The 563,809-nt window shown below is 38.3% G+C and overlaps 11 protein-coding genes across 47 annotated transcripts; 6 read left to right on the top strand and 5 right to left on the bottom strand.

Annotated features, from left to right (window-relative positions):
* Positions 1-8,756: 8,756 nt before the first annotated feature.
* sox3 (SRY-box transcription factor 3) lies at positions 8,757-11,572 on the bottom strand. The gene has a single exon (XM_057849951.1). It carries the CDS (start codon positions 11,394-11,396, stop codon positions 10,446-10,448), a length of 951 nt encoding a protein of 316 aa, XP_057705934.1. The 5' UTR covers positions 11,397-11,572; the 3' UTR covers positions 8,757-10,445.
* Positions 11,573-58,222: 46,650 nt separating this feature from the next.
* On the bottom strand, positions 58,223-61,834 carry p2ry4 (pyrimidinergic receptor P2Y4). The gene is made up of 2 exons (XM_057849950.1): positions 61,180-61,834; positions 58,223-61,088 (listed from the first exon to the last, which is right to left on the bottom strand). Exon 2 carries the CDS (start codon positions 61,079-61,081, stop codon positions 60,044-60,046), a length of 1,038 nt encoding a protein of 345 aa, XP_057705933.1. The 5' UTR covers positions 61,082-61,088; positions 61,180-61,834; the 3' UTR covers positions 58,223-60,043.
* A 266-nt stretch (positions 61,835-62,100) lies between these two features.
* On the bottom strand, positions 62,101-113,256 carry inppl1b (inositol polyphosphate phosphatase-like 1b). Of its 2 annotated transcripts, none has more exons than XM_057849947.1 (27): positions 112,094-113,256; positions 105,685-105,748; positions 100,375-100,513; positions 100,129-100,249; positions 99,884-100,024; positions 97,372-97,459; positions 97,218-97,295; positions 97,010-97,144; positions 93,072-93,186; positions 92,909-93,009; positions 92,694-92,796; positions 90,114-90,310; positions 89,121-89,238; positions 88,930-89,026; positions 85,552-85,690; positions 85,366-85,465; positions 85,193-85,281; positions 80,911-80,992; positions 80,665-80,754; positions 80,455-80,568; positions 78,615-78,703; positions 78,455-78,542; positions 78,238-78,390; positions 77,681-77,762; positions 74,141-74,891; positions 69,884-69,999; positions 62,101-68,519 (listed from the first exon to the last, which is right to left on the bottom strand). In XM_057849947.1, the coding sequence occupies exons 1-27, from the start codon at positions 112,228-112,230 to the stop codon at positions 68,426-68,428; spliced, it is 3,621 nt and encodes a 1,206-aa protein (XP_057705930.1). In that variant the 5' UTR covers positions 112,231-113,256; the 3' UTR covers positions 62,101-68,425. The 2 variants fall into 2 exon arrangements, with proteins under 2 accessions (XP_057705930.1, XP_057705929.1); XM_057849946.1 differs by having other exon boundaries at positions 99,884-100,045.
* A 6,397-nt stretch (positions 113,257-119,653) lies between these two features.
* On the top strand, positions 119,654-129,707 carry arr3b (arrestin 3b, retinal (X-arrestin)). Of its 2 annotated transcripts, XM_057849948.1 has the most exons (17): positions 119,654-119,896; positions 119,987-120,013; positions 120,572-120,602; positions 121,027-121,087; positions 122,509-122,553; positions 122,624-122,817; positions 122,891-122,950; positions 123,831-123,907; positions 123,980-124,115; positions 124,190-124,274; positions 125,531-125,603; positions 125,676-125,813; positions 125,964-126,041; positions 127,930-127,953; positions 128,450-128,600; positions 128,695-128,724; positions 129,323-129,707. In XM_057849948.1, the coding sequence occupies exons 2-17, from the start codon at positions 120,006-120,008 to the stop codon at positions 129,449-129,451; spliced, it is 1,320 nt and encodes a 439-aa protein (XP_057705931.1). In that variant the 5' UTR covers positions 119,654-119,896; positions 119,987-120,005; the 3' UTR covers positions 129,452-129,707. The 2 variants fall into 2 exon arrangements, with proteins under 2 accessions (XP_057705931.1, XP_057705932.1); XM_057849949.1 differs by lacking the exon at positions 127,930-127,953.
* A 5,322-nt stretch (positions 129,708-135,029) lies between these two features.
* Positions 135,030-159,995, top strand: rab41 (RAB41, member RAS oncogene family). Of its 5 annotated transcripts, XR_009064779.1 has the most exons (9): positions 135,031-135,350; positions 141,952-142,010; positions 145,164-145,217; positions 149,134-149,239; positions 150,976-151,087; positions 153,713-153,806; positions 154,070-154,163; positions 154,355-154,421; positions 157,600-157,679. XR_009064779.1 is itself a non-coding variant. In XM_057849795.1 (8 exons), the coding sequence occupies exons 1-8, from the start codon at positions 135,272-135,274 to the stop codon at positions 157,662-157,664; spliced, it is 636 nt and encodes a 211-aa protein (XP_057705778.1). In that variant the 5' UTR covers positions 135,030-135,271; the 3' UTR covers positions 157,665-159,995. The 5 variants fall into 5 exon arrangements, 4 of the variants coding, with proteins under 4 accessions (XP_057705778.1, XP_057705777.1, XP_057705776.1 ...); XM_057849795.1 differs by lacking the exons at positions 149,134-149,239; positions 154,070-154,163 and adding an exon at positions 145,473-145,578 and having other exon boundaries at positions 135,030-135,350; positions 157,600-159,995; XM_057849794.1 differs by lacking the exons at positions 149,134-149,239; positions 153,713-153,806 and adding an exon at positions 145,473-145,578 and having other exon boundaries at positions 135,033-135,350; positions 157,600-159,995.
* A 2,220-nt stretch (positions 159,996-162,215) lies between these two features.
* On the top strand, positions 162,216-171,813 carry stard14 (START domain containing 14). The gene is made up of 6 exons (XM_057849791.1): positions 162,216-162,528; positions 163,825-163,972; positions 164,119-164,222; positions 164,314-164,431; positions 167,096-167,148; positions 170,884-171,813. The coding sequence occupies exons 1-6, from the start codon at positions 162,361-162,363 to the stop codon at positions 171,079-171,081; spliced, it is 789 nt and encodes a 262-aa protein (XP_057705774.1). The 5' UTR covers positions 162,216-162,360; the 3' UTR covers positions 171,082-171,813.
* Positions 171,814-172,245: 432 nt separating this feature from the next.
* On the bottom strand, positions 172,246-178,504 carry pdzd11 (PDZ domain containing 11). The gene is made up of 6 exons (XM_057849796.1): positions 178,430-178,504; positions 177,848-177,945; positions 177,639-177,779; positions 174,595-174,693; positions 173,086-173,146; positions 172,246-172,986 (listed from the first exon to the last, which is right to left on the bottom strand). The coding sequence occupies exons 2-6, from the start codon at positions 177,938-177,940 to the stop codon at positions 172,952-172,954; spliced, it is 429 nt and encodes a 142-aa protein (XP_057705779.1). The 5' UTR covers positions 177,941-177,945; positions 178,430-178,504; the 3' UTR covers positions 172,246-172,951.
* On the top strand, positions 175,052-198,757 carry gdpd2 (glycerophosphodiester phosphodiesterase domain containing 2). Of its 10 annotated transcripts, none has more exons than XM_057849788.1 (17): positions 176,746-176,900; positions 182,613-182,720; positions 183,124-183,282; positions 184,292-184,395; positions 184,462-184,555; positions 184,650-184,709; positions 187,315-187,413; positions 187,470-187,563; positions 188,904-189,049; positions 189,240-189,322; positions 189,536-189,695; positions 190,846-191,052; positions 191,236-191,384; positions 192,209-192,356; positions 196,913-196,995; positions 197,097-197,122; positions 198,019-198,749. In XM_057849788.1, exons 3-17 carry the CDS (start codon positions 183,205-183,207, stop codon positions 198,090-198,092), a joined length of 1,605 nt encoding a protein of 534 aa, XP_057705771.1. In that variant the 5' UTR covers positions 176,746-176,900; positions 182,613-182,720; positions 183,124-183,204; the 3' UTR covers positions 198,093-198,749. The 10 variants fall into 10 exon arrangements, 9 of the variants coding, with proteins under 9 accessions (XP_057705766.1, XP_057705764.1, XP_057705771.1 ...); XM_057849785.1 differs by having other exon boundaries at positions 182,613-182,678; XM_057849786.1 differs by lacking the exon at positions 176,746-176,900 and adding an exon at positions 177,005-177,180 and having other exon boundaries at positions 182,613-182,678.
* Positions 198,758-199,049: 292 nt separating this feature from the next.
* Positions 199,050-387,165, top strand: dlg3 (discs, large homolog 3 (Drosophila)). 17 transcript variants are annotated; one of them, XM_057849769.1, is made up of 24 exons: positions 199,050-199,586; positions 203,544-203,675; positions 222,120-222,205; positions 229,192-229,320; positions 279,244-279,297; positions 279,733-279,783; positions 282,696-282,820; positions 283,932-284,101; positions 292,759-292,895; positions 293,571-293,715; positions 296,378-296,540; positions 334,387-334,543; positions 334,623-334,725; positions 356,549-356,663; positions 362,783-362,959; positions 363,058-363,133; positions 365,171-365,273; positions 368,338-368,379; positions 368,545-368,595; positions 371,255-371,356; positions 371,437-371,609; positions 371,680-371,792; positions 371,855-371,946; positions 380,941-387,165. In XM_057849769.1, the coding sequence occupies exons 1-24, from the start codon at positions 199,571-199,573 to the stop codon at positions 381,045-381,047; spliced, it is 2,619 nt and encodes an 872-aa protein (XP_057705752.1). In that variant the 5' UTR covers positions 199,050-199,570; the 3' UTR covers positions 381,048-387,165. The 17 variants fall into 17 exon arrangements, with proteins under 17 accessions (XP_057705752.1, XP_057705760.1, XP_057705747.1 ...); XM_057849777.1 differs by lacking the exons at positions 199,050-199,586; positions 203,544-203,675; positions 222,120-222,205; positions 229,192-229,320 and adding exons at positions 240,018-241,171; positions 306,837-306,965 and having other exon boundaries at positions 365,174-365,273; positions 371,683-371,792; XM_057849764.1 differs by lacking the exons at positions 199,050-199,586; positions 203,544-203,675; positions 222,120-222,205; positions 229,192-229,320 and adding an exon at positions 240,019-241,171 and having other exon boundaries at positions 371,683-371,792.
* Positions 387,166-391,239: 4,074 nt separating this feature from the next.
* Positions 391,240-425,182, bottom strand: tex11 (testis expressed 11). Of its 5 annotated transcripts, none has more exons than XM_057849758.1 (29): positions 424,976-425,182; positions 422,302-422,414; positions 422,156-422,240; positions 422,007-422,086; positions 421,846-421,926; positions 415,303-415,422; positions 414,999-415,079; positions 414,828-414,913; positions 414,466-414,523; positions 410,516-410,611; positions 410,351-410,432; positions 410,176-410,257; positions 409,950-410,101; positions 409,786-409,875; positions 407,547-407,680; positions 407,407-407,467; positions 407,183-407,292; positions 406,793-406,878; positions 406,588-406,641; positions 403,642-403,682; positions 403,492-403,569; positions 403,344-403,414; positions 403,150-403,263; positions 403,005-403,077; positions 402,789-402,938; positions 399,910-400,018; positions 399,725-399,842; positions 395,172-395,339; positions 391,240-391,495 (listed from the first exon to the last, which is right to left on the bottom strand). In XM_057849758.1, the coding sequence occupies exons 1-29, from the start codon at positions 425,001-425,003 to the stop codon at positions 391,421-391,423; spliced, it is 2,676 nt and encodes an 891-aa protein (XP_057705741.1). In that variant the 5' UTR covers positions 425,004-425,182; the 3' UTR covers positions 391,240-391,420. The 5 variants fall into 5 exon arrangements, with proteins under 5 accessions (XP_057705741.1, XP_057705740.1, XP_057705744.1 ...); XM_057849757.1 differs by having other exon boundaries at positions 407,365-407,467; positions 424,976-425,180; XM_057849761.1 differs by lacking the exon at positions 410,516-410,611 and having other exon boundaries at positions 407,365-407,467; positions 410,351-410,399.
* Positions 425,183-432,040: 6,858 nt separating this feature from the next.
* kdrl (kinase insert domain receptor like) lies at positions 432,041-538,715 on the top strand. 2 transcript variants are annotated; one of them, XM_057850340.1, is made up of 30 exons: positions 432,041-432,485; positions 448,872-448,962; positions 452,020-452,231; positions 457,251-457,378; positions 460,985-461,138; positions 461,233-461,369; positions 461,440-461,611; positions 464,165-464,285; positions 464,358-464,527; positions 469,659-469,815; positions 480,340-480,451; positions 485,426-485,534; positions 488,978-489,262; positions 489,352-489,498; positions 491,735-491,863; positions 495,203-495,309; positions 496,056-496,188; positions 496,254-496,358; positions 500,834-500,947; positions 501,026-501,114; positions 501,188-501,344; positions 507,646-507,743; positions 512,787-512,909; positions 512,984-513,095; positions 522,914-523,013; positions 532,853-532,958; positions 534,746-534,870; positions 537,710-537,788; positions 537,871-537,974; positions 538,105-538,715. In XM_057850340.1, the coding sequence occupies exons 1-30, from the start codon at positions 432,422-432,424 to the stop codon at positions 538,271-538,273; spliced, it is 3,909 nt and encodes a 1,302-aa protein (XP_057706323.1). In that variant the 5' UTR covers positions 432,041-432,421; the 3' UTR covers positions 538,274-538,715. The 2 variants fall into 2 exon arrangements, with proteins under 2 accessions (XP_057706323.1, XP_057706324.1); XM_057850341.1 differs by having other exon boundaries at positions 496,059-496,188.
* The last annotated feature ends 25,094 nt before the right edge of the window (positions 538,716-563,809 follow it).

Raw genomic sequence — 563,809 nt, forward strand, 5'->3', positions numbered from 1 at the left:
GTGTCTACCGTGCGCAATGTCATCAATAGGTGCAAAGCCCATGGCACTGTGGCTAATCTCCCTAGATGTGGACAGAAAGGAAAATTTGACGAGAGATTTCAACAGAAGATTGTACGGATGGTGGATAAAGAACCTCGACTAACATCCAAACAAGTTCAAGCTGTCCTGCAGTCCGAAGGTAAAACAGTGTCAACCCGTACTATCAGTCGGCGTCTGAATTAAAAGGGACTCTATGGTAGGATACCCAGGAAGACCCCACTTCTGACCCAAATGCCAGGTTGGAGTTTTCTAAAATTGACCTGAGAAAGCCAAAAACGTTTTGCAAGAATATTCTCTGGTCAGATGAGACAAAAGTAGAGCTTTTTGGGAAAAGGCATCAACATAGAGTTTACACGGGAAAAAAACAAGGCCTTTAAAGAAAAGAACACAGTCCCCACAGTCAAACATGGCGGAGGTTCCCTGATGTTTTGGGGTTGCTTTGCTGCCTCTGGCACTGGACTGTTTGACCGTGTGCATGGCATTATTACATGAATCCCATAGAACACCTGTGGAGAGATCTGAAAATGGCAGTTTGGAGAAAAGCACCTTTCAAATCTCAGAGATCTGGAGCAATTGGCCAAAGAAGAAGGGTCTAAAATTCCAGCAAAGCATTGTAAGAAACTTATTGATGGATACCGGAAGCGGTTGTTTGCAGATTTTTTGTCTAAAGGTTGTGCTACCAAGTATTAGGCTAAGGGTGCCAATATTTTTGCCCGGCCCATTTCTGGAGTTTTGTGTAAAATAATAATGTTTTTTTTTTCCATTCTCTTTTGTGTTTTTTTCATTGCAAGCAAAATAAATGAAGATATTACTACCTAAGCATTTGTAATTCATTTTCTGGGAGAAGTTGAGCATCATCCGACAGAATTGCAGGGGTGCCAATACTTTTGGCCAGCAGTGTAGGATGCCGGACCCAGGACTGAACCCACAATCCCAAAGGTGGACATGCTAACTAACCTCTGTGCCACCGTCATAATGTAAATTATTTTTTAACAACAATAACGTAGAAAAATGCTTGTCTTTATTAAATGCTTCATTGAGTGAGTCCACTCAAATTCACTCACGTTTTGACGCTCAAGCTGCCTAGAACAGCCTCTCACTTACACGATGAATGTGTCAGGACTTGACTCAAGGCAGGACTCAAATAGTTTTCTTGGTTTCCAAAATGTACCGTAATTTCCCCAATAAAAGGTGCACCCGTGTATAACGCGCACCCCAAATTTCAGCACCAATAAATTGAAGAATACAAGAAAACAGAACTCGTGTACAGATACAGATATGTCATTTTACTGACTGGTGAAACACAGCACAAGCATAGCACATTGGTAGTTCAAAACATTACCGTAAACTGACAATATGTATGGTAATAATATGATTTGACAACTTCTCAAACTTACCAGAATCCAGAACAAAACAAAACAGATGTGGCTTTTCTTTTAAAGGCTGCTCTATAACGTGCTAGTTTCATCATGATGAATAAATGTTTCTTCCATGGATAGATACGGTAAAATAAAAGTGAGGCTAGAAGTCGGCAAACCGAAAGCGCGCATCGCTGTAGACTAACAAGAGAAACTATTGTTATTTGGGATTGAGTTTCCCGAGCAACAGATATAGTTGACGGACACAGAAAGTCTGCGTTGTGTTACATTTGTTACGGTCCGAGTTGCGGAGCTGCAATAACGTTGAGTCAAATGAGTTCAAGAAACCAAATTCCGTGCTTTATGAAGAGTGAAAAAAGCAGAGTTTAACACAGACGAAATCATTCGACCAATCAGAGTGAAGTATTACCGTGTAACGAGTTATAACAGAATTCACCGGCGGAACCTATGTTAGCACGTTGTATAATTCCCGGGGGGGGGGGGGGGGGGGGATAATTTGTCGAGGGAACAGCCGGAGAGATAGTTATATTCCGCGGGTTGCATGTGAGACAAACATTGCTACCGTATTTTGTTGCAGCCTAAATGTCAATAAAGCAACACGGATTAGCTCCGTTGTTTGATACTCCCCCTCCGACTCCTTCCCTAGCTCGCCACGACCGAAACAAAATGGTGATGTCAAGTACCGTAATGGTCGGCAACGGATCGCCGCATACGTTTCTTCAACAGAACATGGCCGTGTCAATTAAAAAAAATCGGTCTTTATATATATATATATATATATATACATATATAACATATTTATATTTTTGTCTCCATCCGTGTACCCGTTTATAATACGCACCTTGATTTTACAAGTTGATTTGGGGGGGAAAAAAGTGTGCAGTATATTCGGAAAATTACGGTATTTATTTCACAATAAAAATCAACAAAAATTCACTCCACCGTGGAGGGCAAAAATGTTATCATAAACACAAAGTAGCGAACAAACTCAAAAATGCTTACGAATGATTCAGGATCAGATTTTCTTCTATGGCTGTAGACAAAAAGCGAGCTAGGTGACACGTCGGCGGACTATATATGCACAGAAGGTAATGGGGAACAGGTGGAACCAATTGGTGATTAGGGAGGACATGACGAAAGGGCAAGTGCTTTGAAACAAGGACGGAAAGTCCTATAAAATAAAGCAGGAAACAACCACGACACGACAAACCTCACCACAGTGTGACAGAATGAGTTGCCACAGACTGGGCTACCGCTAGTGTGTCGCCAGCTAAACGATGATTAAAACATTTGTGCCTTTGATAGTAGAGCTACCGAGCCTTGTCTCACTGGATCAAAGCTACAAATCTGTCAATCATCCTTAGCCTTAAGTACCAAAGAACAGCTGCACTGGTAACTAAGAAAAACAGTTTAGTCACACTGCTTTTATTTATTTCTTTTATTTATTTTTTCTCTCTTCAGGCATGACAAATCCAAACAAACATACAGCATTTATATGTGTTTACAATTAATTCAACCCGAAAAGAAAAGGGCTGACGGGAGAAGCCGAAGCTTATTGAAACCCGTCCCCAGTATACCATAAAGGACGCAGAAAATATCAAATATCAAATTTTTGACATTCAGATTTCGTAATGATCACGTTTTTTTTTTTTTTTTTTTTTTTTAATAATAACCATCCCCTCTGATTGTTCATTTTCCCAATAGTCCATGGTCGATCGATGTGCTCGTTATGTTGATTAGATCCAGTAGACTAGTTCATAATTTAGTACTTAGTTTATTCAGTTGATTCGATCCAGAAGATAGGGAATAGCTGAGGACCGATGGTAGGCCGTGTCCGCCACACTCCTTTTGTTGACCTAATCCTCGTCACAGTTTTTGTTCCTTGCTGACTCCCGACGAACATTCATCTCAAGGTTGCGCAGCTTCGTAGTAGGTTGAATCGCCATTTCGGTTGTGGACTCATGGCCTGGGGAACTGGCGTCGCTAGGTCCTTCAGAAGGACCGTCCCAGCGATCACTGTCCCACCTGGCACAATCAGAAGCTGCCAGCAGCGCACCATAAGGAAACATCCTCGATATCGTTCCTCTTCGAGTGTGGTCAGACACAGCGGCCGCCATCTACCCCAGCTATCCTCCACAATATCCAGACGTAAAAATGTTTTCCAGGCAGGTGCGTTGTCCAGGTTCTGGCAGGACAGTGGCCAATCGACCAGTCCCATGTCGTTACAAATTTGAAGAATTTGAAGTCAGTTGTCTTCAAATTCTAAGCAGGATGGAGCTGTGAGAGGCTGTGGCTCTGTACGAGCAGAAAAAGTTTGCGTGTTCAAAAGACTGTATATCGCACATCCTTGCTATGCGAGTATTGCGCATTTGCGGCAAAGTCCAAACAATACATCGTTCAGGCCTAATAGAAAGTGCCCTGTAATGCCCCAAAACAAGCAAGAAGTCACTTCCAGTTTGACCAAAAACCAACAGGAATGGACCCAAAATCAAAGGAAGTGACCTACAATTACCCCAAAATCAACAGGAAGTGACCTGGAGTGGCCATAAAATAAATAGAAAGTGACCTGAATTGCCCCAAAACAACAGGAAGTGACACAAAATCTGCTGAAAGTGACCTAGAATTACCCCCAATTTAACAGAAAGTGACCAATAAGCAAAAGGAAGAAAACTGGAATTACTCCAAAGTCACCAGGATGTGGCCTGATTTGCACCAAAACCAACAGAGAGGGACCCAAAATCATTAGGATATTAATTTCTTTACATTCTATGGAATCCTTCAATCACTGTATGTTTTTATTAACTCACTGTTAATTTTTTGAATAGACGTCCAATCCATTTGAATTTGGAGTAGCTGAAAGTGAATTATTATTTTTTTTTAAATTAGTTTATCACAAGTAGACGTCCGATCCATTTGAATTGGGAAGTCTGGCGGTGAATGAGTTAAGAGTGGAAAAATTTGAGAAGATAACGGAGTGCAGCAGAGGGAATCTGCTGAATCTGTCATCTGGTCGGGCTATAATTAGGTTATTTTTGGGACAGAGGGGGTTAAACAAACAGGGCCTGTGAGGTCATAGTCAGATGGAAGTGGGATATGCCTGCACTTGCTGAGTGGGCACCCAGAGGGAGAGAAAGAGAGAGAGTGAGAGCGAGAGAGGCCCTCTGGGTACTTAGTAGGGGGACGGCAAGGGAGGGCCCCAACTTGATTGGCCTCGGTAGCAGAAAATTCAGTCAACTGTCCGACTTCACACTCACGCACGCGCGCACACACCTTGCTCATATTTCCTCTCCCCGAAAAAAAAATAATTACAAATAATGATAGAAAATGAGTCATCATTACCTCCGCCAGGGAAAAAGTTCCCATCAGCGTGCCTTCGCATGAAGTGTTTTTTGTTATTGTTTGGAACTCGGTTGACTCAAGGGCTGTTGATTTGCGGCTTTGGTGTGGTGGACAGATTTATTTATATTGGACGGCATCCAAATGGATCAAGATCTGAAAAAAAAGAAGAAAAAATGCAAAAATTGCGATTTGATTGGGATTTTTTCTGTTTATTTCTGACAATAATCGTACCTGAAACTTCAGTGAGTGTTGTTGAATTTTTTTAACAGTACAACTTCATCCCTCAGTTTTTAAATGTTTTGAAATATATTCCAATTTATTTTTGGAGATGATCCACATAATCAAAATGTTGTGTTTTTAATCCTAGCTCGGCAAAAAAATCAAAGTGTTGCCGTAAATATGTGTCTAGTTTGTAGTAAAAAAAAAAAAAAAAATACAAATATAGCTCAACACAGCTAAAACAAACAACAACACACCTTTATTTGTTCTATTGGAAGATTTTCTTAAAAACTTTTCATAAGCAAAAAACTAGTTTGAAAAAAAAAGACCTACCAAAAAAATGTTGTTTTTTTCACAATCATAAACGTCATATCTATAATGGACTGTTTCAAACTTCTAAATATCGGTAGAGAAATCAATCAAAATGTACAGGAAGTAACCCTGGAACGCCCCAAAATGTGCAGGAAGTGACAGTAACAGTAAATGGCACGTAAGTACGCTAAAATTAACAAGGACCCAAACTGAATCTTACCTGCCTTTGACAACAATAGATCTCCAATTCATTTAACATGGTAGGACTGGCTGTTAATGCACAACGTTAAGTGCGCTAGACGTCCAATCCAGTTTGACTGGGAAAGGGCGAATTAACGAACGTCATTTTGTGTGGCCCACGAAAGTAAATCATATGCTTCTGTAGTCCTCAAATCAGATATTTCTTTCCCCTGTTTCAAAATAAATGAATAACTATATATAAGGCGGAAAACACTCAGGTAACTTGAAGTTCCGCTCTGAGACCCCAATTTGGCCAAAATGTCAAAACTGTCCGATATGCATGTGTGATACATCATTGGAAAGGTTAAAATCTCAATTTTCTGGGGGAAGAAAAATTTTGGACAGGAGTGCATTTTTACAAAAAACTAAAAAAAAAGAAAAAATATTTTTTAAACAGCAAAACCCTATCTGGAGGTGAGAGCACGCGAGAGCAGAATTACAGACGCCACGACTTTAACAAGATATTATCGAGTACTTACGTTGTTTTGATCCAAAAACTCAATCTCGCATGTATCACTTAGTGTCGAGACATAGCTGTGAATGGTCAGCGCTGGATTTATTGGGGATTTTATGGGTGAAACATGGTAATATAACAAGGGTTGCGATGCAGAAATCGCAGACATCAAGGAGTGGTCGAAATTTACTTTTTCATATATTTACCCTTTTAACCCTAAAAGTATTTTTCACTTTATAATCTAACATATCGGGGAAAATGCGACAGTAACAAAAAAATACTATTTAGCGATAGTTATGAGGTAGATATCGGTGACTTTTTTACAGACGCCATTTTTTTTCATTGTGACGTAATTTGTTTAAAAGTTTAAAATATGCGAGTGAATTATTTTTTTAAGTCGTTTTTATGTTTGTTTGTTTTTTTAAACAAAATATTAGACATCAATTGATGATTCCAAGCTAAAATTGACATTTCGAATAATAAATATAATTACTTACCTTGTTTTAATGGCTGGGTTGAAACAAAAACGGTTGCGCGACATCAGTAAACAGGGGTTTCCAGGGTAAAACGAGCAAATTAAAAATAGTTCGGGGGGCTTTATGCGCCATGAATCTGCTATGGCAGCATATGGACATATTGTTCTATTAAACACAACAGTTGTTTTGGATTAAAATACAGCAGTTTCTTTTAAAGAGGAGTGCAAGAGCAGAAACTGCTTTTTCAGTTTTGTATGTGTTTTCCGCCAAAAACTATACATTTTTAAACATTTTCAAATAAAAAAAATTAAAATGAAATGGAAACAGCACGTGTTGAAAAAGAATCCACAAATTATGGATAAGCATTTTTAAATGAATGAAAAATAAGTTCATGAACAAATTTGATTTGGTTATAGATTTATTGTTCACCCCTCCCATTCTACATAAATTGGACACCTAGCACTGTCAATGGGAGGCAATGAGATGAATGAGTGCTCTATAAATGGTTAACAATTTTTAATCTTTTTTTTTTTAAATCATACTTTTTTATTACTGTCTAATACCAAAACGGACCTCCTTTGACCTATCAACATATCCACATGGAATCCAAAATGTCCCATTAAATGCACGAAATGCTCATGACTGTACATTGTAAGGCAAAAGATGAGACAAGCTCCTTAGCTAGAAAAAAAATCAGTCAAGAGAGTGCGATTAGGTGGTCCACTGGAGTGACTTAAGACTGGCCGCGCTGAATACAGGGAGGTCCGGATAATCTTCCCCTCCACAGCAGTGCGCGGGGGCTAATCCGGGCTGCTGTGCTCAACTTGTGGATCAAATCTTGCTATTAAAGGAGAGTGTGGGAAGATTTAACTCAGATTTCTGGCCAAAATTTGAGTTTTTTTTCTTACTGCTAGTTTACTTTCAAAATACGGAACTGGTGTGTACAGTGTTTATGCTTTGAAATAAAAGAAAGTTTGATTTGATTCCCCCAAAATTTCTAAATTGACTCTGGACTGGGGAAAAATGTCAATTAAAAATTAGTAAAAATAAATTTAAAACACGTTTCTAAAAATTTGAAAATAAGCTTTTACCTTACCGAAATCTTCCCAAGATGGCCACCACGTGTCCAATCATGTGGTGTCCAATCACACTTCTGTTGTGAGTTTTAATGAGTTCATCACTAGTTAGTGTAGGGGGCCGTCCCACTTGAAATTGATTGGACATCTAGCTCTGTCAATGGCAGACTTTTCTTTCTTTTTTTAAATAGTGGTATCAGTACAGTATCGGCATCAGCTGGGTGTCAGACTCAGTATCAGGAGTCAAAGAATGGTAATTTCAATTCAGTTTAACCCTTTTAGGGACAAAGGTTACTATAGTGGACAGCTAAATGAGAATTTCTGATCCTCCCTACATAGTTCTAGAACACTTAAGAATCCTGATTGAGGTTATCATTTGTGCATGAAAAGGTTTAAAATGATGCCATGAAACGGGTCTTTTTTTTTCCTCCTGTTACATGACTTTATATGATTCTAAACAAATTTTGATAGCCGATTTCAACTCTACCATCAGTTTTTTTTCTGTCTGCGTTAGTTTTCATGCAATTTCTTATTGTTATGCTATACAGATTCTTCTGAGTGTTCCAGAAGCTTTGAGCGCGTTACATGTTGTCATATCTGCTGAACTAAGAATAGTAAAATCAAACTGGTAAAATTTAAATGCTAAATTCAGTTTTTTTTTTTGCTACGCCATTTTTTTCCTCTTCAGATTATGGCATTCATAATCTGAAATGTGAAAAAAATGACAAAAATTAGAAATGAATTAAATTCCCTTTTAACTATTCATTTTTTTTAAATTCTATATATACTCTGATTTTAAGATTTTCTAATTTATAGCTGTTTTTTTAAACTTCATTCCCTGATTTTTTTTTTAAATAGTATTTTTCATGTACTAACATATTCCTCAATTTGCTTATATTTGTCAACTCTTTGGCTGCCATTGACGACTCTCGGCGTCTAATCCATTTGGAATGGGAGGTCTGGCAGGGAATGAATGAAAGTTCTTTTGCCACAGCCCTCCCAGTTCAAAGAGATTGAACGTCTATCCGCGATAAACTAGTGACACTCATTTCAAGTCACAGCAGAAGGACTGGACACATGATCTGACGTCTAGCATCGTCAATGGCACAAAATTATGAAGAGGCACCAGAAAGGAAGTCCATATTGAGAAGGCATGGTAAACTCTTGAAGGATGAGCATTTACACCTTCTTTCAAGTGGAACCCACATGTCGATCAGAAGTCAGTATATAGGGAAGTTCTGCTTCCAACGGCAACTTTTGCGTGTCTTATAAAAGTACTTCACGATGCCTTACAAGCTACAGTTAGTCCAACAGTTGCTCCCTGAATTTTGTGCCAAACACATGTTGAAGAAATGTCCATCTTTCAGTAATTCCAATAGAAAGATGCAAAATGCTTTAACTGAATCTGAAAAAGAAAAATACAAAAAAAAAATTCAATTTAGCTTTAAAGTGGTACCAATTTCATTGTATTTTCACCCAAAACCAGTAAAACTTTTCAGTCCTTTCCATATGAATTGTCAACATCAATATGTCATGGTTTCCGGATTATCACATATTGGAGCATTTTGGCAAGACGTCACATTGACTACTGTTTATCTCATGGTATAACAGGTATTATTTTGCTAAAGTTATTTTTAAGTGCCATATATCTACTTTGCTAAAACAACCACTTTGCAATAATATTGCACAAAAAATATCTAGATCTTACAGGAATTATAATTTGGATTCAGCACCCCAAAATGACAAAAACAAGAGATTGCATCAATGCGAATTTTTTTCTGTGGACTGATTCTATTGTTTTTTTGTGGCATTTGAGGGTTTAACATGTCAGTTAAAATCTAAATTTATGAGTTGATATTCAACATAAAAACCAAGAGTCGCACATTTGTGTTTCATACAAATTTATTCGGCAGTTAAGAATAGAGGATGGTGTTTAAATAAAAAACCTTTGTCACGCCGAGAAATGTGTGAACTCGACGTTGCCAAAACAAAAAATAAAAACACAAAAATGCAAACCACAGAAATATACAAATTGTGAATTTTTCCACAAGCTAAGAAAAAGGGGAACTATAAATAAAACGTGCGCTTGCGACCAGCACAGTCTTAAAATTTCATTTGAAGCTAAAAAAAGAAACAAAAAAAGGGGGGGATGAGAAAAAAGTACACATTTGGACAGTTGATATTCTACAAATGAAGTGTAAACATTTGTTTTTTGTGAAAAAAAAAAAGATTCTGGCCTTTTCACGCAGATAAAAATCTGCTGTCATTTAATATACACAAGTCCCATTCATCTACATTTTGATTGCTTAACTCATTCCTAGCCATTGACATTGATGATGTCCAATCCATTGAAACTGGGAGGATTGCCTATGAATGCTCATGTTTCAGTAACATTGACGGCGCTAGATGCTCAAGCCACTTTGACAGTCTCAGCCAAAATTGGATTGGACGTCTATCGCCGTCAATGGCAGTCTGTTTAAAATATTACAGCCGTTTGAACAGTAGGAAGGTTGTTGATGTGCTTCCTAGGTTTTAGCAACGTAAGTGTTAATATTCCAAAGTTACAGTATAGTCAATGTATAAACGGTTCATTTTTAAAGCAACTCTGGTTCGTCTATGGCATTCAATGAGTTCAACTAGTCAGGAAGGAAAAACAGTTTGTTGATTTTTACCCTCCACAATTTCTTCTGCTGGTCTTGGCCGAAGCCCAAAAACCCAACGAGATGAAAATATTGTGTTCTTTTTTTAAATCTTAAAATGGAGATATGCTAAAAAGGGATTAGCAAAAATTCCACTTTGCTGGTGCGGGCCGGACGCGGCCCCGCGCCGTGAGTTTGACACCACCACAAAGTTCAAGTATCCTCCAAGTACTTTGTTTGAGGGTGCGGGATGGAAATAAAGTCTCCCGCTTTTAGATGTGCGTGAGCGGCAGGGTCCCGTTGACGCCTGCGGCGGCGCTCTGGTAGTGCGGGTGCACGCCGTGCAAGCGGCCCCCCTGCAGGGCCGAGTGGTCGGCGCAAGCGCCGTCGCCGCCGGGCGGCAGGTACATGCTGATCATGTCCCTCAGATCCCCCAGGCAGGCCCGCTGGGAGTGCGACGTGATGGCGGGAGGCGGAGAACTGGGCTCGCTCTTGCACATGGAGCCCAAACCCACCACGGTCGCCGGGTTTGGGTTACCCGGGGCGGCTCCGGGGGCGCCCGCCTGCTGCGTGCCGTAGGCCGCCGCCGCTGCCATGCTGTAGGTGGAGGCCGCGTTCATATAGCTCTGCGCTGAGGTCATCATTGGGTACTGCAGCGAGGCCATGTCGTATCGATGCATCTGCTGGATCTGCGGCCCGCTCATGCCGTGGTGCTGCGGGTAGGCCTGCAGCTGCTCCTGCATCAGCGAGTAGGCGCTGTTGCTCCAGCCGTTCACGTGCGCGTAGCCGTCCATCCGTTGGCCCACCTGCACCGGGCTGGCCACCGCGGGGCCCCCCGGCGATAGGAGCCCGCCGGGCAACGAGTATTTGTCTTTCTTCAGGAGAGTTTTAGTCTTCCGCCGCGGTCGGTACTTGTAGTCCGGGTGCTCCTTCATATGCATGGCGCGCAGACGCTTGGCCTCGTCGATGAACGGACGCTTCTCGGCGTCCGTCAGTAGCTTCCAGTCGGCGCCCAAGCGCTTGCTGATCTCGGAGTTGTGCATTTTGGGGTTCTCCTGGGCCATCTTTCGACGCTGGCCCCGCGACCATACCATGAAGGCGTTCATGGGCCGCTTTACACGCTCCTGCTCGCTCGCTCCTCCACCGCCGCCGCCGCCCTTGGAACCCGAGTTGGGCTGAGGGGGCAGCGGGGACTTAATCTCCGTCTCCATCATGTTATACATGTCTGACCGCCCTCAAGCCGGGAAAGCGAACCCCCCCCCGCCCCGGAAAAAAACAAACAAAAAAGTTGAGCGGAACGCGCTGAAAAGTCAAGAAGTTTTCAAGTCTCTGGGAAAGAGGAGGGGAAAGTCGCTGCGCAGGTGCTCCTCGGTGATCGAAACAAGTCTGCAAACTTGTTGGCCAAGCCTCGTGTGTTATCAGGCCCGGGCCGCGACCAATCACAGCCGGCCTCTCGGCGTCTGCCCGACAGCCAATCAGAAAGCGAGGCGGACTAAACGTCAATTTGCTGCTCATCACAACGCCCAAAAAGTTTCGAATTGGGAACATTTTGCAGCTTTGGGGATGAAAGCAGAAAATATTCAGTATTGCTTACCCATTAACTGCCATTGACTGCGCTAAACGTCCAATCCAGTTGAAGCGGCAGGGGATGTCGCCCTCCCACTACAAATGGATTGGATGTCTACTAGTGATAAACTTTGGCTCCCATTGACTGCAATAGACGTCCAATTCATTTGAAGTGGGAGTGTTGACAGCGAATGAATAAATGAATGGCATACTCATTTAAATTTACAGCAAAAGGATGATTGGACGCTACATAATCACCAGTAGCACTGAAAGCATTAATTGTCACTGACAGCCATAGACGTCCAATCCATATTGACTGGATTCACCAGGAATTGATCAAAAGTTAACGGGAATTAATGTGGAAATGCATCAACATTTTCAGAAAGTAGCCAGGAAAAGCCTCAAAATCGATAGGAAGTAACCCAAAATCAAATATAATTGACTTGATTTAACATCTGTTGACCAGATATTAACAGAAATTAATGTGGAAATACCCCAAATTGACACAAAGTAGCCAGGAAATGCCCCATAATCCACAGGAAGTGATCTGATTTAACAATAATTAAAATGCTACAGCATCAACAGGAAGTGACCTGATAATTGCTCAGAATCAACAGAAAGTGTCCAAAAAAATCAAGAGGAAGTGGCCAAGGATTTAACAGTAAGTGACATAAAATGCCCCAAAACCAACCAAGTGACCTAAAATCATTCGGGAAGTGACCGAAAATCTACATGAAATGACATTCTTTACATTATATTGATTCTTGCAGATTCTGTATATTTTTAATTACCTATTGGCTGCCATTGACCACCATATACGTCTAATCCATTTTGACTGGATTCATCAAGAATTGACCAAAAATTAAAAGGAAGTAACATGGAAATACTCCAAAATCAACCAAGTGACCTAAAATCATTCAGAAAGTGACCTAAAGTCTACATGAATTGACTTTCTTTACACTATATTGAGTCACGCAGTTACAGTATATTTTTAATTACTTATCGGCTGCCATTGACCACCATAGACATCCAATCCATTTAGACTGGATTCATCAAGAATTGACCAAAAATTAACAGAAAGTAACATGGAAATACTCCAAAATCAACAGGAAGTGACTCAAAATCCTCTGGAAGTAGCCTGTAATACTCTGAAAAAAAATGTTCGGCATTTTTACGGCACACTTTCCTATGTAGGTTACATAAAAGACAAAAAAAAAAAAAAACTGTAGAACTTGAAAAAGTTGAACATCTTTTAAAACATTTAACGGCAATGCGGATGTACCTGTATGATATATTTTATCACTGCCAGCCCTCCCAGTCAAAAGGAATCGAACGGCTATCGCTGTCAATGGCAGCAAATGTTATTTTTGAGATAAAATTACCGCCGTTTTAACAGTAGGAAGTTTGTTGATATCCTGCTTCATAAATTTCAGGGTTGTAATATATGCCAACGTTACAGTAACGTCAATGTAAAAACAATAACTTTTTAAGCAACTCTAGTTCAGTGGTTCTTAACCTTGCTAAACGTACCGAGCCCCACAAGTGGATTCACCGAACCCTTTGGAATTACATAATAAAGAATATTTTTTTTCAAATTCAAAACCAAGCTAGCAAGCTAATAATTTAGCAAATTCCTGTTCAAAATTCTTCTCATTTTGACAGCAGGTTTTATAAACAGGTCAAAATTTGAGACCATGTGTCCCATTGGGCTGTTGTATTCTCTCATACCCAGTGCGAGTCACCCTTCCACTGAGCAAACCAGTTCCTCATCCCATCAGATTGTGGACGAGCAGTTAAAAGAAATGGATTAAGCATGTAAATTGGGAGCAAACCAGTCCATAACCCGGTCTAAAAAGCCACTTTGCCTTGATTTGATCAGCATACAAAAATAGGGGTCTGCGTTTCTTACCTTCGCCGAACCCCTTAGACTTACTCACCGAACCCCTGGGGTTCAATCGAACCCAGGTTAAGAACCACCAGTCTATAGCAGTCAATGAGTTCAACTAGTAAAGAAGGAAACAATGATTTTGTTCACTTTTACCCTCCACAATTCAATTTCCCCCTTTCCAGTCAAAATACAGTAAATTGGACATCTATCGTTAAAAAGTTAAGAAGCAATTTAAGAAGCAAATTTTCAATGAAGGTTTTAGCTATGCAAGTAGTGTATATATACACACACACATATATATAATTTTAATTACACTTCAACTAGAATTTCATATATTTTGTAGGCATTTGGGGACAATTTCATGTAATCTTTTATGCACAACATTTTTTTAATTTAATCAGTACATCGGTCAACAATAAAAGTTTTTTTTTTTTCTTTTGGACATTATTTACAAAAAAAAAATAGTTTGAATTTATTCCTTTTTTTTTTACATCGAGCATTGGCAATGGCAGTGAATTATTTTGCTCCATTATCATTTCTCGTCAACAATTGAAACTTGTACACAATTGTCGAAAAAATTTTGAGTAGAAAATCATTACAATTAAAAAAAACATAACAAATCATAAAAATCCTGAACTTAATCACCTTCAGGGCCTTCAGGGTCACTCTGACAAAAACGCAGCGCTTGCCTGCTTGTTTTTCAAAGTGAGCTCAACTTGCTTGAAGACTCGTAATACATCAACGACCTCTTGTGGAGGGGAGCGGCCATCTCGCCCTTTCTACCCCTACCCCCTAAAATAACCCCCTCGGCTACTGTGCGTACGTGTTAATGGTTATTCAAATGAATGGGGGGTGACATTAAATGCATCTTTTTTCCCAAAACAAGCCGAAACCCCAAAACGTTCACACTTGTTAATGATTGGAACGTCGAGAAAACAAAGCCATTAACACCTACCGTTCTGGTTCGGACTCGTTGCTTGTAAACAAACGCTAAAGTCTCTTTAAAATCTTTTTCAAAAGCAAGTAGCAGTCAAGGTTGAATATAATTGTTCATAGCAAGATATTAAAAGGTCAGTTTTTGGTCAAAACAGTTTTTGGACAAAAAAGGCCATTCTTTGAACAAAACAATGGTTAGTCAAAATACTGTATATGCCTGATTTTTGGTTAAAATGTTTTTTTTTTTTTTTTCCTATAATTCACATGAAAAATTAATGGAAAGAATGTGAAGCTGCAATTGGAAATGAATGTTATGTTGACAAATAAAATACATAAAAATAAATAAATAAATGTGTTTTGGGGCGAACTGTGAAGTTTTGACATATAATAAACAACACTGCTTCTTGTAAATTTTGTGAACCTTTCAATACAAAACAGTTTGGGTTAATTTTGGTCAATATTTTTTTTAAAGGCACTTAAGAAAATGACAAAAAAAAAACATTTGGTCAAAATATAGGCAAGGCAAAGCAAATTTATTTGTTTAGCACAATTCAAAACAGTTATTCAATGTGTTTTGAATCAAATTAAACCCAAAAGCCAAATAAAGTAATACATACAGTCACATTAAAGCACCAAGACAGTTAAAAACAAAAACAATTGAAACAGGAAAGAGAAATAAAACACAAAAAAAATGAATGAAAAGCTAAAGTCATATAACTTGAAATTTGAGATATATACGTAGTTCTGAATACGCTAGAGCATTTTTAGCACAGATTAATGATGAATTTATTTTTATTTTATTTTTTTTTGGGGGGGGGGGGGTTCTGCAAATGTTTAATTGTTCCTAAAAAAGAAAACGTGAACAATGGAATATTTTCAAACAAGAATAATGTAATTTAAACGAAAAACAAATGGAAAGAGTGTGACAATATGTGCCATTGAAAATGAATAGCTTGTCCGCACCCCCCATACTATACGAAGTTCGTCACTTTTTTTTTATTCCCGACTGCCACCTCCGGCCAAAAAAAGATTTTGGGGGTAACCGTAAAGTTTTGGCCAAAAATAATTACAATCCTACATCATGTAAATTTCATTGAAGCCCTTTGAGATATTTCTCATGATTAAGCACTATATAAATAAATGTGACTTGACTTGTCAATATTCAAATGAGGGGGTTTAATGCTTTTTTAAAAAGTTTTTTATCAAAAGTGGTTAATTTTGGCAAAAAGTTTTTATTAGGTTAAAAAAAATTGTTGATAAAAAATTGTTGATAAAAATTATGGTAAAAAGTGATAATAATAACAATTGGGTTTTTTTTTTCTAAAATGGTTAATTTTTTCCAAAAATGTATAACTTGGAGTAGAAGAAAATATTGAAACCTAGTGGCCTAAAGTAATGTAAATCCTGCATTGTGTGAAATTTGTTATCATTTCCATAAGGGAGTTGAATGGTTTTTGATCAAAAGTGGTTAATTTTTGGTCAAAACAGTTCCCCCAAACTTTCAGCTCCCAATTTTTTTTTTTTTTTTTTTTAACCAAAAATGCTTAATATTTGGTCAAAACATGATTCACAGTTCACCTAAGAATGCTGTCTTAAAAAAAAAGAGTATAAATGGTTAATTTAGGCAAAAAATATATACTTTAAGTCTAAAATGGTTGTAACCCAGAGGTTTTGGCCTGAAATAAATACCATATTGCATCATGTGAATTTTGTGATCATTTCAATTAGGAAATGCAATGAGAAGTTTTTGAAGAAAATTGGTCAATTTTTGGTCAAAACAGTTTCCCAAAAAATGTAGCTCCCCCAATTTTTTTGACCCAAAATGTTTCAAATTTGCTAAAAAAAAAAAAAAAAAAAAAAAAAATCTCAAAATTATTCATAGAATAGACTAGAATTGTAAATTTCTGCCAAAAACGAATCCATCCGATACGAACCCTTAAATTTTTGCCAAAAATAAATACAATCCTGGATTATGTGAATTTTGTTAACATTTCAATACGTGGATGATGTGAAAAGGATGAAGCATCTCAAAATTACATAAAAAATATATTTAATTTCTTCTTCCTCCATTCACTGTTAGTCACATATTGAAGACATTAAAAGAACATTTTTAGTTTTTTGGTATTTCACTGTTGCTATTTTATAGTATTCAACCCCCACCCTTTTTATGGGGAGAAATGAACCATCTAATTTGTCTGTTCAATGAGGCGAGCCAACCAATAAAAAGCAACGTTAGCAATTAGCGGCCACGTCATTCTTGTTGATCACGTCAATAATGATCCGCTTGTAATCTCCTTACGCGGGGAGAACTATAATGAGGGGCCTCTCGCTGGCTAATTTCCTCTTTGAGGGGCACGCCGGACCACCAGCATGGTGGGCCCGACTCGCACCTCGCCCTCGGAATAAAAAGGAAATTTGGGATTATTTGGGATGAAAGGATGTCTAGAGCAATCAATCAGTAATCCCACAATTGCAAAACATTGAGTTTGTTTAAAAGAGTTTTGATGTAATCCAAAAAAGCAAAAATAGCACATGTTGAAAAAGAATCCAGAAATTATGGATAAACATTTTTACAAATTTGAGATATTTTATTGAACAGATTATTGGTGCGTTGTTTTTAACCCTTTTATAGGCCACTCATCGTCTGCCATTGACAGCACCAGACGTCCATTCAATTTAGACTGGGAGGGAAAAGATTAGCATTCACAAACAAATAATAACTTGCCTGATAAAGGGTTGAATCTAATAAAAATGTGATATTTCAAATAAGTTGATTCTATTTACTTATTAAATATAATTTTTTTAAATTTTTGTAAAGAAAAAATATCAAAAAATTTTTGAGCGTTTTTAAAATTATACTTTCTTTTTTGTATTTTATATACTGTATACTGTATACATCATTTTTTTAGGTCACCAATTCCTACAATAAATCTACATTAACTATATATTGAGGGATAATATAAAATAAAACTAACTATTAGTTACTATTATGTGAAAAAAATAAAAACATGTAATGATAATGATAAATATGTTTTTGGGTGCTATTAGATTAAAATGATCACAGTTTTATGTCATTTTCACATTCAGAGAAATCATTTCAAAGGAGGCGTGTATGTTAAGATGTTTATGTAATTTGTTGGTTTATGTATCATTTAAATAAATAAAAAATCACTTATATTCATAAAACAAACAGTTAGGTAATCCAACAGGATTATGATTCCAATTTATTGCTGTCATATTATTGAAAACATTATTATGTATTTTTTGTTTATTTATTTATTTTGGGGGGGCTGGGCAGTGGTTACCAACTTTAATCATGATTAGTCGCGTGAGATGAATTGTGAATAATTGCATTCTGTGCAATTTTGAACTTGAAAGTAGCAGTTACTACAGTTTTATTTGAAATGCACTGTCATATTAATGAAATATTAATCTATATTGACTCAAAATGTGAGAGCTGTGTGTTAGTGTATGACAGTGGAGTTGTATGCATCTACATTAATTTACAATCACTAAATGTGTTCACTTTCCCAGCCTTATTTATATTTACTGGATATAAAACTTTACTAAATAAATCAAAACACACAAATAATCTTCTTGATTACATTTTAGTGCTACACTGAAGCTTACATTTCTTCTATTTGCTACCAAATCGAATTTTGACATCTTTGTATGTATTTAAACAACCTCAATTTTTAATCTGTACAGCCATATTTTTAGTTAAATTTCCTTATTTATTTGTTTGTTGAACATGCTTTATTTAACACACACACACATACTCAAGTTTTGTATTGCTTGCAAAAAAAAATAAAATAATTAATGAAAAATAAATAAATCATTAAGCAATCAACAACAACAGCATGATTTTTTTTCTTTCTTTTTGGTTTTTTTTTGCAATTTCCAGGACGCTCTGCTGTTCGTTTTATGCATGTTAAAGAAAAGCGGTGACCGCTCAAGGTAGGTAAAATCCCATTCACGGCTCATTTAGATGCAGAAAAGCTCTTCACGTCATCCCTAAGCAACTGCTGCGTGCAAGTCTTTATTTTCTTCCCTCATTTATTAGAAAGCAAATGTTGCCGAAAACCACTAAAAAGGCGTTTAACATTTGCTACATAAATATAGCCAAATGTAAATGAATGCAAATGGAAATTTAGTCATATTTGGAGGTGAAAAAAATGGAATTTGGTTATACTTGAGCTGCAGGACGATGCCAATTGTCTAATGAAGCTCAAAAGCACACGGGAGGACATCAGCGAGGGCGTTCGTCATGATTATTTTTGCTCCTTTCCCAGACAATTGGCCAGATTGAATAGGAGGCTTTTTCTCCTAAACATTTGCTACATTACGCGTTAAATGGAAAAATAAGATATGGAATGAGAAATTTCCTTCTGAGCCACTGAGTTGCACTCTTGTTTATCATCCGGTTGGCATTTTTTGTGTGAGGACTCAAGTATCATTCTGCGATAAATAACAAGCTCAAAACTTCCTTCGGAGCTGAGGTTTACTTGGGTTTGATTTGAATAACAATTTGTTAACATGACAACAAAAGAATTTGGTTAAGGTGGGAATCTAGAAAAGTGAAATTGTACATGACATAAATGTGTGATGCAACACAGCAAAAAAACAAGACAATACATGCGAAACTGTTACAGCATCTAAATGACCTTTGACAGTGATCGACGTCCAATCCATTTGAACTGAACTGAATCCCCCAGTTCAAATGGATTGGACGTCATCTAGACATGAACTAATTTTTACTTACAGAAGGATGATTGGACGCCACATGACTGTCTATCATCGTCAATGGCACTGAAAGAGTTCATCAGTTCAAAAAACAAAACAAAAAACTAGACACCTGCCATTGTTGACAATAGACACGTTCATTGAATCTCAACACTAATTAACAATTGCCCCTAAATCAACAGGAAGCAACCAAATTTCACAAGGAAATGACCCGGAATCAAAAGGAAGTGACTTGAATTGCCTGAAAAACAACAGGAAGTGACCAAAATTAAAACGGCATAACTTGAAATCACACCAAAGTCAACAAGAAGTAAGACCAAAACCAACGACAAAGTGACACACAATGGAAATGTTCTAAAATAAATAGGAAGCGACCCAAAATAAACAGTGACTTGGAATTGCCCAAAATCAAAAGGAGGTGAACTAAAATCAACAGAATGCGGCCCACACAAAGCAGAAGTGACCTGGAATTGTGTGAAAATCAATATAGGAAGTGATCAAATTCAATGAGACATGATCTGGAATCGCACAAAAAGTCACCCAAAATTAACAAAAAAATAACCCAAAATAAAAAGGTAAGTGATGTTGAATTGCCCTAAAACTAACAGAAAGTGACTTGGAATTGCCCCAAAATCAACAAGAAGTGGACAAAATCAACAACTGCCACAAATTAGATAGAAAGTGACCCAAAATCGACAGAAAGTGAGTTGGACTCAACACAAAGGCAACAGGAAGAGACCAAAATCAACAAGAGGAATTCAATAGGATGTGAAATGTATAGACGTGAGTCACGTGACCAAAAAATAAACAGAAAGTCAAGTCACATTTACTTACATAGCCCTTAATCACACACACACACGCACAAAAAAAAAGTCTATAAGTGCTACCCAGGCCCCCATTTGACAAACAATTAAAACATCCTCTGATTGGAACTGAAAATGGCCTGGAATCTCTCCGAAATCATTCGGAAGTGACCCAAAATTAACAGAAAGTGAACCAAAAGGAACAGGAACTGACCTTGAATTACCCCAAAATAATCATGAAGTGACTTTGAATTGCCGCCAAATGAACAAGAAGAGACCCAAAATCAACAGGACATGGCTTGGAATTGCCCCAAAATAAACAGGACGTTACCTGGAGTCGTTCAAAAATTAACAGGAAGTAAACCTACATCAACATTTAGTAAACTGGGACGGCTGCAGGGACTATACGAAGTTCGTCACTTTTTTATTCCCGACTGCCACCTCCGGCCAAAAGAGCAACTGATGCCCGTGCATGACGCGCATGCTTGTACGAGCACAAACAAAAAGCAACGTGCGTTTGGCCCATCAAATCAGCATCAGAAATGTGAAAACAGTTTGTTGCAAGTTGAATAGAAAAGTGGGTTAGAAAAGTGTTTTTGCAAGCTGCGACTATGCGGAGGTTCAGAGACGCACGTGGATGTGCACAGGCTCGTGTTCGCCAAGAGTGGTCGACCCGAACCCTCTCTTTTGAAGGTAAGAAAAAAGGCTTTTTGGGGTGGTCTCCGTTAAAATGTCAGGGCTCTGTGAACTCATCAGGGCAATGGTGGAGAATGCATGGAGTAGTAAAACATTTCAAATTAACTCTAAAAATCCCATACAGTCTCTTTAACAGAAAGTCACCAAAAATCAGCAGCAAGTGACCTTCTTTACATTCTATTTATTCAAGCAATTACTGTTTTTACTAAGCCATAGTCTGCCATTAACTGTGATTACAACCTAACTCAGTCAAAATTGATTCAGTCAATACCAAATTCAAATATTTAATACAACTTTATGAGGATCATGTTGGCCTCGGAGTTTGTTTTTCACATGATGCAGCAGATGCAATTTGGGAGGTTTTTTTTTTGTTTTTTTAAGAAAACGGTGAGCGCGAAAGCGCCTGAGTGACACTATCGACAGCAATCACGCCAATCAAAAGCATTCCGGGCTAATTACTCCTCTCATTATTTGCGGTGTATCTCCTCAATCGTGGCCATGTTCACTTTCTCCGCAAAAACAAAAGGAACTTTTGCCGCTTTTTGTATTTCGTCTTGTTTGGAAGAAAGTGCAGAGTCGTCACTTTGTCTTTGCACAGCAGCCCTCCTTTGTTTTAGTTCATAATTGAGATCCCACTAATCTAGCCTCATTTATATATATATATATATATAAAAAAAGAGTCTTTGTCAAATTCATTAGCTGAAGATAATATTGTCAAAATTTACAATTAATGTGCAGTGCAACTTTAAATCATTAATTAAGCACGCCCATTTTCTGTCATGATTAATGCCACTCGGTTATCTGCTCTCCTTTTAAAATAATGTGATTTCTTTGGGGTAAGCTAGTTAATTTGAGGGGTTCATTTATGCCCCCCCCCCCCAAAAGGAAAACAAACACGCCTAAATTGCTTTATAAATCACATTGTGCCGTGTCGTGTAATGGAGCTTCAATTTAGTAGGAAAATGACAAATTCTCGATGAAGCGGGTAGCGCTCATTGGTTTGCCCCTCCCCCGTCAAGGTCTTATTAAAATGGAGGCCTAATTTAATTAAGAGTTAGCCATCGCCCTCTAAATGTATTAATTACCTTGAGCGCAAGCAGATGAGTGCGACGATTATGGTGCGTTTCATTAGACGGGGGCTGGCTTGACAAGATAATGGAGGCCATGGAAATTGCTCACCTTGCGCCACGCGAGGTCAACTGGAGGACGACACGGGTCTGCTCTTGTTTTAGTGCCATTGACGGTGAGAGACGTCGCATCCATTTGGACTCGAATGTCTATCGTCGTCAATGGCGGGCAGTGATTTAAACAAAAATTTTGTTAATAATATTTTCACAATTTATATCAATTTTTATGTATGGTACTGTGTATTTATTTAATTTCTGAACATCAGAACTAATGGACAATTTTAGTTGACATTTTATTTGCACCAGAAAAAAGATTTTTAGAGCTGTTTGAAAAATTATGATAGATGTATGTCTATAAGTCTCTATATATATGTATATATACATAGATATGATGAATTATGCTAAAATAAATAATAGGAGTGCACGATATCCATTTTTTGAAACCGATACCGATATCGATAACTTCCTGCTCCTCCAGGCCGATCCCGATACGATAACCGAAAATATATATATCATTTTTCAATGTATATTCACCTGAGTTTTTGAACACCTGTATGTCAAAAATACTAGTGGTTGATTCAGCTTAGATTTGCCTTTGACTGAACCAGAATTTTAATGATGACATGAACATTATTATAATGAACAAAACAAAGACAGTAACAAAACTTTGCATACTGGAAAAACAGGAGTGGAAACAAACGCACAAATCCCAATCCGACACCGTTCCAAAAATATTATTAATAGGGCCGATAATATATTATATTATCGGATTTATTGGGATGACGTCATAATTCCTAATATCGGACCGATAATTATCGGACTGATAATTTATCAAATGAATTTATTCTATCATTTAATTAAAAATTAAATATCACTTTAAAAAAATACATTTGCTTTTTTAATTGAAAACAATTAAGTGATTTTAAAAAGGAATATTCAGTAATTCCTTTATTCAGACACATTTTTTTTTTTTTTTTTTTTTTTGCTTTTAAGATTCTTATTTTTTAATTATGTTGAAGAATTAATTAAAAAATAGGACTTTTTTAAGGAATTAAAAATGAATATTTTTGGGGGTGTTATTTCATTGACAATATAGCTTGGAAAAATATAATCATTAAAAAAAAAACAATTAATCAAACAAATAAAATAGAGGATTTGTTTTACTTTAGATTTTTTATTTTGTTTGAAATAATAATAATAACAATTAAAAGTATTAAAAATATTGAAAATATTCAAATACAAATAGAATTTTTTTTTCATTTCTTTTTTGTTTTTTATTTGAAATAGATTTTGTATTTTGAAAAATAGTCATTAAAAGAATACTTAATTTTTAAATATTTTTTGTGCTTTTTATTTTCTTCCTGAATGTTTTAAAATAAAAAAAAGTTTTAAAGCAAAATAATGATTATTTACTCATTTATTTTGCATTCATTTAAAATACATTTGTCAAAATATTTTTTTTAAAAAGGGGAAAAATATAAACACATAAAATACAGAGTTTATACTTTATTTTCTTAAAATATATTTCAAGCTTATACAACAGACAGAGGGTTGGCAGTGAAATGTGATCATTCAATGGCAGCCATCCCAGTCGAAATGATTTGATGTCTAGCACTGCAGTGACAGACTTAATTGCTCACTTTCAATCGCAATATTTGCAGCACCACCCCTACTATATATATAGGAGAGAGAGAGAGAGAGAGAGAGAAGAGAGAGAGAGAGAGAGAGAGAGAGAGAGAGAGAGAGAGAGAGAGAGAGAGAGAGAGAGACCTCGTCGTAACCTAATTAACTCATTCACTGCCATTGGCAGTGACAAACATCAAAATAATTGGCAACCAATGAGAATTGAGAGCCCTGCAACACACACACACACACACACATATATATATATATATATATATATATTAGGACTGTCAAACGATTAAAAAATTTTAATCAAGTTAATTACAGCTTAAAAATTTATTAATCGTAATTAATCGCAATTAATCGCAATTCAAACTATCTATAAAATATGCCATATTTTTCTGTAAATTATATATATATTCTGTAAAATAAATTGTTGGAATGGAAAGATAAGACACAAGATGGATATATACATTCAACATACGGTACATAAGGACTGTAGTTGGCATTTCACTCCACTGTCATTTAAATCTGTCTATGCTGTCCTCACTCCGAAGCGTCTACTTTTTCCAAAGCTAGACAGCTAGTGAACGACGCCTTAATAATCAGACTTCTTCTTTTTTCATCTGATTTATTAATAAAATGGCCTCAAACCATTGTCCTCTTTAGACCGTCGTAAAACTACAAAAAAAGGTACACAAGCATTGCATTAGCAACAACGTTAGCTTAACACGCTATACAGGTTCACTAAACATAAACAAAAAGCGTCTCATACAAAAAATATAACATTTCGCTTACTAACATAATATGTACATTCTTTACAACAACCATACTTACGGACAAATCTTGTCCAAGGATCATATAAGCACAACATTACAATGTAGGCGTCAGCCCGAGACGTCATGCAGCCATATTGAACTGGCAAGAAAACAATAAACCATGTCGCTAAGCGACCACAAGAGTTCGCTGTTAGACAGCACAAAAAGCCTTGCTGTAAAACTTACCAAAAGGCAGAATACTGTCTGAGCGGGACATGTGCGTTAATTGCATCAAATATTTTAACGTGATTAATTTTAAAAAATAATTACCGCCCGTTAACGCGATAATTTTGACAGCCCTAAAATATATATATATATATATTCTGTTCTATTCACAAATAACATAAAAAGCTTTTATCATTGTCATTGTGGCAACTCCCAACTCCTAATGTTTTAATTGGCTTTGTTCCTTTATTTGAGATATATTCACGTTTACATCTAGTGTAATTTTGCTTTTAGTTTCCACTAACAGTTGTCATGATAGTGTTTCCTTCCTTTCAGCAATGTAAGCAAGACCAAGCCCCTAAACAGCGAGCACCCCTCCCTTTTTTTCTTCGCCTCCCCCTCTGACTAGAGAAGTAAAAGTACTCACCAAGCAGCGACTGATCGCCCTACGGCTGCCATTCAGACGCACCTTCCGGCGCTCGGCATCCAAAATCCGAGCGAGCCGGGTCGGGCTGGGGCTGTGCCTATACGTCCGCCCATCCGAGCGGGTCCGCAGGGAGAAAAAGAGAAGAGGCAGCTGAGCCCTCGCCGCGGCTCTGGGAGCCATCTCATTCAGTCCAGATTGCTTCATACAAAAGTTGACAATGCACCAGTCAAGGCCATTGTTGATATTCAACATTTTTTAAATAGCCTAGCAGAATAGACAACATGGCAGCCTGCAAAACTTGGCCAGGGAAACTGACCCGGAGCCTCGCGGGCTTTGCTACACTGCATGTCTGCAAAAAGCGCTTTTGTGTTACACCCCAAAAAGTCCATAAAAACGTGTGAAAGAGCTCCAAAAACAAGGCTATCTGCATGTGCATATTTCATATCAATGATAGCCAGTTTACGACTGGCTGTGAATGATCAAATTGCTCCAAAAGCAACAGGAAGTGATCCAAAAGCAACAGGAAGTGACCTGGAAATGCCACCAAATGAATAGGAAGTGATCTAAAAGCAACAAGGAGCGATTGGGAAATGCCACAGAATCGGCAGCAAGTGAAGTTGATCCAAAATAAACAGGGAGCAATGTGGAATTCCTCCAAAATTAGCAAGACATAACTTGGGATTGCCACAAAATCAAAAGAAGGAGACCCAAAAGCAACGAGAAGTGTCCTGGAATTGCCCCCAAATCTGCAGTAAGTAGCCTAAAATCCAAGTGCGGAGGTTTGGTCTCATCATTGGTAGGGATGATATAACAGCATAACCTGCATGTACACTCTTTGCTGGAGACGGGACATTATTAAGACAAAACCTGTTGAGTGAATGGGGGTCAAGGCCACATTTCTCACAATTATGAACCTAATTAATTTAATTTTGCGGCCGTGGCGCAGTTGGTAGCTTGGCAGCTTGAGTTGTCCTGGGACCGAAGGGGTCAGCGGTTCAATTCCCAGCTACGACTGCCCACTGTCGAAGTGCCCTTGGCACTGAACCCTTACTTGCCCCCAATGGGTTGGAAGCGCCTTGCATGGCAGCAGCACCATTGGTGTGTGAATGTGCGCGTGAAAGAGTAAATGTGTGCTAATGTAAAGCGCTTTAGGCATTGTAGCAATGTAGATAAAGCGCTATATAAGTACTCTCCATTTACCATTTATAGGCAAATAGATCAAAGCAAAATAAATCCTTATGGACTTATACTACCTTTTATGTGAATTGGTTCACATGATACAACGTTCAATTCAAACCATTGTTTTCAAAAACTACTAAAGAAACATTTTGAAGTGCAAGTCTCTTTATTAAAAAAAATGGGGAGCTATCCATGAATGGGTCCACTTCTGGGGGATACTGGAGCACCCCTCGACTCAATTCATGAAAAAAAATCTGAGATATCCAGGGAGCGATCTACATCTGAGACATTCTATACTTCCAAAAGATTCGAACCAAAGTACTCTCATGAAATTCTGATGTGTGATTTCATTCGACAGATTTTTTTTTTTCATGTCAGTTCATCTTCATGTCAGTGTCCCTCGAAAGTGGACTCATTCTTGGGACTTGCACTCTGAAGCCACCGCGTTGTATCACAGTAATGCACATAATGCAAACAATGATCCAAATGAGGGACGGAGCAGCTTGACTTCATTGTTCCTTGTGGAGGCTGGCTTGACCACAGTTGTTTTACAAACTAGCAAGTTCACACAGATTAATGCTATGCTAACTCTGATGCAGGTCGGACTTTTAGGAGCAAAATTAGTGGTGTTTCCCCCACCTCCCAAACATTGATGTCTTTTTAAATTACTTTCAGTGGCTTGTGCTGGCCGAAAAAGACTTCTCATATGCGGCATGTTGTATTTCTGTCGGCGGGGGGTTGGGGTGAAGTCATCAGCCCATCAAACGTGCGTTTGAGGGGGAAAAAATGGACCGGCACATTCAGCAACTGAAAAGGGATAAAAGGGATAAATGTAAGTCTGAACATTAATGAAAATAATTCACTTTGTAATGGTAGGGTCAATTCTATCCTTACAACATATGGGAAGACAATCTAAATTACCCACATAACTGAGCTCATTATATAATGCAAATAAAGTGGCTTAAAAGTTGGTGGGGACAATTTGAGCATCCTGAAAAGTTGCTAGTGCTATGTCCCTACCATCCCAATGCAAACCTGCGCCCTTGCTAAAATCAGTAGAAAACTAAAGATTGAAAAAAATGATAAGAGCAATATTTTAAAATTAAGATTGCTTTTTCAAAAATACTCACTACATTAAAAAAAAAAAAAAAAAAAAAAAAAAAAAGCACATTTTGTTGTATCAAATCATTGTTTTTGGTTAAAATAAATGCTTGCTCATAAAAGCAGTATGAACCAAGCCTAAACTACTGTGAAGTACAATCAGGAGTTAATTTGTGCCGGATTCTGCTGGAACAAGATCCAGCACCTCTTGATTTTGGCCTCCCTGTGTTCCGGGACTTATTTGGGCAGATCCGGCACCTCTCGTGTATAGAAAACGTTGTTTTTTTTTTTTAAATATATAAAATAAAATAATAATATGTATAAATTAATTTACAGAACAAATCCCAAGAATTGCATGTTGTTTATAAAAAGTTAGCATCATTTGAAAGAGTCGGAGATTTGTTGATGCACTGAAAAGCTAGACCAAAAAATCACGCCAGACATTAAAAAAAAAAAAAAAAAAAAAACTTCGGAAATTTGCGCTATCTGGGGAGAAAGCAGCCAGGATCAAACGGTATTTCAACACGCCAAAAAGACAGTTGCATTTACTGTCTTTTTTTCGAAAAGAAGAAAGATGGTCCAAAACAAGTCAGAAAAGCAACAACCAGCGATGAGGGCAGCCTGCAGTGATCATGCTAACGGGCTGGACCGGGTGCAGCAGGAGGCTAGCGCCGCAGCAGCTAGCCAAGTCCACGGACAGCCAGCCAAGCCGGGGCAGGAGGCTGGTCAGGTTCACCGCCACCCAGAGTGGGGGCCAGCTACAGCGCCGGCAGTCAGCCAGGTGGACCACCAACAGCCAGAGCAACAGACCAGTACCCTTATGGGAAAATCAGGTTTGGGCTGCACTATTTGTAAGGCGGTGGGAACTTTGGAGCCAGAAAAGACAGGAGGGACGAAACTTGCAAAAGAATGGGTTTGTGTTATTTATTGTAATCTCTGATTTTTTTTTATTTTATTTTTTTTAATGTTTTACAAGTTAGACCTGTTGAAAAACTGATTGCTGACTGTGTACTCTACGTCCCACTTGTGGTTATGTGGGCAATTGGTCGTGCTGTGCAGAGCATAGCCTAAATAATTGTAAATTGTTGTCATAACATTTATACCATGGATATTATCTGAAATTGAGGCTTGTAAGTCCCACAACATAGCAAGTGGGCATTTGCGCGTTGTTTTCAGGACCATTTTCTGCCTATGTTCCGAGACATGTGCCCGTCTCATCATACCTGCGCTTTCATATGTGCTTTGCATTCCGCCACCTTATGAATTACAAATTAAGCACTGGGTACATTTCAGTACTGTTTGTGCGACAAACAAAAAAGAGAGACAAAATGGTGGATAAGACAAAATGGCGGACGAGACGCCGGCGTTGTAAAGTCGAAATCGCGTTAAGTCGAGTACGTCGTAAACCGGGGACTACCTGTAACCAGAACTTCAAAGATGCAGTAGAATTTTTTTTTTTTTTAATTTACAGCACTATATGTTACATTTTAATTTGAAAATACTGCTTTTGGCATTGAAATTGTTTTACCTAACCTTTTAAAGCTTGATTTGATTTGATTTTCTAGGCCGCCTACACATACAAAGGTTTGATCCATGGAAAATATCCACGTCTTCCTCTCTGTGACTCTTCGTCTCTCCCGCAGCCAGAAAACGACCCACCATTTTCAGTTCATCCTGAAATTCCCCTCAATCACCCCAAATGTTTTTGTGAGAACTCATTTCCAACAATGTGCGGAGCATTTTTTCGTTAACCACCCGATTTGAATGCGACTCTTAGCGCTAATTAAGTGCTAATGCGCCTCCCTCCTACGGAGAATGCTAATTAATGTTCCATTCTTGCGCCCACTCCATGCCGGCCTAATGAGCGGGAGCCAGGTACGTCTTCTCCTGGGGTGGGTTAATAAGTGGGCCACACAGAAAGGGGTAAGGGTGGGGGAAGGGCTTCCTGTTCCCTAATCTGAAGAGACCCCCCTCAGAACACTGACAATGGGCCAGGGAGCTCGTGAAAAGGTTGGTGCCTGAAACTTGGAAATTTAAAAAAGGGGGATGCCACCAAGGAAGTGCTCAGGTGTTCATTAGCGAGCTTGACAAGTGAACATGTTGGGGGGTGAAATCGTACACTAACAAGAATATAGCCAATATGGCCAAAATTCATCCTCTTTAAAACCAATCACTAGAAATGGTTGGACTGAATAACTGGGGTCAAAAGTGTGCTCTTGCGTTCCCAGAATTTTTATTATGTTTTGTACTTACAAGCTGTTGAGAAGAAAAGTGGTTTTTCATTTACGTATATTCGGTCATGATTTTCACAAGTCTGCTTGTTTTATGTAGAGAAATGAAAAACATAGCCACTGTTGACATTCGTCTATCATTGTCAATGGCACGTACAGTTGTGGTCAAAAGTTTACATACACTTGTGAAGAACATAATCTCATGGCTCTCTTGAGTTTCCAGTTATTTCTACAACTCTGATTTTTCTCCGATAGAGTGATTGGAACAGATATTTCTTTGTCACAAAAAACATTCATGAAGTTTGGTTCTTTTATGACTTTATTATGGGTTAACAGAAAAAGCGATCAAATCTGCTGGGTCAAAAATATACATACAGCAACACGAATTAGCAATTTCTTGTGAGTGATTATTGCCGTGAACAATCATTGACTTGAACAAGTCAGGAAAGTCACTTTCAAAGCAGCTGCAGGTCCCAAGAGCAACAGTGCAAACAATTGTTTGTAAGTATAAAGTGCATGGCACTGTTTTGTCACTGCCACGATCAGGAAGAAAACGCAAGCTATCACCTGCTGCTGAGAGAAAATTGGTCAGGAGGGTGAAGATTCAACCGAGAATCACCAAAAAGCAGATCTGTCAAGAATTAGAAGCTGCTGGAACACAGGTGTCAGTGTCCACAGTCAAGCATGTTTTGCATCTCCATGGACTGAGAGGCTGCTGTGCAAGAAGGAAGCCCTTGCTCCAAAAGCGGCACCTTAAGGCTCGACTGAAGTTTGCTGCTGATCACATGGACGAAGATAAGACCTTCTGGAGGAAAGTTCTGTGGTCAGATGAAACAAAAATCGAGCTGTTTGGCCACAATGCCCAGCAATATGTTTGGAGGAGAAAAGGTGAGGCCTTTAACCCCAAGTACACCATGCCTACCATCAAGCACGGTGGTGGTAGTAATATGCTGTGGGGCTGTTTTGCTGCCAATGGAACTGGTGCTTTACAGAGAGTAAATGGGATAATGAAGAAGGAGGATGACCTTCAAATTCTTCAAGATAACCTAACGTCATCAGCCCGAAGATTGGGTCTTGGGCGCAGTTGGGTGTTCCAACAGGACAATGACCCCAAACACACATCAAAAGTGGTAATGGAATGGCTCGAATGGCCTTCCCAAAGTCCTGACTTAAACTCCATTGAGAACTTGTGGACAATGCTGAAGAAACAAGTCCATGTCAGAAAGCCATCAAATTTAACTGAACTGCACCAATTCTGTCATGAGGAGTGGTCAAAGATTCAACCAGAAGCTTGCCAGAAGCTTGTGGATGGCTACCAAAAGCGCCTAATTGAAGTGAAAATGGCCAAGGGACATGTTACCAAATATTAGCGCTGCTGTATGTATATTTTTGACCCAGCAGATTTGATCACTTTTTTCTGTTCACCCATAATAAAGTCATAAAAGAACCAAACTTCATGAATGTTTTTTGTGACAAAGAAGTATCTGTTCCAATTACTCTATCAGAGAAAAATCAGAGTTGTAGAAATAACTGCAAACTCAAGAGAGCCATGACATTATGTTCTTCACAAGTGTATGTAAACTTTTGACCACAACTGTAAACATGTTAATTCCCTGCCAGTCCTCCAAGTTCAAATGGACTGGATGTCCATCACCATCAATGGCAGTGTATGATTTAACTTTGGAACTGCTGAGCAATAGACAAGTTTGCTGAGCAAAATATGGGCGGCGCCATCATGTAAAATTTCTGCTTCGAACTTCCGGTTTAGAAAAAAAACTCATGAGTTGTCCCTTAGCAAAGCAAAATTGAAGATGAGATCTTGTTTATGTCTCATTTACATCTCTGAGAAATGAATCAGCAATAATCGAGACCAGGGTGGTTTTCTCAGTTTTCTCAAATTTGTCTCATGAGAAATAAGTCTCTTAGTGAGCATACTTCTATTGACACGATTTTTCAATAAAGTCTCACAGTTGTCTCCTTTCAAGATCTCACCAAGAGACAACTAAGAGTACTTGTGTCGATCTCAAATGCGTCTCAATTTTATCTCCTTACTTGGAGTCACAATCTCAGTAATGTCTCAGTAAAAGACATGGATGAGCAAAGTATTTTATTTCTTAAACTTGCCTCAGCTGCCTCTTTTACTGATCTCGCCAAGCAACCCTATATTGTGTCAGTCACAAATATTTCTCAATTTGATAACCTTCCAGTCTGCAATTGCTCATTTTGGGTTTTCAAGATTCTTTCATCGTAACAATGAGTAGTGTCTGCTCTGACATGTCCAATAACATCTTAATTCATATGATGCCGAAATCCAAGAAAATATTATAATTGGTCAAATAATTAAATAACATCTGATTCATTTGGTTCATCTTGTTCAATGTAAAAATTAAAACTACTGATTGACAGGCAACATGTCTGCCATTTGGATTTTATTATTATTATTTTTTAATATCAAAGAAATATATAAATTATTACATGAACTAAAACATCATCACTGCTACACGCTCTTTCCGAAGTTGCTTTCCATTGATGTGCCGCGTCACATCGAGCACAGTGCATCTGAGCCCGTGCGTGGCTCAGTGGTAGAGAAGTTGTTCCCCAACTCAGAGGTTGTGAGTTCAACTCTCTGTCCTGATGAATTCATCTAAATACCCTTGAGCAAGACACTGAACCCCACATTGCTGCAGCAGGTAGATGAGGATATAGTCTCAAAGCGCTTTGAGTGCCTGAAAGGTGCTTTACAAGTAAAACTACATTTTCAATTAAGAGAATTTCTCTTCTCAAATATTGCTCAAATCTGGTTTTCTCAAATCAATCTCCTTTTTCTCAATGATGTCTTTGCTCATTTTGAATCATCAGTTGCTCCTAAGGGTACCCTTAGGAGCACAAACTCAGAAACAAATAAGCAAAGAATGAGATAAATTTGAGATGATCAAATTCGTCTCACGAGATGAGATTAAGCACAGATGAGTAGCTAATTTTTGCTATGGGGTGGTTGAAGTTAGCAGTGTGTTGACAAAGTTAAAACTGCAAAATCAAGTCAGAGGAACCCACGAAATCTCCAAAAATGGATTCAGCACGACATAGATGAAATTGTATGATTGTTATTATCACTTTGTTGATCATTCATTGAAGAAATTATGACAACCACAACCATGTATGACATACATCCATTTTGATCATTCAATGTACCTCGTTTATTAGGATAAAAGCAGCGAACAGGAAGGGGCTATGGAAAAGAAAAGAGGGGAGACGCAACACAAAAAACACAACAATAAGAAATACATTAAACGTCTACTCTAACTAACTATGAATATGTTGGTGCTATCGTTAGCTAATTGTATTTCCGGTTGACACCTTGTGGGGAGCCTAATAACCAAGGAAAAGAGGGGGGGGGCTGAGAGATAAGTGATTGGGTGGGGTGCAGTGTACCTAAATCAGCCATGTGGTCTAGAACCCAGTATTTCTGTGAATCCCTTGTGAGTGTGAGTATGGTTGGCATCCTATTCTATGCTGTCTCATCACTAATCCTGACACCAAAGTTTTCTTCTTGAGTGTGTCTAATTTCACCTAGTCATGCGTGAGTTCCATCTAACATGTGATAGTCCTGCAGACGATTGGAGATGCCACGTGGGTGCCATCCCAGGGCCCTGGCCCTTCCCCAGCCAGTCCCGGCCACCCAACCCTCATAAATTGATACATTTTAAATAAATGCAAGTCATCATCATTAGCCAATCAAACATGCATTTAAGGGGAAAAAAATGGACCGGCACATTCAGCAAGTGAAAAGTGGTAAATGTAAGTCTGAACATAATGAAAATAATTCACATAATAACGGTAGGGTCAATTCTATCCTTACAACATATGGGAACTGAATATATATATAATACTAAACTCATTATATAATGCAAATAAGGTTGTTTAAAAGTTGGTGGGGACAATTTGAGCATCCTGAAAAGTAGTGCTGCAGCGATTAATCGATTAACTCGAGTATTCGATTAGAAAAAAATATTCAAATTAAATTTTGCTGCTACGAGTATTCGTTTAATTAAAGTGACATTTTAATGTTTTTTTTTTTTAAGTGTTTGCATTTAGTTTTATTGATTTGGGTGGATACACTTCCTTCTACTCTGCCTCAATTAACAGGGCTGAATCTAGGTGCTCTCTGTTAAGACCAACATAAGCTAAATTTTGTTTGAGCTAATGTTTTTTTATGCATTCGTAATTTAGTTTATAGGTATATTTAGCCTATTTTGTGGGAATATGTGTCTCAACCATTTGTTAAGAGCATTGTAAAAAATTTAGCATTTTATAGCATTTAAAGTAGTGGACTTTTGCGATGCAAGTTAGCCAATTTGGTCTTTTGTTGTACATAGAGCCTCATTAATTTTTTTATACTGTTTGAGGCTCAGCTCAGGTAATTTAATTTTTCATATTCCTTAGCCGATTATTCGAAGTAATGGCTTATCGATTAATCGACTACTAAAATAATCAATAGCTGCAGCCCTACTGAAAGGTTGGTAGTGTTATGTTCCTATAGTCCCTATGCAAACCTTGCTTGTTACATTCGCCTGGAAAAAGCAAAGGAGAAAGACTTGGACGGGAGAAAGATGACTTCTTTGGAAACAACGCAATAGAACAACAAGTTCAATAACATGAGAAATTAATCATAAAAAAAATACTGTCGTATGTCGTTTCCAAGTAAGTCATCCTTCTCCCAACTAAGTCCGTCTGATGCGATCTCGTTTGCCTTTTCCGGGTGAATGTAAACAAGTAATCTAAACAAAACGGCGAGCTCAGGGTTGCTCGCTCAGAATTGAGGCACAAATATAACACTGTACATTTCCAGGTTACTTCCTATGATTTTGGGGCAATTCCACATAAGAGTTGAAAATCTATGAGCATAATCATTCACTGCCAGCCTCCCGTTTGAAATTAATTGGACATCGATTATCATCAGTGGCACTGGAAAATGATCCTTCACTGCCAGCCCTTTCCGGTTCTAACGCAGTGGCGTAATGGACGCATATCACCATCGACGGCAGCCGTTAACAGTCACACTCAATAAAGAAAAAAACAAATAAATAGCGGTGAAACTGTTTATTTATTGGTGTGCTTTTATTTTGAAGGCTGTTACGCTGGTGTTGCCACATGGTATGTTTCCTATAGAAATATAGTTTTAGAGTAACAGATTGATCACCAAAACAGATGTTCGAGAAGGAGACCATGTTGTAGAAATGTCATTAGATGGTGTCAAAAGAACATCTTAACAGCTTCCCCACCTGGAAAAACGCTGATGTCCCTCATGGACAAACTTATTTTAAGTAGTTTCTCGAAAAGTAAATAAATACATCATCCCTTTGAATGAAGAATCCGATGGAAAGATGTGCAAGAATGAAAAAGCCGGCCACGTAAACACAAATCCGGGCTGCTGGCGGAATTACCTGAGTGAGATAATGGCAGCGCATTAGATTAACTTTCAGCCCTTAAATGCAACGCATTTAGGCAATCTTGTCGCCCCCCTACCCCCGCCTAAAAAACATGTCGCCGTGTGAAAAGGCCTCCTTCTTCCTATCGGGCGGCGGCGGCCCCCCGCGCACAAATGCAGCTGGCGAGGCTGTCAAGATGGAGCTGGAAAATAATTGAATTTTCATATCAGAGGGGAGCAGAGTCCCGCCAGACAAAAGGACTGCTGAGTCCTCTGTGATATTGGCTCGGGCCCTTTGCCACGTGCGTCAAATCACTATGTTAATGTTCCCGCCTTTTTTTTTTTTTTCTTTTTCTTTAAGGCCACTTGTGCCTCGCCAATATACAAGCGATGCCGTTTCAAAAAAAAAAAAAAAAATGCAACTATTGATAAGTAGGCAGTCCCCCGCCTCTCCTCCCTTTGCCATTATTAAAATAGTAATTTATTTTTTCCAAATCAGAATGGCAGCACGCTTTCTTTTCTCCTCAGTTTTAATTACTTTTCTAACTTGGCTGACCCTGCCGAAAAAAAAAAAAAAAATCAGGACCACCAACAAAGGCTTGTCGTTGTATTCAGGATGCGAAAATGTATCAAACTGGGTTTTTTTCAAAGATTTTTGACTCCTTTTTAGTTGACGTTTGGGCCAAACAACTCACTTGTCGGCCATTTTAAAACCATAGATGTCCAATTGATTTAAACTAGGAGGATAGGCTGTAAATATTCCCGTTTTAGTGCCATTGACAGCGCTAGACGTCAAATTTATTTTGACTGGGTGGGGCGCATGAGCATTTGATTGAAGGTCAAAGTTAAAAGAAACTTTTGGCAAATCCAAAATTAGTCAAAATCAACTAGAAGAGATCCAAGTCCAACAGGGCGTTACCGAGAAGTGACCCAGAACAATCAAGAAGATGGATTTGCTCCAAAATCTAAAGAACGTGACATGAAAGTGACTTTAAACTCTGGCCTGCAATAACGTACTGCACGAATGCTACTTTTAGACCATGATGTCACCATCGTAACCCGGAAGTGGGTCGACATAGACACGCCCTCGCATACAACTCATGTTATTACCACATGTTTTTTTGCCAGTAATCTTTCAAAAAAGAACATGCCAAGTAACCACTGCTGCTATGGAACTTGTAGAAACAACTCTAAACATTACGACATATGAAGGATGTTTTCTTCATACGGTTCCTGAAGCCAAAAAAAAAAGAGGAAAAAATGTGAAAAAAGACCAGCTTAACGCCAGCAAGGTGAAGCCATTCACCTTCATATGCAGTAAACATTTCGTTGGGGGCCATCGTCCTACAGAGGACAAAGAGGTAAGCCATTTTGATATTTCTACTTATTTTTTAGCGAGGCGTTTTGCCGTGTTGCTTTCGTCTGACAATGGATGACCTGAAAAAATTTAAATGGTATCTGACTGCCACTGTTGTAACGTTTTCTGTTGTAAAACAAAAACAACTTTAGTAAGGGGGAAGTGTAAATAATAGAATTAAGATTTGTTATTAATGAAAAAATGAAAAGTGTTCGTTGGCTGTCACTGAGTAGCATTGGCGATCGCTCCACAAAAATAGCAATGTAAATAATCACCAAGAACGAACAGAGACGTAAGACAACCAGATGATATAATATATAAGAAAGACAGGGCATATGGTGGTAAAGGATAGATTGTTGAAACAGGAGAATGTTATTGCCAGTGGCGTAAGGCAAAGCACACAAGAAAAAGGTGTCGTTAAAAAAGCTACCTCTGGATCAGGTCTTTTTCAGCCCTCGACACCCAAGCCACCTCTTGAATTGAAGCTTTGTATGTTCTTCCACATCTTTACCAGTGAATCTGGCACCAGGGACCTCATTTTCGGACAGAATTGGTAGGTTTAGCTCAGTAAACATCTCGTTCGTACACTATTTACATACATTTAGCATTGACACAAACGCGAGCTTGACCCGCCTAGCAACAGTTGCTAACGTCATGAACATTATTGAGCAAAAGTGATGTGTTGCGTCCGGTATGCCATTTCTCCAAATTTAACAGGAAGTGACACAAAATCAACAGGAAGTTAGCTGTAAATACACAGAAATCATCAGGAAGTGACCCAAAATTTATAGAAAGTGACCACGAATTGACCCAAAATCAATAAGACCTGTAGTTGCCCCGTAATCAACAGGAAGTGTCCAAAAATATTCAGGACCCGACCTGAGAGTGACCCAAAACCAGTGTAGTAACGTAGTAACACGTTACTGTAATCTGATTACTTTTTTTCAGTAACGAGTAATCTAACGCGTTCATTTTCCAAACCAGTCATCTGATTAAAGTTAGTTTCCTTAGTGTCTGGCTGTCACTATTTTGTTATTGCCTCATAATGTATGTAGAATGAAGAATATTGAAGTCATGTACGACAAGCACTTTGAATAGAAAATGCTAGAAAGATTCCCAGTACGTGTTCGTTTCCATGTTAACCAATCGCAGCTACTTCCTGTTTGTGTCTCGAGTCACGCGCGCTAAGTGTTTTGGGACTGAGAAAGGCGTTGGCCGAGCGTTGAGATGTGCAAGGGAATGTTGATCTCTGTACATCCAAGAATGAGTGTGAGTATTTCCCTACATTCTCGAGGGTATCAGCATTGGACCCCCCACATGTGCGGCTGTTTTATAACTTTCCATTGCAACAACGGGCCGTCATCGCTGTTGGCAAGTTTTGTTTACATCATATTCGTGTTGCACATTTAAGCCGTGAAGTGACGTGTTCGTTTAGCATCTTTAGGATGTGTTGTAAATCCGATTGAGTGTAAAGGGCTTGGTTGTTTGTGGCCAAATTGATCTTGTGTGTGTATGGCGTACTTCCGGGTTGTGCTCGCGGATTCGCGCCCACCCCCACTTTGTGTTTATTGCACTGTGCAATTCATTTGTATATTGTTGGTTTTTGTGCACTCAGTTTGCACTGTTTACATTGGTACTGATATGCTGTTAACCATAACCTGAAATTCAGAATTTTTTACATTAGGCTTAATCTTCGAGTTAGTGTGATTTAATTAGTCGGTGGAATTGATTTCAACAAATTTCATGCAGTTTGTCAGTTATTTGTTAGTTTCAGGGCTCCAGAGTGGCTAAGCTAGTGCCAGTCAATGGTGGTTAAAATCAACTCCATCAACTAATTAAACCTCCACTAACTCGAAGATTAAGTCTTATTTGAAAAATTCTGATCTTCCCCTTTAAATTAAATTATCGGAAAGTCAATTACATACGATGACATTTTTCTGTTGTCATTCTTATGTTGAGGCGGCAATGGGAGAAAAATCCTTAAAAAGTAACTGATAAATTACTTTTAAAGTAATTTAGTTGCTTTGATAATCAAGTAATCGGTAAAGTAACTAAATTACTTTTTTGAGGCGGAATCAGTAATCAGTAATTAAATTACTTTTTCAAGTAATCTGTGACAACACTGCCCAAAACCAACAGCGAGGTCACTGGACCTTCCCAAACATCATTAGGAAGTGACTCGAAATCAACTGGAATTGACCATAAATTGCACCGAAATCCATATGAAGTGACTCAAAATTAACAGGAAGCGTAACAAGGGTGCGAAAATAAAGTTATTGACATTCTAATGAATCCTGCCATAACTGTGATTTTTTTTTTTGTAACTCACTAACTGGGATTCACTGCTAACCTTCCCAGTCAAGTTTGAATTGACGTCTATTGCCGTCAATGGCAGTGAAAAAAAAAAAAAAAGATCCACTACTGGCCGTTTCACAGCAGTATGGCTGATTTGATTCTAACTTTCTTGAGTAATTGTTTGTAAAACACGGACCACTTTTGCCCAGAATTCTCCCAGAAGCCACTCAGGCGGCGGCGCAAACTGTCATGGGCCATTTTTTTCCACGTCAATCTGTTGGCTGGCTCGCTAATATGTTGTAATCCGCCTCTATCACGCTCACCTCGTCGCAGGCTGCACTTTTGGGGTAGGGGGGCGCCAAAAAACAGGGCCAGCGTTGCTCTTTTGCTGACTGCCTGATAATTGAATGAGCGATTATCCGTCCCATTAATAGACAATGATACACAGAGCGCGGCCATATGTGGGGAATATTAATGAGAGGCTGCGCGGGCCTTGATAAGATGTGCGCCGCGCGGTCGCTGTAATAGGGGTTACAACAATATGCCCCCCACACACACACCCACATGCATTGCTGTGACACCAAACAACCCCCCCGTAGCCGCTCGGCTCGCGCTTCTGCAACGACCGCAAGGCCGAGGCGCCATTGTGTGGCTTCACGGCAGAATGACACACTAATGATGTGGAACACTGCTGTCTTGTGTACAATATACACTATTGGCCTCCTACACTTAATGGCGCTTGATTGTTAATGCAAGTGAGTAAGGATTTTATTTTTATTTAGTTTTGAGCCTGCACCGTAGTACTGTGTTGTGCCACAACATACCTCGTAGAACTGAGACGGACTAGACATGCAACATACTTAAACACTGGAAGAAGAGGCTCTAGCTAAACTTGCTCCCACTGAGGAAATTAAATAAATTTTTCCTGTTATAATACACATTTCATGACCATTCCCAATACTTTTGTAAAAAATTGTCTATGGACCGACAACTCAAAAATGTTTTTTTTAACGTGCAGTGACTGATCAGATTTCTGTGATACCAACGGCAATAGATGTCAAATTCATTGGAATTCGAAGGGTGTGGCAGTGAGTGATGACTCTCATTAACGGTCAACTCTTACAATGAATTGCCCCAGAAACAAATCACAATCAAAACTAGGCTTGCAAGCAGGACAGAACGGGCCCTTGTAGTTTTGCGCAACTCTGACGTCACACAAACCCGGACGGCACGCAGTTGGGGTTGTGGCAGATCGTCCCCCTCTCATCCTCTCATGATAACCTAACTGCTTGAGACTCGTCTCTTTTTTGGGGGGATTAAAAATTCAATCACACACTTTGGAGAAAAAAACCCAATTGAAGAGGGTCCTCCAAAAAAATGAGGCACTACTGAGCTGTGCAGCCATGCCCTTATGCAAAACCAAAATGTATTCACTCTGCGTTGAAAAAAATCTAATAGGAGAGGCCTTTTTGAAAAATTCAAAAGGGCGCCACTGAGCCATTTTGTTAAGTTTTTTTGAGAGGTAGCAAAATTATCAAAATGTGTGCCAAGCTGCATGTATGTGCAAATTTTGGTGAGTTTTCCAGCTTGTTAAAGCCTCAAATTCAGGTCAGGCCCGTGAATGAAAACTCACCATTTTGAAAACTTAAGATCTCATATGTCTCCTGAATAGTCTGACCAATTTTGAAGACGATCCAACTATTTCCCTCGGCGACAAGGTCTCAAATAAGAATAATCGATAAGAATTTCACATTTGATCCAAAATTTCCGACTTCCTGTTGGGTTTGGAATATGGGTGCAAGAGACCTTTTGGAGCAGTTTTGCACAATGTATCGACTGCCCAAATTTCATCGCTCTACGTTGAAAAAACCTAATAGGAGAGGCCTTTTTGAAAATTTCAAGGGGGCGCCACTAAGCCATTTTGTTACATTTTTTTCATAGATTCAAAATGTATGCAAAGTTGCATGTATGTGCAAATTTTGGCGAGTTTCCGTGCATGTTCAAGCCTCCAAATGTAAACTCCTAGTGTAAACCGATAAAAATTTCACATTCCATCAATAAATACCCGATTTCCTTTTGGATTTGGAATATTGGTGCAAGAGGGTTTTTGGAGCAGTTAGGCATAAGGTATCTACTCCCCAAATTTCATTGCTCTCCGTTTAAAACCTAGAGGCCTTATTGAAAATTTTAAGGGTCAAGGGGGCGCCACTGAGCCATTTTGTTACATTTTTTTCGTTACGTCGGAAGATTATCGAATTTTACACAAATCCGCATATATGTGCAAATTTTGGTGAGTTTTCGTGCATGTTCAGGCCTCCAAATTGGCCATTTCCATTTGTCCTGAAAAAAGAATGATAATAATCCTTTGCATTTTAATAGGGCTCTCGCACACTTAGTGCTCGGTCCCTAATAAGCAGCAAGTGTGACCCATAAAGGAAAAGACCCTAAATGAATAGGAAGTGACATAGAATTGCCCCCAAATCAACCAAATGGGACCTAAAGTCAATACAAAGAGACCCAAAATCAACAGGGTGTGACCCAAAGTCAATAGGAAATGACACAAAATCAACAGGAAGTGGCACAAAATCTTTAGGAAAAGATGAAAAATGAATAGGACGTGATGTAGGATTGCCCCCAAATCAATATAAAATAACCTAAAGTCAATACAAAGTGACCCAAAACAACAAAAAGTGACCCAAAATAAATAGGAATTGATGTAGAATTGCCCCTAAATCAGCAGGACGTGACCTAAGGTCAATAGAAAGTGACCAAAAAAATCAAAACCATATGTTAGAGTTTTCTCAATTGTTTTGGTACATTTCTCAGATCAGAATTGAAATTCTCAAAACTACTTGTTCAAGCCTCACAACATGTCGCACAAGTATAAAAACAACATAGATTGCCTGCAAATGCCAGTTTTCTGTGCAAAATACTTTGTCTATCGCTCAGAATTAAATTTCTGTGTCAATGAACATGTCAGTGCTGTCAGAATGATAAGTCCTTGTTTCATTGTGTAAAGACAAGACAGTCAAATTGCTTAGTCATGCTCTCAATTGAACAGTTACTCTGGCAGAAGGCTCTGATGATGAAGATGGTGTAGGTAAATTTTGATGAAAATTGCAAGTTACACCTTTGTGTGTGGGAGATACAGTGGGGCAAATAAGTATTTAGTTAAGTTCTCCCACTTGAAAATATTAGAGAGGCCTGTAATTGTCAACATGGTTAAACCTCAACCATGAGAGACAGAATGTGGGAAAAAATACAGAAAATCACATTGTTTGATTTTTAAAGAATGTATTTGCAAATCATGGTGGAAAATAAGTATTTGGTCAATACCAAAAGTTCATCTCAATACTTTGATGTGTACCCTTTGTTGGCAATAATGGAGGCCAAACGTTTTCTGTAACTCTTCACAAGCTTTTCACACACTGTTGCTGGTATTTTGGCCCATTCCTCCATACAGATCTCCTCCAGAGCAGTGATGTTTTGGGGCTGTCGTTGGGCAACACAGACTTTCAACTCCCTCCGCAGATTTTCTATGCGGTTGAGACCTGGAGACTGGCTAGGCCACTCCAGGACCTTGAAATGCTTCTTACGAAGCCACTCCTTTGTTGCCCTGGCTGTGTGTTTGGGATCATTGTCATGCTGAAAGACCCAGCCACGTCTCATCTTCAATGCCCTAGCTGATGGAAGGAGATTTTCACTCAAAATCTCTCGATACATGGCCCCATTCATTCTTTCCTTTACCCAGATCAGTCGTCCTGGTCCCTTTGCAGTAAAACAACCCCAAAGCATGATGTGTCCACCCCCATGCTTCACAGTGGGTATGGTGCAATTCAGTATCCGTTTTCCTCCAAACAAGAGAACCTGTGTTTTTACCAAAAAGTTCTATTTTGGTTTTATCTGACCATAACACATTCTCCCAGTCCTCTTCTGGATCATCCAAATGCTCTCTAGCGAACCGCAGACGGGCCTGGACGTGTACTTTCTTCAGCAGGGGGACACGTCTGGCAGTGCAGGATTTGAGTCCCTGGCGGCGCATTGTGTTACTGATAGTAGCCTTTGTCACTGTGGTCCCAGCTCTCCGTAGGTCATGCACTAGGTCCCCCTGTGTGGTTCTGGGATTTTTGCTCCCCGTTCTTGTTATCATTTTGACGCCACGGGGTGAGGAGGGAGTTGAATGTCCGTGTTGCCCAACGACAGCCCTAAAAGATCATTGCTCTAGAGGAGATCTGCATGGAGGTATGGGCCAAAATACCAGCAACAGTGTGTGAAAAGCTTGTGAAGAGTTACAGAAAACGTTTGGCCTCCGTTATTGCCATCAAAGGGTACATAACAAAGTATTGAGATGAACTATTGGTATAGACCAAATACTTATTTTCCACCATGATTTGCAAATAAATAATTTAAAAATCAAACAATGTGATTTTCTGGGGGGGGTTCCACATTATGTCTCTCATGGTTGAGGTTTAGCCATTTTGACAATTACAGGCCTCTCTAATATTTTCAAGTGGGAGAACTTGCACAATTAGTGGTTGACTAAATATTTATTTGCCCCACTGTAGATTGCAAGAGACTGGACAAGATACCATTTACACTCTTTGTGTTTTTACGAACTTTACAGACCATGTCATTGCAATACAGAAAGCAAAAGAAAAGAAATATAACATAAAAGCAACAAAAAAAAATTCAACATAAGACAATCAGCACAACTAAACTTCAAATGCTTTCAGGATTATTCAACCATTCTTTCTACACATCTTGACGTTCCTCTGTTTGGCCACAAATTTTCATCCACATCACAACGGATGTTCTCTCTTGCTATACAGTGTGGAGAGAATCTTCATGAATGCCTTACCCAACGTCTGCAGGCATCTGCTGTGATGTCATTGCACGCTGCATTCATGGCATCCAAGAAAGTGATCTGATTGTGAGGCTGGTGATCATACACTTGCCATGTCCATGTGGAGAAAAATTCTTCTATGGGATTGAGGAATAGGGAGTGTAGTTGTAGGAACTTCATTACCGTTCTGTAATGGGTCGCAAACCATTCCCTGATTATGTTGGCGTGGGGGAAAATTGTCCCAAACCATTACAAAATTTTGTTACATGTAAAGGCTTATGCGATAAAGTAATGACTAGATATTGTGGGTGGTGAGACTATTAAAGAGAGACCCATGATAATCCATTTTGCCCATCATGGCAGATGCAACTGATGGAAGGGTGCCTTCTCCAAACTGCCATTCTCAGATCTCTCCACAGGTGTTCTATGGGATTCAGGTCTGGACTCATTGCTGGCCACTTTAGAAGTCTCCAGTGCTTTCTCTCAAACCATTTCCTAGTGCTTTTTGAAGTGCGTTTTGGGTCATTGTCCTACTGGAAGACCCATGACCTCTGAGGGAGACTCAACTTTCTCACACTGGGTCCAACATTATGCTGCAAAATTTGTTGGTAGTCTGCAGGCTTCATAATGCCATGCACACGGTCAAGCAGTCCAGTGCCAGAGGCAGCAAAGCACCCCCAAAACATCATGGAACCTCCGCCATGTTTGACTGTGGGGACCGTGTTCTTGTCTTTAAAGGCCTCGTTTATTTTCCTAGAAACTCTATGTTGATGCCTTTTCCCCAAAAGCTCTACTTTTGTCTCATCTGACCAGAGAACATTCTTCCAAAACGTTTTTGGCTTTCTCAGGTAAGTTTTTGCAAACTCCAGCCTGGCTGTTTATGTGTCTGGGTCAGAAGTGGGGTCTTCCTGAGTATCCTACCATAAAGTCCCTTTTCATTCAGACGCTGACGGATAATACAGTTTGACACTGTTGTAGCCCCGAACTGCAGGACCGCTTGAACTTGTTTGGATGTTAGCCGAGGTTCTTTATCCACCATCCGCACAATCTTTCGTTGAAATCTCTTGTTCATTTTTCTTTTCCTTCCACATCTAGGGAGGTTAGCCACAATTAAATCCTCCATCTCCAAAACTAAAATTTGGAGATGGGGGTTGGGGGTACTGCTGTTTTTGTCAACTGTTATTTCGCAAATCACTGAAAAAAATACAATTTTGAATGAAAATCAGTTTCTCGTGTATGCTTTGTAATAGTATAGTAATGCAGTAGCTTAATGTATGTGCAAAACCATTTTTTTGTGCATATGTATTATAGGTATAACTGCCAAAAACATTTTTATCTGCATTTCACTGGTTTAGGAGACTTACAGTATATCCCGCTAAATTCCTGTGAAATGTGATGTGGGATTTACCTGTGTCATGGCTTTCAGACATGGGGAGATGTACTGGGAATTACCCGGGTCCGACTCATTCAGACTTGTGCCATGTTGGTGACTCGGTGCTTTCTGTGCAGGGAGGGCGGGGATGGGAGTTTATAATTCTGACATTACGCTAATTTTGGTCGGCATCAGCAACAAAATAAACCAAAAGATTCCAAAGATGGACGATGGACTGTCTCTTCCTCAGCTCTAAGATCCAGTAGCAATCTAATTCCATTATGTTTTCAGTTTAATTTTGCTGCAGTATCTTTAAGTTTTCCATGTTGATAATTGCAATGTTTGTTTATCGCTTTTCGTCTGACTGCGAAGAAAGAGGAAATGACAATTGGCCCGCCATGATATTTACGTCATCAGCCTTTGCGTTGTGACCCAGGAATTAAACAGCTGCTTCCATACATGCCACGTCCCAGTTAAATCCCGGACATTATACTCGGACGTGACCCAGTTAATGTTCGTGTCAGTCGACCCGGGTTAAAATGGTGGACGAGACTCCGATTTCGTAAAGTCTAAATCACGTTAGTCTGGTACAGCCGAACCCGGGACTACCTGTATTATTGATTCAGCAGCCCAACCCGAGTGTAGCAGTGAATTCTCTCTCTCTTGCTCTAATCACTTGCATGCACGCATAGCCTCACGATACACACAAACAAGGACCCAAACGGGACTGCTCAACGCTGTCGGCAAAAATCGTATCAAATTCATTGGCAACAAATTTATTAATCGATTTTAAGCGAATTAGTCGATTAGTTGTTGCACCCTTACATAAAGTGACTCAAAAATTAACAGGACATGCCCTAGAACCAACAGAAGTGACCCGAAATCAATAGGAGGTGACAAAGGAGTGCTCCAAAATCAACAGGAAATGATCTAGAACAGGGGTGCTTTCTTGTCAATTTTAGTGTACTTGCACATCACTTCAGGTTGATTTTGGGTCACTTCCAATACATTTTGGAGCATTCCGGGGTCACTTCCGCTATATTCTAGATCAGGGGTGCCCAAGTCCAGTCCTCAAGAGCCCCTATCCAGCTTGTTTTCCATTTCTCCCTCCTCCAACACACCAGACTCAAATAATCAGGATCATTATCAGGCTCCTGCAGAGCTTGCTGAAGAGCTGATCATTTGATTCAGGTGTGTTTTAGGAGGGAGACATGGAAAACAAGCTGGATAGGGGCTCTCGAGGACCGGACTTAGGCACCCCTGATCTTGAATCAGGCGGGAGTGACCCCGGAATGCTCCAAAATGTATTGGAAGTGACCCAAAATCAACCTGAAGTGATGTGCAAGTACACTAAAATTGACAAGAAAGTGACCCAAAATTAACTCATTGCCTGACATTGACAACGACATAAATCCGATCTATTCATTAAACGGGGGACTGTGGCTGTGGATGATCAACTTCTAGTGCCATTGACGGTGTTAGAAGTCCAATTCATTTGGACTGGGAGTGGCCAATGAGCAAAAGTTCATTTGGGGAGTGCCAAAAAACTGGGCCCACATTGCTCTTTTGAACGTTCGTTTATTCGCCCCTCCCAGTCTAAAAGAACTGGACGTCTAGCGCTGTCAATGCAGCCAATGAGTTAACAAGTCTGTAGACATTCACACTTCTGTCAGGGTCACTATCTTTCTGACTACTTCTTTACTTTGGCGTTTCCTCAGTGATAAAGCAATCCCACTCAGGCTCACACAAGTAGTTTGAAGCCGAAGCGAAGAGATTCAAGAGTGGCAGCTGTCAGTGTATAACAACAGCCTCTTTGCGTGCATCGCGTCCCACGAAGGTTACTCGGAGTCGCGGGGAGGGGGGCGAGACTTTCTTAAGAAGAGGCCACGCCAATCAATCCCCAACATCTGTTCTCAATGGGAAGCAATATTTCCCCTTTTACCTGGCGATAATTGCGCTTAATACCATGAAGTACCTTATCGCCGGCCCGACGGCAAAAGACGGGCCCGTTGCTGTGGCGACGGCCAAATCCATCGGTTTCCTTTTCAGCCGGATAATGAACTTCCCTCCTCGTCGCGTCGCTCCTTGCACTCGGCTCTCGGACGCCGCCGCATTCAGCCGCAGTCCTTCAGATGCTTCGGGAAGGAGAAATAAATACATTTTGAAAAAGCGAGAAAAATGTCAATGAACTGCATCACTTAAGGTCAAGGTGTGCTTTTCACTCACTTCACAATGTTTTTTTTTTTTCATATAAATACTGCTGTGCAATTAACTTATTGGCTGACATTGACAAAGATAAAGGTTCAATTCAGTTGAACTGGAAGGGCTGACAGTGAGTGATCATACTCAGCGACTATCAACTCAAACCTGCAATAGACTCAAAATTAATGAGAAGTGACTCGAAATCAATCGGATGTGCCCCAGAATCAACAGGATATGACATGGAATTGCCACGAAAGGGCATAGGTTTGCATAGGAACGGTAGGGACATAACACTACCAACTTTTCAGGATGCTTACATTGTCCCCACCAACTTCTAAGCAACCTTATTTGCATTATATAAAGACTTCAGTTATATTGGTCATTTAGATTGTCTTCCCATATGTTGTAAGGATAAAATAGACCCTACAATTATTGAGAGAATTGTTTTCATTATGTTCAGATTTACATTGACCCCTTTTCACTTGATGAATGTGCCGGTCCATTTTTTCCCTCAAACACATGTTTGATTGATTGACTTGACCCCCACTCCCCCCATTACAATATGTCACCTCCTCAGCCCCCTTTGGAGACGAGGGACACTAGAATTTTTTTTTACGCTAGCAGCAGCCACTGTAAGTAATGTAAAAAGACGTCGTCAATGTTGTGGAGGTGGGGAACACACCACTAATTTTGCTACTGAAAATCTGACCTGCATCAGAGTTAGCATAACATTAATCTGTGTGAATTTCTCGAACTCGAAGAGGAAGCTGCTTTGAGAGAAATATCCTCCTGTACTTTTTTTACTGTTAACGTTAATTAAACTGTAAGAAATGTTGTGAACCGAGGTCTGCCCCCTTCTCCGCAGTTTTCATTTTCTTTATGTTGTCTTAAAGCAGCCCAAAGGACCTTTCATTTATTGTTGAGTTATGCTGTGCTTGTGGCCGAAAGCAGTTGTGTTTTACCTGAAGGAAGGCTCAATTTTTATTTATTTATTTTTTATTCCGACTTAGACGCTTTTTTGTGATATTTAATTTATTTAGACAGACAACTTTGAGTGCTCCTAAGGCAAATGTTTATTTATTTATTTATTTATTTATTTTTTGCATTCCCGGATAGTTAAGAGATGATTAACAAGTTTGTATTTCTTGTGTATGTTAATGTGTGTTCAAATATTGCAATTTAAAATTTGCTAATAAAATCCAGACAAGTCAATACAGATTTATTTTGCAATAATTATTTAGCCCATCAAATAATCCACATTGGTAAGAAATGTAGCCCTAACCCCCGTTCACCCAATCTGTTTGGTCTTAATATCCTGTCCCAAACAAAAAGTGTACATGCAGGTCATGCTGTTATATCGTCCCTACCAATATTTAGACCAAACCTACGCCCTTGCCCGAAAGAAATAGGAAGAGACATAAAATCAAGCAGTGTTGTTTTTGTCAACAATGACAACGAAAATATTTAGTCAATGAATGTTTTTTTATTTTTTTTCATAACGATGAAGAGACGACAACAAGCTAAAAATGCGTTTTGGGAGACTAAAACATAAAGAGACTAATGCAAATTTTCGTCTGACAAGACGAGAACGAGACGAAAACGCGCAATAGTTTCCGTCACATGTTCACAGTGTGTGACATTTTATCATAGGCGGAGTTTGACTTTTGGGGCAAAGGGGGCACAACATGTTGATGACCCCGAAATGCAGTGTCAACAATAAAATTAACTTACAAGAATATTTATAATAGTAAGTTGAAAATAAGCGTTTTTTTGTTTCCCATCATTCTTGAGGGGAATTCTAAATCGGGCTGCTTAGGACAGCTATACTTTTCGCCAAGATCATCATCCATTGAATATGGTATGCCTGCCGGTGTCGTGCCAATGTAGTTAGCCCCGTTTTGGTAATGCAGTTATCAGCGCGGTTTTAAAACATGGCCCCATCCATCTGTCGTATAACGTAACATATGTACTAAACGTAAAAAAAGGCAATGTTTTACTGTTTTTCTCGTAGGATGACCTATAACTGTTATTATTGTAATTCAAGTACTGTATAGAGTTTCTCCAGTTATAAATAATAAACCTCGATGTCCAAAATATATAACTGTGGTTCTTTTCTGGCTTCAATTAATTGTTTAAATCGACGTAACTCATAAATAATGTGTATGTGTGCGCTCTTTTGGCCAGGTGGGTACAATTTTTGACGGGGGTACCTACATTGGCAAGACACCGGTGGTGGCTCTGTTGTACAATTAGCGTCTTTAGTGGGGCAAATTGAAACTCCGCCCACTATTTTGATGGTGATCTCTGGCATTTCGTGGTCCACATTTTCAGTCCTTGGTTCTTGCTCAATAGTTGTTATCGCTTTTGAAAGCATAAGGTTTGAAAAAATTATGTAAATCCATCTTACCTGTTCGGTCCTCTGGTGGTTTTGGTTAAGCAAAGCAAATCACCATCTAAGGTGCTAGTCACATGATCCTTTCGAAAAATAATTTTGACCCATTGTAAAAATAACTTTTTTGTTCATTCCATTTATTTTTGTTGTTTGTTTTATTGCTTTACAGCTTTTATAGACAATATTTTACTGGAAATCTCTTAATTTTAAACTCATATATAGAAAAGTCAATTACATGCAATGACATTTTTCGGCCACTCCGCGTATGCATTTGATGTGTCATTAGCCTGCATCGTAGCGTTTTCTTTTTGTGTGACTCGTGACGTGCTGCACCCAAGCCCCCACACTTCCCTACTCACCAGTGTCTCGTCTCCAGTCTCCATGCAGGTTTGCACACACGGTAAAATTTGTTTTCTTGGCCAGAGAGAATATGCAATGTTGCTTTAGCCTTTAAAGGTCTGTGCAGAGAGATTATCACACACTAAATTTAACTCTTAGCGTTAGCATAGCAGTCGCATTAGCATAATGCTAACTACGAGCTGCTCGTGGCATCCAGGAGGGTATACAATGGGGCAAATAAGTATTTAGTCAACCCCTAAATGTGCAAGTTCTCCCACTTGAAAATATTAGAGAGGCCTGTAATTGTCAACATGGGTAAACCTCAACCATGAGAGACACAATATGGGGTGGGGGTGGGGCAGAAAATCACATTGTTTGATTTTTAAAGAATTTATTTGCAAATCATGGTGTAGAATAAGTATTTGGTCAATACCAAAAGTTCATCTCAATACTTTGTTATGTACCCTTTGTTGGCAATAACGGAGGCCAAACGTTTTCTGTAACTCTTCACAAGCTTTTCACACACTGTTGCGGGTATTTTGGCCCATTCCTCCATGCAGATCTCCTCTACAGCAATGATGTTTTGGGGCTGTCGTTGGGCAACACGGACTTTCAACTCCCTCCACAGATTTTCTATGGGGTTGAGATCTGGAGACTGGCTAGGCCGCTCCAGGACCTTGAAATGCTTCTTACGAAGCCGCTCCTTTGTTTCCCTGGCTGTGTGTTTGGGATCATTGTCATGCTGAAAGACCCAGCCACGTCTCATCTTCAATGCCCTTCCTGATGGAAGGAGATTGTCACTCAAAATCTCTCGATACATGGCCCCGTTCATTCTTTCCTTTACACAGATCAGTCATCCTTGTCCCTTTGCAGAAAAACAGCCCCAAAGCATGATGTTTCCACCCCCATGCTTCACAGTGGGTATGGTGTTCTTTGGATGCAATTCAGTATCCTTTCTCCTCCAAACACGAGAACCTGTGTTTCTACCAAAAAGTTATATTTTGGTTTCATCTGACATAACATATTCTCCCAGTCCTCTTCTGGATCATCCAAATGGTCTCTAGTGAACCGCAGACGGGCCTGGACGTGTACTTTCTTCAGCAGGGGAACACGTCTGGCAGTGCAGGATTTTAGTCCCTGGCGGCGCATTGTGTTACTGATAGTAGCCTTTGTTACTGTGGTCCCAGCTCTCTGTAGGTTATTCACTAGGTCCCCCCCTGTGGTTCTGGGATTTTTGCTCACTGTTCTTGTTATCATTTTGACGCCACGGGGTGAGATCTTGCATGGAGCCCCAGATCGAGGGAGATTATCTGTGGTCTTGTATGTATTCCATTTTCTAATATTTGCTCCCACAGTTGATTTTTTTACACCAAGCATTTTACCTATTGCAGATTCAGTCTTCCCAGCCTGGTGCAGGTCTACAATTTTATCTCTGGTGTCCTTCGACAGCTCTTTGGTCTTGGCCATAGTGGAGTTTGGAGTGTGACTGACTGACTGAGGTTGTGGACAGGTGTCTTTTATACCGATAATGAGTTAAAGCAGGTGCCATTAATACAGGTAACGAGTGGAGCCTCGTTAGACCTCGTTAGAAGAAGTTAGACCTCTTTGACAGCCAGAAATCTTACTTGTTTGTAGGTGACCAAATACTTATTTTCCACTCTAATTTGGAAATAAATTCTTTAAAAATAAAAAAATGTGATTTTATGTTTTTTTTTTTCCACATTGAACATTTAATGTTATTTTTATTTACTCTTTCGGTGTTTCTCAACTTCAAGTAGAAGTGACCTTTAGCCCGAGGGATGCAGCATTTGGATTTGCAACAGTCCATCTCAGCTCATCCAAACAAACGCCAAGTAATTTTGATCCGAAGGTCCTTCGACTAAATGGACTGGAAGCTGATGAAAACGTATTTTACGGTGAATACGGCAGTGCCGCGGCGAGGTTGTTCTCGTTGAAAAGACGTGACGCATCCTCCACACAGCCAATTTATTTTCCCCTACTTGTAAAAGCACACTAAAAGAAAACATGTTTTTTTTTTCTCCCGTAAATGTCACGAATCAACTTTTGGATCATAATAGTACTTCGTGTCCTTGACTGCAGAAATCTGAGAAAATCACACCCTTTTCTCTGTGCCGCGTGCAGCATAATAAAATACTGATGCTCGAAATAAAAACCAAAGTGAGCCAAAAGGGAGCCTTGTGAGAAACGCTAATTAGAGAGCATTTATTTCATTTAGTTCGGGTTTATTCGTTCATGCGAAAATCTATGACAGGTCCCAGCAATGTCAAGCCACCATGAATGGATTTGAATTCATGAGTCTATTAATTACACGTGGCATAACACCAATAAATCTCATAACATACATAAATATGTAAATGCAGAAGTAGTCTGAAGTCATTTAACTCCCTGATGCCAGAATAAACATAAAACGACTCAAAAAGCATTGGAGTAATACAGAACATTAAAATAATAATGAGAAAAAAAAATACGACAGAGTGAAGAGCAGACGTATTTGCACCCCTTGTGATTTTGCAAGTTCACCCACTTAGAAAATAGGTAGAGGTCTGAAATTTCAGTCATAGATGCATTTCCACTTATAAAGAAAAATTCTGGAACTCACATTGTATGATTTTTCAATAATTTATTTGTAATTTACTGAGGTTCATAAGTATTTGTACCTCTGAGAAAATCAGTGCTAATCTAAGCATTTGTTTGCAATTACAGAAGTCAGACGCATTCTGTAGTTCTTCACCATGTTTTCACATATGGAAACAGTGATTTTTGGCCCATTCCTCCACACAAATCTACTCTAGATCTGTCAAGTTTTTGGGCTGTCGTTGAGACACACAAAGTTTCAGGTCCATCCAGAGATGTTCTATTGGATTGAGGTCTGGAGACTAGCTAGGGAGCTAGGGCACTCCAGAACCTTGATATGCTTTTTACTTGGTCAGCTTGGCTGTGTGCTTCGGATCATTCTCATGTTGGAAGATCCAGCCACGACTCATCTTCAAGTCTCTGACTGAGGGAAGGAGGTTGTAGCTCAAAATCTGACGATACATTTCACCATTCATCTTCTGTTTTATAAAGTACAGTCGTCCTGTCCCCTTTGCCGAAAAGCAGCCCCAAAGCACGAGGTTTCCACCCCCATACTTCAAAGTGTGGATGGTGTTCTTGGGATTGAATAAAGTTTGCACCAAAAAGTTCTACTTTGGTCTCATCTGACCACATGACTTTCTCCCATGACTCCTCTGCATCATTCAGATGGTCCCTTGCAAACTTCAGACGGGCCTTCACATGTACTGGCTACAACGGGGAAACCTTCTGAGCAATGCATGATTTTAAACCATTGCAGCATAGTGTTCTACTGACAGTGGCCTTTGAAAGTGTGCATCCAGCTCTCTTCAGGTCATTGACCAGCTCCTGCTGTGTAGTTCTAGGCTGAGCCCTCACTTTTCTCATCATGAGTGATGCCCCACGAAGAGAGATTTTACATGGAGCCCCAGTCCGAGGTAGTTTATCAGTCATACTTAGCCTTTTCCGTTTTCTAACAATTACTGCAACTGCTTTCCAATTGTCCTATAGCCTTTCCAAGCTTTGTGGAGCTCAATATTGTTTTTTCTGGTGCCTTTCAAAAGCTCTCTGGTCTTGCCCATGGTAGCAGTTGGATTATTACTGACTGTGGAATGCACAGGTGACAATAATGAGCTCAAACAGTTGGTGGGCGGGTTGTTACTCATGGGCAGGGGCGGACTGGGACTAAAAAGCAGCCCTGGACTTTGACTCAGCCCAGCCCATAAGAATCGCTATACGAAGGGAAACACAGACCCCATAGGGGGGTCCGGGAACATGCCCCTCCCGGGAGAATTTTTTTTTTTTTTTTACATTTTATTGTAAAATGCACCAATTTCGTGCACTTTGAGAGAAAAATGAAGAAAATGTGTCTAGACTGTGACTGTCTGACTACGGGCGCTCAAAGTACTGCAAGGCTGAACTGGAGTTGGATTCATTTTCTGTACTAGCTCTATGATCAACCTGAATAAACAAATGAAAGAATTTATTTTTCAAAGCAAGTTTTACGTATCCAATTGATTATAATATATCTCTATAGATCTCTGTCTATAAAATGACTTCATTGTTTATGCCATAATTCAGTGGTCTCCAAACTATTCCACATAGGGCTGCGGCGGGCGCAGGATTTCATTCCAACAAAACAAGACAAAACCTCTGCACCAATCTGGTGTCTTACAAGTGTAATCAGTTGATTGCAGTCAGGTGCTGCTTGTTTTAGCAGAAACTTCATTGGTTAAACTGTCGGTACTCGATCGGTTAAAACAAAAACCAGGCCCCACAGCGGCCCTTGAGGACCGGTTTGGAGACCCCTGCCATAATTAATCTTGCCATACAAATAATAAATTTCAATGAAAATACAATACACATTTCAAGACAAATCCTGTATACATAAACTTCATTGGAAAGTATTAACCAGAAAACAAAACGATATATAAATGATTAATAATGTATATAACATCAATTTAACTACCTAAACTTTAAAGTAAAACCATTCATTTTATTAATATTTTGTTATATTTCTTCTGAATTAATATTGCTATGCTGCGTGTGCATACATTGTTTTACGGCTAAAATATTTTTTCTTAGGAGAGGGATAGTAGGACTAGCATACTGTAACTTGACACGATTGCAAACGGGTACATCGACTAGCTGGCACGAACCCTTTAATTGTCATTTATTTGATTTAAAATGTAGCTACCTGATGGATAACAATTGCCAGTTTACAGAGCAAGTAACCCTCTTCATCCCAATTTACTTGCCCTGCGCTTGTCTGGGGAACTTCCAACAGTTTATCGTTGCCCCCTCCCTCTTCTTTTCTCTCTCCCAGCACCGTCTGCACGTCAGAGCGGCTGCAGCTCCCTCTCACCATCGCCGGGAGCTGAGCTGTTGTTACCCGACGTGGCCGTTGCAGCCAGACTGCTGCTTGCGAAAATATTTGTCGATTTATGACATTTTAATGCTTCACTCTCCAGTTTCTTTAATTTTTTCTCTCTAACCTTCTCTGCGCCACCCTGCTCTTTTCAGTTTTTTTGCCACCACCATCCATATTGTGCATTAACACTCGTCGCTATTTTGCTTCCACAAGGAAGGAACCAATGAAGGCTACTCTGTGCTTTCGTCGTTCCTAGTCTATCAGATTGGCGGTGAAAAACCAGGCGCATTGCTGCCACCTGTCGGATTGGATGCGAACTGTAGATAATCAGAGGATAGGGGGGATAAAAACATTGATGCATAATGAATGGCGGCCGCCGGCCGTCCACGGCACCGGCCGTTCTGTGATCCTCCAGAACCCACAGATTACCAGTCCGCCCCTGCTCATGGGGTAAATGTGGACCTTTTTTTCTATCACTGTTTGAGTGTCATAATTATTGCTGATTTTCAGGGGTACAAATACTTATGGACCCCAGTAAATTACAAATAAATTATTTTTTTAAATCATACAATGTGATTTCTGGATTTTTATTTTTTTTTTAAGATTATGTCTCTACGAGCGGATATGCATCTATGATTGAAATTTCAGACCTCTACCTATTTTCTACGTGGGTGAACTTGCAAAATCATGCGGGGTGCAAAACTACTCCTCACTGTAGATAGCTATAAGGAGGAATTTTCTATTTATTTTATAAATTTTACTCCCCCACCCTCCAAAATAAAAACTGTTTTAATTTTTAAATAAAACTTTTATTGTAATCTATTACTGCATCTATATTTACTTTTGTCTTATTATTTTTGTTGTATTTTTATGTTTTCTTTTTCCAATTTAGGGGCCGCTTGTTTATAAAATATTTTTGTCAGTGTAAAAAAATAAATATTCAATATTAGATAGTTGAGTCAGTCTAATAGTATAATTGACCAACTGTGAAATGGAAGAAAAAAAAACATGCAAACACATTTAATATTTATATGACTAAGGCAGATTGTGTTTTTGAACAGTTCTGATTGGTTTAAGAGCAAAGCAGTAAAACAGGATGATGCAGCAGTGTTGGAAGCGTAAATATTGTGCATAAATCTCACTTTGGATTATACAGTATATGATTTAGGCAAGCATCCTACTTAGCTAACAAGATGTATGATCTTTTTATTTATGAAACTATGTAAATACACAAACAAATACACATAAATCTCAATTTGGTTTATACAGTATATGATTTAGGCAATTATCTTACTTAGCTAACGAGATGTATTATCTTTTTATTCATAAAACTGTTTGTAAATACACCGCATTTCTCTGTTTGACCGCTAGAAGGTACTGCGCGCTCGGTTTGCAATTGAGCCTTTAAAAAAAAGTCCGCAAAACGTTTTAAGTTTAGGAATGCATAAACCGCTCACAAATATAAACCAACTGACTTTCTGTCAAACTTATGAAATCATTGGCTGCCATTGACGTCTACTAGTGAGAAACACATTTAAATTCACAGCAGTAAGATGAAAAGAACCACATTATTTGAAGTCCATCATTGTCATAGGCACTGAAAGAGTTAAAAAGGTATGCAGCATTTCCTCTTCCATGCAAATCTGCGACTTAAACGTGACCAAACTGAGACATGGAGGTTTTTAGAAACGAGTTTCATGTAAGAACATGTTTGTAGGTCCCAAAGCTTGGCGGGGAATTGTGTGGGAGGTTTGGGAGAGCAATTGAACAGATGTCAAAGCAACAGACGAAAACAGCTGGCAGCTGTTTGTGTTGAGTGCATGTTAACTCTTTGGTTGCCACTGGCGGCGATGGACGTCCAATCTTTTGGAACTGGGAAATTTAGCAATGCCATCTTAATGGACTGGACTTTTATCACTTGCAATGGCAGTGAATAAAAATTAACTGTTGATTTCGGAACAATTCCAGGGAGGGGGCATATACCCCCCCCCCCCCCCCCCCGGTGGCCGAAAATGTCATTGCATATAATTGACTTTTCCTATATATGAATTTAAAATTAAGACTTTGCCGGTAAAATGTTGTCTATAAATGTTTAAAGCAACAAAACAAACAACAAAAATTAATGAAATGAACAAAAAAATCAAAAAATATATATATAATGCGTCAGAATTATTTTTGGAACACATCATGTGACTATCACTTTAGAGACGGCCATTTGCTTTGCTTAGCCAAAACCACCAAAGGACAGATTCTGGCAGGAATATTCAGTCAAAAAGGATGCAGCGTCTACTTCTCCACGAGGTAAGACAGAAAAACGCACGCGCTCACACACGCACGCAGACCCGCACACAGCTGGGATGCCAGTATGTACGATCATGGGCTAAACTACTATCCAAGCATATATCTTGTAAGTTAATTTTATTGCTGAAACTGCTTTTTGGCTTCACCGACATGTTTTGCCCCCCTGCCACAAAAGTCAAACTCCACCTATGTTTCCCAGTTAAAGAGATTGGATGTCTATCACCGCCAATGGAACCAAATGAGTTAACCTCTATTATTTGCAAATTATCCCCACAATTACAAAAAAAATACTGTATTTAGTTTTGGGGGGGTAGAAAAATTCTGAACTGCCACAAAAGCATTTCATTTCTGTCAGTAGGAGCATTTCAACTCTTACTGTTTTTCAACTATGACCAGCAAAAACACTTCATTGGTGGTTACTATATATATATATATATATATATATTAGGGCTGTCAAAATTATCGCGTTAACGGGCGTTAATTAATTTTTTAAAATGTTGGATGCAATTAACGCAGATGCCCCGCTCAGACAGATTTAAATGACGGTACAGTGAAGCGCTCACTTGTTAATTGTGTTTTATGGAGTTTTGCCGCCCTCTGCTGGCGCTTGGGTGCAACTGATTTTATAGGCTTCAGCACCCATGAGCATGTAAGTAATTATTGACATCAACAATGGCGGGCTACTAGTTTATTTTTTGATTGAAAATTTTACGAATTTTATAAAAACGAAAACATTAAGAGGGGTTTTAATATAAAATTTCTATAACTTGTACTAACATAACAAGTCTTTCTATCCATGGATCGCTTTAACAGAATGTTAATAATGTTAATGCCATCTTGTTGATTTATTGTTATAATAAACAAATACAGTCCTTATGTACCGTATGTTGACTGTATACATCCATCTTGTGTCTTATCTTTCCATTCCAACAATAATTTACAGAAAAATATGGCATATTTTATAGATGGTTTGAATTGCGATTAATTGCGATTAATTACGATTAATTAATTTTTAAGCTGTAATTAACTCGATTAAAAATTTTAATCGTTTGACAGCCCTAATATATATATATATATATATATATATATACCCAAATTTTCCAAAAATTAGTACCATATTGGCCCGAATATAAGACGGCGCTGATTACAAGGCGACCCCCTCTTTTTCATGACTGAAGTTTGAAAAAAAAGACTTTTTGAACACCAAATTAATTTTTATACAGAAAATAATTACAGTACATCTGAAACATGATTGTAACAATATATTTGCGAGAAAAAGCCTGTTATTTTTGCATCATTCAAATCTTAATATCTGAACATTTAAATATGTAAACTAAAGTGCAATCACATTCGTAAATGAATGGCTTCTGGTTTTGAAATATAAATAAACCAATCTATAATGATAAAACAACAAAATTGCAATAACTGCATTAACCATCAAAGTGAAGTCTAACTGTAACTGTAGTCTTGAAACAAATCTGAATAAGGAAAAACATTGCAATAAAATAATGCAGACTGGTTCAACTTGAGTAGCTGAGATCTGTCATGACTGAACATCACTTCAATGATATCTGGCGCCGTCTAGCGTCGTGAATGGGTATAATGTCTAGACCGCGAATATAAGATGACGCCCACTTTTTCAGTCGTATTTCAAAAGTCGTATTTCAATACAAAAAACAACGTCTTATATTCGGGCCAATACGGTAGTGAGTGACCCAAATTTTATAGGAAGTGACCAGGGAATTCTCCAAAATTATCAGAATGTGGGCCAAAATCAACAGAAAGTGAGTTGTAAGTGCCCCCCAAAAAAGTAAACCGAAATCAACAGGAAAAGACCAAGAAATGCCCCAAAATCAAAAGGAAGTGGCCAACGAATAAGAGCATCCTAGAATTTTTTCTACAATCAACAGGAAATGATCCAAAATGTACAGGCAGTGATCCATTAGTACCCTAACAGGAAGTTAACTGGTTAAACTTGAGTAGCTGAGATCTGTCATGACAGAACATCGCTTCAATGATATCGGGCGCCATCTAGCGTCGTGAATCGGTATAATGCCTAGACCGCCAATATAAGACGACCCCCACTTTTTCAGTCTTATTTCAATGCAAAAAAACACCGTCTTATATTCGGGCCAATACGGTGGCATACAAGTGACCCAAATTGAATAGGAAGTGACCAGGGAATTCTCCAAAATCAACAGAAAGTGAGCTGTAAGTGCCCCCCAAAAAAGGAAGTAAACTGAAATCAACAGGAAGAGACCAAGAAATGCCCCAAAATCAAAAGAAAGTGGCCAACGAATAAAAGCGTCCTAGAAATTTTTCTAAAATCAACAGGAAATGATCCAAAATGTACAGGAAGTGACACGGTAATGCCCGATAATGTACACCCATTAGTACCCTAACAGGAAGTGACTCACAATTAATTCATTGCCTCCCACTGATGAAAATAGACTCCCAATTCATTTAAATTGGGAGGACTGGCTCTTTCTGTGCCATTGATGGCGCTAGATGTCCAAATGGATGGGACGTATAGTGTTGTCAATGCCAATGAGGAAGTGATGTAAATTGTAAAGCAATTCCTCCAAATGCAATTTCTTATGAAATGTATTTTCTAGTATGTCTCTTTGGTTTTGTTCAAGTTAACTATTGAAAAAAATAAAGGGATTAACAACACATTTGAAGAATATATTCCTAATATGAAACGGAAGAGGTAAATTTTGGGTTCACGATGTCAAAGGTCACAGTGGTCAGAAAAGCAATTTTGCTTGAACTTAATAACTACATAACAGATTATCCTAGTCAACTCAAATATGCAGGCCAACAAGGTCAAAGAGGTAGAAAATGACAAAATATAGTGGTGCTTTGAATTTGTCTGGTCGGGCAGAATTGCTAAAACTATTTTGACATTTTTGTAAGACTGGTTTTGAGTAAATGGCTTATAATAACACATAGTAGTCTCACTTTCAAAATTCCTGTCAACTTAACATTTTTATTTATTTTTCAAAAACTGTGGGAGGCCACTTGTGGGCTCCTCTACCACCAAGTTTTTTGGAGGACACCCTGAAACAAGGATGTTTTTTTTTCTTCTTCAGTTTCCTACAAATTTGTCCCCTGTCCGTCGACCTGAGCGTCCAAGGTCTTGTATACCAGTGCGATACTTGCATTCTTGTCAACTGGGCCCCGGTCGGGCACTCGCCCAGCTTCGTTCCGCCTCCTCCCAGTCAGAGCATAAAGCATCTGGGCTCGATAGCGGTCCCCGGCCAACAAGTACAAGACTGGGTCGATGCAGCTATTGAGGCTAGCTAGCGGCCTGGTGATCTTGTATGTGAAGTTGACCACGTTAAGCGTTTGGCAGTCCAGCTTGAGGACGCGGGCAGTGTAGTAGATGGTCCTGGTGATGTGAAAGGGCACGAAACTGACTGCAAAGACGATCAGCACCACCGCAATGAGCTTGACGGACTTCCCCCGCGAAGCTAGGTTAGCGGACGAGCGCAAGGTCCGTGCCATCAGGCAGTAGCACACCACGATGACCAGGAAGGGAAGCCCGAAGAGAAGTACCATTACGGCCGAGCTGTAGTCCACGTAGTGCCTGAAGGCGTCGCGGCTAGTGGTGTCATGGCACAACGTGTCGTTGTCCCTCTTGGATGTGGTGACGAACACCAACTTGGGTACTAGGCACACCGCTACCACCATCCACACGGCGGCGCACGTTAGGTGGGCGTGACGGGCTTTTAGTAGGGTCAGTGCTTTGATAGGGTGGCAGATACCCATGTAGCGGTGCACGCTAATACAGGTGAGCAACAAAATGCTACAGTAGAGGTTAGCGTAAAACAGGAAGCGGACGATTTTGCACGCCACCACGCCGAAGGGCCAGTGGCTGCGGTTTGCGTAGTAGTAGATGAGCGTGGGGAGTGAAAGCACGTATAGGAAGTCAGACAGTGCCAAGTGGAACATGAAGACTGCGCTGGCGTTCCACGGGCGCATTTTGGCAAAGGTCCACAGAGCAGCTGCGTTGAGCGCCAGGCCTGCTGCGAAAACCAGCGAATAACAGACGGGCAGAAGGATGTATTTGAATTCTTCATTGAAGCGGCAGCTTTGGTTCAGTGTGGACGACACCGGGGTGACCGTTTCCATGGGGAAGCTGAGGGTGTACAGAAATGACAAGAAGCTGAACTGAAGCTGGCGTGGTTTCTCCAGATGTGCCGACAAAAACAAGGATAATCATGTCATACCTGCACAAATCTGAGTCCTCTCCCTCAAGATCCACCTCGAGGTCCCCTTCAGGTACACCCACGGCGTTCCTTACATTCGATCTGTGTGCAAAGTCACTGAAGTCCAGAGGCCTTTCTGGAGCGCATCTGACACGCTGCTAAGTTATTTGGAGGCGTGGGTGGAAGTGGGAGGAACAAGTGGGCTGGGGCTGGCTAAGGGGGAGTGGAGTGCGTTAATGCAAGATCCAAGGGGCGGAGGCACAGGGGAGTTGTAATGTGCACCGTTGGGTGAAGCACAACCACATGATGGGATGTAATCATGTAAAATTTAAGAGAACTAAGTTGAAAAACTGGTAACATGAACATCTAACAGCATGTCTATATTTGAAAAATGTCTAAGAAGTACTATAAATGTCTTGAGGTTGCTCCCCAAATGTATGGATGAATATTTGAACAGCTGCACCATATCAGATTTCTTTTTGGATGGTTTGTATGGTCACATGCTTTGATACACTTCAGAGTCATGAAATAGTAATGCAGCATCATAAAGACATGACATTTTAAAGTGCAAGAAGACTTGCCCCCAAATCACCAGAAAGTTACCTGGAAATACCCAGAATCAACAGAACGTTACCTGGCATGCTAAAAAAATCAACAGTGACCCAAATTTCTCCCCAAACAACCAGGAAGTTACCCAAAATGCCCCCAAATCAAAAGCAGTGTTGGGCATGTTACTTTAAAAAAGTAATTAGTATAGTTACTCACTACTACTTCCAAAAAGTAACTGAGTTAGTAACTGAATTACTCTATAGTAAAAGTAACTAGTTACCAGGGAAAGTAACTATTTCCGTTACTTTAAAAAAGAAGTTGTTGTATGTCAAAGAATTTGAAAATTTCTGAGCAGTATTCCAGTCAGTTGAATAGAGAAGAACAGACAGGTAGTTGTGTTATAGAACCTTGTAATATTTATTGCACCTCACCAGCAACAGATTTATCCTACACTTGAAGTGCAACAAAATAAACAGATTTGAATTGCTTACCACAATTGTCGACAAAAGCTTTGCCCCGGGACATAAATTACACTTTACATGCACGTTCTTTCCTTTAATTTCGACCAACTTGAAATAGTGTTTATATCTCCACCTCGTAAAGGACAAATTTTCCTCTGAATGCTCTGCCATCATATCCCTCTGCATCTGTTTTGCATGTGTGTGTTTGCCGCACGCGCTGTTCCGGTTTGTGTGTGAAAACACTGGCTCTGAAGTATGTGCGCTATTAGGCTCGAGCGTTTACGTCACAGAATGGGGATCACGTGAGATGTGACAACAACGCAGCCATATTGGAAGCAGGTCTGGCTCACGGGATATCAAACTTTAACTTGCCAGTTCAATAAAGAGACAAACTCATTACTAAGGCAAAGAACAGATTAAACTTAAGGATATGAACAATGTTGACCCTTACGAGCAAGCCGAAGACAAATGGAGTAAAAATGTCGACGGGCTTCCACAATTACGCGAAATGGACATTCTGCTGTATTTATTGTTTGGTATATGTTACTAAACTCATCAGCAATTTCGAAATTACAAATTGCTACGAACAGTTTTGCTGCGGATGGGTGCAGGACCTGCACATTATGACTGTATCAGACGGCAACTCCATCGTTCTTGCAAAGGTAGGCTATGTGTGTTTACTATTTTCATTGCCATTAACCTGAATGTCTTGGATGACATGTAAACAGAGCAGAGAAGACTCGCTATGGCTGGTAGTTTCTTCAATTTATTCAAAGTAACGCACTACTTTTGACCGTCAGTAACGGTAACGGCGTTGTAACAGCAGAAAAAATAATTAGATTACCCCGTTACTGAAAAAATAACGCCGTTATGTAACGCTGTTATTCCCAACACTGATCTTTAATGTCCCAAAAATCAATAGGAAATTACCCAAAATCAATAGGAAGTGACCTGAAAACTCACCATAATCAGCAAGAAATGACCTGGAATTGCCCCAAAATCAACAGGAAGTGTCCTGTGAATGCTTTCATATCAACAGGAGGTTACCGAAAATCAACAGGAAGCAATCTAAATTACCCCAAAATAAACAGGAAGCGACCTGACAATACAACTGAATCAACAGGAAGTGACCGGAAATAGCACCAAAATAGAACATGACCTGTAAATGCCCCATAATCAACAGGGAATGACCCTAACTGCCCCAAAATCAACAAGAACTGACCCGAAACTTCCTCAAAAACAATCAAATTTGACTTTTACATTGTATTGAATCATGCAATCACAGTATGTTTTTTTTTTTAACTCATTGGCTATCAGTGAATGATTATTCCATTGACTTTGAACTCTTACCTGGAATTATCCCGAAATCAACAGGAATGGACTTTCTTTACATTATATTGACTCATGCAATGATTGTGTTTTAATTAACTCATTGGCTGCCAGTGACTGTAATGGATCATCGTTCAGCACCGTTGACGGCAAAAGATGTCCAATCCACTGGTGACACTGTTGCAAAAGCGATGACGATGATGATGACAGTTGACTCAAAGCGCTACCATAGCATTAGTGTTCTAGTTAGCATTAGCATTTAGCGTGGAGAGCGTCATCTTAAATTGTCAGTCAACTTTTTTTTTTCTTTTTTTTTTACATACAGTTTAGGGCATCCAGGTGAGTACAAATAATTGAAAATAATGTTTTTTCCTGCTGAGTGTGCATTGTCACCGAGTTAGCGTTGCTTTGTAGAGGCTACAATATAACAACAATATATATCTGTTTTTATATAGCATTCTATAGCAGTAGCATTCTATGATGCTTTCATCTACCAAGTAACTTGCAATAGCGTACCACACGAATGCTATTTTTAGACCGTGACGTCGCCATCGTACCGCCCTATTATACACACGCCCTCGCATACAATCCATTATATTTCTGCTCGTTTTCTCCGGTAATCTTTCAAAAAATAAACATGCCGATCAAACATTGCTGATATGGAACTTGTAGAAGCGACTCTAGACATTATGGCATATGAAGAATGTTTTCTTCATACGTTTCCCGAAACATAAAACTCGGAGGAAAAATGTGAAGAATGGATCAACTTGCGTGGACGTCCAAAAGACCAGTTTAACGCCAGCAAGGTGAAGCCATTCACATTTCATATGCAGTAAACACTTTGTTTGGGGCCATGGTCCTTCAGAGGACGAAGAGATAAGCCATTTTGATATTTTTACTTACTTATTCGCGTGGCGTTTTGCCGTGCTGCTTTTGTCTGACAATGAATGACCTGAAAAAAATTAAAATGCTATGTGACTGCCACTGTTTACTTTTCTGTTTTGAAAAAACAACTTTAGTAAGGGCGAAGTGTAAATAAATTATAGAATTAAGATTTGTTATTACTGAAAAAATTAAAAGTGTTCGTTGGCTGTCACCCAGTAGCATTTGCGATCGCTACACAAGAATGGCAATGTAAATTCCCCCCAAGAATAGTTAGAGACGTAAGACAACCAGAGCAAGGACGTAGGTTTGGCCTCAACATTGGGAGAGACAATATAACAGCATAAACGGCATGTACACTTTTTGCTGCGGACGGGACATTTAAAAGACCAAACACTGGGTGAACGGGGGTCAGGGCTACATTTCTCACCAATATGAGCCTAAATGATCAATGAAAAATAAATCTGGTATTGACTACGACTAACTTTCATTTTGTTTTCAAAAACTACTAAAGAAATAGTTTGAAAACTCCCAGAATAAATGTCTGGAATTTATTAGCAAATTTAAATTGCAATATCTGAACACAAATTATAGTAACATACACAAGAAATACAAACTTGTTAATCATTAATTAATTATCTATAAGGGGATAATCCTTAGTTCACTACATTTTTTAGTTTTAACGTTAATAGTAGAAAACATACAGGAGGGTATTTCTCTCAATGCAACTTCCTCCTCGAGTTCGAGAAATTCACACAGATTAATGTTATACTAAGTCTGATGTAGGTCGGACTTTCAGTAGTAAAATTGATGGTGTGTTCCCCACCTCCACAACATTGACGGCATTTCAGATTACTTACAGTGGCTGCTGCTGGCGGAAAAAAACTTCTAATATCCCTCGTCTTCGAAGGGGGCGGAGGAGGCGGCATGTTGTATTTCTGTCGGGCTGTCAATGCGAGTGTGTGTGTGTGTGTGTGTGTGTTAAGTCATCAGCCAATCAAACGTGCGTTTGAGGGAAAAAATGGACTGGCACATTCAGTAAGTGAAAAGAGGTGAATGTAAGTCTGAACATAATGAAAGTACTGTAATTAACTTAATAATGGTCGGGTCAATGGTGTACCGCACGCAGGCTATTTTTAGACCGTGACGTCGCATCGTAAAGCGGAAGTAAAGCCGAAGTGGGACATTATAGACCCACCCTCCCATAGACCCAACGTAAAAAGTGCTACTTTTCTCCGGTAATCTTTCAAAAACGAACATGCCGATCACGCATTGCTTTTTTGGAACTTGTAGAAACGACTCTAGACATTACGACACATGAAGGATTATTCTTCATACGTTTCCGGAAACCAAAAACTCGAGAGGAAAAAATGTGAAGACCGAATCAACTTTTTAACACCAGCTCGGCGAATCCATTCACGTTTCATATGCAGTAAACATTATGTTGGGTTGGCATGGTCTTTCAGAGGACAAAGAGGTAAGCCATTTTTATATTTTTAACTTTTTTTTTTTTTTTGCGTAACGTGCCGTACTGCTTCTGTCTGACAATGAATGACCTGAAAGAATTACAATGGTATCTGACTGCCACTGTTACCGTTTCTGTTATATATATATATATATATATATATATATATATATATATATAAAAAAACAACTTTAGTAAGGGGGAAGTGTAAATAAATTATAGGATTAAGATGTGTTATCAATGAAAAAATTAAAAGTGTTCGTTGGCTGTCACTGAGTAGCATTTGCGATCGCTACACAAAGCTAACTAAATTACCCCCAAGAACGGTAAGAGACGTAGGACAACCAGAGGACATATAAGAAAGACAGGGCTGATGGTAAAGGATAGCTTGTTGAAACAGGAGAATGTCATTGTCAGTCGCGTCGATAAAAAAGCTAAAGCTATGCTTAGGTCGGCTCGTTTTTTTTGTCTTTTTCAGCTTTCGACACTAAAGCCATCTCTTTAACTGAACATTTTTATGTTCTTCCACATCTTTGCCAGTGAATTTGGCACCAGGCACATAATTTTCGGAGAGAATCGGTAGGTTTAAATCTCCTTCGTACACGATTTCCAGTCATTTCCTATTAGGGACAAACGGTGGCTTGTCCTTACTTAGCAACAGTAGCTAATGCCATGAATATTAATGAGCGGAACTGACGTGTTGCTTGCGGTACGCCATTGTACCCTTACAACATATGGGAAGACAATCAAATGACCTATATAACTGAAGTCATTATATAATGCAAATAAGGTTGCTTAAAAGTTGGTGGGGACAATTTGAGCATCCTGAAAAGTTGGTAGTGTTATGTTCCTACCATCCCAATGCAAAGCTACGCCCTTGAACCAGAGAATATAATATATAAGGAAGACAGGGCATATGGTGGTCAAAGATTGTTCAAACAGGAGAATGTCATTGTGGCGTAAGAAAAAGGTGTCGATAAAAGGTTAAGCTTAGGTCGGCGCGGCTCTTTTTCCCGTCATTTTCATCTCTTGACACTAAAGCCATTACTTTAACTGAACACTTGTATGTTCTTCCACCTGTTTACCAGTGAATTTGGCACAGGGACATCGTTTTTGGACAGAATTGATAGGTTTAGCTCAGTAAACATCTCGTTCGTACACTATATCCATTTATTTACTATTAGGGACAAACGGGACAGATTTGGTAGGTTTAGTTCAGTAAACATCTCGTTCGTACACAATATCCATTTATTCACTATTAGGGACAAACGGGAGTTTTACCCGCCTAGCCACAATTGCTAACATCATGAATATTAATGAGCAAAAGTGACGTGTTGCTTGTGGTACGCCATTGTAGCCATTTTTTTCCTGTTGTTCCACTGTATTAAAAAATAGACTGAAGCTATTATCAGTCTTTGTTACGTGTTTGTGAAGTTTTGCGCCTGTACGCTATGTTCATTTACATCCTGTGCATCTCCTGGGGGCTAAGCACTCCATGTTCTTAAAACCTAGTGACACCCCTGCTCCAATCCATTTTGACTGGCTAATGATTGCATGTCTAATTGCTATCGGTGCCAGGGAATGACTTGATAAAATACCACAAACCTGGTTTAATTTAGTCAAAACTGAGCATTTTTATCTTTTTAAAGCCAGAGAGTCCTGTTCCACACTTACGGTACAGGTCCCCGAAAACAGGGCCGGGAAGATTTCCTTTTTGTATAAGCTGCCAAAAAATGGTGTGTTGGTGATGACATCATGGATAAACCAGCTCTTGAGGTCAGTAAACAGACAAGGTTTGTTTGGACGTGCCTTAATCAGTAACTACTGAAGCACACTGTCATTGTCGTTTGGGATTGTGCCAAACGGTTTTGTTATAAACAATAGCGGCGAGGTTTCATTTCGCAGCCAAAAAATGACAATAAACAGACAATCTTGTCAAATTGAGATGTTGCTCAGTGCTGTGCGATTGTGAGTGTCGCTCAGTCAATTGGAAGAAATATCTTGCTGAAGGTCAACTAACGCACTTTACTTGTGGACAGACGGTCAACACCAAGCGCTGATTAAGTGACCTGATAGAGTATGAGAAGGTAAACAGAGCTGAATGGACATGACGACATATGTACAATATGGATTTCATACCACTCTATAGGTTTGTTTGGGGGCCTTTTACAAGCTCGGATGGAGGCTCAATATTAGTGGAAAGTACACGCAGTGAGGAGAAAGTGGAGGGATAGTCAACATTTGCAATCAGATAATGTAGATAGTTGGAGGAATAAGTTTGAGTTTTTTGACTGCTGAAGGATACACCACTGAAAAAGTGATGAAAAAAAGTAACTCAGTCATGTCCACGTGAAGCAAAGAAAACAAGCAGATGGGCTTCAAGAAAAACTGAATTGGAAGCAGATGTATTTTTCTTGGCTTTTTGCTATTTCTTGTACCTCAAACACTCTTTTTTGGACGGATGCATTGAGACAAAATCCCTGAAAAGTTCAAGTTTGCTCAACAATTGCCACACGGAGATGTACTTCTGCCCAAAAAAATGTTTTGTTACTGTCCTTTTTTTGTTTTGTTTTAAAGTACTTTAGTTCCAGTTACGAGGCAGGTTCTCCAAAATCCTGCGACGGTGCGATGAGTTGGTAACTCCCGCAGCGCGCAGATCATCTTCTGTGATGCCACTGCGGAGTGAAAAAAATGGCAATTTAAAAAAAAAGAAACTATCAAAAAAAAAAAAAAAAAATCATATGTATAAATAAATTATAAAAATATAATAAAGAATAATGTTACTGTAAAACAATGACAGTCAATAAAAATATTTTAAAAATAAATGTAAAAATTGATATATTAATAAAAACAATGAAAAAACAAGTATAAATAATTATAAGTACAAATAAAATAAAAAGAATTTTTTTTGTACTGTATGTATTATATTTTAATACATACAGTATAAAATAATATATAATAATAATAAAAACCATAAAATAAACAAAATGAATAGTTAAAAATAATACAATAATTTCAAATAAATACTTTAGCATAATAAGTACACTATACACTGTACACTATATAATAGCCATGTACCGGTATGAGATTCTGACTGTGTTATAACCTTAGGTAAGAATATCACTGTTTCACAGAATTGCAATTAGAGCTCTAAAATGTGTTACTTTGAGATATCTCTGTTTAGAAAAAAAAAAAAAACTTTTCTCCATTGAACTGGATTTTTATTTTTCAAAGCATATTCGCAAATTGGAACATAAGTATAATGTTAGAAAAAATTAAAAATAGTAATAATAACTGAAATATTCTAAATAAATGCAGTCCTTTAGGGGAGCGTAAACCCACAGCCACAGCTCAACATTATTACCATAAGAACATAAATAATTGAATTATTTTCCATCAAAAACGTGTGTATGACTATTATGTTTACATTATACATACACTCTCTTTCTCAACACAGACAGCTGCCACAGAGGAAAAAAAAACACATTTTACTACCGCTAGACACACTAAACACGCTGGAGTTAACTCCTTTACCTGGTGGGAAAAGTTCATGACAGTGTTTACTGAACTTTAATTTTGTATAAATGCGAAATCATATTGGCGGTATTGCCTCCTCAGCAGCCATCCTCCGCAAACATGTTTTACATGTCGGTTGGCCCTCCACGTCTAAGCCGTGGCCGCCTGTAACTTTTCTGTAGCCGAAATATTCCCATACCAGCGATTTCTTTTTCTTAGATGGGGGGAAAAAGTTCAGGAGTTTCACCTCCTCCAGCCATCATGTAGGACAGCTGACTCAATGACACTGACCAACAACTGGTGGGGGGGGGTTTGAAACAGTGACGTTTTCATACTATGGTATACCTTGAAAACAGTAATCGGCACATGCCCACTATATAATAAATTACAATAATGAATAAAATAAAAATTTGTAAAAGAAAAGTCATAATTCAAATGATGATTCAAAAAAATAAAATTAAATGAATAAATAGAAGTGGTTGGAAAACATGGCTTCATGTGTGAAAGTAAACGTCAGCATTACCTGAAGTAATCCAGATCATCCCAGCCATTAAGACTGAGCCCCAAGGTGTATTTTTGGAGTCCTAGTGCACTGAGAAGCTCACAAACGGTCTCTGGAGCACCTTGGAGCACAGATACCTGTATTGATGCAACACAGACACCATTTTTTTAAATTCATTTTGATGTTCCCTTGACTGTGTACATATCATTCGGGTCAAAGTTAACAGAAATAAAAATACGTTGCAACCACGCATGTCATAACACAGAGGAGGCCAGCGCCTCAGGTAAAGACGACACGGCACAAAAATATGTGCATTCTTGACAGAATGAATGATCATAGCAGAGTGCGCCACAGTACAGACAGCTTTCTTTCTTCCTACATAGCACAAGCACTTGATTGTTTTATGACAGAAGTCCTCACACAAGAGGAGCATCAGGATCGAAACGCTACTTAACTCAATGGCTGCCATTAACGTATGGGGTTATATTGCTGACACTATTCTGAACGAATGTACGATTGCTCGCTTAAAATCTTTAACTGCTCGCTCAATATATTTTTTTGTGCTCGAAATCTAGGTTATTTTTGCTCAATTTCCATTATTGCTTGTTCAGAATATTTTCTATATAGTGTCATATAGAACACTGTATAGTAATATAGTGCTATATTGCTGACACTATTCCGAGCAAGCAAAAATGGAAATTGAGCAAAAATAACCTAGATTTTGAGCACAAAAAAATATATTGAGCGAGCAATTAAAGATTTTAAGCGAGCAATCGTACATTTTGAGCACAGAAAATAATACTGAGCAAAAAAAAAATCTACTCTGAGCACAAAAAAATATATTGAGCGAGCAGTTAAGGATTTTAAGCGAGCAATCGTACATTTTGAGCACAGAAAATAATATTGAGCAAAAAAAAAATCTACTCTGAGCACAAAAAAATATATTGAGCGAGTGGTTAAAGATTTTAAGCGAGCAATCGTACATTTTGAGCACAGAAAATAATATTGAGCAAAAAAAAAATCTACTCTGTGCCGCTCAATTCCCCCCTCCTGCTCTCGCTCTGTATCTCGACTCCTCTGCTCGTCGGTAGGGATGGGCGGATCGATACCAAAATATTGATATTTCGATCCAGTGCATTTTTTGTGCTCGAAATCTAGGTTATTTTTGCTCAATTTCCATTATTGCTCGTTCAGAATAGTGTCAGCAATATAACCCCATATTAACGGTGCTAGACGTCCAATCCATTTGAAGTGCGTTTCGTTCATTCGCTGCCCTCCCAGTTCAAATGAATTGGACGTCTACGAGTGATGAACTCATTTAAATTCACAGCAGAGGGATGACTGGATGCCACGATTGAACATCTGTTGTTTTTTAAACGGTTTGATTCATATTTATTTGTTGTTTGCAGTAAATTTACCGCATCTCTGACATCTATGAAAAACAAAGTCAGTTAAAAATAGAGCATTTTTATAGCTACTTTACTGCAAAACCCAAAATGTTTTTTGGCCTACAGAACTGACCAGAATGGAGTCAGATGAGCCTGACAACTCTGGATAGCTAGAAATGAATAGGAATTTAAATAGAAAATTTAAAAAAGTAATATATTTCAACTAGGGTATCAACTAAGGAACTCTTATGAATGCGAATAACTAATAAATACATCAACTCTCACAATAGATATCTGTTTAGGGCCAAATGACCCTTCTCTGGATTCAATAGGTATATGTACCAATTGATCCATCCTTGGTAATTCTATTAAAGTACACGCTCCATTGACTCGAATGTTATGTTTATCGAATGGCAGTGACGCAAAATGGCCAACAAGTGCTAACTGCCATCCTGATTGACTCACACAGGGCATTATGCATCTAGTGCTATATACACATGCATATGCTAGTATACCGTATACAGTTAGGAGCAGAAGTATTTGCACCCCTTGTGATTTTGCAAGTTCATCCACTTAGAAAATAGGTAGAGGTCTGAAACTTCAATCATAGATGCATTTCCACTTATAGGGACATAATCCAAAAACATCCAGAAATCACATTGTATGATTTTTAAAAATAATTTATTTGTCATTTACTGGGGTTCATAAGAATTTGTACCCCTGAGAATCAGCAATAATTATGACACTCAGAGAGTTGTCAGTCTACTTTAAAAAAAAAGTCCACCTTTACCCCATGAGTAACCACCAACCCACCACCTGTTTGAGCTCTTTATTGTCACCTGTGCACCCCACAGTCAATCATAATCCAACTGCTACCATGGGCAAGACCAGAGAGCCTTCCATAGACACCAGAGGGGGAAAAAAATTGTTGAGCTCCACAAAGCTGGAAAAAGCTACTGGACAGTTGGAAAGCAGCTTGGTGAGAATAAATCAACAGTTTCAGCAATTGTTAGAAAACGGAAAGGCTAATAATCACTGATAATCTACCTCAGACTGGGGCTGCATGTAAAATCTCTCCTTGTCGGGCATAACTCATGGTGAGAAAAGGGAGAACTAAGCTTACAACTACACAGCAGGAGCTGGTCAATGACCTGAAGAGAGCTGGATGCACAGCTTCAAAGGCCACTGTCAGTAGAACACTATGGTGCGATGGTTTAAAATCATGCATTGCTCAGGTTTCCCCGTTGAAGCCGGTACATGTGAAGGCCCGTCTGAAGTTTGCCAGGGACCATCTGAATGATGCAGAGGGGTCAAGGTAGAAAGTCATGTGGTCAAATGACACCAAAGTAGAACTTTTTTGTCCAAACTGTACTCGTCGTGTGTGGAGGAAAAAGAAGGATGAGTACAATCCCAAGAATACCATCCCCACTGTGAAGTATGGGGGTGGAAACATTGTGCTTTGGGGAAGCTTTTCGGCAAAGGGGACAAGACGACTGTAACTTATAAAGCAGAAGATGAATGGTGAAATGTATCGTCAGATTTTGAGCCAAAATGTATCATCAGATTTTGAGCCACAACCCCCTTACCCCAGTAAATTACAAATAATTGAAAAATTATACAATATGAGTTCCATTTTTTTTTTTTTTTTTTTTTAATTAGATAATGTCACTATAAATGGAAATACATCTATAATTGAAATTTCAGACCTCTACCTGTTTTCTAAGTGGGTGAACTTGCAAAATCCCAAGGGGTGCAAATACTTCTGCTCCTCACTGTATGTAATGTCTATTATAATGTTTGTATGTAACCTTAACCAAAACCACGCTGTCTTGCATAAATTTAAACAAATGAAAATTGAATTGAAAAATACAACTAAAAATGGGGAAATATTAATTAAATAAATAAATAACCCCAAAACAAATTATGCATGAAAATAAATTCCTTTTTAAATTTTTTTTATACTTTTTATTTATATTTAATTTCAATTAATTTTCTATTAGGGCTGTCAAACGATTAAAATTTTTAATCGAGTTAATTACAGCTTAAAAATTAATTAATCGTAATTAATCACAATTAATCGCAATTCAAACCATCTATAAAATATGCCATATTTTTCTGTAAATTATATATATATTCTGTAAAATAAATTGTTGGAATGGAAAGATAAGACACAAGATGGATATATATACATTCAACATACGGTACATAAGAACTGTAGTGGGCATTTCACTCTACTGTCATTTAAATCTGTCTATGCTGTCCTCACTCCGAAGCGTCTACTTTTTCCAAAGCTAGACAGCTAATGAACGACGCCTTAATAATTAGACTTCTTCCTTTTTCATCTGATTTATTAATAAAATGGCCTCAAACCATTGTCCTCTTTAGACCGTCGTAAAACTACAAAAAAAAAGTACACAAGCATTGCATTAGCAACAACGTTAGCTTAGCACGCTATACAGGTTCACTAAACATAAACAAAAAGCGTCTCATACAAAAAATAGAACATTTCGCTTACTAACATAATATGTACATTCTTTACAACAACCATACTTACGGACAAATCTTGTCCAAGGATCATATAAGCACAACATTATCAGCCCGAGACGTCGTGCAGCCATAATGAACTGGCAAGAAAACAATAAACCATGTCGCAAAGCGACCACAAGAGTTCGCTGTTGGACAGCACAAAAAGCCTTGCTGTAAAACATTTTAACGTGATTAATTTAAAAAATTAATTACCGTGCGTTAACGCGATAATTTTGACAGCCCTATTTTCTATATTTACTTTTATTTCTTAGTTCACGGCCCTTCTTGCATCACTGCTAGACAACGCCTCACTTTGCGGATTGCAGACCGATACAATTCAAAATAATTGGCAGCCGATCAGTACCTCATTCTCCCAGCTGTGGCGCCGCTCCGTGTTCAAGACAGGACCGTTCCCATAGCCTGACCTCAAGCTGGGATAGGACGGTTTTGAAGGGAAGAAGTCAACCTCACTGAGTGATTTGGCAATCTGTAGAGCAGTGAGAGAGTTGTCTCCCAATGGTCCAGGGGGCTGCCGCCACTGCTGCTGTTCTGCCACCCAAGGGGTGGGCCGGCAGTGTTCTAAAGGAGCAGGAATGGGGGTGAATTGGAAAACCGGCGGGGCCTTAGTTTTCCTGAGAGGATCGGTCCTCTCTTGCAGATCCCTCTTGGTTTTTTGCCGCATAATTGCTGATTGATTCATGTACAGGTTCCTCAGGTTCTTATCTGGTAAAATAGAGTTTTTCGGCTGGTATTTAGACTCCTGACGCTGCGAGACACTTTTGCTAGAAGGTGGAGAAATGGGAGAAGGCTTCTTGGCTGGAAAAAGCTCATAAGAGGAGTCGGGTTGAGGCGCTTGAAGAGGAGCGGATGAGTACTGCGGAAGGACGGCGGGAATTTCGATCTCGGTGAAGTCCGAGCGACGTCTGGCGTTGAAGACGCGCCGTCCCGAGATCTTGGGGAGCTGCAGAGCTTCGTTTCCGGCCCAGATCACCTGAGGGTCCCGTCGCTGGGGCAGAAGCTCTTCCGTACCACGGACCACCGACACGTCCTCCAAGATGAAGTAGGCCGGATTGGTGTAGCTGCTAGGGCTCGGCTTGGGAGGAGCTGACAAACACCTGCAACACATTAGTTTAAAGAAACTATGTTTAAAACAACTATGTTTAAAACTATATTTTTAAAGAAACATTTTATTTTAAAGGAACAAAAGCCGTATTCTTGTATTGTTTATATATTTTTTTATTTTTGAAAAATTATTTTTTTAAATAAAAAACGAAAAAGCTGTAAATATTCCTTATTTTGATTTAAAAAAAAGAATTATTTTGATTTAACTGAAAACATTTTAAATAAAACAAAAAGGGGAAAACACTTATTCTAATTTTTAATTATTAAGAATAATGATTTTTCCTAAAAGGGAAAAAAACAGTACATTGCCTACTCGTGCCTGGTTTATATTTATTAACATTTTAAACAAAATCAGATTCATTGAAAAAAAATTAAAACAAAAAGAAAATAAACAGTAAATATTCATTCATTGAATTTCTGTATCAAAATTTAAAAACATGCTTGATACAAAAAACAATAGGACGAAAAAAATCTTTTGTATTCTCGTTTTAAGGCAGCTGTGAATGGCCACAGCTGGATTTTGGGGGGGATTTTATGGGTAAAACATGGTAATATAACAAGGGTCGCGATGCAGAAATCATAGACATCAAGGAGTGGTCGAGATTTTCTTTTTCATATACTAGTCCTAAAAAAATTTGCATATTGTGATAAAGTTCATTATTTTCTGTAATGTACTGATAAACATTAGACTTTGATATATTTTAGATTCATTACTCACAACTGAAGTAGTTCAAGCCTTTTACTGTTTTAATATTGATGATTTTGGCAAAAAAAAGTCAAGAAAAAACAAAAATCCCTATATTAAAAAAATTAGCATATTTCATCCGACCAATCCAAAAAAAATGTTTAATACAAAAAAGTCAACCTTCAATTAATTATATCAGCTATGCACTCAATACTTGGTCGGGAATCCTTTTGCAGAAATGACTGCTTCAATGCGGCGTGGCATGGAGGCAATCAGCCTGTGGCACTGCTGAGGTGTTATGGAGGCCCAGGATGCTTCGATAGCAGCCTTAAGCTCATCCACAGTGTTGGGTCTTGTGTCTCTCAACTTCCTCTTTACAATATCCCACAGATTCTCTATGGGGTTCAGGTCAGGAGAGTTGGTAGGCCAATTGACCACAGTAATGCCATGCTCAGTAAACCATTTACCAGTGGTTTTGGCACTGTGAGCAGGTGCCAGGTCGTGCTGAAAAATGAAATCTTCATCTCCATAAAGCTTTTCAGCAGATGGAAGCAGGAAGTGCTCCAAAATCTCCTGATAGCCAGCTGCATTGACCCTCCCCTTGATAAAACACGGTAGACCAACACCAGCAGCTGACATGGCACCCCAGACCATCATTGACTGTGGGTACTTGACACTGGACTTCAGGCATTTTGGCATTTCCTTCTCCCCAGACTTCCTCCAAACTTTGGCACCTTGATTTCCGAATGACATGCAAAATTTGCTTTCATCTGAAAAAAGTACTTTGGAACACTGAGCAACAGTCCAGTGCTGCTTCTCTGTAGCCCAGGTCAGGCGCTTCTGCCATTTCCCAGCACACGCCTGTGCACAGTGGCTGTGGATGTTTCTACTCCAGACTCCTGTGTACGGTGGCTCTGGATGTTTCTACTCCAGACTCAGTCCACTGTTTCTTCAGGTCCCCCAAGGTCTGGAAATCGGCCCTCCTCCACAATCTTTCTCGGGGTGCGGTCCCCTCTTCTGATTGTGCGGCGTTTCCTGCCACACATTTTCCTTCCCACAGACTTCCCACTGAGGTGCCTTGATACAGCACTCTGGGAACAGCCTATTCGCTCAAAAATTTCTTTCTGTGTCTTAGCCTCTTGCCTTCTGGACAGCAGTCAGTTTGGCAGTCTTGTCCATGATTGCAGTTTTGAGTAATGAACCAGGCTGGAAGTTTTTAAAAGCCTCAGGAATCTTTCGCAGGGGTTTTGAGTTAATTTGTTGATTCAGATGATTAGGTTAGTAGCTTCTTTAGAGTACCTTTTCATGATAAGCAAATTTTTTGAGATGGGGATTTTTGGTTTTTCTTGACTTTTTTGCCAAAATCGTCAATATTAAAACAATAAAAGGCTTGAACTACTTCAGTTGTGTGTAATGAATCTAAAACATATGAAAGTCTAATGTTTATCAGTACATTACAGAAAATAATGAACTTTATCACATATGCTAATTTTTTGAGAAGGACTAGTATTTACCCTGTAAAACTTTTTTTTTTCATTTTCTCTTTGTTTGGATCGATTATTTATCACGTAACATATCGGAGAAAATGCGAAAGTAACAAAAAAAAAAAAATACAACAAAGCGACGTAGATATCCGTGACTTTTTTACTTTTTTTTTCGTGATGATGTGATTTTTTTTAAAATTTAAAATATGCGAGTGAATAATTTTTTCAAGTTTTTTTTTTTTTTTTAATGAAACATGAGACATCAATTAATTGTTCTAAGCTAAAAACGACAGACATTTTGAATAATAAATATAATTACCTTCGTTTTATGGCTGGGTTGAAACAAAAGCGGTTACACGACGTCTGTAAACGGGGGTTTTCCGAGTAAAACGGACAAATTAAAAATAGTTCGGGGGCTTAATGCGCCATGAATCTGCTACGGCAGCATATGGACATATTGTTCTATCAAACAACAGTTGTTTTGGCTTAAAATACAGCAGTTTCTTTTAAGGAGGAGTGCAACTGCTTTTTCAGTTTTGTCTGTGTTTTCCGCCATATATATAGATAAATATATATATATATATATATATATATATTTTTTTTTTTTACTCACCTGTTTATTTGTACTCGAGGAGAAGCGTGACACACGTGTCCCTTGCTGGGAGCTTTCTCATCTTTTTCAAACCGGAACCAATCTGGAAAAGCCCAAAGTAGGTGAAAAAAATCAAACATTGCCTTTCGAAATGTTTTTTTTCGATGTGAGTTTGTCAGCATTAAAACAGTAGAAGGCACCTTCAAGTCATTGGCTGCCATTGATGGCACTAGACGTCCAATTCATTTTGAGTTCGCCCATCCTACTCATAATGAATTGGACGTCTAGCGACGTCAATGGCAGCCAATGACTTCAAAATGTAATGTCCACGTATGTAAAGGGTTAAAGCACAGCGGAGTAAAAGTGTGCTGACCTGGTGCCCTGTTTGACCGCTTCAGGAAGCATCTGCTCAGAGCCAGTCAATCGGAAGCCAAAAGAGGAAGCGTAAGTGCAAAGCCAGGAACCAAACAGAGGAAGCAACGCGAGACTGAAACCAGGACTGGCTGCCAGTGGAGGTGAAAGCTAAGAAGGAAGAAAGAACGCAGAGGGAGCGGAAGAGTTGCGTCCGACTGACCTACCGTACGTCTTCTCGCGACTTCCTCGTCGGTCCTTGGGCACGTGAATGCGGACCCGGCCTCTGACGGATCCGATTTCCTCCCCTCGGTGGCTCAGGAAGGTCTCAAACTGCTCAGACGCGCCCACAAGAGAGCGCAGAGCAACACAGCACTCGCCTGGAAGAACAAAATATCCGCTCACACAGAAAATTCAATTTCCCGTGACGGAAGTCGATGTTACCGTATGACTCGAAACCATCGCATGACTTGACAGATAACAGCAGGTGCTGATCTTGGAGGTAATCCATGTCAGACCGATGTGGAAGCAGCTAAGACAAAATGAGCAGGAGTTAGTTAACGGTTACATTTGAACCACGCTAATGTATGTGAGCGTTGCTAACCTTTGGTAGCTGTTTAAAGGACCAGCCCAGTTTGAGAAAGCCTGGAACGTCGCAGCTTTGAGAATCATTTTCACTTGAGCGACGAGTTTCTGTTAAGTGATACAGAATGGGAACTCAATGGCAACCATTCGTTTATTTTGGCCCCTCCAGAGTAGATAATGACTTTTTAACCAATAATCGATATCCCAATATTTTCCAACTCCAAAAATCCAATACCGATATATGCGGTCGTAGATTTGTCATATTATGGCTAATTGTGTTGTGATTCTCCACTGATTGCTTTAATAATGATAAATGTGGCAACTTCAAGGTTTTCCAAATAAACATTCTTTGAGAAGGAGAAGCTGTTCTAAGCCGTGAAAAGCCCTTGTACAAACGAAGATGGAAAGAATGCTTCTACATTCACTTTGAAGGCAAAATGCATACTGGCGCAAAACCAGTAATGAAAAACCGATGTCGATATTATCCGATATCATTTTCAAATGCTTTAATCGGCTACCCGATAATATCAGGGAATTTTACTCCAGAGTATTATTAAAAAATTATATATATACACATTTTAACCTAATTTTAACTGCATCTGGTGATAGCTTTGAAACGGCAATTGTGACATCTTGTGGTGGACATGTGAACAAACCTGTCCTAGCTCTCTGCCATTGCACTGAATTGCATTGTATATTTGTTTGTAAAAACTCAATTTCAAGACTACTTCTTGTAAGACTCTGCATTTTTAATATTGATTGGCATTGACGATGATATAATTTTGAATAAGAAGGCTGACAGCAATCATTTGATTATTAAAAAATAATTCAAAAGAAAAAACATCTACATAGATAAATATATACCATATATACTGTATATAAAATTAAAAAATAAGTTTTATTTTAAAAGTAATATTAAAAATTAACAACCCCAATTTTATATATATATACATTTTTTTTAAAGAATGTAATATGACAATATTTACTGCCGTTTTCATTTTTTGTTATTTTAATTTGATCATTTTTTAAAATTGAATCGCTAATATTTACTGTTTTTTTATCATTAAAATCATTCACTCATTTTAAAAAATAAAAAATGAGAAAGACAATACTATTAACTTTATTTGCCCCTCCAAGTCAAAATGGATTGGTAGTCTAGCGCTGTCAATGGCAGCCAGTGAGTTAATAAATGGCTTATAACAACACTTAATAGTCACAATTTTAAATTTCCTGTCAACTTAACATTTCTATATTTATTTTTCCAAAAACATGGTGGGCTTGTCTAACGCCAGTTTTCTAGGGGGAAACCATGGACATCTATCACTGTCAATGGCACAAGGGCTGCCAAAATTACGGGAATCGACAAGTATTTTGATAGTTCACGAATTTATTTGGAGACATTTTTGACACAAAAATGGTCTAACATACTGTATATACATTTATATATATATTAAATGTATATGTTAATAAGAACAATTGCTGACTTATCAAAAATATTTAACATAAAAAAATTAATTCTTTGACTCAAAGTATTTTTAAATCTATATTTAAATTAAAAATTAAAGGATAAAAAATTATTTTTAATTTTATATTTTCATGTTTTTGTAAGTGATTATTATTATTAATAAACAAATGAAATTTTGTATTGTCTGAGTTCTGTAGTCCTCAATGAAAGCAAATGATCATTGTAATGAAAATCATATTTGCTTTGGATACAATGGTACAACATATCAGTAAATCATTTGATATATATATATATATATATATATATATATATATATATATATATATATATATATATATATATATATATATATATATATATATATATATATATATACGTTTTCGTTACGCCGTACCTTCTAGACAAGATGAGGAAAAGTCAATCAAGAACTTTTCTTTGCTAGCTGTTTTGACAATGGCCTCGATGCCTTCTAGCTCAACCCATGCCCTCTCCACACCGGAACCTGGATCTGTTTGGCACGAAAGACAAAACTGTTCACGTGATGAGGAGAGCTGCTGGTGCTGCTGCTATTCCAAGCGGGTATAAATAGTCCTCAAAAGCACACCTGCTTTGGAGCTAAAATGATTCGTCACGCCAACTTGGAAGGTGGCGAAAACAGGAGAGTGGTCACTGGTGAAAATGTCATCTGTGCAACCTGAAAATAAATCATAGAAAGCACTTCGCTATGAAATCATTTTCAATCAGAAGTGCCAAATAAAGAAATACACAATTGGTTAAAAAAAAATGGCAGGCAATGCTTTAATTGTGTATGTTTTATATTTATTTTTTTAAATAATCCTCTCATTCTCACCATATGCTGTGCACATGAGGTGTGTGTCTGGGTATGACTTCCACAAAATCCTGTCACACCATGAGGGAACATTGACTCGCACCTGAAGGGGAAAAAAACAACAACTAAATAATGCTGCCTTCATGTGGTGTCTTAAGTATGCTAATTACCACTTGTAGAGTCCCAAATTGCACGTGAACACCCGTTTAAGTCGTATTTACTATTGGAGAACTGGAATTTTATAATGATCCCCAGAGGTGGGTAGTAATGCGTTACATTTACTCAGTTACATTTACTTGAGCAACTTTTTGAGATAAATGTACTTCTAAGACTAGTTTTACTAAGCCATACTTTTTACTTTTACCTGAGTAGATTTGTGAGGAAGAAACGTTACTCTTACTCCGCAACTTTGGGCTACACTAGACGTAGGACATTCTTCCAAAATGTTTTTGGCTTTCTCAGGTAAGTTTTGGCCAACTCCAGCCTGGCTTTTTTATATCTCTGGGTCAGAAGTGGGGTCTTCCTGGGTATCCTACCATAGAGTCCCTTTTCATTCAGACACCAACGGATAGTATGGGTTGACACTGTTGTACCCTCGGACTGCAGGACAGCTTGAACTTGTTTGGATGTTAGTTGAGGTTCTTTAGCCACCATCCGCACACTCTTTCGTGGAAATCTCTCGTCAATTTTTCTCGTTTGGATGTTAGTTGAGGTTCTTTAGCCACCATCCGCACACTCTTTCTTGGAAATCTCTCGTCAATTTTTCTTTCCCGTCCACATCGAGGGAGGTTAGCCACAGTGGCATGGGCTTTACACTTATTGATGACACTGCGCACTGTAGACACAGGAACATTCAGGTCTTTGGAGATGGACTTGTAACCTTGAGATTGCCCATGCTTCCTCACAATTTTGCTTCTCAAGTCCTCAGACAGTTCTTTGGTCTTCTTTCTTTTCTCCATGCTCAATGTGGTACACACAAGGACACAGGACAGAGGTTGAGTCAACTTTAATCCATTATAACTGGCTGCAAGTGTGATTAGGTGCTGTTAATTAAACAAATTAGAGAAGCATCACATGATTTTTCAAAGGGTGCCAATACTTTTGTCGGGCTCATTTTGAGGGTTTTGTGTAAAATAATAATGATTTTTAAAAATTTCTCATTCTCTTTTGTTTTTTCATTACAAGCAAAATCAATGAAAATATTACTACCAAAGCATTTGTAATTGCAATCACTTTCTGGGAGAAATTCAGCATTATTTGACAGAATTGCAGGGGTGCCAATACTTTTGGCCATCTAGTGTTTGGCCGCAATTATTAGGTTGTTTGCACACCAATAGCAGCCCAGCGCCAGTCAATATACAGTAATGTTAGCTGCTGTTGGCCGTGTGCTGCGGGAGGCGACGTCTTTGGACAGCATGTGAGGTGTAGAACCCAGTATTTGTGTGAATCCCTTGTGAGTGTGAGCATGCTAGCATCCTATTCTATGCTATCCAATCGCTAATCCTGACACAGAGTTTTACTACTTGAGTGTGTCTAATTGCACCCAGTGAATCCCAACTTCTTCAGGTGGACCAGAGCCTTCCTTCATTACTCTCAACACAGGTTGGTGTATAAAAAAGGGTCATCACAACCTGCGTCATTTTTTGTGAATCAGTGAAAATGGATAGCCTGAAAAGAATTCATACTTGAAGCCGCATACTAGCCCTGTCTATTTCAAAGGCCAATGACAAAAATAAGAACTGTGAAGTGAAACTCCATGTTCATGTGAATATCTTGTTGGTTTATAATTAAGTCTCATTAATTAAGATAATTAGAAGCGAAAACCCAGGAGAGGGCTGTAAAATAAAATAAAAAATAACATGACGAGACAGGATTCAAAAACAACTGTAACAATTACTATTACTAAGGCAATTATTTCATCATGCCTTAGCACCCACCAGCACACCCTGCTGACAGATTTCCATCACTACGATGGAGAACTTTAATCCATGTATCGTATTTTCCGCACTATAAGGCCCATCTAAAAGCCTTAAATTTTCACAAAAGCCGACTGCGCCTTATAATCTGGTGCGCCTTATATATAAATCAATATTGAGCCGCAAGTTTTGTTTTTTTTTTTTCATTTATATTTCAAAGATAAAATTGTTCACAATGGCCTGGTTTGGTTCCTTTTTCAGGACACCTTGAACTTTATGTTCAAACTGTTGTTTTCTTCACTGACCAATTATAAATCAACATTTTGGGACCAAAAAGACAAAAAATTCCCCCCAAAATTTGAAAAAATAGTTTTCAATTTGATCATTCAAAATAAGTAGCAGGTATAGTGATGGGCGTTTTTGGCCTTTACACATGCACCGGTCAAATACAATGAATACATTGCAAAACAGTGGAAAAATTATGACCCATCTAACACAAAAAGGGTGACGGTGGAAAAGAAAAAAGTTCCCCTGTACTATGTGATATACAGTGGGGCAAATAAGTATTTAGTCAATCACCAACTGTGCAAGTTCTTCTACTTGAAAAGATTACAGAGTCCTGTAATTGTCAACATGGGTAAACCTCAACCATAAGAGACAGAATGTGGAAAAAAACAAAAAAACAGAAAATCACATTGTTTGATTTTTAAATAATTTATTTGCAAATCATGGTGGAAAGTAAGTATTTGGTCAATACCAAAATTTAATTTCAATACTTTGTTATGTAGCTTTTGTTGGCAATAATGGAGGCCAAACGTTTTCTGTAACTCTTCACAAGCTTTTCACACACTGTTGCTGGTATTTTGGCCCATTCCTCTTTGCAGATCTCCTCTAGAGCAGTGATGTTTTGGGGCTGTCGTTGGGCAGCACGGACTTTCAACTGCCTCTGCAGATTTTCTATGGGGTTGAGACCTGGAGACTGGCTAGGCCACTCCAGGACCTTGAAATGCTTCTTACGAAGCCACTCCTTTGTTGCCCTGGCTGTGTGTTTGGGATCATTGTCATGCTGAAAGACCCAGCCACGTCTCATCTTGAATGGCCGTGCAGATGGAAGTAGTTTTTTACTCAAAATATCTCGATACATGGCCCCATTCATTCTTTCCTTTACACAGATCAGTCGTCCTGGTCCCTTTGCAGAAAAACAGCCCCAAAGCATGATGTTTCCACCCCCATGCTTCACAGTGGGTATGGTGTTCTTCGGATACAATTCAGTATTCTTTCTCCTCCAAACATGACAACCTGTGTTTCTACCAAAAAGTTTTAGTTTGGTTTCATCTGACCATAACACATTCTCCCAGTCCTCTTCTGAACCATCCAAATGCTCTCTAGCGAACTGCAGACGGGCCTGGACGTGTACTGGCTTAAGCAGGGGGACACGTCTGGCAGTGCAGGATTTGAGTCCCTGGCGGCGCATTGTGTTACTGATAGTAGTCTTTGTTACTGTGGTCCCAGCTCTCTGTAGGTCATTCACTAGGTCCCCCCGTGTGGTTCTGGGATTTTTGCTCACCGTTCTTGTTATCATTTTGACACCACGGAGTGAGATCTTGCATAGAGCCCCAGATAAAGGGAGATTATCAGTGGTATTGTATGTCTTCCATTTTCTAATATTTGCTCCAACAGTTGATTTTTTTACACCAAGCGTTTTACCTATTGCAGATTCAGTCTTCCCAGCCTGGTGCAGGTCTACAATTTTATCTCTGGTGTCCATCGACAGCTTTTTGGTCTTGGCCATAGTGGAGTTTGGAGTGTGGACAGATGTCTTTTATACCGATAATGAGTTAAAACAGGTGCCATTAATACAGGTAACGAGTGGAGCCTCGTTAGACCTCGTTAGAAGAAGTTAGACGTCTTTGACAGCCAGAAATCTTGCTTGTTTGTAGGTGACCAAATACTTATTTTCCACTCTAATATGGAAATAAATTCTTTAAAAATCAAACAATGTGATTTTCGTTTTTTTTTTTTTTTTTTTCACACATTCTCTCTCTCATGGTTGAGGTTTACCCATTTTGACAATTACAGGCCTCTCTAATCATTTCAAGTAGAAGAACTTGCACAATTGGTGATTGACTAAATACTTATTTGCCCCACTGTATATGGAAAAAGTTTTAAAATATGTAATTCATTGAAGGTGCGCCTTATAATCCGGTGCGCCTTATAGTGCAGAAAATATGGTACTCGTACAGTGGGGAGAACAAGTATTTGATACACAGTCAATGAGAAAACCCATTGGCAGTGTATCAAATACATCTTTCCCAGAGCATGTAAAGGGAGCATAAGCGTGATTCCAATTTAAGCGGCCTATTTCTTGCCAAATGTGACTTTCTCACCCCTGAAGTCTTGTACTTTTGCCACAGGTAGCAGTCTCTCGATCCTCTTTCGTACCGGTAGGTTGGCGGAAAGGAAATCTTCTCTTCCTCTTAAAAAGCAATGATAAATGTAGAAAAATATTATTTTAGTACAGTAATGCCACTAAAAATAGCACATTTTGTGCATCACTCACTAAAATAGAGAAAGCCTTTCCTCTTGTGCCGTTCTCGGGTCAACTGGTCCGCACACATGAGTTCCTCAAACTCTCTTTTCGATACATGCTTCAGAATGTCCTGCAGGAGAGACCAAACAGTGAAAAAATTACTGCACGCTAATATTTATCAATATGAGAATGAGGTCAGAGGAAAATCAGCACCACCTGAACGTCCAGGTCCAGTCGGTAGTTGAGGTCTCCGCACCAGAAGAGGTGAGTGAAGCGCAAGCTGATGTCGAAGGCGCCAAGGTGCTTGTCACCTAATGAAAGTAGCCGAAGGATGTCCACAAAGTTCTGATTCCTCCTAAAAGATCATTATGCTGCTTTATTCGCAAAGCAGCTTTGAGGTGTTTGAGTGAAATCTCACTAAAAACCTTAAAGTACAATGAAACCCATTCAGATCAACTTCATTTCATCTTCTTATTAAAGTCAAATGCATAATGTTTATGTTAAGGGAAATCCAGGTCACTTCCAGTACAATTGTGTGCACACTTTTGTGAAATATTAGTCAAGTGTATTTACAGTGTATCACAAAAGTGAGTACACCCCTCGCGTTTCTGCAGATATTTAAGTATATCTTTTCATGGGACAACACTGACAAAATACACTTTGACACAAGGAAAAGTAGTCTGTGTGCAGCTTATATAATAGAGCTACTTTATTTTCCCCTCAAAATAACTCAAATATAGCCATTAATATCTAAAGCCCTGGCAACAAAAGTGAGTGCACCGCATGGGAACTACGTACATCCCTAAATGTCCAAATTGAGTACTGCTTGTCATTTTCCCTCCAAAATGTCATGTGACTCGTTACAGGAGTGCTGTCAGCATTGCTGCAGAGATTGAAGAGGTGGAAACAATGCCAAGGCAAAGCGCATTAATCGGAAAATAATGAAATAAAATAATAAAAAATAAATAAATAAATAAATAAATAATTCTATCCATGTGTATTTTTCGGGCTTTGAGTTTTTGTTTTTTCGGCCGAATACCTCCAATATTCGGTTTTCAGTTTTGGCCAAGAACTTTGCTTTTGGTACATCCCTAATTCTTGTTTTAATTGATATTATGATAGTAAATACATAAATGCGTTACATTAAAAGTGTGTGTAATAATTTAAAATCATTTAATCATACTTAATCATTTTCAAATATATAAAGAAATATACAAATGACAAATATATACGAATGATTATTTTAAAAAATGTCACAAATAACAAATAATATATAAAAAGTATTTTTTTTAAAATAATATTTTGTCATTTAAAAAATTTTCACTTTTATTGGCTGCCATTGACTGAGCTAGACGTCCAATCCATTTTCACTGGAAGGCAGCGAATGAACATTCATTCATTCGCCCACTCAAATCCATATTGACTAGGAGTGGGCGAATATCAGTCAAAATGGATTGGACGTCTAATGCCGTCAATGGCACTGAAACATGAGCATTCGCTGCCAGATCTCCAAGTTTAAATGAATTGTACGACTGTTGTTGTCAATGGCAGCCAAAGAGCTAATAATAACAATAATAATAATAAATCAAAGGAGGCATGGTGGAAGCGTAGTTAGCACGTCTGCATCACGGAGATTCATTGTTCAATCTCAGCTCCGGCTTCTCTGTGTGCAGTTTGCATGTTTTTCTCCGTGCCTGCGTGGGTTTTGTCCGGGTGCTCCGGTCTCCTCCCATATCCCCAAAACATGGGCTGGTAGGCTGATTAAACATTCCTAACTGTCCGTAGGGGTGCGTGTGTGCATGAATGGTTGTTTGTCTCAATGTGCCCTGAAAATGGCTGGCAACCAATTCAGGGTGTACTCTGCCCCCTGCCCGTAGTTAGCTGAGATAGGCTCCAGCACCCCCGCGGCCCTCGTGAGAGTAAGCGGTTAGAAAGATGAATGAATGAATAATAATTAGTGCTGTCAAATTTATCGCGTTAACGGGCAGTAATTCATTTTTTTAATTAATTGCATTAAAATATTTGACGCAATTCCCATCATGCATTTGGGCGGAACAATTAAGTCGCTGCAGTATCATTTAGTGAAAGCACAACAAATATAAGAATTCTCTCTCTCACATGGAACTATCTTTTTCTTAACACGCTAAATTTAACACAATGCAGAACATACTGTATACCATTTGCAGCCACCACTGACAGTCATGGTTGCCCAACTTCCCGTCATGCATTTGGGCGGAACATTTATACCCCTTTCCCACTGGCCAAAAAACCCGTGTCAACCCACTAACAATCGGCTTTTGGTGGTAGTGGGAAAGGTGCAGCGACCCGCCTCGACCCGTGTCAATCAACCCGCCAAGCGACCCGTGTTAAAATCACCTCGGCTCTGATCATCATGCAGTGTGAAAGCAAAACCCCGGGTCAACAGTCAACACCCTAATCTACGTGGTGACGTAGGCTAGTACGTGATGCGTCATAACAAAAAACAAAAACCATGTGCTCTAGCCCAGATCCACATACGGCGAACAGTCGGTGTAGCAGCATTAGCAATAGCCATAAAAGATGAAACAAAGGCTCTTCTCCTCCTTCTGTGACGTACACAACTCCTTTCAATTTCAAACCAAAATTCACGTCGCCTACGTTGCCTCAGCACAATCAGAGTGTAGATCCTTTGCTGCATTTCGATCATTTTGAGGGCAGTAAAAAGCATGAAAACAGAGAACACAAACGGAAAGGAGGCTTCCATGTTGCTTTGCATTGTTTACTTCCTTGAACTGAATGAATTCGGTCGCACTTGTCGAAGCGCATCTTGGCGTGGTGACGTCACGAACCTTACGCACGGCTGAGGAGGGGCGGGGGGTTAGACGGGTGGAAAAAAAAAAAAAGACACAGCTTTTTTTGTCAATGGGAAAGGTGCCAAATGCCAATTGCTAGTGGGTTGCATCGGCTTAGAAAAAATGTGCGTTGACCCACTAGTTTCAGTGGGAAAGGGGCATTAGAGACAATCTTTTTCTTAACACGCCTAATTGAACACAACGCAGAACATACCGTATACCATTTGCAGCCACCACTGGCAGTCATGGTTGCCCAACTTCCCATCATGCATTTGGGCAGGACTATTAAGTCGCTACAGTATCATTTAGTGAAAGCACAGCAAAAATAATATTCCTATCTCTCAAAAAAAATAATGTTCACAAAAAGAAAAGCGCTCAATGCAAAGAGAACTGGCATTTCCAATCAAAATAGTTATGCAAAATACACATAAAACTTACTCAGACTTTGCCTTGGATAGATTTCTAATTAATTTAAGAATTTAACAAAAAGAATGTTAATAATGTTAATGCTATCTTGTGGATTTATTGTTATAATTAACAAATACTGTACTTATGTACAGTATGTTGAATGTTTATGCCCGTCTCGTGTCTTTCCATTCCAACAAAAATTTACAGAAAAATATGGAAAAATATTTTAGAGATGGTTTGAATTGCGATTAATTACGATTAATTAATTTTTAAGCTGTGATTAACTCGATTAAAATTTTTAATCGTTTGACAGCCTAATAATAATACAGTAATAGGTACATATACACTAATATACCTTAGAACTTTCTCACTTCCTGAGGTCAGGTGGCAGTTAACAAAGCCAAAAGATGTTCCATTGAAGTTGAATGACACACCGACCGCTCCTTTGTTCCCTACACAACAACAAAAAATGTTTCCATACATATCTTTACTTTGGAATGATTCCTATGTGAATTGTAAATGTGAAAGTGTCAATCACGATCCTACCTAGAGTGTTGCCCAGGCCAGTCTTGACGCTTGCGGTGCTCACGTGGTTTATTCGGCGCTCATGCTCTGGTTTGACAAACACAGCCAGGCGCATGTTCCAGAGGGACTGCACTGCCACCTACAGGATAAATCTGTATCATACAACCAGTGGCAATATTGACGAAAAAAGAGTGGTGTCAAACTTCTTGTCATGGGCCACATCAGAGGTTTCCTTCGGATGGCCGTAAAGGAATCGACAACTACTGTATTTGATAGTTTATTCGTTTTTAGAGGCAGAAAACCTGTCTGAATCCTCTTTTTTGAGCCTCGCAATCTAAATATTCTCTTACATAATTTTCTTGATTTTTTTTTTTTTTAAATAAACAAGAATAACATTTTTTTTTACATTTATAATGAGTAAAAGAAAAAGTAAAACAGTAAATATCTTTTTAAATTAATTTTTATTGAATAAAATAGTAAACATTATATTTTAAAGAAATTAATTAAAAATCTTAAAATATTATCTTCTGAACTTTTGATGAATAAATATACTTAGATTTATAATTAAATAAAACAAAAAAGGAAAAAACAAATATTTTCTATTTAATTTATTTTTTATTATCTACATTTTTTAACTAAAAAACAGAAAAGGGAAAATAGAAAAAAGCCTTTTTTTTTAATAAAACAGTAAATATTCTCTATGTTTTAAAATAAAATTTTTAAAAAACAGTACATAATATTTGACTTCTTTAGTTCTCGATCCTCGATTAATTGATAACTACAGAAATTTTAATTATTTTTCAATTTGGTTAAAAAAAAAAAAAAAAAAAAAAAAAAAAAAAGAAAGAAAGAAAAGCATGATGCACATGGTTTCTTTTTGCAGGCCACACAGAATGAAGTGGAGCACCATAACTGGCCCGCGGGTCACCAGTTTGACAACTTGGACTAGACCTACTTGAAATTTTGCTACAAACAAAACTAACAGCTTGTCGAGTGTTACTGTCGATGATCTACCTGTTTGAAGTCAATGTGGGTGTGGCTCCGCAGGGTGGCTTTAACATGCTCCGCCCACTCCCTCTCGCCCTGAGGGTTTTCCTGCGTGCCCAAGGCATAGATGTCATGAGGCAGCAACGCCGTGGACTCGTCGGGCGTGTGCCCCAAGCCGCAGCAGGTCACCCACGACTGAAGGCTGCGAGGCGGAGGGGAACCTCCTGAGGATGCAGAACAGCAATAGCGCTTGCAGTCGCCAGTGATAATGTTTCTAAAATAGTGGCTGTCATCAGCCGCCATTGACGGGAATAGAGCAATACATTTGAACTGGGAAAGTAGGAATTGTTTCAATGCCATTGACAGTGATAGACAGTCAGTCCATTTTAACATAAGAGGGCGACTCTATTGTCTATCGCCGTCAATGGTAGCCAGGGGGTTTAAACTTGAGCTCCTTTCACAAATGCCGAAACATTGGGAAAATCACAGGATTTAACCGGGCAACCCTTGTATGTGAACGCAATTTCCCGACTGACACGGAGATTACGTGGACATTCCGCAGGTCACATCTTAGTATCATTTCCGGGACAAGGCTTATGTGAAAGCAAGCATTTTAAATTCCCAGGTCACAGCACAATGGCTGATGCCGTAAATATCATGGCAGGCCTGTGAAAGTGTCCAACCCGCGTGATTCCCGGGATATATCTACATGCATGAAAGCAATGACGCGAGTAAATCCCGCATCACAATACATGGAAATTTACCGGAATATGTGTGTGGAAGAGGTTTTGGAGTTAGTGCATGAATCAATAGAATGTAAAGAAAGTCTTTTCATGTTGACTCATTTTGGCTTATAAATAAATTTGACTTGGCTTAACTTCCTGTTAATTTGAAAGCTTTTCCAGGTCACTTGCTGTGGATTTTGGCTCACATCCTGTTAACTTGGGGGCAATTCCAGGTCACTTCCAGTTGACTTCTAGAGCAATACCAAGTGACTTACTGTTGATTTTGGGTCACTTTCTACTGATTTGGTGGAAATTCCAATCACTTCCTTTTCATTTTGTGGGTTCTCCAGGTCAAAGTTGAGTAGGGTTACTGTCAAACAATAGCGGTTATGTCAGATGAGCCCTCACAGTCAAAATAGATTAGATATCTACAGTCGCATTGCAGTCAAATGCAGGCATTGCTAATCTATCAAATGAAATAAAAGCTATCAAAACAGTAGGTATGTGTCTGTTTACTTAGTTTTGGTGATGTAAGTGCTCATATGCCAGGGTTACTGTGTCGTACCGTATTTTTCGGACTGTAAGTCACAGTTTTTTTATCATAGTTTGGCTGAATGCGACTTATACTCAGGAGCAACTTATGTGTGAAATTATAAACACATTATTATATCATTTCACATGTTATTTTGGTGTTTTGGAGTGACACTGATGGTTTGGTAAACTTGTTAGCATGTTCTTTATGCTATAGGTATCTGAATAACTCTTAATAGCTATGTTACGTTATAATACCGGCCACGTTCGCGTTCTGCCGTTGGCAATGTGTGTTCAATTGTATTATTGACTTTTTAACAGTATATTGAAATGCATGCATTTAGTTTGTGGCACTTTCACACCCAAGTGGGGGTGCACTCGCACTTGTTTACGCCAAGAAGACGGACAGCTATGCAGCATCTGAGCGAGTGGGCGAGAGAGTGAGTGAGAGAGAGAGAGAGAGAGAGAGAGAGAGAGAGAGAGAGAGAGAGAGAGAGAGAGAGAGAGAGAGAGAGAGAGAGAGAGAGAGAGAGAGAGAGAGAGAGAGAGAGAGAGAGAGAGAGAGAAAAACACGGCTGCGAACCTACATTCATTGTTTATGCTTGTAAAATATCTCTACAGAGGCAACACCTGTGTGTATCATCTTTTCTGTTGTTGTTGTGTGTTTTCCACCCGCGATCGGACACTTAGAGCCAGTTGTGTGGTTGTTTGAATGATGTGCTAATGCTAGCGAACGCATGCTAACCGTTTGTGTCATTGCTGTAATAGCAGCTAAATATCATTTATTTACGTTGATGCGAACCTCTATTTTTTTAGTTTCACTCTTCAAATGATGGTGTCATAACGATGACCAAAATAAAGTCAGCAAAGTGAACGGACGTCCAGCATCGTCATTTGGGAGTTTAGCACGCTGTATAGCCAAGACCAAGCCGTAGCGTCCTGGTGAGGACAGTACATTCGCATTTTATTGTTCAAGCATCATGCAACATTATCATACTGTACACTTATTCAGCATGTTGTTCTTTATTGAAAGGTGGAAAAGCGTTATGTTCTATTTTAAATTACCTTTCAAGATGACATATCTGTTCTAAGTGTGGGATTTTATCAAGTAAATTTCCCCCCAAAATGCGACTTATATATGTTTTTTTCCCCTTCGTTGGCTATTTTATGGCTGGTGCAACTTATACTAAGGTGCGACTTATAGTCCGAAAAATATGGTCCATATATGTCCAAACAGTTTTTTTTTTTTTTTTTTTTTTTTTGTCTATCACCGTCACTTCTAGCCAGTGAATTAACCTTAATGACAATGTTTCTAAAATGGTTGCTGTATTTAGAAAGAATTCAGGTTTACCCATGTTCCAGGTGCCCACAAAAACAGAGATGACATCAGGTTCGCTCAGCTTGGAATGCTTTGTTTTCATCAGCTGGATGAGTTGGCAGAAAGCATCACCCTTCTAAAAGCGGTTTCAAATTCAGATTTCAAGATAATTCAGGTTCAAAATGCAAGTAGGAAAGTTATAAGAAAAATATAATATAATGTAGCATAATATTTGAGTGAATATTTACCCGTGTGCTCTCAAATATCATCTCCCGTGGTGCATTATGGTGGCTGTCAATCACCATGCGTACCTTGGCATGACTACTCTGGTACTTGACAACCTGAAGGACTGACGCACAAAATAATACATAACATTCTGTCTAATAGCACCTGATAACAGTCATCGGGTACCTCTGTCATGCGAGACCCGCTCTACGTCCATCGAGTTGGCCTTCCTGTCAAAGAGAAGGACGCCTGCATCCACGTCAACAGAGATAGTCTGCCTGCCGTAGCGTAGCATTTTCACCTGGAAACGCAAAGACTTTGAATATTTGTGTTTTGGATTTTTGTGTACTTGAGGTAAAGTTAAAAACATTTGATTTGGTTGCACTTTGACAAACAGTCTTTCTTCAAAACTCATTTGTACAATTTACAACTTTCAGAGTACATACGTGAAACAAAAACTACAGTATATGCCGATATCTGACATTATTACTGACATTGCATGGCATTGACCCTCCTCAACTCTGATCCGGAACTTCCCCAAACAGGAAGTGGCCCAAAATCAACAAGAATTCGCCCAAAATCAACAGTAAGTGACCTGAAATTGGCCCCAAAATCAATAGCAATTGACCTTGAATTGGCCCAATGTCAAAAGGAAATCTCCAAAAATCAACATGATGTGACTTAAAATCAACAAGAATTGACTTGGAATTACCCTCAACTCAGCAGGAAGTGACCCAAAATCAACAAGAACTGACTTGATAATGCCCCAAGAGCAACAGGAATTGACTCAAAATCAACAGTAAGTGACCTGAAAATGTCCCCAAAATCAACAGCTATTGACCTTGAATTGGCCCAATGTCAAAAGGAAAACACCCAAAATCAACATCAAGAAATGACTTGGAATTGCGCTTAACTCAGCAGGAAGTGACCCAAAATTTACAAGAAGTGACTTGAAAATGCCCCTAGAGCAGGGTTCACTAAATCCGGACCTCGGTTCCACTTTTCCTGTCGTGTTTTCCATGTCTCCCTCCTCCAACACACCTGAATCAAAATAATCAGGATCCTTATCAGGCTTCTGGAGAGGTTGCTGATGACATAATCATTTGATTCAGGTGTGTTAGGGGAGAGAGACGTGGAAAACACGACAGGAAAAGTGGCACCGAGGGCCGGATTTAGTGAACCCTGCCCTGGAGCAACAGGAATTGACCCAAAATCAACAGTAAGTGACCTGAAATTGACCCCAAAATCAACAGCAATTGACCCTGAATTGGCCCAATGTCAAAAGGAAATCACCCAAAATAAACATGATGAGACTTAAAATCAACAAGAAATGACTATGGATTGCGCTAACTCAGCAGGAAGTGACCTAAAACAAATAGGAAGTCACCTAAAGTTCTCCGAATTCCTCAGGATGTGAAGAATTGACTCAAAATCAACAAGAAATGATCTGAGTATGCCCAAAGTCTGTTCTTCCTATCCCTGCATTTTCATGTGTCCGGTGCTCAAAAATTACTAAAATCTTGCGCATAAAACGACTTGTTGCCACGATGATGATTGCAATTATGATGATCTTTAATATAATTTACCACAACTACTGTACAGTGGGGCAAATAAGTATTTAGTCAACCACCAATTGTGCAAGTTCTCCCACTTGAAAACATTAGAAAGGCCTGTAATTATTAGAAAACGGAGGACATACAAGACCACTGATAATCTCCCTCGATCTGGGGCTCCATGCAAGATCTCACCCCGTGGCGTCAAAATAATAACATGAACGGTGAGCAAAAATCCCACAACCATATGGGGGGACCTAGTGAATGACCTACAGAGAGGTGGGACCACAGTAACAAAGGCTACTATCAGTAACACAATGCACCACCAGGGACTCAAATCCTGCACTGCCAGACTTGTCCCCCTGCTGAAAAAAGTACATGTCCAGGCCCGTCTGCGGCTTGCTAGAGAGCATTTGGATGATCCAGAAGAGGACTGGGAGAACGTGTTATGGTCAGATGAAACCAAAATAGAACATTTTGTAGAAACACAGGCTCTCGTGTTTGGAAGAGAAAGAATACTGAATTGTATCCGAAGAACACCATACCCAATGTGAAGCATGGGGGTGGAAACATCATGATTTGGGGCTGTTTTTCTGCAAAGGGGGCCAGGACGACTGATCTGTGTAAAGGAAAGAATGAATGGGGCCATGTATCGAGAGATTTCGAGTGAAAATCTCCTTCCATCAGCAAGGGCGTTGAAGATGAGACGTGGCTGGGTCTTTCAGCATGACAATGATCCCAAACACACAGCAAGGGCAACAAAGGAGTGGCTTCGTAAGAAGCATTTCAAGGTCCTGGAGTGGCTTAGCCAGTCTCCAGATCTCAACCCCATAGAAAATCTGTGGAGGGAGTTGAAAGTCCGTTGAAAGTTGCCCAACGACAGCTTCAAAACATCACTGCTCTAGAGGAGATCTGCATGGAGGAATGGGCCAAAATACCAGCAACAGTGTGTGAAAAGCTTGTGAAGAGTTACAGAAAACGTTTGGCCTCCGTTATTGCCAACAAAGGGTACATAACAAAGTATTGAGATGAACTTATGGTATTGACAAAATACTTATTTTCCACCATGATTTGCAAATAAATTATTTAAAAATCAAACAATGTGATTTTCTGTTTTTTTTCCACATTCAGTCTCTCATGGTTGAGGTTTACCCATGTTGACAATTACAGGCCTAATATTTTCAAGCGGGAGAACTTGCACAATTAGTGGTTGACTAAATACTTATTTGCCCCACTGTATGTGCAGCTAGCCTGTTGCTAATCAGTACGTGTAGATGGCACAATTATGTCAACGCATAATTCAAGTGTTACATGTCAAGTTTTTTGTCCGTTTGTTTAAAGGTGGAAAACGCTTTTAGCCAAGGGAAGATAAGTTAATGTGCCTCACAGCAACACTTACTGTACATATACTGTACACTACCTTTCAAAAGTTTGATACTGTACGGTTAAAAAGTTTGGGATCGCTTAGACCCCAAACTTTTGAACGGTACTGTATCAAGACTGTTGTCCCACCCGGGGAGCGGCCGACAGGCTGGGGCTGGAGGTGGTGGCTCGCCTCGCGGCAGACAGTCAGCTCGATCCCAAGATCCAACTACGAGCTTTTTAACTGCAGCGATTTTAAGATACGCTATTGGAGATGAAATTACCAAGCACAGCGGGAGGAAGGCCGTTTGGAGGCCGCCGCCGAGGGTCTGCGTAATGTCGGGTCAAAGTTTGACGAGTCTCTCAAACTGCTCTGGAGCTCTGCTGTCTGACATCACATTCTTGTATGTTTTTTTTTTTTTTTTTTTTTTAAATAATTTTATAAATTCAGATTTATTGACCTCTTTTGCACATGCACAAATCGTTTTAATTAAAAAGAGAAATTGAATAATGTTGTCCAAATGTTTTATTGCGATCAATATCTGCAATAAAAAAGAATGACATACTTTTTTTGTTTATGTGTGATGTATATGTTTTTATATTCCTTGTAACAACAAAATCGGTGTCAGCCCTTCTGCATTCGGCAAATGTAATATAATTTGTAATTTCAACTCATTTTGGTCACTCAATTGGCCGGCGTATCAATCTATACCTCATGTCAACACAGACTGACAGGTTGTTATAATTTTGTCCACAAATCATCAACGAAGTGATAAAAACAATCATACAATCTCATCTACGTGTCATCTACGTCATGCTGAATCCATTTTTGGAGATTCCGTGGGTTCCTCTGGCTTGATTTTGCGGTTTTTACTTTGTCAACACGCTGCTAACTTCATCCGTAAGGCATGAGGTTTTTTTCTAAACTGAAAGTTCAGAGCAGAAATTTTCCAAGATGGCGCCGCCCATATTTCACTCAGGAAAATTGTCTATTGCTTTGTGCAATTATTGCATGTTTTAGGAACTCATTGGCTGCCATTGATAACGGTCCGATCTATCAACATCAATGGCATGTGGCGAGTTAATACAGCCAAGTGAATGTTAGACATGCATCGTCTGCTTATTTTGACCGAGATTCGTGGAAATAAAAATTAAAAAATAAAAAAGTTTTACTAGTGCCACTTTTGACTTAAAACTTTAGCAACTTACCTGAAACGAATGCACTGGCATCTGCCGACGTCCTTGGTTCTTGGCAGTAATGTTGGGCGTCGGGTCGAGAGGAGGTGGGTTAGGTTGTACTGCCAGATTGTGATTGGTTACCGCGTCTTGGAGAGCCATGAGTACCTTCAAGTTCAGATTTTGTTATATCAGCGTCAGCAAAAAAAATTGTGTTATCAAAAATATGCCATAAGCAAACCTTTTTCTCTAGAGAAGAAAGGAGACTGACCAATGCAGAAATCTTACACAGCAAGGCATCCATCTCCATTTCAGGACCCTTGTTATACGCAAACATTGCACTTAGAAAATGTCTCCAAATGGAACAAATTAATATTCAGGGTGTGTCATCATACCTGCGAATTGGCTTTCGACAAGGAGCAGTTGGGGTGGTCGAAAACCTTTGCCAGGGTTTCCAGACTGGAGAGAGTCAAGTCGATCTCGCTGCGAATCAAGAATTTTAGTATATTAAAACGTTGTTAAATGATCATGTTTCAGAGACTTTGACAAATTAGCAAAATTAGCATTGGCAATTAGTTTTAAAAATACATTTTGTTGGAAGGCTGTTGAATGAGGAATGTCAGTTTGAACATGTGAGAGATTAAATTAGATTAGACTACGTTAGAGATTTAAGATTTGCCTTCAAATCAACAGGATGTGATCAAAATAATAATTTTTTTTTTTTTTTTTTAAAGCAAAATCATTTAGTGTTTCCTGGAATTTACCCCAAATCAGAATAAACAGGACTTTCTTCACATTTTAGTGGCTCATGAAATTATTTAATCAATTCCTATAGATTAAAACAGACAGTGATTGCATAGTCCAAACTAATGTAAAGGTAGTCACTCAGTGTTTTTATTTTTTTATTCACTTGCGGTGGATTTTTGGGCAATTCCAGCTAGCGTCTGGTTTATAATGTGTTATTTTCTTTTGATTTTTCTACCCTACCACTTTTTAGTGAATTATTTTAATATGTTCTAACTTACATTTCCCCCTTTTCACTTCTGAATGCACCGGTCCATTTCCTCCCCCACCCTCAAAGGCACGTTTGATTGGCTGATGACTTAACATACACCCGACACACACACACGCTCACACTCACTCAGCCCCGACAGAAATACATGTTGACAACATGCTGCCTCCCCGTTCCCTTCGAAGAGGGATATGAGAATTTTTTCGGGCAGTAGTAGCCACTGTAAGTAATTTTAAAAGACGCCAATGTTGTGGAGGTGGGAAACACACCACTAATTTTGCTATTGTAACCTGCATCAGAGTTAGCATAACATTAACTCATTTGCTCCTAAAAACGTATATACTGGACTGTCTCAGAAAATTAGAATACACAATATTCTAATTTTTTGAGACAGTCCTGTGTATATATACAGGACTGTCTCAGGAAATTAGAATACACAATATTCTAATTTCCTGACTGTCTCAGGAAATTAGAATATTGTGTACTGTCTCAGGAAATTAGAATACACAATATTCTAATTTCCTGACTGTCTCAGGAAAATATTCTAATTTCCTGAGACAGTCCTGTATATATACACAGGACTGTCTCAAAAAATTAGAATATTGTGTATTCTAATTTTCTGAGACAGTCCAGTATACATTCTATTTTTAATTGTTTCAGTGTCCCAAAGACTTATTAGTATGTCTTTTATGTTTTTTTTTCATAAGTGACATCTCTGGGTTCTGATTCAACTGAGCTCCAAAGCACAAAGCTGAAAATCCATTTTAAAGCAATAAAACTGGCCACTGGAGGGCAGTAGCGCATTTGGTAACACCCGCAACCCGATTCAACGGCAACGAACGGCCGGGCAGCACGGCCGGGGCGCCGGCGGAAGGATACCAGGCGGCGGACGTCCGAGCAGAACAACCGAGAGGACGCCCGGGATGCCAGGCGCTGGACGACCGAGCAGAAAGACCGGGACCACCAGTGCAGCGGACGATGTCGTTGAGTCCGTGCTGCTCTCCGAGCAGACCCCGCAGAGACTCAAAACAATCCATCTTTACGAGTCAGGCTTCGATGAGGGAAAAGTTTACGTGGCTGTCGCGGACACAACAGTGTCATCTCTCAGTTATGTGTAAATAAATTGTTACTTTGCTATCAAAAGCTGTATTTGTCTTGTTGTTTATGTTATTTTGTAAAAGGAAAACATTATTCAGATGTTTGGAATGTAACTAAAGCAAAAAATAGCTGTAATAAAGTCAAAGTTATTTTTGAAATGTATGCTTCTTCAAAAAGCTCAATTTCAGTTTTTTTCATCAGATATTGCAAAATTGCTCAAACTAAGCTATTTTCTAATGCTGATTTCGAAAGAATGGAAAAAGATATGAACTTTTTTTTTTCCTGCTGAAAGAAGAGAGTCTAATCGTTATTTTGGTGGGTTCCATGTTTATATAGCAATAGAACAGAATTTTCTGTGGGCCTTGCAAAATTCAAAAAGTTTGGGGTCTAAACCCCAAACCCAAACTTTTGAACGGCACTGTAATTCCAAACGTTTGAATCGTATGGGATTTTTCATTATGTACACTATGGTTCAAAAGTTTGGGGTCACATAGACCCCAAACTTTTGAACGGTACTGTAATTCGTTGCTTTTGACGGCAGTAGTTCTCCAAACCATTTGACCTCGGAGGAACTGGCAGTGAATGATCATATGGGGCCACTTTGACCCCAAACTTTTGAACGGTAGTGTAGCTTAAAAAATAATTTTAAAAAATCAACACATACTATTGTCGGAAGATTGAATGTGGAAAAAGACAACTTGAACGTGTGAAAAGGTGAACAGTAAAGGCACTGTATTGCATTTCAGGTGAGTGTGTTTTCCTGCCGTCACGTCTTTATTTTTCTAACAAACGCTGACCTGTTCAGGCCCTGGCAGGCGACACTTAAAGTCCGCTTGAGGTGGCAAAGGGACGTGGCCCCTTTGTGCACATTCTCAATGTCCAGGGGCAGCTCGCTGAAGAGGTAGTCATTCAGCAGTCCGATCACGTCACTGGCAGTACTGCAAAAGACAGCAGGGTTTCTATAGGGTTTGTAAGAGTTGAACAAAAAAAGATGTGTCACCTCATACTACATGACATTACTAAATTATCATGAATTCCATACCTTGACGTGTTGAGTTCCTGCAATTTATCCAGGAATAAAGCATGAGTGTCTGGTTTTGCTGGAGGTGTAGTAAAAGTAACCGAGCTGATGGGGGCTGAACTTTGGGGGGTCTTCTCATCATCTGGAAAAGACAAAATTACAGCACTTGACATCATTTAACTCTTTGGATGCAATGGATTGGACGTCCATTGCCGTCAACTGCAGTTGAAGAGTTAATGCCAGTGTTTCCAAATCCGGCGGGCCCACCTGAGCTTTCGTCTCCCGTGTCAGCATCACGGGGGACCGGGTATAGCAAAGGGGTGACCAAGCCTTTGTGCGGGTGTTGGTATCCAATAACCAGGTCTTCCAATGTCCGGAAACAATTGACCTGCACTCCCTGTGTGGTCTGCTGACACAAGTTGCACAAATATATAGATAATTCATTCATTGAAACCATGATAAAGAACAATTTTCCCCTTTCAAGTTGGTCTGAGTGGTCAGTAGGGATGGAAATTGATAAGATTTTTACGATTCCAATAACATTATCGATATTGCTTAACGATTCGATTCTTTATTGATTCTCTAATCCACAGGTGTCAAACCGATTCCAGAAAGAGCCTAGTGGGTGCTGGATTTTGTTCCAACCGATAACGCGCAGAGAGTTTAACCAATGAACTTCCTGCTGAAACAAGCAGCACCTGACAAAGTTTAACTGATTACACATGTAAAAGATCTAATTGGTGAAAAGGTGTCCTCTTCATTGGTTGGAAAGCAAACCTGCACCCACTAGGCCCTTTCTGGCATCGGTTTGACACCTGTGCTCTAATCGATTCTAATTTGGACTAATGGACTGTATGAGGTTCTGGGTTCAATAGGTTTTATGGTTCATTCCCCTCAGAGTGTCGGTTAGAACACAAGGAGCGGAGAGTGAAGTTGGTCTTTGGGACTTTTAATCCAACTTGGCAACAGACACAACTATATACAGGCAATGGCACTTGATATGAGAATCACTCAATGAGCAGATGAGAGCATGCGTGGAAAGATGTTGATGTATTTGTATGTGTGTGGAAGAAGACTGGAATGTGTGGGTATATGTGTGGTTCTGTAAGGAAAGAAAATTGCATCATATTAGTGCTGATCCAATAAACAATGAAAATTGACTGTAAAGCAGTCAATAACACACATACATGACTCGCACAGTGTAATGAACACAAAGGTGGGGGTGGGCGAGTGCACGCGCACAACCCGGAAGCACGCTGCGTGCACGTGCGTCATCTTGGCCATAAATGTGGTGAAAACTAAGCACTTTACACTCATATGGATGTACAACATCATTTTAAGATGCTAAACTAACACATTCCCTCTTAACACAAATGTGCGACGCGAATATAATGTAAACAACGCTGTCCTCGACGCAGCGAAGATGAGCGGGAGCAACCAGCCGACGTAACAGTAAAAACACAAAACTGTCACGCTGATAATGGCTCTTAACATATCATAAGAACTTTATGGAATGAAGAGGAAATACTTACATTCGCTCATGGACGCACACAGGTGGCCACACTCTGCTTGAAATGCGCACCTTACGCCTATTCTCGGTCCCAGAATATGCAGCGCTTGTGATATAGGACAATAACAGGAAGTAACTGACTGGTTGCTATGGGAACGAACGCATACCTAAGGAACTTTTGTAACAGGAGTATTGAAATTGCTAACAAAATCATTTAGGATTATATTGGATCCATATATGTTACATTATTCTTATAGAGTATTCGATGAGGAATACGATGGACCCATTAATAGACTTTTTTTGAAAAAAATCACCATTTCTTTCAGTAGTCCCATGAATAATGACTTGGCTTGTGAAAAGAAATGCATAAATACTAGGCGACGACTCCTCAGATTTTACTTAGTGAGTTGTTCCTCTTTGAGTAACTACAGGACTGTCTCAAAAAATTAGAATATTGTGTATTCTAATTTTCTGAGACAGTCCAGTATATATTTTGGTTTCTTTTTGCAATGCCATTATATTTCTGGATTATTTTGTTACTTTTTAGCCCTTAAAAAGATTTATACAGCGATCCCTCGTTTTTCGCGGTTAATGGGAACCAGAACCTGCCGCGATACGTGAAAAAGAGCAAAGTAGCGCCCCCCCCACCCAAAAAAAAAAAAAATTGCTTTGTTCTTTTTTTTTTTCTTTTTTTTTTTGTGGGTTCAATGCATTTATTGAGATTTAGCATTGTCAAGAAATACATATAAGTAGGGTTGTTCCGATCATGTTTTTTTGCTCCCGATCCGATCCCGATCGTTTTGAGTATCTGCCGATCCCGATATTTCCCGATCCGATTGCTTTTTTTTCCCTCCCGATTCAATTCCAATCATTCCCGATAATTTTTCCCGATCATATACATTTTGGCAATGCATTAAGAAAAAAATGAATAAAACTCGGACGAATATATGCATTCAACACACAGTACATTCAATATACAGTACTGTATTTGTTTATTATGACAATAAATCCTCAAGATGGCATTTACATTATTAACATTCTTTCTGTGAGAGGGATCCACGGATAGAAACACTTGTGACTTTGTATATTGTGACTAAATATTGCCACCTAGTGTATTTGTTGAGCTTTCAGTAAATGATACTGTAGGCATGCCCAAATGCATGATGGGAAGTGGAACCATGACTGTGCGTAGTGCTACCAATGGATATATCTTCTCTGCGTAGGGAAATAACATAAGGTGTTAAGAAAAAGATCAATTGCTACCTTGCTTCCCCACATTGCTTCCCACGATATTTCCAATCGTAGGGAGAGGGATTGTAAGGCTCTAGCCAATTAAAAAAAGGCTCCAATGGCTGCCAAAATTCACTCAACTCTTTTTACGCTGCCTTTTATCTCACTATATAGGTAAAACGGCGCCATTACAGGTTGAGTGCGCCAATGCGTGAGTGGGTCATGCAGCGCATGCATTAATTACGTTAAATTTATTATCGTGATACTTTTTTTTTTTAATTAATTACCGCCATTATCGGGATAAATTTCATAACCCTACCTTAAGCCTAAACTAAAGACTATGGATGAGTGAAACATATTATGTCTATAACGTTAAATACAATTAGAAAACGATTTAATTAAAATATATATATATATTTAAAAAAGGCATGGCCGATATTTTTTTGCCGATTCCGATACTTTGAAAATGACGTGATCGACCCGATCGATCGGGACATCTCTACATATAAGACACGTTTTTTCACCTGTTTTTCCCCAAAGTATAGTTTAAAAAAAACAAACAACTTATGGATATGTTTATTTTAATAAATGTTTTTAAGCACTTCAAATGTAATAAGTTTTAAACATGTTACTGTGCCACTGAATTATTTTTAAACACGAATAAAGTATAAAAATGCTTGTCTTTATTAAATGCTTTATTGAGTGGGTCCACTCAACTCCGCTCCATCTCTTCACTTATCCACAATGAGTTGCCACAGCAACTGTTTAACCAATTAAATGATGATTGACGCATGCGGCGCTTTAATGCTGAGGCTTCCAGGGATCTGTAGCAAGATCAAACAGAAGATGTTTATCAATCATCGTTAACTTTAAAAAAAAAAAAAAAAAACAACTCCAGTGCATTGCCTGAACAAAAAATAGCAGGGAGATGGAGGCATGGAGGGAAGGAGAGTGAGACTACGCGATCGGCTCGGGACAGCTCATCTGTATTTTTTAATCTTTTTTTAATTGAAAAAAAATCCTCGATGAACTGAGGGCGCAAAGTTTGAAGCGCGAAGTAGCGGGGGATCATCATAATACATTTTTAAATTAAAATCGATCGGTCAGATTTCCGATCACGTGATCAAATCGAGGAAATCCCTAAAAGCTGATTTATGCTTCTGCGTAGTGATGACAGCGGACCTACGCCGTTAACGCAGACCTGATTTACGACCCTACGCCATAGCCTGACGTGCACCTCCAAAAAAATCGCGTCAACGTGAACGTAGAAGGACAGTGATTGGTCCGCTCAGAACGTTGTTTCCGGTTCAGCACAACAACACACCTCTTCTGTGTCACCTACGCTTCAACATTTGTATTAACAACATTTGTCGTTCAGTATTTATTTGCTGCAGCTACAAACACACACGTTCCATCTCCATTGCCATTGCTGTCAATGACCGGAGGGAAAAGTAAAGGAATTCTACAAGAGTCCTAGAAAACCATACAGAGATAAAGCCACACCCCTCTAGTGGCATGGCGGTGAATTACAGCGCAACGTGTTCCCCTGACGCAGAACTTCGAATGCGTAATGACACAGTCGCTCCGCCGTCACCCGAACGCAGCTGCATAAATCAGCCTTAATATGGTACGTTTTATACTGATGACCAACTTTATTCTTTATTTATGTAAAACACAATATTTGAATGTAATTTATTTGCAACCTTATTTTGTGCTGTACAACTGACATGCAAAAAAAAAAAAAAAAAAAAAAAGAATTCGTGAATTTTCTTTTTGCTTTGTTGTAAACACTGCTGTATTAATAACCTTTTTACATGGCTATAATGTTGGGATAGCGTTGTTCAAATTTGGAAGCACTTGAAACACAATGAAACCCATTCCAAATGTAATACGAGACCGAGCCCAAAATAGTCACTTGGAAAAATGAAGAGAAAAAAAAAAAGCAAAGAGAGTTACAGGAGCAAAATCAAGGAGGGGAAAATGCATCTTAGAGCGTCGCATCGATGGAAAAACTGAAAGAGCAAGAGTTTTGGGGTTGTTGCTGCCAGGGATTTTCTTCAAAGTATTTAAAAACAATGGCCTTTAAGTTTATCGGTCAACAAAATGGACTCATTATGTGGTTTGTGCACACAGTTCTTTATGATGATAACAATACACAGCCACTAGTCATCGCGTGGGGGTAGAATGTGTGACACATGAAAACAAGTCTTGACTGAGCTCATCCTACAAGCACGCGTTGAAACAACTCAGCTACTGCGAGGCCACACAAAGAGGAGACAAATGTCGTCCTGTTCTCCTAACAATAGGCAGAATAAAGCGTTGTTTTAGGTAGAAGTTTAAAAAAAAATTGTTTTTAATTTTTAAAAAAGGCCATACAATAACTTGTTTTATGAGTTTACCACTACTTTTTCACGAGTAGACGTCCAACCCATTTAAGCTGGTTGGGTGGCCACGAATGAACGTTCATTCATTTACTGCTAACCCTCCCACTTAAAATTAACTGGACGGCTAGTGGAGTCAATGGCAGCCAATGAGTTCATTTAAATGCTGAGCATAAGAGACAGTTAGCGACCTATTTCTAAGTTTTAGTTGTAAAGCAGAGGATGGAACTGGTTGAACATCAAAAGAGACAAGTATATGTGTTCATGGCCAAAATCTGGCTGGCTTGCCAGGCTAACCGGGATTGACCTAATGTTTTTTTTGTTTTTTTTTTTAATCCTTGAGCTTCAATCTTAAATTTTCCCAGCCTTGGTTTTAGGAGATAACTTCTATAGTATTTGTGAACTAATTTTGACAGCGAGGACAATGCTTTTTCTCTGATCTAGAGAGTCATTCACCTGGACTGCGAGGAGGCCGTCTCCATCTGGGAGGATGCGATACGTATGGACGTGGCGTTGAAATCTAGGCAAGAACAAAACTGCTGCTGAACAGTCATGATTTTGGATGTCATGTAAATGAAAACCTTTATCCAATTTACTGATAAAATGAATAATACAATAATCGATTCTAAAAAATATTCTAGTGACAGCCTTAAGATCGTCTGAATACATATACTAGTCCTTCTCAAAAAATTTGCATATTGTGATAAAGTTCATTATTTTCTGTAATGTACTGATAAACATTAGACTTTCATATATTTCATATTCATTACACACAACTGAAGTAGTTCACGTCTTTTATTGTTTTATTATTGATGATTTTGGCAAAAAAGTCAAGAAAATCCCAAAATCCCGATCTCAAAAAATCATGATTGCTGAGGCTTTTAAAAACTCGCAGTCTGGTTCATTACTCAAAACCGCAATCATGGGCAAGACTGCTGACCTGACTGCTGTCCAGAAGGCCATCAATAGCCACGTTTACATGCTGACTTTTATTCATACCGATTCAAATCATTCCGAATGGAAATTTCACATCAGCTGTTTAAATGTCCCTTCATCTATTCCGATCCAGCATCTACATGTGACTGCCTTTATTCCGAAAGGACGTTTGACAACTGCCGTCTGACATGCGCAGATTAATCAAAACAAAGCGTCACGTTGCAAAACATGGAGATCGATCGTCAGATCAGCTGCTGTTTTAACTTTTCGAGTGGAAACAAAACTTCAGAATGATACGCCGTTCATTTAAAAAGTTGTGTGGGTGCGCTGTGCGTGTGCTTGGAAGCCATGTTGCAAGTGACGTTACTTACATCACCAAGTGACGTCACCACGTCAGTACGGAGCATGCGCAGAAAGAACGCAACCAGACACCATTCCGCTTCCCTGTTTACATGATATAATTTTACGATCTAATCGGTTTGGGAAAAGGAATATTCCACCCCTGTGAATCGGAATGAAATTCCATTCGGTTTGGGCCTGTTCATTCCGAATGAGGTGTTTATATGGAACACATTTATTCGGTTTGAACAAATATTCCGATTGTAATTGGAATATTTGGCTCCATGTAAACGTGGCAATTGACACCCTCAAGCAAGAGGCTAAGACAGAGAAAGAAATTTCTGAGCGAATAGGCTGTTCCCAGAGTGCTGTATGAAGGAACCTCAGTGGGAAGTCTGTGGGAAGGAAAAGGTGTGGCAGGAAACGCTACACAACCAAAAGAGGTGACCGCACCCTGAGAAAGATTGTGGAGAAGGACCGATTCCAGACCTTGGGGGACCTGCAGAAAAAGTGGACTGAGTCTGGAGTAGAAACATCCAGAGCCATCGTGCACAGGCGTGTGCTGGAAATGGGCTACAGGTGCTGCATTCCCCAGGTCAAGTCACTTTTGAACCTGATACAGCGGCAGAAGTGCCTGACCTGGGCTACAGAGAAGCAGCACTGGACTGTTGCTCAGTGGTCCAAAGTACTTTTTTCAGATGAAAGCAAATTTTGCATGTCATTCGGAAATCAAGGTGCCAGAGTTTGGAGGAAGACTGGGAAGAAGGAAATGCCAAAATGCCTGAAGTCCAGTGTCAAGTACCCACAGTCAGTGATGGTCTGGGGTGCCATGTCAGCTGCTGGTGTTGGTCTACTGTGTTTTATCAAGGGCAGGTTCAATGCAGCTAGCTATCAGGAGATTTTGGAGCACTTCATGCTTCCATCTGCTGAAAAGCTTTATGGAGATGAAGATTTCATTTTTCAGCACGACCTGGCACCTGCTCACAGTGCCAAAACCACTGGTAAATGGTTTACTGACCATGGCATTACTGTGCTCAATTGGCCTGCCAACTCTCCTGGCCTGAACCCCATAGAGAATCTGTGGGATATTGTGAAGAGGAAGTTGAGAGACACCAGACCCAACACTGTGAATGAGCATAAGGCCGCTATCGAGGCATCCTGGGCCACCATAACACCTCAGCAGTGCCACAGGCTGATTGTCTCCATGCTACGCCGCATTTCTGCAAAAGGATTCCCGACCAAGTATTGAGTGCATAGCTGATATAATTAATTGAAGGTTGACTTTTTTTTGTATTGGTTGGATGAAATATGCAATTTTTTTGAATAGGGATTTTTGGTTTTTCTTGACTTTTTTGCCAAAATCATCAATATTTAAACAATAAAAGGCTTGAATTACTTTAGTTGTCTGTAATGAATCTAAAATATATGAAAGTCTAATGTTTATCAGTACATTACAGAAAATAATGAACTTTATCACAATATGCTAATATTTTTGAGAAGGACTATATATATATCCAAAATGGTTGACCCCATTCTTAATGCCCATATTTCGGAAACTACTAGATGGGTCTACAATATGAGCGCCGCCTGTGACTCTGCACATGTCAAGTCGGTATTCGAACTCGTGCCAAACTCGCTGAAATTTCATGAAATTTTTGGTGCCAACTCCTAATTTGTTTTGTAGTTGGTGCCTTCTTTGCAAAATTTATGAGGAAGGCACGCTGCATTGTCTTCGGTGACTGAGTCCGAGCATACTGTAACACGCTAAATGCCTTTTCTTTTGAAGTTAACGGCATTTCGAAACCTGAAAAGATAGAAATGCCAAACGTCACACACAAAAACTTGAAACGTTTCTACACAAGCTGTGAAAATTTGAGGTAATTCCAACGAAAATTGTCAAAATTATTGACCAACAAAATGGGGTCAAACATTTTGGACCACCCTGTATATACATATGTATATATATATATATATATATATATATATATATATATATATATATATATATATATATATATATATATATATATATATACATATACATATATATATATACACATATATATTTGGATATATACCCTCAATATCTCCTTTTGATTCATTATAAAGATAAACATCTGCTCTTATCAAGGACCACAGAAATAGAATGTTAGCGGTTTTCGTTTTTTTTTTTTTTTTTTTTTTTTTTTTTAAGAAATTACTAAATTAAATTAAAAAAATAAATAAAAACAACATGTAAGTTGTATTATTAAAAAATATTTTTAAAAACAATTAAATACGTTATTAAATAATTTTCAGAAAAGGACAGTTTTTTTTTTTTCATTTTTAAGAAAAATGACATGACCCAAAATGTACAGGCTCTTCCTGTACAAAATAAACAGGATGTAACATATAAGTACTTTAAAATTAGAAAGGTAGTGACCCTGCCATGTCATGGTGGGCCATGGCATGTCATTTCCTGTTTTATTCTGTAAACTTCATCCTCCCCATGTCTGTGCACTTGCCCTTCCTCTTGTCAGGCGGACTCCACTGCAGAATTCAGGCAAAAGCAAAGGTTTTTCCGCTTCGATGCGGGAATGAGGAAAAAAATCAAACACAAAGCACTCCAAATGGAGGAAAAAACCAAGATGACAGTGAAAAACCAGGAAACAAGACCGACGTGAACAACATTGGTGGGAAAACACTTAGGCACAAGACAAGGGAGACGCAGACTATTTATTCAAAAGAGGTAATGGGGAACAGGTGGAAACAATGGGCAATTAAGTGACAAGTGGAAGGGCAAGTGCACAGACATGAGGAGGATGAAGCCTTCAAAATAAAACAGGAAATGACATGACACGCCCCACCATGACATGACGGACCCAAAATTCACAGGAGGTGACCCGGGATTGTTCCAAAATCATCAGGAAGTGACCAATGAATCCGAAATGCTTTAAAATCAGCAGGAAATTACGTATACAAAATGTATACCCCATAATGTGCAGAAAATTACCCAGAATTTTCCATTGACAACCATAGACAGCTATTTTTTTCATAATTGGAGGATGGGCTGTGAATGTTCATCTTTCAGCACCATTGATGGAGCTATACGTCCAATCCATTTTGATTGGGAGGGGAGAATTGCCCAATCAAAATGGATTTGACGTCTAGCACCGTCAATGGCATCCAATACGGTCATAGGGAATCGTCTCGCACCCACAGGAAAGGGAAGCATCTCAACGCAATATTTCCAGAAATCCTCGTTTTTCAATGCTGTTTTATGAAATATGTCTCACGTAACTTAGTGACATAAGTGTTCTAAATATTTAACCTTAGAGTTCAATGTTGTCTGTTTTTTTTCTTCCAGAGAAATCGTTAAGCCTACTATTTTGCATTTTTTCTGGGTGATTCAATGGCTCAAATTAGCTAGATGAGAGAATACAAGGGAAAAGTGGGGGTGACGAGGGAGCGGCGCGGGTGGACCAGCTCAGTTTTCAGGAATGCGTCTGGCGCAGGCTGAAGACCAGTCAGCATAGTGTGGTCACTGGAGCTCCCGCCCTCCTCTAGTGAGGCCCCGGGGAAGAAAGAGGCAGTGTGATGGGAAAAGGGGAATCTTTTGCCAGGTTTCAGTGTCATTGGCGGCGATAGTGACTGAAACAATTAATTGTCTATTTGACAAGTCATTGATTATAAAATGAATTGACAACTATTTTTCGGTGCCGATTGTTTGGGGACATTGTTAACCTGAAACCTGTCCAAATCCTATTTTTCCTTTTCATCTGAAATGTTCTGTTATTTATTTAGTTTGCACAGGCCACTCAGGTTGTTGTTGTTCTTGTGGACCTACTCATTTTTCATCGTCCTGTAATGATTGATTTTTGGAGCCTGATCTTTTTTTTTTTTTTTTTTTTTTTTTTTTTAATCGCGGCTGATTAATTAATCCTTTCAGGGACAGTGGTCACTACAGTGGAAGGCTATTCAAAAGTTGGCAGTCAGGACCTTTAACCTTTTACCGAGAAAGTAACTATTTTTGGTCATTTAAAGAAATATATTCAAATGTATATATATATATATATATATATATATATATATATATATATATATATATATATATATATATATATATATATATATATATATATACATATGTATATATATATATATATATATATATATGTATGTATGTATGTATGTATGTATATATATATGTATATATATACATATATACAGTATATACTTACACACTATAGATTGTGTTGATAAAAACTAAATTAATTAAATTAAACTGAACAAAAAATACACACTGGTTATGGCCACAAGTAGCACTAAAGTTTTTTCATAGTATTTAACTCATTGTTTGCCATTAATAGCAATAGTGCCATTGAATTGTTTAGTGCCGCTAGTAGCAGTCAATTAGTTAAATGAGTGCCCTGCAAGGCTTTAAAAAAAAAAAAAAAAAGTCAAAATTTGTGAATGAAAGGGTTACAAAAAAGACTTTTTATTTATTTTTATTCATTTTCTAAATTTAAAAAAATAAATCACCAGAACAAAGAAAAAACAAAATATTATCTGATTTCTGTAGTCCTTAATGAAAGTAGATGATTTTATAATTGATTCAAATGAGATTTTTGCAAGCATCTGCTTTTGCGTTGGAGAACTATGACAGTTATGTCGTTATACAATAGTCACAATCTACGATGGACTATCAGGGCCACACCAAGACAGAAAGAAAATAAATAAACCCACGAGAATAAAGTAATATGACCGTTTTAATCTTGTAATATAACATGAATAATGTCATACATTGTAATATTACGGGATTAAAATGGGATATGGGATAAAGTAATATTACAGGATTAATGTTGTAATATTACGAATTTACGAGATTGAATTCATATGTTGTAATACTAAGAGAAAAAAGTGGCAATATTATAAGATTAAAGTCGTAATTTTACGAGAGAGAAAAATCGTTAATTTCATGTAATATTAAGAGAAAAATATGGTAATATTACGAGAATAAAGTGATCATTTTCGTAACTTTTCATAATATGTATGGATGCAGTATCAGCAATTTAGCTAAATTAGCAACGACATAGCACTTCACTTCCTCCGTTAAAACGAACAATATTGACAGTATCAGCTAATATTGCTAAATTAGCAACGACATAGCGCTTCACTGCCTCCGTTAAAATGAACAATATTGAGAGCATCTCGTGAGTGACTCATGATATTACGAAGAACAATATTACAAATGTAATGTAATGTACAAATTTACATAAAATTACTTAACATTACTTTTTCTCATAACATTACAAAAAATTTCAAGTAATATTACAATTCATGACTTTTTCTGATAGTATCACAACATACTACTTCGGTCTCGTAAGATCATGACTTTATTGTTGTAGTCCTATTTTATTCTTTATGTGGTCCTAATAGTCTATCATAATAATCCAATTTTTCAGATTTAAAAAAAAAACAAAAAAAACATACATTTGTCATCATTCTTGGTCTGCCTTTAGGAATGATAAGTTTGATTGTGAGGTATTTCATTGCACTTTAACGCTATTGAATCATGCATTCAGATGATTAACAGCGTTTCACTACTCACAATAAGCACAGAGCGTAGGCTTCAGGCACAGATTCACTATCCCTGACCAGGAAGCTTCCATCCCTCCCGGCTCGCGCCAGCAAGTCCTCTGCGTGCACGCGGCTGATGTCGCGGTGATACCACGCTGCCGTCGCCATGGCGACCGATGTTTACCAACAGTCTAATTAAGGTAATCCACATGGGGAGGGCGTAACGGTATTACCGCCTCCAATCCAACTTCACTTCCTGGATCTTTAAAAGAAAACGGAAACATCCAACCAAAAACGGATGTTCAAACGGCAATTCGGTCGTCCCTGCCTGTTCAACCACAAACAAATATTCCTGCAAAACAAATAGAAAAAAATCCAAACCGAGCGCCGAGAATGGCAAAACAAATAGAAAAGCGTAGCAGATGCGAGTGGTGTCAGCGCTAATAGCAGACAGGCAGGCACGCGAGAAGAACCCGTTCCAGTTCGAATGACTTCCCATCTCTGTTGCCATATAAGGGAAAAGGAACAGCCTCCAAAATGTTCATCTGATGACTGTACTCTTCTTTTCCAGAGCCAGATTCCATTTCCAGGCAGTCCGGTCAGATGTGGCCGAGCTCTCCGAGGTCTAGCCCGCTCTAGCAAAGCGCGACAGTAGTCAGGAGAATTCCCAACTTCAGCAGTGTGTGAAATAGCAGATGACTTCCTCTGCCTGAGGCCCTGCCCAGTTTCTTTCCTGACATTCACAAAGAAAAATGACTTTGCAGATGTGCTGCCTGGCAAAGCTTGACTTTTATTCACTGCTTATTCCATTCAAGGATTTGTCCTTCCTTTCAGATTCTGTTTTTCAATTCTCCCCAAAATTTTCCTGTCCCACTTTGCTTTTCACTTCAGCATATGGTTATGATCAAGCCTGACGTGGAGCGTTCAGCCCTCCTCCTTCCCTGCTAGCTAGAGTGCACAACTCAGTTGGACACTGCTCGGCTTCATGTTTGCGCTGTGCTCAGCAGAAATGCGGCGAACAAAATAGACATTGTAACTTGGGTTTGAATGTGCTGTAGTGTTGCAATTCTCCAGACTGGGCTCCAAACCAGATTTTGAAGGTCTCAGGTCTTGTCCTGGTCTTAACTCCTAAAAGTTTCAGTCTTATTTTAGTCTCGAAGGCAAGCTTGGGATTTTTTTTTTTTGTCAAGACCAGCAAGTAATTTTAACTAACGACTGTTTTGATAGTTGAATCGTTGACTCATTGCTGAAATTTAAATTGTCCAAATCCTCTTTTTTGAGCCGCTTAAAGCAACACCAGGTAACTTTTTAACCTTGATAAAATATTTTCATGACATTTGTGATAATATGTTGACTGAAAACTAGTTGAATGACGCATCTTTTATATCTTGAGGGTGTCTATATCGCTTTCACCTGCGCTAGTTAACTTTTTTTTGGTAAACTGTTTATTGGTCACATGAGTCTCATGACATAATGAGGCATAGACTTCATGGTGTAATTGACGGGGCACGGGGCCGCGGGGCCGATAAATAGGGGGCCTACATTGTTGGCGTCAAAGCTGACCGAATGAAATCACAGACAAAGAGCCTTTTTCGTTGAAAATTATTGTGAATAAACACTAAAATCCCTGAATTCTTTATAAATATGGACGGAAAACAGTCTCGATTCTTGTTTAAAAGCAAAATAAACCGTGCAGGTAGCATTTATTTTACTTAAATATGTCGAATGTGCGGCTTGTCTTTAAGTTCACTGTGGCGCCGCCTTACCACAAGTCCACAACAAAGAGCTTTTTACGTTGAAATTCTTGTGGATAAATGCTTAAATCCCTGAATTCTTTATGGATATGGATGTAAAACAGTCTCGGTTCGTGGTTAAAAGCAAAAGAAACCTTGCAAATAGCATTTATTTTGTGTAAATATGTTGAATGTGCGGCTTGTCTTTGAGATGACTGTGGCGTCGCCTTACCACAACAAAGAGCTTTTTACGTTGAAATTCTTATAAATAAATGCTTATATCCCTGAATTCTTTATAGATATGGATGTAAAACAGTCTCGATTTGTGGTTAAAAACAAAAAAAGGTGCAGGTAGCATTTATTTTATAAATAAATATTGCGAACTATGATGCCAATGCCTTAGCGGCTAATTTCTCCATTTTTTTCACAATGTTTCAAAATGCATGCATGGTACGAAAAATATAATAAATACGTTGAATCCTCGAACAAATCACTCCTGAGACAATCCTTCCTGTTTGTATACGGTACAGCTTTCGTACTTTTTTGAACTGAAATCCACCATTAGTCCGCTGCGTGCGTGTATTTGTGAATAACTCCTCTTAATGTGGCGGCCCCCTGCTTGAAGGAGTTGTGCAGTGTATGGCCGAGCTGACCAGTCAATAATGATGACGTCTATGAATGAGGTGACAACATTAAAGCATTTTTTCCCCTTTTCTAACATACCAAAACAAAAAACAACCAAACTAAATGAACGAAAAAACTCCCGTCGAAAGCAAAAAACCTCAGCCCCCCCAATTTCCACGCCACATATTTATTTTTTTAAAAACTATGATTAGTGTTTCCCTTTGAAAGGGAAAAGGGCACCAATCAAGAAAAACTATATAGATATATACTTTGTGATTTCCCAGGACAAGTTCAAACATCCACACAAAGACGGCATTCTGTGCTTCCAACATATAACAAAAAAGGGTTCCTGACGTCCTTAAAGGACCCAGCTGATTCACAGAGCACCAATGTATTTTTTTCCTGTTTGAGAAAATATAACATCTCTTTGATCCAATAGGCTTGCGTAAAGAATTAGCCTCCTAGCCAGCAAGGTTGAAAATGCCATAAGGTCCCCCTTCCGAGTAGGTAGAAAACATGCTGCTGGAAACACACCATACATAGCAGTCAAGGCATTTGGAGCGCACTAATTAACTTTGAGGAGGGTGGCAGTAACCCTACCACACAAAAAAAACTACAAATGTGCTGACTGCTTTACGGAATAGGTCACTCCACTCTTTCCCCATTCATTATAAAGATGGAAGTCAATGTGAACGCTTTCACGAGAATTCTGCAAAGATGGCAGAGCAACAAGAGACAAAAAGTTTTGTCCGAGAAGGAAAAAAAGGGTGTCTAGGAATTTCAGAATAAACATTGGCTCGGCTTTCACTCGCTGGCATTAGGCCCCTATCACCCTCCCCCCAACAGAACTCGTCAACGCTGACGAGTTCGGGTTCCGTGGGGGGGTTAGCCACACAAAAACACATGGTTGATAACCGTCATACTCTATTGTTTAGCTACAACTGGATTCATTACCTTATCCTGCAAACAGCCGCTGGAAACAGAAATGTTGTTTATTAAATCTGCAGGTGACCGGGAGATTGATTTTTGATTGAATGATGATTTTACGACGCTGTGTGATTGTTTAGCGATCCTCATGGGAAACGCAGTTTTCCTACCACTTTTGTCCACAGGCGTCGCTAAAATCGACCAAAACTGAAAAGTTACCAAGTGTGCTTTAAACTTTTTTTTGTTTGTTTTCAATTAAAAACAATGTTTACTTAAAAAGATTTTAATAAAAAAAACAAAAACAAAAAACAACAGTAAATATTTTATACAGTGTATAGTACTGTAGATCACAGGTGTCAAACTGGTGGCTCAGGTGCCAGACCTAGCCAGTCACTCTATTTTGTGTGGCCGGCCAAAGTAAATCACCAACCTGTAGCAACTTTTTTTCCCCCTGCTCCAATGAAATTTAAACAAGAGGACTACAAAAATCAGAGAATAGTGAATAAAAGAATTGAATATATTTTTTTTTACCTTTAAAGAATGGTTTCAAATGAATCAAAATAAAATACAGAATATTTATATATTTATAAAAAATAACTTGTGGAAAAAAAAATTAAAAAGATAATTATCCTTTTTATCTTTTTATTGAAAACCCCCCCAAAAAATAAAAGAATATTTACTGTACTTGTTATATGAATTGAAAAAAATGAATGAAAAAGGTAATAATTATTTTTCTCTTTTTTTGTGTGTTTTTTTTTTTTTTAAATTAAAAATGGAAATAAGCTAAACTAAATAAGCAATTTAAACACATTGATACCAAGCAGAGGCATATTAAACATTATTTACATAGTAGCCTACTGCATATAGAGACAAAAATAAAAAGTATTTAAAACAACACTCAATACTACTCACTGTCACCGTTTGCCGTTATCTATCTGCAATTTTCACGTGATTTGAAAGCTCTTGCATTCCCCCTTAAAAAAAATTTAAAAAGCGTTTTGGTGGATAGATGGCTGTTATGTAAAGGGTTATGTTTTGCTCTAATTTGTTTTCCCTAGTTGTGCCTGTGTGAGGTCACATATAGTATGGTGTTGTCCCTTAATCCCCTTATGGTTAAGCCGGTTCTGTTTTAGGCTCACACTTAATATAGACACTCAACTTTGCTGGGTGTTCCCAACAGCCTTGTGAAATCACCTTGTCTTAGTTAACACGGACTTAGGTGAGTGAAACTTAGCTTGTGTAACTACAACAGTAACAAATTCTTTTGTTTAGATAAGTCAAAAAAAAAATCTGTTCGGGACTTGAGCATCTACTGGACTGTCTCAGGAAATTAGAATACACAATATTCTAATTTTTTGAGACAGTCCTGTGTATATATAATTTCCTGTCTCAGGAAATTAGAATATTGTGTATTCTAATTTCCTGAGACAGTCCTGTATATATACACAGGACCGTCTCAAAAAATTAGAATATTGTGTATTCTAATTTCCTGAGACAGTCCAGTATTCAAGTCTAGACTCAGAAGTCTTTTCTATTTGCGTAATGTAACACCATGAAGATGGTGTGGTAAAACAATGCCTGATGGAAACCACAGAATTGTTGGTTCCACCGGTGCAGTCTTTCCCACGCTTTCGCAGCGCAAAAACAAAATTAGAAATCGTGAGCTAGACCACAATATACATGATGTATTCACTCAACATCCACATACGTCTGAATCTGAATGTTCATTCGCCTCCTCCTAGTCAAAATGGATTGGACCTCTAGCGCCATCAATGGCAGCCGTTTTTTTAAATGAGTGCACTAGGGGTTAACTATGCGGGTCTCTGAGCACAAGGCTATTGTAACAGCTCTGATTTAGGATGTCATTAGATTGTATACCTAAATAGGTTTATAATGATGCCAGGCTCATGTAGTGTATCATGGGTATTAACCCTGACTTAGGGTCAGGACCAACATTTACCTCTTGTGATCCTCCAGCGCTTTGGCACAAGGCCACGAAAGGGTGAATCTGTGGGTGGATCGATGCCGGATTTTCACACATCTTCAGCCAAGACTAAAGGATTGATTAATGAGTAGGTGGATTTTGTGGAAGATTTGGACACCTTGACAGTGGAGGTAGTGAAAATGTTGATCTCCGTTCAGCTGAGGGACAGCGGCGAGGTTTTAGCACAGTGGTTCTTAATCTCGCTAAAGGTACCGAACACTACGAGTTTCACAGGTGCACTCACCAAATCCTTCGGAATTTCACAATAAAGCAAGCAAGCCATCATCTATGTGAATATCTGTTCAAATTTCCTCCAGATTTTGAATTTACTACAACTAACTTAGCCTTTTGCTGTTGATTTTCACGTTGGAAAATGAAACTCTTATCATTTCACACTGTTCCTTTTTTTGTTTTCATGTCTACGTTCTCATTTTGTTGTTGCATCCTTGTATGAAATTCTGTTTTCATGGCATAAAATGAAGCAAATGGGTTTTATTCGTGTTTGTTTTTTAATTATCTACACAGTTCACGTTGTATGTACAGTAGGTCTGTAATACTTCCTCATTCCAAGTGCTAATCAACCTTCCACTGAGCAAACCGATTTCTCCTCCCATTGGATAGAGTGGCAGCAGTTGAAAGAAATGGAATAGAGCCTGTAAATTGAGGGCAAACCAGTCCAAATCCTGGTTTAAAACGCCACTTTGACTAGATTTAGTCAGTGTATAAAATAGGTCTCTGCATTTCTTAACCTTCACCAAACCCCTGAGGCGTACTCACCGAACCCCAGTTAAGAATCACTGCTTTAGCATATCACAAAGACACAATAGGCAGTTTGATTTAGTTTATTGTGAATGTGTAGACTTAAGGCAGGGTTTGTCAAGCACATTTTTGATGAACAAATGTTCAATTACCCCTCCTAGTCCAAATGGATTGAACATCTAGTGCCCCCAGTGGCACTGAAAGAGTCACAGTCGATCCTCCCACTTTAAATGAAATGGACCTCAATCTTTGTCAATAGCAGCCAATGAATTAATTTTGGGTCACATCCTGTAGATTATGGGGCTTTTACAGGTCAATTCCTGTTCATATTGGGTCATTTTTCCCCACATTCAAAAATAAATGGGGCCATCTAAAATCAATGGGGCTGTCAAATATTGGTGGAACCAACATTTTTTGCAAAAACAGTACACATTGATCCCTTACTACTTCGCGCCCTATGTCCATTGCGGATTTTTTTCAATTACCAAATAAATAAATAAATACAGATGAGCTCTCCTGATCCGATCACGTAGTCTCCCTCTCCCTCCTGCTGCTTTTCTTGGTCTGGCAGTGCACTTGAGTTGCTTATTAAAGTTAACAATGATTGACAGACGTCAAGGTTTGATCTGATATGCTTGGAAGCCAAAACTTCAAAGCAACATGGGTCAATCATCGTTTAGCTTGTTAAACAGTTGCTGTGGCAACTCGCTTTGTGTAAGTGAGCAGCGTGAGTGGATTTGAGTGGACTCACTCAATGAAGCATTTAAGACCAGCATTTTTCTACTTTATTATTGTTTAAAAATAATTAGGTGGGACAGTAACATGCTTAAAAAGTGTTGTAATTATTACATTTTATGTGCTTAAAAACCATTTAATAATATATCTATATACATAAAAGTATTTTTTTCAAGTGGAAAAAAAACATGTCTTATATGTATCTTCTTTCAAATGCAAAATCTGAATGGATACATTGAACACCCACCCCGCTCCCAATTTTTAAAAATGCGAGGGGGGGGCTACTTTGCGGTTTTTCACTTATCGCAGTGGGTTCTGGTCCCCATTAACCGCGAAAAACAAGGGATCACTGTACAAGTTTAGTGCGCCATGATTTCCTGTTTTTTTTTTTGTGTGTAAATTATGTCAATTAGATTTGAAAAAAGAATAGGATGAAATACATTTTAAAATTTGAAATGTGGGCAGGAAAAAATACAAATCTTATATGTGCAAAAACGGTTAATCTACTTTTACTTTGAAAATAATGCCTCAGTTATATATTGGTAGCTACACAAAATAACGGCATTTTATTTTCATTTCCGGTAACACTTGGCTTTAGTAAAACCCATAAATTCACGTAAAAAGGTTGCAATCTAAACCATACGATTCACAGAACTGAATCTCACAGTTATTTCTTTCAATATGTGCACTAAAAGTTAATGGCTTGATCAAGGAGCCATCTGTCGCCTTAATAACAAACAAATCCTACTAATACCATCCTAACTGGTATAATTCAAGGCATAAAATTGCGTGACCAGGTCACTAACATGGTTTAATAAAAACGCGCTCTCTCGTCTTTTTCTTTGGAGGTCATATAACTGTTTCCTTATTTTTACACCCTGTGAGTACCAAAACTGCAGTGTTGTAATCAATTAATCAGATTTATCTCAAACAACCTTCTTTGAGACACACTTTAAGCTGAAGAGAGGGATGTGGAGGTCAGAGGTCACACTATAAAGGCGTCGGTGAGGGAGGGAAGCGCACTCGTACACCGTCGACAGACGCGATCGTTACACAGGAGAGACTGACACAGGTGAGTGAGGTGCTTCTGGATGGAAAAAATGTTCGTTGGATGCACAAAAGGCTAATATTTGACTTGTATTTTTATGTTCCAACTGTGCAGATTTGTTCATTTTGCCATCATGTCAAAGTAAGTGTTTGAAAAATGTCATTGTCTGTACAATAGGGCTGCCACAAATGTGAACATTCCTTCATTTGTTCATCCTTCCGCTTTGATTTTAAAATCTTTTTTTTTGCTAGCACAAGTATTAGTTACTAGTTTTTTACTTGTAAACGTCCAATCCATTTGAAGTGGGAGGGCTGCCAATGACAGTCAATGAGTCCATTATAAACCATTATGGAAAAGAAAAGCACGTGACAAACATCCATGAGTATCAAATGGGTAATTTGGTGTTCTAGTATTAATACTGATTAATCAGATTGTGGCAATTTGATCAAGCTAATCGGCCATGTTTACAATACAACAAGACAAGATTTAACTAGATTACTAAACACATAACATACGAGAAGACCACGATGGATTAAGTGTTCGCTTCAACCTTTACGCGATAAGCACAAGGGTTTATTTTACAAGGTTATGTCATACTCAATGATGAGGAATCAATGGTAGTTTATAAATTACGATAAAACTGCATAACAGACCAAATTTGTGTTGATTTTGATAAAATTGTGTTTCCTTCTTATCCAGAGTTTTCAAGAAGACCAGCGGCAATGGACATGTAAGTAGCCTTCTGGGTAACTTTAATGCTGGGGTCTTAAACATGCAGGCCAGGGGCCAATTGAGGCCAACGTGACAAAAATTTGTGGCCCCCTACTTGACATCAAAGAGTAGTCTGAGTGTGGCCCACATGTATTTTGTCATGGGCATAAAAAACAAAACAAAACATATGAATAATTAAATAAAAAATGAATTAATTGAAAATAAATATATATATTTTTTTAATTCCTAAATTCCATTTACAAAAATTCACAATTAAAAAGAAAAACGTGTGATTTGCGTGTATTTTTCCATAGAATTTTGAAGTAAAAAAACAAAACAAAACGTAATTATGTTTGTTAAAAAATAATAATAGCTTCAGTGAGGTAATATCTTAACAAACTATAACAAACTTTTCTACATGCTTGCATTTCTGTTTCCATCAGATTGCCTTGTACTTGGGCAAAAGAGACTTTGTGGACAACGTGGATTCAGTGGAAGTGGTTGGTGGGTATCAAAGTTTTAGCCTGGCAAGCCAGCCTAACTTTTGCCATGTACAAGACATATGACAAGTTAGTCTGGTCTCCTACGGTTTCCATTGGATTTCCATTCCTGTTTAATATCAACAGTCAGATTACAGCACGCGTGATGGAGTGGAGCGACGGGAAATGTTTTTTTACATTCCTGGGAGTTTTGGAAGGTGATGGGCGGGGTTTTTTTTGTTTGTTTGTTTTTTGCTCGTTTATAGGACAAAAGACTGCCTTTTTTCAACGTACAATCTAAAGTCTCATTCGATACGCGAGTGAACATCACACTTTTCACGCACTGACTTGCTGTCAGACTGAGTCAAAGGCAGACCTAACTTGAATCGCAAATCTTTTGAACTGACTGTTAGCATTTGTTGTCTTTTCCAAATAAGTACTGTACATGACGATACACTATATTTTTCCCACAAATACGGCACAGCTCATCGACTACAACCATCAGCGAAAGTTGCATTAAGTTGTATTTTGTACATGGCCACAGTCAGCCTGCCTTGCCAGGCTCCTTTTATATCTCTGTGTGCATATAGATTTCCCCAAACAAGTCGGTTGTGTACACGCAGAAAACACCACTTTTGTCTTTTTGCTTCAGCTCATTGTCATGTGAAAATGGCCTAAGTTTGTCCCATAATGGTGTTCAACCAGTTCAGCCCTTTGCTTCCCAACTAAAACTCATAAATAAGCCATTCAATTGCTACGTTTACATGAACACATTTATTTAGATTAAAAACCGGAACGGACTAAAATTACTTCATTTACAGACTAAATTTGGATTGTTATGACCAGACCAAATCTATTCCTATCGAAATTTTATTTCGAACCAGAGGCGTGGTTTATAACGATTTAAAATCCAATAAGTGTACATTCATTTCAAAATTTCGGAACAAATCGTCTGCAATGTCAATGTATTTTGTTCTTCCCAGATACAAATAGAAGCAAATGAAGCGAAAGACATGCTTGGTGAAAGACTGTCTGTATCCGGGACAAACATGTTGCTGAAAATTTTAAAAGATCTTAAATTTGTTGAAAGACTTGACGATAGAAAAACAGGAATAATATGTGAAATAACACTACATTTAAAGTACAAATGACGGTGCGATATTTTGTTGGTATGAAAGTCACTGCAGCTTCTTCTTTTACTAGTATTAGATCAATCTGTATATGTCCCGAAAATTTGTTCCAACCGAAACTGTGTTGCATGAAGACGACAATCCTAATTGGATCACTAGTTTTAGTGTGAATCCGATCGTAATTTTAATCTGAACTCTGATCGGATAAATAAAATTTTGTCCATGTAAACATAGCTATTGACAGCGATAGACGGCGAATCCGTTCGAATTGGAAGAATGGCAAAGAATGAACGAAGAGTTTTTTCTTTCTTCGTAGATGGAGTTGTTAAAGTGGACCCTTCCGGACTCGATGGCAGAAAAGGTATTTGATTATCACTGTTCAAATGTTCGCCAGAACTTGAAATTTTAATGATCACATTTCTGTTTTGTAGTCTTCGTATACCTGGCGTGTGCCTTTCGCTACGGAAGTGAAGATTTGGACGTGATCGGACTGTCCTGCAGGAAAGATATCTGGATAAATCGCGTTCAGGTGTACCCGCCCACTGACGGAAATGCGACCAAATCGCCGATGCAGGAATCCCTCCTGAAGAAAGTCGGAGAGCAAGGGTGTCCCTTTTCCTTTCAGGTGATATCTTTTGCCGACAATCGTGACTCATTTCTTCGCCATCTAGGTGAATAGCTTGTTCTTCTGTTTTCAGATGCCACCAAATCTCCCCTGCTCAGTTTCCTTACAGCCTGGACCCAATGATTCCGGCAAGGTATTGATATTTTCTTAAATAATCAATTTTAAACCTTTATAGGCCATGTAACTATTTTTTTGTCATTTAAAAAACGGCTATATTAAGACCAGGCGCCCACATACTTGGATATCACATTTTGGCTCATGCAGTATTGACATTTAATCGATCTTTGTAGTATAAGTGTGGCCTAAATGAGCCAAAATGTGTGGCCACATATTTAGACAACAGGCATCAATCATAATTGTATATATAGATTTTATTATTATTATTATTAATGATTTTTTAATATTGTTTTCGGTATAAATATAACTATAGATACATACAATGTTAATATAAACAAAATTAAATTGGATAAAAATAGAAATACATTCTGATTATGGCCCTCAACATGTCAATAAATTATAAATAAGATAGCAAAAATAAAGACTAACAAACATTAAAGAACATAAAAGAAATTAATATAAATACTACAATATTTAGTTTTTAATTATATTGGGGTTTTTTTTTTCATTTAGAAAAACTTTAAAAAAAGGAAACTACCCTAAGTTTGATTTTTTAAAAACTAAATTAGAGAACTTATTGATGCAGACCATACATCAAAGTTTTGTATGTATGCTGGAAACTGTTCCTATTTTTACTCAAATATTATGCAAACTGCTTTGTAATTTCTGCAACTCATTTAATGAAAATGTTTTGAGGGGAAAAAGTAGTCCATTTTCTCTGAGACGAAAAGGCTGCCTTTTAACAGTCCTCTATAAGCATGACTGGTTGCCATTCGTTCACTCGCTCTCCCAGTTAAAAAAATTGATTTTATGTTTAGCGCCATCATTGACAGCCATTGAGTTAAATGAGTGCTCTATAAAGGCTTAAACTTCACTCCGACATCTTTCCTTTGCAGGCTTGCGGAGTGGACTTTGAGGTCAAAGCGTACCTTGCCAATGAAGCAAATAGCGCTACCGAAACCATTGAGAAAAAGTATGTAAGCGGTGTTTCTTTGTCGAGACAGTTTTGGGATTCAGAGCAGTCTAAAGAAAATGTCTTCCTTAGGGACACTTGCCGCCTGATGATTCGAAAAATCCAGTTCGCGCCAACAAAAAACAGTGCCGGACCCAAGGCTGAAATCACCAAGCAGTTCATGATGTCAGACAAACCCGTTCACATGGAAGCCGCTCTCGACAAAGAGGTGTCTGAAAGTTGTTTTAGCATCCCATCAGTGTGATAAAATGATGTACTTGAATCGAATCATGTATTTTTCAGGTCTATTGCCATGGTGACCCCATCACCGTCAGTGTAAAAATCAACAATGAAACCACTAAAATTGTGAAGAAAATACAAATCATAGGTGAGGATATGGAATTTCCAAGTTTTAGATTTAGTTTATTTTTCTTAAACCCTTAAACAATTTAGTTTTTTTTTCTTCAACCGTCTATATACAGTGATACCTCGACATACAATCGCTTCAACATATGATCTTTTCAACACCCGACGCAAAATTTGACTCGCCATTTGTTTCTACACCCGACGAGATGCTCGAAATACCACGATTTATGCCAGTGCCACAGTTTCTTTGTTTTCTGACGGACGCATGGCGGATTTTCTTGTGAGAGAAATCAACATGGGTTTCAAGATTGTTAGAATAAGAGGTAAAAAAAAGGAAAAATGTGAGGCTTACCATTGAAATGAAGATGAAAAAGGTAGAAAAATATGAGCGTAGTGTGCGCGTTCGTGAACTGGCTCGACAATATGGCCGTCTACAATCTCGACGGTCCTCCTCCGACCTCCATTCGCCAGTCTTTATAAGTTAAGGTGACAATTATTACGATTGTAACATCGCCAAAAAAAAAACGCCAGCTTCGTAAGGTTTTTAATAATTTATTTCAGAACTTGTGCAACACAACATGCTTACTGTCTGCCACAGGTGAACATGAAAAGTGAAAGTAAAAAGTCTTCTCTCACTCTGTCCCGTCAGCCACACATTTGTCAGATTAGAATCCAAGGATTTAGTGTAGGTTTTCGGGCTGTGGAACGAATTAATGGAATTATAATGTATTCCTAAGGGAAAATCCTGCTTGACATACAAACATTTCGACTTAGAAACAAGGTCCTGGAACAAATTAACTTTGTATGTAGAGGTACCACTGAAATATAGGTTTATATAGAGTTTAAGAATGTTCTAAAATTAGAGGTGCAAATTGATGACAACAAAAGTGGAGAAGTCAGTTGGTTTGGAGAAAAACTTATTGGGGAGAAAATTTAGGGGAAGAAAATAGCCATTTTAAAGAAAACTTTGAAGGCGGGTCATCTATTTTTCATGAAAAAGTTTTGGAGAAAAAAATGCTCATAAATATGATAATTTAACACAAGAGATTTTGTTTAAATCAGCCGTTCTTTACAAAAAAAAAGGGGGGGGGGGGTATAATCCGATTTTTATTAAAGAAATTCTGGAAAAAATACCCATTTTTAAGAAAACTTTACGGAAAAAAATAATAGTTCTACACACCTGTGAGACCAACTTTGAACTATATGTGTAAGCAACATTTCCACAAATAATAGACCTAAAAATATCTTTGGGTAAAGCCTTTTACTCCTCATTTTTAGTCGAGCAGCTGACAAACGTGGTCCTGTATTCTTCTGACACTTATACCAAGACTGTCCTCACGGAGGAGTTTGGGTAAATCTTATTCATGTATCCCATCGGGCCTGTCAATGAAAATGGGGTTTCACCAGTATTTTTGCCACACAGGGAAACAATTAATGCCAACTCCACGTTTGAGAAGACCTTCCAAGTGACCCCACTGCTTGCCAATAACAAAGAGAAGAGAGGACTTTCCGTGGATGGTCGGCTAAAAGACGAAGACACGCACCTGGCATCCACTACTTTGTAAGCCACAGCTTAGGCTGAGCCCATGATGTTTTTTTCATCCGCTTAGTAGGTGGCATTGATACAGTGCTACGTTGTGTCATCCACTTATCGGGTTTTAAGAGCAAATCCTCAAGCTGTGAAAGGTCAACTATTCCTGTCTTCCCGCAGGAGTCAAGATAATAAGGAGATGCAAGGAATTATAGTGTCCTACAAAGTCAAAGTCAACCTAATGGTGTCTGGAGGAGGGTAAGTGCATACAACAGGATAAAAAAGTCTTAGATAGCATTATTATGTGAATTGAAATCATATTTTGAGACAATTCAACTATATACAACTATTTGGCAAAGCGCAGATGACGAGAAATTAGTCTTTTAATTTGCCGTTTAGCCACGCCTACCATTATAGGGCTCTAGCGTCCCCAACAGGAGGATGACGTCGGCAGGGTTATGGTTTCATCTGATTTACAATTCAACCCATTAAGGGGGAATTATTCAGAACGAGGAAAATGCGACAAAGAGAGCAGTAAAATGTCATTGTTTCAATCTCTCTACTCCAATATTTTTACAGGACATTCTTTTTATCCAAGTATTTTTCCCCAATTGCTAAATAAATGGTATGGTCATGACAAAAAACAGTCTTGTGCTAAATGGAATATGAAATATCAAAAATTTATTCAGTACTACATGGCAAAATTACTCCATAATGGTCAAAACTGTCGACTTCACCTTTACTGTCGCACCTCCCGAACTATATTTTAGGCCACCGTAGTTAGTCTGGCTTTTGTCATTTCCATGCCCAGGCTTCGGAGAATGTAAACAAACCAAGAGGCGTGACAGCTAGCCGACATGCTAACCCGAACCGAGTGATGTCTCAAAGTCTTATTTTCGCTTTTCAAAGCGAAAAAACTAGCTCGGCTCACGTCACAAGGCGGCGGGGTTGTCGATTGTCTTCGCCGATCGGCAACCCACCCCGCGGCAAGCAAGTTAGAGCTCGTCGTTCCCCTGCTGCGGGCAGAGGACACGTTTGCGGGGAAGCAGCTGGACAACGACAGCCGGAATAATCGGCCAACGTCGGAGGAGCGCATAGCTGCCACATGGTCAACACGAATATGGCGGAAAATAATGCTTTACTACACGGCGACGACGTAAATAGTGAGAGAGTCATACGAGAGCGACGTGCAGTTGTTGTGGAGCTAACATGGCAGGATGTGTCTGAGAAGAACTTTTCTACATGTCCGTCCATGATCAAACGCAAGTAAATAGTCCTTTATTTAAAGAAAGTTAGTAGTGTTTACTTTGTAATCGCTGTATTTGCGGTGATTTTTAACACAATGTTGCAATTTCTGATGGGGTTGAAATTTGACAGAATACCAGGCACACAAAGAGGGCAATAAGCCGAGTATAGAGGGGGGTTGTGCGACAAGCTGCCGGTCGTCTGCCGAGTGGCATTCTCGGTGGACAATCAGCCACAAAATGCAAGCCACCTCCGTATTAAAACGTGTGCCATGACATGATCCCAGTATTTGACATCATACCAAATACAATGTTTACTCACTTCCTCGTAAGTCCAATGGTCCCACAGTAGTAGGGCTTGTTTTGGCCAATACCAATAAATGGGAACCTTTTGAAACCCAAAAAGGCTCCCACACCTCTCCATGCTGCAGCAACAATTTTCTGCAGCACATTGATTAGAAATAAAATCAAATGTTTCATTCTTAAATACCGGGTAATTATTATTTTTAAAATGTATATTTTTTACTAAATTCCTCCTTTTTATTTATTCATTGTATGTAAAAAAAAAAAATCTTTAATATCTGAAATGCTATCTTAAGTATTTTTTTCTATTTTATATATATTCTATATGTTATACATTTTTTAATCTTTTTTTTATTTAGGATTTTCCTATTTCTTTTAGTAGTTACGTTTTTCAATTGAATTTTCTACAATTCTACATGTTATCATTATTGTTATTATGATTTTCAAGTACTTATGTATTCCCCCAATGCTTTTCAATGTAAATTTGTTCAATATAAATTATGACATCAAAGTTAAAAATGGATGGATAATTTTTTTGATCAAAGTTGTGCCGTAATGTGAAAACTAAGAGATTATTTTATTGTTTTCCTCCCATAAAGCCTGCTAGGTGGCCTGACATCGAGGTAAGTAGATCTGAACTTCATGTCACATTTTGGTAGATTACAAGTGTGACCTCCATGACCCAAAATGTGATGTCCACATGATGTCTAGGGTTGCCAACAGTCCCGGATTCCGTGGGACATCCCATAGATCATTATTTTCACTTTTTCTTTGTTTGTTTGTTTGTTTGTTTGTTTGTTTGTTTGTTTGTTTGTTTGTTTGTTTGTTTGTTTGATTGATTTTTTGGACACTTTTCACATCTCTAAACAATACGATTTTGGCTAACGAATGTATATATATATATATATATATATATATATATATATATATATATATACATACACTATTAAATCATTGCCTTTCATTGGCAATGATAGAAGTCCCATTCGTTTAAACTTGACTATGAACGCTCACGTGTCAACAGCGCTAGACATCCAATCCATGGACGTCCAAAATGGATTGGACGCCTAGTGCTGTCAATGGAAGCCAAAGAGTTAATATACATGACTTATTTTCCAGTGATGTCACAGTGGAGCTCCCTTTGACACTGATGTCCCCGAAGCCAGCCGGTAAGCTCAGATCTTTTTCTAACATTTTCTCATCCCAATGTGTATTTCACGACTTATTTAATTGGCTGTTTGTCCTCTCCGCTGCGGCGCATGGCAGAAGTGTAAGTTAACCCTAAACGCATCCATGTGGTATTGATGCTGGCAATGTGTTGATACCTTTTTCTTTTCTGTGTTTGTGTATTTTATGAACTACAGCAATTTGGACTAAAGGCCTCTGTAGTTCAGGTGAGGTCATATCAGATGCAGCATTTTCTGCTAGAGCGCTAATGTTCCGTTTCCTAGTTTCTAGCCTTCTTTTTGGACATACAAGTGTGAAAATATGTTGGCTGTCAACTGTAATTTCCTCTATTTCTCAATCTTTCTAGCTATGAGCTAAGATATTTAACTAATTCTATGCTTTGACGGCAAAACACGACCATTCCATTTGAACTGAGAGAGGCTGGTTATAAATGAACGCCACAATTAATTGACTAATAGAAAACTAATCAATCATTAAATTTATTGACTATTATTTTCAAGAAAAGTCACTTGGCCCACCAAGCTTATAAAGTACTGGCAAAAACCCTGGTTTATTGTTTTACATGACACGTGTCATTATCGCCATAAATAGACCTGTTCCTGCATTGCGCATTTTGAACAGCAGATGGCGATTGATTTCCGTATACTTGCTACACTGAAGGGATTGCATAGTAGTATATCCAGGCATATTGATATTGTAACATTAAGGGGCCCATATCGTGATCGAAAAGAATCAGTTATTAGTCCACTATCGAAAAAATTGTGGCAGCCCTTGATACCTCAACCTTCCTATGTGTGATTGCAGAACGGACATCACCATCGAAACCATGGACGACTAAGACGTCACGTCGCCCTTATTACAGTCAGCAGAACAAGGGAACTTAACGACAGTGACGGACAAAGGTCACTGCGCCCTCACTTATGTATTTCTTAGAGGAATTTCTGCATCACCGAGTCTAAACTTTGTGTGAAATTTGAAAGTTTTGTATAGAAAAAAAAAAAAACAGACACAACGTTGTTTTGACTTTGGAAATGTCTCGTAGGATAGAACGTGAATATTTCTGTCAAATTGTTTGACTTCAAAGATGCTCTTTAGCACTAATAGAAACAAATGATGAGTGAATGTTCATGACATGGCAACCAATGCAGCTCTTCATGACTGAGTGTTTTTTTTTTTTTTTCAAATGATAGTAGGGATTAATAAAAAAAAAAAAAAATTCCTATCAAATATTTACCTGTCCATTTTCTTTTGTCTACCTAGCGAATGTTCATAACCCTTTTGGGGCAATCATTGGCTGCCCTCCCAACTCTAATAGTTTGGATGTCTATCACTTTCAATGGCAGCCAATGAGTTAATATTGTGGCCTACATGACTCAAAATGTAATGCCCAAATATGTGGACACCAGTTTATTTGTTTGTTTTAAATACAAAAAAGTAGTCGCTTGCCCTAAAAAGGTTTACTCATTTGCTGCCGTTGACAGCGATAGATGTCAAATCCATTTGAACTTGGGTGGCTGGCATTTAATGATCACGTTTCAGCAGGAGCGCTGGAAGTCGCTCACAGCAAGGGGTGCTGAGGTTACTTTTTCCCATCCAAAAACAGCAGTTTCGGTCCAAATTTATCATGGTCGCGCGTTTTCTCCATATAGGCCTTCAGAGTATCTGCGGGATCTTTAGATATAATTTTTTTTTCAAGTCTTGAATCCAATCATTTGAATTTACGGCCTTAAAATGTCTGAAATACTCGTAAAATCAAATCTTGGAAATCATCAGTCAGAACGAACCAAATTTACGTGTGGAGTCCCTCAAGGGTCCATTCTTGGACCACTCCTATTTAACATCCATATGCTTCCCCTAGCTCAGAATATGGGCCAGTCTGACATCTCCTGTCACACCTATGCAGATGACACACAACTCTATATTTCTGTGTATGATTATAGTCCCATAGTCTCCATGAGTAAATGCATTCATCAAATCAATGAATGGATGTGCCAGAATTTTCTCCAGCTAAATGTGGAGAAGACATAAGTGATCATTTTTGGGCCAAAAAAGGAAAGGTCAAAGATGAGCAGGCACCTAAGCACAATGTCACTTACAGCTACAAATCAAGTCAGAAATCTTGGTGTGATTATTGACTCAGACCTAAAATTTGATAGCCATCTAAAGTCAGTCACTAAATCTGCTTATTACCACCTAAAAATATAGCCAAAATTAAGGGTCTTCTGACTCAACAAGACATAGAAAAACTTACGCATGCATTCATTTTCAGTAGACTGGACTATTGCAATGGTATATTTCCAGGTCTTGATAAAAAATCAGTCAGGAAGCTGCAGCTAGTACAGAATGCTGCAGCCAGAGTCCTCACAAATTCAAGGAACCTGCACCACATTACACCAGTTTTGAAATCGTTACACTGGCTTCCAGTGAGTCAAAGGATAGACTATAAAATACTACTGCTCGTCTACAAAACACTTAATGGCCGTGGACCAAAATACATGCTTGATTTCTTAGATTCCTATGAAATGTCTAGACCCCTAAGGTCGTCTGGAACCGGTCTTGCCTTGCCTTCCCTAAAATCTCATAAAAGGTCTTCATTACAATTTTGAAAGGTCTTAAAAATATTGACATGACTTTACTAATTCACTACTACTACTTCTAGTAGTACTTCATGGTCATTTATATCACAGTGTGAAAGAGTTGGGAATAAATTCATATACTTTGCAAGTAATTCCGAGCCTCCAATTTTCCCCTCAAGTCTTTTGGATGTTTTTTTACCGGTATCGAGGTGAAATGGGTCTTAAATCTTATTCGTTATGGTCTTTAAAAAGTCTTAAGTCTTAAATTTGGCTTGTTGAAGCTTGCAGAGACCCTGCATACAAGATGCTCACAATGGCACTACACACGTATGCTGGATAGTTTACGTACTACTACTAGGCTACTACAAAGACAGAATTCTCTTTCATCTACAGTGTGTGTTGAGTTTTTGTAGTGAAAATTAAAGCGTCTGTGAATTATAATGCAATTCCCCGCAGCCAGATGGCGCAATGACACACAAACACATTTGAAAACTAAAAGGTCCAATACTATCTTATTAAAAATAAAACAAACAACAACAACATATATATTTAATCCCCAAAGTTAAATACGCTACCGTTTCAATGTTTTTATTTATTTATTCTTACAAAAAAATTGCATGTGTCATTGCATGTAACTGACTTTCCCATACAGTATATGTTTTTAAAATTAAGAATTTTCCGGTAAAATATACAATATTTGATGACCCCAAAATGTAGTGTCAGCAATAAAATTAACTTACAAGAATATTTGTGGCCAAAAAGTGTCATTGCATGTAATTGACTTTCCTATATATATTAAAATGGTAAAGCAATAAAACTGCAACAAAAATGAATGAAATGAACAAAAAAATATATATTTTTATAATGGGTCAAAATTATTTTTTGAACAGATCATGTGACTAGCACCTTAGACGGTAATTTGTTTTGCATATAATTTTCATTAAAAATATATATATATATATATATATATATATATATATATATATATATATTAGGGGAGGGCAATTTTATTTTTCAATTTTTTTTTTTCTTTGATTGGAAATATTTTTTATATATAAATTTATATTTTATTTATATATACTTTTTGAGGGATTGAATGATTGAGACACAAATGTCCTACCCTTTATATGGCCCAAACACAAAAAGGATTGCTTCAATCAAAGAAGACTTTTTCAATGAAAAATTAAGTGTTCAAATGCAAATTTTTCAAATATTTTTTCGTATTCAAAAGCTTTTTCTACGATTGAAATTTTTCTTTTTTTGATTAAAGTGATTTTTCTTTTTAAACATATACATTTTTAAGCAACTTATTTTTTTGATTGAATAATAAAGACAAAAATTTCCTAGCCAAAATGTGGCCAAAACACAAATCAATTGTACTTCAGTCAAAAATGTTGCTTCAATCAAAAAAAAAAAAAAAAAAAGAAAAATAGCTGCCACAGGCATTTTTTTTTTGTTTAAAATTTATTTTTACATTCATACACATTTTTTAAAATATTTTGATTGAAGCAACTTTTTTTTGAATGAATAATAAAGACACAAATCTACCTCCAAACGGCTCCGCCCAGAGGATACAATTTTTGACTGCGGTAACTACATTGGCACGACACCAGTGGGCCTACCATATTCATTGGATGACGATATTGGCGAAAACTATTGCCTAAGCAGCCTGAATTCCCCTCAAGCATGATGGGATCAACTTATTATTATAAATATTCTTGTAAGTTAATTTTATTGCTGACACTGCGTTTCGGGGTTATCAACATGTTGTGCCCCCTCTGCCCCAAAAGTCAAACTCCGCCTATGCCCCCCTTCCCTAAAAGTCAAATGATGTAGATGCAACATATGCTGTTATATCGTCCCTATCAATGTTGAGACCAAACATACGCCCTTCAAATCAACATAAAAAAAGGAAAAAGAAAGTGGGACTTGATGATATCCAAATGAGTCCAGTGGGGCCGGATGTATGGGGGCGCCAGGGTGGGCATGGCCCACCCAGACGTGAGTCATGCCCACCCAATCAAAATGTCGGGAATATCTATTGTAGCATCGCACTGGATATAGACAACACACGGAGAGTTGGTCTCACCAACTTTTTTATTGCAGGATTAACAGTTACTGTTGGCCGCAACCACGCCAAACAAGCAATCACCAAAACAAGTTGTTTTTCCAACCTCGTTTGTTATCCGCGCGCTTCCTCTCTCTCCTCCAGACAGTAGATAGATGAATGAAACAAAAAACAAATAAACCCCCAAAAAATTAATGCAGCCTCAATGGGACACAAGGGACTTGCGCCGGTGTTGTGCCGAAAAATAGCCGCCCCGCGTGAAATGTCCCCCCTGACGGGAACGCTTATTTATAACACTTTATTGAGCGCTTATTTTATTTATTTGTTTATTTATTTTATTATTGGGCGCGCACACGTCACTCGTACAAACAGCTTTTTCTTACCAACCGATGGACATGGAAACGATTTTCTCGTACCGTGAATGTGTATTATTTTACTCAGCTTGAACTAATAAATGTCATACCTGTGTGATTGTCATTGGGATATGGTCGTGAAAACCTGTAGACCAGGGGTGTCCAAACCTTTTGCAAAGGGGGCCAGATTTGGCTTGGTAAAAATGTGGGGGGCCGACCTTAGCTGACGTCCTTTACGTAGAACAATATATTTAAGCAAAATTTAGCTAGCCATTCAGTGTGTCACATTTGCTTTATTATTTTTTATAATGAATAATTTCAACATTCCCGCAACTAGCCCTTGCGGCGTTCTCTTTTGACTCTCAGGCTCTTGCGAAATACTACTGCTGTGAAATTAAACTAGCTTCAAGTTGCTTCAATTTCTCGCTGCTCCCTGTAATCTTGTCGTACATGTCAGCGTGTCTTGTTTGGTAATATCGCCTCACATTGAAATCTTTAAAAACAGCGACTGTCTCTTTGCAAATGAGGCAAGACACAGTTGTTGCGTATTTTAGTGAAGAAATAGTCCAATTTCCACCTATCCATGAAGCGTCGGCCGTCACAGTCAACTTTTTTTTTGTTGATTGTCGCCATTTTAGAAAATTGGAAGTAGAGGGTCACACAGAGTAATGTTGCTTAGCCCTTAAATACCTGCAATATGAAGCAATTATCAGAGAATCCCAAAATTTGAAAAATAGGTCCTAATGAAACCTTTTTTTCAAATTTGTGAAAAGAAAATTCAAAATGAATATGTGTAATTTTTTTTCTTATGGAACCTGCAGATGCATGTGTTGACTTGCATCCATCATTTTTTTTTTCCAAAAAGAAATGTCAAAATTCTAAATTAGTCTGAAAATCATGAAATTTTAAGTGTATCAAATGTGATACATTTGGCAATAAGGGGTTAAAATGCTGCTGCCTTTTAGTGGGTAAATGAGGAGCAGCATTTCGTGTGTAAGCTACTTCATATGCTGGTTGCAGTACTGCTGACCAATTTATTAAGTCTGTGTGCGGGCCAGATGTTATTGATTTTATGACAGAGACTGGGGGCCGGATGAAATTTGACCACGGGCCGCATTTGGCCCCCGGGCCGGACTTTGGACATGTCTGCTGTAGACTAATACATTTCTGTTCAAAGATGGTTATGTGTCCCAGTCCACGATGTGTTTCTAAAATACAGTACGAGTATTTTGTGTAATTTATTTATTTAAAACTGATTTTACAGTCGTAAATCCATTACTGTAATGCGTCCATGTTTTCACCTCAATAAAGCGTTATAAATAAGCGTTCCCGTCAGGGGGGACATTTCACGCGGGGCGGCTATTTTTCAGCACAACACCGGGCCCAAGCCCGGAGAAATGCAGAGGGTAAAAAAAAAAGCCTGCATTGGGGGTGCCCCCTCAAGATTTCTTAGTGCCCACTCTGGTGGGTAAACCTAGATCCGGGCCTGGAGTCCAGTCAAATCGTTTAGTCGAGCGCTGGTGTCAGGAAAATTAGGAAAATGCTGTCTATTCTCCTCCAACGCCTCGCGGTAGCGCTGTTTCACTTCTGTTCGTATGGAGGAGTTCAAAAAACAGAAGTGGAGGCTTTTAGTGCTAGTGAGGGGATGGTGATCCACTGCTGTGCTGTGACTGCTCTCCTCTTTCCAGTCTAGACATCACATCACTCCCCAAAGCCCGACTAATTCGGTGGCTTTCCTTATTTTGCTCGGCCCAAAATGTCTACCACAACCGGCGGCGGGGAGTTCGGCAATCCTCTACGCAAGTTTAAACTGGTCTTCCTGGGCGAACAGAGCGGTGAGTTTGGACGCCGTTTGCTAACTGGATGTGGAGGAGAGACATTTTAGCAGCATGCTAACTAGCTCATCCTGTTAGCTTGCGGCTACTTAGCAAGCTAAAGCCTTCAAAGGAAAACGATTGAGTCGTCATACATGAGAATATTTCCATATGTGTTCAGGTTAAATGTTTAAGAAGAGACAGCAATGTGGACATTTTCCGGTTGCAATTGATGTGATGATGTCATCGGACACTAAGCTAAATAGTCCTCTTCGTCACACCGCTTGGAGCAAAACCTTAATATCAAAAATGACATAAATAACAGTGGTATTAATTTTGTAAATTTTGTCCTACTTTTACATTAGTGAAGAGATATTGCGTCGTGTTTTTTTTTTTTTTTTTTTTTTTTTAAGAGTCATTTCCTCCTTGACGTCAATGAAAGTAAATGGTTAGCCTAGTAGCTGTTCACTTTCCACTGTGTAGTTACAACATGAATTAGTTTATTGACTGTTAAGATGCTCAATTTAAAATTGGTACATGAACGTCACACTATCGGATAATATTGTGTCGTGGTTAAAATAAAAACCCCGGCTGGACATTACTAGCCACGTCGGCTAGTAAAGGCTAGAACCAGCCGGCCGGTTGGCCTTCCTCGACGATATTTAACACCGGCACATTTGAGAATATTTTGTTATCTTGATCATTGATCATACTTTGTGTTTATTTACCTGGTGCAAACACATAACCGTCTGACTATACAAGAATCAGAAGACGATTTTTGGACGATTATTTTTTGTGACTCCACCCATATTGCCAGCTCAGCGTGTGGGCTAGCCAGTTCACAACAGTGGATAACGTCACGCTGCTTGAGCATTTATTCCACATCATTGTTGAGATTCAGCAGAAGGTTCATGTACTTTAGTTATAGGGAACAAGTTAAAAAAAACACGCTAATCTTTTGAAAACAGATTCCACGGGATTCAAACAAACACAACAACAGCACAATATTTCCTCCTTTCAGAAATGCAACATCTCCATTTTGTCTTCAATCCAATTGGCATGGGGTTATTATTTACCTGCAAACCTTTGGGGATTTTTTTTTTATGGGTTAGGATGCTGGAGTTTATATTCCCGTGCAAATTTAAAGCGAAAATTCTGCCAAAAATGTAATTTGCCAAACACAGACATCGTTTATTCATGCTAGTCCTGTGCGAATCTGAATCACAGTGTTTGTTATAGTAATTGTGCACTGTTGTGTTTCTTTTCACCAGGCATGATTTTCTCTTTCAATTCCTTGCAATCATGTACCTTTCTGTTTTCATCCAGGGTAATGGATGCCGCTAGGAAAATTTGTATTAGCAGTCTTGACAGATTTTCAGCGGCAAATTATACACTACCGTTCAAAAGTTTGGGGTCGCTTAAAAATTTCCTCAATTTTGAAAGAAAAGCCCTACTTTTTTCAATGAAGATAACATTAAACTAATCAGAAAGACACTTACTACATTATTAATGTGGTAAATAAACATTATAGCTGCAAATGTCCAGTTTTTAATGCAATATCTACATAGTTGTGTAAAGGCCATTTCCAGCAAACATCACTCCAGTGTTTTAACTCATTTGCTCCCAAAAACGTATAAATATGTTTTATTTTTAATTGTTTCAGTGTTCCAAAAACATATTCATACGTCTTTTACGTTTTTTGTTTTGTTTTTACAAGAGGCATCTCTAGGTTCTGTTGAACCTAAAGTGCAATGCACAATGCTCAAAACTCATTTTAAAGCAATAAAACTGTCCACTGGAGGACAATAGCGCATTTTGTAAGAACTCATCTCGGACCCAAGAAAGGAGTGAAGAAAAATTGTCAGGAAACGGAAGTTAGAAGGATCTTGTGAAGACGCGTGAGAATTTGAGAAAAATGTGGAGAACGATCAGGGGGAAAAAAGGCAAACGACACTGGAAGAGTGTTTAGAAAAGAAAACAAAACCATTGTCAAAGAAAGATTTTTTAAAATCTATCTTGATGAGACAGACGGTGACGGCCACAACAGTGTCAGGTTCCACACGCGTTCTGCGGAGCTCACATTACGTTACTCCTGAGCCCGAGGTTGAAACCAACGATGAAGATGATGAAAAAAGTGAGACCGATCTTGAACCGGACTCATCAAATTACTGGGAGCCACCACATTCAACCGGGAGCAGCCGAGAGCCTTCCCCGATGTTATGTGTGCAAATAGTTCAACAGTTCAATAGTTTGGTTATGTGTAAATAAATTGTTACTTTGCGATCAGAAGCTCTATTTGTCTTGTTGTTTGTTATTTTGTAGAACGAAAACATTTATCAGATGTTTGGGATGTCACAAAAGCGAAAAATAGCTGTGTTAAAGTCAAAGTTATGTTTGAAATGTATGCTTTTACAAAAAGCTAAATTTCTCTGTTTTTTCATCAGAAATTGGAAAATTGCTCAAACTAAGCTATTTTCTAATGCTGATTTCTAAAGAATGGAAAAAGATATGAACAAACCTTTTGTTCTACTGAAAGAAGAGAGTAATCTTTCTTTTGGTGGGTTCCATGTTTATATAGCAATAGAACAGAATTTCTGTGGGCCTTGCAAAATCAGTCAAATTCCAGTAAAACGGCCGGGAGCGAAGGGCCTTGCTCCGGTGAAAATGGCTGGGAGTGAGTGAGTTAATGGTACAGTGTGTTTGCTAATTGCGTTAAAAGCATAATAGATGATTAGAAAACCCTTGTGCAATTACGTTGGCACCACTGAAAACAGTTTAGCTGGTTAGAGAAACTGTAAAACTGACCATCCTTTGAGCTAATTGAGTATCTGGAGCATCACATTAGTGGGTTCAACCGTTCAATTAAACTCTCAAAATGGCCCGAAAAAGAGAACTTTCATGCGAAACCCAACAGTCTAGAAATGAAGGCTATTCCATAAGAGAAATTCCCAAGAAATGGATGATTTCCTACAAACAGGCTCTAACCAGAGTAGGAAGACAAGTGGGAGGCCCCGCTGCACAACTGAGCAAGAAGACAAGTACATTAGAGTTTCCAGTTTGAGAAATAGACGCCTCACAGGTCCTCATCTGGCAGCTTCATTAAATAGTATCCGCGAAACGCAAGTGTGAAAGTCTACAGTGAAGAGACGACTCCAGGATGCTGGCCTTCAGGGCAGAGTGGCAAAGAAAATGCCATATCTGAGACTGGCAAATCATAATATGGGCAAAGAAACGCAGACATTGCATAGAGGGAGATTTAGAAAAACTTATGGACAGACAAATTGAAATTTGAGGTGTTTGGATCACAGAGAAGAACATTTGTGAGACAGAGAACAACTGAAAAGATGCTGGAAGAGTGCCTGACGCAATCTGTTAAGGATGGTGGAGGTAATGTGATGGTCTGTGGTTGCTTTGATGCAGGTAGTGTATCCAACAAAAAAGGATTTTAAATTAGGAAGCCTATCAATCCATTTTTTCAACCCCATCCCATAGCCTGTGGACAGTGCTTGATTGGAGCAAATTTCATCCTACAACAGGACAATGACCCAAAGCACACCTCCATATTATGCAAGAAGTATTTAGGGAAGAAGCAGGTAGCTGGTATTCAATCTGAAATGTAGTGGCCAACAGAGTCACCGGATCTCAACCCCATTGAGCTGTTGTGGGAGCAGCTTAAACCATATGGTACGCAAGAAGTGCCCATCAAGCCAATCCAACTTGTAGGAGGTTCGTCTGGAAGCGTGGAGTGATATTTCTCCAGATGACCTCAACGAATTAACTGCTAGGATGCCAAGGTTCTGCAACGATGTAATTGTTGCAAATGGAGGATTCTTTGATGAAAGCAAAGTTTGAAGGATTTCTTTCCTTTCCCAATGTCTTGACTTTATTTTCCATTCATTTTGCAACTTATTTGAAAAGTAAAACTGACTTTTCAGGGGAAACACAAAATTGTCTGGGTGGCCCCAAACTTTTGAACGGTAGTGTAATTCGGCCTTATATTGGACTGAATGGAAATACTCCGCAGCACCATCTTACGGAGCCCCTAAAGGGAGATCGACAGAAATAAAATTTAATTTAAGCAATCTGGTGCACACCAGAAAGTTTCTGGTGAAACAATCTGGTAAACATTAGCATTATATTGCATTTAAGCTAGCAGACTTTTACTATGCAAGTTAGCCAATTCATGTAAACATTAGCATTAGATAACATTTAAGCGAGCGGACTAATTTTCCCCAGATAGTTTTTGGTGCGCAGTAGAAACAAACTGGTACGCACCAGATTGCTTAAATTTATTTTATTTCTGTCGATGTGCCCTATGGGGCTCTGTATTATCTTCGACCTGCAGGTGGAGCTTAGCTGAATCCCCCAAAAAAGGGAAATAATTATCGGCCGATAATGGCAATTATGATGTCACACAGATAATCCAGATAAAGCGAAATTCAACCGATAATGCAATAATAACATTTATATAGTATATAATTATATACTTGATTTAGCCTCCAAATGTGCGCAATCAACAGTTTTGTCCAATTCTGCTAGTTTTAAGGTGTTTTTGCAGTGTAGTAATGTGATATACAGTGCCTTGCAAAAGTATTCGGCCCCCTTGAATCTTGCAATCTTTCGCCACATTTCAGGCTTCAAACATAAAGATATGAAATTTAATTTTTTTGTCAAGAATCAACAACAAGTGGGACACAATCGTGAAGTGGAACAACATTTATTGGATAATTTAAACTTTTTTAACAAATAAAAAACTGGAAAGTGGGGCGTGCAATATTATTCGGCCCCTTTACTTTCAGTGCAGCAAACTCACTCCAGAAGTTCAGTGAGGATCTCTGAATGATCCAATGTTGTCCTAAATGACCGATGATGATAAATAGAATCCACCTGTGTGTAATCAAGTCTCCGTATAAATGCACCTGCTCTGTGATAGTCTCAGGGTTCTGTTTAAAGTGCAGAGAGCATTATGAAAACCAAGGAAAACACCAGCCAGGTCCGAGATACTGTTGTGGAGAAGTTTAAAGCCGGATTTGGATACAAAAAGATTTCTCAAGCTTTAAACATCTCAAGGAGCTCTGTGCAAGCCATCATATTGAAATGGAAGGAGCATCAGACCACTGCAAATCTACCAAGACCCGGCCGTCCTTCCAAACTTTCTTCTCAAACAAGGAGAAAACTGATCAGAGATGCAGCCAAGAGGCCCATGATCACTCTGGATGAACTGCAGAGATCTACAGCTGAGGTGGGAGAGTCTGTCCATAGGACAACAATCAGTCGTACACTGCACAAATCTGGCCTTTATGGAAGAGTGGCAAGAAGAAAGCCATTTCTCAAAGATATCCATAAAAAGTCTCGTTTAAAGTTTGCCACAAGCCACCTGGGAGACACACCAAACATGTGGAAGAAGGTGCTCTGGTCAGATGAAACCAAAATTGAACTTTTTGGCCACAATGCAAAACGATATGTTTGGCGTAAAAGCAACACAGCTCATCACCCTGAACACACCATCCCCACTGTCAAACATGGTGGTGGCAGCATCATGGTTTGGGCCTGCTTTTCTTCAGCAGGGACAGGGAAGATGGTTAAAATTGACGGGAAGATGAATGCAGCCAAATACAGGAACATTCTGGAAGAAAACCTGTTGGTATCTGCACAAGACCTGAGACTGGGACGGAGATTTATCTTCCAACAGGACAATGATCCGAAACATAAAGCCAAATCTACAATGGAATGGTTAAAAAATAAACGTATCCAGGTGTTAGAATGGCCAAGTCAAAGTCCAGACCTGAATCCAATCGAGAATCTGTGGAAAGAGCTGAAGACTGCTGTTCACAAACACTCTCCATCCAACCTCACTGAGCTCGAGCTGTTTTGCAAGGACGAATGGGCAAGAATGTCAGTCTCTCGATGTGCAAAACTGATAGAAACATACCCCAAGCGACTTGCAGCTGTAATTGGAGCAAAAGGTGGCGCTACAAAGTATTAACGCAAGGGGGCCGAATAATATTGCAAGCCCCACTTTTCAGTTTTTTATTTGTTAAAAAAGTTTAAATTATCCAATAAATTTTGTTCCACTTCACGATTGTGTCCCACTTGTTGTTGATTCTTGACAAAAAATTAAAATTTTATATCTTTATGTTTGAAGCCTGAAATGTGGCGAAAGGTTGCAAGGTTCAAGGGGGCCGAATACTTTTGCAAGGCACTGTATGTTAGGAATGGCTTACTTTTAAAGGCATTTTTGTGCAACTTGGGTGTTTGCTCTCTAAGTAATTGTTGCCAAAAGCTTACCATTACACAACGTCATTGCCATTGTTTAGTTGTTGGAATTTACAACTTGTTCACATTTGATGTGGAAAAAAATAGCACTAAATTACATTTTTGCACAGTAACATTTGATCTTTGTTTACTTTAAAATTTTACATACATGTTTGAATAGAATTATCGGCGTCACATTATCGGTTATCGGGTGGAAGGGGCAGGAAATGATCGGTTATCGATATCGGTTGGAAAATGTATTATCGTGCATCACTAGTTTGCAATGCCTTTTTATTCTGAAAGTGCCATAAAATTTGTGTTTCTTCATAATTGCAGTCAAACCTAAACCGTATTATCTTTCTTACAGTGGGAAAGACATCCCTCATCACCAGGTTTATGTATGACAGTTTTGACAACACCTATCAGGTAAATACAATATCTCATTGAAAAAAATCAGTTTCAAGTGAATTGCAATTATGAAATGAAGTAACTTCCTGTCTCGTCTTGTCACATTCTGCTAGTCTTAACACCTCGTGCTGGTACTCAGGAACACTTTTTGCAGCGTCTCACAAACACACACAATTTAGTTAAAATATTTGTCACACAGTGACACTGGTGGCAATAATTGGTGTAATTGTGTGCTGTTGACACATGGCATAGATGCATAAAAAGCTCTATAATGGGGTCTCCTGGAGCTGAGCTAAAGAAAAAGTGCTGCTGAATTTATCCTCTGCCACAACTAATCTGTTACATAAGTGACGGACTGAATCTAACATAAAAATATATATTTTTAATAGTGGTACCTCTACTTATGAACATCTCTACAAATTATATTTTCAGGTTACGACATGCCTAAAAAGGGGGGGGGGGATGCCTCTTGTTACGAGTGAAATTTCAGGTTTGGAAATGCAAAAATAATGCATAGTTTGGGGTGCTGCATGTATGGGCAACTACTCCCAGAGTTTACTAAAAGTGATGTACTCATATATGAGCTCTGCCATTGGCTATTGCCGAGCATCTTCCTGGCATCCAAATGGCTAACACTGTAAAATGTAAGTGTATGTGGCATCCACTTCATTAGCACTTCTGGCTGTAAGGACTCTCTGCAGCCATTCATGAGCATACGTATTAACTAGAGCTGAAACGAATACTCGAGCAACTCGAGTTTAAAAACTGATCCGAGTAATTTTATTCACCTCGAGGAATCGTTTAATTTTGCCAGCTCGAAGCATCCCGTTTTGCCCGGACTACTTTTAATGCAGGGCAACGCGCTGACGTCACGTGCGTAGAGGAAGAAGCAATAAAAAAAAAAAAAAACTTACCGCAGCCGACAGCCGCTACAAACTACGCCGACGTTGCTAAAAACTACGCCCGCATGATGCTAGTTTGGTAGCCGGTAGTTTCCGATGCGTCTCATAGATATCGCATGCATTTAGGACTAGATGCGAAATGACAGAATCTGCCGCGTCTGGGCAGCATTAGTAAACAGCCGCCATCTTTAAGCAGTAGACTTCTCATCGCTAATAAATATAACGTTACTGTCACATGCTCACATAACGTTAGCCCTTCGGAGGGCTAGGTTTCTATTGATTATGACCACTGTCGATGCGTGGCTAACGTGTCTTACATACAGGCTTTATTTAATCTGTAAAAACACAGCGCTGTAGAGTGATGAGGGTGTAAAATTAAAACATAATAAAGCTAACTGTCAGTTTTAGCTCAGTAGTCATTGCTGAATAAATGTGCTCCAGTACAGCAGGTATCATACATTTATTTTGAACACTGCAAAAACTCAAAATCCTACCAGTACTTACAGTTTAGACTAACTTAAAACTTAGCTTAAAAATAGCTTGAGACAAATGGAAACTAAATTGAAACACGTGGGAAAAACACGTAGCTCTCAAGTGATGTGTTATCAAACGTAATTACATTTTTAGGTAAGAAATATGTTTTTTATATAAGATCTAGAATTTTTTGGGGGTGAAAGCAGTGAATTTTTTTTCCTAGTCACATCTTAGATGCAATTGTTGGCTGTTTTCAACAATGTACATCGAAAATAAAGACATTGATTGACTGAAAATGGTTCAATACTGGATTAAATGTCTTTTTTTGTCATGTACAGTATATGTATAATTGCTCTTTACCTAAAAAAAAAATGTTTTATCCGATTACTCGATTAATCGATAGAATTTTCAGTCGATTACTCGATTACTAAAATATTCGATAGCTGCAGCCCTAGTATTAACTTTTACTCACTATAGCCCCCAAGAAAGTGATGGTAAAAAGAGAAATAGAAAAGAAGAAAGGTATTTTGTCGATACAAACAAAGCAAGAGATAATAGAAAAGTATGAAAAAGTGGTACGCTTGGTTTATATCGCCAAAGAATATGGCCGAAACACATTAACAATCAGCACCGGGAGTTTACAGCATCGTGTGGATGGTTCAAGACGTTCAAAAACCGGAATTATTTCTATTGTTCGGCATGGTGAGCCAAGTAGCGCTGACAAATTTGTGCAAAAATTCAAACAATAGGTGATTGATGAGGACCGCAGTTAAAATGTAAATGACCATCATTTTTATTCTTTATTTTTTGTTTTTCACATGATGCACAACTCTCATTTTGTTTATTGTGCAATAATCGTAACATGAATTTATTACATGTTTTGATGCCTTTTTAAGACACTTGTGTCTGAATTTTGGGCCGCTTGGAACTGATTAGAGCATTTACATGGAAAACGCATCTCTACTTACAGAATTTGCAAGTTAAGAAACTACGTCCAGAACCAATTAATTTCGTAAGTAGAGCCATAGACTTCATAATATTATTCATTATATTATGAAGTCTATGGTAGAGGTACCACTGTAATTGAATTTGAGGCTCAGATTTAAGGAATTTTAAAAACGGCTAAAATTCGCATTGAAAAACCTGGTTTGGGTTTGTTTTTGTATAAGTTAATTATTTAAAAGATATAAATAATACACTTTCTTTTAAGTAAGACTAGTTTTGATTTGAGTAGAATTGTGTAAGATTTTTTTCTGTCAAAAAATCAGTCTCAAAATGCAGTCCAGTTATTATAACATCTAGATAACCACAGAATTTTTGCGACTGAATTTGGGGTTTTTTGCAACCAATTTTTTTGCAATTGTTTTTTGTGACTAAAAATTTTTGGGGCTTGATTTTTTTTCCCACAAAATTTTTTAACTGAATTACGATGCTGGCACAAATTCACTGCCATACTCCTGCAAATACTGCCAATTTGAAGAAAGACATCATAATTTCTTGTGTATCATTTTTTACAAAAAATAAAAAATAAATAATAATAATAATAATAATAAGTGTATATTAAACATGAGTAGAGCCAAAATGAAGAAATGTGGACAAACTGTATTGACGTTAAACAAAACCTTGGTCTCTGAAAAAGGTACTTTTTTTCCAGCGTGATAGTGTCCATTTAAAATTTGACTCTTTAAGAAATTACTATGTGGATAATACTTTTAAAAAATGCACAAATCTAGTACTTTTAATGTTTCAGCTATTGTAGTCATGTTCGTGTTTTAACACCGTGATTGTTTTGCAGGCAACGATTGGAATTGACTTTTTATCAAAAACTATGTATCTAGAAGATCGCACGGTAAGCCACTTTCTCCCCCATTTTTTGTCATTTCCACAATACAATTTTTGAGCATGCTTTGGCTTATTAGCAACAACACCCAACCTTTTCCATATTCTCATCCACTCTTTCACATTTATGACCCTATCGTCCAATCTCATCTTTCATTTTGTCAGACATGATCATCTTATCAGTTCCCTTTTATTTTTTTTTGTTGTCCTTCCATCCTCTGTCTGGGTCATGAAATATGCGCAAATGTGTGGCGGGCGGCCAAAGATTCGGCTGCAGCTCTGGGACACAGCGGGACAGGAGCGTTTCCGCAGCCTCATCCCGAGTTACATCCGAGACTCAGCCGCTGCAGTTGTGGTTTATGACATAGCCAGTAGGTATCATGGCCTTGCCTCACCTCCTTGTCCTTTGCTTGTACATTAGGGCTCCCACCATCTACCGACAACTAACCGATTATCAAATTACTTGAATTTTGATAGTCTATTAATCGCCTAGGGACGTCCAAATTTTCTTTTTTGAACTTCTAAACTCATTCACTCCTCATTCTCAAGCCCTGATGGATTTGACAACTATTAATGTCAAATGGCAGCAATAGATTGATAGAAAATGATGAAGATATTTATTGATTTATTTATTGATGTTTTCAAATTTATTAATAAAATTTCGCCAACAGTTTCTGTTATCAGGATGATGCAAATGCTTTTTTTTTTTTTTTGCGGCAAAATTTTTGTGACTGAATTTTGATGTTGAAGAAATTGTTCGAAATTCATGTTCAAACTCCGATGGCACAAATTTACTTCAATAGAAGTAGTCCTATCATACATTACCACGTGCAAGGGCATCCAATTCAAGAGCGTTTTGTGGTGTGGAATCTAGAGGGGTTCCAAAAAATCAATTATTACATGCATCGCGATTCGACACGTGACTATTCGATTACGGTTCAAAAAGGTTAAAAAAACGATGATTTTCCCGCATAGCTTTATGACAGCCCCTCGTAGCGGAACAAAATTCAAGACACATCTGCCGCCCGGACACCTTTAACGGACGCACGCACAACGTTATTATGGATGCTGATTTACTCCTTTTCAAAAGACTGGAAAATAAATTTGTGTATGAGACAGGCAGGCAAAGAAGCGTGACCCAAGCACGACCGCACTGTTATTTTTTAGAGCAAGAGGGGAAGAGAGTTCGTTGCTCATCGTCTTTCAGATGTCCAGCTGTAGTTTCAAGTCATTTCGATTGAAAACTGTCCTGAGTGTGTTGCTAAGACCCGTGTGCGTCTATAAGAGGTGAGTACACAAACCCTCTTGTACTCTTTAGTTAGGGTGTAACGGTACATGTAATAGTATTGAACCATTTCGGTACGTGGTAGTCGGTTCAGAAAGGACGCGTACCGAACGAGTTTCTGACATAAAATAACCCTTACTTTTCGAGGCTGTGAGTCAATTGGGTTACAGTTTCTTTGTGTAGATTATATTTACTCCGTCTTCTCTACCATAATGAGGACCAACACAGTAGGACAGTCCAGAAACGTCAACGACGCGACCACGTGGCCACTGCGAGAACGCAGTGAAATGCGGGCGTCAGAGTCAATCAGCCAATGCACACCAGTCGCAGTGCGGCCGCGTGTTGGATGCGTCCCAGAAGCGGCTCGACGCGACCCACGCGAAAAGAACGGCAGAGTTTATTATTTGACGCGAGACGCGGCCCTCCTGCATCAATACTACTACCGATAGCTAGGATCGGGCCGGAAGTCACTTGTGTAATAATACGGTGGATCCGGTTGATTTTCAAACTAATATGCAATCGTAACCTACTTCTTGAGTCCATCAGATCTCATGAGTGGTAGATCGGGGCACAGTTGACTTGTCTTTGTTGATTTACTACGGTCTTCTCTGCTATAATAATAACCAACACGACCCCGTGTTCAATACAAAACCCTCGTACCACAACAAAACAAGTAGGAACTAATATTCACATAGGAACTAAAGTTATACAACATAAAATATACGATATAAATGAATACTACATCACATTTGTAAAATATAAACACATAATAAAATAATAGCCCATTTTAATAAAATAAATTGAAATAAGCTAAAACACCTGTAATTAAATAATAAGAATAATACACACATCCCGCTTACACAATTAAATGTATTAATTTCTGTTTGGCGCTTTAACTTGAAAAAATCAACCATTAAAGCTTTTGAAAACTGTTCATAAGAAAAAAAAATGTTTCATTGAGGCATTTCATTTGTAAAGTACATGTTAAAATTACATGTTAAAATCTTTGTCATTGAGATTGCTTTTCTCTTTAGCACAGGACTTCTTTTTTCTTCTTTCTTCCAGAAAGAAAGCTGACCAATACGCGGGGTCTGAAAGGCAAATTGTTGTTGGATTATCTTTAAATACCCGCTACTTTTTGAGCAGAATTCTAGCTTTGTATAGGCTAATGTTCCTATTGTTGAAAGCACAAAAGTGTGTAATAAACAACTAGCACATTTATATTTTGCATTTTGTTTTCTTACTGTGCCGAAAATGAACCGAACCGTGACCTCAAAACCGAAGTACGTACCGAACCGAGATTTTTGTGTACCGTTACACCCCTACTGTTTAGCCTTTATTGTTGTTCTTTTTGATGTGTTAATATTTAGCGCCGAGCGCTAAGCTTATTAGCTAATTCGCTAACGTGTATTTCATATGCAGAACGTGTAAAACCATGATTAAGTACAGCGGTAACACTACAAACATGCGAAATAGTACAGAAATCTGTGAAAACAAAGTATATTGGTTAAAAGAAGTCTTATTTCTAAAGACACTTTATTTCCAGAAAATGTGGAATTCATTCCACCTGTGTAAATTTTATTGTATTGTTGAGAGAAATAAGTACTGCCTTTAAAATGGTTAGTGTTTTTGCACTTTCTTGTAAAAATAAATTGAAAAGCAGCTTAAGGGCAGCTTTTTGTTGTATGTTCCATCATTCCTGTTGAATCATTAGGATATATATAAATAATGGACAAAAAATTATTTTTGTACTTTATTAATTAGTAATGTACGATGCATCGATAATTGCGATAACAGTGATCATCGTCAATACCGTGATCATCGTTCAAGAATCGAATCGTAGCCCCCTGAATCGTAATCGAATCGAATCGAATCGAATCGTGGGGTGCCTAAGATGGCACACCCTTAGTGGAATCCCGGCTTTAATCTACTGCTGTCATGATACTAAAATTTTCAACCTATATCAATACTAAAAACATACTTTATACTATTTTTGATACTACATAAATAAAACTCAATTTTTTAATGAGAAATTTCAGTGCCATTGACGATGATAGACGTCCAGTCATGTGGCTCTTTAACACTAAGTTAAAACTTTCTAAATGAGTTTATCACTACTAGATGTTAGGAAAATGCAAAAATCTATTAGTATCAAGAGTAGTGCAAAAGGAAATTTCCCTGAGGACAGCAAGTTTCTGGTTACACGTAGTCATGTAAAAACAATGAATTGAGTATCGATACTTTTGCAGTCAACTATCATATCCGGCTACAACATTTCTGTATAAATACTTTTTGATACTTTCGACAGCCATACTTTACACCACATTTAGAGAGTGCACAGAGGGGTCTCTACACTTTCGTTGATTAGCGGCTGTATTGTACAGATAGAGGCTGATGGAATGAATCACCTAACATTTCTTCCGATGTCTCCTTGTGGGCAGTGATAGACTATAACTAAAGAATGAATCAGCAGGGCCTTTCTGTTCCTCCTTATCCTTCTCCTGCATTCAGCTCCTCACCTCCACTTCATTATTTCAACCATTCTTTCATCAAAAAAATGGCTTGGCTTGCATTTTTCTATTTCTAGCTCTACTTTCTGCTTTCCCCCCTCTTTATCTGCACTCTCCGTTCCAAATTGCAGGTCAGACTGCAGCTTTGGGACACTGCTGGACAGGAGCGCTTTCGTAGCCTAATTCCCAGCTACATCCGCGACTCTACCATTGCTGTGGTTGTATATGACATCACCAGTGAGTCAGATATAATATTGTCGGTTGAACTGAATTTTCTGAATTGGGGAACCAAAACATTGAAATTAGGCTACGTTAACACTGCGGGTCAATTGTTTTCTTTTCTCATATGCAATCCTACTGTTGCCATTATACAAAAATTTTCAAGTCCATATCAATACTGAAATAATTACTCGATACTATATAAAAAGAACACAAAATTAAATGTTTTTTTTTTTAATTGAGTATTTCTCTCCGGTTGTGGTCGTTCTCTTTGACAAAAAAAAAAAATGTTGAAATGCCCCAAAATTAACATTAAGTGACTCATAAGAGTCACAAATCCAACACAAAGTAATCCAAAATCAACAAGATGTGAAATGTAAGTACTCTAAAATTAACATGGAAGCAGCCCAAAACTTAAAACGACAAAAAAAATAAAAAACTGGGGTGACTGGCTGTGAATCTTTCAGTGCCATTGACGATATTAGACGTCCAATTCATTTTTACAGGGAAGGCCAAATGAACGGTTCGTTCATTCACCCCTCCCGATCAAAATGAATTGGAAATCTTGCCCTGTCAATGGTAGACAATGAGTTAACAAGGAAAATGCAAAAATATCCTCGATTACCACCAAGAATAGAGAAAAATATAATTTTCCCGCATCACAACAAATTTCTGTTGACCTGTGGTAATGCAAAGACAGACAATTCAATACTTTTGCAATCAGAGATGGTGTGCGAATGCATTCTTTCAGTGTAGATGCTTTGATACTTTTGACAACGCTACGCGATACGGATCTGATTTTTCCATGCAGTGTGAACAATCCAATTCAGATTTTTTTTTCGAGCCGACCTGAGCTCATTCGTACGTGGATACAAATCAGATATCGTTCCGACGCCTCACTATGAACCCAAATCCGTATGAATGCGACTTAGATTTCAGAGCGTCATCACCGAAAGTTTAGTTACGAAAAATGTTCAGCCTAATATGTATTTTTGAAGCAATTTTAAGACTTGTAGTTGAAACACAGATCAAACAGAATGTTATTGTATATCCTTCAAAATAGAGATGCACCATAATATCGGTCACCGATACTTATCGGCCGATAATGGCAATTATGAAGTCACACAGATAATCCAGATAAAACGAAATTCAACCGATAATGCAATCCGATAATTACAGTATATACTTGATTTAGCCTCCAAATGTGCACAATCAACAGTTTTGTCCAATTCTGCTAGTTTTAAGGAGGTGTTTTTGCAGTGTAGTAATGTGATATGTTAGGAATGGCTTACTTTTAAAGGCATTTTTGTGCAACTTGGGTGTTTACTCTCTAAGTAATTGTTGCCAAAAGCTTACCATTACACAATGTCATTGCCATTGTTTAGATGTTGGAATTTACTACTTGTTCTCATCTGATGTGGGGAAAAAATAGCACTAAATTAGATTTTTGCACAGTAACATTTTATCTTTGTATACTTTAAAATTTTACATACACATTTGAATAGAATTATCAGCGTGACATTATCGGTTATCGGGTGGAAGGGGCAGGAAATTATCGGCTATCAATATCGGTTGAAAAATGTATTATCGTGCATCACTACTTCAAAATTATAGGAACAAGCTCCCAATTTCCAATTTCCATGCCTTGATACATTTGACTTACTAACACAAGTACTTTAGAATCTGACATGTGGGAATCTAGTAGCATCTTGTAAATGTTTGTGTGCGCTGATTTTATTTTCTTTTATTTGCAGATCTAAACTCTTTCCAACAAACCTCAAAGTGGATCGACGACGTTCGAACGGAGAGAGGAAGTGATGTCATTATCATGCTTGTTGGCAACAAAACAGACCTTGCAGACAAAAGGTATGTCGTCTGTTGACGCAACAGTCTCCATCTGTTGAGGTTCTGTTGTACTTCAGTCTTGTAGAAACCAAAGTCAAGCCCAGGTATCCCAAATTTCCCCTCGAAAGTGAACCCCATTCATTTTTGTCTGTTTGTTATAATTTGCCCCTTTGATTCAGACTCAGTTTTTTTTCTTTTTACAGTGAACCCCAGCAGTTGCATGGTTAATCTTTTATACCCCACTATGTGTGACCCAGCACAGCAAAATTTTAAAAGTGTGGTTTAGGTATAATTTAAAAAAAAAGGGGGGGGGGGGGGGGGGTTCAGCACGTCACGAGTGACACAACCAGACACTGCTACGATGCAGGCTAACTACACATAAAATGTCACACATTGTGAACACGTAACAGAAACTATGGCACATTTTCGTCTCGTAAGACAAAAAAAATCGCATTCATCTTGTTATATTTTTGTCAAGCAAAACACGTTTTTAGCTCATTATCGTCTCGTCAGCGCCATGAAAAAAAATAGTTTGTTGACAAAATATTATAGTCATCGTTGACGAAAACAACACTGCCTCTTAATCGATCTGTATCATTTACCTTTAGAATCTTGAAATGTCTTGTGTCTTTGAGTCAAAAGTCTTTGTGAAAAGAGTATTGAAGTAAAGCCGTGCCATCTGTTTGAATACGAATTTATAATACTGAATTAAAAATTTAAATAGTTTGAAAATTGTGCCACAAAAATTCGATTGTCAAAGATTTGGTCACGAAAAAAATGGGAAAACTTGATCTCATTATGTTCATTCAGGGGGAAAAAAATGGTTGCAAAACATTCGGCCAAAAACAATTTTGGTCACAAAAAAATAGTAGCAAAACATTCAGTTGTTAAAAAAAAAAAATCCAGTCACAGAAAATTTTGAGAAGGGTCCAGCTGCAGCCCGGTGTACTCGCCAAACGCACCCCCTACTTTCAACGACCAATCAGATCAAGCGTTCGCAAGCATCTGAATTCCGATGCCGAACAAATTCAGTTAGAAATTCATATTTAAACTCCAATGGCACAGTTTTGCTGCCATAAGTCACACACCGTGTTTAACGACCACAGACTCAATATCCCACAATGCACGGAGGGGTGAAAAGAGAGTTAATCGAAGTCAGTTTTTTTCAGAGAGCAACAAGCTATGCTAGAATCAATCTGAGTGTTAATTCCTTATGGATTCCCAGAAAATCTTTAAGTTATAACGCCCTAGCATTATAAAAAATAGTTATGAAATGAGCAAAAGTGATCCTTAATCTCATCTTTCTTATTTAGGAAATTCTTGTGAGGATATTTACAAAATCTGTAAAGATATGGGCAGTTGTTTTTGCCGTCATTTCTGACGACTTGGTGGAGTATCTTAACTAATTTACTCCAAGCCATTTTCACCGGAGCAAGGCCCTTCGCTCCTGGCCGTTTTACTGGATTTTGACTGATTTTGCAAGGACCACAGAAAATTCTGTTCTATTGCTATATAAACATGGAACCCACCATGATTAGACTCTCTTCTTTCAGCAGGAAAAAAAGTTAATATCTTTTTCCATTCATTAGAAATCAGCATTAGAAAATAGCTTAGTATGAGCAATTTTCCCAATTTTTGATGAAAAAGAAGAAATTGAGCTTTTTGTGAAAGCATACATTTCAAACATAACTTTGACTTACCCACAGCAATTTTTTGCTTTAGTTACATCCCAAACATCTGAATAATGTTTTCCTTTTACAAAATATAAACAACAAGACAAATAGAGCTTTTGATAGCAAAGTAACAATTTATTTACATATAACTAACTGAGAGATGACGCTGTTGTTGCCGCGGCAGCCGGGTAAACTTTTCCCTCATCGCTGCCTGTCTCATAAAGATGGATTTTTTGAGTCTCTGCGGGGTACGGACTCAACAGCATCTTCCGCTGCACTGGTGGTCCCGGTCGTTCTGCTCGGTTGTCCAGTGCCTGGCATCCCGGGCGTCCTTTAGGTTGTTCTGCTCGGTCGTCCCCCGCCTGGCATTCTTCTGCCAGCGCTCCGACCGTGCGGCCCGCCCGTTCGTTGCCGTTGAATCGGGTTGCGGGTCTTACCAAATGCGCTACTGCCCTCCAGTGGCCAGTTTTATTGCTTTATAATGGATTTTCAGCTTTGTGTTTTGGAGCTTAGTTGAATCAGAACCCATAGATGTCTCTTACGAAAAAAAACGTAAAAGATGTATTTGGGACTCTGAAACAATTACAAATAGAACGTATTTATATGTTTTTGGGAGCAAATGAGTTAAAATTGTGATGCATAGAACGTATTTATGTTTTTGGGAGCAAATGAGTTAAAATTCTGATGCTGATGTTGGAACTTTGAACTAATAAAAGAGGCGTCTATGGAACATTTAATAAGAAATGTTTCTGTGAGACTTGCGACAGCTTTTGCTATGCTAGGTCACCACTGTTATTTCAGTCTTTTTCTTTGCCTCAGATTTATGTTATTTCCCCTTGTTTCATTCTGCCATTTTGATATGATTTCATTTCTGTTTGTTTGCATGTGTTGTGTGTTTTTTGGGATTTTCCACCTTGTCTTCTCCCCACCTACCCAACACCTTTCTCCACCCCCTCACCCGGAACGTTGGCAGACAAGTTTCTGTCGAGGCGGCAGAGAGGAAAGCGCGAGAGCTCAATGTGATGTACATAGAGACCAGTGCCAAGGCTGGTTATAACGTCAAACAGGTTGGTGGTGGCTAGGCTAGGCCAGGCGAAGCAGCCATTTTGCGACACCTCCGCATAGGCCTGCATTGCAACTTGACTGTTTAATCAATACAATGAGTCATTTTCTCTCCTCTGGCTTTCTTTCTGTGTTCTAACCAAACTAACCTCTCTTGTATTTCAAACCGAAACTCAGCAAGCGTTCTTTTCTCTCCTCCCTTCTCCTTTTGGGCCTGTCCTCTTTGCAACGTCTGTCCTTATGCGTGCCGCTCGGTCCGCTCGAGCAGACAGATCACCACGGAGGAGGGCGAGCAGAGAGCTAAGGAGCTCAATGTCATGTTCATTGAAACCAGCGCAAAGACTGGCTACAATGTCAAACAGGTAGAGACTTGGCACTAACCATGTGGAACTTCCTACTTTCCTCTTTTCGTCGTCTTTTCAATAAATCTGCCTGTAATTTACACGAATTTCACATCTGTTGGCTTTATTATCTAAGTAAAAACAAAGTCGAGTTGTCTACATGTTGACGAAATATTGAGTAATTTATGTGTTGTTGTTTTTTTTCTTTGCAGCTTTTCCGTCGTGTTGCGGCTGCATTGCCAGGAATGGACAGTGCAGCGGAGAAAAGCAAAGAAGACAGTATCCTTCCAAAAATTACCATTTTCATAACAAACTGCTACCCAAATTTTGGTCTTCAAAATAAATGCCTTTTTTTATTTTCCTCAAATAGTGCACACTCACAATAATGGAGGACCAGAATGCCAAAATCAAATAAATATATACAGTGCCCTCCATAATCATTGGCACCCCTGAAAAAGATGTGTTTTTTAGCTTCAAATATTTTTTTTTCATTCAAATAATATGGGACCTTAATGGAAAAAAAGAGAAAAATCCAACCTTCAATACAAGTGCATTCATTCAGTGGGGAAAAAATCCCACAAAGAAAAAATTATTTGACATCAAATAATGTGTGTCACAATTATTAGCACCCCTGGTGTTAATACTTTGTACAACCCCCCTTTGCCAACAAAACAAGGTCTGGGGACTGAGCTGGCCATGGGAGGAGCTTGATTTTGTGTCTGGTGAAACATTTCTGTGTAGATTTGGCCATATGTTTTGGGTCATTGTCTTGCTGAAAGACCCAGTGACGACCCATCTTCAGCTTTCGGGCAGAGGGCAACAGATTTTGATTTAAAATGTCCATGTATTTCAAAGCATTCATGATGCCATGCACCCTAACAAGGTTCCCAGGGCCTTTGGAAGCAAAACAGCCCCACAGCATCACTGACCCACCCCCATACTTCACAGTGGGTATGAGGTGCTTTTCAGCATGCGCATCTTTCGTGGCACGCCAGACCCACTTAGAATGTTTGTTGCCAAAAAGCTCAATCTTGGTCTCATCTGAACAAAGCACACGGTCCCAGTTGAATCCTGGGACCGTGTGTATTTTTGTGTGACACCAAGATTGAGCTTTTTGGCAACAAACTCTAAGTGGGTCTGGCGTGCCAAGAAAGATGCGCATGCTGAAAAGCACCTCATACCCACTGTGAAGTATGGGGGTGGGTCAGTGATGCTGTGGGGCTGTTTCGCTTCCAAAGGCCCTGGGAACCTTCTTAGGGTGCATGGCATCATGAATGGTTTGAAATACCAGGACATTTTAAATCAAAATCTGTTGCCCTCTGCCCGAAAGCTGAAGATGGGTCGTCAATGGGTCTTTCAGCAAGACAATGACCCTAAACATATGGCCAAATCTACACAGAAATGGTTCACCAGACACAAAATCAAGCTCCTCCCATGGCCATCTCAGTCCCCAGACCTTGTTTTGTTGGCAAAAGGGGGTTGTACAAAGTACAAAGTATTAACACTAGGGGTGCTAATAATTGTGACACACATTATTTGATGTCAAATAATTTTTTCTTTATGTGGGATGTTTTCCCCACTGAATGAATGCACTTGTATTGAAGGTTGGATTTTTCTCCTTTTTTTTAATTAAAAAAATATATATTAGAAGCTAAAAAACACATCTTTTTCAGGGGTGCCAATAATTATGGAGGGCACTGTACATTGTTAAATGTGTTTTTGAAAATTGTTTACAGTGATCCCTCGTTTCTCGCAATAAGTGAAAAACCGCAAAGTAGCCCCCCCTTAAATTTTTTTTTAATTAAAAAAAAAAAATTGTGTTCAACGTATTTATTCTGATTTAACATTGAAAAGATACATATAAGACATGTTATTTCACTTTTGTTGTTTCCCAAGTTAAAATGTTTTTTAATTACTTCAAGTGTAAAAATTATAAGTTTTAAACATGTTACTGTCCACCAAATTATTTTTAAAAAGAATAAATTAGAAAAATGCTTGTCTTTATTAAATGCTTCAATGAGTGAGTACACTCAAATCCGCTCAAGCTGCTCACTTACAATGAGTAGCCACAGAAACTGTTTAACAAGTTAAACAATGATTGACGCATACGGCGCTTTGAAGTTTCAACTTCCAAGCGTCTCCGGAAAGATCGAACCTTAACATGTGTCAATTATCATTAACTTTAAAAAGCAACTCTAGTCCACAGCCTTACAAAGAAAAGCAGCAGGAGCGAGAGACTACGTGATTGGATCGGGACAGCTTTACAAAATATTGCATTTGTTTATTTTTTAATTGGAAAAAAAAATCTGCGATGGACTGAGGGCGCGAAGTAGCGAGGAATCACTGTACAGTATTTTTTTGTATGCATTTCTATATTTCTATTTATTTCAATGAATAACTATTTCGAAATGCATTTACTTTTTAAGTGAAAACAAGTGCCCAAATAAAAAGAAATGCCAAAAACCGGAATTAAAAAAAAAAAAAATCTTGCGAAAGTTAGTGCTGCAACGATTGATCGATTAACTTGAGTATTCGATTAGAAAAAAAGATTTGAATTAAATTTTGCTGCTTTGAGTGTTCGTTTAATTAAAGTGGCATTGTAGTGGTTTATTTTGAAAGTGTTTGCATTTAGTTTTATTGATTTGGGCGGATACACTGCCCTCTGGTCTGCCTCATTTCACATGGCTGAATCCAGCTGCTCCGTGTTAAGACCAACATAAGCTAAGTTTTTGTTTGAGCTAATTTTTTTTTTTTTTTTTTAATCCATTCGTAATTTAGTTCATAGGTATATTTTGCCGTTTTTGTGGGAATATGTGTCTGAATCATTTATTAAGAGCATTGTTAAAAAAAATTGTTTTAATAGCTTTAAAGCTAGTGGACTTTTGCTATGTAAGTTAGCCAATTGTTCTTTTATCGTGCATAGATCCTTATTAATTTATTTATACCGTTCGAGGCTCAGCTCAGGTATTTTCATTTTTGATGTTCCTTATCCGATTACTCAATTATTCGAACTAACTAGTCCATCGATTAAACGACTACTAAAATAATCGATAGCTGCAGCCCTACTTGAAATCATTGAAAACAATGTTGAAAAAAAATATAACAACTTTGAAATAAAGATTTAATGACTTAATGATTTATTTATCCACATATTGGCTGCTATTGAAATTGATAGACATCCAATCATGTGGTGTCCAGTCACCCTTCTGCTGTGAATTGAAATGAGTTTATCAATAGAAGACGTCCGATCCATTTGAAGTGGGAGGGTTGGCAGCAGATGAAAATTCCTTCATTCGCTGCTAACCCTCCCATTTCAAATGGATTGGACGTCTAGCACCCCTGAAGGCAGCCAATGAGTTAATTTCCTCCATTTTGGCACTTTTGAACCTCCACACACAAGGTTGAAGTTGTTTTGCAAACTACTGAGCGACATTGCTTTAACTCCAACTACCCTCAGTGATCGACATCAAACTGGAGAAGCAGCCAGAGATGACAGTCACCGAGAGCAGCTGCTCATGCTAGTATCGGACAACCGCATCTCAGCCCGACACCCCCACTCCCACCACCGCCAACAGCTCGTCTCTCAGTGGCCACCAAGGGAACAAACAGAATCCACATTGAAATCAAAGGGACGTGCGTTTATCACTTCCATCCACTTGCATGGCATTCAAGTATATCCGAGCGCAGACTGACTTAGCTGACCGCTTATTTGGTTATCGCACAAGTTCCGAGTCTTTGTGCTGTGACTCTTTTTGTCATTGTTTTCACGTTTAAAAAAACAAAACGCCTCAAAAAAAAAAACTTCACCAGGTTGTGTTCCCAAGATTTGTTTTTGATTATTTAAAAAAAAAAAAAAAAATTTTTTAATAGTTTGTCAACCCAATCTGCTTATTTCTTAACACGTGTGATGTGTTTTATTAACCATCGCTGATGGAAAAAGAAAGGCAAACTGTCTTAACCCTTTATAAGGCATTCATTTAAACACAATTAAAAATTTTTAAGAATAACTGCAGAGAGTAATTTGGGGTCATATACAGGGTTTCTAAACGTAAATGCCCCAAAATTAATAAGTGGTCACCTGAAAATGCTCTAAAGTCAACAGGAAGTGATCTGAATATCCCCAAAAATCAATACAAAGGGACCCACAAATGCCCCAAAGCCAACAGGAAGTGAACAGGAAATTACCCAGGAATGCCCTGGAATCAACAGGAAATTACCCATAATTGCCCTAATGACCTGAGGGAATATACTGACCAGCAGGGCAAAGCGTCGCATTTTCTTATAAATTCAGTTTTTATTTACATTTTACTAATTTATAAATGGACTTATTAACTCTTTCACTGCCATTGAACAAGACAGACGTCCAATCATGTGGTGTCCAACCATCCTCATGCTGTGAATTTAGAGTTTATCACTAGTAGACACACGTCAAATGGATTGGACGTCTATTGCTGTCAATAGCAGACAATGAGTTAATAAAAATACAATGATAACACATTTTGTAATATAAAAAAAAAATCACCAATAAGTCACTTGCCCTATAAAGGGTTAATAAACTTCATTAGTTGGAGCAAAGCACCCACACTTCGTCCATACGGTCTGTCCTCACAACACTCCAATGCTAACCGCAGCTTACAAGGAAGAACTGGCAGTTAATGATCATGTTTCAGTGCCATTGACAGTGATAGATGTCCAAATCATTCGATGGATTACACATCTATCGCCGTCAATGACGGTCAAAACACGTTCCCGGATTTCTACGGATGATGACACAGATGCCTTGCTTGTTTTGTTCACTGACTCAAGCCACAAATATTGTAAAAATAGAGAAAAAGGGAAGCCGGCTGATCGGTGATTGGTGGCTTCAACTCGTCGTTTTCTAGAGCTGGAAGACGTAACTTACTAACACCCTCGCTGTAAAAAGCCGCATTTGTCGCAAGATCCTTAGCTGTATTGCTATTATTGCTTGTGTAAGACCGTTGTTTTTATGTGATTATTTATTGAGTAACTCGGACATATACATAAAAATTTGTTCGCTTGACCAAAAGTGCAAATGTTGAAGCGCATGTCGAAAAGCCATTTTATTTATTTGGGTGTCTGCTTGGGATTGGCACTCTATTGAAAGCCCGATTGGAACGGGATTAGTATTACCAGTGAACCTTAGGCGATTTGCCACATAACAAAGGCCGTGAAATGTACAGAAACTGACTCATGAGTACCTTATAAATAACAAGCAAGTGATCACTCACTTGCCACTGACAACGATCGAAATCCAATTTATTTAAACCGGGAGGACTGGTTGAGTTTGGATTTTTTTGATGTCGAAATGGATTGGATATCTAGCGCTGTCAATGGCAGGCAAGGAGTTGACAAGTAAGTGACCCGAAAAATTGCTTAAAATTAATAGGAAGTGACCAAAAATCAGTCAGAACTAGTCTCGTGCCAATCGGGCTAGAGGCTCTGTACAGCTAAAAGGACAGGTGTCTTGTCGTAAAACTGTTTACAGTCCGTAAAGGCCAAACACTCACAAATAGGGACCACACTTATTTAGCCATGGCTTAACACACTAGTCCTTCTTGGTTGTCTCTGGTTTTAAAAAATATATACCAACATTTTAGGAAAATAATGGATTTGAAGCTCTTTTATGACTTGCCACAACTTACTACTCAGCTTTGTGCTCTTCGGAATTGTGTCTGTCCACTTGAACTATGCTGTCTACTAGTGTTTAGCAATGTTGTGTGAATACTATTACTATCTGATGTGTAAAAAGGAGACTTAATGGCACACAAGTGTAGGCCGATCACATGGAAAACAATAAAGATTATTTCACCAAAGACAAGTTTCGTTTTTTTGGACATCAGAAGTCATCAAAAAGTCATTGTTATAATCTGGACATCAAATATAATTTCAAAATTCTGCAAAATGTTTTCCTAAATTTAGCAATGTATGCTTCTGTCCAAGCCCTGGAGTAGCAAAGCAGCCCCAAAACATGATATTCCCAAAATGTCTTGTATAAACTACCTGTAATCTTTTACATCTATTACATCCTTACTTATCTGCTTTAAGCTAAGACTTTTTATTTATGTTAAATGAAAAGACAACAGCTTTTCATTTTTTTCAAGACTTAGAATATTGTTTTTTTCATGTTTTGATATATCTAAAAATAGACTGTTTAAAATATTTTTTTCATTTGAAGTATTTTTCAATTAAATGGAAAGCAATACTGTTTTTTATTATAAATATTTTTTAAAATATTTTTTTCCTCGTTTTCCACTGAAAAAATATAAAGACAAAATATTTACAACACTGAACAAAAAAATACAGCAAAATAGAGCTGGGATATGTTTTTTCACATATTGACCTTAAAATGTCGACACCAAAACCATAAGCGGATTTTAAGCCCACCCCCTCCCGGTGGCCGAAAAGTGTCATTGCATGTAATTGACTTTTCTATATAAGATTTTAGAGTTTTCCTTTAAAATATTGTCTATAAAAGTTGTAACGCATTAACACAACTAAAATGAATTAAATGAACAAAAAAGGTTTTTATAATGGGTCAAAATTTGAGCCATATTCCTGATTTGTTGTTGTAGTTTTACTCCTTGCCACTAGGGGCTGTCAAACGTTTCTTACCACAGACTTGGAGTCAGCCCCGGTACACTCAAATTGACAACTAATCACGACACGGGTTTGTAGTTAGGAGGGCAGAACAGTTTTTGACTGTAGCTAAGTGCATTGTGCTCGAAAGGAATGTACTAATTTATTTTGTTCCGTTGTGAATACGTTTTTGAGTCTTTTGGTTTGTTACTTGGATAAAGAGCATTTGAGTCAAGACACAATGTTACAAGACACCACCAAAATAAACTTGGATAAGAGAAATGGGCTCGCTGTGTAAACATCGCTTCTTTAACTGCACTGGGCGCACACCATCACAAAATTATTTTTCAAATGGATCATGTGACTAGCGCCTCAGACGGTCATTTGCTTTGCTTAGCCAAAACCACCTGAGGACTAAAAAGGCAAGATGGATGTACGTAATTTTTTTAAACCTAAGCTTTCAAAAGCGACGACAACTACTGAGCAAGAACCAAGGATTGGACCATGAAACGCCAGAGCACTGCCAAAATGGTGAGCGGAGTTTCAATTTGCCCTACTAAAGACGTTAATTGTACAACAGAGCTACCACCGGTGTCTTGCCAATGGAGTTACCCCCGTCAAAAATTGCATGCCTTGGCGGCAGGAGCGCGCACACACACACATTAGTTATGAGTTATGTCGACTTAAACAATTAATTGAAGCCAGGAAAGAACCACAGTTATATATTTTGGACATCAATGTTTATTAAACTGGAGAAACTCCATACAGGACTTGAATTATAGTAATAACAGTTATAGGTCACCCTACGAGTAAAACAGTAACAGTTGCCTTTTTTACATTCAGTACTTATGTTACATTATACGACAGATTTTTTTTTTTTTTTTTTTTTTTTTTTTGATGGATGGGCCATGTTTTAAAACCTCATAGATACATCACCTAAACATGGAAGTCAAGCAAATCAGTGCAGCGCAGTGACTCCGCCCAGGGGGTACAAATTTTTGACGAGGGTAACTACATTGGCAAGCCACCAGCGGGCGTACCATATTCAATGGATGACGATCTTCGCGAAAAGTATAGCTGTCCTAAGCATACTATTATCAATATTCTTGTAAGTTAATTTTATTGCTGATACTGCGTTTCGGGGTCATCAACATGTTGTGGCCCCCCCTGTCCAAAAAGTCAAAATCCGCCTATGACCGAAACTATTGTATAGTGAAAGCACTAGATAATACCTGTTACGACATTAAGGTGAGGCTCCAGTGACTAAGCAGAAATAAGTGGCGGCAAAAGTACTTGTACTCTGTTTATACAGAAAAGTACATATTTGTACTACTTTTTACCTAGAGTACATTAGTCTTGAGTCACCTGTGGGTGGGCGGTCAACTATACAATCCCCCCAACAACCCACCTGTATGGGCTCCAACGTCACTGGAGATGTGTTGAAGTTCCCGTGAGTAAGTAAAGGCATGGCTTAGGAATTCGGCCACAAGAATCCGGCCGGCTCAACCGGATCTGCGAGCACGCTCTCTTTATATTCCTACAGCAACACCTGAAAAGCTGACTCGGCTTCAAAGAACGATCAGGAACACATTAGCGATTTCTCCTTTCGCGCTCGTATAACATGTCTTTTAAAAGCATAATACCGGACAGTGAAGCGTTTGATGATTTTAGGAGTCAATGTTTGTCGACTGAAAATTGGCAGGAACGGTATAACAAAGGAAGCATGCAGGTGTGGATGGAGGTTTCCAAGAAAAAAGGGGAAGGAGGGCCTAAAGTGCACAAGATCAAGGTGAGTCACACACAAAAACGTATATTTTATAAAATAAGGACAATGTTCCTAATACTGTGGCTTTCAATTATATTGTATGTGCTTTGGAAGAGAACATTTGCGTGATATTTGATGAAAGTAGGGAATTGTGGATCAATACAAAGCAAACATCCACATGGTAAAACTTCCTGTCATTAAGAAACATTGCTGTTGGTACTATAGTTTCCTTTGTGGAAGTAACTGTCTATGGAGGACCAAATGTACCAAAATCAAATAACTATAGCATAAGATCGATAACTACCAGTAAATTTAGTTTTATATGTATTTTGATATATTTATTTGTATCAACATTATTTCAATTTTTACTTGAGTTTCAATAGTTATTAAATTTTCATTTACTTTTAAGATTTTAATGTATTTACAGATATTTCATCAATTATCATTGACTTCATTATTTTCATTTCATTATTTTCCTTTTCGATATTTTGTCATTCATTTTGTATTTATTCAACATTTATTTGAATTTGTATTCATTTTTTTTTTTTACAATTATTTTGTCTTTATATATATATATATATATATATCTTTTTATGAATGTATATCTTTTTATATTTGCATATATACATACTGTTGAAAAATACAAACATTAATAATTTAACAATTTTAATCAAATTACATGAAAATCAAACTAAAATTTGGGTAAAATTTTATCTGATAAATATTTGTGTGTGTAACTGGCGTGGCTCAGTAGTGGAGTAGTTGTCCCCCAACCCAGAGGTTGTGGGTTCGATTCTCCACCCTGATGAACTCGCCTAAGTATCCTTGAGCAAGATACTGAACCCCGCATTACTCCTGGTGCTGTGTCACCAGTAGGTAGATGGCAATGTAGTGTAAAGCGCTTTGAGTACCTTGAGAGGTAGAAAAGCGCTATACAAGTATAACACTATACTGGACTGTCTCAGGAAATTAGAATACACAATATTCTAATTTTTTGAGACAGTCCTGTGTATATATACAGAACTGTCTCAGGAAATTAGAATACACAATATTCTAATTTCCTGACTGTCTCAAGAAATTAGAATATTGTGTATTCTAATTTCCTGAGACAGTCCTGTATATATACACAGGACTGTCTCAAAAAATTAGAATATTGTGTATTCTAATTTTCTGAGACAGTCCAGTACAAGTATAAAACTAAACAATTGCCTTTAGAAATAAATACTGGATTTACCTACCACTGTACGTGTGATGTTTAAAAAAATATTCCATACTAAGAAGTGCAAGTCCAATCAATGTGACCTTTTTGTGTGTTTTTAGTGTAAAAACACAATAAAAGATGTCTCAGCGGAAACCATGTATGACGTCATCCATGACAGCAAGTACCGTAAGACATGGGATAAAGTCATGCTTAAGAGTCAGGACATCGCCAAAGTCTCTGCATGCGCCGACATCGGCTACTACGCGTGTGAGTGAACCTGCTACCGTAGTGTTCTTAAACCATCTCAAGTCAGGAGTCCTGTCCACTGTTTGTTATCACAACAAGACCAGCGAGAAAAAAAACTTCTCCAATTTCTCTAATTTCTCACGTTCCGTCCGGTTTGTCCCATGAAGGGAATTGTCCGAAACCCATCAAGAATCGAGACGTGGTGACCCTGCGCACGTGGCGAGTAACAGACGACGATTACTCGGTCATCAACTTCTCCGTCAAACATCCGGTACATCACAATCATTAGACAAACCCTTTTAACTTTAGAGAAGGCAAACTCGTTTCAAGAAAGAGCTGTAAGTGTAATTTGTCACTTCCAGGAATATCCTCCCATAAAAGAAGCGGTGAGAGCCGTTTCCATCCTGACCGGCTATTATATCAAGCCTACTGGGCCCAACAGCTGCATTTTCATATATCTCTCGCAAGCTGACCCAAGAGGTAAGTTGAACTTGAACGCAAAATGTTCACAACCATGAAAAAACTTCATCTAAGTACCTCATCACAAAAAAAAATTGGGACTGCAAATGAATTGGGGATACAGTAATCTCTTGTTACTTTGCAGTTCACGTTTTGCAGATTCAGTTCACCACGAGGTTTTAAAAAGTACAGTGGTACCTCGACATACGATCGCTTCAACACACGATCTTTTCGACATCCGACGTAAAATTTGATTGGCCATTTGTTTCTACATCCGACGACATGCTCAAAATACGACGATTTATGACAGCGCCGCAGTTCCTTTGTTTTCCCGAAGAAGAACGGCGGATTTTCTTGTGAGAGAAATCGACACAGATTCCAAGAATGTTAGTGCACGTGTTGAAAAAAGGAAAAAGTTGAGGCTTAACATTGAAATGAAGATGGAAATGATAGAAAAATATGAGCAAGGTGCGCGCGTCCGTGAACTGGCTCAATAATACGGTCGTAGAATGTCGACGATCTCCACGGTCCTCCTCTGACCTCCATTCGGCAGTCTTTATAAGTTAAGGTGACTATTATTATTGTGGTAACATTGCCAAAGAAATCACCAGCTTTGTCAGGTTTCATTTCTTGCATATCATTTATTTCAGAACTTGTGCAACACAACACACCTACTGTCTGCCACAGTTGACGGTGTTCTCAACAAAACATTAAAAGAGAAAGCAATATCTCAACCTCTCTCCCTCTCTCGGTTACGTCAGCGACACGGTGCGTTCAGGTACAGCACGCAAAAAATTATTAAAACATTATTACAGGAATTATTACCATAATTTTCAGACTATAAGCCGCTACTTTTTTTCCTTCATTTTGAATCCTGCGGCTTATAGTCCAGTGCGGCTTATTTGTTGATTTATTAGGGTTAAAAGGTAACATTTTATTCGATAGCGTCGTCATAAGACAGTCAGAATTATGATGTGATACTATCATGGGCATTACTGAATGCTTATGACAAATCATGTCATTAAATGTCATCCAGCAAATTATGTCACTAACTCCATTTATGTCCAGCTCAGATCTTTTACATCCATTCAAAAGTGAGATAATTTGCCGAATAACACTAAATGACATCTGCTATAAGCATTCATTCATGCTCATGACAGTGTCATGTCATAATTATGATTGTCTAATGACAGTCTTATGGTGCCACTGTCAAATAAAGTGTTGCCAAATGCCATAACTAGCAATTAATGAAATAACTGGAACAGTAACTAAAGAAATGATTAGCACAGAACATTAACTTTGATTGTTATTTACATCTGTAGCGCCGCAATGCATTCTAGGAGACATGTTGGACAACAACAGTGTAGACAGCAGGTGGCAGCAGAGGTTTACTGTCTCCCCTAATGGAGCAGTGATGGCCAAATGAAGTTTCTTGAAGCAATGAAGGCTTCATGGTGGTTCATATGGTCTTATGACAGCCGTATGATGCCGCTATCAAATAAAGTGTTACTAGTTAATATCTTTTGGTGTAAATATACCATTATACAGTGATGACAGCTGCGTCTTATAGTCTAGTGCGGCTTATCGATGAACAAATTTCGTTTTCATGTCAAATTTGGTGGGTGGCGGCTTATAGTCAGGTGCGCCTTATAGTGCGAAAATTACGTTAATATTATTTTTCCGGTTTTTATTAATACTTTATTTGTTTTGCTATGTGTAAATGCCATTTGTAATAGTACCAGCAGTATTTATTAAGGATTTAGTGCAGGTTTTCGGGCTGTGGAACGAATTAATGGAATTATAATGTATTCTAATGGGAAAATCCTGCTCGACATACAACCATTTCGACTTGCAAACACGGTCCTGGAACGAATTAACTTCGTATGCAGAGGTACCACTGTGTATATATCATTTCCACCATCCCCCACTATTTTGCACTGTTGGTCTACTGTATCCAACCTGTTTTGGCCATAGTACAGTATGTGTAAAGGCCAAAAACGCCTATGACCATACCTGCTGTTTCTGTGGAATTATCAAATATAAAACTATTCAGTCTCATTTTTTCTGTTGAATGTTTATATCACAAGTTAAATGTTATCATGCTTGAAAATGTTTTGTTGAGCATGTTTGGTTGTCAATAGGACATCAATATGACACATTTTTACAAAAAAGTGGGGATTTTTTTTTTTGTTTTTTTGGTCCAAAATGTTGATTATAATTGGTCAGTGAAGAAAACAACAAAAAAGGGACCCAACCAGGCCATTGAGAAGTTTTTTTTTTTTTTTTTTTTTGAAATATAAAGGCAACATCAAAGGCATGCAAATTCGTACAAAATAGGCCCGTGTGTTAAAGGGTTAAATACTGTAATTTTTAGCTTAAAATAAGTCTGTTAAGCTTATTTTCAGCTAGCTATTTTTCTCATTACAAGAAATCTAAGTGAGTAAATTTACTTGAAGTACTGGCAGATCATTTCACTTCTAGTAGATTTACACTGAAAACAAGGGAATTTAACAAGTTCTATGGAACTTGTGTTTTTGCTGTGTGGGGAATTTTCTTACATGTTTGTGGACAGTTAAACATTTCTGAATGGTCAAATGCAGCCGTGTTCACTTGTGCCAGTGCATCGAAATATGCACATCTCCACATTATCAACGATCAATCAACTTGCCATATTTTTCTTGACAGGTTCTCTTCCAAAGTGGCTAGTAAAGAAAGTTTCTGAAGTAATGGCGCCATCGGTGAGTCGTCACACAAGTTGTTTTTTTTTCCCCACACGATACAGCCCATCCTTAAATTTAAATTGGTCCTGATATGCCAGCATTTTGTGGTTATGAAAAGTGTGTGATTAACTACTTTGTACAGAAGACCCACCGGTAAAAAAATGTGATTTCAGAGAGATATGTACCTCTGCCAGTAGGTGAAACCTACCCAACCTCGAAAGGCGGAGGTTATGTATTTGGGTTCCATATGTCTGTCGGTGTTCAAGAGAACTCAAGAGCGAATTATAAAATTAAATTAGATTGTTAAATTTATAGGATGTTAGTTTGTAATATGAATTGAAAGAAGTGGTTAAGATTTGGGGTCATGAGGTCAAAGGGGCAAATTGAATTTGTATATGACTTTCTTACTTTTTTGTGACTTTCAACTCACGAACAAATTGTTACCAAACTTGCACCGTATGTCGGATAATGAAACGAAAGAGGTGATTAACTCATTCACTCCCAGCCATTTTCACCGACGCAAGGCCCTTCGCTCCCGGCCATTTTACTGGATTTTGACCAATTTTGCAAGGCCCACAGAAAATTCTGTTCTATTGCTATATAAACATGGAACCCACCAGAAGAAAGATTACTCTCTCTTCTTTCAGCAGAAAAAAAAGTTAGTTCATATCTTTTTCCATTCTTTAGAATTCAGCATTAGAAAATAGCTTAGTTTGAGCAATTTTCCAATTTCTGATGAAAAAAATGGAGAAATTGAGCTTTTTGTGAAAGCAAACATTTCAAATATAACTTTAACACAGCTTTTTTTGTTGTTGCTTTAGTTACATCCCAAACATCTGAATAATGTTTTCCTTTTACAAAATAAGATCAACAAGACAAATAGAGCTTTTGATAGCAAAGTAACAATTTATTTACACATAACTAACTGAAAGATGACGCTGTTCCAGCCGCGACAGCCGGTTAAACTTTTCCCTCATCGCCGTCTGTCTCATAAAGATGGATTTTTTTTTTAGCCTCTGCAGGCTCTGCTCGCGAGCAGCACGGACTCAAAAGCATCGTCCGCTGCACTAGTGTTTCCGGTCGTTCTGCTTGGTCGTCCAGCACCTGGCATCCTGGACGTCCTACCGGTTGTTCGTCTGGGTCGTCCCCGCCTGGCATCCATTCGGTCGTCTTCCGCCGGCTCCCCAGCCGTGCGGCTTGGCCGTTCGTTGCCATTGAATCGGGTTGCGGGTCTTACCAAATGCACTACTGCCCTCCAGTGACCAGTTTTATTGCTTTGAAATGGATATTCAGCTTGCTTTGGAGCAAAATTGAATCAGAACCCAGTAATGTCTTTTTTGAGAAAAAAAAAAAAAAAGTAAAAGACGTATAAATATGTCTTTGGGACACTAAAACAATTAAAAATAGAACATATTTATATGTTTTTGGGAGCAAATGAGATAACTAATTGACCTGCCATTGACAACGAAAGAGATCCCATTAATTTAAACTAGGAATGATCCTCTTTCAGTGCCATTGACAGCGCTAGACGTCCAGTCTTTCTTGACTGGGAGGGGCAAATGAAAGAATGTCAAAGGTCACAGGGGTCAAATTGAATTTGTATGTTAATGTTCAAGATAACTGGAGAAAAAATAGAGGGATTATGAAATTTGCAGGATAGAGCTAATATGGAACGGAAGAAATGATTCAATTTGGGGGCGTGAAGTCAAAGGGCCAAATTGGTTTTGGCTGCTAAGGCGGAGGTCTGCACTCTCAGAGTGCTCCTCTAGTTATTGTTTTAAAATATTGTATTAACTCGATGGAAGGCCATAGAGTCAAACTTGAATCGTGGCAGACTTTGTAAAAATGGCAAGTATCCTATTGTTGTACTAAGACTCGATACTGTATCGTCAAGGAATTGGTGATTTAAACCCCTGAATTTAGGTGTTTCGAATATTATGCCATTTCGAATTTGAAAGTCCAAGTATTCACTTGTAAATTTAACAATCTACTTCTCATCTTTCATGTTATCAATAATCCTCCTGTTTGATGTTACGCTGGAATTCTTTTGAAGATTGTGTTGCAGCTACGTTATAGACAAAATGCAGCTTAGTGCGTGTGTACGCAAGTGTGCATTTAAAAAAAAAAGAAAAAAAAAAACACAAACGTTTTCTGTGTCACAAAAGACAATGGCTACCATAGAAACTGGTTCTAAGGCTGGTTCTACTGAGGTTGCTGACAAAAAAAAAAAAAGCTGTTGACATCGCAGCCGGCACAACTCGTTCAGCCGGTTTCATGCGAGCTGCGGTCGCAATACTCTTTTCCTGGAAACGTGTGTGTGTAGATGTTTGTGCATGTCGACGTGTTTCTATGTGTGTCAACATTCAAGAGTTTTTTGTTTTTTTTAATAGACAATATTTTCTGTTCTCGTCCTAATTAAAAAGTTTGATGAAATATCACAACAAAAACAACAAAAATCTACCTTTTTAATTTTTAGTTTTTAGAAATTTTAAATACAAAACACAAGAAGAATATTTACCTTTGCTTAAATTCTACATCTTTCTCCTTTGTTTTAAAGATTAAAAAAAGTCCCAAAATATTACAGTGGTACCTCTACATACGATCACTTCGACACACGATCTTTTCGACATCCGACGTAAAATTTGAGCCGCCATTTGTTTCTACATCCGACGAATTGCTCGAAATACGACGACATGACAGCACTGCAAACGAACGCACGGTGGATTTTCTTGTGTGAGAAATCAACACAGTTTTCAAAAAAAGTTGATACAGTTGGAGAAACAAGGAAAAAAGTGATGCTTACCTTTGAAATGAAGATGCAAGTTATAGATAAATATGAGCTTGGGGTGCGCGTCCCTGAACTGGCTCAACAATACAGCTCCATGGTCCTCTTCCGACCACCGTTCGCCACTATTTATAAGTTAAGGTGACAATTATTATTGTGGTAACATTGCCAAGGAAATCGCCAGCTTCGTCACGTTTTTATCATTTATTTAAGAACTTATCCAACACAAAACGCCCATTGTCTTAAGCAGTTGATTGCTCTCAAGAAAACGAAAGTATTATCTCTACCGCACCGGACCTATCTCACTGAGACGTCAGCTTCGCGGTGCGTTCAGGGACAGTAAAAAGTGTCCGCCATATTAGAATCCGATTCGTTACATTATTTACAGGAATAATTATTAATTATTCTTCTTATTATTATATTATTCTGAATGATTTATTTATAACTTATTTGTTTTTCTATGTTTAATTGCCATTTGTAACAGTGCCAGCAGTATTTATTAAGAATTTAGTGTATGTTTTTAGGCTTTGGAACAAATTAATGGAATTATAATGTATTCCTATGGGAAAATCCTGCTCGACATACGACCATTTCGACTTACAAACAAGGTCCTGGAACGAATTAAATTCGTATGTAGAGGTACCACTGTATATTGTTTATTATCATATACTACTTTATGTGCTTGATTTATATAATAATAATAATAATAATAATGATACTCAAATATTGATAAACAATGAATTATGAAAATATGAACGCAATGTTTATTTATACATTTATGTTTTGATGATTGTAGTTGGGTGCAATTAGTAACAACATGCTAAGAAATAGGTACACTGTGGAGAAAAATCTGATTGCAATGTTAGAGCTAACTTTAACTCAACTAATTCTCATTTCAAATTGTTCCCCAGTTTAATCTCTCTAATCGATCTATGAGACCATTGTAATGATTTTTCATCCACATCCAGGTGCTGAAGGATGTGCATAAGGCAGGTCAACGGTATCCCAGTTGGAAAGCTGAAAACTGCCCGGAGTACAAGCCCTGGCGGAACCCCACGCAGTGCACCTTGCCCATGATTGACCCGTCCATACTGGCCATCCAGCGGTGCGACTCACTGGAGAACGTAGATGAGAGCGGCGCGCAGGAACAAAACGCAGAAAGTTAGGAATGACGCGTTTACGCATTTTCAAATCACCTCATGGTATGCTGAAATAAGTTTCACCTGTTGGGCGTTGTTGCTGCACTACATTTTTTTTACAGGTTTTTTTTTTTCTTTGTCATGAAGCGATTGTTTGAAGAAAATTATGTGGTTTTACTTTCAATGGCACACTTCTTTGTAGTGCTGTACGATATGATGATACAGTATATATCGCCAAAACAATACACAACTTACAACTTTTTACATCATCTTTTTTGCCTGAAGTAGACCTGTTCCTGCAATGCACAATTAAGCCATCAAATAGGGCCCAATTTGCGCTGACTTGCTATATTGATGGGATTCCATGCACCGTAGTACTACCACCGATCTGCCTCAAGAAGTCCCTATGTCCACTCAATAGTTTGCCCATTGGCTAACCCTGCCAACTATACATGAGTAACGCATGTAAGAGAAATGAAAATAGTAACACATACAGGGTATAATGCACACAGACAACAAAATTTGTTCCAATATAAATATTAATTTTAAATTGATGATAATCTGCGAATTTTATTTCCAGCAGTCTTAAGTCAGAACCACTAGTCACAAGTATCAGTAAATGATTGGATATCTTTCCATTTGAACTAAAATATGTTACTGTGCTCCTTCTGTTTACACTGGATAGTTTTAGTTTGCAGCACTACTTGATGCATTTAATATTTGTGCCAGGCCTAATGCCAATTCAAAAATAAACTCAGTTGGGGGGGGGCAGGGGGCTTTCATAATTGTATAATTTTTCACTAGATAAAAAGATGTATTACATCGTTGCATTCAATATTGTGATAGAAAATGCCCTATGTTGTGATAGATTTTTTTTTACATATCGCACAGCACTACTACTTTGACATGCAATATTGCAAGATACAATTAAGTTACTGTAAATAGTATTTTTCTTTTTTTTTGGACAGTGTTGTGTGATTCTCTTACCTGGTTGATAGAAATAATGTGTTGTATTTATATGACTTGAATAATTAAGGGAATGAGTCTGAAATGAAGCTTAATAGATGTGTTTTTTCTGATGATGATGATGCTGAGCTAATGTCTGCCTGCCAACATTTAAGGAGAAAAACAACTAACGGAGCAATGATGACTTGTTTTATTTTGATAATGTGTTTTTCATTAAAACAGTCATTACCATTCAAAATTTTAATGTGTTGAAAATATTTGACAACAAATCCATTTTCAGGATCAAGCAAATCACACATGATACGTCACAAATATTGGCAAAAATGTAGTAAGGCTGTCATCTGCTTAAAATTAGGTATGGGCTAAGTACGCAAAATCAACTTTTTTTTTTTTTTTTTGCTTTTTGGCTGTACATATTTTAACACATTCGCTGCCATTCACTGTGCTCGACGACCAATCCATTTTGACTGGAAGGAGCGAATGAACGAATTCATTTGCTCCTTCCAGTCGACATAGATTGGATGTCGAGCATCTTCCATTCCATTGGTTATCACGACAGTTTCGCTCACGATTATCATACCTTCAGAATCTGTTATCAGCCCATGCCTACTTAGAAAACTTTAAAACTGCATGCAGAGCAATGCATTGCTATACTGGCTTAGTTCACTTTCACAGAAAGGTCCCGCTGTGCAACTTACCTTCATATTTACATTTCCCACAGACTAATTTTTCCATATAAGATCATATATTTTCTCAGATATTAATTCATAATTGCAAACTGAAAAATGAATATTTGCATTGATATAGTTGTTTGACTGCAAGAGCTACATTAAGTCATTGACTGCGATAAACGTCCGATCCGTTTGATCCGGGATTGGATGTCTATCACCGTCAATGGCACGAAAACATGATAGTGTCTCTCTGCCGCCACCTAGTGGACGGTCCTCTCCTTCTGCCTCTGGTAATCTAAACAGAACACAAAGTTGCAGATGCTTTTGGTTTGTTTTTACATGATATTGATTCCGGTTTTTTTTTGTTTGTTTGTTTTTGTTTTTAAAAACTTACTGTAAGGGAAGAAGCGGACCCTCATCAGGATTTCTCGCGCAGTTTTGAGAATCTCCACTGCCTGAAAACGAACATCAAGTCAATACGTATTCAATAAACTTGAGAACAATAAACCGATACGACCGGATATCCAGTTTTACAGGTGAGAGATACAGCTGTATCAATAGTAAAGTTACCATTCGACAGTAATTAGCCATTAAATATTCAATGAACCGATAGTAGAGATAAAATTCGGCTATCGTGAGCACAAGAATCGGCTTCTAATGCTTAGTCCATTGCATTGCTTAATATGTTCATTTAGCTTTTACCTCACATGCTGCCCTTGTGTCATTCACCACACAGCGCACTTTGTGATTGTGACCGCCGTCGTGGTTGCCTCAACTTCCCATTCATTTCGGAAGAACGGCTAGTAGTCGCAGTAATTACCCGATCGTCACGGGCGTGTTATAACAACGCGAGAGCTAACAAAACGAATGTAACGCACGCTCCATAGCGTTTTCTTCACAGCCTAAAACGAAACTAGTAGTGGTAACGAAGCAACATGCTAAAACAATGGACAGTTTGCGCACCATGCCAGCTACGTGCAGCGATTGATTTTCAACGCACCCAGGATAACAAAAGTTGGACTTTGAAGTGACGAAGGCAGCCAGATCTGTTCGCATGGGACAGAGCTAGTGTGAAGCGGTACAGAGATGGTGAGTTTTTAATCCTAAAAATTAACCCACTACAATGGTGGAAAGGACGGCATATTGTTTCCATGAAACGCAGTCTACCTAAACATGAACATGTGGATCAGTTGATCTTCCTCAAGAAAAATCTGCCCTTCAAAAAAGATGGACAGTGATGAGGAATAAAAAAATGTGGAAGCACAGGCATAAGTGATTGACTTTGCTGTGTATAAGGTTAAAGTAATGATTATAGACCTGTCCATCTAAAATGCCATGTTTTTATTCCCCCAGTTATACCAGTTATTTATGATAACACTAGCAGGTTTTTTTTTCTAGAGCTGCTGCATATAATTAATATTTTTTGCTTGTAAGATGTTTATGTTGAAAGTTTGCACTTAAATTACTTACCTATTGTGTTCAAAACACCAGGAAATACAGTAATTAAATGACTGCACTTTATTGTTGTCTGTCACTGGAGTTATATTTTATTATCAATCCCATCCGACAAAATGACGGTCATATAGTAAGCTTTATTTTTTTTTTCATAAAAAAATAAAACATAACATTGGTATGAAATTTTGTTGTTTAATCTTTAATCTTTTTTTATATGTTTAAAATACTGTACGAACACACAAAACAAATGTTTACTATCATGTCGTTTTCAGTCTGTATCGAACCGTATCGTTCTTAAACTGTATCGAATCGTATCAAATCGCTCGGCCTTAAAAATATCGTTTTTTTAATCGAATCGTAACCTGTGATCTAGATACATATCGAATCGGCTTCATGCCAGAGATTCCCAACACTAGTATTCAAAACAGACAGTCAATTACTGACTTACTCGGGAATGTTCTATGTCTTGAAAGTCCACCTCGTTGACGGAAAGAACTTGGTCTCCTTCCTGCAGTCCCGCTCGGTGGGCGTCAGAGTCCGGGACCACCTTCAAACACAAAACAAAAATACTATTGTTAATGTCTTAATTTAACTCACTGCATGTCATTGACAAGGCTAGACATCAGATGCATTTACATTGGGAGAAGTCGCTGTGAATGGTGGTGAATAGTGTCATTGCAACTAAATGACCAATTCATTTTAACTGGGAGGGGCGAATGAACAAAATGGCATTGGATGCCAATTGAGTTCAAATTGATTTGATTTTTAAACTCAAATAAATTTGATTTGATTTTGAAATTCCATTTTCACAGGCAGAACATCACAAGAAAGACAACAACAAAAAAAACATTTTACATCAAAGACAAAGACAGCATAGCATGACAGTGACATTTTCAATATATTGGCAGCAAGGGTGGGATTGGTCAGCGAGACCTGCTGTTAAGAGCAGCTATAGCTGCAGGCATCTAGTTTATCCTGAGGCAGGCCTTCCTGAATCTTATTGATCTCCAAGCTCTCCTGATTGCAGCGGGATGATGTGTTAGTGTAGTGGGTGAGTGGTGTCCTGGACTCATGTGTTTGCCAATCGAATGATGGACCTTTTTTTTTTTTTTTATATGACCTATTTTAGCTGCTGTATTTGTAATGCGCATTAGATTAGTCCGCTTGGTGACAGAGCATAGTGAAGTCACATGCGGAACAGTACAGGAGAATGCGTTGAACAATACTTTGATACATTAATAACAGGAGGTAGTAGGGGTGTAACGGTACACAAAAATCTCGGTTCGGTACGTACCTCGGTTTTGAGGTCACAGTTTGGTTCATTTTCGGTACAGTAAGAAAACAAAATGCAAAATATAAATGTGCTAGTTTTTTATTACACACTTTTGTGCTTTCAACAATAGGAACTTTAGCCTATACAAAGCTAGAATTCTGCTCAAAAAGTAGCGGGTATTTAAAGATAATCCAAAACAATTTGCCTTTCAGACCCCGCGTATTGGTCAGCTTTCTTTCTGAAAGAAAGAAGAAAAAAGAAGTCTTGTGCTAAAGAGAAAAGCAATCTCAATGACAAAGATTTTAACATGTAATTTTAACATGTATTTTACAAATGAAATGCCTCAATGAGTTTTTTTTTTTCTTATTTTTCAAAAGCTTTATTGGTGGATTTTCTCAAGTTAAAGCGCCACACAAAAATTAATTTAATTGTGTAAGCAGGATCTGTATTATTCTTATTATTTAATTACAGGTGTTTTAGCTCATTTCAATTTATTTTATTTAAATGGGCTATTATTTATTTTATTATGTGTTTATATTTTACAAATGTGATATAGTATTCATTTATATTGTATATTTTATGTTGTATAACTTTAGTTCCTATGTGAATATTAGTTCCTACTTGTTTTGTTTTGGTAGGAGGGTCTTGTATTGAACACAGGGCCGTGTTGGTTATTATTATAGCAGAGAAGACAGCAGTAAATCAACAAAGACAAGTCAACTGTGCCCCGATCTACCACTCAAGAGATCTGATGGACTCAAAAAGTGGGTTACGATTGCATATTAGTTTGAAAATCTACCGGATCCACCGTATTTTTACACAAGTGACTTCTGGTCTGCCCGATCCTAGCAACCAGTAGTAGTATTGACGCAGGAGGGTCGCGTCTCGCATCAAATAATAAACTCTGCCGTTCTTTTCGCATGCGTCGTGTTGAGCCGCTTCTGGGACGCATCTAACACGTGGCCCGCACTGCGACTGGTGGGCATTGGCTGATTGACTTTAACGCCCGCAGTTTACTGCCACGTTGTCGCGCCGTTGACGTTTCTGGGTTGTTCTGTCGTACCGTCTTGGTCTTCATTATAGTAGAGAAGATGGAGTAAATATAATTTACACAAAGAAACTGTAACCCGATCGATTCACAGCCTCGAAAAGTAAGGGTTACATAATGTCAGAATCTCGTTCGGTACACCTCCGTTCCAAACCGAGCACCACGTACCGAAACGGTTCACTACAAATACATGTACCGTTACACCCTTACAAGAAAGCCAACAAAAAAACATCTTACATTAAAGACAAAGACAGCATAGCATGACAATGACATTCTCAATATAGTGGCAGCAAGGGTGGGATTGGTCAGTGGGACCTGCTGTTTAGAACAGCTATAGCTGCAGGCATCTGGTTTATCATGAGGCAGGCCTGCCTGAATCTTATAGATCTCCAAGTTCTCCTGAGTGTAGCGGGATGATGTGTTGGTGTAGTGGGTGAGTGGTGTCCTGGACTACTGTATTTGCCAATCAAATGATAGACCTGTTTTTATAGGACCTATTTTAGCTGTTGTATTTGTATTGCGCGTTAGATTAGTCCGCTTGGTGACAGGGAGCATAGTGAAGTCACATGCGGAACAGTGCAGGAGAATGCGTTGAACAATACTTTGATACATTAATAACAGGAAGTAGGGTGCAAGATATAGTCCTTTGACTTTACGGCCAACTGACAGCGTTTGTTGACCATTTTTTAATGGCTGTGGTGTTCTGATCAAAGGTAAGTATATTGTCCAAGGTTACTCTCAAGTATTTGAAAACATGTACTTTGTCATCTGCATGCGATTCTGATGATAGGTGTTGGGGTGAGGGCAGGTCGAACATATTTCTTTTGTTTGAGTGACATTGATGTCAAGGCTATGCACGCAGTGAAATGTTTGTGTTAAAGTAGTGCTGGATGGATTGAATATCAGAGACAAGTGCAAGAATGAGTGCTATATAAAGGGTTAATGCTTTATAAATAGAAAACATATACTGTATATTTAGGCTTTTTAAAAATGTTTCGCACATTTTACAGAAAAAAAAAACAACTTTCATTTTACTGTCGAATATCAAAAAGGACCTCAAAAAGGGTTGGACGTCTAGCACCCAATGGCAGCCAAGTTGTTAAATGAGTGCCCAACAAAGGTTTGATGTCAGCTATCTCAACATGACACACACACATTGACAGCTGTCCACCTTGGATATGAAGATTCCCAGTTGCGAGGCTTTGCCACCACGGATGTTGAAGCCGAGTTGCGCTCCAGGGGGTTTCTTCAAGACCACTGTGCGGGGCAGGAACTGGGTCAGCTCGTTGTTGTAGTCAGGGTGGCGAATTCGCTAAAATGAAACAACAGTAAATATGACGCAAAATGGTGTGATTTATTCAAAAATACACAATGGCTTGCCTCTTGAGGAGGAATCCATGCTGGTGGGTTCTCGTAAGAGGGCAGGAAGACCACCGGGAGCTGGTAGTCGTCATAGGGAATCTTCTGATCCATTGAGGCTGCACAAGTGATGAAAAAACATGAAAACACAAGAACATAAAAGTAGAATGTCTTCAGCACCAAGAGGCAACATTTTCTTCCTCTTTAGTTAACAAATTATTAATTATTGTGTTCATAATTGCCCCACACATTTTTGCGTTAAACGTGTAAACGATTAAAACACACGAATCCGAGTTTCACTTCGCAATGTCAGCGACGGTAAATGACAGGTCAACTCAAAAGTTGCCATTTTATAGCTCTGTTGTTTAAGTGAAACGCGAAGGAAACTAAATATCCTTGTCTGTTCGTTTGTAAACAAAATGACAGCTAGTGCTAAAGTTAGCTTTGCGACTGGGAAGGAAGATAAAAATACACGTCTGTATTGAGTTTATAGAAAATTTAACTCGAAATAATTAGTTCCTATATACATGATAATGTACATAGTATGCGTATTGTAATTGTTAATGTATACAAAAAAGCCATAAATTTCATATTTATACCCACCCACTAGCACTGACTAGCGACAAAGGGGGCGGTTGCTTTTTCTTCTTGTGCTATAAACTAACATCATTCTTCTTATCGCTCTCTGTCGGTTGGAAAGAGAACTGCGTCCACTTCACCTGCACTTGAAATGTTCGTCCTTTTTTGTACTTTATATTTTCTTCCTTAAGCCATTTTCCTTTCAAAACGATTTAATACCATGCTCCAGACTGATTAATTGAACAATAGAAGTGAAAAATAACTAATAAATCAACATTAAAGATCTTCATCACCTGCAGAACATTGTTTGTTTGTAACTTTAACATGTTTAGCTTCAAATCAGAGAGAAAAATTTAGGGGTGGAAAAAAATCTGCCATTTTTTTATGGTGGGGTAAAGTGAAAAAAAGAAGAAGAAGAAGAAGAAAAAACGCTGTCCTAAATGTTTCATAATTCGTGCATGAAACGGATAATAAAATGAGTTGTGCTAACTTAAATTATCAATTTACACAATGAAAACAGAAACCAAAAAAATTGCTTGTACATCCTGTAACTGACAGTTTAAAAAAGGGGGGGGGGGGCACATTGTCTTTCACTTATTGTGATGACAAGTATTTGCATATATAGTGTTGTAATAATTGCATGGCTGCCAAATACTGGCCCATTAAACTTGTACTCCTGCCTCCCTCCGTTGAAGCTGTGTTCCACCCTCTCAGAGTTGCACCATTTCATCAGAGACTTTATATTCAGTTCACGAGTGCGTGCACAGACGCAACACACAGACTGTCTGAGACACTTCGGCTTCTGAGGGTAACAACATAGTGGGATTTGTGGTGAGTACGCGTCGTGCTCAAGTCGGAAATTTTACAGGTCTGGGGCCATGTGGGCATGTATTATAAAATTACTAAAGGAATTTATCATTAATTTAAGTACTTTTTTCATGTATTGTAGAATATTTGGATATTGTTTACACTGTGATATTTAATGCTAACTCAGTGAAAACACCACAAGAAATACTTTTTTTTTTAATTGTTTCCAAAGATTTGAGCACTTTTATATGGAATATGATGGCAATTCGACAACAGAATAACCTGAATCTTGACTTTTATCCAATAAATGCCCCAAAACACAAGATTGTTTTGCTTTTTACATGCTTTTCATTGGATAGCAAAGATGTATCTGCTTCTTTAAAAGGATTATTTAAGATATTTTTTTTGTTGAAAAGGAAATAGTTAAAAATAAAACATAATAAACACAAAAAATTAATGGGAAAATGAAACAAAATGTCATTTATACATTTTTTTCCCCTCTCGTTCTTCATTGGACTTCATAAAATTCTTTAATCTGAAATCCTAGAACTGACAAGTACCTCTTCTGATAAAATGGTAAAAAAAATATTAATAACAAAATGAAATAACTACAGGAAATACATGACAAAAATGCAACAAAAAATGTGTAAAAAATTTTTTACATTCTCTTACATTCTCATCGGAGCACAAAAATTTCAATTTTTTTCTAGTTCTAATCTGAAATGAAAGAAAGCATTCATCAAGAAACAACAATAAGGGGAAAAATGAAAAAAAAATGCAACGAAAATGTTTTTTTTTTTTCTAGCATGCTTCTAACAGACAAGAAATAAAACAGTTACAAATACAATGGAATAATTAGATCGTTAAATACGGCTGCCAGATCTCCCAGTTCAAATGTATTATCCAATATCTTGCAGGCCAATCTTGAACTTAGTTAGACAATAGCAGCCTGAAATGAACCCAAACAAGTGAGTTCAGATCTCACTCACATGAAAAGGTGTACACCCAGTCAACGATCACCCTCCGCCCCCAATACCCTGTCGGGCTTGTTTTGAAAACAAGCCTAGCTCCCGTGGAGTTGCTATTATAATTTCAGTCAGTGGCTCTATTGATTCCATGGATTTCCTTACCCTAATCCATGTATTAATAGCTCCTGATCACATCCATTTGACATTTCCTAGTATTGTTACTGCTTTCATCGTGACATTGTTGATACAGCTGTTGTGCAACCCAATTGTTTCATCCTTTGATCTTGACTTTGTCAGCCATTGGAACAAAGCACCTGAGACACATCGTCTTCCCACTGAACGTCTTTGAGGTTTTCCCTTAAAGGGATCCACAGATGGACTCTTAGTTCTTAAAAGTTACATGTTATTATGAATTAAAATAATTAGGGCCCGAGCACTAGGCGTGCGAAGGCCCTATTGTAATTTGGTATTGAAACCCCTCTTGATGTTTTCGTTTTTATACAATTTGTCAAATTAGTTTAACAAGTAGGTCGCATTGTTGTTGACGTCGCAGGGCGATGACGTCACATGGTTACGCTGCCGGGCTTCCAGAGTAGACTCTAGCGACATAAACATGCCATCTGTTCAACCCTTTCAATTTTAACCCAAGAGGAACATTAATGAGCATAACAGAACTGTCGATATTTTACAAAAACAACAGCAAACGCAAAATGAACAGGAAAGACGGGATGAGACGAGACGAGAGTAGGGGAAATAAAACGGTGTTCTGCCAAAATGTGTTACACCAGCGAAACCTTCTACAAGAGGCGAATTTGACACCCAAAGTAGTGCCCTTCGAAGGCACTGAACCTTAATTTGCTCCCAAGGAGTTGGCAGCGCCTTGCATGGCAGCAGCACCATTGGCGTGTGAATTTGTGCATGAACGGGCAAATGTGTGCTAATGTAAAGCGCTTTGGACATGGTAACCATGTAGATCAATGCGCTATATACAGGGCCGGCGCTAGCTATTTTGGTGCCCTAGGCATAAATGCTTTGTGGTGCCCCCCCACCAATACAAGACAAAACAATCAGGGATTATACGGTGAAATATTGTTTTGAACCATGGTACAAACATTTTCTAAATTAATTATAGTATTATGCAGGCCCATATTTAAAACACAGATACATGAAAACTTTAATATTATACCTTTATAGACATGGACTGATAGGGCACTATATAAACATTCTGGACATAATGTGGAAACAATGAATATGAAAGGGGAAATCTACATAGCTTTAAGATTGTTTTTTTTTTCTAATTAGTTTCACCAGTAGATGTCCCTCTTGGCCTCTGAACCTCTCGAAAATGACTACGGCTTCTTACTAATGGAAAATTTTCGGTATCAACATAGTCGTTGCATAAAACCACTACCGGTATGTCTCGTAACATTTCATTTAATTTTCATTGTGCAATGAATTTGCAAGTCACATCATTTCCACCACAGCGTTTTGGAGTGTTTTTTTTTGGGGTTGTGTAAACTAATAAACCGATCATAACCCAATTTCTGGAGTTACCAGATTATTCAAGTGGTTATGTAAAGAGCATGATCCGCTATCCTTTATCTGATAAACACTGCTATTTTACATCTCTGAGCATGTGTACAAATGGAAAAACGGATGTTGCTAGAGATGTCGCCAAACTGATTCGCTTTCAGCCTATGGGCCTACTCTGCAGTTAGCGAGCTTGTGTAACGCAATCGCCACACTCACATTTGAAGAGGTTCAGTGGGACAACTTCAAGCAAGCATGGGTTTTTGGTAAACATGGAGGAAGGCCTATGCTGAAACCAAGAGTTTTACGTCATGTACTTGGAAAGAAATTGAACTATTGACTTAACATGTAAACCAATTTTTTCCTGATTATCACATCACTGAAGTGCACGTAAATGCGTCAAATCTCATTATTGTCATTACCTGGTTATTCCCAGTTATCAGATTATTGTAGTCATGTAAACGTAGCTGATAATAAATAAACAATTATTTAAAAAATGTTTTTTTTTTAAATTCTTACCTGCAAGTGATGCGCGGACATCATCTCGCTGCTTTTTCCTCTTCCTTTTTTCCGCCCCCGACTCTTGTTGTCTGTTCGATGACATTTCCTTTCAAGAATAAACTTCTGCCAAATTTGCGACTGAAGCATAATGGAGCAAACCACTAGGGAATTGGGGGGGGGGGGGGGGGGGCACCAAAGGTAGACTGACGAGAGGGCCGCACAGGAGATTCTTTTTTTGTGTAAATAATGAGCCTATGTTACTTATATTTGTATTACTTGCATTTATCAGGCTTTACAAAGTTTTATTTTAAATACTATATATTGTTGTTATTATTACAATTACTATTTTTTAGGATTTTTTACAAACTTGATTTTTTTTTTTTTTTTGTGTGCTCCTTCAGGCAGAGTTGGTGCCCTACGCGCAGTGCGTGTTATGCATATGGGGAGCGCCGTGTCTGGCTATATAAGTACTGTCCATTACCATTTTCTGATGATTTTGGGCATATTCTGTGAGCAATTCCTCTACATTTTGGGTTACTTCTTATTCATTTTGGGGCAGTTTTTTTTGGGGGGGGGGTAAAAATTCGTGATGACTAATGGAGAAGTTGAAAGTTAATATTTAAGTTTTTGAAAATGTGATGGAGTATTCTTTTTAGAAAATTTTAGTAAAGTGACAACAGTACTGCTCATGATAGCGTCGAGGCCAGTAAAGGAGGTCTCCCAGGCCTCCGTTCGTGCCATGACATCATTGTGCACTCACAAAGCTCCAGTGGAGTTTCTATTGTCATTTGTAGCCATTGGCTCTCACCCAAGCTCGACTCTATTGACGGCCTTATTGAGGAGGGATTGCTCTAATACCTCTCAAATCCTCATTGGCTAACCCCCTTTTTTTCTCCCGCTTACTCCTGATAGGTCGGCGGTGCGATCGGGGGCTCAGTTCTCCCTTCTCAATAGCCAGTGAAGGCGCCACTGGTGAATGAAGACGACGGAGACATGTCACCATTCACTGCTTGTTGCCGAGGCTTGTACAGCTGCCGCTGGAAACGTTCGAGGAAAGGCGGTGAAAGTCAAGTAAAGATGCTTTTATGTTGGGTTTTGTTGTTTTGGTGTTGGTTTACACTGTAAAAGCAGAATTGGGGGTTAGCAAGTTTGTAATTATTTTATCATTTCTAAGGTCTGATAGTATTTCTATGGTACTTTGCATTATGTGGGCAGTACGTCATTCCGAACAGGTACTTAAAAATACTTAACTCATTGGCTCTCATTGAAATCAATAGACTTTAAACTGAGAGGGCTGGCTCCGATTGCTCATCTTTGAGTGCCGTTACCGGCTCTAGATGTCCAATCCATTTTGACAGGGAAGACTGGCAGGGATCATTCGATTTTTCGATCATTCGATTTTTTTCCCCACCACAGCAGTAGTTTAAAATCCATGAGAAGACAGATTAACATTCCATCTTGTCCAGTTCACTCATGGAGTACAAGTGGTCAAAGAGCTCCTTTGCACGATAAAGCCTCGTTTCTTCAGAAGAGACTTGTTAAATGCAAAATAATACTACATCGCGCTAACGAATGATAACGTTGTAGATTGATTTTGCACGTTTGTATAAAAGAAAATCCTACAAACGTGTTTTCGAACAGTTAAACATAACATATTTAGCACAAACAATAACTTACAGCATTAGTAGAAATTAAAACATTACTATAGCAAAACCATTACACAAATCCATATAGGGAGTCACCTTTGTTAACTTCAAAATATACAAAAGATTTTTTTAAACTGAAAATGAAAATAGAAAAAAAAATGAATGTTGACATTCATCATACTGTGATTAACAATACAACTATGCACATTTTTTTTTTTTAGTTAGTTGCTGAACAGTTAACATATAACCCTTTTAACGCAAATATTGTTGATTTTACAGTATACCTTTTGCTGTTTCCCCTTTTTTTTTCCTCACAGTAAATTTGACACAATCTTTGTTAACAGTGTAGAAAGAGGCCACAATACTAATGGTTGAGATTGCAATCGATTTACTGACCTCATGTTCAAATTTCAAACTCCCCACCCTCATTGTAGTATGCATGCTGCTGGTTCTCAGTCCTCAGTGTTGTCACAGTGCTGTCTGTGTCCTGGATGTACATCTGCGTGGTGACTTCAAACGACCGAGAGGATGTCAACTGGTAGATAAAATCACCAACACAAAGTTGAATTTGCAGTTGCTTTTGGCTCATGTGCTGTTGTTTCAGGAAGGGCTTTGTTAAACTGAAGCGTTGGGTCAACTGGTTCATGGTACTGATCATCGCCTCGGCCTTGTTAACCAGCTACTGTGTGCTGTTGCTGGTGAGAATTGCTTGATTGGAAATTAAGAGTTGCCAGGAAGGATCCTTGTGATACTCCAACGCGCTACATGATAGAATTAAATTTCCCTCTCCAGCTTTTTGCCTTGTTCCAAGTTGCCTTGAGAGAACCACTTCACTTACATTGGCTGCATAAGGTGAGATGATTTTTATGAATTTTTCAGAATACTATGTTATTTTTCTGGTCACTAAATTTAGACTTATCACTGTCCACATTTGACTGCAGATTTACACAACTCCAACTCTAAAATATTCCAAAATTCACACAATGGAGTAGGTAAAAAAATTCAAGGTTTCTCCTAGAACTATGGAGAGAAAAAAAGGTCCATTATTCACAATGGTACATTCCGTTCAATAAATTGACATTGCTCATTCAAGTCACATTGTACTGATTAACACCCCAAAAATGTCTCCATCCTCTTCAACTGACTTTCAACTTGATTCCATGAAAATTCCCCATTGGTGGACCCCCACAAAAATAAATAAATTTCAATGTACATTTAGCAAATATATATAAAGCATTGGAGGAATACATAAGTACATAAAAATAGTATTGATTAAAAAAAATACTATTGAAAATAAAATTGAAATATAAAACAAAAATGAGAAAATAAAAAAATAATGAAAAGTAAACATAAATATATGATGTAATTTAAAATCATAATATAATTTCAATAAATAATATTTTTCAAAAATAAAAAAGGTGGAACCCATTAATAGTTTCGCTCTTTTTATTTTGTATATCTTAAAAATAAAATATTTTCTTTCTTTTTTAATATCTTTTTATGTATCTTATTTAAATGTAAGGTTTTCCCATTTATATTTGTATTTTACAAATTGATTTCCCATTTTAAAATTATTATTATTAAAATTTATATTTAATTTTAAAATGAATATAATTAATTTTAATTTTATTAATTAATTTAATTTTTAAAAATTATATATATATATGGCGGAAAACACTCTGACTTGAAGTTCCGCTCTGAGACCCCCAATTAGGCCAAATTTCAAAATTGTCCAATATGCATGTTTGATACATCACTGGAAAGCTTAAAATCTCAATTTTCTGGGGGAAGAAAAATTTGAACAGGAGGGCATTTTTTTTGTTTAAAAAAAACATTTTTTTTAAACAGCAAAACCTAACTGGAGGCAAGAGCACGCGAGAGCAGAATTACAGACGCTATGATTTAAACGAATTATTATCGCGTACTTACCTTGTTTCGATCCAAAAACTCCATGTAGCATGTATCGCCGAGTGTCAAGACACAGCTGTGAATGGCCACAGCCGGATTGATGGGGGATTTTATGGGTGAAACATGGTAATTTAACAAGAGCCGCGATGCAGAAATCACAGACATCAAAGAGTGGTCGAAATGTTCTTTTTCATATACTGTATTTACCCTTATAAAGGTTTTTTTTTTTCTTTTGTTTGGATCGATTATGATTGAATGAATGAGAATGCTTTATTTTGGACATGAGAAAATAATTTATTTATCATCTAACATATCGGGGAAATTGCGAAAGTAACAATAAAAATACAATTAATCAATAGTTATGAGGCAGATATCCGTGACTTTTTTACAGACACCAATTTTTTCATTCTGACGTAATTTGTTTAAAAGTTTAAAATATGCGAGTGAATAATTTCTTAAAGTCGTTTTAAAAAAAAAAAAACGAAATATTGGACATCGAATAATGATTCTAAGCTAAAAATGACAGACATTTTCAATAATAAATATTATTACTTACCTTCTTTTTCTGGCTAGGTTGAAACAAAAGCGGTTGCACGACATCTGTAAATGGGGGTTTCCAGGCTAAAAGGGACAAATTAAAAATAGTTCGGGGGCTGAATGGGCCATGAATCTGCTATTGCAGCATATAGACATATTGTTCTATCAAACACAACAGTTCTTTTGGTTTAAAATACAGCAGTTTATTTTATAGAGGGTTGCAAGAGCAGAAACTGCTTTTTCAGTCTTGTCTGTGTTTTCCGCCATATATATATATATATATATATATATATATATTCTAATAATAATGGCTGCCATCAGTGCCAGTTTCCAGTCAAATTGGCGCATATTGCCATTAAGGGCATGGTTACTCAATGCCAGCTATTACAGTTTAAATAGATTTGAGAGAGGATATTGTTTGATTGCTGCCAGTCAAAAATTGGATTGCACATCTGTCACTGTCAATGGCAGTGAATGAGTTAAATGTACATTTAGATATCAATAGGTCAAAATCTTATTGACATTCAGAGACACAAAAAACATCTGATGGCCAATTTTAACTGTTCTAACTTCAAACTGTTGAGCTCACGCCTCTTGAAATGAGAATTTGGAAAACAAATTTCACCACCACCCAAAACAAAAAATAATAATAATTCAAAAAAGTACAAAATTGACCCTTTGAAGTAATTTGTCTCAGGGGTCAATGTTCTTTGACCCACAAAAAACAACAACTCCCCATTTGATTCCAATCAAATTGAATTCCAACCAACCAACAAACAAATCTCATTGGCTGCTACCATTAAACTTGGACCCACAAAACAAAAACTCAATAGCTCCCACTAACATTAAATTTAGACATACAAAAAATGAACAAGAAGTGACATGGAAATACCGCACAGTTAACAAGACGTGCTCCAGATCCGATAAGCACGAACGCGTTCCATTCTCTAATTTTTCCAACTTCTGTTTTGTTTTTTAGACCTCCTATCATTTTGTCTCTCTTGCCCTACAGTGCCTCCTGTTTCTCGGTTTGAGTTTCATCACCCTCGGAATCGTGGGTATAAGTCTCCAGTGGAAGCGAGAGTGGCCCACGGTTCTTCTCTCGCTTCAGGTATTTAACGGAATTCACAAGATCAATAGCCAGATGCTAACCCTATGTTTTGGCAGGCGACTGCTCCATTCCTGCAATTTGGTGCAGTTGGAGGCCTGGTTCTGCTCAGCCCATTTGTCTTCAATGGTTTCCACACAGCCAAATCAAAATGTAAGTATGCTATCCAGTTCATGCAGTTATCACATTGCACAAAATAATTATTCATTAATGTGTCTGAGGAGACTCCCAAAAATTTTCGAGCCAAGAATGAGCATCTTTTATTTATTATAGTACGTCCTTTAAATTAGCACTTTGCCATTTTTCAAATAAAAAAAAAATTAAACATTAATTATGAAAAAAGAATACTGCTTATTAATGAAAAAATATATAAATGTAAAGCTATTGTAAAATGACAAAATATAGGAAATTAATATGAATATTTACTGGTTTTCATAGTTTGTTTTAAATTTTAAAAAATGATTTTTTTTTGTTTTTTAATATAAATGAAATATAAAATATTCATTAATCTTATGAACCGCATTTAAAAAAAATACAAAATATATGATAAAATAATATTTTGTTTCTCCATTTTTTTATTTTAAATATATGCAGTTGTTCTTCTGTTTTATTAATTTTTTTAAAAGGCTCAAAAAAAGATTTGGACAATTTTTCGGTTAACGATGTCTATAAACGATTCATTGATCATCAAAATAGTTGTCGATTAATCTAATAATCAATTCTATATCAGTTATTAAAAATAAATAAACAATAAGAAAAACTGAGATTTACTTTATTTTTCAATTTTAAAAAGGCAAACACAAATAAATTGAAAAAAACATTTTGGGGGGGGAGCTTGGAGCCTTATTTCCATTTATTTTATTTTATTTCTCTATTTTTTGCCTCAAGGCTGATTAATTACATTACTTGCGGACTTGTTGCCTGTAGATATCGAGTTAGCCAGCGTCATTTTTTGAACTTGTTCAGCTAAAAAGACATTTAAACATGTAAATTAAATGTAAAACCTTACGTTTATGAGAAGAGAACCTTTACAGGTTTTCCGTTTTGCATTTAAAATGTTAAAGAGAATAGTTACTTTTTTGTTTTCTAATCAAAACAGTATTTAAAATAAAAATATTAAAATGTCTCTAAACAGTAAATCGACTGTCAAAATTGTTGTTGATTAATTTGATCTTCTATTACTTGTCAGTTCGTTGATTCATTGTAGCAGCCCTAATGGAATGTTAACCTGTTTGTCAGTAGGGATGAACATGTTAACGAAGTGGCTGTCATTGACGGCAAGAGACACCCAATCATGTGGCTCTTTTCAGTCTTCTACTGTGAATTGAAATGAGTTTGTCACTAGTAGACGTCCAATCCATTTGAAATGGGAGGGCAGGCACTAACGTTGATTCGCTGCCACCCTCCCATTTCAAATGGATTGGAAGTCTAACGCCATCAATGGCAGCCAAAGAGTTAACAGCAATGAGAATGGAAATCCATCTCCCCGCCAGGTTCTCACTTCCTAATGGCATCCGTGTACACTGCAGTGTCAGCATCCATCCTACTGTGTCCTTTACTCATCAGCTCACCTTGTCTGATGGATTACGCCGACCTGCCTCAAAAGCCAAAACTGCTCGGCCACCGAGGCGCGCCCATGGTGAGCCTGGCAGCCATTATATTCTCTTTGCGTGTCCGCGGCACTTGAACTCATTCACTGCCATTGCCAGCCTTAGACAAAATAGTAAATCGGCTAAGTTAATGTAAAAGCAGTTAATTTTTGGAGCAACTCTGGTTCATCTATCACTGTCAATGTCCGCCAATGAGTTAACATTTTGGTGTGTGTCCAGCTGGCCCCCGAGAACACCTTGATGTCATTCGAGAGGAGCCTCCGATGCGGCGTTGCGGCTTTCGAAACAGACGTGCAAATCAGGTACACACCACCGATGCATGATGGGTAGAACTCATGAGCTGCCATTGATGACGCCAGACGTCCAATCCATTTGAACTGGAAGGGCTTGCAGAAAAACTCATTTAAAATTCAAAGCAGAAGGATGAAAAGAGCTGCATGATTGGACGTCTATTGCCTTCACTCAGTTAAGGGTAACGGATGCTATGAAGTAATATATTGGTAATTGTCATTTAGTAAAGACAGAGTTCCATTCTTGATGCACGACCAACATTCGGGTTTCTTGAGGAGAACCACCGACGTCAAAGACAAGTTTCCGGACAAAGATTTCAACGTGAGCACAGAGTTGACCTGGACGGACTTGCAGAGTTTGAATGCGGGGGAATGGTTCCTACGGGTGAGCGCTCAGCTTCAAATGTCTGCACAACCAGTGGATGGTTGAGGATTTTCAGATGTTTCGACACAGGAATGAAAATTTGACTTATTTGATGAATTTACTGATTTTTTTTTTCCCAAAATTTTGTTTGCCGATGGAGGGGTTTTGATCAGGAAATGTCCTCATTTCCCTGGGCTTAGTGGCTCCCACGCGGCATTTCCACTCGTCTGCAGGACTATCAAATATCTGATGGGATTCACGCATGATTAGGTGCAATTAGACACACTCAAGTAGAGAAACTAGGTGTCATGATTAGCGATCAGGCAGCATAGAATAGGATGCCAACATATCCACAATCACAAGGGTTTCACAAAAATATTGAGTTCTACACCTCACATGGCTGATTTGTGTACACTTCACCCCTCCAAATCACTTATCTGACTCTTCCACCCTCCCCCTACTCTTTGTCCTTGGTGTTCAGGCTCCCCACATGGTGTCAACCGGAAATACAACTAGCTAACGATAGCACCCACAAATTGATAGTTAGCGTAGGCGTTCAATGTGTTTCTTGTTGTTTGTGCGTCTTCCGTACTATAAACGGTTCAGAAGATGAATGAACGCATGAATATTTATATATGTTTTTTTATTGCCCCACGCAAAACACATGTGTTCAACCCTAACATTGCATTTGGATGTCAAGCGGGGGCCACAAAATATTGTCCTATATGGGCTGTAAGTATTGAGACGCCTATCCTATTTAAACGTAAACATTTAAGAGGAAAAAAAAAAATCATAATTCATTCATCAAAGGGTTAATGTCAATTGTATGTCCGTGAAGCACGTTGGGATGATTTCATAATTATGATTGATGATTTAAGGCTAAAGATATACATTTGACTTAATTTTGAGAAAACTGTCATCAGGTGAATGCAATTAAAAAGTCACAAAGTCAAACTGTTACAATAAGAAATTAATAATTTTTAGAGAAATGACTTTGTAATTTTACAAAAATAATTATTTACAAGGAAAAATGAATATGTAGAGCTAAAAATCTAATCAAAATATTCTGTTGTTTAATGAGGGGGTTGTAATTACCTAAAATTGCCACAAGATAGCAGTGAAGCACTTTTGCATCTGACTAAATGAAGCTCCTGACTTCGCTGTTTTCCAGACGGACCCGTTCCACTCATTGTCGCAACTCTCTGCGGAGGATAAAGAAGAAGCTCGGAATCAGAGCATCCCGTCGTTATTACAGCTTCTGGGCCTTGCCAAGCGCCACAACGTCTCCGTCATTTTTGACCTTTACAGTCCTGACCAGGAAAGAGACACGGTGGATGTGGTCCGAACAATCCTCATGTCCGGTGTGGACCCCAGCCTGGTAGGCCTCGCCAAGCATTTTTTAAAATATATGTAATTTAAATATTTTTAAATAAATGATATTAAATAAATAACATTTAAAATTTGTCTTTTTAATTAAAAAAATTAAAAAATACATTTTAGCCAACTAACCCTGATGGTGGAAATGAGAGTTATTCTTGAATAGATCTGTTTGTGTGTGTAGATTCTATGGCTTCCTCCTTCTGAACGAGCTTACGTAAAAACAGCCGCTCCAGGCCTGACCCACGTCTACAACGATGTAGACAACATGTTCAAAGATGAAGGCAACCATCTAAATATACAGTACAGCAAATTGAGTGCGGCACAAATTAGGTAAGGATGACCTTCACTTTGCATGTTTACATACTCATGTTGAGGCCAACAAGTTAGCCATTATCCGTTTGAGTTTACCTGATTTTGTAATCCTGCAAAATCTAGAGTGAAAGTAAGACATGCAGGAAAAAAAAAAAAGCTGACGACAGAATTGAAATGAGCAACCAAAAATAGTCTGGAATCACAACAAAAAAAAAAACACAAAAAAAAAACAAAAACAAACAAAAAAATGCTGGTCATGCAATTTTTGATGGGAAAATGTTTTTTAAAAAATATTCATGCAAACTCATGCAAATTTTCTCCACAAAACAACAATGGTGCAGTCATTTTCTTGAAAAAATATGACTATAACTGCAGATATGACATCCTTTTATTTTGAAATGTTTACCAAAAGTGCACATGCTGAGTCTCTAATTGTAAGCATTACACTTGATAAAAAAGAAGCTTTACACTTGATAAAAGAGCATTTGCCATCTTTTCAGGTAATGCAAAAGCTACATTTTAAACTTTAAAAGAGAAAAGAAAAGAATCAACTTAGGAGTGTTATTGGTGGCCATTATCAGAGTTAATTTCTATTTGGATTCATTTTATTAAAAATTGTCATTAAATGCCATTGACTTTTAACTACAGTCCAGAAATAAATTGTCGTTTTGACGTATTTCAACTTCTCAGTCCTACCCAAAAAATAAAACAAAATAAAAAATAAAAAAATCTCTGGCGGAATTCCTCAAAAGCCTCCATGAGAATGTTTCATTTTGTGTTCCGATTGTCAAAATGAATTGGACTATCACCGTCAAATGACATTCATTTACTACATATGACAGGGAACTGGTGGGAAAAAATGTGACGGTGAACCTTTGGGTGGTCAACGAGTCGTGGCTTTTCTCACTTCTGTGGTGCGCGGGGGTCAGCTCGGTCACCACCAACGCCTGCCACCTGCTCAGGGACATGGAACGCCCAAATTGGGTGATGGTAATGAGCGCTTTCTTATCAGTGACTCCTCCCCCGTCCATCTGTACCAGAACGATATAAAACTTTCTATCAGCATTTTGCATATCAATTGTCACGTTGGGAATAAATAGACCTGTTTCTGCAGTGCACATTTTGGCCAGCAGATAGGGCCCAATTTGCGCTGACTACATTGATAGTACAGAGGCCTCGCTCTCATATTATGAGAGCTTGTGCACTTTTTGAGAAAAGCATGAAATTTCTACCATATCTTGTACACACCATAAGATTTATTTTCAGATGTGGAGGTATTTCTGATTTGACTCCTGAGGCCCGGGAGAGGTCAAATTCAAAATGGCGGCCAGTCCAGCGTGTCTAATGTTCAAACACACATCATTTTGGAACCAAACAGAGTAGGAAAACACTTAAGGTGTCATTTCCAACAAAGTTAAGGATGCCCATTCATTTGGGGATACTTTTGAGATTGAATGAATTTAAGAAAATCATTTAGGTCAAGGTCAGGGTCAGATTATGTTGAAATTCTGTGAGAAATCATAGCTGACTTCAGGCAGGTCTACAGCTAAAAATATAACGTGCCCAGATTAACAGAACACATTGTAGGACTCAGCAGAGTCATCTGAACATTTTAAGATATAAAGAGGTGTATGAACTGTTAAAATTGTAGGCATGACAGCAGTTTAAAAAAACGTGTTCAAATGGTGAAATGAACTGCTGCAAATTGAAAGTTGAATTTCAGCAGGTTAGGTGATTGGCCCAAGTTGCTACGGGTGGATCATTCTTTGTCTGAACTCTACCCTTTGACCTGTTCAGCTTCGTAGAACGTGCCAGGAGTACTAGCCTTCCACCGACATGGCTCTAGGGGTCATGGAGACACACAAACCGCCCCACCGCGGTAAGGTGATGATCCATCGGGGAGGTGATTTTATTTATTTATTTTTTTAAATCACACAGAAACACAGAGAAGTGACTGGCACAGGGACTGGGAGAAGCTAATAATTATCATACTAACGACTTAGAAAGCTTAACAGTCTCCGGAACAAAAGCACAGATCCGTGCAATTATGTGCTGCTTTGGCACACTTACATCGTCCAGTCCACCCTTTAACACAGCGACAGCGGATCAATTCATAGCATGATTTTGATGCTTCAGGGAGAGTGGTCCAGAGTGGCTGCCACTCAGTTCTTTCCTTTGTCCAACCCCAGTCAGATGGGTCTGGCATCACTGGATCCAGGACCAGTGCCTGGTTCCAACAATTGGCCTGGAAGCAAGTGCGCTTGATGTGCTCTCTGAGGGCTGCCTGGGTTGGAGGAATATTCTCTAAAGTTCTGGACTTCTGTGTAAAGAGCTGTTTCCTGGCATCATTCACCTCTGTGTTCTCGTTGGTTCGGTCATACTTCAGCACTACAAATCGTTCGAGCAGTAACCTTGATTCTTCACTGACCTCACTTAGCATAGACAGGAGTTCAAGGAAAGCATCATTGACCTCTGGGAAAGACTTCCAAGTCTCCCAGGCAGTCCTCTTTCCTCGGCCAGCGAATTCAGAGACAGTGTGAAAGCATGAAAGACTGGAAGAGCTAGGCACTGTGTGGGATTCATTTTGGCAACAATTTGGTGAACAGCTATGTACGGGAAGCTTGACCCAGCACCAAGGGCAACCCACAGTTCATCAGGAACTATTTTGTTGAATGAAGCCACAGCCAGTACGATCACATCAATATCAACATTATTTATGGTCACCTTCTTACAACCCTTCTGCACAGAATCTGCCACATGCAGAAGTAGGCGAGTGTCAGCCTCCTCTTGCGAACATGGGGCAAAGCAGGCCAAGTATGACTCAGCGGGAGAACAGAGTACTCCAGTTCCATCTGTTGCATACAGTTCCTTTCCCTGTGTGAAAGGTAGACGAACAGCTTTGCATGACAGGAAAGAAAACAACTCAGTTTTGTTCTCATCGCATCAAAGGAAGTCCTTCCAGTTCTTGGGCATCACAGTAGCAGGAGCTACCCTTTTCCTGGTGCCCTTTCCCCTCTTCTGTCTGGTTGAGGCTTTCAGGCACTCAACCAGAGGCAGTGACTAAACACAATGCAACCACAAATTTAAAAACTGCTGTCAAACTTACAATTTTAACAGGACATACACATGAAATACATCAAACTGTTAACACAATTCTGCTGATTCTTACACTTTCTGTGTGATTTATAGTTTTTGTGCTGTAGCATTTTGTTTGAACACTGTGCCTCACATTCAAACCAGTGGAGCTTTCAGTTAATTTTCCTGTTTGAACTCGTTTTAAACTAACGTCATGCCTACAATTTTAACAGTTCATACACATCTGTATATCTTAAAATGTTCAGATGACTCTGCTGAGTCCTACAATGTGTTCTGTTAATCTGGGCAAGTTATATTTTTAGCTGTAGACCTGCCTGAAGTCAGCTATGATTTCTCACAGAATTTCAACATAATCTGACCCTGACCTTGACCTAAATGCATTTTCTTGAATTCTTACGATCTCAAAAGTATACCCAAATGAATGGGCATCCCTAACTTTGTGGAAAATGACACCTTTAGTGTCTTTCTACTCTGTTTGGTTCCAAAATGATGTGTGTTTGAACAATAGGACTGGCCGCCATTTTGAATTTGACCTCTCCCGGGCCTCAGGGGTCAAATCAGAAATACCTCCACATCTGAAAATAAATCTTATGGTGTGTACTAGCTATGGTAGAAATTTCATGATTTTCTCAAAAAGTGCACAGCCGTTATGCGAAGCTGCTCCACTATGATGGGATTCTGTATGCCATAGTACATGGGTCGGGAACCTTTTTGGCTGAGAGAGCCATGAACACCACATACTAGTATTTTTAAATGTAATTCCGTAAGAGCCATACAGTATGTTTAAAACTAAAAATACAAGTAATGTGTGCATTTTTTTAAAATTACAACACTTTTAAAGTACAAGAAGTCACTGAATTCTTTTAAAAAGCATAGTTATGCTGTTGCTAGTCAATGATGAGTATTTCTTAGCATTAATGCGACCTCTGGTGCTGCATGGTTTTGCTGATGGCTTTGTAGTCTGGTTGATACTTGGATATTTATGCACGGAGCACCATCAGTGCACACCGAATCAAGTTTATCCAATGGGAGATTTTTTTTCTTTAGAGAAGTCAGTGAAGGACTTGAATAAATCCCCCCTCTTGTTGCCCCTGTCATAGTCAAAACCTTCCAATCACGCTGAACTGTGATACATAGCTTACGTCTGTTGACTCATCCAAATCGAGAGAAAATACATTTACTGTATGTCCTTATGTCCTGCTGAAAAGTACGATAAATCCTCGTCTTTTTTTTCTTTTTGCCATCGTCTGGAGAAGGGTTTTTTTTTTTTTACAATTAGATGACAACGCGGAAAACGAAACTGAAAACGAGTTTACTTCCTAATCTCACGCACACGCGCACTTAGGCCACTATTTTCAACAGCAAAATACGGTAACCCCACTTGAACAGTGTCTTTGGTTCATTTGTGTTGCCTTCGTGATTAAAAGATAGATAAATAGATAGATAGACACAATGACATGTATGTTTGCCACTTTCCCGCTAAAATTACTGCGAACCGACTTTCTAGTTGCCGGTTGTAGTATATGGACTACATGTCCCATGATCACACTGGGCTCACGCAGCCAGTGGCATGGGATCTAACGTAGCACATCTAGGTTAGTATTTGATGATGTCTAGTGTGAAGTGTGGGAATGTTGTCGGTGCATTAAAAAGTTAACATATGCCACAAAAGTCATGTCTGCTCATTACTGCACAACACCAGCCTATGACCGGTGACTGTTGCCGTTTCGCGCAATGGACTATAACAAAACTTTTTTTTTTTTTTTTTTTTTAATAATTAAAGATTTGGCTGCGAACCAGATGCAACCGTCAAAAGAGCCAGATCTGGCTCGCGAGCAATAGGTTCCCGACCCCTGCCATAGTTGCAAGTACCACCAACATACACTCAACATGTCCCTACCTCTACTCAATAGTGAGCCAGTTGGGTCCCCCTGCCTACTGTATTTGAGTAATGCATGCAAGATGATTGAAAATAGCAACACGTACAGTATAAAACACAGACAACAGTCCATTCCAATATCAATAATAATTCATTTGTTTTTAATGATATTAAGATAATTTAATATGCAGCACCCTTAAAAGTCAAAACTACCAGTCAAGCATTCGTGGACAAGTAGATATCTTTAAATTTGAGGAAAAATATGCATGCTACTGTGTACTGTGCTGCTTCTGTTTACCCCAGATAATTTTAGGTTGCAGCACTACTTGATACATTTAACATCTGTGGCAGGTCAGTGGAATGTCAAGGAATATTTGAAAATAAAGTGTGGGGGAAAATGTCATAGTTTTTGCAAAATTTTCCACCAAATATATAATGTATTATATCCTGGCATATTGATATTGTGATATTAAATGGCCTTATCATGGTGGGAGATTTTTTTTTCATATCGCACAGCACTACAAGCAGCACAGTAATGCGCTCATTTGTAATCCTAATCTGTGCCTTTTAGCCCCATCGGACATACACAATTGTATGGATTACGGTTGACGTGGCATCGATTGCTCTAATAATTGGATTGTTTGTCATCCATCGGTAAGACATTATTTGATATTATGGAAAACAATGCAAAATTAAAAAAAAAAAAAAAAACATTTGAAAATATGATTCATTGTGTTATGTTGTTCCTTTCACAGGAAAAGTCATTGCTGCCAAAGAAAAGGTGATTAAGGCATTTTGTTTTTTAATTCATTGCCTGCCATTGACAAGGATAGACATCCAACTCATTTAAACTAGGAGGATTGACTTAATGTTCATGTTTCACTGACAATGACGGCACTAGACGTCCAATCCATTTGCGTCTATGGCAGCCAATGAGTTAAGGATGTAACACGTTCATTTTTTGTTAATCTGCTTGAGCATAAAAAAAAAACCAAACAAACAAAACTGATACAATTCCTTAATTTTACATCAAATTTTAATTTTAATATTATTATTTAATTATATTATTAATATAATTAATGAAGAATTATTGATTATTATATTATTAATTATTCATTATTATTATTATATTATTATTAATTATTATTTATTAATTAATGGTATTATTATCATTATTTAATATTTTAGATTCTTTTTCTTCCAATTTTTGAAAATATTCCTAAATATTATTACTCATAAGAGAAAATAATTTGCCAATGAACTTTATTTTTAATATTACAATTTTTATTTTGGAACTAAATGATACTATTTTTTATTTTACGATACATTATGATGCACTACAAATAGGAATAAAATAGAAAATTACGAAAAACAACGCGTAAACAGTTACACTGAACAGACACATTGAAGATTATTTAAATAGAATTTTATGATTTGAAACAAATAAACATTTTATCTTTGAAATTTGAAGTGATAGATATTAAAGGAACGAATGACACAAAATAATGACAAAAAAATTACACAATTTTGCAGACTGTCACAATCACATTATCACTCATATATCTACCCTTTATATAACAATTTTCTTGGGGGTTGAGTGTGTATTTTAGAAAATATTAGTTACACAAATTAACATTCAAAAAGTCTAATAATTTCTTTCTACTTCTCTCCCCCCAGTGTCAAAGAAAGAAAGGACAAACTTGTCGGCTTGGAATGAGAAGGAGAGGTCGCCCTTTTTACCAGCAGTATAGTACTGATAATACTAGTCGTACTAGTGCCTATCATCACGTAAAACATAGCTAGAATTAAAGGGCTTGTGTCAAAACAAGACATGGAAAAACTCATCAATGCATTCATTTTTAGCAGATTAGATTATTGCAATGGTTTATTTACAGATTTTAACAAAAATATCAATCAGGATGCTGCAGCTAATACAGAATGCTGCTGCCAGAGTCCTCACAAATACAAGGAAAATGGACCATATAACAAAATCACTACACTGACTTCTGGTGAGTCAAATGATAGACTATAAATTCTTACTTCTGGTCTACAAAACAGTTAATGCCCTTGGACCAAAATACATGCTGGATTTGCATGATCCATATGAAGCATTAAGGCACTTTAGATCATCTGGAACTGATTTGTTGAGAAAGAAAGGTGAGGCAGAAAATGGAATTAAATTACCTAAATATCCTTGAAATTAGGGCTAAAAACAGTGCTGTTTAGTATAGAATATACACAACTGTCCTTCCTAATTAAAATTTGCAATGTATACTCAGTGTCGTTTCCTATCTGAATTGTGTAACTGTGTCTTGCTTGTGAATTTAGTGAATCGGACAAAACCTGTAGGTTTTTGAAAATTGGAATTATTATGTTTTTGCCATTAGAAACATGGAAGGGTGCCAAAAAAAAAAAAAAAAAAACGTGTTCTTGACACAAACCTGTAAGAGTCGAAATCAAAAGAAACTGTGAATTTTTGGAACAGTATGAATCGGTCCAAGCGCGTGGGATGTGCTGCGTGCCGTGCAAGTGGCCTATTACAAAAAAAAACCAAACATAAAAAAGAATTTTATATATGGGAGCTTTTGTTCGCTAATCACTCGTCCCCACAGTTAACCAAATTGCGCACAAAAAACTCACTTTCCATTAAAACATGCATTTGTCCTTTGCCAACTCGCCGCCAGAGGGCGCCAAAGTCACTAATCTCTCTACCTCCAGCATTGAGGAAGATTGCGGTAGCGAGGAGGGGAAAAAAGCCAACATTAGCCCAGAAAAGAGAAGAAAATCCAACGTCAGTGCTCAGCAGCATGCCATAAAAGACATCATCTTCGCGGCCTGCTAACGACGACTTGCCGGCCCGAGGCTCCAACAGAAGCGGGCTGCTGCTATCGAAGGTGCGGACCCTCTTATCAGGACCGGGCAGGGCTGAAATCCTCTTCCCACGGAGGCGCGGCATGACGAGGGGGAGGAAGAAGAGTTTGAGGGGGAGGAACTCTGCCGCACAACAACTCCCAAGCTCCTCTTTGCACTCAAACTTGGGAAAAAAGTTGACATGAGCTTAACTCCGCTCACATGTTGAAAGTAAAACGACGGTTGAACCGACATCGAGTCACGTTTTTTTAAGGCGGGAGGAAGAAAGCTTGCTAGTGTCTTGAGTGCCTGAGCTAACGACCGTTATTGACTAATTCTTCGCATTTCACGCTTGTGGATTCATGAAGTTTGGGACGTTATGGTTCACAAATACGGTGAGTTGCGTTTAAGCACTTTAACGACTTGTCAACAAGTTTGCGATTTTTTTGTGCTCTAAATTTAAAAAAAAAGACTAACATAGGATGGTGGCGGTGGAGCGTTCAGGTGTGCCCAGTGAAAATGAGACCAGGTGAGGCAGAAAAGTGTCCTCGGGACGCCACAAGCAATTGTTTCGACTACTCAACGATTATTTCGACAATTAATCGACCGATCGGGTAGTAGAAATCACGTAATTTACTGTTATGTTAAGATGGGTTGCACATTTTGGCTGTAAATTGGATTGCATGAAGGGAATGGGGGAGAGCTTTCTAAAACCTTGACCGTCATGTACACCAGAGTACACTGGCTGCCAATGACAGCGCTAGACGTCCAATCCATTTTGACTGAGAGGAAAGAATGTTTATTCGCTCCTTCCCAGTCCCAATGAATTTGACGTCTTATGCTGTCAAGGCCTTGAAAGATGAGCATTCACAGCCAGTCCTCACAGTTTAAATCAGTGGTTCCCAACCACCGGGCTGCGGACCGGTGCCGGTCCCTGCCATTTGCTACCGGTGTTGTGCCGAAAAATAGCCGCCCCGCGGTGAAATGTCCCCCCTGACGGGAATGCTTATTTATAACGCTTTATTGATGTGAAAACATCACGTTTTAATGGACGCATTACAGTAAGGGATTTACGACTGTAAAATCAGTTTAAAATGATTAAATTAGACAAAATACTAGTACTTTATTTTAGTAACAAATCGTGGACTGGGCCACATAACCATCTTTGAACAGAAATGTATTAGTCTACAGGTTTTCACGACCATATCTCAATGACAATCACACAGGTATGACATTAGTTCAAGCAGAGTAAAATAATACATATATTCACGGTACAAGAAAACCGTTTCCATGTACTTCAATTGGTAAGAAAAAGCTGTACGAGTGACGTGTGGGCGCTCAATAATAAAATAAATAAACGCTCAATAAAGCAATATGAATAAGCATTCCCGTAAGGGGGGACATTTCACGCGGGGCGGCTATTTTTCGGCACAACACCGGGCCACAGAGAAATAAGTAATTTATTAACGATGGCAATCTGGCCTGTGGCTATCAACACATCAATATCCCTGTCTACTCTATAGACTAATCTGAGTAAACATTTGTATAGGTCGACATCTAATGGTTGGCTGCAATCAAGGGCGGAGGTTTGCATAGGATGGTAGGGACATAACACTACCAACTTTTCAGGATGCTCAAATTGTCCCCACCAACTTTTAAGCAAACTTATATGCATTATGTAATGGGTTCAGTTATAAAGGTAGTTTAGATTGTCATTCCATATGTTGCAAGAAAAGAATTGACCCTGCCATTATTAAGTGAATTATTTTCATTATGTTAAAACTTACATTTACCTCTTTTCACTTGCTGAATGCGCTAGTCCATTTTTCCCATAAAACACGTTTGATTGGCTGATGATTTCACCCCCAAAGACCCCCCCCCCCCCCCCCCCCCCCGACACCCATGCACGCTTGCACTCGCATAGCCCCTATGTCGACAACATGCCGCCTCCTCCGCCCCCTTCGAAGGGGAGGGAAATTAGAAGTTTTTTTTTTTTCCGGCTAGCAGCAACCACTGTTAGTACTTTCAGAAGATGCCAATGTTGTGAAGGTGGGAAACACCACTATTTTGTGCTACTGAAAGTGCAACCTGCATCAGAGTTAGCATAACATTAAACTGTATGAACTTGCTAACCTGCAAAACTTGAGTAGGAAGCTGCTTAGAGAGAAGTGTCCTTCTGTTTGGTTTTCTACTGTTAACGTTAATTAAACTGTGAAAAATGTAACGAACTCTGCTGGAAACTATAGAACCAGAAAAACTTGAGCAAGAAGCTGAGCAAGACGCTGCTTAGAGAGAGAGGGGTGCTGCATGAACTCATATGCAACATACACACAACATAATCATAATTAACTATGTTCATTAAAAAATAAAAATGAAATGTTGGGATGTCGCGAGCTACCCACACTAGCGTGGCGATCGACTTGTCGATCGTGATTGACGTAATGAGCCCCCGTGATTTAGCCCATCAATTAATTAGGTGCATATTCGTGAGAAATGTAGCCCTGACCCCCATTCACCCAATCTGTTTGGTCTTATTTATGTCCCATCCTGAGTAAAAAGTGTACATGCAGGTTATGCTGTTACATCATCACTACCAATGTTGGGAGTCACCTACGCCCTTGGCCGCAATTACTTGGGTGTTTGCACAGCTATAGCAGCCCAGCGCCAGTCAATGTAAACAGTAACTTTAGCTGCTGTCTGCTGTGGGCGGCGACGTCTTTGGACAGCTTTTTCACGGGGAAAAGGCCACCTGATGACCCAGAAGAGGAGCTTACAACCAAGTCCATTCTGCATAATATGTGGCTGAAAGCTAGCAAATGAGGCTACAAAAGCGAATGCACCGAGAGCATCACACCTCATGGCGAGCCGTATTGCTAAAGCTAAGAAATCTTTCCCGATTGGAGAAGCTTGCGACCACGGATATTTGCTGACAAGTTTTAGGAGTGGGCGCTGTTAAAAAAAGGTTTTTTCAGTAAATGATGAGTGACATTTTCCCTGCACTTAATATTAGTTTTTAGCCTCGACGTGTTATTTTATATTTACTGTCATTTGCTGCCACACATTGCCTTTCCGTGAAAAAAAGGTCCACATTACACTGGTCAGTGGTGCAAAAAAGGTTGGGGACCACTGGTTTAAATGACTTGGACGTTTATCGTTGTCAGTGACAGGCAATGAGTTAATAATTTGAAACGATCCATTATTTTTTTCCAAACCTAAAGGAGATGTTTGGGAATATCTAATTACCAAATGGATTACAGTGCTCTGTTTTCATTGAAAACGACAGAAATAAGAATATCTACTGTGTTCCCCTTTAACTAATTCATATTCAGTACATTTTAACTGGAGGGGCCGAATAAATGATTAAGTATAAGGCCCTGTTCTTATATATACTGTATATAGGCTATAAACATTTTTATTCTTGAGTTGCTTGCTTTCAATTAGGGCTGCAGCTATGGAATATTTTACTAATGGAGTAATTGACTGAAAATTCTATCGATTAATCGAGTAATCGGATAAAATATTATATTTTTAGGTAAAGAGCAATTATAAACATACATGAGAAAAAAGATATTTAATCCAATATTGAACCATTTTCAGTCAATCAATGTCTTTATTTTCGATGTACATTGTTGAAAACAGCCAACAATTGCATCTCAGATGTGACGAGAAAAAAAAATTCACTGATTTCACTCAAAAAACTTCTAGATCTTATAAAAAACCCAAACATATTTCTTACCTAAAAATGTAATTACGCTTGATGACACGCATCACTTGTTTTTCCCACGTGTTTCAATTGAATTTCCATTTGTGTCAAGCTATTTTTAAGTTCTAGTTCAGTTTTAAGTTAGTCTAAACTGTAAGTACTGATAGGATTTTGAGTTTTTGCAGTGTTCAAAATAAATGTACGTTACTTGCTGTATTGGACCATAATAGCCACCAGTGCTACTTGGCGTTTTATTCAGCAATGACTACTGAGCTAAAACTGACAGTTATCTTTATTATTTTTTAATTTTACACCCTCATCACTCTCCAACGCTGTGTTTTTACAGATTAAATAAAGCATGTATGTAAGACACGTTAGCCACGCATCGACAGTGGTCATAATAAATAGAAACCTAGCCTTCCGCAGGGCTAACGTTACGTGAGCGAGTGACAGTAATGTTATATTTATTAGCTCCGAGAAATCTACTGCTTAAAGATGGCGGCTGTTTACCAACGCTGGCCAGATTTTTTGTATCACTGTACTACTTTTATTAGTGTATGTATTCTTCCAGTGTTTTATCTAATTTTGTGAACTGTAAATTCAGGCGTTAAGGAGTGAAAATTTGTGTTCTTTTGTCATACTATGGTAGACACTGAGCGAGCAGCGGTTCTGCTTCGCCGATACCAGGACAGCCTGACCAGTCCGGATGAACAGGCCTTGAAGAACAGTGTGGGGAAAGTGTCCGCCATTCTCGGCAGTCAACTCTTCCAAGCTCTTCTTGGTAAGGAGAAAAAAACAACAAATCAGATTTAAACCATTATCGGGCACTCATTGAACTCTTTGGCTGCCATTGGTGGAGCAAGATGTCCAATCCATTTTGACTGGCAGGACGAATGAATGCGCCGTCAATGGCGTCTAAAGAGTTTACAATACATTTTTTATCAATTTATTATTATTTTTTTGTTAAAAAACATAAATATGATCTTTTGTTGTAGATTTTTTTTAACAAAAAAGGAAAAAAAACAAAAAATATTATTATATAATATTATGTGAAGAGTAACTACAAAATAAAAAAGTAAATGGGATCTTTTTTTTTTTTTACTTTAAAACAGGGTTAATGCGGGTCATTAAAAAGCATTAAAAGTCATTACATTGATTTTGGGGTCAAAATTCAGGCCTTAAAAAGCATTAAAATAAGTGTTTGAGGCATTAAAAATTATGTTAACTTGACGATTTAGAAAAAATCTTTTTTTTTTTTTTTTAAATTACATTATTTGAGTTGTCTGATATCAGGTAGCCGTGATAAGAGAACTTAGGATCATTACGGGATAAGAGAGCCGATACTGTTGGCTACCCGATAATATCGGCATTAACGCATAAACACATTTTTAAATAATGATATCGGGTAATAACGACATCAGTTTTTCCATGAACTGTTTTGGGTCAATATGCATGTTGCCTTCAAAGTGGATATAAGGCCTTCTGCATTTGTACAAGGACAGGTCAAAGCTTAGCACAGCAGTTATTAATTAAATTACCATTAAATAATTGAAAAATAATGAATTATAAATTCATTACATATCTCATTCACTGTACTGAGGCTGTGTGCCTTTGTTGTTATGTTGAGCCAACAGCACTAGGTGAGCCATATGTGATATGGCAGTGCCTTATTGGCACGTTGCCCTTGAACGTGATCCAAAAAACTGACGTTTGCGCTATTTTGATTTCAACAAAAATTACAGTGATACAATGGAGGCACTTTTTCCATAACTTCAGTTGTTCTCTTATTTTTCACAGAATGCTGATTGGAAAACCTTGTTGTTGGTACCTTTATCATTAGTAAAGTATACAGTGGGGCACAACAATACAATTAGCCGTAATATGTTAAGGTCACAATCGCATATATCGGTATCTGTTTTATATCTGTTTCGGATTTTTGGAGTTGGACAATGTCGGGAAATTGGTTATGGGTAAAAAAGGTATTATTGGACAACTCTACTTACAATTTGTGTGTGTGAAACTATCTTTGGTTGGGTTTGGTTATGGGCATTAAATTAATTTTAAGTAGAAATAAAGGGACATTAAAAAGCATTACATGAGATTTGCTAACACCGGTAGAAACCTGAAAAAAAAACAAAAAAATTAACTTAATTTTTTTTTTTAAATTTGTAATTAATATAATAAATAGCTAAATTGGATGTGATCTTTTCTGTTACTTTATTTTTATTTCATACTTATTTTTTTAACGTAATTTTAAAAATAAGATGAAACCTGATCATTTGTAGCCAGTCTTCCCAGTTGAAATTAATTGGACATCTATCGTTGCCAATGGCAGGCGATGATTTAACTACTCACTGCAGAGTATTATTGGGAGTCATAACCAGGGTGTATTTGTTTTTAATCATTTTAATTGTATTTGTTTTTATTGACATTTTATTAATAAATAATTTCACTTATTCAATATAAAATATATAAATAAAATCCAAAAATACAATAATCATTAAAACTAATTATTGATAACAATACAATTATAATGGAGAACTGGTGTCCATATATGTGGACATGAGCTTTTTGGTCATTTAGGCCATACTTGTATACTAGACAGTAGGGGATTAACGGTACACAAAAATCTCGGTTCGGTACGTACCTCGGTTTTGAGTTCACGGTTCGGTTCGTTTTCGGTACAGTAAGAAAACAAAATGCAAAATATAAATGTGCTAGTTGTTTATTACACACCTTTGTGCTTTCAACAATAGGAACATTAGCCTATACAAAGCTAGAATTCTGCTCAAAAAGTAGCAAGTTTAAAGATAATCCAACAACAATTTGCCTTTCAGACCCCGCGTATTGGTCAGCTTTCCTTCTGAAAGAAAGAAGAAAAAAGAAATCCTGTGCTAAAGAGAAAAGCAATCCTAATGACAAAGATTTGAACATGTATTTTACAAATGAAATGCCCCAATGAATCTTTTTTTTTTTTTCTTATGAACGGTTTTCAAAAGCTTTATTGGTGGATTTTCTCAAGTTAAAGCGCCACACCGAAATTAATAAATTTAATTGTGTTAGCAGGATCTGTGTATTATTCTTATTATATAATTACAGGTGTTTTAGCTCATTTCAATTTATTTTATTTAAATGGGCTATTATTTATTTTATTATTATAGCAGAGAAGACAGCAGTAAATGAACAAAGACAAGTCAACTGTTCCCCGATCTACCACTCAAGAGATCTGATGGACTCAAAAAGTAGGTTCCGATTGCATATTAGTTTGAAAATCGACCGGATCCACCGTATATTTACACAAGTGACTTCTGGTCTGCCCGATCCTAGCTACCGGTAGTAGTATTGACGCAGGAGGGTCGCGTCTCGCGTCAAATAGTAAACTCTGCTGTTCTTTTCGCGTGCGTCGTGTTGAGCCGTTTCTGGGACGCGTCTAACACGCGGCCGCACTGCGACTGGTGTGCATTAGCTGATTGACTTTAACGCCCGTGTTTCACTGCATTCTCGCGGCGGCCACGTTGTCGCGCCGTTGACGTTTCTGGGTTATACTGTCGTACCGTCTTTGTCCTCATTATAGTAGAGAAGATGGAGTAAATATAATCTACACAAGGAAACTGTAAACCGATCGACTCACAGCCTCGAAAAGTAAGGGTTACATTACGTCAGAAACTTGTTCGGTACGCCTCCGTTCCGAACCGAGCACCACGTACCGAAACGGTTCAATACAAGTACATGTACCGTTACACCCTTACTATATAGGAGTAGGAACCTCTTGGTACCTCACGATACGATACGATTCACAATATAAAAGCTCACGATAACGATGATCTGACGATATGGCGATACAACGATTATCGATACATTTGTAGAATATCCTGGAATGATTTTCTGACCAACAACTAATAAACAGAAAAACAAACTTCTGCTGTGAATTGGAATGAGTTTATCACTAGTAGACGTCCAATCCATTTGAAATGGATGGCAGCGAATGATCATTCGCTGCCATCCCTCTCACTTCAAATGGATTGAACGTCTATGACCGTCATTGGCAGCAAATGCTAGGCAATGAGGTAATTTTGGGCCATTTAAGGTCATTTACCTGTTGATGTTCAGTTACTTCCTGTTAATATTGGGGTATTTTATGGATCACTTCCTGTTGATTTTGAGTTACAGAACAGGACGTGACCTGGGAATCACCCAAATGAATAGGCAGTGCCTCAAATTCAACAGGAAATGACCTATAAATGCCCTAAAATGAACCGCAAGTGACCTGTAAATGCCCTGAAAACTCCCAGTCTAAATGGATTGGGCGTCATGCACTGTCACTGCAGCCTTAGAGTTAACTGAGACACTATTATGGTGGAAGATTTTGGTAGCAACTTGTAGGTTCCTTTTTATTTTATTTTTTTAGGCATTGACACCTTTTTAAAACAATATCTCGATTCTTGACAGGAGCATATCGATAACCTTTTGGGATACAAAGTATCACGATATATCACCATTTCGATATTTTGTCACACCCCTAATACTAGATGTTTATATTGTGGCCTGCATGACCAAAAATACGATGTATGTATTTGGACGCCTGGTACAATATATCGTTTGAACATCGCTATATGCGCTTGCGCAATAGTCCCATCACAGGACGTGCAATTGTCCTTTTTTTTTTTTTCTAAATGTAAACTTTCTTCATAAAAGCAGCAATTTTGCAGAGACATAGCTGTCTGGATCCCTTTTACATACACCCATCTTCATTATTCACAGATAAACTCCCTTAGCCTGGATTAAACGGAATTATATGAATACTAGGGATGTCCTGATCGCATATTTTCCCACCCGAGTTAGTCAGCTGATTATGAGAATCTGCTGATAGAGTCCCGAACCGATTTATTCTTTTATACGCTCACGCTGCCAAGAAGAGCCTCTCACTTACACAATGAATGGGTTGCCACAGCACACTTCAGACTGTGTACCAAGCGTAACGATGATTAAGACATTTGTGCCTTTAATCGTAGAGCTGCCGAGGCGTCTCCAGCCAGACAAAGCCACAAACCTGTCAATCATTGTGAACTTTAAGTACCAACTGCCAGCTGCACTGGTGACCAAGAAAAACAGTTTGGTCCCCCTGTTTTTCAGGAGGGAGCATGAGAGGCTGTACTAGCATGAAGAAGAACAAAAGAAATATATAGATTTTCAATTAAAAACCTCAAATGGGTCATCTCTAATGAATAAAATGTGGACATAGTGAGTCAACCAAAGTCTTCTCAAACAGAGCTATTCAAGTCTGGTGAAAATTCTTCTAGTTTTAATATCGCAATATATATCGCAAACCCTCCAAAAATTGCAATATCAGTTTTTTCCAATATCGTTTAGCCCTAGTGGACGCCAGGTCTTTATGAGGTTAAATGTTTTAAAATTTTCCAAAATACTCAATTGCCTTTTAAAGGGTTAAACTTACTAGTGATTTTTTACAACTTTGACGCTTGCGTCTGCCACACATGCCGGTGATAAACGGCTGCAATATGTCCAAGCTGAAGGCGCGCTTCCTTATTATGGCCAGTCACAGGATATCAATGGCGGGTTACAAAAAGTTAGTCTCTGCATCTTAATGGTTATGAAAGAGAGCATTCACTTGAGCATACAAAGCACATGTGTGCACCCCTTGTGCGACATGGGCGCAGTGTAATGAAAGCCAGTCAACACACACGGTCTCAGTCTATCTATAGAATAATTAGATCAGACTTCTCAAGTCATGATATTTTTTCCATTTCCTGGATTGGGTAGTGGACAACAACAATTGCTCTCCTTCGTACAGTTGACTCACCAACTTCCAGAAAGTACGAGTCATCCTTTTGAATGAAAGTGACAAATCCAATGGCAATGTTCTACTGTATCTATGATAAGCAATAATATTTATTTACTGCAAGAAGGGGAAAAAAGGTTGTTTAACCTTTTATTGGCCACTCATTTAACGCACTGGCTGCCATTGAAAACGCTGGACGTCCAATCCATTTTGTCTGTCCATATTTAAGTTTTCTGACCCGACATAATTATTGAAAATAATGATTTGCACATAGCCCACAGCTATTGATGAGCATTTGGATTGAAAACGAGTCGACGCGTCATTTTCTGAACAATCCCTTCATTGTGTTCCTGTTCGTCGTAATTCAATTGTATGCGACTTTGGGATTGTAGAATCTGTTTTGGATGTTCTACTGAAAATTACAAAACAGAAAAAGGTAGAAAAATGATCTGCAGTAGGGCATCCACGATGACTCAACTAGTTAAGAATTTATTTATTGCCTAATTAATTGAAAACTATTTTGGTGGTCTAATAATATTTGGAAACATTGTCGACCTAAAACCTGTCAAAATTCTATTTTTTAAGCCTCTTAATCGTGGATATTCTCTTAAGTATAAAATGTATCTATGGCTTTTATTTTATTTTTTTGTCTTTTCACATTTTATTTTACCTTAAAAAAGGCGAAAAATCTATTCTTTATTTTGTTTTATTTATTTAAAATTCTAAATAAAGTAACTTTTCCCAATTTAATTTGAATATATTTCAAATAAAAAAATGAAACCGTAAATATTCTCTTTTTTAAATAGAATTTCAATTTGCATTCATTTATAGAAATATAAAAAGAAGAAGGATTGAAAAACTATATATGTTTGCAAACATCTGTTTGTGATTTCCAGTTAAAATTTCAAGTCCAGAGCTGAATAACGGTAAATAACATCTTTCCTATAAGAGCCGATTTGTCGACTATCAAAATCATCGTTTTTGGGAAGCCCTAGTCAAATGTTTATTTTTGTATTTTGTATGACACTTACTGTATATCCTAATAGAATAGAATGGCATCTTTAAGACGGAGCAAAGATTGGCTATCCCGTCGAGGATTCCGAGCATTCCTAACAAAGAATGTTCCTTTAGAGACCGGCCCGAAGCAGATAAAAAAAAAATAATAAAAAAATAAGCTTACTTTTGGCAGCCATGCTCAAGCCAGTGCTAGGATTTTGGTTCTATGTGAGACGACCTAGTGGTAGCTAGATTCACTGAGCTTGGGCCTTTTATGGGACATGTGGTTTGCATCACCGCATAAAAACGTTACCCAGCCGCCTTCTACTCTACTTGCCTTCACATGCTCTTGTGGGTGGCTTTGTTTAAAGCTCTTCTTGTCTTCTTGGACAGCTTAAAAAAATACTAATCATTTATCCTTAAATGTAATGTTGAAAATGGGATGATAGTGTTTAGGGGTTTTGGTTTGTGATATCTTAATGCAAGATTCCCCTACTTTTACATTGTAAACTTGAGTGGGAGAACAATAGGAACTGAATTTTCATTATTGAGCTTTTATTTATATTTTTGTTTATCCATATTTATGTATTACATTTGAGGGGTTTCATAGCTAAACTGTTTATAGGGCAGTCATTATTATTACCTTGCGTTGAATTGAGCTGTACAAATAAACTTTCCTTGCCTCTTTTAACTAATAGACAAGTTTCCAAGGTACTTCCTCTTTACTACCGCATTTCTGCTCGCCACTTCCGTTTTACAATTCCTACATCCAAAGCAACAGTGGAACTGGAGTAACGTTACTCATCAAAATCCCTTAAAAAAGACAATTTGGAAATATCGCATCCATCTGCCATCATCAAGACATGGGAGGACAACATGTTCATGAAGGCAGATGTGGAACCAAGCTCGTGCCACCACAAAGACCGGGTGTTTTTGTAGCCATGTTGCTGCTGTATTATGGAAGGTATGTTCTTCCTAACCCTGCATTTCCATGTGTCCGGTGCTCAAAAAATACTAAAGCTAAAATCTTTTGCATTAAACGACTTGTTGCCTTTGATATTGTTACTACGATGATGATTGTAATTATGATGATCTTTAATATTATTTACTACAACTACTGCGGTTGCAACATATGCTATCTGCAGCTAGCCTGTTGCTAATCAGTACGTGTAGTATGACAACAATTGTGTCAACTCATAAATGCAAGTTTTTTTGTTCGTTTGTTTACAGATGGAAAACGCTATTAGGCAAGGGAAGACAGGTTGATGTGCTTCACAACAACACATGATGAACATATATCGAGACTACATGCGTACTACCCTGGGGTGGCCGAGAGGCTGGGGCTGGGAGAGCTTGCAGCGGACCTTGCGGCGGACCGTCTGCTCTATCCCAAGATCCAACTACTAGCTTTTTAAATGCAGGAACTTGAAGATACGCTATTGAAGCTGGAATTACCGAGGACAGCGCCCGTCTGGAGGCCACCCAGGGTCTCCGTAATGTCGGGGGAAAGTTTGGTGAGGTAAAGCCGCTCCGGAGCTCTGCTGTCAGATATTACATTCTAGTATGCTCCACCTTCGTTAATGTTTTTGTAATAATTTTATAAATTATGATTTATTGACCTATTTTGCACATGCACCAATCCTTTTAAATAAAACAAGAAATGGAATCATGTTGTCCAAATATTTTATTTTGATCAATATCTGCAATGAAAAAGAATTACACACTATTTTCATTTTATATGTATATGCCTTGTAGTATTTCCTTGTAACAACAAAATCCATGTCAGCCCTTCTGCATTCGGCAAATGTAATATCATTTGTAATTTCACCTAATTTTGTCCACTGAAGTTGCCGGCGTATCAGTCTACACCTCACGTAAACACAGGCTGGCAGGTTGTTATAATTTTGTCCAAAAATGATCAACAAAGTTATAAGAACAATCATAAAATCTTTTAGGTGTATCCTTAGGTTTAAATCGCATCCTCAACTTCTCGTCTGCAGCTGGTTTCGATTTAAGGCGTACGGCGAGGTAAATACACACTGGTGCTTTAAAGCTGGGCGCTGTTCAAAACATTCCACTTCAAACCATATATAAAGGCGCTTCCAGGAGTTCACGCACAGCACAGAAAGTCGCGGAGTCTCATCCATGTCGTGCTAAATTCATCTTTGGAGATTCCGTGGGTTCCTCTGGTTTGATTTTGCAATTTTAACTTTGTCAACACACTGCTTACTTGATCCGCAATACATGTTGTTGTCTCTAAACCGGAAGTTCGGAGCAGAAATTTTCCAAGATGGCGCCACCCATGTTTTGCTGAGGAAACTTGTCTATAAGCTGCCATTGACAATGCTAGACGTCCAATCCGTTTTGACCAGGAGGGTTGACAGTGATCATCCCACCAGTCCATTTTTCAAAATTGGATTTAAAAAGATTTCTTAAATAAAAATAAAAAAGGCCTTACATTAAATGGCACTCCCTGTAAAAATAGATTGTACGTCTAGCGCAGTCGAAGGCACAGGAACATATCCATCACTGTCAATGGTAGGCATTACAGTAAGTTAAATATTATGGAAGTAAAAGAATGAGAAATGTTACTGTTATTGGGGACGATCACCAGTCATTATCAATTTTAATTGTATTAATTTGGAGGGATGTCCCCAATCAGATCAAGTGATCGGAAATGGGGAGAATTTTTCAGAGGACCGGAATTGGGTGAATAGGATCGTGTTTTTTAATTAAAAAAAATATATATATATGTTTTGTTTTTATTTTTTAAGGGCCAAAAAAATAACAAAATAATCCAGAAATACAATGGCATTCCCAAAAGAAACAAAAATATATACCTTTTATACTCTGCAACAATACAGTACAGTATTGTAACATATTTGGAACTTTTGTGAAGACATTGTTTTAAGTCATTTTGTTTTATTTCATTTGAACATTTTGTATTATCATAACTTCCTAGTTCTATAACTTTCATATTTGAAATATACAGTATATATATATATATATATATATATATGTATATACAGTATAGATATACAGTGCCTTGCAAAAGTATTCGGCCCCCTTGAACCTTGCAACCTTTTGCCACATTTCAGGCTTCAAACATAAAGATATAAAATTTTAATTTTTTGTCAAGAATCAACAACAAGTGGGACACAATCGTGAAGTGGAACAAAATTTATTGGATAATTTAAACTTTTTTAACAAATAAAAAACTGAAAAGTGGGGCGTGCAATATTATTCGGCCCCCTTGCGTTAATACTTTGTAGCGCCACCTTTTGCTCCAATTACAGCTGCAAGTCGCTTGGGGTATGTTTCTATCAGTTTTGCACATCGAGAGACTGACATTCTTGCCCATTCTTCCTTGCAAAACAGCTCGAGCTCAGTGAGGTTGGATGGAGAGTGTTTGTGAACAGCAGTCTTCGGCTCTTTCCACAGATTCTCGATTGGATTCAGGTCTGGACTTTGACTTGGCCATTCTAACACCTGGATACGTTTATTTTTTAACCATTCCATTGTAGATTTGGCTTTATGTTTTGGATCATTGTCCTGTTGGAAGATAAATCTCCGTCCCAGTCTCAGGTCTTGTGCAGATACCAACAGGTTTTCTTCCAGAATGTTCCTGTATTTGGCTGCATCCATCTTCCCGTCAATTTTAACCATCTTCCCTGTCCCTGCTGAAGAAAAGCAGGCCCAAACCATGATGCTGCCACCACCATGTTTGACAGTGGGGATGGTGTGTTCAGGGTGATGAGCTGTGTTGCTTTTACGCCAAACATATCGTTTTGCATTGTGGCCAAAAAGTTCAATTTTGGTTTCATCTGACCTTCTTCCACATGTTTGGTGTGTCTCCCAGGTGGCTTGTGGCAAACTTTAAACGAGACTTTTTATGGAGATCTTTGAGAAATGTCTTTCTTCTTGCCACTCTTCCATAAAGGCCAGATTTGTGCAGTGTACGACTGATTGTTGTCCTATGGACAGACTCTCCCACCTCAGCTGTAGATCTCTGCAGTTCATCCAGAGTGATCATGGGCCTCTTGGCTGCATCTCTGATCAGTTTTCTCCTTGTTTGAGAAGAAAGTTTGGAAGGACGGCCGGGTCTTGGTAGATTTGCAGTGGTCTGATGCTCCTTCCATTTCAATATGATGGCTTGCACAGTGCTCCTTGAGATGTTTAAAGCTTGGGAAATCTTTTTGTATCCAAATCCGGCTTTAAACTTCTCCACAACAGTATCTCGGACCTGGCTGGTGTGTTCCTTGGTTTTCATAATGCTCTCTGCACTTTAAACAGAACCCTGAGACTATCACAGAGCAGGTGCGTTTATAAGGAGACTTGATTACACACAGGTGGATTCTATTTATCATCATCGGTCATTTCGGACAACATTGGATCATTCAGAGATCCTCACTGAACTTCTGGAGTGAGTTTGCTGCACTGAACGTAAAGGGGCAGAATAATATTGCACGCCCCACTTTTCAGTTTTTTATTTGTTAAAAAAGTTTAAATTATCCAATAAATGTTGTTCCACTTCACGATTGTGTCCCACTTGTTGTTGATTCTTGACAAAAAAAACTAAATTTCATATCTTTATGTTTGAAGCCTGAAATGTGGCGAAAGGTTGCAAGATTCAAGGGGGCCGAATACTTTTGCAAGGCACTGTAGTTTAATTTGGATTTAAAATTTTTATAGAAGTGTTGGGTTTTTTTTTTTTTTTTTTTTTTGTATTACATATTTGTTTTCATGGCATTCACACATTTAATACAGTATATTTCTCTCAATTCCGAGGTTTTTGTTCATTTCCTTTATGTTGTGAAACATGTGTGCTTGCCCACTTGTTGCACGGTTGCCCTGTCAGGAACAAAAGCTGCCTTAACTGTGCATCCAATCTTTTGTTGCAGCAAATGTTAGGGGGAGTGACGCTTGCTTTGGGCTGGGGGATCCCCACTTTCAATTACCCTCAAATGTCCATGGAATATTTGATTGGCCCGGCTTGTAAATGTGACCTACTTTTCTTTTGACTCTTATACTCCACTAAGCTCCATTCCGTAGCAGATCGAGGTCACATTCTTGTTTTTTACTCTCCTAAACAGGCAGAAGGGAAGTTGATTCCAGTTGAATAGATGTATGACAAAAACGGAGGCTCAGTATGTACAAACACCTGTAATCCTCCATGTATCGACTCCCTGTCAGCTAGAAAATGCAATTTCTGGAGAAAATTTATTGGAATGATTTGCTCTCCCATTGCTTCCTTGTACACTGACTGGCTACCATTGATGGTGCTAGACCTCGAATCCATTCTCCCCTCCCAGTCCAAATGAATTGGACGTTTAGCCCCGTCAACGGCACTGAAAGATGAGCATTCGCAGCCAGAATTGGATGTCTATCGTAGTCAATAGCAGGTAATGAGTTAATTTGGGGTCACTTGCTTGTTAATTTTAGGGTAGGTTAGGGCATTTTCAGGTCACTTCTTATTCATTGAGCAGATCCTGTTTGTTTTGGGGCACTTACAGGTCATTTCCTGTACATTTTGGGGCATTCCCGAGTAACTTTCTGTATCATTTGTCGAGATGTCCCCGATCCGATCACATGATCGAAAATTGGGCCGATCAGGCAATCTTTCAGAGGCTCGGAATTGGGTGAAAAGGATCGGGTTTAAATGTTTTATTTTTTCATTTTATTTTTAAGGGCTAAAGAGTAACAAAATAATCCAGAAATACAATGGCATTGCCAAAGGAAACAAAAATATATACGCTTTATACTCCCCAATACTCCCGGAAAAGTCGTAAGAACAAGTACTGTGAACAGTACAGTACTCTAACATGTTTGGAACTTTTGTTAAAGAAATCGGGACATCCCTAATAATATGGATTGCTTCCTGTCAATTGTTAATCAATCAAGGAAGTTTTTTTGGGGGGGGTAAAAAATCAATAAGAGTGAATGGAAATGTTTTTGTGGGAGTTGAATGTGCAATAGAAATGAATGGGAACGGTGAAAATCTATATGGAGTTTTTTGTGAAATTTTGCCAAAAGCTGGATGTTAACTTTATTGTGCCTTGATTTTCTGACATTTTTAATGTGTGAATTATGTGAATGGGACAAAAAGGACACTGGGCGCAGGGCCGATTCAAATAGCCCACACACACCCCCCACACACACAATGGGCTTTCCAACAAGATTCTTAGTTAAAAGCAAAAAAAAACGGGCAATTATCATTCGTTTTACGTAAATATTTCGAAGTATAACGCTAGAGAGAAATCTAATATGGTATTCACGTTTCAAAATGCATGCATGGTGCGAAAAATATAATAATTACCATGAATCGTCGACCAAATCACTCTTGAGACAGTCGTGCCTACTTGTAGGCTTAAGTTTCGTCCTGTTCTAACCGAAATCCGGTGTTGGAACGCAGAGTGTGTTTGAGAATTGCTCTCCCTGCCAGGGCCCCGGGCTGGTGTGGGGTGGGCTGGCCCCCTACCTGAAGGCGTGACGCAGGGTCTGCTGGAAATGTTATGTCATTATATCACGAAGTCTCTGCTGTAGGACAAGTTACAATTTGAAATGTTCTTTACCAGTGGAAATTGTCAATAAAAAACATAAAAAAAACAGTTTTTGCCACAACTGTGAACTTTATTGGCAAATTTGAAAAAGAGCCTGCGTTGTGTGAATTTTCAGAACGTTTGGAAGTTTGAATGGTGTGAATCGGCCAAAGGGTGTGGACTGTGTGCCGTACCAAAAAGAGTGGACAGAAAGAAAAAAAAATGTTTTGTGGGGAACTCTGCTTTGTAAAGCATCCCCAAAATGACTTTGCATGAACTTTTCACCAGTCCTTGCCTTAACATCAAAAGGTCTTCTGGCTAAGATGATGATGTTATTCCCCTGCATGGAAGGAACGCATGTGGTTTGTTAGGCTTGGAAGGCTTCCCGTTTATTTTGGAAAATCTGTACACAGCCTGATGTGAGAGGTGGCAAACGTACCCCAATGTTTTTTCAGGAGTAGAACAAAGTACATGCTTTCTTCCAGAAAACAAGCAAAGCCTGGTGGTAGAGAAGGAGAAACCATGGCTTTTTGACAAAAAGTCCCATTTGTTTCAAATGGTTAAAAACATAAAATCTTAAATCTTGAAAATGCTATTAAAAAAGTTTGACAAAAAAACTTACTGAAATTTCCCCAAAACAAACAGGAAGTGAACAGGAAATGCCCCTAAATTAACAGGAAGTGGTCTGGAAATGCTGAAAAATAAACAGGAAATAATCCAAAATCTACTGGAAGTGACCCTGGGCCTGGAAGAACCCCAAAATGTACAAATGCACCCACGAAGGCACCCAAAATTAACAAAGAATAGATTCCAAATTAACTCAAAGATAGACATTCAACTTAATTTATTTAGGCCTTGGCTGTGAATGCTCAACTGTCAGTACCAGTGACGGTGCAAGACGTCCAATTTGGACTGGGAAGGGTCTAAATGTGGTCAATGGCATCCAATGAGTTAAGAAGGAAGTGACCTGAAAAGGCCCAAAAATGAATAGGAAGTGACTGGACATCTACAAAAAGTGACCAATGGGAGAGCAAAGTATCTTCATGCAATTTCTCCAGAAATGGCCTCTTTCTAGTATTTATTTAAAATACTAGAATGTAGAGTCTTAAAATGGCAATATTTAAATATAGTTTTAACAAACAAACAAAAATACAACTACTCATGAGTCGTCATGGCCAAGAAAAGCTCAGCAGGCATAAACAGCACTGGGGGAAATAAGTAAAAAGTAGGGTTGTGTAATTTTAAGATCGAGATCATGGAGCGAAAAAAAATGTTCGAGTTCAGTGATCAGTTTCATATTTTGAAAATTTCGAACAGTCCCTCAAAACGAATCCAATGTAAATGGCTTCCAAGACATTTATCACGCTTTAGTTGACGTAAACTGGGACACTATACACTAGAAGTGGGAATCTTGAGGTACCTAACGATTCGATTACGATTCAGAGGCTATGATTTGATTATAATTCGATTATTTATGCTCCCCGAGGCTTTTAATGTTTCGTACAATGGTTCCAAAATTGTTCAAAAATCCTCTCAGGCTGAAACAAAGTACTATTTCAGTATCAAGTTCACAGTTCAAAACAGTAAATAAAATACTCAAATCCCCATTCTGTAACTGTATGTAGCTTTAAACTTCAGTACATTCAATTAATTTAATGTTGTGAATCAACTGTTAAAGTTGTTAAAATTGCTCCCGTTATTCCATAATTTCCCTTATGTCTACTTTCGACATTTGAGTTCAAGTTTTAAAACTGTCTCATCATTTAAAGATAGATTCAAGTCAAGATTTTGCCGATTTAGGAGTATTTTGGAAAAGAAGTTAATTAGGTTCACTACAACAAAGCCTTCTGTGCGCAAGTCCCTCGTCCCGCCCATCGCTGATTGGTCCACTCCGCTGTCTCCGCCCTGGAAATTTTATCCGCTTAATGGTGGCCAGACTCAATACCTGGAACAGCGGTGAGTCTGGAGTACCAGGCTAATTTTACCCTTATTATAAAATGTAATGTTTTCAGTTAGGCTTGGAACGATACAGGCGATTTACATGTAAAACATGGTTCCTTATATGAAACAAAAAAAAAAAAAACATAATTCAAAAGCCACTCCATAACGGATTAATTTTGTATCTTGAGGAACCACTGTACCTTGACTAATGTAAAAATACCAGTGCTGATCTGAGAAATGCTACCTCCCAGTAACCCAGGTGCATATTTTTAAAAAAAATAGATTTATTGCAATTTTGAGGACTTTTATTTTTCAAAGATTTGTTTTAATTTATAGATAATTTGTTATAATTGAATGTATCTGATAATATAATGTAAACTGCCAATCACTAATATACAACTAAAACTACTACAAATGTGTACTTCCTAAAAAATACATTTTTAAACAGTTATTTTTATACATTCCTTCAATGTCGAACAATGTATTCATTCCAGTTTGCTACAGATTTTGGTGTTTTTTTCAAGAGGCAGAATATTCAGTGCTGCTAATTTAAATTCATATGTGAATGAAATATTTAACAATGCTCAAGTTCCTTATTTTAAGTTAAAAAAAAATAATAATATGAGAAAAAAAATTGCGATATTTTTTGGGCCTACCCTGAAGTACAGATACAATATTTGTTTTCAACTGTTGTAAAAGAGTGGTACTGAGTAAGTTTTTTTCCATCTTTCGTCTACAGAGCAGATGGATGGGCCAAAGCCAGGTGTTAGTTGTGTCTAAAAGGGGAAACTTAAGGTGCAAATATCCCATCACGTTCCACCACATTAGCTACAGTTGTATTCAATTTGTAAAGTTACACATGCTTTTGTAATCAATATTTTTTGGACTGTAAACTGCAACTTTTTTCCTCATATTCGAACCCTAAAATGATAATCCCGTTATGCTTGAACTCACATTTATCTCTTTCGGTGCCATTGATGATGCTAGACCTCCAAATAGCTTTCTGCTGTGAATTTCAATAAGTTTGTCCAATCCGTTTGAAGTTGGAGGGGGGCGAACGTTCAGTCGTTGCCGGGCCCCCCACTTCAAATTGATTGGATGTCTAGTGCCGCCAATGGTAGTGAATGAGTTAACAAATATATATAAAGCATTGCAAGAAGACGTAAGTACTACAAAAAATGGTATTGATGAAAAAAATACGGAATATAGAAATTTAAATTGCAATATACAGCTAAGAAATGGGAAAAAAACAGATATATAAAATCATATAGAATAATAAGAAAAGAAAAAAAAATATGGCGGAAAACACTCAGGTGTCTTGAAGTTCCGCTCTGAGACCCCCAATTTGGCCAAATTTCAAAATTGTCCGATATGCACGTGTGATACATCATTGGAATGCTTAAAATCTCAATTTTCTGGGGGAAGAAAAATTTTGAACAGGAGGGCATTTTTAACCCCCCCCCCCCCCCCCCCCCCCCCCCACAAAAAAGTTTTTTTAGCAGCAAAACCCTATCTCACAGGTGTCAAACCGATTCCAGAAAGGGCCAAGTGGGTGCTGGATTTTGTTCCAACCGATACCGTGCAGAGAGTTTAACCAATGAACTTCCTACTGAAACATGCAGCACCTGACAAAGTTTAACTGATTACACATGTAAAAGATCTGATTGGTGAAAAGGTGTCCTCTTCATTGGTTGGAAAGCAAACCTGCACCCACTTGGCCCTTTCTGGAATCGGTTTGACACCTGTGCCCTATCTGGAGGCGTGAGCACGTGAGAGCAGAATTACAGACGCCATGAATTTAATGAGATATTATTGTGTTCTTACCTTGTTTCGATCCAAAAATTCCATGTAGCATGTATCACTGAGTGTCAAGACACAGCCGTGAATGGCCACAGCTGGATTTTTGGGGGATTTTATGGGTGAAACCTGGTAATATAACAAGGGTTGCGATGCAGAAATCGCAGACATCAAGGAGTGGTCGAGATTTTGTTTTTGGTATATTTACCCTTTTAAATGTTTTTTTTTCCCCAATTTTCTTTGTTTGGATCGATTATTTATCATCTAACATATCGGAGAAAATGAGACAGTAACAAAAATAAATAAAATTATGGGATAGTTATGAGGTAAATATCCATGACTTTTTTACAGACACCATTTTTTTCATTGTGATGTCATAAGTTTAAAAGTTTAAAATATGCGAGTGAATAATTTTTTAAAGTTTGTTTTTTTTTTAAACGAAATATTAAACATCAATTAATTCTAAGCTAAAAATGACACATTTTGAATAATAAATATAATTAATTACTTTAGTTTTATGGCTGGGTTGAAACAAAAGTGGTTGCGCGACGTCTGTAAACGGGGGTTTCCAGGCTAAAACGGGCAAATTAAAAAGTTTGGGGGCTTCATGCGCCATGAATCTGCTGTGGCAGCATATAGACACTATGTTCTATCAAACACATCAGTTGTTTTGGCTTAAAATGCAGCAGTTTCTTTTAAAGAGGAGTGCAAGAGCAGAAACTGCTTTTTCAGTCTTTTCTGTGTTTTCCGCCATATGCAAAAATAAGAAAATAAGGAGGAATTGAGTTAATAAATTCCTCCTTTTTATTCCCCATGCCCAAAAAACATTTCTTAACATGTTTTAAATCTTCTTCTTTTTCAATTTCATTTTCAATATTTTCATTCATTCTAAATCCTTTTTAAAAATGCTCTTAACTTTGGATTTGTCATTTTTACGTATTTTTCAATATTGTTTTTAGATGCAGCTTGTAGCTAGTGTCAATATTATCTTCTCAACTTTTTTTATGTATGTTTGTTAAACATAAATTTAAGCATCACTGGGTTAAAAAGGAAGCAATTTAGTTATGCATTTTCATGGGCTAGCTCCCATCCTGCTACCTTGTTTCTTTCATTTGTTTTGCTCGTGGCCTGGAGTTTCCCAGTGAAGTTGATTCTTGAACAATTTGCGCGAATGTTCCATTACCCAATAATACATCAAGTTACCAACTCTATCAGCAAGCTCGATCGCATTTTTAGGATTCGTGAGGCCACGTTTTTGAAAGGGCAGTTTATTTACAGATACTGTACATGCTGACTTGTTGTCTAGAGTCAATTCTTCGTACTACTACCGAGGCTGGTCGTGGCTGATTAAATAATTTTATTAGAACAGATATGCACAATTTGCTGCGACAAGGCTATTATGCTCTCGTCGTGTTCCTCGTGCACTGACACGATGATGAAGGCTCCGTCCAAGTTAAGACGGATACACATTGCTAGGGCTAGCTCAAACAGCAGTTAGTCTCAAGTTATTATTTGGATATTAGGGGTATGCTGCAAACTATAAAGTAAAGGTAAAGTGGATTTTATTTTTCGTAATTTTAGCACTGATATTTGTATATTACCTTATTGATTGCCGCAGCCAATGATTTTAAGTTGCGAGTTTTGTCAGCCACAGAACAGTGGGCTTCTGGTAGTGTTATCAAAGCGCATTGCCCTGAAGTTGAACTTTTGGAAAAAGTTGACGCGGTTTCCCGCTAACCTCTTTATGTCAGCGCCGTAACGGCTCCCGTGTGTGACATCAGCAAAATTGTCCAAGCGCATTCATATCAAAGGCCTGCCACTCACCGGGCCAGCCGAGCTGCTCATTGAGCCAAGAGCTAATGTGCTCCCAGTGCCTAAGAAAAGATGGAAAAGTGTAGGGAAAAACAACATTTAAATGACGCCAATGTTGCTGTCCTTAAAAAAAGTAATATATTGATGTATATATTATAGTATAAAAATATAGTGAGTAATGGGTTAAGCCACTCAGCTTGATGTCTGACAGCATAGCAGCTTTGTCCTAGCAAACTGTGGATATTCTTTTTTTTTTATTTTATTTTATTTTAAACCACCCAATGTTAGCATTAATTTGTTCTAACTTGAGTTAAAAGTTATTTTTTGTCTCTTCTCATAGATATTCAAGAGTGTTATGAGGTGACCTTGCAGCAGAATACACAAGTGGGTGTCCTGAAAGAAGAAGGCGAGAAGGAAGCGTGGGAGGTACATTTCCCGCCCCTTAGGAGCAAAACAGACTTCAATGTTTACATCTGCTGCTACACGCGCTGCCATACCTGCATTGCTCGCTCACTTATTCCTACGAGCTGAACAGGAAGGCGGAGTCAGAGACGCTCAGAAGCTGTGTGGTCCATTTGCTTGTCTCAAGATGTACACACACAGAGGCTTGTATTTAACTAATGTCGGACCATTGATGGTGTGAGAAGAACCATAGTTGCTCTAGAAATGAACTGTTTTGACAGTGACATAATTCTAACACGAATGCTATGGTGACGCTACAAATTACTCTTAGTGTGTGATAATCACTTAGCACAGACCTTTAAAAGCTAAAGCAACATTGCTAATTCTCTCTTGCTACAATAGGAAAACAAATCTTACCATGTTTTTCACAACAAGCAAGCCTGGAGCGCAGCCTAGCTTGAGGCACGTGGTACACACTGGCGTGGGGGTGGGGGGGTTAGGCGTACAGTAAGAAAATGTCACGCATTGTGAACATGTGACAGAAACTCGCATTTTCGTCTCGTTGTTGTTCTCATCAGACGAAAACTGGCATTCGTCTCATTATGTTTTAGTCTCCCAAGACACGTTTTTAGCTCGTCATCGTCACGTCGTCATGAAAAATTTGCTGGTCGACAAACTATTTTCGTTTTCGTAATGCTTAAAATACAAAAAATGTGATGTAGAAATGCCTCCAAATCTACAGGAAGTTGCTCAAATCAATAGGGAGTGACCTTGAAAGGCCCACAAATGAACAAGAAGTGACCCAAATCAATAGGTGTTCCTGAAATGCCTGAAAATCAACACAGGAAGGAACTTAGAAATGCCTCTAGTCTAAATCATCGGAAAAACTACAACAAGTGACCCAAATCAGTAACAAGTGACTTCAAATTTTATTTAATTTATTAAGGGAACAAAAGTTATTTTTCATAATTAATGTACAGTGTATATATGTAGAATACGTATTTTGAATCCCAATAATAGAAAATGTTATTTTTTAATTTATTTTATTTTGTTTTATCTTTTTACTTTTTTCAAATTAAAAAAATACCTAAAAAAGTAACAATAAATAAATCAATATCCACTCCTGCTAATCAAAATGGATTAGATGTCTATCTTGGTCAGTGGCACAAAAATACTGCTGTAATAAGGGAGTTTTATCTTTTATTCTGATTAAAGCAGTACTCTGCTGTATGGATGCAACAAACGATGTTGGCTCTTTAATTTCTTTGGGAAAAAAATAGGATGAATTCAAAAATGAAATATTGACTTTCTTTTTCATAGTTAAAGCAAATATCAAATAAGTAGGACAATAATTTATATTTTGTATTTAGAGGCACTTTAGAGAATTTGGACAATTTTCAGGATGAAATGAAATGAATTGAGGAGTTTCATAATGACAAATATATTCCTATGCCATCATTTAGTGGCATCTTGGTGACAGGGCGCTATGTTGCAATGAATTGAGAAGCTTCATGTTGACCAAAGCTTTTTCGCCAGTTTTTTTATCATGCATTAGCATATTCAGGATTACAGCCTTGTTTTTATTCCTCATTTAAAAACAAAAAACAATTTAAACAACTCATTTTTTTCTCAGTCCGAATAAAGCTTTTAGGTTGATCACGTAAAGGTGACTGGGAGCGGTGTGTAGAGCAAAAGATCAAACTTCAATCTGACATAATTCTTCCATGCTTGCCTCCTCCCTTAAATCAATCGCTTAATGGCAATATGTTTTTTACTTTCATGTGATAAATCTCTCCTGGATTATGCCATTTTTCATTTATTTTGGTCAAACCGTTTTACGCGCTTGGCTTGCGTTGTGCTTTTTTTTTTTTTTTTTTTTAAACTCATTGGCTGCTATTGACCACGAGAAACGTCTAATTCATTTGAAGTGAGGAAGTGAGAGGGGCTGGTCATTCGCTTTCAGACCTCTTACTTTAAATGGATTGGACGTCTCTCACCGTCAATTGCACTGAAACATAATTATAAATTAAAAAATAAATTACAGATAAAAAATAAATACATTTTATTTTTTCTTTTTCATGTTAAAACAATAGTTAATGATGTTTAAAAAAAATGGGCTATAATCAGTACTAGAAGGCTGATTTTTTTTTTTTTAACTCCCCAAATATTTTTCTCAAAAGCTGTTGACCCCACGCAAGTTTTTTTCCCCCCAAAATGCCATATTGTTTCACCCAAACGGATGATTTTTCTTGCCCAAAATTTTATTTCAAACAACTTATTTTTCCCAAAATGTTTCTTAAAATATGGGTATTATTTTTCTCCTATAAAAGTTTGCTCAAAAATAAATTTTTAACCCGAAAGTTTTCCCCCAAAAAGCTTGTTTTTCCAGGCAGCCATTTTACCCTATTTTTTTCTGGGGGAAAAAAAAAAAAAAAATGGCCAGTTTTATTCCGAAGAAATCGTTCTCAAAAAACACTCACATTTTTTCCAAAATTCTCAATGATTGCAGATGTTTTTTTTTCTTCCCAAATTTTTCTCTGGTTTGATGCCCAAGAAGATGAAGGTAAACTAATACCAACACATTTTCTGCTTGTAAGGAATATCTCTAAAGTTGTGTAAGTATTTATTCTTCACATTAATTGTTCAAATAGTCAGTCATTTGAATTTTACTCTGCATGATATCAATATGCTATTAACTCATTCACAGCTATTGATGGCAATAGACGTCCAATCTGATTGGACTGGGAAGGCTGAATGAACAAATGTTCATTTGCCCCTCCCAGTAAAAATGGATTAGACATCTATTGCCGTCAAAGGCAGTCAATGAGTTAAAAGCCTGAGGATGATAAGAAGGGATGCGGCAGTTCTAGTGGGATGTCGGCGATAGAGAGCGAGTGGGATGCTTTAATGGGCACCCGGCTCGGAACTCATCAGTATTCGGGCCTTGTTGTCACCTGGGTGGTGGATGGGAGGGAAAGCAAATGAGTCTGCACATTCCTTCATGTGCTACAAAGGGAGGCAAATTGCGCTTGCTTTTAAATGCAACATCAGGCATTTTCCTCAGGCAGAGGCGCCATGAGGCTTGCAAAGGGACTTTATGGATATTATTCTTTTTTATGAATGGCAACAGGTAGACACAATTGTAGCTTCTGCCATCTAGTGGAACTGCCGTTCATTGAGTGTTGTAAAAAATGGCTCCATGGATAAACAGCTCAAAATCTGCAAATTATGCCAACAGTTTATATACATATATATATTTACTATACTGTTATTGCCAATTATTGTCAGAAGATGGCGGTAAATGGCTATCTTCATTTCAACCCTACATAGCACACCTAATTATAAACTGCACCACTGTAATATCACAATATTTAAGAAAAAATACATTTACAAACCGCACTTGACTAAACCACAGGTGTCAGTGTTTTAATATAAGATATTTCCTGCGATTTATCAATGTTAATCAAAACTCTTTTTATTTTGAGGATGCTATGCAGGGTGAAGCACCCCCCCACACACACGTATATACAGTTTACAGTAAATACACTGCAAAAAAAATAAATAAATAAAGGGAACACTAACATAACACGTTGTAGATCTGAATGAATGAACTATCTTTATTAAATACTTTGTTCTTTACATAGTTGAATGTGCTGACAACAAAGTCACACAAAAATTATCCATGAAAGATCTATTAACCCTTATAAGGCTGATCCAACTTTGATGTAGTTAAATGATGTATATATGATATTTGATGTAGTTGGATTGTAGTTACTTTAAACAAGTCAAAATGAGGCTCAGTAGTGTGTAGTAGCCTCCACGTGCCTGTATGACCTCCTTACAATGCCTTGGCATGCTCCTGATGAGGTGGCGGATGTTCTCCTGAGGGATCTCCTCCCAGATCTTGACCATAGCATCACTGAGCCCTTGGACAGTGAGGAGCAACCTGGCGGCCTGTTGGAGATTCCTGGAGATAAGCAGTTACTTCAGGAGAGCTGGACAAGGTTGTGGAAGGTCCTTAAACCCTTAGCAGGGACCCACTCCTTTGTTCAGGGAGGAACAGGATGATCACTGTCAGAGCCCTACAAAATGACCTCCAGCAGGCCACTGGTGTGAATGTTTCTACCAAACAATCAGAAACGGGCTCCGTAAGGATAGCCGGAGGGCCGACGTTCTGTAGTGAGCCCTGTTCTCACTGCCAATCACCGTAGAGCTCAATTGGCATTTGCCATGGACCACCAGAATCTGCAACTACGCCACTGGCTTTGTGCTCTTCACAGTTGAAAGTAGGTTCAACCTGAGCACATGCGAGAGAGGTGAAAGGGTCCGGAGATGTCGTGGAGAATGTTTTGCTGCCTGCAACATTATTCATCATGACCAGTGTGGCGGTGGGTCAGTGATGGTCAGGGTAGGAAATTAGGAATATCCCTGGAAGGACACACATACCTCTACAGGCTAGATAATGGCACCCTAACTACTATTAGGTATCGGGATGAAATCCTTGGACCCATTGTCATAAGCTACTAGCCTGGAACGCCAGACTCACCGCTGTTCCAGCTATCGAGTCTGGCGACTGTTCAGCGGATCAAATTTCCAGGGTGGAGAAAGCCACAGCAAACAGACAGTGGAGTGGACCAGTCAGCTACGGGGGGACGTGACGTTGGTAAAGTGACAAAAAACTCTAGCGCGAGGACATAAACATACGAGGAGAGCGGAGAGCGGAAAAGTTAATTCAAATGGCTAACACGAGACAGACAATTGGTTTCAGCGACTCACTGTGTTTTTGGTAATTTAAAACTGAATTTACCGCGGATAGCAACATATCTCTCTCCCGCTCTCCCGTTCGCCATCTGTGTTGTTGTGGAGACTTCCGACGCGCAAGAGGGACGTTGCTCGTTAAGAACACGTCGTAAATAGTGTAGGAACGAGATGTCTACTGTGCAAAAGCTACTAAATCTGTCCGAAAATAATGTCCCTGGTGCCAAATTCACTGGTAAAGATGTGGAAGAACATACTAATGTTCAGTTGAAGAGATGGCTTGAGCGCAGAGGGCTGAAAAAGAGCCTCCCTGATCCAGAGGTAGCTTTTTATGGACACCATTTTTTTGTGGTTTTCTTTCTAACATTCCCTTACGCCACTGACATTGACATTCTCCTGTTTCAAAGAGCTATCCTTTACCACGATATTCCCTACAAATGTACCGTACTTGATAGATTTGAATTTAAGTGGACTAGACAAGGAGTTAGCTTGAAATATGCTCTGTTCTTATTATAACGGCATATTTCAAGTTAATTCCTTATCTAGTCCACTTAATGCGAATGAAATATGCTTTATTCACTGAAGTTTTATGTATAACTTCAGGGCCATAACATTTGTGATTATTGAAACATACAACGCTTCATTACACCTTATTCTGATGTTATTAAACATGAGGTTGTTGTAAAGTGTATATCAAGAGGGCCAATTTATTAATACTCCCAATTTGTTGTTTGATAAGAAAAAATATTCAAACATCAAAATAGTGTAATGTCGCTTCCTGTAATATACTGTATGTCACAATCAGATTTACACTACATCATCAAACAATATTTTTGAATACTTTTATTTTCGTCTGTGTCAGCAACATCGAGAGCTGACATCATATAGAGATCCAACAAGATGTTTGCAGCGACAAGACCAGTACTTGCCTAGTCCATCACTTTGCTTTTTGACGTTGGAGTGTTTGCTAATGGCCGTGGTGTTGGTGCTTTTCTCTTACGCCTGACAATACGTTCAATCTACAACAATAAACCAGTTTTTTTTAACAAAACTTTACAAAAATTCTGTAAAAGCCACTGATAAAAACTTCTCAAACATGTCCCTGTAGTTGGTGCTTTTCTCTTACGCCTGACAATACGTTCAATCTACAACAATAAACCAATTTTTTTTTTTACAAAACTTTACAAAAATTCTGTAAAAGCCACTGATAATAACTTCTCCAACATGTCCCTGTAAGTGAGGCCTTAGTTCTCAACAAAAAAATTCTTGATTCTTAATTCTCAACAAATAAATAAATAATGTGTTTATAAGTATCACGACTGATGTGTGAGGCAATCTGACTGGTGGCAACACAGGTCAGAGCAACAGTTGCAGTCAGATACCTTTTTTTTTTTTTTTTTCAGGTCATTCATTGTCAGACAGAAGCAGCACGGCAAAACGCCAGGCTAAAAAATAAGTAAAAATATCAAAATGGCTTACCTTTTTCGGGCAGGCAATGGATCAGGAGTGTCATCTGTTGGACCATGGCCCCCACAAAATGTTTACTGCATATGAAGGTGAATGGTTTCACCTTGCTCGCGTTAAGCTGGTCTTTTGGACGTCCGCACAAGTTGATCCATTGTGAACATTTTTTCCTTTGAGGTTTTGGCCTCGGGAAACGAATGAAGAAAACATCCTTTATATGTGGACGGTCGTAATGTCTAGAGTCGTTCCTACAAGTTCCATAGCAGCAGTGTTTACTCGGCACGTTATTTTTTTTGAGAGATAACTGGCAGAAAACAAGCCGTATTGGCATGGGTTGTCTGCAAGTGCGCTTCTATGTTGACCCCCTTCCGATTTAAGATGGTGACATCATGCTGTCTTGCGGTCTAAAAATAGCATTCGTGCGGTACGCTATTCATTTGAACTGGGAGGAAAGGCTGATTTCATCAGATTTCAGTGCCATTGACTGTGCTAGACATCCAATTCATTTTGACTGGGGGGGGTGAATGAACCCCTTCTAGTCAAAATTAATTGGACGTCTAGTGCCGTCAATGGTAGCCAATAAGTTCGCAAGGACGTGGCCTGGAAATGCAAAAAAATAAAAGGAAATTACTGATAAGCTACAGGACGTGACCCTTGTGAGAACAAAGCATTCTTACGCAATTTCTCCTGAAATGGTATTTTCTACTTCATTGTGGCTTCAATTGAACAATAGATTATATATTTTATCCATGGGAATCCTCAGGGTCATTTTGTTGTTGTTCTCCAAGAAACCAGTAGAAGAAGACGAGGAAGAAGAGGAAGGAGTTTCCCGTGTGCTCGTGACATGTAGGGGGAACGATCACAAGGTGGAGCGAGTGTGTGGCCTGGTGACACGATCGCACGTCGACGCCCCAAAGGTGAGTGACATAGGATGACGATGATGATGATGATCACTCTAGTACTTTGGATTTGGTCCACACTGAATTTACATTTAACAAATATACGTAAAACAGTGGATCAATACATAAGTGGTTAAAAACAGTATTAATGGAAAAAAATACTTCACATGAAACATTAGATTTAAAAATGCAGCTAAAATTGAGAAAATCCGAAAATAAAATACATATAAAGATACAAATAATAAGAAAAAAGAGTAGAGTAGAAAATTGATGAAAAAGATATATACTTAAAAAATAAAACACCCATTAAAATCTTTTTTAGATTTTAAAATCAAATAAAAATCCCACTTAAATGGAGCATGCATTATAAATAATCTTTAAAAAAAAAAAAAACAACAACAAAAACGCAGCTTAAAGCACGAACTATTTTCATTGTCTGTTTAATGAAAATAAATAAATCAAAATGCTTCGCCAATATTAATGAATACTTTTTGAATAAATCGAGTTTACATTTTAAGATACGTTACTGAGATTATATTTCTCATGAAATGTTTCCTTGAATAATTCTTTTTAATAGAATTTGAAAAGTATAATGAATATAGATTATTTTACACATTTTTCAAAATTGAATTTTAAATAGAAAAAAATTCAATATTCAAATATTTGAAGTGGGAAGGTTGGCAGCAAATGAATGAACATTCATTCACTGCCACCCTCCCACTAGAAATACATTTGGCGTCTGTTACTGTCAATGGCAGTCAATGAGTTAAAAGTGTCCCAAAAAGCTCCACCCAAATGTACTGTATTTGTACTCCATCTGTGTGAATTTTTATCGTCATATTGCACCAAACGCACAACAAGCTGAGACTTTTTTTTTTTTTTTACTCCGGAAATTTTTTGCGTTGTTAAACGACGCCGTCACACGTGACTCATGGTGCATTGGACGCGCTGGCATTCCTCGACGGACGGGCTCTATAGCGAGGCACTGGATTCATGTGTGAAGGGGGGGTGTTGCGGAAGGGGGTGCACGCACGGATGGAGTGGGGGAGGCGCAGTGCGGAGCTGGAACGGACAGCCGGCGTTGCCGTGGAAACCACATTCCTCCCCCGCTCGCATCCCTACTGACTGCTCGCCGCCGCCTTTTGATTGGCCGGCGACAGGGCCCGACCTCCGCCTTTCTCCGCCCCGTGCCGCATCAGGTTTTTGGGGCCGACCTCCACCCCGGTATTCGTCGTCCATTCGGGAGAAGGCTTCCGATGTGCATATGTTGAATTCTCTGCGTCTGGTCCATTTTCTTCTCTCTATTTTTATGCCGTCACCCCGCCCGCTCCTTCTTTCCCTCTTCTGTGGAGCAGCATGCTTCACTGATGCCCCCTCTAGTCATCGCAATTCTGCCCACACACAGGGCACCTTGTCCCCCCCCCCCCCGACTCACTTATGGCCACTTGAACATGTTTACTAAGCAAGACATTTTTTTTTGTATAGCACAATTATGTGCTTTATGTCCCATCAAAATCGATAAGACACAATTAAGAAATTGAAACTTAAAAAAACAAAAGAATATATGAACGTAACATTAAATCTGCAAGACAGTTTAAAACAACAACAACTAAAATAGGAATCAACACAAGTCGTACGGTACATTGCAGATTTCAACAGTAAGTTTTGGATGTGCTACAGAAAACAACAGTGTTTTGACCCCTGATTTGATGGTAGTGTGGTCCAAGGCCATTAAGTGTTTTCTAGACCAGCAATAAGATTTTACAGTCGATCCTTTGACTTAACGGAAATCGGTGCAATGATTTCATGACCACTGTAATATAGTCCATTTTCCTTGTACAGTCGTACCTCTACTTACGAACGTCTCTACATACAGTATTTTCAGGTTAAGACACACCTCAACGGGAAAATATTGCATATTGTTACGAAAGAAATTTAGAAAGGCAAAAATACAGTGTGGCTGGTACTCGTAGCTCCCAGAATTTACTGAATTTAACATACTTAGCTTAGCTGCTCTGCCATTGGTTATTGCCTAGCATTCCTTGCATCCAGTTGGCTAAGAAGGACCTCTACTGTATGTGTATGTGTGTATCCCAGCGTCCTCTTTATTCACCCCTTGTGTTTCGACAGCTTTACATGATTTTGTTAACTTTTATTCTTTGCTTTTTTTTTTTACATTATGCACAACTCTGATTTTATGTTTATTTTACAATAATCTAATTGTGACGTAGTTTTTACATGTTTTAATGTATTTCTATGCATTATAAAAGATGTCTGAATTTTGGGGGCTTGGAACGGAATAGGGCATTTACATGGAAAAAGCTTCTCTACTTACAGAATTTTCAAGTTACGAAACTACTTCCAGAACCAATTAATTTCGTAAGTATTTGTAAGGACTTGGGCAGCAGCATTCTAGATTAAATGCTGCATCCTGATTGATGTTTTTGTTAAGACCTGCAAATATGCGAGCTACGCTTGCAAAGGTGTGGATAGACATGTGCCGATTACCGGTTTCAAGGTATACCGTGGTATGAAAACGTCGAGGTTTCAAAATCGCAAAATTTTTCCGTCATACCGTCCCTACGGTATTAGCTATTTTTTTTATGTCCCAAAAATGCATGGAGAAATCCCTCGCTTGCAGCGGCCCCCACCGGTTGTTGCTCAGTGTCAGTGAGTCAGGTGTGCTACATGTTGGATGGAGGAACTGAAACTCCTGAACTTTTTGCCCCCCATCAAAGAAAACTAAATCGATGGTATGGAATACTTCGGCTTCAAAAAAGTTACTGATGACCACGGCTTAGAGGAAGAGGGCCAACCGACATGTAAAACATGTTTGAGGAGGTTGGCTGCCGAGAAGGCAATAGCTTTTTTTTTTTTTTTAACCCAGATATCATTTTATAGCTGTACCGTATTTTTTCGGACTATACATCGCACCTGAGTATAATTCGTACCAGCCAAAAACTGCGCATTGAAAAGGAAAAAAACATATATAAGTCGGACCGGAGTATAATTCGCATTTTTGGGGGGAAATTTATTTGATAGAATTCAGCACCAAGAACAGACATGTCAACTTGAAAAGCAATTTAAAATACAATAGAGAACAACAGGCCGATTAGGTGTACGGTATGCTAACATTACATGATGCTAGAAGTTAGATCGGGCCTAAAAAATCCAGGCCGACCCGACCGGCCCGTGGGTATTAAAGCCTGACCCGGCCCGAGCCCGATCAATTAACTTTATTTGCTTGCCTGAGCCCGAAGAAACGCAAAATTTTATGTTTTTTTTTTTTTGTTGGCACGAGCCCGAAAAAAACCCAACCAATTTTATGTTTTATTTGTTGGGCCTCAGGAGAAGGAGGAAATGCGTGGATGCGATGCGTGGTTGCGTTTTGTGTGATCACGTTTGTGACGATGCCGGTGCATATATGCGTAATGATAACAAATTAAAGCCTGTCTTTTGTAGCGAATTCTCCCAGTTAAACAAGACTGTAAGATTCAATAAACATTTATATATTTTATGCGTGTCTGTTCAAACAGGCGGATAGTGGATTTGACATTTATTCTCTCTCTCGAGTTGGCAGAAAAAAAACGCAAGTTTTCTCAATGTTTAAATGGTCTACATATTTTTATGATAATTATAAATGCATTTACACAATGAAATAATGCTGGAAAAGTTGGTCATATTTCTCGTATGAGACCAAAGCGCCACATTCGTTTACATTCAGCGAAGCCGACACAGGTTTCCGCTTTCCGCATAGCATCTTCAACAATCAATTTGAATCCTTCCCATATCCCACTCCTAACGCAGTTGTTTGCTTTTCAATTCCCCTGTCTTTAGTTTGTTTTTCACTCCTATAGCTGCTCCATATAGAAAAGAAAATACCAGGATGCTCTAGGAAAGCGCCAGGGCGCGGGAGCGGAAGATTAAATAGAGAGCCACTGTGTTCACGTGCGCAGGCATGCACAGCGCCTTCTCTGTTTTATCCAAATTATTTATTTTATTTAACATCCATACATCGTTTTAGTATAAATATATGAATATATATTTGTTTTTAAAAAAAAAAAAAGTCTGCCCGATCGACCGTAAATAATCACACATAAGTCGCTCCGGAGTACTGCAACTGCGGCTAATAGTCCGAAAAATACGGTAATTGCAATACCATAATACCGTGATATTTTAGCTTAAGGTTATCATACCGTTAGAATCTCATACCGGCACATACATAGGTGTGGATAATGAGTTGGAGTCAGTAGGAAGTAGGGCTGCCACGATTAATCACCCAATCGCAAACTATTTGACTATCAAATTAACTGGCAACTATTTTGACCTCTCTCTGGCCTTTTAACTCATTGGTTGCCAGTGTTGCTTTAATAATGAACTGTTTTTATATTGATCATACAGTAAAGTTAGTAATTAAGACTAGGCCTGAACGATATTGGAAAAAACTATCATTGCGATTTGGGGGGGGTCCCATATATTGCGATATTAAAACTAGAGGAATTTTCACCTGATAACTTGACTAGCTCTGTTTTGGATAGGCCTGAGCGATATTAGAAAAAATTAAGATTGAGATATAGATAGCCAAGGCTCCACACTTACTTTTTGCATTGGTTGCACCTAACTTTTTTTGTAAGGTGCAACAGCACAAAATGTAGGTGCACCCACATTTTTCATTGCATCACCTTTAACGCCATACTTTTAATCACTCTCCAACACAATTCATTCATTCATTCATCTCCTGAACCACCTTTCTAGCAAGGGTCGCAGGAGTGCTGGTGTCTTTAGCACACTTTAGACTGGGCTGCAAATTTAACGACGATTCACACATTTGTGCCTTTGACTGTAGAGCTACAGAGGCTTCTCTGGCCAGATCAAAGCAACAAAACTGTCAATCATCATTAACGTTAAGTACCAAACGGCAGCTGCCCTGGTGACCAAGAAAATCAGTTTGGTCGCACCGCTTAGCAGGAGGGAGCGTGGGGGGCTGTACGAGCTTGAAGCAGAAGAATATTTTTTTTTAATCAAAAACCCGACCCTTTACACCCGATTCCGATCCTCTGAAAAATGGCACGATCAGGCCGATTTCTGATCACGTGATCTGATCGGCAGCGTCCCTAATTTATTCAATGCCGTTCAGTCCAGGCTTGCTGTACATAAAAGAGATCCAGGATCTGCACACTTGCTCCTTTTATACAGAAAAACAAAAGTTTACATTGTTAAAAAATAAATAAAAAACAATTGCATATCATTGCTATAATAGCATGTACTTGATTTAGCCTCCAAATGTGTGCATCTGAAGAATTCAGCCCCTCAACCCCTCTGAAGCCCCTGAGGGAGGAGGGGTTGAGGAGGCGGAGTTACACAACAGAAGCAGTTGGAGATAATAATGGCGGCGGTCACCACGCTCTCGCCATCTGCAAAACGTGCACTGCAGAAGTTCCACGAGGCGGAAAAAAAGCGTCCTCATTCAGCCCAAAGTAAACTCTAAGGCTAAACACCGGAATGAGACTGATAGTCGACAAGTAGCTGTCTTCCGACGGAGCCCGCTGCTCTGGCCGGTCCGGCGGGCCGCTGCTGCCGCCTAGCCAAGCCCGGTTCCCCGGCAGCGGGACCTTAGGCGAACATCCCGGTTTTTCGAGCGTTCCCAAACGGCGTGCGGGATGCGAGGAGTGTGCCTTCGTCCGGAGCAGAGCCAGGCCCCGAATACGCCATGGTGAGCCGGCCGGGGCGGGCGGATTATCCGGTACGAACGTAGCTGCCGCTGCCACTCCGGTTCAACTCATCGAGCACCACGGCCAGACAAACAGGTGGGAGGAGATGCCGGACGAGAGACGTTTTTTTTTTTTTTTACTGAAATGGCCCGAGAGCCAAAGCCCCAGATAAAAAAATATTGTAGGTTATACGACCACCATTCTTCGTGAAAAACATGCCGATCACATCAGTTTCACCACGAACATTTGGACAAGTGATTCAAGTAAGCATGCTTATCATGACGGCAGTGGTTAGATGATAATTTAAACATGCAGGAAACCACACAAGAAGTCAGCCAGTCAGTAATGCATTGAGTATGTAAAATGACGGTCAGGTGACTTGGTAACGCTGCCTTTCTTTTCGAGCTCTAACTCCGGCCTAATAGTACTGCCGTGTATCAGTTTAGCTGCCGTAAAGCAAGTGTCGTGAGTGCCGCAAATGTAAACAAAGCGCTGCACAATGGATACATGACACAGTACGCTGTAAATTTCTTAATCAGATCATTCTTCTTAAATCTAGTCAAATATTTTTTCCCATCTTGTTTTGAGTGTTAAAGACTTAATAGATAACAGATGAATGCGCCAGATTATTCCCGGTGCTTGAAGTACGTAAATATTGCCATTTGTTCTTATGAAGCCCATACTGTACATCTTTAAAAAAAAAAAAAAAAAAAAAAAAAAAAGGGAATTTTTCACCTATCAAGAAAAAAAATGCTTTCAAATAATGTTTTGAACCATACCTATTCTTGAATAAAAAACATTTCTGACAGGATTAAGTATAATCATTTATTGCTTAAAATAAGGCTGTTAAGCTTATTTTCAGCTAGCTATTTTTCTTCCAAGAAATCTGAGAGAAAGGCACTTGAAGCCCTGGCAGATAATTTCACTTATTTCCAATAGATTTACACTTAAAACTTAGGTGTGTTTCTGCGGTGTAGTAATGTTATATATGTTAGGAATGGCTTACTTTTAAAGGCATTTTTGTGCAACTTAGGTATTTACTCTGTAAGTAATTGTTGCCAAAAGTTTACCATTACACAATGTCAGGCAATCTGTCATTATTTGGATGTTGGAATTTACTATTTGTTCATATTTGATGTTGGGGAAAAAAGAGCCATAAATTATATATTTGCACAGTAATATTTTCTCTTGTGTATACTTTAAAATTTTACATAAATCTTTTAATAGAATTATCGTCTTGACATTATCGGTTGGAATGAGGAAGAAATGATCGGTATCAGTTGAAAAATGTATTATCGTGCATCACTAATATTAACCAAACGCTCCGATGTTAAGTCTTGCATCTTCCCCTTCCTGCTCTGTGAAGCAAAAAGGGATGTGTCCCTTTAAGCCCACCTCACTACCGACTTGCCTTATAAGGTGTTGCATCCGGTCAGGTGACAAAAGAGTAGTCACACGGCTTGTCATAAAAATGCCTCCAAATGACTCAATGCATTGGTCTGCACTCTTTTTTTAATTTTTTTTTTGGGGGGGGGGGGTGCGAAGCATTCATTATGATAGCTAGCGCGCGTGCACGGGCGTGTGTGTGTTCCAGGGTGTCCAGGTGGGTTTATGTAATAAGGCAGGCTGATGCTGAGCCGATTGCGCGCAGCTTTGCCCGCTAGCGAAGAACGAGATGGAGAATATGTTGAGGAGCGGCTAGATCACTCTGCCCGCCTAGTGCCATAAATCACACAGCAAAGCCTTTTTTTTTCTTTTTTCTTCCTTCGGTGGGAGGTCACCGCTTTCATTTTGGAAAGATAAATCACTGAGCTGGCCCCCCAACCCCCACGACACACACTCGTTCCAAGCTGTTTAATTGACATTCGTCAAGGAAAGCAGGAAGAAGATTGCACTTTGGTTAAATATGGCCCACCACTACTGTTGTCACGGTACTGAAATTTTCAACTCAATATCGATACTCGATACCATTTTCGATTTAAAAAAATATATATATATGTACAGGAGGTGACATGGGAATGCCTCGGAAGCAAAAAAAACAGAAAATGACCCAAAATTACTGGGAAGTGCCCGGAATGCCACAAATTCAACAGGAAATGAACCAGAAAAATTAACAGGAAATGATAAAAAATGTACAGGAAGTGACCTGTAAGTACCCTAAAATTAACAGAAAAGTGACCTACAATTAAATAATTGCATGCCTTTGACAATGATAAACATCCACTATTTATTTCCTTTTTGGTTATTTTTAATTTTATAAAATGTAAAAAAAGATGTTACATATGCTGTATTTTTTAAAATAATTGAAGTAGGCTGAAAAATTCGGTTATCCGGGAGGGACTCAGGGTGGAGCCACTACTCCTCCACGTTGAAAGGAGCCAACTGAGGTGGCTCGGGCATCTGGTTCGGATGCCTCCTGGACGCCTCTCTGGAGAGGTGTTCTGGGCATGTCCCACCGTTGGGAGGCCACGGGGACAACCCAAGACACGCTGAAGAGACTGTATCTCGGCTGGCTTGGGAACGCCTTGGGATCCTACCGGAGGAGCTGGTTGAAGTGGCTGGGGAGAGGGAAGTCTGGGCTTCCCTGCTAAAGGTCCTGACCCGGGATTAAGCGGCAGTGGATTGATGGATGGATGGATGAAGTGGGCTATTTACTGTTTTTTCCCTTTTTGAATTTTATAAAAATATTTTTGAATAATCTTGTAAAATAAATTAATAAAGCTGAGAAAATATACCGTTTCCTGTTTTTTTATTAAATAAAAAATAAATTTAATGCATACAAATTCTAATAAATAATGAAAAAGATGAGTTTTTTTCCTTCCTAATGTTTTTAAAATTTTTTTTTTTTTTTTTATTTAAAAGAAATAAATAGAAAATAAAACTTTTTACGTTTTTTATTTGCAATTTAAAAATCTAAAACAATAATAAAAAATGGAATATTAGGACAAATGTTTTGGTCAGTGATGTCTCAAAATGATTACCTATCGTAAATCTAATAATTAAAAAAACGTTTAGTTGTTTAATTGTGGCAATCCTTAATTAGAGGTGCCACGTCCATTTTTCGCTGCCAGCAGAGCCCAGTTAAAACAGATTGTCTTCTTCAATTATTTAAAAATGATTTATAATGGGTTATCATGTCTTTCTGTTGCAATATTTGGCTTCCCCCACATGGCGACACACCCATATTTGTCCCCGTCACATACTATTAATAATGCATCCATGCGGGGCTTTAATGGTGACAGTCCCTCTCTTGCAATAAGAAAAAAACATCCTTAGTGTCATGATGCTTCATGTGTGGATTTGATCAATTCATGAGCGCTTCACAAGCAGTCTTATTGCATTACCGCAAAAAAAAAAAAAATACGCAGCTGACTGGCTGGCCAAGATTTACGAGTGGTTGCATCTTTTTTCCCCCCCTTCATCCATCCATCCGTCCATCCATCCGTCCACCCACTCCAGAGCCCAAGCGTGTAATCTTGTTGCTTTCGTACACGTGTGATGATGTCATCACTGTAAAGGGGAGATGGCCCACCCCCTCTCTTGCTTTTTTTTCAGTAGATACACATTTCTGCCTTATTTTGGACTTGATGCGCGCAAGCACAAGTATGATAATATGATTTAATTACAGCTTTGTCAAAGAGAAGATTGGGACGATCTCAGTGAGGCTTATCATTGTGCATGCGGTTGCCATTGATGGCGCTAGACAACCATTTTGACTGGGAGTGGCTAATTCGTTCATTCTCCCTCTCCCAGTCTAAATGAAATGAACGTCAGTCACCTTTAATGACACTGAACCATAAGCATTTGCTGCCAGTCTGCCCAGTTTAAATGAATTGGACGTCTGTAATGTCAATAGAAGGTAAAGAGTTAGTAAATATTCTCATATTTTTTTTAAATACAAAAAAAAACAAAGGAGAAAAACTACTCTAAAAATAGTTTAATTAAAAAAGGTACTAATTATTTTAAATGTTTATTCATGTTATGTATTTTATATTTAACAATGTTATTTAATGTAATACATTTATTAAAATAACTAATAAGTGACAGATAGATGATGGAATAAAAATATGAAAATGTAAATATGATTTTTAAAAATTATATATATTTTTTTCAAAATTGTATTGCTAAAATATATATTTAAAATAATTGACGAGCATTCACAGTCAGTCCTCACAATTTAAATGAATTGGGATGTGTATCATTGTCAATGGTGGGCAATTAGTTAAATATTAAGAAATAAAAATAAATAATTAAAAAAAACTTTGTTATTGGCAACCATAACCAGTGTAATTTTAATTGTATTTATTCTGGTTTTATGAACATTTTATTAATTTATAAATGTACCATACTTATTAATGTGCCTATACGGTATATAAATATTTAGAAAATAAAATAATGATTAATAATTAAAAAATACATTTATAATTGTACGTGAGACCTAGAGTACACATATGTGGACATAACATTTTGGCTCCTTGGCCACACTTGAATACCAAATGTTAATATTGTGCCCTACAGGAGCCAAAATGTGATGACAATGTATGTTGAGACCAGGTTTATATGCGGCAAGTACTTTGAAATTACCAAAATATTAATTTGCCTTATAAAGGGTTACGATGCTCAAAAAGAGGATTTGGATACATTTCAGATCAACAATGTCCCAAACGATTCATTGAGTATAAAGATATATATACCAATCTGATGATTGATTATTTGTTGATTCATCATGGTGACATTCAATTTAGATAATTTCTGCTTCTCTCCCATAAATTCTAGCAAGCATACCTATGCACATGTCCATGTGTTAGCCTTTTCCAGTCAAATCAATGACGTTAAGGTGCTTCTGTTCCTTTAAGAGCAGCTCGCTGACGGCTCTCCGCTGCTGCTGCGGCTGCTGATGGCGGCTCTTTCAGCTGATTGGCTAAACCCGGGGTGGGGGGGATGCTGCTACGTCGTCAACCCCCCTACTCGCCCTCCCTCTCTCTCTTTCGTTCTCTCGCTCCGTCCACAATCTCCTCCCTTGCTCGCTCGCATCCTCGGAATAATCCACATCTAGGGCAAGCTGGCTGAGAGGCGATCACAGCTCAGCTCCTCTCTGCAGCCCGGGAGAAGACGAGGCGGCACTAACCGTTTCCAACGGAGGAGGAAAAAAGACCAGCGAATTTTGGAGCGCACCGCAACATCCGGCGTGTCAGAGAGTGAGATTTTTCCATCCCAGGACACCCTTTATTTATACATATTGTTTATATATCTATATATATTTGTACACACACTTATAGATATTTCTATATAGATTCAATTATCCTTGTACATATCCGTATTTGTGCTCGTCTGTTTATATTCATATTTTTATATGTGCGTGTGTGTGTGTAAATATATATAGTATATAAGCAAAACATATATATCCATATATATAAATATATATCTATATATATGAATTTATATGCGCATCACTGTGAACCGAGAGGATTCTCATTGGATCAGGGCTGGTCTCTGGTTGTGATCGTATAGAATATTTTCAATATTTGAGCTTCTACGTCAAGAGGACAAAAGACGCCGTGCCCATTTTGTATTTTTCTTTTGCCGTCGCCGCATCCTGTCGGCCTCCATTTTTTTCATCCGAGAAGCCCAGAGCAACCGGATTCGACAAAAGAAAAGAAAAAAACCCTTCAAATTCCTGTGATTAGTGCGCTTTTCCGCTGGCATCCGCACTCCGTCGAGCCCATCGCGGCGCCGTGTGACATCAGCCCAGCGTCCGCCCAGCCAGCATGCACAAACACCACCACTGCTGCAAGTGCCCAGAATGTTATGAGGTGACCCGCATGGCGGCCCTGCGCAGGATGGATGCGCCGGCCTACGGGGGAGACTGGCAGGCCGAGCCCTACGGATATCCGCCCGGGTACGGGGGAGGCCAAACTTTACCCGCTCCGGCCTCGGGGGGAGGAGGCAACATGGGTGGAGGAGGAGGAGGTGGCGGTGGAGGAGGAGGGGGCACCTTAGGGAGAAGTAAGGGCAAGATGATGTCTGGCGGTGGGCCCGGAGGCCCTAATCCAAAGGGCCAATCCAAAGGGGGGCCCAAAGTCAATGGCAACAACTCAAGTGGGCAAGGAGGATGGTGGCCCGAGTGCACCTGCACCAATCGGGAGTGGTATGACCAGGTAAGATGCGTGGGATCTTCGGACTTTGTGGTAGGGGGCGCTTCTAACACCCGTTCGTTACCCTCTTAAAATCTAAACTAGCTAAAATTGAGGGGGTTTTCAGTTCCTGATACAGGAAATTGGTTCTGATACAAATTCATTATCACGCTTCAAGATGCTGGTTTATGTTCGGGCTTCGAGGTAGGGAATGGTTGTGGTACCGATTATTCAACTTCTGCAATTGAGGGATCCTTTGGACCTTGGCAGGGAATGCTCCAGATACTGATTCACTTACCATTTTTTAGCCTAAACTAGGTAGATACTGTGGTATGTTTGGGATCTGAAGTAGGGAAAGTTTCAGTATCTGATACCAATTCAGTGTCCCTTTTTAGCTGAGATCCAGGGATTATTTGGGTCTTAGATTAGGTAAACCTTCTGAAACCAATTCAGTAACTATTCCAGATCTAGATTAGCTCACATCCAGGGATTCTTTTAGCCTCAGTGTACTGTAGAGAATCTGATTCTTTAGCTGACTTCCGATCGAGATGTGCTAGCGTTTCACGTTTATTTGGACTCATCTCTGACTCTTATTTGATGTAAGGAATGGTTCAGTATTTAATACAAACTTAAGATCCCTTTTATCCGAGATCCAGTTATTCTTTGGACTTTTATTTAGGGAATCCTTCTGGAACCGATTTCAGATCTGGATTAGCAGAGTTGCAGGTATTCTTTGGGCCTCAGTTTAAGGAAAGTGATTGTTTAGCTTACTTTAAATTTAGATGTGTTGGAGCCCAAGTTTTCCTAGGTTTTGCTCAGATTCTGATTCCTTAGCTTACTTCAAATTTAGACATGCGGGGCTTCAAAGTTTCTTTGGGATGACACAGATTCATTTACCCTGTCCACTTCTAGACTTTTTAAGATTAAGTGATTCTGTGGACTTTGGTGTAGTGAATTGTTCAGAAACTAATACCAATTCATTATCCCTTTTTAGGTGAGGTACAGTGGTTCTTTGGGTCTCATTTTGAGGAAATGTAACTGGAATTGATTCATTAACCATTTCAGATCTAGATTAACTGAGATGCAGGGATTCTTTGGGCCTCTGTGTAGAGAATCTGACTCGGCATCCTTAAGTCGCTTCAGATCTAGAGGTATTAGGGTTGGGGTTTTTTTTGGACTTTGTTCTGACTCAGATAAATTTCCCCACTCCAATTCTAGACTACCTTAAACTCGAGTGATTCTGTGGTCCTAGTATCGAAAATAGCTCTGATACTCATTTGTTTAAATCTCATCAAACAACCGTATTACGCAATACTACTACCATACCTTTTTGACTCCATGTTGCTCATCTCCTTTGCAATTTTAACTAATGATTTTGCCTGATTATTATCTTTGCCCCTGTAGTAAACCACCATGAAGTTAGTCCATGGAGTTTGTCGCTCTGGTAGGCAGCAGTGTGGCAAGGACAGAACAGGACTTATCCAGTTTGAGTCCACACATAGAGCTCATGTATGTGTATTTGATGACTAATGCCTATAGATCGGAACACGCCTTGGCTCCCGTGCTGATTCAGGTGTCATAGGCCTGAAATGAAAATGGTGCATTTGTGTCCGAGACGCAGTTATGTAAAGATGTCTCATCGCGAACCGACACACGGAAACCCTCGACTGTCGCCTCGCGTCTGGATGAGATGATGAAATACCGTCACTTGCATTCGTATTGACGGACTCCATTTTCTCCCGATTTCATGAATGTGTCCCGTTAACCCGTCATGCATCTGGCGCAGATTATGAATGAAGCTGCCACATTACATGCGTTCCAATTTGGGTCCGAGTGTATTTACATAAATGACAATATCATTGAAGGGAGGGAAAAACGAGCCGAAGCAGCATTAATTAAACAAGGTGCATGTATCTGAGCCCAGGTGGGGGGAAGGGCCGCACTTGTTAAGCATGAGATTCAAGGAACAGCTCCTCGCCATGCACGAGTATGTGTGAACATAGCGTGGAGCCGCCGCATCAAGCGTTTTATTTGTGCCGCATTTTATGCTGTGTGAGCTAGGCGGTATGAGCAAGGAGGTGAGATGAAGAAGCAGCAGCAGCACGGGGGCAAAATGGAGGCTGAGTTTTTCCAATGATGCCCCTGAGCAGAGACGCAGCCTGGATAGAGATAAGGAAATGCGGCGCCTATTTTCGCCTTTCCTCATCAATACTCGGCGTTCGTTTCTCACGATCGACACATCGTGCGATTAAGTGAGCTGTTACTGTCACTTAAGTCATCGTTCAGTGCTCATTTAACTCTTTATAGGGCTCTCATTTAGGTCATTGGCTGCCGTTGATGGCGCTAGATGTCCGACTCATTATGACAGGGATTGGCGAATGAACGAATGTTCATTCGGCCCTCCTGGTCAAAATGAATTGGACGTCCATCGCCGTCAATGGCAATGAAAGATGAGCATTCACAGCCAGTCCTCCCAGTTTAAATAATTTGGACGGCTATTGTTGTCAGTAGCAGGGAATGAGTTAAATACTGTTATCATTTTAGCTATTCATAAAAAGCAGACTGATCCACCCTCGGTAGTTCTAGTGTAAAACTATTCCTTTTGTTTAATTGAAAAAAGAATTAAAAGTAATATGAGAGTTTCTTTTTCCCAATTTAAAGCTTTTAAACAATACATTTTTTAAATTAATACATTAATATTTTTTTTTATTTAAAAATGTTTTTGAATTCAAAATATTAAAAATAATAATAAAATTGTTTTGCCTAAATGAATTCGACGTCTAGTGCCGGCAGTGTCAATGAAAGATGGTCATTCACAGCCTGTCCTCTCATCTTAAATGAATTGGACGCCAGTGACAATGAGGCAAATGCTATGAATTAAAATAAGATGACTTTAAAGTGTCAGCGATTTAATTTATTGTCAATTTTATCTTTTTTTGTTTTTAAACAATATTTTTTTACTTCTACTATTAGGTGAAAACTGCGGAAGGTGGGGGTTATGGATTCAGTTCTGGACGTCCATATGTTTGTGCCAACAACAAAAAAACTATAAAACCGATAAAGGGAATATCATCTAACTAGCAGATCATTTGGAATATAATATAGCATTTGGTATGCAAGTGTAGCCTACATGACCCAAAATGATCGTGAAATTTCTTTCCCGACCACTGTGACATTTGATCCATTTTTCCCAAAATGTAATCACCTCTTCCGTTTCATATTATGAACAAATACTGCAAGTTTGATTGTTATCTTTTTTCCTTCATCGGTTTATATACGATGCGTCATTTTATTTTCTGTTCTTATCTGGGTGTGTCTTTTTTTTTTCTTTTTTTTTTTAAATAAAATATATCTATTAAGAAAAACAAAAACAAAAAAAATGGATTTGGACCATTTTGAGGTCAAATTGTCTAAGGGATTTATCAACTTTTAAATTTTTTTCTGTTAAATTTGATCATTGATTCATTATCAATTAGTCAATTAATTGTGGTATCCTATTTGCAACTCAATTGTAGATATTTGCACTGACCATGTGAAGCAAGGCAGGGGTTTGCATCTTGTGGCCTGGGTGCCAATTCCAGCTTGCAGGACAATATTTTGCAGCGCTACATCAAGTTGTAGTTAGTGGCCTACAAATATTTTGTCTAGGGTAGTAAAACCATACATATATATAATTTTAAATATACAAAATTAAATATTCTTTAAAAAAAAAAAAGTTCCAAAAACACAATAGAAAATGGAAATGAAAATTATATTAAATACATTCTAGTATATTTAAAAAAGCGATGGGCAATAAAACAAATTCTAAATATAGTAAAACTACCGAAAAATAATTTAAGAATCAACAGATAAATTGTAATCAATTTTAAAAATGAATACAACATTGATTATTTTAAATTATAAACAGTGTGGCCTGCATGTATTTTGCATCCCCCCCCCCTTTTTTTGTTTTTAAATCTTTTATGACCTGCTATTGCTCAAGCTAATGTTAACCGGCTCAGTGCCATTGATGATATGATAGTCATCAAACCATGTAGCTCCGCTGTAAATTTAAATGAGTTTATCACTCATAGGTATCCAAACCATTCAAACTGGGGGGGTCGGCAGCAAATGAACGAACATTTGGTGCGAGCCCACCCAGTTCATTTGGATTGGACGTCCAGCACCTAAAAAGGCAGTGAACGAGGTAAGAATTTGGTTGCGGAAATCAGAACTCATCCAATCTAGCTGATAATCGTAAAAGGCTTCGCCATACTGTAAATGCTGAACTATCATCCTATTTAAACCACCCTATCAAAATGTTTCTTGAGCCAAATCCCTATGTTGTGCTCATAAACATACAATATTATAAAACGTGTGGCGATAAGCGGGTCGGAAGGGAGTGAAATAAGCCAATAAAGTCGGGCAGTGGTGAGGTGGGGGGGGTGCAGGATTACGTAAGAGGAGGGAGTCTGTGGCGCTGTCAGAGCGGGGAAGAAGGCCTCTGACAGCATGGACGAGCATCTGTCCCTCCATCCCTTCAAACCAAGCCAACCGTGTGCAAGCGGGACCAAACTGCTCATCCTTGGGAAATGTGCAGAGGAAGGACCCCTCCCCCTTTCCACGCCCAGGCACATCCAATGAGCTTTGGCTTTCATAACAAGTCGTGCAGCAGATACGACAACCTTGCACAGTCATTGCCAACCTTTTTAGCAAGACGTTTATAACATCGGTGAGGTTTAGAAAACACCACCTGCGTCAAACACGTAGAAATGTAGGGACAAAAAGAACATTTTAAGTATTTCTTAAATCTGTTCTGCTTTTATGCGAAAAAGGAAATGGATAAAATCACAGAAGAAATAAAAAGAAGGCTTTGGACATGGCATAATTCTCCAAATTAATTCATTGGGGACCAGAGTTGCTTTAAAAATGAGTTGTTTTGGACAATGACCAAACACTGACTTTGCCATGTCACCTGTTGCAGCACTCAATCTCAGAAAACATATTAAATAAAAACCTTCCCAATGTTGTAATGGCTTTAATTTCCTTTAAGAAATTAACCCATTGGTTACCATTTATGACGGTAAAAGAACCAGATTTGCTCTAATACGGTGCAGTTTTTATGTTGACCACAGAGTAACTTTGGCATATTGCCACTTAAAACACTCAAACTAAGGAAACGGATCAACAATCCTACTGTTCTAATAGCTTTAATGTTATTGTATAAACTAGAGCACCCAGAGAGTATGCTTCCGCCTAGGCAGCTAAATTTAAAGCATTGTCATATTTGTTAGAGTGGACACTAGGCCTGTCGCGATAACAAATTTTAGTATGCGATAATTATTCTAATAAATTATTGCGATATGCGATATTATTGCGCCCCCCCCCCCCCCCCCCCCATTTTTTAAACCAATTTACAATAACACAGTGCGAATACAGTATATATTAATAGATGAAGTACACCCATTTAAACGCGATATTTACTCTTAAATTCAAATATACTTTTTAAGAAATCACAACTAAAAACAATAGACCATACCTCTTAAGTAAAAAACAACAATATTGATACCGCACAGAAACACAGAATAAATAAAATGTGTTTAAAAAAAAAAATTGCACTTAACAACTTCATCATTTAGAAAAATGAAAACTTTTCCTGTCATAGCTTCTGCATTGGTGTTCCATAGGGATGCAATGATACAGTTAAGTCATGGTTCGGTACGAATTTTGATACGAGGGACACGATTTTCGATCCGATTCAATACATTTAATGCTCTGTAAAAAAAAATATAACAATTGTATTTTTTTATTTATTTATTTTATTTATTTTTATTTTTTTTTTTGCTAACGAGCAAAAATTAAATTGCCATCATATAAACATGCATTTTAGTGCATAATATTTATGTGCTTACTTCTTACTGATATGAAAAAAAATTGTATAAAAGTGCTGAGAACAATCTTTACTGTTTGTAAAGTGAGGCAGGGCACACCGTTGATTGCTACAGCTCTCTTAGTAGCTAGGTTTACTACATGAGCAAGACATCCTATTTATGGTCCGAATCCATTTGTGTCACCTACTGAATTAACAATATTTGCAACATTATCTATAGTCACTGGTATGGATTGATTTGGCCTTCTTAACCTCATGTGACAAATGACAGTTTAGAATTCATCGATGTAGTATATGGACTACATGTCCCATAATCACTCTGGGCTCACGTAGCCAATGGAATGGGAAGTAGCACATCTAGTTTGCCATTTCATGATATTTAGTTTGCCATTTCATGATATCTAGTGCAGGGGTTCCCAACCTATTCCACTAAGGCACACTGTGGGTGCAGGATTTCATTCTTACCAAACAAGATGACAACACTTTTTCCCCAATCTGGTGTTTTACAAGTGCAATCAGTTGATTGCAGTCAGGTGTGGCTTGTTTTAGCAGAAGCCTCATTGGTTCAACTGTCTCTGCTGGATCGGCTGGAACAAAAACCAGGACCCACAGTGTGCCTTGAGGACTGGGTTGAAAACCCCTGATCTAGTGTGTGCGCGCAACCGCGCATTAAAAAAGCAAGCGCCGCTGAAGTCACGTCTGCTCATTACTACACAACACCAGCATATGAGGGCTTTCATATACAGGACGAGTTTGAAGCACAGCGCTCTTAATTTCATTCAGCTGTTCGTTGTCAAAGTGAGGTTATTCGTAGCAGCCAAGTCGGTAACAATGTTTTGGCGGACTTCGTTGTAAATATCCAGCGTTGTGCCGAAAAATAGCCGACCCGCGTGAAATGTCACACCTGACGGGAGCGCCCACACGTCAACAACACCGGCGCGCCATAGATGGTCCACAGTCACTCCGGAGCACTGACGCGGCCGGTATACGTTGAACAATAGGATATACTGGGAACAATTGGCTCCGGGGCTAGTTTTTGGCGGACCTGGAACGAAGATGCATTTTGCGCAGTTGGTAACGAACTTTTAACAGCACGTCTGCCGCACGCGCACACACACGTGCACGCGAGGCGATAAATCGCAGCGGAAAAGTTACCGCCTTCATTTTTATATATCGCGCGATAAATGGAATTATTGCATATTGCGACAGGCTTAGTGGACACTCTCTTTAAGTATTTAAGTTTGTTATCCCAAAATTACTTTTCTACTTTCGACTCTTGACCTCAAAATGTAAATACCTCCTCTGTTTTATATCAAGGTTCACGTTGCTTTATTAATACCTGCGAGGATAGCTTTTGGCATTACAACAAGCTGCACATTTAACTGCAGTAATAATAACAATAACCTAATAACAAAACAAAAGACACAAAAGTGCTCAGTGTTCCGCCATCCATCAATATTGCAGTATGGACAAGTAAATAGATAAAAGTCGATGAAAAGACCACAAAATCAAATAATATTAGACAGAACAAAAACACTAGATAAGTAAATAGAGAAGGTGCAATGAAACTGTTATTTTATTTTTTATTTTTTTGGAGCGTAGTAACTGCAGCAGGTAAAAAGCTGCTTTTAACACGCTGTGTCCTGCACCTTGAGACTCAGAGCCTTAGTCCTTTTCGGACCTCTGGGATTTTTGACCTCAATATTTCAAAATGTAATCATCATGGAAACCCAAAACTCCAATCAATGTTATTTTGATCAAAATAATGTTATTTTTAATCGTATGTAAAATGTTTCAGCAACAAAATGGGGAAACACTTCAAAAGTGCTTATTTTTTAAATTGCTATAGGTCAGTGGTTCTTGAACACTCAACACCGAATGCAACATCAAGAGGTACATGGCGGTCAAAGTACCACCATCATGGTCAACATTAAAATATGGTAGCATTTAGATTATGGTTTAAAAAAAAAAGAAAAGAAAAAAAAAAGTAATGAAATTAACTTTTTTTTTGCCATTGACGATGACAGATGTCCACTCATGTGGTTCTACTATCCCTCTGCTGTGAATTTCAATAAGTTTGTCAATGGTAGACATCCAGCCCATTTAAACCGGAAGAGTGGCAATGAATGAATATTCGTTCATTCGCTTCCAGCCCTCCTACTTCTACTACTAATGGATTGTCTATTGCTGCAAATGGCAGCCAATGAGTTAAGGATTAAGTGAAATGGTATTATCCTTAGAAGTTGTTCCTAAATATTCAAAAACCACCCAAGCTGGTTTTCGCCACCAAAATGAAGTTCATCACAGGCATTGCACGTGACGCTGTTTACGATGAATTCACAGTCACATTGGGTGTTCTGTGTTGAACGCTCCCATAGGTGATTACCACTTGAGAGCCTGCAGGCCTTGATCCCAAATGCTGGTGTGCGATGGAGTGTCTTCCGCAGTCACATTGAGTTATTGGTGTCACTGGCGCGTACATCCGTCTGATGAGATTTTGTCCGCTCTGATGCGATTTGCCCTTCTTGTAACAGCATCCATGGGTATTAACAAACAAGCTCGTCGTGATTGAAATGCGTTGACGTCTTCCTGCCGTCTTGAAAACAGCCATTTTTTTATATTCTATTGCAGTACATGCCCAGAAGTCCGGCGACAGTGTTTAAATCATTGGCTGCCGTTGACTGCGATTGACGTCCAATCTATTTTGTCCTTTTCGTTCATTTGCTCCTCCCAGTCCAAATGGATTGGATGGCTAGCGATGTCAATCGCACCGAAAGATGAACATTCATAGCCAGTCCTCCCAGTTTAAATGAATTGGATGGCAAGCGATGTCCATGGCAGCCAATGAGTTAATTATGGGTCACTTGCTTGTTAATTTTAGGTGAGTTATGGGTCACTTCCCATACATTTTTGGGGCATTCTGTTGGTTATGGGCCATTCGCAGGTCTACATTTTGGGTCACTTCATGTCATACATTTTGGGGTAATTAGAGCATTTTTTAAAACTATCAATTGGGACAAATAGAAACATTTTCGCGTGAGTTGTGCCATTAAAAATAATTGGGGCGATTGAAAACCAAACATTTATGCCAAAAGCAGAATGCCAACTTTTGTGTGCCTTGAATTTATAATTGATTTAATGGTAAAATAATTGTGAGAATCAGACAAAGACTGTAGACCAAGTAGCATTTTGCTATTCGAAATGAAAAGGGCTGTTTAGGTACCCAAAAGTTTTAAAAAAAAAAAAACATTTTTGGTGGAACATTGAAAATTAGAAGCGAAATCAGAAGAGAATTCTTGGAACGTTTGGAAGTTGGAACGAACCAAAAATTCACTATTAACTCATTGCCTACCAGTGACAATGATAGACATCCAATTCATTAAAATTGGTAAGACGAGCTGTGAATTGTCATCATTCATTCGCCCCCTCCCAGTCAAAATGGATTGGACGTCTTGCGCTGTCAATCGCAGCCAATGAGTGCCCTATAAAGGGTTACATTTGTTTTGATATTTCTGTCTTTTGCTCTTACTGTATCTCCTTATAAAGCTAGGGGAGACAAAATTCTGAAAACCAAATTTCATCTTGGAAAAAATCGGAGATTTTCTCTTTAGGCCGTATCACCCAACCCTACTCAATATGCAGGCACACAGCCACACTGGTGCTGGACAGACACCTATATCGGGAAAAAAAAGTGTTCTCGACCCACGAGAATAAAGAGAAGCGTCTGACTCACAGGGAGGCGAAAGCACTGTGAAACAAGGGAGACAAGGCGCTCTGCAATATTTATTTGCGCTTTGACAAAGGTTTGCTTCATGCGAACTGGAAGAGACCCAGTGAGCAAGTGGCTTTATTTGGGGGGGGGTTAGGTCAGACGTACAGTACGTGGTCGGCGCCGCCATTACGTGAGCGAGGTGGCCGATGACCTGAGCAGTGATTAACTCCCACATCGCACCTCTGCAGTGTTAGCGCGGAGGTGGCTGCGTGGGGAAAATGCCGGATTCCACCTGTCTTTTTACTGGCCAGCCACATGATTATTTTGATAGACTATTTATCACTGATTAATTTCTCATGTGTCAACTAATCGGCACATACTGTACCTGTATATGAATCACGTGTTATTTAGTGTTCTGTCACTCTGGGTTTGGGTTTAGCTGGACATGTATGTGTATTGGAAAAAAGTTGGGCTATGAATATTATCGAATTATGTAACTATATTGCTTTTTTTTCCCAAAGCGAAACCAGTTGTTTGCTAATATCTCATTTAGTAGTCTCTGTTCCTGCGCTGGTTCCGCAGAAAAGTCACTCTCCAGGTCCAACACAAGATCGTGAGTGTAGGCCTCGACTTTATTTTCCTTTGTCAAAAAAAAAAAACATTATTGTAATACAGAACTTTCTTTAATTTGCTCAAAAACACCCTTACAGAAATAAAAATTACCCAAAATGTGATGTTCTCATATGTGGACGCCTGGTCTCAATTATATTTCATATGATTTAATTTTCATTGTAATTTATTTTTTTAAGCTCCAACCCACCTAATCACATCACTTTCTGACTCTCCCCCCTCCTTTTTCTCCTCGGTCATCAGGCCCCTCACATGGTGTCAACCGGAAATACAATTAGCTGATGATAGCACTACTATATTCGTTGCATGCATTTCTTGTTGTTGTTTGTTCTTCTCTTCTGTCTCTCTCCTTTTCTATTTTCCTTTCTGTCCCCACATAAGCCCTTCCTGCTCACTGCTTTCTCCTAGTAAATGAAAAACAATGAATAATCACAATGCGAGTACAGTGATCCTTGCTACTTCGCACTTCAAACTTCGCGTCCTCAGTCAAAGCGGATTTGTTGTCAATTAAAAAAATATATATATATATAAAGATGAGCTGTCCCGAACCGATCGCGAAGTCTCACTCTCCATCCCTCCTTCTCCCTGGTCTTTGTTGTTCAGGCAATGCACTGGAGTAGCTTATTAAAGTTAACGATAATTGATAGACGTCTTCTGTTTGATCTTGCCACAGAAAAAGCAGCATCAAAGCGCGGCATGTGTCAATCATTGTTTAACTCGTTAAACAGTTGCTGTGGCAACTCATTGTGTGTAAAGTGGAAGAATTTGATTACGGGGACTTGGGGGGCTTGCTGCGCATCCATATCATTGGAAAGCTCCCGCACTGATAACGTCATCACTCGCTCATGTCACATTGGGCATGCGCAGCGGTGCTACTAAACATTAAAAACATAAAATATGGTGGAACGTCAGCTTTAATTTACTTTTAAAAAAAATATATTTTTAATAGGGCTGTCAAAATTATCGCGTTAAAATATTTGACGCAATTAACGCATTAGGCCCACTCAGACAGATTTAAATGTCAGTACAGTGAAAGGCTAACTTGTTAATTGTGTTTCATGGAGTTTTTCCGCCCTCTGCTGGCGCTTGGGTGTGACTTGCATATGTTATGTGGCGTAATGTCGTCCTCTGCTGGCGATTCAGTGCAGCTGATTATTTGGGTTTCGGCGCGCTTTTCTGACGTGATTATATGTCGACGCGAACTCACACTAATCGACAGTGCTATTCAGACCAGCTAACGTCCGCATCCAGTATTCAGTGGCAGTTCTCATAGCCCCATCACACTGTTTGTGTCTAATACATGCATCGCTTGTGAGTTATAGTCCTCCTTTGTTTATATTCATGAGCATTAGATAGTTATTGATGATGTGTATTTGAATTTGTTCACATATATGGTGAAATGCAGTTACATTGTTAGATGCTTGTGAGCTAATTGGCTAGTGCTACTGCTCAAATGGACACGTGTGTGTACATTTTATGTTATTTTGTGATTTATGCAAGTTATTGACACATTGCCTTGTTATTTTCAGTTTTACAAAAATACAAGAAACGTGCTCCTGTCAAAAAGAGATGACTTCAGTAAAGCCCATGCAACTTTGCCACACCGTCTGATTTCTTTTTGGAACTTATGTTCGCTATCTGTCAATTTGTGTACTCACACACATTGAGGACAGAATAGGGCAACTAGTTTATTTTTTGATTGAAAATTTTACAAATTTTATTAAAACGAAAACATTAAGAGGCGTTTTAATATAACATTTCTATAACTTGTACTAATATTCATCTTTTAAGAACTACAAGTCTTTCTATCCATGGATCACTTTAACAGAATGTTAATAATGTTAATGCCATCTTGTTGATTTATTGTTATAATAAACAAATACAGTCCTTATGTACCATATGTTGAATGTATATATCCATCTTGTCTTATCTTTCCATTCCAACAATAATTTACAGAAAAATATGGTATATTTTATAGATGGTTTGAATTGCGATTAATTGCGATTAATTACGATTAATTAATTTTTAATCTGTAATTAACTCGATTAAAAATTTTAATCGTTTGACAGCCCTAATTTTTAATTTAAATATGTTGAATGTTTCAATTTTTGTGCCTTTTGGAGCAAAAGAAAAATGCCATTGCTTGGAGCAGGCGGGTATGTTGTCTTCCGGACTGAGGAGGTTGTTGGGGTCAAAGTGCATCATTGGCTGTCGCCTTGTAAATCTGCACTGCCCCCTAGGGCCTGGCATAAGTACTACATCATTTTCACGCGGAATTGCGACATTGTTCAAATGGAAACAGAACCATAAAAGTGCAAATTTGATTTTGAAAATTTGCAAATTTTCAGTATAACACCATTTACCATTTACCATATATTGGAGAGTCACCGTGTAAACGACCCCTAAGCTAGGGGATGGAGCGGAGTTGAGTGGACTCAATCAATGATGTATTTAATAAAGACAAGCATTTTTATACTTTATTCTTGTTTAAGAATATCAAGGTGGGACAGTAACATGTTTAAAACTTAATTTTTTTTAAAAAAAATTACATTTGAAGTGCTTAAAACCATTTATTAAAATATGTATATACATAAGTTTTTTTTTTTTTAAATTTAAATTTTTTGGGGGGGTGGAGGGGTGCTACTTCGCGGTTTTTCACTTATCGTGGCGGGTTCTGATCTCTGTTAACTGCGAACAATGAGGGATCACTGCATATCATACCCTCATGTGATACATTATAAATAGTCAGACCAATAGGACACTCAGATTCCCATTTTCCGTGTTAAGCAGCTGAACAGGACAGGTCCAAAAAAAAAAATCACCCAATTGTGAATTAATAAAATGTTAATAAAAACAAAATTCAAATGAATAAAAACAAAAAAATACTCTGGACATGTCCAGCCGTTAATAACACTTTTTTGCTGAATAATAACATTACTGAAAAAAATATTTTAAAAAAAATCTTTTACCCTTTTTTTTTATTATAAAAAAATGAAGAAACATTTTAAAGAGTATTTGTCGTTTTATCTTTTTATTTAAGCTATGTAAAATGTTTAGAAATGTTTTTTTTTAATGTAAAAAAAAAAAAAAAGTTAATAGTAAATGTTTTCCGTTTTTAACATTTAACTCATTGCCTGCCATTAAGAGCAATAGACATCCAATTCATTTAAACTGGAAGGTTGGCTGCGAATGCTCATCTTTCAGCACCAGCTAGATTCAGATTAGCTAGACGTCCAATCCATTTTGACTTGGTCGAAATGGATTGGACGTCTAGCACCGTCAATGGCAACCAATAAGTGCCCTATTAAGTGTTAAGGGGTGGCTTTAGACACTCCAGATCTCGAGACAATTTTCCAATATCTTCCTGGTAGTGACAGTTCTGCCTTTCTGCTCGCATGTAGTTGTGCTACTACTGTGTGGAAACGTGGTAAAAAATGATTTCAATTAAGACAAAGCATACAAATCCAAGGACATTGCAGCAAACGCTTTTCCATATGGTTGTGTGATCATATCAGCTCCCCTGGCCCCCCTCTCAGCCAGAAAGAAGAAGGGAGGGCACCGCTGTTTGTTTGTTTGCTTGCCTGCTTTGTTTTATGTTTTTTTTTTTTTTTTGTGCTGATCACAGTAGCGACTGGCCTAGAAAAATGACAGCACACCGGACTCCTGAATCAGCGATGGCAGGAATACGAGCTACACACAAGGGAGTTTGCGCGTAATTGTGGGGCAGCGTTAAATAAAATGCGGCTTTTAATCAAGAAGATCTTGTGAAATTGTGTATTTGGCAGTATATGCAGATTCATGTTGGAGTAAAGTTGGGTACATACTAGGGCTATTGCGAATTGTTATTTAGGTAGTTGACTGATAGGGTCATAAATCACGATATTTGCTGTTTTGTTACTCTGGGTTCGACATTTCAACTGAAAATGCCCATTGTAACCAAAAACTGCGTGGAGAAAAGTTGCACTATGAATATTTTGCAACAATATGATGTCGCAACAATAATCACATATATAATAATCTCGATATTTGCTGTTTTATTACTCTGGGTTTGACATTTCAACTGAAAATGTCCATTGTAATCAAAAACCGTGTGGAGAAAAGTTGCACTATGAATATTCTGCAACTCTGCTACTACTGTATACAGTAATTGTTTTCCAAAAGAAAAGCAAGTTTTCATGACAAAGATACTCTGCTTTTATTACTACATTACTACATGACTACTTCTACTACCACATGATCTAATTTTCAGGGAGTTTTATTTTGTGTGTCGATACGGTTTTGTATGTGCTTTGCAATCTCCACCATCGATAACAGCACTAAGCGCTCTTGGAGAATATTTGTCGTGTCGTTCAAAAGTGGTTTCAGATGTAAAAAGTCTGCTTGTTCCATCTTCAGCAAGGTAACATCCCCCACATGTTACCATGGCTTATGTGTAGATCACAATCGATAAGAGTGGAGAGCTGCTGAAGCTTTCTGACTCCTCTTCATTTCTGTGGGGGTGTGTGGGCGCTCTCAGAGCAGCTTGTGCTTTTATTGCTTTCATACGGACATTTTAGCTGCTCTTATTCTGGTCACACTCCAACATCAAGACTAAACTTCTTGCTAGTTGGACAAATTGTTTTGAATGCATCACTCACCTGGTCGGGAAGGGGAGTGACAAAAAGAGAGGAGTGAATTGATGCTGCAGTTCCCAGCATGCTTTGCGGTGTTCAGCTACTTCATCATTTATTCACTTTCTTCAGCCCTTTATTGGGCACTCATTGGCTGCCATTGACGGCGCTAGACGTCCAATCTGTTCTGACTGGGAGGAATACGTTTAACTCCCGGTTGAAATGGATTAGACGTTTAGCACCTTCAATAGCAATGAAAGATTAGCATTCACAGACAATTTTTTTTTTTTTTTTAATTACTAAATTTTTCTCTTAAACAGATGATTATTTAATTGCTGTTAGCCTTCCCAGTCAAAATAAATTGGGTGTCTAAAGCCGTAAATTGCAGCAAATGAGTTAATTAATGAACTGACACCAGAAACAGAACATTACTTTGTATTTGTTTAACTTGTCTAACTTCAAACCCGAGAGAAAAAAGTGGGGATGTGGGGTTCTCCTGTTTTTGAGGAAAGATCATACTTATACAGGGGTACCTCGACATACGATCGCATCGACATATGATTCTATCAACATCCGACGTAAAATTTGACTCATAATTTGTCTCGTATGACGACTTGTTCGAAATATGACATTGTTCTCCTGCAAGACGGACGCATGGCTGATTTTTTTTTTTAAATCAGCATGAGTCCCAAGAAGGTTAGTGCAGGTGGTGAAAAAGGAAAAAGGTGACGCTTACCATTGAAATTAAGAAGGAAATGATTGAAAAATATGAAAGTTGTTTTCGTGTGAGTCAACTAGGTAAAAAAACGCGGCCCGCATTTACTCCATTACATTTATTTGGGTAACTTTTTGAGAAAAATGTACTTTTTACTTGAATAGATTCCTGAAGAAGAACCGCTACTCTTACTCCGCTACTTTTGGCAACACTAGAGTCATTACATTTTTCCTCTTTATTATGCATATTGACTTTATTTTTGTCAGAGATGCCAAGAGTAGTTCCACCAGTTTCACCAATGAGATGTCGCAACAGTAATCACATCACTCCATTATACCAATGACTCAAGCTTGCCCTTCTTCTATAACACCAGCCTTTTCAATCACATCGTCTTTAAAGCACCGTGAAAAAATCAGTATTTGCTGTATGTGCTGAGAAAAAATACCGTATTTAAAAAAAAAATAAAAAAAAATCAAACGTTAGAAGCAATTAATCATAATGATACTCACTACTTGAGTATTCTTTTCACCAAATACTTTTTTGTTTTTTTATTTCATTTTTTGGATGCTGACTAATTTGAGTAATATAATTCCAAGGTTACGCTAGTCTGACTTGAGTACAATTTTTGGCTACGCAACCCAGCTCTGATAAAAGGGATCCAGGAAGTCATGTGTCTATACACTTGCTGCTTTTATGAAGCAAAAAAAAAAAAAAAAAAATACAATTGCACGTCCTGCGATAGGACTATTGCTCATGCGCACATGGTGATGTTCAAACGATATATTGTGCAGGCGTAATACCTGCAGTATTTCTGAAGGATTTAGCGTTTGGGTTTTTGAGCTGTGGAACAAATTAATCGAATTATAATGTATTCTTATGGGAAAATCCTGCTCGACATACGACCATTTCGAATTGCAAACCAGGTCCTGGAACGAATTAAATTCGTATGTAAAGGTACTACTGTACTTTGAAATAATGCCCACCAATGAATATTACATTTGTTATTTATTCAAATACTCATTTGCCATATAATACTGTTTAGCGAATCTACTTAAATATACATGATTAAAATTAAGAATAACAATTTTTATTCTTGATCAGAATAGATTTCTATCTTTTGACCCACAGAAGAAGAAAAAATGTCGTGCCGACGACGCTTCTCCAACGAGCACCGGAATGTCTAAACCTATGTTAGCAATTTGCGCACTGCATTTTTCATGTCTCCCCTGCAAGAGTACAGTACATGACACACATTTCAACATTGGCGGTCAGCTCACGCATGCATCTTTAATTTAACCTAGCATGCGCAGTGTGCTATTCTGGTTCAACAACATTGGCATGTACTTATTTCGGGGTAAATATTTGTTGGTGAGCGTGCTTTTGTCAGAGGAGGACATTTGGCAGAGATGTTTGGAGTGCCATCTCTGTCTAATGCATTATCCAAGCAGGCCTTCAGCCATTTGGTCTGGCCTCTCATTTGTGTGTGCGTTCTTCCTTTCTGTCATCTTCCTCCACCGCTCCTCCATTTTTCATGCCCGGTCTGGATTCGAAGAGGAATAGCCAGCAACGCGCTGCGTCTCAGTGTGTTGGCTACACTTTATATGAAATGGACTCATGTCGGTTATTGAGTTTTTACATAGTTGTACTGGGAAATAAGTGTGTTTTGTAGTTTTTTTTTTTGATGTATTCGGTAGGGCAAAGTATTGCCAACAATTTCACGATATAATACAAATCACGATACAGGGGTCACTGTTACTGTCGTCACAATACTACATTTTTTTTTTAACTCTAAAGATCCTCAAATATTCAATGCCATTTTTTGATATTACATGAATTAAACAAGCAAAATTACATTTTACTATTTCAGTGTACTCGTCGATGATAGACATTCATGTGGCTCTTAAAAGCTAAATATGAACTAGGATATTGAACTAGGAGAGTGGCATTGCTTCATTTGCTACCAGCCCTCTCCATTCAACTGGATTTGACCAGTGGTTCTTAACCTTCCTAAAGGTACCGAACCCCACGAGTGGATTCACTGAACCATTTGGAATTAGATTTTTTTTCTAATTCAAAACCAATATATCTAAGCTATCAAGCTAATAATTTAGCAAGTTCCCATTCAAAATTCTTTTCATTTTGACATATTATAAACAGGTGAAAATTTGAGACCACGCATCCCATTGGTCTGTTGTATTCTCTCATAACAAATGCGAGTCAACCTTCCTCTGAGCAAACCAGTTCCTCCTGTCAGATTGAGGACTAGCATTTAAAAGAATTTGATTAAGCATGTAAATTGGAGGCAAACCAGTCCAAAATCTGGTCTAAAGAGCAACTTTGCCTAGATTTAATCAGCATACAAAAAGAGGGGTCTGCATTTCTTACCTTCGCTGAACCCCTTAGACTTACTCACAGAACCCCTGGGGTTCGATTGAACCCAGGTTCAGAACCACAGGATTAGACATCTCGCGCCCTTAATGCCAGCAAATGAGTTGACAAGGAGAATGCAAATATGTCCTCCAGTACTATCAAAATCTATGTACGGCTGTAAGTACAGTACGTATGCCAAAGTATCGTTGTTTGCTAAAGCATACGAATAAGCAGATGTTTGCAAAGATCTCACTTTAACTTATTACCTGCCATTGACAAAGATAGATGCCCAATTCATTTAGACTGGCTGTGAATGCTCATTTTTTAATGACATTGACTGCGGTAGACGTCTAACCCATTTTGACGGGCGGGACAAATGAACAAATGTTCAGTCAAAATGGATTGGACATCTCGCGTCAACAATAACGGCAAATGTGTAAATTACAAAAATAATTTGTTTACAACAAGGACTACAGAAATCTGAGAATCCACATTTTTCTTTTTACATTTTTTGGGGGTTTATTTAAAAAGTAAATTAAAGTATAAAATAGCCAAGAGAAATGGAAAATTTACTGTTTTTGTTTTTTTGTTTTTGTTTGTTTGTTTCTCTTATTTAAAATACTTTTAAACTGGACACAAAAAAGGAATAAGACAACATTTCAGTTGTTACAACTACAAAAATCATTGATTATTTACAGTACTATTTTTGTTTTTTAAGCAAATAAAAACTAGAATGTCATTTTTTCAAAATATGAAATAAAATCATTAAAATTATAAAGTCAACAAATTGAATAAGAATACATACAAATTAGGAGGCTAAAATAAAGGATTTAGTCCCTTTTTATGTCGTTAATGTTTCTAAACAATTCAAAATAGTTGCCGATCCATTTGCTAATCAATTGCTTGTCGATTAATCGCGGCAGCCATAATTGCCAGCCATTTTAGAGCATTTTTTCCAATTAATCAACACAACACAAATGGATAGACACATGTTTCCCCAATGGAAAAACAAGTTGGATTGTGCTTTTTCCCCAAGTAACATAACTCTAAATCTGGATTTGCCTGGGTATTGTAAAAATACATTTAAAAAAAAACTGCATTATAAAGCTGACGCAAAAGATAATGAATGAAATAGTGAATCTTCCAGTACTTTCATTTCCTGTCGCTTCAGCATCATCTGTAGAGCTAAAAACACACTCCACAATTTTGTTGTTTGGGTTTGAAAATAGGAGCAATCCCAGTTTAATACCATGCATGATTACACCCCTGTCTGGACATGGCTTCACCCGAATGATTGCCTTTCTATCCTCTCTTTGTCGAATATTGAGAATGTTGCCCATAAAAGCCACATTTGCTGACTGTATTTACAGTAGCTGCAGTCATTGACAGTGGTGAGTCCATTTTAAATGGTATATTTTACCATTAAATATTTGAATATTGGGTTAGTGAGTGCAGGTTTTTTTTTTTTAACCCTGTATAGAGCAAATGACTATTTTTGTTAGTTTTTTGGTGGCCTACATGACCCAAAATGTGATGTACATTTATGTGAAGCCAGGTTTTTTTTTTCTAAATTCCTGAAAATAGTTTTGACAGCCTTTGAAGATTGCTTTGTTTTTTGAAAACTAGCTCAGTTTCCATTTTTTTCCTAAAAACGGGTGATTTAAAAAAAAATCTTTAAAAATGGATAGTAAATAAAATAAAAATAACTTTCCCTCCACTCATTTTTTATTAAAAATGGCAGATTTTTTTAAACTTCTGAAATCCAGCAGTTTTTCTTAACTTTTCGAAAAGAAAAAAAAAATGGCTGATTTGTTGAATTTTTTTATTTCACACACTTTTTTTTCTTAAAACACCTTGATCCCTCCCAGTTGTCGAAAATGAGCTAATTTTCCCCAAAAAATCCCAAATGTAAACGGACTATTTTGGCAGAGGGATTTTTCTTTAAAAAGTGGATTTAAACGACACCTTACAGTATCTTATTTTTTACTTTATGTTATGAATATAATGTATAATATAAGTTTTTGCCTAGTTATTTTGAGATTGAGGGGATATTTACGGGTACTTAGAGGGTTAAATCCAATTTCCAATAAGTTCAGGTTGCATCGCTAGCGTAGGAACGAAACTCGTTGGTAACCCAGGGACTACCTGTATATAGTTTCTTTAAGCACGCTATGACAACTACCCACAACGCATCTGTCAGGCTTCTTGTAATAGAAGCCAATGCGAAATGCTGGTGTTCGTTTTGTAAGTGATGTGCTGACATGTCAGGCCACATTTCAGGCTCTCCATGTGTTCAAATGTACCAGCAGGTTCATGCTGAAGAACACTATGAAGCACATTAGTGCACCTCTTGTCTATCAAGAGCTTCATTGTCACTCTTCTGCTCAGCGAGAGCCGGCAGATCCCGATCAGAGCGCTTCTAAAACCCGATATGAGCCGTGGCGGATTAATATTCGCCATTAAAATGTCCAATTATGTAATCAGCCAAATCCAAGCTGTGCATGCGCTCAGTAGAATTTCTCATCAGGCGCCGATGATCAGAAGGACTGACTGGGATGATTGACTCAGTCAGATCTGGGGGAACTGGTTAACATTGTTCCAATCGTGCACGTTAGATATTGTTTCATTAAAACATTGCCTGCTATTGACAACGATAAACATCCAATTCGTTTAAACTGAGTGGACTGACTGTGAATAGTCATCTTTCACTGCCAATGACGGTGCTAAATGTCCAGTCCCTTTTGATTGGGATAGGCGAATGAAAGTTTGTTTCGAATGGTCATTCACCCCTCCCTGTATGAATGACTCGGATGTCTAGCGAGCAATAGTAGCCAATGAGTTAACATGTAAGATGTAAATACAGTGGAGCAAATAAGTATTTAGTCAACCACTAATTGTGCAAGTTCTCCCACTTGAAAATATTCGAGAGGCCTGTTATTGTCAACATGGGTAAACCTCAACCATGAGAGACAGAATGTGGGGGAAAAAACAGAAAATCACATTGTTTGATTTTTAAAGAATTTATTTGCAAATCATGGTGGAAAATAAGTATTTGGTCAATACCAAAAGTTCATCTCAATACTTTGTTATGTACCCTTTGTTGGCAATACCGGAGGCCAAACGTTTTCTGTAACTCTTCACAAGCTTTTCACACACTGTAGCTGGTATTTTGTCCCATTCCTCCATGCAGATCTCCTCTAGAGCAGTGATGTTTTGGGGCTGTCGCTGGGCAACACGGACTTTCAACTCCCTCCACAGATTTTCTATGGAGTTGAGATCTGGGGACTGGCTAGGCCACTCCAGGACCTTGAAACGCTTCCTACGAAGCCACTCCTTTGTTGCCCTGGCTGTGTGTTTAGGATCATTGTCATGCTGTCATGCATGGAGCCCCAGATCGAGGGAGATTATCAGTGGTCTTGTATGTCTTCCATTTTCTAATAATTGCTGCCACTGTTGATTTTTTTTTTTTTTTTACATTTTTACACCAAGCATTTTACCTATTGCAGATTCAGTCTTCCCTGCCTGGTGCAGGTCTACAATTTTGTCTCTGGTGTCCTTTGACAGCTCTTTGGTCTTGGCCATAGTGGAGTTTGGAGCGTGACTGACTGAGATTGTGGACAGGTGTCTTTTATACTGATAATGAGTTAAAACAGGTGTCAATAATAACGAGTGGAGCCTCGTTAGACCTCGTTAGAAGAAGTTAGACCTCTTTGACAGTAGGCCTGAACGATATTGGGAAAAACTATTGCTGCGATTTTTTTTGGGTTTGCGATACATTGCGATATTATATTGCGATATTTAAAAAAATTCATATATATTTTTTTCAAGATATTTTCACAAGATGACTTAAATAGCTGTTTGGAAAGACTTTAGATCACCACAGTGTACAGTCATCCCTTGTTTTTCGCGGTTAATGGGGACCAGAACCCGCCGCGATAAGTGAAAAACCGCGAAGTAGCCCACCCCCCCATTTTAATTTTTTTTTTTGTGTGTGTTTTTTGTGCCCAATGTATTTATTCAGATTTAGCATTGGAAAGAGATACATACAGGTTGACCCAAAAAAAAAGTTTACACTCAGTTGACTGCTTGTTTAAAAGCCATTGAAACATATCTAAATAGGTTGTCATGCTTAAGTGATTCATTAAGGTCACTCAATGCAGCTGGTAATCTCTCGTCTCTACAATTCCTGTGCTTCTGCTGAAAATGAAGAAAACTTTAGCTGTACCTGAATTGCTGCGTGCCGGTCTGACACCTACTGAGATTGCAGCAAATCTGAGAATATCCAGATGTGCAGTCTACAAAGTTATAAGAAGCTGAAAGATATTGGAACAGCCTCACGAAAACCTGGGTCTGGAAGTGCCGATCTGTGCGGACCAAAAAGTTGATTGACAAGGTGATATGTGGCCACCCCAGAGTCCAGATCTCAGTCCCCTGGATTATAGCATATGGGCAACTGTGGAGGACAGTGCCTGTAAGAAGCCACAAACTTCTGTGGCAGCCTTGGAGAGGTCCATTGTTAGATCTTGGGAAAAGATGACAGCATCCTACATAAAGAAGCGTTCCGCAGGCGCCTGGAGGCTGTTGTGACACTTAAGGGAGGACACATTGAAAAATAGAGTGTACTGTACATGTTCTTTACAATAATGTATAATTTGTGATTCAATTCTAATTCTAAGATGAATAAACATGGCATTTAAGTTGTATTATGGCAGTGTAAACTTTTTTTGGGGTCACCGTGTATAAGACATGTTTTTTTCTCTCTCCCCCCCCAACATCCCCCCCCAAAGTGATTTAAAAAATGTATATAAATAAATGGTTTTTAAGCACTTCAAATTTCATAATGATGATAAGTTTTAAACATAACTGTCCAACCAAATCATTTTTGAACAAGAATAAAGTACTGTAGCAGATAAATGCTTGGCTTTGTTAAATGTTTCTGTTTATCTACTTTAGCTGTGACCGTTGAAGTGACATGTAGAAATTTCAAACTCCTCATGATCACTTCTGGCATTTAAATGTCTCCAACGTCCCCACAGTACACACATTCATTCCAGCGCGGCTTCCTTTCAACAAGTTAAACGATGATTGACAGATGCCCGTGTGAAGTCTGCTTCTTTGGCCAGATCAAAGCCATTGTTGTGCTGCAGTGACTGAGAGGATCAAAAGGCTGGGAGAGGGAGGGTAGGAGGCTGTGCGCAGACCAGAAAGTGAGGCGTATGTGGATCAAAAAAAAGAAAAACTATCGCACGTGCTTGCGATGGGACTATTGCGCACACGCACATCGCGATGGCGATGTTTAAACGATATATCGTTCAGGCTTATTTGACAGCCAGAAATCTTGCTTGTTTGTAGGTGACCAAATATTTATTTTCCATTCTAATTTGGAAATAAGTTATTTAAAAATCAAACAATGTGATTTGATTTTTTTCCCCCCACATTTTGTCTCTCATGGTTGAGGTTTACCCGTATTGACAATTACAGGCCTCGCTAATCTTTTCAAGTAGGAGAACTTGCACAATTGGTGGTTGACTAAATACTTATTTGCCCTACTGTATATCCTCCATTTCTATTAAAAAAAAAAAAAAAAAATTTACCCTATGATGACAAATGTCTGGTAACTGGTAGCGTCAAAAACAAATATCTAAATATCAATACTTTTGCAATTAAATATCGTATCTGGATTCAACATTTCGGTATCCATAGTTTTGACAACCCTAATTTAATGATCATTTTTTGGTATTATTTAATCTAGGATGCTGTTGAATCACACCTCTCGGAATTCACGTTGAAAACAAGCTCAACTTTTCCTTTTCTATTTTTTGGCTTTCTCTTGAAGGTGACATTTGCCACACAGTAAGCCACAGCATGCTTTTGCAACACCGCGTGAAGACGCAGGCAGCAGCTGTGACCGACTATTAATTAATTACGCTCTTGTCAACGCGTGTTGTGTTGGGGAAGGCGGTGGCGGTGGGGGTCAACGAGGGGGCCACACAGTCCCAATGCTCAATCACAGCCATCATACCGGAGAACTTTGAGCTTTAATGGAGCGGTTTTTACGGCGCGGTAATTAATTTCAACGCGACTGCTTATTGGAATAAATAAACGGGCGATTGGGAAACGTGTCGCGGCGGGAGAGAAGGAAAAGGAGACGGTGACCTTTATGCTGAAGAGATTCTCGGCGTATCATCTCATTAGCGCGCCTTTTGTTCTTGACAACCGAAGCGACATTGTTCACCCATTCTATCGCAACACGCGGCGTGAATGAGATGGCCTTCGCATCCTAATTGAGGGAGTATCGATTGGACTGCAGCGTGGCATACGACGGGCCAATGAGAGCTTGAGGAAGCCACTGACTGCGTGCTGTCATACAGTATATCCGAAGAGTTGTGTACTAAAACACAGGTTTTCTGAGAAGTATCGTAAGTTCTGCAGTAGGGAGTGAATCTGAATATAAGCCAATTTTAATGAGATTTAAAAAAAAAAAAAAAAAAAAAAAAGAGTCAACATATAAGGCGCACCTGACCATAAATCACATAAATGAATCTCTATTAAACAACTGAACATCATCAACTCGCTCAGTTATATGCAGCCTACAGTGTCACAAGTTGCACTGGTGTGTTCACAGCCAGTCTGAAACCACAAAAGCACTTCAATTTAACTCATTGGCTACCATTGACGGTGACAGACAAGTTGCTCTAAAAAGAAATTGTTCGTTCATTAACCACACAATAACTTTGGCATATTAGCATTTACAACAAGCAAACTAAGGAAACAGATCAACAACTTTCCGAGTGTTGTGATATTTGTTGCCATTGTAATCGACGTCCAAGTCATTTAGACTGCATCTCCCAGAAAAACGGCGGATTTCTTGGTTTCTCTAAAAATCTGTATATTTTTATCCAACTGGTTCTGCAAAACTAGCTGATTTTCCCCCAAAATATCTTTCTAAAAAACTGGGTTAATTTTTTATTTACCAAAAGTCAGTATATGCCTTATAAAGCATTAAAATGCATTTGATGTCTATTGCTGTCAATGGCAGTGAATGAGTTAAAAAGCATGTCATTGCAGCTATGAAGAAGTAAAAACAATACATTTTACTTTGAATTCTTAGCTTTCATGTAAATGGTAAATAGTAAATGGTGTTATACTTATATAGTGAACAAAATCCCCCCCAAAATCCCAATAGCAACTCAGTACTAACGGTTTTCAGCGCTAGCGCAAGCGTAGCAGCATGGTTGTAGTGCACTGTGGATGTCTGTTTTTTTTTTTTATTTGTCAAACTGCTCATGTTTAGCCTTAACTTGTTCATTAGTCTTAACACCAAGCGTCTAATAGAACCTTCTATGGCTGCCATAAAGTCCTAACAGTTCCTAACGAACTCGGCTATCAATGTGCTAGCGTAGCTGTGGATATCCTTTATGTAAAACAGTGGAGAGCAAACTTCAGCATTGAAGGGCTCTGAGCTGTTATGCTGTTTTTATTTATTGTATTTGTAGTTGTTCAGTTTGCAAGTTCACGGCATCACACTGAGAGGTGTTGTTTGTACGATTTCTATTACTTCATTTATCAAGTGTTATAGTAGTACGAACACCTGCTTACTAACAAGAGAATGGATTTTTTTGTTGAAGATTGCGCGTGAATTCTGAGGCTTGGTAGTGAAGGCTCATTTTGGGCTGGGATGTGTTTTACGTATGCTTTACAGCTAAAAACGATACAATGAGAATCGTTGGACCATGAATATCTCATTTTGCTTCCTTTCAGTTTTTTTTTTTTTTTTTTTTTTTTTTTAAATATCAAGGACTGTAGAAGGCAGACAATATTTACAGTCTATTGCCATCAATGGCAGTCAATGGATTAATGCACAGTTAAATATATGTGCTCATCAATTTGTGAGTTAACTCAGAGTTAACTAGGAAAAAATTTATGCTTTTGAGATAATTTAAAACATCAGTCTTACCAGCATTTAAATTCACAACAGAAGGATGAAAAGAGCTAAACAATTGGGCGTCTATCACCATCAATGGTAGCCAATGAGGTAATAAGTAGGAATGTTGTCTAAAATGGCTTCTGATAATTGAGCGGACATTGACTGCCTTTCATGTTGTTAGAAGTATAATGTATTTGGACAGGGAGTCTAGTCCAAATGGATAGGACGTCCATCGCCGTCAGTGGTAGCCAGTGTGTTATTTTTTTAAATCCCATTAAAATTTTTAGAAAGTAGGATGTTTTTTTTATTTGAAAACGGTTCATTTTTAGAGCAGATCTGGTTCATCTATCAACATCACTGGCAGCTGATGAGTTAAGATCAAATCGAGGTGAATGTGTGAAGTGGAAATGCAGGAACGTGAAAAAGATTTGCTGCAAAGTAGGCCTGCTAGCAAATGCTGTGTGCAGGCAGCAGTTACCATGGCAACACATTGATTATTTAACAATTGGGATGAAGCCCATGCCCTGCATTCATGTCTGTGACTGAAAAAAAAAAGTAATTGGCTGCCATTGTCGGCAATACATGTCCAATCCATTTGAACCAGAACAATGGCAAAAAAAGAAGAAAAAAAGCTCAAAACTAGCTGATATTCCGATTATTTTCTTGAAAATTTGTTTTTTTGTGATTTTTGTTTTTTTTCTACTCTATTTGTTTTCTAAAAAAAAAAAAAAAAAAATTCAAAACTTTTCTAAAACAAATAAATAAATAATAATGCTGATTTCTTTAAAAGTATTTGACCTCTAAATTTCTCCCATTTCTTATTTTGTCTTTAAAAAAAAATTCAGATTTTTTCAGAAGTTTCTTAAAAACAAATGATTTTTTTGGAGGTATTGTTTCTTTAAAAATATTACTGTTCCAGTTTTGCTAAAAAAAAAAAAAGAATAAGTTCAAAACCTTTCTAAAAATATATTTTTCTTTCAAAATTAAAAATATCTTATTTTATCTATGTTTTTATCAAAATCAGCTGATGTCACACCTACATTTTTTTAAAACTGCTATTGTCCTAAATTTTTCTCAAAATGTCTTTTTTTGGTTTATCCTGAAATCTTTGCCTGATTTAAAGTTAAGCAATACCAACAAATGTTATGCTTGCAATCTGTCATGTACCAATATAACAGCATATTGCATCACACTCATGCATCACAAAGCTTCCATCACACAGAGTGTGTACTCTTTAATACGTCACAAAGAATAACTGAGAACAGTATATGAGGCACGAAAATATAGCATTTACTGTCAGGTCGTCAGCGATTCAGCATACATTTGCATACCAACTAGCCATTACCGCTTGACCTGATTGTTTTATTTGCCTGTCAACATCAATAAAATCCTGTGTCTGCAATACGCAACTGGTTCCTCCGTCTCCTTCATGACACAATCGAATGATTCCTGACAGCCCCTCCCAGTTCAAATGGTTCAGACTTCTATTGCTGTTCACAGTAGTGAATGAATTATACAAGGTTGGATGCTATTTTTAACCATCTTGAGACAAACCATCACCAGATTGTAGGTGTTTAGATCAGTGTTTGCAATGCAGCGCATGTGCAACCTGGATTGACATCAATCTGCAAAATGCCGTTGACTTGACCCATGTAATCCTTAACCTACTTCCCATCCAAGGATTATAGAGATGTCATAAAATACTATTTGGCCCTCGGTGGCCTCTCACCGGCCCAAAATTGACCAGTGAGATTTGGTTCTTCTGCGCACACGTGTTATGAAATTGAGCGCATTTTCTCTTCCGAGGAAGAGGCAAGAGCAGATGACCTTTCGAGGAAGGGGGAATGGGGGGAGGAGGAAGATAATCCGGGCTAATCCCAGGTACTTGACTTGTTTGCTGGATGTTAAACAAACACACTTGCGAGCCAGATAATCTGGCATTTTTTTAGGTTTGCTACAAATGACTATTTATATACCATACAGTTGATTATTCACCGATTATTTTCTTTGCGATGAGTCGACAAATCGACTCTTTTGAAATGTTTCTAGTTTTGTAATTTTAAAGGGGAGGCGTATCGCCTATTTTTCAGGGATATTCAGGCATGAAAATCTCTCACCTTTCGGCGAAATTTGTCATTTTGAAGTGAAACAGGTTGACCTACGTGAATTGTATAGATCTGAGGAGGAACATTCTAAGGGGGGGGGCGGTATTCGTGAGATTTTTTTAGTGTCGGACGCTTGGTATGCAATCGGGGAAAGCGGCACAAAAAGCGCACCAGAGTGGCCAAACACTGATTTATTTTAACGAAACAAAGGAGGGTACACTGTTGTGTCCTGTCACTTTAATGCCAAGCTTGGCTGCACGTCGGCCGTGAATGAACACCTAAGGCGCCGTCACACAGTTGTAATTTTGGAAGACGACAAGAGACAAGTACCTGGCAGATTGTAAGTCTATCTAACTAACTCACGACATGTTTTATTGAAGTTGCTAAGTCTGTCGTGATATGCAATGAGTCCATTTTTCGCACGGTAAACAAAAATGAGGGCGGTAATTTTCACGGCTGTGTTTTATCGCCGCGTGCGTGTGTGCATACATTTGTGCGTGCGCGTACACGAGTGTGTTGATGGCATATGACTCCACTTCCTTTCTCAGATGTTGATTGGTCATCAACATGCCGTAGAATTAAAGTTAAGACATACAAAAGAAGAAAATACTTCTATATTAAACACTGTAAACGTTAGCATTGCTACACTGAGGCTAATGGGGAAAAAAGACAACCTACTTTAGCCTGCTATAACATATTGGCAGTCTTCTCCAAACTGCAAACTTGCAGTTAAAAGGTGACACTTCAAACATGAAAAATTGCTGGTTAACAGCATTTGCAAACGAAAAAAAATGAAAAAAAATTCATTACTGACACCACATGCAATGACAAAAAGAGAAATTTTTTTGTAGAGTGTAAAGCTTACTGTTAGGGGTTTAGTGAACGTACTTCCGGTGAACATTTCAGAATAAAAGCATGTCATTATTGTCATATACATAAATAATGATTTCTGGAGTTAATCCTACATACTTCAGAATCCAGATTCTACACTAAGAATAGCTTTAAAATGACACCCTTTATGAAAAATATGATTGGCAATGATTCTAATACTATTATATATAGTAGTATATTATAAAATGAATGCTAGATTTTAAAAAAAAAATATTGTTTTGAATTATGTTGGAAAGGCGAAGTCAGTGTTCTGAATCTGTTTACATTCCATTCTTTTGCAGTAGTTAATGTGTGTAAATGTTGTTATTTGGGTGTTTATTTGTACTTTAATAAAGAATTTAATTGTTCCAAAATGTTTTTGTGAATTACCGTAATAAGCGTCATCACAAATTTCATTGGTAAATTAGTACGAAAAAAAAAAGGGGGGGGGGGGGGGGTTTAGATTAGGCGACTAATCGTAAAAATAGTCGGCTGACTAATTAGGAAAAAAGTTGTCGTTTGGGACAGCCCTAGTTGTACAGTGTACCGGAACATACAGAGTGTTCCAAATTGGTTGATCCCATTCCAAATGCCCAAATCTCGGAAACTACTTAATGGATCTTAATGAAACTAATTACACTTTTTTTTGAACGTCATATATTTTATTGGTGAAATTCACAAAGAAAAGTACAAATATTTGTTGGTTCTATGACAGATTTTCATAAATGTTCAATATGAGCGCCGCCTGTGAGTCTGCACACGTCAAGTCGGTATTAGAGCTCGTGCCAAACTCACTGAAGTTTCTTGAAATTTTTAGTGCCAAGTCCTAATTTGTTTTGTAGTTGGTGCCTTCTTTGCAAAATTTGTGAAGAAGGCACGCTGCACTGTCTTCAGTGATTGAGTCTGAGCATACTCTAACACGCAAAATGCCTTTTCTTTTGAAGTGAACGGCATTTCTTAACCTGAAAAGTTAGAAATGCCAAACGTTACACATAAAAACTTGAAACGTTTCTACACAAGCTGTGAAAATTTGAGGTCATTCCAACGAAAATTGTGAAAATTATTGGCCTACGAAATAGGGTCAAACATTTTGGAACATTTCCTCCACACCTTTCTGACCTTTTTAACCCCTGACCCATTTTCATGCCTGATTATTGTATCATTCTACAGCACATTCAAATAAAAATTTTACCTTGAGTTAATTTATGAAACCTATATATTTCATACACAACTTAATATAAACTTGTCTTTGCATCATGGCTGTCTCAAACAGCTGGAAGTAGGACTCTCTCTCGACCCCCCCCTCTTTCTCTCCTCTCGCAAATTCTCCGTTTTACTTTCGTTTCAGAGTCAAACCATTTCTAATGAAGCGTGCCATCCTATGGAAGTGTGAAAAGAGAAAACTCTCCTTTGCATCAAAAAATACATTTTATAAATACATAAATTATTCGTTCTTTGTTCTTGAGACGTAGGGGAGGCAAAGGAAGGGAACATTGCAGCACACGTCAGAGTAGAGGAGGAGGTAGAGAAAGAGGCGGAAGTAGGTACCACCGAGCATTTCAGCAGCCCCAAACGCCAGACATGAGACACTCGACAATTTCTCAAACAAAGGTGAAGGATTCAGAAAACCACTCCAACTGTGTTTTCAACCATGAAACGACAATTTAGCATGATCAAAAGCTCATAAAAGTGACATTTGGATGCAACCTTCCCTTTAATACAACTTTTCCTAGTACAGTGGTACTTCGACATTCGACCGCTTCAACACACGATCTTTTCGACATCCGACATAAAATATGACTCCCCATTTGTTTCTACATCCGCCGACATGCGACAATTTTTTTCCCGCACGACGAACGCACGGCGGATATTCTTGTGAGAAAAATCAATATGGGTTCCAAGAATGTTAGTGCAGTTTGTGAAAAAAGGAAAAAGGTGACGCTTACCATTGAAATGAAGATGGAAATAATAGAAAAATAAGAGCGTGGTGTGCGCGCCCGTGAACTGGCTCGACAATACCGCCGTAGAATGTCTACGATCTCGGCGGTCCTCCTCCGACCTCTGTTCGCCAGTCTTTGTAAGTTAAGGTCACAATTATCATTATTGTAACATCGCCAAAGAAATCGCTAGCTTCGTCAGGTTTTTAATCATTTATTTCAGAAGTTGTGCAACACAATGCGCCTACTGTCTGCCGCAGCTGACGCCGAGAACAGAACATGAAAAGTGAAAGTAAAATCTCTAATGCACCTCTCTTACTATGTCACGACAGCCACGCGGTGCGTTCAGGTACACCTTGCAAAACACATCCGCCGTATTAGAACCTGATTCGTTACATTATTATATTTTATTATCATTACTATTATTATACTGTATTATTATCCTGATTTTTATTTATAATTTATTTATTTTGCTCTGTGTAATTGCTATTTACAATAGTACCAGCAGTATTTATTAAGGATTTATTGTAAGTTTTCCAGCTGTGGAACAAATTAATGAAATTATAATGTATTGTTATGGGAAAATCCTGCTCCACATACAATCATTTCAGCTTACAAGCAAGGTCCTGGAACGAATTAACTTTGTACTTAGCGGTACAACTGTAATATGCAATTTTATTCTTTGTTTTTCTCTCTGTAATTAACGAATTTTCTCTTAATATTGCAATTATTTTTGTTAAAGTATTATTTTTTTTCTTATTTTTTATATTTATACAGTGGGGCAAATAAGTATTTAGTCAACCACAGATTGTGCAAGTTCTCCCACTTGAAAATATTCGAGAGGCCTGTAATTGTCAACATGGGTAAGCCTCAACCATGAGAGATAGAATGTGGGAAAAAAAAGAAAATGGAAAATCACATTGTTTGATTTTTAAAGAATTTATTTGCAAATCATGGTGGAAAATAAGTATTTGGTCAATACCAAAAGTTCATCTCAATACTTTGTTATGTACGCTTTGTTGGCAATAACGGAGGCCAAACGTTTTCTGTAACTCTTCACGAGCTTTTCACACACTGTTGCTGGTATTTTGGCCCATTCCTCCATGCAGATCCCCTCTAGAGCAGTGATGTTTTGGGGCTGTCGTTGGGCAACACGGACTTTCAACTCCCTCCACAGATTTTCTATGGGGTTGAGATCTGGAGACTGGCTAGGCCACTCCAGGACCTTGAAATGCTTCTAACGAAGCCACTTCTTTGTTGCCCTGGCTGTGTGTTTGGGATCATTGTCATGCTGAAAGACCCAGCCACGTCTCATCTTCAATGCCCTTGCTGATGGAAGGAGATTTTCACTCAAAATATCTCGATACCTGGCCACATTCATGTTTTCCTTTACGCAGATCAGTCGTCCTGGTCCCTTTGCAGAATAACAGCCCCAAAGCATGATGTTTCCATCCCCATGCTTCACATTGGGTATGGTGTTCTTCGGATGCAATTCAGTAGTCTTTCTCCTCCAAACACGATAACCTGTTTTTCTATCAAAAAGTTCTATTTTGGTTTTATTTGACCATAACACATTCTCCCAGTCCTCTTTTGGATCATCCAAATGCTCTCTAGCGAACCGCAGACGGGCCTGGACGTGTACTTCCTTCAGTAGGCGGACACGTCTGGCAGTGCAGGATTTGAGTCCCTGGCGGCGCATTGTGTTACTGATAGTAGCCTTTGTTACTGTGGTCCCAGCTCTCTGTAGGTCATTCACTAGGTCCTCCCGTGTGGTTCTGGGATTTTTGCTCATCGTTCTTGTTATCATTTTGACGCCACGGGGTGAGATCTTGCATGGAGCCCCAGATCGAGGGAGATTATCAGTCTTGTATGTCTTCCATTTTCTATTAATTGCTCCCACTGTTGATTTCTTTACACCAAGCGTTTTACCTATTGCAGATTCAGTCTTCCCAGCCTGGTGCAGGTCTACAATTTTGTCTCTGGTGTCCTTCGACAACTCTTTGGTCTTGGCCATAGTGGAGTTTGGAGTTTGACTGACTGAGGTTGTGGAGAGGTGTCTTTTCAACCGATAATGAGTTAAAACAGGTGCCATTAATACAGGTAACAAGTGGAGCTTCATTAGACCTTGTTAGACCTCATTAGAAGAAGTTAGACCTCTTTGACAGCCAGAAGTTTTGCTTGTTTGTAGGTGACCAAATACTTATTTCCACTCTAATTTTATACACAGACTCGGGTTCTAAAGTGGCGAGTTTGTTTGCATGCTGTTGCTGAACGTACCGTGTCAGAGTAACTGGCCGAGGCAGACGGAGCCTCTCGGGGCGGCAGTTTCATGAGTCTCGCTCAAAGTGGCGACAATTTGACAGTCCAAAAAAATCACGAAAGTGAGAGCGATTCCGCGCCTGTGTGACTTTGGGGTCCCTTTCGTGGTTTAATTTTCCCCTATGCATTTTTATGTACAGTGTATAGACATGTGCCGGTTACCGGTTTCACGGTTTACCGTGGTGTGAAAACGTCGCGGTTTCAAAACCACTAAAAGTTTCCGTCAGACCGTAGTACGGTATTCGCCATTTTTCATGTGTCAAAAATCCAGCCAGAAGTGGCGTGGCGCGGCAGCGCTCACCCCCTCCCGTTTGTTGCTGCGTGTGAAAGTGATTATCGGCTAAACAGCCAGAGAACCCTAAACAAATACTCCAAATATAAGGCGTTATTTTCTTCAATTTATTGAGCTCTCAAATCGTGGTAAGTGAAATATACAGAATGAATACATTTAAAACGTTGTACAATTGTATTTTTCCATGTGTGAGTAGCTAAACAGATTAGCACTATGAGTTCGCCAAAAACAAAACACATATTTTCCTTTGAAATTCGATATACAAACTAACTAAAAGCTTATAAAAGACGAATGTTTGCCTAGGCTTAGCTGGGAGAGCAACTTCGTCGAGTGTTACAGCCGCAGAGTGAGAAAACAAGCATGATTCTCTTGAATGAAGGGGAAAAAAAGGCATAGCATCAAAGATCGTTAATTGAGGAAAGATGATCTTGCCCTAAGCACAAATCCACGTTCGCTGGATCAAGGAGAGGTCTCACTCCCAATTATTATTATTATTATTTTTTTTTTAAGATGAAACCTTTCCACAAGAATATTTACATTTTAACTAACTTATACATTTTTAACTAACTTATTAACTTTTGAATTCTTTGTTCTTTCTAACACAAAGGCATGAGATCATGTAGACGAGAGTTGACACAGTGGCTGAAAATGGCGAAACTTCACTTGAGCTTTTCAATCCTTAAAAAAAATTATGCAAAAGAGTTTTTACTTTTTTTATAGAAATTATTTTGTTCTTGCTCTAAACTTGAGCAACTTGAGCTGTGGCTGTGGGTATAGTCTACGTTATATTTTAATTTTATTTAAAATTTGTTTTTTTTTATTGATAATTTATATATTTTAACAATACATTCATATTCCAATTTGCAACTATGTTCTAAAAAAAAAAAAAATCCTGTTCAATGGAAAGAAGTTTTTTTTTTTTTTTTTTAACCCATACATCTCAAAATAACACATTTTGGAGCTATAATTGCAATACCGTGATACCGTGAAACCGCGGTATTTTTGCTCACGGTTATCGTACCGTCAAAATCTCATACCGGCACATGCCTAACAGTGTATCACAAAAATGAATGCACACCGCGCATTTCTGCAGATATTAAGTATATCGTTTCAATGGACAACACTGACAAAATGACACTTTGACACAATGAAAAGTAGTCTGTGTGCAGCTTATATGATAGTTAATTTATTTCCCCCCTCAAAATAACTCAAAATATAGCAATTAATATCGAAACCCCTGGCAACAAAAGTGAGTAAACCCCTTAGTAAATACGTACATCCCTAAATGTCCAAATTGAGTACTGCTTTTCATTTTCCCTCTGAAATGTCATGTGACTCGTTACAGGAGTGCTGTCAGCATTGCTGCAGAGATTGAAGAGGTGTGGGGGAGGTCATTCCCACTACCATGCTTGACTGTAGGCATGACATACTTATTTATCTTTGTACTCTTCACCTGGTCGCCGCCACACATGCTTGAGACCATCAGAACCAAACAAATTAATCTTCGTCTCATCAGACCATAGGACAGTTCCAGTAATTCATGTGCTCTTTTGACATGTCTTCAACAAACTGTTTTCGGGCTGTCCCGTATTCAGAAGAGGCTTCCTCCTGGTGTGACAGCCATGCACACCAATTTGATGTAGAGTGCGGCGTATGGTCTGAGCACTAACAGGCTGACCCCCCACCTCTTCAATCTCTGCAGCAATGCTGACAGCGCTCCTGTAACGAGTCACATGACATTTTGGAAGGAAAATGACAAGCAGTACTCAATTTGGACATTTAGGGATGTACGTAGTCCCCATGTGGTGCACTCACTTTTGTTGCCAGGGCTTTAGATATTAATGGCTATATTTTGAGTTATTTTGAGGGGAAAATAAAGTAACTCTATTATATAAGTTGCACACAGACTACTTTTCCTTGTGTCAAAGTGTATTTTGTCAGTGTTGTCCCATGAAAAGATATACTTAAATCTTGAAAGGTGGAAAAGCGCTATATAAGTATAACACCATTTACCATCTGCAGGAATGCGAGGGGTGTACTCACTTTTGCGATACACTGTACTCCAGTTTGCTCTGCATTGAGTCAGGAGGAAGCGAACTTGCTGCTGGCCGAGTGGCAGCTTGCTATGCTATGCTACATTAAGGTTTATCTGTTTTTTTTTTTTTTATTCTTAATTTTTGTTTTTATTCAAACTTTCATGCATACAAACTTCTACTTCACAAAACAGTCAGTTGGCAAAAAATTGACACATATAGATGCACGGTTATATTATCAATGCAAAATAAAAGACATTAATTAAAAAGAAAACTATACCATTTAACATGTAAAAATAATGCTATGCTACAGTGCGTCACACAGCGCCACGCTGTGACGCTTCACGCTCCCTCCCCTCCCAGGAGAGATGTATCTCTCCTTCTATTTGTTCAATCAATTAGTACGCCTTTCAGAAAGTTCGGTTGGCGTAGCGTGAATGCTGAACTTTTTCAACAATTCATTTGCAAGTGTTGCTGCGATGTAGTTCTCCAACCGGACCCTAGTCCTCTTGGTCTAGTGTGAAAGCGCCGTTATTCTTACCGAATATGGCGATTCTTTGAATTTGGCTGCTTTGCGAAGGTCTGCTTTCACTGAGTGCTGCTCTAGTTATTCTTACATTCCTGTCATTTAGTTTATATAATTTTAGACTACATTCCCACTGCAGGGTATGATGCCAAATTGACTTTTTGTGTCACGTGTCGTATTGTTTATCGAAGTAAATATGATCCCTTTGGGAGGTCTGAGCCTTCACGCTTTCTTGGGAATTTTTGTGGATTTAATGCCACGGGAGCATTTTTTTCAGCCTGATAGCTTCACTTCCAGTATAAAGAAGCAAAAGGTATTTTTTGCGCCTTTATCAACCAATGCTCGTTTTCATCTGTTGCTTGTTTTGTTGAAAAGTGGTGACGTATTTCACTTGTTGATAACGTATCGTTGGGATGAGCGTTAATGGTTCAGAGGCTTTGGATACATATCCGATTTTTATCCACATATGAACGAGACCCAGGTTGGATGTGTAAAGTTTGGAATTGGACTGTTCATACTGCATGAACATATCGGATACGTGTCGCATATGGGCAAAAAAATCGGAATTGACCTGTGGTGTGAACGTAGCCTTAAACACTCCGGGCATGTAAAATGACTATTTATAAAATTACTGCAGTTAATATTCAAGTATTTTTCTTAAAATATTGCAATTTTGTTTACATTATTATTGCTATCATTTATAAGCGCTATTTTTTTCTTGTAATGATGCGACTTTTTTTTTGCTTCTAATATCACAACCTTTGTCCGGTAAAATTGTTTTTGTCATCATATTACGAATTAATCTATTATTTTTAGGGCTGTCAAACGATTAAAATTTTTAATCGAATTACAGCTTAAAAATTAATCGTAATTAATCGCAATTCAAACAATCTATAAAATATGCCATATTTTTCTGTAAATTATTATTGGAATGGAAAGATAAGACACAAGACATGTATACATTCAACATATGGTACATAAGTACTGTATTTGTTTATTATAACAATAAATCAACAAGATGGCATTAACGTTATTAACATTCTGTTAAAGCGATCCATGGATAGAAAGACTTGTAGTTCTTAAAAGATAAATGTTAGTACAAGTTATAGAAATTTTATATTAAAACCCCTCTTTATGTTTTCGTTTTAATAAAACGTGTACAATTTTCTATCAAAAAATAAACTAGTAGCTCGCCATTGTTCATTTCAACATTGCTCATGTGGCGCTGAAACCCATAAAATCAGTCGCACCCAAGCGCCAGCAGAGGGCGACAAAACACCGAAAAACACAAGTAACAAGTGAACATTACACTGTGCTGTCATTTTAATCTGTTTGAGCGGGGCATGTGCCTTAAATGCGTCAAATATTTTAACGTGATTCATTTAAAAAATTAATTACCACCCGTTAACGCGATTATTTTGACAACCCTAATTATTTTATAATCCTGATGACTTAATTTGTCCAATTCTTTTTTTTTTTCAAAAAATACTTCAAATACAAATTTTTCTGATAAATATGCATCATCATCATCTCCAATTCATTCATTCATTCATTCATTCAAGTTTTGTGAGAATATGAGGAAGAAAAAGAATGAAGTAAACGTTAAATGTATATGTACAATTTTTTTTTTTTTTTTTTTTTACAATTAACTAACCAATTATTTTATAACTGTATAATTTATAGGTTTTATTGATAAATAACTCTTTAGAATAGCTATTAAAACATCTTTATAATTTATCATATATAGTTGTATTTTACTAATATTTTGGTTATTCATTCACTACAATAACACAAATATTTGATAAGACTTGTTATTTGCTAGAAAATGTACTTAAAAGTTTAACAAAAATCTTATTTACAATAAATGAACCTTTTTATCTGTAAAAAAAACAATGATTTACATGTAAAACTTTTTAACCTATTTTATACATTAAATAATATATGTATCCCACTGTCTTAAAAAATGAATAGAAATATGTGAATCTAAAATTAATTTAGAATATCTCTTCTTCATATTTTGGTAAAAAGTGCAAGTGTTTACGTGTGTGTGTGTTGTTCATTTTCAGCCCCTTGCACCTTGGCAACCCCCCCGGGGCGCTGGCCAATGATTCCCCCTTCTCCCATGTGATCATGTGTGTGTGCGCATATGCTGAGATAATGTGTATCTCTTCATATTCACAGGCCAACCCTCCCCCCATCATTGTCAACGCAGACTCACTAGATGCAGGCCCTTATGTAAGTATCTCACTCTCTCTCTTCCCCCTCTCTCGCTCTCTTCACACTCCCTCTGTTTCCACGTGTGTCCATTATCCCATTGACCCTTGACCTTTTATTTTGCGCCCGTTTGCACATTCAGAGTCTCGGAAAACAAATCAAAAAGGGGATTTTACTTAAAAATAGAGTGAAAATTTCTGGCTATATTAAAAAAAAAGAAAATCGGGCTTTTAAACTGATGCCCTTACAATGCGAGTGACCCAATTTACGCTTGATTGTTTTATATTATCGGAATACCAATTACTAATTTTGGTTCTGAAAAACAATAGTCGTGAAAGTCTTGTTTGTCGGTGTCAGCGTGGCTGTATTATACTGCCGCTCGGTGGCACAATTGTGAATGTTATGAGGCAGCAACTTGTTAAATTGTATTTGTTTATGTCTTTGCTTGTTTGTCAGGTGAACGGCAGTGATGGCATGTACAAGTATGAGGAGATCATTTTGGAGAGGGTAAGTACATGCTATGACAAACCGTAACACGCCTCTTACTGTATGTGTGACCTGATACATGTTTTTTTTTTTTTACCATGTTTTTTTTTTTTTTTTACAATCTACATCAGGGTAAATAGTCTGGATTAGCCTGGTTATGTCAATGATTCCCTGCAAAAAGGGATTAATGCTCCTAATTCACTTTGACTAACTTGCTATCTAACAACGAAACTCATCAGCTTGAGTTAGTGCTGTACGACCAGAATCGTTTATTGCAGCACTTTTAATTTTTGTCTTTTGGACGAAAATACTTATTAGTCTGAGTCATATTTTAGTCATTTTTAAAATGTGTTTGTCTTCGTCTAGTTTTAGTCGACAAAATCTCATACAAATTTCGTCAAGTTTGTGTCGACAGTTGCCCCAAAAAATTTTCGTCTACAAAATTCAAGTTTCCAAAAATTCCAAATGAACATGGACAGATGAGCACACATTGTAGCGTCTACAAGGACAACGCCAACTTGGTGAAAATGCACACTGAGCAGGAAAAGAAGTACATTATTTTCAATTAAACCCACCCAGGAACCATGAGTTGTAAGTTTAAAAATAAAAAAAAAACTGTCCGAGCATTTAAGAGGATGCTCGTCAGGCTAAAATCGGTGCTATTGCAACTGCTGTGCTAACACAAAGAGTAACATTTAGCACGGGCCTATAAGGCTAAAGAGACACTGCATATTCTCTCTGTTCAAAATAAGAAAACAAATCTTACCATGTATTTCTAAACAAGCTAGATGGAGCGCAGCTGTGCTTGAAACACATCGGAAACTCCGGTGAGGAGAATGAGGAAGGGGCACAGCACATTTCACATGAGTGACACGACCCAAACACTGCTACATACGCCACGTACAATATGAAAATGTCACGCATTGTGAACATATGACGGAAACTATGGAGCATTTTTGTCTCGTTGTCGTCTCGTCAGACAAAAACTGGCATCCGTCTCGTTATATTCTCTTCTCCTAAGCCAAGTCCTTAGCTCGAGGAGCCAATTAGTGCTGACTTGCTACATTTTGGGATTCCGGATACCATACAGATGAAGTCCCCTGGTTACAACGTACTCGACTTACGCGATTTCGACTTTACAACGCAGAAGTCTCGTCCACCATTTTGTCCCGTCTTTTAATTTTTATATCATTATTTTTTCTGTTGCACAAAGAGTACCTAATTGTACCTCCCAGTATCTTATTTTTTACATTATTAACATGACTTCTTCAGATTCAGAATATTTATTGTCATTGTTACAAAAGCACAACAAAACTTTGTTTGGAGCACCCATACAGCTGTTAAGTTGATAAAGTGCAAAACCCATATAATAATTACCCTTAAGTACCAAGTGTAAACATTGACAAAGTATTGGACATAAGTAGGGCTGTCCCGAACGAGTAATTTCCTCCCGTTTAGTCAGCCGACTATTTTCACGATTAGTCGACTGTTATTATTATTATTTTTTTTTTTACTAATTTAATAATGATTTTTTGTTGAAGTTCATTAATTCACAAAAAACATATTGGAACACCTAAATTCTTTGTTAAATAAATATCAATAATAAATCACAAACAATGAGGTCAAATGCTCCTGGAACTAGTTCAAAAAAATGTAATTGGAAACACTGTGACTTCACCTTTTTAACAGGAGTCAAAACAATTCTAACACTTTTTGTGGTTTGTCAATTTTGTTCTAAATGTTAAAATGAATTGCAATGGGCCACATGTCCCGGACAATCATTTTCAGAATACATTGTGTGAGTTCAGATGCTCTTTCTGGTGTGCATTCCGCATTTTTGAGGGAGGGGAAAAACTGTTCAACTTTTGTTTGTTTTAACCTGAAAATAGATAAATCAGAGGGCACACTGAAATATTCCCACAATTATTTTGAATGAAAGGCACACATAATCATAATAACAAAATTTAAATATATAGTATTAATTTTATAGTATACTACTATACTGTATGTATATAAACAATAATACTTTATAATATAAAGTAACTAACATGAGTGCAGTCATGGATTATAGTAAGCAGGCCAGTGCTGTGTTTCCATGTATATTTTTATTATATTATGTATATGCAGGATATATATATATATATATGTATATTATTAGGGTTTTTTTTTTCCCCCCAAGTGGGAGCTTTCATGATCCTAATAAATACAATCTGCATGCTGTGCACAGAGATGTCAAGATCTACAGCTTTCGGGAGCAGCAGCAGAGCAGATTAAAAACGTGAAGTACGTGGGGAAAAAAACTGAATGATGCACGTTGATATGACGCACATAAAGGCAACTTCAATTTAAAAAAATTGTTAGAAAGTTGTATGGATTTACAATCTGCTAGCTTGTTGTTTCTTGTTGTCTTCCAAAATTACACCTGGGTGATGGTGCTTGAAGTGTTCGTTCATAGCCGACGTGCTACCGTGGTATGCGAGCTCAGCTTAGCAAAGAGTACACACAGTGGCACAGTATATTAGCTGAAACAATTTACAGCCTTATGTGGGCCAAACCAGAGCGCAGCTATCCTTTATCCATGTGAGACGTCTGAGTGATGGAAGCAGTATTGAACGACAGTCCAGACAGACTCAACACTGCCACCAGAGGGCAGTGTATCCTCCACCATTGAACAAAATACAATACTTTTGGACTTTTTAAGATAGTTATTTTGAATTTTTAAAGTGTTAATTCCAATTTATACGGTATTTCGGGTTATGTCGCCAGCGCAGGAAACGGAACTCATTCGTAACCTGGGGACTACCTGTATCACCAAGGGGAAGAAGCTGTCATAATTGTATAATTTTTCACCAAATAATTAGTAATTCTAGTATATGGTGGCATATCGATATCAAAATCTAAAACAGTATGTGCACTTTGGGTTGTGTGTGCAGGGGAACTCCGGTTTGGGTTTTAGCATCGCGGGAGGCATCGATAATCCGCACATTCCTGACGATTCGGGGATTTTCATCACCAAGATTATTCCTGGAGGAGCAGCTGCCATGGACGGAAGGCTCGGGTAAATGTTCTACAACTTCCGTCCTTATCAAGTTACTTTTTTTCCTGTTCAATTTACACTTTTTCACATAATAATTTAAGTTTTTTTTGTTTGTTTCTTTAAACACTAATTTCTTTTAATACTACACTTATTAAATCCCTACTTATTTCTATTCATATTAAAATTCTCATATTTTTCTTGTTAAGTTAGAAAAATATTCTTACAACAGGCACACTTTATTGTCAAATGATTAGAATTTTATTTTTTTTAACTGAAAAATGCATAGTGAATATAATGAATATTTTTATTTCTTCCATAAAAAATACTTGTTAGATCATATCAAAGTACTATCATTTTTGCTTTTTTTAGTTTTATCAATTTCAAAATGTCATGTTTTTTTGTCACATTATTTCTTCTAGTATTAGAATTTGTTATTTTGAATAAAAATATTTGAACTATTTTCTTTAAATTTTCAATTTTTTCCTTCTTTTAAAAAAAATTCATCACCTAAGAATGAAGTTTTCTTTTATTAAAAAAAAAATAGAAATTAAATTGTATTTTTTTTTATATATATATAGTTTTTCTTTGGTTTGAAGACTAATATTTGTGTGGTGTTTTAATGACTTTATAATTATAAAATTACTCCTTCATTCTTCTAATATTGCAATTTATTTTTCGTAAAATGAAAGCTCTTTTGTTTGTGTTTATGTGGAATATCATGAATTATTTGTTAAATTCTCACTTTCTCATTTTTTTTTTACTTTATAACAAAACTAACAACACAAAAAATATTTGAATCATTTTCTTTTAATGTTAATTTTTTTTTCTTCTTTTGCACCTTATTTTGCATTGACTTCTGCCTTTATACCCTTATAATTAAGACTACCTTTACAATGATATGCCTTGTTTGTCTTAGTCTAACAAAAATTTGATTATTCTCTTCATACAATTTTCCTCCAATAATATTACAACCGTTTTCCTGCTCATATGGACTTTTTTTGAAGTGTACCAACTTTGTTATTTTTCCCCAGTTGGTGTGTGGGAGTGTTTGACCTCCTCAAGACTCTGTGTATTTTCCTAGAAACGTAAAAGCGAGGCGATAGTAATAACGATGACGTAACGGCTTCCGCAGGGTTAACGACTGCGTGTTGCGCGTGAATGACGTGGACGTGTCGGAGGTTGTCCACAGCAGGGCGGTGGAGGCCCTGAAAGAGGCGGGGCCCGTGGTGCGCCTTCTTGTGAGGCGGAGGCAGGCTCCGCCCGAAACCATCTTGGAGGTCAACCTGCTGAAAGGTCCCAAAGGTAAGTGATTGGTTTTACGTTAACTCATTCATTGCCATTAAATGTGATGGATGTCAAATTCATTTGAACTGGGAATGCTGTCTTGTTCATATTGATCATGTCATTAACTCTTTTAGAGAAAAAAACCCTGCAATTTATACCTTTAACTTTACCCAAAAATGGCTGTTTTATTTTTTAAAAAATCTCAAAAATGGCCCATTTCCTAATTTTTCTCAAAGCCCCCCCCCAAAAAAAATCCCCACCAAATTTTCAAAAAAAAAATCTGACTTTTGTTTTCCCCCCAAAATGATAAAATTATGTTTAAAAAATAATTTTAAAAATGTAAATTATTTAAAAAAGAAACCCATTCCAAATGAGAATTACTATATCATTAATATAGTCGCACATTTAATAAAAAAGTATTCTGCTAAATACTAGTGTTGCACCGATACCATTTTTTGGGCCCGATACCGATACAGATACCTGGCTGTGCAGTATCTGCCGATACCGATACCATTCCGATACCACTGTTTGCAAAAATAAACATATATATATATATATATATATATATATATATATATATATATATATATATATATATATATATATATATTAGGGCTGTCAAACGATTAAAATTTTTAATCGAGTTAATTACAGCTTAAAAATTAATTAATCATAATTAATCGCAATTCAAACCATATATAAAATATGCCATATTTTTTTGTAAATTATTGTTGGAATGGAAAGATAAGACAAGATGGATATATGCATTCAACATACGGTACATAAGGACTGTATTTGTTTATTATAACAATAAATCAACAAGATGGTATTAACATTATTAACATTCTGTTAAAGTGATCCATGGATAGAAAGACTTGTAGTTCTTAAAAGATGAATATTAGTACAAGTTATAGAAATGTTATATTAAAACGCCTCTTAATGTTTTCGTTTTAATAAAATTTTTAAAATTTTCAATCAAAAAATAAACTAGTAGCCCTATTCTGTCCTCAATGTGTGTGAGTACACAAATTGACAGATAGTGAACATAAGTTCCTAAAAGAAATCAGACGGCGTGGCAAAGTTGCATGGGCTTTACTGAAGTCATCTCTTTTTGACAGGAGCACATTTCTTGTATTTTTGTAAAACGGAAAATAACAAGGCAATGTGTCAATAACTTGCATAAATCACAAAATAACATAAAATGTACACACACGTGTCCTTTTGAGCAGTAGCACTAGCCAATTAGCTCACAAGCATCTAACAATGTAACTGCATTTCACCATATATGTGAACAAATTCAAATACACATCAATAACTATCTAATGCTCATGAATATAAACAAAGGAGGAATATAACTCACAAGCGATGCATGTATTAGACACAAACAGTGTGATGGGGCTATGAGAACTGCCACTGAATACTGGATGCGGACGTTAGCTGGTCTGAATAGCACTGTCTATTAGTGTGAGTTCGCGTCGACATATAATCACGTCAGAAAAGCGCGCCGAAACCCAAATAATCAGCTGCACTGAATCGCCAGCAGAGGGCGACATTACGCCATATAACATATGCAAGTCACACCCAAGCGCCAGCAGAGGGCGGAAAAACTCCATAAAACACAATTAACAAGTTGGCCTTTCACTGTACTGACATTTAAATCTGTCTGAGCGGGCCTAGTGTGTTAATTGCGTCAAATATTTTAACGTGATTAATTTAAAAAATTAATTAACGCCCGTTAACGCGATAATTTTGACAGCCCTAATATATATATATATATATATATATATATATATATATATATATATATATGTACATATATACATATATGTATGTATAAGGGATGCAACGATACAGTTAGGTCACGGTTCGGTACGATTTTCGATACAATTCAATACATTTAATGCTCTGAAACAGAAAATACAACTGTTATTATTATTATTATTTATTTATTTTTTTTATTATTTTTTTTTTTTGCTAACAAGCAAAAATAACAGTGCCATCATATAAACAAGCATTTTAATGCATAATATTTATGTGCCCACTTCTTACTGATCTGAAGAAATTTTGTATATAAGTGCTGAGAACAATCTTTACTGTTTGTAAAGTGGGGCACACTGTTGATTGCTGCAGCTCTCTTAGCAGCTATATTTACCATATAAGCAAAACATCCTATTTGTGGTCCGAGTCCATCTGTAACATGTGCTGAATTAACAGTATTTACAGCATTATCTATAGTCACTGGTATGGATTGATTTGGCCTGCTTAACTTCCATTCAGTCATGGCGGTTTCTAATTCATCAATGGACAATATGGCGTCGCTCTGGGCTCACGCAGCTAATGGCATGGGATCTAATGTAGCACATCTAGGTTGCTATTTGATGATATCATGTGTGTGCGCGTGACATCTCGGATATGCGTTGTAGTGAACATCTGGAGTATTGAAGACGAAGATGATACTTTCGTATGGTAAATTCGAGACAAATACATACAAATGTCATGCATCGAGATTTGGGAAGTTAGCTCACGTGGGAAAGACAACTAATTTGCGCTCAAGTGACGCCAGTAGATGGTATCGGCACTCTAAATGATGGTACTCGTCGATACCGATACCACCAATTCGGGCCGGATCGGCGCCCCCTGCCGATACTGGTATCGGTATCGGTGCAACTTTACTAAATACTACTTTTAAATTAATTATCTGGTAATGCAATTAATAGCAGTTAATGTCACACAATTATCATGATTAAAATATGTAATTGCCCAGCCCTACTTTTATTGAATATATTTAACAATTGCTATTGTACAGTTATGAAATGATTGGTTAGTTTACTCTAAGTAGGCAAATTTTATTGTTAATGTATATATATTTTACAAATACATTTAATTTATTTTAATTGTATGATGTGACGACATAAGCGGCAAAACATTATAAAACTGACAATCGACATTTCACATCTCTATTGTCATTATCGCTACATATAGACCTGTTCCTGCAATGTACATTATGGCCAGCATGTGGCGCTGCCATTTGCGCTGACTTACCCTGGTTTTACAAGAGGCACGTCTGCAGCGTGTCAGCAACACAGTAAAACGCGGCTGCGTTTCAGACGCGTCCCAGAAGCGAATAAACGCGTAGCACACGAAACGAACGGCAGAGTTTGTTATTTGTCGCGAGACGCAACGTTCCTCCATCAATTGAACTAGTTTGGATCAAGTATACAGGAAATCACTCGTGTAAAAGTATGATGACTCCGGTAGATTTTCAAAATAATATGCAATTACTTTTATGAATTCCTGCATTGCACTTTAAGTTGAGAAAATTATTAATTAAACTTTTTAAAACCTTTCATAAGTAAATAATGATTCATTGAGGGATTTGATTTTGAAAAATACTGTAGCCTACATGTTAAAATATATTAAAACTAGAGTTGTCCGGTATTATCGGGTTGCCAATAATATCAGCCAGTAAAAGCATTTTAAAATTATATCAGACAATATCGACATCGGCTTTTCATTATCGGTTTTTAGACGGTATGTAGGGATGGGAATTGATAGGATTTTTACCATTCCGATTCCATTATCGATATTGCTTAACGATTCGATTCTTTATCGATTCTCTTATCAATTCTAATTTGGGGAAAAAGAACAAACATTTTGATTGGCATCGAGTTTGTTTAATCAGAACTCACAACCTTACAAACTCACAACGAAATCAAAAGAGGCCCAAAGCCTCAATGTTAACTGTGGCAATAAGTGGCAAATACACAAGAATGTGTAACATTTTACTGAAACATTTATCTAATAGAAATAAAAAATATTGTTATATATTGGCAGATAGGTTGTTGTTCTGCCTTTGGCAATATGCGTTAAAGCAGGGGTCCCCAAACTTTTTCCTGTGAGGGCCACATAACTTTTCCCTTCTCTGATGAGGGGCCGGGGTCAGTTTGTAACAGAAAAAGTGTGACGATTGCAGAAGTGCATAAATGTTAAAAAATATTGTTTTTCAGAAAGCCACAATCAAATAACCCTTTCTGGATTCTTCACGGAATGAAAGTAAATAAAATAAAAATAATAATATAATAATAATAATTAATAATAAAAACACTATTAATTAAATAGATAATAACCAAATAACCCTCTCTGAATTCTTCAAGGAAAAAGGCCAGGAAATAAATAACACGATTGAGAAAAAAAACAAAATGTGGAGGCGGGCTGTATTTGGGCCGCGGGCCGCAGTTTGGGCACCCAAAGAAATGCCGCATCCAAGCGAGTGAGCGAGCGAAGTGAGAGAGGGAAACACTTCTACGAGCCTACGTTCTTTGTTAATGTTAATATCTACAGAGGCAACGCCTGTATGTATCATCTTTTGTGTTGTTGTTGTTGATCGGACACTTAAATCCAGTTGTGTAGTGGTTTGAACGATGTGCTAATAGTAGCGAACGAATGCTAACCATACTGTTATTAGCAGCTAATCATCGCTGATTTACGTTGATGCAAACCTGTTTGTTATTGGGGACGAAATTGATTTGTTTCATTTCTATTCTTAGTTTCACTCTTCAAGTCATGGTTGAATAAAGTCAGCAAATTATATCAACGTCTTCTACATCGTCATTTGGGAGCTTAGCTAGCTGTATAGCCAGAACTGAGCTTTAGCCTCTCTGTGAGGACAGCGCAGTCGTATTCCCTCCCGATGCAGTTACCTCCACCTTGCAATGACTGCAAGTCGCTTTGTTGTAATTTTTCCTCATGAAGTGAAGACACACTTTCGAGCGTTTGAACCTACGTGCTGTCATTGTTATGTTTATGGCTGCAATGCTCGTGCTTACCCGTCGTAACCTTTCATTTTCACACTCTTTCCTGGTGAAGTGTAGTCAAACTTTGGAGCGAGTGGTTCTTGGCGCCATGCTAGTTTGATGCGTCTGGACAACATGGCACGTCACGACGCAATACGCGTCTTTAGGAATCGTTAAAGGGATCGTTAAGGCTTTTTCATTGTGATGTCGAGGCCTCGAAACACTCGGAACCGGTTCCGAATTGGAATCGGATTTCGATTCCCATCCCTAACGGTATGCATACTGTATGGAAGTGCTGTTGTGCATGTCCAGTTATTGCAAACCTGTCTTTCTGTTGTTTCATGGCCCCTGCTGGCGCTTAGGTGTAATTTCTTTTGAAAAGTTCCGGCAGTTTCTGCTGAAGTAGTCAGATGTCGACGTAATGTCATTGCAAATAGAGAGAGCTAAATGGACGAGTTAACGTCTGCAATCAGTGTACCATAGCAGTTCTTGCCATCTCACCACGTTGTTTGTGCCTTATACAAGCATTGCTTGTAAGTTATATTCTTCCTTTGTTTTACATTCATGTGCGTCCCCTGGCTTCTGCCCGTAGTTAGCTGGGATAGGCTCCAGCACATTCGCGACCCTCGTGAGGATAAGCGGCATGAAATATGAATGAATGGAGATGTGTATGTTTTTTTTTGTTTTTTTGTTATTTCATTATTTCATTGCTTGCAAGCAATACTAACAGTTGCTATTCAAATTGACACGTAGTGTATACTTTGTTTATTTGTGGCTTATTTCATATTATTAAAAATGTTTTGTTGTTTTTAGTTTTACATAAAAATATCAGTGCTCTTGTCAACAGAAAGATGACCACACTAAGGCCAACTTTACTCCAGTGTCTGACTTCTCTTTAAAGCCTAATTTGTTCGCTGTATGTCGATTTGTGTGTTCACAGTCACATTGAGGACAGAATAAGCTCCTTATTGGCACTTTGCACTTGCACTTGATTATAAAAACAAAACTGATCAGTTTTGATTTCAACAATAGATATATGTAGTGGTGGAATACACACTTTTTCCATAATGTAAGTTGAATGTTTCTTTATTTTTCACAATGTTTATTTGGAAAACCTTGAACTTGTTACATTTATCATTATTGAAGCATCCAATGGGGCATCACAATACAATTAACCATAATAACGTAAGTCCACGACCACATATACAGTGGGGTAAATAAGTATTCAGTCAACCACTAATTGTGCAAGTTCTCCCACTTGAAAATATTAGAGAGGCCTGTAATCGTCAACATGGGTAAACCTCAACCATGAGAGACAGAATGTGGGAAAAAAAAAACAGAAAATCACATTGTTTGATTTTTAAAGAATTTATTTGCAAATCATGGTAGAAAACAAGTATTTGGTCAATACCAAAAGTTCATCTCAATACTTTGTTATGTACCCTTTGTTGGCAATAACGGAGGCCAAACGTTTTCTGTAACTCTTCACAAGCTTTTCACACACTGTTGCTGGTATTTTGGCCCATTCCTCTATGCAGATCTCCTCTAGAGCAGTGATGTTTGGACTTTCAACTCCCTCCACAGATTTTCTATGGGGTTGAGATCTGAAGACTGGATAGGCCACTCCAGGACCTTGAAGTGCTTCTTACGAAGCCACTTCTTTGTTGCTCTGGCTGTGTGTTTGGGATCATTATCATGCTGAAAGACCCAGCCACGTCTCATCTTCAATGCCTTTGCTGATGGAAGGAAATTTTCACTCAAAATCTCTCGATACATGGACCCATTCATTCTTTCCGTTACACAGATCAGTCTTCCTGGTCCCTTTGCAGAAAAAAAGCCCCAAAGCATGATGTTTCCACCCCCATGCTTCACAGTGGGTATGGTGTTCTTCGGATGTAATTCAGTATTCTTTCTCCTTCAAACACGAGAACCTGTGTTTCTACCAAAAAGTTCTATTTTGGTTTCATCTGACCATAACACATTCTCCCAGTCCTCTTTTGGATCATCCAAATGCTCTCTAGCGAACCGCAGACGGGCCCGGACGTGTACTTTCTTTAGCAGGGGGACACGTCTGGCAGTGCAGGATTTGAGTCCCTGGCGGCGCATTGTGTTACTGATAGTAGCCTTTGTTACTGTGGTCCCAGCTCTCTGTAGGTCATTCACTAGGTCCCCCCGTGTGGTTCTGGGATTTTTGCTCACCGTTCTTGTTATCATTTTGACGCCACGGGGTGAGATCTTGGATGGAGCCCCAGATTGAGGGAGATTATCAGTGGTCTTGTATGTCTTCCATTTCCTAATAATTGCTCCCACAGCTGATTTCTTTACACCAAGCGTTTAACCTATGGCAGCTTCAGTCTTCCCAGCCTGGTGCAGGTCTACAATTTTGTCTCTGGTGTCCTTTGACAGCTCTTTGGTCTTGGCCATAGTGGAGTTTGGAGTGTGACTGACTGAGTTTGTGGACAGGTTTATTTTTTACCGATAATGAGTTAAAACAGGTGCCATTAATACAGGTAACGAGGGGAGCCTCGTTACACCTCGTTAGACCTCGTTAGAAGAAGTTAGACCTCTTTGACAGCCAGAAATCTTGCTTGTTAGTAGGTGACCAAATGCTTATTTTCCACTCTAATTTGGAGATAAATTTTTTAAAAATCAAACAATGTGATTTTCTGTTTTTTTTTTCCCACATTCTGTCTCTCATGGTTGAGGTTTACCCATGTTGTCAATTACAGGCCTCTAATCTTTTCAAGTAGGAGACCTTGCACAATTGCTGGTTGACTAAATACTTATTTACCCCACTGTATTGGTATCGGTTTGATGTCGGTATCGGATATTTGGAGTTGGACTATATCGGGATATCGGTTAAAAAGTCATTATTGGACAACGCTTATCAAAACGATATTAAAACAAAGTACTTACCCATTGTTTATCGAGAACTGACAATCCACAAGAAAAGCAGAAAAAAAGCTAACCAACACGCGGGGTCTTAAAGGCAAATGGTTGATGTATTGTTCGCTTTAAATACCCGCTCCTCTCGGACCTATGCGTGATTTTGCAATTCTCGCGTGAACCGATCAAGCCGCTCTAAAGACACTCTTCTCGTAAAACGCATCCTGTTGAAATTGGGGGGAGGGGAGTGTAAGCGGTGCAGATGCACCGAGTGTAAAACCGCAGTTACGAGATTGATGGGATTCATAGTAGTATCTTCACTTGGCCTCAAGATGTCTCCACTCAATAGCCAGTTGGCTCCTCCTGCCAACCATAAGTGTAATTCATTTAAGACCATTGAAAATAACAGCACATATATGTTTCAATATTTATTAATAATGATATTATGCTAACTTAATATACAGCTGTCTTAAAAGTCAAAACCACTTGTCACAAGTATTAGTACATAATTAGATAACTTATGCTACTGTGCTGCTTCTGTTTACACTGGATAGATTTAAGTTGCAGCACTACTACTAGCAATGTATTTACCATTTATGGCAGGTCTGTTTAATGTCAATTCAAATATTAAGTGAGTGATGTGGACGCTGTCCTAATTGTTGTGTAATTTTTCACCAAATAATTAAAACTGTATTATGTCATGGCATTTCTAATCGTGATATAAAATCACAAAATTGTCATAGACGATTTTTTCCATATTGCACAGCACTACCATCAATGGGAGCCAATGGTTGATTATAAATTACCATCAAAGCCGTTGGAACAATATAAAAGTTGTTGACGTCTTTCATTAGCTTCAGTGTTATAAGTGGAAATGTACCCAAGTTACTGTGTGGTCAATGGAAAAAGAGTTAATTTTAAAGGAACTCAGTTTTTTCTATCACCGTCAATGGCGGCCAATGAGTTAATCGCGATGCAATATTGACTTTCTGGCAGGACTTGGATTCAGCATCGCCGGAGGGATCGGCAATCAACACATCCCAGGCGACAACAGCATCTACATTACTAAGATCATCGAAGGGGGAGCCGCCCAGAAAGATGGACGGCTACAGACGGGGGACCGCCTGCTCGCTGTAAGACCCTCTTTGAATTTAAATTGTCACGAACGATGTCCATGTTTTTTGCTTTAGGGTGCCAATAGAATGCTTGGAACTCTAATTTTGGGGTTAAGTGAAAGCAGACAAACCTTTTGTGAAGAAATTGCGAGTGGGATGCTTTGCTCTCCTGTGGGTGACTTACTGTAGCTTTTCAGTCACTTCTTGATCATTTTGGGCCATTTTCGGGTCCTTTCCTTGTTAACTCATTGACTGCCTTTGACGACGCTAGATATCCAATGTTCATAAATGCCAATACACTTGAAACGAGTAAAAAGTCACTAAGAAAATAGGCACACACGCTTTATATTGTACTTTCTGTACCTTTGCAATTCCTGTCTTTCTCCATTCTCCGTGTTAGACACAGCCGAGGCTCACTTAACTTCCTGGAACCATGAAAGCTTGTTCATTCTAATAGACACACAAATTACAGTGCATATAGGTGATGAGTAGGTGGGATAATCTGAGATACATTTGATTGGCTACAATAGTACTGGCATTTAAAAATGTTTGACTGCAGCTATTTTGCTTACTTCTGCGAAATATTGGCTCATAATTTACATTTTTCTCCGCTATTACATTTTGAATTTTTTTTTTCTTTTAACATTTAAACTCTTTAAAGTTTTGTTCCCGGTTTCTCGTTTTCTGCTTCAGGTGAACAACATTGTGCTTCAGGACGTGCGGCACGAAGAGGCAGTGGCAGCTCTAAAGAACACGTCCGATATGGTTTACCTCAAGGTGGCCAAGCCTGGACCTGTGCACCTCAACGACATGTACGCTCCGCCAGACTATTCCAGCAGTACGTATCTACTTCTTCTTCTCTTATGCCTCATAGTCAGGGTTGTCGTAATACTAATAGATTGATGGATAGATTAACAAGGAAACATACGTACGTGGTTGTACAGAAACAATCCTTTTTGGCCACTTAGTGAAATTGGATCAGCACTCCGTTAAAAAAAAAAAAAAACATAAAATACTCGCTCCTAATGTGTTCCTTCTTCAACAAAGACTCACTTCTCTGCAAATACTTTCTACTCTGACATAACAAAAGGAGCAATCCTTCTAAGTAATGTAATAGCATCTTTTTTCGTTGTAGAGTGATGAACCCGCTTGAATTTCTTGCATTGGATCACTGCTCTTTTGCCCAAAAACGCCCCAGACACCCACATAGTGGCTTCATAGAACGCACACACATTCTTCCCACAGCAACAACAAGCTTAGTTCTCTGCCTCCCACTGAGTGTGGATGCTTTCTCACATCCCACCTGCGCATGGGAGCCCACAATCTCCAGGCAAAGTGCCTTCAATCCTTCTAGGACCAAGCATTTAGTAAGAAGGGTAACTATTTGACGACATTTTCATGCTAGCTTTGATGGTTAACAGCTGTAAAAGGTAGAAAATGCAATTCCTGGAGCATTTTAGTTAAAAATCCTGACCATTTGATCAAAAGGGTGAAGAAGTATCATTAAAGGTTAGTGTATAAATGTGAATTCTGTGCAGAGGCAAAGATGTTTTGGGTAAAAATAATGACCACCGGTGGGGATTTTTTTTTTTGTGTGTGAATCCAAGATTAATGGGAGTCAATGAGTATTGATTTTATGGGTCCTGCTTAAATGACAACCAATGTGGGTTTTATTTGTGTGTTGGAGTTTAATATGTATGGAATCAATGGGCGTTTTGGTTTTTTTTTGTTTGTTTTTTTTCGTAATGGGTTTATTATTGTTGACCGTGGGGCCAAGTTACTCGAAGGAGTTCAATGCTATGTTTTTTGGTGGAATTTTCAGTTTTTTTAATAGAGGAGGGAGCAAAAACAGTTTGAAGGTTGAACGGTTGAAATCGGGTGGTCATAAAATCGATATTTTTTTGTTTGCTGTTGCTCCTTTTTTGTCCCAAAAATTGTATCGTTTTTCTCCCACATTTTACACACCATTCATACCATTACAACTCCAAATGATCCCTCAAAAAAATTCATGTGGAACAGGGTTGTATTTTTACTAGGAGAAATTCTTAAGTTACCCCCAAAACTTTTTTTTTTTTTCCTTCTCCCCCCGTAAAACACATTTCCTATGGTATATTCAGCCTAACACAGTGACATTGCTAGTTCAAATCTCTGTCACTGAGTGACTATCAGTGTTGTTAATCTTACTGAAAAAAAGTAATTAATTACAGTTACAAATTACTTCTCCCAAAAAGTAATTGCGTTAGTAACTCAATTACCTGAATGTAAGAGTAATTAGTTACTTGGCAAAGTAATTGGTGATAATTACTTTTTTTTTTCCCCCTCAAAAAAAAAAAAAAAAAAAAACATTGGGCACACAATGTAAAGTTTTTGTGAAGGTTTTTGGTACAATTGGCCCGAGCCCAATTCTTGACCCTAATTTACTCTTTACCCTGAATCAACTGTTAAAAGTTGTTAAAATTGCTCCCATTATTGCATTAGTTCCCTTCTCTCTACTTTCGACATATGAAAGTTTTAAAACTGTTTCATCATTTAAAGATAGATTCAAGTCAAGATTTTGCCGATTTAGAAGTATTTTAGATAAAAAGTTACTTAGGTTCGCTAGGAAGGTTCTCTACAACAGAGCCGTCCTAAAAAGTCTACTGCTTTAAGATGGCGGCTGTCTACTAACGCTTTTAGTGCCATGTCTGTCATTTGCATCTAGTTATATCTATATACAGTACATGTGATATCTACCATGTCTACCATATCTACCACAACATGTGGGCGTAGTTTGTAGGCTATCGGCTACAACATGTATTATTGGAGCTACCTAGCATCGCGTTTGCTCGGCGTCACAACTTTTTTGCCTCCGCCCCACTCCTGTTATGCTCGGTCGTCTCGGTGAGTCCGTCTCCCTCAGACTTTTCGACCAATATAGTAACGCATAGTAACGCATGCCTTTCCGTCCTCAGTAACGGTAACAGCGTTGCCAAGATGAGAAAAGTAATTAATTAGATTACCCACTACTGAAAAAAATAACGCCGCTAGTAACGCCGTTATATTGTAACGCCGTTATTAACAACACTGGTGACTATGGAAGTAAATCTGCGCCATTGGAGTTTGAATATGAATTTCTAGCTCAAAAATTTTGTCGCAACAATTTTAGTCATACAAGTTCAGCCCCAAAAAATTCAGTTGCCAAAAATTGTAGCTTAAAAAAAATTAGACACAAAAATTCAGTCGCAAAAAGTTCAGTTGTAAAAATGAAAAATCTTAAAAATGCTGGGGAAAAAAAGTCGTACTTAAACTCCGATAGCAGATTTACATCCATAAATAATGCCCACAAAAAAAAAATCTCCATCGACTGACTCACAAAAAAAGGCTCGTATTCATTTAAAGTAAGGCCCACAACATTTTTTCTTTTCTCATTGTTAAGAACTGAAAGAGCTTTTTTAACATGATTCTTCCTGCTTCTACCTGTGGCCCCTATGGTGTAATCATTCTTCCTTTCCCCCCTGCTGGCCTGGCCCTCCCTCCAGCCTTCCCCACCATGGTAGACAACCACGTGAGCCACAACTACATGGGTGCCATGGAGCCCAAGCCACCCTACCCGCCGCCCCAGGTCACCCCGTCAAGGTACTCGCCAGTTCCCCGCCACATGCTGGGAGAGGAAGACTTCACCAGGTACGTCACTAGTCGGGGAAAACCATTACTCGCACCTTCGCACCATAAATGGATAAATGACGTGATTGCTCAGAGACAGATGGTTATACCCTACATTATCCTTAAATAATATATTGTAATATAAATGAAAATAACAATACATTAACATAGTCTTTAAAAAATGGCACAATCTTAGAATGCTGTTTTAACAAAGAAGCAAAAATTCAATGCAAAGGCAGAGAGCTGAGACAGGTTTGCTCACATATTGACTCTTAAGATGTTGCCAGTGCGCTTTCAGGCATGTCACCAGATGCGGTTAAAATGTGGTTAAAATATCTATACTTTTTCTACTGCATTTTGTAGCACTGTTTTAGCCTGGCAGGGGGTTGGGGCAAGAAAAACCTGTCAGCCTGCCAGTTATATAAAGAACTGGGGGAAAGGAAATTTACTATAATTGTAATTCTATTGTCACTATGGTCAGTTATTAAGCATAGTATGCTAACCGTTCATTACACTAAGGAGCTGGTACTCCTAACAACATTAGTGAGAAAAAAAAACAGGGGTGTCATAAGGCAGCACACGACACAAACATATGGTGCATAAATAAAACAAACTGTGAATGAAAATTAACAAATGATGATGTGGGTGAAACACACACAGTGACTACTACTAGACTGGCAAAGAATTGGCCAGTAAAAAGTCAAGTTCATTTCTATAGCTCAAAATAATCAAAAGGCTACCAAAGGGCTTCACAAACACAAAATCGATGTTAAAATATTATATATTATCACATTTATTAGCTCATTGGCTGGCATTCACATTAACAGAGGAATCGGAGCCGTTTTAAAAAACGACTGTTTTTACACTGACCAAACTATAATTTTGTCAAATTAACTCATATGACACAGAAACTAAGAAAGCATATCAACAACTTTCCTACTCAACTTTCATTTTAATAATCTAATTGCAGTGAGTGAATCAATAATTAATTTATTGAATAAATAATAACAGAAGGGTTAAATTTATAAAATTATAAAATAAGCGAGCAATAAATATGACGAAAAATAAATATTCATTATTTTATTTCCTGATCTAAACCCCCATGCATCAACAAAAGCAATAAAACATGTCATTTTAAATAACTTTTCCACAAAAAGGCCACCACACTTTTGTTTGTAATCAAATTATTTTGAGTAGTGTTGGGCCTCATGACAATATATATCACCCAAAAAAATTCAAAATTGTCATAAAGTCCGTCTATCAAATTCCAGTCATTTATCAAGCAATACTGCAGAACAGCCTCTAGATGTCTCTGAATGAACAAACAGGGGGTGTCTTAAATAACAACACACCATATGCACTTAAGGTGCATAAATAAAACAAACAGTTCATGAAAATTAATAAATGATGACGTGGGTGAACACATATGGTAACTACTACAGCAATGGAAAAGAATTAGCCACTAACAAAAGCAATTAAAAACATTATGGAAAAAAAAAATGACTGAGCCAGTCGCGATATGCAATAAGTCAAATTATTACACGGTAAATAAAAATGAGGGCGGTAATTTTCCCGGCTGCGATTTATCGCCGCGTGCATGCGTGCGTACATACATTTGTGCGTGCGTGTGCTACGTGCACTCGGCAAACATGCATGTTGATTGCATGTGAGACTCCAGTAGCTTTCACAGATGTTTATTGGCCATAGACACGCCGTATAGTTAAAATTCAAAAATACAAAATAAGGAAACACTTCTATATTAAACAGTGTAAAACGTTACCATTGCTACACTGAGGCTAATGGAAAAAAAACAATGTACTAACCACTTTAGCCTGCTATAAAACATTGGCAGTCTTCTCCACAACCCAAATTGCGGTTAAAAGGTGACACTTCAAACTTGAAAACTCGCTGGATTAAAGAATTTGCAAGCAATGCGAACAAAAGAAAAAAAAATCTATTGCTGATACCGCATGCATGATGAAAGCGAAGTGCACTTTGTTTTTTTGTTGTTGTTTTTTTTACAAAGTGTAAAGCTTAGGGTTGGCGGCTTAGCAAACTTCCGGTGGAGATTTCAAAATAAAAACACGTTATGTCCAGATTTCTGGAGGCGATCGCATATACTTCAGATTCTACACTAAGAATAAATTTGAAATGACACTCATTATGAAAAATGTGATTGGCAATGATAATGTGATGTAATAAATGATAATAATTTGGCTTCAAATTTGTTGCATGCGCACTTTGCAGGAAAAATGACAGTCATTTTAGATAAAATTAACACTTTTAATGGGGTCTAATTGGTAGATGACAAAAATGACATTTGGTTTCTTACCTATTTGATTTTCTGCACCTAACTAGCTTTAAAATGACTCATTATACAGTTTTTTTTTTCTATTTATAAATTTTAATATAGTTTGTGTTTTATTTAAGAATAATAATTTATTGCATTTGAATCGGTGATTAGGATGTATTGACACGATATTAATGGTTGAATAGGTTGAAAAAAAAAACAGGCAATAATATCACATATCGTCAATAATTATGAGACAATATATCGCCTACTGAAATTTGTTAATTGCGACAGGCCTAACCTTCTCCATCCTAAAAAAAATTGGTAATATAGCAGTCTTCAAAAATAAAAATCAGAGCAAGATATGTCACCGCAAAACTCAGACAATCCAATTTTTTAAAATGCAATGCTAATAAATCAATTACTAATGATATGCTAGCATATGTCCAGTATGTTTTGCACACCCTCTGACCTCCACATGACTTCTTTGTAGTGCTGAAAGAATAATTGTGAATTTAAACATTGCAATTTCAAAGAGTCCACAATCGTTTTCATGTGAACCAAGATTTGTTGTGCTAACACATTTAGAGAAAATGCTCTATTTCAAAATATCACAATAGATATGTCGTTGTTGTGAAAAATAAATAAATAAAATATACAGCTTTTAAGGCAGGGTATGTTTGGCTAAAAATTAGGCCTGAACGATAAATATAATTCAATTGAAAAAAATTATCATTGTGATTTTTGGGGGGGGGTTGCGATATATTACGATATTAAAACTAGAAGAATTTTCACCAGATAACTTGAAAAGCTGCTTGGTACAGGCCTGAACGATATTGGAAAAAATTAACATTGCGATATACAGTATATTGCCAAGGCTTACTTTTTCACTTACACTTTACATTGTTTGGTGTGGGTTTTTCTTAAGGTGCACTAGCACACAATGTAGACGCACCCACATTTTTCATTGCATCACCTTTAACGCTGTACTTTTAATCGCTCTCCATAACGTTCATTCATCTTTCATCGCTGGGGTGCTCAATCCTATCACAGCTAACTCCATGCAGAAGGCTGGGTACACCCTAAACTGATTGCCAGCCGTCACAGGGCACATATAGACACACGACCATTCACGCACACACTCACACCTACCGACAGTTTGGAGTGTTCAATCAGCAGGAACCCCGAGAAAACCTACACAGGCATGGGAAGAGCCTGCAAACTCCACACAGGAAGGCCAGAGATTAAACCCACAATCCCAGAAGTGTGAGATGAACGTGCTAACAACTGTGCCATTGTGCCACCTTCATAATGTGAATTATTTTTAAACAAGAATAACTTAGAAAAATGCTTGTCTTTATTACATGCTTCCATAGACTTCAAACTCTATATTGGCCTATAATGGAGTCTATAATGCTTCATTGAGTGAGTCCACTCAGCCTCTCACACCTCCCTCCTGCTAAGCAGTGCGACCAAATCTTTTCTTGGTCACAAGTGCAGCTGGCATTTGGTATTTAAAGTTAATGATAATTGACAGGTTTGTAGCTTTGAACTGGCCATAGACGGCTTGGTAGCACTACGATCAAAGACAACTCATTCATTGTGTAAGTGAGAGGCTGTTCTTGGCAGCGTGAGCGTCAAAGCTGGGTGAATTTGCGACGCTGTACGAGCATGAAGCAGAAAAACGAGTTTGCTTGTTCAAAAAAAAAAAAAAAAGGAATATCGCACGACCTTGCAATGTCAGAACAGTCATCACTCGCTACTTCGCGCTTCAAACTTCGCGCTGTCAGTCCATCACAAATTTATTTTCAATTAAAAAAGAAAAAATACAGATGAGCCGTCCCGAGCCGATCGCATAGTCTCACTCTCCCTCCCTCACGCTCCCTGCTCTTTGTTGGTCAGGCAGTGAGTGCACTGGAGTTGCTTATGAAAGTTAACAATGATTGACAGATGTTTATGTATGACCTTGCCAGAGAAGCAAACTTCAAAGCACCGCATGCATCAATCATCGTTTAACTTGTTAAGCAGTTGCTGTGGCTGTGAGCAGCTTTGGCTGGGCTCACTCTATGAAGCATTTAATCAAGCCAAGCCATAGACTTCATAATGATATTATAATGAAGTTTTATGGCCAAGCGTTTTGTGCTTTATTTTTGTTTAAAAATAATTTGGTGGGACAGTAACATGTTTAAAACATTTAGTAAAATATTTATATATATAGTTTTTTTGTTTATTACACTTTGGGAGGGGAGTGAAAAAACATGTCATATTATACATATATATATATATCTCATTCCAATGCTAAATCTGAATAAATACAGTGAACACACAAAAAAAAAAAAAAAAAAAAAGGGGGGGGGGGAGTGGGTGCTGGTTTTTTTTAACTTATCGGTTCTGGTCCCCATTAACCGCAAAAAACAAGGGATCACTGTATTGCGTGTACACATCACGATGACGATGTTCAAACGATATATCGTTCAGGCCTAATAAAAATATACATTTTTACATATATTTTAATTACATATTCAGATATGGACAATTTAGAGTGTTCATATAGTAGCAAGTGGCACTACATTTAGAACCAATGTTTAAAAACAAATATTTAAAAAGGCAGCATGACACTTGAGTTGAATTAGAATGTTTTGATCTTATGATATAATTGCATGTCATGTTTGTAAATATGACTTTGTGAATTCTACACGGAAACTTAAAGAAAATCATGATTCGAATTGAAATCCCAATTATAGATCGTTCAGCCCTATTTCTCGGTAATGATAATTCTTACTTTTCCACTGTTTCAAGAGTTCTCTTCAAAGTCAAACATGTCAAATGTGGTGGGAGCAGGAACAATTCTCAGACTGTTTCAAACTCCCCCGTGAACACGCTCGTATACGTGACCTGGACTCTTACTGTTTCAAGATTCCGCTGTAAGCCTTTCAAGACCGACGGCTGCATGTTTAGTGTGATGGATACAAAGACAGTTCCTACTTGAATACTGTTACCATAAAATGATGCACTGGTTTATGGCATGTACAGTTTCAAGATGGCTGCCGTTATCACCTTGAGTTTACACACACCGGTGAATCTTAAATGCATTTGTGTAGAACATTAACAATGACTTGTTGATTCATTTTTGTTGATATTTTCGTGTATTTTGCAACGGTCTCTAATATGGCTGGTAATATACTGTATGTTAGTATTTTTGTACAATTTTATTTTATTTTTGTAATATTATTTCTTCAAATGTTTTTTAATGCTGCAACTTAATTCTCCTAAATCACATTTTTTTCCCTGGTATTTTACATTCCTAAAGTTATTGTCATCACATTTCAAATTATTCAAAATTCCGATTTCTACCTGTTGGTATTGCCTCTGATATTTTGTTAAATTCCCCAGGTTTTTTTTTTTTTTTTTTTTTTTTTTTTTTTGTCATGTTTCACTGCCATTGACAGCGATTGATGTCCAGTTTATCTTGAGTGGAAGGGCTTTCATCACAGCGGACAGAAATCTTTAAGAACTTTTTAAGCACTTTAAACTTCAAATGTAATGATTATGATAAGTTTTAAACATGTTACTGTCCCACCAAATTATTGTTTAAAAGAGAATAAAGTAGTAGAAAAATACTTGGCTTTATTGAATGCGCCATTGAGTGAGTCCATTCAAATCCGTTCACGATGCTGAACAAACATAATCAGTTTGCCACAACAACTGTTTAACAAGTTAAACCATGATTGGCGCATGCGGTGCTTTTGAAGTTTATGACTCTGGCAAGATGAAACTAAAAAATCTGTCAATCATCAATAACTTTAATCAGCAACTCCTGTGCACGTTTACTGCCTGACGAACAAGGAGCAGGATGAGGGAGGGAAGGAGGGAGAGAGAGTGAGACCATCCGATCGGTTCGGGACAGCTCATCTGTATTTTCTTTTTTTTTTTTTTTTGTAATTGAAACAGATCCGCGATGTACTGAGAGAGCTAAGATTGAAGTGAGAAATAGCGAAGGATCACGGTACTTTATTAAAAAATTGAAAAAAGTTAAAGACAAATAAAAAAAACAATATTTACTGTATTGTTGCTTTCGATGTACAACTATAAAAAATATAACAGTAGTTCCTCTTTTATTATCCTTTTTTTGTAAAATTTTAGGTCTTAAAAAAGGAATGAGAATACAGTCTTTTTAATTTTTTGTTAAAAAAAAAAAAAAATTAAATCTATTTTTAAAAAATAATTAAAAAGGTGGGATGGGGTAATTTACTATTAAGTGATCGTTTACGGCCAGCCACTTCCAGTCAAAATAGGCTGGATGTCTGTCACAGTCAATGGTAGCCAGTGAGTTAAATTTCAGTCTTTTTGGTTCTCTGTTGCGTTGTCCTGGTTTTGTCAGCGTGAACATAAGACATACATGTTCAGTCACCTCGGGAAGCCAAAAAATGCGGAAGCTGGACATTGTGTGGTACCTTTATCCCAAGAAGTGGATGTACTGTAGCATTGGTTTTATGAAGTAAATCTGTGCCACAACAGCTTGAATATGAATTTCTAATGCTGAATTCAGCTTTGGAATTCAGTCGCAAAAAATTGGGTAAAAAAAAAAAAAATTCAGTCACAACTGAGTAAAATTCAGTTGCAAAACATTGTCGCAAAAATATACATCGTAAAACATTAAGTCAACAAACAATTCAGTCACAAGAAAAATTCAATTGCCAAAAAAATCAGATGTAAAAAAAATCCGTTACAAAACATCGTCATCTAAATCCATCTATCCATTCATCTACCGCTTAATGCAGGGTCGGGTTGCGGGGTCATCGTAAAACATTCAGTCACAAGAAAAAATTCCATTTTCAAAAAAGACGCAAAATAATATGGTCACGAATAAATTTAGTCACAAAAAATGTGATTGCAAAAAATAGGCACAAAACATTCAGTCACAAAAAAATGAAGTTTAAAAATTCCTCCATTGTCCAGATGAATTTTTTTTTTTTTTTTTTTTTTTTTTTGTGACTGAATATTTGCGACTGCATTCCGATGCTCAAAAAATCCCTGTAGAAATTTATATTCAAACTCCGATGGAACAGATTTACATCCACATATGGTTGATTGGAGGCCTTGAATCATGTTAACCCACAACTCTGGGGAGGAGGCTCCCTGTGTGTGAGTGTTGTGTTGCTGGGGTGTTTTTGTCACTGTGGCTCTGTAATGTCCTTTTGTGCAAGCTGTCTACATTGTATGTCGCATCTTTTGTTGCTATGCGTCAGAGGTGGGGGGGTCTCGAGTTAAACCGCTTGTCTCCAGTCGGACTTCCAAGTAATTTCACCCCTCGACTTGACTTCGACAGAGTACCGATCATGTCATCATCTAACATTATAAATCACAATAAAACCCAAGGTGCCTTTATCTGATCCCAGCTATATTCTAAAATGACAATCTAACAGCCATTTTAGGGCTGCCAAAAAGATCATTTTGATATGTAGATTACTGATCCATTTTGCGATAAGTCAGTAGCTCAGCTATATTGCATGTTTTTTACTGTTCTATACCTCTAGCATTTACATTTTAGCTGGAAATGTGCATTGGAAGCAAAAACAGTGTGATTAAAAAGAAACTGGGTGAATAGACGAGGAATATTAATTATGCAGCTATATCATTGTTTTCCAAAGCAATGGCAAATGTTTTCAAACATTTCTTTTTGATTAATTACAAAGTCGTCCCCCCCCCCCCCCACACACACACACACAATTTACTTATAATTATTTGTGTTGTACATTGGTATGAAAAAGTACCTGAACATTTTGGAATTTCTCACATTTCTGCATAAAATCACCATCAAATGTGATCTATTCTTTGTCAAAATCACACAGATGAAAAAACATTGTCTGCTTTATCTAAAAACACCCAAACATTTAAAAGTTTTCATATTTTAATGAGGATAGTATGCAAACGATGACAAAAGGGGGACAAATAAGTACGTGAACCATCACATATAATATTTTGTGGCCGCCCCTTTAGCAGCAATAACTTCAACCAGACGCTTCCTGTAGCTGCAGATCAGTCTGGCACATCAATCAGGACTAATCTTGGCCTGTTGTGGGATGTGTAGCATGAATCGCTGGCTTTATGTCATGCCACAGCATCTCAATGGACTTTGACTTAGCCACTCCAGAAGGTGTATTTTGTCCTTCTGAAACCATCCTGAAGTTGATTTACTTCTGTGTTTTGTATCATTGTCTTGTTGCAGCACCCGTCCTCTTTTTAGCTTCAACTGTCTGACAGACGGCCTCAGATTTTTCTGCAAAACATCCGGATAAACTTTTGAATTCATTCTTCCATTAATGATTGCAAGCTGTCCAGGCCCTGAGGAAGCAAAACAGCCCCAAATCATGATACTCCCTCCACCATGCTTCACGGTGGGGATGACGTGTTGATGTTGGTGAGCTGTTCCATTTTCCTCTAGACTTGACGTTGTGTATTACTCCCAAACAATTCAACCATGGTTTCATCAGTCCTCAAAATATTTTGCCAAAAGTTCTGTGGAGTGTCCAAGTGCCTTTTTGCAAACATTAAACGAGCAACAATGTTTTTTTAAACAGCAGTGGCTACCTCCGTGGGGTCCTCCCTTGAACACCATTCTTGGCCATAGTTTTACATGTAGTTGATGTTTGCAAAGAGATATTGAACTGTGCCAGTGATTTCTGTAAATCTTTAGCAGACTCTAGTGTTCTTTTTTACCTCTTTGAGTTTTCTGCGCTCAAATCTTGGCGTCATCTTTGGTGGATGGCAACTCCTTGGGAGAGAAGCAACAGCTCCAAAGTCTCTCCATTTGTAGACAACTTCTCTGACTGTCGACTGATGAACATTCAGACTTTTAGAGATGTTTTTTTTTTTTTTTATCCTCTAGCGGCTTTATACAAATCAACAATCCTTGATCGCAGGTCTTCGGGCAGCTCTTTTAACCGAGCCATAATGCACATCAGACCATGCTTCTCATCAAGACATTTCTTACAAGATGTGTGTTATATAGTGGGCAGGGCAGCTTTAAACCACTCATCAGTGATTGGGCACACACCTGACTTAAAATGTTTGATAAAATTGGTTTCATTTGCTCTTTAAGTCTCCTTAGGCAGAGGGTTCACTTACTTATTTTTCCCCCTTCTGTCATTGCTTGCATTCTATCCTCATTAAAATATGAAAACCTTTAAATGTTTGGGTGGTTTTAGTTAAAACAGACACAGTATTTTCATCTGTGTGATTTTGACAAAGATCAGATCACATTTGATGATTTTATGCAGAAATGTGACAAATTCCAAAAGGTTCTGATACGTTTTCATATCACTGTATGTATAAGTGTTAAAAAAATATATATAAGACCATATTTACCATTTTTGTCCTTGCTTTTTATTCTTAACAAAATTAAATAACAATTTAATACATTAATCAAAAGGAGATTGTTTTTTTTTTTTTCCAAATTGAAACGCAAAAGCAGATGTTTGCACATATCAAATTTGGTTTAATTACAAATCTGGGAATATTTACAATTTTTTTCTTTTATTTGTTTCAGTAAAAACAGTGTTTTTTTTTCAATTTTTGACTAAGTTTCCCCCGACCTTTTACTTATTAGCATATGTTCTTTGGTTTTTCAAACAAAACTGATTATAGTGTTTAGCCAAAACATAATTTTGTGATCAACAAAAGTCTGCTAGCGCTTTGCTAAAATGTTATGCCAAATCTACCGACAGGCTAACAAAAATTAGCATCGACGTTGCAGTATCTTCATTTCTCATGTCGTGTACACACCAGAAAAACATTGATATATGTTAGACGTCAATTTGTGATAAACTCAAAGAGTTTTAATTTAGTTTTTTAAGAGAAGTTAGAGAAAAGTTAACCTGTACTTACGACAGCATGGAAAATCCGTTTGGAACTTGAGACTGACTTGTGACTTTTCCAGATGACTTCCTCCCACCTCTGCTAAGCGTGCTTTACTTCCTGTCCTACACTTTGTCCCGTCGTTCACTGTGATTCCTGTACCCCCACAGCCGGGCTGAGCCAATTTACAGTGTCATCCACAAACCTGGGGACGGCAAGGTGCCCCCTCAGGCTCTCTTCAGAGGCTTCTGTCCTTCCCCTGCACCCTTGTACCAAGCTCCGCTCCCCCTCTCTGGCAGGTACTAACCTAGTCCCTTACGCTTGCTCAGCTAACCCTCCTCTCTCAAATCAAACAACATTCATTCGGCCCTAGCACATCGACAAAGAGAAAACGGGTTTCAAAAGGAGGACACTGCGACATCTAGAGAGGAGAGAAAAATCGCAACATCCAATTCAAGTGTACCTCCCAAAATTTTCTATATTTGAGGACTCAAACGCAATTTTTGGGGGGATGGAAACACTGGAAATTGAGTCTGGGATTTAGTCAGGATAGCCCATAAAAGGGACTAATGTTGCTAATTCACTTTGCCTAACTCGTTGGTAAAAACGCCACCAAATGTTAGCATTAGCGCCAGCTATGTTAGGCGGTAAGAGATTTTAAACATGAAAACAAAACGCCCCAAAAATTCCTACGCAAACTACGCATGCATTTTTTTTTTATTTTTTTTTTTAATGTACTTATTATTTATTCTTTTAACTGATTACAATTTTTTTTTAATTAAAAAAAATATATATTATTTTATTTTATATAGAATTATTTGTGTTTTATTGTTATTGCTCATGGCTTCTTAAATATTTTTGTGTTTATTATTCTTTTTTTCATTTATTACTATTGTAAAAATCTTTGAAACAATTTAATTTTCAATTAATTTGTTTTATTAGTCAAATTTCTCATAATTTGTTTGATTTTTTTAAATTTATTTAATTACTTAATTATTATTATTACTGATATATATGTTATTTTACAATCATTTGTACTATGTTTTTTTTGTTAATATTTTTTATAAATATTTTATTATTTTATTGGAAAAAAATATATAGCCTAGTAAGCCTACAGTATATATGTATGTATTTTTTTTTAATTGCCCATGGCAAAATATGCACAGGCCACACTAATACTACAATTTAATGTCAAATAAAAGGTCCACAAAATACAGCGGTACCTCGACATACGATCGCTTCGACACACGATCTTTTCGACATCCGACGTAAAATTTGGCTCACCATTTGTTTCTACATCCAACGACATGCTCGAAATACGACGATTTATGACAGTGCCGCATTGTCTTTGTTTTGCCACAAGACGGACGCACGGCGGATTTTCTTGCGAGAGAAATCGTCATGGGTTCCAAGAAGGTTCGTGTATGTGGTGGAAAAAAAGGTGACCATTGAAATGAAGATGGAAATGATAAAAAATATGAGCGTGATGCGCGAGTCCTGAAGTGGCATGACAATATTGTCATTATTGTCAATATTGTAAATTGTACGCCGCAGTTGATGCCAACAACAAAACATTCAAAGAGAAAGTAAAATCTCTACCGCACCTTTCTTCTCTTGTCACGTCAGTCACGCAAAACACGTCCGCCACATTAGAACCCGATTCCTTACATTATTACAGCAATTATGAGTATTATTATATTTTTACAATTTTTATTTATAATTTATTTGGTTCGCTATATGTAATTGCCATTTGTAATACTACCAGCAGTATTTATTAAGGATTTAGTGTAGGTTTTCGGGCTGTGGAACAAAATTATGGAATTATCTTTTCTCATATCTCATATTATTCTTATGGGAAAATCCTGCCCGACATACGACTATTTCGACTTACAAGGTCCTGGAACGAATTAACTTCGTATGTAGAGGTACCATTGTAATGTCCTGCGGGCTGCAATTGGCTCCAGGGCCGCAAGTTAAACATCCTTGTTGTGCATGATAACAATCGTCATATTATGGTGATTCCACCATAGATTGTTCATCACAAGATAATTTATAATTTATATATGACAGTGGTCTCAAAGTTATGGCCCGGTTGCCAATTGTATTCATTTTATTGTATTAAAGTATTTTTCCATGGGTGTTGATGTAAAATAAAATACATTCATAGCTAAAGCAAAACTTGAAAATAATTTAAATATTTTATAAATATGTTTACGGTATTTTTTATTTACATACTGTATATTTTATACATGTAAAATGTGTTGATATTAATATATTATGTTTATTGTTTATTTCAATAATTAAATTCATACTTGATAGTTAAAACTAATTTGACAATAATTAGAAGTAGTAATATAAACTTTTTAATTGCTGAATTTGCAATGGAATTTTTTGTAACTGGTTTTATTTTTGCGACTGCATTTCAACGCTGAAAAACTTTAGTGTTAGAGAATCATACTCTGAATTACTTCCATATAATGACTATTTAGAGACTCAAAAAAGTGTTTGGGCAATTTTTAGGTCAACAATGTCTTTAAACTATGAATCGACTCAACAATATTTAAAATATTATAAAATAATTGTCGATTCATTCGAACATTGATTTGTTGTCGATCGATTCGCGCCAGCCCTTATTGACGATTTATCACATCCGGCAGAGAATGATTATGTTTCAGTGTCATTTTCAATGAGTTAGAAAACATGAATGACAATGTAACAGCGCCCCCTGCCTTGTGGTCTGTTTTCAAAATGGCCGCTCCTGGCAAAGCCACGCAGCCGAAAGGGCTTTCGCACTCCCACAAGCTGCTCCGTTCCATCTGTCAGGAGGCGTTGATAAACCTAAAGCCTCCGACTCGAGCCAAGTTTCCTACCGAAAGGGGGATCGTGTACCACATCTTATGTGCACCAGCACCTACCTGAGCTTCTTTCTTATCCGTCTTCGACTTGGGAAAAAAAGGCCAAATGTTTTTTCATAAACGTCCATTGAGTCCTTTTTCATCCCTTTGGCAAACCCTGATGTCTCTGTGTCTGCGTGTGTGTGGATGAGTGTGTATGTGATTTAGCTTTAGTGTAATATGACATGACAAACTTTGAATTTTATGGAACTTATGTAATTTGTTGCATGACATTTGCAAATATCTCACTTGGATTCATGACTAAGATAATCATCTGGTTTCATCAAGGACTGCAGAAATTACAGAGTACCGTATTGGCCCGAATATAAGACGGCCCTGATTATAAGACGACTCCCTCTTTTTCAAGACTCAAGTTTGAAAAAAGACTTTTTGAACACCAAATTAATTTTTATACAGAAAATAATTACAGTACATCCGAAACAAATTATTATAACAATATATTTGAGAGAAAAAGCATGTTATTTTGCCTCATTCAAATCTTAATATCTGAACATTTGAATATGTAAACTAAAGTGCAATCACATTCGTAAATGAATGGCTTCTGGTTTTTGAAATGTAAATAAACCAATCTATAAAACAACAAAATTGCAATAACTGCATTAACCATCAAAGCGAAGTTTAACTGTAACTGTAGTCTTGAAACAAATCTGAATAAGGAAAAACATTGCAATAAAATAATGCAAAAAGAGTAGCTGAGATCTGTCATGACAGAACATTGCTTCAATTACAGTGGGGCAAATAAGTATTTAGTCAGCCACTAATTGTGCCAAGTTCTCCCACTTGAAAATATTAGAGAGGCCTGTAATTGTCAACATGTGTAAACCTCAACCATGAGAGACAGAATGTGGGGGAAAAAAAACAGAAAATCACATTGTTTGATTTTTAAAGAATTTATTTGCAAATCATGGTGGAAAATAAGTATTTGGTCTATACCAAAAGTTCATATCAATACTTTGTCATGTACCCTTTGTTGGCAATAACGGAGGCCAAACGTTTTCTGTAACTCTTCACAAGCTTTTCACACACTGTTGCTGGTATTTTGGCCCATTCCTCCATGCAGATCTCCTCTAGAGCAGTGATGTTTTGGGGCTGTCGTTGGGTAACACGGACTTTCAACTCCCTCCTCACCCCGTGGCGTCAAAATGATAACAAGAACTGTGTGCAAAATTCCCAGAACCACACGGGGGGACCTAGTGAATGACCTACAGAGAGGTTGGACCACAGTAACAAAGTAACACAATGCGCCGCCACTGTTCAGAAGCTTTTCACACACTGTTGCTGGTATTTTGGCCCATTCCTCAATGCTGATCTCCTCTAGAGCAGTGATGTTTTGGGTCTGTCGTTGGGCAACACGGACTTTCAACTCCCTCTGCAGATTTTCTATGGGGTTGAGACCTAGAGTCTGGCTAGGCCCCTCCAGGACCTTGAAATGCTCCTTACGAAGCCACTCCTTTGTTGCCCTGGCTGTGTGTTTGGGATCATTGTCATGCTGAAAGACCCAGCCACGTCTCATCTTCAATGCGCTTGCTGATGGAAGGAGATCTTCACTCAAAATCTCTCGATACATGGACCCATTCATTCTTTCCGTTACACAGATCAGTCGTCCTGGTCCCTTTGCAAAAAAAAAGCCCCAAAGCATGATGTTTCCACCCCCATGCTTCACAGTGGGTATGGTGTTCTTCGGATGCAATTCAGTATTCTTTCTCCTTCAAACACGAGAACCTGTGTTTCTACCAAAAAGTTCTATTTTGGTTTCATCTGACCATAACACATTCTCCCAGTCCTCTTCTGGATCATCCAAATGCTCTCTAGCGAACCGCAGACGGGCCTGGACGTGTACTTTCTTCAGCAGGGGGGCACGTCTGGCAGTGCAGGATTTGAGTCCCTGGCGGCGCATTGTGTTACTGATAGTAGCCTTTGTTACTGTGGTCCCAGCTCTCTGTAGGTCATTCACTAGGTCCCCCCGTGTGGTTCTGGGATTTTTGCTCACCGTTCTTGTTATCATTTTGACGCCACGGGATGAGATCTTGGATGGAGCCCTAGATCGAGGGAGATTATCAGTGGTCTTGTATGTCTTCCATTTTCTAATGATTGCTCCCACAGTTGATTTCTTTACACCAAGCGTTTTATCTATTGCAGAATCAGTCTTCCCAGCCTGGTGCAGGTCTAAAAATTTTGTCTCGGGTGTCCTTTGACAGCTCTTTGGTCTTGGCCATAGTGGAGTTTGGAGTGTGACTGACTGAGGTTGTGGACAGGTGTCTTTTATACCGATAATCAGTTAAAACAGGTGCCATTAATACAGGTAACAAGTGGAGCCTCATTAGACCTCATTAGAAGAAGTTAGGCCTCTTTGACAGCCAGAAATCTTGCTTGTTTGTATGTGACCAAATACTTATTTTCCACTCTAATTTGGAAATACATTCTTTAAAAATCAAACAATGTGATTTTCCGTTTATTTTTTCCACACTCTGTCTCTCATGGTTGAGGTTTACACATGTTGACAGTTACAGGCCTCTCTAATCTTTCAAGTAGGAGAACTTGCACAATTAGTGGTTGACTAAATAATTGTTTGCCCCACTGTATATCTGGCGCCATCTAGCGTCGTGAATGGGGAGAGTAGCTGAGATCTTTCATGACAGAACATCGTCATAATATCTATGACCACGAATATAAGACGACCCCCTCTTTTTCAATCTTATTTAAATGCAAAAAACACCGTCTTATATTCGGGCAAATACGGTATTTGCTGTTGTTTTCCCCTTTTTGGGGGGGGGATGAAAGAATTGTTAAAATTAATACTGTTTTTGTGTGATACAAATAATTAAAAATAATGTAATAATTAACTAAAATTCAGACATTTTGGAAAATAAAAAATAAAGAAAATGGTTTGTTTTTCTTATTTTTTATTTAAAATGTTTTTTTAAATACAGGATTGAACAATTATTAACAAAAGAGAATATTAATTTTTCCCTTTCATTTATTGTTTTACTATAAGTAAAAATAATAAGAAAATGTATCTTATTTTGTTTTTAGTTAAAATAGATGTCAAATCAATAAATATATAAAAGATAAGAGAATTTTTTCTTGTTGTCATCTTTTTAAAGTATAGATTAAAAAATAAAAAAACAACAACTACAAAAAACCCAGAATAACATAAAAATAGATAACAATATTTACCAAACATCCCATTCTTGGGTAGAAAAGTTGCATAATTTGATTGCGGCGGAGCTAATCAGTAACTTCTCGCAACCGCACGAATACAAAATACTTTGACTCGACAAATTCGCTCGTAGATAACGAGGAACACTTTGACCTTTCGTTTACCATTTTAAACGATTCTGGCAGAATAGAAATCATCGCAGCAAATCAAGCCCAGCTCGTCTCGGGTGTTAATCAGCCGTCGTGCTTTATTCTTAGACGCAGCGAGAGACCTGATTTGGAAAATAAGTCAAATGTCAAATCGGAAGCCTGTGACGAGAGTATTGCTTCATTATCTTTGCTATCAAGCTTAAAGACCATAAAACCTCTCAGTTTTGTTGACACGCCACCTCGTAAAGGGGCTTGTGGGAATGTTTCTGCCTCGTCTCAAGAGGCTGACTGATAGGAATGTGGTCGAGCCAAAACAGAGGAGGGAGGACACGTGACTGTAGTCAGCTGACGCCAGCAGCGGGTCCTGCTTCGATCCTGTCAAAAAAGCGCATGCAGACTTTGTCAAGTCAATTTATTTCTCAATACGTGAGGTGTTTCAAGAAAATCCTGTTTGGACTGAGAAATATGCAAAATTATGTAAATAAATCACTATCTGATTCTTACAATGTGTATTTATGTATTGCTATTGTATTTATTTATTTATTTAGAATTTTATTCACGCGTTCACGTGGATGTATTGAACCATTTCGGTTTTACATGTTCGTTTCGGTTCACTTGCATACTGTTTCGGTTTTGTTTTATACATTTTTTGCCCTTCAAATTTTATTGCAGGTAGTCCCCGGGTTAAGAACGAGTTCCGTTCCGACGTTGGAAACAATCAGAATTTCCACGTACAATGGTATGAAAAAGTATCTGAACCTTAAGGAATTTGGGCATAAAATCACCATCAAATGTGATCTGATCTTTTTCAAAAGCACACAGATGAAAAAAACAGTGTCTACTTTAACTAAAACCACCCAAAAAAATTATAGGTTTTCATATTTTAAAGAGAATAGTATGCAAACAATGACAGAAGGGGGAAAAATAAGTACGTGAACCATCACATTTAATATTTTGTGGCCGCCCTCCTTTGGCAGCAATAACTTCAACCAGACGCTTCCTGTAGCTGCAGATCAGTCTGGCACATCGATCAGGACTAATGTTGGCCCATTCCTTTCTACAAAACTGCTGTAGTTCAGTGAGATTCCTGGGATGTCTGGCATGAATCGCGGTCTTTAGGTCATGCCACGGCATCTCAATGGGGTTCAAGTCTGGACTTTGGCTTGGCCACCCCAATACGTGTATTTTGTTTTTCTGAAACCGTTCTGAAGTTGATTTACTTCTGTGTTTTGGATCATTGTCTCGTTGTGCATCCATTCTCTTTTTAGCTTCAACTGTCTGACAGACGGGCTCAGGTTTTCCAGCAAAATATCCTGATAAACGTTTGAATTCATTCTTCCTTTATGATTGCAAGCTGTCCAGGCCCTGAGGCATTAAAACAGCCTCAAATCATGATGCTCCCTCCACCATGCTTCACGGTGGGGATGAGGTGTTAATGTTGGTGTGTTCCATTTTCTCTCCACACATGACGTTGTGTGTTGGTTTCATCAGTCCACAAAATATTTTGCCAAAACTTCTGTGGAGTGTCCAAGTGCCTTTTTGTGAACATTAAACGAGCAACAATGTTTTTTAAAGACAGCAGTGGCTTACTCCTTGGTTTCCTCCCATGAACACCATTCTTGGCCATAGTTTTATGTATAGTTGATGTGTGCACAGATATTGGGCTGTGTCAGTGATTTCTGTAAGTCTTCAGCAGACATTCCATGGTTCTTTTTTTACCTCTCTGAGTATTCTGCACTGAACTCTTGGCGTCATCTATTGTTGGACGGCCACTCCTTGGGAGAGAAACAGCAGTGCCAAACTCTACATTTGTAGACAACTTCTCTGACTGTCGATTGATGAACATCCAGACTTTTACAGATGGTTTTGTATGCTTTCCCAGCTATATACGAATCAACAATCCTTAATCGCAGGTCTTCAGACAGCTCTTTTGACCGAGCCATGATGCACATCAGGCAGGACAGGGCAGCTTTAAACCACTCATCAGTGATTGGGCACGTACCTGACTTAAAAGGTTTGGTAAAAATTGGTTTCAATTGCTCATTAAGTTTCCTTAGGTAGAGGGTTCACTTCCTTGTTTTCCCCCTTCTTTCGTTGTTTCCATACTATCCTCATTAAAATATGGAAACCTATAAATGGGTGGGTGGTGGTTAATTAAAGCAGACACTGTTTTTACATCTGTGTGATTTTGACAAAGATCAGATTTGAAGTTGATTTTATGCCGAAATGTGGGAAATTCCAAAAGGTTCAGATACTTTTTCATATCACTGTTAATTGGAATTCATCCTTTAAGTACCCCTAAATACCCCCTAAATCTCAAAATAACTGTCCAGAAACATGTACTATACATCATATTAACCCTTTAACACCGAACGTGTTGGCAGCGACGCGTTTACGCATATCGTCTTTGAAGCTTCGTCACGCTGTAATTACATCACCCACGTGCTGCTGGTTGGTCTCGTTTGAAAGTGCGGAAGTTGATGTCCACACCAGTTTTTAATTGAAGTCAATCAGCCAAGAAAAACGGGAGATAATGTCATTTGAGTTTTATAGTTTTATTGCACTCATAAATATGCATTAAAACGCTGCATGGACCATGTATCCATCTCCATATTTCCATCATTTCTTGTCCTTTTTCAAAACCGAAAGCAGCACAAGAGACTACTTATCCCAAGTGTCGTTGTGATGTCAGGAAGGACGAACCGAATGTGATCATTTTAAATAAATTTCCGAGCGAAGCGCCAACTATTGAAAGGGAGGCATGCGAAGCAAGCAACGGCCGGTGTTGTGCCGAAAAATGCACAACACCGGTTTGTTTGAGCGAGCGACTTTGAAACGTGCAGAATGAATCTAAAACTACATTTAGCACAAGCTAATGCATTATTTCATTAACTCAAGGAAGAAGATGAGTCGTATTTGTCGTTGTTTTCCTCTGATGAATCGGCGTCTCGGCGAGTAGATGTGACAGTAGAGCGCAAACGGCGAAAGAGTAGGCTGTGTGACGCAGCTCCCTCCGTGACCTCTTCAAGAATAAGCTTTATTGAGTGCGCAAAAAAAAAAAAAAAAACTTTATTGAGTCGCATGCCTGAAAAATTTGAATTCAACTACTTGTAAATAATTTTTTTAATACTTTTTTTCAATGTTATATATATTTTTTCTTCACTATAATCTTTTCAATTTTTATGTAGATGTGTGTTCGAGAAGCTTGATTGCATGTACGTATATCAGGCATGAAAATCTCTCACCATTCGGCGAAATTCGCCATTTTGAAGTAAAAAAGGGCGACCTACGTGAATTGCGTAGATCCGAGGAGAAATTATTTTTGGGAGGATGGGGGGGTCGGGAGGTTTTATTTAATTATTATTATTATTATCATCATGTGATTAACTTAGTACGAAAACTGAGCACTTAAGAAATCGGTTCTTTAAAAAAGTGACATTTGGACAGTCAGCAAATCCTTCTAGATGCTTCGCTGACGAGAACCAATCATCGGCCCAAGCTGCGTTCCATTATTCCAAACGCGCGCACTTTTTACGTGTACGTGGAGTGCTCGGAGAGCCTTTGGTTGCATTGCAAAGCTGCGAGAACAAAAAGCAGGCCTTATCCACACCGGGGCAGACCAGAGCGCAGCATACACACTTGCCTGTATTTGCCAGCAGATTGAATTTGGTGAGTAATGGTTTCAATAATTTTCACATTTTGCGATATAAAAAAGTTACTGCCATTCGTTGCAGCTTGCGTTGAACACTGCCAGAGCTAGCCAAATCTCCCATGAAAAAAAAATAGCTCCCGTTAAATTGGCGTCAAACTTGTGTATTTAGCGGTAATATAAATGAAGAAACACACTGTTAGTCAAATTAAGCGGCATGCTCACGGATGGAGGGGGGCGCCTCGTATCGCTCCCGTCGTCCAACTGAGACGCGTTATTTTCGGCTGGGACTTGAGGTGACGGCCGGTGTCGGCACAACACCGGCCCGACGAGTGGTGGGAATGACTCTTGCTTCTTAAAGCTTTTCAGAAATACAGGGATCCCTCGTTTTTCGCGGTTAATGGGGACCAGAAGCCGCCGCAATAAGTGAAAACCGCGAAGTATCTCACTATTCTCACTATTTTGCACACTACACACCTGTTTTGACCATTGTATGTGTAAAGGCCAAAAACGCCTATGACCATACCTGCTGTTTGTGTTGAATTGTCGAACATAAAACTATTCAATCTTATTTTTTTTTCTATTGAATGTTTATCCTAACAAGTTGAATAAATATTATCAAGCTTCAAAACGGTTGGTCGAGCATGTTTGGTTGTCAATGGGACGTCAACATTACAAATTTTGGGGGGAAAAATTGGGATTTTTTTGTCTTTTTAGGTCCAAAATGTGGATTATAATTGGTCAGTGAAGAAAACAACAGTTTAGACATGAAGTTCAAGGTGTCCTGAAAAAAGGGACCCAATTTGGCCATTGCAAACAATTTTTTCTTTGAAATATAAAGGCAACATCAAATGCATGCAAATTCGGCCAAAATAGGCTTAGGTGTTAAAGGGTTAATGAAATAAAGTAAAAAATAAAATACTGTGCTTCCCAGCAATGCTGAGTGATGTTACTGTTACGCGACTTTAAACAAACAAAAAAAAAAACACTGGAGACCAAAGCCCCTTTCAGACTTGTATCCTGATAATGTGACACAGGATTTACCCTTGTCGTGGCTTTCAGATGTACCGTGAATTACCGGGGTTGGACACTTTCAGACTTGTCCCATGTTGGCGACTCGGTGCTCTCTGTGCAAGGAGGGCAAGTGATTGGATTTTGTAACCAGGACATTATTTCAACGTCATTTATGTGGAGCATCAGCAACAGAATAAACCACACATTTCGAAAGATAGACAATAGACCGTCTCTTCCTCAGCTCTAAGATCCAGTCGCAATTTAATTTCGTTATGTTTTCAGTTTAATTTTGCTATCTTTCCAGTTTGCCATGTTGATAATTATGTGGGAGTTTCCACACGGATGTCTTGAGTCGTGGACGCTCAGGGCTTGGGGTGTGACAAAATATCGAAATGGTGATATATCGTGATACTTTGTCTCCCAAAAGGTTATCGATATGCTCCTGTGAAGAATCGAGATATCGTTATAAAAAGGTGTCAATTAAAAAAAGGAAGAAAAAAAAAAGGGTGCCATTGACAGTGCTCGACACCCAATCCATTTAGACTGGGAGCGTTCGTTGATTCAAAACCAGAGCATTCACAGTCATTCGGTCCGATTTTCGGGGCATTTACAGGCAGTGTTGTTAATCTTACTTTAAAAAGTAATTAATTACAGTTACAAATTACTTCTCCCAAAAAGTAATTGCGTTAGTAACTCAGTAACCTGAATGTAAGAGTAATTAGTTACTTGGCAAAGTAACTGGTAATATGTTTCATGTTTTTTTTCCTCAAAAAAACAAAAACAAAACAGGTCCCACAATGTGAAGTTTAAAGGGTTTTTGGGACAATTGGCCCTAGCCCAATTCTTTACCCTCAACTTAACTAGACACAGGGGTATTGCGGATATTGCGATAACTAGATAGTAGAGCTGAAACGAGTACTCGAGCAACTCGAGTAACTCGAGTTTAAAAACTGATCCGAGTAATTTTATTCACCTCGAGTAATCGTTTATTTTGACAGCTCTAAGCATCACGTTTTGCTCGGACTACTTTTAATGCGGGACAACGCGCTGTCACGTGCGGAGAGGAAGAAGGGGGGGGGGGGGGGGGGACTTACTGCAGCCGACAGCCGCCACAGACGACGCCGACGTTGCTAAATACTAGCCCGCACGATGCTACGTTGGTACAGGTAGCGTCTCATGCGTCTCATAGAGATCACATGTATGTTGAACTAGATGCTAAATGACAGACTCGGCCGCGTCTGGGCAGCTTTAGTAAACAGCCGCCATCTTAAAGCAGTACAGCGCTAAGCGCTAATAAAGAGCGCTAAGCGCTAATAAAGAGCGCTAAGCGCTAATAAAGAGCGCTAAGCGCTAATAAATAAGATTAACGTTACTGTTCTGAAGTAACGTTAGCCCTGCGGAGGGCTAGGTTTCTATTAATTATGACCACTGTCGATGCTTGGCTAACGTGTCTTACATACAGGCTTTAACATAACATAGCATTGTGGAGTGATGAGGGTGTAAAATAAAAACTTAATCATGCTAACTATCAATTTTAGCTCAGTAGTCATTGCTGGATAAAACACCAAGTAGCACTGGTGCTAATGTGCTCCAATACAGCCTGTATCATACATTTATTTTGAACACTGCAAAAACTCAAAATCCTATCAGGACTTGCAGTTTAGACTAACTTAAAACTTAACTAGAACTTAAAAATGGCTTGACACAAAGAGAAATTCAATTGAAAGACGTGGGAAAAATCCAAACTTTTAAGTGATGTGTGTTATCAAGCGTAACGGCATTTTTAGGTAAGATATATATATATATTTTTGTAATAAGATCTAAAGTTTTTTGAGTGAAAGCAGTGAATTAGTCTTTTTTTTTTTTTTTTTTTAATTCTAGTTACATCTGAGATGCAGTTGTTGGCTGTTTTCAACAATATACATCGAAAATAAAGACATTGACTGAAAATGGTTCAAAATTGGATGAAATGTCTTGTTTTCTCATGTATATTTACAATTGCTCTTCACCTAAAAATATATTTGTTTTATCCGATTACTCGATTAATCGATAGAATTTTCAGTCGATTACTCGATTACTAAAATATTCGATAGATGCAGCCCTACTAGATAGTAACCTTTGCTATGTGTGGAAGTCATTTAGTGTTGTGAATGAACCGTTGAAGTTGTTAAAATTGCTCCCGTTATTGCATTAGTTCCCTTCTGTCTATTTTCGACATGTGTAAGTTTTAAAACTGTTTCATCATTTAAAGCAGTGCTTCTCAATTATTTTCTGTTACGCCTCCCCAAGGAAGACGTAAATGTTTCGCGCCCCCCCCCCCCCCAAACTCTCTGCCGCCACTGTAAACAGTACCAGTTGACTATAAAATTACTATTATAAATACGCATCTGCCTAACATGGTCCTTTTTTTTCTTCTGAAGAAAAAAAAGTAACAGATCAACTTATAATAAAGTATAACTTTATTAACATTGTTTTGTTTGTAACAGAGAAGACTTCACGCGCATCAATTTGCCTGAATTTAGAAAAAAAAAAAGTCACATCCAAACTGTAAAAAATACACTCAAGGTACAGTACATTTTTGACCATTTGATACAGAAAAATAAAATGTAATAAAATCAGTAAATAATAACAAATTAAAATTGATTAGAAACATTCACTCATGAGGACAATATGCCCAAAAATTTGACCGAAAAACAAAACTGAATAAAAGAAAAAAGGAGTGTCCTTGGACAGAAGGACAGTTTTTATTTTTGCTGCTCACAGTATTACCTCCTTTGCAATAGTGTGGAGTTATTTTGCAATGAGCATGCGAACAATGCTCACTAGTTTACTGATATAACACTGACAAAGCAGGACGATTGTTGGCAATATTCGGCACGTTTTCGCCGAAAAACAATCAAGCGGTTTATCAATGAGTTTGGGGTCTAATGTCTTTAAGTGGCGTCTTAATTGATTTGGCTTCTGGCTGTCCGCTATAATTATTTTTAGACACAGTAAACAGTGGTCTTTCCCCATCACCCACTGTATTAAAAGTCAAAGCTAAAGGGCAAACGGCACGAAAAAAGCGCATTCTCGGCGGCCGAGGTAGAACCGTAGGTGAGGGCGGTCGTCGTGACGATCCCAAGCCGGAAATGGCACTTCTCGGGCGGCGATGTGAGAACCGGACAAGACAGTGGGTCGCTGCGTGAGTGAGTCCGGTCGGAAAACGGCTTTCGAAAACGGCGGTGGCACACTGCTCTTCATATCTGTTTTCTGTGTGTGCTGAGTGCTCTTCCTTAGTTCAAAAATACTGCGTGCACTCTGAAAATGAGAGCGCCACTGCCACCCACTGAGTGGATGTGCAAGTACACTTTATTCCAGTACGGCAAAAAAAAAAAAAAAAAAAAAATCATGTTCCCCGAGGTCACATGTGCCCCCCCTGGCATCGCTCTGCCAGTGGGTGTAGTTTGTAGGCTATCAGCTACAGACAGGTATTATTGGAGCCACCTAACATAGTAGCATCGCGTTTGCAACGGCGGCACAGTCCCTTGCCTCCTCCCCACTCCTGCTGTGCTCTCTCGTCTCCGTGAGTCTGTGCTTATCAGACTTTGCTCGTGCCAGTCAACCAACATCGTAACGCATAATAACGCAAGCCTTTCCCGCCTCAGTAACGGTAACGGCGTTGCCAAGATGAGAAAAGTAATTACCGCATTGGCACGAATATAAGACGGCCCTGATTATAAGACGACCCCCTTTTTTTAAGACTCAAGTTTGAAAAAAGACTTTTTCAACACCAAATTAATTTTTATACAGAAAATAATTACAGTACGTCCGAAACAAATGATTATAACAATGTATTTGAGAGAATAAGCATGTTATCTTGCCTCATTCAAATCTTAATACCTGAACATTTAAATATGTAAACTAAAGTGCAATCACATTCGTAAATGAATGGCTTTTGGTTTTTGAAATGTAAATAAACCAATCTATTGTGATAAAACAACAAAATTGCAAAAACTGCATTAACCATCAAAGTGAAGTCTAACTGTAACTGTAGTCTTGAAATAAATCTGAATAAGGATAAAATATGCAAACTCGTTAAACTTCAGAGTAGCTCAGATCTGTCATGACAGAACATTGCTTCAATGATATCTGGCGTCATCTAGCGTCGTGAATGGGTATAACGTCTAGATCACGAATATAAGACAACCCCCTCTTTTTCAGTCTTATTTCAACGCAAAAAACACCGTCTTATACTCGGGCCAATACGGTAATTAGATTACTCACTACTGAAGAAAATAACGCCGTTATATTCTAACACCGTTATTAACAACACTGTGTACAGGTCACTTGCTTTTCATTTTAGGGCATTTACAGGTCATTTCCTGTTGAGTTTGAGTCACTGTCTATTCATTTGGGTGACTCCCAGGTCACTTCCTGTTCTGTAACGCAAAATAAACCGCAAGTGACCCATAAAATACCCCAAAATCAACAGGAAGTAACTGAAAATCAACAGGTAAATGACCTTAAATGGCCCAAAATTACTCATTGCCTGGCATTGGCTGCCACTGACGGCAATAGGGAGGGTTCGTTCATTCGCTGCCATCCCTCCCACTTCAAATGGATTGGACGTTTACTAGTGATAAACTCATTCCAAATCACAGCAGAAGCTTTTTTTTCTGTTTATTAGTTTTTTGTAGAATATCATAGAATGATTTCCTAACCCATGTATCAAGAATCGCTATATCGTCAGATCATCGTTATCGTGAGCTTTGTATCGCGTATCGAATCGTGAGGTACCAAGAGGTTCCCACTCCTACTCAGGGCTCTGATTAATTGGTTTGGACTTTGTCACTACTCAATCTTGACAGGTTACCTGATCGTGACGGATTGCTACTGAGCATGTGCGAAACGACGTCACTTCCTCTCGAGCAATGACGGCAGATATACATAATGTACGTGTTAGATTCAGCGATAAAAATTAAAAAAATTTTGAGTGATAATTTTTTTGATGACTCAAAGGAAAGCATACAATGAGTATGCCATAGATAGAAGATAGAATGCCTTCAAATGTTGATACCGTTTTTATGTACTGTATGTAATTTTGGCACTCCTGCTCCCCCATACTTATCTGTGATGTGTCAAGCTTTGAAAGCACATTTTCACTTAACAAAGACAAACTTGCATTCAAAAGAAGCTTCTGCTTGGTCACTTCCACCCTCTGTCATCGGGGTTAAGTTTTTAAACCTCTTGGGTGATGATCATTATTGCTCCAAGATAGGAGCTGCTTCCCATCAGGCAACACTGTCATGAGATAAGCAACTAGAACTCGTGAAAGTGACTTGCCTGTGAGAGGAAAGCTAAATAGAGAGAAGGCACGCTGCCACCGCCATGTTTGCCGTCAACATCTCGTCCGCCATGTATTTGAGGAATAGGACGCCACCAAAATGCTTGTCAAAACGCGGCCGTCAAACCGGGATTTTAAGGTACTATTGAGTTAAAAATGCTTCATGTTAGCCTTTGATTGAGAAATCTAAATATAGTTACTCAATTCAGTTATTGTTATAGAGGTATTTTACAAAGTATTTCCCAAATTCTGAAATTTAGCTTCATGAAATTTTGATGAGAATTTTGCTCCTATTTTCATGCAAAATTCTTTACTTTTGTTTTAACCCTTGTGTGCTGATTTTTTTCTTGCGACACAAAGGAAAAATGTTCCATTTTGGAACATTGCTTTGAAGTGTAATATCAAAGTCATTTCTGAATATTTTTTTACTTGCGACCCCTCAAAATGTTCAGTGGCATCAGACCTATCCATACATATATAGTTTTTATTTATTTATTTTTGATGCCCTCTATGGACAATAAACGCAATATTGTGCTAAGAGCAAAAGTAACTGCAGTGCTTTTGTGCAGTAACTCATTCTGTGCAAAGCACTGCTTAATCCAGTTCAAGATTGTACACAGGTCGCGCCTTTCTAAATCTATGTTGGCAAAAATTAATTCTCAAATTGATCCATCATGTGACCGATGTAAATCAGAAGTGGCCACTTTAGCACATATGTTTTGGTATTGTCCCATGATACAACAATACTGGGAGGACATCTGTAATTCACTTTCTAGTATGGTGAAGGTCAAACTTCCATTAAATCCACTAATATTACTAATATTACTCTTTGGGGTTGTACATGAGGTTGTTACCTATCGGGGGACGAAAAATTATTGCCTTTTCAACATTATTAGCTCGCCGCCTGATCCTTCTTAAATGGAAGGATGCAGCCCCACCGACAATATCACAGTGGATCAAAGATATGTTACTTCATCTGAGACTTGAAGAAATCAGATACGTGATGAGTGGCTCAGAACAAAAATTTCATCTAGTATGGGGGGTCTTTCTAAGGTACATTGACAATCCTTTAACAAAGATAGAGGAATGAAAACTCTGTAGTATAAAGGCAGACTCGATGTGTATCCTGACATATGCTTATGGTCTTAAAATATTTGTTTGATCTATATGCCTGTGACAGTGGGGAAAATGTTTTTTTTTTGGGGGGGGGGTTCTTTTTCTGTTGGGGGAGTAAAAAAAAAAGTAACTGTTATCTGCATATATATAAAAAACCCATTCAAATTGGAATATTCAATATGGACAAATTAGAGCCTTTGATATGTGAATAAATCATAACATTAAAAATTTTTTGGAACACAACATATTTACATTTTTTGCGACACATAGGAAAAAACGTTCCATTTTTGGAACGTTGCTTTGAAGTGTAGTATCAAAGTGATTTCTGAATATTTTTTTACTTGCGACCACTCAAAATGTTCAGTGGCATCAGACCTATCCATACATATGGTAAATGGTGTTATACTTGTAGTTTTTATTTATTTTTGATGCCCTCTATGTACAATAAAAGCAATATTGTGCTAAGAGTAAAAGTAACTGTCATCTGCATATATATAAAAACACATTCAAATTGGAATATTCAATATGGACAAATTAGCCTTTGATATGCGAATAAATCATAACATTAAACATTTTTGGGAATGCAACATTTTTAACTTTTTTGCGACACATCGGAAAAAACGTTCCATTTTCAGAAGTTGCTTTGAAGTGTAGTATTAAAGTCATTTCTGAATATTTTTTTACTTGCGACCACTCAAACTGTTCAGTGGCGTCAGACCTATCCATACCTATATAGTTTTTATTTATTTTTGATGCCCTCTATGGACAATAAAAGCAATATTGTGCTAAGAGCAAAAGTAACTGTGCAGTGCTTTTGTGCAGTAACTCATTCTGTGCAAAGCACTGCTTAATCCAGTTCAAGATTGTACACAGGTCCCACCTTTCTAAATCTATGTTGGCAAAAATTAATTCTCAAATTGATCCATCATGTGACTGTAACTGTCATCTGCATATATATAAAAAAGACATTCAAATATGAATATTCATTATGGACAAATTAGAGCCTTCGATATGTTAATAAATCATAACATTAAACATTTTTTGGAACGCAACATTTTTGGAACGCAACATTTATAAATTTTTTGCGACACATAGGAAAAAATGTTCCATTTTGGAACGTTATCATATCAAAGGCATTTCTGAATATTTTTTAACTTGCGACCACTCAAAATGTTCAGTGGCATCAGACCTATCCATACCTATATAGTTTTTATTTATTTTTGATGCCCTCTATGGACAATAAAAGCAATATTGTGCTAAGAGCAAAAGTAACTGTCATCTGCATATATATAAAAAACACATTCAAATTGGAATATTCAATATGGACAAGTTAGAGCCTTCAATATCTTAATAAATCATAACATAAAATTTTTTTTGGAACACATTTTTTTACAATGGCATTATCATATTGTTTGCGACACGTAGGAAAAAAAGCTCCAAAATGGGACGTTGCTTTGAAGTGTATTATCCAAGTCATTCCTGAATTTTTTTTTTTTTTTTACCTGAGACCACTCAATGTTCAGTGGCATCAGACCTATCCATACATAGTTTTTATGTATTTATTTATTTTTTGATGACCTTTATGGACAATAAAAAGCAGTTTTGTGTTATGGGTAAAAGTAACTGTCATCTGCATAAATTAGGGCTGTCAAAATTATCGCGTTAACGGGCGGCAATTATTTTTTTTAATGAATCACGTTAAAATATTTGACGCAATTAACGCACAAATGCCCCGCTCAAACAGATTAAAATGACAGCACAGTGAAATGTGTACTTGTGTTTTTCGGAGTTTTGGCGCCCTCTGCTGGCGCTTGGGTGCGACTGATTTTATAGGCTTCAGCACCCATGAGTATTGTGTAAGTAATTATTGACATCAACAATGGCGGGCTACTAGTTTATTTTTTGATTGAAAATTTTACAAATTTTATTAAAACGAAAACATGAAGAGGGGTTTTAATATAAAATTTCTATAACTTGTACTAACGTTTATCTTTTAAGAACTACCAGTCTTTCTATCCATGGATCGCTTTAACAGAATGTTAATGTTAATAATGGTAATGCCGCATTGATTTATTGTTATAATAAAGAAATACAGTACTTATGTACCGTATGTTGAATGGATATATCCATCTTGTCTTATCTTTCCATTCCAACAATAATTTACAGAAAAATATGGCATATTTTATAGATGGTTTGAATTGCGATTAATTGAGATTAATTACGATTAATTAATTTTTAAGCTGTAATTAACTCGATTAAAAATTTTAATCGTTTGACACCCCTAGCATAAATATAAAAAAAACACATTCAAATTGGATTGTTCAATATGGACAAGTTAGAGCCTTCAATATGTTAATAAATCATAACATACATTTTTTTGGGGAAGACGACATTTTTTGACAATGGCATTTTCAAATTCTTTGGGACACGTAGGAAATTTTTTTTTGATATCTCCCAAACCGCTACGCATAATTGAACCAAAGTTCACCAAATGTTGAATTGTGTCATATTCTAGTAATTACATTTGGAAATTTGGCTCTGTGCTATTTGGTTTGAGCGCAATCCTCAAAATGAATTTTGAAATCCATATTGACTTCCTTAGGCGGAAATAAGTGCGATATGGAAGGTAAATGTAATATTGATGATCTCTCCAAAACCGCTGCGCAGAAGTGAACCAAACTTCACCAAATGTTGAATTGTGTCATATTCTCGTAATTACATTTGGAAATTTGGCTCTGGGACATTTGGTTTGTGCGCAATCCTCAAAATGAGTTCCGAAAGCCATACTGAGGATATATCCAAAACCGCTGCTTTGACGTGCCTTTTGAAGTTGTGCGCACACTCAAAGATTCTTGATTGATCATTCAAAAAGATACGCGTGCGTGTGCACGTGCACGCTCGGGCAGACACATGCACGCGCGGACACCCTGAATATGTTCATACCCAAACACAAACACATAGTAAGTATTGCTATCTTAGTAAAAGACCTATTGTCAAGTCTTTCTCGCATACATGCGCGCGCGCACACACTCATCACATTCTCATACTCACGTGCACGTCACTGGTATTGCGTTCACACACGCCAGCAGGCCTGAGCTTTCGATCCAACCATGCTTTATTGCTTTGGTATCAGAATGGTGTCATATCACAGCACATACGTCAGCGCAACCAAAAATGATAAATAGCTCTCTAGCGGCATCTTGTGTATTAGGGCGTAAAAATTAGTTTTCAGATGTAGTTCAACCGCCTGAGAAGGGATGCATTGGGTAATTGCGGGAAATGCACTGTAACACATCAAGGGTACAGTGCATCAAAAATACATGGAAAATTAGCATTTATAATGGGTGTTTATGGGGAAAATAGAGTCCACAAAAGGGACTGTTTTTCCTGTGCCTGATGATAAAATGTGTTCCCACATATAATTATGACAATAATAATTTTGACATTTTGACATGCTTGAAAAAGAACTTTAACATTTTTTGGACAATTGGATACAATTACAACGATTCTCAATGGCTTTTTCACGTCCTATCTCGTTGATGTAAATCTTGCTAAAACACAAAAGTCCAACTTGTTTTTATCATGGGCCACATTGTATTGTCCCGATGGCACATTTTTGCAACCGAGTCATTGTCTGAGTCACATGATTTTGACAATCTGCCAATATCGAGTCCTGATCCGATACTGTAAAAAAGTGTTGTTTTGTTTTTATTTGAGCAAAAGCTCCAAATACATGTTGCAGTACTGTACTTTTTACAGTACTTCCTCTTCTGCTTTTTCCGGGAGTTTTGCAGAGTATAGAACATATACAGTATACTTTTGTATCTTTTGCCAATGTCGTTGTTTTTCTGGATTATTTTGTTACTTTTTAGCCCTTAAAAAGTGAAAAAATATGTATATATTCATAAATTAGGCTTGAACGGTATTGGAAAAAATTAACATTGCGATATAGTAGTCCTCAGAAAATTTGCGTATTGTGATAAAATGTATTATTTTCTGTAATGTACTGATAAACATTAGACTTTCATATATTTTAGATTTTAGCCACACTTTTTCTTTCCCCCAGACTTCCCACTGAGGTGCCTTGACACAGCACTCTGGGAACAGCCTATTCGCTCAGGAATTTCTTTTTGTGTCTTAGCCTCTTGCTTGAGGGTGTCAATGATGACCTTCTGGATAGAAGTCAGGTCGGCTGTCTTGCCCATGATTGCGGTTTTGAGTAATGAACCAGGCTGGGAGTTTTTAAAAGCCTCAGGAATCTTTCGCAGGGGTTTTGAGTTAATTCGTTGATTCAGATGATTAGGTTAGTAGCTTCTTTATAGTACCTTTTCATGATATGCAATTTTTTTTAGATAGGGATTTTTGTTTTTTCTTGAGTTTTTTGCCAAAATCTTCAGTATTAAAACAATAAAAGGCTTGAACGACTTCAGTTGTGTGTAATGAATCTAAAATATACTAGTATGAAAGACTAATGTTTATCAGTACATTACAGAAAATAATGAACTTTATCACAATATGCTAATTTTTTTAGAAGGACTAGTATATTGCCAAGGCTCCACACTTACTTTTTGCATTGGTTCCGCTGGTACTTTTTCTTAAGGTGCTCCAGCACAAAATATAGGCCCACCCACATTTTTCACTGCATCGCCTTCAATGCCATACTTTAATCACTCTCCATAACATTCATATTATTCATATGAGTGAGTCCACTCAAATTCACTCACGCTTTGACGCTCACGATGCTGAGAACAGCCTCTCGATAACGAAGATTGACTAAACCAGGGGTCGGGAACCTTTTTGGCTCAGAGAGCCATGAACACCACATTTTTTAAAATGTAATTCTGTGAGAGTCATAAAATATGTTTAAAACTAAAACTACAAGTAATGTGTGCATTTTATGTAATTTCAATACTTTTAAAGTAGAATAAGTCTCTGAATTATTTTTTAATAACATTGTTATTGCTAATCAATGATGAGTATTTCTTAGCATTAATGCGACTTTTGGTGCTGCATGGTTTTGCTGATGGCTTTGTAGTCTGGTTGATACTTAGTGGGCTTAAAAGCTTCATGCAGGCGTTGAGAAACTTGGGATGCATCTCTTTTCATATTCACGAAATAAGTTTATCCACCGGTAGATTTTTTTGTTTAGCGAACTCATTGAAGGACTTGAATAAATCCTCCCCTCCTGTTGTCCCTTTCATAGTCAAAACCTTGCAATCACGCTGAACTAGGGTAAGTTGCTTACGTCTGTTGACTCATCCAAAGCGAGAGAAAAAAAAACAGTCATCGCTCCGAAGTCCGGTTCTTCCTTTGGGGAGGTGGCGTAGTGTATAAAAACACATCGACGTGTTGGATGGCTTTTATTTTCGGAGACTTTATTAATTAACACAAACAAAAACCAGTGGATTTTCTCTACACCTGTCTCTCTTTCCCCTTACGCTCACCCACTTCTTCTTCTGCACTAAATTGGCAATGCCAGTCATATTGAAACGGGACAGCGGCCCCTTGGGGATGCCGATAACAGAGCAAAGGAGTATAATTAAACTTTTTTTTTTTTTTCAATAAAGATTTGTCTGCGAGCCAGATGCAGCTGTCAATCGAGCCAGATCTGGCTCGCGAGCCATAGGTTTCCGACCGCTGGACTAAACGATGATTAAAACATTTGTGCCTTTGATCGTAGAGCTACCGAGCCTTCACTCGCCAGATCAAAGCTACAAACCTGTCAATCATCGATAACTTTACGTACCAAACATCAGGTGCACTGGTGACCAAGAAAAGCAGCAGGAGAGAGAGTGAGACGAGCATGAAGCAGAAAAATATAAACATATTTTTTAAATTAAAAACTCGATCTTTTTTCACCCGATTCCGATCCTCTGAAAAATGGCGCGATCGGCCCGATTTCTAATCATGTGATCGGATCGGGTCATCCTTAGTTTTTATTAATTTACGTGATGGGAATGTAATTTATTAAGTTTTATTCTATTGTTTTTTCAGATGCATACTATTGTTTGTATTCATTTTATTAATTATTTTTTTTTTTTTTTAGCAAACATGTCCTACTTTCAATGTGTTGGCACTTCTCTCGCAATAGATGTGACAAGACGAGATTGACTGCCTAATTTTTTTCTACTCAAAATCTATGCTAATCTTCAATCCCAAACCATGCAATGCCGCCATCCAGCGGAGTCTCTTGTGGAAGTAAATATGTGCCGTCGGAATTCGAATATATATTTTTAACGTCTTTTTTTTCATCATAGCAATTTGGCTGAAAATATCCTTTTGTAATAATTCAGTCAAAAAATATTTAGTTGCAAAATTTTCAAATTCTCGAGACCAAATTCTTGGGACCAAATATTTTTTTTCGTGTGACCAAATGCGACTGAATTTTTTGCAACTCAATTTTTTTTTGCGATTGGAATTTTGCAACTGAAACTTTTGCGGGCTACATTTTTTGTGGCTACATTATTTGTGATTGAATTCCAGCGCTTAAGAAATTCTGTGGTAGAAAATCGTACTCAAATTCTTGTGGTTTGGATTTACCTCCATATTTTTTGTTATTCTACTTCTTTAGAAACTTGAATTTCAAAGACAACCTTTCCAAAACTTTTTAGGAGCAGTTAATGGTTTCATTCCAGTAAGCCAATAGCATCCAAGGTAGTCACTGAGTTCTTGCTCTTTTGGGCCCCCTAGTGAGCTCTGGGCGCTATACGGTTGCTTACCTTCTGTTTTCTTTAGATTGGCGTACTATATAAGCTTTTTCCAGTCATGAATTTAAAAAGTGCTGAATGGATCCTTAGCAGGGAGTGGGGGAAAATGGCAACCTAGAATCCGGCCAATTGGAATTGAGAGGGAATTGTTCCTGTCGACTGCAAGAAAAACCACTAATGGGAACCGTGCAGTGTTTTTTTGCGTGGAAGGAATGTGCATTTTCACGTGTATGTGTGCATACAAAGGAGCATGAATGCATTGTTTACGATGCTTTAGTATGTTAACCCCTTGATGCCTGAATTTACATTTAACAGATATACATCAATAAGTATTGGGGGACTACATACCATTTAAGTACATTCATATAGATATATATTTTTTATTAATACTATTTTTATGTACTTAGGTATTCCTCCAATGCTCTATGTATATTTGTTGAATATACATTCAGGCATTAAGGGGTTAAGTAAATATTTGCATGTAGCTGTTTTTGTTTATGTTCAAAGAGTTCTAAAATGATTGAAAAGCTTTTCTGGAGGAGGCTGAGTCATTGCAGTTAATGCAAAAAGAGGAGATCGAGTGTGTGTGGGGAGGGGGGGGGGGGTCTGTGCAGCAGGATGTGGGTTATTCTGTCCACGTACGTTCATAGAAGTGGGCGATGAAGTGTGTGCGTGTCCAGTCGGGTGCTTGCTTTCACTTGTGTGGCTTCTCATGCGTGTCCAAAAGGGGGAGAAAAAAAGGAGAAATGCAGCGTCACCCAACACTGAGACGCAGTGGAACCTACAACATTTAACATTATTGAACCTGATTTGCAATTAGAGCTGCAACGATCAATTGACTAAACGACAAGTCATTAATAAAATTAATCAACAACTATTTTGATAGTGGGTTCATAGTTTGGAGAGGGTCTTGATCTAAGGGGCCGTTTCCACGGTGACTCTCCGAGAAGACGAAAAATTTCATGTTTGCATTTATATGGTTTCATCTTTATTCGAACAATGTTGCAATTCCGCATCAAAACGATGTAGTATTCATGCCAGGCCTTAGTGCAGTGCAGATTTACAAGGCGACAGCAAATGATGCACTTTGACCTCCTCAGCCCGGAAGACAACATGCCCGCCCGCTACAAGCAATGGCATTTTCTTTTGTTGAAAAAGGCACAAAAATGGAAACATTCAACCTATTTAAATTAAAAATGTTATAAAAACAGTTCATAAACAGTTCATTAAAGCCGACTTTCTGCCATATTTGCTGTTATTAATGTTTAGAAGCATCGCTGCGCACGCCCAATGTGACGTGTACGAGTGCTGACGTTATCGAGCTTTTTATATGCATGCGGAGCAAGCCCCCCTTCAGGCCCCCGCAATCGAATTCTTCCACTTTGGAGGCAGGATTCCAAAGTTTTCGTCTTTGCCTTCTGTCTTCGCCGACACCATACGAACGCGAGGTCACTATGCAACACAGTCATTGTGTCTTCATGTCGCAGAGTTGCCATGTAAACTGCCCCTAAAATTGTCCAAATCCTCTTTTTTTGAGACTCTTAATTAGAGCTGTCCCGACTAGTCGACATAGTCGACGTCATCGATGATGGTTATAAATCCGTCAACGGGATGTTGTGCGCGTCGACGGATTTATATTGACGTTAATGAATGGTTTAAAAAAATATGCGTGGAAAGTTCAGACTGTCGGACGCTCTGTATGCAAGCGGGGAAAGCGGCACAAAGCCAAAAAAGCGCACCAGAGTGTCCAAAACATTGACTTATTTCAAAGAAACAAAGGAGGGTACACTCTTGTGTCGTGTCTCTTCAATGCCAAGCTTGGCTGACTGCTGGACTGCACGTCGGCCGTGAATAAACACCTGAAGCGCCGTCACCCAGTTTGTAAGTCAATCTAACTAACTAACGACATGTTTTATTGAAGTTGCTAAGCCTGTCACGATATGCAATGAGTGCATTTATCGCACGGCAAATAAAAATGAGGGTGGTAATTTTCGCGGCTGCCTTTTATCGCTGCGCACGTGCGTGCGTGCGTGCATACATTGGTGCGTGTGTGCTGATAGCATATTAGACTCCAGTTCCTTTCTCTTATCAACACGCTGTTGAATTAAAGTTCAGACATACAAAATAAGAAAACACATCTATATTAAACACTGTAACGTTAGCACTGCTACACTGAGGTGAATGGGGGGGGGGGGGGGCAACTTACTTTAGCCTGCTATAAAACATTGGCAGTCGTCTCGTGAAAGCAAACTTGCGGTTAAAAGGTGACACTTCAGACATGAAAAATCGCTGGTTAACAGCATTTGCAAACGAAAAAAAAAGACCAAAAAAATCTATTACTGACACTACATGCAATGACAAAAAGTGCTTTTTTTTTGTGGAATGTAAAGCTGAAGTTAGCGGTTTAGCGAACGTACTTCCGATGAACATTTCAAAATAAAAGCAAATAGCGATTTCTGGAGTTAATCCCACATACTTCAGAATTCAGATTCTACACTAAGCCTTTAAAATGACACCCTTTATGAAAAATCTGATTGGCAATGAATAGTTATTATAATTATTATAATACTATTATATATAGTACTATACTATAATATTAATGCTAGGTATTTTTTTAAAGAATTGTTTTGAATCATGTTGGAAAGGCGAAGTCAGTGTTCTGAATCTGTTTACATTCCATTCTTTTGCACTAGTTAATTCTATCAGCATTTGAACTCATTGTTTATTTGTGATTTATTATTGTTATTTACGTGTTTATTTGTACTTTGATAAATAATTTAAGTGTTCCAATATGTTTTTGTGAATTGATAAGCGTCAACAAAATTTCATTGCTAAATTAGTTAAAAAAATATATATATATATATATATATTTTTTTTTTTTTTTAAATTATTAGATTAGTCGACTAATCGTAAAAATAGTCGGCTGACTAATCGGGAGAAAATTAGTCGTTTGGGACAGCCCTACTTTTAATTCACTGGCTGGCCCATCAACGCCAATAGATTAATTTTGAGTGGGAGGGGCGTTCATTCACCCCTCCCGGTCAAAATGAATTGGATGGCTACTGCCGTCATTGGACAGCCAATAATGTATTGGTATATATTCTCCTTTAAATAATTTTTTTTTTACTAGTTTAAATAAAATTAAGAAAAAAGGGAAAACAAATTATAGTCCTTATTTTTAAATATATAAAATCTATAATTTTTTAATTTAAAAAAAGAAAATGAAAAAATGGTATTGTCTTTTGTTTTCATTTTAAAAAAGACAAACAAAATGACAGTCAATAAACTAAAGCATTCATACTGTAACATAGTTACGTAATATTCATAGTACAACTTTTTTGGTGATTTATGATATAGACAACTAAAATGTGAATCCCAGAGTAATAGAATGGTAAATAACACAAAATTTGTAAATGAGGCAATGAGTCGACTATCAAAATCATTGTTTGTGGCAGTCTTATTCACATATTAGATCGATTATATTTGGAAATATTCATTTCAGGTCATGTTTCTCCTACAATTCTAAAATTGTTGACTGTCTGTCCTGTATGATAACTGTTTCTCCATCTGTACCTAAGACAACTGAGGTTCCACTGCTGTCTCTTTAATCCACAACACGCATTTATTTTCATTTGCAGACAATTTTCACCTCTTTTTTTTCTGTTTTTGTTGTTGTTTCGGCAGGGAGCCGAGGAAAGTGTTGCTGCACAAGGGCTCCACCGGGCTGGGTTTCAACATCGTAGGCGGCGAGGACGGCGAGGGCATCTTTGTCTCCTTCATCCTGGCCGGGGGGCCGGCCGACCTCAGCGGCGAGCTGAGGAGAGGCGACCGTATTCTGTCTGTCAGTACCTCCGCACCCCAACTCTGCCTTTTGGGAAATTTTTCATTGTTGACTAAATGAATGATTGTTTGGGTTGCAGGTGAATGGGGTGAACCTAAGGAACGCCACGCACGAGCAAGCGGCAGCAGCCCTAAAAAGAGCCGGACAGACCGTCACCATCATTGCTCAGTACAGACCTGAAGGTAAAGCTGTGGGTTCTGCACCGAAAACGATTGATGGTTGATTGATTAGAAATAGTAAGGAAGTAATTCTGTGCCATCAGATTTTGAATATTTCCAACAGATTTTTTTTCCGCATTGAAGTTCAGTCTAAAAAAATTGCGACTGAATTTTTGGCAACAGAATTGTGCCTTGCAGTTGGCTGACAACCAATTCAGGGTGTGTACTATTGCTTATAGTAGGCTTGTGAGGATAAACGGCAAGGTACCGTATTTTTCGGGCTATAAGTCGCAGGTTTTTTTTTTTATAGTTTGGCTGAGAGTGCGACTTATACTCTGGAGTGACTTATGTATGAAATTATTAACTAGGGCTGTCAAAATTATCACGTTAACGGGCGGAAATTAATTTTTTTAAATTAATCACGTTAAAATATTTGACGCAGTTAACGCACATGTCCCGCTCAAACAGATTAGAATGACAGTAGTGTCATGTGCACTGCTGGCGCTTGGGTGCGACGGATTTTATGGTTTTCAGCACCATGAAAATTGGTGGTGCTGAACAATAGCGAGCTATTAGTTTATTTTTTGTTTGAAAATTTTACAAATTTTATTAAAACGAAAACATTGAGGGGTTTTAATATAAAATTTCTATAACTTGTACTAACATTTATCTTTTAAGAACTACAAGTCTTTCTATCCGTGGATCGCTTTAACAGAATGTTAATAATGTTAATGCCATCTTGTTGATTTACTGTTATAATAAACAAATGCAGTACTTATGTACAGTATGTTGAATGTATTAATCCGTTTTGTGTCTTATCTTTCCATTCCAACAATAATTTACAGAAAAATATGGCATATTTTATAGATTCTGAATTGCGATTAATTACGATTAATTAACTTTTAAGCTGTGATTAACTCGATTAAAAATTTTAATCATTTGACAGCCCTATTATTAACACATTATTATATCATTTCACATGTTATTTTGGTGTTTTGGAGTGACACTGATGGTTTGGTAAACTTGTTAGCATGTTCTTTATGCTATAGTTATCATAATAACGCTTAATAGCTATGTTACGTTAACATACCGGCCACGTTCGCATATCCTTGATCATGCATCATGTAACATTATCATACGATACACTTTTTCTGCATGTTGTTCTGTATTGTATTTTTATTTTAAATTGTCTTTCATGATGACATATCTGCTCTATGGGTTTGGGTTTCATCAAGTAAATTTCCCCCCAAAAATGCGACTTATACTCGGGTGCGACTTATAGTCCGAAAAATACGGTAGATGAGTGAATTTTCCGCAACAGAATTTTTCACAACTGCATTATTTTTCACAATTGAATTTTAGCGGGAACTTCTCCCTTGTCCCGGGGGAGGTGGGGGACATTGAGTCCGAGTGGGCCATGTTCCGCACCTCCATTGTTGAGGCGGCCGATCAGAGCTGTGGCCGTAAGGTGGTTGGTGCCTGTCGTGGCGGCAATCCCCGAACCCGCTGGTGGACACCAGCGGTAAGGGATGCCGTCAAGCTGAAGAAGGAGGCCTATCGGGCCTTTTTGGCCTGTGGGACTCCGGAGGCAGCTGACAGGTACCGGCTGGCCAAGCGGACTGCGGCCTCGGCGGTCGCCGAGGCAAAAACTCAGACATGGGAGGAGTTCGGTGAGGCCATGGAAAACGACTTCCGGATGGCTTCGAGGAAATTCTGGTCCACCATCCGGCGTCTGAGGAGAGGAAAGCAGTGCACTATTAACACTGTGTATAGTGAAGATGGTGTACTGCTGACCTCGACTCGGGACGTCGTGAGTCGGTGGAGAGAATACTTCGAAGCCCTCCTCAATTCCACCGACACGCCTTCCTTTGAGGAAGCAGAGTCTGGGGACTCTGAGGTGGGCTCTTCGATCTCTGGGGTTGAAGTCACTGAGGCGGTTGGTAAGCTCCTCGGTGGCAAGGCCCCGGGGGTGGATGAGATCCGCCCGGAGTTCCTAAAGGCTCTGGATGTTGTAGGGCTGTCATGGCTGACACGCCTCTACAACATCGCGTGGACATCGGGGACAGTGCCTCTGGATTGGCAGACCGGGGTGGTGGTCCCCCTTTTTATAAAGGGGGACCGGAGGGTGTGTTCCAATTATAGAGGAATCACACTCCTCAGCCTCCCCGGTAAAGTCTATTCAGGGGTGCTGGAGAGGAGGGTCCGTCGGGAAGTCGAATCTCGGATTCAGGAGGAGCAGTGTGGTTTTCGTCCCGGCCGTGGAACAGTGGACCAGCTCTACACCCTCAGCAGGGTCCTCGAGGGTGCATGGGAGTTCGCCCAACCAGTCTACATGTGTTTTGTGGATTTGGAGAAGGCGTTCGACCGTGTGCCTAGGGGAATCCTGTGGAGGGTGCTCCGGGAGTACGGGGTACCGAGCCCCTTGGTAAGGGCTGTTCGGTCCCTGTACGACCGGTGTCAGAGTCTGGTCCGCATTGCCGGCAGTAAGTCGAATTCGTTCCCAGTGAGGATTGGACTCCGCCAAGGCTGCCCTTTGTCACCGATTTTGTTCATAACTTTTATGGACAGAATTTCTAGGCGCAGCCGAAGCGTTGAGGGGGTCCGGTTTGGTGACCTCAGCATTGAATCTCTGCTTTTTGCAGATGATTTAGTGCTGTTGGCTTCATCAAGCCGTGACCTCCAACTCTCACTGGAGCGGTTCGCAGCTGAGTGTGAAGCGGTTGGGATGAAGATCAGCACCTCCAAATCCGAGACCATGGTCCTCAGTCGGAAAAGGGTGGAGTGCCCTCTCCGGGTCGGGGATGAGATCCTGCCCCAAGTGGAGGAGTTCAAGTATCTTGGGGTCTTGTTCACGAGTGAAGGTAGGAGGGAGCGGGAGATCGACAGGCGAATCGGTGCGGCGTCTGCAGTAATGCGGACGCTGCACCGGTCCGTAGTGGTGAAGAAGGAGCTGAGCCGAAAGGCAAAGCTCTCGATTTACCAGTCGATCTACGTTCCTGCCCTCACCTATGGTCACGAGCTTTGGGTCGTGACCGAAAGAACAAGATCCCGGATACAAGCGGCCGAAATGAGTTTCCTCCGCAGGGTGTCCGGGCTCTCCCTTAGAGATAGGGTGAGAAGCTCGGTCATCTGGGAGGGACTCGGCGTCGAGCCGCTACTCCTCCGCGTAGAGAGGAGCCAGCTGAGGTGGCTCGGGCATCTGGTTCGGATGCCTCCCGGACGCCTCCCTGGAGAGGTGTTCCGGGCATGTCCCACCGGCGGGAGGCCCCGGGGACGACCCAGGACACGCTGGAGAGACTATGTCTCTCGGCTGGCCTGGGAACGCCTTGGGATCCCGCCGGAGGAGCTGGTTGAAGTGGCTGGGGAGAGGGAAGTCTGGGCTTCCCTGTTAAAGCTGCTGCCCCCGCGACCCGACCCCGGAACAAGCGGAAGATAATGGATGGATGGATGGATGAATTTTAGCGGCTGAACTGCATTTTCATGGCTGAGGTTTTCTCAATGGATTTTTTTGCGACTGAAGTCTGACTTAGTCATGTTAATATTTTTTGTATTTAGCCAAGCTGTTTGCAAATCAGTCAAGAATTCTTTGATTTTTTTTTAATGTTTTTTTTTTTTTTTTGAAGGGAAAAAAAGCGAGTCAGGAGTATTTTCTTGTTTGGGGAGGGGTTTCAAGTTGTCCGTTTCAAGATGGCCGCCTATTGCATACGCTGTTAAGTATGCCTTTTGGCATCTAGCCTCATTTACGTGATATCTACGGGTGCCCTAGTTTCTTCTCTCTAGGCCGTAGCTCTACCTGTCTTGGCCGCGGAAGTGAGCTAGTCTCCAATTTAGAGCTCTCCCGCGGACGGATATCAAGCGCGAGAGGGGGCGGCGCTTCGACTAGCATGCAGCCGGGGTAGCCTCGTCTAAGGCGGGCAAACGAAGCGAGACCGGCCGCCCCTTTCCCCGCTCTCACTGACTCCCGGCTCCCCCGTTGAACACCAGGGCTGCCCGTGACAAGAGAAACATTCAAAAAGGGAAACTTAATACGAGAAAGTGGAGAGGAGAAGAAAAAGGTTGAAATAGGGCAAGCGAGCAAGTTTAATCGGAGTGCCAGCCCCATGGAGAGGATGGGGGATGGGCTAGTGCACAAGCGCAGCAGCGACCCAGCACAAGCCGCGTGAAGTCGCTCATGACCGGCTGAAGACCTGACAAAACACCGGCGGATAAGAGCAAAACTTTCATCTTTTCGAGGTGAGGCGAGGCGACGCGCCGTTATGCCACCCGGAGAAAAAGTCAAACTTTGTGTTGTGCTTAAGAAAGAGAACAAGTGGATAAAGGTAGCAATCTAGTCACTCCTAACCTGTTTGTACTTCCTTGGTGGACAACAGTGGCTAGTTGGAGCTAGTTAGTAATAGGAAAACACCTAAATCGAACATTACCTGTATTTTGAATATGCTCGCATATATTGCCAAAGATGTTGGAAGTCATTGAGCAAATTCACCCGCGTTTGTTGCTTAACGCCTGGCACTTTTTTGCGATTAAATCGCATCGATCAGATTGTAATCTTATTAACCTCGTTGTTACTCGACACGGTTGAGGTTGGATTAGCTGTTGCTGTGTAGTAGGACACGGTGGGGTGCATTGATATGCTCTGAAAAGTCACGTGTGTGTGTGGCTCTTATGTAACTCGAAGCTTTAGGTGGGGACGCTCAGGTGTGGTCCAACAGGTGTGTATGGAAAAAGGTTTCAGCACTATAGTCCATATAAGTGTGCAGTTTAACTCATTCACTGCCATCGACAACGATAGATGTTCAGTCAATTTTGACTGGGAGAGGTTTGCAGCAAATCCATTTGAACATTCTGCCACCCTGTCCCAGTCAAAATAGAGTGGATGTCTGGCGTTGTCAGTTGCTGCCAATGAGTTGAATGAGTACCCTATAAAGTGTTAATGAACGCATTGAACAGTTAGATTTCACCGTAAGCAGGGGTTCCAACCTCCATATATCAAGGGACCTATGGAAATTGAGTCTTGGCTGCATCAGGGCTTCCCTAATGCCCCTTTCCCACTGAAACTAGTGGGTCAACGCGCGCATTTGGCACTTTTCCCATTGACAAAAAAAAAAGCTTGTGTCTTTTTTTTTTTTCCCACCCGTCTAACCCCCCCCACCCCTCCTCAGCCGTGCGTAAGGTGACGTGACGTCACCACGCTAAGATGCCCTTCGAAAGGTGCGACCGAATTCATTCAGTTCAAGGAAGTAAACAATGCAGAGCAACATGGAAGCCTCCTTTCCGTTTGTGTTCTCTGTTTTCATGCTTTTTACTGCCCTCAAAATGGTCGAAATGCAGCAAAGGATCAACACTCTGCTTGTGCTGAGGCAACGTAGGCGGCGTGAATTTTGGTTTGATCGACGTATACGCATCGACGTAACTACCGTTGTGGGGCGTGTTAAATGGGAGGCGACTAGCACGTTGTTGTGACGCATCACGTAAGAGCCTACGTCACCACGTAGATTAGGGTGTTGACTGTTGACCCGGGGTTTTGCTTTCACACTGCATGGCGATCAGAGCCGAGGTGATTTTAACGCCGGCCGTATGGCGGGTTGATTGACACGGGTCGCTGCACCTTTCCCACTGCCCCCAAAAGCCGATTGTTAGTGGGTTGACATGGGTTTTTTGGCCAGTGGGAAAGGGGTATAAAAGAGGGACTAATTCGCTTTGGATGGTAATAAACTAGAAGCTAACATTAGCTTGAGATATGCTAGCCATAAGAGAGTTGAGAAGCAAAAGCAAACCAAAAAATTCCTAGGGCAAAATATGCACAAGTTAATATATTTTTAAAAATGTATTATTCATTTGTTGAAATATTTTTTAAAAAGACGTATAATAACCAGTAGAGTGCATGTGTGCTTTTCGGTTGTATTTTTAATGACTCTAGGCTGGTAAGACGTTTTAGGAGCAAGCCCGGCAGTCGTAGTTCATTTTAAACTTGTTGTTTTTGAATTTATATGATTTTACTTGAAATTATTCACATTATGTGTATATATATATATATTTATTAGAGGGATGCGAAATGTCAGATTCTTAGATTATTCGCGATTCGGCCGTGGAAGATTCAAGAACGATTCACAAACATCCAAATTGCGATTATTGAATTATACCAGGTAACGAGGAACTAAAACACTGCGCGGTCTTCTGGACACAATGAGGAACGGACCAAGAGTAAATATCATGTTCAACTCATGCCGCTAAATAAAAAAACTATTACCTTACTGCGGCCGACAGCCGCTACAAACAACGCCTAGTTGCTACAAACATACTGCCACAATAATGCTACAGTAGATATCACATATATGTAGAACTAGATGCGGAATGACAGACTTGCCGGCGTTGGTAATTGCGGAGGGTGGCTGCCAAGGAGGCAATACCTCCAATATGATTTCGCGTTAATACAAAATTAACGGTTAGTACTAATTAGGAGTGTTAACCTCTTGGTACCTCACGATACGATACGCGATAAAAAGCTCACGATAACGATGATCTGACGATACAAGGATTATTGATACATTGGTCAGGAAATCATTCTAGGATATTTTACAAACAACTAATAAACAGAAAAACAAGCTTCTGCTGTGAATTGGAATGAGTTTATCATTAGTAGACGTCCAATCCATTTGAACTGGGAGGGTGGCAGCAAATGATTCGCTGCCACCCCTCCCACTTCAAACGGATTGAACGTCTGTGCCCGGTAGTGGCAGCCAATGCCAGGCAATGAGGTAATTTTGGGCCAATTTAAGGTCATTTACCTGTTGATTTTCAGTTACTTCATGTTGATTTTGGGGTATTTCATGGGTCTCTTCCTGCTTATTTTGAGTTACAGAACAGGAAATGACCTAGGAATCACCCAAATGAATAGGCAGTGACTCAAACTCAACAGAAAATGACCTGTAAATACCCTAAAATGAACAACAAGTGACCTGTAAATGCCCTGAAAATCGGACAGAATGACTGAATGCTCTGGTTTCGAATGGATGAACGTTCCCAGTCTAAAGGGATTGGGCGTCGAGCACCGTCAATGCAGCCTTAGTTATTGGAGACACTATTATTTTGGAAAATTTTGGTAGCAACTTGTTGGTTCTTTTTTTTTTTTTTTTTTTTTTTTTTTTTTAGACATTCACACCTTTTCAAAACGATATCTCGATTCTTGGCAGGAGCATATCGATAACCTTTTGGGATACAACGTATCACCATATATCACCATTTTGATATTTTGTCACACCCCTAGTACTAAACACTGTCATGAATGTTTCCCACAAGCTACAAGAGTTAACTCCAGCGTGTTTAGTGTGTCTAGCAGTGATCAAACGTGTTTTTCTTTTTTATCTCTCTGGCAACTGTCTGCGTTGAGAGAGTGTATGTATAATGTAAACATGGTATGAGTCATACACATGTGCTTTTTATAGAAAATAATTAAATTGTTTTTGTTCTGATGGTAATGATGTTGAGCTGCGGGTTCAGGCTCACCTAAAGGACCGCATTTATTTCAATTTTATTTAGACTATTTCAATTATTTTTTAATATTCAAAAAAATTATATATTTTAACTTTATACAGTATTCAAATTTGCTAATGTGTTTTGACAAATAAAAATCCCGTTCAATGGAAAAAATATTTTAACCCAGATATCTCAAAGTAACACATTTTTGAGCTATAATTGCAATACCGTGAAACCGTGATGTTTTGGCCTAAGGTTATCATCCCGTCAGAATCTCATACCGGTACATGCCCAAATGAATAACATACTAGTGTATACATAATAGAGAGAGAAAGAGAGCGATAATTGCCCTTGGCAAAATATGCACTGCTCACACGAATACTTAATTTTGATGTCCAATAGGAGACTGCAATATGTCTTCATGCAAGCCAGATTTGGCCCCCGTACTGCAATTTTGAGGCCCCTGATCTAAAACAATGAAAACCAATTTTGAGTTTTTTAACCATTTTGTTCCTGAATCATTTCAGATATTTGAATGGAAGAATACCTTTTAACAAAACGACAAACCTAAAAGATGACTATCATTGGACGTCTGGCTGCAAAGTGTTACATACTGATAAATAAAAACACCCTGTGTTTTTCATGGCTTCATAGTATTTTCAATAGCATCTTTACGGTCTTGTTTTTCAAGTTTCTTTGTGCGAGTTTTCAGCTAAGCGCAGTGACATACGACAAAGAAGTTATTGTGGGCTTCTTTCAAAGGGAACTTGTGAGATACACCTAAAATGTTGATTTATTACTCACTAAGACTTTTTATTTTTTTTATGTAACTTTTTGCCTTTAACTTGAGCTCCCCCCCTCTTAAATTGTTTATCATTTTAATATCAGCTTAACCTTTTATATTTAACAAATTTTCCTCACTGGCTGCCATTATTAGTACTAGAAGTCCAATCCATTTTTACTGGGAGGGGCGAATGAACATTAAAAGGATTAGACATCTAGCGCTGTCAATGGCACTGAAGCGTTAGCACTCCCAGTCAGTCCTTCCAGTTCAATCAATTGGATGTCTATCATTGTCAATGGCGGGCAATGAGTTAAACACTATGAAATTAAAAACAACTCAAGAGTATTATTGGGTGCCATAATCAGTCTACTTCTGTTGTTATTTATATATTTTTTAAATTCTCATTTTATTCATTCATAGACTTGCGCACAGGTGCATGTGATAAAGGGATATTCAGGGGTAGACAATAAGGGAAATTAGCCACTGGCCCTCTTTCAACCTGATTTCGATACTCAAAGAAAATCAACCAATTTACTGAGTATCGATACTTTTGCAGTCAAATACCGTATATCTGGATACAACATTTCAGTATCGATACTTTTGCTATCCTAGTTCTTAGTGTGTCTGTTTGACATCGCCCAGCGCCATATTTAGCGTGTAAGCTGGCTAAATTGACATTTGGGCTCGTTAGAGCAATTTTACAACGCTCTCGCATATTTAGAGAAACATTTTTGGTATTATCTGGATACTTGTTTCCAGATCGGAGGTAGAACATAAGCTCTTAAACACTCAGCTGTGAATCTCCTGAGGTGACAAATGTCAAGTAAAAAGGCAAGTTGGTACGCTGGCTCTGAGAACGTGATTATTGAGGGTATCCAGGAGGTTTTCGTTCTCGTGGCGCGTCATCTCTTTCTGAAAAAATCGGAACAATTGGAGCGTTACACAATTCTAGTCATGTTCTCCACAAAAATTCACAAATGGGTGAGAGTTGACTGTAATCCTGTACGACAGCAGCACTTAAGCTATGCGGTCGGGTCACATACTCCAAACTTTGCTCCGTTTCAGCCGGCGAAGGCTACTACTTATCTGCGTCCAATATTTAACTACTTCAAACACGCGAGACGAGAATTTGCTAATGATTGACTTCCTGCAAACCCCTCTGATGACCCTAAGCCTCTCCCCCAGTAACGCTGGCATCCCAGATTGCTATGCGGGTGAGGAACATTGTTCTTTTAGAATTTTTTTTTTTGTACAGAAGCAACCAATCCGATCTACAGTGTGCTGTTCATGGACGTCGTATGTAGGAAATGGGAGGGTCGATATGAGTAATGTACATGTTGATTGACTTGCGAAAGGGGTGTAGTTACATGAAAACATTTACATGAAGGAAACACAAGGAAATAAGTAGAGCCTGTTTCTGCAACGTCAGCACACTTGAGCGACGGTATTTGACAAAATTGGACTTGGTGCCACTCCTCCACCAACATTATCTTAACAATCAGATATTTCCTTCGCACCATTTACCTCTAACTATCTGCCACACCATCCAAATTTCATATAATTGAAGAAAAATAAGCTACATCTTACTGTAAGACGCATTTCCATGTTTTATTATGGGATATTTACATTAAGACATTACAGAAAGAGAGTAGATAGATCAAAAATGTCTTTTTAACAAATTATCATCAACAAACCCAGTTGCGCTCTCCTCATACATGGGCAGCTGTGTCAAAAGTCCCACTGGCGTGTTCACAGCCTGTCTGAAACCCCAAAAGCACTCCAGTTTAAAACACAAGTCACTAGAACTATGAAAACGAAAAGTTAAAATCTACGTTACCTTTACTTCTCAGCATGCAATGGACCATAGTAAGTAAGGCCTAATGGCTTTCATTGCTAATCCTAGCATAGCAGCTTGGTCGTAGCCCTCTATGAATGTTTGTTCTTTTGAAATCTGTTTAACTATCTTACTTAGGCTATCCTTAACTTATTTTTCTATAATAGCATTGAAAGGACTCTTCTACTGCCATAAAATGCAGAGCGCCCGGACAAGACCACTAGACATGTAGCGGCATTAGCACTGCAGCCTCATCCTGGCAAACTTTGGATATCCCTTCTTTTTAAATCTTGCTAACCACCTGTGGTTAGCCTTAAATTGTTCTTCTGTTATCTTGGCAACAATTCGCCATGTACCTGTAAATAGCTTGCCTTTTCACAAACGTAGCCTTGGAAATGCGGTCTCTTTTAATCCTTCTGCTGTGAATTTAAATGAGTTGATCACTAGTTTATCACTAATAGACATTCAATCCATTTGAATTGTGAGGGTTGGCAGTGACTGTCAATGGCAGCCAACAAGTTCATTAACCTTATTAAGACCTGGCATCCATATATGTGGACATCACATTTTTGGGTCATGTAGGACCGCAATATTAACATTTGTATCGGTGTGGCCCACATGACCCAAAATGTGATGATCACATGTGTTGACCTTTTGAGACCTGCATTTTTTCTTCTGGGCAAAAAAAAAAAAATTCGGCTGATTTTTGCTCTACTCAAATACCATAACAAAGTGCAATTTTTTGGTTTGGGGATATTTCATGCTTTTATAGGTTATTTTTAATGTTAAAGGTACTTTTTTTTTTTGTTTTATGATAAATGAGCACTTGTTTGCCTTTTTGAAGTTGCGTTTTGTCTCAGCCATTTTCAAAGCGCCAAAAATGGCAAAGAGCGCGTGCTAAACCTCATGATTTTATTTCGATGGGTAAAGTTCTGTCCAATCATCTCCCAGAAGTGGCAATAGCAACTAAATTCTGGGAATTTGTTGATTTAGCGACGTGAACGTGTCATGGCCTTCAGCAGCATGCTCAGGTCTGAAGGGGTGAAATTAGGGGTGCACGATATCAATTTTTTTAAAACAGATATCGATAACTTCCTGCTCCTCAAAGCCGATACCGATACGATAACCGATAATATATATATACAGTGGTACCTCTACATACGAAGTTAATCCGTTCCAGGAGCTTGTTTGTAAGTCGAAATGGTTGTATGTCGAGCAGGATTTTCCCATAGGAATACATTATAATTCCATTAATTCGTTCCACAGCCCAAAAACCTGCACTAAATCCTTAAAAAATACTGCTGGTACCATTACAAATGGCAATTACATATAGCAAAACAAATAAATAATAAATAAAAATCGGATTAATAATATAATAATAATAACAATTCCTTTAATAGTGTAACGAAACGGGTTCTAATAAGGCGGACGTTTTTTTCTGTACCTGAAGGCACCGCGGCGCTGACGTGACAAAGAGGGAGGGGAGCGGGTGAAAGTTTACTTTCGCTTTCAATGCTTTCTTAAGAACATCGTCAATTGCGGCAGACAGCAGGCGTTTTGTGTTGAATAAGTTGTGAGAGAAATGCTGAAAACGTGGCGAAGCTGGCGATTTCTCTGGAGATGTTACCACAATAAGAATTGTCAGCTTAACTTATAAAGACTGGCGAACGATGGTCGGAGGAGGACCGTGGAGATGTATTGTTGAGCCATTTCACGGATGCCCACCCTACGCTCATATTTTTCTGTCATTTGCATCTTTATTTAGAAGGTAAGCGTCAACTTTTTCCTTGTTTCACCACCTGTACCAACCTTTTCTGAAACCTGTGTTGATTTGTCACACAAGAAAATCCGCCGTGCATTCGTCTGCGGTGCTGCCATTGTCGTCGTATTTCGAGCATGTCGTCGGATGTAGAAACAAATGGCGAGTCAAATTTTACGTCGGATGTGGAAAAGTTCGTGTGTCAAAGCGATCGTATGTAGAGGTACCACTGTGTGTGTGTGTATATATATATATATATATATATATATATATATATATATATATATTAGCAGCTATCGAATATTTTAGTAATCGTATGTATAATCGAATATAGTAATGTATAATTCGTTATAAATTACCTCTGGTTATGACCCTCAATAAATTCTAAATTGATTTATTTTTAAATTCATAGTATTTAACATCAGGAGAACAGCCAAGTACACACAAGTAAACTGGAAGTCACATTCTCAGTAATGGTTGTGAAGGATCATCTTTCTCAGGTGTAAATGAGAAGAGATAAATCGGCACACTGTAGAAGCCCGGCAAACCGACTTGCCTACGTGCGACCATATTAGTGGGTCAACACTCCCATTGAAAGCAATCCACTGACATTGTCTCTTTTCACGTCAAGTCAAATGTGATGAACTCAGTCACTGCCATTGACAACGAGATGCTTAAACTGGAAGGACTGGCTGTAAAAGACCACAAAAACGCATCAAAACCTTTAAATGAATGAGTTTTAAGAAGGTAACATAGGAAGGACTAGGAGTTGGAACCTCTTGGTACCTCACAATGATACGATTTGCAATACAAATCTCAGGATAACGATGATCTGACGCTATAGCGATACAACGATTTTCGATACATTGGTCAGGAAATCATTCTAGGATAGTCTACAAAAAAACTAGAAAGCTGCTGTGAATTGGAATGAGTTTATCACTAGTAGATGTCCAATCCATTTGAAGTGGGAGGGTGGCAGCGAATGAACGAATGTGATTGAACGTCTATGGCTGTCAGTGGCAGCCAATGGCAGGCAATGAGTAATTTTGGGCCATTTAAGGTCATTTACCTGTTGATCTTCAGTTACTTCCTGTTGATTTTAGAATATTTTATGAGTCACTTGCTGTTTATTTTGCGTTACAGAACAGGAAGCGACCTGGGAATCACCCGAATGAATAGGCAGTGACTCAAACTCAACAGGAAATGACCTGGAAATGCCCTAAAATGAAAAGCAAGTGACCTGTAAACAGTGTTGTTAATAACGGTGTTAGAATATAACGGCGTTATTTTCTTCAGTAGTGAGTAATCTAATTACCGTATTGGCCCGAATATAAGACGGACCTGTAAATGCCCTAAAATGTAAAGCAAGCGACCTGTAAATGCCCCGAAAATCAGACCGAATGAATGCAAATGCTCTGGTTTTGAATGAACGAACGTTCCCAGTCTTAATGGATTGGGCGTCGAGCGCCGTCAATGGCAGCCTTTTTTTTTTTTTTTTTTTAATTGACATCTTTTTAAAACGGCATCTTGATTCTTCACAGGAGCATATCGATAACCTTTTGGGATACAAAGTATCACAATATATCACCATTTCGATATTTTGTCACACCCCTAGGAAGGACAAAACGTAAATTTGTTCAGTCAAATAGGGAACTGCTGGACAAGGTCATTGGTAAAATGGTGATGGTTGTGCTTCCACAGGATTCACTCTCTTCAAACAGAACTCTCTCTCATATTACAAGTACATACTGGACGTGGTGTGTAATGGAATCGAGCCGAGCCGACGTCCCCCCAAAAATAAAAGCAATAAGCTACGCGACTAATGAGGACATGCAGTCCCACTTTCTATTCGCTGTCTCTTATGCCTCCCATTGGACCCGCCGCCGCTGCTAAAATGTAAGCTAGAAAGCACTTGGCGCTTGCGCGCCAAGTGCTTTAAAGGTCTGCAGCGGAATAAAAGGGCCTCATGTTTCTCCTCGCAGCCTTTCTGAGGTGTGCCGGTGAATATTGCAAGAGAAGCCGGCTGCTCAGATACGGTTGAACCGCGACACACCTGCACCAAATAGCTGAGAGTTGCCATGGAAATTTAAGATGGCAATTTACTATCTAATTAAGGGGAAATGTATCACATTTAGACATTATTTGATTTTATTAGAACTACACTATTTAAATCAATCGAGCGTTAGCGTCACTGCTACATTTTTTCCTCTGGCGTTGGGCTGCCACAATCGAATAATCGATGAACAAATAGACAACTCTTTTGATAGTCGATTAGTTGTTAGAGTCATTGTTCACCCTAAACATTGAGCAAATATGTATTTTTTAGCCTCTCAATAGTATTTTTTTCATGCAACAAAGTTTTGATACGTTAAAGTATATTTTAGGGGATTAAAAAAAAAAACATGAACAGCATTTCTTAACCTGAAAAGATAGAAATGCCAAACGTTACACACAAAAACTTGAAACGTTTCTACACAAACTGTGTTTCAGGTTAAGAACACCCTGTAAATGCTTAACAAACTGTTAACAAATACTTCACAAATCAACAATAAATCATTTATCAACAGTTTACTAATGATCTATTAACTAGTAAAACGGATAGTTATTATAAAGTGTTACCGAATCATTAATTGAGGTCTCATATTTCGTTTAAAAAAAAAAAAAAAAAAAAACTTTAAAAAATTATTCACTCGCATATTTTAAACTTTTAAACAAATTACGTCACAATGAAAAAAAAGGTGTCTGTAAAACAGTCACGGATATCTGTCTCATAACTATTGCTTTGTGTATTTTTTTTTTGTTACTGTCGCATTTTCTCCGATACGTTAGATGATAAATAATCGATCCAAACAAAGAAAATTTGAAGGGAAAAAAAAACATTTAAAAAGGTAAATACTGTATATGAAAATGGAAAATCTCGACCACTCCTTGATGTCTGCGATTTCTGCATCGCGACCCTTGTAATATTACCATGTTTCACCCATAAAATCCCCCAAAAATCCGGCTGTGGCCATTCACAGCTGTGTCTTGACACTCGGTGATGCATGCTACATGGAGTTTTTGGATCGAAACAAGGTAAGTACGCAATAATATATCGTTAAAGTCATGGCGTCTTTATTTCTGCTCTCGCATGCTCTCACCTCCAGACAGGGTGTCACTGTTTAATTTTTTTTTTTTTTAATGCCCTCCTGTTCAAAATTTTTCTTCCCCCAGAAAATTAAGATTTTAAGCTTTCCAATGATGTATCATACCTGCATATCGGACAATTTTGAAAGTTGACATATTGGGGGTCTCGGAGCGGAACTTCAAGTCACCTTCGTGTTTTCCGCCATATATATTTATTGTATTCTTAATTCACAAAAATTATAACTACCAAAGAAATTTGATTGCAAAACAATTGCCAGAAAATTCAGTCAATACCCATATGTTGTAAATGATTTTTTTCTGACACATTTTTTGCTAATTTTTGCAACAGAATTTTGATGCTGAAAATTGAGGGAGAAAAAAATTGAATTTAAACTCATCAATTTATCGTACAAGGAGTTGAATCGATTATGACAATGACCTTGATTTTCAGCCTAATGTTGACTGTTTTTTCTTTTTTGTAACCTGAAACTCAAATAGTTCTTCCCCCATCTCAAATTATAAGTTCTAGCGCCGTTTTTATAACTGCAGTACAAAAACGTCCATTAATTTGATGTTTTGACTCTTCTTTTAGTTTAAGCTTTTTTTTTTACTCACAAGTCAGACACGATAGAGGAATGTTTGTTTCCATGACACTTCCTGTTTGTTGTGGGCCAACAAAAACTACCTGTAAAGTGTGTTTAACAGGTGTATGGTGGCTCTCCAACAGTGAAATGCCGAATGTCGAGCCTTTTTGGACTGACCCGCAGCGATCTTGTGATGTATCGTACAGAGACGAGCCTGCATTGTGATGTTGTCATTAGTAGCGGCGGCTTGGCAGCCATTTATGGTGGGGAGCCCAGCATTCCCTCCCCCTAGTACCCTGGGGAGCATGCGGCCTGATTGCGGCTCACTCTTCTTCCTGTCCGCAGATGAATGGCTTTGAAAAGCAGAAAATGCGAGCCGGCATTTAGCCAGCCTTCAGGTTACTGCTGCCGTTGAGACGCGCTTTTTTTTTTGTTTGTTTGTTTGTGTGTGTGTGTCCGTGTGTGTCCGTGTCCATACCCCCCCTTCCGCTCCGGGCTTCATTTCGTCATATGCTCGGCTGTGTCTGACAGAGGTGGGAAAAGGTGCGCAAAAATGCAGATTCTTGTGAGGAAAACGCAGTGTTAAAGCTAAAGCAGAGGATAACAAAGGTATAAAAGGAAAACTAACACTCCCCTTTTGTAAGCATTAACGAAAGAAAATTACTTTATATCCGGGCTGGGCGAGTAATGCTAAAAATCATTTTTTTTTACCAAGAATTTGATATTCATTAAATCGGAGAGAGACATTAGAAGACATTATTTTTGTTAGAAAGAAAAAAAAATGGGATAAATATATAAAAATAAAGAAAAAATACTTTTTCTTTTTAATTGAAAGGTGTAGATAAGCTTTTTGAGAAATATTTGGGGTGGGTCATCCATTTTTGAGAAGAAAAACTTTTTTTTTTTTTTTAAAACAGCTTAATTGAGTGAAATGTGGGGGGGAATTGCAGTTTTAGATAGAAATGTTGAAAGAAAATATTTTTAGAAAAGCGGATTTTAAAAAATCGGCTGCTTTTTGTGTGAAATGTGTGGGGGGGGGTCATATAAAAATAATGATTGATATTTTAAGGAATATACAGGTAGTCCCCATGTTACGAATAAGTTCTGTTCCAACGCTGGTAACATTACCCCAATTTCAGCATAAGTCGGAATTAACCCTTTAAGCACCCTACATACCCTCCAAATCCAAAAATAACTATCCAAAAACATGTATTATATATCATATTAAGTAAAAAAAAAAAGTAAAAAATAATAATAATAATTTGAGGTGCAATAAGGTACTGTTAACGCGACCCAAAAAAAAAAAAAAAAGACTGGAGACAAAATGACGAGACTCTGGCGTTGTAAAGTCGAAATCACGTAATTCGGGTACGTCGTAACCCGGTGACTACCTGTATATAATAATGATTAAGATCTGGCATAGACAATTGTGGACACATGACCCAAAATGTGCTGTCCACATAACAGTATGTGGACATTAATTACAAACTTGCTTTATAAAGTGAGAAAAAAATCTAATAAAATGGTTGCGTTTCGCATAAAAAAACAACAACAAAAGAAAATTATTTTTTTTAAATCCTCCGCAATGAGGCTGCAACTAACGATTGTTTTTATAGTCCATTTATCGGACGATTAATTGAACGATTAATCGGATAAATGTCACTTTTTTCAATTACCTTCACAATTTAACTTGAAGTTGTATGTTGTAACAACGAAGACAAAATGGATGACTACTATTCCTTCAAAAATAAAGTTTTATGACAGCTTCCTGACTTAACTGTAGTTTACAACTGTATTATTTTGAGTACATAAAATTTGTTAGTTTTTAATCAAGGTTCTTAGCATAAAACATAAAAATTTCGTAGTACGCAAATCAGACTAAGTTCAGTTCATTCAAAAAAAGTGCTGAACACTGACATTTTTTTGTGAGTAAAGTGATGATATACATTGTGAAAATGACTAAAACTAAACAACAAAATCGAATGAGGAGGAGGCAGACTGTAATGAATCGGTTTTCTTTATCAAACAGCTGTTCATAAATGCAATTTCAAAGTACACTCTCTTGCGTCACTATTTATAGTTTGAATGGGAGTCTGTGTTGAAAGAAGACTTATGCGGTTATATGAATGGGTTTGTGTTTGTTTTTTTTCCCCCCCATATAAAGAAATGAGACAACTTTACTGACTAGCAATAACTCAAGTGATAATGCGATATATATATATATATATATATATATCAGGCGTGAAAATCTCTCACCTTTCGGCGAAATTCGCCTTTTTGAAGTAAAAAAAGATGACCTACGTGAATCGTGTAGATCCGATGAGAAAACTTTTAAGGGGGGGGGGGTCCGGTGTAGGCATGTGCCGGTTACCTTCACGGTTTACCATGCTATGAAAACGTTGCGGTTACAAAACCACTAAAATTTTCCGTCATACAGTACTACGTATTCGTTATTTTTCATGTGTCGAAAATGCAGCCAGAAGTGGCTTGGCGCGGCAGCGCTGACCCCTTCCCCTGTTTGATGCTGCGAGTGTCAGTGATGCTATTCCAGCAAACCCAAAAACAAACTTTCCAAACGCAAGGCGTAAATTCTGCAATGCATTGAGCTCTCAAATCGTGGTAACTGAAATATACCAAATGAATACATTTAAAACGTTGTACAATCGTATTTTTCCACGTGTGAGTCGCTTCAACAGTTTAGCTTCATGAAAAAGTTCGCCAAAAACAAAACACATTTTCCTTTCAAATTCAGTACACAAAGTTACTAAAAACTTACAAAGACAAGTGATATGCAAGGCTTAGCTTAGCTAGGAGAGCAACTTCATTGAGTTTAATCACAGCCGCTGAGAGAGAAACAAGTTTGTATGCGGGGAAGAAAAAAAGAGTGTCAAAAATCGCTAATTGCGACAGATGATCTTGTCCTAAGCACAAATTCACGTTCGCTGGACGAGGTGAGGTCTCACTCCCAATTTTTTTTAGATGAATGCATTTGCCAGCATATTGAATTTGGTGAGTAATGGTTTTAATCGTTTTCATATTTTGCGGTATGACAAAGTTACTGCCGTTTGTTGCAGCTTGCGTTGAACACTGCCAGAGCGTCCGGTGAAAAAATAGCTCCCGTTAAGGTAGCTTCAAGCTTGTGTATTTAACGGTAATATAAAAGCAGTGTTGTCAGTAACGCGTTATGTGAGTAATGCGTAACTGTAATCTGATTACTTTCTTTCAGGAAAGAACAATCTAACGCCTTCATTTTTCTAAATCAGTAATCTGAGTAAAATTACTTTCCTTGATGCCTGTACGTTATTATTTTGTTATTGCCCCATAATGTATGTACTGGACTGTCTCAGGAAATTAGAATACACAATATTCTAATTTTCTGAGACAGTCCTGTATATTGTTCTATGTAAAGGACGTCAGCCAAGGTCGGCCCCCCACATTTTTACCACGCCAAATCTGGTCCCCTTTGCAAAAAGTTTGGACCCCCCTGCTTTAAATGGTGGATTAATGTACAGGACTGTCTCAGAAAATTAGAATATTGTGTATTCTAATTTTCTGAGACAGTCCAGTAGAATGAAGAATACTGTAGTCATGGGAGTGACATCACATGTCACATTTTCTAATCGGGGATGGGAAAAAAAAAAGGGTCACGTGTATTACCATGATGCGTGAGCCGTGAGCGCTGGGAGTTTGCGGCCAAAACAACATAGCCTTGCTTCCTCGCCAGGATGCAATGAAATAGGCAGGAGATACACTACAAACGGCTGCATTTGCACACTGGAAACACAGCCATTACTTCACATTTTTGTCCAGTAAAGATGACAAAAATATGTCCATGCGCTGCGAACTTTGCGCTGGCTCAAAAAGACTGTCGACCGCTACAAGCATCCAATTCAAGCACCACTTGGAATTACAGCACAACAGGTAACACGAAAGCCAGGACTTTTTGATACTGCTCGTGCTCAATCCTGGGTTCAAGCTCAGTTGTTGTTGAAGGTTTTGAAAGCTTAGGTTTAAAGAAATTCTAAATATCCATTTTGCCTCCTCAGCTGTAGTTTTGGCTAAGCAATGCAAACGGCTGTCTCTAAGGTGCTATGGTCACATGATCCGTTCGAAAAATAATTTGGACCCATTATGAAATACAGTAGTTTGAAGGATTCTTGTTCATTTCATTCATTTTTGTTGTTTATTTTATTGCTCTAAAACTTTTATAGACAACATTTTAATGGCCATATTCAATGGTCTTTATTTTAAAGGGGAAGTTCAGAATTTTTTACATTAGGCTTAATCTTTGAGTTAGCCGGGGTTTAATTAGTCATTGGAGTTGATTTGAACAAATTCTGCGCAGTTTGCCAGTTATTTGTTAGTTTCAGGGCTCCGGAGTGGCTAAGCCAGCGCGAGTCAATGGTGGTTGAAATCAGCTCCTTCAACTAACTAAAAACCCCCGCTCGAATATTAAGCCTTATGTGAAAAATTAAAATGGTCAAATTCGCCACATGTAGGACGTTTCGCCGACAGAGGACATTTTGGCATAACGCCGGAACATATTTCCTCCACATCTTTCTCACCTTTTTAACCCCTGACCCATTTTCATGCCTGATATATATATATATATATATATATATCAGGAACGCAAAGATGCAGTTAAGTCACGGTTCGGTACGATTTTCGATTCAATACATTTAATGCTCTGAAACAAAAAATACAAGTGTTTTTTGTTTTTTATTTTATTTTGCTTACAAGCAAAAATAACATTGCCATCATATAAACATGCATTATAGTGCATAATATTTATGTGCTTACTTACTGATCTGAAGAAATTTTGTATAAAATTACTGAGAACAATCTTGTACTGGTGGGGATAGCATATCTGCTCACCCAAAATGCTGCCAAACAACGGATCTGTACGACATTAAAGCCGGAAAGCCGCACGAGCAATGATCCTCGTGGTCCACACCTCCCAACTTTCAGGCAGTTTGGGGGAGGAGTGGAGGAGGGGGGCTGCTAGCGGCAGAGTTTGTTTTTTCAAGGCAAAGCTGCGCCGGACATTTTAGCGAGAGAGACGACAAAACCAAATTTGGAAAATAAAATTTGGGAGCTTTTCATTTGGATCGAATGTTTTTGCGTATTGAATCAAAGAGGGCGTATCGAACGGTTCTATATAAAATCGAGTATTGATGCATCCATAATGTATATAATGTTAAAATTGTCAACAAAGAAAAATAGTTCAACGTAGTGGTAGTTGGGAATATGGGGGGAAATTTTTCATGATTTGGGTCATTTTATATAACATTACAATGATATGCTTTAGTAAATGTAACGTGTCATGAATGTAGCACTGAAACATAAAAGTAATACAATGTAAACCCAAGAGGAATTATTTTTGTACAAATGTAGTTAGCTTATATACTTGTGTGTGATTTACACTTTTTGAACTCTTAAAATAATATATATCAATATTGATAATTTAAGATTTTTTTTTTTAATGTTCTGTATGGATTTGATAAACACAACTATTTCCAATTGTTTTGAATGCATCACTCACGGGTGAATTGTTTCATTGCTTTTGTTAGTTGCTAATTATTACCCTATGTACTCGTAGTCGCTATGTCTGTTCTCCCCTTTCGTAATTAATGTTCATCTTTGTTATTTATTCACCATACATTCATATCGTGTGGTGCCTTATGACACCTGGTTTTTGATTCAGAGACTGCTACTAGGCATAACATACCTTATGCCTAAAAAAATTTTCATTATGCCGATGGAAGGAAATTACGATGATGGGAAGTGATATACACTATATCGTCATCTCAATTCACATTCCAGGCTCTTATTAGTGCAGTAAAAAAGTAATAAATATTTTCCTGCGTATTTGGATCTGTTGCCCGGGCGCTAGCAGTCAGCTGGTGTTGGGTTACTTCACCTTGGTGCCTCCTGTTGCCCAAACGAGGGTGGATATAGCAATAACCCCAAGGGAGGTCTGCCTTTTATCCACCCGTAGGTTTCGGCAGGGGAGAGGAAGAGGGTTCAATGACCTCTATTTTGTTTATGCACCTGCTCAGAGGAGAGTGCGAGACTTCAGGCGTGTATGTTTACTTTTTTCCGGGCTACCTGTCTGCTTCATGACAACAGCCTGGACTTTGAGCTGTACAGAAAGTGTTAGCGACTGTTAGGCGTCCATCAGTTTTCAGAAGCTCTTTTCCTCATTATTGTCACATAAAAGAACATACAGTATTTAAGTAGATTATCTTAGGAGAGCTTTGATTAAACTGTATCCCTTTTGTTTTTAGAGTACAGCCGCTTTGAGTCGAAGATCCACGACCTGCGGGAGCAGATGATGAACAGCAGCATGAGCTCAGGATCCGGTTCCCTGCGCACCAGTGAGAAACGCTCCCTCTATGTCAGGTAAAGCAGTGCCATAGCATTACCTCGTTAGCAGCTATTGACCGTGATCCATTTTTACTGGGAAGGGCCTCGCAGTGAGGAAAGCCCAGTTCAAATGGATTGAACGTCTCTCGTCGACAATGACAGCCAATTGTATGAATATTTAGAATGTAAAGAAAATCACTTGCGGGTCATTTTTGGGCATTTTCAGGTTACTTCCTATTGATTTTGGGGCAATTCCAGGTCACTGGCTTTATGATTTTGAGTCACATTTGATTCTGGGGCAATTCCAGTTTGCTACCTGTTGTGTTTACGTAACCCCCTGTTGATTACCGTAATTTCCTGAATATAACGCTTTTTTCCCCAAAATCAACTTGTAAACTCATGGTGCGCATTATAAATGGGTACATGGATGGAGACAGAAATATATATGTATTACATATGTATATAGACCGATTTTTTTTCATTGACACGGCCACGTTGTGTTGAAGAAACGTATGCGGCGACCCGTTGCCGACTGCTTTTTTCACTCTTCATAAAGCACAGAATTTAGTTTCTTGAACTCATTTGAGTCGACGTTTATTGCAGCTCCGCAATTCGGACCATAACAAATGTAAGGACACACACTTCCTGTGTCCGTCAACTATATCGGTCCCTCGGGAAACTCAAACCCAAATAACAATAGTTCCTTTTGTTACTGTCGTGTTGACAGCTATGAGCTCTCACGGATTTCCGACTTACGTTCTCGCTTTCATTTTATCGTATCAATCCATGGAAGAAACATTTATTCATCATGAGGAAACGAGCAAGTTATACAGCAGCCTTTAAAAGAAAAGTCACATCTGTTTTGTTTTCTCCTATATTCTGGTAAGTTGGAGAAGTTGTCAAATCATATTATTACCGTAAATATTGTCAGTTTACGGTAATGTTTTGAACTACCAATGTGCTATGCTTGTGCTGTGTTTCACCAGTCAGTAAAATGACATCTCTGTATCTGTACACGAGCTCTGTTTTCTTGTATTCTTCTATTTATTGGCGCTAAAATTAGGGTGCGCGTTATAAACGGGTACAATAATTTTCCCTAGATTTTACAAGTAAATTTGGGGTGCGCATTATACACGGGTGCGCCTTATATTCGGGAAATTACGGTAAGCAGTATTTTGAAGTCTTTTACTGTGCATTTTGTATCACTTCCTATCAATTTGGGTGCATTTCCAGGTCACTTCCTCTTAATTTTCTGGCATTTCCAGATCCCATCCTGTTTGATTTGGTGGCATTTTGAGTTCACTTCCTATTGATTTTGTGTCGCCGGTTTATTTTGGGACATTTTCAAGTCACTTCCTGTCGTTTTTGGGGCAATTCCAGGCCAAAGTTGAAAGTCATTGGGAGTAATCATTCACTGGCAGCCCTCCCAGTTAAAAATAAGAAGGGTTTTAAGAGCGACTGAGCCATTGCATGTTTTGGGAACAACACCTCTCTGGCGAGAACATTCCACAAGAGTGTGCTGGAAAGCCAGTCCAAGCTTGTGTCAGGCACTTCCACAATGCATGCGTGGGGATTACAGTGGCGGGGAAGGGGCGCCGCCATCCCTAAACACACATTATTTTGCAAACAAACACCGTCAAAATTGTTAAGTGTGTTAATGGCTATTTATTGTAATCGCTATATGGGGAAAAACACAGACAAGGCTGAAAAAGCAGTTTCTGCTCTTGCACCCCTCTTTAAAATAAACTACTGTATTTTAAGCCAAAAGAACTGTTGTGTTTGATAGAACACTATGTCTATATGCTGCCATAGCAGATTCGTGGCGCATTAAGCCCCCGAACTATTTCTAATTTGTCTGTTTTACCCTGGAAACGCCCGTTTACAGACGTCACACAACCGCTTTTGTTTCAAACTAGCCATAAAAGAAAGGTAAGTAATCGTATTTATTATTTGAAAGTGTCATTTTTAACTTACAATCATTAATTGATGTCTTTAAAAAAAAAAAAAAAAAAAACGACTTGAAAAATTTATTCACTCATATTTTAAACTTTTAAACAAATTACATCACAATGTAAAAATTAGTCTGTACTAGTAAATAAGTCTACCTCATAACTATCGCTTAATTGTATTTTTTTTCGTCACTGTCGCATTTTCACCAATATTTTAGATAATAATCGATCCAAATGAAGAAAAATTGAAAAAAAAATGTTTAATTCAATTCCTTTATTGTCATTGCAAGCCAAGCAAACAACGAAATTGGAAAGCTACTCTGTGGGACCATAAAACACAAGACAGTAAAATAACACACAACTTAAACATACTAAAAAGGGTAACTATATGGAAATGAAAATCTCGACCACTCCTTGATGTCTGCGATTTCTGCATCGCAACCCTTGTTATATTACCATGTTTCACCCATAAAATCACCCCAAAATTCAGCTGTGGCCATTCATAGCTGTGTCGTGACACTCTGTGATACATGCTACATGGAGTTTTTTTTTTTTTTTTTTTACCGAAAAGAGGTAAGTACGCGATATCTCGTTAAAATCATGGCGTCTTTAATTCTGCTCTCGTGTGCTCTAACTTCCAGATAGGGTTTTGCTGTTTAAAAGATTTTTTGTTCAAATTTTTCTTCCCACAGAAAACAGAGATTTTAAGCTTTCCAATGATGTATCACATATGCATATTGTACAATTTTGAAATCTGGCCAAATTGGGGGTCTCAGAGCGGAACCTGAGTGTTTTCGGCCATATAGTTCAGTATAGTAAACAGTGGAAACATCGCAGCTTTGTGATAGACTCTGACTTCATCCAGACTGATGGATATCCAATTCATGTTCTTTATATTTATTCCAATTTGAAGTGGGAGAATGGCAGCGAATGAACAAACCTTCCACTTCAAATGGATTTGACGCTTACTAGTGGTAAACTCATTTAAATTAACATTTAAATGCACCTCCTGCAGAGTATGACGTATTTTAGACTGATAGCGGTTGCTGTCAAAATACAAACAGAGGCCTGTGGAAGCAGTGAGTCACACGAGAGTCAAGGTGATCCGAGTGAATGCGTCGCATGACGTTAATCTGCTACGCCCAGGTTATTTGAGGCGTTCCACACTGTTCCACTGTGTACATAGAGAGGTTGCATCGGTTTATTCCTTGTATATGAGAGGCAAGTCGAGCCTAGCCCGCTCATGTGCGGCGTCTGACTAAGACGGCAGCCATATTGGAAAAGCCTATTGACAGTGATAGAAGAACCAGAGTTGCTTTAAAATGTGTTCAATCACCACACAGTTCCTTTGGCATATTAACACTTAGCATACATAAACTAAGGAAACATAAAATAACTCTCCTACTGTTCTATTGGCTTTAATGTTATTTCATGAATTAATTCATTTTCTGCAATTAACGGCGATGGACGTGAATGTGAAGAGGGCACAGCAGTGCCTGTACTTCACGCGGAAGATGAGGAGAACCCACTTGCCCCCACCCATCCTCACCACATTTTACTGAAGCACCATAGAGAACATCTTGACAAACTACATCTCTGTGTGGTATGGAGGCTGCAGCGCCTCCGACTGGAGCAGTGTGAGGGAGTGGTGAGGACAGCAGAGAAAATTATTGGGACTTCTCTCCCCTCCATTTCAGGATATTTGACAGAAACACTGCTTATCCCGAGCTACAAACATCATTAGGGACACCTCTCACCCACATCACAGACTGTTTACCCTGCTGGCAGCGTGCGGTGCAGGACCAGTAGGTTCTTAGTTTTGTCCCCGCAGTCATTAGACTGTTAAATCCCTCACATAACATGTCTACCTGGTTTGCACATTACACATCTTTTTCTTCAGACAGTTAACGTTATCCACCCATCACTGCATGTTGAAATATTGTATTGTGAACCTCGTGGCCAGCTCGTTTTGCACAATCTCATTGTTGTACAGTACTCCAATTCCCAGATTTTTATTCACGTTTTTATTTCAGATTTTTATTTTAGTGTTATTATTATTACTTTTTTTATCTATCAATCTAGTCAATTTTGACTGAGAGGCGCTGGCAGCAATCAAACCATCCGTCTAAACTACAACGACATTCTTTGAAAGGAGCGACACAATTTTGTTGCATCCAATCATGATTCTGCTGTGAATTTAAATGAGTTCAGTACTAGTAGACGTCCAAACAATTTGAAGTGGGAGGTTGGCAGCGAATGGGCGTTCTTTGATAACTTGTTTTGGCAGGATATGCTGACATGTTTTTTTGTGCTGATGAATTTTTCCCAAGATATTTTGTAAATACATATGTATTTTAAGTGATGCTACATTTTGTAAGTGAGGGAAGGGCGTTTTCAATAGTAGATTAGCATTAAGCTATCGGGCGGTAGGCACTAAAATGTATTTTAGTGCGCAATATGTGTAATTTCCTTTGCCATGCGTGTTTATCCTTACAGTTGACCACCTGGATTGTAATAAAACTTTAGAATTAAACAAAATCCCCCCCTCAAAAAATATCTTATACCTCAACTACAGCTGAAACAAATACTCGAGTAACTCGAGTTTAAAAACTGATCCAAGTAATTTTATTCACCGCGAGGAATCGTTTAATTTTGCCAGCTCTAAGCATCACGTTTTGCCTGGACTACTTTTAATGCAGGACAACGCGCTGATGTCACGTGCGTAGAGGAAGAAGCAATAAAAAAAATATAAAAAACCTTTCTGCAGCCAACAGCCACTACAAACTATGCCGTCGTTGCTAAAAACTAGCCCGCATGATGCGGTGGTAGCAGGTAGAATCTGATGCGTCTCATATATATCACATGTATGTTGAACTAGATGCGAAATGACAGAGTCAGCGGTGTTAGTAAACAGCCACCATCTTAAAGCAGTACACTTCTCAGCGCTAATAAGATTAACGTTACTGTCACTCGCTCACGTACGTAACGTTAGCCCTGCGGAGGGCTAGGTTTCTATTAAGACCACTATCGATGCGTGGCTAACGTGTCTTACAAACAGGCTTTATTTAATCTGTGAAACATAGCGCTGTAGAGTGATGAGGGTGTAAAATGAAAATATGATAAAGCTAACTGTCAATTTTAGCTCAGTTGTCATTGCTGGATAAAGCACCAAGTAGCACTGGCCCCTAATGTGCTCCAATACAGCAGGTATGATACTGTAACGCTGACAAAGAGTCACCCGCTTCGTTAGGTTGCAATTATTTCTTTTTTGGGAACTTGTGGAACGACAACAACAACAGGATTACAGGAAGGCACGTCTCTCGCGCTCCCGCACCTCCCTCACCCCCGCACGTCACACAGTGCATTCAGGAACGCATGCAAATATCTCCGCCATATTATAACCTGATATGTTACAATACATTTATTTTGAACACTGCAAAAACTCAAAATCCTATCAGGACTTACAGTTTAGACTAACTTAAAACTTAACTAGAACTTAAAAATGGCTTGACACAAATGGAAATTCAATTGAAACACGTGGGAAAAACACCTAACTTTTAAGTTATGTGTGTTATCAAGCGTAACGGCATTTTTAGGTAAGAAATATATATATTTTTTTATAAGATCTAAAAGTTTTTGGAGTGAAAGCAGTGAATTGCTTTTTTTTTTTTTTTATTCTAGTCACATCTGAGAGGCAATTGTTGGCTGTGTTCAACAATGTACATCGAAAATAAAGACATTGATTGACTGAAAATGGTTCAATATTAATTGAAATGTCTTTTTTTCTCATGTATATTTGTAATTGCTCTTTACCTAAAAAATGTTTTATCCGATTACTTGATTAATTAATAGGATTTTCAGTCGATTACTTGATTACTAAAATATTCGATAGCTGCAGCCCTAATCTCAACAGTATCTTTAAAGGTGCTATGAAATGAATCCTACCACTTGGATATCTCAAATGTGCTCCTTACATTTCAATTCAAATTGGGTTGCTACGTCATGTAGTAGGTCAAGTTGAGTCGAAACCTGTAAAGCAGGTATGATTACTGCAGAGTCTTGTGAAATTATGACACGATAGGAATGTTAGCTTGAAACACTGGGCACGCGTACTTTCTGAATATGAGAGGATTCCGTTTTTCAAAAGTGGCATTAAATGAGATTTGCTGATACCTGTAGAAACCCTGTAACCTTTCACGTTCGCAGAGCTTTGTTTGACTACGACCGGACGAGGGACAGCTGCCTGCCCAGCCAAGGACTGAGCTTCTCTTACGGCGACATCCTCCATGTGATTAATGCGTCCGACGACGAGTGGTGGCAGGCCAGACTGGTCACGCCTCACGGGGAGAGCGAGCAGATCGGGGTTATTCCCAGCAAGAAAAGGTGAGCGGGTCTCACTGTGGACACAGATAGAGGTCCGATCCATTTGGCATTTTTCAATGGCAGCCAATGGGTCAATGTAATCATTTTTTTTTTTCTAGAGTGGAGAAGAAGGAGCGAGCCAGGTTAAAAACAGTCAAGTTCCACGCCCGGACAGGCATGATTGAGTCCAACAGGGTAAGAAGACCAAAGAGGAGCTGTTGAATTAACGCCATAAATGCAACACACACCAGCAGCAAATTTGGCAATAATATACACTATGAAATGCTGCCACAATTAATTAACTTATCAAATTAATTGACAACTTACATTCATTTTTGGGAGGCATTGTTGACCTGGAAATGGTCCAAATCCTCTTTTTTGAGCCCTTTTTAAATGGTCTATTTAAAAAAAAAAAGTTTTTAATTTTTCAAAAAATATTTTTAAATTACAAACCGTAAATATTCGTATTTTATTTTTGAATAGTTTTAATTAGAAAACTAAGAAAAAAAACATGATTTCTGTAGTTCTTGATGGAAGCAAATGAGTAATTATTCCTTTTCATTAAAAAAAAAATCTTTTCCATTTTTATTTCACATCAAAGGCAAAAAGGAAAATCTTTATCTTAAAAACCGAAAAACCTGTAAAGAAATTCGTGTTCGCTAAATTAAAAATAGTAAATACTCTTTTATCTTCAAATATGTATTTTTTAATAAAAAGGCAATATTCTCAGATTTCTGTAGTCATTGATGAAAGCAAGTTAGTGTCTTAATCTAATTGTCTTCCGTTTTTAATTATACTTTATATTAAAGCATTCTTTTTAATCAACACTTTGTAATATTTATGATAAAATGTTTCAAATTAAAAAACAGTATACGTTTGCATTCTTTTGATTTTTTTTTTTAAATGTATTTTTTTAAAAGACTAAAAGTCAATATTCTGATTTATTTTGCTCTTCGTTGAAAGATGAATACATGGGTCAACAAAAGAAAATTCTTGCATTGAAGTATTGAAGTAAACACTTGAGTAAATTGGGGGGGCTGAATTCAAATCTGATCTTTTTTTTTTCTATAAGCTCTAGTTTTTTTTGCAAATCAAGATTTACATTTTATGTGCAATGCAAAATTATTGAAAATCAATTGTTTTTAAATTAATGCTTATCTTGCTGGAAATTCAAAATAGCTCAAAAGTAACAATGCCGGAGGTGCCAAAATAACACATTTTAGGGAATGTTTTCAACTGCAGACAACAATAGGGACAAAGTGCTGTACAATACTGCACTTCTGTCAAAGTGCTCCAATATGTGAAAATCGGCCAATTATGCTAATATTGACATTCAGACAAATGTATAGACCTAAGCCGTAGAATGAGGAGTTAAACTAATAAATTTTTTTTAAAAATATGAAAGATTTGTGTAAAAATTACTGCTAATATAAAATTAATGCCAATTGCATGGAAACTTGAGTTGTACTGGATTTGAAATCATCAGCCAAGAATTGTGTAGAATCATTTTTAAAAATGCATTCAACAGAAAATGCAAAAATCTTTGTAATGATTCCAAATTTGATATTGATAAACATCTGCTTTTTTTACTTTAACTTTTTCAGCAAAACATTTTTGGGTTCCAATACACATGTAAAGCCCCGAGTAATTGAACAGTAAAATAAAATTTGATTTATACATGACCCCCTGATCAAACTCATGAACTTATTACAAAATTAATCAGCCAATAATCGACAATCAAAATAATTTTAACGTGAAACCTATGCATGGGTAACTCTGCCAGGCCTAACGATTAAAACTTTGTCTCATACGAGCGCAGGGATGTTGAGTCATTTTTTGTCACTGGCCAAATGGTGGTAAGGGATTCCTCCCGGGCACTTATTTTGACTGCTAACACGTATACTTAAACGTACGATAACATATGCACGGAAAGTTGCATGCTACTAGTAAATGGATGGTCATGTATAGAATTTGTATTTGTCTTGTTGAAAGAGAATCCACCCGTGCGTGTAAAAAAAAAAAAATACGTGGCTCATTTCCACCCATGACCCGCTTGTCATTTTTCATTTTTATAATTTACCGGACATTCCATTTTCTTGTTTTGCATGCGTGTTGAGGACCGTCATTGAAATCCATTCTGTTTGTTTTGTTTTTTTGTGTGTTTGTGTTTGCCCCGTCATCCCAACCACCCACCCGCCCACCGACCCCGCCTCCTCACCCACGGCCACAAAGCAGCCGGTCAAAGTAAAGCGCAAAAAAAGCTTCAACCTGTCGCGAAAGTTCCCGTTTTACAAGAGCAAGGAGAATATTGTGCACGACTTGGTGGAGTCTGAACGTGAGTACCAGTTGTGTGATGCTAAAAAAAAAAAAAAAAAAAAAAAACCTGAAAAGGGGCAGGGCTTTCATCCTTTCTTTTCCTCCTCTCACACTTGAGTTCTGTCTCTCCATCCGTCATCATTCCTTTCTTGCGCTCACCTCCACCGCTGTCACCAGCGTACGGCCGTTTTGGCACGCCTCTTCCTCTCTGCCCCGACTATCACTAACCTCTTCTTCTTCCTGTCTGCTCTCTTCTCTTGTCTTTGTTTGTTCTCTGCTCTCACCTGTCGGGACACCTAGGACTTCCCGGGGTTAAGCGATGACTTTTACGGATCAAAGAGTTTGAGTAAGTGTCGCTCGCGGTTGTCCCCCGAGCGCCCACAAGGGGGAGAAAGAACGTTTGCATGTGTCTTCTCATGCACGGGTGTCAAACTCATCTTTGTCGCCGCCCACGTTGTTAGGTTTTTCTTCGGAGGGCTGTTATGTCTGCCAACTAGGGCCGCCGCCATGAACTCATTGGCTGCAGTTGATGGCAATAGATGTCCAATCCATTTGACCTCAGAGGGCTATCAGCAAATGAACCAATGTTCAAATGGCTTGAAAGTCTATTGGTGACGAACTCATTTATAACATTTCACGGCAAGAGGGGAAGGATTAAAGGATTGGACGTCTAGCAAGTATTCTCATATTTTTAGTTTTTATTTTACTATTTTTAATGAAAAAACAAAGGTAAAAATATTTTGTTAGGCATTTTTATTTTTACTCAAAAAAGGGGAAAGAAACGATAATTCTATTTTTGTAATAAACGAAAAACCAAAAAGGAAATATACCATACAGTGTTATTATTAGCAGGCCTTTTAATTTTTGTCTTGGTCTTTTGGACAAAAATACTTTTTATTCTTAAGGTTTGAGTTTCTGTGACGTCGTAGACTCTACGTCGTCATCAAGCAACGAAGTTCTGCGTCAGGGGAATACGTTGTTCTGTAATTCACCGCCAAGCTACTCGAAGGCTTAGTCTTTGTACAGTTTTGAGGGACTTGTCAAATTCCTTTTGTTTTTCTCTATTCATAGACTGCAATGGATTTGGAACATGTGTATTTATTTTGAAGCTGTAGTTCATCAATATTGAACAACACATGTTGAGATGTATGCGACACAAAAGACGTTTGTGGAGGTGTTTGAAAATCTGGCTTTGTTTTGCTGAACCAGAAACATTATGAGCGGACCAAGTAGTCCTTTGACGTTCAAGTCACGACGATTGATGTGACACATACTGTATCTCAGGATTTTTGGGAGGCGTAGGGTCCCAATGAGGTCTGCGTTAACGGCGTAGGTCGGCCATCACCGCAACGCAGAAGCATAAATCGGCCTGTAGTCATATTTTAGTCATTTGAAAATGCTTTAATCTTCATCTAGTTTATTCGTACGATCTCATACAAACTTTGTCTATTTTTAGGACAGTTACTCAAAATATTTTCGTCTGTAAAATTCAAGTTTTAGCCCAACAATTTCAAATGAAAATAGACAGACGAGCACATGTTGTGGCGTCTACAAGGACAAAGCCAACTTTATGATGATAATACACACACAGCAGGAAAAGCAGTACATTATTTTCAATGAAACGTGCCTAGAAGCCGAGCTGTATTCCCCCCCCCCAAAATTTGTCAGAGCGTTTAACATCCTCAGGACTTACTGACCAGAAAAGCCAAGTGGCTCTGCTTTAGACTGACCAGTATTTTAAGAGGACGCTTGCCATTGTGAAGCTAACGCGACTACTACGCTAACGCTGGCATTACATTTAGCTTCTGATGATCGCTCTGACCTTTAATTTCTAAACAAGCAAGATGGAGCGGAGTCTAGCTCGAAACACATCCTAAACCCCGGTGAGGATAGTGAGGGAGAGGTGCAGCACATCCCACATGAGTGACACGACCCAAATACTGCTACGATGCAAGCTGACGTACTTCACTTACAATATGAAAATGTCACGCATTGTGAACATATGAGAGAAACGATGTCGCATTTTTTTGTCGTCAGAAGAAAACTGGCATTCGTCTCGTTACATTCTACTCTCCCAAGCTACGTTTTTAACTTGTCATCGTTACGTCACCGTCATGAAAAAAATTGTTAGTCAGCTAAATATTTTCATTGTCAATTTTGACGAAAACAACACTGATACAGTAATATTTTTAAATATTTTTCGATAAATGTTTATTTTAAAAGATTGAATACAAATTTTTAAGTTTTTTCTGAGCACCGAAATTCAGTCACGAAAAACTTGTTTTGCAACAGGCTGAATTTTTTTAGATCCATGTTTTGGCGGCCGAATTTTTTGCTACTTTTGTTTTGTAAAACAAATCGATTGCCGGTATTTGTTTTACAAGCCAAATTTGTAAAGCAAAAACCAAACTTAATTTTCAGGTACCACCTTTTCTGCAACTGAAATTTTCTAACCTAATAATTTTTTTTTTTTTTTGCAACCACATTTTTGGAGGGTGAATTAATTTTTGTTTTTTGTGACTGAATTTCAATTATGAAAAAATTCTGTTGGACCACCTAGTCGAACTCGGATGACACGGATTTACTGCCATCCGTTCCTGACCATTTTCTGAGCAAATCACTCACCAGAACATGCGATAATCCTTCAAGAGGATCTCTCTGGAACATCTGAAAAAGTTTTCCATCATCTACCTCTCCCAAAACTCGAGTCCATATTTGAAAAGTCCACGCTGAAGAAATATTTAATGGCTGTGTTCTAACAAAATGGAGATTTTCTGTCAAATAAGGTGACACACTGGTTTTATAGTATCGCTGACTGTTACTCATTATGTGATGACAAGAGGAAACATTGTTCAGGGGGACTGAGTCTCATTTGGGAAATGGCCACAGGAAACACTTGACTTCCTATCGCTGGCGCCCAAAAACCCTTTGCTAATATTACAATTCTATGACTTCTGCTCTCTTTCAAAGCCTCTTTTTTTCTTCTGGTCAAGTTAGATTAGCGAAAATGTGCATTGTTCTGACAAATATTTTTTTTTCTTTTTCCCCATTTATCTGCAACGTTTTTCTCGTCTTTATTTCAGAATGCTTGACGTCCAACACGAGCGACAGCGAAAGCAGTTCAAGTGAGTCCATCATCTCGAAATGAAAGCATAGAGCGCAGATAACCAGCCGAGCGCACCATCTGTCCCACAAGGACCAACCACATTCGGGCTCGCTGCCCGCAGCGTGAGATCGGCCATCTGATGACTTGATTTGTCTTGTTTTTTTGTGTGTGTTCATTATCACAGAGGGCCAGGAAGACACAATCCTCTCCTACGAGCCAGTCATTCGGCAAGAAAGTAAGTCCATTTCACTGGAGTAATTGTTTTGTAATTACATAAACTCAGTTACTTGTTGTAAGAGTAGTGTAAATTTTGCACTATAAAGTGTTTACTAAATATTTGGAAATTTGACGTATATCGTTATTGGCCTTAAGGAAAAAAGTACATTTAAAAACTGGGTTATTTCTGCTTAAATGCAGCCACGCCTCTCTCGCCTACACTAGTATTCACCCTTCCTCTGACTGGTTAAATGGTGATGGTAAATGGAGTACACTTGTATTGCGCCTTTCCACCTTTTTTAAAGCCCTCAAAGTGCTTCACACTACAATATATCCTCATCTACCTACTGGTCAGAGGTGTGTAGAGTATAGCCAAAAATGTTACTCAAGTAAGAGTAGCGTTACTTCAAAATATTACTCAAGTAAAAGTAGTTACCCAAAAAAATGTACTCAAGTACAAGTTAAAAAGTATCCAGTAAAAAGAATACTCAAGTAATGAGTAACATTGTAACTGCTTATTTTTGTTCATTTTTCTTAAATGGTATTTTTTTCCTCTCAACACACTTATCAATATGAACTGTTGTTATAACGATACTGTACAATAACCCATTGCATAACCACATTAAGCCAAAGAAATACGTTTAAAAAATCATTGAATTCCGCCAAGAGAGAGGGGAAAAAAGACAGAAATGAAGCATTATTTGTCCAAAGAGCATGAGTGCCTTCTAGTGGAGAAAACAGTTCCTAGTTTGAATAGTGAATAGTTCCTTCATAATTATTATTATGAAATTAAAATGATCATATCTCCAGTTTCCCGCGGCCAATCGGTGCCAAATAAAAACTAGGAGAGTGGTTTAAATCCATGCTTTTGGGTCATCTTGAGGCAGCGCTCTATGTCAAATACTTTTTTTTTTTTACGGTGCTTGAAAGACGCCACATAATTGAACAGGCTGGCGTGATCATAGGACGGCAAGCTTGCATCATATTGGTGTAATTGAGTCATGTCATTATTGTTGCGACGTCTCAGTGGTGAATTGGTGGAGCTACTCTTGGCATCGTTGGCAAAAAAAAAAAAAAAAAAAAAAAAAATCTAATATGTAGAATAAAGAGGAAAAATGTAACGACTCTTGTGCATCCCGAACTACTGGCCGAGTAAGAGTAGTGTTTTTTCTTCACAAATTTACTCAAGTAAAAATAAAAGGTTTGGCTTAGTAAAACTACTCTTAGAAGTAATTTTTTCTCAAAAAGTTACTTAAGTAAATTTAACGGAGTACATATAACGCGTTACTACCCACCTCTGCTACTGGTGGTGCAGCACCACGACCACTGAACCATGCCACCGCCTTATATTAGCTATTATTTTCTATTTGTTTGAGTCAATTAACATGCTTTAGGCATTTCAATGAAGTTAAGTGTTTGCATTATTTCCTTTTTTAGGCCAATTTTTACACTTTTACTGCAAATGAATATCTGCTCCAAAAATCGGTTATCGGGCTCTCTAACTACTAATAGTCTGTATCGCTCCTGAAAACCCCCATTGGTCGATCTCTAATGTTTACTGTGAAATTTATTTCAGTGGCTGCCATTGACAGGGATAGACGTCCAATCCATTTGAAGTAGAGGGTTGGCAGCTTACTAGTGATACTGATTTAAATTCACAGCAGAAGGATGAATGTACACCACATGATTGGCATCTATCAATGGCAAGTTGTCAATGACACTCAAATCGTTCACTCTTATTGCCACAAAAAAACAGCTAAATATACCTATAAACTAAATAACGGATTCATCAAATATTAGCTAAAACAAAAACTTATCTTATGTTGGTCTTAACAGGGAGCAGCTAGATTCAGCCATGTTAAATGAGTTATGTCATATTCACGGTTGCCACTAAAAGGCAGTGTATCCACCCAAATCAATAAAACTAAATGCAAACACCTTCAAAACAAACTATTACAAGGCCACTCTAATTAAACGAGTTCTCGAAGCAGCAAAATTTGATTTGAAGCTTTTTTCTAATCGAATTACTCTAGTTCGACTACATCAAAAGATGTACAGAAAGATTGATCCAAAATCTCTGAACTAACCAAGTGATCAAGTGTTCACAGCCAGTTGGAAACCACCCCAAAAAACATGTTGCTAGTTTGACAGAATTTTACAACTGAATTTCAATGTTGAAAAGAATTAGAGAATCATACTCAAACTGATGAAACAAAATTATCGCAAAAACTCAGTCGCAAAAATTCATTCTTGATGTTGCAAAATAATTCAATTGCAACAATTTTTGTCACCAAAAATTCGGTCTTTACCCTGATGTGGCAAAAAAAAAAAAAAAAAAAAAAAACGAAAAAAAATTGAGTCTTCATCCTAATCTTTCAGATAAATTTTTGCAAGCTAATTTCGATGCTTAAAAAATTCTGTTTAGAAATTCCTATTCACTTCCATACTAGTTAGCCTGTTAAAATCAATGAATTAGTCTCTTTCTAAGCAGAGCCGCGGGGATCAAAAGGAAGTAAAGAAGTGGATTGTAGTTGGAAAAATGCGTAAACTCTGAAATAGCTTAAATCGCAATAAGCAATTGGTTGTCATTCCAGATGAAACGTTCGACAAATGAGTGCCACATTATTCATATTTGACAATGTTTGCATTATTATTTTTTTTTTTTTCCTCCCTGTCAGTCCACTACACGAGACCCGTGATCATCCTAGGCCCCATGAAGGACCGCGTCAACGACGACCTCATCTCCGAGTTCCCTCACAAGTTCGGCTCCTGCGTACCCCGTGAGTTGACCAAACCGCACGACATGACGCTTGGCACGTTTCGATGCGCAAACCGTCCCGTTTGACTCCCCGTCCGACAGACACGACCCGCCCCCGACGGGAGAACGAAATGGACGGGCAGGACTACCACTTTGTGGGCTCGCGCGAGCAAATGGAGAAGGATATCCAAGATAACAAGTTCATCGAGGCGGGGCAGTTCAACGAGAACCTCTACGGGACCAGCATCCTGTCCGTCAGAACCGTGGCTGAAAGGGTACGAGGCGCTGTCGGGGACCGGTTCGGTTTAGATGCCTACTGACAAATGTGTGCATTTCGGGCACCAGCAGGGGAAGCACTGCATTCTGGACGTGTCCGGCAACGCCATCAAACGACTGCAGCAAGCACAACTTTACCCCATCGCCATCTTTATTAAACCAAAATCCATCGAAGCCCTCATGTAAGTAGTCCGCCCCGAGTCTTGTCAACACACGACGCTAACCAGAGTTCTCTGACTCGCAGGGAAATGAACAAGCGGCAGACGTACGAGCAGGCCAACAAAGTCTTCGACAAGGCCGTCAAGCTGGAGCAGGACTTTGGGGAGTTTTTCACAGGTAAGCAGAAGACTTGTTTTCTTTCCAGTTGAACAGAAATGTGCAAACTGAAAGTTAAACTGTTGATCACGTCTATAGCTCCCGCCTTTTTTTCCCCTGATTGACTCAAAAATCAAATGACTAGGAATGTGGTTGGACACGGTACCGTATGATGAATCAATCAGAAAGTACTGTCTTCAGGGTTTCCCCTAGGATTTTTTGAAGCTGTGGTGGGGCTGGGCTGCATAAAAGTCGTCAATATTAAATGGGAAGTTAAGGATTTTTGACATCAGGCTTAATCTTTGAGTTAGCGAGAGTTTAATTAGTCAGGGGAGTTGACTTCAACAAATTCCGTGTAGTTTTCAGTTATTTGTGTGGCAAAGCTAGTGCGAGTCAATTGGGCTGACTTGGCAATAAAAAAAAACAACATATGCACACATGTAAATCATCAATGACCCATGCAAACAATATTGTAGGCTATGTTTTCAGGATAAGTTATTAAAACTTACCATTGCATGTCGATAATTGCAGTAACAGCAACATTTGTAATCTAGAAGCTCTGCAGAGGAGCAAGGTGGAGTAATATCTAGGGCTGTCAAACGATTAAAATTTTTAATCGAGTTAATTACAGCTTAAAAATTAATTAATCGTAATTAATTGCAATTAATCGCAATTCAAACCATCTATAAAATATGCCATATTTTTCTGTAAATTATTGTTGGAATGGAAAGATAAGACAAGATGGATATATACATTCAACATACGGTACATATGGACTGTATTTGTTTATTATAACAATAAATCAACAAGATGGCATTAACATTATTAACATTCTGGTAAAGTGATCCATGGATAGAAAGACTTGTAGTTCTTAAAAGATGAATATTAGCACAAGTTATAGAAATGTTATATTAAAACGCCTCTTAATGTTTTCGTTTTAATAAAATTTGTAAAATTTTCAATCAAAAAATAAACTAGTAGCCCTATTCTGTCCTCAATGTGTGTGAGTACACAAATTGACAGATAGCGAACATAAGTTCCAAAAAGAAATCAGACGGTGTGGCAAAGTTGCATGGGCTTTACTGAAGTCATCTGTTTTTGACAGGAGCACGTTTCTTGTATTTTTTTAAAACTGAAAATAACAAGGCAATGTGTCAATAACTTGCATAAATCACAAAATAACATAAAATGTACACACACGTGTCCATTTGAACAGTAGCACTAGCCAATTAGCTCACAAGCATCTAACAATGTAACTGCATTTCACCATATATGTGAACAAATTCAAATACACATCATCAACAACTATCTAATGCTCATGAATATAAACAAAGGAGGAATATAACTCACAAGCGATGCATGTATTAGACACAAACAGTGTGATGGGGCTATGAGAACTGCCACTGAATACTGGATGCGGACGTTAGCTGGTCTGAATAGCACTGTCTATTAGTGTGAGTTCGCGTCGACATATAATCACGTCAGAAAAGCGCGCCGAAACCCAAATAATCAGCTGCACTGAATTGCCAGCAGAGGGCGACATTACGCCAGATAACATATGCAAGTCACACCCAAGCGCCAGCAGAGGGCGGAAAAACTCCATAAAACACAATTAACAAGTTGGCCTTTCACTGTACTGACATTTAAATCTGTCTGAGCGGGCCTAGTGCGTTAATTGCGTCAAATATTTTAACGTGATTAATTTAAAAAATTAATCAACGCGCGTTAACGCGATAATTTTGACAGCCCTAGTAATATCACATCTTTTTTTTTTCACAGCTGATTTTTTTATGTCGTAGCCAGCAGCAAGTAACCAGTTTATATTGTTCCACGTTCTTCATATGGAATTTGTGGAAACTTTCCTTTGCCCATTTCTTCTGTCTGTTTCCATAGCCTCTAAATGCACATTTCGCAATGTTGCCGGCCGGTTAGTTAACTCAGCAGAGTGATGCTGCATTCGAGGAAGGTGGGGAGTCAGTTTCCATTGGAACGCCTCCACTATTTGATCGGTTACGAGAAGGCAGGTTTTCTACAGCTTAGACTTAATTATGATTGACGGGTCAGAATCGACCTTCACCGCGAAACGCCTTTGGGGGGGGGGCTGAAGTCCGCTTCAGTTATTCCCAGTCGGTCGCCTGGTAAAAACAGGATGCAGGATTTCAACATGGACAGGATTCAAAAAGTACGAAAGCTGTACCGCATACAAACAGGAAGGATTGTCTCAGGAGTGATTTGTTCGAGGTAATTATTATATTTTTTGTATCATGCATGCCTTTTGAAAAGTTGTGAAAAAAATCAATAGGAGAATGGGAACCGCTACGGCATTGGCGTCATTCTTCGACATATTTACATAAAATAGATGCGTAACTGCCCGTTTTTTTTTTGCTCTTTTAATAAAGAATTGAGACTGCTTTACGTTCATATCTATAAAGAATTCGGGGATTCAAGCATGCCACATTGACTAACAGAGTAGCATCATTCTAAAAATATTTACATAAATGCGTAACCGCCTGTTTTTTTTGTTGTTGTTTTTTTTTGCTGTTTTAACAAGGAATCGAGACTGTTTTATGTTCATGTTAAGAATTCAGGGATTTAAGGACTGTTTTATGTTCATGTTAAGAATTCAGGGATTTAAGCATTTATTCACAAGAATTTTCAACGGAAAAAGCTCTTTGTCTGTGATGCCACTCAGTCAGCTTTGACAGTCATGCCAACGATGCAGGCCCCCTACTAATCGGCCCCGCGTCCAGTCAATAGTTATGAAGTCTATGGCTAGAGGTCAACATGTCTTTTGATGGCCAAAATAAAAATAAAAAAAAATTGTTGCTATCAGCCATCTTTGCTGTTTACATTCACTTGGAACACTTTGAGGTCGTAACTGGTACCCTCCGAGCGGGATAAGTCTGACTTCCCACCTTTCTTGAATGCAGAGTGAGCACGAGTGGCCGAAGCACTCCTCTCTATTGTGCTCCTATTACGCATCTAGAAAAATAGTCCTGCAGAATGAAATGAATTTCATCAGCTTGGTGTGACATTGTTTTGGCCGCATGGGTGTTTTGGAACAATGATCTGTGTTTTGAATTTATTTGACTATGTTGGATCTGTTCGAAGATCTGTATCTTTTTACTATTGGCATGCTAGGAAGGTACAATTGACACGCGCTAGCTTAGCCACTCCGGATCATTGAAACTAACTAGGGATGTCCCGATCCAGGTTTTTGCACTTCCGATCCGATACCGGCCTATCTGAGCACGTGTTAAAGTTTAAAGTTATTTAGCCTCCTTACTTAGTTGTCAGACTCATGTTGAAAAAGGTTTTAGTACTCTTGATAACAATTAGCCAGCTGAATTAGGTGAGTTTGAATAACACACAACGGTTGGTAACAAGAAACTGACCTGTTTATTAAGTGACAAACACAAAACATAATAAATAATAAACAGAAATGGCATAGTCAGTCAGTAAAACATGCAAATAATATTGTAAACTGTCTTAAAAAAGCAAAACACCAACAACCTCAGTGGAAAATACCACAAACCCCCCCAAGCTATTAGATGCTTTTAATGTTTCGTGCATTAGTTACAAAAATTGTATTAAAAGCCTCTCAGGTTTAAATAACGACTATTTCAGTATCAAGTTAACATTTTAAAACTAGGGCTGTCAAAATTAACGCGTTAACGCGCGGTAATTAATTTTTTAAATTAATCACGTTAAAATATTTGACGCAATTAACGCACATGTCCCGCTCAGACAGTATTCTGCCTTTTGATAAATTTTACAGCAAGGCTTTTTGTGCTAACAGCGAACTCTTGTGGTCGCTTTGCGACATGGTTTATTGTTTTTCTCCTTTCGTTCAATATGGCTGCACGACGTCTCTGTTGTGCTTATATGATCCTTGGACAAGATTTGTCCGTAAGTATGGTTGTTGTAAAGAATGTACATATTAGGTTAATAAGCGAAATGTTATATTTTTTGTATGAGACGCTTTTTGTTTATGTTTAGTGAACCTGTATAGCGTGCTAAGCTAACGTTGTTGCTAATGCAATGCTTGTGTACTTTTTTTTTGTAGTTTTAAAGGGGACAATGGTTTGAGGCCAATTTATTAATAAATCAGATGAAAAAGGAAGAAGTCTGATTATTAAGGCGTCGTTCACTAGCTGTCTAGCGTTGGAAAAAGTAGACGCTTCGGAGTGAGGACAGCATAGACAGATTTAAATGACAGTAGAGTGAAATGCCCACTACAGTCCTTATGTACCGTATGTTGAATGTATATATATATCCATCTTGTGTCTTATCTTTCCATTCCAACAATTTATTTTACAGAATATATATATAATTCACAGAAAAATATGGCATATTTTATAGATGGTTTGAATTGCGATTAATTGCGATTAATCACGATTAATTAATTTTTGAGCCGTAATTAACTCGATTAAAATTTTTAATCGTTTGACAGCCCTATTTAAAACCGTAAATAAAATACTCAAGTCCCCATTCTGTACCGGCAGCTTTAAACTACATTCATTTAATTTTGCGAATTAACTGTTAAAGTTGTTAAAATTGCTCCCGTTATTCCATAATTTTCTTTCTGTCTACTTTCGACATGTGAAAGTTTTAAAACTGTTTTGAAGATAGATTCAAGTCATGATTTTGCCGATTTAGGAGTATTTTAGATAAAAAGTTAATTAGGTTCGCTTGGAAGGTTCACAACAGCCTACTAGGGAATACTCCTGCTTTAAGATGGCGGCTGTTTACTAACGCAACTAGTTTTCAGGACATCAATGTTGCTAACGCCGTCGAGTCTGTCGTTTTGCATCTAGTTCTATATACATATGATATCTATTATCTACAGGAAAACGATGTTGACGTAGTTTCTAGCGGCTGTCGGCAGCAGTCAGGTATTCTTGTGTTTTTTTTGTCCAGCGGCATGATTTGAGCTAAAGCCGTGAGTTGAGAATTGGCATTACCCGGGTCTATGACAAGCATGATGTTTACTCTCGGGACGCAATGCGGTCCGTTTCTCATTGTGTCCCGAAGACCGTGCTGTGTATTAGTTCCGCTTTACTTGACATATTTCAATATTCGGAATTTGGATGTTTGTGAATCGTTCTCGACTCTTCCACGGCCGAATTGCCCAAGGATGTAATGACGGCTGGGCATGTTGTACCGTGGTTTTAAGTGTTGGATAGTGCGTCTTTACTCACGAGAGATAATGGCTCGTCATCCAGAATGAGTTCTTCGGCAATGACTCTTGTTATTCCCTGGGCTTTGGGACTGTCGAGAGCCAGTTTGTCACGCATAGCAAAGGTTTTTGTCAGTGTTAGTTGCGTGGACCTTTCTTTTTGTCTTCGGTTTTCTTAACATACTTCTTATATTGTTTGTGGTGGTATTTCGCTAAATGCTTGTTTAGGTTGGTTGTCTTTAAACTTCTTACAGCTTTACCACAACAAACTTCTTACAGCTTTACCACAACGCTTGACTTTATTGTGGCGTATGTTGCACTCTGCCTCTTCGTCTTTGTCGTCCTTTTAACACCGAACGTGTCGGCAGCGACGCATTTACCCATTTCGTCTTTGAAGCTTCGTCACGCTGTAATTACGTCACCCACGTGCCGCTGGTTGGTCTCGTTTGAACGTGCGGAAGTTGATGTCCACACCAGTTTTTATTTGAAGTCAGTCGGCCAAGAAAAACGGGAGATAATGTCATTTGAGTTTTATAGTTTTATTGGACTCATAAATATGCATTAAAACGCTGCATGGACCATGTATCCATCTCCATATTTCCATCATTTCTTGTCGTTTTTCAAAACTGAAAGCAGCACAAAAGACTACATATCCCAAGAGCCGCAGTGATGTCAAGATGGACGAACCGAATGTGATCATTTTTAATAAATTTCGAGCGAGGCGCCAACTATTGAAAGGGAGGCATGCGAAGCAAGCAACGGCTGGTTGGTTTGAGCGAGCGACTTTGAAACGTGCAGAATGAATCTAAAACTACATTTAGCGCAAGCTAATGCATTATTTCATTAACTCAAGGAAGAAGATGAGCCGTATTTGTCATTGTTTTGTTGGGATGAGTCGGCGTCTCGGCGAGTAGAAGTGATGACAGCAGCGTGCAAACGGCAAAAGAGTAGGCTGTGTGACGTTGTGTGTGACACAGCTCAGTGACCTGTTCAAGAAGCTTTATTGAGTGCGCAAAAAAAAAACTATTGGGTCGCATGCCTGAAAATTTTGAATTGAACTGAACTACTTGTCAATATTTTTTAAAATACTTTTTTTCAATGTTATATATTTATATTTATATTTTATATATTTTTCTTCACCATAATCTTTTCAATTGTAATGTAGATGTATGTTCAAGAAGCTTGATTGCATGTACAGTGCCTTGCAAAAGTATTCGGCCCCCTTGAATCTTGCAACCTTTCGCCACATTTCAGGCTTCAAACATAAAGATATGAATTTTAATTTTTTTGTCAAGAATCAACAACAAGTGGGACAACATTTATTGGATAATTTAAACTTTTTTAGCAAATAAAAAACTGAAAAGTGGGGCGTGCAATATTATTCGGCCCCTTTACTTTCAGTGCAGCAAACTCACTCCAGAAGTTCAGTGAGGATCTCTGAATGATCCAATGTTGTCCTAAATGACCGATGATAATAAATTGAATCCACCGGTGTGTAATCAAGTCTCCGTATAAATGCACCTGCTCTGTGATAGTCTCAGGGTTCTGTTTAAAGTGCAGAGAGCATTATGAAAACCAAGGAACACACCAGGCAGGTCCGAGATACTGTTGTGGAGAAGTTTAAAGCCGGATTTGGATACAAAAAGATTTCCCAAGCTTTAAACATCTCAAGGAGCACTGTGCAAGCCATCATATTGAAATGGAAGGAGCATCAGACCACTGCAAATCTGCCAAGACCCGGCCGTCCTTCCAAACTTTCTTCTCAAACAAGGAGAAAACTGAACACACCATCCCCACTGTCAAACATGGTGGTGGCAGCATCATGGTTTGGGCCTGCTTTTCTTTAGCAGGGACAGGGAAGATGGATGCAGCCAAATACAGGAACATTCTGGAAGAAAACCTGTTGGTATCTGCACAAGACCTGAGACTGGGACGGAGATTTATCTTCCAAGAGGACAATGATCCAAAACATAAAGCCAAATCTACAATGGAATGGTTCAAAAATAAACATATCAAGGTGTTAGAATGGCCAAGTCAAAGTCCAGACCTAAATACAATCGAGAATCTGTGGAAAGAGCTGAAGACTGCTGTTCACAAACTCTCCATCCAACCTCACTGAGCTCGAGCTGTTTTGCAAGGAAGAATGAGCAAGAATGTCAGTCTCTCGATGTGCAAAACTGATAGAAACATACCCCAAGCGACTTGCAGCTGTAATTGGAGCAAAAGGTGGCGCTACAAAGTATTAACGCAAGGGGGCCGAATAATATTGCACGCTCCACTTTTCAGTTTTTTATTTGTTAAAAAAGTTATCCAATAAATTTTGTTCCACTTCACGATTGTGTCCCACTTGTTGTTGATTCTTGACAAAAAATTAAAATTTTATATCTTTATGTTTGAAGCCTGAAATGTGGCGAAAGGTTGCAAGGTTTAAGGGGGCCGAATACTTTTGCAAGGCACTGTACGTATATACTTTTGATATAACACCATTTACCATAAGGTGATGGGTACAACACCTAACTTCACAAAGAGATATCCTCCAAACCCTTTTTGTGTTAGATGACATATATAATTTTTTTCTCACTATTTTGCACAGTATATAACCTGTTTTGATCATAGTATGTGTAAAGGCCAAAAACGGCTGTGACCATACCTGCTGTTTGTGTTGAATTGTCAAACATAAAACTGGTCAATCTTATTTTTTTCTATTGAATGTTCATCCTAACAAGTTGAATGAATATTATCAAGCTTCAAAACGGTTGGTCGAGCATGTTTGGTTGGCAATGGGACATCAACATTACAAATTTTGAAAAAAGATTTGGGGATTTTTTTTGTCTTTTTGGGTCCAAAATGTGGATTGTAATTGGTCAGTGAAGAAAACAACAGTTTAGACATGAAGTTCAAGGTGTCCTGAAAAAAGGGACCCAACTTGACCGTTGTAAACATTTTTTTCTTTGAAATATAAAGGCAACATCAAATGCATGCAAATTCGGCCAAAATAGGCTTAGGTGTTAAAGGGTTAAGGTGAAATGATCCCACAGCTGACATTTTTACCGATAAAGTCTCTCGGTAAATTGGGAGACGGTAATGTAAATGTAGTGTGTTGAAGGTGTGCCGTAAAATGCGGACCGGATTTTTGGGAAACCGAAGCAAAAACTGGAATGGAATTTGTAAATCGATGCGCTGGAAGTCTGGATCGGAATTTTTCCGCGTTGGCCGATCCGATACCGATGCGCATTTTTTTGCCCATATCGGCGTCCGATCTGATCCAAATATCGGATCGGGACATCTCTAAAACTGACAAATAACTTATGTAAACTGTACCGAATTTGTTGAAATCAACTCCACTAATTAAACCCCCGCTAACTCATAGATTAAGCCTAATGTCAAAAATTCTGACCAACTGCTTTAATTAAAATCGTTTTCACAGGTTTAAATCAGATTTACATTCATTAATGTGAATTTTTCTCCCAACTCCAAGCCAACATAGTCAGACTCACGGTTGCAACAGGAGAACCGATGTGATTTTCAAAATAAAGCATGTGAAGGAACATTTTGTATTTGACGTGCTATTTCAAGAGGACTTCTGGCAAATACTGCGTAAATAATGAGCTATAGATATTCATTTAGACGTATTGTTAAATTATACAAGTTATAAATTAGAATGTAGCTTTAAAAAAAATCAATTGCAAGGAGTGACGGCTTTTATTTTGGTTTGGCGATACGCCACAAACTTTTATTGGAGGGGAAACCCTGGTATTGTTTGCAAGGCTTAGGTTTGTGCAACACAGTCATTTGCAATGAATTAAAGTGGCTAACTGACCTGTTTGCGATTGCAGCGATCGTTCAGGGCGACTCGCTGGAGGAAATCTACAACAAAATTAAGCTGATCATCGAGGAGCAGTCGGGTCCCTACATCTGGATCCCCTCCCTGGAGAAGCTCTGAGCTGGCATGGCCTAAATGCCCTTCCCTCACACACACACAAACACAAACCACACCCCCACCCTCGCCTCTTTTTACAGCTATGTTTCATATAAAGTTTTAGTGTCATCGTTATGTTACTCAAAATGAAAAGAAGTCTTATCACCATTGATTACTGTGACTGTGAACCCCCCCGCATGAGTTTCTCAACGCCATCCATTCTGGACCGGAACGGAGACCCTTCGGGGTATTTTTTTGTGTTTTTATTTTTGGGGGGTCATACTAAATACAAAAAATGGGGAAAAGGGAATCACTCCTTTCTGTCAACGGACTGAAGAGTGAGGAGTCGCAGGGGGAAGAAAGACCAATCACAGCGAGTTGGAACACTTTGTAAATGTTCATCTGACCACATTGAAAAAGACAACAAAGATGACACTTTTTTTTTTTGTTTTGTTTTGTTTTTCCACCCCCCAAAAGTGACTGGATGAACGGAGCCCTACTGACGGTACTGTTGTTGTTTCTAAGGAATTATTTAGCATCTTGACATTTATATTGTGACATCACAAGGTGAATAAAATCCGACAGAGATTTGACTATACATAAATATATATGAATATATATATATATATATTGAGAGAGAGAGAACGAGCGCGTGAGAAAAATTTACACTTGACTGGAATGGTCCATTTGGAGGGCTTGTTAGGATCTTGTTTTTTTCTCTGGCTTGTGCTTTTATTTTGTTTGGTTTTTTTTTGGAGCTGCTTTGTGTCCGGGGGGGACGCGAGGGGGGGTAGAGATGTGTAAGTGGGCTCTGCAAAACACCAAACTGCCTTACATCAAATACTGACTGACCCCCCCTACTCATACACACATACACACCACATGCACTATTACAACAATGGAGCCAACCAATTCGGATGAACCTTTTGCCCCGCCCCCCCAATAACTGCAGATCCCCCCTCTTACATTCTCTGCCTTCCAAATTTTTTCTTATGTTTGTTGGTTGTTCTGGTTAACTGGTCACACGGTACTGTCTGACCCGCTGCCACAGTGGCGGAATTCTAACGGGTAGAACAAGACAATTGTATTGGATGTCATGCCCAGGAAAAAAAAAAAAGTTCTTATGGATTGTTCAAAAAAAAAAAACCCAAAAAAACAAGAACACTAAAGTTGAGCCTAATTAAAGCTTTGTGTTATCTATATGAATTATTCATCACGTGCTTTAACCACTGTGTACGCGAATGGTGGGGGTGGGGCCACAAAAGAGCTGTTTGGGGGTTCGGGCTGAGCTCAGGAATCTCAAAAGGTACGACCCCCCTTCAACGCAGCACGCAACTGTGAAACGGGATTTTTAATTTTTTTCCAGCAACCCCCCTCCTTCCCTCCCAAAACAGGAAGTGCCAACTCGGAAGTCTCTGGGTCCCCCTGCCCCAAAGCAATTTTTCCCGCCCTCTTTCTAAAGCGCTCCGCCGAGTTCAGGGAATAACTGAATGGAACACAGCCATTTGTAAACTGTTTGCAGACTGTTTCAAAGGGTGTGCGAGCTGTCAAATGTAAATAAGCCCCGCCCCGCTCTCACATATTCCTCGACTAGATAAACCACCCCCCGACCCACCCACACATACGGACACACCTGTGCTTCATGCATGTGCGATTCAAACTGGGACAAAATTATGTTTTGTAGACCACAAATGTCAGGTAAGTCAAGTTAAAAACGATTATTTCCACACGGATGCCTACGGAACACTTAAGTTGTTGGTTGCCATTGATGACGACAGGCGTCCAATCTGTTTGGGCTGGGAGGACTGGCAGTGAATGATCCACCCTCCCCTTACTGACTTTCAACCCTGACTTGGAACTGCCCCAAAATCAAAAGGTGACCTAAAATACCCAAAGATCAACAGGAAGTTACACGGAAATACCTCAAAATCGGATGGCCTAAACCAGTGGTTCTTAACCTTGCTAAAGGTACCGAACCTCACAAGTTTCACATGTGCATCTACCGAACCCTTCAGAATTACTGTATTGGCCCGAATATAAGACGTGTTTTTTTGCATTGAAATAAGACTGAGAAAGTGGGAGTCGTCTAATATTTGGGGTCTAGACATTAAACCCATTCACGATGCTAGATGGCGCCAGATATCATTGAAGCGATGTTCTGTCATGACAGATTTCAGCTACTCTGAAGTTTAACCAGTTTGCATTATTCTATAGCAATGTTTTTCCTTATTCAGATGTGTTTCAAGACTACAGTTACATTTAGACCTCACTTTGATGGTTAATGCAGTTACTGCAAATTTGTTTTATCACAATAGATTTGTTTTACATTTCCAAAACCAGTAGCCATTCATTTATGAATGTGATTGCACTTTGGTTTACATATTTAAATGTTCAGATATTAAGATTTGAATGAGGCAAAATAACATGCTTTTTCTCTCAAATCATTTGTTTCAGATGTACTGTAATTATTTTCTGTATAAAAATTAATTTGGTATTCAAAAATCCTTTTTTCAAACTTGAGTCTTGAAAAAGAGGGGGTCGTCTTATATTCAAGCCAATACGGTAAATATGCTTTTTTTCCCCCAAATTCAAAACCGATATATCTAAGCTAGCAAGCAAATTTTGGTGAAATTTACTGAGCTTTAAAATTTAAGAATAAATTAGGTGTTTTGCAGTTCATTTTCACGTTGGGAAATAAATGTCATGTCTACAATCTTTTATTTATTTTGTACTTTTATCCTGTCCTGTTCAGCTGCTTGAACACAAAGAATAGGAATCTGAAGCCCCTTTCACAAACACATCACGGTAAATTCCCATGTAAGGCGACACGGGATTTACTCATGTCATTGCTTTCACACATGTAGAGATATTCCGGGAATGACACGGCTTAGACACTTTCACAGACTTGTTCCGTGTTGCCCACTGGCGCGCTCTGTGCAGGGAGGGCCGCTGGTGCGATTTTATAACCTAGACAGTACATCATTTTTGGTCTGCATAGGCTGTCACAATGTTAGTCAAATGGTGTTTTGTTACCGAGCCGGTTGTGGGAGCGTTCCCGACGTTGCACCTGCAGCCAATTCAAGCTCCTCAAGACTGTATTTAAGCCCAGGTGAGAAGGGTGCCGAGATATTAACTTGCTGGTCGCCATTCGGCACCTTGTATGCTCGAATCTCGTGCAAATGCTAGCTTGTTCGTTTGCCACCCTTGTTTTGAAATCCCCGTGGTACCTCTACATACAAAGTTAATTCGTTTTAGGACCTCGTTTGTTAGTCGAAATGGTCATATGTCGAGCAGGATTTTCCCATAGGAATACATTATAATTCCAATAATTCGTTCCACAGCCCAAAAACCTACACTAAATCCTTAATACAGCTGGTACTATTACAAATGGCTATTAAACATAGCAAAACAAATAAGTTATGAATAAAAATCGGAATAATATAAGAAGAATAATAATGAATGATTCCTGTAAATAATGTAACGAATCAGATTCTAATGTGGCGGACACTTTTTGCTGTACCTGAACGCACAGTGAGATAGGTCAGTGCGGTAGAGATGATACTTACGTTTTCTTGAGAGCACAGTCAACTGCAGAGGACAATGGGCAGTTTGTGTTGGATAAGTTCTTGAATAAATGATAAAAACGTGACGAAACTGGCGATTTCCTTGGCGATGTTACCACAGTAGTAGATGTCAACTTAAAATGACTAGCGAACGGTGGTCGGAAGAGGACCGTGGAGCTGTATTATTGAGCCAGTTCACAGATGCGCACCCCACGCTCATATTTTTCTTTAATTTGCATCTTCATTTCAAAGGTAAGCATCACTTTTTTTCCTTGTTTCACCAACTGTACAAACATTTTTTTAAACCTGTGTTGATTTCGCACACAAGAATATCCGCTGTACATTCCTTTGCGGTGCTTTCATGTATTTCGAGCATGTCGTCGGATCTAACAAATGGAGAGTCACATTTTATGTCGGATGCTGAAAAGATCGTGTGTTGAAGCGATCGTATGTCGAGGTACCACTGTATTTGTTTTGTCTTATCGGCCCTCAGCCTACCGCCTAGGTTAAAAAAAAGTGACGACCGGCCCGCCATGATATTTATGTCATCAGCCGTTGTAACGCTTGCTTTCATATACACCTTGGCCCTGGGAAAGTCCCGGACATTATACTAAGACGCGACCCGTTAAATGTCCGCTTGATCTCCGTGTCAGTCAACCTGGGAAATTGCTTTCATATACAAGCTCTGCCCGTTTAGGGGTTTAAACAGTGTTTTAAGTGTATGTGAATGGGGCTTATGGTCTGAACAGCTTTAATGTATCACATGGGAGTTTGATATTTTCCCATTGTGGTTGTTCATCATGTCTACATTCTCATTTTATGGTCACATTATTTTCATGGCCTAAAACGTGACGCAAATGTTTTTATTTGTATTATCTACGCAGTGCACGCTGCCTGTATGTCTGCTATACTTCCTTATCATGAGTAAACCTTCCACTGAGCAAACCAGTTTCTAACCCATTTAGTGCTGCAACGATTAATCGTTTAACTCGAGTATTCGATTCGAAAAAAAATATTCGAATGAAATTTTGCTGCCTCGAGTATTTGTTTAAAGTGGTATTGTAATGGTTTGTTTTGAAAGTGTTTGCCTTTAGTTTTATTGATTTGGGTGAAGCTGTAGTCTGCCTCATTTCACATGGCTGAATCCAGCTGCTCCCTGTTAAGACTAACATAAGCTAAATTTTTGTTTAAGCTAATGTTTTTTGATACATTCGTAATTTAGTTTAAAGGAATATGTGTTGGAACTATTTGTTAAGATTATTGTTGAAAAATTGGCATTTTATAGCATTTAAACTAGTGGACTTTTGCTATGTAAGTTAGCCAATTGTTCTTTTGTTGTACATAAACATACACATTTATTTTTTTTTTTATACCGTTTGACGCTCAGGTCAGTTATTTTAATTTTTTATGTTCCTTATCTGATTACTGGATGATTCGAACTAACTAGTTCGATTCATCTACTACTAAAATAATCGATAGCTGCAGGCCTAAACTCATTAGATTTGCGGGCTAGGACTTTAAAGAAATTGAAAAAAGCCTGTAAATTGGAGGCAACCCAGTCCAAAACAGTCTAAAACGACACATTGTCTTTAGTCAGAGTATGAAAATTGGGCCCCGTGTGACTTAACCTTCACCGAACCCCTGGGGTTCAATCAAACCCAGGTTAAGAACCACTGGCCTAAACCAGACCTCGGATTGCCCCAAAATCAACAAAATGACCTGGACATGCCCCACAATTAATAGGATGTATTCCAAAATAAACCAGAAGTGACCTAAATGCCCCAAGATCAACAGGAAGTGACTAAATTAACAAGGAATTTTTTTAGAATTGTCCCAAAATCAACAGGAAGTGACCAGGATATGCCCCTAAATCAACAGTGCGTGATCTTTACATTCCATTAAATTCATCGACACGTTGTGATCATTCAACACCAGCTCTCCCACTCCAAAATGGATTTGCCGACAATCGCCGTCAAGGGGCGGCCATTGAAAGGAGGGGCGCCCTCTACGTGTCAATACTTGTGTGACTGTATAGAATAAATATACAGTATATATCCATATAAATATCCATACAAGAAATTTGCTCCGGTTGAAACCGGTTTGGGATTCACCCCCAACTTTTTGTGACGTCGTTGGAGCGGAACTCCGAGCTGACTGTTAGCGAAAAAGCACGCGCCGTACTTGAGACATCAGACAGCCACATCCGAGCCCAAAGACTTCACTCTCTGCTCTTTCCATTTTTTTGAGGCTGTGATGTTAAAAAAAATAATACAGAAGTTGGATATGTGTGCGTGGTGACATTCTAGTTCCTTTTTTGGGTTTGTTGGGAGGGGGGAGAGGGTTGTTCATCATGGCACACCTGTGCAGTAAGTGCTTGCAAACACCAACCCTTTCGATTGTACAGTCCAGTGGTGTCCTTCCTGGTTCTGGTCGGGACGTCTTCCCTGCCCTCATCACCAAGGGAACGCCGTAATGCTATATATGGAAATAGAGAACATTTTCTTTTCCTTTGGGCTTTTATTATTTTGGGGGGGCTTGACGAGTTTATTTGTTTGGAAATAAAATATGTGACTCAGTTACCACTGGCTTGAATCTTTTTTTTTTCCCATATCCAGTAGTGCTGCAACGATTAATCGAGTAATTCGATTTGAATTAAATTTTCTGCTTTGAGTATTAATGTAATCAAAGTGGCGTTGTAATGGTTTGTTTTGAAAGTGTTTGCATTTAGTTTTATTGATTTGGGTGGATACACTGACCTTTAGTAGCAGTGAATATGAAATAACTCATTTCACATGGCTGAATCCAGCTGCTCCCTGTTAAGACCGCCATAGGCTAAATTTTCGTTTGAGCTAATCTTTTTTTTAATGCATTCGTAATTTAGTTTATAGTTATATTTAGCCGTTTTTTGTGGGAATATCTTTTTGAACCGTTTTTTAAGAGCATAGTTAAAAAAAAAAGTTATCCAAGTCATTTTAAAGCTACAGTTAGTGTGGAATCTGAATTCTGAAGTATGGAATTAACTCCATAAATCATTATTTATACGACGAACATGACGTGCTTTTATTTTGAAATGTTCACCCGAAGTACATTCGCTAAACCGCTAATAGGAAGCTTTACACTCCGCAAAAAAAAGCTCTTTTTGTCATTGTATGTGGTATCAGTAATCAGATTTTTTCTTTTTTTTTTTCGTTATTCGTTCATTAGTTACAGGGTCCCTCCAGGATTGATAAATCTAAATTCAAGACTTTTAAGAACCTTTTTAATGCCATTTCAACTGAAAATTAATACTTTTCTCGCACCCATTATTTAGATAATATTGAATCATATTTAAAAAAATAAAGCACCGAACATCAAATTTAACCTCAATTACTAAGTGTGTTTGACAAAAGAATGCACATTTACTGAAGATACAATTAAAACACATTTAAATATAAGGTCTTTCAGATTTTTTTTCCCAGGATAAAATGGATTTTACACTATTTTTGTAAAGCAACTTCAGAAATTACATTTGCAATACAACAGGTTTCCCTTTTAAGAGGACCTATTCAAGGTGGTTGGTTGGTGATTGTCAAGTTGTTCACCTTAACTGGTGATTGTCAAGTTGGTCACCTTAACTGTAAAGTGCTTGGGAAAATCTTGCAATTGGCAGTGAAATTTTTGAAAAACAGCCACTAAATGGCAGTAGTTTACCATTAATTACCACAAAGCTACAAATGACCATTTCCCTTGGTAATTGTTTTTTGTAATCACATTACAAGAAGTATACAAAACTCATGTTAATCCTTTGTTAGCTATTGAAGACATTTCTTTTAATCAGATAGAGAAAATCCATACTCTTATTCAATCAAGAAAAACATTTAAATATACCAGGAGGTGTTTTACTATCACCTACATTATAATTTGCCTATCACCATGCCATGTTATTCAGATCAACGTTACCCCGCACTCGTTCCAATAATAGTGTCAACCGTGTTGTGTATCTGAGGGTGATGGTGGATGTACGACTCTGGTTTATCCATGCTAAGGCTAGTGCACCTGCCAATACCCCATTGAACATGGCTAACTCTTGAGTTAAAACTACGAAATTCACATTCATTCGAAAGGCAAACCGTGCAGAAATACAGTGCCTTGCAAAAGTATTCGGCCGCCTTGAACCTTGCAACCTTTCGCCACATTTCAGGCTTCAAACATAAAGATATAAAATTTTAATTTTTTGTCAAGAATCAACAACAAGTGGGACACCATCGTGAAGTGGAACAACATTTATTGGATAATTTAAACTTTTTTAACAAATAAAAAACTGAAAAGTGGGGCGTGCAATATTATTCGCCCCCCTTGCGTTAATACTTTGTAGCGCCACCTTTTGCTCCAATTACAGCTGCAAGTCGCTTGGGGTATGTTTCTATCAGTTTTGCACATCGAGAGACTGACATTCTTGCCCATTCTTCCTTGCAAAACAGCTCGAGCTCAGTGAGGTTGGATGGAGAGTGTTTGTGAACAGCAGTCTTCAGCTCTTTCCACAGATTCTCGATTGTATTCAGGTCTGGACTTTGACTTGGCCATTCTCACACCTGGATACGTTTAATTTTGAACCATTCCATTGTAGATTTGGCTTTATGTTTTGGATCATTGTCCTGTTGGAAGATAAATCTCCGTCCCAGTCTCAGGTCTTGTGCAGATACCAACAGGTTTTCTTCCAGAATGTTCCTGTATTTGGCTGCATCCATCTTCCCGTCAATTTTAACCATCTTCCCTGTCCCTGCTGAAGAAAAGCAGGCCCAAACCATGATGCTGCCACCACCATGTTTGACAGTGGGGATGGTGTGTTCAGGGTGATGAGCTGTGTTGCTTTTACGCCAAACATATCGTTTTGCATTATGGCCAAAAAGTTCAATTTTGGTTTCATCTGACCAGAGCACCTTCTTCCACATGTTTGGTGTGTCTCCCAGGTGGCTTGTGGCAAACTTTAAACGAGACTTTTTATGGATATCTTTGAGAAATGGCTTTCTTCTTGCCACTCTTCCATAAAGGCCAGATTTGTGCAGTGTACGACTGATTGTTGTCCTATGGACAGACTCTCCCGCCTCAGCTGTAGATCTCTGCAGTTCATCCAGAGTGATCATGGGCCTCTTGGCTGCATCTCTGATCAGTTTTCTCCTTGTTTGAGAAGAAAGTTTGGAAGGACGGCCGGGTCTTGGTAGATTTGCAGTGGTCTGTTGCTCCTTCCATTTCAATATGATGGCTTGCACAGTGCTCCTTGAGATGTTTAAAGCTTGGGAAATCTTTTTGTATCCAAATCCGGCTTTAAACTTCTCCACAACAGTATCTTGGACCTGCCTGGTGTGTTCCTTGGTTTTCATAATGCTCTCTGCACTTTAAACAGAACCCTGAGACTATCACAGAGCAGGTGCATTTATACAGAGACTTGATTACACACAGGTGGATTCTATTTATCATCATCGGTCATTTAGGACAACATTGGATCATTCAGAGATCCTCAGTGAACTTCTGGAGTGAGTTTGCTGCACTGAAAGTAAAGGGGCCGAATAATATTGCACGCCCCACTTTTCAGTTTTTATTTGTTAAAAAAGTTTCAATTATCCAATAAATGTTGTTCCACTTCACGATTGTGTCCCACTTGTTGTTGATTCTTGACAAAAAAATTAAATTTCATATCTTTATGTTTGAAGCCTGAAATGTGGCGAAAGGTTGCAAGATTCAAGGGGGCCGAATACTTTTGCAAGGCACTGTACATTATTGCATCTAACACATTTTAATTGGAGAAATTGGCAACTTACTTTGAAATGTTAAGCAGGTCCACTGCCTTCTCATGACCCAAAAACTGCGCCCCAAAGTATCTGGATGCGACTTGGTCGCCGATCCAATACCTCACATGCTGGTCCAACTGTTTGGACTTGGTTGTCTTGTCAAGGCTTTCGTCGAACATAACAACGAAGGCATCTGAGCAGTTCCTTACGTTAGCACACAGTACAGTGCGATTGCCTGCTGTTGTGATGTTGATGCTAATGATGCTAACAGCGCGCACGCACGAGGTTTGTTATGATTTGTAGTGCAGTGCATCGTAAAAATTCTATGCGTCATCTTCGTTATGGTTTTAAAAAAAAAAAAACGTCACTGATATAATTTAGGTTGCACTGAGATGTTCTTCAAAATTAAAACCACGGTGAAAAAATTCCAGACTTACGACAGCTAATTTAATACTTTTAATACCTTTAATAATGGAAAACTAAATTCAATGCTTTTTTAATACTTTTAATAACCCGCGGGTACCCTGTAGTTAGTTCGATGTACTTACAATCTGCCAGCTTGTAATTGTCTCCTGTCTTCTTCCAAAATTACAACTGGGTGATGGCGCTTTAGATGTTCATTCATGGCCAACGTGCAGCCAAATTTAGCATTGAAGAGAGAGGACACAACAGTGTACCCTCCTTTTTTGTTGAAATAAGTCAATGTTTTGGCCACTCTGGCGCGCTTTTTTGGCTTTGTGTCGCTTTCCCCGCTTGCATACCAAGCGTCCGACATTAAAAAAAAATCTCCCAAATATTCCCCATTGGCTCCTATTGACATTAAACAAAAAACTCAATTGTTTTTTTTTTTTTTTTAATGAAACAAAACAGCTCACGTTGATAATTTTATAACATACGTTTGTAATTGAAGGCCACATTGAATTAACTTTTTACATTTTTTTAACCCTTAAATGTCTCTCGAAACCTCAACTAGTGCAAACGTTTACCAACCACTGACAGAGGACGTGTTGAAAAGTGAATTAATCATACATTACCAAGATGAAACAAGCCACCCGCCCCAGTCTGTTTATGCTACATTGAAAGATGTGGCGTTCTTTTCCTTTTCCAGACGATTCAGGATTTCACCGTAGAGACCGGACATCTGCCGACATGGGAATTGGGTAAAACAACAAATAATCACCATACTTCACTAGAAATCTCAGCAGTTACTTATTGAAGTACAGTGATCTCTCGCTATTTCGCGCCCTCAGTCCAACGCGGGTATTTTTTTTTTTTTTCAATTAAGATATAAATAAATACAGATGAGCTGTCATGTAGTCTCACTCTCCCTCCTGCTGCACTTGTTTGGTCAGGCAGTGCACTAAAGTTGACAATGATTGACAGACGTTTAGGTTTGATGTTGCCACACATGCTTGGAAGCCCAAGCTTCAAAGCGACGCATGTGTCAATCATCGTTTAACTTGCTAAACAGTTGCTGTGGCAACTCATTGTGTAAGTGAGCAGCTTCAGCGGAGTTTTTCTCTAATTATACTTTTGGGGGGAAAAAAGTGAAAAAACGTCTTATATGTACATCTTTTTCCAATGCTAAATCTAAGTAAATACATTGAACACAAAGAAAAAAAAAATTGGGTGGGGGGGGGGGGCGCTACTTTGCGATTTTTCACTTATTGCTGCGGGTTCTGGTCCCGATTAACCGCGAAAAACGAGGGATCACTGTAATATCTGTCTGAAAATGGTTTTTAATACTGAAATTATTATATAATACAGTACTGAAATTCAGTCAAAAAAAGTCAGTCGTGAACATGTAAAGAATTCAGTTGCAAAAAAAATCCGTCTTTACCTAGATGTTGCAAATAAATATTCTGTGGCTACATTTTTTTTGTGACTTCAAGGGTATGACAACACATGGGGAAATGCTAATATTCCATCATTTATCCATCAACGCATGCCTTTTGAATTCATATCATGCCACTTCGTGTAATTACATACATCGCAACACCAAGAAAATGATAGAAATTAGGTCGATTGTCAAGCTAAAACGACCCGCCCCCGAGATGCCGGAAATCTAGCATATTGTGTGCGTGACGTCACTATAAGGCAGTGCTTCTCAATTATTTTCTGTTACGCCCCCCCAAGGAAGGCGTAAATGTTTCGCCCCCCCAAACTCTGCCGCCACTGTAAATAGTATCATTTGTCTATATTACTATTATAAGTACACCTCTGCCTCACATTGTATCCTTTTTTTCTATTAGAGAAAATAACAGAGATCAACTTATAAAGTATAACTTTATTAACAGTTTTGTTTGTAACCGAAAACATTTAACGTGCATCAATTTGCCTGAATTACAGAAAAAAAAAAGTCACATCCAAACTGTAAAAATACTCAAGGTAAATTTTTGACCGTATGATACTGAAAAATAAAATCAGTAAATAATAACAAATTCAAATTGATTAGAAACATGAACGCATGAGGACAATATGCCAAAAAATTTGACCGGAAAAACAAAACTGAATAGAAAAAGAAGAAAAAAGTGTCTTTGGGTAGAAGGACAGTTTTTATTTTCGCTGCTCACTGCTCACAGTATCACCTCCAGTTTGCAATGGTGTGGGGTTATTTTGCACTGAGCATGCTAACAGTGCTCACTGGTTTACTGATATAACAGTGACAAAGCGGGACGATTGTTGGCAATATTCGACACGTTTTCGCTGAAAACAACCAAGCGGCTTATCAATGAGATTGGGCTCTAATGTGTTTAAGTGGCGTCTTAATTGATTTGGCTTCCGGCTGTCCGCTATAATCATTTTTAGACACAGTAAACAGTGGCCTTTCCTCATCTACCACTGTATTAAATGTCAAAGCCAAAAGGCAAACAGCCCGAAAAATTCTCGGCGGCCGAGGGAGAACCGTAGGTGAGGGCGGTCGTTGTGACGATCCCAAGCCGAAAATGGCACCTCTCGGGTGGACACGTGAGAACCGGAGAAGACAGTGGGTCGCTGCGTGAGTCCGGCCGGAAAACGGCTTCCGAAAACGGCGCACAGCTCTCCAGTCTCCAGCTCTTCATGACATGAGTCTCTTCCGTGTGCTCTTGCTTACTTCAAAAATACTGCGCACTTTGAAAATGAGAGCGCCACTGCCACCCACTGAGTGGATGTGCAAGTACACTTTTTTCTAGTAGGGCCAAAAAAAAAAAAAAAAAAACATGTTCCCCGAGGTCACACGCGCCACACCTGGCATCGCTTTGCGCCCCCATGGGGGGGCGCGCCCCACTATTTGAGAAGTACTGCTATAAGGAAACAACCGGCTCAGTGCTTAGTATTGAATGGCGGCGATGATGGCGGACAATTTTGTTTCTATCCGACGTAACGAACATTCTTCTAATGGTGACGAGGAGAGTTATGAACCTTTCTTTGGTGTTTTGGGTTATCAATTTGAGCCCAAACGAAAGCCAATGCAGCCTAATGAAAGCATCATTGAGGGGAGCAATCACACTGACGAAACACCGGCGGCAACAGAAACACCAAATGGTTTTTTTTTGCATTTCTTTTTGTGAAGCTGATACACCGTGACCGCAAAATAAAGTAATGTATAGAATAATTATCATTTAATGTGCTATCATTGGTTTTCGCTCTGCCAACCGACACAAATATGAATGGGATTACAGGATTTGTTCTATATATTTTACGAGCGATAATTTATACATGTGTCCAGTCCTATATCCAATGTGTGATATGTTTTTTATTATAAAAGAGTACTCACTCTGGCCATTTCCCTCCTTTGCTTTGCCTGGGGTGGTGGGGTGGTCTCATCAGAGCCAGTCATCGTCCTCTTTCTTGTTATCTCGGGACATTTAGGTGGCTGCGCGTGTAGGTGGGCACCGCATCTGCTTTCAGCAGCAATTTCTTAGCAAAACCTGATTTCATTTGTCCATAGTTCGTATAGCTTTCAGGTGTAAAATGTGCACCACACAAAACCGTGCCGGAGGCTGGGTCTGCAAAATTAGCCCTCGTAGCACTGACGAACTTTACTCATTGTCTGCATAGTCCAGCTCTTTTTCTCGCGTTCGGGAACTCGTGGCTACTACATTGCGACAAATGGCTATTTGTAAACCACATAGCATGACAGGTTTGAACAATTTTAGCGATTTTTTGATAAAACACGAACGCAACTCTCTCGTCGATAAACAATGATGGCAGCTGCCTCGACCTTTTGTTTCCTTATTATGACGTCTCCGCCCCATTCGGCTGTTTCGGGAATACTTTCGGAAATGTTCGTAATTTTCGATCTATTTTCGATAATTGCTCATGAATGCGATTTATTTTTTTGTTAACTTTATTAATATTTGTTATCTTGCCACATAACGGTTCTATTGATATCTCACAGCCCCTTAGTGTTTTCATACCCTTTAATTTCTGCAAGTCAATTTCAAATGCATTGAAGTTCAGCCGCACAAAATTCACAAAACAATATGTGGTCGTGGAAAAAAATTAGTTGCAAAAAATGGAGTCGCAAAAATTCCATCACAACAAATTCAATTGCGAAAAATTGCAAAATATTACCTCTATGCTCCAAATACATTTTTTGGAGTCTGAATTTTTGTGCCCCAATTTCTACTGTATGTGTCAAAATGCAGTCGTAAAAAATTTGGTTGCAAACATTCAAATGCAAAGATTTCAGTTGTTTAAAAAATCTGTTGCAAAAATATTCAGACACAAAAAAATGATGCAAATGAACTTTTTGTGACGTTTTCATGACTGAATTTTAACGCTGAAACAAAAATTTATATTCAATTTCCAATGGCACTGATTTACATTCTTACCTGAGTCTTGTAACCGTCTTTCAGAGGTCCCAAATAGCGCAAGAAGCTCATGGCCAGTCCACACCACTTCTCGGCCTCCTGGTAACGCTTCAGACAGAAGAGCTCCACGCCAGTATTCCAAGCACAGGTCAGCAGCCACAGGATCTGCATCTCCGGAAGGCCATTCGGCTAAAGGCAAGATCCGGAAAAGGGCCAGATGGGCAAGTAGTCATATGATTCCTGCAGGGTTCCTTCCAGTGGTGACTTGAAATAATTTGATGCCTCTTTCAGGCTTTCCAATTGGCAGGAAAGAAAGCATCCGCTAGCTAATTCAGGGGTTTGTTTGGTATTCATTTCGCCATGAAAGCACATCAATGTCTAATCACTCTGGGTGGAACGTCCGCCAAAAATCATAATTTGGTAAGTGCGCTAGTTTTATACAGTGTTCGGAAAGTTCCTATTTCTATGCGAATAGTTACCATTAACGGTGCTCGGCATCCAATCCATTTGGACCGGGAGCGTTGGCAGCAATAATTTGCTGCTAGTCAGCAAGAGCAATGGGAAAGATGAGCATTCACAGCTAGGCCTCCCAGTTTAAATGAATTGGACATTTATCCTAGACAATGGCAAGTAACAAGTTAAAAACTATGAAATTGAAAAAAATAAAATAAAATTACCTAGAGAGCATTATTGGCAACCATAAATGCAGCAGAATTGTATATAAAATGTTAGAATTTGTGATGGTCGCATGTAATGAAGCCAGGTTTTAATGGGTTAAGTTTTTTTAAATTATGAGCAAGTAGAGTACTTAGTAGTAGTAGTAGTAGACCTCTGCCTAAGCAGCCAAATTCACAGCATTGCCATATTTGGTAGAGTGGGCACTCCTTTTAGATATGAAGCAAATTATCATGTTGTCTGACCTCTGTGACCTTCGATCTCTGACCCCATAATTAAATCACCTCTTCCATTTCATAGTACAAACATATCTTTCAAGTTCGACAATAATTCCTTTCTTAGTTTGTTTCTTACCGTTATCTAGATCACAAACAAACATAACCAAATATATAACCTTCACCTTCCATAGGTTTCACCTACTGGCGGAGGTAAAAAAAAATTGTACAATACTTAGAGCCGGGCGGTTAACCGAAAATTTTGACCATGTCGGTAAATTAAGTTTTTTAATGAAACAAAAAAAAAATTGAAGTTTTTCAGCCGGCTATGACTATGTTTTGTTTGGAAATGCTCATTCCCCTTTATGAAAGCAACCAGTGTCAAACAAACAAACAGACGCCCGGTACGCTAACGCTAGCTGCTAACGCTACAAGTGACCGTGACGGAGTCGGATAATAAGGAAACGACTACTGGTAGCCAGGCCACATGCATTTCGAGTATAGCATTAGTAGATGCTCATAGTGTGGTGTTGATGCCAAGAAAAGAACTTGACGTCGTCGGCTGTCTGGAAAAAATTGGATTCGAGAAGGACGAAGTCGCCATCAACACCTGTGACAGCGGCTCTAGACTTGTCGAAGCAGGTGAACTTAATGAGTGGATTGGGCGCAGACTGCATCAGTCGCATTATTTTATCTCTGTGTGTGATTTCTCTGATAGCTTTTATGATCGTACAGCATTCGGCACAAAGTATAATCCAACAGTGTAGCCTATAGACCCTACTCACCTACGTCACAAAATGACGTGTCGCTGTATCCGGCCGCTATTCTCATTGTTTTCAATTAGTCGTGCAAGTTATAGAGTAATTCATGGAAGCCCCGGTGTTATCTGACGCTGTAAACTCATTGGATGCGTTGCATAAAGGCGTTATGTGGAAAAGCTTCAGTTTATCCATTCGCCAGATCCATATCTGATGCCTAAATCGATGTTTTTCGACCCGCTGTCTTCGCCGTCTTTGCCTGACATCTGCTACCCTGATATTTATAACTATCTTGTCCACACAAAATCAGCCTATTCTCACTAAAGTTTGAAAAACTTTAAGAGCTTGGAGGCTTATATATACTTCGTTGCTGGTTGGGTGAAACAGGTCCTCGTCCACAAAAATTCGGCAGGAATCTATCTTGTGCTCGGGAAGGTGAGTTACGAAATGTTCAATTCAAAATCTTTTGTTCTTGCTAACATCCACTGTCAAGTATAATGTATTTCATGTCATTTGTCAATGGAGCTAGGGCTTTTAATGTTTATATGGTTTAGCGATAGCACTCTCACTACATACATATATAATATGTAATAAATATGAATTGCGATAGCACTACTCCAGATTGTCCCTAGTTGAATTTTTTTTATGGCTTTTGACCTCAATAGTGAAATTCTAAATTAATTGTATGACAACTGTCTTATTATCCCCTTATAATTATATATTTTCAGGTAGTTCATTCACAACATCTGAGTGTATGTTGTCGACGAATAGCCTAGCAATGATCTTAATTGTGGTTGTCAGCCCAAAACCCTCTAAATATATATTAAATGCATCTTACCAGATATAAAATGACTACTACATAATCTGTGGTAATCGTTTGGAGCCCAGTTTTCTCGTCGAATTGCAGCAATCCATCTCGCTCTCCTCTCCGGGTCTCTCGGAATACGGTAGAACTTCAAGTCTCTCCGTCTATCTTCTCTGTTATTGCAACCGACCGCCACACACGCCTTCGCCATTTTGAATATTAATGTTAACGAGCAGAAAAACAAGCCATAATAAGAGGAATTTAAGAAGCGGTAATGCTTTAACATGACGAGTAGACGGACAACATGGCGCGGGGGCGTGGCTGTGACGTCACGTGAGTAGGGTCTATACTAGGGCTGTCCCAAACGACTAATTTTCTCCCGATTAGTCAGCCGACTATTTTTACGATTAGTCGACTAATCTAATAATTTTAAAAAATGTTTTTTTGTTTTGTTTTTGTTTACTAATTTAGCAATGAAATTTTGTTGACGCTTATCAATTCACAAAAAACATATTGGAACACCTAAATTATTTACTAAAGTACAAATAAACACATAAATAACAATAATAGATCACAAATAAACAATGACTTCAAATGCTGATAGAATTAACTAGTGTAGCATCCCGATTGAAAAGATGGTCTCTTAAACTGATGGTTTACAACTTTTATTCCATCCTTGATGTAATCACACTGTAAGAGCTACGGTGCACACAAATAAAACAACACAATTAGAAATTAACGAAAACTTTTCACCTTTTTCCTTTTAAACCTTATTTATATATCAATGAATTGCCTATATGAATTGCCTTTACCTTAATTTATTACCTTATCATTGACAATCTCTTCCTTGAGTGCAATCGCTGTATATACTGTATATATTTAACGTTATAAAATTTTCTATACCATAAAATAAACAATAACATGAAATAAACCTTTCAGTTAGCAATACTAATAGCACTTATAGGCCCATTGTCAATGAAACATTATTATTTAGTAAAGCGACAGCACCCTCTGGTGTACAAAAAATGCAAAAAAATTTTTTTACAAACGGTGACGGCACTTGAGGTGTTTATTCACGGCCGACGTGCAGCCAAGCTTGGCAGTGAAGAGACAGGACACAAGAGTGTATTTCTTTGAAATAAGTCAATGTTTTGGACACTCTGGTGCGCTTTTTTGGCTTTGTGCCGCTTTCCCCGCTTGCATACAGAGCATCCGACATTCTGAACTTTCCGCGCATATATTTTTTTAACCCTTCATTAACCGTCGACGGTATGTTGTGCTCGTCGACGGATTTACGTCATCGATGACGTCGACTATGTCGACTAGTCGGGACAGCTCTAGTCTATACGATGACCGTTTAATGGCCACAGCTATTTTTCTGTATGTGCTTGCTTTATTCTGTGTCATAACTGCCATCATAAAATCTTAAATGTTTCATTAGCATGCAAGTTAGCGCAGTATAGCTTAAATAATGTGTATGTGGAAACACAGTAAACACTTGTAATGAGTAATCATGTCACAAAAAACATAAACAATAAGTTGTCTGATACTCAGTTCTCTGTTTGAAATGTACTGTTCAAGCCCCTCTTGCTGTGAGTCATTTGTGTTACAATGTCCATATTGATATTTATAATGTTGTACATTGTTCAAGTCATACAAGCTGTAATAATTGTTCATACTTGATTGCTCATTGTTTACAAGATATTTTATATACTTAATGTTTACACTGCATGTAGTATTGTTAAATATGTTAAATTGTAAGTTGGTAAATAAATCAATGAGAAACGGCTAATTTTTATTTCATGCATTGATTCAGATTTTCCGCTTGGGCGAATTTATCGTCATTTATCGTTATCAAGGTAATCTGCTCAGTTGACCCTGATACGTACTTAATGCCATATCGCCCAGTCCTAACAGTACTCACTCTTAAACTGAGAACCCATGAGCAACTTTTATTTAGATGCTTTTATTCTGAAGCAAGCATTCTTTTGTTTTTGAAGCAGCTTGAGAAAATTCGCCGGTTTTTGTTCACTTCTTTTGTAAGCTACTCTTCAGTTTTAATTATCAATACTTCAAGTGAATGTGGGATTCTTGAACTACATGTCTAAAGGGCTGACTCACAGTGGCGGCGATGAGGGCCCGCGCCTCCTCATAGTAGTCCTGCGCCTCGAGTAGCAGGTGGGTGTCCATGTTGGACGCACCGCTGGGGAGGGTGAGATTGATGAGTTGGTGGAGACACCTGCTGATAAGACGACAACCAATCAGAGATGCTCGGTGACTCTGAGGATGACGCACCAGAATCGTGCCTGAACTGCGCTGTCTCTGTTTGAGGTTGTTTCTTGTGGAGCGATAGCGCCACCCTCAGGGCTTTCTTGCTTAGCAACGGAAAGTACGCTGGAGGCTCTGTAGACAATGCTGAAATGATACAAAAAAATGTGTAACTAATTTTCTGTTATTAATGGTGATTGACATCCAATCCATTTTGACAGGGACGGGGTGGCCGAGTCAGCATATTTTGATTACAAAACAATATAGAGGACACTTGGCCCATCTGGATACAAACATACAGACAGACAGACAGACTTCCTTTATTGTCAATCCAGGCAGTTCAAAGATTCCTTATAATTTCAAAATAGTTAAAGTTCACATGTATAGACCGAATTTACCTAGCGATAAATAGCATTACAAGCTCATTACAACTACATGTATGAAGGGTTTACACCTAATATTCAATAGGAAAGAAGGAGGAAAGTTGAGAATGTATGACTATTACTACTGGATACACTGCTGGCCAAAAGTATTGGCACCCCTGCAATTCTGTCAGATAAAGCTCAATTTCCCCCAGAAAATGATTGCAATTACAAATGCTTTGGTAGTAATATCTTCATTTATTTTGCTTGCAATGAAAAAACACAAAAGAGAATGGAAAAAAATAATTAAATCATTATCATTCACACAAAACTCCAAAAATGGGCCGGACATAAGTATTGGCACCCTTTGAAAAATCATGTGATGCTTCTCTAATTTGAGTAATTACCAGCACCTGTTACTTACATGTGGCATATAACAGGTAGTGGCAATAACTAAATCACACTCGCAGCCAGTTAAACTGGATTAAAGTTGACTCAACCTCTGTCTTGTGTCCTTGTGTGTACCAACCACATTGAGCATGGAGAAAAGAAAGAAGACCAAAGAACTGTCTCAGGACTTGAGAAGCAAAATTGTGAGGAAGCATGGGAAATCTCTAGGCTACAAGTCCATCTTCAAAGACCTGAATGTTCCTGTATCTACCGTGCGCAGTGTCATCAATAAGTGTAAAGCCCATGGCACTGTGGCTAACCTCCCTAGATGTTGACGGAAAAGAAAAATTGACGAGAGAGTTCACCGAAAGATTGTGCGGATGGTGGATAAAGAAACTCGACTAACATCCAAACAAGTTCAGCTGTTCAGCTGTCCTGCACTCCGAGGGTGCAACAATGTGCACCCGTACTATCCGTCGGCGTCTGAGTGAAAAAGGTCTCAATGCTAGGATACCCAGGAAGACCCCACGTCTGACCCAGAGACATAAAAAAGCCAGGCTGGAGTTTGATAAAACCTACCTGAGAAAGCCAAAAAGATTTTTGGAAGAATGTTCTCTGGTCAGAAGAGACAAACGTAAAGCTTTTTGGGAAAAGGCATCAACATAGAGTTTACAGGGGAAAAAAACGAGGCCTTCAAAGAAAAGAACACTGTCCCCACAGTCACACCTAGCGAAGGTTCCCTGATGTTTTGGGGTTGCTTTACTCCCTCTGGCACTGGACTGCTTGACTGTGTGCATGGTATTATGAAAGCTGGGTCTCCCTCAGAGGTCATGGGTCTTCCAGCAGGCCAATGACCCAAAACACACCTCAAAAAACACTAGAAAATGTTTTGAGAGAAAGCACTGGATACTTTTGAAGTTGCCAGCAAAGAGTCCAGACCTGAATCCCATAGAACACCTGTGGAGAGATCTGAAAATGGCAGTTTGGAGAAGGCACCCTTCAAATCTCAGAGACATGGAGCAGTTGGCCAAAGAAGAATGGTCTAAAATTCCAGCAGACCATTGTAAGAAACTCGCTGATGGACACCGGAAGCGGCTGTTTGCGGTTATTTTGTCTAAAGGTTGTGCTACCAAGTTTTAGGCTGAGGGTTCCAATACTTTTGTCCGGCCCATTTTTGGAGTTTCGTGTAAAACGATAATGATTTAATTTTTTTCCCATTCTCTTTTGTGTTTTTTCATTGCAAGCAAAATAAATGACGATATTACATACTACTACATACTATACATACTTTTTTCATACTTTTCTATGAAAAAAAACAGAAAGAATAAATGTCAAATAACATCTAGTTTAAACTGAGAGAAATGCCTCTGTTTTTATAATTTTTAAAAAGTAAGTTGCCATAATTGAAGTATCGCAATACGTAACAGATGGCCACAGGTATCGCGATACAGATCAGATCGTGACATAAGTGGCTCGTCCCAGCCCAAAGATTAATAATAAAAAATTGGAGTAATAAATAATAAAAGTTAATTTGATAGGAATTTTAGAAATTATGTGTAATATGTTATTACAATCCATGTATTAAAAAACCTAAACAGTCTTGAAAAAAAGAAATAATCTAACAAACAAAAATACTATGGAATTCAGGGCAATAGCAAAGAGCTGGTACAGGTTTGTTCACATATTGACCTTAAGATGTCGCCATTGTGCTTTCAAACATATCATCAGATGCTGTTAATGTTTAATTTTTATACTTTCTTTTGTAGCGAGAAGCCTTGCGCGGCGTATAAAGCACTGACACGATCCCTGCATTTATTCTATTATTGATATCCTAAAATTTTACAGTGTTAAGTTAGGTTGTTATGTCATGCTAATAATTACAAGTTGGGGAAAAAAATGAATACATGAATAAATAAAGATTAGGGGAAGCAGCGAACCATTTCGTGCATATATTTGTTTTTTGTTTTTAGTCAAGTTTGCCATCGTTAACTTGACATAACAATGAAAAGCATATACACATTTTTGCACAGTTAGGGATGCTCATCAGGGCATGCCGTGTCTAGATCACTGAACAGAAGCACACCGTACATTATTTTCAATTTGTGAAAAGTAACTGGGCAGCATGTAAAAAGTGGACACATACGGGGAAAACTCATCTACTTTACCTGCAATGGTCTCTAGCAGTTTAACCTCCAGGTCATCCCGCTCCAGAACAGAGTCCAGCAAACTCTCCACACTCGGGTCATTGAGTTTGACACGTGCCTCAAACTCATAAAGCAACAGCATCTTGTCCGTTGTGTCGTTAAAGGAGCTTCCTGAAATACAAAATGGCCGTCTTGGACTTCAACTTGACTTCCAGTTTCAACTTCAGTTGACTTGACCTGTTCCTCTGAGGGTTTTCCACAACTCTGCACATAACGCAATGTGTTCCAGAGCTTGGCTGAGATCTTGTTTCTGGAAAGCGCATGGAAACACATCAGTATATCCACTGGAAAAGACGTTTGAGTGTTTTTTTGGCACACAAACCCGGTCGGCGTGAGTAGAGTCCCTGCAGAACTGTAGAGCTGCTGCGACGGCCATGAGCAGGCACGTCTTTTGTGCCGAGAGGACAGCGCGATCAGGGCGACAAATCTGCGAAAGCTGAATAAAACAAACGCATTGGAACACTGTTCGGTTACTATCCAATCCTTGACGTACTATTGAGCTGAAGGTGCACTTACCCGATATGAGAGCACAAAAAAATCTCGCATTTTTTCAGGGTTGCTCTCACATTGCAAAGCTGAATTCCATGCTGCATTCGATGCACAGAGAGAACGCAAATGAATCTGAGTGTTGACATTTTTCGTCACTACTAAAGTCCTTTGGTACCGATCTTCCTGAACCAGTCGGCTTCCTCCGCGCATTGCTCCGCTGTCAAGCTCGGCCGCGGTGAAAGCTTCTGAAGGGCTGCGGTGTTGGCAAGCAAAAAAACTTAGCACACGCTATATATATTTTAAAAAACTACTCGAGCGCACGTACCAATCTTTAAATAAGGCATCAGCACATCCAGACTCTCGTCTCTGCAACGTTATCAGAGGGGTATGCCGTTGAAATATTTTCAATCAATGTCAATGTTTACATCCAACCAATCACCCTTTCAAAATCGGGTTTCTGGCAGTAAAACTGTTATGCTAGGTTACAAGAAAAAAAAACACCAATATGTTCATATTCCGTTTTAGACTTTTACACTTTTCCAAGGTGAAATCTGGTCATGTAAACCGAAATAATAGGGTTTCCCCCAGTGCTTTATAAGTAGGACTGCATCTATCTATTATTTTAGTAGTTGATGAATTGATGAACTATTAAGTTCGAATAATTCAGTATTCGGATAAGGAACATAAAAAATTAAAATACCTGATCTGAGCCTCAAACAGTGTGAAAAAAATAAATAAATGAGGATCTATGTACAACAAAAGAACAATTGGCTAACTTACATAGCGAATGTCTGCTAGCTTATGCTATAAAATGCTAACTTTTTTTTTTAAATTTTTTTACACAATGCTCTTAACAAATGGTACAGATACATATTCCCACAAAAAGAAAAACGCTAAATTAAACCAAATTACAAATGCAAAACATTAGCTCAAACAAAAACTTAGCTTATGTTGGCCTTAACAGGGAGCAGCTGGATTCAGCTATGTGAAATGAGGCAGACTATAGGGCAGTGTATCCACCCAAATCAATAAAACTAAATGCAAACGCTTTCAAAACAAACCGCTACAACGCCACTTTAATTAAACGAATACTCGAAGCAGCAAAATTTAATTCGAATCTTTTTTTCTAATCGAATACTCGAGTTAATCAATTAATCGTTGCAGCATTGTTTATAAGCCTGGCGGCCTGCAAGGCTTCTAGTTGCTTTCTTGCCAGGCTAAAACAGTGCTACAAAACAAAGTATAAAATGTATATATATTCTAACCACATTTGAACAAAGTCTGGTGATACACAAGTAGTCCCCGGGTTACGAACGAGTTCTGTTCCTATGCTGGCGACGCAATGAATTTCCACGCAAATCGGAATTAACCCTTTAAGCACCCCTAAATACCCCTAAATCTCAAAATAACTACACAAAAAACATGTATTATATGTCATTGTACAGTCCTTGCCAAGACGTTGGAGCCAAGTCTTAGCTTGACAGCGAACTAAGCTGTAATCTTTCTCCTCTCTCACTCGACTACGCGACTTCTTCGTGGGAGCAAATGCGCTCTTCTTCGTGTGTACATCCACTCTTACTCGCGTGCGTACTACCTGCTCCATGCTTCCTGCGGCAAATTAAAAGCATGCATCACCAAACAAAAGTCAACATTAAAACCAAATACACGTTTTGCCAAAGGGCAGAACGATCAGATGATGTATTAATAAAAATATATAAAAGATACTGTGAGTTACAATAAGATACTATTAATACGACTAAAAAAATGGACAAAATAGAGGACAAGACTCTGGCATCGTTAAGTCAAAATCACGTAATTCGGGTACGTTGTAACCCGGGGACAACCTGAAGTTGAAAGCGCAATGGCGAGATCCTATGGTCCATTGTGAACAAACATGTCCCAGTGCTTTGCACTGAATTGCATTGTATTTTGTTTGTCAAAACTGTATTTCAAGCATTGTTTTTGGAAGCCCTTATAATTTTTGTCTTCGTCTTTTGGATGATAATACTTATTAGTCTTAGTCATATTTTAGTCATTTCAAAATGTGTTTTGTCTTCGTCTAGTTTTTGTTGACGAAAACTAAGACTAATTTCATCTAATTTTCTTCGACGTTTACTCGCTATTTTCGTCCAAAATTTGAAGGTTTCACTACAAATATACATTTTTTAAAAATTTAATGAACATTGACAGACGAGCACATATAGTATCATCTACAAGCATCTACAAATCTATCACGTGATAATACACCCTCAGCAGGAAAACAGTACATTGTTTCCAATTTTCCCACATGGACGCCACGAACTCTATGTAAAAAAAAGTTGTTCAAGAGTTTAAGAGGACGCTCGCCATTAACATTAGCCTAATGCTAACGCAAACGTGAATGCTATGCTAATGCTACGAGTTACCAAAAACTCATACGCAGGCTAACCAAACATCAAATGTCACACATTAAGAACATCTGACGGAAACTATGGCGCATTTTCGTCTTGTTCTTGTCTCATCAGACGAAAACTGGCATTCGTGTTATGTTTTAGTCTCCCAAGACACATTTTGAGCTCGTTATCATCCCGTCATCTTCATAAAAAAATTGTTCGTCGACAAAATATTTTCGTTTTAGTCATCGTTGACGAAAACAACACTGATTTCAAGACTGCCATTTTGTAAGACTTCAACCTTTATGTATTGTCAATTAATGACTTATAATAATACATAAGTCAAAATTTCAAAATTCCTGTCAACTTACCTAAATAATTTATTCATTCATTCATTCATTTCCATAAACACGGTGGGCCGACAGTAAGCACCTCTTCTACCAGGCTCTGCAAGTTTCCCTGGGGAAACCCTGAAACCTGAAATATCATTCTGAGCAAGCTCCATTGGTAAGAAATCTTGGGTTTTTTTTCAAGAAGTAGTTGTTGCGGTGTAAAATAAAAATAATAGGAAACTCCCGACTTCAATAGTGTAGTTAAACACTTAAAGAAAAAGTTGTTTCTTGGTGGTAGAAATTACCAGGGTAATGAGATTTGGCCAAAAACTTACGAGTTCCTGTGGTTTGGCGCAATGCAGAAATGACACAATTTGTGTTCTCACGTTCTCTGTGCGTGACAGCATTTGTTTACGAAAGGAATTATTTACAATGGAATCACAGGAGTGCTAAAATAAAAAAATTAAAAAATAAGAAGAAGGGTAATTCCAAATGTCTAAAAATAATAAATATTGACCTTAACTTAAATATTGGCAGCATAGAGTTGTCAATATACACAATGTGTACCTTTCCTCATCAATGGAGTTTTCTCTGCTGGTGAGCACGAGTCGGATAAGGCACCTGTAAAAAAAAAAAAAAAAAATTGAATAGTCTTGACGTCCCCTCCCTTCCTATTATGGCTGTATTTTACATATGCCCTTTTTCAAAACCACAATTTATGTATCAATTTACTCAGTGTGAACACAATACGAGCTTTTATATTCTTACCAACCTGAGAGCATTCAAAACCAAAGCTTCATCTTTGCAGGTATCACACAAACTTTCCAGCAGCTTGGTGGCTATGTCCTGCTGTTTGTTCTGTCACAAGAAGTTAAAGTAAAGGAGCACACTAAGTCTGTGCTATCGGAGTTTGAATATGAATTTGTAACATGGAATATTTTTCAGTATCCAAATTCAGTTCCCAAAAATTGTGCCAAAAATGCAGACGCAAAAAATTCAGTTGCAACATCCTGGTAACGACTGAATTTTGTCTGACAGAATTTCAATGATCGAAAAATTATGTTTTAGAAAATCACTCAGAATCCAATGGCACACATTGACTTCCATACAAAACTTCCACATCTGCTTTCAATAACCAGATTTAGCCCCCCTAAAAAAATACCTCCAAAGCCATCTGAGCAGCCAGGCAGAGAAGGTTGGATGTGCCCTTTTCAGATGTGCTGGCTTGGAGATCCTTGCACTGAAGCGCCATCTTGTTCGCCACCTCTGCCGCTAATTCACACACAGAGAATTAAAATTTGATGAACGCAAGCTGCACGTGACTGTATTTGAAAATCAAGGCACCTTGCTCCATATTGTTCTCTTGCAGTGCAACACAGTACATACTGAACTGTGTATCCATGCTGCCTGGTTCGCAAAGCTCGGCATCCTTAATGGCTGCTTTTGCCTGACAAAAGTGAGGTGAACTCGCATGTAGGAAAAGCATAAATACAGTGGTATTCATGCTGGCCACTGGGACTTGCTACATTTTCCAGTTGTTTCAGGTGCATGAAGCAGGAAGCTCTGTTCCTCTGAAGTTTGGCCATATTTGAGTCCATCTCTCCAGTCAAAAAGAACCTCAGAGAGTAGTTGTACCACTGCAGTGCTTCCGAATAGTTTGCTGCCTGAGAACACGATCATGATTTTGTTAGGGTGTGAATGGTGTCTTATATTCAGTGTTGTCACAGATTACTTGAAAAAGCAATTTAATTACTGAATACGGCTCAAATAAGAAATCTAGGTACTTTACTGATTACTCTATTATCAAAGAAACTAAGTTACTTTAAAAGTAATTTATCGGTTACTTTTTACCAATTTCTCTCTTGTTTGTTGCCTGCACATAAGAATGACAACAGCATAATGTCATCGCATGTAATTGACTTTCCGATAATTGAATTTAAAGGGGAAGATTAGAATTTTGCATATAAGGCATTATCTTCAATTTAGCAGGGGTTCATTAGTCTATGGATAATGGATTTCAACCACCATTGACTCGCACTAGCTTAGCCACTTCGGAGCCCCGAAACTGACAAATAACTGAAAACTGCAGGGAATTTGTTGAAATCAACTTCACAGACTAATTAAACCCCTGCTAACTCAAAGATTAAGCCTAATGTAAAAAAATCTGAATTTTGGTTTAGGGGTTAGGGTTAACAGCATGTCAGTGCCAATGTAAAACAATGCAAATTGACTGCACAATAATCAACAACACAAAAATTACAGTGCTATGAACACAAAGGTGGGAGCGGGCGTGAATGCGCGCACACAACCCGGAATCACGCCGTACAAACACGCGGTTAACTGGGACACAAAACGTGGCGGCAACTAAGCACTTTACACTCAATCGGACTTACACCAAACTCCAAAGATGCTAAACGAATATTTCACCTCCCGGCATTAATGTGCAACACGAATATGATGTAAAAATTGTTCACCCACAACCTGCCGTTGCAATGGCAAAGCTACTAAACGGCCACACATGTAGCGGCTCAAACCTGCTGCCAAGCTGCCTGGAACCCTCCTGAATGAAGGAAAAATACTCATGTTCATTCATTGATGCACAGATTAACATTCCCTCGCACATCTCAACTAGAGCTACAGCTATTGATTATTTTAGTAGTCGATTAATCGATGAACTAGTTAGTTCGCATAATCGAGTAATCGGATAAGGAACATGAAAAATTAAAATACCTGAGCTGAGCTTCAAACAGTATAAAAAAATAAATGGATCTATGTACAACAAAAGAACAATTGGCTAACTTACATAGCAAAAGTCTGTTAGCTTAAATGCTATAAAATGCTAATGTTTTTTCTTCACAATGCTCTTAACACATGGTACAGACACATATTCCCACAAAAAACGGCTAAATATGTCTGTAAACTAATTTCCGAATGCATTAAAAAAAGATAAGCTCAAACAAAAACTTAGCTTACATTGGTCTTAACAGGGAGCAGTTGGATTCAGCCATGTGAAATGGGGCAGACCAGAGGGCAGTGTATGCACCCTAATCAATAAAACAAAATCCAAACACTTTCAAAATAAACCATTAACTAAACGAATAATTGAAGCAACAAAATTTAATTCGAATATTTTTTTCTAATCGAATACTCGAGTATTAATCGTTGCAGCACTAATCTCAACGGGTGGCTGCACTCAGCTCGAATGTGCACCCTTGCTCCACACGCCTTTCTCAGTTCCAAAACACTTTGCGCGTGTGGCTCGAGACCAAAACAGGAAGTAACTATGAGTGGTTACCATGGAAACGAACACATAGTGGAAACCTTTTGAACATTTTCTATTCAAAATGCTCTTCGTACATGAGTACAATATTTTTCATTCTACATACATTATGAGGAAATAACAAAATAATAACGAATATACACTAAGGAAACTGACTTTGAAAAATGAACGCGATGGATTGCTCGTTGCTGAAAGAAAAGAATCAGATTACTTGTTACTGAGAACACTGCTTGCCGGTATATTGTATGTTAGCATTAACCTAAAAGGTTTTCTGGAAAAAAGTGAAGCAAAGTTTTGTATTTTAATGCTCAATGTGACATTTTCTTTTATATACGTTTAATTTTACAGTTTAGGATTGCTATCTCCGTGATCAGGCTGTATTTCCACCACGTTTGATCGATTAAATACTGTATGTCACGACTTGACACCGAAATTTACCTAAAATATTTCTCAATCTACTATCACAATCATAAAATCACTGAGGCCTGCCTCAAAGTGTTTTGATGCTTTATCCCACAAAATGGCGTGAAGGCTTTGCAGATCTTGCGGTGCCAGCTGTCTGCCCGAGTAATGTACTGCAAGTCAAAAGAGTAGTTGGATTTTTTTGGAACCCAAGACAAAGGAAGATCCGTCTGAGGGTGTGCAGCACCGGTGATGACGTCCTCTATCTTTTGCCTAGCCAACGACTCCTTGCCTAAATGCAGCAGGAGCCGAACGTGCAGAACCAGAGCAGTTCCCAGTTCAGGCGACGACTCATACTGCTGAATCGCACGTTTCAAAAGCTCCAACGCTGGCACACCTCTGAGATAACATAGAAATAGCCATAATATTCCACTTCAAACTCCAATTGACTTCTTATTCATACATGTGTTTACCTGTTTTCAGTCTCGAGAAGCTTCACTGTCCAAAGACAATCTTTCAGGTAAACCTCAGAGCATCTCAGCATCTCATCCAAACCTGACACAATGTTAATAACATCTCAGGAGTGTTTTTTTTCCAACATAAAAAGTGAAATATTTCAGAGAATCACATTGAAATCTATAAACTCACTTGCTCTGATGCTTTCATCAGACACCCTGCCTCCCAGGAGTATTTTAATCTTTAAGAAGAGTCCAAAGGCAGTCACACACTCCTGACAAAATTGACAGATTTACTGTTGATGTTCGTTTCCCAATTGTTTTGCATCTTTTTTTTTTTTTTTTTTTCATATCCCACCTGGTTGGCCATTTCAACAGCAGCGAGGGCTTCACTGTAAAACTTCTGAGCGTCCCAGTCAAAATAAACAGTGGCAAGACAACGCAAAGTCCTAGCCTTAAAAAAGACGGTCAAAACCAGTTTATTCTAGTTTGGGCACATCGTCACTGTAGGGTGGTAACTGTCGATTTGTCCCCACTTAGTCTCATTTTGGTGTATTATTAACCAATTTATAATGTCAGAAACTGCTTGAGAGCAAATGGTGGAAAACACTCAGGTGACTTGAAGTTCCGCTCTGAGACCCCCAATTTAGCCAACTTTCAAAATTGTCGGATATGCATTTGTGATACGTCATTGGAAAGCTTCAAATCACAATTTTCTGCGGGAAGAAAAATTTTGAACCGGAGGGCATTTTTTTTTTTTGTTGTTGTATGTTTTTTAAACAGCAAAACCCTATCTGGAAGTTAGAGCACGCGAGAACAGAATTACAGATGCCATGACTTTAAGGAGATATTTTCGCGTACTAGGGCTGTCCCAAACGACTATTTTCCTCCCGATTAGTCAGCCGACTATTTTTACGATTAGTCGACTAATCTAATATATATATATATATATTTTACTACTTTAATAATGAAATTTTTGTTGAAGCTTATTAATTCACAAAAAACACCTATATTCTTTATTATCGTATAAATAAATAACAAATCATTATAATAAATAATAATAATAAATCAATAATAAATCACAAACAATGTGGTCATATGATGCTGGCATTAACTAGTGAAAAAAAAAATGTAAACGGAAACACTGAGGCTTCACCTCTTTAACAGGAGTCAAAACAATTCTTACTCTTTTTGTGGTATGTCATTGTCTATTGTTCTAAATGTTAAAATGAATTGCAATGTCCCGGACAACCATTTTGAGAATACTTTGTGTGAGTTCAGATGCTTTTTCTGGTGTGCATTCCGCATTTTTGGGGGAGGGGAAAAACTGTTCAACTTTTTTTTGTTTTAACCTGAAAATAGATAAAGTAGAGGGCACACTGAAATATTACCACAACTATTTTGAATGAGAGGCACACATACTCACAGTAACAAAAATTAAATATATAATATTAATTTTATAGTATACTACAACATGTATATACACAATGATACTTTATAATATAAAGTGACTAACATTAGTGTAGTCATGGATTACAGTAAGCAGGCCAGTGCTGTTTCCATATATATTTTCATTATATTATGTATATACAGGATGTATGTATATATTTTCCCCAAGTGGGAGCTTCCATGATCCTAATAAATTTAATAATAATAATAAAAATAAAACATACATTTATTATTTTATTAAATAAAAATGCACGTTGATACGAAGCACATAAAGGTAACTTCCATTTTTAAAAATCGTTAGAACGTTGTATGGACTTACAATCCGCTAGCTTGTTCTTTCTTGTTGCCTTGGAAAATTATACTTTGGTGACGGCGTTTCAAGTGTTCGTTCATAGCTGACGTGCTTCCGTGGTATGCGAGCTCAGCTTAGCAAAGAGTACACACAGTGGCACCCTCCATATTTTCCTTGAAATTATTCCAGTCTCTGGCTATTCTGGTCCGCTTTTTTGGCTTTATGCCACTTTCATGGGTCACCAATTCTGCCCTTTTTGGTAATTGGCGGGGTTTTCAACTCCTCGCCATAGTGAGGAGTGAACCGGCGATTCACTTGGCTCGTTGTCGTCGGTTCGGCCCATGTCCTCCTCAGGAAGGCGGCGGCGTACATAAAAACACCAAGAGGCGTCCGGATGGCTCTTTATGGATAGTTTTATTGTCCAAAACAAAAACGCAGGGGCTGCAGCCACTGAACTCTGCGCTACCCGCGCACTTTCCAAACTCACCGATCACCGATCTGTTTCGCTCCCTCTCTCTCACTCGCCCACTTTCTTCCTCTTTGCTCAATCTGACAATGCCAGTCACACTGAAATAACAGCGGCCGCCTTGGGGGTGTTAGTAACAACCGCTTGCATCACGAGCGCCCGCCATTCTAAACTTTATCCGCATGTAATTTTTTTTTTTAACCCGTCAGTACCTGTCGACGGTATGTTTTGCCCGTCGACGCATTTACGTCATCGATGACGTCGACAACGTCGACTAGTCGGGACAGCTCTATCGCGTACTTACCTCGTTTCGATCCAAAAACTCCATGTAGCATGTATCACTGAGTGTCAAGACACAGCTGTGAATGGCCACAGCTGGATTTTTGGGGGCTTTTATGCGTGAAATATGGTAATATAACAAGGGTCACGATGCAGAAATCGCAGACAACAAGGAGTGGTCGAGATTGTCTTTTCATATATTTACCCTTTTAAACTTTTTTTTTTTTTTCCTATTTTTTGTTTGGATCCCTTATTTATCATCTAACATATCGGAGAGAACGCGACAGTAACAAAAAAATACAATTAAGCGATAGTTATGAGGTAGATATCCGTGACTTTTTTACAGACGCCATTTTTTTCATTGTGACATAATTTGTTTAAAAGTTTAAAATATGTGAATGAATAATTTTTTTAAGTCGTTTTTTTTTTTTTTTTTTAAACCAAATATGAGACATCAATTAATGGTTCTAAGATAAAAATGACAAACATTTTGAATAATAAATATCATTAATTACCTTCGTTTTATGGCTGGGTTGAAACAAAAGCGTGACGTCTGTAAATGGGGGTTTTCAGGGTAAAACGGACAAATTAAAAATAGTTCAGGGGCTTAATGTGCAATGAATCTGCTATGGCAGCAAATACACATATTGTTGTTCTATCAAACAACAGTTTCTTTTAAAGAGGAGTGCAAGAACAGAAACTTCTTTTTCAGTCTTGTCTGTTTTCCGCCGAACCTATTAACCTTTTATAGGGCAAGTGAGTGTAAAAAAAAAAAAAAAATACAAAACCCACATCGCAGACTTTTGTGACTGAAAACCTGTTACCTTAACGCTCATATATGTTGAAATCTGCCATTGAAGCAAAATGAAAATTTGCATCCTCACTCTCAAAACACTGAACAAACGGGAAAATTCAGTCAAAAATTAGAACAATACATGTGGCTCTTTTGATTATGCCAAAAACGTTATTCCTCTTCTGCTAGTCTGTTACTATCAGTACAGTGATCCCTCGTTTTTCGCGTTTTTCATTTAAATCCGCGAAGTAGAGGTGGAGCTTATTTACAAAATGTTTTTGCTTTTTGTGTGTTCAATGTATTTATTCAGATTTAGCATTGGAAAGATATAACGTATAAGACATTGTTTTTCACTTTTTTTGCCCCAAAGTATAATTTGTAAAATAAATTTTAAAATTAGTTATATTTTAATAAATGGTTTTTAAGCACTTGTAATGTAATACTTACAGTAAGTTTTAAACATGTTACTGCCCCACCGAATTATTTTTAACATAGAAAAGTGCTTGTCTTTATTAAATGCATCATTGAGGGAGTCCACTCAAATCCGCTCACACTGCTCACTTACACACGAGTTGTCACAGCAAATGTTTAACAAGCTAAACGATGATTGACAGATGCGATGCCTTCGCAGTTTCAGCTTCCATGCTTCTCTCAAAAGATCAAACCTTAATGCCTGTCAATCACCGTTAACTTTAACAAGCAACTCAAGAGCACTGCCTGACCAAGAAAAGCGGCTCTAGAAAACACTTCATTTATTTATTTATTTTTAATTGAAAAACAAAATCCGTGATGGAATGAGGGCGCGAAGTTTGAAGCGCGAAGTAGCGAAGGATCACTGTACTGTACTGTACTTCTTTGCAAAGCTACAGTGCCTGATTAAGTGTTGTTTGCTAATTTTAGGATAATATTTATACATTAAATTTCTAGGGTTTTGTTGTTGTTTTCATTGCCTAATCTTAAAAATAGCTAAAAATAGGAAAGAAAAAATGAGGTTTAAGAACATGTATATATATTTGCATTTCATCTTACCTGAATTTTGGCATCAGGTGTATATTTCACATGAATCTTGCCAATGTTGTAGCTCTGTCTGAAACACACCAACACAAGAATGAAAATTTTTTTACAGGGTTTGTACACCTTTTTATGGCCAAATTCAAGCACTTTTTGGGAACTATCTAAACCAATTTTCCAGTTTTTCCATTACCTTTTATTCAATTCACACTTCCCAGCATTTTCAAGGACATGACGCAAAATTAAAGCAATTTTCAAACCTTGAAAAAATGACAGGAAAATCCAAGCATTTTCAAGGATTTCAAAGACCTGTACAGACCCTGATTTTCGCTATGCGTGTTCACTTAGTATTGATAATACATCATTATACAGTATGTTACCGTAACCAGAAGACGCTCTTTTCAAATTCTTTCTCGTTGTAAGTGCCTATTCCGAAGTTGTAGCATTTTAGTGACAGGAACGTTGTCTGCAATAATGAAGAGAAAAAAACTAGACACATACAGTATTTTTGCTAAGACTTTTAATTTTTTTGTAGTGAAATAGAACGTTACTTGTGTGGGTAGGCGTTGCAGCATGTCTGTGCCACGTTGAACATGGACCACAGCTTCTTGGTGACTGCCCTGAAGTATGGCCTGCGAGGAAGACAGCAATGTTCAAAATCTTGCAATGACGCATGACTCACAGGTAGGGAAATAAGAGAGCGATTCCAAACGCAGCTCTGCTTTTCCGATTAAAAGTGAAAATTTACTTATTGTTTCTCACTTGACGCTTTAGCTGTCTCGCAAGTCTGTCATAACACCTCCTCGGCTGTCAAATCTCACAAGAACAAACGCTGACGGTGTTGGCGCAGCCTACCGATTCTGCTTGAAAGGTGAGGATCCGGAGCGTCTCCATCTCCACCTCTGTTTTGGCTGATTCCACATCAGCCGTGCTTTGGCCTCTGGATGCCAGCATGTCAAATAGAGTTTCCAAGCCCTGGAGACCATCAGAAAATATTAGGGAATGTATTGCATGCCACGATCAATCAACAATTAATCGATTGTGAAATGAATCCACAACTATTTTAACTGTTTGGAGACATTCTTAACCTAAAAAATTTCCAAATGCTAATTATTTTATGAGCAACCATTGATGGCACTAAATGTCCAATCCATTTTTACTGTGACGGTCAAAATGGAGTGGATGTCTAGCGCTGTCAATGGCACTGAAAGTTGAGCATTCCCATATTAAGCCCTCCCATATTAAATGAACTGGACGTCTATCATTGTCAATGACCCGCAATGAGTTAAATACAAAGAAAGTTTAAAAAATACAATAATTTTAATTGTATTAATATTGCCTGTATTAACATTTTAATTGAAAATTGGATTAATCATGAAAAATAATGATTAATAATAGAGATGTCCCGATCGATCGGGTCCGATCACGTTATTTTCAAAGTATCGGAATCGGCAAAAAAATATCGGCCATGCCTTTTTTTAATATATACATTAGGCCTGAACGATATTGGGAAAAACTATTGCTGCGATTTTTTTTGGGTTTGCGATATATTGCGATATTATATTGCGATATTTTTAAAAAATTATATATATTTTTTTCAAGATATTTTCACAAGATGACTTAAATAGCTGTTTGGAAAGACTTTAGATCACCACAGTGTACAGTCATCCCTTGTTTTTCGCGGTTAATGGGGACCAGAACCCGCCGCGATAAGTGAAAAACCGCTAAGTAGCCCACCCCCCCATTTTAATTTTTTTTTTTTGTGTGTGTATGTAATGTATTTATTCAGATTTAGCATTGGAAAGAGATACATACAGGTTGACCCCAAAAAAGTTTACACTCAGTTGACTGCTTGTTTAAAAGCCATTGAAACATATCTAAATAGGTTGTCATGCTTAAGTGATTCATTAAGGTCACTCAATGCAGCTGGTAATCTCTCGTCTCTACAATTCCTGTGCTTCTGCTGAAAATGAAGAAAACTTTAGCTGTACCTGAATTGCTGCGTGCCGGTCTGACACCGACTGAGATTGCAGCAAATCTGAGAATATCCAGATGTGCAGTCTACAAAGTTAAAAAGAAGCTGAAAGATATTGGAACAGCCTCACAAAAACCTGGGTCTGGAAGTGCCGATCTGTGCGGACCAAAAAGTTTATTGACAAGTTGATATGTGGCCACCCCAGAGTCCAGATCTCAATCCCCTGGATTATAGCATATGGGCAACTGTGGAGGACAGTGCCTGTAAGAAGCCACAAACTTCTGTGGCAGCCTTGGAGAGGTCCATTGTTAGATCTTGGGAAAAGATGACAGCATCCTACATAAAGAGGCGTTCCGCAGGCGCCTGGAGGCTGTTGTGACACTTAAGGGAGGACACATTGAAAAATAGAGTGTACTGTACATGTTCTTTACAATAATGTATAATTTGTGATTCAATTCTAATTCTAAACTGAATAAACATGGCATTTAAGTTGTATTATGGAAGTGTAAACTTTTTTTTGGGTCACCGTGTATAAGACATGTTTTTTTCTCACTCCCCCCAACCCCCCCCCCCCCCAAAGTGATTTAAAAAATGTATATAAATAAATGGTTTTTAAGCACTTCAAATTTCATAATTATGATAAGTTTTAAACAACTGTCCAACCAAATAATTTTTGAACAAGAATAAAGTACTGTAGCAGATAAAAGCTTGGCTTTATTAAATGCTTCTGTTTATCTACTTTAGCTGTGACCGTTGAAGTGACATGTAGAAATTTCAAACTCCTCATGATCACTTCTGGCATTTAAATGTCTCCAACGTCCCCACAGTACACACATTCATTCCAGCGCGGCTTCCTTGCAACTGTTTAACAAGTTAAACGATGATTGACAGATGCCCGTGTTAAGTCTGCTTCTTTGGCCAGATCAAAGCCATTGTTGTGCCGCAGTGACTGAGAGGATCAAAAGGCTGGGAGAGGGAGGGTAGGAGGATGTGCGCAGACCAGAAAGTGAGGCATATGTGAATCAAAAAAAAGAAAAACTATCGCACGTGCTTGCGATGGGACTATTGCGGACACGCACATCGCGATGGCGATGTTTAAACGATATATCGTTCAGGCTTTATATAATATTTCTTAATTAAATCGTTTTCTAATTGTATTTAACGTTACAGATATAATATGTTACACTCATCCAGAGGCTTTAGTTTAGGCTTAAGGTAGGGTTATCAAATTTATCCCGATGACAGCAGTAATTAATTTTTTAAAAATGTATCACGTTAAATATTTATCGCAATTAATGCATGCGTTGCACGACCCACTCATGCATTGTCGCGCTCAATCTGTAATGGCGCCGTTTTACCCATTTAGAGAGATAAAAGGCAGCGTAAAATGGGTAGAGTGAATTTTGGCAGCCTTTGGTGCCTTTTTTTAATAGGTTAAAGCCTTACAATCTCTCTCCCTATGATTAGACATATCATGGAAAGCAATGTGGGGAAGCAATGTAGCAATGGATCTTTTTCTTAACACCTTATGTTATTTCCCAACGCAGAGAAGATATGTCAATTGGTAGAACTACGCACAGTCATGGTTCCCCTTCCCATCATGCATTTGGGTTGAATGGCTGCAGTATCATTTACTGAAAGCTCAACAAATACACTAGATGGCAATATTTAGTCACAATATACAAAGTCACAAGTCTTTCTATCCGTGGATAACTCTCACAGAAAGAAAGTTAATAATGTAAATGCCATCTTGAGGACTTATTGTCATAATAAACAAATACAGTACTTATGTACTGTACGTTGAATGTATATATTCGTCCGAGTTTTATTTCTTTTTTTCTTAATGCATTGCCAAAATGTATATGATCGGGAAAAATGATCGGGAATGATTGGAATTGAATCGGGAGCAAAAAAAAGCAATCGGATCGGGAAATATCGGGATCAGCAGATACTCAAACTAAAACGATCGGGATTTGATCGGGAGCAAAAAAACATGATCGGAACTACCCTGATTAATAATATATATTAGGGCTGCAGCTATCGATTATTTTAGTAGCTGATCAATCGATGAACTAGTTAGTTCGATTAATCGAGTAACTGGATAAGGAACATAAAAAATTAAAATACCTGAGCTGAGCCTCTAACAGTATAAAAAATTAATAAACGAGGATCTAAGTACAACAAAAGAACAATTGGCTAACTTACAGAGCAAAATTCTGCTAACTTAAATGCTAACTTTTTTTTTTTTTTACAATGCTCTTAATAAATGGTTCAAACAAATATTCCCACAAAAAACGGCTAAATATACCTATAAACTAAATTACGAATGCATTAAAATAAACATTAGCTCAAACAAAAACTTAGCTTATGCTGGTCTTAACACGGAGCAGCTGGATTCAGCCATGTGAAATGTCATTTATTTCATATTCATTAATGCCACTAGAGGACAGTGTATACACCCAAATAAATAAAATAAATGCAAACACTTTCAAAACAAACCATTGCAACGCCACTGTAATTAAATGAATACTCGAAGGAGCAAAATTTAATTCAAATCTTTTTTCTAAACAAATTACTCGACTTAATCGATTAATCATTGCAGCATTAATGTATATACAGTGGGGAAAATAAGTATTTTGTCAACCACTAATTGTGCAAGTTCTCCCACTTGAAAATATTAGAGAGGCCTGTATTTGTCAACATGGGTAAACGTCAACCACGAGAGACAAGATGTGGGGGGAAAAAAACAGAAAATCACATTGTTTGATTTTTAAAGAATTTATTTGCAAATCATGGTGACAAATAAGTATTTGGTCAATACCAAAAGTTCATCTCTATACTTTGTCATGTACCCTTTGTTGGCAATAACGGAGGCCAAACGTCTTCTGTAACTCTTCACAAGCTTTTCACCGACTCTTGCTGGTATTTTGGCCCATTCCTCCATGCAGATCTCCTCTAGAGCAGTGATGTTTTGGGGCTGTCGTTGGGCAACACTGAGTTTCAACTCCCTCCATAAACTTCCTATGGGGTTGAGATCTGGAGACGGGCTAGGCCACTCCAGGACCTTGAAATGCTTCTTACAAAGTCATTCCTTTGTTGCCCTGGCTGTGTTTGGGATCATTGTCATGTTGAAAGACCCAGGCACGTCTCATCTTCAATGCCCTTGCTGATGGAAGGACATTTTCACTCAAAATCTCTCAATACATGGCCCAATTCATTCTTTCCTGGACACAGATCAGTCGTCCGGGTCCCTTAACACATTCTCCCAGTCCTCTTCTGGATCATCCAAATGCTCTCTAGCGAACCGCAGACGGGCCTGGACGTGCACTGGCTTCAGCAGGGGGACACGTCTGGCAGTGCAGGATTTAAGTCCCTGGCGGCGCATTGTGTTACTGATAGTAGTAGTCTTTGTTACTGTGGTCCCAGCTCTCTATATGTCCTTCACTAGGTCCCCCCATGTGGTTCTGGGATTGTTTTGCTCACCGTTCTTGTTATCATTCTGACGCCACGCGGTGAGATCTTGCATGGAGCCCCAGATCGAGGGAGATTATCAGTGGTCTTGTATGTCTTCCATTTTCTAATAATTGCTCACACAGTTGATTTCTTTACACCAAGCGTTTTACCTATTGCAGATTCAGTCTTTCCAGCCTGGTGCAGGTCTACAATTTTGTCTCTGGTGTCCTTCGACAGCTCTTTGGTCTTGGCCATAGTGGAGTTTGGAGTGTGACTGACTGAGGTTGTGGTCAGGTGTCTTTTATACCGATAATGAGTTAAAACAGGTGCCATTAATACAGGTAACGAGTGGAGCCTGGTTAGACCTCATTAGACCTCGTTAGAAGAGGTTTGACCTCTTTGACAGCCAGAAATCTTGCTTGTTTGTATGTGACCAAATACTTATTTTCCAATATAATTTGGAAATAAATTCTTTAAAAATCAATGTGATTTTCTGTTTTTTTTTTCCACATTCTGTCTTTCATGGTTGAGGTTTACCCACGTTGACAATTACAGGCCTCTTTAATCTTTTCAAGTATATATATGGCGGAAAACACTCAGGTGACTTGAAATTCCGCTCTGAGACCCCCAATTTGGCCAAATTTCAAAATTGTTCTATCTGCACGTGTGATATATCATTGGAAAGCTTAAAATCTCAGTTTTCTGGGGGGGAAAATATTTGAACAGGAGGGCATTTAAATAAAATAAAAAATTTAAACAGCGAAACACTATCTGGAGGTGAGAGCATGCGAGAGCCGAATTAAAGACGCCATTACTTTAACGAGATATTACTGCATACTTACCTTGTTTTGATCCAAAAACTCCATGTAGCATGTATCACTGAGTGTCAAGACACAGCTGTGAATGGCCACAGCTGGATTTTTTGGGGATTTTATTAATGAAACATGGTAATATAATAAGGGTTGCGATGCAGAAATTGCAGACATCAAGGAGTGGTCGAGATGTTCTTTTTCATATATTTAACCGTTTAAACGTTTTTTCTTCAATTTTTCTTTCTTCTTTGAATCGATTATTTATCATCCAACATATCGGAGAAAATGCGACAGTAACAAAAAAATACAATGAAGCGATAGTTATGAGGTAGATATCCGTGACCTTTTTACAGACACCATTTTTTTCATTGTGACGTAATTTATTTAAAAGTTTAAAATATGCGAGTGAAAAAAATGTTTAAGTCGTTTTTTTTAAACTAAATATTAGACATCAATTCATGATTCTAAGCTAAAAATGATAGACATTTCGAATAATGAATGTAATTACTGAGCTTCTTTTTATGGCTGGGTTGAAACAAAAGCGGTTGCGCGACATCTGTAAACGGGGGTTTTCAGGGTAAAACAGACAAATTAAAAATAATTTGGGGGCTTAATGCGCCATGAATCTGCTATGGCAGCATATAGACATATTTTTGTATCAAACAACAGTTGTTTTGGCTTAAAATACAACGGTTTCTTTTAAAGAGGAGTGCAAGAGCAGAAACTGCTTTTTCAGTCTTGTCTGTCTTTTCCGCCATATATACACTGTGTATACGTGTGCATATACATATATATATATATATATATATACATATATATATATATATATATATATATATATATATTATTTTTTTTTTTATTTTTTTTATTATAAATATAAAGAAAATCAGGGTTATAATTAACACTTACCATCCACATATGTGAACATCCCCATTTTGGGTCATGAAGGCATCACAAAATGTTAATATTGTGTTCTTTTGTCAAGTTGAGTTTTTTTTTTTTATTACAAAAAAAAAAAACACTTGTCCTATAGAGGGTTAAGACTACTTCTAAAAAGTGTGTAACAAAACATTCTTATGATCTCTGTACATAGACTAGTTTGACCTATGTGTTGCTGTTGTGTGATAAATTGAAGTTGGTCGAATTATCTTATCTCACCTTAACAGCGAGCCCAAGGAAATGATCCGCCATCTGATAATTGTTGCAGTCTAACCAGGACTTTCCAGTTATGCTGGTCATCTATAAGGAATAAACACTGACAATTACAGTATGCTCGCTCATGTTCTGATTCACAAGAGCCGACGTAGGTAAGTGCTCACCGTGATCTTATTGCGGATGGTGCCCTCTGTTGGATGAACAGGCTCAGAGCGGTACAGCAGGCTGTATGCGGCATTGCACACTTCAAAAGAAGAATATTCTTGGAATATTGAAACTTCCAATTCCAAATCTTCATTGTATGCTTTTATACCTTTGGCTTTCTGACTTTGACTGAAAGATTCGCCAATATTCTGAACCACAGCCCAGTTCCACAACTGGATGGCACATTCTTCAAGCTGCGTACGGAGGAATTGGAATGTAAATTATGCTGGGTTGCAGGCAAAAAGATGAGTATACCTGTGGATTAGCAACTTTCTCGTCATCTTTAAGAACAGATACTTCAGAGAAGATCGTGTCAATCAGCTCACTCGTATTTGGTTGCTGATTCTGCACAAGATCAGCTGTGAGGCCTGAACACACAATAATGACATGCATAATTGTAGCTTTAAAAAATGGGACAAATATTTATTCTAAATGTCTGAAAAAATTGGAGTCAGCGCTTATCGGGATACATTTTGTTTGCTTATGGTAATCACTTAGCTACGGAGTAAATTATAATATATTTCTGACTAATATCATAACGGACAGGGGTGACTAACAAAGTAGTAGGACCATACCATACAGTAGTATGTTTTGGAAGTTCAAGTCACATTTATTTATATAGCCCTGGATCACAATAAACGTCTTAAAAAGCCTGGTTTCACAGGCCCACAGTTGACAATTACGACATCCACTGATCTGAACCCCCGAAAGAGCAAGGGAAAAACCCAACAGGGGATAATAATGCATTAATGTAGGGTGGGTGAAAAGTAACTAGGCATTGAAAAAAAATCCAAGTGATCTTACCAATTTTCGTCACTTCTGATGAATACTTAATGAAATCCAACAACTAAAAACGCTATTAACTGCGCAATATTTACTACGTATTTTAATAATGTATGGAATGTTCAATTACAAAATTGTATTATTTTAGTTGTTTTATGAAAACCTACCTTTCTAGGTTTTCTTTTAGTTTTCATTTTTGCATGCTGTGATTTTATGTAGGAGTAGGACCTTCACATCATCTGTTGAATAGTACTGTACTGTGAATACTCCTGTGATAGTACTGTGAAAGTTTGAAACTCTGATAAACTGCAAAAAATTCAACCCAAAATCTTGATCCACCTTGTCTTTGGTTTACGTTGACTAGAAACTGATGAGTTTTCCCAGTTTTAAATAGTAATAACGTTTTTCAATGTCTGAGAAATGCAATGTGTTACACAAATTACTAATCCTCTGGCGAATAGACTAAGTTTGAGAACGATAAACCGATACGACCGAACCTCCGGTTTTACAGGTGAGAGATACAGCTGTATCGATAGTAAAGTTACCATTCGACAGTAATTAGCCATTAAGAATCGGCTTTTAATGCCTAGTTCAATGCATTGCTTAATATGATAATAATTTAGCTTTTACCTCAAATGCTGCGCTTGTGTCAATCACCACACAGTGCACTTAGATTGTGACCGCCGTCGTGGTTGCCTCAACTTCCCATTCATTTCGGCAAAACCGCTACTAGTCGCCGTCATTACCCAATCGTCACGGGCATGTCATAACAACACAAGAGCTAACAAAACCACTGTAGCGTTTTCTTCACAGCCCAAAACGAAACTAGTAGTGGTAACGAAGCAACATACTAAAACAATGGACAGTTTGCGCACCATGCCAGCGACGTGCAGCGATTGATTTTCAACGCACCCAGGAAAACAAAAGTCGGACTTTGAAGTGACAAAGGTAGCCAGATCTGTTCACATGGGACAGAGCTAGTGTGACGTGTGAAGCGGTACAGAGATCGTGAGTTTTTAACCCTGAAAAATAACCTACTACAACGGTGGAAAGGGCGGCATATTGTTTCCACGAAACGCAGTCTACTTAAACATGAACATGTGGATCAGTAGATCTTCCTCAAGAAAAATCTGCCCTTCAAAAAAGATATAGACAGTGATGAGGAATAAAAAAATGTGGAAGCACAGGCATAAGTGAATGACTTTGCTGTGTATAAGGTTAAAGTAATGATTATACACCTGTCTGGCTACAATGCCATATTTTTATTCCCCCAGTTATACCAGTGGTGAAGCACAATTTATTATTTATAATAACACTAGCAGGTTTAATTATTTTTTTCTGGAACTGCTGCATATAATTAAAAATGTTTTGCTTGTAAGATGTTTACGTTAAAAGTTTGCACTTAAATTACTTACCTATTGTGTTCAAAACACCAGGAAATACAGTAATTAAATTACTGCACTTTATTGTTGTCTGTCACCGGAGTTTTATTTTATTATCAATGCCATCCAACAAAACGACTGTCATATAGTAAGTTTTTTTTTTTTTTTTTTGTTTCATAAAAAATAAAAGATAACATTGGTATGAAATTGTGTTGTTTAATTTAATCTTTAATTTTTTTATGATTAAAATACTGTACGAACACACACAACAAACGTTTACTATCGTATCGTTTTTAATCTGTATCGAACCGTATCGTTCTTAAACTGTATCGAATCACTCGGCCTTAAAAAGTGTATCGTTTTTTAATCGAATCGTAACCTGTGTATCTAGATACATATCGAATCGGCTTCATGCCAGAGATTCCCAACCCAAGAATAGACATGCTAATTTCATGCTCATTTCCATAGATAAAATGGAGTGCATTTTCAATTTGTTCTTATTGACTGGAGTCCTTGGCTTTATATTTGAGTGAATTATGGTACGCGTCGATGTATGTTTGATCTAGAAATTTAGTAAATGACTTCAGGCTTTGAGTTGGTTACATTACATAGTCCATCTGATAGCTTCTATTTAGCTTTAGCAACGTAGCCTATCATTTTGTTAGCTATATGGACACAATTCGTCAACAAAACTATCTATAGGTGATAAAAACGAGATTTGACATTTGCTGTCGACATTTTATTATCGTTATTATTATTCTTACGTGCCACTGACGAAATAATCTGCTCCATCTCGGAGGTCTCACCAGCGGGAAAACACTAGGACGTTTACTTCCACCTCGCAGCTAACAAAACAGGTCCTTGAAGGTAGGAAAAATATATTTTTTTAAAAGAGGCCCAAATTTGCTCAAGTTAAACACGTCTTCTTTATGTTTTGACCACCTCACCAAAAAATAAGTGCTACTAATATCGTCTTTAAAATGTGTTTTGTAAGTAATTACTTTATAACTAACAACGATTTTTTCCCCACAGTTGGATACCAATGAGATTGTTAATATAATTATTTATAGTGATCCCCCTCGTTTTTCGCGGTGAATGGGGACCCCCCCACCCCACCCCCCGCGCGAAAATTGAAAATCCGCGAAGTAGAGGTGGAGCTTATTTATTTATTTATGAATTGTTTATTTGTGTTTGTTTGTTTGTTTGTTTGTTTGTTTTTTGTGTGTGTTCAATGTATTTATTCAGGTTAAACAACATTGAAAAGAGATACGTAGACACATATATACCCCCCAAAGTATCATTTAAAAATATGTTTGGAAATGCATATTTTTTATAAATAGTTTTTAAGCACTTAAAATGTAATGATTACGATATAAATGAGACATATAGAAATGAAAAAAAAAATTTTTTGCACATTTATGCATGCCTATATATTTTAAATAAAATACTGTATTATTTATTTATTTTAATTGAAAAAAATCCGCAATGGACAGAGGGCGCAAAGTTTTAAGTGAGAAGTAGCAAAGGATCACTGTATTTACAAATGAGTATTTTACACACATAAAACGCAATCCAAAACAACAAGGCATGTGCCGGTATGATATTCTGACGGTATGACAACCTTAAGCCAAAACCCTAACCCTAACACTGAGATACCTGGGTTTAAAAAGAAAAGAAAAAAAAAAAAACATTTTTCCATTTAAAAGGATTTTTATTTTTCAAAACATAAGCAAATTGGAACAATGTTAAAGTAAAAAAAAAATACATATTGTAAATAAAATTAAAATAATTGTAGTCCTTTAGCTGAGCCTAAACCCACAGACACAGATCAACATTATTACCATCAGAATGGTAAATGGTGTACAAAAATGTAATTATTTTCCATAAACAGGCACATGTGTATGACTCGTATCATGTTTATATATAAACACACTGTCTTTCTCAACAAAGACAGTTGCCAGAGAGAAAACAACACTGCATGTTTTACCACCGTTAGACACACTAAACACGCTGGCGTTAACTCTCATAGCTGGTGAGAAACATTCATGACAGTGTTTACTAACCTTTAATTTTGTATAAATGCGAAATCATATTGGAGGTATTGCGTCCTCGGCAGCCACCCTCCGCAAATATGTTTTCCATGTCGGTTGGCCCTCCTCCTCTAAACCTCAGCCGTCTGTAACTTTTCTTTAGCCAAAGTATTCCCATACCAGCGATTTCGTTTTTTTTTTTTTTATGGGGGAAAACGGCCAGGAGTTTGACCTCCTCCAGTCATCGTGTAGCACAGTTGACTCACTGAAACTGAGCAACAACCGTTGGGGGAGGGTTGAGCCTTGCAGCTGCAAGCGAGGGATTCCTCCATGCATTTTTGAGACATAAAAGAAATTGCTAATACCTTAGGGACGGTTTTTGCGGTTTTGAAACCTTGACGTTTTCATATCACATTAAACCTTGGAGCCGGTAATCGGCACATGTCTAATTTCAATTAAATTCCTTTTTGTTGACAAGAAAAATTCTACTGCAGAGGCAACATTCTTTGAAACACACTGAGAAAGAAATAAACCATGCAAATACGATAAAAATCAGTATCTTTTGCCAAGAAACAGTGAAATCCAGTTTCATCATGACATTCAGCTCCAGTAAAACCAATGTTTTGGTCTAAAGCTACGAGTGTCCCATTTCATAGATTCTATTTCTTCACTGATTCATTCTTTCAAATTGGTATTTTTGCATACCAATATTTATGATTCAGAATCTTAAAGGGCAGAGTCATCAAAATATCATTTTGTTGGTGTTGGTGCAGTTTTGTTCTCAGATAACGTCTTGAGCACAGCACTAGTGTTTGCGTTCAACCACTCTGTTTGGAGCACCAGAATAATCCAAAACAAGACACTTTGAAAAAAAATATCCTCCCATCTAGGCCAGCAACTTCCACCAATTGTCTCAGAGGCCACTTATCAGTTCGGAAGGTGAAAACAATCTACAATCATTTCTTTTTAACGTACAGTACGAGTACTGTACTGTACTGTACTGTACTGTACTGTACTGTATAACCTTCATATCAGGATCATGTTTTTGTGTCATTGAGTGTGCTAGGCGTCCAATCCATTTTGACTGGGAGGCCTGAAAGCAATCATTCGCTGTCAGCCTACCCTATTCAAAATTGATCGGACATCTAGCGCTGTCCATAGAAGCACACAAGTTAAATGACTACTATTCATTTAAAAGAAGCCTTTACTTGCCTATTTTTAACCCTATGTTGTTCATCTTTTCAATCGTAGCAAAGCTACAATACAAATAAGAACATCTGTATTCCTCCCTCATACATACAGTAACAATAAAGGTCTTGAATCTTTAAATAGGGTGACATGACTAATTATCCAGTGCAAATCAACACTATTCCAGATGTTAACACATGAATACCTTCATGTTTTTTTCTGTTCCAGATATGCAGAATCCTGATTGGGACGGAAAGGTAAGGCAGGATGTGCTTATTTACAGTGCCTGCATGCTACTGTGACCTCTCCACAGTCAAGTAATAAAATAAAACTGTCTGCAGCACATCCATACTCTGCGGGGTAGTGCTGGACAAAAGGGGATTATTTATGTTGATAGAAAAAGTGGCACATCCTGTTTCGAAAGCTAAAAATAAAACCACAAATATTTACGTGAAACAGTGAGACTGATAAGTGATATTGAATTTCCTCTTAAGTGACTACTGTAAGGTTTGATTGGATCAGAACAACACAGCACTAAGGTCAGTTATAACAAGTCTATGAAATAAAAGCTCGAATCAGTGTTTCTTGCTGTCTGCACAATGAAACTCTGACTTTGGCGCCAATGTAGAATATAAAACTTGACAGATTAATAATATGCAGATCTTGAGCAATACATTGGGTAAGATACGATGCAACCACCACAACATCGTTGTCTCTGTGATATGCCGTTTTGTTGAAATGGTTTGAATTCAAATGAAAAGTTTTAGCGCCAAAATTCTCAAAAATGACAAAACTCTATTGTATTTTTTAGTTAGTTTGTTTTTTTATTTAATTGTTTGTGTTAAATGTGTACATATTGTATTACAGTAAATCTATCAAAAGCCTTAGAGTCCATTCGAATCGTGGCAGGCTTGGTATAATCGACAAATTTCATATCATTCTCCACAGAATACATACAGTATTGTTATAGTATTGTTATGAATTTGGTGATTTACACATCTTATTATAGTAAATATAATAATTTATAAATGAGCCGATTAGATTACTAACCACAAAAATAATCGGTTATTCATCGACTTTCAAAAACGTTGTGACATACCCAGACCAAAATAGCTTATCTTTTCTTCAAATGTTAGATTTTCATTAGTATTAGTTTCAGGGTTTGTTTTCTTGGTTTTTTGTTTTGTTTTGTTTTGTTTTGTTTTTTAATATGGAGTATATTTGGTTTGCATAGTTCTTATAAAAGTGGAACTGAAATTCCCAAACTTAATAAAAAATTGAATGAATGTACTGTCATAAATAAATGAACACTCTTAAAGAGACAACCCTCTGTCTCAGCCCTGTGACCTTGACTGCTTGACCCCAAAATGTAATCCCCTTCTCTGTTTCATATAACCAAAATATCCTGCAGGTTTGATAATAACCACTTTATTCATTCTTGAGTTATCTTAAACACAAACCATAGACTTAACCATCAGTTGGCAAGACAGCTCCCACAAACATTGCGTCACGCCTTCCCATTGGGGGCCGACCCAGGCAGAGCGTTTGGCTTTCACTGCGATAAACTCAAACACACGCTGCGTTCAAACGCCGGATTTAGTTGAAAAAAGGACAAAAGTTTTACTGCATACAAGCAGGCAGAGTATCTCAAGAGTGATTTGGTCAAGGTTTCAAGGTATGTATTATACCAGGGGTGTCCAAACTTTTTGCAAAGGGGGCCAGATTTGGTGTGGTAAAAATGTGGGGGGCCGACCTTGGCTGACGTCTTTTACGTAGAACAACATATTTAGGCAAATTTTAGCAAGCCATTTTGTGTGTCACATTTGCTTTATTATTTTTTTAAAATATTTTCAACAATCTCGCAACTAGCCTGTGTGGCGTTCTCTTTCGACTCTTGGGCTTTTGAAAACTAACTTCAAGTTGCTTCAATTTCTCGCTGCGTATCTTCCCTGTAATCTTGTCGTACATGTCAGTGTGTCTTGTTTGGTAATATTGCCTCACATTGAACTCTTTAAAAACAGCGAGTGTCTCTTTGCAAATGATGCAGACACTGTTGTTGCGTATTTTAGTGAAAAAACAGTCAAATTTCCACCTATCCTTGAAGCAATATTGAAATCATTGTGAATGAGCCAACATTAGTTGGTTGTCTGTTGGTTTAGTTGTTTTTGTCTGTTTTTCCTTTTTTCTTCTTTTTCATTGTGTGGACAGGAGTATCGAGTAAGGATGCTGGACAATGAAATCAGGGGTGGGACAAAATAAGTTTTTTTCTTCTTCCCACTCCCTTTCGAGTGCAATTATTTTTGTTGAATTATATTGTATGTTTTTTTTCCTTTTGTGTGTGCATGATCGAAATAAAGAAGTTTCATCATCAAGCGTCGGCCAACGCAGTCAGCTTTTTTTTTTGTTGTTGATTATCGCCATTTTAGAAAATTGTAAGTAAAGGGTCACACGGGGTAATGTTGCTTAGAGTGCTGCTGCCTTTTAGTGGGTAAATGAGGAGCAGCATTTAGTATGTAACCTACTTCATATGCTGGTAGCAGTGCTGCTGACCAATTCATTAAGTCTGTGTGCGGGCCAGACGTTATTGAATTTATGACAGAGGCTGGGGGCCGGATGAAATTTGACCACGGGCCGCATGTGGCCCCCGGGCCGGACTTTGGACATGTCTGTATTATACAAAATAGCCCCATGCATGCAGTTTGAAACGTGAAAAATGGGAAAAATTAGCGTAACTTTAGCTCGAAATATTTATGTAAAATGAATGATAACTGCCTTTTTTTTTTTTTTTTTTTGCTTTTAACCAAGAATCTAGACTATTTTAATGTTCATATCCACAGAAATTCCGGGATGTACACATTTACTTAAAAAGGTCTTTGTTTTGTGATGGCTGCTACATTAGATTTACACAATTGCTTGATTTCAGCTCGAAATATTTACGTAAAATCAATGATAACTGCCCGTTTTTTGTTTTTTTTTTTGCTTTTAACCAATAATAATCTAGACTGTTCTATATTCATATCTATAGAAATTCCAGGATGTATGCGTTTATTGGCAAGAATTTTCAACTTAAAAAAACACTTTGTTTTGCGATGGCGGCCATGTTGTATCCATACCCAGTAGCGTAACTTTACATTCAAATGTTTTTTGGCAAAAAAACACATCTTTATCAGCTGATGGATGAAGGCGTGACTCACCTGTCAGATTGACAGGCAAGTCACACCAACACCAGTGACCCTCTGAAGAAGGCAGACGTGTTCGCCGAAACATGTCAGGTAATTAAATCACCTACTATTGTCTGGGATAAAAGAAATTTTTTGACTAATCTATAAGTGTAGGCAAAATGAACCCAATACAACTATTAAGGGAGTATGTCATACTCTCAATGTGAAACATTAAAATTGTTCAGACCAACCGGACACTTAGACTTCCATTCTCAGTGTGAAACAGCTGAACAGGACAGGTTTAAAAAAAAAAAAAAAAAAAGAGAAAAATATAGCAGTAGGCCATAGGCTCCTACGGATTGGCCCTGTGTCCCGTCAACCGATAGTTAAGTCTATGGACAAACATATATCAAACAAAGACATACGGAACTGAACACATAACCTCTGCCTCGTTTCATGTGAGAAAATGAATTTTCAAGTTTTTGGCTGCCATTGATCGCAATGGACGTCCAATCCAATTGGACTGGGCCATAAGTGGATTTCAAGGGGGGGCCAGGACCCCCTGGTGGCCGAAAAGTGTCATTGCATGTAATTAACTTTCCTATATATATATATATAAAAGTTGTACAGCAATAAAACTGCAGCAAAAATGAATGAAATGAACAAAAAAACATATTTTCATAATGGGTCAAAATTATTTTTTGAGCACCTTGGATGGTCATTTGCTTTGCATAAATATATATATATATATATATATTAGAGAAAAAATATTTTTAAAAATGATTTTTATCTTTGATTGAAAATATTTATTTTAATTGAAGCAACTTTTTGGGGGACCTTTTGGCTCCGCCCAGGGGATACATTTTTTGACTGGAGCAACTACATTGGCACGACACCGGCGGGTGTACCAAATTCAATGGATGACGATCTTGGCGAAAAGTATTGCCTAAGCTGCCTGATTTAGAATCCCCTCAAGAATGATGGGAAACAAAAAACGCGCATTGTCAACTTATTAATATGAATATTCCTGTAAGTTAATTTTATTGCTGACACTGCGTTTCGGGGTCATCAACATCTTGTGCCCCCCCCCCCCCCCCCCCCGTCAAACTCCGCCTATGGACTGGGCGTTGGGCTGGCTAAAAGTGATTGAATGGGGGTGGGGGTTAAATTGAAAAAAATAATAGAATACTTACTGTTTTTTAGCCCTTTTTGGGAGGCTCTCCTATTCCAAATGGATTGGACGTCGTCTGTCGCCGTCAATGGCAGCCAATGAGTTAAACCCTGCTTTGGGTATGTCTCCATCACCCCCCTCAAACCACCCCCTGTTGACTTGCTTGTGTGTGAATCTATGAGGAAAAAACAGTAGAGGAATGTCTTTCGAGGTGACGTCGCTTGCTTCCCCCGTTCCCCCTCCCATAAAAGGTGCCTGACGTCCGGGCTGCTCAGTGAGCACACGCCGGCACTGGGAGGTCGTCCCTGGTTCATCCCGACTCTTTTTTTTTAATTATTTTATTTCTCTCGCCAAATTTTTTTTTTCTTTTCATTTTTGCAACATTTTCTGGCATCCTCTTTTGAATTCATCTCCCTTCTCGTCCCTGGGAGCGAACACCTGTCCGGAGGAGACGGAACCAGAGCAGCGGGAGTCAGGGAGGAGACCTCCCCCGCCGAACGCGTGATGGCAGCGGGGAGAATCGCGGCTTCCACCTGAGGCTTCCGTCGGTGCTTTCCACCTCTCCGCCGAACAAACTTTTCACACATTTGGAATTATTTACCCAAAAACGAGGGGCTGTTTTTTTCATTTTTTGGATACTTTTTGGAAGCTTTTAAAAGGATGATGGAGTCTCGTGACTGCGTCAAACTCGCAGTCATTTTGTGTTGTTTGGCCCTTACAAGTGGTAAGAAAAAGTCTACCGGAATAGTTTTCACTCATAATTATGTTTAGGGCACATGTGGGAATTGTTTTCACTTTTAAAAGCGTAGAGGTAATGCAAGTATGTTTTATATCATATGAAATGTGCAATTTTCCCATTTGACAACTAATTACCCATTAGTTTGTTGACTTGAATAATTTAATGAGTTTCCATTTTTTTGTGTGAAATAACAATGAGATTTGAAAAAAGAAAATGTCAAGCCAATTTGAGATCCTTTTCAATCATTTCCACGTGATATCCAATAAGCCTGTTCACTTTCATCTCATATTCCAAAACCAAAGTCCATTATGAATGCAATGTCTTGTCGTCTTTTCACTTCTTTCCCAATCCACTAGAGGTAGCCCTGTCCAATTGCAATTGTGAAATCATTATTGTGACAGTCATCTATGTGTAATTTTTCGTGTCAGAGCATTTGTGTGGGTGCAACATTGATTTATTGTTGTTTATATTGGTTTGTTTTTTGTCACAGACCGATTCATTGTAGGTTGCCATTCACGGTATGACAGGAAATGCATTAAATTTAATGAATGCCAAGAAACAAACCAAGACACACACACAAAAAAAACGTTAAAAATAATATATAATTATATATTCCTTAATATAGGTTTTGCAGTCATTTCCAGAGGTGGCAGAATTTTATGTTTTGCAACAGCTGAATATCACTTTTTTTAAACCAACCATTTGCCAATAACCCTTTATAGGGAACTCATTTAACTAATTGGTTGCAATTGACAGCCTTAGACGTCCAATCCGCTTTACCTGGAAGAGGTTGGCAGCGAATGATTAAAAAAATCCCAAAATTTCCGTCACAGAAGTTGTCACAAAAAGTCAGTGGCAAAAATTTGGTCGCAAAGAATTTTGTTGCGGTCGCAAATGACTCAGTCACGAAAAAAAATCTGTCGTAAAAATCAAGAGCGAAATATTCAGTTGCAAAAAATTCAGTCGTAATAATTGAATCACAAAAGAATCAATCGCAAAAAAATTCATTCGCAAAAATTCAATCGTGAAAAAATCAACGTAAAAAAATTTGGCTGTAAAAATTCAGCCGCAAAAACATCAGTGGCAAAAACTGCGTTCGCAAAAAATTACTTTGCAAAAAATTCAGTCACAAAAATTGAGCCTCAAAATTTCTATCACAAAAATTCAGCAATGAAAAATTCATGCGCAAAAAAATTAAATCGCAAAAAATTCAGTTGCAAGAATTAATTGGAAAAAATATCTTTGCACAAAATTCAGTTGCAAACAACTGATTTTCAACATTCGGGCAAAGACTGATTTTTTTGTGACTGATTTTTTAATGACCGAATTTTGATGCTGAATGAAAAATCAACTTTGAAAAATTCGGCTGTAAAAATTCAACTGCAAAAACTTCAGTGGCAAAAACTTAGTTTGCAAAGAACAGTCACAAAAATTGAGCCCCAAAAATGTTATCCCAAAAATTCAGCGATGAAAAATTCAGCCACAACAAAATAAGTCGCCAAAAATTCAGCACCAACAATTCATCCGCAAAAAATTTTAAATCGCAAAAAATTTATAAGAGTTATTAAGAATTAATTCGAAAAAATATCTTCGCAAAAAATTCAGTCGCAAACCACTCATTTGCAACATTCGGGCAAAGATTAATTTTCTTATGACTGCTTTTTTTAAATGACTGAATATTTATGCTGAAAGAACGTCTGTTCGAAATTCATATTCAAACTCCGATCACATTAAATTACATCCATAATTTTGTTGTTGAAACATTTCAGACGTTTTAAAGAAAAACATTCTTTTGAACAAATCTAAAAGATGATCATGTTGATGGATGTCCTTGGCACCCTGCACCTTTTGGGCCACTGACGTTCCAAATAAATAGCACATCCAAACAAAGGAAACAGTCTTCACGCTCACACCTTGCATTCTTGCTTGGGGCTACGCTTCCTTCACTGTCCACATACACAAAATGACGCGTGAGAAAGACACTAGGAGGAAGCGGATGGCAGGAAAGGTCGCGGATATGTCACATGCTACCTGAGCAAAGAATTCCTCTCGGATGTACTTGTGCTGCTAGTAAGCCCTAACTGACAAATGCATTGTTATTGCACAGGAGGAGATGCTGACTGTTAGAGCAATTAGTGAAGGAGCGGCCGGCCGTCTCCAGCTGAGATAGGACGCTGCAGTTTTGCTGATGATGATCTGTTCTGAATGATATTTTGCCAGGATTAAGCTTGGGGGTGGTCAAATTTGTGGTAAGGCGGTCAAATTATGGTTTGGTTCCCTTGAGGGGAGGTGCGATTCAGAGCATAGTTGAATTTCTTTCAGTCATTGGCTTCCATTGGGATTGAACAATCACTGCCATCTTTTCCCAGTCCAAATGAATTGCACGTCTATGGCCATCAATGGCACTGATTAAATGCCCGCCTTTCTAGTAGAAAAATGGAATTGATGTTTATTGCTGTCATTGGCAGTGAATTAGGTTAGAGTAAATATTTTCCCATTTATTTATTTTTAAAAAATCATTGTGAAAAATAGTAATTATTCTCTTTATTTATTTATTTTTTTATAAATTATTTAATTTTAAAAAATGAAGGGAAAAAACAGTACATATCTTATTTTTCAATAGTGTGTTTATTTCTAATTAAAAAATACAAAATATATATAAATAATAATACATTATAATTATACAGTACTATTGTATTGTATTAGTTTTAGTTTCCTATCGCTGTCAGTGGCACTGAAAAAATGTCATTCAATCTAGCTACCCCAATTAAAATGTCAGTCAATGGCAGTAAATAATCCTGAAGGACTCTGCGTTCGTTCAACATAATCGCTACAAAAGCTCCTTGAAATTGAAATCTCATGCAGGATTTACAAAGAATACAGAGCATAAGATGTGAGGCACAGAGCAATTTGTAAAGTTAAATTTCACACTTTACGGAGTTGAATTCATGTTGTGCCTCTTGGAGCACTTCTCAGTCAAAAGATTTGTCTACGAATGTGTTTTTATTTTTTCATTTTGTAATATTTGCAGCCACGCAATGAGCCTCTGCCGGACTTGGATAACCTCTGATTTTCCACTTCATCTTAATTGTCCGAGAAGCAAATGAAAAATACTCCCAAAGAAGCCAGACACAACATAAAAGTCAGCCTCTCACTTTATTATTTGAATTGAGCGATAAATCAATAAAGGAGATTCAGTTACAAACAAAAGTAAGCTATATTGCAGAGTTCTGAGTGGTCATGTGTTTTGTTTAATTGGTTTTTATTTGGGACAACCAAGTACCTATACTAGATGATGGTCCTTATCTAAACGGCAATTAATTGATTAATTGATAATGAACCTATTCAATTTTTTCATGGCGAATGATTTCAAAAATTGTTCAGACGACCCTGATGGACGGTAAAACAGGATTAAGTGAACCGGGCCCGGAAGAGTACCAGGCCTCCGCCCTGGAGCGAGGCCTGGGGTTTGGGCCCGTGTGCGAGTGTGCACAGCCCGAACCGGATACATTGACTTGTCGTCCCGTGGACCAACCAGCCACAGGTTGAATCCGCAGGGTCCGGTGCAATGTGGACCAGGTAGCAGACCAAGGCGGAGACCTTAGCTGTCTGATCACCGGTTTTGGAAACTGGCATTTGGAACATGGACACCATAGGCTGCCGGTTGATGATCGATTTTGTAATCATATCATCAGACCTGCAGCCGTATGTCCTGGACACTCGAGTAAAGAGAGGAGCAGAGCTGTCAACTGACCACCACCTGCTTGGGAGTTGGATCAGATGGCAGGGGAAGAAGCTGTACAGACCTGGTAGGCCTAAACGATTAGTGAGGGTCTGCTGGGAACGCTTGGCATAGGAACCTGTCAGACTGATTTTCAACTCTCCGCCAGAGCTTTGACCACGTTCCGGGGGCAGTTGGGGACATTGAGTCTGAATGGGCTTTGTTTCGCTCTGCCATGGTCGAGGCGGCTGCTGAGAGCTGTGGCCGCAAGGTAGCTGGGACCAGTCGTGGTGGTAACCCTCAAACCAGATGGTGGACACCAGAGGTAAGGGGGGGCATCAGGCTGCAAAAGGAGGCCTACAGGGCATCAGTGTCCTGTGGGTCTCCCGAGACAGCTGACTGGTACCGTTGGGCCAAGCAGAGTGCAGCTGTGGCAGTCGCCGAGGCAAAGACTCGGACGTGGGAGAAGTTCGGTGAGGCTATGGAGGAAGACTATCGATCGGCTCCAAAAAGGTTTTGGCAAACCGTCCAGCGGGGGGGGGCGGCATCTCGCCCACACTGTTTACAGTGGGGGCGGGGAGCTACTGACTTCAACTGAGGACATTGTCGGGCGGTGGAAGGAATACTTTGAGGACCTCCTTAATCCTACCAACATGCATCCAATGGAGGAAACAGAGCCGAGGGACCTGAGGTTGGTCGGGTCAATCATTTATGCAGAAGTCGCTGAGATAGTTAAATTACTCCGCGGCGGCAAGGCTCTGGGGATTGATGAAGTCCGCCCTGGGTATCTCAAGGCTTTGGATGTTGCAGGGCTGTCTTGTTTGACACTCCTATGCAACATTGTCATCAGGGGCAGTGCCTTTAGAATGGCAAACCGGGGTGGTGGTCCCTTTCTTTAAGAAAGGTGACCAGAGAGTGTGTTTAAACTATCAGGGATTACACTCCTCAGCCTCCCCGGGAAAGCCTACGCCAGGGAACTGGAAAGGAGGGCCTGATCGATAGTTGAACCTCAGATCGAGGACAAACAATGTGGTTTTCGTCCTGGCCGTGGAACTACAGACCAGCTCTTGCTGCTCGAGGGGTCATGGGAGTTTGCCAATTCAGGTCACTTTTAAATTTTAGTAATCATGATGTAGCTGAAGATATTGGTTGTCCTTTGATTGTACCAAGTTATATGAGACAATATTACCAATAAATTAATATTATTGTAAAAATTGAGTTTAATTTTTGTTTTAAATTGCATGCTATATAAAACGTTGTAAGATTAGGCACCAATTTGTAAGGGCATTTGTACTATTTGTAAGATTGCCAAAGGCCTTGGGTTGACAGGTATGCATACAGACATACATACATACATACATACAGTGCCTTGCAAAAGTATTCAGCCCCCTTGAACCTTGCAACCTTTCGCCACATTTCAGGCTTCAAACATAAAGATATAAAATTTTAATTTTTTGTCAAGAATCAACAACAAGTGGGACACAATCGTGAAGTGGAACAAAATTTATTGGATAATTTAAACTTTTTTACAAATAAAAAACTGAAAAGTGGGGCGTGCAATATTATTCGGCCCCCTTGCGTTAATACTTTGTAGCGCCACCTTTTGCTCCAATTACAGCTGCAAATCGCTTGGGGTATGTTTCTATCAGTTTTGCACATCGAGAGACTGACATTCTTGCCCATTCTTCCTTGCAAAACAGCTCGAGCTCAGTGAGGTTGGATGGAGAGTGTTTGTGAACAGCAGTCTTCAGCTCTTTCCACAGATTCTCGATTGGATTCAGGTCTGGACTTTGGCTTGGCCATTCTAACACCTGGATACGTTTATTTTTGAACCATTCCATTGTAGATTTGGCTTTATGTTTTGGATCATTGTCCTGTTGGAAGATAAATTTCCGTCCCAGTCTCAGGTCTTGTGCAGATACCAACAGGTTTTCTTCCAGAATGTTCCTGTATTTGGCTGCATCCATCTTCCCGTCAATTTTAACCATCTTCCCTGTCCCTGCTGAAGAAAAGCAGGCCCAAACCATGATGCTGCCACCACCATGTTTGACAGTGGGGATGGTGTGTTCAGGGTGATGAGCTGTGTTGCTTTTACGCCAAACATATCGTTTTGCATTGTGGCCAAAAAGTTCAATTTTGGTTTCATCTGACCAGAGCACCTTCTTCCACATGTTTGGTGTGTCTCCCAGGTGGCTTGTGGCAAACTTTAAACGAGACTTTTTATGGATATCTTTGAGAAATGGCTTTCTTCTTGCCACTCTTCCATAAAGGCCAGATTTGTGCAGTGTACGACTGATTGTTGTCCTATGGACAGACTCTCCCACCTCAGCTGTAGATCTCTGCAGTTCATCCAGAGTGATCATGGGCCTCCTGGCTGCATCTCTGATCAGTTTTCTCCTTGTTTGAGAAGAAAGTTTGGAAGGACGGCCGGGTCTTGGTAGATTTGCAGTGGTCTGATGCTCCTTCCATTTCAGTATGATGGCTTGCACAGTGCTCCTTGAGATGTTTAAAGCTTGGGAAATCTTTTTGTATCCAAATCCGGCTTTAAACTTCTCCACAACAGTATCTCGGACCTGCCTGGTGTGTTCCTTGGTTTTCATAATGCTCTCTGCACTTTAAACAGAACCCTGAGACTATCACAGAGCAGGTGCATTTATACGGAGACTTGATTACACACAGGTGGATTCTATTTATCATCATCGGTCATTTAGGACAACATTGGATCATTCAGAGATCCTCGCTGAACTTCTGGAGTGAGTTTGCTGCACTGAAAGTAAAGGGGCCGAATAATATTGCACGCCCCACTTTTCAGTTTTTTATTTGTTAAAAAAGTTTAAATTATCCAATAAATGTTGTTCCACTTCACGATTGTGTCCCACTTGTTGTTGATTCTTGACAAAAAAATTAAATTTCATATCTTTATGTTTGAAGCCTGAAATGTGGCGAAAGGTTGCAAGATTCAAGGGGACCGAATACTTTTGCAAGGCACTGTACATACAAAATCCATTTTCAATGGGATGGCTAGATTGAATGATCATGTTGCACTGCCATTGACAGCGATACACGTTCAATATATTTGAATTGGGAGGGCTATCAGCGATTGAACAAACATTCAAATGAATTCGAAGTCTGCCATCATTGGCACCCAATGAGTCAGTTTTAAGTGGTAACTTAACAAAGGTATTGTGGGGTCAAGTAAAAACAGTTCAATTTAAAGCAACTGTTTTGTCTAGCACCCATTGAGTCTCAACCACTTGATTGCCGTTCGTTGGCTTGCTATAACATATCTTGGACAGCATTCATAGCCCTCAGATGTTCTTTCTTTTGAGGGGAGGGGGGGTCCCAAATCTCTAAAGACTAGTTTCTTGCTAATAAAACAGCACTCTCTCTAACTGTTGTTTTAACCCTGAAGTTGGCAAAACGGGAGCATTTCAGATGGATAAGAAGGAACAAACAGAATGAGCAGTTTGACAATTTGATCTGAAGTAAGGCTTCCACAAACACTTGATGACCTTTTTGGACACCCCTGGCCTAAAGATACTGTAACCTGGGCAAAGGTGTAGGCAAGATGCGGGTTGGCATTTGATACCCTTTCTCTCCAAACATCAGGGTCGGCCTTTTTTTTCAGTGCGATGACTCTTCCCTCTTTTGTTAGTTACTCAACCCCCCCTTTCTGTGCCTACTATTGGAAATGAGTGGCATGCCGAAACAAAAGCGTCATCAACCCGCATTGTTCCATTCACCTTGATGGTGGTGTTAGAGACGCGCGTTTAGGCGTGACGGGAAGTCAGCATATTATTCTCTATTCTTTACGTTTCCCCAGTGACCGTCTTCTCATAGACAGTAAGAGTGGTTAGTCAGTTTTAGTGCAACTCGATGATTATTCTTCAACAAAACAGTGCTGAATAAATTCCAAGTGAAAAGTCTTTCCTGATTGGGATGGTGACAGTAAATTATTTTCCGAGCATTTGAGAATGACACATAGGCGGCATTATTGGTGGGAAGTGTATAGTCATGTTCATTTTCTTTTCCTTTTTTTTTTCTAAATTTTTTTAACAGTTCTTATTAATAACATTTATTTATTCATGTATTTATTTATTTCCATTAACGAGTTCAAAATTAACCAATTCAGGCTGGCCACTGCCATTGACGGCGACATACATCAAATCCATGTTAGTTTGAGATGGATCGATTGAATAATCTTGTTTCAATGCCATTGATGGTGGTGGACGCAAGGGCGTAGGTTTGGTCTCAACATTGATAGGGACGATATACCAGCATAACATGCATGTACACTTTTTGCTGGGGACGAGACATTAATAAGACCAAACAGATCGGGTGAATAGGGGTCAGGGCTACATTTGTCACGAATATAAGCCTAATTAATTGATAGTCAAATTATCAATGCAAAATACATCTGTATTGGACTAATTTTCATATGTATTGGTTCAGGTGATAAACTGTTCCATTCAAACCTTTGTTTTCAAAAACTACTAAAGAAACAGTTTGAAAACTTCCAGAATAAATGTCTGGATTTAATTAGCAAATTTATATTTCATTATTTGAACACCTCTTAGTCCGGGAATAAAAAAAAAAAAAAAAAAAATTCAGCCTTTCTTCAGGTAAGACACTACTGCTTTTGTCCACAAGCACAGCCAAACTCAACAAAAATGAAAGCTCCTTTGGGCTGCTTTAAAACCACATAAATAAAATAAAAATGAAAATTGGGGAGAAAGGGATAAACCTCGGTTTACTACATTACTCACACTTTAATTCACGTTAACAGGAGAAAATACATACAGGAGGACAATTCTAAGCAGCTTTTTACTCAAGTTTTGCAGGTTAGCAAATTCACACAGTTTAATGTTAAGCTAACGCTGATACAGGTCGGATTTTCAGTAGCAAAACTAGTGGTGTGGTCCCCACCTCCACAACATTGACGTCTTTTTACAAGAAATACAGTGGCTGCAGCTGCTGCTGACCGAAAAAAAAACCTTCTAATATCCCTCCTCTTCGAAGGCGATGGAGGAGGCGGCATGTTATTTCTGTGTCTGTAGTTATCAGCCAATCAAATGTGCGTTTGAGGGGGAAAAAATGGACCTGCACATTCAGCAAGTAAAAAGGGATAAATGTAAGTCTGACCATAATGATAATAATTCACCTAATAATGGTAGGGTCTATTCAATCCTTACAACATAAAGGAGGACAATCAAAATTACCCATATAACTGAACTCATTACATAATGTAAATAAGATTGCTTAAAAGTTGGTGGGGACAATTTGAGCATCCTGAAAAGTTGGTAGTGTTACGTCCCTACCGTCCCTATGCAAACCTACGCCCTTGGGTGGCCGTCTAATCTAATTGGACTGGGATGGGCTGACAGCAATCTTTTGATCGCTGTCAGTGGCAGCTAATGCGTAATTTTATGAAATAGCATTGATAACTTTCATCACTATGCATGAATAGACACACTTTTTTTGCAGCAAATTTCTTTGCAACAGGCTTTGTTTTACAACAGAATTTCAATGCTGTAACTAATTCATTCTCAGAAATTCCTTCTCAAACACCGGTGGTTACTTCCTTACTTCCAATAAGTGGCTTGGACGTCTCCCGCCGTCACTGGCAGCTAATGAGTTAATTATGAAATAGCATTAAAGACTAGCTGTTGTTCATCATCACTTTGTATAAAAAGACACATGAAAAATGTTTTACTCCCCAAGCTATAGAAATACAACTGAAGTCATGTGTGCTTGGTAAACTCAGGATTGCTAACACTTCTGGTGCATGTCATTGATAAGCACTGTAAAAACCAAAGAACAGATGGCACATTTACACACAATTGCACCCAATTATTGTCTGTTTTTTGAATCCTGACGTCTCAAGAGTCCATCCAGAGCTGGGAAACAAAGTGAAGCAAAGGTCAGCCGTCTCTCTTTGCTTGCCCTTCTGCGTGTTTGTTCCTCTTCCCTAATGAGAAGCAGCTTCAGGGCTCTTTGAAGAAATGCGATAAGCCCGATTTCTGGCATTTTCTTCTGGAAACGTGGGGCACACAGCTGTCGTGGGGTGTCTGGAACCTTGTGGGGGTCAGCGCTGGCAGCTTGGGAGTTTGGGGTGTTGAGAGGCAACCGCGGGGTGTTTTCTTTGGTTCCTTGGTTTAGCGCGCGCCCATCTGTAGCCAGTTACATTCAGCAATTGATGAAATGACTGAGTGCAAGTCAAGGTCAAGTTACTTTTTCGGTTCGGTTACGTACGCGTGCAGATGTCTCATTCTTGACGTGTGTTGCATTTTTCTCCCAGCAAGACGGCCACATGTGTTCTTTTGTCTAATTGTTTGCGTTGCGCTTATAAAACTGTCATTGCTATCCAAGTCAGACTGCACCATTGGAGTTTGATCATGAATTCCTCCAGCATCGAATTTGTTGCGGCTGAATTTTTGCGGCAGGATTTTTTGTGGCTGAATTTTTTTTTGAAACATAATTATTAGCCCCTGAATTATTTGCGGGCAAATTCTTTTGCCACTGATGTTTTTTGTGACTGATTTTTTTCACAGCTGAATTTTTCAGATAACATTATTTGCAACCAAATTTTTTTGCGACAACATTATTGGCCCCTGAATTATTTGCAAGTAAATTCTTTTTCGACTAAAGTTTTGTGGGACAATGTTTTCGCAACAGAATTTTTCAGACCACATTATTTGCAACCAATTTTTTTAGCAACTGATATTTTTTGCGAGCAAATTTTTTTGCGACATAATTATCAACCCTGAATTATTTGCAGGTAAGTTCTTTTGTGACAGAAGTTTTTTTGTGACTGAATTTTTTTTGCCGCCAAATTTTTGAAACCACATTTTTTTGCAACCAAATCTTTTAGCAAAAGGGTTTTTATTGCCACTGATTGTTTTGGGACTAAATTTTTGCCACAAATTTTTTGTAACGGAATTTTTCTGGCGAAATTTTTTTGCGACAAAATTTTTGTAAATGAATGTGTTGCAACAAATTTTTTTGTGACAAAATTTTTGGAATGGGTTTTTTTTGCGTCTGAATGTTGTGTGAGTGAACTTCTGCACCAAAATTTTTTGTGACTCAATTTTTTTTTAGATGTCAATAGGTGTTAGAAAATTATGCTCAAATTCCGAAGGCACAGATTGACTTCCACAGATTTCCTGTCATTCTCCAACCATGCAGATGGACGGCAACATTGATATTTTTCACAAGAAGCAGCAAAAACAGATTTTTATGAACTAGTGAAAAGTATATTTTCTCTTTGTTTGCGAAGGTCAGAAATCTTCCTTTCCGCACATGAAAGCCCATGTTATTATCGCACAAACATAATTTTTCATCTGCGTGCCCTTGGACAATAAAACAATGATGTTGGAATATTTTCGAGGAAAACCACCGCTGGGTTCCGCCACCATCGTTGGCACGGTCAGCTGGATTTTAAGCTGGACAGCTGTTCTGAATAACACAATTCAAGGCGAATGCGCGTCTGCTGTTGTAGCTGCAGGTGTATGCGTGCGTGTTCGTCTATCAGCTTACTCATGGGTCACAGCTTGTCAGACCTATTGTGTAACTATTTTCATTCTTCATTCAAGGTTAGCAATAACGGCTCTCGCGTGCTGACAGTTGAATCAGTAAAGTTGTTTAGTCAAGTGGACGGTGCTCAGAAAACTAGGCAATTTGATATGTGGGGTCATGACCCCTTAGGGGGAGCACAGTGTGTCCTAAAGCGGGGTACACATGTTCACGTTTTTCAAATATGTGAGAACATGCGTGGTGAAAACAGTTTGAATAGTGTACGGTGGACTGAAAGGGACCATCACTGCACATCAGAGCTGCCAAAAAAGATTTTTTTTGGCAACGAGTCAACTAAATTGTTCAGATATATACTGTATGTATACTGGACTGTCTCAGAAAATTAGAATACACAATATTCTAATTTTCTGAGACAGTCCTGTATATTGTTCTATGTAAAGGACGTCAGCCAAGGTCGGCCCCCCACATTTTTACCACGCCAAATCTGGTCCCCTTTGCAAAAAGTTTGGACACCCCTGCTTTAAATGGTGGATTAATGTACAGGACTGTCTCAGAAAATTAGAATATTGTGTATTCTAATTTTCTGAGACAGTCCAGTATATATATAGCATGTTTTTTTACTACTACATAACTCTGGCCTCAACGTTTTAGCTGTAAATGTGCACCAAAATAATGTGCTGACAATTGTTGAAGTGTTAAAATTGAATACCATAAGCAATGACAATATTCATTGTTTATTTCGTTTAAAAAAAAAAAAAAAAAAATTAAGAAGCGAATGATGACTGTTTTTCATTTCTTTTGTTGTGTTTAATAAATAATTATTAAAAATTAAAAACAAATTTAAAAAAAGATATGCATTGTTGTCTTATTTTTTTCATTATAGTTATTAGATTATTATTTTGGTCCAAGGACATTAAGTGTTTTGTAGGCGAGCAGTAGTATTTTATAGTCTATTCTTTGACTCATTGGAAGCCAGTGTAACGATTTCAAAACCGGTATAATGTGGTCCAATTTCCTTGTATTTGTAAGGACTCTGGCAGCAGCATTCTGACTGATGGTTTCCGATTGACACAAAAAAATCCCTATCATGTACGTAGATAAGATGTGAACCACTGAAGAACAGTGTCAGTGAGCCCTACCCTCTGTTCCAATCTGCTGAGTGGTATGTTGTGAACAACCGTGTCAAATGCAGCCCTGAGATCTAATAGTAGCAGAACAGATGATTCTCCTGCATCAGTATTCCGACGAATATCATTTAGGTCTTTGATAAGCACGGTCTCTGTGCTGTGCTGCGGCCGAAATCCAGACTGAAATGAGTTAAAAAGATTGTTCTGCAAGAGGCGAATTTGACATCCAAAGTACTACCGTGAGCTTTCAGCTTGTTTTGTTTAGTTGCATACAGACAGAACATACTAAAGATGCCTTAAGAAAATACTTAAACGTACCCGGTAGTAATATCAAATAAGGGTGGTTTAAATAAGCTACGTGACTAATGTGGTCAACAGATCAAAACCTGCTTTAAAGCTACCACAAGAAAGCACAATGCTTAAAAGTATGAGAGGGAAACATATGCTAAAAGTATTTCGAGGCAATGAAAAGGTAATAAAAGACTCAATAAAAACACAAATAGTAAGTACTTGCCACTCATTGACTTCATAATGTAATTGACGGGGCGCGGGGCCGATAACTAGGGGGCCTGCATTGTTGGCGAGGCCGTCAAAGCTGACCGAGTGGAATCACAGACAAAGACCTTTTTTCGTTGAAAATTTTTGTGAATAAATGCTTAAATTTCCTGAATTCTTTATAGATATGGACGTAAAACAGTCTCGATTCTTGGTTAAAAGCAAAAAAAAAAAAAAAAAACGTGCAGGTAGCATTTATTTTACGTAAATACTGGACTGTCTCAGAAAATTAGAATACACAATATTCTAATTTTCTGAGACAGTCCTGTATATTGTTCTATGTAAAGGACGTCAGCCAAGGTCGGCCCCCCACATTTTTACCACGCCAAATCTGGTCCCCTTTGCAAAAAGTTTGGACACCCCTGCTTTAAATGGTGGATTAATGTACAGGACTGTCTCAGAAAATTAGAATATTGTGTATTCTAATTTTCTGAGACAGTCCAGTATGTCAAAGGTGCGGCTCATCTTTAAGTTCACTGCGGCGCCGCCATACCACAACAAAGAACTTTTTACGTTGAAATTCTCGTCAATAAATGTTTAAATCTCTGACTTTTTTATAGATATGGACGTAAAACAGTCTCGATTCTTGGCTAAAAGCAAAAAAAACAGTGCAGGTAGCATTTATTTTACGTAAATATTGCGAACTGTGATGCCAATGCCTTACTAATAACTCATTTGATCACTGCCAGCCACCCAGTCAAATCGGATTGGATGTCTGTTGCCGTCAATCAAGGGCGTAGGTTTGGTCTCAACATTGGTAAGGACGATATAACAGCATAACCTGCATGTACACTTTTTGCTGGGGACGGGACATTTATAAGCCCAAACAGACTGAGTGAACGGAAGTCAGGGCTAAATTTCTCATCAATATGAACCTAATTAATAGATAGGCAAAATGATCAATGCAAAATAAACCTGTATTGACTTAAACTAACTTTCATGTGTATTGCTTCAGGTGATACACCGTTCGATTAAAACCTTTGTTTTCAAAAACTACGAGAGAAACATTTTGAAAACTTCTACAATAAATGTCTGGATTTTATTAGCAAATTTAAATTTTAATATTTAACCACAAATTATATTAACATACACAAGAAATACAAACCTGTTAATCATCAATTAACTATCTATTAAGGGGTAATCCTTAGTTCACTACATTTCTTTCAGTTTAATTAACATTAACAGAGAGTATATTTCTCTCAACGCAGCTTACTCCTCGAGTTCGAGAAATTCACACAGATTAATTTTATGCTAACTCAGAATAGAATGGAATAGAATAGGTCTTTATTGTCATTGTCAACAAAAGAACATTGTGAACTATGAAATTGGACATGGCACTCCAGTATAAACATATGTTTTTCATAAATAAAATAAATAAATAGGAAAAATATATGTGCTAGAGCAAAAGTGCATGATTATAGCTTACCGTAATTTCCCGAATATAAGGCGCACCCGTGTATAATGCGCACCCCAAATTTACTTGTAAAATCTAGGGAAAATTATTGTACCCATTTATAACGCGCACCCTAATTTTAGCACCAATAAATAGAAGAATACAAGAAAACAGAGCTCGTGTACCGATACAGAAATGTCATTTCACTGACTGGTGAAACACAGCACAAGCATAGCACATTGGTAGTTCAAAACATTACCATAAACTGACAATATTTACGGTAATAATATGATTTGACAACTTCTCCAACTTACCAGAATCTAGGAGAAAACAAAACAGATGTGACTTTTCTTTTAAAGGCTGCTGTATAACTTGCTCGTTTCATCATGATGAATACGGTAAATGTTTCTTCCATGGATTGATACGGTAAAATGAAAGTGAGAACGTTTAAGTCGGAAATCCGTGAGAGCTCATCGCTGTCAACACGACAGTAACAATAGGAACTATTGTTATTTGGGTTTGGGTTTCCCGACGGACAGATATAGTTGACGGACACACACAGGAAGTGGGTTGTTACGTTTGTTATGGTCCGAGTTGCGGAGCTGCAATAAACGTTGACTCAAATGAGTTCAAGAAACTAAATTCTGTGCTTTATGAAGAGGGAAAAAAGCAGAATTTAACACAGACGAAATCATTCGGCCAATTAGAGTTGAAGTATTACCGAAACAAAATGGTGACGTCACGTACCGTAATGGTCGCCAACGGTGGCCGTGTCAATTTTTAAAAAATCGTTTTTTATACATATATATGTATGTGTATATATATATATATATATATATATATATATATATGTATATACAGTGGGGAGAACAAGTATTTGATACACTGCCAATGGATTTTCCCATTGACTGTGTATCAAATACTTGTTCTCCCCCACTGTACATATTTATATTTCTGTCTCCATCCATGTACCCGTTTATAATGCGCACCATGATTTTCCAAGTTGATTTTGGGGGAAAAAAGTGCATGTTATATTTGGGAAATTACGGTACTTAGACTGAAATATGTCCGTGACGGAAATAGTGCAATGCTGAAATAGTGCAATTTTAGCCGCGTCGTTTGTGCAAAGAATAGAATATGACTTTTAAAAAAACCCATCTATAAATAGAAAAGTGGTCCAAGTAATGTGCAGGTTCACAGTTTAAGTTAAAAAGTGGTCCAAGTAATGTGCAGGTACGTGGTTTTAGCTAAAAAGTGTTGAAAAGTTTTTCTTATGAGTTCATAGTTTTTTTGTGTTTAAGGTAGTAATGGCCCCGAAAGAAGCTGTCTCTCAGCCTTTTAGTCCTTGTTTTGCAGGTCAGCCTTTCAGGAGCAAAATTAGTGGTGTGTTCCCCACCTCCACAGCATTGACGTCTTTTTACATGATTTACAGTGGCTGCTGCTGGCGGGGAAAAAAAAAACGTTTCATCTCCCTCTTCTTCGAAGGGGGCAGAGGAGGCGGCATATTGTATTTCTGTCAGGCTGTGAATGCATGTGTGTGTGTGGGTGTGTGGGTGTGTGTTGGGTGGGTCAAGTCATCAGCAAATCAAACGTGTGTTTGAGGAGGGGGGGATGGACTTGCACATACAGCAAGTGAAAAGGGGTCAATGTGAGTTTGAACATAATGAAAGAACTGTAATTCACTTAACAATGGTCGGGTCAATTAGACAATCTAAATTACCTCCTAACTGAAGTCATGATATAATGCAAATAAGGTTGCTTAAAAGTTGATGGGGACAATTTGAGCATCCTGAAAAATTGGTAGTGTTATGTCCCTACCGTCCCTATGCAAACCTACGCCCTTGCCGTCAATGGCAGTGAAACATGATCACTCAATGCCAGCCATGCCAATTGAAACGGACTTGATGTAATTTGTGATGCTATGTGAATGGCAGTGAATGAGTCAAGAGGCTTAAAAAAGGATTCATTTACTATCAAAATTTTACTGTTATAGGAAGGCTTTCCCTCTCAAATAACATCATATTTCTTCATGTGTTCTGCAGGGCATTCGGCAGAAGAGCACTTGCCGAAAATATGGCCTTCGGAGAATCGGATCGTTCTCCACCGGGGTGACCCTCTTCGTCTCATGTGCAGGTAAGTGCCAATATATAACCTCATTCTTGTGCTCAGTGACCTGACAATGTTAGAATGTCACATTTTTGAAAGTGCTTTCATGACAAAAAGGCCCGAGGGAACTGGAACATTTGATGGTGGTCCAACTTTATCAGTCTTGTGCTGCTGGGACTGCTCGTATCTCTTGGCCTTCATCCTTTTGCAGGCCTGCGAGGAATGTTCAAGAGCACATACAGTACGCTTGAAATGCAACGCTTCCCTATAAGGCCGTATGCTTGGACAGCTGTCCTATATTTTCATGTCGTCTGTCACTGGACGAGCTCGTTTGACCCAAAATTCCGCGGTATGCTAGACATGTTTGATGTTCCTCTGGGATGCCTTAAATGAGAATGTTAAAAGTTGGAAGGAATGCACGAGCTCAGGCCTGATGTTCCCATGTGAAAGTTCACCTTATCAGATGAGTGGAAATCAAGCAAAAGCAGTCCAGGGGGGCCAAAATCCCCCCGAGGGGAGTTGTCGACGCTGCCATCCTGAAGTAAAAGGCGGAAAGTTTACTGCCAGCTGTGACTTTGTTGCTTAAAATAGACTCCGGTGCAATGCATTAACCTTTAGGACACTTATTTAAGCCATTAGCTGCCATTGACGGCACTAGACGTCAATCTCACTGAAAGATGAGCATTCACAGCAGCCTCCTTGTTTATATGACTTGGACATCTATCCTTGTCAATGGCAAGGTTGACTTGCCAGGTTTATGTTAGTGGTTCTGAGCCGCTGCCCGCTGACGGCACTAGAGGTCCAATCCATTTGGACTGGGAAGTACACTCCAAATGGACTGGACATCTAGCAATATCATTGGCAGCCAATGGCGTACCGCAAGCAACACGTCACTTCCGCTCATTAATATTCATGACATTAGCTACTGTTGCTAAGTAGGGACAAGCCACCGCTTGTCCCTAATAGAAAATGAATGGAAATCGTGTTCGAAGGAGATGTTTACAGAGCTAAACCTACCAATTCTCTCCGAAAATGATGTGCCTGGTGCCAAATTGACTGGCAAAGATGTGGAAGAACATAAAAATGTTCAGTTAAAGAGATGGCTTTAGTGTCGAAGGCTGAAAAAGACGAAAAAAACGAGCCGACCAAGCATAGCTTTAGCTTTTATATCGACGTGACTGACAACGATATTCTCCTGTTTCAACAAGCTATCCTTTACCATCAGCCCTGTCTTTCTTATATATCCTCTGGTTGTCCTACGTCTCTTACCGTTCTTGGGGGTAATTTACTGGACTGTCTCAGAAAATTAGAATACACAATATTCTAATTTTCTGAGACAGTCCTGTATATTGTTCTATGTAAAGGACGTCAGCCAAGGTCGGCCCCCCACATTTTTACCACGCCAAATCTGGTCCCCTTTGCAAAAAGTTTGGACACCCCTGCTTTAAATGGTGGATTAATGTACAGGACTGTCTCAGAAAATTAGAATATTGTGTATTCTAATTTTCTGAGACAGTCCAGTAGTTAGCTTTGTGTAGCGATCGCAAATGCCACTCAGTGACAGCCAACAAACACTTTTAATTTTTTCATTGATAACACATCTTAATTCTATAATTTATTTACACTTCCCCCTTACTGAAGTTTTTTTTATATATATATATATAACAGAAATTGTAACAGTGGCAGTCAGATACCATTGTAATTCTTTTCAGGTCATTCATTGTCAGGCAGAAGCAGTACAGCACAACGTTACGCTAAAAGAATAAGTTAAAAATATAAAAATGGCTTACCTCTTTGTCCTCTGAAAGACCATGCCAACCCAACATAATGTTTACTGCATATGAAATGTGAATGGATTCACCGAGTTGGTGTTAAAAGTCTGCGCAAGTTGATTCGGTCTTCACATTTTTTCCTCCCGAGTTTTTGGTTTCCGGAAACGTAAGAAGAACATCCTTCATGTGTCGTAATGTCTAGAGTCGTTTCTACAAGTTCCAAAAAGCAATGCGTGATCGGCATGTTCGTTTTTGAAAGATTACCGGTGAAAAGTAGCACAAATTACGCTGAGTCTATGCGAGGGCGGGTCTATAATGTCCCACTTCGGCTTTACTTCCGCTTTACGATGCGACGCCACGGTCTTAAAATAGCCTGCGTGCGGTACGCCATTATAATGTATGTAGAAGTAAACCTGTGCTATTAAAGTGTTTCAATATGAATTTGTAACACAGATTTTTTTTTTTAGTATTGAAATTAATTCGTAAAAGTCATTAGAAACATCCAAGTAATACAGGAATTTTTGCGACTGTATTTTTTGCAACAGAATTTCCGCGACTGATTTTTTTTGTGATTGACAGTCATGTAAGTCATTGGCTGCCATTGACGGCGCTAGATGTCCCATTCATTTTGGCTAATGCCTGATGTTAATGTAATGTAGTAATCGTAAATTGACACCAAAAAGGGTTAATGGGCAATCTCGCTTCCATCGCTATGTACATTATTGTGGCGAGCAACGTGGAGAAGAATGAGAGAGAAGTTTTTATGTTTCACTCTTGCTACTCTTGTCCCCCATACACCGCACGACCCAAAGACACAACGCCTTTACTGAACCGAAAACACCAGAACATACCAATGGCAACTACCAATCTCAATCATGTTTGCCACAACTACCCATTAACCATTGCGGGCGTAACGCATAATAAATAACCGTCACTACAGTATAAATATCCAGACAAAATGGATCCCTTCGCAGTATCGTAATAATCCGGAACATTGTTCATTTTTTAAAAATCCAGCATCTTGTTGTGGCGTAATTAAAGCCACAACATGTCATCACAGCATATTTAAATTAGCACATGGAACCGTAAAATTTGAAAGCCAACTGCAAAAATGAAAATCGCAAGAGATGCGTCTTTTGCCCAAAAGATGGTGCTGTCGCCTCCACAAGCAGGGATTTTCTATGCTAATTTTTGGCGTTTCGAATTAGTTTTCCTCATTAATTTGAATTTGAAAATTAGTGAGTACTTTATCGAACACTGGGTATTTTTTTCTGGCTGTCAAACACAACCAACCCTTTGTGTCCTCTATCAGGGGTCGTGGCCAGCTGCACTGGACACTTCCAAAACCGGTGGACTCTCGCCGTCTAATTTCATGGGAGGGCAAGATGGTACAGGAGTGCGATTCCCGACCCGCGTGGCATTGCAGCGAGCTGACTATCCCAAACTTGAACGCCAGTCACACGGGGGAGTACCGTTGCGGCTACTCCAAAGGGCGCTCCGTGTCCACTTACGTCTATGTCACAGGTGAGACATTACTAATCAGCAAATGTGATTGACAGCGCTCAGAGGCCTTTTCATTTTTCATCACTGGCATTATTTCCCCAAGTCAAATAAACAGAGGTAATGTTCCACCATGAGAAAGTCAAGCCCGAACTGCAGCACGGATAAGAATCGTTTTTCGAATTGTTTTCTTTGTTGGGAGCTTTGCCCGTTTGTTTTTGTCAAAGTCACGTAAGAGCCCTGTTGAAAGAAGAGTGTGAGGTTCTCACAGGGCGATTGGGATCTACTGACGCGGGTTGACAGCCTCGCCATCTTAAATTGTGCTTCTTGACAGACGGAAAGGGAAAAATGGCCAGTGGAGCGTGTGCTCCTCTAACTTACAGGACAGAAAACCTTTGACGTGTGCGACATGAACTCCTTTCAATTGTTATTTTACAGAAGCACAACATTGAAGTACACAGGCAAGTTTATCTTGGACTGCTTAAATGACTTAAAAGATCAAGATTAACCTTTGAAGATTTCACGTTGTTTCAATTCATTAAATTTTCCCATTAGCTAGGGCTGCCACAAACGGTTATTTTGATAGTTGACTAATCACCGATTTTGCGATTAGTCAACTAATCAGTTCGTGATATAGAGATCACGTGTTTTTTGTCTTGTTTTTTTTTTTTTTTAATAGGTTTTTACTGACTGTACACTGGAAAAGTTGGACTATGAATATTGTAGGTAACAACCGTAATTTTCACACTATAAGGTGCACTTGACTATAAGCCGCCACCCACCAAATTTGACAAGGAAACGGCACTTGTTCATAGATAAGCCGCATTGGACTTTAAGCCGCAGCTGTCCTCACTGTATTATGGGATATTTAGACCAAAAGATATTAACCGGTAACACTTTATTTGTCAGCGGCATCATACGGCTGTCATAAGCCCAAATGAACCACCATGAAGCTTTGAACCAATTGGCTGCAAAGCTTCATTACTTCAAGAAGCGTCATTTGTCCATAACTGCTCCCTTGGGGGAGACAATCAACCTCTGCTACCACCTGCTGTCAACACTGGTGCTGTCCAACATGCCTCCTCGCATGCATTGCAGCGCTACAGATGTAAAAACCAATCAAAATTCATCTTCTGTGCTAATTATTTCTTCAGTTACTGCTCCAGTTGTTTCATTAATTGCTAGTTATGGTATTTGGTAACACTTTATTTGACAGTGGCGCCATAAGACTGTCATTAGACGATCATTAGACAATCATTGTTATAACATGACACTGTCATGAGCGTTAATGATGCGTAAAACAGATGTCATTTAGTATTATCCGGCAAACTAGCTCTCTTTTGAATGGATGTAAAATATCCAAGCTGGACATAAATGGAGTTAGTGATGTAATTTTCCGGATTACACATATTGACAGGCATTCAGTAATGCCCATGATAGTGTCATGTCATAGTTATGACGGTCTTATGACAGTCTTATGACGGTGCTGTCAAATAAAGTGTTACTTATTAACCCAAATAAATCAACAAATAAGCCGCACTGGACTTTAAGCCGGAGGATTCAAAATGAAGGAAAAAAGGAGAGGCTTATAGTCCGAAAATTGGTATATAATTGATTGCAAATATCTCATCATCAATATCACGAGGACTACTGAAATTTTACAAGATTTGCGGTTCGGTTCCCTTTTTTGTCATTGAAATTAAAAAATAAACAAACACTTGGATTTAGAAGGGGAAACATAACGGTATTTACTTTTTGTTTTTTAATTTAAACTATATTTTCAAAAGTATAAAGTTTTAAAAAAAAGAAAGAGAACCAAGATTTGCCCTCTTTTTCCTTTTTTTTTGGTTTAAAATACATTTTTAAATCAAGTAAACAAGAATAATATGTTTTTCATTATAAAAATGCAACAACAACAAATAAAAAGTATAATAAAAAAAAGAAAATGCTAAGCAGCTCCAAAAAGTATTTGAATAATTTTGAGATTAATCTCTAAACTAAGAATGGACTTTCAAAATAGCTGTAGCTTAATGTGATGATTGATTACATACCAATTAATCAGCCCTACAATAAGCCATTAAGTCGCAAGATTTCGACTCATATTTTTGCATGCACTTTTTTTTTTTAATTTTTTATTTTTTATTTTTATTATTTTTTTTTTTTTACAATATTTGAAGAGAACAGTCGTGTCTTTGAATGTATAGCTGTATTTTTGGGTTGAGTGGATGTGCATAGGTGGGAGCGCTATTGCACAGGAACCTGTGGTCCCTGATTGCTGTTTCCTGCTTGCGCTACTGTTTCGTCTTCCTTCAGAAACGACATATGGAATGCATTAGCATTCATGCATTGTTACAATGATGGTGCAAGCAAGCACGAGGAGTACAATTTAAGTTCAGAAACAGACCTAGCCTGGCAGAAAAAAGGTTCACAAAAGCACCGATGTGATGTAATCGCAATGCGACTCCTTCTGTGACTTTTAGTCAATTTGTAGTTCACAAACAGCTGGGTAGTGATGTACATGTACTCCGTAACATTTACTTGAGTAACTTTTGAGAAAAGTATACTTTTAGGGTAGTTTTACTAAGCCATACTTTTTACTTTGACTTGAATAGATTTGCAAAGAAAAAACGCTACTCTTACTCCACTGCTTTGGGCTACACAAGAGTTGTTACATTTTTCCTCTTTATTCTACATATTGGAGTTTTGTTTGTTTTTTTTTTTTTTGCTTGCGATGCCAAGAGCTCTACTAATTTCACCAATCAGATGAAAAATAAACACATGACCTCATTACACCAATCAGACGCAAGCTTGCCGTTCTATGATCACGGCGGCCTATTCAATCACGTGACGTCTTTAAAGCGCCGTAAAAAATGAAGTATTTGACATTGAGCGCGGTCCTCAACATGACTCGAAAGCGAGGATTTAAACCTCTCTGCCATTTTTCATTTGGCACCGACTGACCATGAAAAACCGGTGATATGACCGATAATAGTAACTATGACAGAACTACTGTATTCATCATTCAAACTAAGAAATATTTTCTCCACTAGAGGGCACTCATGCTCTTTGGACAAATAATGATTCATTTCTGTCTTTTTTTTTTTTTTCTCGCCGGAATTCAATGATTTATTTTAAAAAATATATATATATATTATTTCTTTGGCTTAATGTGGTTATGTAATGGGTTTTTGTACAGTATCATTATAACAACAGTTCACATAGATAAGTTTGTGCTTAGAGAAAAAAAATACCATTGTTTTTAAAAAAAAACCTGTTACTCACAATGTTACTCATTACTTGAGTATTCTATTCACTTGATACTTTTTTTACTTGTACTTGAGGGATTTTTTGGATGACTACCTTTACTTTTACTTGAGTAATATTATTTTGAAGTAAGGCTACTCTTACTTGAGTAAAATTTTTGGCTACTCTACCCACCTCTGTTTACAAATAACAGTGAAGATAACCGCCGGTTTTGTGGGTAAAATACGTGGTGGATTGTCTTGGAAAGTACTTGTTTTTTAAAAGAGAACAAACACTAATAGTCTTATGGAATATCTAATCTTATGGAAAGATGCAGAGTTAAGTCTGACTTTGACTCACAGCAAGTCGGTGTCCGCAAAGTTTGTTTTGGTATTTTCTCGTACTTCGAACAAGACTTTAAATCAGGGGTTTTGCAAGCTACATTGCAGTTGTTGCTTTCTTCAGATGGCCATTTTTCTCATATGAATATTTAACTCATGTTTCAGTGCCATTCACAGGGCAAGACATCCAATCCATTTTGACTATGAGGGGCTAATATTCATTACCCCCCTCACAGTCAAAACAGATTGGATGTCTAGCACTGTCAATGGCTGGTGAGCTAAAGCAGCCACGATTAACTAATCGCTTAACAAATTAATCGTCATTTATTTTGGTAATCAATAATTCGTTTAGAGACATTGTTGAACTCGAAATTGTCCAAATCCATTTTTTGGGGGGGCTCACTTAACAATTTATTTTTTCCATTTCCATTTAAAAAAAAAAAAAAAAAAAAAAGATGGGAAACAGTAAATACAGTTTAGTCTTTTTTTTTTTTTTTAATGTTTGGGAAGGAAAAAGATAAATGTTGTCGATTTATATACAGTATTTATTCATGTTTTTTTTTTTTTTTAGGGTTATTTATTTTTAATAAACATAGAATGATCAGGAATCTGGAAACGTTTTCTTTTTTTCATTTTGGCATTTACTTAAAAAAAACAAAACAAAGGAAGAACAGTATATATTTTCTTTATTTTAATTTGTATTATTCTTTGGAAAAAAGGAAAAACAATTTGTTAATATCCTATATATTTCAGTGAAAAGACTGCAGTCGATGCACAAGATTTACTTTCGCGGACCGCACAAAATGATGCAGCAACTTCAGTTTGACACTACTGCCTTACGTTATACAAACAATAGCGGAACACTGAAAATAGTGCCTACAGTGTAATGGTAGCCTCTTCGTCAGATATATGGGGGAAAAGACGTGAAAAGACAACACTTTGCAAAAATCAAAGGAGTGTAAAAAAGATTCGCTTTCATGACGCATCAAAAACTTTTGCCTCTCATTGTGTGATTTGTCGGTCCAGGCTGGACCGGAGTGGAAATCCAACTCAAACTACAGAAGACCAGAATGAGTTTGCCATGTATCTTGTACATAACCAAAGTCAGGCTGGCTTTCCAAGCTAAGGCTTTCCTTGGATTTTCATTAAAATGCTGGTAGACAAATAAGCAAAAAAAAAAAAAAAAAAAAAACTTGAACCACTCAGACTAAACAAACTGAATCCTTGCAATATGCTTCCTGATGACAGCCTTTTGTTTTGTCTGAAGGCCATTTTTTTTGTCTTTCAGCTGTTTGTTATAACGTTCAGATTGTCACCTGTATTTGAACTCATTTCCTGCCATCAACGGCGATAGACGTCCAATCCATTTAAACTCCCAATAAAAATGAATTGGACACCTACCGCCCACAATGGCAGTCAATCCGTTCAATATGTCGTTGTCCTCTCATCGTTCCCGTAGATCCAGAGCAGCCGTTCGTGGAGCCCCACGATGATACCCCGTACATCCTGTTTATCCAAAGACATGAGACCAGTCTTGTGATTCCCTGCCGTACGTCGTCCCCAAGCACCAATGTAACACTAAGTCAGGTAAAGCCCCACTTCACAGTTTTGGTTCCGTGCTGCTGCAATTAACCAAAATATCAGCAACTAATCAACTATAATCAACAACTATTTTGATGAGTCAAGGAATCATGAAAATACTTTTTTGATCTAAAAATAGGGCAAATATTATGTTTCGAGACTTTTAATTGCAATATTATCTAATTCAATTTTCCTTTGTAAATTCACTGTATATTTTTATTTTTGTTTTTTTTTTGTAATTAAAGAAGAAAAGCAGTAAATATTCTATTTTTTGTTTATGAACTTCAGTTTTCATTCATTTTTTTAAAAATTATTTACTTATTTTTTCATGAATAAAGTAAATGTATTTTTAATTATTATTATTATTTTTTTTTAAATAAATAAATAAAAAATAAAAACTTCACGAAAATCTTTATTCCTTATTTATTTGAAAAAAGAAAATTGCAAATATTCTCTGATTTCTGCCTACCGACATTTTATTTTAGCGAGGAACGTGACGTCGATGCGCATGATTTACATGATGGTAGCAAAATTTGGTCCCAATAAAATTCAGTTGCAAAAATTCATAAATTAACTTGATGTTGCACATTTTTGCGGCTAGATTTAAATACTGAAAAAAAATCTGTGAGAAATGCACATTAAAACTTGGAACAGTGGTACAGATTTAGAGTTATCCCTCATTTTTTCGTGGTTCTTGGGGAACCACGCCTTTTTTTTTTTTTTTTTTTTTTTGGGGTGTGTTCAATTTATGTTTATGATTCAGCATTGGAAAGAGATACAAATGACATTTTCCCCTTTTTTCCCAAAGTATTCTTTATTAAATGCTTCATTGAGTGACTCATCTCAAATATACTCACGCTGCTTTGAACAGCACAGAACACACTATCGCTAGTGTTTAACAAGCTAAACGACTTGGCACCTTTGAAAGGTAGCACTCCCAAGCTTCTCTGGCAATATCAAAGCAGCCCCCTTGTCACTCATCTTTAACAAAGCTGCAGCTGCCTACTGAGCAAGAAAAGCAGTAGGAGGGAGAGTCAGAGGCTGTATGTGATCGGATCGGGACATCTCTATAAAATACTGTATTTTGTTTTGTTTTTAATTGAAAGAAAATCCGCGATGGACATGGATGTTTGAAGCGCGAAGTAGCGAGGGATCACTGTATTTCCATAACTGGCTGCCAATGGGACTGCCATCTGGGACTACGTGCCCAAATGGATTAGACGTTTATCTGTCAATGCCACTGAAATATGAGTAATTACAGCCAGTCTTCTCAGTTTAAGCGAATTGAACATCATCCTTGTCAATGGCAGGCAATGAATGAATGTGGATCCATTCCTGAACCACTCCAATGTTAATGGTGAAATAATGAAACAAAAAATGCACAAACGATGAATCCGAATGAAGCATCAGTTTTTGATGACAATCTCATTTTTGAACTCCTATTGCACGGCATTTATCTGTCACTTAGTTGCTCCCACAAAATTTGTCTTCAAGAGCCCCTTGACAAGCCTCAAGGGAAGCTAAGGGAGTCAGCCAGTCTGCTTCCCGCACGAACAGGAAGGTGTTTTTGCTCGGAATAGAACCTGCAGCTAAATACGGTCCTTTCAGGAAATGCGGACAAAACCTGTACACATGACATCCAGTCAGAGGAAACAACAAGGTAACCTACCCTGAGGACTATAAGTAAGATTTTCCTGGGATGCGGCAGGAAGCCAAGTCCTCCGGTGAACTTGTGAACTTGTTGGCGATCTGTACCTTCGAGCTGCCCATCACGGCACTATTTGTGGCACTGATTTATGGCTTTCGACTTTGTGCCCACTTGTGGACAAACAAGCTGTCCGAGATGGAACAGATAGTGGCACTGTGACCTTCCTGCTATTGCTAAATCAACGCTGCTGCTCCTCCTTCCTGCTCCCTTTCCTTCCTTCCTTCATTCGCCTTCCCTGACAACCTGACTTCTGGCATCAGAACAAGCCACAACAAACACGTACATCCTGTGTTTGACCATTTATGTAGATATCACCGGCCACAATTACATGCCGCCGTTATAGAATTGGAGGAATTCAAAACTCTTGAAAAAGAAGCCTTCTCTGATTTTCTACTATACATTTGATATTTGGGTCATAATTTAGGCTTGATTAGCTCACCTTATATATCAATGGTAAAAATGTTTATTACATGATGTTTTACTATAGTATATGGAGTATTATTACATGTTACTAATGTTAGCTAGCTGTTTAGCTAGCTCTTTCTGGTGACCAAGAACATTTCTTATGTAAATAAGTCAAGAAAAAAACCCTTGTTGTGGTTATTTTGAAGACATACTATACTTTGCGGGAAGTACTAAGTGACGGATAAATGTGAAAATGACATACAGTTAGAGATCAAAAATTGGATCGTCAGCTGGTTTGTATTGCCAACTGACGCTATATTCAAATTTGTTTGTTCTTTTTTTGTTTGATTGTTTCATCATGATGTAAAAATTAAGTGAAGACACTTTTTGGAGTGGTTAATACAAAGTGATTTTATGTTTCTGTGCACAGGTGTTAAACCCGTAGTCCTGGGGCCAGATCTGGCCCACTGCATCATTTGTAGAATATAAAATAACGTGCGTTGACTTCAGGTTACTAACTAAAATAAAATTTCTGTCAAATTCCTTCAATGAAATGATTGAGTACAGCAGAAATCTGAAAATTTGTGCATTTTCTTGTGGGTTTTTTTTCGTTGTTGCTGTTTCTTAAATCATTTAACTCAATTTAAAAAAATTTAAATGTACAGAATAAAAGAATACGTACTTTTTTCCCCTTGTTTTTTTCAATAAAAATATATAAAAAATAGAATATTTACTTTATTAATTAAAAAAATATCCAAAATAAATACAAAAAGAGAATATTTCTAGTTTTTTCCCCCTTTTGTTTTTTACAATTAAAAAGTTTAAATGAATTTATTCATCTTCTGAAATGCTTATCCTCACGAAGTGCATTAAAAATAATAAATACAAATTAAAGAATAAATAAAATATAAAATAAACTTTTTTGCTTTCTTTTAAATTTGAAATGAATAACAAAAGAAACATTATGAATGAAAAAATAAAAATACTGCAAGCTGTTTTTTCCCCTATTTATTTTTTTAATTGAAAATATAGGGAGAAAAGAATAAATGAATTATATGTAAAGTATATATCATAAAAATTGATTTTTTAAAATAAAAAACTGATTTGAAAAAATAAATAAATAAAAATGTAATGTTTTTTAATTTTTCCAATTAAAAAATGGAATAGGATAAACAAAAAATACATTAAATAAGACAAATTAAAAAAAAATAGTACAGAATTTACAATTAAAAGGCTCAAGAGGATTTGGGCCTGGTCAGCAACGTCTCTCACGATTCATCGACTATCAAAATAGCTGTTGATTCGTTTTTATCATCGATTAGTTGCTGTTACTGAGTTTAACACGCCTAGATTTAAAAGTGGGTTAACTCAGGGGCAATTATCGGATTTTTAAAAACCGGAATATATGAAGCATATTCGAGTTTTTGAACCTGTTTACATGACCTATACCTAATTCTAAAAGTAATTGATTGGCTGCATCTGAACGTGCTTTTTTGCAGCTCATGCCTTCTTCCCAGAAGATCGTCAGCAAATGGGACCCAAAGGTGGGCTTCACGATCCCCTACAGCCCCGAGACTGTTTATAATATGTTAATTTGCTCCACCGTGGTCAATGGAGGTCACTTCACTTCCATGTATGTGCCCTGGAGAGAGTGTGAGTGTGTTCTCTTTTTCGAACAGATTAAAACGCCATGACAAACAATGTCAGGTGTCTCACCTTCATGTCTGTCTCTTTTCCATGTTTACAGCACCTATTCTAGAGAATGTGACCGTCACCCCGGAGCGTGTCAAAGTGCTAGTTGGCGACACGCTCTTCCTCAACTGCTCCGGAGTGACTGGCTACAGTGGAAGAATCAGCTTTATGTGGGATTTTCCCAAAAAAAAAGTAAGACAGTCAAGCTTCCGTGTCGGATTGTAGCCCAACGTTTGCGAGATGTTTTTTTCTCTGTTTTCAGGAAAATCGCCATTTCACAAACAAAACCAAAGATGAGATCACTCAGACATTCACAATGAGTAAGGGTTTAGTGTTGCGCAACGTTACAATGGAGGACAAGGGCTGGTATCACTGCAAAGCGGAGCTCACACCTACCATACATAAGAATGCTTCAGCAAAAGTCATTGTCTATGGTAAGATGCGAATATTCCATGTTGGAAGTAAGTGTGTGCCATCAGAGTTTCAGTATGAATTTCTAACATGGAATTTTGTCGACGTCAAAATTTTATCGCAATAAAAATATAATGATCAATTTGAAGACTTTTGCGGCTGAATTTTTTGTGACGGATTTCTTTTTTTTAACCAAATTTATATGACTGATTTTTTTTTTTTGCAACAGAATTTTTTTTCAGGCTGAATTTTGCAAGTGACATTTTTCTGGGACAGAATTTTTGCAACTGAATTTTTGGGGACTGAATTCCGATGCTGAAAAATATTTCTGGGGAAATTCATATTCAAACAATGGCACTGATATACTCCCATACACTAAGACATAAACTTCATAATGTATTGACGCGACACTGGGCCGATTAATAGGGGGCCTATCTCCGTCAAAGTTATATATATATGGACGTAAAACAGTCTCGATTCTTGGTTAAAAGCAAAAAAAACTGGGTAGTTACCATTTATTTTACGTAAATATGTCGAATGTGCTGCTAATCTTTAAGCCACTGTGGCGCTCCCTTATCACCACAAAGAGCTTTTTATGTTGAAAATTGATGTGAATAAATGCTTTAATCCCTGAATTCTTTACAGATATGGACGTAAAACAATTTTGATTCTCCGTTAAATGCAAAAAAACTGGGCAGTTAGCATTTATTTTACGTAAATATGTTGAATGTGCTGCTAGTCTTTAAGCCACTGTGGTGCCGCCTAATCACTACAAAGAGTTTTTTGCGTTGAAAATTCTTGTGAATAAATGCTTTAATCCCTGAATTATTTATAGATATGGATGTAAAACAATTTTGATTCTTGGTTAAATGCAAAAAAAACTGGGCATTAGCATTTATTTTACGTAAATATGTTGAATATGCAGCTAGTCTTTAAGCCACTGTGGCGTCGCCTAATCACCACAAACAGCTTTTTACGCTGAAAATTCTTGTGAATAAATGGTTAAATCCCTGAATTCTTTATACATATGAACGTAAAACAGTCTCGATTCTTGGTTAAACGCAAAAAAACAGGAAATTAGCATTTATTTTACGTAAATATTGCGAATTATGACGCAAATGCCGTAGCGGTTAATTTCTCCCATTGATTTTTTTCACGTTTCAAAATGCATGCATGGTACGAAAAATATAATAAGTACCTTGAATCCTCGAACAAATCACTCCTGAGACAATCCTTCCTGTTTGTATGCGGTACAGCTTTCGTACATTTTCAATCTAAATCCGGTGTTGGATCTCTGCATGTGTTTGAGAATAACTGCCACTTGTTGGAGTGACATAAAATGAAGCCTACAAATAAACACTGCGGTCAACAGATTCTGCTATGAATTAAGAAAATATGTAAACGTTGTTTATCAGATAAATCGACACAAAGGAGCAGTCAGTCAGAGGTGGCAAACAAATTTGTTTAGGTCAACTTGAACAGAACAGATTTGAACTAGAAACAATTTTTTTTTTTAATTAAACTAATGTACTAATGTGCCTTTTTCACAAAAACGAGAAGTATAAAATAAAGATTTTTGACTTCAAATGAATTGAATGAAAGGACAAAGTTGTCAGAAAAACATTCAACCTATGCACATGTCCCTGAGTATTTATTTAAGTCAGTGGCTGCCATTGACGGCGATAGCTCTCAAATCTTTTTGGACTGATGTGAAAATTGAAAAAGTGTGGAATTTGGGGGAAAATAATCCTCGGTACATACGCAACAGAATAAAACCACAGATGGAACACGTTTCATCGTCATTGACTGCAAAAGAGTCCAATCCATTTGTTTGTATGCGGTACAGCTTTCGTACATTTTCAATCTAAATCCGGTGTTGGATCTCTGCATGTGTTTGAGAATAACTGCCACAGACTTCGACCGACTGAAGCAGAGTGTGGGACGGCCCCCTACTTGAAGGCATGGCGCAATGTCTGGGGAATGTGTCCCGTCAATATCATTATGAAGTCTACAATGAAGATATTAGGAGGCTCTACACTGAACTTCGGGTTTGTTCTCACGCCAAGTTCCTAAGCCAGTGGTTCTCAACCCGGGTTCGAGATTCGATGAGTAAGTTTAATGAGTTCGGCGAAGGTAAAAAACAAAAAAACAAAACGCAGAACCCAATTTTTGTATGCTGATTAAATCCAGGCAAAGTGGCTTTTTAGACCAGGTTTTGGACTGGTTTGCTCCCAAATTACAGGCTTAATCCATCTCTTTTGACTGCTAGTCCTCGATCTGATGGGTGGAGGAACTGGTTTGGTCAGTGGAACGTTGACTCGCACTTGGTCTGAGGGAATACCACGGACCAATGAGCAGCGTGGTCTCAAATTTTGACCTGTTTATAAAACATTCTGTCAAAATCAGAACAGGTATTTGCTAGATTTTTAGCTTGCTAGCTTAGCTTTATCGGTTTTGGAAAAAAAAAAGCTTTATTATCTAATGGGTTAGGTGAATTAACATGTGAAATTTGTGGGGTTCGGTATCTTTAGCAAAGTTAAGAACCACTGTCCTAAGCCTTTCATATTCTGTTGCAGAGCACCCCTTCCTCAACCTGTCACACAGACACCACCGTACGGTGGTTGCCAAAGAGGGCAGAAGAGAACTGGTTTTTGCACCCAAAGTCAACGCTCTCCCTCCACCGGATATGCTGGCATGGCAAGTGGTAGTCACGTAAAAGAAGACGGCAGTCCTGCTTTCCCAGTATTGACTGATTTATTTGGGTTGCAGGTATAAAGATGGTGTACAAATCCTGAAGAATTCCACCTGCTACAAGATCTCCGGCTTTAACTTGATCATCTCCGACTTGAAACCGACACACGACGGCGTCTTCACTCTAAGCCTCGGTAACAGATTGCACCGCCTTTACCGGAATCTGAGCTACATTTTGGAAGTTGAAGGTAAGCTCTTATCTTGAAGTCACCTTGTAGAATATTACATGTATGACATTCGTATATACTTAACTCATTCACTCCTAGCCATTGTCACCTGGGCAAGGCCCTTCGCTCCCGGCCGTTTTAATGGATTTTGACTAATTTTGCAAGGCCCACAGAAAATTCTCTTCTATTGCTATATAAACATGGAACCCACCAAAAGAAAGATTACACTCTCTTCTTTCAGCAGAAAAAAAGTTAGTTCATATCTTTTTCCATTCTTTAGAAATCAGCATTAGAAAATAGCTTAGTTTGAGCAATTTTCCAATTTCTGATGAAAAAACAGAGAAATTGAGCTTTTTGTGAAAGCATACATTTCAAACATAACTTTGACTTATACACAGATATTTTTTGCTTTAATTACATCCCAAACATCTGAATAATGTTTTCCTTTTACAAAATAAGATAAACAACAAGACAAAGAGAGCTTTTGATCACAATGTAACAATTTATTTACACATAACTAAACTATTGAACTGATGAACTATTTGCGCACATAACGGGGAAGGCTCTCGGCTGCTTCCGTGGCTAATCTGATGAGTCCGGATCAAGGTCGGTCTCACTATTTTCATCATCTTCATCGGTGGTTTCAACCTCGGGCTAAGGAGTAACGCAACGTGAGCTCCGCAGAACGCGTGTGGAACCTGACGCTGTTGTAGCCGTCACCGTCTGTCTAATCAAGATCTTTCTTTGACGATGGATTCGTTTTCTTTTCAAAACACTCCTCCTGTGTCGTTTTGCCATTTTTTTCCCTCCAACTTCCATTTCCTGACTATTTTTCCTCACTTCCTTTCTTGGCCCGAGATGAGTTCTTACCAAATGCGCTACTGACCTCTAGTGGCCAGTTTTATAGCTTTTAGGTTTTGATCTTTGTGCATTATATTTTAGATAGATCGGAACCTATAGTTGACTCTTGTAAAAAAAAATTTTTTTTAAATAAATAATGCAAAAGACATATAAATACGTTTTTGGGACTCTGAAGCAATTAAAAATAGAACGTATTTATACTTTTTGGGAGCAAATGAGTTAACAGTTGAATTTACAAGTTTAAAATCACTAACAAGATTTTAATAGAGCCAAGTCATTCATTCGCTCCTTCCAGTCAAAATGAATTGGAACGTCTCGTGTGTTGTCAATGGGAGCCTATGCGTTATATAAAATTCAATTAAAAAACAACTTTGGAGTGTTACTGGGGGCCAAAACCAGAGTGTAATCTGATCAGTGTTGTTAATCTTAAAAAGTAAATTTTTAAAAAGTAATTGATTACAGTTACAAATTACTACTCCCAAAAAGTAATTGAGTAAGTCAGCTACCTGAATGTAAGAGTAATTAGTTAATTGGCAAAGTAAAAAAAAACAGGTCACACTATGTGAAGTTTAAAGGGTTTTTGGGACAATTGGCCCTAGCCCAATTGTTTCCCCTAATATTACCTAGACACAGGGTTATTGCGGATATTGCGATAACTAGATAGTAACCTTTGCCATGTTTGGAAGTCATTTAATGTTGTGAATCAACCGTTAAAGTTGCTCGAATTGATCCCGTTATTGCATGAGTTCCTCTCTGTCTACTTTCGACATGAGAAAGTTTTAAAACTGTTTCATCATTTAAAGATAGATTCAAGTCAAGATTTTGCCGATTTAGAAGTATTTTAGATAAAAAGTTACTTAGGTTCGCTAGGAAGGTTCTCTACAACAGAGCCTTCCTGAGAAGTCTACTGCTTTAAGATGGTAGCGAGTCTAGCATTTCGCATCTAGTTCTCTATTCATGTCCTAACGCCACCGAGTCATTTCACATCTACAGTAGTTCTATATACATGTGATATCTACCTTAGCATCATGTGGGCGTAGTTTGTAGGCTATCGGCTACAGTCAGGTATTATTGGAGGCACCTAGCATAGGTTTTGCAACGGCTTCAAAATGACTTTCCTTCCTCCCCACTCTACCACTCTGCTTCCGTGAGTCAGTGTCTCTCAGACTTTTCTCGCATCATTCAACCAACGTAGTAACGCAAAGTAACGCAAGCTTTTACATCCTCAGTAACGGTAACGGCGTTGCAAAATGAGAAAAGTAATTAAGTAGATTACTCACTACTGAAATAAATAACGCTGTTAGTAACGCCGTTATACTCTAACGTCGTTATTAACCACACTGAAACAAATTAATTTAGTTGGTTTTATTTTATTATACATTTTATTAGTTTATAATTATATGTATTCATAAAAATTATATAATAATTTATAATTAAAATAACAATATAATTATAACTAAATACAACCATTTTTTTCATTTTACATTTTTTCAATTTAAATGTTTTTTTCTACTTCTTTTTATTTTTTATTTTTTTGTTTTGTTTTGTTTTGTTTTTTGCTTTAAATTTTGGAATATCCAGTTTTTAATTTCATTTTTCAGTCATATATACTAGTATAATATTTTTATGTCTTTATGTATTCCCCCAATGCTTTTTCAAATATATCCAGCACTGTACAGTATGTTAAATGTAAATTCAAGTATCGTGGGTGAAGTCGGAAAAATACAGTATCTAATCAACTGAGCGCTGCATGAAGATTCTCCTAAAGTACATAAAGCGACAAAGTATTTGTATTTCATTCAATTCCAAAATGGCAGGTAGCTGTATTAGTGTGAGAGGAATTTGCGCGCTTGTTGATTCCAGAACGGGATTGACGTCGATGCCGCTGCAGCTGTTGTTGATTAGCGGGCCTCTTTAGAAGGGGCTCAGTGCAGCGTGGAAACGCGCCACAGAAACGCTCCAGACCCCCCTGAGTTCACAGCCTTTGTTTGCATCCTCACCATGTGTACATTATAGAGAAAAAAACTGATGTGCAGAATTGGGCTGATGCTTGTCCTCATTAGTGTCACGGGTGAGACTTATTACGGGACAATGGAGAATGATTTCGTAGCATTCTACAATGCCAAAAATGTGCAGGAAAATTTATAGCGCTTGGGTCTCATGTCACATCACGAAAACTTGTTGGAGTGACATAAAATGAAGCCTACAAATAAACACTGCGGTCAACAGATTCTGCTATGAATTAAGAAAGTATGTAAATGTTGTTTATCAGATAAATCGACACAAAGCAGCAGTCAGTCAGAGGTGGCACACAAATTTGTTTAGGTCAAATTGAACAGAACAGGTTTGAACTAGAAACTTTCTTTTTTTTTTTTTTTTTTTTTTAAATTAAAGTAATGTTCTAATGTGCCATTTTCACAAAAACAAGAAGTATAAAATAAATATTTTTGTCTTCAAATGAATTGAATGAAAGGACAAAGTTATCAGAAAAACATTCAACCTTTGCACATGTCCCTGAGTATCTACTTAAGTCAGTGGCTGCCATTGACGGCGATAGCTCTCAAATCTTTTTGGACTGATGTGAAAATTGAAAAAGTGTGAAATTTGGGGGAAAATAATCCTCGGTATATACGCAACAGAATAAAACCACAGATGGAACACGTTTCATCGTCACTGACGGCAAATGAGTCCAATCCATTTGAATAAGAAGCGTGAATGACAAAGTAAAATTCAGTCACAAAAAAAGTTCAGTTGCAAAAATTCAGTCGCATAAAAATCAGTTGCAAAAAATTCAATCACAAACATTTGCAAAAAAAATTCAAATGCAAATACATCAGTCGCAAAAAAATTCAGTTGCAACAATGTAGTCATAAAACTTCAGTCACAAAAATGTAGTTGCAAAAAAGTCAGTTGCCAAAAATTAAGTTGGAAAAAAACGGTCATAAAAGTATTCACTCACAAAAATTTGTTGCAAAAAATGCATTCTGCAAAAAACTTTGGTTGCAAAAAATTCAGCCGCAAAAATGTCTCAAAAATACCGTTCCAAAAAAACTGTAGAGGCAAAAATTCAATTTCCACAGCCATCATCTCTAAAAGAGGCGGACTTACACCATATTAAATTAGTTTTAGTTGATTTTTTTAAGGTGTATCCATTATTTTGTCCAACCCCTTAATGTGCCTTTTTTTTACTTTTTTCACAAAAATGAGAAGTATAAAATGAAGATGTTTGTCTTCAAATGAATGGAATAAAAGCACAAAGTTATCAGAAAAATAATCAACTTATGTACAGGTCCTTGAGTATTCTACTTAAGTCATTGGCTGCCATTAGTGGCAATAGCTGTCCAATCTGTTTGGACGGACGTGAAAATTGAAAAAAGTGTGGAATTTGGGGGAAAATAAACCTCGGTACATAAACAACAGAATAAAACCAGAAATGGATCACATTTCATCGTCACTGAAGGCAAAAGACGTCCAATCCATTTGAACTGGACGCGTGAATGACAAGGTCAAATTTAGCCACAAACAAATTCTGTTACAAAAATTCAGTCATAAAAAAGTACTTGCACAAAATTTAATTGCCAAAAATTCAGTTGCAAAATAATACAGTCGCAAAAAAATCACCATACAAAGATTCAGTCACAAAGATTAAATTACAGAAGAAAATCAGTCAGAAAAACACTGACTCACAAAAATTCAGTTGCAAAAAATGTAGTTTGCAAAAAACTTTGGTTGCAAAAATTCTTTCGCAACAGAATTTCAATGCTGGAAAAATCTCTGTTAGATTCTAACAATGCATGAGTTACAAAAATTCAGCCGCAAAAAAATCATTTGCGACATCCAGGTTAAGATGCAAATGAAATTTTTGCAATTTTATTTTATTTTTTCGAGTGAACCTTTTGAGAGGGATTTTTTTGCAACTTAATTTTTGGCGATTGAGTTCTTCACTGTCTTCACTTTTTACACCTTTACTAGTCAAAATAGCTTTGTTGACAGTGAATATGCGTCAGTGGCGGTCACAGCGAGGGCAATTTACAGTTCAAGCAGCTAGAATGGGCAAAGCCTACCAGGCACTTTGTGGGTCGTTGATGAAAGATCTGGCGCTGCAATAGGCAGGGCAGGTCACTTCATGACCCCACAGCCCAGGGTTTGCTCGTCTTCCTGCCGTTCTGGCTGTCGACAGGACAAATGGTGTCACCACCTTTTTCACAACGATTCATCACGGCTGTCGTTTCTCATTAGAGAAAATACGTGATTCTATGAAATTGAAATGAAATTCTTTTTCCCCTGCCAGTAAAGCCAAGTATTTGGGAGGCTAAATTGGCCCCGGTGGAAATCCAGCCATACATGTTTGGCAAGCGGCACCAGCTGACCTGCACGGCTGACGGGAGGCCCACGCCCAACATCACCTGGATGTGGCAGCCCTGTCACGCCGACCCACTCCTCAAACGGTGAGTTGTGCAATTAGATACTTAGCATAGCGCTAGATAAGCGATGGGAAATGCTGAGCACAAATTATGTTTTGAATGCAAACATTTTATAACTAGGGAAGCTCCCTGAAAGAGCAGTCTTCCGCCGAAGCAACCAAATTCAAAGCATTGCCATATTTGGTAGAGTGGGCACTCTACCTTTTGCCCTCATGTCCCAAAATGTCATCATTCTTTCTCTTCCCATCATATTACCCACCCTTCAATAACTGAGAGATGACGCTGTTGTGGCCACCGCGACAGCCGGGGTAAACCTTTCCCTCATCGCCCCCTGCCTCATCAAGATGGATTTTTAAAAATCTTTCTTTTATGGTGACCACTGCCTCGTGGCGGAGTTCGCCTGGGGAACTTGTGTTCCTGGGGGGGAACTGGTTTGGCTGTGCGCGTTTCCAGCTGAGTCGCGGGACACTGGAGGGTGCGGGGGACGAGTGTGGCCGAGCACGGCGGCGCGGGCTCTGCTCAGCAAGCAGCATGGACTCAATGGCATCGTCCGCTGCACTGGTGGTTCTGGTCGGTTGTCCAGCGCCTGGCATCCTCGACGTCCATTCGGTCGTCTTCCGCCGGCGCCCCGCCCATGAGGCCCGGCCGTTCGTTCCGTTGAATCGGGTTGCGGGTCTTACCAAATGCGCTACTGCCCTCCAGTGGCCAAGTTTTATTGCTTTTAAATGTGTTTTGAGCTTTGTGCATTTTATCTTAGATACATCGGAACCTATAGATGCCTCTTGTCGAAAAAAAAACAACAAAAAAAACGCAAAAGACGTATGAATACGTTTTTGGGATACTGAAACAATTAAAAATAGAACGTATTTATACGTCTTTGGGAGCAAATGAGTTAATTGACCATTTCTGTTGTATTTATATTTGTTGCTGATTTTAATGTGATGTAAAGCACATTGAATTGCCGTGCATTGAATTGTGCTTTACAAATAAATTAGCCATAAAAACGTAACCAATGATGGCACTTCCAGTACATGAAGTATTTTCAGCATTGTGCTTTGGAGCTAAGTTGCGTCAGAACGTAGAACCTCTTGTGAAAAAAACGTAAAAGATGTTCAATACATCTTTGGGACACTGAAACAATTAAAAGTAGAACGTATTTTTACATTTTTGTGGAGCAAATGAGTTAACTAGGTCGCGTCGTAGTATGAAAGCAGCCGGTTAATTCCGGGTCACAACGCGAAGGCTGATGACGTAAGCATATATAATCATATAATACATGTTTTTGGATAGTTATTTTTGAGATTTAGGGGGTATTTACGGGTACTCAAAGGGTTAATTCCGACTTGCGCGGAAATTCAGATTACGTCGCCAGCATAGCAACTCGTTCGTAACCTGGGGACTACATGTATTCTGTTTCATATCTCTGTCTCTTAATTTGATAATTGACTAGTTGACGCCGAGACGATTTATTGTAGCGGGCCTAATCTGCATCTACATGTTCAGTCATCAAATGTGCTAGTTCACGCAGTGTCTCACAGTTGCATCCTCCGCATTCACCGTAAAAAAAAAAAAAAGCAATGACAGAACATTGCATATGAATCAAAAGCTTGGAGAGATGCCCTCCCATTTGAGGTCAGTGCCTTTGGATTCCAAAAAGGAAACAGTGGGGAGATATATTAGCGCCGAGCCGCTGCAGAGTCCACTCATTCTTTGTGTATGATGAGTGAGTGTTGCTGAATAGCAGCCCGCTAGTGAACCCACAAACAAGATGAACATTCCCCGAGATGTGTGACAGCAGGAGACCCACCAGTCGGAAGATCGGCTAAACAATGGGCCATTAGCCTTGGCTTATCAGGCGCCATTAACAAAAACAACACCAAGCGAGGAAGGAGGTCACGCTTCTCGTCCCGTCAACTAAATGCATATTACATTCCCTTTTTGAAATTGATATTTGCAAGATATGAGACTGAAGGAAATCACATAAATGTGTCAGATGTTTATATAGGTGCAATTATTGACTCAGACCTGAACCTCAACAGCCATTTAATGATTAGTGCTAAATTTGCCTACTACCAGCTAAAAAGCATAGCCAGAATAAAGGGGCTTCTATGGAAACAACACATGAAAAACTTTTTTTTTTTTCTTTTATGTGGGCTGGATTATTCTGATGGCGTATTTAAAGCTCCTAACAATAAATCAATCAGGATGCCGCAGCTAATCCTGAATGCTGCTGCCAGAGTTCTCAATAATACAAGGAAAATCAACTGGTCATGAAATCACTCTACTGGCTTATGGTGTGTCTAAGGATTGACGATGAAATCTTCTCTCTAAAACTAAATCTTTCTAAATATTTAATGGTATTGCACCAAAATGCATGCTGGATTTGCTCGATCTATTCCAAGCATTCAGACAATTTAGGTCATTCAGAACTGTATTTTGTTGTGTGTTCCATGAATCTAAGCATGGTGAGGCGGCATTCAGTTATTATGCTCCTCAACTGTGTGTTCAAATGGTTACTTCTTTAAAACAGAGATAAGAACACAAATATTTACTATAGAGCAGACTTAAAGAGCATACGACAGGAGAAAAAAAGTCTTAAATAGCATTATTATGTGAATTAGAATCATATTTTGAGACGATTCGACTATATACAACAATTTAGCAAAGCGCAGATGACGAGAAATTAGTCTTTTAATATGCCGGTTAGCCACGCCTACCATTATAGGGTTCTAGCATCCCCAACAGGTGGATGACGTCAGCGGGAGACTGGGCTTATCGGTTTTACTATTCAGCCCATTGAGGGGGAATTATTCAAAACGAGGAAAACGCGACGAAGAGAGCTGCAAAATGTCATTGTTTCAGTCTCTGTACTCCAATATTTTTACAGGATATTCTTTTTATCCAAGTATTTTCCTCAATAGCTAAATAAATGGCTTGAGAAGGACCAGTCAGCCCGTCGAGGGGGAACTATTCACAATTTTTCCCCAATTGCTAAATAAATGGCATGGTCATGACAAATAACAGTCTTGTGCTAAATGGAATATGAAATAATAAAAATGCACTTATTCAGGACGACATGGCAAAATTACTCCATAATGGTCAAAACTGTCGACTTCACCTTTACTGTCGCACCTCCCGAACGATATTTTATGACACCTAAATCGGACATATGTCATTTCCCTTCCCCGGCTTCGGAGAATGTAAACAAACTAAGATGCCAACATGCTAACCCGAACCAAGTGATGTTTCAAAGTCTTCGAAGCAGAAAATCACACATAACTAGCCCGGATTATTTGACATGACGACTGGGTTGTCGATTGTCTTCGCGGATCGCCCGGCGGAAAGCAATTTACAGCTCGTTCCCCGGAGGAGGGCGGCTGCAGTTTTTGTGCAGCTAACGTGCAGCTAATGTCCATGAGGAGAGCTTTTTACATGCCTATCAATGATCAAACGTAAGTAGTCCTTTATTTAAAGAAAGTTTTTAGTGTTTACTTTGTAATCGCTGTATTCGTATTTGACATAATACAAAACAAGATGTTTACTCACTTCCTCATAAATCCAATGGTCCCACAGTAGTAGGGCTTGTTTTGGCCAATATCCACGGTGAACGGGAACCTTTTGAAACTCCAAAAAGGCGCACACGCCTCTCCCTCATACAGCAAGATTTTTCTGCAGCCGTTTGGCTGGCGTGATGCGAAAAATAAACGTATTAATCTGCAAAATCAGCTGAATCCTTAGTCCTCATACACAACAGTACGGCTGTTTAGTGAAGAAGACGCCTTCATCTGTACACGTCACAGCGCCCTCCTCCTCAATGCAAGACCGAAGCCGGAAGTCACTCATTTTCATGGCGCGGGATTCAAAAAACTAAATAAATATAATGATCGCTTCCACTCACATCCAAGCAGTCCATATCATTCAGGAGCATAAAATATCGCGTGTATTATGAAATAAACATGCTTTTTCGTGTCACATGCACTTTAACTACCATTACTGTTCAAATCTGCAATGTATGACTTGTGCTGTTTCCTATTTTAATTGGTTTTCGGTTTTAACTGTGTCTTGCTGATATTGGTGCTTTTTGTTTTTATTCCTCTTTCATATTTGACCGTTTTTACTGTATTTATTATTGTTGCTTATTTTAATGTGCTGTAAAGCACATTGAATTGCCGTGCATTGAATTGTGCTTTAGAAATAAATTTGCCAAAAAAAACGTAGCCAAAAATAGCATTTACAGTACCATATTTTTTGGACTATAAGTCGCACCGGAGTATAAGTCGCATTTTTGGGGGAAATTTACTTGATAAAATCCAACACATAGAACAGATAGAGTGGGGAGAACAAGTATTTGATACACTGTCAATGGGAAAACCCATTGGCAGTGTATCAAATACTTGTTCTCCCCACTGTATGTCATCTTAAAAGGCAATTTAAAATAAAAATACAATAGAGAACAACATTCTGAATAGGTGTACAGTATGATAATGTTACATGATGCATCAACAACGAAATGCGAACGTGGCCAATATGTTAACGTAACATAGCTATTAAGAGTTATTCAGATAATTATAGCATAAAGAACATGCTAACAAGTTTACCAAACCTTCATTGTCACTCCAAAACACAAAAATAACATGTGAAATGATACAATAATGTGTTAATGATTTCACACATAAGACGCTTCAGAGTATAAGTCGCACCCCCAGCCAAACTATGAAAAAAACTGCGACCTATAGTCCGAAAAATACGGTATATGAAAATACAGTGATCCTTCGTTTTGAACAGTTAATGGGGACCACACACCCCGACCACCCGCGATAAATTAAATCGGCAAAATAGAGGTGTAACATATTTACATTAAAAAAAAAAAATATATATATATATATATATATATATATACACAGTATAGTATATACTGTATATATATACAGGGGGGTCAACGTATTTATTGGAAAGGCATCCATATGACATGTTTTTTGCCTTTTTTCCCCAAAGTTTAAATGCTTCATTGAGTGAGTCCTCTCATATCAATTCATGCTGCTTAGAACAGCACACAACACAACACAATAGCCCCTTTCACACATGCCGAAAGACCGTGAATTTAAACTGGTAGCCCTTATGTGTGAAACCAATTTCCCGGGTCGACCGACATGGAGATTACGCGGACATTTCACGGGTCACGTCTTAGTATAATGTCCAAAACTTTCCTGGGAAGCTGTGTGCGTGAAAGCAGACGTTAAATTCCCGGGGCACAGCACAATGGCTGATGACGTAAATATCATGGCGGGCCAATCGTCATTTCCTCTCTCTTCGCAGTAAGACGAAAAGCGGTAAACAAACATCGCAATTATCAACATAGCAAGCTGGAAATAGCTAAATTAAACTGAAAACATAACAAAATTAAATTGCTTTGGGATCGTAGAGCCGAGGAAGGGAGTCAATCGTCCATCTTTGGAAATGTGTGGTTTGTTTTATTGCCGATGTTAGGGCCCGCTATCACGGAAACAAGGTTGCACTTCAAAACAGAAAACAACAGAGGGAAGCGTTCAAGGGTTTATTAAACATGAACAAAAATACACGCGATCGCAGAAAAGGGGGAATAACACAATGGGTCCTTGACAGTAATTGAAGGGGGATCAATAATACTTATTACTAAGCGGTAGGCAGAGAGCCGATAAGACAACAAAACAAAGTCAGCGGGATTCTTCCTTACCCCGGCGGCTTTCGTTCACCTTAAGCTGGAATTTCCCTGGAAATGTGTGTTAAAACGGCTAATGCCATAGCACACTACAGCCAATCTTTAACGAGTCAAACGAGTCGGCGCCTTTGAAAGGTAGCACTCTCAAGCTTCTCTGACAAGTTCAAAGCAGCTCCCTTGTCACTCATCGTGAACCATAGCAAGTTCTGTCTGCCTGTGGAGAAAGAAACGAGAATGAGGCCATGTTCACACCTAGCAGGTTTGTTTAAAACTAAAGATTCTGCCCTAATAAAAAAGAATTACATCCACACTAGCACATTTGTAGAAAAAAAAAAGCTTCCACAACCAACCGCATTTATTCATTTTTAAGTACATTCATAACAATGTGCGAAAAATAATTGTCCATAATACTCCCATCCTTCGCGTGTGTTCTTCAATATGAAGTACTGCAAGAGTTAGTAAATAAATGGAAGCAAAAAAAGCATGTGTCTAATTTACTCCAAATGTAAACATTGGTCTCATGTGTGACGTAGGGACAAAGTTTGTTGCAGTCAGTCACAGTTGAGTTGCCCAACTTCCCATCATGCATTTGGGCAGAGTAGGAGACAATCTTTTTCTTCACACGCCTAATTGAACACAACGCAGAACATAATGCATACCATTTGCAGCCACCACTGACAGTCATGGTTGTCCAACTTCCCATCATGCATTTGGACGGAGCAGGAGACGTTCTTTTTCTTGACACGACTAATTGACCACAACGCAGATCATACTGCATACCATTTTCAGCCAGCACTGACAGTCATGGTTGCCCAACTTCCCATCATGCATTTGGGCGGAGCAGGAGACGTTCTTTTTCTTGACACGACTAATTGAACGCAACGCAGAACATACTGCATACCATTTGCAGCCACCACTGACAGTCATGGTTGCCCAACTTCCCATCATGCATTTGGGCGGAGCAGGAAGCATTCTTTTTCTTGACACGACTAATTGAACGCAACGCAGAACATACTGCATACCATTTGCAGCCACCACTGACAGTCATGGTTGCCCAACTTGCCATCATGCATTTGGGCGGAGCAGGAGACGTTCTTTTTCTTGACACGACTAATTGAACACAACGCAGAACATACTGCATACCATTTGCAGCCACCACTGACAGTCATGGTTGCCCAACTTGCCATCATGCATTTGGGCGGAGCAGGAGACGTTCTTTTTCTTGACACGACTAATTGAACACAACGCAGAACATACTGCATTCCATTTGCAGCCACCACTGAAGGTCATGGTTGCCCAACTTCCCATCATGCATTTGAGTGGAACTGTTAAGCCGCTACAGTATCATTTAGTGAAAGCACAACAAAAATAATATTCCTATCTCTTGAAAAAGTAATGTTCACAAAAAGAAAAGCGCTCAATGCAAAGAGAACTGGCATTCCCAGTCAAATAGCTATGCAAAATATACAGTTGTGGTCAAAAGTTTACATACACTTGTGAAGAACATAATGTCATGGCTCTCTTGAGTTTCCAGTTATTTCTACAACTCTGATTTTTCTCTGATAGAGTGATTGGAACAGATACTTCTTTGTCACAAAAAACATTCATGAAGTTTGGTTCTTTTATGACTTTATTATGGGTGAACAGAAAAAAGTGATCAAATCTGCTGGGTCAAAAATATACATACAGCAGCGCCAATATTTGGTAACATGTCCCTTGGCCATTTTCACTTCAATTTGGCGCTTTTGGTAGCCATCCACAAGCTTCTGGCAAGCTTCTGGTTGAATTTTTGACCACTCCTCTTGACAGAATTGGTGCAGTTCAGTTAAATTTGATGGCTTTCTGACATGGACTTGTTTCTTCAGCATTGTCCACAAGTTCTCAATAGGGTTTAAGTCAGGACTTTGGGAAGGCCATTCGAAAACCTTAATTCTAGCCTGAATTAGCCATTCCATTACCACTTCTGATGTGTGTTTGGGGTCATTGTCCTGTTGGAACACCCAACTGCGCCCAAGGCCCAATCTTCGGGGTGATGACGTTAGGTTATCTTGAAGAATTTGAAGGTAATCCTCCTTCTTCATTATCCCATTTACTCTCTGTAAAGCACCAGTTCCATTGGCAGCAAAACAGCCCCACAGCATAATACTACCACCACCGTGCTTGACGGTAGTCATGGTGTACTTGGGGTTAAAGGCCTCACCTTTTCTCCTCCAAACATATTGCTGGGCATTGTGGCCAAACAGCTCGATTTTTGTTTCGTCTGACCACAGAACTTTCCTCCAGAAGGTCTTATCTTTGTCCATGTGATCAGCAGCAAACTTCAGTCGAGCCTTAAGGTGCCGCTTTTGGAGCAAGGGCTTCCGTCTTGCACGGCAGCCTCTCAGTCCATGGAGATGCAAAACACGCTTGACTGTGGACACTGACACCTGTGTTCCAGCAGCTTGTAATTCTTGGCAGATCTGCTTTTTGGGGATTCTCGGTTGAATCTTCACCCTCCTGACCAATTTTCTCTCAGCAGCAGGTGATAGCTTGCATTTTCTTCCTGATAGTGGCAGTGACAAAACAGTGCCATGCACTTTATACTTACTAACAATTGTTTGCACTGTTGCTCTTGGGACCTGCAGCTGCTTTGAAAAGGCTCCAAGTGACTTTCCTGACTTGTTCAAGTCAATGATTCGCTTTTTCAGATCCATGTATGTATATTTTTGACCCAGCAGATTTGATCACTTTTTCTGTTCACCCATAATAAAGTCATAAAAGAACCAAACTTCATGAATGTGTTTTTGTGACAAAGAAGTATCTGTTCCAATCACTCTATCGGAGAAAAATCAGAGTTGTAGAAATTAGTGGAAACTCAAGAGAGCCATGACATTATGTTCTTCACAAGTGTATGTAAACTTTTGACCACAACTGTACATAAATGTTAATGGATTTATTGTTATAATAAACAAATACAGTACTTATGTACAGTATGTTGAATGTTTATGTCCGTCTTGTGTCTTATCAACCAACAATAATTTACAGAAAAATATGGCATATTTTAGAGATGGTTTGAATTGCGATTAATTACGATTAATTAATTTTTAAGCTGTGATTAACTCGATTAAAAATTTTAATCGTTTGACAGTCCTAATTATATTATATTATATTATTACTAATTATTGAAATAAAATATTTTATGACAGATTTACTTTTTCATTCATTCATTTATACTGTACATGTATTTAATTTTGGCACTCCTTCACCTCGATAACTTGCAAAAATGTGGATACAAATTGGGGGGAAAAAATTGTATGTTCGACGTGGTCAGGTGTTAACTCGTTAGCTACCATTTAGATCATTCAATCGCTGCCAGTCCTCCCATTTCCAATGGACTGGAAGTCTATTGAAGCCATTAGCAGTGAACAGGTTAGAAAAATGCAAGAGAACATTTATTTTGGTCAACATTTTAATGTTGAAGTGTTCTCTTGGCAAACTATGATAACCTTGGTGAGATATGCACCAATTAGAAACAATCATGGCAGACGATTCAAAAACATTTTCAGAGCACACAAATGGCCCCCAAGTGGGAATGTGGTCACCTCTGATGTTGCAGGTCGGGGAGGTCTTTACGGGCAGGTTAAGAAGTTATCAGCTGCCCCCTGGGGACCACCAAGGCCTTAGCGTGGGCCTTATCTCCTCTGAACAGACGACGTTGGCCTTTCCTGTTGGAGGTGACGCACAGCCAGGCCCTTCCTGTCGCGGCTGACATTTCCTCCTCGGCCTCTCATCTAAGCGGTTCGATTGTTTTCCAGCCCTGCCTTGTCTCCATTTTTGTTTTACATATTTGCACACATGTCAAGATATCTACTGGTGCTTGAGAGAAGTCGGGCACTGGCTAACATAAGTGTCCCCCAGGGAATCATGACAACTAATTGAGATTTTTGCAGGTCCTAGGTGAAAATCAATAGGCTTGAATCGAAACGTTTTGGTGGGAATTGAATGTGCCATTGGAAATGATTTGGGCCATTGCAAATGTAGGGGACTTTTTTCTCAAATATGTGCGGCACTGTGCATTTGTGCCAATAATTGGCTGATAACTTTTGTGCCCCTTGATTTTGTAAATGTATTTAATGTGTGAATTATGAGAATTGGACAAAAACTTTAGAACAAGTAACAGCATGAAATTTGAAATGTTATGTTTTTGCCACTGGAAATCAATGTTGTTGTTTTTTTAAATCAAAAAACAACATTTTGAGAGAAACCGTGACCCTTAGGAGTGAACTCGAAAGAGCCTCTGTCGTCTAAAATTCTGGAACGTTTGGACGTTGGAAAGGTGTCAAAGTGTGTGGGCTGTGTGGCGTGTCGAAAAAGTGGACGGGTTAAAATAAAATATAATGTAAAAAATAGGGATGTCTGTGTTTTGTGTGGGTTTTATTGAACACTTGATTTCCAATTGTTTTGAATGCATCACTGAGGACAGGAAGAGAAAAATTGCTGCCAGCGCCGCCAAGTTCAAATGCATTATACATCTATCACCGCCAAAGGCAGTCAAAAATTTAATTTATGTACTGTATACAAGGCTGTTAGTCGGATTTTTTTTATTCTTTCATTTGTTGTAAGTGGTAATATGCCAACGTTATTATAATGTAGATGTAATAAACAGCCAATTTGTAAAGCAACTCTGGTTCATTTCCCGTTCCACCGTCAGTGGCAACGTCTGAGTTAATTTGAAATACAATCGCATAATCGTTCAATTACTATTCCTCCCATCTGGAAAAGTTTCTAATATAAATATATTGTTGAAGGTTGAACAAATGTACATTTTTTTTCCTCATTCATTCATGACCATTTTTTGGCCTCTTTCACAGATGCGTTCTTTACTCAGAGCCAACGGTGGTCCACATTACACAAAAGGGAAAGGACAGAAATTGGATCGAGAGCATTACCAGCAAGCCTGAATTGTTTCAAAGGAAAAATAAGGTATGTGTTAGGACGTCCAGAGCCGTCATTGGCACTAAAACATGATAATAAACAGAGCAAAATGAGCTGTAATTTGTGGGTCTTTCCTTAGAAAAACAAGCAAGAGTGTGCGCTAGCACACTAATAGACTGAAAGGTGTGCTTGCATGTCCTCTACTGGCTAACTCGGATATACAGGCACAATAAGTGCGCAATTAATATATCTGCCCTGATACAAAAATCATGCAGGAAGACATTTGAAGCCTCAGCCTCAAATTTATGAGGAAGACAAGTGAACCGCTTGTCTCTATGCTGTACAGTTTTAAACGTTTTACACAGAAAAAATGTTTTCAACTAAACAAAATCTTTCAAATGATATTGAATTAGTTTCAGAGTTTTTCTGTATGTAAACTGTTTGTTTTTTTATAAAGTCTTATCCAACACAAATTCAATCCATTACCAACACCGGTCCATCGCAATGACTCTCTAGATCAATGCTCACGCCCATTTGATTAAAATTTAATTCCATTTAAATTCACGACAGAAGGGTGAAAAGAGCTTCATGATTCTAATTGAGGCTGTCCTATACTGGCTATTCATTCTGCAATTAATTAATCAGCCCTGATACACACACACACACACAAAAAAACGTCTTTATGGATCGATGGGTACTTACTTGCCCATGCTCCATAGCTACTATCCTTCAAGACGATTGGTTCTTGAATGATGGAGAAGTAGAACTTGAAATTTAGTGTTGGCAAGACCAACAACCTGAGAGGCCACTTGACGTAGACATGTGCCGCTTACCGGTTTCAAGGTATACATGGGTAAGAATTCAAAGGTTTCAAAAATTTTTCTTCATACTGTCCCTAAGGTATTAGCAATTTTATATGTCAACCCTCCCCCACCAGTTGTTGCTCAGTGTCAGTGAGTCAGCTGTGCTACACGATGGCTGGAGGAGGTGAAACTCCTGAAGTTTTTCCCCCATCGAAGAAAACTAAATCGCTGGTATGGGAATACTTTGGCTAGAGAAAAGTTACAGACGGCCGCGGCTTCGAGGAGGGCCAACCAACAAGTAAAACATGTTTGCGGAGGGTGGCTGACGAGGAGGCAATATTTTGCATATATATTTTGCATTTATGCAAAATTAAAGGTTAGTAAACACTGTAATAAACGTTTCCCGCCAGCTCCAAAAGTTAATTCCAGCATGTTTAGTGTCGCAGTCCCTCTGGCAACTATCTGTGTTGAGAAAGTGGCGTGGTTCAGTTGTAGAGTAGTTGTCCCCCAACCCAAAAATTGTTGGTTTCATTCTCCGCCCTATGAACTGGTCTAAGTATCCTTGATCAAGATACTGAACCCCATGTTGCTCCTGGTGCTGCGTCACCAGTAGGTGGATGGCAATGTAGTGTAAAGTGCTTTGAGGGCCTTGAAAGGTGGAAAGGCGCTATACAGATATAACACCATTTACCAAACATGATATGAGATACACGTGCTTTTTATGGAAAATAATTCACTTACAGTATTTTTGTTCTGATGGTAATAAAATTGAGCTGTGGCTGTGGGTTTAGGCTCACTTAAAGGACTGAATTTATTTTAATTTTATTTAGAATATTTTTTTACTAACTTAACATTATACTTATGTTCCAATTTGCTAATATGTTTTGAAAATAGATGATTGATGGATGGAAATAAAAATCCTGTTCAATGGAAAAAAAGTTTTTATTTAAGCCTTCAGCATGTAATGAAGAGTCCAACTGGATCAGGTTTCTTGTTCTTAGAGGTGCTGTGAAATATTATAACAAGTGACTAAAATGATAGCAGACCGTATAATTGACACAAATCCATTTTTAAAAAGTGACAGAAAGGGTTTAATAATGAAAGTAGATCCGAATGAGTCTTCTTTTCTCATCTCCAAACAGAAGATGATCTCACATCCAGAATGAGAATAACTACAGATTTTGCAGTCTGCTACCATACCACCTATCCATAGGCTTTCTATCCTGTTGTTGCTGTGTGACCATTCTGTCTACATGTACTAGCTAGCACAGCAGTAGAAAGCTAGCTTCAGCCCTCCCAATCAAAATGGATTGGATGCTCATTGTCGTCACCGTCAATAGCAGCCAATAAGTTAATTTCGACATTTCAACTTGCATAGTTGGTATGGCTGAAAATTGAAAGAGCCGCAAATGCCACTTTCATGGATACACATGGGTCATGAATGACGAAAGACTCACTTGTTTACAAGTACCTGCGGCCAAGGCGCATGCTTTACGACGGGTGACGACTAAGGGTCAGTGATAACAAGCGGGAGTTTAAAAGGCTGGGGATTTGCTGGCGAATTCCGTTCTGTCACGCCACATAAATTGAGAATTAGACCCCACATACGTTCGGGTTCTGAATTGCAATTTGTCTTTGGGTGAACTTTGGAATTTAAGTTCAACACAATTGCTCTATTTGCTAGGAGCACAAAGTCACACAATATGCAGAGGTGGGTAGTTATACGTCACATTTACTCCGTTACATTTACTTCAGTAACTTTATGAGAAAAATGTACTTCTAAGAATAGTTTTACCACGTCATACTTTTTACTTTTACTTAGTATATTTGATAGGAAGAAATGCTACTATTACTCCACAACTTTGGGCGACACTAGAGTTGTGACATTTTTGTCTCTTTAGTAGATATGACTTTATTTTTGCCAGAGATGCCCAAAGTAGCTCTATCAGTTCCACCAACGAGACGTCGCAACAATAATCACATGACTCCGTTATACTAATCAGATGTAACAATACAGTCACATGACCACACACAAGCTTGCAGTTGGAAGCCCTATTAAAGTCACGTGGCGTCTTTACACCATTTCAACTTTTCTCCCGGTTTTTATTTGGCATTGATAGACAACAGAATACTGGAGATATGCTAATTTTTATTTCAGGGTAGGAAACATGTTCTTTTTACTAGAGATCACTCGTGCTGTTTGGATGGGGGATGTTTCATTTCTGTAGATTTTTCTTGATGGAATTTGATGATATTTGTGTATTTTTTGGGCCTAATATGGTCATGTAAAAAGGTTGTTGTACAGTACAATAATAACAGTTTATGTAGATGATGTTGTGCTGGGAAAATATATACCAAATATTCATTACTTGAGTATTCTTTTCACAGAATACTTTTTTACTTCCACTAGAGTAATTTTTTGGGATGACTACTTTTACTTGAGTAATATTACAGTGGGGCAAATAAGTATTTAGTCAACCACCAATTGTGCAAGTTCTCCTATTTGAAAAGATTAGAGAGGCCTGTAATTGTCAACATGGGTAAACCTCAACCATGAGAGACAGAATGTGGGGGGGGGAAAACAGAAAATCACATTGTATGATTTTTAAAGAATTTATTTCCAAATTAGAGTGGAAAATAAGTATTTGGTCACCTACAAACAAGCAAGATTTCTGGATGTCGAAGAGGTCTAACTTCTTCTAATGAGGTCTAACGAGGCTCCACTCGTTACCTGTATTAATGGCACCTGTTTTAACTCATTATCGGTATAACTCCACTATGGCCAAAACCAAAGAGCTGTCAAAGGACACCAGAGACAAAATTGTAAACCTGCACCAGGCTGGGAAGACTGAATCTGCAATAGGTAAAACGGTTGGTGTAAAGAAATCAACTGTGGGAGCATTTATTAGAAAATGGAAGACATACAAGACCAATGATAATCTCCCTCGATCTGGGGCTCCATGCAAGATCTAACCCCGTGGCGTCAAAATGATAACAAGAATGGTGAGCAAAAATCCCAGAACCACACGGGGGGACCTAGTGAATGACCTACAGAGAGCTGGGACCAGAGTAACAAAGGTTTCTATCAGTAACACATTGCGCCGCCAGGGACTCAAGTCCTGCACTGCCAAACGTGTCCCCCTGCTGAAGAAAGTACACGCCCAGACCCTTCTGTGGTTCGCTAGAGAGCATTTCGATGATCCAGAAGAAGACTGGGAGAATGTGTTACGGTCAGATGAAACCAAAATAGAACTTTTTGGTAGAAACACAGGTTCTCGTGTTTGGAGGAGAAAGAATACTGAATTGCATCCGAAGAACACCATACCCACTGTGAAGCATGGAGGCGGAAACATCATGCTTTGGGGCTGCTTTTCTGCAAAGGGACCAGGACGACTGATTTGTGTAAAGGAAAGAATGAATGGGGCCATGTATCGAGAGATTTTGAGTGAAAATCTCCTTCCATCAGCAAGGGCAATGAAGATGAGATGTGGCTGGGTCTTTCAGCATGACAATGATCCCAAACACACAGCCAGGGCAACAAAGGAGTAGCTTCGTAAGAAGCATTTCAAGGTCCTGGAGTGGCCTACCTAATCAATCTCCAGATCTCAACCCCATAGAAAATCTGTGGAGGGAGTTGAAAGTCCATGTTGCCCAACGACAGCCCCAAAACATCACTGCTCTAGAGGAGATCTGCGTGGAGGAATGGGCCAAAATACCAGCAACAGTGTGTGAAAAGCTTGTGAAGAGTTACAGAAAACGTTTGACCTCAGTTATTGCCAACAAAGGGTACATAACAAAGTATATAGATTAACTTTTGGTATTGACCAAATACTATTTCCACCATGATCTGCAAATAAATTCTTTAAAAATCAAACAATGTGATTTTCTGTTTTTTTTTCCACATTCTGTCTCTCATGGTTGAGGTTTACCCATGTTGACATTACAGACCTCTCTAATATTTTCATGTGGGAGAACTTGCACAATTAGCGTTTGACTAAATACTTATTGCCCCACTGTATTTTGAAGTTACACTATTCGTACTTGATAATGCAACTTGTTAATATATTTTAATTTGAACCACATGTTTATTATTCAGTTTGTAAGAACGCACAACTGTAAAAACCTTTCATTTTATGAACGACACGCTGTAAATAATTAACGCAATGATGCCTGTTTTTGTGGTTTTACTGTAATTGAGCTATTTTCCCCATTCATACAGACTCTGAGCACGCTGGTGATCGGAGCAGCTAACGTGTCAGGAAATTACCTCTGCCTGGCCCAGAATGAGGAAGGCAAAAGCATCATGACATTCCCTTTTTATGTTAGCGGTAAGTGCTCTGCTCATGCACTCTACTAATAATGAATGGATGAATACCAGATGATTTTCCTGTACAGTATTCCGTAGAAGTGATTATAATAAGCAGAATAAGCATGTTGAGTGCCTGTTGTGCAATAAAGACAACAGAGGGGGGCATTAATTGAAACCATGTAGCAGAGTAGCTTCGGGGTGGGAGCCGGCGAATGCATATGGAACGACATAATGGCACACGCTGAAAAAATCAGCTGGGAATAACAGCATTTTTTCCACTACAAGCAGGTCGTTCCATTTTTTTTTTTTTTTTTTTTTTTTAATATCTGTTGTGACAATTTGTATTTTATGTGCATCTGAGTATCTCCAAATGTTCCCCAATGTGTGATTGATGGATCAACTTTAATTTGAATGACATCTTGCAAAACAACAACAACAACAACAACAAAAAATTAAAACAAGTTTGATCAACTTTGAGATGCTCGTTAGTTGCCGTTGACGGCGATAGACGCCCTGTTTAAACAGGGAGAGTGCCAATTCAAAAGGATTGGACGCTCATGGTCGTCAAAAGAGTTAACAGTAAATATTTTCTGATTTCTGTGGTCCTCAATGAAAGCTTTATTTATTTACTGTATTTATTTTTTTTTGATACTCTTAATAGTAAATATTCTCCTATTTTTGTTCAATTCAAACTTTTTTTTTTCCTTTCAAATGTTTTTTTTTTTTAATAACAATTCTATATTTATTTGGAAAAACTAAATTTTCTCTTAATTATTAATTTTTATTTTCTTAAAATGTAAATTCCTAATTTTACTTTTTAGGGGTAATAAAGAGAAAAAACAGTAAATGTTTCGGTTTTATTTTTGCATTTTTAAAATCTTAATTTAATATTATTTCATTTATTCTTTCAATTGATTTATTCAAAAAGTTTAAGGATCAAAAATTAGAATAATTGTATTTTATATTATATTTTTCTTTTAAATTATTATTATTTTTTTTTTTTTACTATAAAAAAGACAAAAACAAATACTCAATTTTTAAAAATGTTTAATAAGAAAGATTATAAATGATTATGAAAACTGAATATACTTTAATTTATCAATTTGTAATTTTTTTCCATTATTAATTCATATTTTTACTTTTTGGGGTAAATTTAAAAAAACTAAATATTCTTTCTTTTTTCACTTATAAAATGTATTCATTTTATAAAGTTTAGAACAAAAATATGAACAAATGTAAATGTTTTATTATTTTATGTTATGTTATGTTAAAGTTTTATTTAATTTTTTTACTTTTAAAGAGAAAAACATTTTCAAAAATTGTTTTTTTTTCATAAAAATGTATTTTGCTTATAAACATATTATTTATACTTTATATTACTAATCCGTTTTAAAAATAATAATTTATATTTTTACTTTTGGGAGGATAAACTAAAATTAGTAAATATTCCCTTTTTATATTTTGAATTTTAAACTTTATTAATTAAAAAAATATATATATTTTTTAACTATAAATTTTATCTTTTTTTTTATTTTAAAATTGTATATATTTATTAATGTATTTATTTCAGTTTTAAAAATTGAAAAATTGAAAATAAACAATAAATATTTGCTGATTTCTGTAGTCCTCCATAAAAGCAGGTGGCAATATATGCAATGAATCAAAATGAGATATTTTCAAACATCTGCTTTTGCTTTGGAAAACGGACACATTACATAGTTGCGTAATATTCACAGTCCAAGATTTCAGAATTAATAGTTTTTGGTTTCAATGTTCCACCTAAAATGTTATCAACAAGTAATATCACAGTAAATAACCTGATTTATATATAAGCCTATTAGTCAACTCGTCGCAAAATAATCTCTGATTAATCGACTAACAAAATAATCTTTTGTGGCAGCCACTGAAATGAAATATTAGACTAGCAGCATATTTCTGAGCGGAATATGACTCTCATCCAGACGTGGGGATGTTGAGGAATGGTGGAATGCATAAAAACAGAGGACAAATTTGTCAGAACAGCTGTCTTGTGTTACAGAACACAAAATGCTTCCCAGCGATGTGAATAAACAAGCAGAGTCCGGTCCCCCTGGGGGCCGCACTGGGCTTCCCCGCAATTGGACCGCTGCTGCGGCACCATCAGCGCAGCCGCCGTGCGCCAACGTGCTTCCAATTAGGGGTGATGAAACAGGAAATAGCTTCCCATTTGACATTCCTGTCCCTGCGTAGTGTCTTCAACAGCGGCCGGACTTACAATGTTAATACAGTACCTTTATAAGACAACAGCGAGTATAATGAGCTTCATGTTAAAGACGATTACTCAAAGTGTCTAAGTATCCAAATGTAAAATTTTTAGATTCGATTATTAGATTTTAATTTTTTTTTTTTTTAACGAGAGGTCTGGCAGCAATTATTCACAATAAAAAAGCTATTATAACTAAATATAAACACTGACAGACTCGAGCACAGGTGCATGGTTTTTTTTTTCATTCTCAAAAAATTGCAGTGAATTTTTGCGCCTGAAAAAATTTCTAGAAATTCATACTACGGTATAGAAAACTTACATGTAAAGTAGGGCTGTCAAAATTATCGCGTTCACGCGCGGTAATTAATTTTTAAAATTAATCACGTTAAAATATTTGACGCAATTAACGCACATGTCCCACTCACAAAGTATTCTGCCTTTTGGTAAGTTTTACAGCAAGGCTTTTTGTGCTGTCCAACAGCGAACTCTTGTGGTCGCTTTGCGACATGGTTTATTGTTTTCTTGCCAGTTCATTATGGCTGCACGACGTCTCGGGCTGATAATGTTGTGCTTATATGATCCTTGGACAAGATTTGTCCGTAGGTATGGTTGTTGTAAAGAATGTACATATTATGTTAGTAAGCGAAATGTTATATTTTTTGTATGAGACGCTTTATGTTTATGTTTAGTGAACCTGTATAGCGTGCTAAGCTAACGTTGTTGCTAATGCAGTGCTTGTGTACTTTTATTTTGTAGTTTTACAACGGTCTAAAGAGGACAATGGTTTGAGGCCATTTTATTAATAAATCAGATGAAAAAGGAAGAAGTCTAATTACTAAGGCGTCGTTCACTAGCTGTCTAGCTTCTAGCTTTGGAAAAAGTAGACGCTTCGGAGTGAGGACCGCATAGACAGATTTAAATGACAGTAGAGTGAAATGCCCACTACAGTCCTTATGTACCGTATGTTGAATGTATATATCCATCTTGTGTCTTATCTTTCCATTCCAACAATTTATTTTACAGAATATATATATAATTTACAGAAAAATGTGGCATATTTTATAGATGGTTTGAATTGCGATTAATTGCGATTAATTACGATTAATTAATTTTTAAGTTGTAATTAACTCGATTAAAAATTTTAATCGTTTGACAGCTCTAGTATAAAGTAATTGTGCATAACTGTATGTTGACTTCACCCTTCTGCGTCACCCCAGATCAGTCCGAAGTCATTTCCATCCAACCTTCGTCGGCCTTTGAGCGTGACGACGTCACTCTGAGCTGTCGGACGTCCCGTTATCTCTACACCGACCTGCAGTGGTTGGATTCCCGGAATCGGACGGTCACCTCTGGCGTGTCTAGTCTCCAGTTGGACCGCTACTCCATCACCATCTCGCTGCGCTTGCGCAACGTGAGCAAAAACAGCACGGCAGGATACAAATGTCGAGCCTTTACGATGCAGACAAAGATCCGAGACAAACCCGTTACTTTGAATGTGATCGGTAAGTGATTGTGAAAAGGTGTTAGTATCGTGTATTGAATTGATGAATTTTTAGTACCACTTTAACTGTTGTGTTTTTGTGATTTTTAGAGAGAACTAAACCATGGCTGAGTCAAAATCTCACTGATCTGGTCGTGAACACCAGCAGCACTTTGATGTTGAACTGCCTGGCACACGGAGATCCGTCCCCCAACATCACTTGGTACAAAAATGGTGTTCTTCTGGCGGAAGGACCTGGTAAGGCACCTTTCACTTGATTTTTATATCAATAAATCAAATACTGGTAGTCCCCAGGTTACGTCGTACCAGACTTACAACATTTTGAGTTTACGACGTCGAAGTCTCATTTTTTTTTTTTTTTTTAATTTTATAATGTTGACTTTTATTATGTGATGCACATACATGGAGTTTGACTCTTGTGACGGGGGGGCAAAACATGTTGATGGCCCAAAACACGGTGTCAACAATGAAATTAACTTACAAGATATGCTCGGCTAGTAGCTTAGCCCATGCTAGTAAATACAGGCATTCCAGCTATGGAGTGTGGGGGCGTGCACGCGCGTTTTCCTGAGAAGTAGACGCCGATTTCTGTTTTTCCAGTCACTCACACCCTTGCGAAATGATTCCTCACTGTGGTGAGTTTGAAAATGGTGGCAGGCACAACAGCAGATGGTATCCTCTGGCTAAATATTCCAGCCAGGAATATTTATAATTATATTGAAAATGAGCGTTGTTTTATTTTATTGTTTTTTTTTTTGTTTCCCATCATTTTTCAGGGGAATTCTAATTGGTGGCCGTTGGTGGCTGTTTTGTACAGTTAGCGTCATTAGTGGGACAAACTGAAACTCAGCTCACCATTTTGGGGGTGCTCTCCGGCGTTTCATGGCCCACATCTTCAATCCTTGGTTCTCACTCAATAGTTGTTGTCATGGAATGTGGGCAGGCAGGTGGTATATGAACCCAAGTGCAGGGAAAGGGAAGCAAGGCAGAAAGGCGGTGCAAAAGTAATTTAATTAAGTTTTAATTAAATTTTAATTAAAGTACAAACCAAGACTGAGGTGATCCCAAAAAACACAGTAGCAAGCAAAACCCAGGGTACTGACAAAAGAGTGGTGTCAAAAACTTACAAGGCAGAGATACACAAGGGTTGGGACGTAGGAACGGACAAGAATCACTGCTGGCATGAACGAAGACATTCACAATGTTGCGACAAGACTCAACAAAAACGGGGAGCTTATATAGACACAAGGTAACGAGTCAACGAGGAACAGGTGGGTGACACAGGAGGATGCAGGTTGGAGGATACACTAGGAGCAGTCACACAACAGGTGAAATCAATGGGCAGTCACAGCGACAAGTCACTCTAGGAGGAAAAAAACACAAAACCTAACAGTTGTTGTCGCTTTTGAAAGCTTAGGTTTGAAAAAAAATTATGTATATCTGTTTCGTCCCAAGGACGGCTCGCGAAGGGCGTAACATAAAACAAGCCACACAAGTTTATAAGTGGACACAGTTTATTCACAATAATCAAACTTGCAATGAATATATACAAAATACAGAAGAAGCACGGCTTTGGGGTAAGCCCAGGCCAAAACAACAAACAAAAGGAACTACACTTAAACCCTAACCCGCTAACTAAACCCTGATCGTAAAAAGGAAAGAACAAAAAGACAGACACTACCCTAGCTTCCTACTCTAAACAATACAGGAGAAAACGGGTTGAATAGAAATGGCAGCTTACCCTTACTGCTTCAGTGCTCTTATTTACAGTGGGGAACAAAAACGATCCAATAACGAATAAACACAAAAGATCTCACGGAAAAAGCTGGAGCATATCAACTAGCGATCAAAGCACACGAGAGTGAATGGCGAGCAAACAGCTGGCGAGGAGGACCGCAGCACGAATGCTGTCAAATGGGACCTCTCAGAGTGATTTATGAATCTTGGCGCCTTTTTGTCGTGGCCAATCATCGGCGGCGACGTCGTCGGTCTGTCCGGCGTCGATCAGCTTTCGTCACAGTGGGAGGGGAAGCAGCCAGCTGGCAGAGGCGAGATCAGCTGACTAATAGTCTCAAAAAAAAAAAAAACAATAAAACGGCCAGGGTCGTCACAATATCCATCTTGTTTCTTCTGCCATCAGATTGTTTTGGCTAAGCAAAGCAAATGATCTGTTCGAACATTAATTTTGACCCATTACAAAAATATTTTTGTTCATTTAATTCATTTTTGTTGTTTGTTTTCTTGCTTTACAACTTTTATAGACAAAATTTTACCAGCAAAGTCTTAATTTTAAATTCATATACTGGAAAGTCAATTACAAGTACATGCAATGACATTTTCAGCAACATCTTTAATGACGCAGATAATTATTTAACTTGCACCTATTGATTTCATTATGGCACGTCTTCTACCTAGCATGCTCTGCCGCGTGATGACAATGATTTGGCATGGTTTGTTTTTTCCATGTTTTCAGGAATCACTCTGAAAATGGACGGCGTGTTAACCATTGAGCGGGTAAAGAAGGACGATGAGGGTCTTTACAAGTGCATGGCCGCCAACAGCGAAGGAGCCGTAACGTCCAGCGCTTCAGTTTCTGTGCTCGGTAAGCTCGCATCAAACCAGTGTTGATTTTGGCAGCCCTTTTAAATTTTGTCTTAGTCTTAGCATTTTGGAGGAAAACAGTTATTAGTGTTTGTCGTATTTTAGTCATTTCAAAATGTGTTCGTCTTTGTCTAGTTTTAGTCGAGGAAACCTCATACAAATTTCGTGTAGTTTTAGTCGACAGTGACTGAAAATGTTTTCGTTTGTAAAATTCAAAAGTTTTTGTCCAAAATTAAATAAAGGTTTCCAACAATTTCAAATTAACATAGACAGACGTGTACATATTGTAGCGTATACAAGGACAACCTCAACATCGTGATGATAAGACACACACGCCAGGAAAAGCAGTTTAAGAGGATGCTCGCCAAGCTAAAATTCATGCTAATGCGAATGCTACGCTAACGCGTCGAGTTACATTTAGTGTGTGATGACCAATCAGCACAGACCTTTAAAGGCCAAAGCAACATTGCATATTCTCTCTTGCCAAGTTCAAGAAAACAAATCTTACCATGTGTTTCCAAACAAGCAAGCTATGTTGAAATTCATCATAAACTCCGGTGAGGAGAGTGAGGGAGAGGCACACCACATCTCACATGAGTGACACGACCCAAACACTCCTATGATGCAAGCTGACGTACTCCACCTACAATATGAAAATGTCACAAATTGTGAACATATGACAGAAACTTATGTCGCATTTTCATCTCGTCTTCTCATCATAGGAAAACTGACATACAGTGCCTTGCAAAAGTATTCGGCCCCCTTGAACCTTGCAACCTTTCGCCACATTTCAGGCTTCAAACATAAAGATATAAAATTTTAATTTTTTGTCAAGAATCAACAACAAGTGGGACACAATCGTGAAGTGGAACAAAATTTATTGGATAATTTAAACTTTTTTAACAAATAAAAAACTGAAAATTGGGGCGTGCAATATTATTCGGCCCCCTTGCGTTAATACTTTGTAGCGCCACCTTTTGCTCCAATTACAGCTGCAAGTCGCTTGGGGTATGTTTCTATCAGTTTTGCACATCGAGAGACTGACATCCTTGCCCATTCTTCCTTGCAAAACAGCTCGAGCTCAGTGAGGTTGGATGGAGAGTGTTTGTGAACAGCATTCTTCAGCTCTTTCCACAGTTTCTCGATTGGATTCAGGTCTGGACTTTGACTTGGCCATTCTCACACCTGGATACGTTTATTTTTTTGAACCATTCCATTGTAGATTTGGCTTTATGTTTTGGATCATTGTCCTGTTGGAAGATAAATCTCCGCCCCAGTCTCAGGTCTTGTGCAGATACCAACAGGTTTTCTTCCAGAATGTTCCTGTATTTGGCTGCATCCATCTTCCCGTCAATTTTAACCATCTTCCCTGTCCCTGCTGAAGAAAAGCAGGCCCAAACCATGATGCTGCCACCACCATGTTTGACAGTGGGGATGGTGTGTTCAGGGTGATGAGCTGTGTTGCTTTTACGCCAAACATATCGTTTTGCATTGTAGCCAAAAAGTTCAATTTGGGTTTCATCTGACCAGAGCACCTTCTTCCACATGTTTGGTGTGTCTCCCAGGTGGCTTGTGGCAAACTTTAAATGATACTTTTTATGGATATCTTTGAGAAATGGCTTTCTTCTTGCCACTCTTCCATAAAGGCCAGATTTGTGCAGTGTACGACTGATTGTTGTCCTATGGACAGACTCTCCCACCTCAGCTGTAGATCTCTGCAGTTCATCCAGAGTGATCATGGGCCTCTTGGCTGCATCTCTGATCAGTTTTCTCCTTGTTTGAGAAGAAAGTTTGGAAGGACGGCCGGGTCTTGGTAGATTTGCAGTGGTCTGATGCTCCTTCCATTTCAATATGATGGCTTGCACAGTGCTCCTTGAGATGTTTAAAGTTTGGGAAATCTTTTTGTATCCAAATCCGACTTTAAACTTCTCCACAACAGTATCTCGGACCTGCCTGGTGTGTTCCTTGGTTTTCATAATGCTCTCTGCACTTTAAACAGAACCCTGAGACTATCACAGAGCAGGTGCATTTATACGGAGACTTGATTACACACAGGTGGATTCTATTTATCATCATCGGTCATTTAGGACAACATTGGATCATTCAGAGATCCTCACTGAACTTCTGGAGTGAGTTTGCTGCACTGAAAGTAAAGGGGCTGAATAATATTGCACGCCCCACTTTTCAGTTTTTTATTTGTTAAAAAAGTTTGAATTATCCAATAAATGTTGTTCCACTTCACGATTGTGTCCCACTTGTTGTTGATTCTTGACAAAAAAATTAAATTTCATATCTTTATGTTTGAAGCCTGAAATGTGTCGAAAGGTTGCAAGATTCAAGGGGGCCGAATACTTTTGCAAGGCACTGTACATCTCTTTATGTTCTAGTCTCTCAAGCCACGTTTTTAGCTCATCATTCCCACATCATCATCATTAAAATTTGTTCTTTGACAAAATATTTTTGTTATCGTCGTTGTTGATGAAAACAACAATGCATCATACCAAGGACTGAAAAGACGTTTCGAATATTAAATACTTGTTTGTGCTTTTTTCCTTCCGAGCAGTGCCAGAAAGTAAAATCTTGCGGTTTATGATCAAGGCACTGCCTGAGGGTCCTTAATCTGAGGACGTGACCTTATCATGAGCGAAGTGCTAATGACGGCGAGAGAGTTTGACAGCTGAAGGGGTCGCAGGGACATTTGCGATTGTTCTTGGAAGAATGAAAAGATAAAAAACATTCATATGTTTACAGTCACTGATGTCAAGGTTTATTTGCGCATCATCCAAGTGTCATGTGTTGGAAGCTTTTTGTTTGACTCTTGAATAAACATACCATTGCGGTGATCTTTAATTACCAACATGCCGTGCGGAGGCCTTTAGTAAAAACATATGAATAATTAGCCGTTTTATTGCTTTTGTTTATGGCTAATTATCACACACCCCATCATTTAGGGTTAATTTTCATGAACTCTTTGTTTTTTTGATGCACCGGGACTCGTGTGGTGAGTTATGACATGTCATGTCAAGAGTGCACTCTTGGTTTTTTTTTTTTTTTTTTTAAGGTTGACGTACCAAATCCTTATCTAATTATACAGTTGAGATACAAAGCTAATACCCCTAAAAAAATTGCAATAATGACAATAGAAGAAAATTATTTGGAAGTTTTCAATCGTTTTCATGATATATATCATCCTATCGCCCAACAAGAAATACATAAGTTGAGACTTGACAGGCTTTAAGCCTGAGTAATAATAAATAACAATTGTAATAATAATAATAAACGACTAAAATGGGTATATCCCAATATAGTTCTCGGCGGCTTACAGTTCTTTCGTCTACAGGAGAGGAAGGGAAACCAAACGTGGAGGTTATCATTCTGGTGTGCACTGGAGCGGCCGCCACCTTCCTCTGGCTCATGCTCATCCTCTTCATCCGCAAGCTGCGGAAGGTAAGACACGGTTAACAATTTCCTTTTTCGTAAAGATGGAAATTTGGAAAAATTTCAATCGTTAAAAAAAATTTTTTTTTGAACGCGAAAAAATATTTGAGGAAAATTTGCATTTGAACACTTAATTTTTCATTAAAAAAGTTTGATTTTAGCAATCCTTTTCGTGTTTGGGCCATATGTGTAGGACATTCGTGTCTAAATCATTCAATACCCCAAAAAGTTGCTTCAATCAAAAAGAAGAAAAAAAAAACCATATATATATATATATATATATATATATATATTTTTTTTTTTTTTTTTTTTTTTTCACTTAAAGAAAAAATCATTTGAAAAATAAAATTGCCCTCTTCTATTTTTTTGTTTTGTTTTGAAAATAATATGCAAAGCAAATGACCGTCTAAGGTGCTAGTCACATGATCTCTTGAAAATCTTTTTTTGTTCATTTCATTCATTTTTGTTGTTTGTTTTTTTGCTTTACAACTTTTATAAATACAGGAAAGTCAATTACATGCAATGACACTTTTCAGCCATCAAGAGGGGCCTGCCCCCCCCCTTAAACTCTGCTTATGATCAAAACTGTACCTATGTTCTCTTCGGGTTTAAAAAAAAAAAAAAAATGAATATATGCATATTCGGGTTTTTAAACGTTTACATGGAGTTGAATAACCCGGTTACTACCAAAAATTCTTCTTCTTAAACATGTATGTATGATAACATGGCCCTTTTTGTTATCCTGTCCTTCTTAGCAGCAACCAGCCCACTACAAAATGGGCCCATCTATCATCATTGACCCCGACGAGTGTCCGCCGGACGAGCAGAACGACCTCCTCCAGTACGACGGCAGCAAATGGGAGTTTCCTCGCGATCGTCTACGCTTAGGTATGTACAGCATGAAGCTGGGAGCGCCCGTTTTAAATACAGGCTAACTCTCTTCCATTCGCCAGGCAAAACTCTGGGCCACGGCGCCTTCGGGAAAGTGGTGGAAGCCTCGGCCTTCGGGATCGACAAACTCTCCACCTGCAAGACGGTTGCAGTGAAAATGCTGAAAGGTTCCGACAGTTTTATTCATTAGTTTTAATACGACACCACCACTGGGGGAATCTACCCGTGTAGGAATTCTTGTTCACATAACTAGCGCTCTGCCCCCACCCCCGATGGCCCCTCAGGTTCATCCTGGGGGTAACACCGACGTCGACTGGCTTGCATTAACTTCACATTGTGGGTTGTTATGCGCAGCAGATGATCAAATCCATCCTCGAGATGGATTTCGAGCACAAAAGACACAGCAGTTACTTCAAAGTGCGCTATTCGTGCCAGCCATGAATTCATGTCAACGACCTTATTTTACTTGTTCACTACCATTGACGGCGATAAATGTTCAATCCATTTGAACTGGGATGGAATGGCAGTTTTAATGCTTATTATTTTCAGCATTAAATTTCACTAGCAAAATTTGAGTCGCAAAAATTCAGTCGTTACCCAGATTTTTTTGCGACTGAATTTAAGCGACTTAATTTTTTGGAACTTAATTTTTTCAATTGAATTTTGGTGACTGCATTTTTGCCGCTAAATTTCTTGCTACTGAATTTTTTTCACAACTGAATTTTTGTTGAATTAATTTTGGTGACTACATTTTTGTGGTTAAATTTTTTGCGGCTGAATTTTTTCACAACTTAATCTTTGGCAAAGGAATGTTTGTGACTACATTTTTGCGACTGAATATTTAGTGACTGAATTTTTACTACTGAAATATTTGCCACAATTTTTTTTTTGCAACTAAATCATTCTGACTGACTTTTGATGCTGAACAAAATTTTGTGCTTGAAATTCATATTCAAACTAGAAACTGCAATTTCGGAAGAAATTACTTCTGGTCTTTGCCATGTGGAGATACAGATCTTAGCCCCAGCCTAGGTTGGCTTGGGGACAATTCGGGGACAATATCAGGATATTCAAACTAGTTCTTATGGGACCAATTTACTTCCATAGACTCACCCAAAACCAGAACTCACCAAGACCAAAGCAAGCAAAAACCATAAAAATCCATTTAAAATTAATAATTTATTATTTATATTTACAGAGTTGGTGGACTGTTAGTAATACAAAAACTTAAAGTATTGATTTTTTTTCCCCCAAGTGTTTTTTCCAAAATCATTGGCTGCCATTGACAGTGATAGAAGTCCAGTCATGTGGCATCCAATCATCTTTTTGCAGTGAATTTACACAGGTTTATCACTCATAGACTTTCATCCATTTGAACTGCTAAAGTGGCAGTGAATGAACATTGGCTAATTCGCCGCCATCCCTCCCAGTTCAAATGGATTGGACGTCTATCATCGTCAATGGCAGGCAATGAGTTCAAATGTAGTTTGGACACCAGGTCTTGAGAGTTACAACATAAGAAGGGGTCCTTGGCAAACGTTTTTATAGGTTTTATGCATCTTGTTCAAATTTCAGATCAAAGACCTAACTACAAAATGATGTCAAAATTGAAATCCAACATATTGGTATTGCTAACCACGCAGATAACATATCCGCTTGGATAAGAAAACAAATAAACAGGTCTCTATGAAAAACGTAACAGCTGTTGTGAAATCAATCACCTTGGCAAGTCAAAGGCGCGGTCTGGCTTGTTAGTCGTACTGTAGGTCAACTTTAATGGAAAGCAGCAGGCCTTCTCGTTGACTGGCTTTGGTGCACGAGTGCAGAGTTTGTGGCTTATAAATATCTGGCAGGGCCAACCAACATAAAAGTCCGCAAACCCTAAATCCTTGCTAAATCAAGCTTATCCGCCTTTTCGCATTACGTGTAATGAAGGCACGATATTAAATTCCAAACTTCTTCGGTCAACGATAACGTCTGGATGGATTCACTACTATCGACACCTGGAACACTCTGCGCCAGATTAGGGAAATAGGGTTTCTTCTCCCCAGTTTAGAAAATTAAGTCTATGGCGCGTTGGGGTCAAACTGGAGACACGGGGGCTAGAGCCGGCCCACCACGTCATTTTGTGTAGCCTAAGTAAATAAGTAGGTAAATCATGTGCATTGACTTCATGTTTAGCTCTACAGAAATGAGAAGATATTAATTTTTGTCTCCTTTTTAAAAAATGTAAATAGTTTTGGAAAAATAAACATAAAAAAATAAAGAGAATATTCACTGTTTCCATTTTTTGTTTTTAATTAAAAACAAAAAAAAATGAATCAAGAAGAGAATATTGTTTTTTTTCCCTTTTTTCATTTTTTGTTTTTATGTGACTCAATAAAAATAAATAAAATATAAATTAAAAACAATAAAAATAGAATATTTACGTTTTTTTCTCCCGTTTTCATTATAAACATAAAAAAACAAAGATGAATACATTTTGTACAGACTTTGATCGAAATACCAAGCGCAAATGTTCTTTCAAGTAGGTCGGATTGATTGAAGATTGTTTCCCTTAGCTCATGTTTGCATCCAATGCAGTGCTTTTGGCAGCCATTTTAATTTTCGTCTTAGCCTTTGTCTTCTGGACAAAAATACTTATTAGTCTTAGTCATATTTTAGTCATTTCAAAATTCGTTCGTCTTCGTCTAGTTTTAGTCAAAGAAAATCCAGACAAATTTTGTCTAGTTTAAGTCGGCAATTCTCTAAATGTTTTCGTCTACAAACTTATATAACAAATAAATAAATAAAAGGTTTCCAACTATTTCGAATTGACATGACAGAGGAGCACATATCTGTGGAGTCTACAAGGACATCGCCATTTTCATGATGATAAGACACAATCAGCAGGAAAACGGCAAACAAATTATTTGCAATTAATTAAACTTACTTTGACGCCACGAACTGTATGTAAAATGTTTTCCAAGAGTTTAAGAATACACCAAGTCACCGCGAAATGCTAATGCTAACGCGAACGCTATGCTAACGCTACAAGTTAGTTTAGTGTGTTATGATCACTCAGCACAGACCTTTAAAGGCAACAAGAAAACAAAACTTACCAAGCAGCACCTGACACGTTTCACAAAAGGAGCCTGGAATGGGCATACGCGTAAGCCTGTGTGGGGCGAGGGGGGCAGCATGTCACATGAGTGACACAAACAAACATTCCTAAATCTAAATGCGTTCTAACTACACATACTAGAGCTGAAACGAACACTCGAGCAACTCGAGTAACTCGAGTTTAAAAACCGATCCGAGTAATTTTATTCACCTCGAGGAATCGTTAAATTTTGCCAGCTCTAAGCATCACGGTTTGCCCAGACTACTTTTAATGCGGGACAACGCGCTGACGTCACGTGCGTAGAGGAAGAAGCAATAAATCTTACTGCAGCCGACAGCCGCGACAAACGTTGCTAAAAAACTACGCCCGCATGATGCTACTGTGGTAGCAGGTAGCGCCTGATGCCTCTCATAGATATCACATGTATGTAGAACTAGATGCGAAATGACAGAGTCAGCGGCGTTAGTAAACAGCCGCCATCTTAAAGCGGTAGACTTCTCAGTGCTAATAAGTAAGATTAACGTTACTGTCACTTGCTCATGTAACGTTAGCCCTGCGGAGGGCTAGGTTTCTATTAATTATGACCACTGTCGATGCGTGGCCAACGTGTCTTACATACAGGCTTTATTTAATCTGTGAAAACATAGCACAGTAGAGTGATGAGGGTGTAAAATAAACTTAATAAAGCTAACTGTCAATTTTAGCTCAGCAGTCATTGCTGCATAAAACACCAAGTAGCAGTGGTCCCTAATGTGCTCCAATACCGCAGGTATCATACATTTATTTTGAACACTGCAAAAACTCAAAATCCTGTCAGGATTTACAGTTTAGACTAATTTAAAACTTAACTCAAACTTAAAAATAGCTTGACACAAATGGAAATTCAATTGAAACATGTGGGAAAAACACCTAACTTTTAAGTGATGTGTGTTATCAAGCGTAATGACATTTTTAGGTAAGAAATATATATATATATATATATATATATTTTTTTAGTAAGATCTAGAAGTTTTCGGAGTGAAAGCAGTGAATTAGTCTTTTTTTTATTATAGTTACATCTGAGATGCAATCATTGGCTCTTTTCAACAAAGTACATCGAAAATAAAGACATTGTTTGTCTGAAAATGGTTCAATATTAGGTGAAATGTCTTGTTTTCTCATGTATATTTATAATTGCTTTTTACCTAGAAAAAAAATGTTTTATCCGATTTCTCGATTAATGGATAGAATTTTCAGTCGATTACTCAATTCCTAAAATATTCGACAGCTGCAGCCCTAACACATACAATAAGAAAAACTATTAAAAAACTATTAAAAAAAACTATTGCGAATGTTCATTTCGTTCTCGTGTCGTCAGACGACAAGTGGCATCCATGTCGTTATTTTTTAGTCGACAGGTTTTCGCTGCATCATCGTGACGTCACTATCATGAAAAAATTGTTCGTTGACGAAATATTTTCGTTGTCATCACCGTTGACAAAAACCACACTGATTCAATGACTGACCTCTGAATCGTAATATACACAACCTTTTTCACAGGCGGCGCCACATCCAACGAGCGCAAAGCCCTGATGTCGGAGCTGAAGATCCTCATTCACATCGGACACCACCTCAACGTGGTCAACCTACTCGGCGCTTGCACCAGACCTGGAGGTGAACCCACTACTCACTGAAACGCGGTCACACTTCTAAATAGGGTAGCATTTACCCTCTTCCGTCTTTCCTAAACAGGTCCGTTGATGATGATCGTAGAATTCTGCAAATACGGCAATTTATCCAACTACTTGAGAGGGAAAAGAGACGACTTTGTGGTTTACAAGGTGAGCCTCCCATATAGCCACTAAGACTTGCAACGTTTCATCGCTTTTAACGCGCTGTGCGTTTTGTGTCTAGCGCCAGGATGGCAAGGTGTTACAGCAGTCGGGATCGGCGTGCGAGCTGAGCGAGTTAATGAAACGCCGCTTAGAGAGCGTGGCCAGCACGGGAAGCTCGGCTAGTTCCGGTTTCATTGAAGATAAGAGCTACTGCGACTCAGAGGAAGAGGAAGAAGGTAACAGAGACATCGCAACAATTCTCAGATTCCCCCTTGTCGCTGCGTTTGCGTCAATAGTTCTTAACCTTGGTAAAGGTACTGAACCCAATGAGTTCCATATGTGCATTCATGGAATCCTTCAGAATTTAACAACAAAACTTTTTGTTCCTAATTCAAAACTGATCTAGTTTAGCGAGCAAGCTAATACAGTAAGTGAACTCCCATTCAGATTTCTTCAAATTTCAAATTTACTACAAATCATTTGGCTTTTGCTGTTGTGTTTCATAGTTGGAAATCAAATGAAACTCATTTCATTTCATACTAGGGCTGTCAAACGATTAAAATTTTTAACCGAGTTAATCACAGCTTAAAAATTAATTAATCGTAATTAATCGCAATCCAAACCATCTATAAAATATGCCATATTTTTCTGTAAATTATAGTTGGAATGGAAAGATAAGACGGATATATACAGTGCCTTGCAAAAGTATTTGGCCCCCTTGAATCTTGCAACCTTTCGCCACATTTCAGGCTTCAAACATAAAGATATGAAATTTAATTTTTTTGTCAAGAATCAACAACAAGTGGGACACAATCGTGAAGTGGAACAACATTTATTGGATAATTTAAACTTTTTTAACAAATAAAAAACTGAAAAGTGGGGCGTGCAATATTATTCAGCCCCTTTACTTTCAGTGCAGCAAACTCACTCCAGAAGTTCAGTGAGGATCTCTGAATGATCCAATGTTGTCCTAAATGACCGATGATGATAAATAGAATCCACCTGTGTGTAATCAAGTCTCCGTATAAATGCACCTGCTCTGTGATAGTCTCAGGGTTCTGTTTAAAGTGCAGAGAGCATTATGAAAACCAAGGAACACACCAGGCAGGTCCGAGATACTGTTGTGGAGAAGTTTAAAGCCGGATTTGGATACAAAAAGATTTCCCAAGCTTTAAACATCTCAAGGAGCACTGTGCAAGCCATCATATTGAAATGGAAGGAGCATCAGACCACTGCAAATCTACCAAGACCCGGCCATCCTTCCAAACTTTCTTCTCAAACAAGGAGAAAACTGATCAGAGATGCAGCCAAGAGGCCCATGATCACTCTGGATGAACTGCAGAGATCTACAGCTGAGGTGGGAGAGTCTGTCCATAGGACAACAATCAGTCGTACACTGCACAAATCTGGCCTTTATGGAAGAGTGGCAAGAAGAAAGCCATTTCTCAAAGATATCCATAAAAAGTATCATTTAAAGTTTGCCACAAGCCACCTGGGAGACACACCAAACATGTGGAAGAAGGTGCTCTGGTCAGATGAAACCCAAATTGAACTTTTTGGCTACAATGCAAAACGATATGTTTGGCGTAAAAGCAACACAGCTCATCACCCTGAACACACCATCCCCACTGTCAAACATGGTGGTGGCAGCATCATGGTTTGGGCCTGCTTTTCTTCAGCAGGGACAGGGAAGATGGTTAAAATTGACGGGAAGATGGATGCAGCCAAATACAGGAACATTCTGGAAGAAAACCTGTTGGTATCTGCACTAGACCTGAGACTGGGACAGAGATTCATCTTCCAACAGGACAATGATCCAAAACATAAAGCCAAATCTACCATGGAATGGTTAAAAAATAAACGTATCCAGGTGTTAGAATGGCCAAGTCAAAGTCTAGACCTGAATCCAATCGAGAATCTGTGGAAAGAGCTGAAGACTGCTTCTCAAACACTCTCCATCCAACCTCACTGAGCTCGAGCTGTTTTGCAAGGAACAATGGGCAAGAATGTCAGTCTCTCGATGTGCCAAACTGATAGAAACATACCCCAAGCGACTTGCAGCTGTAAGTGGAGCAAAAGGTGGCGCTACAAAGTATTAACGCAAGGGGGCCGAATAATATTGCACGCCCCACTTTTCAGTTTTTTATTTGTTAAAAAAGTTTAAATTATCCAATAAATGTTGTTCCACTTCACGATTGTGTCCCACTTGTTGTTGATTCTTGACAAAAAATTCAAATTTTATATCTTTATGTTTGAAGCCTGAAATGTGGCGAAAGGTTGCAAGGTTCAAGGGGGCCGAATACTTTTGCAAGGCACTGTACATTCAACATACTGTACATAAGTACTGTATTTGTTCATTATAATAATAAATCAACAAGATGGCATTAATATTATTAACTTTCTGTTAAAGCGATCCATGGATAGAAAGTCTTGTAGTTCTTAAAAGATGAATGTTAGTACAAGTTATAGAAATTTTATATTAAAACCCCTCTTAATGTTTTCATTTTAATAAAATTTGTAAAATTTTCAATCAAAAAATAAACTAGCAGCTCACCATTGTTGATGTCAGTAATTTAACAATGCTCATGGTGCTGAAGCCCATAAAATCAGTCGCACCCAAGCACCAGCAGAGGGCGACAAAACACCAAAAAACACAAGTAACAAGTGGACATGACACTGTGCTGTCATTTTAATCTGTTTGAGCGTGTGCGTTAAATGCGTCAAATATTTTAACGTGAGTAATTTAAAAAAATATTTAATTACTGCCCGTTAACACCATAATTTTGACAGCCCTATTTCATACTGTTCCTTTTTTGTTTTCATGTCTACATTCTCATTTAATGTTGCATCATTACATCACATACTATTTTAGTGGCGTAAAATGATGCAATTTTTTTTTTCGTTATATGCTCAGTCAAGGCTTCCTGTAGGTCAGTGATACTTCCTCAAACCAAGTGCGAGTTAACCTTCCACTGAGCAAACCAGTTTCTCCTCCCATTAGATCGCGAGCTAGCAGTTAAAAGAAAAGGAATAAAGCCTATAAATTAGGGGCAAATAAGTCCAAAACCTAGTCTAAAATGATACTTTACTTTAGCCAGTGTTGAAAATAGGGCCCTTTGTGTTAACCTTGCCTAACCCTTAAGGCCGTTTCAAACCAGCGGCAGCCTAGTATGAAGGGTTCAATGACAGCCCATTTGTTGTGTATGTGGGAGGAGACTTCTCGGCAAAAGTGAGCGGCGGCAGTCGTTTTGGACGGAGCGGAAAGTTCTCAGTGAATTTTCTACGTGGGGCGGCTCCCAAAATAAAATGGTAATTGGAGGGTACTTACAGTGGTATGAAAAAGTGTCTTGAACCTTTTGGAAATCCTCACATTTCTGCGTAAAATAACCATCAAATGTAATCTGATCTTTGTCAAAATCACACAGATGAGTCTGTGTCTGCTTTAACTAAAACCACCCAAACATGTATAGGTTTTCATATTTTAATGAGGATAGCATGCAAACAATGACAGAAGGGGGAAAAATAAGCAAGTGAACCCTCTGGGAGAAACACACAACATCATGTGTGGAGGAAAAATGGAACAGCTCACCAACATTAACACCTCATCCCCACCGTGAAGCATGGTGGAGGGGAGCATCATGATTTGTAGCTGTTTTGCTACCTCAGGGCCTGGACAACTTGCAATCATTAATGGAAGAATGAATTCAAAAGTCTATCAGGATGTTTTGCAGGAAAACCTGAGGCCGTCTGTCAGACAGTTGAAGCTAAAAAGAGGATGGATGCTGCAACAAAACAATGATCAAAAACACAGAAATAAATCAACTTCAGTGTTGTGGCCTAAAGGCAGCAATTCATGCCAGACATCCCAGGAATCTGACTGAACTACAGCAGTTTTGTAGAGAAGAATGGGCCAAGATTAGTCCTGGTCGATGTGCCAGACCACTCTGTAGCTACAGGAGGTGTCTGGTTGAAGTTATTGCTGCCAAAGGAGGAGCCACAAAATATCACATGTGATGGTTCACTTACTTATTTTCCCCCTTTCTGTCATTGTTTGCATGCTATCCTCATTAAAATATGAAACCCATAAATATTTGGGTGGTTTTAGGTAAAGCAGACAGTTTTTTCATCTGTTTGATTTTGACAAAGATCAGATAACATTTGATGGTGATTTTATGCAGAAATGTGAGAAATTCCAAAAGGTTCAGATACTTTTTCATACCACTGTATATCGCGCATTTATCTACATGTTTTTACTAGGGCTGCCAAACGATTAAAATTTTTTATCGGGTTAATTACAGCTTAAAAATTAATTAATCGTAATTAATCGCAATTCAAATCATCTATAAAATATGCCATATTTTTCTGTAAATTATTGTTGGAATGGAAAGATAAGACACAAGACGGATCTATACATTCAACATATTGTACATAAGTCCTGTATTTGTTTATTATAACAATAAATCAACAAGATGGCATTAACATTATTAACATCCTCTTAAAGCGATCCATGGATAGAAGAACTTGTAGTTCTTAAAAGATAAATGTACAATTTATAGAAATTTTAAATTAAAACCCCTCTTAATGTTTTCGTTTTATTAAAATTTGTAAAATTTTCAATCAAAAAATAAACTAGTAGCTCGCCATTGTTGATGTCAATAATTACACCATGCTCACTCATGGTACTAACCCATAAAAATCAGTTGGACCCAAACGCCAGCAGAGGGCGCCAAACACCAAAAAACAAGTAACAAGCGGACATTACACTGTACTGTCATTTTAGTCTGTTTGAGCGGGGCATGTGCGTTAATTGCGTCAAATATTTTAACGTGATTAATTACTGGCCATTAACGCGATAATTTTGACAACCCTAGTTTTTAACATGCCCAAAGAGCTTCACATTTGCACAGATTTACTCTTTTAAGAACACATTCACACAGCAATGGTGCTGCTGCTATGCAAGGCTCTCCCAACCCATTTGGGGAAAGATGGAGTGCCGTGTCTTGCGAAAGCGAACTTCAATACTGTCATTGTAGCCAAGAATCCAACCACTCACCATATGGTCCCAGGACAACCCGGACTACCAACCGCGCCACGGCCGCGCTGATATCAACAACACATCTAATAGCAGAGGGGCAGGTTTACTTATATCTGTGCTATCAGGCTATTTCGGCAAATGGATATACCAGTACACAAATCACGGCCGATAAACGCAGTGGTGCTTGGGACTATGCTTGCCGCTTTTCACTCCCTGACAGCATCTACGTCAGGCTACGCGGCTCCTCCCGTTTTGCGGTTGCCGTGGACTGCTCTTCACACTGGGCTGACGCTACTGTGAAAAACACTTTAAACTTACTCACCAAACCCCTTAAGAACCAATGCTTTACATCCAATAACTCATTGGCTGCCATTGACGGATATACACAAACCAGAGTTGCTTTAAAAATTAGCTGTTTTTACATTGCCCACATAGTGACTTGAGCATTTGTTGACAACACTGACACTAAGTAAACACATCAACATTATTTTGCTCCACATAATTGTATTCATTCATTGCCAACGCACTAACTTCCGGAACTTTTTGTCCCTCCCTCCTGAGGAACAAACACCCCCCTCCGATTGTTTTGCGGTCCTTTTCCTCCTCCTGTTCAGCAGTACAATCAGTCCAGCGGGCGGCCGCCGTCACCCCACGTCTTCTGGGGGCGGCTTTGTTTCCTGGCTCTTTCTCTCTCGTCAGCCATGTTGTTTCGGAATGTGTTGTTTTGCTTTGATTAGTTATTTACTCAGGTGGGCCCTCTTTGGAGTGCATCTATGGACCCCCGACCCACACTCTCTAACCCTGAGTGCATGTTTCACCTGACGCGTTGTGATTTATTCATGCCCGGATGTCTTAAAGGAGACGCCCTAATTTCGCGGCGAAAGCACTTTATACACAACAAACTTCCCCGGATTTTCATTCTGATAAATCATTTGTTTGCTAACCGCACGAAGCGATTTTTTTAAGTGTAAGAAATGTTTTACAGTATTTGAACGACATTTATACTTACATTAATGTAAGAAATTATGAAGTCATACTAGTGCCCAGGATGATTGTGTCGGTAAAAAAAAAAGGTGCTTGTAAAATAATTTGCGCAAATGTGTGCACTCACAAAAAAAATGTGTTTGCAAAAGTAATTTTTGTGCTTGAAAAAATATTTCATGTGTGTGAAAATATTTTTTAATCTTGAATTTTTTTTTTTTTTTTTTTGCAAACACAAATTTATTTTCAAAGTGCACAAACCTTTTTTGCTCCGATGAGTTGTTTTTTTTGCCCACCATGTCAAAAATAGTGCCACCAAAAGCCAATCAGAACATAACTTGCTTTCTACCCAGCCAGTCAAATGAGCCACCTTACATTTTTCCACGGACAACCCCGCGCTACTTAATTTTCATGATTAACAGTAGGAAAAATCAACTCAACCTGTATTATACTTAAAAATTAGCTATATGTTCACTGCTACTGTTTCAGTGGAGTTAAGTTTTCATGTGTTTGTTTTGCAGAATCTGAGGATTTATACAAGCGGGTTCTGACTTTGGAAGATTTGATTTGCTACAGCTTCCAAGTGGCAAAGGGCATGGAGTTTTTGGCTTCTCGCAAGGTACTAAACAACATTTTTTGCGCATTCACTGACTGCCATTGACGGTGGTTTATGTCAGATACATTTGAGCCGGGAGGATTGACAGTAATCATTCAAAGCTTTCAAGTTGTACTTTCACAATATATTTATATATTTTTAAAAGAAAAAAGTTTTGTATTTCTGACATATACATTTTTTTTAGAAAATGGTTGTCTATTAGTCTTTAAAAAATGTAGGATTTCAAAAATTTTGAATTTCATCAAAAAGTTCAGTTATGTCTATCATAAAAAATTAAAAATAAAATATTTTAAATATTTTAAATTTTTGAAATTTTTGAAATTCAAATTTCAGCCCATATATGGAATATCATAGACTTCATAAAATATTGACAGGGCACGGGGACGATTAATAGGGGGCCTAAAGCTGACCGAGTGGAAACACAGACAAAGAACTTTTTACGTTGAAAATTCTTGTAAATAAATGCTTAAATCCCTGAATTCTTTATAGATATGGATGTAAAACAGTCTCTAGTCTTGGTTAAAGGCAAAAAACCGTGCAGTCAGCATTTATTTCACGTAAATATTGCGAATCAATGCCGTAGCGGTTAATTTCTCCCATTGATTTTTTTCACAACAATTTCAAAATGCATGCATGGTACAAAAAATAATAATTAAAATAAATTACTTTGAATCCTTGAACAAATCACTCCTCAGACAATCCGTCTTGTTTGTGTGCGGTGCTTTCTTACTTTTTCAACCTAAATCCAGCGTTGGATCGCTGCATGTGTTTGACAACAACTGCGACTTCGACCAACTGAAGCAGAGTGTGGGTAGTGTCTGGGGAATGTGTCCCGTCAATATCATTATGAAGTCTGTGGGAATATCCTCGACTTTTTCTAATAAAAAACATAAAATTCAATAATTAAAGTATATATGAATATATACAAATATTTTTTAAATATACAACGTTTTTCTTGAAACTGCCCTTAACTTATTTCTCCAAAAATATTAATCTTTTTTTCAACCTTTTATGAAAACCTTTTTTTAATTTTTTTTTTTAAAAACTTTATAGAATGGAATGACTTTTTTCTAAACAGAATCTTTTCTACAAAAATATCAAATTTCTTATCTGAAATATGAGATAAAGACAAAAGTAGGCATTTTTTATTTGTGAATATGTAACTTTTTTCCTTGAATCATCACAGTTAGCCATCCTAGTTCAAATGGATCGGACGTCTAACCCAGTACTTCTCAAATAGTGGGACGTTTTTCGTGCATTATGTGTTTTTTTTCTCCGTTCGGATTTTGTCACCGTTTTGGCAACGAGACAGTGTGCGTTACGATGCGTTACTACATTGGTTGAATGAGGCGAGAAAAGTCACAGACACTGAGAGAGAAGAGTGTTTGTTGTGACGCTGTAGTGAACGCGATGCTAGGCTAGGTGGCTCCAATATTTCCTGACTGTAGCCGACAGCCTACAATGTACACCTAGATATCACATGTTTATCGAACTACATGCAAAATGACAGATGTTTTGAAGCAGTAGACTTCTCAGAAAGGCTCTGTTGTGGTGAACTTTCCTAGCGAATTTAAGTAACTTTTTATCTAAAATACTCCTAAATCGGCAAAATCTTGACTTGAATCTGTCTTTAAATGATGAAACAGTTTTAAAACTTTAACATGGCAAAAGAAGACAGAAGGGAACTAATGCAAAAACGGTAGCAATTTTGACAACTTTAACAGTTGATTCTCAACATTAAACGATTTCCAAACATAGCAAAGGTTACCTTTTTTTTATTTTTTTTTTAATGAAAAAAAAAACATGAAAGTTAACACCAGTTACTTTCCCAAGTAACTAATTACTCTTACATTCAGGTAACTGAGTTACTAACTCAATTACTTTTTGGGAGAAGTAATTTGTAACTGTAATTAATTACTTTTTAAAAGTAAGATTAACAACACTGGTCATAAAGATGAAGTCTGCAGAATGGAAAGTGACTAAAGTGGAGATTTTATTCTGCCAATTTGTCGCCAAACACAATTTGCCTGCAACTATTGCTGAGCACTTCTCAGAATTAGCAAAACAAATGTTCCCTGACTCAAAGACTGCATCGGTAAGTTAATTTTATCAATTGACCTTTTTAATTTATAATAGGACACGCTAACGAACTACCTTCAAGTCAAACTGAATTGCGAGCTGAAGTGCCGTGAAGTGCAGCCATCAATACATGATAGAAATGCATACAATTATAACAAAAGTCACTGTTAAATTTTAGTAATCATGATGTAGCTGAAGATATTGATTTTTCTTTGATTGCACCAGGTTATACAGTATGTTACAAAATTACTAGTGATGCATGATAATACATTTTTCAACCGATACCGATAACCGATAATTTCCTCCTCATTCCAACCGATAATGTCAAGCCGATAATTGTATCAAAAGATTTATGTAAAATTTTAAAGTATACACAAAAGAAAATATTACTGTGCAAAAATATAATTTATTGCTCTTTTTTTCAACATAAAATATGAACAAGTCGTCAATTCAGACATCTAAATAATGACAGATTGTCTGACATTGTGTAATGGTAAACCTTTGGCAACAATTACTTAAAGAGTAAATACCTAAGTTGCACAAAAATGCCTTTAAAAGTAAGCCATTCCTAACATATATAACATTAATACACTGCAAAACACACCTCCTTAAAACTAGTCAGTTTTATGTAAATCTATTGGCAATAAGTGAAATTATCTGCCATCGCTTCAAGTGTATTTCTCTCAGATTTCTTGGAAGAAAAATAGCTAGCTGAAAATAATCTTAACAGCCTTGTTTTAAGCAATACATTATTATACTTAATCCTAAAAAAAAAAAAAAAAAAACTTGGAAGAAGGAAAGATTTTGAATAATATTTGTGGCTACAAAATATTGATTTAAGAATTTGATTATCTACTGTGACTGTAATTGAACAGAGAAATAAGTTAAATATTTTGAAAAGTGATTGCTAATGTTATATGCTTTGTTGCACACTGTGAAAATGATTAACTCAAAAGAGCGAGATGTCATGTACCCATTCTGCAGCGCTTTGTTTACATTTGCGGCTTTCATGACATTTGCTTTACAGCAGCTAAACTGATACACGGCAGTACTATTTGGACAGAGTTGGAGCTCGCATCTGCGTGCGTGTTGTTTTGTGCCTGAGTTTTGTTAAGCCGAAAATAAAGGCAGCGTTACAAAGTATTCTGACCGCTCGTCATTTTACTTACTGAATGCATTATTGACTTGCTGACTTTGTTTTCTCCATGTTTAAATGATCATCTAACCACTGTGCCGTCATGATAAGCTTGCTTACTGGACATCACTTTTTCATGACGAATGGTGTTCGTATAAACTGCATTATGTTTTTTTATCCAGCGCTTTGGTTCTCGGGTCATTTAGGTAAAAAAAAAAAAAAAAAAAAACGGGTCTCGTCTCGGCAGCAGCTATGTTCGTACCGAATAATCTGCCCGCCCCAGCCGGTTCGCCGCGGTGTATTCGGGTCCTGGCTCTGCTCACATGCCGTGGGGGAACACTCGAGAAACCGGGGTGTTCGCCGGAGGTCCCGAAGCCGGGGAACCGGGCTCGGCCCTCCCCGCCTACGGCGAGGCGGCGGCGGCCTGCCGGACCGGCCAGAGCGGCGGGCTCCGTCGGAAGACGGCTACTTGCCGACTATCGGTCTCCAGTCGTGCCGGTGTTTAGCCTTAGATGCGAATTTACCACCCGCCTTGGGCTGCATTCCCAAACAGCCCGACTCTGTATCGTCACAAGCCCTGTAGTTTAACTTAGTGTTTACAATAGCTTTAGCATTCCCGCTAACAGCAGCCTCGTATTCATTCCAAAAATCTTTGTGATGCAGTTTTAAATGGCTGCTGGGATAGTGGTTTTGAATGAGGACGCTTTCTTTCTGCCTCGTGGAACTTCTACGGTACATGTTTCGCAGATGGCGAGAGCGTCGTTTTTTTTAAGTAACAGCCGCCATAATATTCAACTACTTCTTGTCGTGTAACTCCGCCTCCTCAACCCCTCCTCCCTCAGGGGCTTCAGAGAGGGGAGGGGTTGAGGAGGCGGCAGGCTGAATTCTTCAGTTGCGCACATTTGGAGGCTAAATCAAGTATATAATTATCGGATTGCATTATCGGTTGAATTTTTTTATTATCTGGATTATCTGTGTTACGTCATAATTACCATTATTGGCCGATAATTATCGGTGACCGATATTATCGTGTATCTTTAAATATTACCAATAAATTCATATTGATTTAAAAGTGGAGTTTTATTTTTGTTTCATATTGCACGCTATATACAACGTTGTAAGATTAGTCACCAATTTTTAAGGGCATACATCACTATTTGTAAGATTGCGAACGGCCTCGGGTTGACAGGTATGCATTTATAAGCCGCTTGATTGTTTTTCAGCGAAAATATGCCGAATAATGCCAATAATTGTCCCTCTTTGTCAGTGTCACAGCAGATAACCAGTGAGCTGCCTGCCGCAAAAATATAAACTGTCCCTCTGTCCAGTGACACTGTCGTTTTTGTTGTATTTTTGTTTTTCTGTCAAATTGTTTGGCATATTGTCTTCGTAAGTTAATGTTGCTAATAAATTCGAATTCATTATTATTGATTGATTTTAGTAAATTTTATTTTTCAGTATCAAATGGTTTGTACGTTTAGTGTATTTTTGCAGTTTGGACGTGACTTTTTTGTTTCTTTCATTCAGGCAAATTGATGGCTTACAATGCTGATAGTCATACTTTATTCTATGTTGATCTCTTTTACTTTTTCCTTGATTATGAAAAAAATGACACAATGTTATACAGAGGTGTACTAATGATAATAATAATTGTAGAGACAAATGATACTATTTACATTGGCGGCAGAGTTGGGCTAAACCCTAACCCGGGGAGGGGGGGGGGGGGGGCTGTAAGAGAAAATAATTGAGAAGCACTGGTCTAACCCCATCAATGGCAGCCAATGACTTAGAAATGAAGTCTCCTCCCACTAAACTTGTTTTCTTTTGCTCAGTGCATCCATCGGGATTTGGCCGCTCGGAACATTCTCCTGTCTGAGAACAACGTCGTAAAAATTTGCGATTTTGGACTGGCCCGAGATATCTACAAGGATCCCGATTATGTGCGCAAAGGAGATGTGAGTCGGTGGCGAATCAGAAAATATGAAAGATGTGGGGAAGGGTCACTCATTTTAATTTGGTGCTTTTCTAGGCCCGGCTGCCGCTCAAGTGGATGGCACCCGAGGCCATTTTTGACAAGATTTACACTACTCAGAGCGACGTGTGGTCCTTTGGTGTTCTCATGTGGGAGATTTTCTCCTTGGGTAGGTATCATGACCTAATTTCCTTCCGTTTAACAGAAATGAATAATAACCGTGACCCTCGTGAAGCAGTACAGAAGATGAATGAATGAATGAATAATATTAATTACCAATTCCTATTTCTTTAGAGTCACCTCCAGTCGATTTTGGGCCAATTCCAGATTCTTCCGTTAATTTTGCACACTTTCTCTTGATTTTGGGACAATTTCTCGCTCTGTGATAGGAAGCCAATGAGTTGATAAATGTTTATTTATATTAAAAATATACAGTACATGTGTGTAAATCCAAGATTGTTTAACCCTTGCAGGGACAGTGGTCAATGCAGTGGACAGCAATTCAAAAGTTGACACGTAAGACCATTTAACCCAAGTGATTATATTTGGTCACTTAAAATAATTGTATTAGCAAGTATTATTGTTAGGGCTATCAAACGATTAACATTTTTAATCGAGTTGATTACAGCTTAAAAATTAATTAATTGTAATTAATCGCAATTCAAACCATGTATAAAATATGCCATATTTTTCTGTAAATTATTGTTGGAATGGAAAGATAAGACACAAGATGGATATATACATTCAACATACGGTACATAGGGACTGTATTTGTTTATTGTAACAATAAATCAACAAGAGAGCATTAACATTATTAACATTCTGTTAAAGCGATCCATGGATAGAAAGACTTGTAGTTCTTAAAAGATAAATGTTGGTACAAGTTATAGAAATTTTATATTAAAACCCCTCTTAATGTTTTCGTTTTAATAACATTTGTAAAATTTTCAATCAAAAAATAAACCAGTAGCCCGCCACTGTTGATGTCAAAAATTACTTACACAATGCTCATGGGTGCTGAAGCCTATAAAATCAGTCGCACCCAAGCGCCAGCAGAGGGCGGCAAAACTCCGAAAAACACAACAAGTACACCTTTGACTGTGCTGTCATTTTAATCTGTTTGAGCGGGGCATTTGTGCGTTAATTGCGTCAAATATTTTAACAGGATTAATTTAAAAAATTAATTACCGCTCGTTAACGCGATCATTTTGACAGCCCTAATTATTGTATTATCATTTTTAACAATTAATCATTACTGTATTTTTTAATGCTATGTTTCAATAATACAATGTTGATTATTATTATCAACATGGTATTATGAATTAATACCATGTTGATATGAATTAAATCAAAATGAATAGAAACAGAAATACAATGGTACCTCTACATATGAATTTAATCCGTTCCAGGACATGGTTTGTAAATCGAAATGGTCATAAGTCGTGGCCGTGCGCGTTTCCGTGCGGGACACTGGAGGGTACGGGGAACGCGAGCAGCGAGCCTGCTGAGCGGGCTCTGCTCGGTGAGCAGCACGGTCACAGCTACGCTGTACTGGTTGAATCTGGTTGGGGGTCATACCAAATGCGCTACTGCCCTCCAGTGGCCGGTTTTATTGCTTTAAAATGGGTTTTAAGCTTTGTGCATTCTATCTAAGATACATGGGAACCTGTAGATGCCCATTGTGAAAAAAACCCCGCAAAAGACGTATAAATAGGTTTTTGGGACACTGAAGCAATTAAAAATAGAACGTATTTATATGTTTTTGGGAGCAAATGAGTTAATTACTGATTACTAATTGTGCCTCAAAAATAATCTAGTTACTTTACCGATTACTTTATTTGAAAGTAACTAAGTTACTTTAAAAGTAATCAGTTACTTTTTACCAATTTTTCTCTTTGCTGCATAAGAATGACAACAGAATGTAAGTGCATGTAATTAAATTTTCACATAAGCTTAATCTCGAGTTAGCAGGGGTTTAAGTAGTCAATGGAGTTGATTTCAACCACCACTGACTTACGCTAGCTTAGCGACTCTGGAGCCATGAAACTAATAAATAACAGACAAACTGCACAGAATTTGTTGAAATCAACTCCAACAACTAATTAAACCTCCACTAATTTGAAGATTAAGCCTAATCTCAAAAATTCTCAACTTCCCCTTTAAAATAAAGACCTAGCAGTTAAAATGTTGTCTATAAAAGTTGTAAAGCAAACAACAAAAATGAATGAAATGAACAAGAATCCTACAAAGTATTTCATTATGGGTAAAAATTATTTTTTGAACAGATCATTTGACTAGCACATTAGAGATCGTCCTTTGCTTTGCTTTGCCAAAACTACACCTAAGGAGGCAAGATGAACATTTAGAATTTCTTTAAATCTAAGCTTTCAAAAGATGCCAACAACAACTGAGCTTGAACCGAGGATTGAACACGAACAGTGTCAAGATGTTTATATATACACAATACAGGCCAAATGTTTGGACACACCTCAAGGGTGGATACTTTGAAGAATGTAGAATATTAAACCTGTTTTCAGCTATCTTAATCTTTTTGCCAAGGACATAATTCCACATGTTCATTCATAGTTTTGATGTTTTCAGTGAGAATTTACAATGCAAATACCGTATTGGCCCGAATATAAGACGGTGTTTTTTGCATTGAAATAACACTGAAAAAGAGGAGGTCGTCTTATATTCGCGGTCTAGACATTATACCCTTTCAAGACGCTAGATGGCGCCAAATATTATTGAAGCAATGTTCTGTCATGACAAATCTCAGCTACTCTTTTTAGTTTAGCCAGTTTGCATTATTTTTATTGCAATGTTTTTCCTTATTCAGATTTGTTTCAAGATTACAGTTACAGTTAGACTTCACTTTGATGGTTGATGCAGTTATTGCAATTTTGTTGTTTAATCACAATAGATTGGTTTATTGACATTTCAAAAACCAGAAGCCATTCATTTACGAATGTGATTGCACTTTAGTTTACATATTTAAATGATCAGATATTAAGATATGAATGAGGTAAAATAACATGATTTTTCTCTCAAATATATTTTTATAATCATTTGTTTCAGATGTACTGAAATAATTTTCTGTATAAAAATTAATTTGGTGTTCAAAAAGTCTTTTTTCATACAAAAGAGGGGGTTGTCTTATAATCAGGGCCGTCTTATATTCGGGCCAATACGGTAGTAGAGAAAATATATAAACGCACAAATGATGTGGGGTGTCCAAACTTTTGACATCAACATGATTTGAACCCCTTCCCCTTCCAGAAAAGTCAAACTCCCACTATGGTTACAAACTGTAACTATAAAATTTACGTAAAGGCTGGTTATAAACTGTAGAAGTGCTGGCTGTCTCTTCACCTGTAGGCTTTGTTTCGAGTTTTGTCGCGTTGTGCTGTAATTCCAAGTGATTCCTTGAATTGGCTGTGGATGTGTGTTTTAGCGGTCGACAATGTTTTTGAGCCAGGGCAAAGTTCGCAACGCACTGAGATGTTTTTGTCATCTTTACTGGACAGAAATCTGAAGTAATGGCTGTATTTCCAGGGAGCAAATGCAGCCATTTGTGGTATCTCTCTTGCCTCTTGTTTGCGTCCTGATGAGGTAGCCAAGCTATGTTGTTGTTGGCCGCTGCAGACACTAGACAGCGCTAAAACAGCATTGTAATACACGTGACCCGTTTTTATTTATTTTTTAATACCGAAGAGAAAACGTGAAATATGATGTCAGAAGCAACATCTTCTATTCGAAATGCCCTTCGTACATGATTACAGTATTCTTCATGCTACTTACAATATGAGGCAAAAACACAATAGTAACGCATAGGCACTAAGGAAACTAACTTTAATCAGATTACTTGCTCGTTACTGTATACACTGGCTACGGCAGACAGTAGCAGTGTTGTGTTGCACAAGTTCTGAAATAAACGATTAAAAACCTGACGAGGCTGGCTATTTCTTTGCCGATGTTACAATGATAATAATAATATTTATGCGGAAATTTAAAAAGAATATTTTTATTGTCACCATAACTTACAGAGACTAGCGAACGGAGGTCGGAGGAGATCCGTCATATTGTCAAGCCAGTTCACTCACACGCACACCACGTCATATTTTTCTATCATTTCTTTCTTAAATTCAATGTTAAACATCACCTTTTTTCACCACCTGCACTAACCTTTTTTGCACCCATGTTGATATCTCTCACAAGAAACCCCCTCTGCGTACATCTTGCGGGAAAATGAAATGCGCTGTCATACATTGTCATATTTCGAGTACGTCGTCATATGTCGAGGCAAATAACGAGTCAAATTGTACGTCGGCTGTTGAAAGGATCGTATGTCGATGCAATCGTATGTCAAGGTACCACTGTACACACTGCTTATGGACCCAAGTAACTCAATATATATGGCGGAAAACACTCAGGTGACTTGAAGTTCCGCTCTGAGACCCCCAATTTGGCCAAACTCAAAATTGTCCTATATGCATGTTTGATATATCATTGGAAAGCTTAAAATCTCAATTTTCTGGGGGAAGAAAATGTTTGAACAGGAGGGCATTTTTTTTTTTTTAAACAGCAAAACCCTATCTGGAGGTGAGAGCACACGAGAGCAGAATTACAGACGCCATGACTTTAACGAGATATAATCGCATACTTACCTTGTTTCGATCCAAAAACTCCATGTAGCAGGTATCCCCAATTTTGGGGGGATTTTATGGGTGAAACATGGTAATATAACAAGGGTCGCGACTAGGGTTGTTCCGATCATGTTTTTTTGCTCCCGATCCGATCCCGATCGTTTGAGTATCTGCCAATCCCGATATTTCCCGATCCGATTGCTTTTTTTTTTTTGCTCTTGATTCAATTCCAATCATTCCCGATAATTTTTCCCGGTCATATACATTTTGGCAATGCATTAAGAAAAAAATGAATAAAACTCGGACGAATATATACATTCAACATACAGTACATAAGTAATGTATTTGTTTATTATGACAATAAATCCTCAAGATGGCATTTACATTATTAAAATTCTTTCTGTGTGAGGGATCCACGGATAGAAAGACTTGTGACTTTGTATATTGTGACAAAATATTGCCATATAGTGTATTTGTTGAGCTTGCAGTAAATGATACTGTGGCCATGCCCAAATGCATGATGGGAAGTGGAACCATGACTGTGCGTAGTGCTACCGATTGATATTGATATCTTTTTTGCGTTTGGAAATAACATAAGTTGTTAAGAAAAAGATCAATTTCTCTCTCTATATAGGTAAAACGGCGCCATTACAGATTGAGCGCGACAATGCGTGAGTGGGTCGTGCAGCGCATGCATTAATTGCGTTAAATCATTAATTGCGCTCAGTACAAACTCCTCCTCCTCACCTACAAGTCCCTTCATAACCTGCCCCCTTCCTACCTCACTGACCTTCTACAACAGCACTGTCCCTCTCGCCGCCTACGTTCTGCCGACTCCAATCTCCTCACACCCATCACTCGCACTAATCACCGAACCTTGGGGGACCGAGCCTTCGCCTCTGCTGCCCCTTCACTCTGGAACTCACTCCCAAAACCCATCAGGAACTCGGACTCATTACAAAACTTCAAATCACTCCTAAAAACCCACCTGTTCAAACTAGCTTTTCCCACCTCTTAATTCTATTTATGTGTTATGTTATGTAAAGCGTCTTTGAGTGTCCAAAAAAGAGCTATACAAGTATGATGTATTATTATTATTTTAAATATTTTAATGTAATACATTTTTTTAAAAATTAATTACCACCGTTATTGGGATAAATCTGATAACCCCACCTTAAGCCTAAACTAAAGACTCTGGATGAGTGTAACATGTTATGTCTGTAACGTTAAATACAATTAGAAAACGATTTAATTAAAAAATATATATATATTTAAAAAAGGCATGGCCGATATTTTTTTGCCGATTCCGATACTTTGAAAATGACGCCTCAGACCCGATCGATCGGGACATCTCTAGTCGCGACACAGAAATCGCAGACATCAAGGAGTGGTCGAGATTTTCTTTTTCATATATTCACCCTTTTAAAAGTTGTTTTTTAATTTGTCTTTGTTTGGATCGCTTATTTATCGTCTAACATGTGGGAGAAAATGCGACAATAACAAAAAAAAAAATACAATTAAGAGATAGTTATGAGGTAGATATATATCCGTGACAGACACCATTTTTTTCATTGTGACGTAATTTGTTTAAAAGTTTAAAATATGCTAATGAATAATTTTTCAAAGTTGTTTTTTTTTTTTTGGGAACGAAATATTAGACATCAATCAATGGTTCTAAGCTTAAACGACAGACATTTTGAATAATAAATATAATTACTTGCTTTCTTTTTATGCCTGGGTTGAAAAAAAAAGCAGTTGCGCGACGTCTGTAAACGGGGGTTTCAAGGGTAAAACGGACATATTAAAAACAGTTTAGGGACTTAATGCGCGATGAATCTGCTATGGCAGCAAATAGACATATTGTTCTATCAAACACAACAGTTGTTTTGGCTTAAAATACAGCAGTTTCTTTTCAAGAGGAGTGCAAGAGCAGAAACTGCTTTTTCAGTCTTGTCTGTGTTTTCCGCCATATATATTTTTCATAGTATTTAACTCATTGCATTCCACTGACGGCGATTGATGTCCAATTCATATAAACCAGGAGCACAGGCTGTGAATGCTCATCTTTTAGTGCAAATGACGGCGCTAGACTTCCAATCCATTCTAAGGTTCCAGGCTAAATGGATTGGGCATCTAGTGCCGTCAATTGTAGCGAATGAGCTGAATGCCTTATAAGGGTTGAAAAAAAAAAAAAAATCATATTTCATGCATGAAAGGGATAGGAAGAAGAAAGAAGATAAGAGCAGTTGAATATAATACTTTATTAACTGTCCCCGATGGTAACAGAAATTCTTCCTTGACAGGCCTCACAAACACATTTACGCATTCCCATCATACACGACACATCTTACACAATAAAAAACCATCAGTAAGTTTGGAGCGAAAATAATCGACTCATATCTCAAGGCACAACTGTTTTTTTTCAAATAAAATATGTTCATAATAATAACCAACTCTATTTTTTGAAGCATTCAGCATTCATAATTACAGAACCTGACCTACTTTTTCCATGTGTTGCTGCTGGCACATTTCCTATTGCGTCCCATTTTGTGCGCGCTGGATGGAAACTAGCCATCATCCTTTTGATTTTCTCTACACACTCAATCGGCGCATTGTTTCCTCGCCTATTTTACGTCGGCATTTTTTAAGATTCATTTGTCCGACTAACGTTAGCCAGATGTGTACATTCTGCCGGTCGCGCAAATATATGCGGCTTAAAGCCTTTCAAAGATGACTGAAAACAGAAATTTGGGGGGTTTTGAGAAATGTTTCTGAATTTTTGAGAGGGAGTTGAGAATTGCACAAATGGTTTCTTAAAGCAGTCAGATGGAAATTTTGAAATATTTTGCACTCTTCTTGATAGTAATACAGGATATTTTTTTACATTTTCGTTGTTAACCCATTGGCTGCCATTGACGGTGCTGGACGTCCAATTCATTTTGACTGGGAGGGGCAAATGAATGAAAGTTCATTCAAGTTAATGGCTTCACCTTGCTGGTGTTAAACTGGTCTTTTGGACGTCCGCGCAAGTTGATCCATTCTTCACATTTTTTCCTCCCGAGTTTTTGGTTTTGGGAAACGTATGAAGAAAACATCCTCCATATGTCATAATTAGGGCTGTCAAAATTAAGTTTTTAAATTAATCACGTTAAAATATTTGACGCAATTAACGCACATGCCCTGCTCAAACAGATTAAAATGACAGCACAGTGTCATGTGGACTTGTTGTGTTTTTTGGGTGTTTTTGTCGCCATCTGCTGGCGCTTGGGTGTGACTGATTTTATGGGTTTAAGCACTATGAGCATAATAATTACTGTAGTAGTAAATAATTATGTAAGTAAGTGATTATTGACATCAACAATGGCAAGCTACTAATTTATTTTTTGATTGAAATTTTTACAAATTTTATTAAAACGAAAACATTAAGAGGGGTTTTAATATAAAATTTCTATAACTTGTACTAGCATTTATCTTTTAAGAACTACAAGTCTTTCTATCCATGGATCGCCTTAACAGAATGTTAATGTTAATGCCATCTTGTTGATTTATTGTTATAATAAACAAATACAGTACTTATGTACAGTATGTTGTATATATACGTCCTGTGTCTTATCTTTCCATTCTAACAATAATTTAAAGAAAAATATGGCATATTTTAGAGATGGTTTGAATTGCGATTAATTACGATTAATTAATTTTTAAGCTGTGATTAACTCAATTAAAAATTTTAATCGTTTGACAGTCCTAGTCATAATGTCTAGAGTCGTTTCTGCAAGTTCCATAGCAGCAGTGTTTGATCGGCATGTTCTTTTTTGAAAGATTACCGGAGAAAACGAGCCGAAATAACGTGGATTGTGTGCGAGGGCGTGTTCATAATGACCCACTTCCGCGTTAGGATGGTCTAAAAATAGCATTCGTGCGGTACGCTATTGGATATCTATTGTTGTCAATGGCATACAATGAGGTCATTTCCTTGTTAATTTAGGGTACTAAAGGGTCACTTCCGAGTTATTTCCTTTTGACGTCGTGTCACTTTCTGTTAGTTTGGGTTACTTTGTGATTTTTTTATTTTTGTTTGTTTGTTGTTGTTTTTTTGTTTGTTTGTTTGTTTGTTTAATAGGGAAAAAAACAGTTAATATTCTCCAATTTCTGGGCTACAACAATTTCATATAAATTTTATTTAGGCAAAAAAAACATGAAGATTTACTTTTGTGGGCCACACAACATGGTGTGGTGGGCCAGATATGAGCCCAGGGCTGTCAATTTGACACCTGTGTTCTATTGGATCTTGAAATTACTGCATGTTTCTATTAAGTCATTGGCTGCCATTCATTTTTTTATTTTTATTTTTAATTTTCAGTTTAATCTTTCACCATCAATGGCAGTCAAAGTCAGTCAAAGTCTTACTTTTTGAGTGTATTTAAAAAGCCTCCTAAGATTGACCTACAACTGCACTCAAGTCGACCAAATGATATATACTGTATTTGGTTTAAATTTTTCACTACGACACGAATAAACTGCAGGTGCTGGTTTTGATTGATGATACTCTGAAGTAAAACACAAGTCAGAATTTAAGCTCGCTGTATTTATTGACTCAAAGCTGTGCTACTGTATATGTGTTGGGTGCCAAAACGTGTGAGGCGAAAAGCAATAATTTCTCTTTATTGCAACATCAAATCTTATTTACAGTAGTCTGGCAGTCTTTTCCGTGTCCATCATGTGACTATAAAACTTACAGGGCAACATATCCTGCAAAGCTGTTTGAATTTGATTTTGTATCTTACAAGTGCTAGGCATTGACCATGTTTTGAGTAAAAATTCGGGCGCGAAAAAAAATCAGTCTGAAAAATTCTGTCACAAAAAAATCCTTCAGTGTCAAAAAATTCAGTAGGAAAACATTTCAAATAATTCAATTGCAAAAACCCACAAAAACATTCTCTCACAAAAAAATTCTGTCAAAAGAAATTCAGTCGCAAATTTCAGTCACATAAATGAGTCAGGAAAATTTAGTCGTTAAAATAGTTGGAAAATTTATAATGCAAAAAAATTCTGCCGCAAAAAAACTCGGCAGCAAAATTTAAGTCGCCTAAAAATTCAATTGCAAAAATTCAGTCACAAACAAAAATAAGTCGCAAAAGTTCAATCACAAAAAAAAAAAAATCAGTCTTTAATCAGATGTTGAAAATGAATTTTTTGAAACTGAATTTTTTTCAACTCAATTTCGGAAAAATTCTTATTAAAAAAAAAAAAAACATAAGTTGCACTGGAGCATAGGTAATTTTTCGGGGTAATTTGATCAGGGAATGAACGAAGGCTTTCCGTGACTCGTGTTATCTTTTAGGAGCGTCGCCGTACCCTGGCGTCCAAATTGACGAGGAGTTTTGCTGCAGGCTGAAAGAAGGCACCAGGATGAGAGCGCCGGAGTACTCCTCATCTGAAATGTGAGTTTTCATCTCAATCTCCCCTTTTTTCTGTGTCAGTGTTGTTTTTGGCAGCCTTTTTAATTTTTGCCTTATTCTTTTGGACGAAAATACTAGTTTTAGTCATTTCAAAATGTGTTCCTATTCGTGTAATTTTAGTCAACGAAAACTCAAACAACTTTCAAATTTCGTCGATAGTCCCTGACAACAGTCTTGTCGCTTATCCATTTTGTAGAAACAATTGCTAATAACCTGACTTTTAATTATTCAATCGTTTTCAGGAAATGGCTCATATGAAAGCTAAGACCCTCCCAAATGATGTTGAATGTACAAAAATATATTTCGTTTCACTGAAAAAAGATTTACCATTTAATGAAGACATAAAAGTCAAATTTTGGCACGACAAAAGTTTTGTCGCCTACAGAAAGTAGTGTGAAAATTGAACAAAAAATGTACTTCAAATACAAAAATATGTTACATAACATAAGCTAATTAAGTAGTGGTGCTGTGAGATTCAAATTTAATATTTTGTATGACTTCCACGGGCTTGAAGGACTGAATCCATGCGGTTCAGCGATGATTCTTACAATTCATTGATGAAGTCATCAGGAACATCAAAGAAAGCAGTCTTGCATGCCTCCCATAGTTCATCAACATTCTTGGGTTTCATCTTCCATGCTTCCTCTTTCATTCTGTTCGTCTGGTGACTGGGCTGGCCAGTGTTGGAGGATCTTGATCTTCTTTACCTTGAGGAACTTTGAGGTAGATATTGAAGTACGCAATGGAGCACCATCCTGCAGCAGAATTTGTCCCTTTTTATGGTTAGGAATGTAACAGGCAGCCCATGATTTTGCCACCACCAAACTGCACTGTTACGTGGCAAAAGGTGGATTTTTCAGATGAATCTTCCATTGAATTACACCACAATCACCGCAAATATTGCACGAGACCTACTGGAGCCCGCATGGATCCGAGATTCACTCAGAAAGTTTGTGGTGGCAAAATCATGGTGTGGGGTTACATCCAGTATGGGGGTGTGCGAGAGATCTGCAGGGTGGAAGGCAACATAGTCTGAAATATCAACAAATCTTAGCTGTGATAGTATCACGTATTGTGAATTTATGACGGAAACTATGGCAAATTTTCATCTTGTTCTCATTGTGAATTTATGACAGAAACTATGGCTAATTTTCATCTCGTTCTTATCTCATCAGACGACAACCGGCATCCATCTCTTTATGTTTTAGTCTCCCGAGACACGTTTTCAGTACGTCATCGTGACGTCATAGTCATGAAAAAAATTGTTCGTTGACGAAATATTTTCGTTATCTTCATCGTTGACAAAAACAACACTGTTCTGTGTGTCAGCTGTCACAAGACGGCTGGTATGGATGTTCATGATGAACAATCGCATCCAGCCCCTCCTAGGTTGTTGTTGTTGTTGTTGTTGTTGTGTTTCTTCAGTGGGGCAAATAAGTATTTAGTCAACCACCAATTGTGCAAATTCCCCTACTTGAAAAGATTAGAGAGGCCTGTAATTGTCAAGATGGGTAAGCCTCAACCATGAGAGACATAATGTGAAGAAAAAAAAGAAAATCACATTGTTTGGTTATTTCCAAATTAGAGTGGAAAATACGTATTTGGCCACCTACAAACAAGCAAGATTTCTGGCTGTCAAAGAGGTCTAACGTCTTCTAACAAGGTTTAACAAGGTCTAACGAGGCTCCATTCGTTACCTGTATTAATGGCACCTGTTTTAACTCATTATCGGTATAAAAGACACCTGTCCACAACTTCAGTCAGTCACACTACAAACTCCACTATGGCCAAGACCAAAGAGCTGTCGAAGGACACCAGAGACAAAATTGTAGACCTGAACCACGCTGGGAAGACTGAATCTGCAATAGGTAAAACGCTTGGTGTAAAAAAATCAACTGTGGGAGCATTTATTAGAAAATGGAAGACATACAAGACCACTGATAATCTCCCTCGATCTGGGCCTCCATGCAAGATCTCACCCCGTGGCGTCAAAATGATAACAAGAACGGTGAGCAAAAATCCCAGAACCACACAGGGGAACCTAGTGAATGACATATAGAGAGCTGGGACCACAGTAACAAAGGCTACTATCAGTAACACAATGCGCCGCCAGGGATTCAAATCCTGCACTGCCAGACGTGTCCCCCTGCTAAAGCTAGTACATGTCCAGGCCTGTCTGCAGTTCGCTAGAGAGCATTTGGATGATCCAGAAGAGGACTGGGAGAATGTGTTATGGTCAGATGAAACCAAAAGAGAACCTTTTGGTAGAAACACAGGTTCTCGTGTTTGGAGGACAAAGAATACTGAATTGCATCCGAAGAACACCATACCCACTGTGGAGCATGGGGGTGGAAACATCATGCTTTGGGGCTGTTTTTCTGCAAAGGGACCAGGACGACTGAACTGTGTAAAGCAGGGTTGCCCAATCCCGGTCCTCGAGAGCCCCTATCCAGCTTGTTTTCCATGTCTCCCTCCTTTAACACACCTGAATCAAATGATCAACGCATCAGCAAGCTCTGCAGCAGCCTGATAACGATCCTGATTAGTTGATTCAGATGTGTTAGAGGAGGTAGACATGGAAAACAAACTGTATAGGGGCTCTCGAGGACCGGGATTGGGCACACCTGGTGTAAAGGAAAGAATGAATGGGGCCATGTATCGATAGATTTTGAGTGAAAATCTCCTTCCATCAGCAAGGGCATTGAAGATGAGACGTAGCTGGGTCTTTCAGCATGACAATGATCCCAAACACACAGCCAGGGCAACAAAGAAGTGGCTTCGTAAGAAGCATTTCAAGATCCTGGAGTGGCCTAGACAGTCTCCAGATCTCAACCCCAAAGAAAATCTGTGGAGGGAGTTGAAAGTCCGTGATGCCCAACGACAGCCCCAAAACATCACTGCTCTAGAGGAGATCTGCATGGAGGAATGGGCCAAAATACCAGCAACAGTGTGTGAAAAGCTTGTGAAGCATTACAGAAAATGCTTTGCCTCCATTATAGCCAACAAAGGGTACATAACAAAGTATTGAGATGAACTTTTGGTATTGACCAAATGCTTATTTTCCACCATGATTTGCAAATTAATTCTTTAAAAATCAAACAATGTGATTTTCAGTTTTTTTTTTCTTCCACATTCTGTCTCTCATGGTTGAGGTTTACCCATGCCTCTCTAATATTTTCAAGTGGGAGAACTTGCACAATTAGTGGTTGACTAAATACTTATTTGCCCCACTGTAGTTTCAGCGTTGTAAGAGTTAATATGCCAATGTTACTGTATGCTCAATTGAAAAACAGTTCATTTTTAAAGAAACACTGGTTCGTCGATCGCCGTCAGTGGCAGCTATTAGGAATTAAACTGCCACCACTTTTCACAGAAGTAAAATCAAATTATGATTCAACTGAAAAAGTATTTTACTACAAAAGCTGACAGTGAAAAACTTCTGCGTTGTTTTATGAATCACTTTGAGTCCAAGTATTTGTACTTGAAAACCACTATCATTGCCTTTTGGTTTCATAATGACTTAATATGAAAAGCAGATGTTGAGACAGAGTTGCGCTCTCCTTTTCAGCATTCCTGTCTTAACAGGTGGAATCTGTCGCCTGCTTGCCAAAATGTCACATGAGGAATGCTGAGTGTAGCAAATGGGAACTTTTCACATTTTATATTTCCGAGCCGATGAACAGTAATTCATCTCTTAATCGTGATAGAGGGTTGCCCCAATTCTGCATAAATTTCCACCACAAGAACTCAGGGATCAAATGCAGCTTTAAACGCACGTGCGTTGGATTAACCCCGCTGACACTAGACGCATTCGTCAAGATATCTGCAACTTATATCTTTGTATTAGAGAAATTCTTGACACAGGCTAGTCTGCGTCAGCATAACGGTAAAGAGGCCACCAGGGGATAACTACAAATACATTTACTGGCCACTCCGCTAAAAGTGTGGCTTCAATAATAAAATTGATGGCCTGGCCTCGATAGTAATGTCGTTATTTAGAGCAAGGGTGTCAAACTCATCGTTGTTCCAGGCCACGTTGTATTTCTGGTTTCCTTCGGATGTCTGCCAATCAGGCCACAACCGCCACAATCCATCAATTAAACGACAAACTCATTGATTTTCAAATTAATCGACAACTATTTTGATAGTCGATAATCATTTTGACATTATAATCTTCAAATCAAATCTTTCATTTTTTTTTATTTTTTTTTTAGCTTTTATAGCAAATATACTGTATTCTCAAGTTTTTATCTATTTATTTACATATATTTAATTTAGAAAACATACAAAGATGCAAAAACTGTGGACATTCTCATTCATTTTTTAAACACAATTTAAACAGATTATTTTTTTTAAGTTTGTAATTTCTTTTAAATTCATGTTTTTTGTTTGAAAAAAAACAAGGAAATCAGTAAATATTCTTTTTGTGTTTTATATTAGAAATGGGTAAATATATCTTCTTTTTAATCTTTTTTAATTAGATTTTTTTTTTTCAAGAGGACTGAAAAAAAAACTAAACATTGTCTGAATTCTGTCCTTTCATTGAGGACGGCTCAAGTTAAATTTAAACTTTATTTTATTTAGAAACATGAAGTGGAAGCACATAATTTACTTTTGTGATGCCTCACAAAACAACGCGCCGGGTCAGATCTGGCCCCCAGGCCGCGAGTTTGACACCTGTGATTAATGTCTTTCCCTTAAATTACAAATCATGACATTGATTTAATTTAATAATTTAAAAATAACTAGGGCTGTCAAAATTATCGCGTTAACGGGCGGTAATTAATCTTTTTAATTAATCACGTTAAAATATTTGACGCAATTAACACACATGCCCCGCTCAAACAGATTAAAATGACAGCACAGTGGAATGTCCACATGTTACTTGTATTTTTTGGAGTTTTGTCGCCCTCTGCTGGCGCTTGGGTGCGACTGATTATATAGGCTTCAGCACCCATGAGCAGTGTGTAATTATTGACATCAACAATTACAACTAGTTTATTTTTTGATTGAAAATTTTACTAATTTTATTAAAACGAAAACATTAAGAGGCGTTTTAATATAAAATTTCTATAACTTGTACTAACATTTATCTTTATCATTTAAGAACTACAAGTCTTTCTATCCATGGATCGCTTTAACAGAATGTTAATAATGTTAATGCCATCTTGTTGATTTATTGTTATAATAAACAAATACAGTACTTATGTACAGTATGTTGAATGTAGAGCTGAAACGAATACTCGAGCAACTCGAGTTACTCGAGTTTAAAAACTGATCCGAGTAATTTTATTCACCTCGAGTAATTGTTTATTTTGACAGCTCTAAGCATCACGTTTTGCTCGGACTACTTTTAATGCGGGACAACGTGCTGATGTCACGTGCGTAGAGGAAGAAGCAAAAAAAAAAAAAACTTACTGCAGCCGACAGCCGACGTTGCTAAATACTAGCCCGCACATGCTACCTTAGTTGCAGGTAGCTTCTGATGAGTTTCATAGAGATCACATGTACGTTGAACTAGATGCATAATGACAGACTAGGCCGCGTCTGGGCAGCGTTAGCAAACAGCCGCCATCTTAAAACAGTAGAGCGCCAAGCGCTAATAAATAAGATTAACGTTACTGTCACTACTAGCTCACGTAACGTTAGCCCTGCGGAGGCAGCCATGCGTGGCTAATATGTCTTACATACAGGCTTTAACATAACATAGCGTTGTGGAGTGATGAGGGTGTAAAATAAAAACTCAATAATGCTAACTATCAATTTTAGCTCAGTAGTCATTGCTGGATAAAACACCAAGTAGCACTAGTCCCTAATGTGCTCCAATACAGCCTGTATCATACATTTATTTTGAACACTGCAAAAACTCAAAATCCTATCAGGACTTACAGTTTAGACCAGGGGTGTCCAAACATTTTGCAAAGGGGGCCAAATTTGGTGTCTTAAAAATGTGGGGGGCCGACCTTGGCTGACGACCTTTACGTAGAACACTATATTTAAGCAAATTTTAGCAAGTCATTTTGTGTGTCACATTTGCTTTATTATTTTTTTAAATTACGTAATAATTTCAACAATCTCGCAACTAGCCTTGTGGCGTTCTCTTTCGACTCTCGGGCTTTTGCGAAATACTGCTGCTGTGAAATTAAACTCTCTTCAAGTTGCTTCAAGTTGCTTCACTTTCTCTGTAATCTTCCCTGTAATCTTGTCGTACATGTCAGCGTGTCTTGTTTGGTAATATCGCCTCACATTGAACGCTTTAAAAACAGCGACTGTTTCTTAGCAAATGAAATAGACACAGCTGTTGCGTATTTTAGTGAAGAAATAGTCCAATTTCCACCTATCCTTGAAGTGTCGGCCTTTCGCAGTCAACTTTTCTCAGTTGATTGTCGCCATTTTAAGAAAATTGGGAGTAAAGGGTCATACGGGGTAATGTTGCTTAGAGTGCTGCTACCTTTTAGTGGGTAAATGAGGAGCAGCATTTAGTGTGTAAGCTACTTCATATGCTGGTGGCAGTACTGCTGACCAATTTATTAAGTCTGTGTGTGGGCCAGATAAAATTGGTTTTATGACAGTGGCTGGGGGCCGGATGAAATTTGACCACGGGCCGTATTTGGCCCCCGGGCCTGACTTTGGACATGTCTGGTTTAGACTAACTTAAAACTTAACTAGAACTTAAAAATGGCTTGACACAAATAGAAATTCAATTGAAAAACGTGGGGAAAAAATCCTAACTTTTAAGTGATGTGTGTTATCAAGCGTAAAGGCATTTTTAGGTGTATATATACTTTTTTAAAAAAATTAAGATCTAAAGGTTTTTTGAGTGAAAGCAGTGAATTAAGTCTTTTTTTTATTCTAGTTACATCTGAGATGCAATTGTTGGCTGTTTTCAACAATATACATCAAAAATAAAGACATTGATTGACTGAAAATGGTTCAAGATTAAATGAAATGTCTTGTTTTCCCATGTATATTTACAATTGCTCTTCACCTAAAAATATATTTGTTTTATCCGATTACTCGATTAATCGATAGAATTTTCATTCGATTACTCGATTACTAAAATATTCGATAGCTGCAGCCCTAGTTGAATGTATATATCCATCTTGTGTCTTATCTTTCCATTCCAACAATAATTTACAGAAAATCATGGCATATTTTATAGATGGTTTGAATTGCGATTAATTACGATTAATTAATTTTTAAGCTGCAATTAACTCGATTAAAAATTTTAATCATTTGACAGCCCTAATAATAAAATAATAATAATGCAATTGATAATTACTATACTACCGTTATTATTTTCATTTTAATGTCAAAAATTTTTTTTATCATGGTTATCCCCTAGCCAAAATTTGTGAGGGCGCCATAGATACCTCAGAATACGATACGATTTGCGATTACAAGGCTATGACAATCATCTGATGATATATCGATACAACCGTTATTGATACATTGGACTGGAAATCAAGCTAGGATATTCTACGATACTATTCAATTCAATTCAATTCAGTTTTATTTGTATAGCCCTAGATCACAACAATGATGTCTCAAAGGGCTTTGCAGAGGCAATATGATACACAATCAGAAACAGCAAATGAAGCAACAAAGATGAATAAATAAATTCAAGTCCTGGGTATCCCCCATCCTTAGACCCTCCATGTCGGCAAGGAAGAACTCCAAAAACTCCAGTCTTCGGGAGAAAGATGAGAAACCTTGGGGAGTACCACAGTCAGGAGAGATCCACTCCCAGGACGGATAGACAGGAACCCCTAGGACCGCTAATGGGAATTAGCAGGCGAAGTTACAGTCCGTAAAGATGCAGTGGAGTAAAGGAACAAGAAGGGGTCCATCTAGCCAGATGAGACGGGGGTAGCCACGAGGACGTCCATCCAGCTTGGGGTCCGGACAGTCAGGAGGCTGCAGCTGAAAAATAGCCCCGGGGGAAAGGGGACACGGGTGACTAGTGATGAAGAGACTAAACAACTAGACATTAACATTGTAAAATAGAAATAGAGTATTATTAAAGAGAAAAAAAACAACTGCTAACTCTTTCAGTGCCATTGGCGATGCTAGACGTCCAATCATCCTTCTACTATCAATTTAAATGCCATCGCTCCAACTTATAAATTGGACGTCTAGCTCCGTCATTGGCAGCCAAACAAGTTAAAGGCGCTATGAGATACTACAGAAAGTGACTTTAAAATGATAGCAGACCCAAATCCATCCAAAAAAGTGAAAGAAGTGGGTTATTAATGAAATTAGATCCCAATGGCGTACTGCAAGCAACACGTCACTTTTGCTCATTAATATTCATGGCGTTAGCACTTGTTGCTAGGCGGGTCAACCTCCCATTTGTCCCTAACAGTAAATGAATGGAAATAGCGTACGAAGGAGATGTTTACTGAGCTAAACCTAGCAATTTTGTCCGAAAATGATGTCCCTGGTGCCAAATTCACTGGTAAAGGTGTGGAAGAACAAACAAATGTTCAGTTAAAGAGATGAGTGTTGAGGGCTGAAAAAAACAGAAAATAGAGCCGACCTAATCCACAGTTAGCTTTTTTATCGACACCTTTTTCTTGTGTGCATTGCCTTACGCTACTGACAGTGACATTCTCCTGTTTCAGCAATCTACGCTTTACCACCATATGCCCTATCTTTCTTATATATTATATCCTCTGGTTGTCTTAAGTCTCTGACCGTTCTTGGGGGCAATTTATATTGCCATTTTTGTGTAACGATCGCAAATGCTACTCAGTGACAGCCAACGAACACTTCTAATTTTTTCATTAAGAACAAATCTTGATTCTATAATTTATTTACACTTCCCCCTTAATAATTTTTTTTGTTTGTTTGTTTGTTTTACAACAGACAAGGTAACAGTAGCAGTCGGATGCCATTTTAATTTTTTTTCCAGGTCATTCATTGTCAGACAGATGCAGCATGGCAGCAAGTAAAAATATCAAAATGGCTTACCTCTTCGTCCTCTGCAGGGCTATGGCCCCCAACAAAATGTTTACTGCATATGAAATGTGGATGGTTTCAACTTGCTGGCGTTAAACTGGTCTTTTGGACACCCGCGCAAGTTGATCCGTTCTTCACATTTTTTCCTCCAAGATTTTGGTTTCAGAAAACGTTCATGTCGTGATGTCTAGAGTCGTTTCCACAAGTTCCATAGCAGCAGTGTTTTATTGGCATGTTCTTTTTTGAAAGACTAACGGAGAAAACAAGCAGAAATAAAACGGATTGTATGCGCAGGCGTGTCTATAACGTCCCAGTTCCGCGTTATGATGGCGACGTCACGGTAAAGAAATAGCATTCTTGTGGTACGCTATTAGTCTCCCTTTCTCAGATGCCTTAGTCTCTCCCATTAAAAAAATCTCCAAACAGAAGATGATGTCACAGCCAGAATGAGCTGCAGATTTTTGTAGTCTGTTAGCATGTTATCCATAGGCTTTCTATTCTCTTGTTGCTAGGTGATTGTTCTGTCAATCTGTCATGCCGTACTAAAAAGCACAGCACTACAAAGCTAGAAATTATAATCAATTCTGGTTATGAGACAGAATTGATGAAAATATTGGGCATTCCCTAATGCATTGTTTTGGATGGAATAACTATGAAATGGAAAAAGAAAGGTTTGAGTGCCAAATTCATTTTCTACATGAAAAATGACATTGGTGAGGGGATTATTTTCATTGTTTAATGTGGTTACCATTTCAAAGCACCTATGGAGGATTTTTCGTCATAGGAAAATAAACTGTTTACTTTTTTTGCACTCAGACCTTAAGCCAAATAGATGTTCTTACATGACTTATATGTTTTAGATATCAGACCATGTTGGAGTGCTGGCAGGGGGAACCCCAGCAGCGGCCCACCTTCACCGAACTCGTGGAACAGTTGGGGGACCTTCTTCAGGCCAGCGTGCAGCAGGTACGGAATAACAAAGTCATCATTTTACCCGGTTAACTCGTTGGCTGTTAGTGACAGCAATAGACGTCCTATCCATTTGAAGTGGGAGGGTTAGCACTTAGCAACCAACCCTCCCACATCAAATTGTTTGTCAATTTAATAAATAAATATAACTTTTAAATTCAATTTTGTTTCGGAAAATGTTTCATTTAATTTTTGTTGGGTTTTTTAAAAATATATAATATTAATACACTGATCCCTCGCTAGTTCATGCTTCAAACTTTGCGCCCTCAGCCCATCGCAGATTTTTTTTTCAATGAAAAAAAAATAAATAAATAAATAGAGATGAGCTGTCCCAATCCCTCCTGCTGGTTTTCTTGGTCTGGCAGTACACTGGAGTTGCTTATTAAAGTTAACGATGATTGACAGACATAAAGGTTTAATCTTGGCAGAGATGGTTGGAAGCCGACACTTCAAAGCGCCACATGCGTCAATCATCGTTTAGCTTAAACGGTTTCTGTGGCAACTCATTGTGTGTAAGTGAGCAGCTTGAGTGGATTTGAGTGGACTTAGTCAATGAAGCATTTAATAAAGACAAGCATTTTTCTACTTTATTGTTTAAAAATAATTTGGTGGGGCAGTAACATGTTTAAAACTTATGATTATACATTTGAAGTGCTCAAAAAACATTTATTAAAATATATAAATCAACTTTTTTTTAACTATACTTTGGGGAAAAAAGTGAAAAAACATGTCATATACGTATCTCTTTCCAATGTTAAATCTGAATAAATACATTGGATTTTTTGGGGGGAGGGGGGGGTTATTCTGGTCCCCATTAACCGCGAAAAACAAGGGAACACTGTAATACATTTACTTTTTAATAGAGTTTTCAGATAATCACTTTTTAACCGATATCCCGTTATTGTCCAACTCCAAAAATCCACTACCGATACCAAATGATACTGGTACGTGTAGACTTAACAAATAGTGGCTAATTGTATTGTGATGCCCGAACGGATGCTTTAATAATGATACATGTAACAACTTCAAGGTTTTCCAAATAAACATTCTGTGAAAAATAAGACTTCAACTTATAAGCATAACTGCTGTGATAAGCTGCAACCAGCCCTTGTACAAAGGCAGAAGGCTTCTACATTCACTTTGAAGGCAACGGGCATATTGGCCCAAAACCGATGCTGATATTATCTGATATCATTTTAAAATGCTTTTATCAACTCTACTTCTTAATTTTAATATCTCCAATCAAATGTTAATTTGTAATTCATCATTTTATTGTTAATGACTATATTCACAAACAAATTGCTTATAATTTTATAATTTCATTTTGTAATGTAATTTTATTTCACACATTGAATAAAAAATATTTTTAAATGATGTGATGTTAAATGTTATGAAAAAAATACAAACACAATACTATTAGTGGTAAATTAAAAGTTTTGATTAAAAGTTCATTTGAAATCAAACATTTTAATTTACATTATTAAAAAAAACTTCTTTTCGTTTATTTCCTTCGTCATTTAGTACTTTTTTTTATATTTCATTTATTATTAAATATTTGATGAATATCTCATGTAATTTTATTGTTTCGTTCATTTTGATGAAAAATAATGGCAATTTTATTTTAATTGAATTGCTTTTATGACATCACTTTTATTCAAAACTTGACTTTTCATTTTTTGCTTTTAATTAATTATATGATATCATGTTTTATTTAATGTATATTTTGGGGGATTTTTATTCCATATTATTACATTCTGTACTAACTGTTTGTGTGGGTGCTTCAGGAGGGAAAACACTACATCCCCATTAACACCGCCCTGCTAGCCAAGGTGGGAGACACGGGTGTCGACGCGCTACCGCGAGAGACTCCCAGCCGGCCCCTTTCACAGCGACACTCAGGTGGAACCTGGTAAGAAAGCCATGTCTAGGCCCTACTTTTGACTTTTAAGCGCCATAAACTTACGTTCATTCGCCCCTCCCAGTCAAAATGAATTGAATGTGTAGCGTCGACAATGGCACTAAAGTATGAGCAGCCAGTCCCCTCAATTTAAATGAAATGAATCACTACAGTTGTCAATGATAGGCAAAGAGTTCACTTAATTTTTTAAAGGTACTTAGAGATTACTTCCTGTTGATTTTGGGTCACTTCCGGTACATTTTGTCGCTATCTGGGGTCACTCCCTGCACATTTTGAATCCTTTCCTGTTTATTTTAGGGCACTTCACTGGTAACTTTCTGAGGCTTTTGAGCAAGGGCGTAGGTTTGCATAGGGACGGTAGGAACATAACACTACCAACTTTTCAAGATGCTCGAATTGTCCCCACCAACTTTTAAGCAACCTTATTTGCATTATATAATAAGTTCAGTTATATAGGTAGTTTAAATTGTCTTCCCTTAAGTTGTAAGGATAGAATTGACCCTGCCATTATTAAATGAAGTACTTTCATTATGTTCAGAATGAATGTGCTGAATGTGCCAGTCCATTTTTTCACCCTTAAACGCACGTTTGATTGGCTGATGACGAGAACCCCCACATTCACACAATACCGGCAGAAAGACATGTCGACATGCCGCCTTCTCCGCCCCCTTTGAAGTGGAGGGATATTAGACGTTTTTTTCGGCTAGCAGCAGCAGCCACTGTTAGTAATGTAAAAAGACGTAATTGTCTTGGAAGTGGGGAACACACCACTAATTTTGCTACCGAAACTCTGACCTGCCATAGAGTTAGCATAACATTAAACTGTGTGAACTTGCTAACCTGTAAAACTCGAGTAGAAAGATGCTTAGAGGTGTCTTTCTGTACGTTTTATACTGTTAACATTAAATCAACTGTGCATTTTGTGTATTTTTCCCTAATTAAAATGTATGTATCTTCTACATCATTTGAAGAAATATTTTTATTTTTATTTGCAGCCTGTGCACATTTTTACCCCCCCCCCAAAAAAAAAAAAAAAAAAAAAAAAAAAAACCACTGTAAATTTTCTTTATATGGAACAAGCATTTTGACAAATGACTTTCTCCCATGAAAAAAATTTTTTTTTTCAATTTTTACATCAGATCTAGCTATATTTGGGAAATGTACCCAATCGGTTTGGTTTAAATAATGTCCCGTCCCCAGATAAAAGTGTACATGCAGGTTATGCTGTTATATATTCCCTACCAATGTTGAAATAAAACCTACGCCTTGCTTTCGAGGCATTTCCCGGTCACTTCCTATTGATTTCGGGTCACTCTCTTTTGGTCTTGCTACATTTAATGGTCATTTTCTAATGATTTGGCTTTACTGGGTCACTTTTGGTTACAGTTTAACAGACCGTTTTAGTAACTTACCGTTAATTTTGGAGCAATTCAAGGAAGTTGTTTTTGTCAAAAATTAATGGCAACCAATGAAGAAAACTTTGAACGAGTTAATAACATAACATTAAAATTGGGTTTTTTGTTTATGTTGTATTGACTAATCCAAGCAAAACAACCAGATGCACCCCGTCCGCCATTGCTGAAGTGTGCTGCCTGCAGCACACAGCCAGCAACAGTTAACATTACTATGAGGAAATACTCTTGAATGCCTATGAAACAATAGCCACGTTTACATGGAGCCAAATATTCCAATTGCAATCAGTTTAGATGTTCAAACCGAATAAATGTGTTCCATATAAACACCTCATTCGGAATGAACAGGCCCAAACCGAATGAAATTTCATTCCGTTTCACAGGGGTGGAATATTCCTTTTCCCAAACCGATTAGAAGTAAAATTATATCATGTAAACAGGGAAGCGGAATGGTGTCTGGTTGCGTTCTTTCTGCACATGCGCCGTACTGACGTGGTGACGTCACTTGGTGACGTAAGTAACGTCACTTGCAACATGGCTTCCAAGCACACGCACAGCGCACCTAATTGGAGTCCGGCGGAAAGTTTATATCCATGAATCCCTCCACCAGCCCACACAACTTTTTAAATGAACGGCGTGTCATTCTGAAGTTTTGTTTCCACTCGAAAAGTTAAAACAGCAGCTGATCTGACGATCGATCTCCATGTTTTGCAACGTGACGCTTTGTTTTGATTAATCTGCACATGTCAGACGGCAGTTGTCAAACGTCCTTTCGGAATAAAGGCAGACACATGTAAACGCTGGATTGGAATAGATGAAGTGACATGTAAACAGCTGATCTGAAATTTCCATTCGGAATTATTTGAATCGGTATGAATAAAAGTCAGCATGTAAACGTGGCTAATGTATAGAGTTTGGTTACAATTAGCAAGCTAATGTAACTAGTCACAGTTTTCCATGTTTTCCCAGTTTTTAGTGATGGGTTATGGAAATAGCATGCTCTTATTTCCATAACCAAACTACTCACTAAAATCACATATAACATACCTTCATTTGTAACTGGAGGTCACTGTCGAACATCATTAATCCAACTTGACATGTTGCATAATTTGGAAACGCACATGAAATCGGTTATCAGCATTGACTGACGCTGGACTGCGACTGAGGTGTTTAAACACCCCAGTAATGGTGGCCACCACAAGAGGGCGACGTACACAAAAGTAAGACTAGTCAATAGAAAATGGTATTGAATATTTTATTGAGGGGCGATATCGAGTTGAAAATCTGGTATCGTGACAACAGTATGTTTGAACGCATTGAGTTGGATTGAACTGTTTCAATAAATCAGACCATCTTAAAATATTATAATAGAATATTCATATTTTTTTATATTTATTTAATCTATTTCCATGCTTCAGGAACATTAAGATCCGACCGGCCAGTGTGAAAACCTTCGACGAGGTCACCTGTGACGTTGACGTCCAAGGGGCGCGGCAGGTCAGCTTAATCCGTCCAGGTCGGCCCTCCCGCTTCAAAAGGATGGCAAAATGATGATAAAAATGGTGATGATGTGTAACAGGGTATACACTGCGACAGCGGAATGGGCCTTTCATCCGACAACATCAATACGCTCAAGAGGCTGGAGTCGCTGGCCGGACGACCTTTAAGCCTCATGGCGCTAGCGTACGTATGCGGGTTTAGCATGTCAACTTGCAATTGCTATTCAAGTCAAGCTCAGGATAAAAATATCATGCTACAGACATAAAATATTTTACAATATCTTGTAACGTACATTTTTGTGATTGATGTACAGCAAGAAAGTCACAAGCAAGAGCAAAGAGTCGGTCCTGAGCCAGCCCGATAAGAGCATCCCCCCTCTGGACTTGAGTCTGGATGACTCGGCGCTGGACGCCGACCTGGAGTGTCATAGCCCGCCGCCCGACTACAACTACGTGGTGCGCTACTCCACGCCGCCCGTCTAGCTCAGGTTAGGGAACGAGTGCTCCAGGAAGGATACGGGAAGGAGAAGCTGTGAACGCGAGCGACCGGTCGCTGGCTTTCGGGTGTTTATTGCGAGCGAAAACTGGCTCAGGTATTTCAGTCCAGCTTTTCTACTGTGAAATGACTCCACAAGATCCCACCACCAGGAAGACGCATTCTCAACTCATTTTTTCAGGAAAAAAGTTGGAACGATATTGTATTTCATGTTTTTTTTTTCTTTCCAATTTAAACAGTTAAAAAGATTTCACCTCAAGATTGCAGAAAACACTACTTTTGTCTAAATGAAGCTCCTCAACTCACTTCGACATGGATCATTGGCAAGAAAAAAATTCTGGGAGGGTTGGCAGTGACTAATCATGTTTCAGTGTCATTGACGGTGATCGACGTCCAATCTGACTTCAGCTAAAAAAAAATTATTTTTTTTCAGAAAACTTTTTAGTTTATTCAAGCAAACAACTTTATTAAAAATGTACAACTTTCTTAAAACTATCTTATTTTCAAATTAATTCAGTTTTATTCTTAAAAAACATAAAACTTTTTTTCCCCTCAACGTAGAACTACAAATTATTAAAGAGATCCCTGGATAGAAAGGCTTGTAGTTCTTAAAATATCAACGTTATTATGAATTAAAATAATTTAATATTGAAACCCTTCTTGATGTTTTCATTTTTATACAATTTTTGAAATTAGTTCAACTAGTAGGACGCCATTGTTGTTGACGTCGCAGGGCGGTGACGTCACATGGTTACGCTGCCGGGCTTCCAGAGTATAACTAGCGACATAAACATGTCATTTGTTCAACCCTTTCAATTTGAACCCGAGAGGAACATGAATGAGAATGACACCACTGTCGATATTTCATTAAACGAGCAGCAAAAGCAAAATGACCAGGAAAGACAGGATGAGACGAGAAGATAGTAAGGGGAAAAAAACGGTGTTCTGCCAAAATGTGCTACAGCGGCAAAACGTCTTGCAAGAGCCGAATTTGACACCCAAAGTACTACCGTGCGCTTTCAGCTTGTTTTTTTCAGATGCATACAGACAGAACATACTAAAAAAAAAACACACACAAAATACTTCAACGTAGTAACATCAAATAAGGGTGGTTTAAATATGCTATGTGACTAATGTGGTCAACAGATCAACAATCTACTTTAAAGCTACCGCAAGAAAACCAAATGCTTAAAAGTATGAGAGGGAAACACATGCAAAAAGTCTTATGAGGCAATGAAAAGGTAATAAAAGACTCAATAAAAACACTAATTGTAAGTACTTACTGCTTTTAACCAACGTGCGCATGTGTTGGACGTCTCGCCGCATAGAAGGAATTGCAGTAACCCCGTAGTGTTCGTCTAGTGACAGTGACGAAGTACGTCATCACCCCGAGCGTCCATTGCGAGCATAAAACATGGCGCCCTCCGTAGGTCAAAACATGTACTAAATATTATAGCTTTTTAAATCAATGGCAATATTTTATGTGTTTCTAATAACATATTTTAGTAAAAGAGAAAAATTGTGGCTTATTAGAGCCTATAAGTCTTTAGGTCCGAGGTTCCCTTTAAGGAAGCAATTATTTTCCTGGAAAATAGAACTTAATGACTTTTCCTCAAGCAATGGACAATCATTTTCTAAATGTATGCAATTTCTTTTTAAAAACATGATTTTTTTTCTTTCAGAAATACTATAGAGAATCATTTACCAGAACCATTTATCTTTTTAATTGCGAATATACTGCATAACTATATTCCTCAAATGATTACTGTCAGTCCAAATGAATTGCATGTCTTTCGCCGTCAATGGCAGCCAATGAGTTAAGAGCTCCCGTGGCCAAGATGTCATGCGTAAGGCGCCCAACACATTTACTACAAGAGGAAATTACTCAGGTTGACTCATAAGTCGCAAAAGAAAGGAAGTTTAACTTCAAATGTTGTACATTTGAACGAACACAGATATCAATTGTATATGCCCTTGTTTATAAACATAATTAGGATGTCATAGGAATTTTTTTCCCCCTTTCAAACACAATATATTTATTTCAATTGTAAACACTGTCAACTAGCAAGTGATGATGATAATGCTGCTGTGTTCAAGTGCCCTTTCCGACTGAACATCGACTTCAACAACAAACAAGTCATGAATTGTGAAATTTTGCAAGAAATGATTATGCACTGATACTTTATATCAAATGTATGTTTTTTCATATTCTATACTATATTTTTATTAAACAGTATTTTGGCTCATAATTTTTACATTTAACATCTAACGCCTGTATTAGCCAAAATCATTCAATGTATGTTGTGAAATTCCAGTTAACTAAAATGTCCACGTCGATGCAGCTTTTCTGGAATAAAATATGTATTTTTTTTTTCATGTATCTAATAACCTGCCACAGTTAAAACCATGTAGTTTATTTTTCACTCATCTTCATTCACTTAGTGTAAGAAGTTCTTTTAATTAATGTTCCCCAACACTGATGTTGAGCATAAGAAGTGAATAAATAAAGAGCTATATATTTATACTTAAAAGGTGATCTGGTGTTTTTTTCCTTGTCTATTGAACTACAAGATTTGTTTAGTAAGGCTTTTTTTTTTCTTAAAAATGACCGCCTATGATAAGGTGTTTTTTATTGCTCAAAAACACGACCATGTTTACAATTTTATTTTACCTCAAAAATACTACTACATATACTAAGACTTTTTCCGCCTCAAAAACACGGGTGTATGAATAAGGCTTTTTCCTCCCCAAAACATGACCATTTATAGTAAGATGTTTATTTTCTTTAAAAAAAAAAAAAAGACCTAGTAAGGCTTTTGTTCCCCAAATAAAACCCACTAATGGGGAGTAAGGATTTATTCATAGGGGGTCTATCTCCGTCAAAGCTGACTGAGTGGAAACACAGACAAAGAGCTTTTTATGTTGAAAATTCTTGTGAATAAATGCTTAAATTCCTGAATTGTTTATAGATATTGAAGGGAAAAGGTACCGTTCTCGCACACACCATATAATTGTTTGCATTAGTATAACACATTCATTTAACTATAGTTTAGGCAGACTCCACTCAGTGGCCTTGAACACAGTAAAGTGAATCACCTTATCGGCGCTCATGATGGGGAAAAGGAAAAATGGTACCGTTTCTCGTAGGCACCGTCTAACTGTTTGCATTACTCGAACACACGTAATATAATCAATCAGGGAATAGTATCATTTCTCATATTCACTGTAGGATTGCACTACTCTAACACACCTAATGTAAAATAAATAGCACACCATAGTTTAAAGAAACAGAATAGATACACAACGCCATCTTATCACAGAAGCCCAAAACGTGTGCGCCACGAGCAAGATTGTTGCACCAAACTCTGGCAATCAGTCCTCCCGACAAACGAACAAGGACAAAGACCAGCGCGCTTTGTCCTAAAACAAGTAGTGCCAGCCTGGATAATAAAGTTGATAGCAGGCGCTTGTGACGTCAAGACCAGCGTCGGTCGCTGTGGCAACCACATCCCATCCACGCACGAACCTAAACAGCCCGAAACCGGCCAGAGAGGGATGATCCAAAAGCAACGCCTGGACACACCTCGGGCCAGCCCACGGACTTAAAAAACACTGGACACTGAGATAAGACAGATTTTGCTGCTCGGAAACATGTAGCCTTGTTTTGGATCCAGAATTGTCCCTCCGTCGTCTGTTTTTGCCTTGTTTTTGACCATTGTCAACGAATGAACTGTCAACCTGCTTTCGGCGAGTCTTTTTCAAACTTTTGGAACATGGAGTCAGTACAAAGGGTTAATATCAGAGATGAACGCGCGAAGTTCCGCCTTCCCGGTTGGCGCGTGCGGAGGCAGCATCGGCAGAGCGGCACTTTGTTCAGCTGTCGCTGTTTCCGTGCGGCTTGTCTGGGGAGGCGAATTTCAACTATATGGACGTAAAACAGGCTCGATTCTTGGTTAAAAGAGCAAAGAACTGGGCACCTAGCATGTATTTCACGCAAATCTGTCGAATGTACTGCTAGTCTTCAAGCCATTGTGGTGCCGCCTTATCACCACAAAGAGCTTTTTAGGTTGAAAATTCTTGTGAAAAAATGCTTAAATTCCTGAATTCTTTATAGATATGGACGTAAAACAGGCTCGATTCTTGGTTAAAAGTGCAAAGAACTGGGCACTTAGCATTTATTTTACACAAAACTGTCGAATGTGCTGCTAGTCTTTAGGCCACTGTGGCGCCGCCTTATCACCACAAAGAGCTTTTTATGTTGAAAATTCTTGTGAATGAATGCTTAAATCCCTAAATTCTTTATAGATATGGACGTAAAACAATCTCGATTCTTGGTAAAAAGCAAAAACTGGGATTTTACCATTTATTTTACGTAGATATTGCAAATTATGATGCCAATGCAGTAGCGGTTAATTTCACTCATTGATTTTTTTTTCACAACGTTTCAAAATGCATGCATGGTACGAAAAATATAATAATTGCCTTGAATCCTCGAACAAATCACTCCTGAGCCAAAATAGAACTTTTTTGTAGAAACACAGGTTCTCTTGTTTGGAAGAGAAAGAATACTGAATTGCATCCGAACAACACCATACCCCACTGTGAAGCATGGGGGTGGAAACATCATGCTTTGGGACTGTTTTTCTGCAAAGGGACCAGGACGACTGAACTGTGTAAAGGAAAGAATGAATAGGGTCATGTATCGAGAGATTTTGAGTGAAAATCTCCTTCGATCAGCAAGGGCATTGAAGATGAGACGTGGCTGGGTCTTTCAGCACGACAATGATCCCAAACACACAGCCAGGGCAACAAAGGAGTGGCTTCGTAAGAAGCATTTCAAGGTCCTGGAGTGGCCTAGCCAGTCTCCAGATCTCAACCCTATAGAAAATCTGTCGAGGGAGTTGAAAGTCTGTGTTGCCCAACGACAGCCCCAAAACATCACTGCTCTAGAGGAGATCTGCACGGTGGAATGGGCCAAAATACCAGCAACAGTGTATGAAAAGCTTGTGAAGAGTTACAGAAAACGTTGGGCCTCTGTTATTGCCAACAAAGGGTGCATAACAAAGTATTAGGATGAACTTTTGGTATTGACCAAATATTTATTTTCCACCGTGATTTGCAAATAAATTCTTTAAAAATTAAACAATGTGATTTTCAGTTGTTTTTTTTTCACATTCTGGCTCTCATGGTTGAGGTTTACCCATGTTGACAATTACAGGCCTCTCTAATATTTTCAAGTGGGAGAACTTGCACAATTAGTGGTTGACTAAATAGTTATTTGCCCCACTGTATCATACAAAACGCAAATGGCAATGAATTCAAATATGTTCCAGGTAATGTAATAATAAGTTCTTCCTATTTGTGAAAAAAAATGTATCATGTCAAAAAATGATGTTTGAACAAATGATAATGTTAATTATAGTGTTGATAATGTAAATGATAATGTTTGCTCTATTGGCTAAAACTAAAAAAAAACAGCTCTTATTAAAGTGCACAATAAATAGAAGACAACTTCAAACCTGTGAATTTGTGTTTTTATGGTCTGAAATTCTTAAATTCAGTTTATGTACAAAAAAAGACACACCGTTTTTTGCAGGGATCGACTGATGTAACAGTTATTCACACAAATTATATCCTTTCTATTGGCTAAAATAAAATAAAAAGTTCCAAAGCTGAAAAAACATCTCTTGAAATGGTGCAAAAATACTCACTCAGTTTTTCAATTACTTCAGCCTAGGGCTAGAGCAAAATAAACATATCCTGATATTAAAATATTTTTTATAAATATTTGATAGTTCCGACTGCAAATTCACCATAACTTTTACTAGTAGTGATCAATGATAACTTCTCCTTCGTCTGTTTTTGGTTTTCTTGTTCCCGTAATATCGGTTGTTGGTTTAGGTCAATTACCTCTACAGCCCTCTAAAATAAGGGAGGAATAACTCCAGCATGTATTCTTTTTTTTTTTTTTTTTTTTACTCAAACATATTCACTGTCGGACTGCGTGCACTGAAACATGATGCCCCTATGACCCAAAATTCAGTGCTGAATATAGCTGAAAATGTATTGTCGGTAGAGATTTGACGGAAAACTCAGCGCCGTAAATAGCTAATAATGCATAATGGTTTTGAAGACCGAAAGTTTACCACCGAATAGCGTGAAGAACCTTAGTCTGAGGACATGTTGGCTTTATTCAAATTCTAAACCGCCGACATGTTGGGCGTCAGCTAGTAGTGTTAGCGAGATAGCGTCAGTCAGCGTGTTGCTTCTAGACGTGTTTTGATGACCTCATCACAAGAGGACTAAGGTTCTTCACACTACTCGGTGGTAAATTTTCAGTCTTCAAAACCGAAAACCGATAATGCATTTTTAACTCTTTTTGGCCCACTTTTCGGTTTATCTCCGATATATATATACACACACAGTATATCCCAACTGTGTATACTAATGCTATTTTTCCTCAAACACAAGACCGTGTATGGTAAGGCGTTTATTTCCCTCATAAACATGATGACCTATCGTAAAGCTTTTTTCCCCCCACCACAACATGAGCATGTGGACTTAGGTCAGTACTTCTCAAATAGTGGGCCGCGGCACCCCGGTGAACATACTAGAATAAAGTTTAATTGCCAACCTAGCAACCAACCAACCAACCAACCAATAACCACCACTAAGTGGGTGGCACTGGCGCTCTCATTTTCAGAGTGTGTGCAGTAATTTTTAACCAAACAAGAGCACACAGAAAAGAGCACTGGAGATATGAAGAGCTAAGATGAGAAAATATAACAAAGCGTTTGTAGCGTTTGGTTTTGACTTTTCGATTCATTTAATCAATGAGCTTCTGAAGGAAACCATAATTACAATCAGAATTGTTTTCGTCAACGATGACTACAACGAAAATATTTAGTCGACAATTTTTTCATGATGATGACAAGACGATAACAAGTTAAAGACATTTTTTGGGTGACTAAAACGTAACAACACAAATGCCAGTTTTCGTCTGACGAGACGAGAACGAGACAAAAATGCGCCATAGTTTCCGTCACATGTTCACGTTGTGTGACATTTTATATGTAGTTAGCCAGATGTAGGAGCATCTGGTTGTGTCACTCATGTGACGTGCTGCACCCCCCCCCCCAACTCACCCACTGGTGTCCTCTCCAGTCTCCTCATTGCTTGTTTTGACAGATGCAGTAAGAGAGAATAGCCTTAGCCTTTAATGTGCCTCTGACACGATAAAAAACATCTTAAATAGCATTATTATTGAAATTAAAATCATATTTTGAGACGATTCGAATACATACAACAATTTGGCAAAGCGCAGATGATGAGAAATCAGTCTTTTATTCTGTCGTTTAGCTGCTCCTGTCATTATAGCGCTCTGGCGCCTCCATCTGGATGATGACATCGGCGGAGTAGCGATTTCAGCGGATTCAGACTCCAGCCCAATGGGGGAAGCGTTTTTCAGCGATTATGGTTCAAGTATGAATCTTTCAAGCGATACTGTCGATCCAGAGGAAGCCTGTGGCATACAGCCATATACGTATGTTTGAGTCGTATTTGGAGGAGGAGGAAAATTCAGAACGAGAAAAGGCGACAGACACAACAAACAAGAGGCTGATGACTAGAGCATACTGTAAAATGTCATAATTGTTTTTTCTCTCGACTATTTTTTACAGAATATTCTTTGTATCGAAGTATTTTTCCCCGATTGCTAAATAAATTGTATGGTCATTACAAATAACAGTCGCGCCACCTTGGGGGAACATACTAGAATAAAGTGTAATTGCATATCCAGAAGGTGGCAATGGCGCTCTTATTTTCAAAGTGCGTGCAGTATTTTTTGAACCAAACAAGAGCACACAGAAAAGAGCAGTAGAGATATGAAGAGCTAAGAAGAGGACATATGACAAAGCATTTGGCTTTGACTTTTAATACGGTGGGAGATGAGGAATGAACAGTCTGTTTACTGTGTTTAAAAATGTTTGCAACGGGCAGCAGGAAGCCATATCAATCAAGATCAAGACGCCACATAAAGACGTTAGACTCCAATCACATTGATAAGCCGCCTGATTGTTTTTCTACAAAAACGTGCCGAATATTGCCAACAGTCGACCTGATTTTTAAGTGTTACATCAGTATACCAGCAAGCACTTTAAGCATGCTCAGTGCAAAATGATATCGGTGATACTGCCTGCAGTATAAAAAATTTTAAAAAAATAAAAAACTGTCCTTCTATCCAATGACACTGTCGTTTTTGTTCTACTAATTTTTTTTTTTTTTTTTGGTCAAACTGTTTGGCATATTGTCGTCATGAGTTAATGTTGCTAATCAATTTAAATATATCATTATTTATTAATTCTATTTTTTCAGTATCAAACGGTCAAAAAAATGTACCTTGAGTGCATTTTTAAAGTTTGGATGTGACTTTTTTAATTCAGGCCATAGACATCCTAATTCTATTATTATATACGATATGTATAATTCTATTATAAAGTCTATTTTAAGGCAAACTAATGCACTTTAAGTTTTTTCTATTACAAACAAAACAATGATAATAGAGTTATACTCTATTTTAAGTTGATCTATATTACTTTTTTTTTCTTTATCATAAAATGATACTTTTTACAGTGGTGGCAGAGAGTTGTTGGGGGGACATTTACGTCTTCCAGGGGAGGGAGTGACAGAAAATAATTGAGAAGCACTGACTTCGGTGTTTTTTTCCTTAAAAAAAAAACGGGGAGGGAGTGACAGAAAATAATTGAGAAGCACTGACTTCGGTGTTTTTTTCCTTAAAAAAAAAACAAAAAAACAAAAAACAAGCGTGTATAGCAAGGTTTTTTTTCCCCCAAAAGTCACTATGGCTTTTTCCCCCTCAAAAATACGTCCATATCTAATAGGCTAATTTTTGTGGAAAACGATGATTTAAACCAGTTCTTTGAATCAATGGTGATTAGTTGGTTCCCGTAGCAATGCCAGAGGTTGCAAGCATTCTCGTTTGACTCTGATATACAGTATATTCAAACCTCGCCTTTCCTGTTGATTCACATTCTTATTCTCAATTATTAATATGCTCGGACAGGAATTCGGCTTTCCTTGGACATCCCGATCCCAATCGGGATGAGGTGTCACACAAGTCGGCAGCGTGTCTGTTGTTTGGGAAAAAGGAAGGAACTCTGAATCACAGTGGTCCCGACAGAAGGACGCCACAATTGCCACACACTAGGCTTCCGAAAGGAACATTTACTCTATGTCTTAAATATCTATCTTAAATTCTGCTTTGTACTAGTAGGCTTTTCGTCTTTATCTATATCTACATCTATACTTATACTTACACAGTGTATCACAAAAGTGACTACACCCTTCGCATTTCTACAGATATTTAAGTTTGTCTTTTCATGGGATAACACTGACAAAATGACACTTTGACACAATGAAAAGTAGTCCGTGTGCAGCTTATATAATAGAGTTAATTTATTTCCCCCTCAAAATAGCTCAAAATATAGCCATTAATATCTAAACCCCTGGAAACAAAAGTGAGTACACCCCTTAGAAACTACATCCCTAAATGTCCAAATTGAGTACTGCCTTAGTGAAAGTTGTCAATATTACAGGTCACACAATGTGAAGTTTAAAGGGTTTTGGGGACAATTGGTCCTAGCCCAATTCTTTACCCTCCACTTAACTAGACACAAGGGTATTGCGACAACTAGATAGTAACCTTTGCTATGTGTGGAAGTCATTTTTAGTTGTGAATCAACCATTAAAGCTGTTAAAATTGCTCCTCTTATTGCATTAGTTCCCTTCTGTCTACTTTCAACATGTGTAAGTTTTAAAACTGTTTCATCATTTAAAGATAGATTTAAGTCAAGATTTTGCCGATTTAGGAGCATTTTAGATTAAGAAAAAAAAAAGTGACTTAGGTTCGCTAGGAAGGATCTCTACATCAGAGCCTTCCTGAGAGGTCTACTGCTTTAAGATGGCGGCTGTTTACTAACGCGTGTAGTCCTTAAAACATGTTGCCAATGCAGCCGTGTCTATCATTTGCATCTAGTTCTATAATATGGGATATCTACCGTATCATGTGGGCTTAGTTTATAGGCTATGGCTACAGTCAGGTATTATTGGAGCCACCTAGCATCGCGTTTGCAACGGCGTCTTCCCCACTCCTGCTCTGCTCTCTCGTTTCCATGAGTCCGTCTCTCTCAGACTTTTTTTATTCAACCAACTTAGTAACGCATAGTAACGCACGCCTTTCCCGCCTCAGTAACAGTAACGGTGTTGCCAAGATGAGAAAAGTAATTAATTAGATTACTCATTACTGAAAAAAATAACGCCATTAGTAACGCCGTTATATTTTAACACCGTTATTAACAACACTGGTGGCCACCACTATTATCCAGAACTACCTTTACTCTCTTGGGCATGGAGTTGACTGGCGCTTCACAGGTTGCCACTGGAATGCTCGCCCACTCCTTCATGACGACGTTGCGGAGCTGCCGGATATTTGAGACTTTGCCCACCTCCACCTTCTGCTTGAGGATCCCCCAAAGATGTTCTATTGGGCTCAAGTCTGGAGACATGTTTGGCCAGTCCATCACCTTTACCCTCAGCCTCTTCAGTAAAGCAGTGGTCATCTTGGAGGTGTGTTTGGGGTCATTGTCATGGTGGAACACTGTGACCCAGTTTCTGGAGGGAGGGGATCATGCTCTGCTGCAGTATTTCACTGTACATGTTGGAGTTCATATTTCATGGAATGTAACTCTCCAACACCTGCAGCACTCATGCGGCCCCAGACCATGACATTCCCACCACCATGCTTGACGGTAGGCATGACATACATATCTTTGTACTCCTCACCCGGTCGCTGCCAAACATGCTTGAAACCATCGGAACCAAACAAATTCTTCGTCTCATCAGACCATAGGACATGGTTCCAGTAATCTATGTGCTTTGTTTACATGTCTTCAGCAAACTGTTTGCGGGCTTTCTTGTGTACCGTCTTCAGAAGAGGCTTCCTCCTGGGGTGACAGCCATGCACACCAATTTGATGTAGAGTGCAGCGTATGGTCTGAGCACTAACAGGCTGACCCCCCCCCCACACCTATTCAATCTCTGCAGCAATGCTGACAGCACTCCTGCGACGACCTTTCACAGAAAGCATTTGGATGTGACGCTCAGCACGTGCGCTCAGCTTCTTTGGACGACCAACCCGAGGCCTGTTCTGAATGGACCCTGCTCTTTTAAGACACTGGATGATCTTAGCCACTGTGCAGCAGCTCAGTTTCAGGGTGTTGGCAATCTTCTTGTAGCCTTGGCCATCTTCATGTAGCGCAAAAATACGTCTTTAAAGATCCTCAGAGAGTTCTTTGCCATGTGGTGCCATGTTGGAACTTTCAGTGACCATTATAAGAGAGTGTGAGAGCTGCACTACAAATTTGAACACACCGGCTCCCTATGGACACCTGGACATAGTAACACTAAGGAGTCACATGACATTTTGGAGGGAAAATGACAAGCAGTACTCAATTTGGACATTTAGGGATGTAGTTTCTAAGGGGTGTACTCACTTTTGTTGCCAGGGGCTTAGATATTAATGGCTATATTTTGAGTTATTTTGAGGGGAAAATAAATTAACTCTATTATATAAGCTGCACACAGACTACTTTTCATTGTGTCAAAGTGTCATTTTGTCCGTGTTGTCCCATGAAAGGATATACTTAAAGAGAATGATAATACTAAGGGGGTTTGAGATATCAATAGAACCGTTATGTGGCAAGATAACAAATATTAATAAAGTTAACAAAAAAATAAATCACATTCATGAGCAATTATCGAAAATAGATCGAAAATTACAAACATTTCCGAAAATATTCCGGAAACACCCGAATGGGGCTTTGACGTCACACCAAGGAAACAACTGGTTTTGGGAGGTGCCATCGTTGTTTATCGACGAGAGAGTTGCGTTCGTGTTTGATCAAAAAATCGCTAAAACGGTTAAACCTGTCATGCTATGTGGTGTACAAATAGCCATTTGTCGCAATGTAGTACCCATGAGTTCCAGAACGCGAGAAAAAGAGCTGGACTACGCAGACAATGAGTATAGTTCATCCGTGCAAAGAGGGTTAATTTTGCAGACCCAGCCTCCGGCACGGTTTCGTGTAATGCGCATTTTACACATGAAAGCTATTCGAACTATGGACAAATGAAATCAGGTTTTGCTAAGAAATTGCTGCTGAAAGCAGATGCGGTGCCCACCATACACGCGCAGCCACCTAAATGTCCCGAGATATCAAGGAAGAGGACGATGACTGGCACTGATGAGACCACCCCACCGCCCCAGGCTAAGCAAAGGGGGTGGCAGCGAAGCTCGAAATGGCCAGAGTGAGTACTCTTTTATAATAAAAAACATATCAAGCATTGGATATAGGACTGGACACATGTATAAATTATCACTCGTAAAATATATACAACAAATCCTCTAATTCCATTCATATTTGTGTCTTGGCAGAGCGAAAACCTATGATAGCACAATAAATGATAATTATTCTATACATTACTTTATTTTGCGGTCACGGTGTATCAGCTTCACAAAAAGAAATGCAAAACAAACCATTCGATGTTTCCCACACAATCTGTTGCCGGTGTTTCATCAGTGTGATTGCTCCCCTGAATGATCGTTTCATTAGGCTGCATTGGCTTTCGTTTGGGCTCAAACTGATAACCCAAAACACCAAAGAAAGGTTCATAATTCTCCTCGTCACCATTAGAAGAACGTTCGTTATATCAGATTCGTCACTGCAACTAGAAACAAAATTGTCCGCCATCATCGTCGCTAAAAATGTCCCGATCGATCGATCGGGTCCGATCACGTCATTTTATATATATGTATATATATATATACAGGGGTGCACATAAGTGGCACATGCGTACTGGACGTAGACAAACGCGCTGGCCTTCAACGGGTTCCATACACTTTTGCGTACCGATGGCTGACCACTGTATTTGCGGAGGACACGAGAAAATAACTTCTCAAAATGTCGAAGAGGCAGGCCACACTGAGTAATTACTTCCGTGTTCCCCCACCCCCGTCAAAAGACAGACAGGCGACAGAGACGTCACCGGAGCTACCGAAAAAAGGACTTTTGCTGAAAAGTGGCTGCAGCAGGTACCGTGGCTAGAAGTAAATGATGCTCGCACAGAAATGCGGTACAAAATGTGCCGTGAGAATCCCAATGTCGCCGATAAGAGCAGCGCTTTTTATGTAGGGTCAAAGAATTTCAGCCATCCAAACTTTGAAAAGCACGAAAAAACAGAGAGCATGTGGCAATTAAGCAAACTATCAATGTCAGACAGCACCGTACTCGCCCTATGGACAAGTGGCGGAATAAAGGTAATGAAAACGGCGCCATGCACTGACAAACGTGTTTTTGCTCGCATTTTACAAAGCTAAACATACACGTTCAATGAGGTCTTATGAGGAGGACATCCCACTTTTAAAAAGGCTTGGAGTTAATGTGGGAGCCGCATAATGCCCTTTATTTTGAATTGGTGCGTTTATGTTTATTTCTTTACATTTCACTTCAAAGTAATGGCAATTTTGTTGTGCCAGTTGATGTTAACCAGACATTAATTGTTAATATAATTAATTAAAGTTAATTGGCTCTAAGTAAAGCTTGTCATAAATTTATCGCATTAGGCGGGTCGGCTCTCAAGCCAAGTCACATCTCCAGGTCCTCCTCTGAGAACCTGGGCAAAAAAATTATGTGCACCCCTGTATTTATATATATATATATATATATATATATATATACATATATATATATATATATACATATATATATATATATATATATATATATATATATATATATATATATATATATATATATATATATATACATATATATATATATATATATATATATATATATATATTAGGGCTGTCAAAATTCTCGCGTTAACGCGCGGTAATGATTTTTTTTTAATTAATCACGTTAAAATATTTGACGCAATTAACGCACATGTCCCGCTCAGAAAGTATTCTGCCTTTTGGTAAGTTTTACAGCTAGGCTTTTTGCGTTTTCCAACAGCGAACTCTTGTGGTCGCTTTGCGACATGGTTTATTATTTACTTCTTTTCTTCATTATGGCTGCACGACTTCTCGGGCTGATAATGTTGTCCTTATATGATCCTTGGACAAGATTTGTCCGTAAGTATGGTTGTTGTAAAGAATGTACATATTATGTTAGTAAGCGAAATGTTATATTTTTTGTATGAGACGCTTTTTGTTTATGTTTAGTGAATCTGTATAGCGTGCTAAGCTAACGTTCTTGCTAATGCAATGCTTGTGTACTTTTACTTTGTAGTTTTACGACGGTCTAAAGAGGACAATGGTTTGAGGCCATTTTATTAATAAATCAGATGAAAAAGGAAGAAGTCTAATTATTAAGGCGTCGTTCACTAGCTGTCTAGCTTTGGAAAAAGTAGACGCTTCGGAGTGAGGACAGCATAGACAGATTTAAATGACAGTAGAGTGAAATGCCCACTACAGTCCTTATGTACCGTATGTTGAATGTATATATCCATCTTGTGTCTTATCTTTCCATTCCAACAATTTATTTTACAGAATATATATATAATTTACAGAAAAATATGGCATATTTTATAGATGGTTTGAATTGCGATTAATTGCGATTAATTACGATTAATTAATTTTTAAGCTGTAATTAACTCGATTAAAAATTTTAATCGTTTGACAGCCCTAATATATATATATATATATATATATATATATATATATATATATATATATATATATATATATATATATATATATATATTAATTAAATCATTTTCTAATTGTATCTGACATTACAGACAAAATGTCTTACGCTCATCCAGCGTCTTTAGTTTTGGCTTAAAGTAGGGCTATCAAATTTATCACGTTAACGGCGGTAATTAATTTTTTTTTAATTAATCATGTTAAAATATTTAACGCAATTAACGCATGCGCTGCACGACCCACTTACGCATTGTTGCGTTCAATCTATAATGGCGCCGTTTCCCATATATATAGAGCTTCAAGGCAGCGTAAACTGAGTAGAGTGAATTTTGACAGCCTTTGGAGCCTTTTTTTAATTGGCTAAAGCCTTACAATCCCTCTCTCAACAATTAGAAACATCGTGGGAAGCAATGTGGGGAAAAAAAGATAATGGTTTATCTTTTTATTAACACCCTATGTTATTTCCCAACGCAGAGAAGTTATATCGATTGGTGCCACTACGCACAGTGATGGTTGCACTTCCCATCATGCATTTGGGCAGAACAGTTAAATGGCTACAGTATCATTTACTGAACGCTCAACAAACACACTAGATGCCAATATTTTTGTTGTGTCTTTGTTGTGTCTGTGTGTGTGTGGGGGGGGGGGGTCGGGGGGGGGGGGGTCGTGTTTGTTCCCTTTGGACTCCGAAACGACTGGATGATTTTGACGAAATTTTACACAGTTGTAGTTTGTTTCTGGGAGTGTTCTTGGATGGTTTTGATCTCTGTAGGCCTCCATTTACTGCAGAAAATTATTCGAAACTCCAAAAACTAGCATAGAAATTTCCATTTTTCACTTTTTAACCCGAGCAACACCGGCCCATACTGGTAGTTAAGGATAAAGACTAGGGCTTCTATTTCCCCATGCCTGGATTTGCCATATTTTATATGGAGGAGCCAGCAAAACACGCCAACGCACACAGACAAACAAGGGAAGGATGTTGATGGCGTCATGTTTTCTTCATTTGGCTGCGAAAGCAACAGGCTCGCCTTGGCAACAGTAATTTTCCAAAGTCAAGATGAGGGACGCAAGCCTACGTTTATCTTTCCTGAGTTGAGCTTCATTTTTTGCTGCAGGCGACAAATCCTATCATCTCTGAACAACCTGTTCCAAAATCCAAAGTAGGCCTCGATGCATAAGCAAACCTTTCCCAATTGTTCCATTGGCCTCCGGAATGCATGAATTCCACATAAGCGCCTGCTGGATGGAATTAATGCGGTACGCATGCTCCTCTGATCTATTTTTGGGCCCCGCTTGGACTCAATTAGTCGAAATATGAAGTGTTTGCAGGATACCGCCTGGCATGCGTTACGCACGCCAAGACTCCATGTGTGTTGTGTTGCGTGTTTGTCTAAAAATAGAAGCAGATGTTCCTGTTTCCCGCCGAGAAGCACCGCGGACACTTCCACAACATCCACGGCCGTTATGCAACCCTGTCAATCTACACACGGCTACATATTTGTTTTTCTACACAGAGGAGGAACTCATTCTAAAGACATTCGCATCCATCAGTAGATAGTTTTATTCATCCCATGAGGGACATTCCACAACTAGTGAACAGTGAAGCACATTTATCACAGAGGACACGCTCTACAACCACCATCTGTCAAGAACTCATCATCTTCAGTCGCTGCCAATCAAAGGGGGTCTCTCAGCCCCTTTAACTCATTCATGGCTATGCCTATTGCTGTCAATGGCGCTGAAACATGAGCATTCACTGCACTCGAGCTAAAAATCTGTCTTACTATTAATGAATTTTACACTACAAGTGCCATTTTTGGCCGACTGCGAAATTTAACTGAACCCGATATGGCCTATTTTGTCCAATGTTGCCTTTATATTTCAAAGAAAAAAATGTTCACAAACGCCTGGTTGGGTCCTTTTTGCAGGATACCATAACCTTTATGTCCAAATTGTTGCTTTCTTCACGGACCAAATATAATCAACATTTTGCACCCAAAAAGATTTTTAAAAATTCCCAAATCTTTTGTCAAAATTTGTAAAAATTGTAACCGAATGTGCTGAACGAACTGTTGGATAATGCTGGATAATATTTATTCAACTTCTTAGGATAAACATTCAACAGAAAAAAATAAGTTTTATATTTCATAATTCAACAGAAACAGCAGGTATGGTCATAGGCGTTTTTGGCCTTTACAAATACTAAGGTCAAAACAGGTTATATATAGTAGACCAACAGTGTAAAATAGTGGGAAAAAATATGTGTATGGATTTTGAATTACTACTTCTTGTTGATTTTGTGGTGATTCCAGAAAATTTTCTGTCGATTTCAGTTCACTTTCTATTGGTTTTGTGGGCAATTCCAAATAAATCCAAAGGATTTTTTAATCACTTCTTGTTGATTTTGTATTGATTTCAGGTCACTTCTTATTTATTTTTGGGCACTTCCTGTTGATTTTCGGAAAATGCGACGTACTTTCTATTGATCTAAGTGGATACGTCTAGTTGATTCTAGGTCACTTGCTGTTGATATTTGTCCATTTCCTGTTGACTTTAGGGCAATTCAAGGTACTTCGTGTTTATTTCGGTCATTTCCTTTGATTTTGGGGCAATTCCAGGTGCTTCCTATGGATTTGTAGTCACTTCCTGATTTTGTGGTGATTCTAGGTCTCTTTTTGCTGATTTGGGTCAATTCCAGGGGTGCGATCATTTGCTGTCAGCACCCAGAAATTCAAACGGATTGGACGTCTATCGCTGTCAATGGCAATGAATCATGACTCACATTCACTTCCAGCCCTCCCCGTCGATAAAAGTGTTGATTAAACCAGAAAACATTCAGGATTGATGTTTTTGTGTGCTGGCAACTGCTATGCTTGCTTTATTATATTTCAATCTTAATTCTACAACAAGGGTTAAACAAGTGTTCAGCTTCATGACAATGTTTGATAAGCTTCGTTTTTCCAGGCAAGACTTGAAAATGAAAATGTTGCTACAGGAGGAAAAATAAGATTTTGTCGATATAATTGCTTGTGTGACGTTGAAATACAAGTTTAAAAGCCGAAATCCCCCACACACACATACACACACACACACATACACACATTTCTGATGTATTTAATTGCACCTTGGAAGGGGGTCCTTTTCCAAACCTAACGGATGGAAATGAGTTGCGTTCAAAGTATCAGTTTAATGGCGCCATCTGGCGGCAAAATTTGCATGATCTCATCATTCAGTGGACACATTTCATACAGTATTAGATTTGGTCTGGGAGGGCTGACAGTACCTCCCGGTCCAAAATGTTTTAGACATGTAAAGCAGTCATAGTAATCTGTGTGTCCAGATTAGCAAAATGTGGGTACACATTATCAATCTGTGTGTACGAATTTGTAATATGATGGGAGATTCCAGATTACTAAACTGCAGTTTACTAATATGTAGCCTACTGTACTGTTGTCACGATACTTCAATTTTCAAATTGATATCGATACTCGGAAAAAATGGTCGATAGTATTTTTGCCACTATATAAACGACAAACCCCTAACTTAAATGTTATTATTTTTATTAACTCTTTCAATTTTCTCTCCATTGGTGGTCATTATTTTTATTCCCCCCAAAAAAACAACTTCCCCGAATTGCCACAAAATGAACAGGAAGTGACACAAAATGTACAGGATGTGACCAAGCATTGCTCCAAAATTATATCACTAATCACCCAAATCAACAAAGGTACCCTTAAATGCCCCAAAAACAAAAGGAAGTACTGGTGAACAAAAAGTGACCCAGAAATGCTCTACAATCAACAGGAATTATTCCAAAATGTGCAAGATGTGACCCCAGGATGCCACAAAATCAGGGGTGAAAGTGGCTAGAATTTCTTGCCGGAACTCCCCGACGTGAAGGTCGCCACGGAGCCAGAAATTGTATTTGATCTATTTATTTATTTTCATCTTTTATTTTTTTTTGGGGGGGGGGGGGGGGGGTCAAACCTCTTAAACTGCTGAAATGCAAAGAAAACTGTTTTAGCACAGTTGTTTCTATAACACATACAAAAACTGATTTTCATTCAAAATTGTATTTTTTCAATGATTTGCAAAACGAAAGTTAACAAAAACAGCAATAACCCCAACTTCCATCTCCTTATTTTTATTTGACTTCATTTCCTTACATACTAAATGCCAAACCTCAATTTTAACTATTTAAGAACATAGAATGTACCGGTATATTAAAATTGAAGTTAATGTAAACATTTACGTTTTTTTTTTTTTTTTAATAATTAAGATAAAGTAACATACATTCAGAAAAATAAGTACAAACGACTTATATTATGCAGAGTTAAATGGAATATATTTTGAAGATGGCGCAAACCTTGACTTTTCTAAATCATAAGGAAATGAATAAGTAGCCTAACATAAATGAACAAATTTAAGTCCAAAGTGCATATTGACAGATAAGATGTTCTGAACCTCCCCATCAGAGCAAATAAAACCATATATGATAAATAAGCCTCCTCAACTCTTTCCTTGCTTTTAAAGATTTGATCCATTTTATGTTGCATGTTGCCTTTTTGTCGCATCAATTCAACAACCTTTTTTTTTTTTTGCTGTTCCAGAAAACATGCACATTTGAACCAATCAGAGCTAACTATCTCTGCTGATCACATGTCAGTATATCAGCCAATTGAACGAATAAATGAGTCCAGGCGTTTTGCTTTTCTGCGTGCATTTGCACATTGACGTGACTCATCATCGTCAGACTCGGATAACTGCAGCAGCTGGGAAAACCTCCATGCCGTCCGTGGAATAAAATAGATAATAAATATTGATGGAAACGGATGACGCTACACAAGCACTTTTTTATGCTCCCTGTTAACACCTGTGTATGTAAATCTGATGTTGGTAGATTGTTTTCCAATTGGAGAAATGCATCTGTGGCAGCTTAGCTTTTTTCTTTTTTTTTTTTTATATAGCGTTTTGACAGTTGTCGTCATATTTTCGGAATCAAAGCACCGTGTACCGGAACAGCATTTTGGCCCTGAATCATATACCTGTTAGGGCCTCCGCCCCTCCTTCCTGAGCCCTGCCTCAGGTGAGGGGAGTTTGCCTGATTACAGGTCGAACGTCAGACGGGTGGAGCGGCCGGCTGTAAGCAATCGTCATCAGCCAGCTTAAAAGCCCTGCAGACGCACCACCACGTCGCCTGAACAACTTGTCTGTTTTCCACGTCAGTTGATTCTCGCATCCCTAGTGTATCTATTGACTTTGACCTCCGGCTCACGATATCTTTTGTTTCCAGGACTTGATCAGCGCGCCCCTCATCGGATACTTCTGCCAACCCCAGCCTGCCAAACGCCCAGCTGACAGCTACACACGTGGCATCCACAGTGCTCACCACGACCATTCCGCCTCCTGCCTCGCTTGAAGCTCAAGACCCAAATAAAAGACAATTCTCCCTCTCATCGTGTTTGTCACGTTGCCTGCGTTGGGATCCCCCCACCGGTTCCGCGATCCCTAACAATACCGGAACAGCATTTCGGCATGAATCTTATACCGGAACTGCATTCCTGACCGTTCTGGCCCACTTTCACCCCTGCACAAAATCAATAGAAAATGACCCGTGAGTAACCTAAAATGAACAAGAAAGTGACCCAAAATTGCCTACCTTTGAGAACGACAGACGTCCAATCAATTTAAACGGGGAGGAATGGCTGTAATTGCTCATCTTTCAGTGCCGTTGAAGGAGCTAGACATCCAATTCATTTTGACTGGGATGGGAGAACGAGAAAATTTTTACTTGTCACTCCCAAATCTGGCCCGCCACATCATTTTGTTTGTGCGGACCATGAAAGTAAATCATGTGCATCATCTTTATTAGAGTTGTCCGATAATGACATTTTAACTAACAACCGATATCCCGATATTGTCCAACTCCCAAAAAACGGTACCGATGAATGCGGTCATGCACTTAACGTGTTATTGCTAATTGTATTGTGATGCCCCACTGGAAACTTTTATAGTGATAAATATAATAACTTCAAGGTTTTCCAAATAAAATAAACATCTTGTGAAAAATAAGAGAATAACTTCAACTGAAGTTACAGAAAATAAATGTCCCATAAATAATATAAATTGAAATTAGCCAAAATGTCCATAATTAAATAAAAGGAATCATTCACAATTAAATCACATTTACAGTAGTTACCCCAAAGAGCCACTAGGGGACGACCAAAGCATTACAACTACAGGCAGGCAATTATACAGTAGGACATGCCAATGCAATTACAATTCCCAAGATGCATTTTGCTGGGCTTTTGCACAGATTTTTTGTATTTTTTTTACTTTTTTAGTTTTTTTTAGTGACTATTTCTTTCAACGCAGTAGTTATATGTAATGACTTTATAATTCATTATTTTTCCATCATTTATTTGTTCATTTATTAATGAATGCAAATGATCTGTTCACATTTCAAAGCCCAAGCATATTAGAATTTAAACATGTGGTGGTTAATAAATTTGACTGCCGAGCAAAGCTATGACCAGTGTTGCCAACTTGGCGATTTTCTCGCAAAACCTGGCAACTTAACAAAGCCTCTAAGCAATTTTTTTTTTCTTTTTCAGAAGCAACTATTGACAAATCTTATAACATTTTCTGGTGTTATTTGTACTCACTTTTTGCTTCTCCCACGACGTTATTCCTTTCTCCTACAGCGTCCATTATAATTACATGCAAATAGCCAAAAATGCAAATTAGTCGATGACGTCATCTAGCGATTTCAGCGGATTTAGAATTCAGCCCAATGGAGGAAGCGTTTTTCAGCGTTTCTGGATTAAGTGTGGATCTTTCAAGCGATATTGTTGATCCAGAGGAAGCCTGTGACATACAGCCATATATGTTTGAGTCATATTTGGAGGTGGCGCAAGATTCAGAAGGAAAACAGGCAACAGAGACAACAAACACGAGGCTGATGACTAGACCATACTGTAAAATGTCCTAATTGTTTTTCTCTCTACTCCGATAGTTTTTTACAGAATATTCTTTGTATCTACGTATTTTTTCCCCATTGCTAAATAAATTGTTGGATGGAACAGTCTTGTGCTATGAAATATTCAAAATGCATTTATCCAGTACAACATGGCTAAATTACTGCATAATGGTCAAAACTGCCAACTTCTTAAACCTTCCGAACGGTATTTTATGCCACCGGAGTTAGTCCGGCTCTTGTCATTTCCCAGCGGGAACTCGGACATGGAGGAAAGAGTGGAAACAAAAGAGTGTCACAGCTAGGCTACATGCTAACCCGAAGCGAGCAACTCTTCCAAGCCTCTTCCTCGCCTTTCGAAAACGAAAAATCACACAAAACTACCCCGACTCATGTCACACATGGCAGCGGTGTGACAACCTTCACCGATCGGCCAGCCCCCAGCTGCGAGCAAGTTTCGGCTCGTCGTTCCCCTGCTGCGGCCACGGCCGGAGTGCTCATCGCCAGGGACGCAGCTGGGCAATGAACGCGGAAAATGGCACATTCCGAGATCAGACGAGACGCTTACGGCCATACTACCCTGAGAACGCCCGATCTCGTCTGATCTCGGCACATTCTCAGTGGACAAACCGGCCGACGTCGGCGCGCATGGCTGCCCGAGCACAGACAGTGGATAGCGCTCTCTCGGCGGGCACATAAAGAGGGCCGAGAAGGTTGGAGGTCTGTCAATCGAGAAACGCGAATTTGAACGGGGGGCTCCCCCGGGCCCACGCACATCAGGGGGACACTGACATGAACATGAACATGAACTGACATGAAAAAAAAAAAAAAATCTGTAAAATGAAATCAAACATCAGAATTTCATGAGAGTACTTTGGTCTGAGTCTTGGCGTGGTCTAGTATGCCTCTGTAGATTCTTAATTGCACTTCAAAATGTTTTAGTAGTTTTTGAAAACAAAGGTTTGAATCGAATGTTGTATCACCTGAACCAATACACATGAGAGTTAGTATGAGTCAAAACTGATATTTTTTTGCATTGATCATTTAGCCTATCATTTAATCATAGGCGGAGTTTGACTCTTGGGGCAGGGGGGGCACAACATGTTGATGACCCCGAAACGCAGTGTCAGCAATAAAATAAACTTACAAGAATATTTATGATTATAAGTTGAATAAGTGTTTGTTTTCCATTATTCTTGATGGGAATTCTAAATCAGGCTGCTGGCAGGACAGCTATAGTTTTCACCAAGATCTTCATCCATTGACTATGGTACGCCCGCCGGTGTCGTGCCAATGTAGTTACCTCAGTCAAAAATTGTATCCCCTGGGTGGAGCCATATAGAGGTATATTTGTGTCTTTATTATTCGATCAAAAAAAATGCTTCAATCAAAACAAAAAGTTGTCTCAATCAAAATAAATGTTTCCAATAAAAAAAAAGTCACTTCAATCAAAAAATGTGTATGAATGCAAATTTTTATTTATTTATTTATTTTTCTTTTTATTGAAGCAACTGTTTTGATTAAAATAATGTTGTTTTGTGTTTGGGCCACATTTTGGCTAGGACATTTTTTTATTATTCAATCAAAAATTAAGTTGCTTCATTCAAAAAAAATATATTTTCAAAAGAAAAGAAAAATTTCTACCATAAAAAAAAAGTTTTTGAATGCGAAAAAATATTTGAGGCTCAAAAATTTGCATTTGAACATTTAATTTTTCATTAAAAAAGTTTGATTTTAGCTATCTTTTTTGTGTTTGGGCCATATTATGGGTAGGACTTTTGTGTCTGAATCATTACATCCCCGGAAAAAGTTGCTTCAATCAAAAAAAAAAAAAAATTCAAAGAAAAAATCATTTGAAAAATAAAATTGTCCTCTCCTATTTTTTTGTTGAAAATAATATGCAAAGCAAATGACCGTCTAAGGTGCTCGTCACATGAAATGTTCAAAAATTATTTTGACCCATTATAAAAATCTTTTTTTGTTCATTTTATTAATTTTTGTTGTTTGTTTTCTTGCTTTATAACTTTTATATATATAGGAAAGTCAATTACATGCAATGAAACTTTTCGGCCACCAAGCCCCCCCCCCCCCCCCCCCACCCTTAAACTCCGCTTACGCAATTAATTAGGTTCCCATTTGTAAGAAATGTAGCCCTAACTCCGTCCCCAGCAAAAAGTGTACATGCAGGTTATGCTGTTATCACCTCCCTACCAATGTCGAGACCAAACCAAAGAGCTGCCGAAACAACACTGATTTCGATGTGAAAGTTACACACCATACGTCGTAATCCCTAACAGCCACCAGAGAGCAGCAGCGAGTCGACAAAATGATGACTTCAGGAACCAAAAAAGTGTTTCGTTTGATCACATTTCATGTCATCTTTGTTGTTGTTGACCGGAGAGATTGCCCCCTCTGAACACGTGACAGCTTTACAGGACATTTTCATTGGATTCGACACTCGTAATGTGCAAAAAGACAAACAAGTCAAAACAAACGCCTCACACTCAATAAATATCCTTGGAAAAAAAGGAGAAAAGTCCTCGCTGTCAGTGGACGCTCGTAAATATTTTGTTGCCAATAAAAAGTCATCAGCAACATTTACGAGCCAATTAGTCCTCTGACAGATTCATGAGTGATTTTAAAATGATATTCATCTTTTAAATCGGCCACGTGGCTCAAATTCGGTGAAAAGAGGGTCTCATGGGGGGAGGATGAGGAGGGGGAAAGGGTGGTGGTGGTCGTGCGAGTCGGCGGGAGGGGGTCATCCTCGAAACCGGAATTAGCTGTGAAGTGCGACCTTGAGGTGTTAAGGAAAGGAAGACAAAAAAAGGTTGGGGCAGGCGTGGGGGCTCGCCTAGTTTGCAACTCAATATTGGAAGCGTGGAACTTGCAAACGTGCACTTTTTGCGGCACTGACGGCAATAGACGTCCAATCCAATCGTAAATAAAAAGACTATCGCCATCAAGGCGGTCAATGAGTGAACAGTATTTTTTTTTTTTTTTCATTTACATTCATTTAAAAAAATTAAAGGTGGTGGTGGGGGGTATGTTTAATTTTCTTTTATTTATTTATATATTTAGTTAAAAAAGCTAAGGGGAAACGTGAACATTTATTATTTTTTTGTGTTGTTGTTCATTTTAATTCATTATAAAAAAAGGGGGGAAACTTAAAATTCTCTTTTGAAAAAAAAATATTATAATCACATTATTCTATTATTTTATTAATTAATAAATGTCTAAAAAAATTATGTAATTAGATTTTTAATAAGATGGCCCCCAACAACACTCTAAAGTTGACAAATAACACAAAAAATAGCATTGATAACGCTTTTTTAATCCTATTTTGTTTTCAAATATTGAATGAATGAACATTATAAAGACAAAATTGCAGTTTTTTTGTTTGTTTGTTTGTTTGTTTGTTTAACCTAAATTTAATAAAATAAATTAATAACATTTTTGAATTTTTAGAGGGTTTGATTTTTTTTATTATTATTTTTTTTAATTAATTTAGAAACATTTTGAACAAGAAACTAAGTTTAAAATGTAAATAAATAAATACTGTCAAATCATTGCATGCAATTGACAACGACAGACTGGAAGGACTGTAAAAGCTCATCTCTCAGTGATTGGACGTTTAGCGCCGTCAATGGCAGCCAAGGAGTTCAATGAGTGTCCTAAAGAGTCAAAATACCGGAAAATGCAATTGAAAGGGGGGAATTTAAGATAAATCGAATGACTTGCTTGTTAATTTAACCACTC

The sequence above is a fragment of the Corythoichthys intestinalis genome, chromosome 11, assembly GCF_030265065.1.
Source record: "Corythoichthys intestinalis isolate RoL2023-P3 chromosome 11, ASM3026506v1, whole genome shotgun sequence".
Classification (NCBI taxonomy): domain Eukaryota; kingdom Metazoa; phylum Chordata; class Actinopteri; order Syngnathiformes; family Syngnathidae; genus Corythoichthys; species Corythoichthys intestinalis.

Excerpts from the sequence above, each read along its gene's own strand:
- dlg3 (XM_057849777.1), top strand. The coding sequence starts at position 240,782 with ATGCACAAACACCACCACTGCTGCAAGTGCCCAGAATGTTATGAGGTG. Across the intron at positions 279,784-282,695 it reads AGGAGATCATTTTGGAGAGG|GGGAACTCCGGTTTGGGTTT; the intron begins GTAAGTACATGC and ends TTGTGTGTGCAG. Across the intron at positions 293,716-296,377 it reads TCCGCCAGACTATTCCAGCA|GCCTGGCCCTCCCTCCAGCC; the intron begins GTACGTATCTAC and ends TCCCCCCTGCTG.
- gdpd2 (XM_057849783.1), top strand. The coding sequence starts at position 183,205 with ATGTCACCATTCACTGCTTGTTGCCGAGGCTTGTACAGCTGCCGCTGG. Across the intron at positions 189,050-189,239 it reads GCCACCGAGGCGCGCCCATG|CTGGCCCCCGAGAACACCTT; the intron begins GTGAGCCTGGCA and ends GTGTGTGTCCAG. Across the intron at positions 189,323-189,535 it reads GAAACAGACGTGCAAATCAG|TAAAGACAGAGTTCCATTCT; the intron begins GTACACACCACC and ends ATTGTCATTTAG.
- kdrl (XM_057850340.1), top strand. The coding sequence starts at position 432,422 with ATGATGGAGTCTCGTGACTGCGTCAAACTCGCAGTCATTTTGTGTTGT. Across the intron at positions 457,379-460,984 it reads CCAATGTAACACTAAGTCAG|CTCATGCCTTCTTCCCAGAA; the intron begins GTAAAGCCCCAC and ends GCTTTTTTGCAG. Across the intron at positions 461,370-461,439 it reads GGGATTTTCCCAAAAAAAAA|GAAAATCGCCATTTCACAAA; the intron begins GTAAGACAGTCA and ends CTCTGTTTTCAG.
- tex11 (XM_057849757.1), bottom strand. The coding sequence starts at position 425,003 with ATGGAGCAGATTATTTCGTCAGTGGCAC. Across the intron at positions 422,241-422,301 it reads AGAAAGTTGCTAATCCACAG|CTTGAAGAATGTGCCATCCA; the intron begins GTATACTCATCT and ends CTCCGTACGCAG. Across the intron at positions 407,293-407,364 it reads AGAGAACAATATGGAGCAAG|CGGCAGAGGTGGCGAACAAG; the intron begins GTGCCTTGATTT and ends TGTGTGAATTAG.
- rab41 (XM_057849795.1), top strand. The coding sequence starts at position 135,272 with ATGTCTACCACAACCGGCGGCGGGGAGTTCGGCAATCCTCTACGCAAG. Across the intron at positions 135,351-141,951 it reads CTTCCTGGGCGAACAGAGCG|TGGGAAAGACATCCCTCATC; the intron begins GTGAGTTTGGAC and ends TCTTTCTTACAG. Across the intron at positions 142,011-145,163 it reads GTTTTGACAACACCTATCAG|GCAACGATTGGAATTGACTT; the intron begins GTAAATACAATA and ends ATTGTTTTGCAG.
- inppl1b (XM_057849946.1), bottom strand. The coding sequence starts at position 112,230 with ATGGCGACGGCAGCGTGGTATCACCGCGACATCAGCCGCGTGCACGCA. Across the intron at positions 80,993-85,192 it reads AAAAGTACAAGACTTCAGGG|GTGCGAGTCAATGTTCCCTC; the intron begins GTGAGAAAGTCA and ends TTTCCCCTTCAG. Across the intron at positions 77,763-78,237 it reads AAGTCGCGAGAAGACGTACG|ATTGGTTCCGGTTTGAAAAA; the intron begins GTAGGTCAGTCG and ends GGGCTTTTCCAG.
- pdzd11 (XM_057849796.1), bottom strand. The coding sequence starts at position 177,940 with ATGGATCAGAAGATTCCCTATGACGACTACCAGCTCCCGGTGGTCTTC. Across the intron at positions 177,780-177,847 it reads CATGGATTCCTCCTCAAGAG|CGAATTCGCCACCCTGACTA; the intron begins GCAAGCCATTGT and ends GTTTCATTTTAG. Across the intron at positions 173,147-174,594 it reads AAGACATAGAACATTCCCGA|GCAGTGGAGATTCTCAAAAC; the intron begins GTAAGTCAGTAA and ends GTTCGTTTTCAG.
- sox3 (XM_057849951.1), bottom strand. The coding sequence starts at position 11,396 with ATGTATAACATGATGGAGACGGAGATTAAGTCCCCGCTGCCCCCTCAG.
- arr3b (XM_057849948.1), top strand. Across the intron at positions 124,275-125,530 it reads GAAGAAAATACAAATCATAG|TCGAGCAGCTGACAAACGTG; the intron begins GTGAGGATATGG and ends CCTCATTTTTAG. Across the intron at positions 126,042-127,929 it reads CTAATGGTGTCTGGAGGAGG|CCTGCTAGGTGGCCTGACAT; the intron begins GTAAGTGCATAC and ends CCTCCCATAAAG.
- p2ry4 (XM_057849950.1), bottom strand. The coding sequence starts at position 61,081 with ATGGAAACGGTCACCCCGGTGTCGTCCACACTGAACCAAAGCTGCCGC.
- stard14 (XM_057849791.1), top strand. The coding sequence starts at position 162,361 with ATGTCTTTTAAAAGCATAATACCGGACAGTGAAGCGTTTGATGATTTT. Across the intron at positions 162,529-163,824 it reads CTAAAGTGCACAAGATCAAG|TGTAAAAACACAATAAAAGA; the intron begins GTGAGTCACACA and ends GTGTGTTTTTAG. Across the intron at positions 163,973-164,118 it reads CGACATCGGCTACTACGCGT|GGAATTGTCCGAAACCCATC; the intron begins GTGAGTGAACCT and ends TGTCCCATGAAG.